General features: G+C 40.8%; 9 protein-coding genes and 4 long non-coding RNA genes across 26 annotated transcripts in view; 8 read left to right on the plus strand and 5 right to left on the minus strand.

Moving 5' to 3' along the window:
* The first annotated feature begins 1,420 nt into the window (after positions 1 to 1,420).
* On the plus strand, positions 1,421 to 128,261 carry LOC110990209 (uncharacterized). Of its 3 annotated transcripts, XM_087142940.1 has the most exons (63): positions 1,421 to 1,891; positions 12,020 to 12,199; positions 12,664 to 12,880; positions 32,292 to 32,463; positions 35,193 to 35,315; positions 35,738 to 35,923; positions 36,631 to 36,675; positions 41,206 to 41,244; positions 41,672 to 41,734; positions 41,907 to 41,981; positions 43,631 to 43,735; positions 50,381 to 50,437; positions 52,548 to 52,655; positions 53,145 to 53,198; positions 54,707 to 54,760; positions 55,539 to 55,592; positions 56,173 to 56,271; positions 56,684 to 56,782; positions 61,828 to 61,926; positions 62,655 to 62,699; positions 64,334 to 64,432; positions 64,703 to 64,756; positions 65,223 to 65,276; positions 75,294 to 75,347; positions 75,606 to 75,659; positions 77,062 to 77,115; positions 78,224 to 78,322; positions 85,946 to 85,990; positions 86,344 to 86,451; positions 86,750 to 86,803; positions 93,233 to 93,340; positions 93,709 to 93,798; positions 94,095 to 94,148; positions 94,620 to 94,673; positions 94,994 to 95,047; positions 95,758 to 95,811; positions 96,571 to 96,678; positions 97,168 to 97,221; positions 100,045 to 100,098; positions 100,196 to 100,303; positions 100,764 to 100,817; positions 101,220 to 101,273; positions 102,037 to 102,090; positions 102,651 to 102,758; positions 104,444 to 104,497; positions 105,984 to 106,037; positions 107,420 to 107,473; positions 108,658 to 108,765; positions 109,164 to 109,217; positions 109,946 to 109,999; positions 112,342 to 112,395; positions 116,096 to 116,203; positions 116,624 to 116,677; positions 117,622 to 117,693; positions 118,051 to 118,068; positions 118,236 to 118,256; positions 118,453 to 118,767; positions 118,958 to 119,105; positions 119,517 to 119,629; positions 121,623 to 121,649; positions 122,832 to 122,891; positions 124,680 to 124,898; positions 125,401 to 128,261. In XM_087142940.1, the coding sequence occupies exons 1-63, from the start codon at positions 1,765 to 1,767 to the stop codon at positions 125,542 to 125,544; spliced, it is 5,415 nt and encodes a 1,804-aa protein (XP_086999066.1). In that variant the 5' UTR covers positions 1,421 to 1,764; the 3' UTR covers positions 125,545 to 128,261. The 3 variants fall into 3 exon arrangements, with proteins under 3 accessions (XP_086999066.1, XP_086999067.1, XP_086999068.1); XM_087142941.1 differs by lacking the exon at positions 121,623 to 121,649 and having other exon boundaries at positions 1,422 to 1,891; XM_087142942.1 differs by lacking the exons at positions 1,421 to 1,891; positions 12,020 to 12,199; positions 12,664 to 12,880 and adding an exon at positions 24,762 to 24,878.
* Positions 56,795 to 61,827, plus strand: LOC147797251 (uncharacterized). The gene is made up of 2 exons (XR_015427127.1): positions 56,795 to 59,463; positions 60,257 to 61,827. It is a non-coding gene; the product is annotated as an uncharacterized LOC147797251 (long non-coding RNA).
* Positions 75,280 to 77,173, minus strand: LOC110990210 (uncharacterized). Its single transcript, XR_002599784.2, has 3 exons — positions 77,038 to 77,173; positions 76,194 to 76,275; positions 75,280 to 75,392 (listed from the first exon to the last, which is right to left on the minus strand). It is a non-coding gene; the product is annotated as an uncharacterized LOC110990210 (long non-coding RNA).
* Positions 128,262 to 129,460: 1,199 nt separating the features above from the next.
* On the plus strand, positions 129,461 to 159,808 carry LOC110987381 (photoreceptor-specific nuclear receptor-like). 3 transcript variants are annotated; one of them, XM_087142943.1, is made up of 6 exons: positions 129,461 to 129,633; positions 139,844 to 140,119; positions 144,475 to 144,798; positions 145,372 to 145,629; positions 154,548 to 154,718; positions 158,238 to 159,808. In XM_087142943.1, the coding sequence occupies exons 2-6, from the start codon at positions 139,882 to 139,884 to the stop codon at positions 158,477 to 158,479; spliced, it is 1,233 nt and encodes a 410-aa protein (XP_086999069.1). In that variant the 5' UTR covers positions 129,461 to 129,633; positions 139,844 to 139,881; the 3' UTR covers positions 158,480 to 159,808. The 3 variants fall into 3 exon arrangements, with proteins under 3 accessions (XP_086999069.1, XP_022105763.1, XP_022105764.1); XM_022250071.2 differs by lacking the exon at positions 129,461 to 129,633 and adding an exon at positions 137,841 to 138,102; XM_022250072.2 differs by lacking the exon at positions 129,461 to 129,633 and adding an exon at positions 137,843 to 138,102 and having other exon boundaries at positions 144,478 to 144,798.
* A 6,218-nt stretch (positions 159,809 to 166,026) lies between these two features.
* whrn (whirlin) lies at positions 166,027 to 265,468 on the minus strand. The gene is made up of 14 exons (XM_022250065.2): positions 264,519 to 265,468; positions 246,388 to 246,600; positions 231,551 to 231,676; positions 213,541 to 213,837; positions 212,719 to 212,943; positions 200,383 to 200,478; positions 188,489 to 188,635; positions 187,349 to 187,438; positions 186,564 to 186,835; positions 183,666 to 183,870; positions 182,956 to 183,033; positions 179,412 to 179,819; positions 178,944 to 179,123; positions 166,027 to 173,569 (listed from the first exon to the last, which is right to left on the minus strand). The coding sequence occupies exons 1-14, from the start codon at positions 265,260 to 265,262 to the stop codon at positions 173,378 to 173,380; spliced, it is 3,273 nt and encodes a 1,090-aa protein (XP_022105757.2). The 5' UTR covers positions 265,263 to 265,468; the 3' UTR covers positions 166,027 to 173,377.
* Positions 221,636 to 227,778, minus strand: LOC147797252 (uncharacterized). The gene is made up of 3 exons (XR_015427130.1): positions 227,341 to 227,778; positions 226,469 to 227,035; positions 221,636 to 226,189 (listed from the first exon to the last, which is right to left on the minus strand). It is a non-coding gene; the product is annotated as an uncharacterized LOC147797252 (long non-coding RNA).
* Positions 265,469 to 283,830: 18,362 nt separating the features above from the next.
* Positions 283,831 to 356,629, plus strand: LOC110987367 (uncharacterized). 9 transcript variants are annotated; one of them, XR_015427138.1, is made up of 17 exons: positions 283,915 to 284,395; positions 294,632 to 294,702; positions 307,236 to 308,917; positions 309,354 to 309,570; positions 315,523 to 315,780; positions 318,002 to 318,135; positions 319,190 to 319,236; positions 321,073 to 321,210; positions 322,900 to 322,967; positions 332,389 to 332,651; positions 333,103 to 333,305; positions 334,565 to 336,371; positions 346,067 to 346,192; positions 349,375 to 349,410; positions 352,197 to 352,251; positions 353,828 to 355,312; positions 355,353 to 356,629. XR_015427138.1 is itself a non-coding variant. In XM_087142997.1 (15 exons), exons 2-15 carry the CDS (start codon positions 307,467 to 307,469, stop codon positions 353,948 to 353,950), a joined length of 4,926 nt encoding a protein of 1,641 aa, XP_086999123.1. In that variant the 5' UTR covers positions 283,915 to 284,395; positions 307,236 to 307,466; the 3' UTR covers positions 353,951 to 356,629. The 9 variants fall into 9 exon arrangements, 2 of the variants coding, with proteins under 2 accessions (XP_086999123.1, XP_086999124.1); XR_015427139.1 differs by lacking the exons at positions 283,915 to 284,395; positions 294,632 to 294,702 and adding an exon at positions 283,831 to 283,908; XR_015427136.1 differs by lacking the exon at positions 294,632 to 294,702.
* LOC147797253 (microsomal glutathione S-transferase 1-like) lies at positions 353,904 to 363,676 on the minus strand. The gene is made up of 3 exons (XM_087142999.1): positions 363,490 to 363,676; positions 362,862 to 362,941; positions 353,904 to 358,005 (listed from the first exon to the last, which is right to left on the minus strand). The coding sequence occupies exons 1-3, from the start codon at positions 363,610 to 363,612 to the stop codon at positions 357,762 to 357,764; spliced, it is 447 nt and encodes a 148-aa protein (XP_086999125.1). The 5' UTR covers positions 363,613 to 363,676; the 3' UTR covers positions 353,904 to 357,761.
* Positions 363,677 to 389,693: 26,017 nt separating this feature from the next.
* Positions 389,694 to 397,407, plus strand: LOC110987368 (uncharacterized). The gene is made up of 4 exons (XM_087143504.1): positions 389,694 to 389,792; positions 396,080 to 396,174; positions 396,708 to 396,879; positions 396,994 to 397,407. The coding sequence occupies exons 1-4, from the start codon at positions 389,694 to 389,696 to the stop codon at positions 397,405 to 397,407; spliced, it is 780 nt and encodes a 259-aa protein (XP_086999630.1).
* A 7,151-nt stretch (positions 397,408 to 404,558) lies between these two features.
* Positions 404,559 to 576,716, plus strand: part of lamc1 (laminin subunit gamma 1) — a 208,890-nt gene continuing 36,732 nt past the window's right edge. The window contains exons 1-23 of one of the 2 annotated variants that reach the window (XM_022250063.2): positions 404,559 to 405,033; positions 438,252 to 438,553; positions 445,505 to 445,635; positions 466,855 to 467,033; positions 490,477 to 490,665; positions 497,259 to 497,376; positions 513,148 to 513,255; positions 517,883 to 518,019; positions 518,596 to 518,718; positions 525,374 to 525,563; positions 526,923 to 527,035; positions 531,102 to 531,332; positions 533,574 to 533,762; positions 535,506 to 535,635; positions 536,723 to 536,835; positions 539,796 to 540,086; positions 552,563 to 552,700; positions 553,300 to 553,491; positions 553,735 to 553,863; positions 554,906 to 555,086; positions 562,516 to 562,650; positions 566,968 to 567,142; positions 573,184 to 573,306. In XM_022250063.2, coding sequence (XP_022105755.2) covers positions 404,607 to 405,033; positions 438,252 to 438,553; positions 445,505 to 445,635; positions 466,855 to 467,033; positions 490,477 to 490,665; positions 497,259 to 497,376; positions 513,148 to 513,255; positions 517,883 to 518,019; positions 518,596 to 518,718; positions 525,374 to 525,563; positions 526,923 to 527,035; positions 531,102 to 531,332; positions 533,574 to 533,762; positions 535,506 to 535,635; positions 536,723 to 536,835; positions 539,796 to 540,086; positions 552,563 to 552,700; positions 553,300 to 553,491; positions 553,735 to 553,863; positions 554,906 to 555,086; positions 562,516 to 562,650; positions 566,968 to 567,142; positions 573,184 to 573,306 — 4,044 coding nt within the window. In that variant the 5' untranslated portion in view covers positions 404,559 to 404,606. Of the gene's footprint in view, positions 405,034 to 438,251; positions 438,554 to 445,504; positions 445,636 to 466,854; positions 467,034 to 481,562; positions 481,818 to 490,476; positions 490,666 to 497,258; positions 497,377 to 513,147; positions 513,256 to 517,882; positions 518,020 to 518,595; positions 518,719 to 525,373; positions 525,564 to 526,922; positions 527,036 to 531,101; positions 531,333 to 533,573; positions 533,763 to 535,505; positions 535,636 to 536,722; positions 536,836 to 539,795; positions 540,087 to 552,562; positions 552,701 to 553,299; positions 553,492 to 553,734; positions 553,864 to 554,905; positions 555,087 to 562,515; positions 562,651 to 566,967; positions 567,143 to 573,183; positions 573,307 to 576,716 lie in introns of those variants that run through there. The other variant, XM_087143196.1, reaches the window with a different exon arrangement.
* On the plus strand, positions 447,633 to 455,192 carry LOC110987372 (uncharacterized). Its single transcript, XM_087143198.1, has 8 exons — positions 447,633 to 451,937; positions 452,073 to 452,180; positions 452,342 to 452,371; positions 452,689 to 452,763; positions 453,517 to 453,612; positions 453,764 to 453,814; positions 454,017 to 454,130; positions 454,515 to 455,192. The coding sequence occupies exons 2-8, from the start codon at positions 452,118 to 452,120 to the stop codon at positions 454,611 to 454,613; spliced, it is 528 nt and encodes a 175-aa protein (XP_086999324.1). The 5' UTR covers positions 447,633 to 451,937; positions 452,073 to 452,117; the 3' UTR covers positions 454,614 to 455,192.
* LOC147797254 (uncharacterized) lies at positions 506,605 to 513,137 on the plus strand. Its single transcript, XM_087143197.1, has 2 exons — positions 506,605 to 508,416; positions 508,912 to 513,137. Exons 1-2 carry the CDS (start codon positions 508,016 to 508,018, stop codon positions 509,393 to 509,395), a joined length of 885 nt encoding a protein of 294 aa, XP_086999323.1. The 5' UTR covers positions 506,605 to 508,015; the 3' UTR covers positions 509,396 to 513,137.
* LOC147797255 (uncharacterized) lies at positions 522,914 to 525,045 on the minus strand. The gene is made up of 2 exons (XR_015427169.1): positions 524,181 to 525,045; positions 522,914 to 523,583 (listed from the first exon to the last, which is right to left on the minus strand). It is a non-coding gene; the product is annotated as an uncharacterized LOC147797255 (long non-coding RNA).

Below are 576,716 nucleotides of genomic sequence, written 5' to 3' on the forward strand. Positions count from 1 at the left end.
CGGTCGTCTGGTGCGATCGCCCTATTCTGCAGGCGGGTTGAAGTTCGCTGTGTCTGTCAGGCTTGTTCAATTACCTTCAGAGCCTACTGATATCAGTTCCTCAAAGTAGTTTTTGAAGGACTAGTTTTTATACCAATGTAAGCATCTTTTAAAAAAACAGCAGCGAATCAAAGGACAGAGGAGTTTTGAAAAATGTGAAACTTTAAAAAACGCTATTAACCCCCCCCCACCACCACCACCATACGAAAGTAAGCACCGTATGTGTGCCACGATAAGTATACCGGTATGTGTTACCTGTAGAAGTTGAAGACTCGGTCGATAAACCAAAATTTTACTTTTTCAAAGTAGGCCTACATGTACATGGATGATTCTCTGAAAAGCGCTCTTCGAATGCATGTATGTGTACATGTACTGCGATTCAAAACAATGTTTACACTCATAAAACTGATGGATTTTGGATTGTTTGCATTGTTACTTTCGCTGGTGGAGCTTACTGAAAAAGGCACAATGTGTGAAATGTTGTGTCATGATCAATCAAACTAAAACGAACATATCATGATGAGTTTGTCGGCACCCAGTGTTCTTTTTTTGACAGAAATACCACCAAAATCACAACTGTACTCGTTGATACCATTTTAACAATCCGTAATGATATTGAAGAAATGGGGTTTGTAAAAATTATGATTTACGAAATCATCAGTTAGATTTCAATTGATTATTTTTATATTATTATTTATTTTTTAGCAATTGTGCTGTTTGCTTAAAATAGTTGTTTTGCAGGTTGAAATACAGACGTGGTTTAAATTAAACAAGCCTGTTTCCATTTTAATATTCGAGAAACCGTCCTCATTTCTGTTATCTTTTACTTTCAGTTAGAGTTTTACAATTCACAGTCACAAAATATGTCATTGTAAAATATGAGTTTTTCTCAGAATATCTTTCCGCAAATGTTTAATTCGCATTTAAAAAGTCAAATATCCATTCGTTGACCTCTCCCGCAAGTTACAGCAAAAGTTTACTGTTTAAGTGCACGAACTGTAGTCCTGCAATAACAGTTGGAACGCACCGTGGGGCGGGATTAAAGGTTAAGACTTTTGCAACTTTACAAGAATGTAGGGGTTGTCTGGGAAGCGCTTAATGGAATGATCTGCTGGTGTTTGTCATAGAGTGATTCATGTGAAACTTTAGCGCATACAAGGAGTAAAAGACTATACAGTGATGTAAGTATTATGATGTCCCGTCTAGAAAGTGATGCCAAGAGTTAATTTAGTTCCACAAGGAACTTATGTTCAGAAGCTTGTTTTGCTTGGTTCCCTCCGCCACAAATCTGGTCACCTCCTAGCAAAATGAGACGTCCAATGTTGCTCCACTTCTCTGGGCTTTGATTCGCTGATTAAAGTTATAGTTCAGCTGTCTGGGTACGTCGGATTCGACCGGCAGGTACATGGGTGCATTTACTTGTCCTCTTGACAAGGTGCACGACGGGCTAGGGCGCGGGACAGAACTCGGCTAGCTAAGGAGAGTGGTTACTACCCCAGGAAAACCGGACGGCGCGCTGGTACTGCAAAGGGTACAGTGGCATCGTCTGGCTGCCTCAGGTGTAACAAGTTCTTACAGGACTGGACTTTGTGGAGTTGATAGCCGGTTGACAGAAGAACTTAGGTCTTTGAAGAGAACACATCTTCAAGTTTCAGCCTTGTTGGTTTGGAACTCATGTCGTGGTAGGAGCTAGCATCAGAATTATCGATCCCCTTTTTTGTAAGGATGGGTCGGACTTTTGTGCGATATCCCTACATGATGGGCGCCTTCACCCGCATAGTTATCGGCCTTTATCTAACTCTCCTATCAGTAAATCTAGCTACTTCTCAAGAAGTATTTGCACTACCACCAGGTAAGTAAACCGAACCGAACAATGCATCACAGAATGTGAAAGTTTTGAACTGTAGAGCCCAAGTGTGCATTTTGTTCGCCGATGGTCGTATTTGTTTACGTTGCAAAAAGTTAATCTTGTTCTGGTGCGTGGGTGCCGCCATGATGGATTCTGTCAAAATTCACGGACAAACGGTGTCACGTCATGTGTAACATTAATACGTTAGTGGCAGAGCGTTATTGAGGAAGGCTAGGTGTCATTTGGAATCCCATCCAAGTTCATTGCTGGCAAGTTCATTGATCGTTCATTTGGGGATAATATGAATTGTCACTTTATCAATGGTATAGATCAAGGAACTTGGGGGAGGATAACAAAAACAGGGTTGAGATGTTAGAAGCAAGCAATAACAGGGGTTTCCTGTGAAATTCGAGTCACTGTCCCATCAAGTTGACTTTTTTCCGAATATGCAGCTGTTTTCAACACAGTTTTTTATCCATTTGTTAAAATTGCTGGTTTCTTAATTGGAATAGCAACATCAACTTGTAGTTAACGGCAAAACGGATTGTTACGGTGCTTGTAGAGGTGTAATTATTGATAGCGTGATCGCAAGTATTTTCTTGTCTTTTTCAGCTTAAGTTGGGATGGATTTTGTACACATAGGGCCATCAAAAATTTGTCAAGTTTTAGACCTTCGTGATGGGTTACTTTGAATTCTTGAATAAGGGTTATTTGAGGGTAATTTACTTGTGAGGATAATTTCATTAGCCATCCGCTAAAATTTTAAGTAGCATGTAAATGGATATATTGTAGTTTCACTTTGTATTTTACGAACGAGGAGCCTTTTCATCGGCATTCTTCATTGGCTTCGAAGGGACTAGCCTGTGTGAGGAAATGTAACCACAGCATGTCTTGCTCGTGCACATGTATGTACATGTACTGTACGTGTGCTCCTCACCACAGTTGCGCACGTTGCGCCCCAAAGTTGGGTCGAAACACCCTCACGCGCCTGCGTGACCCTATGAGGACACTGGGAGTGTTTACGTAATGGGCATATTTGCGGTTCCGGGCGTAATTCAGCCACTCACAACATATCAATGAACAGGCATCGCAGTCCTACACGAGGCCACGTCTGCACCATAAGTCGTCTTATTCTTCAGGCATGGCCAAGAGTCACATCCAAGACAAAACACCCAACTTCTATAACCTATAACCGTTTGCTTGTCCCCACTGCCTTGGGCGCTGCAAGAAGGGCAAATGTGTTTTAATTTGTTTTAAAGGCAATACGTCACAGCTATGGACACGCACAGCATTGTGGGTTACTTGCTGTCCGAATCCTTCGTTCGTCACCCAGCGCCCGAACAGGGTGAAGGGCTGATGGCTTTGCAGAGATATTAGCGAAGGTAATAAGTCACACGGGGTCACAGCATTGTCACAGCACATCACATGGAGTCACAGCAATGCACACATCATTTCTGCAAGGCGCACGAGTTCGCTCAATACGCTGCACAAGCGGCAGTTATCAATTCGATATTTTTCCTTTTTTGCTTATTTCTGAAATATTCTCACAACAGTTTGTTCATTCATCCAAAATTGATCAAAAGAACCAATGATTTGAAATTTATCGCCAAAAGACACGTTATCAGTGATACATGTAGGCCCTACTTACTCACCTGCAGCTCATCTCAACATTTGAAGCGAACTATGGGACAGAGAGACCCCCCCGCCTTTGTGTTGGCCATTGTTATACGGGCGGGGATGTGTTAAGTGACAATAGGCTGGAGCATGTATAGGGATTGGACTTGTGGGAGGGGTACCTCTCTGTCCATTTCGTGCCTAGTATACATCTCAGTCTGAACATGGATCCTTCCTCCATGGTCTGAAAGGGCGGTGGGAAGGGGCGAACTGTAGCAATGACTGAAGAAATGGCCACAGAAAAATCGAGGGTCACTGAAATGTGTAATGGGTGTGCTATACAGTGCTTGTAAACTACATAATTATAAATAAACTAAGCCAATAGAGTCTCAGCATTCCGCCATATGTGTGGCTGTAAATCGCTGGTGGCTTAAATTATATTACAGTTGGTTCCCGGTAGCTGGCATCTTGTCTGCAGCCCAAAGGTGACATATCGTGCAGAGTGGTCCTGGCGCCGGACTGCCAAGTTGACGCCATACGTGCTTTTTAGTAAATTTGTTTCTGATTAGACAACCATAATGTTCGTTAAAAGCGAAGCCTACAAGGTCCACTCAATTTGGCATGGTCTTTGTAGAAAGCAAAAGAAAGATTTGAAGTTTGCACATCAATAGTGCTTTTAACTTACATTTTTCTAGAACCGTTACTTATAAACATTATAAATAATCTTTCATTTCCAATAGCCTATATTCCTTTATTTTTATCCAAATACTTTTCCCGACAGTCACCGGTGGTTTATACATTAAGTTTCGAATCAGATTTTCAAACCCGAACATTTTTATGGCATTAATGCGTAGCAGCTGTCACTGACTGTCGAATTTTCTGTGGGGTAATCCAACATGTAGCCTCCCCACGGGTAGTTCATTTGACTCCTATTACACTCCCTGCAACGCTGTCTAAGATGGCCCTACGCAACCACATGATGCCCCGCCCGGTTTCACATGGCTGGGGTATGGCGTGGTTCTTGTACAGTATTCTTCGGGTAATTACACTGAACGTGTAGTTAAAAATTCAAACGAGAGTTTATGAGTGCTCCAGTTTTTGCTACCGAGTGGGTCAAGTAAAGGTCGCATACTTTGCCTATTATATAGTTACGGGCCACTGCGACTGAATATTGACCACATCTTACAACTGAAGTACACTACACTTTGGAAGGGTTGCATCTCTAGCAAAACGTGAACCAAATTCTACATTGGGTGATAATATATTAACTAAAAAAATCTAAATCTGAAATCTGGTTTGTGCACTCTTATGATCTACTTCCTTTGGCAGTTTAATAGTTAATTGTTTGTCACCCAGGATACTCGAAAGGGGCGTAACGTCTCTCAAGACTCAAAGGCAACAACAGTCTCTCATGGTAAAATATGGAATTAATGAAGCCTTGCCGTTTTGGTTTGTGATATATGTATACAGGAACGCCAGTTCCATGTATTTAGTCACTTTGTCAGAACTCCAGTGTATGAAGTTACTGCCTCTGGAGACCATGCTCTAGTTATTCGGACAGTGTTATCTTTGTGTGTCCTCCTGCATTTGTCTTTAACAAAATACACAACCAAGAAGGAATATTTTCCAATGGTCGAAGCGAGAGCGATGAGCATTATTCTTCAGTTCTCTTTCAAAATAAGGCCAAACTATAACCGGTCCCGATGATAGCTGCTGGTCGTAATTCTCTCTACCCTTTTGTACAGTTAGTTTACATACATGATTACGGCATATATCACTGGTGACCTTGTCAGCCAAGAAGCCAAGGCATGGGGGTTCGGGGTTACCCTCCTCAATAGAATGGCTGAATCAGCATCAGCTCCCACCACCGCCATGTCCTCGACATGTGCCTGTTGCGGGCCAGTGAATGAACACATTCTGCACCCTAATCGCAGCTCGCAACGCCGTTAACCAAACAGTGCGTATCCTGATTTGATTTTAAAAAGGGCTATTTGCTAGCTGACAAATTCTATTGTTTCTTAAGTGTCGTACTTGTAAAATCCTGTGAACTGCTGTTTTCGGCATGTGTCTAAAAAATATAATCTACAGTACGTTGAAAACTAACCGTTCGTACTTAGTCTCTTTAAATTGAACGTGAACGGGGAAAGGACAAGAATTTCAGAAAGGACTTAGTCAGGTTGACAAAAAAAACTAAAAATCATTTACAAACTGGTTAATATCAGTATCTGTATTGTAAACTTGTTTGCTTGTCTAGAACTCACTATTTTATTCCAACGGTCTACCGTAGATATTTCGTTGGTGGTTTTAGGCCTGTTACTAATATTCAAACAAAATCATTCTGACTTCCACACCTTTTTTAAGAACTTATTACCATTAACAAGTCGGTTTTTAATTAAATTTTTGCACGCTCCGTTTTAAATGAGTGCATTTAAATGGTAAATTCCCTTTTCGGTCCCATCATGCGGTTTCATCCACTATTCTCAGTGGATTTAGAAATGGCGGTAAGACTAAAGGAATATTTAGTGTAAGCAGATAAAGCAAACAAAAAGCAAGCTAACGGGTGCAGCAAAGTGACGACAGTTCGTTCGCTGCGTGCGTCAAGTACAGGTTGCAGTTCGCAGTTTGTTTACATGTTGGTGTAACATCCCTACGATGTACTAACTGCATGATTAACATACGTGTTCATTGATTAACTGGCGATGACCTAATGTGGTCGTTCCACTTCAATTTGTATCGTAAGATAAATGACTTGTCTTCTTTATTCTAAACACGGTATTGCTGTTGTCGAGTCATTTCGGCATCAGCTCTGCATCAAGGTGAAAGTGCTATATTTTAATATGTAGGATGTCACTGATAATAGGTTTATATCATCAGGTTCACGTTACAAGTAATTTTGTATATATATTTTTTTATGTGGTATAATACAATACCAGATGGCATTTGTCATTGTTTTTGCAACGTGGGCACCTATTTTTACCTCTGTGTCGCGTCCCATGTCCGTAGACGACCTTCAGAATCGCGTCGGTGGTAAATTGTTTGCCAACAGCTGGCCTCCAGATTTTGAAGGGGTGAAACAACGGTAGTACCGCTACAGCAGTTAGTAATTAGGGAGCGCTCGATCTCAGAAATATTCTGAAAAATTCAATCACGGTTTTTCTTCGAGGTGGCTTCTCCGGGAACAGTGTATTGACTGACAGGAAAAATAGACCCGTTCTCGGTAAAGTTCTTGGGTGAAATTGAACAAATGTAACATGATGCTGGGCAAGGCCTGAGCACTGTTGGAGAAATTTCAGCCATGACGATCACTCGGTCGTCGTTGGCTTACCCGTAACGCTTTATTTCTGCTCTACATGGAAAAAAAAGAAAGTAAAGAAAAAAGAGACACTGAAAGTAAAGATGCCGTCCAACGCTTTGCCTCCTCTGAAAATACAAATATATCAGGCCCTTCCTTTTTTATTCAAGCAATTCACGATTAAAACTTGGCAAGACTCGAAGCTGGGACAAAGGCGAAAAGCGAAATAGAGTGCAGTCTTATTTACAGTACTTCACCCTTGACCCTTGGGCATAGATCACTGGGAGTAAGGCGATTTTGACAACTTTAACACTGAAAATCTGTAGTATAACAAGTTCTACAGGTCTGAGAACTTTATATGTGTAGGCCTAAAGGTGTGCCTGTGTGCAAGTAGTCGTCTGGCCACAGCCATTTACATGTTCATCTGGTTTTTTCTTCTTTATTGAATTTGTACTTAGGGCATGAGTCACAATCAGTCCGTATAGCTTTATAGTGTTTCTTATGAAGCTTTATTCAGTGTGATGCATGATGTCATGTTGGCTGTTTCAGTTTGTAGCCCTCAAAGTATCCTTAAAAATGAAGATGGTCCTTTTTACTGTAATTTTGGAGTTTCGTACAATTGTAATGTACCTAATTGGGTTATCTCACTTATCTCTAAAGGCAAAAGAGTAAAAAAAATCATTCTCAAAAAGAGTGAGTCCCTCATAAATCCACTCCAAAAGAGTGAAAATCATTCTGAAGAGGAGCAATACAAGGGCCACTCTGTTTCGAGATGTTCTTTATACATGGCTCCTTGGAAGATGGAAATTTCACTCTTTGGAGAGGTTTTTTGCTTTTTTGGGGTGGTTTTCAGTCTGTGAAGTGGTTTTTATAAGGGACGTACTCTCTTTAAGAGCGAGTTTTTCTGTCTTTTGCGTTTAGATTTGTTGTGACCTGTTTTCTTAACGTTTACCTTGGCTTGTGTTTCCATTTCACCTTTCATACTTAATAGTCTATATCATGCAGATTTACAGTAAAAAAAATTAGAAAAATAATACAGCTCATTATAAAGCCAACATTTTGCATGTAAATTAACGGAAGTGAGAGCAAATACGTCGGTCAGGGTGGTAATATGAGAAATACTCAATGCAGTTACCACTTGCGTATTTCATTGAAAGTATCTGTTGAATCATTCTGTAAATTTGACGGTTGGTTTTAGAGTTGTCGTCTGTTACTCCCATTGACTCGTTTACGCATCAAATATTCCTGGTGAGAATCAGAATCCATCCTCAAATTATGGTATTGACCACGTGCCAAGTCTAACTTTTATATACATGTATATGTGGACATTTGTGCATGTGACGTTGCTTTGAAGTATTGTCACACGTCTATTTCAGTTCGCTGCGCTGAATACCTTCATTAATAACTCATTTTAAAAGTCTTGCAGGGTTTGATTAAAAAGCACATGCACGCTATTTGTCAGAAAGCTGAGAGAATGTGACAGACTTTCTGTGCTGAATTTTGTACTGTCAATAGATCCGTTTTGCCATGAATTTAGCAATGCAGATCTCGTCGTCAACTCAGTAACCTAAACTTTTCAGGTTTTTTTAGGGTGGGGGTCAGATTTGCGGGTCTGCGTCATTGAGCCTTCAGGGTCTTTTCTTACCATGGAATTCCATCGACCTTCAAACGGTCGCTGTATTCGTTCACCTCGTGTGTCCGTCAACTTTTGACGTATACAATACCTGCAATATTTACGACTGTTGATACCCAAGGGTTTATAACATCTGAAATTCAGATTTAGATGAACAAATAAATAACTGTGACGTCGTAATCAATGGTTTCCAAGTATTCGTGTAATGGGAAGCATCATTTTAATTAAATAAAACTATTAATTGCAATTTCTATTAAGCGACAGTTCCGTTTGTCGAGAGTCTTTAATAGATGATACTGAGTCACTTTCGTGAAAGACTTGTACATATGTGTTTGTGTAAAATGTTCAGCACTTCTGAGTTCTGAAAACCGTAGCTACTCGTTTATAACGCCAATGGGTATGTGGGAATTCAGCGTCTAGAAATGCCCAAATATTCGCTGGAAACCACTGATAGTTTTAATATGTTGTTGGGTTATGCTGGTGCCTTTTGGCACCGTGCTAAAAGTCTTTGAGAAATAGGTTGTTTGAGGTGTTTAAAAGGACACCAAAGATCGTAAATATGAAAGCACGACAAATTTACATCTCGCTCATAATGATAAATGGTCACGTCAGTAATCACGTCGAAAATTTAACGTCTTGCCCTCCAGTCACAAATATTGGTGTCATCATTCCCGTCAAAATTTCTCATCTCGCTACTGAGTCATAACGTCGGTTGCATTTTTCTAACAAGCTGCGTTATTTATAGTCACACTATTTTACTGCTTAAATAGAAGTGTTGTAGAAGAGTCCACCACATCCCAATTCTTTAACTGCAAGTCTGATTCCGGTGATAGTCAAACTCCAAAAATCCGAGTCGGACTCCTTCATAAATCAAGTACATATTTTTAACTTTAATTCAACTAAAATTATAAAGCGGTTCTTTCATGGATAACACCAGTTGGGATTCCATGATGTATCCAATCATTTCAGTCAGTTCGCTAATACAGTGTACAGGTTTCCGTCTTCCCAACTGTTGAAGAGTGTTGTCAGTGAAGAAGCCTTGTTGAGCCAACAACCGATAAGTCGTGGTATCATTGTTGATTCTAGGAGTTTCCATTCTAAAAGAGGACGGTATTTGGCTAGATTCCAACCTGAATTAGTGAGGATAAATCATTTTTGAGTGTTCCAACCCCAGGCTGTAGGACGTGCTGAGATGTTGAATGAATGTATTCCGGTGTCCTTCACACTGATTTCAGTGTCACGGTTAGGTCTTCAGTTGTTCCTGGGCATGTGCACGTCTGCACGCAGTGCATGTATCCCGTTGAGTATGAGAAATAGAAGGGATATAATGCATAAATGCTCAGTAGTATGGTGGCCCTGAAGAGACATAAAATTCACAACTAGTTGTGAGTATTTTTGCGACGTTGTGAATATTTTTCACGCCATGTCATGAATAAATTTACTAGTCGCAAACTTTGTCGCGAATATTTTTCAAGTAACTTGAAGGGTTCGATATTTGCTCGACCGGCACGTAAAGGCTTTCTAAGGCAAGGCCGTCCGAAACAGGCCCCCGTAGCTTCCAACGTACATGTTGTATTTTACCTTATTATTATAGTCATTATATTAGTCATTATTATTGTCAGGTCTTCTGGAACAAGCCATGTGGAAAGCGAACCTTGTTTTCTGAGCCATGTCGTTTCCCAATGCCCTTGGTTTCTTTCTCAATGGAGAGCGTCACGTGGCATCGCACGTGAACAACCATGCAATAGTACACGTGGATGGTCACTGCACCGCTTTACTGTACAGAATGCACAAGGCCATGCTAGACAGGTGCATCATATATTTGCCGTTTGTTATTAGCACATTTACCCTCCAGGCTAATGGAAAAATATTCGCGACCAGTAGTGAAAAAAAGTGTACCACATGGCGAAAATATTCACGACCAGTGAATAAATTCACAATGTCGCAAAAATATTCGCGACTAGTCGTTGAAATATTCATGGTGTCACACAAATATTCACGACTATAGTAATGAATTTTTATGTCCCTTCAGGGCCACCATACAGTAGCGTTTTACGTAGTGGTTTGTATTACACTTGGATACTAGCACACTTGCCGGTACTTATTGAGTACTGAGGCAAAGTATTCAATGACATTATTCATGAAAAGTACATTCAAACGCTTAAAGGATAAATAGGCTTAAGAAAAAGATGACAAATATTGCAATGAATCATACAAGTCCTCAACATGATGACGACAATAAATGCCGTGCATGTTTAAGTACATGTACCTCTAGTAGGAAAAATGCGTTGCTTATTTGTAAGTCTATAGTAAGTAAAAGTCGTGTCCCTCCTTCCACCCTCGTTCACATATATCCTTTCTTCGTCGGACACCCGCGAATTAAAACGCACGGTACAGTTACAGTTTGAGGAAGTGTAGAATATAATGAAAATTATGTCAAGTTGAAGCTGATGCGCGTCTTTATCCTTTGGGGGCACGTCTTGAAATTATGTGCTGTTTTTTTTATGAAAGACACCCCCATTGGGACAAACCAAAGGACAGAGTTAACACGATGCTTAACATTTAATAATAATTATATATTTTCATATGTTAAATTGATGACTTACGGTTCGGATTACCAGAATATCAGATTATTCCGAAGTTAATGAAATTACTTTTCTGAGTGGCTAGTGTTAGTAGGCATTGCGTTTAAGTTTAAGTGGTAATAAAGTATTCGATTTGAAATGCTCACTATATAACTTAGCTTATATTTTGGGTATAGCTGGTCAGGTGACATATTAATCTCACCGCCTCTTTCACCTCTTAGTAACTTCTCAAGTCAAGCTCTTTAGCATCACCAGGGAACAGATCGTTCATGACTATGTTCAAAGCCCATGCAACTGGGGTATTTTAATCGGCCTTGCCAAGTTCATGTTTAGGTCACAGACGTGTGGGGAGGGCCTTAACAAAATGACATGATTTTTCTGAAATGGATATGTTCTTGATATGTAAGGCATTACTTAAAGAGATTTGTTTATTTGTAAATTGCTTTTGTTTTATACTTTGCATAATGCAAAAGAGAAGTTTATGTAAGAAAAGTCGATAAGTGAGGTATTTTTAAGGCAGCAATCACCAAATGGGCAAACAGTTTATAGTAAAATCCGGAAAATGACTTTCTCTTGAAAATGATGAAACCAGAACTGTTTACAAACTTTCAACCTCTAGATATACCAGTCCACTTAAGTTTACAAGCTGCTTTCGTTTAAAAGCATAGATCTATAATTATGTAGGCTACGTTCAACAGGCCTTTTTCAGCCCTTTAATCACTTCACGTTTGGTAACTCGCCTTTATACCAGAGCTTTCTATGATAAATCTCTTATAGTGAATTAATAGTAATTTTTTATACATTCGTGTTTAAAACGAAGATTCCGAAATGTTGAAATTCCGTGGATTAGTGAGCTCATACATTATTCTTGGGGGAATGAGGCAGTGTTTTTGTTCAAATAAGTCCGAAAATTATGTATCAAATGAACACCCTGGGGAGCCATATCTCCTTGGAATCTTAAGAGATTTTTTGATAAGCCCTCGGTTTCTGGTTGGTTTCAATTTCAGGGACGGTAGATGTGTTAGAAAAGTTAGACGTCGCCGGCACCACGAGGGGAGTAACATCAGGGGTGCAAGGGATGTGTAGAGATCGCCCCAACCTTGGCGGGGCAGTCCCCCAAGACGATCAGGCGTTCACCGTGGGCTCTGATGCCAGTCTAAGTAGAGAAGTCGGCGATATGTTTTCAGGTCTGTTTTTTGCTTTTCAGCTTTCAGACATCTTTCGAATAAACGCCTTATTCGTGATGCATTACATCAAGGAAAGTGTGTTCATAACCGTAGCATTGCTGTTCGAGGCCATTGGAACATTTATATATTTAAACATTTTGAACATGCAGTCTCCATATTAATGGATGTATTAAATGGCATTTGGGACCCGTCTGCTGCGGTACTACTTTCCCTGCTTTCAGATTTAACATTGTTTGATTCTTAATTAAGTGCATTATTTTGTCCGTTTTTCTAAAACGTTTGAAGAATCTTGCATTATGTGAGCAGCAATCTTTACACAAAAAATAACATTATCAAACTCGGTCAACGTGTGTATCTAAATTAATCAATCACCTTGGCCAATCAGTGAACCCCCTCGAAATAACAATGTTTACGGATCGCATTGACTTATGATAACTTATTACGTAATTATATGCTCCTCACAGGTGAAAATTTTCCCGAGGATTTTTCGATTTTGCTGACGGTCAGGATACCCCCACCAGAACGGTCGAAAATGTTTTTGTTCTCACTTTACGAGGCCGACGCCGATGCCAAAATTGTTTTTGATATTGGAAGTCCATCGGTGCTACAATATGCTGACGAACGTAATAAACCTGGCAAGAAGGGATGGCCACGATTTAAACTCAACATTGCAGACAACCGGTAAGAATCCCTTTTTACATGCAGTATACAAACGTCTTTACTTGTTGCTGTTCCTTTTTAGCATTCATTTTATTTGAACCTTTTGATCAGGGAAGATGACAGGATTGACGCATTTTAGTAAACTTAAACCGTTCTCATGATTAAAATGAAACAACAGGTTTTTTTCATTCGCTTGGTTTTGCCCCATCACAATAAATATGTTTTCTTTGCACGATCTACCTTGATGATTTTTTTTAAAATAGATTCAACTTTCGAGTTTCGAGTCGAAAAACAAACCTGATGAAGTTTCAGCTCGGTGTGTGCTGTATATATTTATTCAATGATATCAATTTTAGATCAAAAGTTGCTGAGTCATGTTTTGAATACGGCGCGATTCACAATAGTGCGCCTCCAAGAGTTTCCTAACGCGCATTGGGTCGACAGATAGATTCCGCGCACTGTGATTGGTCAACACGTTGCAAACTCTTGGAGGCGCACTCTTGTGAAACGCCCGCATTGCGGCTGAATTCAGCGTCTGTGACACGTTTTCACGTTCAGTCGAATTCAGCCACGCAATATTACGGACTGAACGAATTTTAGTAATCGCGCGCGTGTGTCGTGGCAACGCTTTAATACACGCGCTTCTTTTTCCTAAAATGCGTCTTTAGACGCTTCGTTGGAAGTGGCCCTCTTTCGTAGTCTTCTTCAGCTTGGCAGAAGGAATCATTTCACAGGAAGTGTAGTCCCATCCCACAACCATTTTTGAATTATATGTTTGCTTTTCAACATCTGCTACATTTTGGATAACTGCAAATTATGGACTGTACCTTTGTTGAACATCTACAACTGCTCGTTGATAGATGTAGAATTTCATCGTAGAAGAGATAAAGATGATAAGATAAATTGTGTTGCTGTCATCGTTCTTGAAACGATAAGAAAATCGTAACATGAATTATGGTAGGGAACTTGGATGTTTCATGGTTAAATCAAAAGGGTGCGTTTTCAATTGAATATTTTTCTTCCGTTGGTAACAAGGTCAACACATTGAATTTGAACAGATTTGTGACTGCTGATATCTAGAAATAAAAGATAAAGTTATCTCTTCCATGTCGAGATCCAACCTTGCTTCAACCGTGAAACAGTTTACGCAACAAGAGTCGTGTAACAAACTTGTAAAGGTAGGACCTCTGTGTTTACCAAATTCAAAACCATTTTGTTTTGCGCGTGGCGATGCCCTTCCTGTCTATTGGCTGCTTATCCCAGGATCCGCTGTCGCCACGATGTTTTAGTAAGGGAATAAATATGCGCTTGCGGCTTGGGAGAATGAATGCCACTCAGGCATTATCAGCGTTCGGTCACCTGAGTGGGACTTAAACGGACCAAGAACATACTTATACCCATTCACAAATACCTTTTTTCATCGGAGAGACAAAAGAAATCATTATATGACAGATTTTCAACGAATAAGGGAATTAGTAGGTGCTTTGCCTGTCTTAAACGTGCGGCTCTGGCGTTAGTCGCGTCCATTCTCCTGAGACGGTTTTAAACGTTGGTTTATGATTGGCCTAGCAAATATTTATTCTCATTCATAAATACCTTTTTAGGCTGAGAGTGAGAAGAAGTCAATTAACCATAAATTTCCAACGATTTTGTTCCAGAAATTTTCCTTCATTTTCCCAAACACCCCTGTCCATTTGATTATTCCTTGAGCCAGCATAGAGTACTGAAGTGTGAAGTCTCTGTTAACCAAAAAGTGTAGTACAAACGAATGGAGTACTGCGCATGTTGGTTCATGCGCTGATTGTCGCTCAAGCCAAATGCCTTTTACACACAATTGTGCGGTGACGTAGTCACGTCGGTACTCTATATCTGTAGTCTAGTCCTATATCAGGCACGAAATGGAACAGAAGTATATACCCCAACTAGTCCAATCATGGTCCAATCCATATGCACACTCTAGCCTATTGTTACTTAACACCCCACCATGTCTGAAAAGAATTCATGAGATACCAGTATAACGGGCCAACACGAAGGCGGGGGAGTTCTCTGTGTCGCATATTTTGCATCAAATAAATAGGGTGCGTTCGATTAACTTACACGTGTAAGTCAAACTTACACGAGAGCGTTCGTTTAGCCATCACGTGATTCTCGTGCCTGCCCTGGTGTCAGCCTCTACTACCCCGGCGGGCGAGCGGGTCTCTGGAGGCTGCCCGAGTGTAATGACGTCACGGATGAACTGTTCGTGCAATGACGTACATGATGGAACGTGGCGGGGACTTCACCTTTTTCCCAGAATGCCTTGGCGAGTACACTGCAGCGTTCGATTAACCTCATTTCGAGGCTTCCCTTGGTGTAACACTGGTGTCTTCAGGAAAGTTAATCGAACGCACCCAATAGTCCAGAAGAATCTCCGTAATTTGACTTGGCGCGCGTGGCGCGTTCTGCGTGACGCGACACCCGCAGACTCTTGACCAGTAGGAAAGGATTAAACTGTCTCGTATCTAGGTGCTAATGCGTTTTTTTACACGGCGGGCATTATCAAATCGCAGTGGGCTTTTAATTTTAAATGAATATTCATAAATACCTTGCACAGTTTTCCTACTTAACAACGCGGAACACTTGCGCAGTGTGCGCCAACAAACACCTGGTCACACTGTTGCACAGCAAGTCTTTCGCGCGCCGCCACATACTCTCGGTGACGTAAGCGTCTTCATCCTGCGGAAAGCGTCATCTGATGTACAGCGTAAGGAACTGGAGCAGCGCGTCATTTTCAAACTTGGAACGCTGCATCCAGGGGGAAGGAACGTGGATTTTTCCGTGTTCATTCAGAATTGAACCTGCTTGCCCTGAAGAAGGTACTCAGTTACCAAAAGCTCGGCAATCACATATTTCAGAGCACTGATTTGATATTATATTCTCGTCCATGTTAGGAGATTCTTCTGTACTATTTGGACAAGGAATATACAATAAAATGGACGGGGGTATTCGGGAAAATGAAAGTCTTGAACACACAAAAATCCTTGGAAATTATCGTATATTTACTTGTTTTGACTCTCTGACTAAAAAAGGGTATTTGTGAATGGGAATACATAATGTTCTTGGCACTATGGTACTATGTACATCATTGATGCATTAGTCGCGTCCAATCTCCTAACGTACGTTTAAGACGGATCAAGCAAATATTTATTCCCTTATTTCAGTATAGAAGTTTATTGCTGTGAACTGCCGGCACCTTTCGACACAGTTTTATAAAATGTAGCAATCCAGAGGAGACACAAGAGTATATCGACCAGCAAGCGGGAGCAACAGAGCCCGGGTCTGCTGATTAACCTTGCGACATCTAGCCTTGTTCATGTCGGCATGATGGAGTCTAGGTGACCAATGGGTCCATTTGCTCGACACATGTAAATTTACGAAGCAGTAGCGTGACGCTGTTGCCTTAATACAGCCACACTGTTACCCCAGCACGAGCCACGGAGCTACCAATCAAACACTAATTAACTGATCTTCAAGGAATAATTTCTTGACATATTGCACTGCAGCGGGGTTCCACTGTGTTTAACCTCCATCTTACTATTTCTTCTTTGAAGCTGTTATTGATTTAAACGAGTTGGATGATACTTTTTGTACACTGTATATGTCCAAAGGTCGTTGATTTTCTTCCCAAAGTGTCAGTAACAAGTTTTATTGTGCAGGACGAAAAAGTCGCAATACGGTGTTGATGTTGAAGTTGCCACTCACCACAACACTCACAACAAAAACTTGTCTTATTGACGAGGTAAAACTTTTAAGGGAACAACTTTTCAGTGCTTTCCAAGAGCCTGTGAAAAAAAGTACACGTTTGCACCTTCGGATTCAGCCACCGACCTCCTGCTACATGAAGTGCAAACGTCTCATCACTCGACCACCGAGCTTGTCGAGGTTGGATCGTTGTTTCGAATCGATACGGCTGTGTGCACCAATAACTGCTCAGCTATTTGATGGGATGGTGTCAGTCTTTGTCAGTATGGCAAGATAAAGGCTAGTTTTGTCACCATGCCTAGAACCCAACAATTTTTTTGTTTCCAGTGCGATAGTTGATAGTCTTGTCTTCTGGCTATGAGTGTACGAATATCTTGTCAGTATCTTGCGAATTGCCAGAATGACAAACGGAACTTCTTGTATTCTACCGACATGGGACGTTCTTGTTTATCAGAACCCACGCATCGAATGTTGATATTCGCTTAAAGCAGAATGACAACACTCAGAAAGTGTGATCTGAGCTTATCAGGGGATTTATTTTCAAGGAAACTTAAATTGTTCAACACTGACCGGGGTAATTATAATTTTTCACCAAAGTGTGATGTAATTTGTTGTTACGTTCTGTTGTTCCGCGGGGCCAATGACCTAACGGATGCGGTAGATAATCTCAACAAAATGAATAGAATCACCAATCTGTCGGATACATCATTGGTGTTACTCCTGAAAATTTTAGATCTATCTGCGAGGCAGTTCTACTGGCAACTATGCACGTGACTTGCGTTTATGTTTGTCGCTTCACAACTCACGCATACGGACAACGACGCGCCCTGAAAATGTGTCCGTAATGCGCCAGTTCGGTATTTCAAAACGCAAAGTCTTTCAGCAACAAAGACTAGTACCAGACCACCGAGCGTGCGTGTAGCTTTTCCCAAATAGCTTCGTACTGAGCATGCGCAGTTGGAATACCGAACTGGCTTATTATGGAACGCGCGTTATTAAGTCCGGCAGATCATGTCAATGCACATCCCACACTTAATCATTATCACCTGTCCTTGGTGCCCAGTGCTTGTCAGGTGAGATCGTGGATAATTATATATATCAGCCGATAGAATCGACAAGGGAGAAAAAAACGGGATTTGTTTTATTGCGACTGGGATGGCTCATGCAGTAACAGGTTACAAGTTTTATTTTTGTGTACAGTCTCCTTTTGACGTGGACACCTATACCTTTGCTTACTGGAAACAGTTTAAGAATAATTACATTCTGTTGATAATGACCACTTTTCTTACAGGCAGTACCCGTACAACTGTGATATCATGTGTTGTGTTGTTGAGGTACCATGCATGATAACTTGCGAGAAAGGTCGCTTCTTGATCTGGAATTTAAGTTATCCCTGGGATAGATGTTACAGAAACTTAGCATAGTCTTTCTCGTTCCATAGACGATACAGCTGCTGTGACCCCGTGTGCTTCCCAGGGGACATAATCTGGCTTGTGTCAGGGCAGGGGAATTGCCACATTTGTCCGCTATAAATTGTTCGAGGACTCGCAGCGTTTGAAGCACACGTATGCTGAACCCACCCTACGCCGCATGGGTGGATGATAAAATTCGATGTGATTTCTCAATTGTGCTTTCTTCAGCAACTTTCTCTGACGGAACAGTTCATTTACGTAGACGGGGGTGTTGCAAACTGTTGGAATGTTTAAGCAATTATTTCCTAACCGTTTTTCAATTGCAATCTAGGGTTCCCTCATTATATGATCTTCTTTGTTGACAATCTTGCTGTTAGCCCCATTGTGACACGAGTCACATCTGAAGAAATGCGCAGTTTGATCTTTGACACCCGGCTTAAAGGCTACAAATTGAGGCCTACCACCATCCATTCATATTCGTTAACCGCGGATTTTTGATGCGCCCCAAGTCAAGTTGTGCATGTACAGTACACATACATCTATTTGTCCTACGATACGTGCAGATATTTCGTGTCTGCTGAACTTTTGAACACAACTATCTTGCGGGAAGCATAATTGGGTATCCCTACCCTAGTCAGCCATACTGTTTGCCCAAATTAAAGGTGGGGCTTTTCCGCTATTACAAAATATTCTTAGTTTGCACTTATTGTTATCTGCGCGGATGGGGGGGGGGTTTCAGGGTGAGGTCACCCCACCTGCTCGGATAACCAAACCAAACCAAACCAACCCAACCAACAACCATTCCATTCCATTAAAAATATCTGACAAACTATAACCCCGAGAAATTCCTGGTTCCGCCCCTGTGGCAAGGAACTTTACAACTATGACCTTATAATTCATGCCCCGTTTTCTTTTCCCCAAGGGATTTCAAAACGGTGCAGAAGCTGAGAGAAGAAAAGAGAGACGAAGAGTCGGAAAGACAAAGAGGGAGTAAGAAAAATGAAAGAAAAAAAATTGAAAGAAAATGAGCGTGAAAAGGCAAAATCTGAACGCCTACAAAGCAACATCTATTGTTCGTGTCAAAAGTTATCACGAGCAATATAACTTCACTGTCTTACCGTTAAAGTTCAATTAGATTTGTGGTCTGACTCCGAAATCTTATTTTGGTATCGTATCAAATTGAATATGCTAACTCAATGTAATGTTATGTAGAGTTCGAAGCCCAGTGATGTAAAAGCTGCACAGTCAAAATTCATACGACTGGGAACGAACGCTATAATATTCTTAGAACGCAGCTGATCCAAGGTAATTTGAACCTTCTCACTTGTAGCCGGTATGCGGCGCAAATACGTGGTGTTCACATAAAAAGTATAGTAAGGTTTTTAAAAATAGCGTAACTGAATATTTTAAATATACCGTAATATTCGGCATACAAGCCACGGCTTATACGTTGATTCTCAAGCTCAAGGTGACCACGATTCTGCATATTAATGAGTCAATCTCCAGTCATTATGTACCCTCAGGAAGTTCTGGCAAATATCCACATTTCGGGTGTTCCAAAGGGGTTGAAATAAATGTATTTTGTTAAGTTTGTTCAGTATTAAAAACTACGGTGTACAAGTCTTACATGCAACATTTGGTTCGCGACAGACATGTAACTTTTCAAACTTGTTTTCCAAAGCACGTTGTGATAGGCCTTTGTATATAAAAATATTTGTTCACAGTGCCAAAAAGTTCCACTTTTTGGTTTGAACCCCCCCCCCTCTCTGGTCAGGCAACGGGCCTGCCATATATAAACCAGTGTTACCATTACAGTGATTTTTATCTCGGTATGCTTTTTATGTGGAAACCCTTTACATCACAATCGAGAGCTGGATTCCCGCTGGGTTGGGAACCATTTTGAGTGGGCCAGCGGTTTTGCTGTTTGCCTGTACAGAAGCATAGAAAGGCCACAAGTCCCGGCTGCTCCACAGCAAACGCGAAATGTTACATTTTAAGTACAAGGTGGAAACCTGTTCGATAAGAATTACATCATGACTGTACAATAATGATAGTGTCACTTACTACACAAAAACAGGAGCATTTCATAGGAAGAGTCGAAGGCCAAACGAGGAATCCTCAACTCAATCCTCACTCGGTCCGTCAAGGTGACGTTATACCCCACGAGAACGCTGACAAGACACACTCTTAGCGTGGTATCCTGAGGGGAAATGATCAGGTTTCAAAAGGCATCGTTTTTTTAGAAACCTAATAGAAAAACCTAATAGAAAACAGAGCTAGTAACTCGCCGCCGCGAGATAGTATTGTTACCATCAGAAATGATGCTTATGTGGGGTACATAATGTTATGCGGCTTGGGAAAACTGCGCGCTTGTATCACCAATTTGTGCAGTAATTTCAAAACCTACAGTGTATTAGTGAGCAAATCGATGTGAAATGGACACTGCTTACAATGTGTCAGATAAAATAGCTACACGAAGCTGCGATTTAATCACCCAGTGTTTTTTTTCCGCATACGTATCTTGTACGCATATACCATTTCCAAAGGTGTGAGATACCTCTGAAAAAAAGATGCACGTGGCCCTTACACACTTTTGTTTCCGCTCTGAGCGGAACAAAAGAGGGCGTATTTTTTTGTATTCACCGTATAGGCGCGTCACGAGGCGCGCATTTATATGCGCGTTTGACGCAGAGCACGCGTAACTAATTTATTGGGTGCGTTCGATTAGCTTCCCTGAACACACCTGTGTTATACGGAAGGGAAGCCTCGAAATGAGGGTAATCGAACGCTGCAGTGTACTCGCCAAGGCATTCTGGGAAAAAGATCAAGTCCCCGCCACGTTCCATCATGTACGTCCATGCTCAAACAGTCCATCCGTTACGTCATTTCACTCGGGCAGCCTCCAGAGACCCGCTCGCCAGCTGCGGTAGTAGTGGCTGACACCAAGGCAGGCACGAGAATCACGTGATGGCTAAACGAACATTCTCGTGTAAGTTTGACTTAAACGTGTAAGCTAATCGATCGCATCCATTGCAGCACGTATAGTCTTTGCGTACACACAGAACGCGTGCAAGAACCTAATTGTAACCACCTGTCTTTCTTTCGTCGATTAAGGGTGCTCTTCCGCTCGGAGCGGATTCTGGCACCATAGAGCTATATATAAGTGACACAAAACTCTTGGACGGGTGGTAGGCGCGTTACATGCCCCTTCGTCCAAACGCACGCCCGCGTCAATCTGAAGAATGTGCGCTTGAGTGCAGTATTCCATCTGAGCTGAAGTGCACCCCCATTTAGCGAAAGAAAGACGTGGTTACAAGCGGGAATAAATTAGTTACGCGTACTCAGCGTGCTCCGTGTCAAACGCGCATATACTTGCTCACCTCATGGCGCGCCTATGTGCGAGTATCAAAAAACACGCCCTCTTTTGTTCCGCTCGGAGCGGATAGAGATCAATGGGTGCCACCGCAGCTGTTGTGGCGGCTAATGAACGCCCAGAAACGAATGGAATACACACTTGTTGGTTCAGTTCGCGCGTAGATCTCTTTTAGTAGCCTTGTTCCCATGGGTACAATCTTGCCGAGCAATAATCTGGTTCCCTGCCCAACGATTCCCTGACGACTCTTGATAAAAAATCTTAGGTCAGGCATCACCCACGGATATAAATTTATAGATATGACGCAAGGGTCAGGGGTCACAAGTTGAGAGCCCGGGTATTTCTGATTTCATTACAGTGGTGCACCCTGTATTCGTGGGCATTTGCTAGTCGTCAGGTCCTGGTTCTTCTTGGATTCTCCTCTACGGGGATTACCGAGGACACCCTCGATTTCAGTTTAAAGTCAAATATTGTGGGATCAATAGCTGCTATTGGGATACGGGCATGACGGGAGTTTAGGTTCAACAGCTAAGCCTAACTACCTGGCCGGGGATAGAGGGATCCTAATACGACGCTTTTAGCGTCGATCTGCGCACCTCCGCGTTTGAAAACGAGGCTGTATGTGTCAGTTTCAATTCTTAATACGGTTTCGGTGCGGATTTGCGCAGACGGCGCTAATGTGAAATCCCTCTATTACCGAACATCGACGGTATTATCCGAACATGCCAAATGATGCGACTTCGAAATATGTCAGCTATATCCATAAAACTGGAGGAATAGAGGGATTTCAATTAGCGCCGTCTGCGCATACCGCGTTGAAATCGAAGCTCTCTATGGGTGCGTTCGATTAGCTTACACGTGTAAGTCAAACTTACGAGAGAGCGTTCGTTTAGCCATCACGTGATCCTCGTGCCTGCCCTGGTGTCAGCCACTACTACCCCAGCTGGCGAGTGGGTCTCTGGAGGCTGCCCGAGTGTAATGACGTCACAGATGGACTGTTCGTGCATGGACGTACATGATGGAACGTGGCGGGGACTTAACCTTTTTCCCGGAATGCCTTGGCGAGTACACTGCAGCGCCCGATGACCCTCATTTCGAGGCTTCCCTTGGTGTAACACTGGTGGATTCACGGAAGCTAATCGAACGCACCCTGTGTTGAACTTCATCGCGCGCGCCCGCGGAGTCGACACAGTACATGCAGTATCCCGTTCGTATATAAGTGTGACACCACTTCAGTTTTAACCACGCCCACTGCACATGATACACGACCATCGCAGGTACGTTAGTTCGCGGTAAATTGTCGTTATTTTTTCTGCTGATTTTACATGTCGAGTCATCCTGAAACACTCTTCCACAAAAATTTGCAGCCTGAAAAGTCTGAATTTAACATATTTTTATGTATTTGTGTCTTGACTCCTTACTTTCAATCGTCTGATCGTATTAAGAACCGAAACTGACACATGCAGCCTCGTTTTCTAACGCGGAAGTGCGCAGATCGACGCGAAAAGCGTCGTATTGGGATCCCTCTATTCCTTCAGTCTAGGTCAGGTGGGCAATGGGACCTTTGGGGGTTCCGTGTCCCAATTCAAGGAAAATTCTCCGCCAGGCGGAGGCGCACAAAAAGTACCCCCAGAGATTGTTTCGAAAAGAGGGGTCTGTTTGGGCCAAGATATGGTGGGATTGTGTCAGTATGGCCCAGGATCATCTCTGTAGATTCAGGGGAACCCATCTGGGGGCAAAGTAGACAAAAATCGGATTGAAAATTAGTCAGAAGAGCCCGGGGAAGGTGAGGGATGTCATTTGAAAAATGGCCGCTGGGAGGGCTTGGCAACATTTACTTTTTGGGAGGTGAGTTTGTTTTGGGCGGATAATTAAAAAATTCATTGGTTAACCCTCTAAAAATTGAAAATCAAATGAAATCTGAAGGACCAAACAACACATTGTTTTTTGTTTGAGAGGCCTCAGGGACTTCAGTTGCCTGCCATGGGGCTCCAAACTTGGTTGATTTTACACTATTTTCAATGGAGCTTGAATTGGTTCAGTGCACCCTTGGGGTGCGTTCGCGGGGTTAACCGAGCAGGATGCGTACGCATTACACTCGGGTACAGGAGTATGCTCCCCCCCCCCTTTAGCACGAGTTAACCCTCGATTCATACTCCAGCCGTCCAACCGCTCAGGAGTGTACTCTTGTGAACCGAGAGCTCGCAATGCTCGAACGCACCCTTTATTGGGTGTGGTATCCAGATTACCCGGTAAAGACTGATAGCGCACCTGGCGGTCTGTTCTTCTTGACCCAGGTTTCGTGTTCTCGCGCTCGAATGGCGGTAACACGACCCAAGAACACTGTTCTCGGAACAGGATTACACACCATCTTGTCGTCAGGATTTTACTCGAACACACGGAAAAACCCATGAGATTTGATTTTTGAACAGCCGCAAAAAGTATCGATATGGCTTTATAAAGCCGAAGACAATGGAAAGTTTGGCAAAATTAATGTTAATAATCTTCCATGACAGAAAGGAATTTTTTAATGGAAAAGAAGTTACCCCAGTTATCCGACATTAACCCTCGAAAAATGCACAAGGACGCTGCCCTCTTGCATGTTCCTTGCCACAAATACCTACATGTACTACTACTGGCGATAATAACCGGTTGTGTGTTCACGGCGTTCAAGCAGCCGACCCACGAACAACAAATCGAGCTGTTCGTGAACAACCGGGAACAGCCGCCGGAATTCACAGCCATTGATATGAACGAGGAGACCTACGAACGATGTTGCCAGAAGTGAAAGGTCGTTACTGAAATACTTTTTTCAACCCATCTCCAGGTGACTTTTCCAAAATATTGCTTCAGGAAGACCAATGTTAAATTCGAACTTGAGTGTTTCCTTTGGATGGTTTCAGTTAAGAATCTTTCGTCCAAAAATTATTGAACGTGATCAGGTGGTGATTGGATTGCCTTCGCGCACCGCGCCAGGGCTCTGGAAGCGCGCTGCGTGGCATTTACGTTCAGGCTAGTAAGATTTAAATAGAGGATTTTTCAGTCACGTAATTTATATTATTAAAAAAAGGTACACGAACCGGAAACGTGCACGCCTTCGAAGTTTCTCAACATTCTTTCATACGTGGAATTGCCATTAAGCACGTAGGCCTAGCTCAGATGGGCTCCTAGCCCTACAAATAGGGCCGTAGTGGCTCGCTTTTACAATCAGTCTCTTGTCTGTCGCCAGCACAGCCCTACTTCATGTTATACCATGCTCCACACGCACAGTAGCAAAGCGCGCGCGCAACTTATTATCTTTGGCAATGCTGTGACAATATGAATTATGCATCTACGGCACCTGTCGGGTGCCTAGACTTCCGACACACGAAACGCTGCCTTCTTTTTCAAAATGGCGCTGCCCGTGGTCGATCCGGTCGGCATTTAAGTTTTAACAGTACTACATGCCGGGGTTTTCGAGGCGCCATAAATCTGAAAATTTACGATTTTAGGTGTAAGTAAAATTGTCGAGTCGTTCTTATTTCGGAAGATATTAGGATTAAAAGTTTGTGACAATCCTGCAGTTTGGATTTCAGGCATTTAAGACATGCCTTGAAGTAGGGCTGTGGTGGCGACAGATGAGAGACAGATTGTAAAAGCGAGCCACTACAGCCCTATTTTGGGGGTTAGTGGGCTCCCTGTCAGTCGTAATGAAATGAAGACAACGTCCAACCTGGGCTAACGTCGGCCCCGATTCGAAAACGCGTGGCTGCACTGACATGATATACTTCTGCCAATGCCTTTGCCCATCATGTTACGTTACGTGCAAAATCTTAAATCCCACTATTTTGGGGGACTTCAATTAGGACTTGTACTCCAATGTGTTTACCGGGTACGTGCGATGCTAATTTAATCCCCAAGTTAAGGCACCTTTCCATATGTACGTTTTTGGATGCATATGATGCACTTATGTGTTTCACTTTCACGGACAAAAAAATCGACTCCATTTACATAACACACATTATTGCCCTAGGAGGAATTTAACGAATACGCAATGCGTGGCGTAAGTGTTGACGCGCATATGGAAAGGCACTTTTACTTTATGCAGGCATTAAATAAAAAGACAAGATTAGCAGTGTGTGCCATAGATACGGAATAAAAAGACGAGATCAGCAGTGCGTGCATACATGTACGCCCCCATTCACTGTGTGATAATTGTGTGCCATTTTTGTGGTCCTTCATGGACATGCAAAAGGAACGTAAAGAATACAGCTAAATGTATCTTTCCTCCAGCACGTGACCTGGCACAAGACGCTTGAAGTTGTTGAAATGAGCATCAAGAATGCGCAGGGTCGTACTCTGGAGTAATAATGCCACTTTCTGTTTCAGTTGCATCCTGCGTTTGTCACGTTGGGGGAACTAAACCTGCGAGAGTTTACTTCCCGCTGCCCAAAAAATTGACTTTTTTGGCATCTTTTGTCATTGTATGCATAATTTTCACAATATCTCTTAGTTCTCGCATGAGCACGAAGCTATTAAGATGCTATACTTTCAGAAAATAGACAATAAAATGAAATTCTTAATCAATTTTGCTTGAGGATTTCATGACAAATGACATATTTTTCATCAAAATCGGGCTCATTTCCTGTGTGAATCCTTTTTTGGCATGCAACTCTTAACTTCAACTCATCATATTATTTAACAGGGCCACTGTACGGTTTATTTCCAAAACGTGTTTCTTCGGCAAGCCTTTGCCTATCTAATAATGTAAGAATCATTGTGATTGGTTCAGGTAAACACTCTCGTTCCTTTCTTTTAGAAAGACATACCCATCTAAATTTGGCATTACTTGTGGCTCGGCTCGCACTGACGATCCTGTGGGTGCTTGTGCATGGGTGCACAAGCACCTACGTGTACTTGTACACGCCGTAAACAGGATGTACATGTACATATACTGTACATGGGACCCGGCTCTCTACAGAACTGGGGGAATTCAAGGTCATCTGAGCACAGCAACTTCAGCTGTGCATTTTGAAGGGGTTCTTATGGCACAAAAGGTTTCCATATGATGCACGTCCTGGTATCTTTCCTCTGGCATGCAAGTGGCCCTCCAGGCAAGACCACACGTAAACATGCACTGCCTGTGTAGTCTTTTTATTCTATGTCTATGCAGGTTACAGGGGAATGCGTGGGCATGACCATCTAGCTTTTGAAATAAATATGCAGGTGATTTACTGTAGATTTATGTATATTCGTTCTGAATAGCAAGTCAGCGTTTTCGTATTCTACACCACCAGGGGCTGGTGTAGGAATGCGCATGTGTATGAACTTGCCGCATCATGTTGGTTCCCGGCGTGCCTTGTGTGATTTGGGATATTTAAATTAGGACTGTAGTTGATGTGTTTACGCACGATGTAGATTGATGTGCAGGAGAATACTTCGGCACAAGCGAGTAGCTTTTGAAATATGCTTGCAGTTCATTTTATGTTTATGTGTATAATTGTCCCTGAGCTGAAGTGCACCCTCACTGGCGAAAGGAAAACCAGACGGTACTAAGTTTTCCAACCGGGTTCTTGCATGTGTTCGGCGTGCACGCAAAGACCTTGAATTCCAGACTTAATTCGTTGCATGCCCTTTTGTTCCTGCTTGGAGCAGATAGCCAGTCTGTGTCATTTTCAAATTCTACACCACCAGGGGCTAGCGAAGGAATGCGCCCCGCAGCCTCTGGAGTTGAGGAGTGCTCTGATGTGTGTTTGATTATCTTTCACAGGACAACTCTGACCTGCGATGGTCTTGTTTGCAGTGTCAAACAGCACTTGTACCTAGCGCCTGAACAGGGTGCTAGGAAGCGCTGATGGCCTTGCACAGATTTTAGTGAAGGAAACACAAATGTACATTACACAGAGTCACAGTTAATGATGCTCAGAGCATCGTGGGTAAATTGCTGCCAGGCACGCGAGCTCGCTCAATGTGTTACAGAAGCAGCAGTTATCAATTTGATATTTTTTTCTTTTTCTTTCTCATGGCTTAAAAGATTCTCAGTACACTATTCGTTCATCCAAAATTGATCAAGATAACCAATGATATGAAATATATCGCCCAAAGATACATGATCAGTAATACTTAGTGAGAAAATAAATTACTCACACTGTGATTGTACAAAGGCCATGTTTTTGTCATGTAGCCGACACTTTGCTCGTGGCAAAACATTGCCATTGGTGAACCAAAACTTTAAATAATGCTTCGCTAACAGGAAGTGATAACCTTGCGGTCACCGGTCGCGCAGAATGTAGCCAATCACAGTGCAGGGCACTGGGCAACAAGTGAAATGTCAAACAAGCGAGACAGTGGGGACAAGGTTAAACAAAAGTCAACTCGTGGAAGCAAATCAATGCACCCAGTCATGGTTGTGCTTTTCAAAAAGTACAAAAGTGAAGAATAATTCATAAAGTGTGAGAAATCCCACGCTACCATCAAATCACCAAATACTACATTTAGTACTACGCGATAAATGAAAATACAATCCTCTTTTCAATGGAAAGAGACAAATTAACATTTTGAACAAATTTTAGGTCATGTTGAAAAACAATCAAAGTGTGATTTTTCTGCAAACTTGGCTGTCTATAAATTGTAGCCAATATGAGAGTGGTCTAGGTACAGGTCAAAATACGCTAGTGTATATTATAGACTATCGGTCGACGAGGGCTGTAGTCTACTCTGCATGGGCTTTACAAAGCAATCACACCGAGGGAGTTCGTATATGTACCTGTGCCCATCGTTCAGCTAGCTACATGTAAAAGAATAGCTACACCATAAATGCATGTCAACGTTTTCTTGCACTGAATGATGCCAAGCTGGAAAAAAATGTATGAGGAAAGTGAAAAAAGTTTCAATTGCTCACCTAGTTACCCTTTTCATGAAGATTCACCCATGTCGAAAACGGCAGTTTTTTTATTTTGAATTTTTTTCACAATTTTGCTTTAAAGCATCACACTTGACCTTCTTGACATGCTTCCTCATTCAAAATTAATGTCAAAATTACATTATTGTTAGGTCAAAATCTCGATAACTGCAGTTTGCATTTTCATGTCACAAAGAGACAAATCTTACTGCCCCTTGTACAAAGTGTATTGACTGGAAAGCCAACAAGTAGGTTCAGTTTTTCGTTATTAGAAAAAGACACATGAATATGTTACATTCACAGCAGTGCTGCGTACATGTAAACATGCATGCCCCTTCCCTGTGGAAACATACATCGAACAAAAAGCATGAAAACGTGGATTTTCGTTTTCACGAATGGATGCGCATTTTTACTTAATTTCGGCTAATTAACCACTGTGTTCATTTAATTACTTAGGTCAGGCAAATGTTTACAATGGTGTGCAAAACTATTTGAACACTTGGCACATCGAGACTGAATTAAGTTGCTTGTACTGAAATGAACCATTTTATCAACATTTATCCAGAGAACCCTAGTAACCAACTTTTCGTTGTGTCTCTTACTCATTATTCTGTAATTCTTTTGCCCAAATGGATTGCAGTTATCTTTATATACATGTACATTGGTTGAAATTTGAAATTTTTCGTGGTGAAGATGGCAAGTAAAGGCAATAGGTTTGTGGTAGCACCATGCAAAATATATTTTGAGAGTAAGTGTGGTTTGAACCAGAGGGTTCTCAACATTTCAGACGGTGTGCTCTGTCGTCAGCAGACTGGCAAGCTTTTGTGGTCATCAGTAGCAACCTTTTGTCAAGAAAGAAGGCATGAAATTTTAAATACATCATGAAAATCCCCTATTTAGAGAAAGGTTAAAGCCACTGAAACTAGCCCAGAGGACAGATCACCACAGCTTGAATATAGCAAGGGCAAAGAAGGAACTTATAACTGAGCAAAGGACAAGAATAAAGGCCCTGTATGATGCTGGATGGAGCTACTCAGTGGCATATGGGGGGGAGGCTGTTTTGTTTTGTTTTTCAATTATTTTGACAAATAATACTTTAAAGGTCGGGATCGGTATCAAGTCCCATGGGTGAAAGGTATAAAAATTAATACCTTTTACCAACTGTAAAGCACGCTGGGGGAAGTATACTAATACATGTATATTAAAGTGAGCTATGCTACTTATAATTATATAATACAGGTGAAAATGTAAACCAGGCATTGTAAGGAATTAGATATCAATTTCTTCAGGAGTGTCAATATTTTGCACATGTATTCAAGGACTTTTCATGGATATACAATGTATTGATTGCCATTTCAACACATGGAACTAAATTACATCTAACTGAAATGTCATGTTCAAATAACTTTGCTCACCACTGTACCTCTTAAAGACTCATTTGTGGGTTTCTACTCTATAAACGTATTCATACAGTTTTGAAATAGTAGAAACTTTGGGGGGGATTATCTCAAAAAGCAGTTTTCTTCAAAATCTTCCATGGGGCTCTTTGTTGAAACAGTGACGACTTACACAAAATACTGACTGCTTGGAGTGGTGCACAACTATAGCCTCCCAAGGTAATCCAAGGAGAACACGCTCATGACGGTTCACACACTGGTTCTCATGCTAATACCTTTTACACACACAACTGTGATATGTACATGTACAGTACCATCAAACAGACTAAACAGCTGCCCTCTTCCCTATGCAATTAATGTTTTTAATATACAAACATTTGTGACATACAAACTTATTGGCACTGTTTGAATCATTGCTAAGGCAGTTTTCTAAATGAACCAAACCCGTTAAGGAGGCATATGTTTCTAAAGCAGTCGGGGTTCTGGTCCCAAGGTTGAATCTACCTTCTTTAGCTTGGCATGGCCGTGGGGACAGAGGATTGATGCTTTGTCTGTTGTGCACAGCTGCATAACATTTTCTTGTCACTTTTGAAACTGATGCACGCTGGGTGCTTGTTTTGACCTCCTCTAGAACTCCCCAGCTATCTAAATTGCTGACAGAGAGGCCATGTTTGCCTTAAGGTTCAACGTGTTGTTTGTCAATCACTTATCCATCACTGTTGCACATTCCAAAACTTATTTTTTCTAAATAAAAAGCAAAGTGCTTTTTTTCACAAAGAGAACAATACATTTTTCCCTTTTCATCCCCCCCTGGTTCTTTTGTTGGATGATTCTACATGCACTCATGCATCTCCATGCACTCATGCATCTCCATGAAGGGACAAAACTAAACAAGCTAGTCTAGTGTACATGTACATTATTTGACAAGTACTGGAGATGAAGAAGTAAATGACCTTGCTGCCTGGATATTTATTTAGGTAAGATATGTATTGCGCAGATGGTGCATAGAATGCTCCAGACTCTCACCCAGCCCAGTTAGAAAATTTTGTCATGGTACCTTTTTGGGGGGGATACTGCTCACATTCCACTGGCCTTTTAATTCAAAACTGGGTATAAATCCCAGAAGAAAATGTGGGAGGGTTATAAAAATATTTATGGTAGAGGAAATGGTTTTTGAAGTACTTTTGTTTGAAGAAACCAATTATTTGTAACCTAACAAGTATTTGTAATATGAGAGTCCCTGGCCAAAAATCACATGTGACCAAGTCTGGTCTCATTTAGGATATATAGGTCATCACCTTACCATTGCACTTTCCCTAAAGGTGTCAGCTCGTGCAGGTAAGTAAACAACTTCAGGTACCAGCTTAACCCACAGACCATCAAAACAAACCACGCTGCCTTGGCTTTTCATTCTTTTCATATCTCAAACTCATTCCCTGATATGCCATTGCTTGTCAATTTAGAATCCCATGTGACGTTTAATTAAATTGTTCCAACATTATGCTTCATTCTGTGTGCATTACCTAGAAAGCAACACAATACATGCGTGGTAAATTCACCAAAGGAAAATTGATTTCAAATGAAAAGTTGGATATATGCAGTTCAACAGTTGCCATGTGTCTTTCCATCAAGTAAGTTTTAGTTAAAATGGCAGGAAGATGTTTACCCATCAGCACTGAAATGGTGGTATCTCTAACACAGATGTATCTGTATAGATATGAAGTAGTAGTTTCTTTGAGAGAGATTTCTATGATTTCAAAGATCTTGTACTTTTTGGATTGTACATAGACATGAAACATCAAATGTTATTCTGAAATAGAGATATCTTTTTCAGACAGAGAAATGTCTGTTAAGTCTGAAATGCACATGACCTTGTGGCAAGAAAAAAGAATGTGTGACAGGTGGTAGATGGTGACATTCTAGTAATCATAAAAAGTGACTGGTGATGTGAGATACAGCTCTCTGTTAGTGTAGTAGAGTACTGAAGTAAATACAGTGAGTCACATGCATATTTATGTGTGTAAAAGGCATTAATTCGCATTCACATTGACTTCGCACTTTGGAAGCCTTCAGACTTGTGACCTCTTTTAATGACTGATTCAGAGGAAAAGATGCTTACATGTACCGGTACTTTAACTTGGTAATGTACATGTACGTGTACTATACAAAAATATAGGTTACATTTCCATTCCCGCATTCATTTTTTGACCCTGTCAACAGGCAATATGGGGTTTTCCATTTAAAATAAGAAAATGCTTTGGTTGTTGATATCTTGTCAGTTTTTGGTCAGCATATTGATAAGGGATGCAAAACAGCACAACAAGTTTTATATAAAGGTTGAAAACACTTTCTGACCAAGTCCCTGAGTTTGAATTTTATTAGCCTTCAAGCTTAGCAGATGTCTGTCCTTGCTCAGGATCTTTGTAACCAAATGCACTTGAAAGCCTAAAATGTGTCATCACCAGATGCATGTGGTATAAAAATGGCATTTGTTACAAATCAGCAGCCAAGGATAAGGTTTTTAGAAATGCATACTGTTAATGTTCCAATCATTGGACCAACACACTGTACGGTGAGATGAGTGACAAGGTAATAATAATCTTAAACTTCTTATTTTTTGTCCCTACAGATGGCACAGGCTAGCATTAAGTGTAAATGGTGAAAATGCAATGCTAATTACTGATTGCAATGTGACAGAGACAGCAAGCCTTGCAAGAGGTGTCCCAGCAAATGTTAAGACAGATGGAATATTTATTTTTGGACGGGATATGCGTAACTCCTTCCAAGGAACTCACTTTGAGGTGAGTCAATATTGAGTATTTTGTTGACAAGATGTACCTGTACATAATTTGTGCTACTTATCATAGTTTACGTTTCTCCAATGTTGTGTTAAACTAGATCCCTTTAGTTTTGGCTTCAAGGGCCAATACATTTCTGGTACCAAGAGTTACAACCAGGGGAACACATTGCATTAATATCATTTAATGTCTATAAAGTAATAGACCTATTTCCATGTAATTGTGACTAGTTCTTGTGTCAAAGCCTCCTGCATGATATTCTTTGGCAGTCACATGCCGGCAAGCTTATTGCTTCAAAGTCTTTTGAGTTCATATATGAGAACTCATTACCTGCTCTGTTTGTACATGTAGTTTCACTCTCAATCCATGAAGCTGAGATTCGGTTTCATTTCCTCTGGCTTGCATTTATGGTAACTATACTTTAAATCACACTCGGTGAACCATTCCTTCTTTTACTTAGGTTTTATCAGAAATGTCTCTATCATTATGTACTACCATAATCTTACTTTTCTTCAACATTCAAAGTTGTTCAACAAACATACCTACGTGTATTAAGTAAGTTGCGGTAGATGCACTTCACTTCTGCATCATGAAGTTTTAATTGGCTGTAATAAGACCTTCCTGTGGGATGACTGGGCTTGGCAACAAGTTCCCCAGCCTCTATTTTTGACACGTGAAATTCTACACGATATTCCCATACGAAGAAGAAGAAGTGACAAATGCTCTGTGACATACAACCAAGAGACTGTTATTCAAGAAACTGCCACTCAGCAGGTGAACACTTTCAATAGATGGAGACAGTTAAGCTGAGACACCAGTAATGTGTTTTTGATTTGCACATAAGAAAACTATAGTCTGTTATTTTTCTATTATATTTTGATGATGGTAATTGACCTACATTATGTTGGTTATGAATAACCTACATGTATGATTAATGTAAGCCATGCACATCATGTATCAACCAGTTGAACTAATTCTCATCATTGCATAGAATTTCCAGGAAGTGCCACTCTTTGTATGTTTTGGGATACTGAGAAAACCTGCATACATGCTGCTCTGGTTCCCGCCGCGCCGTGCCCATGCAAAGAAATGTACATGCAGCAACCAGAACCAGTCTATACATGTACTGTACATTCTGGTCATTTACTCTACATCACCCATACATGCACGCATCCCTAAAGCCACACATAAAAAAAAATCGATGTTGCAAGAGGTTTTCTGCAAGTTCCTTCACAGAACTTGGTCTCTTATTTATGAGTGTTTTTTCTGTGTTCAAGAGTTTAATTTGAGTCTGTTTTGCTGGTACTTGAAGTGAGCGTCTTTCAACAAATTTCCTGCCGCGGTACAAGGTTTTTCACCTAATGGTCTGGATGCCTCACGCATGCTTACCACACGATACATTGTTGGCCAGTTTGCCATCGTGATTGCCTCAGTCACCCTGTGTGAATTGCCCATAATTCTTATGAATTGTCGCCTGTAGAAAGTTTTACATACGTGTAGATTAAGACAGGTGTTCATCACTTTTTGAGATAATTTTGGAAGCTGTCGTCCCCGTTCATGCCATTCAATCAGGACAAAAAAAATTGACCCCCTCAAAAAAATTTCTAACCTACCAACCCTATTTTTAAGAGGCATGTGATTGGAAGCACAACTATTTTAGGGGGCCTAATAAAAGACTGCATGCATGCAGTAGGCCTAAATTAAATAACCATAATAATCATGCATTTTGAGAAATCTTGGGCAAGTGTTGATCTAATTCGGGCAAGCACATTTATGGCATGACCTGCCCAATTGGGCAAGCTAAAAAAGAAAATCATCGCGGCCTGTGGGGGCTGGTACCAAGTCTTTATTCAGCAGTTTTTATCTAGTCAAGACGAAGATGAAAATGCTTGTTTCCACAAAAAATTGAGCATACCAAATATTTTAAATATTATACTGTTTACAATTTTTATTTCTTAAAAATATTTTCTTCAACACAAGACGATTTCTTAAAGTTTTTGTACCTCCTGCTATTTAACCAAGTATGTGGTAAATTGTTTATCCCAAAAGGAAAATTCTTGAAGAAATGCAGTTGAAAAGGCAGATTTAATGCAGAAAAAATAAGTGCTGAAATTAGAGGCAAGCTTTGAACCAGTAATAAAATTCAATCACCACGGGTCTGTTTAAAATTCAAAATAAGTTAGTTGTTTTTTCTTTCTTGGGGGCAGCAGATGTTTGTACTGTTATTCCAATCAAAATCTGCTTATAAGTCTATACTGTAACTGCAACTGAGATACATGTAGTTTTCCCCATTTTCAATGTTAGACATACAGTTCTAATGGCGTAGCTTTCCCCATTATGAACCACTGCAAATGAAAAATTATGCAGTTGTATATTGAATTCATGAATACACCAATACATGCTAACAATATGTCAAGTAGCCCCTGCTCTCTGCCAATATAAGAATAACTGGGACTGTTCCAATTAAATTGTCATTTTAAACAGTGCCTTTGATTTCAACCCAGTATCTTAAGTCACATGGATGACCTCTTTGTGAACAGAGGTAGCTGTTCACAAAGATCAAGAACCACTCTCCCTGCTGCTGGCCTTGACTGCAATCTGTGACTGTTGAATTACACCCAAATTCTTGAGTTCCGACATGCTACATGATAAGGTCAAGAGCCACATTTTTGTCAGTCTGGGTGCATAAGAGGTTATGTGTTACCAATCTGGTCTTGTTGCTACTTATCTAGGGCCAGATTCAACAATTCCTCATCGTACCGGATCCATATGCAGCATTTGACCAATGCCGTAACTACATGCCAAGCTGCAATGAACCCATGCCTGTATTTAAAAGGGCTCTTGAACCTGAAATTGTAAGTACCACGTTTTACTTAACTAACTTTTCATCTATTGTCAAGTCTTTGTTAAATTTGTCTAGCTTATCTTTCATAGTTTTGCAACTAGAGTCAATTGACATTGTGTGAGTAGGAACAGCTTCTTATTATTTTATACTTGGAAATGTACAAAATTACCAATGTAACAGCTCCCAAAGTGGCTCAGTTGTACTAACTTCATCAAAGTTTCCTGAAGGCCAGAGCAGTAGTATTACTGACTTTTGCACAGACCAGGCAATTTGAGTAATGTGAGCAAAATTAACAAAGAGCATGTGTGAACATACCGTTAGCCCAGATAATTGACCGATGTGCCTTTTGCTCAAGTCAACCTATACTTCAATTTGCCAAAAACCCACACCATTATTGGCTAATAAAAAAATGCATTCATCTATTTTTATCAGCCCACTACACAGCCAGACACAAATGGTGAACAGGAGGGACCAACACCAGCTGTCTATTACAGTGAAACTGAATCCTCCTCATCAGACTCATACAGCTACCCAGAACCGATCCCTGATGACAGTTCTTTCCAAAGTGGGGTGGATCCAGGCACAGGGGTGACTGACCCTGGGACTGGTACTGTAGTGGTAGGCATATTACAGTTTTTCAGTGAAAGTTTATTTTATACAATGTTTTGTTTTTCATTTTGTTTTGATTTGTGGTTTTGTTATGGGGCTTTTCTTTTTGGGTTTACTTTCTTAGCATTTGTCTTTCTTTGTGTTTTATTTTTATTTATCCTATCTACCTCTATTATGTAATTCAATTATCTAAATCTCAGAATAAATACTTCATTATATAAATCAATATATAATAGATATCCAGTTCATTTCCTCAAGCATTTTGGATTTGGTTTGAAGGGCCCAGGCAGTGTAATTGTTTTAGGGTAGCTGCAATTAATTTTTTCAACTCAAAACCTTCAAAATGCACCTTTGTGTCACACTTTATCTTATTTTCAACTTTTGTTCTGTTCTTTTCTTTCTGTAATGACATAACAGTGGTGCCCTTATTTATCAGAAAAGCATGATATATTTTTGATTTTCTTTGAGAGTAGGCAAAGAGAGATGTTCATAGTTTTCTTACATTTGAGAAGTGTAGAAATTCATACCAAACATCTTCCCAATCAAAATTCACATTGTGGACCATTTAAATTTTAAGCCTTCGTGTAAAGTCCCGAATATCATCCTGACTACAGCACTAGCCAACCTTTTTTAAAAAGCTTGATGAGTGGAGACTAAATGGCATAAACAATGGATAGTATGTCTTCACATTGATTCATATTTTTATGTCTTTTCAGCGTGGAACTAAAGGGGAGAAGGGTGCACAAGGTGAAACAAGAATTGTAAGTTTCAAATTGTTCGATTATATTCAGTTTTTAAATATCAGTTGTTAACAAATTCTTCAAATTACCTTTTGTAAGACTCCTTTAAACCATATGCTGCCGGGGGACCCGGTTTGGGTACCTTGAGTTTGTATGCATAGCCGGGTGCCTGAAATCAGACAAAAGAGCTGGAACTGGGAACAAAAGACTCGCTGCTGGTAATTGCCATCATTTCTCAGCTTGCATTTATCGGAGGTAATCCCTGATTGTTTTGAAACAGTATACCACTATTTTTGGCATAGCGCACCCGCGGATTAGCACCACAGACAAAAGTGCTCCAGCTCCCCATCGATGAGCGATACGTTACCGCTGCACGCTAATCCAGCCGCGTTTGAAAAGATGCCATTGGCATTCACTGGGTACAAAGGAAACTACATAACACCTCAAAATTCTGGGCTCTCTTTACAGGGCAGCAGGCCTGGTTGAAATACTCGGGCGTCAATGGAGGTTTAGAGTAGCCACCAGACAGTCACTCGTGTGGGTATAAACGTCCATTAAATGAAATTATGAATTTTTGAAGAATTTTGAAAACAGAAAATCTTGAAGATTGCCCGTATGTAGGCACTGCATTTTTAACCACTCGCTGCCGGGTGGTTTGAAAAATGCAGTGCACATAATCAGGACTTTTTCAAGATTTTCAGTTTTCAAAAATCTTCAAAAATTAATCATTTCGTTTAATGGACGTTTACACCCACACAAATTACTGCCTGGTGGCCACTCTATTCAGACAGACAAACTCTATTGACGCCCGAGTATTTCAGCCAGGCCTGCAGCCTTGTAAAAAGACCCCAGATTGTGTGGTGTTATGTAACTTTCTTTTGTTCACGAACCTGGCACAGTGTGCTGCTGACCTCTTTTCAATAGGGGCCAGATTAGCGCGCAGCGGTGCTGTGTGGCTCATCACTGTTGTGGTGGAGCACTTTTGTCCCCGGTGGTAATCCACTCGCACTAAATGCCCCAAACCGTGGTACACTGTTTCAAAACAAGGCTAGGTTATCTCCACTATTGAGAGTGAGAAAAGTCTGTAATGCCCAGCAGCCTGGTCTTTTGTTCCTAGTACGGTCTTTTGTTACAAGGCCCAGTTCCCTTTGTCCAATTTCAGAGACCCCAGCCACGCGTATAAAACACGGTGCCTGAAACCGGGCTCCCCGGCAGGAAGTGGTTAAAAGCACCCGGCGGGAAATGGTTAAAACGGCTTTTTTTTTATTTATGGACGGTTCCTTCTCTTAATCTGATAACACAACTAAGTAACATTTTAAAGTCATTCAAAAATTCCTCATGCTTGTTGACAACCCTTGAAAAGAAGTACATTGAAAGAAACAAAGATTGTACCTACATGTATTTAAATTGTTTAAACTGTAATAGCAGAATTGAGTATACCAGAGTAAACTCTATGTAATGGGCACTCACTTGAGATATCTGAGATCTGTGCACATTCATTGATTAATTGTGGGGGCAGACCCAGTACAAGTGCCAGCTTTCTGTCTGACCTCCCCATACAAGTTTCATTAACCCTAACCCCCTAGGCTCCTGCACTAGAAAGCATACTGAACCTCACAAAATCCAACAGGTTCATGTACTTGTCTATGTACTTGTACATGCAGGTTACTGTACCAAACCTGATAAACTACAACAGAATTAGCCCGTTGGAGTTTGAGTGATATGGTATGGATGGGTCTATGCAGTATAGGATGACTTGCACTGAACAGTACCAAACCTGACAAAATGAAGCATAGTCCAACAATTGGTACAGCAAGCCAGGCACTACACACAGTGACCCGTGTGTGTCCCAACTCACACAGAATCAAACATCTTGCATCCCAAATCTCACAAAATTCAACAAGAAGTTCCTCAGGTACGGTACCAAACCTGCCAAATGGGATTTCAAGCTATTCATGGTGACAGATAACTAAGGTGGAAAGCTTGCTGTAGCACCATGCAAGGAAACGAAAAACAAAACGAAAGTTCTGAAAAGAACCGTGAGAAATGCAACGTTTCAGACAGTATGCTCTGTCCGTCGTCAGGAAACTGAAGAGATGCCGACAGAGGGGCTTATAAGCTAACTGGGAGCACTGGAGTGTGACGGATCCTTCTGTGTAGTCAGGTGGAACGAGGATGCAGCTGGTGGATCCACCTGGGTACTGATACATGTCAGTTGGTCATGGGCTGGGGAAGGTTGCCTGGGTGTAGGAGACCCATGGGCGGTGGGGGGGCCTAGGGTATAGAGGATCCATCAGACCAGGAAGTAAGCAGGGGCTGCCAGATGTCGCTGATGGAGAAGCTGATGTCTTGAGGCACGGTGGGGTGTTTGGAGATTTCGAGGGCTTCTCTAATGCATCTTGGGTACCACTGTTCGATGCTAATGATGAGGTGGGTTTCTCCCCAGTTGATGGTGTGGTCTTCGGCGTGGGAATGCTTGATGATGGCTGACTTCTCATAGTCCCCCTTCTTGCCACGGGCTTTGTGTTCTTTGATCCTGGTAGGAAGGTCCCTACCGGTCTCTCCGATGTACACTTTGCCACACTGGCAGGGGATCTTGTACACACCCGGTCGGCGGTGTGGATTTTGCCTGTCCTTATGGGAAGTCAGCATACCGTGGATCTTGAGAGGAGCTGTGTCAAACACCCTGATGTTGTGCTTGCTCAGGAAATGCTGGATGTGGTGGGAGGTACATCCTAGTTAGGGGAGAGTGACAGAACTAGGGGCCTTATCTAGTTGGCTTTGGGTATAGGGGACCCTACGGCTTGGGGGGGACTTGATCTTGGATTTTGAGTCTTGATCTGCTTGGCCTGGTATCCGTTGCGTTAGAGTGCTGTGGAGATGTGGTGGAGTTCCTCGTGTAGGTGCTGTTGGTCGCAGATGATGTAGGCTCGGCGGATGAGGGCTCTGTTGACTGATGACTTGATCTTAAGGTGGTGGAAGGAGGCGCTGTTGAGGTACCAGTCGGTGTGGGTGGGCTTGCAATAAACCCTCCGGGCAAGACTGCCATCCTCCCTTCTGGACACCTCAACATCAAGAAACAAATGCTGCCGGGTGTGTACAAGATCCCCTGCCAGTGTGGCAAAGTGTACATCGGAGAGACCGGTAGGGACCTTCCTACCAGGATCAAAGAACACAAAGCCCATGGCGGGAAGGGGGACTATGAGAAGTCAGTCATCATCCAGCATTCCCACGCCGAAGACCACACCATCAACTGGGGAGAAACCCACCTCATCACTAGCATCGAACAGTGGTACCCAAGACGCATTAGAGAAGCCCTGGATATCTCCAAACACCCCACCGTGCCTGAAGACATCGGCTTCTCCATCAGCGACATCTGGCAGCCCCTGCTCACCTCCTGGTCTGATGGATCCTCTATACCCTAGGCTCCCCCCCCCCGGCCATGGGTCTCCTATACCCAGGCAACCTTCCCCTGCCACAGCCCATGACCAACTGACATGCATCAGTACCCAGGTGGATCCACCAGCTGCATCCTTGTTCCACCTGACTACACAGAAGGATCCGCCACACTCCAGTGCTCCCAGTTAGCTTATAAGCCCCAAGTTCTGTTGGCATCTCTTCAGTCTCCTGACGACGGACAGAGCATACTGTCCGAAACGTTGAGTTCCTCACGGTTCTTTTCTGAACCATACAGACTCACAAAAGAGATTGTTTCCTTGCATGGTGCTACCGCAAGCTTTCCACCTTAGAAACCTGCCAAAACCTGCTGTTGGAGTATGGCAGGTTTTGGGTAGTTAGGGTTAAAAATTTGCTTCCCCACAGGTATTAATTACTTTATTGTATGAAAATAAACCTCAACCTGAATTATGTAAAATGAATCCCACTTGACTCCTGCATTTTGACCAATCAACAGACACAGGTTATGGGCCTTTGACTGGAATCAATCTTCGGCCCCATTCACATGCCAAGCTGTGTAGTCTGGTTAGGTCCATGTGCGTTTAGTTGGGGGTGCACTCAGTCCGTATTGGAGGTATTTGCCATCTAAAAGTACCTAACAAAGTATGGTCAGCCGACAAATATCCATGAATCAACAGCCTTCAGCCTTCCTGCTGCAAATGACATTAAGGTTTCTAAAGTCTGGGTTGCACAAAATTTGCATTCAATCTGTATATATCAGATGTCATTTTTGAGCCATAGGTTCTGTTGAACAACAGATGACACTCAGACTAAGTGAACTCTGGGTATGTTCAAATTTTACATACCATTCCTTTGATGACCCAATTGTAACTAGCTCCTAAATTGATTTACATGATCAGCAATGTTAATGTTTTTTGTGGAGGGGGGGTAGCCTGCCCTTTCTCTCAAAAGAGAAAGACTAGTCTTTGATATGGTACTTCTATTGCGAAAATATGTCTGACTTACAGTGAGATGTGAGACTCTTCATAATGTGGGGCATGGCATAATTACATCTGAGGGAGATGCATCAAAATAGTGGTGGTCATACTCAATGCATTTAATCTTTTGCATAATTTGTTGACTCCCTCATCTTAGGAATATTTTCCTGGACCAGTTGGGCCCGCTGGACCACGGGTAAGCATCATAGTTCCTGGACATCCAAAGGCATAGCCAACTTGAATTCATGTTTGACTGTTGACTCTGGACATGATCCATTTTTATTCACTTTCTTTCAACTTTGTTGAATTCAACATGATATTTATGTCCAGACATGTCAGAGACATCTTCTATACTTCCCAAATATAAAAGGTTCTATTAAAGGAGGTGTTTTAAAGTTTTGGTTCCAGATTCCTCACACTTCAGTTCAGATTTCCTGTAGCTGTTGTAATTTCTAATATGAAGGAATGTTCTACCTTCCAGACATCATTGGGTCAGATAGGCACAGATACATGTAATCTTGCACTTTATACAGTTATTCTGAGGCTTTGGATGTGTATGCATATCTACAGCCCATATCCATTCCTTGGCATGGTGAGAGCTTTTTTTTTTGGTTTTTTGGCAGGGAGATCCTGGACCTCGGGGTTATCCTGGAGATCGAGGACCCATGGGAATTAAAGGCGACAAGGTATTCTAAATTTTGATGGTCAGTTTGGGTATGATTCAAAGCTGGGTTGTACAGCCCCTTTTCTCAATAATTTCCATTTCCCTATTCTGCGCAAGCAGTAAACCTTCTGGTATTGTTACTTTTTAAGATTTAAATATCCATGTTTGGCTTGTTTATTTCTATTTTCGGTCAGGGGGATCCTGGGCAAAATGGTCGTAATGGAGCTGATGGTCTTCGTGGCCCTCCTGGAGCAAGTGCACTAATACCAGTAAGTCTCTAAATTGTACTTCTGAGGTAACTTCATATTTGCCGCAAGAATATAATAATACTAACAACATATCAAGTGCTTGTATTTGATAAAACTATTCATTGCTCAAGGAGAAATCTACAGATAAGCATGAACAAGCAGGTAAGTTTTAGATGATATTTTAGGGAGGCTTGTCACATTGGATCCTTAAACTAATTGGCAAAGCATTCCACAAACAAGGGGCAACGATTCAAAAATTCTTGTCGCCCAAGTCCTCATTGTTGCTGATGTTACCACAAGCAATTGTTTATCGCTGGATCGCAACTGACGCACAGGCTTATATGATGAGACGAGTTGCTTGATGTATTGAGGTGGGGTGCCATTTACTGCTCAATAGGTGAAAAGAACTTTGTATGTTGTGCGTTGTTAAATAGGAAACCAGTGCAGTTCTTGTAGGACTTGGGTAATATGATCAAACTTCTTTGAGTCTGTTGAGATTCAGGCTGAAATGTTTTGCATTCTTTGGAAGTGAGTGATTGTTGAAGCTGAAAGTAGTGGTCCAGGGCGTGAATGAGCTGTTCAGCTGTTTGTATGCAAGCATAGTGCAAATGTGGTTAATGTTTCTCAGGTCAAACATGTTAGTATGAGAAGTGTTTTGCTTGTGGTCCTTGAAGCTCAAGTTGTTGAAGATTACTCCAAGGTTTCTGGACATCTCACTGAGTGACATGACGTGGCCATCAAAATCAATGATATACCTGATGTTGCAATATTAATGCCTTTAGTTCAACTCAAAGCATGTTGGTTTTACCACTGTTTGGGAAAAATAGTGAGGGGTACACTGGACAGGAAGGCACATGGTCAAAAGGTTCATACAACAATTCATGAACAGTGGTCAAACAGTTGTGGGGAAGAACACCGACAGTTAGCCCACATCAGGAAAACAACAGATTGGGTGGATGAATATAGGTACTGCAGGTTTATGGTAACCTATGGATCAGCCAGAATACCTGTGATTATTTCAGCAATTAACCAACACTTACAAAATTTAATTTCGTTCAGTTTAACAGGGTGAATAAGAACGAAATATAGTTCTCAATAGGTGAAACTATCACTCTGCTAGGCAGAGGATTACATAGTCATGTGTTGGTATAAAAGGAGAGTGATGGACAGTTTAGGCCATCTGCGCACCGACAGGCTGAACCCTACACTACATAGCCAAGTCCGAAAATTTCAATTAACACTCGCATATCATAATTTTTCAAATGAGAGTACTCTCTTCTTAAATGCGAATTAAGAGTGTGCGACCTTGTTTCCTGCGGGCTGGTTGTTGCCCTGAAATACAAGCTGAATTAGTCCTGATAGGATGCACAAGAGTGCCATTTAGACATCTTATTATAAATCGACAGTCTAAAAGTTTCTGTGGTAAAAAAAAAAGTAACACTGTGTCTACTCTAGGAAGCAATCCTAGGAGTTAATATTTTGTATGGTGTCCCTACATGGCATTTATAATGCTAACTGTATTGTTTGTTTCTTTTAAGTCCCTCAGGGACTCCTTCAATGACATAATGGATCTTAACCCAATTTATGCTGAGACTACTTCTTGGTAGCTTGTTTTACTTAATTGCTCTTGAGAGATCATACTAGATGTGTTTCCTTTTAAAAATCCACAGCAACAACTGATGGCAATGATAGCACAGTCAGCAACAGATGGCATGAAGGGGCCAGGAGCACAGGCAAACATGGAAGCTATCCGAGCTGTCCTGGAAGAACAGAGAGTAAGTATGGAATCAAATTAAATATCAAAGCTTTCAGAATCACCAAAATTAGGCTGAAATCATGCATTCTGCCATCCAAAGTGGGAGGATGTCAAGCTGTAAAAAAGATTCTTCATTCAACACATAGAGTACAGATGAATCCAGTGACCATGTACATGTATCACTGGTTATTTACAGTGGCCTCAGCCAATGGTGGTAAACATTGTGATATTGTACAAATAGAGCCACTGTTCTGTAACATTTGCTCCATTCAAAATGCAACACAATGCTATTCATATCCTGTGGTTCTCATATCTTTTTCAATTGAGAGAGGGTCGGTCCCAAAACAATTCAACATTCCATGCTGCTGCCTTTTTTTTTTTTTAAGTCAGAAGCCAACATTAGAGTCAGTTGAAAATCAGTACCGTGGAGTCTCCTACGTTCACATACCCGTGTCCAGCCTACATATGCAAAAGTTCCATGTGCCTATTACAATTCGCTGAAAAGACTTGCTTACGCATTCTGCCCCTTGACCCTCCACAATGCACTGCGATTCCGCTGCTATGTCTGTCCTTCTTTTCTCAGGGCCTTTTGTTTATGGACATGTCTTTAATGGCATTTTGGAGTTTGAGTTCCGTACCTTTTGTGTTTGTGAATTGACTTGATTTCTGTTTACGAATAAAGAGTGATTTCTTATCTATTGGTAAGAGTGCCTATTCTCCTATTTCGTATATTTTGTTGTTTTTTCCGCCCCTTTTCTTCTGTGCATTATCTACAGGTTTGGTTGTGACCTACCGCAGTGTGTTGTGTATGGCTGTTGAACAGGGCTGGGCAGCCCTTTTTCTTTGGTGCATGCATTCCAATAATAATGGCCTAACGCTATATGGGTCTGGCCGTGGAGCGGGGCTTACTGGGCTGCCCCGCTCTTTTGTGGTGTGGTTTGCATTATCCAATTAAGTGGAGTGGTGTGAATAGGCTGGGGTTGAGCGTGCTATGCCGCAACAATACCCTCGATCACTGATGACCAATACCAGAATTGATCAAGCTGAGCGTGCTGGGCCACAACACTACCCTTTGTCATCGACGCCCACTCCACACATCTTCAGATTGGGTTGAGCTTGCTATGCCGCAACACTACCCTTGATCACAGTGACCAGAGAATGATGAGCGGTTCCTTTTCTATGCTGTGGGTACCGGGCATCCCTACCTACTGCATCCCCGGGCGACCCTAGCGACTGATGGCCCAGCAGGGCTTGCAGGGCGACGGTCTGCCATCTGCCCCGGGTCCCTCACCGGCTTCTGCCCATTGGGTGGCCCACCTGTCTACCAATGGACTTCTGTCATGAAGCCACTGATACTGACCTGGGATGCTCCTCGTAGGATGCAACCGACCATTCGGGGGATCCCCTCCCGGCTGTTCCTCCAAGTGTCCCGGCCTTTGGCTCCCCGCACTGGTAAAGTCTAAGAAGCACAAGGTCAAGTCATCTTCTTCAGCTTCCTCGTCCAAGGCATTCATCTCTCTCTTCCGCAAGATAGACTGTAAGCCTTAGCCTGCCGCGGCGGCACCCGACCCAGACTCCCTCCCGGCCGTCCCTCACAAGGGGTGTTCTCAGAGGCCGAAGTGGTTTCTGTCGTCCAACCAGAACCATGTCCCAGATCATGGTGACTGTCTCCGCTCCGAACACAGTCTGGCTCTCCCCTCCATGGTCCTTCAACCTCACTCATCCGAGGATGACAACATTGACTCTATTGCTGGCCTGACCAAACCCGAGGGCCGCCTCCGCCTTCTTGAGCATGACATGATCTCTGGCTTTGGTTGTCTGACCCTATGCCTGTGGAGAAAGCACAGACTTCATTCAAGTGTCACCAGGGTGCTTCCGTCACAGCTCTCCGGCAGCTCAGCCAGCTTCAGCCAACCATGACCTGCATGTTGGACATTCTGCTGACACCGTGGGTCTTCAGGTTCTTCCTTCAGGTTCTACGGCAGGATCACCCGCATGTAGGAAGCGCGCACACTAATCGTCTTCTGTGGGATTCAAATTCAAAAGCTCACTCTACACCTAAGCAAGATACATGTATTTCTTCATCTAATTTGATGACGGTGTCTGCTCCTTCGGAAACGCTGTCCACTTCAGTCGGCCGCCTCAAGTCATCCTGAACTCCCCCAGCAACTGCTCCTGACCAGAATCCCCAGCATGAGGATCTCCATCTGGATCATCTCCCAGATTTGTAACCGGCTCTGCTTCCAACTTCCAGCTTCATTTCCAGGCTTCACATCTGGCTCCGTCAGTCCATCCAATACGCGAACGCCCATTCATTTTATTTTTTGCACTTAATAAATTCATTCAATAACAATTCTTCAACTTGTTCAGGTACAACTGCACTATAAAAAGGTGGTCAACTTTTGATTGATATTTTACCCAATGTTGGTATAAATATCAACTTTCAACCTTGTGCAAATTCTTCCCAATCGTTTGTCAATGTTTGACAAACAGTGATGAAATTATACAAAAATGTGGCAACTTTAATCAAGATTGGACAAAAAACGAATGCCCAACACTGTGTGACCAATTCTATTTTGTACAGTATGGTGACATTTCTTATCCAGGCCTACTCCTCTGCCTTCATCTGTTCACTTTTCAGGGCGTGCAGGAGTTACATGTACATGTTTACTTTACCGGGCCACCTGTCATTTGCTTGTACGGCCCCTATACATGTATACTTAGGAATGTGAGTCTGGGTCACACATGCTTAACCCTAACCATGGCTCGAACAATAGTTCACAGGCCTACCGCTACACTATGCATCAGACCGCCGACTAGCGCCTGAGACTCTTGTGCTGGGGGCCAGCTAGGCAGGGAACAGACAAATCGGCCATATGGGCATCTCTGTACCATTCTCTGGAGTTATCCCGGTGAATAAAAGGTGATACGATCTGCACACTGTGTGTTTTATTTTCCCCAACGTTTTTTTTTTGTGGTCATTTATGCTTGTGCTTGCAGTAGATGTCAAAGCTCATCCACAGACACAGTGCCCCATGGAGCCCTCCGACGTCTGAAACTTTGTCATCTTGGTACTCAGGCGCGGTAAAATTCAAAAACAATCTCCGGACAGGCTCCCCTCTCTCTTTGACTGGTGATCATGCCATTCAATTCAGCATCGACACCTTGGGCATCCGAGTTCACCGAACTTCTCATTGTTGTGAATTGTACATGCTCCTTTCATTTAATAATTCTGGGTTCTCCATATATTCTTCTGTTTGGCCTGGCCACGCCCCACATACTATCCGGACACAAGTTCCTTTGTAGTGGGCGTGTCCAAAGTGTGAATACTGTGAAGTTACAAGGTCTGGTAAAAGTGTGCCTGCTGTCAGCGCCCACTTTTGTTTATGGCTTGCCAGGGTTGCCTTTTGACAGCACCTCATGCAATCAAAATGAATTGGCGCATTCGGCAAGTTATTTTGTGCTAGTGAATAATTGGGAGTATTATAATATTTGGATGCTGAATGAAATAGGATATCTGGATTCTTAATCATGGAGTGACTTCGGTGTTTGGATGCTGCTTACCTGCAGTTTTTCTATTTCTGCAGTAAATGCAGGATGACCTTATTCCCATGCATGTGATGATGTGGCCATAGTCCTCTAACCCAAGGGCCGGCCTCACTTTCGTCCCTCGGAGTCCAGATGTGACCATGACAATGGATGCGTTGCTATACGGAGGGGGAGCCTCTCTCCACTCCGTGCCTCTAGGACACTGCCTCTCGAGGCAAACATATCAATGTGTTAGAACTCCAAGTGGGGTTCAATGCTCTTCATTACTTCCAACAGCACTTAGTAGGCTGTTCTGCTCGAGTCCTGAGGGATGCCTCAACAAAAGTGGCATACATCAATCGCTAGGGCAGCACTTGCGTTCCTCAACTCATATGCCCTTGCGTGGCAGCTCTTCAAGTGGACGATCAATAAGGGAACAGCCTTCAAGCTGTTCACATAGCGGAAACCAGCTACAGCACGGCAGACACACTCACTCGGGTGCTTTCCAACCAACAGAGTGGACTCTTTATCCAAATGTTGTCAGCCAGATTTTCACGGAGATTGAGCATCTTTAATTCAACCTCTTCGCTTTAAGGAATAATGCCAACCTTCCAATGATCTGCTTCAGGTTCCCTCACCCACGGGCATGGGCGACAGACACCCTACATATCAACTGGTTGGGCCCTCTGGCATACGTCTTCCCTCCAGTCTCCCTCATTCCGTGGGTCCTGGCCAAGATAGAACGGAGCTATGTCTGATCCTCCTCGCTGCCCCACTCCGGCCTCTCCAACAGTGGTTCCAAAGACAGACAAGACTCCTGGTATGATGGCTGCTGTCCTTCCCCTGAAAGAGGACATCCTCTGTCAGCCCAAGTTAGACATCCTTCATCCACCACCAGAGAGTCTTCATTTGACGTGCTGGACATTGCGCAGTGACCTTTCAGGGTGTGAGGTTCTTCAGCAGATGCTGCGTCTAGTTCAACCCAGGGTCAATGGCTGTCCACTCAGAAGATCTACATCAGCTGGCTGCATTTTATTAGAGGGTGCGATGACCACGATGTTTCTCCAACCGAAGCTCCTTTGAGCTCCGTCGAAAGCTTTTTTCATGTATCTGTTTTCATGCGGGCCTTGGGGTTACCACCATCTGCAACTACTGGGGTCGATGGGCTCGACTTTTTCCAGCAATGCTGCTATCCTATGTCTCCTTCAAGGGATGTTTGTCAGGCATCCTCACGTTAAATGCCTCATCTTATCCTTGGACCTCGGAAGTTTTCCTCATGTTCTTGCCAGTCGCCCTTTTTCAAACCACTGGTTGATGTGTCTGACCTGCATCTCAGCATCAGGCTGGTGTCCTCACGGTCGTTACATTGTTACGAGGTAGTGAGCTACATGCCCTGTCGATTGCCGATGGGCACAGCTGCCAGGAGCCACACTGGGTTCGTCTTGTCCCAACCATCGGGTTCCTGACGAAAAACCAGACACCTATCTTCTGGTCTCCCGACATAGTCGTTCCTGACATTGCCTCGCTTTCAGGAGACGACTCTGACAAGAGATGGTGTCCGGTTTGGACTCTCAAGTGATATTTGCCAGAGCCGAGCATCGCCAAGAATATAATTCCCCGCTCTTCATCACCACAACAAATCCCTTTTCACCCGGCATCAAAGGACACTATTGCCTGATGGACGGTCTCAGCCATTATCTTTGAAAGCTGAGACTAGCCGGCACAACATGATGAGATGACCTGATCTCGCGTCAGGGCCCATGATGTTCGGGCCGCCTCTGCATCCTGGTTGTACTGTAGAGGAGTTCCTCTACCTCAAATCTGACAAGCGGCTTGCTGGAAGTCTCCCTCCACCTACACCGAGTGTTACCTGAAACATGTTTTGCAGAGCGAAACAGCTCATGGCACAGCGACCTTGCGCTCGGCGGTCTGGACAATGTCCAGCACTGTTCCGTGCCAGAAGGTGGATACCTCAACCTTGGGGTTTCTTCTGGTGAGTGCTCACTCTGGGGACACCCGCCTTATTTTTCTATTATTAACAACACTCCCATCGCCGACCCACTTCCAGGGTATGGTGCCACTCTGCATATGTAGGCTGGGTAGGGGTATGTGAATGCAGGAGACTCCTCCCTCACATTAGTGTGGGTCGGGTCTCCTAGTGATACTTACCCCTGCCCAGCCACTCCCGCCCATCCTTCCCCACTTTGGCTCCAGTGGTTTTCACTGCTTTGAAAAGAGGGATCAACATGGTGGTGGGATCGCAGTGCATTGTGGAAGGTCAAGGGGCAGAATGCATAATCAAGTCTTTTCAGCGAATTGTAATAGGCACATGAGAAATTTGCATATCTAGGCTGGGCAGGGGTAAGTATCACTAGGAGACCCGACCCACACTAATGTGGGAGAGGAATTTTAAAAGGGTGCCCTTAAAGGAGGCCAACTGAATGTCCGGTGAATAGTATATGGATTTATCTGTAGGCAAGAATATCCCAGGTGCAAGATAGGGATATTGTTACTCAGGGTAACACTAAATTAAAGCTGAACGTGTTAAAGGTATTTCAATTTCTCGGTAAAGCCAAACCCGACACAGGAATTTACTGTGAAAAAAACTGCACCAATCATCTTCGAAATATTTGCCTTATAAAAATGTACATATTGCTCCCTTTCAGTCATTAAACAGACATTTCCTGAGAGTCTAAATGTTCACAAACTATATTACAATTTTTTTAATCAAGTTAAAATGTAATGAAGTTTAATGATATTCATTCTCTTCAAGATATAAAGATTTAAAGATTTAAAATTTTCACTTAAATCATATCTGAAGGGTATGTTCCTTTGTTAAAAACTGGACTGCAGAATGTATTGTCCCTGTGATAATAGGATTTTTATGTTTTTAAGACTCTAGTGGTGAAAACTGGCCTTAAGCAAACTCACAACCAAAATTTGAAGTTGAGGAGGCATGTCGGTAAGAAAAAACTGTTACCATATGCTGTAAGGCATGGCAGTTATCAAGTTTACTTTCTTGGTTCATTTTAACTAAATTTTGAAAGGCTAGGAAAAGGGAAGATCCATCATAGTCACCTAAAGTGGCCTCTTCCAGTCCACATTTTACCCTCCATCTCATTGTCGGTTTGTTTAGTTTGCCATGAGAGGAGAACGTGGACCACGAGGTCTTGAAGGCAGAGCAGGACCAACGGTAAGTCTGTAAACCAGTCAAGAGCAGATGAGATTTGAACAAGTAGGTCTTTCAGTCCACACTTCCACATGCTCACCGTGCACTCACATTTGCATAAAATTCTCTTTAAATTGATTATGAAAGTTGGCCATGCTGTCAACAACATCTTGTAATTAGTAAAAAAACCATTTTTTTAAAAATGAAGGGGGGGGGAGTAATGGGCAGTACAATTACCTTTGATTGAATGAATGAATTACGGATAACAATGAGGTCAGTAACAGCATGACCAGGTTCTACTGACATGTGGAATTACCAAAACCTGTCCATGATATCCAAAATCTCACGATAGGACTCTTATTGAACACTAAGAATTTTTAGGTTAGTTTATATTTTTATTGTAGTTTTCCTTACAAGGTTAGAGATACCAAAAACTCAAATCAGACAAAAAATAGACTGAATTTAGTCTAGGCCATTCCAAATTTGATCTGTTTGATCTGTGTTAAGCTCAATACATTATCCTTAGCTGTTTCCACTTCAAAGTTGCTCAAAGAGTAAACTAGTTCATTGCTGCCATGTAGTTTGCTCAAAACACTGTGACACAACAAGGCATGCATTAATAGGGTTCCAGCCGCAAGTGTCACCAAATAGTAAATATTTACCAACTTTGGCTATAATCCTGAGCAATTAGGCAAGGAAAAGTTGTCGTTAGCACTGTAAAAAATGTAAGTGGCTCCAAAAATGGTTATTTACTCACTTTGAAACTTGCCAGTTTGAGCCCAAATAATGTATTTTTCCCTCAAAAGCAGCAGTGGGTTCCAAAGCTATGCTCTGATTGGTCTAAAGCCATGAATAATAAGTGTTCTCAGTCTTGCCCTCGATTTGTTAAAGCTCTGGATTGTAATAAGCCCAAACCATAAATCATTAGGACTAGAATCCTTCTCAAAATCCCATTTCCTGCCAACGGTGGAGTGGGGTTCAGTTGTGAGACCATCAGGCATTGGCCATTAATCGGCTGATGCATTATGCCCCATTTTATTGAAGGATCTGTAAAAAGTGGAGGAGCCATGTCTTCCCTCTGTTGAAAAAGCAGGGGGGTCTGCTCCCCCCCCCACTGCCACCACAAGTGTCCTGCAAAAAACCCAAGATTGCATCTGTCACCATCACAACAATGCATACAATAATAATACTACATTATAGTGTTCTAACAGAACACAATACAACAAATTATGAAGCTGTCTGAGTTAATATAAATGGCCAAATCTGGGAGTGTAAATGAGCTCCTTGGGTTTTCCAATAATGCATGCCCAAAATGATGTATCAGAGGCCATTCAATAACGTTGAGTTCCAATCAGTATGGCTGAAAGCTAATTCACATGCGCTAGACATATTAGAGCTCTTGTGCTTTGTTCTTGATAGATCCTGCCTTTTTGAAATACCAAACTGTCTTGTTATAAAATATTGTCATGTAAGCCCAGTAATATAGATGAATTGTTACCAAATCACATGTTAACCACTACCAGCCGGGGACTCCGGGATCGGAGCCGTGTGGTTTATATGTGTGGCCGGGGTCTCCGAACTCGGACAAAGGAAACAGGGCCCTGTAACAAAAGACCGTACTCCGAACAAAAGACCAGGCTGCTGGGCATGACCGGAATTTTTCGCCCTCAAAAGTGGTGATAATCCAGCATTTTTTTGAAACCGTATACCAGGGTTTGGGGTATTTAGAGCAAGCGGATTACCACCGGGGACAAAAGCTCTCCACCACCGCAGCGATGAGCCACACAGCACCGCTGCATGCTAATCTGGCCCCTATTGAAAAGAGGTCAGCAGTGCACTGAGCCAGGTTCGTGAACAAAAGACAGCTGTGTGACACCGCACAATCTGGGCTCTGTTTACAAGGCTGCAGGCCTGGCTGAAATATTCGGGTGTCAATGAAGGTCACCTGTCAACTTAGAGTAGTGCCTGAAGATTACTCCGTTCGGCTATAAACGACTGTTAAATGGAATGACGAATTGTTGAAGGATTTTGAAAACAGAAAAAATGATAGTCATGCCGGCCCAGCATCCTCAACGTTGCAAAATGCCCCGGTCCGAAGTGGTTAATGTTGTTTGTTTCATTGCCTGACATGCAGGGCCCTCCAGGTTTAGAGGGTCCAAAGGGTGATCCAGGGAGTTCTGGTGATCTGGGTCCTCGTGGACTACCAGGCATTTCTGGGGAACGTGGCAGGGATGGCAAAAGGGTGAGTGCCATGTTTCGTGCAGTAGTCATTGGTTTAGAATGATCAGTAGGCGATGCAACATGCTCCTTTACTATTTTCATATCTAAATTGTGCCTCTGACTACAACCAATATTCCAGTTATGGATTTGAATTTTTATTCCCTTCGTATCATTGGATGAACTCTTCTCACTCCTCCTATCATTCAATATTTGCTTTCAAATACAGAATAAACATGATTGTCAAAATTCTAGGTCCTGTAAAGTTTTCTATCCTAATTAGTTTGAAAGAGATCCTTGAGTTGTAATTCTTTGCCCTGATTTCTGCTCATCATATACGGAATACTAACAATAATATGTACTAGTCACTTGCTGCCCTTTAGCACATTGTGTTTCTAGCTGTGAGTATTTCACATCAGACCTTTCACTTAATCCTGTTTCATTTGAGATTTTGTATGTTCAAAACAAAACAAATACTTTACCAGAAAATCCTGATTTGCTCAAATGTTTACAGGGACGATCAGGGAAAGATGGACCTCGGGGACCTCCAGGAATTCAAGGATTCAAAGTACGTGATCTGCTGGTTTGTTTGTTCTACTAAAAACAAAAATACAGCCATCTTTAAAAGTTATAGGCCTAATGTGTATGTTGAGGCAAAATGTGTTACCAACCAAAGATGACATTTCCCCAAGTTTTGGCCACCCGAAGAAATAGCATACAAATAATGAATGTTTTGCCATTATTATTGGAATGGAACATTCTATCTGTCACTGAATGAAACTGTTACCATTGCATAAATGTGAAATATTCACTTTGTGTGTTTGCTTTATGCAAATTCTTCATAATCTTCTTCTTTTAGGAGAGCAAACGGCCCTTGAATAATAACATCTAGCATTTTTCCTCTTTCTTACTGGAAATGAAATATATGAAATGGGGGCAGGAACCGGTGAATTGGAATGAAGTTCCATTTAACGGGGAATAGAACAAATAATTCAATGATATATGGTAACGATCCTCCAGTAAGATGACATGGATTTGTGTAGGTATTGTATACTAGGCAACATGATGAGAGTGGGGCTATTGACATACATGAACTGAACATGTTAGTGCCATTTGAGAACATGATGCTCATAGAAACTGTAAGCAGATTGCACCGGAAGGACCAAGCTGTTAACAAGAATTTTTTTTCAGTAACCAATAAATGTCCATGTTCCAACAACACATTCAATTACACCATGTTAGGACTGACTGGATATCAGGCATATTTTCAAGTAAAACAGAATTTGTGTTATCTGTTGGGTATAACATTAGATTCTTGATGTACAAACATAATCAAAATGTGAAAGAATGCTATGAATCAGCCGTCTTTTTGATGAGTTGCAAATCTGATGTGAGCCTATGCAATACCGATTTCTGTCTGTCTGTCCAGCAGTCCAGCCGGCCAGTTTGGTTCGGGGGCAGAGGAGGAGATGGATGGGATGATGGGATGTGGAAGAATCCTTAATGTGCCATTTTTTATATCCATGATGCAGTCGTGCATCAGTCCATTTTTCTGTACCGGTACTCACTGTTTTTAACAATTGTGGCAAAGCTTCCACTTGGTTAGTATGATTACCTAGTTTAATTTAGCAGCGCCACTTATAATTTGCTTGGATGTCTATTAACATGAATTAGTTTTGCAGTAAAAAGATTAGATTCCTGTGAAGCAGTGAGCCATGGCAGCTTCGCCATTCTAGTTTTACTTTTTTTCCCCCGTTTTTTAGCCTTGCTCATAATGGAGCAGTGACTACCTTGTGCTGGAACAAAATATAGGTAGTTTTCCTTGGACACTAACATCCCTTTGGTGGGACAAATACCATGACAACACCGTGACAACACCATGTGCGCACGAAGGTTCATACATATTTGGTGCAGTTTATACAAGACTGACTGCAGTCTTCTTGTGTGTGTCACATGTCAAGTTGAAAAACTAATTGACTTGCAAAATCATTGTGCCATGAAAAAAAAAAATTCTTTTCAGCAGGTCGAAACCCTACAAATAGTTGTGATTGCCTGTGTTTTGTAACTGATTTTCAGGGTGATCGAGGCTATGATGGACTACCAGGTCTCCCTGGTGTGAAAGGGGCTCGGGTAAGAAACTCCCAACACCGTGTTTGTCTTTTCATCAGTTAGTGCCAATGGTTGATTTGACATATGACATTAGTATCCCTCATTTGAAAACAAACTTGTGACTGTGCACAGAGGTAGCAGTATTTAACAACAACCTGATTTGATTATAACAAATGTAACATTAGCACTGAAAAAAAATTTTTAGTGCTGGACAAACTTCAGAATGACATGAGAAGTGCACACATAGGTGTTTGTTGTTGATGTATTGATGCTGATAAAACTTGACCTTCATTCTTAACCTTTTTGTTTGCCTCATGTGGAACAGGTTTAGAAAAAATTATGAGCATCTTGAACACTACATCACTTTTAAGAAATTGGGGTTTGTTAGAAGAATTTGCTCCCTTAAAGATGATTTTTTAGTAGCTCAAATTGTAAATATACAAATGTTGCAGTTACAAAAGAGTTTTGAAACCTCGAAATGAATGAATAGTCTCTGAAACATGGGATGAAACGAAACTGAACAAAATTATGATTAAAGATAAAAATGGCCATCATTTCTCTGGTCTAAACATCAGTCTGCTCAATGTTTGGTGGAACTTCGCTTTGCATAGCCAAGACATAGTCTGTTGGAATTGGCCACTAAATACATGTACATGTACATGTTTCCCTCTAATATGTCCTTTATGTCTATTGTCTCACTTTACTCTTCCATTTGCCATCCTGCAATCAGATCAAAGAGGATCCAGATTGTCTAGATGCTGAGCTTTCATTTTTCCCCATATCTTTTGAAAACCTTCAGGGAAGACCAGGGTTCAAAGGTGAGAGGGGACCAGAAGGTCAGAAAGGAGAACTGGTGAGTTTCTTTTACAAAACATCATTTAAATATTTTAAATCAAAGTTATTGAAGTTCATTAATCTCTACAAGGAACAAATCATTCTTTGGCTTTAAAAAATGTAACACCTTGGGGTATCACTTTGAGTTATCCCTGGAATTAACAATTTTTCCCCAGGCTTTTTTGTTTGTGGTTTTCTGTTTTTTGTGTGGAACTGTGGTATTAAAACCTTATTATAACCTTAATACATACCTATTATGGACTTGTGAACAGCAGATGTTCACAAGAATGCAGGAAGGGAAGACGTTCTGTGGATGTACCCATTTCCACAGGACGTTTCCTCTTCTCTGAAAAAGAAATTTAGATGCATTTGGGGGTTAGGACCATCTGTCGTAAAAGGAAGAGGAACAGTCAAGGAAATATTTTATAAAATCCAGCTGAAAATTGTGTTCCTAGGTCAAGAAAAAATGAGTATATTTTACTGAGTTTTTTTAATTGCACAAAATTAAGGGAATGTCCACACTAGGTATGTAACTTAAGTGTCTGTGTGTGGGGGGGTTAATAAATATTTGAAGACTTAAAGTGATGTTGTGACTACAGGGTGACGATGGTGAGCCAGGAGATTACGGAATGACTGGCGCACCAGGTATAGCTGGCCAGCCCGGTCCAAGAGGTATGCCTGGCCCCATGGGAATGCCGGTGAGTTGAGAAACTGCTATTCTTAATGTTCTGTCATGCCTAAACTCAAAGTAAACTTTATTCACTACACAAGTTTGTCAATAATAGTTCTCTAATATTGTTTTCTGATGTAATTTGATGGCATAATGTTGATTATATTGGATAGGTCTACATGTTAACCTTTCAAACCAACGTTGCTGCATATATACTGAAGTATTACGAAGAGTTTGACATGCACTTGGATCAAGCCTTACCCCACACCCACACTTTTTTCAAACCTGCACCTCCCTGGTACTCTGTTCTTGTGTAATATAATGAAATGTACTTCTAATTGAAAGTGCTTAAACAACAATCAGAATATTTATCCAGTTAGGCTTGAGACGTATTTCCTGTTTTCTATGCTTCTTTGATTTTCTTATTTTTGTTCTTGCAGGGAGCTATAGGTGAACCTGGTCCTTTTGGTCCAAAGGGTGCCATGGGCATTGCTGGCATGCCTGGGAATCCTGGTATGCCAGGCAAGCAAGGGGCAGCTGTAAGTTGTTTTCTGAAAGTCTCTGTCTTGTTTCCTGGTTTCAACAATGTGTACTCTTATTATGTTTGCAGTCAACCATTGAGTAGTTCTCTTTGTTTGCTACTTTAAAAAATGCAAACTGAATTGGGTACCTTCAGACAAGTCAAACTATTTCCATCAAGCAGTTTCAAGCAGTTCTACGCTGCATTTAATTATTGAAATTATTATTTTGTAAAAATTCTAAATTTGCATGATGTTTTAGGCTTATGTAAGGCCACAACAAATGCCATTCTAATCACCATAATGTTTTCATCATATGTCAAAATTATTGCATCACTTGTTACCATATTACACTGTTACTCATTACATTTGGCACCTGGTGCATCTTTTCAAGGTCTGAATGACATCCCTTTGTTAATAGGCGGTCAGTCGAACCACTAAATTCTTTCATTTTGTTCCAGCAATTGCAGGAATAGATTTCCTGAACAGAGTCAAGTACGTAAATTACCAGAGATGACAAGTGCAAAAGTTCTCCACATGTTATCCTGCGGTTTTTTAATAATACTGGTGGAAAGAGCAAACTATTTTGCCGTCAGGGAAGCTCAATGTGCAAAATTCGCCGCATTTAAAAGTCGTTCGCGAATGATGTAATCTGACCACGTGATGCAAATTGTCCAATCCGAGACCGAAACAAAGGTCGTTGATCGTGGGTCAGGACACAAAGTAGTAAACATGGCAACATCCTGCACTGCGGATGACATGTGCCTGAACGTCAACATCAAAGAAATTTCAGGTGTTTGATGCCTGTAGAATCGGTCAAATTTCAAAGAGAAAAACCCTTACGAATGCCCGATGGCAAAGGTTCACTTCATGTTAAAAGAGTGGCTTGATTTATGCGGCAGAGATCGTGAGATCTCCAAACAAACCGAGCACAATCACGAGGGACTACTCGCGCTATGCACAGACTGTGCCTATCATGCCTATGGCGAAGCATATAAATTACACGTACATTGGTTTTCACGGGACAGGCTACCGGCATGTGGAGTACCGAAGTCTTTAAATGCCTGAATACTGCTAGAAAACGAAAGTTACACAAAGATTCTCCCTTTGAAGTTTCATCTTCTTCCCTTAAGAAACTCTGGGCTAGATCTAGACTCTGATGGAGGTAAGCTGCATTACAATTACATTGCAATCAGGCAAGGGCATGTTGATTGAAGTAGCTTTTGAAAATTAATAGTAATTTAGGTCTACATGTATGTTGTTATTTTGATTTTAGCCCATCGTGCCTACCATTGAAGCTACTTCTAGTAACTTGGACTCAATGAATGGACCTTTCCCATGAAATATGCAAATAAGGCATGCGCATTATAATACCACTGGTTGGCAAAGTTGCTGTAAAGTTAAAACTACCATGACGTAACAATACAAATCCCCATGCGCGCAACTGTAAGTATACACACGCTGTTTCTATACTAGTATAGTTTGAGCGTGCCAAACTTCAAAGATAAGGAATTGTTACTTTCCAACTTCAGGACGCTGAAAACTTTACTTGGCATGCTTGGTTTCGAGAAGAGCATGCTGAAGTATCGGACAGAGGCTGTAATGTGGTTTTGATTGACCTTCAACGCACCAGATCACAAATACAGTAGTTCTCCTACACTGCTGATGGTTTTGACGGACGCGCTTGTGTCTGTCTAATTTACATATTTCACAGGAAAGGTCTATGGGTCATTGGGTCTTGGTTGGACCAATCCAAAGTTCATAAAAGAGAGGTACTAGCAGGCCACCTAGTGGGATTAACAGATTATAGGGAAATATGCTGACTGAAAATTACATGTAAAAATATTCATAAGTGTGACTCAATCTAATCAGAGCTGGCACCATTAAGCAGTAGACCTGTAAACATGGCTCTTCTCTTGGGGGCTGGATATGGATTTATGTACATGTATATAGAAATAGCTTTGTCAAAGTTTCATCCACTGACATTTTAAAGTTTCACCCACTGACACCCTTAAATGCCCTTGAAATGATAACCTGGGAATGGCTGGTCGCATAGGTAATTAACGTGCTGGTTGAATTCCAGTTCATAAAATGTAGCGGATGTCAGTGGGTGAAACGTTAGAAAATTTGAAAGCTGTTTTTATATATCCATCCAGGATCCAAGCATTGACAGATGACACGAAAAGCCCTGATTACTGGTCTACATTTAGAAGCAGCCTTTCTGTGGACTGATAACAGAGACGGTGCAGACAATTATGCCAAAATGTCTGGCAACAAATAGCATTTAACAAAATGCTTGTAAGATTACGAGCATAAGCAAGATGGTTTAAATTGTATTTTCTTTTAAATTTCTTTTCCAGGAATGCTTTGTCAAGCAGCAGAGAGCAAAAGAATTGTACAAGCATAATTGCCACAGTAAGGTCAAGCCACTCTTTCCTATTTTTCTCTTCCATTTTCTCAAAATAGGTTCCAAGGGGTGTGATGGGAAAGTCTGTTTGGATGAAGTGACCTGTATAAAAAGTGTAGTTTACTGTCTGATTGAATTGAAGGAGTGAACTTCAGATGGAGCACCTAGAGGCCTACGAGATGTTCAACAGAGATAGTGATTGATGGCCAGGAAATCATGAGTATGTTGAAGATTGATCATCTGTTTATGAGAGTGATCAAGAAGCATGACAGGGAACTGACCTTCAATCACACTGGTATGATAGATTGACAGTTAGTCAAATTGTCCAGTGCTTACAAAATTGACTCTTTATAAAATGTTCAAATCGACTGTTGACATTGCATTTTGAAAGAGTAGGTGTTGCATAGGCAGTCTGTGAAGAGAAGGTGTTGCATAGGCAGTCTGTGAAGAGAAGGTGTTGCATAGGCAGTCTGTGAAGAGAAGGTGCTGCATAGGCAGTCTGTGAAGAGAAGGTGCTGCATAGGCAGTCTGTGAAGAGAAGGTGCTGCATAGGCAGTCTGTGAAGAGAAGGTGCTGCATTGGCAGTCCGTGAAGAGAAGTTGTTGCATAGGCAGTCTGTGAAGAGAAGGTGTTGCATAGGCAGTCCGTGAAGAGAAGGTGTTGCATAGGCAGTCTGTGAAGAGAAGGTGTTGCATAGGCAGTCCGTGAAGAGAAGGTGTTGCATAGGCAGTCTGTGAAGAGAAGGTGTTGCATAGGCAGTCCGTGAAGAGAAGGTGTTGCATAGGCAGTCCGTGAAGAGAAAGTGTTCCATTGGCAGTCCGTGAAGAGAAAGTGTTCCATTGGCAGTCCGTGAAGAGAAGGTGTTGCATAGGCAGTCTGTGAAGAGAAGGTGTTGCATAGGCAGTCTGTGATTCCTACTCTCAAGCTAATAATATTTATACATGGACATCAATAATGGAAGGTAAAATGAGCTGTTGAAGGATCATGTGCATGATCTATCTCATAAATTCACTCATTATTCTGCTCCAGTCGTTCCACGGTAACTCTTGTTTTCACCCATCTAATTTTAACTATTTCGTCTAATGCAGAAGTGACAAGTTGAAGTACTGGCTCAAGAGAGATTATCCTGAGCTCTGCCCTCACAAACCTTTCTGGAGAAACAAGTGTGAGATTGTCAACTCCTCCACATTGCCTTCAAAAAGTGTGACGAAATCTGTGGACACTTCGGAGGATGATTTATCAACCAACACATCTGACTTATCAACCGACACATCTGACTTATTAACCAACAGTCTGACTTAGAAACTTGTACAGATGCTCCCACCTCTATGTGCACTGTCATCTGTGATTGATGATTTTTAATGGACATTAATGAGAAAATGTTCCAGTTCGCAGCCCTCTTCACAGTTGTCTTTTCAAAGAAGCACAAAGTATCTGGCTTCCTAGCTGTCCTGTTCATTAGAGCTGTTTCCTTTACCTTTGCATTATGCCATTTTATTTATACAGATAGCATTACATCAAATTTAAATGTGCTCTTTTGAAAATCAATTTAACTAACCAGTGAGATTAACGTTTTTGGAACATTTTTCTCAATGCTTTGTTTCATAATCGTATGTCCTTAGTTTGGATAATCACACCAAAGTCATTCAATTTGGAATTGGAAGCCATTTTTAGGACAAAATGATTGGCTCTAACAAAGGGGGCCTTGGAAACATAATTACCTGATGAGTACATTGAATGAAGTTTTGTCCATGTATTTCCCCTGCTGTCAGTAACTCATGACATTTTCATTTTACATTTTGGATATCATAGCCCCCCATTGTCTGTACTGAACAAAATCAAATGACTCTCCTTTTGCATTTTTTATTGTAATTAGCCAGATCATGAAATATTTTGAGATCAGAAGAACAATAGTGGTGTCTACCAGATCAAAAATCTTTTAGAAAAAAGATAATAAAATCTTTCTGTGGTGTCAACTGACAAAAATCATGTGCTGTCTTTTCTTCATTTGTCATATATACATGTATTCATAATACAAATCAAAATTTATAATATTGAAAGTTTGACATAATCACAGTTTTCTAATTTTGAAGGTGGAAGTGCCCACACAAAGCCTTAGAAGTGTATACACATGTATTGTGCATACAAGACTGTGGCAGACTTTGGAAATATAATTACTAAAAACTGCAGGATTTTTGGGAGAACTTTGACAGAATGTTTTGGATGTACAGAACCTAACATTTATACATTCGAAAAGTATTTCCAGCGTTGGTGGAACGGAATCCATTTTTACAGCCTGTTTCTTAGTCTCAGTTGACAGCCGTTAACTTTCATGTGCATGATATCAATCTTTACAAATGACAAGTGTGATTATGAGTTGGTGTTTTGAGCAATCCTTGTAGGACCCCTCTTTCTTCATGTTGGTTTGGTTTAGTTTGGTCTGGTCTGGTCACTTACAGCTTGCGTGTCTGGTATTGCTTGGCAGTCTCCTTTGATTTTTACATTGGCACCTTTTCAAAACATTATGTTGTAAAAAGAGAAATTGTCATCGTTATTATATTTTTTATAATCATTGGCAGTATGGCAGAAAGTTTTTCAACTTTTTACCAATCTGCCATTGTATTGTGTTATTTACATCTGATTTTAAATTCTTTTTAAGGGTTCAATGGGACCTCAGGGTTCCATGGGTCCCCCTGGGGTCCAAGGACCAGTTGGCAAGCCAGGGGTGCCAGGTGTACCTGGGACTGATGGCCCTCCAGTGAGTATTAACTCTTTGACTTGTTAACTGTTTTTAGTGAAATCTGTCTTGTATATATAGTCAAAACCTTTTTGAAATTCCTGAGGAAATTCACAATTCACCTGTCGTGAATCAGCACTGTACCGTACATCCTGGCAGTGACTGAACATGTGGAACACCTTGATTGGGAAGTTATATTCTTTCTTATGCATGAAATGTCCCAGCCTATCAAAAAATTCCCCCAAGTGTCAACTGACATAAGCTCAAATACAAATCGCAGCAAGGCAGTCATGCTTTTGTCGACTGTAAACTTGAAAATTTACCTCTCTGTGGCAACCTGTTGGTGGCGCACTGCATGTATTGTAAATCTATTGTCAATCACATTATTGAACTGTGTGTGCCAAATGTGCATAGCATGGTAGCACAAAATCCAAAAAGTTTTCTCCACATTCACAAATACTTGAGACAGTTTAGGCATTCCTGTTGGTCAAAAGCCTATCACATAGCCGTTCTTAAATGGTTGATGAAGCTCCAGCTTGCTGTGGACCTTCTCATCGCAGTACTCGCCACTCTCCTGATCCAGTCTTCAATGAACATTTAAGACCTGCCAAGTAAATATTTATGCCCTCAGTCACAATAATTATCATTTTACGTAAAATTATTATTGCTGAGATAGACCTTGTTAAGAATTTAACCTTTTTGCTGTTTCAACCCTTTATAATGTGTGCATTTGCTACATACTCTCTCAGGGCTTTCCTGGTCAAGATGGGCCTGCTGGACCAAAAGGAGATGAGGTAATGAAAAGTGGAATAAATGGCTCTTTTGTCATCACATTTTTTTGTCAATTCATTTTTACTCTCCAGAGTCCAACATTTAGCAGAAAAATTGAAGACATTTTTACGTTTTTATTGATTTTAATAAAAAAATTTCTGTGGATGGCATAGACAACTAAGTAAACAAAACTCGTCCAATTAGTTAATCCATTTCATCTTAAAGATTCATCAGAGTTGAGAGTGTTGTCACCAGCTTTTTATGTTAGTGCAGGGTGTGAGCTCCCATAAGCAGTGGAAGAGGGGGTTGACAAGTGGGGGACTGGCCATTATTTTTCACGCGGTGGCGCTGTTCAAACACTTATGTAACACATTAAAAGTTATTGTGTTCACAGCTCTAGCTACCGGGATAAGTGCCTGGCAGCCATTACATTTATCAAGAAGAAATTAAATACATTTTGCTCCAGTTTTTGTATAATTTTCTCTTTTGCTGCAGAAAAATAACAATGTTTTGCTCATAGCACACAGCACACATTGCCCTCCATTTGGAAGAACTCAAGCCGTACATTTTGGGGGTTTAGTTATGTGCTTATTTGTTGAAAATCTTTATGATCTACTGTATGTGCACTTACAAAAATCGTGCTTAGCAAAAACAAAATACAGGAGGAAGGAAATGAAATACTGTGAACATTATGTGGAATTTCAGCAGCATTTTTTTGGATATCATTTTATCTTTTCAATGTACGGAAATGTACACGTACAGCGCGAACAATACCACAGCATATTTTCGTGACTGACTGAGATCTTGTGTGGAAGTCTGGCTCATGATATCCATGTATTGTGGGGTCAACACATTGCTGCAGAGCAACAGGGAACCAGTCTCCTTCATATCATGCAGCTTACACAGCACATGGTTTCTTTTTTCTTCACTGCAAAGTTTGTCCACGACATGTCCTGTGCGTAATAGAGGCGTCTATTGCCAAAATTGACACTGTGCCAAAATACATGCACCGTCCTGGCGGATGCAACTTTGTTCCTGGTTTTTGGTGCACTTTTGCCAATAGTTCTGTATCTTTTTGTACATTTACGTGGCTTAGGGTTGTAATTTCTAGCCACACTCAAGTTTCGGAAGAAATTTCCTGCAAAAAAAGAGTTATCTTCGAGGCCAGATGTTTCACGTCATGACCAAGTTTTTAGCGTCACAGCCGAATTTTAGTGCCATGGCCCAAAACTTCAGCGTCCCCCATGCTATAATGCCCTGGCGAGAACACTAAGTTGATAATCGGTATTACACTCTTCGGGATTGACCTGTGGTAGCTGACACTCCCAAAAGACTCCACATGAACCATCAATATATACATTCATTTAACAACACAAATGAGAGCTTTTTCCACATACAGTTAATTAAAGATAGTTACAACGTTGGGTCACCCAAGCATGCCAAAACCTATCTTGTTTCTCAACTGTTATGCGTTGCTAACAATACAATTAGGGCCATGTAAAGTAAATTTGTGTTTGTTTACAAGTAATTTTGATTGCATGTTACCCTGCAACACAGAGCTTTGGAAGGCCTACATTAGTATTTGTCAGTATAATTGACCTGTTCTTGATTCAGAGTAGATGGTTACGCTTTTTGGCCTTCATGCTCTGTTATGTAGGGACCAATGGGACCGCAAGGTTTGCAGGGTTTCTCAGGTCCAAGGGGAGTGAAAGGTGCGACTGGTTTAAGAGGTGTTCCTGGCTCAAAGGGATCATTGGTAAGTTTTTAATTTTCCTCAAAACATTATTTTTACTGTGGAAAAGGTACTTTGTAAAGACCTTTTTGACACTTGTGGCCCGCTGCTGTGGCTATGTTGTGTAATTACGTTTTGAGGGCTAGCTAGAATGTTTGTGAAAAGTCGGAATAAGTAGGAAAAACAAATTAGCTTGATCAAAAGTTCAACCAATTAGAAAAGCATAAATTTTCAAAAATGACATTTGAGCTTTTTAAGAAATTTATTTAGTGTCATGTTTTGCTTATTCCCTAGGGAAGAGAGGGTATTCCTGGCTTGAAAGGAGACATTGGTCTCAAGGGAGATCGTGTAAGTATACTCTTCCTCACCATTAACATTTGCCACCAGGCACCTTGGGTCTGTAAATTGAAGGACTGCTGATAAATTCAGTGACTGTCACATAGAACTACAGTGTTTAAACATCACAATATTAAATTCCTGGTTCCATTGTTTGCTGTTGTGAACTGGCAATTCCCTTATATTGATGACAATGAGGCATTTCCTACACCCATTAAAATGCATCCTTGATTAATAGGATGCCACAAAGTCATGCCACTTGTTTTTATTGTTTCCACTGATAAATGCATTTACTATAATGTCACAATTGCAACAGATCTAAACTTGAACTCATAAGTCATGAACTGCATGTTACTTGATCAACCTACCCATTATAAATGCTGAATTATAAGTATCAGTGTTCATTTCATTTTCTAAGAAATACATGCCCAACCCTAAGACAATTCACATTCTTTTTTCTGTTTATGTTGCTGTTTAGGGTGTACAGGGACCATCTGGACCAAGGGGACCGGAGGGAATTGTTGGACCCAAGGTAAGTCATCATCTTTAGCATGCCTCAGTCAGAAAAAAAATCCTTTTTTTCAAACATTTGGTTTTGCAAACTTGAACTGTGCTTGCTGAAATGGAGTCAGTTGGAGCAGACCCCATGTGTTGAGATTGAAAAATTGAGAGATTGCTTTACAAAAATGGACTACACTCATTCAGGGTTAACACACAAGTAAAGGCTCAAGTCACTAGCATCAAGTGGCCCGCAATGTCTCACTGCCAGCAGTCAATACCTCCAGTGCCACCAGTTTGCATAAGTGACACAAGTGACCCGCTGACCTTCGCTCACTTGAAAGCTATCAACAATCTGATCACTATGTCTGAATGAAGAGTTTTGGCTATGGCTTACCAGTGTTTAGTGCACCGGTAAGGCTATCATCAACCACAGCCAGAAGAACTGAACTAATTCTAGAAAACTCATAATATCTGTATCTTCATTGTCCATTTTCAAAAATAATGGAAAACTACATGTCTGCTATAATTCAGCCCAGGATAGGGATTCATGTTGAAATGGGAGCATTCACGCATAAATGTGTTAGTACATTAAAACGAAAGGAAAAGAAACGAGAGCTTATCTGTCTGTTTGACAACAGACCAGAGGGCTTTTTGCATTCTTTTTGTACATTTAAACAACTAAGGCATCATCACATCAAATCAGTGTTTGTATATAGCACCTCTCTTTCAAGTTATCAGCAAAGTTTCAACCTGATAGAGCATGTACTTCAGGAGAAATAGGGCTTTAAACAGTGCACCTTTAATGTCACGTGACTTGTCTCCTGATGAAGTCATCATCAGATTAGGTCAATATTCCTCTAAAGCACTCCCTTTTTAAAATATCTGCAAGATTTGAACCTGATCGGACATGTACTTCGGTAGATATAGGGCCTTAAAGAGTGTACTTTTAATGTCACGTGACTTGTCTCCTGATGACGTCATCTCACATAAGGTCAATATACCTCTAGAGCACTCCCTTTTGAAGATACAGTAAAATCTCGATAAGTCGAACTCCGTTTACCTCGACGTCTTTCTGTATTCCCAACAAAAGAATAGGCCTTTACGTAAAATAAACTATCCGTTATCTGAAACGTCAATACCACTAAAGCCGCCTATCCCGAAGTTTTGGCAGGCCAATTAAAAAAAAAAACAACATTCATTATGAGTCATTACTGTCACGTTCACTGCTTTTCTTTAATGAGCTGAGCATGTACACAGGCTGGCATTGTCACGTTGACATGCACTGGGTGGGCATCAACCGCAACTGTAAAATAAATCAGGCACAAATGATGCGCCCTTAAGCGCTTTGTACATGTTTCACGTGACCCAGCACGGAAACCCTGACCGACTGGCCCGCGCGCTGCATTATGCGGTAACAGCCCTATCACGCAAAGCAAATGAATGAATTCTCAAGACGTAGACACAGGTACTGGTACATAACTTCATTGATTTATTGTTTATTAATGTACCACAAAAAGCATGTTTAATGATGATGATTGAGGAAAATTTGTACAGTAGGGATAGCCTAAAATCCACTTCGTGCTCGACTCCGCTTGTAGGCCAACTGCCTTAAGCCAATAAGGTTACATGTGCACTGAAGCGTGTAACTTTCGATAACTCGAACGTCGGATAACTCAAACTTTTCATCCATTCCCCTAAACTTCGAATATTGAGATTTTACTGTATCTGCAAGGTTTCAACTCAATTGAACATTTCCTTTAGGAGATATGAGGCTTTGAAGTTTAAAGATTTAATGTCAAATCACGTGACATATAATGACATCATTGTGACGATCTTCTTCTTGAACCTTCTCTAGCTTGTTGTCTAAAAGCAACCACCTAATATATAACCAGTCAGACCTATAAGAGTATCGAAGTCTGGCTGTTGAAAAAACATGTACAAAACATATGGGGAAATATTAAACATTCAAAAATCAATATAAAATATGGTTATGACGTCATAAATTAGGCAATTATTTTGCATCATGGTCTTTGCCAGCTGTTGTAACTTTGATGACGATTGAGGATCTCAAAGTAACCCAAATTGTGCCTTGAAAACGTGTAGAAAGTCAATGGGCTAAAATAAATATGTAAAAATCAATAATAAATCACTTGATGGCGTCATCATGACTCCATGTTTCTAGGACCATCTATGCATAGGGGTTCTTCATAGGTATAAGTTTGATGAAGATCCAAAGTTGCAAAAGCACTAAAGTGTCGTCGACAAAAAACGTGTAGAAAATGAAGGGGCTTTTGAGCAGAAGAAGAAGAAGCAAATGAGAGCTTCTATGTCTGTTTGCAACAGAGCATAGGGCTTTTTCACTTTTCAATAAAAATGTTATAGTCGTGATTGCATATCTGCAAAGTTACAACCTTCTGGGACAATCACTTTAGGAGATATACAGCTTGAAAAGATGCACCTTTAATGTCACATGACTTGTCTACTGATAACGTCACCGGCCCATGAGGTCAATTTTTGTCATGCATTCCCTCCAGATATCTGCTAACTTTCAACACGCTGGAACATGTACTTTTGGAGACATAAGGCTATAAATGATGCATTTTTCATGTCACATGACTTGCCATCTGACTGATGACATCATTATCCCATGAGGTCAATTTTCATCTATCGCACATGACCTTCCAGGTATCTGCAAAGTTTCAACCCACTGGGACATGTACTTTAGGAGACATAGGGCTTGAAGGGATGCACCTTTAATGTCACGCGACTCGTCTGCTGATGGTATTGTCATCACCTGAGGTCAATTTCCGTTTGTAAACCTTCCCTTCCTGACAACCTGCAAGGTTTCAACCCAATAAGACATGCACAATACAATATACAATACAAAACATTATACTTATCGCTGAAAATTCACAGATTAGATATGATAAACACTTGTTTCTTTTGGTGTTCCATACAATGCGATCTGCTCTTCGCAGCACGTGGTCGGCATTTTGCCAAGTCCAGAGTATATGCCCTACGCACTGTGCGCCGTCTATGTTGCAGGCAGATATAGGGCGTCCACACACACAGTAGCATATGCACAGCATGCGAAACGGGATTTTCGAGTTGGATTTTATATTGTAAGGGGGTTTTTGTCGGCGGTGCTTTATGTGTGAAAAAGTGCACCAGTTATGCACTTCATGCAGCTGACTCCCATGTTTTAGCTGTCATCTCATGCACAATTCATGCTTATATCTCTTGTGGTTGATTTTTTACCGAATTTTGAAGAGTAAAATAAGTTTTTATTGTAACTTCCGGTCTGATGACGTCATCAGCCCCAAACTTCACACGTGTTGACAGGGTAAAGATGATCATCTACATCAATTTTCAGGCGATTCGACAAACTTCGCCACAGACATCTATTCAAAATTCATTTTTTGGAATTTTTAACCTGTCGCTGGAGGGCGCTCGATAATTAGGTAATGTCATCAGTAGATGATTTGAAGAAAACATTACCCTGACAGACTAACACTGTTGAAAACAACTTGATACCAATTACCATTTTAAATAATAGACCACTTCCGGTTTCGACCAGAAGGAAGGGTCACGTGATTTGACCAACATGAGATGAATTCAAGACCACATTTTATCCTGTCACTTGCCACGGTTGATTTTATATGAATTTTTATAAATTTAACGGAAAATTTAACTATTCAATATTTAATAATAAATCACTTGATGACGTCATCATGACGTAAATATTTCAGTATTATCTTCGTTTTATAGTCAGTGCTTGCTGTAACTTTGACGATGATCAACGATTACTGAAGTACCAAAATGGTGCCTCGAAAATGTGTACAAAGTGAATGGGCTGAAATAAATATTGAAAAATCAATAATAAATCACTGGATGACGTCATGCTTCGCGGCATATCTTTGCCATAGGGTCTTTGCTTTAGGCAACTTTGATGAAGATTGAACCTTTCAGAGGGTTTAAAGTGCCACGGAGAAAAACTGCGTACAAAAGAATGGGAACAAGAAGAAGAAGAAAAAGAATCTTGACAAAAAGAATGCCTTTTTTCGCAAAGTTATGAAAAAGCCAAAAAAAAAAAGAAACGGAAGAAAAAGAATGCCTTTTTTGCAAACTGCGAAAAAGCCCCCCCAAAAAGAACAAAAAGAATGCCTTTTTTCGCAAAGTTATGAAAAAGCCAAAAAAAAAAGAAACGGAAGAAAAAGAATGCCTTTTTGCAAAATTGCAAAAAAGCCCCCCCAAAAAAGAACAAAAAGAAAGCCTTTTTTTTTCGCAAAATGACGAAAAAGCCAAAAATTACAGACATCAAAACATTAAAACTACATGAGTTGTATTATACAAAATGCCATTTCATACATCCACACCTAAAATTAATCAATGGCATGATTGGACACACAGAATATGGTAGTAAAGAATTCAAATTTCGAGTTGCATGACCTGTCGCCATTGCCAGTAGCTTACCAAACTGAATCTACAAGGATGTCCCAATCTGTAATGGCAAAACAAGTTTGCAGAGTCTGCTCAACATCATCGTTCCTGACCTTCACACATTTCTTGACAGGTTACACTGTTTTAAGTGTTTGATGTTAATCAGGCATCAGAACAACCATATTGTGATCTGAGAGTCCAATACTGGTGCAAGTTACCGCCATAAATACGTGTTTAACACAATAGTAACAGCCATCCAAAATATTCCCTCCTCATGCAGTATTTTCAACACACTGCATGTAATTGGGCAAAATTCCTTCCAATCTTGAATAAAGTCACCTAGAGTTATTTTAGGTGAGTGCAGTACTTGAGTTTCAAGTGACTGTACTGTTATGTGGACTAAACGAGTGGCTTCATCAGCATTTGAAGTTGGAGGTTTATATACCAGAAATATATGCATCTGGTTATTAAACTCCAGCAGTATATAATGCGGTCCACATGCCACACACAAAACTTCTATATCCTGGTTAGTGAGGGTAGTTTTTGCTTAGACATTGTTGCACCAAGACTTGTTAATGTAGGCACAAATACCCTTCCCCACTGTTTACTAGTATCCATCTCCAAACGATTATAGTGAATAAGTTGAAAGCTATGTCATTTATGTCACTCAGAACATTGGGATTCAGCCATGTCTCCATGAAACACAATAGGCTAGATTTTTAATTCAAAATAGTACTTTGTAAGAGCTTGGATTTCATCAGTTGTATTACATATTGAGGGAACATTACCAGCATTTATAGCAGGCAGTGGCAGCCGGTGTCACAAACACTCTATGCTCTTACTTTGATGTAAAAATGCACTTCACAAGAGTTTCAGGAACAAAGAGTATAATAAACAGCAGACTGGTCACCTCTAAGCATGTCTGCAGCATCATTATGTCTTTCGTTTATGCTCTAAATTTAATCAAGAGATTATTAGCTGCTTCGGTGTACTGCCGAAGCAGCTATTGCAATTTTGCGAAAGAGGCATTCTTTTTGTCTTTTTTTTTTTTCTTTTTCTTTTCGTTTGGTTTGTATACTTTTTTCTACCGGTGACTTTAGTGCTTATGCAACTTTGGATTATCATCAAACTTATACCTATGAAGAACCCCTATGCATAGATGGTCCCAGAAACATGACGTCCGTCATCCAGTGATTTATTATCAATTTGTACAATTTATTTTAGCCCATTGACTTCACACACGTTTTTGAGGCTCTATTTTCATACCTTAGTAATCATTGATTGTCGTCAAACTTGCAGCAAGTACTAACTAGAAAATAAAGATAATAATAAATTATTTATGTCATGATACGTCATCAAATGTTTTATTATTAAATTTTGAATATTTAAATATTCCGTTAGATTTATAAAAATCCATATAAAATTGGCCCTGGCCTCCCACAACAATCTGTTTGCAGGAAGTGCCAGGATAAAATGGGGTCTTCAATTCATCTCGTGTGGGTCAAATCACGTGACCCTTCCCTTCCGGTCGAAACCGGAAGTGGTCTTATTGTTTAAAAGTGGTAATAGGTATCGAGTTGTTTTCAATGGTGTTAGTCTGCTGGGGTATAGTATTTTTTAAATTGTTGAGGACCCTCTAGCGACAGATTACAAATTCCGAAAAATGAATTTTGAATGGATGTCTGTGGCGAAGTTTGTCCGAATCGCCTGAAAATTGATGTAGATGACCATCTTTACCCAGTCAACACGTGTGTGAAGTTTGGGGCTGATGACGTCATCAGACCGGAAGTTACAATAAAAACTTCTTCTTATTCAAAATTTGGTAAAAAATCAACCAAAAGAGATATGAGCGTGAATTGTGCATGAGATGACAGCTAAAATATTGGAGTCAGCTGCATGAAGTGCATAACTGGTGTACTTTTTCACACACATGAAGCACCGCCGACAAAAACCCCCTGCCTGCAACATAGACGGGCGCACAGTTCGTAGGGCATATACTCGGGACTTGGCAAAATGCCGACCATGTGCTGCCGAGAGCAGATCGCATTGTATGGAACACCAAAATGTTTAAAATATCTAATCTGTACCTTTTCTGCAATAAGTATTATGTTTTGTATTGTACATTGTATTGTACATGTCTTATTGGGTTGAAACCTTGCAGGTTGTTAGGAAGGGAAGGTTTACAAACGGAAATTGACCTCAGGTGATGGCAATACCATCAGCAGACGAGTCACGTGACATTAAATGGTGCCTCATTTAAAGTACTATATATCCTAAAGTGTATATCCAATTTGGTTCAAATCTTGCAGACATCTTGAAAAGGGAGTGCTTAAGAGGAATTTTGACCTCATGTGGTCATTACTTTATCAGGAGACAAGTCACATGACATTAAAGATGCACTCTTTAAGGCCCAATATCTCCTGAAGTACATGTTTGATCGTGTTCAAATCTTTCAGATATCTTGAAAAGGGAGTGCTTTAGAGGTATATTGACCTTATGTGATAATGACATCATGAGGAGACAAGTCACGTGACATTAAATGTGCAGTCTTTAAGGCCCTATATCTCCAGAAGTGCATGTCCGATTGGGATCAGATCTTGTGGATATCTTGAAAAGGGAGTGTTCTAGAGGAATATTGACCTCATGTGATGATGACGTCATCAAAAGACAAGGCACGTGACATTAAAGGTGCACTCTTGAAGGCCTCTTGAAGTTGTTCAAATGTACAAAAGAGTGCGAAAAAGCCCTCTGTTTTGATCGCAAACAGACAGATAAGCTCTCAGTTTTTTTTCTTTTCCTTTTTCAGACTCTTTGTGACAGGGGACTTAGTTTTATTTATTTGATTGATTTCAAACTTGGTAGACCTTTAGATAGTCATGTCAAGTAGGTCCTAGAAGAAATTTGTCATGATGACGTCTCACATGATTTATTTTTGAATTTGAATATTTAATTTTTTTCCGTAGGTTTTGTACACATTTTTCTACTAAATTATCATCTTACTTGAATATTGGCATATTTTAAAAGATCTGATGACTTAATATTTAGCAAACCCTCCGACTATTAATTAACCACTTCATGCCGGGGCATTTTTCAATGTTGATCATGCTGGGTCGGCACGACTATCATTTTTCCGATTTTCAAAATCCTTCAAAAATTCATCATTTCATTTAACGGTCATTTATAGCCACACAAAGTAATCTTTAGGCACCACTCTAAGTTGATAGGTGACCTTCATTGACGCCCGAATATTTCAGCCAGGCTTGCAGCCTTGTAAACAGAGTCCAGATTGTGCGGTGTTATATAACTGTCTTTTGTTCACGAACCTGGCTCAGTGCACTGCTGACCTCTTTTCAATAGGGGCCAGATTAGCTCATCGCTACGGTGGTGGAGCGCTTTTGTCCCCTGTGGTAATCTGCTCGCTCTCAAAGCCCCAAACCCTGGCATAGGGTTTCAAAACAAGACTGGAGTATCACCACTTTTGAGAGTGAAAAATGCCGGTAATGCCCAGCAGCCTGGTCTTTTGTTCGGAGTACGGTCTTTTGTTACAGGGCCCTGTTTCCTTTGTCCGAGTTTGGAGACCCCGGCCACCCATATAAACCTTACATCTCCGATCCCGGAGTCCCCGGCAGGAAGTGGTTAAGGATAATCCAACACCATAATTGTCATGATGAAGTCATCACATGATTTATTTTTAAATTTTGATTATTTAATTTTGCTCATATATATACGTCTTCTACATGTTTTTCAACAGGAAGACTGCTTTTGCATTGTTATCGATTGACCGACTTTGTGTTAGGGGCACACAATAAGGCCACAAGCTAGAAAAGGTTCCTGTACAAGTTATCATAATGACGTCATCAGCTGACAAGTCACATGACATTAAAGGGGCACTCTTTAAAGTGCTATATCTTATGAAGTACATTCCCAATTTGATTGAAACTTCATGTATAGCTCAAAGGAGAAGGGTTTGAGACCAGAATGGAACTTATGTCATTATGACATCATCTTGGGGAAAGGCATGTGACATTAAAGGGCACTTTTTAAAGTGCTATATCTCAAGAGGTAAATTTCCGATTTTATTGAAACTTCGTGTATAGCTCAAAGGGGAAGGGTTTTATACCCAAATTGACCTCATGTGATTATGACGTCATCAGGTGACAAGTCACGTGACATTAAAGGGGCAAGCTTTATAGTGCTATATCTCATGAAGTACATGTCCAATTGAATTGAAACTTTGTATATAGCTCGAAGGGGAAGGGTTTTAGACCGCGACTGACCTGATGTGATGATGACATAAATTGGTGCCAAGTCATGTGAAGTACATCTCTAATTTGGTTGAAACTTTGTGTATAGCTCAAGGGCGAAAGGGTTTTGACCCAAACTGATCTGATGTGATTTTGATGTCATTGTGTGACATTACATTAATGTGATGTGACATTAATGGGGCACTGTTTAAAGTGCCATTTCTCAATAAGTATATGTCTGATTGGGCTTAAACTTTGTGTGTAGCTTGGAGGGCAAGGGTTTTAGACCCAAATTGATCGGTTGACAAGTCACAGGACTTTAAAGGTGCATTTTATAAAGCCCAATACCTCATGAAGTACATGTCCTATCGGGTTGAACTTTGCAGATAGCCAGAAAGGGAAGGTTTCGAGATGGACATCGATTTCATCGGATGGTCGTATCATTATATAATAAGTGATGTGAAATGCATCGAGATGACATGGATTGTAAACTTCCCATTGCTTTCCATTTCCTTTCCAAAAATTTCCATTATGTAATAATTATATGCACAGATTTTTTTGAAACCCTTTTAAACCGAAGCAGCTCCGTGGTTGTCCACAACCACTGTCTTCTCTCATTCCATTTGTTAATGTTACGCACAGTGGCAAGCATTGGAAGGGCACTTTCTCTCAAGTGAGGAGAAATTCAAAAGAAAAATCTAAACAAAATAAACATGAACCAAAGTAGCTGACAGAAGCTATCCACTTTAGTTTCATTAACCCTAACCATGCTGAACCCAAAATTCACTAGAACATGTCAGTGTATTAAAGGCAGTGCTGATAAAATTACACTTATACTTGTTACTGGATCATAGGGACGACACATGTTGAAATAACAAATAGTGGCATTATGGGAAAAAGGATGGATCAAGAACCAAATTTTTGGGGAGGGGGAACTTGTATCAGGGGACCAACCATTCAGAGGTTTATTCATGTAACATTTTATGGCCTCTCTGAGGGGTGAGTAAAGGTACAAAGACTCGCCCTTCTCACATTAATTTCAAGAAAACTAGTTTTGGCTCCTTTTTTCCTTTGGAGGAGGGCCATGACTTTTGTTCCCCCCCCACCGATCCACTCTCATATGGGGACTGAAAACATTGGGATGAATTTCGTCTACACATTGTGGTTCTGACTTTCCCAACAAATTGTCCCATTAATGCAGGGAAGGCCTTTATACCCACCTTTGAAGACAGCAGTCAGCAGTAAAGTCAACAGTCACACTGAAGGGTTTTATCCCCTTCTTTAATTGCAGACCCGGATGTTGAGACAATTCATAACAGTGACATTTATAAATTGCATTTTCTTTCTTACCACCATTTTTTCAGGGTGAAGTAGGCGTGCAGGGAGATCCAGGACCAGTTGGTGTACCAGGAGAAAAGGTTGGACTTTGATTCAAATGAGCTCAAGGAATGAAGCCTTGTGGACTGTATTCATGAGGATAAGCAAAACATCCTGTTAGATAATTGTTCTGGAAAATTGAACAAGAAACAAAAAACCAATGTAGAGCTTATCAAAAGTTGTCAAAAGAATGTCTAAGTATTTGAGAACCACTGAGAGGAGCAGGTATAACAGTCTTCCAAAAAGATGCAATGGACAAATTCTGTTGTGCTCATTTACAATTCTTTTGTTCTCCTCAGGGCCAGATGGGACCTCCTGGGATGCCTGGATACCCCGGGAGAACTGGTGATAAGGTAATAATTATTATTCATAAATAACTAAGATTGTTTGGGCATTTGTAGAGTGCCAGTCACATGGCCAGTCTTCACAATGGTTAATAAAGCACCAGCCAGCAACAAAAGTGGCCGGTGAACAATGGCACACATGTATTTCTACTCTGTAGTCTGTACTTGGGGCAAATTCACTGTTTCAAAGTGTTTTTATTTTAAACAGATCAGGGACATTTGGAACCATTTAAATAACAAGTAGTAATTATAATCTACCTGCCCAAACCTGATATCATCTACTTTCCCCACTTTATTTTTGTTGAGATGTCACAATGTCAAACTGTTTTATAGCTATTCCTAACTGTCACAAATTCGATTTCAATATGATTTGACATACACCCTTAGGGGGTTTGGGTTAATCATAGAAGCTAAAATATTTCACTAAAAAAGGTGGGTTTTGAAGCCCGGACAAATTTGGGTGAGGAATATATTGTTTAAAACCTTTTTGAATGAAGTATAACTTAAAACCATTAAGAACAGATGTATTCATCTTGATCATACCTTGAAAGTTGAGTTGAAGCACGAGTGAGTGCGCACGTGCATCAAGATAATTAGACACATACACAGCTGTTTAATGTGCCCCCTGGTTAAAGAGCAAATACCCAAATTGTCAAAGTAAGTCGTTTTTAAAATTCCTAATTGTCAGGTTAAAGTAGATTGTGTATCTATGCACTCCATGTCCTCACCTTCAGGTTGGAACATTTTCAGCCTCTATTCACCTGAGCTGGCTTGACACAAATGTTTGAGACTGGCCAAGCACATATTTATTATCTTTATAATTAGTTTGATTATTGTACCAAATACATTTGTTACTACACCCAGGCAATGCAGCCTTATGGGTTTTCTGTAATCTTGTCTCTCAAGTATGAGCAAAGCTTTTGTCCATTGGGAAATTGTATAGTTTTTCTGCTGACCAACACAACCTTCTCTTATTCCATGTTGCATGGAGGATTGGGGTGTGATCTTTGGCTATATGGTGTTTTGGGTTTTATTGCCTCTAATCATGCGATGTATGGGCTTGTTAATAGGTCCGTTGATAGAGTGCAATTACACTATTTCAGAGGTTGTAGGCCCAAGTTCCACTCCAGTCAATTTCTTGTACATCTAAACTGAAAGTAAGCTTCGTCTAGTCCTTGTGAAATTACATGTACTTGTATTTCACATGTAGCACTATGCATGTTGGATTGGTTCCTAAATGAGATTTAAATATAATTTTTGAATGTTCCTATTTGTCAGTGGGAAGATGTCTTTTACTTCCTCAGAGGGAAAGCCATTTATAATATTCTGATACCAGGCTTTTCTGCTATATTAGTGAACATTTAATGAGAATTCGAAGGATTCCCACCTGTATGTTTTCTTTTTCTTTCAGGGAGACAATGGGCACTCTGGTAATCCTGGTAAAAGGGGAGAGAAGGGATCTAGGGTAAGTTGAATTTTAGCAAGTTATTACCGATTTCAAACACTCATCACAGATGTTTGAAGATAGGTGTAGTTCATCGTGAAATTGAAACAAATGCTAATAAAATATATGTACAGCATAAATTAACCACTTGCCGCCAGGGTTTCTGGTACCAGACACATATTCATTATACACGTGGCTGGGGTCTCCGAAATCGGACGAACTGGGCCCTGTAACAAAAGTACTCCGTACTCCGAACAAAAGACCAGGCTGCTGGGCATTACCAACATTTTTTTACTCTCAATTGGGCAGATAATCCAGCCTTGTTTTGAAACATTATACCAACGGTTTAGGGGATTTAGCGCGAGTGGATTACTACCGGGAACAAAAGTGCTCCACCACCGCAGTGATGAGCCACACAGTACCACTGCACACTAATCTGGCCCCTATTGAAAAGAGGTCAGCAGTTTCGTGAACCAAAGAAAATTACGTAAAACTGCAAAATCTGGGCTCTTTTTACAAGGCGGCATGCCTGGCTGAAATACTCCAGCATGAATAGATGTTGTCTGTCAGATTAGAGTAGAAACCAGACAGTCCTTCATGTAGGTGTAAGTGTCCAGTAAATGAAGATAGAAATTTTAAAGAATTTTGAAAACAGAAAAAAAATGATAATTATCCTGCCCCAGCATCATTAACATTGATAACTGCCACCGTCGCGAAGTGGTAAAGATATAAACAAGCCAGTGTCGTGACAATGGATAGAGCATAATACTGCCCACATAGGCCTACTACTGGTTCTTTTTAGGACCTCAGAAACTCACAAAAGAGATACTTCCTCCGTGGTGCTGTTCTAATTATGTGAGCCATCAAATCTCATGAGCAAACAGGACTGCTTGTTCAATTACTTTCCAAAATTTAAAATGATTTATTCCTCAAACAGATGCAACTTGAACTGACAGCTTACATTTGAATTGACAGAATACAGTGGGCAAAGTCCTTATTTGTCTTTTGCCATCAACATTCTTTCCTGTAAATTGGGCAGTTTATTGTTGTTTCCAAAGTTTTTATAACAGGTCAGGTTTCTGCTTTAAGAATCACATAAACTATATTTTATGTTTGATTGTTTCAACAGGGACCATCAGGAATTCCAGGTAATGTTGGTGACCGTGGACCTAGAGGTCAGCGAGGTGAACGAGGTGTGTCAGGAAGCCCAGGAGCAATAGGACCAAAGGTAAAGTCACATACAAGATTGCAAGAGTGATGGCAATATCACCACTACTTTGAATAACTTGACCACACTTGCATTGTCAAATTTATCAGCAGTTCCATAATGTTGGCAGGATATAATCACTTCAGTTCACGCAATATCTTTTGATTGAAAATGAAGCCTGTCATTAGATTAAAAATGTATTGTCTATTCTATGCTTTGTGCTTTGGGCCTGTTTGTTTGGCACCTTGAAAATAGATTTTCAAACTGAATTGATAATTGGGTAGGATTGCATTTGTTGCTAGCTCTCCAGTGAGACATCTCTCAAAAAATTGGTCCACAATTAGTAATCAAATAATAAATTTCACTATTTGAATTAGGAGCCTTCCATTCCTAATTCAAATTAGAGGACAAGCGGGAGCTAGTGTGTACTTGCATTTTTACAACTTGGGTTTATGAATAAAATTAGTTCATTATGTACAGAGTGGAAAGTGAGTGGCCGCCATGACCACTCACACACTCATCACATAACAAGAATTGGACAAAATAAAAAATGCAAAATGTATAATTAACAGTCTTCTGCTTTCAACCTACCCCAAACAGTCGCTAAATATGCAAATTCCTTTGCGTCTGATTCAATTTGCCAAAATTCTGATCGACCGTAGTGCCCCCTCTAGTCCCATGACGCATATCAGAATGGCCGCCATGTTCTTCCTTCTTTGCCTTAGCGTGATTCTAAACGGACGTGTCTTTTTGACATCTTCGAGTTTATCGAGATTCTGTTTTGCTCCATACCTTTGTGATATTCTGATCAAACCGTAATGTATTGTAATAAACATACATTCTATATTTCTGAGTTAATGTGTATATTTTCTTGTTTTGGTGGTGTATTTAAAGTTCTCACCGGTGCCAAACAATGACGTCCATACCCGCCCAGGGCCTTGACTTATTTCCAGTTTGCTAGGAAGGACTTTGATAATTTCCTCTCTTTCCGTGAGATTCCAACGGAGGCAAAAGATAAACTTTCCCCTGACACTTACAAGCCTACAGGAAAGTTTCCATTTAAAGACAAGGACAAGTGTTTCATCGAGTCTACTCTTACTAAACCCGACAAAGCCTCATGACATGGCCTTCGCTGCACCGCGTTTACGGCACTCCTCTCTGAGTATTTGGCCCGAGAGTGTGATGACGATTCACCAGTTACTCCAGACCTGGCAGCTCTCGAACTTCGAGCACTTGATGAGAATGTCAACTCTATCTTCGACCTGTTCGTTCAGATTGCCGTTTTAGCCTCTTCTGCACGCAGATCCAACACTTTAGGCACCATGAACATTCCTTATGAGGGAGTCAAGTCAAGACTCCAAGAACTTCCTCTTTTTGGCAAAGACCTGTTTGAAGGGAAGTTCATGGAGATGATGGAGTCTGAAGTTAAGCGCATTGACACAACAGGTAAACTTAGCTTCCGTTACCTTCCACCGGTGGTTCCACCTCACCAAATCCGTCCTGATGATCGCTGGGCTTGACCCTTCAGACCTCCAAGTCAGGGCAATTATCCACTTCATGCCGGGGCATTTTTCAATGTTGATGATGCTGGGCCGGCATGACTATCATTTTTTTTGTTTTCAAAATCCTTCAAAAATTCATCATTTCATTTAATGGTCGTTTATAGCCACACCAAGTAATCTTTAGGCACTACTCTAAGTGGACAGGTGACCTTCATTGACGCCCAAGTATTTCAGCCAGGCCAGCAACCTTGTAAACAGAGCCCAGATTGTGCGGTGTTGTATAACTATCTTTTGTTCAAGAACCTGGCTTAGTGCACTGCTGACCTCTTTTCAGTAGGGGCCAGATTAGCGTGCAGCAGTGCTGTGTGGCTCATCGCTGCGGTGGTAGAGCGCTTTTGCCCCTGGTGGTAATCCGCTCGCTCTCAATGCCCCAAACCCTGGTATACGGTTTCAAAACAAGGCTGGATTATCACCACTTTTGAGAGTGATAAATGTCGGTAATGCCCAGCAGCCTGGTCTTTTGTTCGGAGTACGGTCTTTTGCTACAGGGCCCTGTTTCCTTTGTCCGAATTCGGAGACCGGGCCACCCATATAAACCGCACGTCTCCAATCCCGGAGTCCCCGGCAGGAAGTGGTTCCATTTGCCCCTTTCAGGAAGTGGTTCCTTTTGCCCCTTTCGTCAACCCAGTTACCGTCCATCCTCCTCTCAACTTTGCAAGCCACCCCAGAGGAGCTTCAAGGGAAGAACCACTGAGCCATGCTACCCCCGACCTCCTGGGTTTAGGCATCGCTGACTATTCAAATTTACCTCAGCCTGCCGATCTCAGACCCGTCGGCGGGGGACTTCAACTCTTTGCAGGGTCTTGGGAAAAAGTCACATCGGAAAGCTGGGTACTCACCACCATTCGTCACAGATACGCCCTCGAATTTGCAAGCACCCCTTCGTCTGTACCTATCCTCCCTCTGACTTCAGTTGAGTCCGAGATAGACTCTCTCCTTCAGAAACATGCTTTCCACCCGGTTCCCAAATCTCAAGCAAACTAAGGCTTCATTTCAATGTTCTTCCTCTCTCCAAAGAAGGAACTCAACAGCAGGTGACCCATTATCAACCTCAAACCTCTGAACTGCTTTATCCACCTGAAGAATTCAAAATGGGACTCAATCAATCTCCAGGTCCCCAAATCAGACTTCATCCACCCCCATCTACAGTGTTGGTTAGTGAAGAAGCACCTCTCTCTTGGAGTTCCCTTCCCCAAGGTGAACCTGGAAATAACCATAACATCGGACGCTTCTCATCTGGGCTGGGGAGCCTCTCTACTGCCACTTCAAGCATTGGGAACATGGGACCTCCAGCTCCAAGGGAGTCACATCAATATACTGGAACTTCAGGCCGTATTCAATGCACTGAAGGCTTTCCGCCCAAGCATCATAGGCAAACGAGTCCTCATCCAGTCGGACAACTCCACAGTGGTGTTATACATCAATCGCCAGGGAGGCACACCTTCTCCCCGCCTATGCCTCTTGACGAGACAGATATTCCTTTGGGCCAGGATTATGGCATCCACCTCCAGGGGACTCATATTCCTGGTGTCGACAACTCCATAGCAGATGCTCTCTCTCTCTGGGAAAAGTACGTCCCACGGAGTGGACTCTGCACACCAGTGTAGTCAAACAGATCTTCGCTGAAGTAGAAAAACTGAACAACGATCTTTTCGCCTTAGCGGAGAATGCCCAATTGCCAGTGTTCTGCACTAGATATTACCACCTGCAAGCTTGGGCAACAAACGCTCTTCAAATCAATTGGGAAGGGATGTTGGCCTACGCTTTCCCTCAAATGTCCCTAATACCTGCAATTCTTCTTCAAGATCGAAAGGGAACGCCGTGTCCTTCTCATTGCCTCTTTCTGGTCACGCCAGCCATGATTCCCGCGTCTGACCAGACTTCTCGTCCGGGTACCTGTGACCTCTATAGCTGCCTTCTTCATGCACCTGTTCAAATCAGATCTTCAGGTTTCAACTATCCGTAACTACCAGTCGGCCATTGCGGCTGTACACGATGGTCTCCCAGATGGTTCAACTGTGTCCGACAATACTGCTCTTAAACATCTACTCCAGGGGATGTTTCTTGAGCATCCCCCAACTAAGAGACTAATTCCTTCATGGGACTTGTCAGCTGTCCTCCAACTGCTTGCTGGTCCTCCCTCTGAGCCTCTCAGCGACGCATCGTTGATCAACTTATCAGTGAAACTGGCATTTCTACTGGCAGTTACTACCTCACAGCGCAGCAGTGAACTGAAGGCATTGTCCATCACAGATGGCCACATCTGATGGGAACCCCATGGTGTTTGTCTCATCTCAACACTTGGGTTTCTCACCAGGAACAAATTATCTTCCTTCCATCCTCCTGACATTTTTGTACCAGACATTACCAAACACACTGGGACTCCCGATGACAAACCATGGTGCCCAGTGCGGAATCTTAAATGGTACTTAGCCAAAACCAGAAAACTCAAGGGTACAACTTCGCAGCTTTTCATCACCACAATAAAACCTCACTGAGCTGCAACCAGAGACACCATAGCCGGATGGGCAGTTTGGGCTATCAAGTTTGCCAACCCAGATTGGCCAAACTCTGTGGACAATAAAACACTACGCCTCATCAGGACTCATGATATCCAAGCAGTTTCCACATCATGGGCCTACTTCAGGGGCGTACCGATGGAGGAAATATGCAAGGCAGCATGCTGGAAGACCCCATCTACCTTCACCACATGCTACCTCACCGATGTTCTACAAAAGGACTCCGCACATAGCAGAGCGGTCCTAACATTGGCCACATCGATGCAGAAGACTTCCTCATCAAAGCAATAAATTTGGACAAGTTCTTATTCTTCTGGCACTCTCATTATGTAGTGCATTCTCGCCGCACCCCCCTCCAAGGGCTCGGTGCTACTCTGCATATTTAGCGACTGTTTGGGGTAGGTTGAAAGCAGAAGACTCCTCCCCAACAGAAGTTTGGGTGAGGTCTGCTATTGAATACCTACCCCATCTTTCCCCACTTTTGGCTCGGACGGTTTTAATATCGGAAAAGAAGGATGAACATGGCAGCCATTCTGCTATGTGTCATGGGACTAGAGGGCACACTATGGTTGATCAGAAGATTTAGCAAATTGAATCAGATGCAAAGGAATTTGCATATTTAGCAATTGTTTGGGGTTTGGCTTGGACGGTTTTAATATCGGAAAAGAAGGATGAACATAGCGGCCATTCTGCTATACGTCATGGGACTAGAGGGCACACTACGGTTGATCAGAAGATTTAGCAAATTGAATCAGATGCAAAGGAATTTGCATATTTAGCAATTGTTTGGGGTTTGGCTCGGAGGGTTTTAATATCGGAAAAGAAGGATGAACATAGCTGCCATTCTGCTATACGTCATGGGACTAGAGGGCACACTACGGTTGATCAGAAGATTTAGCAAATTGAATCAGATGCAAAGGAATTTGCATATTTAGCAATTGTTTGGGGTTTGGCTCGGAGGGTTTTAATATCGGAAAAGAAGGATGAACATAGCTGCCATTCTGCTATGCGTCATGGGACTAGAGGGCACACTACGGTTGATCAGAAGATTTAGCAAATTGAATCAGATGCAAAGGAATTTGCATATTTAGCAATTGTTTGGGGTAGGTATTCAATAGCAGACCTTACCCACATTTCTGTGGGAGAAGATAGCTGACCATGTCACTAGATATAAATAGTTACATTATAATCAGACAAAGAAGGGGAATGGAAACATATATCAATTTTTCTGCTAAAGCATAACACTGAAATTTATTTCTTGCTCGAACCTGTAATTGATAAGGAACGTACACCACATGAAATATTTCCAGTACCTGCACTGGGCAAACTGGTTATACAAACACATAGGACACAATAGTTAACTTGTATGTAAATAATGGCCTACCACCTCCATTCAAAATAGATTTTATGACTCCACCATCATAACCCAATTGTGGCGACACCATACAGTCCTTATCTTTACCAACCACTTGAACAATCATGCCATATGCACCTACATAATATGAACATGTCAGGAGACCCCAATACAGGTCATCTACTAGTATCTAACCTCCACAAAAAAAACCAAATGTAACATACCTTGCCTTAACATTACCCTTATTATTATGTAATCATTACATAACTTCAACAATTTATAAGTCCTACAGAATTAACCCTCAAGTTGGACAATGAGGGGAAAGTTGGTTCCAATGAAACTGAAGGGCACCATAAATCTAATTTGCAAGCCGTTCACCCAGTTTTGGTGAATTCTATCATGTCCTAATAAACAATCCCAATTCCCCAAGTTGGAAAATGAGCTCTTCCATAGCCTGACTGGAAGCAAAAGGTAGCATTGTTAGAAAAATCATTAATCCTTTGCTCTTACTAATAGAGACCACCCAATAATAGTTGGCTTAATGCATTGAATTTATGCTCAGTAACATTTTTTATCGTCATTTTCTGTCAAAAAATTGCCAACTTAAAATCAGTCTAACGCCCCCATTAAATTGGCCCCAACAAAACCGAAAGGCACTACAAAAACTATGGTGGAGATTTAGGGGAGGTGGTGGGCTGAACAAATTGTTTCACATCAAAGCTGTCACAAAGTTAATAGGCCTAGAAGCCAACAAATTCCCCTTATAATGGAAAAACCCAAGCAGGCCCGATTAGCTGCAAGTTACCATAACTGACTAATCAGTGCTAGCCCCCACATCAATTCTGATTGGACACTGGAAGAATCTTGGATCTCCAAAACCATATACATGTAAATAGCTTAGCATTGCCAGTGACACCAGTCTGTAACAGTGGACTTAAACCATCCGCCCATGACAGTATGTGAACTGAACATACCGCATGCTTACATGCATAACAGTATTGATACTGTGATAATGTATGCATGTACCAACATACTGATAAGGCCCAAGCATTACCACACTTTAATAATTTAGAACATAATGCATGCATAAGCATACCACTTTCCATAAGCATGGAATCGCAGACCCAAAGATTGCAGTCAGTGAACTGGATGCTATCCCCAGAGAAGCAAGAAGATGAACCCTTTGCTGGGTATATTACATTTGATCATTGACATGATAAAATGAATTACACCACTCACAACTTTTTTAGCTGTTGTGCACTTTGGTGCCATAGTAAAGAGTACTTTTAAACTGAATGAAGACCTGTAATTATAAACAAGCATTTTTAGTCATTACAGGACATCATATTCCCTCAAACTTTGCTCAGAAAAGAAAATTAATATTTTGAAAAAACACATACAATACAACTCAATGAGAAGATTGGTTTGTTTTGTAAACTTAAAATGTAAAACAACTTGCTGTCTGTTCTTAACTTGTAGAATGCTGTGTTTGAGTCTTAAGGCCAGTTCATATTTCACGCAAACACAAAAGCAAAGCAAATTTGATTTCATGGTTGATATCACAATCTGGTTTGTATTAAAGTGTGACATCACTCCAATAAAAACCCATCCACTGTACATTGAATTACATGGAACCATGGAAGTGGATTTAATGCGCAACTTCAGTTTTCATCCAATGGGAGCTTGTAATCAGTGGTGTGAGTGCATGTATTGTAACGTCACAGACCAGACACAGAGCACCATCAAGAGGTTACCCCGGAAAGGCCATTTTTGCAGTGTATTGTGAGAAATAGTTGACAAATTCTATATTCCAGCTGTGCACAGGGAACTTGAATTATTCCTGATGTATAGCAGTTTCAATTAATCCCGTCTTCTTTCTTTTGCATGGAATGTCCCAATCTATCAAAAATTTCCCCAAGTTGTCTACTGACATACAGTCAAATGGAAATTGCAGCAAGGCACCTATGCTTTTGGGGACTGTGATCTTGAAAAATGCCCTCTCTATAGCAACCTCTTGGTGGCGCAGTACGTTGTAAATCACAGCTTTTGGCTTTAGTTAAATTGTGTTCAACTTTTGGGAATTCACAGTATGAATCGTTGATTTGATGCCACAATTTTATGTTTGTTTAGTTATTTTTGCTTAGAGTTCAGACATTTGTAATGTTACATACAGTTTGCATTGTGCTAACCCTTTTGGTTGTTTTGGCAGGGTGAGGAAGGCCCTCCAGGACCCATTGGTCTTTCTGGTAATCGGGTAAGGCATCATTCTTTCACTGATGTCATATATAGTGTAGAATTTTTTTTTTCAATTCTGGATGTTTTCTGGTGTATTTCTACTATCTGCTTAACCAGCTAGGGGCAGTTTATGTTTATTGATCCTCAAAAACCTTTGTTCTTAAATTGCTGGTAATCACAGATGAATTTTCTCTTTTGTCTGTTTTCATCATAGTTCTTGGTGTGCATCTGAAAACATGCTATATGAATGTGGACTGCTTCTATTTTTACTTAGTAATACAGTGTCTCCTAGTTGTTCAGTTGTCAAAGCCACATTTGAACATTTCAATAATGTTGTGTTTTGCATTTTCATGATGTCTGCTTTGGTTGCAGGGTCCAGCCGGGGCAAATGGTCCACGTGGGTTCCAAGGTCCCAAAGGCCCCCCAGGCCCTATTGGTCAGGATGGTATTCCAGGCTTCCCTGGTGCTCGCGGAGAGCCAGTGAGTTCATAAATTTAATTAGCTTACATATTTTCTAGAATTCCACTTTGCATTCAATTGGTTGATTTCTCTAGTTTACCTTTCTCTTAGGATTTTTATATAGCAAAATTTCAACATAAAGGTCATCTACATATTTGTACATCATTGTTTTTTTAAAGCAAAGCTTTTAAAACATTTTTTCTCAATTATGGAGGTCACTTGTAAAGAAGACATTTTACAGTAAAACAATATATTTGTTATAATAACATTTTAGATGATCCCTTTCTTGATGTACGAACACTGTGTTTTTTTGTGGCAGGGATTGGAGGGTAAACCAGGCCCACCAGGGCCAGCTGGTGTGATTGGACCCCAGGTAAGTAGTATTAACTAGGCATACTATATCTGGAGAAAAGCCATTGTGAACTACACCAAACTGGCCAGTTGGATGGAAAAATAACTAAGTCTACGGCACTCTACCTACCAAAACAGTCACTACATATGCCAATATCCCATGTGCCTATTTTTTATTCACTGAAAAGATATGATCACCAGGGTGCATCGTGACCTCCCTTCTTTTCTTAATGCTGTTACGTAATGGACGTGTCTTTCAAGGTATCTTCGATATTTTGAGCTTCCTTTTTCGATACACAATCGATTTGATCACCTTTCCTTCCTTCGTTAAGAAAGTATTACATTGATTTCATCCATTTATTGGTAAGAGTGTTCTTTTCGTGTATATGCTGTGTCTACCCTACCAGTGAATTATAGACCTTAGCCGGTTGAATTCAGGGGGTTGCTGTCAGGATCTGTCATACTCCCCTGTTTTCTCCAGCTACCAGGACGAGGAAAAGGCCTTGCCATCGTTGAGGGGGGTCCAGCCAGGATCTGGTCAGGCCCCAGGTTCGTTCAGCCCCACGGAGCTGACGGAGAAGCTTTGTGGTCAACTCTGGAAGACCTGAGCAGGGACACTGCCAGGATCTGGCAAGGATCCTGTCTCCTTGGTCAATTGCTAGCCTGGCAAGCCGGCCGGGACTCCCAAGAGACGTCTCCCGGGCCTGTCCTAACATCATAGTGAAGTACACTATGCACTTCGCCCCACCTGATATGCCGTCGAGCCATGACACCCCGACACCCACTTTCTTGGGGTTTCATGGAGCCTACCAGGTTTTTGCGCCGCCGGAGCTTCAAGCTGCCACAGTCCATCTACGGCTTGAGCTTTCAACTGGGCATCACCAGGTCATCGGACATCATTTCTCCTGGTCCCTCTGCTCGGATTTCTGCTGTTCCAATTCACCTCAACCGGGAATGCGCCCCAAGCGTTCTGCCTCCCACGGCCCCGTCTGCTACCTCTTCTACCAGGTCGCCCGCCACCAGGTATTACAGGCAAGCAGTGCTTCTCTTCTTTATCAAGTTCCTCGAAACCCAAGAAGAGGCATTGCTCCGACCATCACAAATATACCTCTTGGATAAAGCTTGGATGCCAGCCTTCCAGTCCATTAGTGAAACTCTGACCTCCATCACTTGCCACCTCGGCATTATACTGCCACCGGCCTCCACCGCCCCGGACCCATTTTGGGCAGACCAGTCCCTAGTTGATTCTATTCCTCACTCCATCCGATTGCTGCCTCCGTCATCTTCAGCGAGACATAATTCAAGTGCTCAGCCTGCCATCAGCAGCTCCGACAGAGGAGGACATCAGTCATGGCTTGTTTAAATGACACAGCATGACTGGAATCTTCTGGGCCAATATTTCCAAAACTCCCACTTGATCATATATGCGTGGAGATATTCTAGTCTGTAGCCAGAACTTGGCACGCGTCAAAGTCCACTCCAGTTTGATGGTGCTCACCCACCAGTCTACCGGGCACCTTGGCTCTTGACTATAGCACGGCCTTACTTCAGTCCAAGCAGGTGACCACATCTTTGGTTGAAGATGACACCAATTTCATCAGCATCCTCACCCCCATGACATGTTCCAGATTCTCAGTCCTCCGTCAGCCTCCTTCCAGAGGAAGACAGCAACCATGCCCGTGCCAGTCAACCAACTGCCCCACGTCTTCAGCCTCTGCCTTCAGATACTCTTGTTACAGGGCGTCCATGCGTGAAGTAGGCTCTTTGCCTTACCAGACCACTCCCTCTTGTAATCCAGATGGGCCCCAGTATATACAGTGCCGGGCAACACATGCCGTGCATCTCCTCATTGCCTGCCCTTTATCTAGGGCCTTCAGGAAGAACATCTCCAAGACAACTGCAGTAAAACATTGTTTAACAAGGTCCTTGTCCCACCCGAGTAAGCTTGGGACAAGGACCTTGTTAAACAAGGACTTTGTTAAGTCCCACCCAAGTAAGCTTGTGAATTTTTTCACAAGCTCTTGGACAAGCACTGAGCATCGGCAAAGAGGCAGCAAAAAGTTATATAAAGGTCCTTGGAACTTTACAAATACCTTCTGTTATCAGTTATGGAAAACAAAGAAAACGAAGACTTGGGACCCCCAGAAAAATATAATATACAAATAAAATAAAACATTTTCCTTGTTTTAAATATGACCTTTTATAATGCTCGTCAATGCTCGTCTTATCTGTCTTCGACTTTGCATGTATTGCGGTAATCCATCAGGCTCCCTCCTTAGATGAACATGACCCACAGCCCCACTTAAACAGACAGCCGTTACACGTGGATTTCCCCTAGCCTCATACATACCTGTATCTACAGCGTGGGCATCCAGACATAATCCAGACAGTAGCACTGTCTGGGCCAACTTAATGGATTGCTGCCCCGATGAATATGCTATCAGTACACGGACCTAATTCGGAGTCTCTGTCACAGCCTTCTGGGGCAGCTCTCACTGCCATTGGTAGGCCTGCCCAGGCCACGGGGCAGTGAGTCCATGCCTTACCTGGTGATCTCTAATGACCGCTACAGGCCTAAACTTACCGGCATTCAAGACTACATCACCAGGCGCCCAGACAGGAACGAGCAAATAGTGTTTTCAGGGCAGTCTTCCCATCTTTTTTAGCTCTGCCCCATAGAATTTGCCATCATGATGCAGACCTACTGCTGCATCTCTCCAGTCCCCAAACATCCCCAAGCATCCGTACCTAACGATCTTCAAGCCGTTGGGGTTTTTACATGCCCCTTGGCACCCCCATAATCCGGAGTTTCCCCAAGGGGCCCTGCAGGAGAAATTTTGTGAATCTATTTCCACTGCGGCTCACCATGTAAAACCCTGTGATCTGCAGAATGACCATTCTGTAGTCCCCACTTACGAGGCTCCAGGTAACCACAGATTCTGCTGTGCAGCCTTTCCATACCACACACTGTGCAAGCGCGTGTTTACTTCAAAGTGGGCGTGTCCAAAATCAGTCATGATAGGGGCTTCAGATGATAATGCCATCTCTGTCTTTGAGTAAGTCTTGTGGCTTTCTTGCATCTTCTTTCGCACTGCCAACCAAAGCCACATCAACGGAAAGGACAAGGGATCATGCAGTTGACCTGCATAAGATCCACATGGCAGGGTTCGACAACGTAATGGCAGACGCACTCTCCTCAGGATGATAGAGCAGCCTCACATCAACCTCTTCCCTTCTTCGAACAATGCTCAACTCCCAGTGATCTGCTTCTAACATCTTCCGATATCTTTGCACTATCCGTCTCCTTACATCCTGGAGACAATGCGGATAAACTTCGGTGTCCTGTTTGTGTCCTGAAGTGGTACCTGAATAAAACGATGTATGAGAGGGACGATAAGCCCGTCGCTTATCACTATCATGAGATCACACCATCCAGCAGCATCAGTCACTATTGCCCACTGGACGGTGTTGGCCATTAGATTAGCTAATCCAGTCTGGCCATCAAGCTCTGATGAATGTAGTCAACACTACATCAGGGTTCATGATGCAAGAGCAGTATCTGCATCTTGGTCTTACTCTCGAGATGTTTCCCTTTGCAGACATCTGCAAAGCTGCATGTTGGAAGTCTCCCTCTACTTCTTGCCACTTGAGGGATGTCCTGCAGAGTGACACCGCAAATGGCAGGACAGTCCTACTGTCTGCAGCGCAGAGGTCAAAGGGACCTCCTGAAGGACAGATGATAAATCATCATGAAGTTTATTCACTGTTTCTTAAATTTATACACTCCTCCTTGTTTATATGTGAATGTGTATTCTTGGCATTACATGTGTTGTTGCCAACTCCCCTCCTAGACCAGTGCCACTCTGCATATTTAGTGACTGTTTGGATAGGTACAGTGCTGTAACCCCCCCCCCACATTAAGTGTGGATCAGGTCTACTGGAGAATATGTACACAAACAATTCTCTCCCGCCCATCCTCCCCACTCTGGCTCTGATCTTTTGAGTCGCTTTCGAAAACAAGGAATATCATGACAGTGAGCCCGTGTTGCATTGTGGGAGGTCAGGGTGCTCTACGGGTGATCAGATCTTTTCAGCAAATAATAGGCACATGGTAGGCACCGTCAATATCATATTTTGGCTGATATCAATATTTTGCTGTTAATTCATTTCATTTTTAAGGCAGGGAATATTCTTGCCGGTATCGCAATTCACAATGCATTTTCAGCCACATTACTACGCACTTTTTTAATGAATTGCAGTTGCTGTTTGCAACCAGGAACGTGAAAATGAAAGTGTCCGTTTTTGTGGCCAAGAATAGCAGTCAGCAATTTTACCTTTGATTTGTTGTTTTCTGCTTGTAAAAAGTGGTAAAAAGTAAACAGCTACATGTACATGTACGATGTATGTGGCATACAATGATTTTTGGCATCGTTACAAATGAAGTACGGTACAATTTCTTTGTACAAACTTGCATGTGTAAAGCACGCTGTACATTTAACAGGGCACCTTTCCGCACAAGGGAAAATGTGTACACACAAAAAAAGTAAAATACCCTTGTGTCTGAATACCAAGCCCATTGGTTATTGCACGCATGGTGCAGCGGAGCTTTGACTGCCGGAAAGCACAGCTCAGTGACTGTTTGGTGACTGATTTGTGTATGTACTTTTTACATTATATTACACCAGGCAAAATCATTGAGAAGTTAAGAAACAGCCGTTGCCCAAACTTGTACGAACGCGTTGGGGTGATGTACGTGTATATTCATGTCGTATTATGGCGTGATTGGTTGAAGGAAGTAATTTACCATTCCAGTGATTTTTACGGGTGAGAAGGTGGCACTCTGCTAGGTGCTTACTACAACTCAGCTTACACCAACTTAGCGGTTAATTGTGCCATTTTCCAAGTCGTATCAAACATGAAAAGATGAACGAATAAATTCAAAGGAAAATTGTTTCTCTATAGCACAGTTTATACAGGAAAGAATACTTACGTGAATGGGCCTTCAGCTGGTAATCAGTCTCGACTTTCACATTGACGATTAATGTGATGCACCCACCTAGTATACGTTTATGTTGTAATTGTGTGCTGTAAATTTGCACGGCAATAACATGGAAAAAATTGCTATACAAGTTTTCCCAACCACTTTTAATAATAATAATAATAAGGAACATTTATATTGTGCAGATACTATACAAATATACTCAACTGCACATAACAATACCCATCACTAGCAGAAATGAAAATCAGGTGTTGGAAAAAGCTTTATGAAAGAGATCTTGAATGTGCCAACAAATTTATCATTTCTTACATAAAGGGCAGGTTGTTCCAAAGCCTAGGAGCTGCACAAATATATGCACAGTCTCCAAAAGTTGCCTTAGTTCTACGATAGGGATGACTAAGGATCATCCTGTCCTGTGAGCTACAAAGACTGTACCTATGTGACTGGGATTTAAGGTGTTAGTAATTCTTAGATCTGAGATATAACCTGGGGCAAAGCCATGCAAAGCCTTAAATGTTATTAAAAGTATTTTAAATGCAATTCTCTGTCAAATAGGCAACCAATGTAATTTAACCAACCAAGGGAAATGTGGCAGTATTTAGCAGAGTTACACGCAAGTCTGGCACAACCATTCTGCACTTGTAGCTTTGATATCTGAGAATCTTTTGCATCCTATACAAGTTTTCCAACCACTATACAAAAATTATGTTGTATAGCAAATTTGTACACAAATTTTTGGCTGAAATTATTCCCTGCAAGGTATTATAACAGGTGTCAGTTGCTATTAAATTGTTCTAAGGGTACACCCCTACACCCCTACATGGTGTGATCCATTTCACTTTAGAGACATGTACTAGGCTGCGTATCATTGTGCTCGTTGCCTACATGGGATGGGATACACGCTGCCGTGCATAGCGATATCATCAGTACGTGGTGCTAGTCCAAGTACATTTGGTTAGCAAATAATTCTCTGTTTGGAGGATAAATTTTGTGATACTTTTGAGACAAAGTGTACACGAATTATTGAGTGCGAGACTGAGATAGGTGACTGAATTTATTCTTCAAATTTCTCTGTATAAGCCCCCTGGAGTATAAGCTACAGGGACATTTTTCGCTCAGCGTGAGAACCAACGTAAGCCGTGGTGTATCAAAAATTACAGTAATGTGAGGATGCATTGTCATATTTTATAATTAAGTTCATTCCTCAATAGCAACCCGACCAACACACTAAATGTGGGGGAGGAATGTATGAGTTGATTTGTGTGGTAATCAGGATTTCAAGAGTCTGTTTGACCCGTGGCTACTCGTTTTGATTCCTTAACTTTAACCTGATATTTTTTTCAATCCCTGGTGCGTGCTTGAGTTTCTGTTTAAGGCAGTTAGGTCATTTCCAAATATTACTGTCCATCAAGCTATGAGATGATGAAATTTTGAATACTTACTTTACTGTAGGGTCCACCAGGAGAAAAGGGGCCGGATGGACCACAGGGCTTTTCAGGAGGTCCAGGAGCTCCAGGGGAATCCGGCTTGCCAGGAGAGGCTGGTTCCCCAGGCCTACCGGTAGGTAGTTACATACTATTGGCAGTTGTTTAATACATATAGGTCATATCCACTGTACATGGTCATTGCCTCTATATCTTGGATGGGTTTGGGCAGTTCCACTGCTGCAACACTATTTGTTCAATTCCATGACTCAGCTTTTAGTATTTAACGTAGCCATCATTGTAGTGGTTGTCAAACAAATATTCAAGATATTTCATTTTCAGTCCCAATTTTGTAATTTCTGTATTAAGTCCTGATTTGCATTCTTTTCAAAAAAATTGTTACTTTGCCAGTCCTTCATTTATAGTTTTCCTGTTTACTTTTGTATCCAAAACAATAACTACATTTATATTACTTCTAGTATCTGAACTTCATTTTATCTACAGGGCAGGCCAGGACAGACTGGTCCCCCAGGAAATGAGGGACCACCAGGAATACAAGGCTTTCCTGGGGAAAGGGGTCTACCAGGTGTGCAGGTATATATCACATATATGTATTATGAATGATGTATGTGCTTCAGTAAACACATCCTTTCAAAGGACTACAGCTAGCATTTTGTGCTAATCCACTTACAGTCAGACATCCTCTCCTTCTGTCCGAAAATCTGCACAAGATATCTATCTGCTTATGCTCATGCCATTTCCATTATTTTGAGTTTGAATGAAGAAGGATTATGATCCTTCAAAGAATGAAGACTCAGGAAGAAAAGTAAAGAAAGTTTAATTTTACAGAGTTTGATTTCTTCAGTTTGATTTCCTCCTTATTTCCACAGGGACCTGATGGTGAGAAAGGTGAAGATGGTAGCCCAGGGCTACAGGGACCACCGGTAAGTGTTGAAGTAATTGAAATAAACCACATACTCAATGTTGTCAGTCTCAAATCTAAGACATACTCTAATCCCTGCTAACATTTTGTTTTGCCAACTGTATGAGCATTGTGATTTGTTCCGAAACATAAATGTGGGTGATGACGTGTGATAATCTCTGTAATTGCATAGCAGTGCTACATTTACTTTTGGAAGCCATCCACCTGATTCAGAGAGAAAATAGGCTGAAACCTCAGCCCAGTGTAGAGTTAGTATGACACCCTGATTGCCATACATTTTTTAGCTATTGATTTAGTTAAATTTCATTTTCAAGCCTGAATATGAATGAATATAGAAGTCTAGGCTAGGCAAGAGAGATAAAATTCTTCTGCTATTGTGTAACCCATGGTGGACAAAGCCTGTCATTTCGAGTAGCCCACCACAAAAATATCCTGAGCTTATTCCAGTTGAATCCATGCTTCTTTTTTCCAGGGACCTCCTGGTGTTCAAGGCCCACCTGGATCACCAGGACCCTCAGGATTACAGGTAATACCATCTCAAATTGAATATGAGGATGTTACATATCCATTATAAGGTCTGAAATTAAGAAAGTAAACTTTAAAGACTCATTTCGCTTGCAACATACATATGCAAAAACTGTCTATCTTTGTATGTTTTTAGATAGAAGTATTATGTAAGTTCAAGTTGTTGGGAAAATTGGCTTAAAAAGACTGGTTTATTAAAAATGACAGCCCATGTTGACTGATAATTTTTCAGTAACATTCTTTTATTAGTTTCCTGTCCGAGAGAGTGGGTTTGTCTGTGTTTGTCATGCTTGGGCCATGGTTTTATTTCTTAATTCAAAGGGTCGTCCAGGAGAAAGAGGGCCAGAAGGAGCTCGAGGATTAAAGGGAGAACCTGTGAGTATATGCTCCATGCATGATGTTTAAAAGCACAGGTTACTGATGGTACTCAGAAAACCAATTTCCACTGATCGATCTCATCAAACTTTACTCACCATACTCATTTTTTTTCATAACCATTTTGGAATTCCTTAGAAGTGAAGTGTACATTATTAACTAAGAACAAATGTTTTCATGAGAAAGGAACATGACCCATTTGGACACATAGCACAGAAATAATGCTGGTGTTTTACTTGTTTCATGGATACATTCACTAGTTAAGAGGTGAACACAGAGGTATTATATACATCAAGTTAAATACAGAATTTTGCATTTTTAGGATAAAGTAAGATAAGTATATTGGAAAAACAATGGTGGTCTTTCAAGTCTTTGGGCCACCAAACTAAATCCGTGTGTAGAACACAATTATTTGGTCTTCTTGTAGTGATATCAATTTGAATTACAAATATCACTCAAACTCCATTCGACAATATTTGCTGCCCTGAACCTATTGCCATTTTTCTTGCATGGACTTTTTATTGCAATATTGTCATTGTTATTGATTTATTGTTGTTGTTTACATACAAAGCGGACATTTGCTGTTGTTTTCAAGAGTAGTCATCACCCACTTGCATCTACAGTTACAGTATCTACAGTGTTTTCATTCATCTGTATTTACATTAATATAAATGACATATGTTTGGATCAAGTTTCTGATTCCTTTGTAGGGAGAGACAGGACCAGTTGGTCCAGTTGGCCGAGATGGAATGCCAGGGCCAAGGGTAAGCTTTTTCAACAGTATAATGTTTATTTGCACAAGGTTTGTTGTACATCTTGTATTTCCAGACTAAAAAGCTAATTTTGAGTTGTTTTTTTTTATGTCTCGATATGCAGTTGAAACTTTAGACATTTTTGCTCAAAGCCAGTATTTAGAGCCACGGGTAAAGTGCTCAGAAGTTGCATTAGGCTGTAATTTTCATAATAACATTTAGATTAAATTTACACTTAATTATTATTATTATGATTTATGAAATATTTGTAGCAGAAAGCTAGAAGGCTGACACTGTACAATTACTAGAAAATAATAAATTAAACAGGAAAAATGAACCTTACTATGTACATTACATTAAGAATCTTTATATTAAAGAGTTCTTTAAAGACATAAAAATAGATGAAGCAATATTTTTGTTACATCCCTCCTTTATGAGACACAAAAGTAACTGTCACTCTTTATTAACACAACTAAAGAAAGGTAGACATAAAACCAGAACCTGAGTGTGACATATATACTGTTGCATCTGTTTGACAGTGTTGACTACGTTTGCCATTAGCCATAGATAAATGGTTACGAGCAATTCAGGAATAATGTGGAAATCACGACATGTTCCACAGTTCTTTCCCAGTAGATACTTAGTCCTTTTGAAAGGGTTCTTAGTCTCTAAATACTGTTACTCTCTAATCTGCCCTTGATGTATTTTGATTTATTTGATATTGAGTCGTGTACACCCATATAATATTGCTTACGTGCTGTTTTTTGGCAGGGTTTACCAGGTCCTGTTGGGCTTACAGGTCCCCTTGGTGAAGATGGAGACAAAGGAGACACTGGCTCACCTGGATCAAAGGGCTCAAAGGGAGAGAGGGGTATTGAGGTATGTGTGCCAAGCACTTGAACTGATCAGATATATCTACATCACTACTGCATGCTAGTCGTTCTTATTGAAGTAGAATACAGTTTTTCAATAGGAATTAGCATTGCAGGGGTAAATTGGCTGAAAGATTGGTAAAACACTGTTGAAGTTGTCCCATGTGGGAGTAAAAAATAGTGCAGCTGGATTACACTACAATCCTTTAAAAAATGTGTATTAAATAAAAGCGAAAGTATTAAACAAGGTCGTGAAAATCGTGGCAACATCTTGTCTCTTCTTATTTAAGAGTTGCTTTGGGATCAGTAGTACATTTTTATTTGTTTAAATTAACTGCAGTGTTTCTGCAAAGTTTCTCTAAACAAGTTATATACTGTTTGTTTTAAGAGATAGAAAAGAAAAGTATTAAACATTTCAGGTTTGTTAAAGGTTATTTACAGGTCCACTTGTAAACTCAACAATATTATCGTTTATACTTTTGTCATTTAAATTCAGGGACCAATGGGCCTGCGTGGAGAACGAGGTTCTCTTGGAGAACCTGGTCCACCGGTAAGTAAATAATAGTAAATAAAAAGATACCACCTGTTCCGTCCCCAACCAAAAAGAGTTAAATCATGCTTTAGCAAGTTGCAATATTGACACGCTTCTGTGAGATGTTTTGTTGGCATGCATAAATACAATTCAAGTCAGCGGATATTGAGTAAGAGGGAAAAACATTTGCAAAAAACAATGACTCAACACACCATAGAAAGCTGGTGCCCTCCCCCCATCAGATACTGATTCCCTCCCCATGTTCCCTACTAGTGAAATCCTAGCCACTGCCCCCCCCCATACAAGCTCCTGGTGCCCCAGGTTTTTAGTTATTCTGTCATGTTGTCGAGAAATGCATCCATGATCCATGAAAACAGTAACAAAAAAAAGGGAAAGACGCAAGTTCTTCTTTAATGATGAGTTTTGGCTCACCATTGGCAGCGTCCCTTGTATGTCTCACGCATGCACCCTGTTATTTTAGAACGTGCTATGCACTCTGTTGGGTGAGGGTGGAGAAATTTAACCATGACAATGCCTGTGGTGTTTTAAGGCTAAATTCAGCGCATTTGATGTTCATTTCAAGTTAGTGTCAATTCAAATCGGCCAATGCCAGAAATGGTTCACGCACACGCTAAGTAACCAGACCCTCCCCACTCACACATAAACAGGCATGCTTAAACTCAGACAATCCTGGACAAAATTGTTGCGACACTTGGCAATAGCCATACACTCTCCAGCCCCCTCCCCCACTCCCTTGGTCAAAGTTGTCATGTCCAGCCGGAGCATAGACCATGTGAATAGACCCAACATTGAAAGGGGATCTGGGGGTTGGAGGCCAAACAAGATTTGTCCAGGATTGTAGCAATCCAGTTGAGCGCTAACTTGTAGCTGGACCTTGTTCCAGTAACGAAACAAATGTGCATACACGTGATCAGATCAATATTGGACTTATGTATCAATAATGAGTCACTGTCACTTCATATTCAATGGTTAAGCTGGTGCTTCTCCCCCTCCCCCAAGTAAAACCTCAGTTACACCACTAATGGGTTGATGGGTTGATGGGTTAGTGGAGCTGCCACTGGACTCATGGTACCCCCTATTATAAACTGAAACTGTCATTGTACCTGTAGTTGGAGTAACCCATGATGAACTCACTTTCTTTTCAAAGACATAGACATATTCTTGATTGGTTAACCACTTCCTGCCGGGGACTCCGGAATCAGAGACATATGGTTTATATGCGTGGCCGGGGTCTCCAAACTCGGACAAAGGAAACAGGGCCCTGTAACAAAAGACCGTACTCCGAACAAAAGACCAGGCTGCTGGGCATTACCAACATTTTTCACTCCCAAAAGTGGTGATAATCCAGCCTTGTTTTGAAACCGTATACCAGGGTTTGGGGCATTGAGAGCGAGCCGATTACCACAGGGGACAAAAGCGCTCCACCACTGCAGCGATGAGCCACACAGCACCACTGCACGCTAATCTGGCCCCTATTGAAAAGAGGTCAGCAGTGCACTAAGCCAGGTTCATGAACAAAAGACAATTATATAACACCGCACAATCTGGGCTCTGTTTACAAGGCTGCAGGCCTGGCTGAAATACTTGGGTGTCAATGAAGGTCACCTGTCAACTTAGAGTAGTGCCTAAAGATTACTTCGTGCGGCTATAAACAATCGTTAAGTGAAATGATGAATTTTTAAAGGATTTTGAAAACGGAAAAAATGATAGTCATGCCGACCCAGCATCATCAACATTGAAAAATGCCCTGGCACGAAGTGGTTAATTAGAGTAACCCATCCAATGAAAGCTGATCATTTTGGGTCCACACTCTACAAAAATACATAAAACAAAATATGTACAAGATGTCATGACAACAATAAATGAATAAAAATGAGAACTGATTGAGAAATTAGCAAATTGCTGAAATAAAAGATGATATTAAATCAAAACATACCCCTCCTTCCAGCTCATCTTATTATTCAAAATCATCATGAACAGATAAGGCAAGACAAGAGTAGTTATTAAAATCAATGAAAATAATCTTATAATGTTCTTGAAGAAGCAAACCACCACCACCCCCCCACCAAAAAAACTCCCCAAAGACAATTAAAATAAGAATGCCCACTTAGCACCCACAACTCTGGCGAGACACCAGGTAAACTTATTTCATATATAGTGAATTCAATTATACAGTATTTGGTAGTCATAAATACCTCAGATAGTTTTTCTATTCAACAATGCGTAATGTGACCATGTATTAACATTTGCTAATGCCCACTGAGGTGACCCTGCACACAGAAAGCACCATATATGAGTCCATATATGGAAATTCTTCTGTTCAACTTGCACAAGGAATATACCATACTAATGGATGGGGGTGTCTGGGATAATGAAAGTAAAATTGTAGAACACAATCATTGGAAATCTATTATATATTGATTTCATTTGACTCTCTGACTAAAGAAGGCAGTTATGAATGGGAATAAATTTGTGATTGTAATGTTTAAGACTGGTTCAGGAGAATGGACGTGACTAATACCCCAGCCGCGGGCAAGGACATGAGTCTCATCCATTTTCCTGAACCGGCCTTAAATGTATGTTTAAAACCGGCCAAGCACATATTTATTCTCTTTTTCAAGAATACAATATTTTATATTAAAAGAAACAATGTACAGGTTAAAGCACAGTCTTGAAGACCATCATGATGAGTCGACAATTGCAAATGAATCAATGAAGAATCTCGAAGGAATACAAGACATCTCTTGACTGATGGTTACCTATTTATTTTAGATGTTAGGACTTACAATTGTTTGTAATTTATCTGTTTTCACATACTAGGGAGAAGATGGTGATCCAGGTGTACCAGGGGAAATGGGTCTAAGAGGTCCCAAGGTATGCAATATCTTCTTGTTTTTTATCATAACACTCTTGTGTTTTTCCTTAATTAAGCAAATGCTTCAATTGTCATTAGCATTTTTTTCTTTTGTAGGGTGAGGAAGGCCCAACTGGTACGCCTGGCTCTCCAGGACCAATTGGGGTGCAAGGTCTACCAGGCTCTAACGGACCCAAGGGAGATAAAGGTGATCCTGGGATCACTGTAAGTATGCATATGCATTCTAACCAAGTTGTGGAAGACTCATGCTAACAATGGCACTAGGGTGGATCAGGGTGGTGGAAATGTGAAAGGACATTTGTGAAAACAGTGGTTGAACCCCACATCATTGAGAAGCAAGTACTTGTTCTCAATTGTTTGAAGTTTGAGCACCATCAAGTAAAGAATCTTCCGGAGAATTTTCACCCTGATGTAACAAACTAACATGGAAGTTTGACTTGTAAAGATTTTGTGTGTGACATATTTAATCAGCACTAAAGTGGAAGAATGAGGACCCGAATGAATAACATAAACACAACTATTTACTCAACTGATACATTACCAAAATTTTGCATTACTATGAACAAAACATGTGTGCCAGTGATAAAAAGTAACAAGTTATCAAGATGCAGTTTTTTATCTAGCCTTGTAATATACTTAAGTTTTTCTGCCTTGAATAATGTAGGGTCTGCCTGGTCGGATTGGTCTGCGTGGTGAGAGAGGACCACCTGGTGCTGAGGTGAGTGCAGCAGCTCCATTTATGAGCTTGGAAATTAAAGTGGTTAAGAAATAGTAAGCCAGCACTTGTGGCTTCCAGTCCTGTCCAGGAAATCTTTGAAAGCTTTCCCCAAACACTCTGGATATACTGAGTATATAGCATTTTCTGTTTTAAAGAAGAATGTGGAAAGTGGGGTTGAAAGACTGTTCAGAGTCCAAAATGGTGCGTATTTGATGTTTTTATGTGTATGCATGGTTGTTTGTATTTCTACAAATGTCTTGAGGCAGTTTTTCAAATCACGACGTCTTAACCAATTGATACTTCGCCAGATGAGCCATTTCTTTCTTATGAATTCCACTTGTACTCATTCCTGTTATCAGTAAAAGGCATTTTAGTTAATCTCCTTGTCCTTTGTGTTTTAAGGGTGCTCAAGGTCTACCAGGACGGAGAGGAAATGACGGTACTATAGGCCAAAAGGTATGTCTCATGGGGTGCCATCTCCAACAAATGGTGAAGCAAATAAAGAGTTTAATTTGCTGTGGTCAGTTCATTTCTTTTAAAACAAAAAATTGATTTCAAAGAATACATTTTGCAGTATGATTGTCAGACCTGTTAATAGAAAATTGAGTTTTGTGATTGAACTTTGAAATATTACAGTGCCATATTTATAATTTTCAATCGAGTGTGAGTGAACGTTTTGCTGAATACTGTAAATCACATACAGATGCAGTCCTTTGGTAAGTTGCAATCAAGCATGATCAAGGACTTACTGGGTTGAGTCAATTCAGTAATTGAATACTCAACCTCCCAGTTGATCATTTGGTTGTACCAAATTATTTCAAAGCAGATATATGAGTATTTTTACATAAATATGAAAAACTAAACAAGAAACTTTTTGCATGCATTCAGCTGCCCTTGAACAATTAAAAAACATTATATTTGAAATGTGCTTTAGAATGCAATTTTGTGCCCAAATAAATAAATTTTTTCTGGGTTTTTTTTTCACCTCCAATTTCAAAAATAAAGTTATTCAATGACGAATCAAATATCCAATTAATCAGAAACCCCCCCAGAAAGACTCAATCAAAGCTACAAACACTGGGTACCAATTAATCAGAATCATTATTGTTAAGGTAGCAAATGAAATTTGATGAGAAAGCCACTTATCTATTATATTAGCAAGTTTTCTTTGTTGCTGATAATATTTGACAGATTAACATCAACTTCTTATTATCCAAAGGGTGAAAAAGGATCTGTTGGCATCCCAGGGCGAGTTGGAAGGACAGGACCCCCAGTAGGTTTACAGATAGGTTTATTTCATTTCCATAAATTAGAACTCATTTTATTTTGTGGATGCAGAAACAATGTGTGGTAACACAAACTTTGAAACAATGATTCTAATGCATTGTGGCTGAAGTCATATATACTTCATGAAGTTTGTCTCTTAGAGAAGCTGAGTGCTGTTGGTTTATGCTGACGAAGATTGAAATATCTCACATGACTTTTGTCAGACCTCTCAAAGATCCCAAAGCTTAGATGTCAATCCCAATGTTCAGAAACATCATTTTGAGTTAATGAAGTAGGCAAGTAGTTCATACGAGGCTTGGTGTGTTGACTTCGGCCCTATGCATATGTTTTTGCCTCTTGATGGATATGAGGTTGAGTTGATATGATGTAGTTGGGCTAACTCACCTTTTCACGTTGATCATATGTGGTTGAGTGCACCTTACATGAGGTTTGGCAGCATTCCTTCAAGTTGTTGAAGGCTTTGCATGCCATAAGGAAATTTTCCCAAGTGCTATTAGTTTTCATAATATGGATTTGTATATGAGTTTTCTTTCTGTCATTTGTCAGGGTTCCAAAGGTGATGCTGGCAACAAAGGGGAGCCAGGCAGTCCCGGTTTCCCTGGCCCCATTGGACCCCCTGGGCCTGAAGGACCACAGGGTCCTAAGGGTAATCCAGTAAGTTAAAGAAATAAGTGCTGTCTAAGTTACATGCATATCTCTTCACATATTTTCTCCTCACTGTTAAAGGGTCTATGAAGACCTCTGTAGACAAAATGTTACTTATTTGTTTAAAATATTCACGAGTATGCCAGTTACATGATAGGGGAGGTAAATATGGAATACAATTCCTTTTGTTGTGGTTAATTTTACTGACCGCTTAAATGAATGTTTTAATCCTGACAGATGATGGTGTTTTGTGTGACTTACATTTGAGACCCCACAATTATAGTCAGGGAACCTTTTGGTATGTCTGGAATGAAGAGGAACACGGACATTGGACATGTACGAGTTACGTGCCCATGGAATGTTTTGAGCATAAAGTACACGTCCATGTACATGTCCACATATATGATGCCCACGCACGCCCTGTAAAAGTATGTGCCCATGCAGTACAACCACCATATGGGCAGTCACACATGAATATATTGAGTGGAAAGCCAGGGCTGATTTGGAAGCATTTCTTGCCCTTTGTAATCGGCATTTCATGAAAGCTCCTCTTCAATTTTATTCACAGGCTTTCTTTGATTTCCCAAAGACTCTAGGCGCAGTATCTGACTTCATCAGTAATTGTTTAAATTTAATCCCAAACAAGTCGTACATGTTCAGAAGAAAACACAGGGGCCAGTAATGGGCACTGCACAGTTTGGAGAAAACAGTGTGGCCAGTAATGCGCACTGCACAGTTTGGAGAAAACAGTGTGGCTGGACATGCACACTGCACAGTTTGGAGAAGACAGTGTGGCCGGTCATGCACACTGCACAGTTTGGAGAAGACAGTGTGGCCAGTAATGCGCACTGCACAGTTTAGAGAAGACAGTGTGGCCGGTAATGCGCACTGCACAGTTTGGAGAAAACAGTGTGGCTGGACATGCACACTGCACAGTTTGGAGAAAACACTGTGGCCGGTAATGCGCACTGCACAGTTTGGAGAAAACACTGTGGCCGGTAATGCGCACTGCAAAGTTTGGAGAAAACAGTGTGGCCGTTAATGAGCACTGCACAGTTCGGAGAAAACACTGTGGCCGTTAATGAGCACTGCACAGTTTGGAGAAAACACTGTGGCCGTTAATGCGCACTGCACAGTTTGGAGCTAGCTGCCAGTCCTGACCATTTGGCTCTGCTCAGCTGACATTCAATGTCCAAATTCATCTAAATTTTGCTTCGATTGGAAAGTTATGCAGGCTTGTCCAATCTTTATAGGTGTTGCTGCAGGCCGCAGCAACAAATCAGGCGAGCATGATCTCTAAACTCGCCCAAAAATCGGACCTTATTTCCAAACACAACCCATGACAAGCATTGACGTGCTAGCAGCACACAACGATGTCATCTCAAATATGCAAATTTTCTGTGTTAATGAGATACCTTTCAGGGGCAGGGCAGTTTCGCCCAAAATATTTGTTTTAATTTTTTCCCACTTGTTAATAAAAACAACGACTTTTACATTCTGGATATTGTTTTAAAAACACACAAGTTTCAATTTTAACTAATAAAAACCACCTTTCATGGGCCCTTTAAACATTAATTCACTCATGTATGTATGTAATTCTTGCATTCGATATCTTGTTTACTATATACTGAAAATCAGTCTTCTTTTACTTCACCTGTATTCTGACTTTTCAATGTTCCTTTCCTTCTTTACAGGGACCCATTGGTTTCCCAGGTGAACCTGGAGAAGCTGGTGATGCTGGAACACCTGTAAGTAACCCTAAACACATACTGTACTGCAAATAAAGTTTGACATGTCTTGCTTTTTGGGTGTCCATCTAAACAAATTGAGTAACTAAGTTTGTAAAATTGAGGTCTTTTGTCAACTTTCTAACACAACACTGAATAGAGTGGCCCAGGATTAGGTAGGGATTTATACAAAATATTGTGGGTAAGGCATAGTTGAAGCTGAGGCTAATCACACTCAACTGTCTGCATCATGCACCAACACGCAATGCAGGAATGAAAATATGCTTTGCCAATAATGTTGCTTTCTTGGCCTTGTAAACATAGTTCATTTGTTTAATGAATGGAGAAGTTGAGTTCTCACCTGGAAGAAGTAAATTTTAAGGAAAACGTAGATTTGCTTGGATGGATCAATCTATCATACACCAGTCTCATGCGCCATTATACAGCCGCTGGCTTCTCACCCCTAAACAAGAGCATCGCAATTCACTGCTCTATTGCAGAAAATGAGGTTGGTAAACTGCAGCAGGTCCAGAATACTGCAGCTCATCTGGTTTTAAATCATCTTGCAGAGGGCAAAGCTCGCTGCTTTTACGTCAGCTTCTCCGCTTACGTGTCAGAAAAAGGATCATATTCAAAATTCTTCTGACCACATACAAGGCCATTCATGGTCACTCTCCTCAATATATCTGACTTAACTTGGTTTACTGCCCTGGAATTTGTGTTCCTGTAATGAAGTCTGCCTATATCCTCCACCCGTAAAATGCCCACAGAGTTCTGTGGTGAGCGATGCTTCTCTCATGCCATCTGCAACCAATGGAACAGTTTGCAAACCAAACTCCAACAAACAGACTCCCAGAACAGTTTAAGTCTCCTTTTAAGATTCATTTATTTTCAACTTGAGTTACCTTTGTACTTTTGAGAGCCTTCACTCTTTGTTTTACTTAAATGTACGCCTGTTGTTTTAACCAATTTTTTACTTGGCAATACATGCCACTTATTTCATGTTGTACTTAAAATTAAGTAATCTTGTAATTCTCTTAATGTTGTAAGTAATTTTGAATTTTGTTCTAATCTTGTATTCTAAATTGCACCTTAATTTTGGTTTCTCTTGTTTAATTTTATGTATTTATCGTCCTTGTTTTATTGTTCTTGTGAGGCACTTTGGGGTATTTTACATAAGGTGCCATAAAAATGTATTATTATCATTAATATTATTGCTTTTCAGAAGTCCTGTGTTTATTATTTTAGTTATTTCATTCTAATGATTTGGCATTTGGATTTTTTTAAATAAGTAAGAAGTACATCAGCTGAGAGAGTGACCCCTCTGGATGGAAACAATTATTTTTTAGACGTGGTTTGGATTTGTTGGTATTTTTGTTTTTATTCTGTATGCGCCAATGGCAAATATTGCAGCTTCTTAGATGCTTTTGTGCACGTCGGTACATACTGTCATAGATGTGCATGTTTATTAACTTGGCATACTTTTCTTCCTGTGTTTTTGTTGTAGGGCAGACCGGGCGATCCAGGAGAAGATGGAGAGGATGGTGACCCAGGACGACCTGTGAGTAGTGTTGGATGATTCACTGATTTAGGATCCACTTATGATATAAGAAGTGGTTGATTGTTGGGCATCCACTAACATGTCAACTGCTAGGTGATAAGTTACTTGTGGTTGTGTGTGATTACTGTCATCAGAAAGTATATATGGACATGAGCTTATAGCATAAGTGATTGCTGGATGTAACCGGTAGTAATTTCCTTTCATGTCAGAAATGTACATTTCAATCAATTACATTATTGTAGCTGCAATTAATGTTTCTTAGAAATAATTTTTCTTCAACTGTATATTCTTTTTCAGTGTGTGAAAAGTCTTTCACCTATTAGGTTAAATGCATTGGAAGTGCACTTTTTAAACAATTAGAATTATCCATGCTTTCCTGAACAACTGAGGGCGCTATTGCTGTGAAGTCATCTGGGGAGCACAGAATTCAGTGCATAAGCTTTTCAGTTCAAATGGTGAACCCAGAATTTACTTACTGAAACCATTTCTAAAAAAGGGATTGATTCTCGCTTATTTCTTTGCATGTAAACAGTAATGAATCAGCAAAAAAGAAAACACTGAGTCCAGCAAAATCTACAAAAATGAAATGTAGCATTGAGGCTTCTTCTTTAGATGACATCAGAGTTTGCTCATGAATATCAAAATAAATGAGTCCTGGCCTTGAATTTGGTAATTTTTAGTGCAAGGCCACTTTGGCATTGAATAGGGCATCACAGCTGTGGATATTCAACCTAACCAATTTAATGTTAAGCCTAACAGGAACATCATTGACAACTGACTCAGCTAGTGGAATTGGAATATGCCACTGTTTAAAATAGGAAATCCATGATCAGAATTCCTGCTGACAGAAAATCAACTTTAGTGAAATAATATTAATTTGAAACTTTGTTCATCCGTTTCATGAAAGTGTTCTTGAAGTAGAGCAGTGCTCTCTGGAAGTGCTCCTAGCATTCAAAAAATAAATAAAACGAAGATATTCATGTTTGGGAACTTCTTACAATATATAACTGTTCCTTAATCGGAATACCGGCATTTCACAATACCATGCCTCTAAGATTTTGCAACATGTTAACCAATCACAATGCACAAAATCTGTCATTCCAATGCACGTTTGGAAAGGGTTGACAGATTTTGTGCATTGTGATTGGCCAATGCATTGCAAACTCTTGGAGGCGGGCTGTTGGCTGCATTGACTGTTCATCTGGGTGGACTGTGAACAATATGTTGCATGTTTAGTTTTTCATACAAGGATATCTAAATATTGTGAATATGATGTTTAAGTTTGGTACTGAATACTTGTATGACATGGTCACATTTTTTACAGTGTTCTGTATGGCTTGACCTATGTGTAATCATCACTATGATTATTGTCATCTTTCTAGGGGCCACAAGGACCACCTGGTGACATCGGACGCCCTGGTCCACGAGGGAAACCGGTAAGCATTGGCACATTATCTCTCTTAGTATTTACAGCCTTTGATTAATATTACAAAATAGTACAAAACTAGCAGAGTTTGGCAACTTGTAAACAATTTCATGTTTTTTGTCTAAGAGATACATCAGTTTCATTCATTATCCTTAATCAACTCTTAAGTGTGAGAGGCGGGACTGCTTTTGGTCACAAATCACTTGATCTGATTGTTTTTCCAAATGCTGCACATGTCCTAACGAAGCCCCCCCCAGGACTTCTCCTAAATCTTTGTGTTGCTACTTTTGTAGGGGGGTTCAATCTTGGGATCACCCCAGGCAGTCACTGAAGCCAGCCTGAAACATCCCATGTCCAATCTCTCAGCATGTGTTCGCATACACAATCCCCACTGCACATAGTTGTGAAGAAAATACCCTCTCCCCTATTGTACTAGTGAATCAGGCCAGTGAATTTAGACCAATGAGACACTGTTTGGGATCATCAGTGTGTCTGGAGCTGTATTTCTGATGCCACAACAGACAGTTTATTGCCCTCTGTCTGACCTTGTTGTTATTGGGCCAGCCCGGCCTGGCAGCGCTGAGCTGAGAGCGGTGTCTGGCGCAAGCAGAGTGGGGAAAAACCCAGAATGCCCAAACAGGCAGCCTGTGGTGCCTTCTGCCATCCGTTGGCTTGTGTTGTCTTCAGAAAGAGGCGTGAAAATGTCATTTATGGGTGCAAAGTGCCCCCCACCCAAATGTATTTACAGCCCTGCCTTAGAGAGTTTCCATCGAATTCATTCAGAAAGAACTGGGAATATGTAATTTATGAGTCCCATTTTACAGCAAAATATGTGTGACCAAAGCATGTCCCGGGTACCACATTGCTGTTCGAGGTGAGAAGGTCTTACACCGTTAATTAATCAACCACTTTATTCTTGACAAGTGTGATAATGTTAATTTATAACTTGAAATCTACGTCACAGGGAACATTTTATGCTCATTTTTAGCCAGTGGAAGTTTACACAAGGGAATTCACGTTGTATTTATATTGGTCTCTAAATCACAGTCACTTGAACCTTTTCACGGTTTCTTGCTGATTAGCAATACATTCATCTTGTATTTTATAACCTAACTGTCCTTTTGAAATCTGTGAATCCAAACCTTTTTAACATTCATGGAGATTGATATATGTGTTGCTTTATCTGTGAGCTAGGGTAAACCAGGTTTGAATGGAGCTCCTGGTGAGCCAGGACCCAAAGGCGATCCAGGAGACATTGGACCACCCGGTGTCCGAGGTGATATTGGACCCCCTGGTGCTCCGGTAAGTAGTCTGCAATAATAGGTTGGAGCAGCTAGTGTCACAGAAAAGTAACTTTCAGAAGGTACAGAAATCAAAACTATAAGCTCATATTTTTTAAACACCCTTATAGGGATTATAGTTTTTATTTGTCAATCCCTTCTGCCCCTTCACCCATCTCTTGGTATAATCTTTCTTGACATAAAATCCTTCGACATCACACAATTATGAGGTGTTAGTCATTCCTGACTCTGTCCATTTGTAAACAGCCTTTCATGGAATCAAATTGATCACTTATTGTGCACATTTGTCTTTGATTTTACATATTATTCTCTAAGAACAATATTTGTCAGTGGATTTGTAATGCATTGTGCTCCCCCTTATTATCTCTGCATAATGCGTGTTTGTGTCTTTTTCCACAGGGTGCTCCTGGACCACAAGGTCCACAGGGTCTCAGAGGCCTACCAGGGCCTGAAGTAAGTGGCTTGTCTCATCATTTTGGCTTTAGGTGAACATGAAAAATTACAAGGAAAATACTTTTGAAGTAGAAGTATTCTTCTTTGCTGAAACACTTTTTTTAAAAAATGGATTTTAAGTTTTGCCTGCATTCTTGGGTGACTTTCATGATTGTGTTGATTTGTTTCACTTACTAGTCTTGTAGCTTCCCATCAACAGTAGTATTAAATATGCAAATATCAAATGTTAAAGTTTCTTTCTGTTGCATAGTTCTTGGGCTGTCATGCAGTCACGCATATATTATTGCAGATTAAATAAATTTTCTTCAAGAGAATTTGTCTATTTAGTGTCTGTTTCTGTGGGCACTGCCATGTGACCTCTTACTTCAATTTGATTTGTTTACATTAATATTGTGTCTGGTGAAATTAGAGTGCCGGCTACCAGCGCACCGTTCTTGTAATGTCCAACCCCTTGCAGTCAGTTGAAAAAAATTTGATTTCATCTGGTCACTCAATGTACTGTTAACTCCATTTGATTTTGCAGTTTACACCAGTTCCATAGGTACATCCAATGGTCCAATGACCTAGTAAAGTAAAATCAGAAAGGCGTGAGATGGGCTTCAGTGTTCTTAATGGATTTGATTTTTAGTGAAGTTGATGCTGCTGTTGCCCTTATCTGGGTTTTTTCACTGTCGCTCTGTAACAGAATTCATAATAACACTTGTAATAATGTTCTGTCTTCATCTAAGGGTGATCCAGGAGAACAAGGCCCACAAGGCCAAGGTGGACCCATGGGCCCAATGGTAAGACTACAACCTCTGCTCTTCCACTCAGGAAAACTACTACATCCCTGCAAACCTGGACTCAATCTCACTATACTCTCTAGCATTGGCCAAGTTCTAAAGTTTAAACCTGGTGACATTTTACAAATATTTAGGGGAGGGGGAAAGCATGGATTCAGGTCCTTTTCAGCCCTCAGGCATTTATAGGCTTGTTTTTCCACTGTTGATTGGAACAATTTTAGACGTTCATAGACAGCTTCTTCCATGTTGAGAAAATATTGTATGAGGTGAAATTTCATGTTAACCATGACTCTTTACTGGGCAGCATGCGTGGGTGCAATATTCACTCATCAATGGAGGTTGCCTGTCAGATTAGAGTTGTCACAGGACTGCAATTCTTTTGGGTGTACGCGTTCAATAAATGAAGACAGAATTTTTGAAGAATTTTGAAAAATGGGGGGAAAAATGACAAAGCACCCGGCCCAGCAGCATGAATATCAATAGGAATGTCAATAGCTCGGCCCGCCACAAAGTGGTTAATGTAGATGTAGCTCTCAAAATTTTTTACCTGGCAACCAAATTTTAAAGTTTTGCAGCTATTCATTGAAACATGGTGGAAAACAAGCAAAACTTTGCTAGGTTTCTTCTATGGGCTTGAGAACTCAAACTACAGGGACAGATCAAGAACCAAATGTTTTTTTGGGGGGAGTGACCAAAAATATGGAATTTTAATCATGTAACTTTTTTGGGCCTCAGACTGGAGATGCCTCATTAGGGAGTTTTTACATGCTTTTTGAAGTAATTTTAATTTGGCTTCTTTTTGGGAAGGCATGGTCTCGTTGCCTCCATCCAATCCACCCTTGTCTGACTGCTGAGAATGTGAATTTCTGCCTGCTTCATACAAATTGTGAGCAGAAAGCTCCCAAAGGCACAAAATTTTCTCAATACATTGAGGCTGCATTAGAAATCGAGACAATGTATTAGCCCATCTGGGCAGTGAAATTCACTGGCTAGAGACATAAGTTGTTCGCTATTCCCTTCAAGTTGGAACAAGAGAGGTATGTTTTTACATAGCAATGACAGTTGCTTGATGGGAACTCAAAGTTTGTGCACACATCTTTATACACATTTAGTGCAGGATGTGCTGAACATGCACCACCAGTTCCATTTGAATCTACAGTGAATACACAGCACTGTGCACATGCACAACCAAGTTTGAAAAACTTCTCACCAGACTCATCTCTGTTAGTGAGTGTGCAGTTTAATTTTGGGGTGGATAGGAGATGGTTCTTTTCTGCTAAAGGGTAACAGAAAAAGAAAACATTTAGTTCATGTGAAGTATTTTACAATAAAAATAAATACCTAACCATTTCAAAAACATGGTAAATTTAATGTTTACCCCATTAATTGTGACCCCAATAGGAAGTAAATGATCCTGCATTTCCCCGCCCACAAAGAAATCCTCTTTCGGCTGTTGACATTCCAAGGCTGATTGGATGAAGTCATCACCAGAACGCTGACATGGACAGTGTACATTGTGCACAGTACATGCAGTATTACACGCTTCAACAGACCACGTTGTGTTTGATGTTGCTTGGCCAACAGGGCAAACACTGTCTCAGTTCAAAAAACACACAGTAGGACTGTGTCTTTTAATTTCTACCTTGAACTGAGGTCACTATTAATGGAGAATACATTAAATTTATGATGTTTTTCAAATAGTTACATATTTATTGTTATTTTAAAATACTTCACATGAACTAAATGTTTTCTGTTTCTGTTACCCTTTAATAAGAAGTGCTGCTTAATGTGGAATGATGTTATGTTTCACTGAGCTGTTGGAAAAGAAATTCTTTTCAAGAAATATCTCTGGTGACCAATTTACAAGCAGTGTACATGCATGTACTTCAACCAGGTAATCTCAATGCTGTTTCCACTTTGTCCTCTTAGATGTCCTGCACATTTAAGTCACAATGGTGCAGATACACATTAATGAACTTAAGGGAACACAATCATTTGGAATATATGAATTTTTTGGGCTGGTCTTGAATGCAGCTTACAGGAAAGTCACTGGTGTTCTTGGAGAGTTAAAAAACGTGTGACAGACACTGTAACAGCCCGGTGTTTTTTCTTTGCATATAGACAACAAATGAGTGGAATATACCTGATGCCATACTCTCATGAAATGTTACACACACACACGGGGGTGAGCCCCAGGGTAAAGCTGTCCAGATTGGTCATATAGTGTCATTCACTGTACATACATGTACCGAGGTCCCCAGTCCACATGGAAATGTCTTGGTCCTGTTCCAAGCAAAATAATTAAAAGCTGAATCCTTCAATGACCCTGCTTTCATTTCCAGGGTCCTGAGGGTCCAAGGGGATTTGCAGGTGATCCTGGTCCAGTTGGACCAAAGGTAAGTCCAGTTGTTTGTAGTCAGGATTTCCTTTCATAATAGATCATAATTATGATTGATAAATTTATGTAACACAAATTCTAAAAAAAAATACTCTACACTGACTTATTTGAGAGTTAATGGGTGAAGTTATAGAATTAAAAATTTACATGCAAAGAGTGTATGCTTTTTCATAAGTTATATTTGTTCCCTTAATACTGCAAAGAGGCTTACTGTAAGTTTTGGAATATAGGCCACTCGAAGTATAAGCCACACCAAGCAAAAATCTGCAAATTGAAATTTTAAGTGGCGTTTAAGCTGTACCAGTGTATAAGCCACACCACAATGCTGACAGTGTCCAACTATATACATCTAAGTCATCACACATGTTGCATGCTGAAGCATTACATCTACGTGGCGCACTTAACATTCACTTGACTTACTTCATAAAATGCTGCCAAACCTCTGTGTTGAAAAACTGCAAATCCATTTTTTTAAGGTTCAAACTATTTCTTTCATGATACAGGCCTCTGAACCTTTGTGAGCAATTTCAGTGTTACAGAATTTTGTCTGAAATTCTAACACATCAGCATTCAGAAATTGAATTCATGAATTCAGCTTAGTGATCCCTGACCTGTCTCCCTTGAAAGAATCTCAGAAAAATCTCACAAAATATTTCAGAAGGTTTTAAAAATTGATAAATTCTAGTAAATTATTATTACCTTCACTCACATGCCCAACTAAAAAACTTGTTAACAAATTATTTGGTTTGGGGGCGCATATCAAAAGAGTTCATTGTGCACTTTGGAAAAAATTGGACAATCAGGCCAAAATTAAATTTCATTTGAACTTTGTAGCAGGTATCAGAATTCGACATTTATGAATCGGAATATTTGAAGTTTGATTAAATTTCACCTTTGGTGAAATTGGAGGTAAAATATTGCTCCAATAATACACAAATGTTAGAGGCAACAACTCAAAGTGCCCAACGATAGAGTCCACTTTCAAGTATGCAGTCTTCAAGTGTAAGCAGCTTGTGAGCAAATGTTGCTGTTAAACCTAAACTTTCCCAAGACCTCAAAACTTCCCATTTTGGGGAAGTTTTAGTATTATTAGTATTTCACTCTAGATGAAGTCTTGAAGGTTTGCATGGTGAAGAGGTATAATAGAAAGTAGGTTTGCAGTAGCACCATGTATCTCTTTCGTGAGTATTTGCGGTTCTGAAAAGAACCAGAGGTACTCGACGTTTCGAGCAGTATGCTCTGCTCGTCATCAGGAGAATGCCAGATACTGACTGGGAGTGGAGCTTAAGTAGTCTAGTGGAGGATTCTGGAGATAAGGATTAGTCCGATGATGCGTGAAGGCGGGAACTCTGGAGAAGGGATTAGGCTGGCTCAGTGATGCGTGGCGGTAAACTTACTCAGGTGTGGCAGTACTGATGGGGGTGTGGATGGGTAAACTTGGGTGCCAAGGGTATAGAGGACCCATAGGCAGACTAAAGGAAGAACTGGGGCAGGGTGCCAAGGGTACAGATGACCCATAAGGGGAACTAAGAAGGGTTGAGGATGGGGCACCAGATGTCACTGATGATGTGTCTTGCAGAACTGTTCTGTTCGTGTGAATCTCGATTGCCTCATGAACATGGCGTGGATGCCATTGTTCTATGTTGGCAATGAGATGGGCTTGTTGCCAGTGGACTTGGTGGTCTTCAGTGCTGGAGTGTTTGATGATGGCAGATTTCTCGAGATCCCCCCATCGTCCATGGGCTCGGTGTTCATTGAGTCTGGTAGTGAGATCTCTACCAATTTCGCCGATATACACCTTGGTGTATTCGCAGGGGATCCTGTAGACGCCTGGCTTGGTCTTGGGGTCTTGCTTGTCCTTGTGAGACTGGAGAGCTGCTTGGATCTTGTTGGGGCGGTATGGAAGACTTTGATGCCACGGTGTAGAAGGATGTGCTGGATCCGGTGGGAGGTATTGCCTATGTAGGGGAGGGTGACAGAACTAATGTGCCTAATGGGTTGACCTTGGGTATAGGAGACCCGCTGGTCTGGGGGGAGTCTAGGGTCTTGGGTCTTGATCTGTCTTGACTTGAACCCGTTCCGCTGTAGTGCTGTGGAGATGTGATGGAGTTCCGGTTGCAGGTGATTTTGGTCACAGATGTTGTATGCTCGACGTACGAGTGTTCTGTTGACGGAGGCCTTGATGCTGGGGTGGTGGAATGACCGGTTGTTCAGGTAGCGGTCAGTGTGTGTGGGCTTCCTATATACTGTGTGGGATAGGGTGCCATCTTGTAGTCTTGAAACCTCGACATCCAAGAATGCAATGCGTCCGTCTTGTTCCTTCTCCATGGTGAATTGGATGTCGTTGTGTTGGCTGTTGAGGTGTTGAAGGAACAGCTGGAGGTCTTGTGGGCTGTGTGGCTAGACGACAAAAGTGTCATCCACATACCGGATCCATACACTGGGCTTGAGGTCTGCGGAGAAGAGGGCTGTCTGCGCAAATTCTTCCATGAACAGGTCTGCCAGAACCGGGGATAGAGGCGATCCCATGGAGGTTCCGGAAGACTGCTCGAAGAATTTGTCTCTCCACTGGAAGCAGGAAGATGATATGCAGCTGATCAGGAGATCGTGGATTTGATGTGGTGTGAGGTTGGTCTGGTCGCTGAGTAAGGGATCTTGAAGTAACCTATCCTTGGCGATGGTGCATGCTTCGGATGTGGGTACATTAGTGAAGAGAGAGACCACTTCGAAGCTGACCATTATGTCTGTGGGGTGTAGAGACAACCCGTTGATGAACTGGGCGAACTGGTCCGAGTTCTTGATATGATATGGGGTGTTGCCGACCAGAGGGTGAAGGATCTTGGTGAGGTGCCTGGCGGTGTTGTAGGTGGGGCCGCCTCGGGAAGCTACAATGGGTCGTAGTGGGATACTGGTCTTGTGTATCTTGGGCTGGCCAAAGAATCTTGGACATCTTGTACTGGAGGGTTGAAGCTGTCGGTATAGGGCCATGGAGATGCTGACCGTTGGAGGGCTAGGAGCTTAGCCTGGAATCTCTTTTGGATGGAAGGTATGGGGTTCTTGTGAAGGGGCCAGTAGGCACCCAACTCAAGAATATCCTGCACCTTACGGTCATAGTCAGCTTTGTCCATGACGACGGTTGTGTTCCCCTTGTCTGCAGTGAGGAAGTGGATGGAGTGATCTCTTCGTAGGTTGTTGATGGCTTGCTGTTTGGTCTTGGAGATGTTGGGCTTGACGGGCTTGTGGTTCTTGAGGGCTTGGCTGATGTGGAGGCGGGCGTAGTCTGCAGCGCTCTTGTTCAGGTGGCGAAAGGCTGGCTCAACAGACTGGATATAAAGCTGCCCAGAGTACAAGCCACAGGGACATTTTTCAGTGTGAGAATCAAGGTATAAGCCGTGGCTTATATTCTGAATGTTCAGATGTTGGGAGCCTGCTGAGCAGGAATAATGATAATAAATCATTGTCTTTATATAAAACAAATCATGTTGGATACTGTGCAGCTTATTAATGTACTGAAGTTTTTACTATTCACATAAAATCCATTCTGAGGATTCTCATTAAATGTGCTGAAGCTGCTTGAGGTGGTGTTGATATAAGGAAACTAGAAAACCTAGAGAAAATCCTCTTGGCACAGGAGACAATTAACAATATGTCTACTCACATTCCACAGAGGATTTTTGTTCAACTCTTTCACTTTGCAGGGTGACCTTGGTTTAATGGGACTGACTGGTGAGGTTGGAGATCCTGGTGAAAAAGGAGATAAAGGAGACGTGGGTGAACCAGGTCCTCGAGGACCAAAGGGTGAACAGGTTAGATGACTCCCACTTCCTACCAAACTCCACCCATAATAAAGGAAACTTGTCCTCACTTTCAAATCACGAACATTGTCCTTGGTCAGTTTATCTGGGAAGAAATGACATTGTGTTGTTTTGTCTCTGCTGACGTAGCTTTAATCATTTGTAAGATTTCCGTTTAATACTGAATGTGAGTATGTCTCAGATTCTGATCTGTTATGTGGACAAACAGTTCTCTACCACCTTGAGAGAGTTCGAAGTGACAATGTGATTCTAAATGCTTTTATATGTACCCGTCAATTACTGGCACTCTGTTCATCATAGTGGTCAGTAATGAACAGATCATTTTTAATCAGATTTAACTGTAGCTTTACACATTTGAAGTTGAGGGAAAAGCTTTTGTCATCTTCACTTTTGTGTGTTTGTTTCTCTTAGGGTGTTGAAGGACCTCAGGGACCAATGGGACCAGAAGGTCCCCCGGGTCCACGGGTAAGTGAGAAGTTGACCCATGTAGCCAAGGGATAAGTACACAGTTCATCAACTGACCGTTTGGGTTCAAGAAACACAGGCATTGGTCAATGGCATCTCAAAACTTGGGATTCCCATTTGGGAATATGAAGCATTTCTTGTGGACAAGAGCAGTGTCCTGATGTTGTTTCTGAAACAAGCTGATTTCAAGGCACCATCTGTTGGGACATTGGAATGGACATCAGGACCTAATAGTATGAGTTTTATCAAGCTTCAAATAAGTGCTCAGTTTCAATGCCAAGCAAAAACCAGCTTTGAACTAGTCCTAAGCAATGCATAACACGTAACATCTTGACCGGTAATGACTAATTTTTTTTCAAAATGTCTTTAAATGTCTAAACAGTTAAAACCAGAGATACCAGCAGTGGACTGCCATCTCACTATTTTTCTATCTAGAACAGCTGGTATTCATGATGAAAACTTGCCATTTTCAAGATGTTCTTTGAGATGTATATGAAGCTCTGTCATTAAAATATAATTGTATTGACTGATTTTATCTTGAGAATGCAGATCTCTTATTCAATAAACAGATCTAACACTGTCAAAACAGATGTTAGATTAAATGTTTTGAATTTGTTAAGGTTCATTCTCGATACTGACTTTCCCAGAACTGGAAAAGCATGTCTGTTTCTGTTATTTAAAAAAACTGTTGAAAATAATTGTTTTCACTGATTTCCGTCTCTGTGGGTAACTAATCTCTGTTTGTAACTCCATTTCCAATAAAAATGTTAACAACACATTGTAAAAGTAACAGACTAACCAAGTAACAAAACGAGAAAAGTTGCATTAGTCAACAATTAAACAAACAAGAACTTGGATATTTATTAGAACCAGTGATTGATATTAAAGAGGTAAATGTATGCATGTATTTTAGGATAATACTTTCATTTCTTGGTTTACCACAGGGAGTCCCAGGACCACCTGGACCACAAGGTCCACGTGGAGACACTGGCATCAAGGGAGATATAGGACCTGCAGTAAGTCAACTATCTGTCCCTTTCCACGAGCCTGTCTACTCTTGTTACCGCTAGAGTGACTCACAGTGCCCATTAGCCTCTTTATCTTCTTTTTCTTGTTTGCATTGCTGTGTACATATTTTTTGAACTCTTGTGAAGCTTTAATTACAGTTTCCTGTCTTCTGCAGTAAGGATTCTTTAAGGTTTTCAGCATGTTGCATTTAATCGAGATGGCCTTTATTTACATCTGCCTACTTTTCCACAGAAATCACTGTTTTTTTCAATTCTCTGGACTCTTCATTCTGTGGCCTGTAAGATGTACAATTGTGGCATCATCTGTATTCACATTCTCTTTTGTCTTTTCTGTTTTATTATCAGGGACCACCTGGACCTCCAGTAAGTATTAATTACAAAACAATTGTATATAATTTATAAAGTTAAGTGTATTCCATAAATCAGATTAAGTGAAGTAAATGAAATAATTAAAGTGGGAAATCACAACGTTTTCTTTGGGATAAATTTATGAATTTCTACTTTATTATCTCTTTCTGTTGCCAATTTAGGGACCAGAAGCAAGTGCAGCAGTAAGTATTTAACATAATTTCAGTTTCCAAATAAAGTAAATAACTTGTCAGCCCCCTAACAATGCGATATCCCCTGATTTCAATATGATTTTACACACAACCCAGAGTGTTAGGGTTGTTGTATCTTTGAAATTATTTTCTTAGATTCTTTGAATCTTGTGACATTTTGGAAACAAATTTCCTCTATTCTCTGTAGTACCTGCAAGCTTTGTTGGATCAAGGCATCCTGAACATCCGTCCAGACCTCTACCCCAATTTCTCTCCAGACTTCCCAGGAGGGACTTATGCCCCATTCACTGCTGCCCCTGGAGGTGGTGGTGGTGGACCAGGGGAAGCCAGTAGTAGTGGCAGTAGCTATGAAGGATCAGTCAAGAGACGTAGGAGAGCAGCTGGTGATGACCCGTTTGCTGGCATGGATCCAGACACTGGTCCTTACAAAGAGTTTGAAGACAATCAGATACCTGAGAGTGCAGAGGACTACTTCTATTCTGATTACGGAGAATTACCAGAAGTAAGTTTTCTGTTTCAGGGAATAATTTAACAGGAATCTTTTCTTTTTAACACAAGTTTGTTTTAACACAATGCTCTGCTGCTGGCCATGAAGAACTGACGGTGCTACAGAAAGTCCTTTTTCTTGAAGGAGGGGCCTCCTGTTGCAACACTATTGTATTGATGCTTTTGTTTTTTGTTTTTTTTCACAGGCCTACATGGAAGCCTTGGTGCAGCTCTTCACATCTCTTCGTGCACTGAAAGAGGAGATGGAACAGATGAAAAACCCCATTGGTTCCATCAAGAACCCTGCTCGAACCTGCAAGGACCTGTATCTTAGCCACAAGGATTTCCCAGACGGTAGGCCTCCTGCGTTGGAGATTTCACATTCTTATATATGCTTCACCAGAAGTTTGTAATGCCATTGGCCAACTGATTCTGGTAATCTTGGTGGACAGTTTGAAGACTTCTGCTCAAGTAAACAAGATATTGTAGGTTTTAATCTAAGTCAGCTCAGTATGTTTTTGCAACAAGCTTGCAGAGTATATTGTTCTTTTAGTGTTTTATTAGTGAAGGGCCAAACTTCGTGTTAAATTGTCATTATCCATAAAAAAATTTATGTTCGTCTTAAGTTGCCCATTTCGATTTTTGATCTTGTTGAGCTTTTTAAAAGGAAAAGAAACAAAAGGTACATCTTTCTATTTCCCTTCCAACTTGGTTTCTGCATCTTTGATCATCTTGTCTCTTTTGGATTAATTGGTCATCCTGCAGGTCATTATTGGGTGGATCCCAACCAGGGATGTACCAAAGATGCCTTGGAGGTCTTTTGCAACATGACTGCTGAAGGAGAGACCTGTATCTATCCTGATCAACAAGGAGATGATGTACGTAGCAAAATATTTCCGCAGTGCATGTGTTATTTAAGCTAGCACACACCCAACCCCACCTTCTGAGGTTGTGTTGTTGTACTCTAAGTACAGACTGGGGACAAACATGGTGTACATGTAAGTTTTATCAGTAAGGCCGTGTCCGAAACAGGCTTCCAGAGCTACGGCTAGGTCTAATGTCTGCGTATCTCCATGCATTTCCAGTGGAGTGAAGACCTAGACCTAGCTCTAGGCAATAGATTTGGACGCAGCCTAAGCTACCAAAATCACTTCCATATTTCCTTAAAAGACATGCATAGAGCACAATCAAATTGTGACATTGATATAAGAAATCTGAACTGTTCACTTTGTTTTAACTAATCCCCTTTCCATTTTAGGGACATTTTACATTTAAGCTCAGTAATTTCAATAAAATTGTAATATCTTGTAAAATCGAGAAAAAAAATAGAAAAGTACAGGGGGAGTGTCTGGTTACCTGTCTCTCGGCAGGTATGACATCAAAATTGGCATTGGTTTTAAACCATGAAAATAACAAATGTATGTGGTTTATTTGAGTATGTTTAGACTACAATGAGTCAACAAACATACTGTTCTCGTTTTCCTTAAAAATTATTTGGTGAAAGGGAAATTCACTACGTGCTTTCATAATGAACTCCTTTAACCATTTATTTACTGCTTAACCATTCCACCCTAGTAAGTTGTTCCCAGGAACACTACAAAGGTTAAAATATATTTGCACATGCAACTATTTTGTCGAAATATACAAATTTTAATGTACCTTCTCATTCATTCTGTCTTATTACCAGATTAAAAAAGTAAGAGGCAACATGTTTTAATGCATGAAGTTGAAGCACTTTTTTGTTGCTTTGGTCTTAGATATTTATTTCTTGGCATGCAAAGATGTTCCCCAAGAATTAATTTTGCATCAGCTTCCTGACATTGCATAATGTAATTTGAAATTTAACAGTAGTGTCTAACTGTAGACCACTTCAGTTGAATGACTAATACCCATCTTGATTGGACTGCCTTGAAATTCTTAAGTAATGAAGCTGCAATCCTGCATCTATACTTCACTAAAGTTGTCAAGTCAGGGGAAGAGTTAGCCTAGTTTCATTCTCTTTTAGCCCATGAGTTGGTGCTGCCCAATTGCATTTTAGCCACTTAACTTTTCTATTTGCTTCCTTTTGTGAAACTGCACAATTTTTATTCTTGATGACAAACGCATACATCCCAAATCACTGTATAATCAATGTACTGATATATATAAAGAAACTCTTAGTTTGTCATCAGAAAATGACAAATAGGTTTACACAATGCTCAAAATATTCAGCTTAAAATATACCCAGCCTGGGGATAAATAAGTACTCACCATCTTTGCAATTTTGTTGTCTTTGTGTAACATACAAAATTTTATAATTGAAAAAGCTAATGATTTATCAAAAAAAGCATTGCTCTGCTATTAATTTGTAGTCATTAGTTCAAAATAACAACTTCATCACGTTTTGTTAGAACATGAACAGCAAAGAATAGTAATATTATTCCTAACATTGTTTGCACCATAGTTTAACCAACATCCTATTTTTGCAAAAGTTAATTTGGAAGCAAGGATCATATTGTTTACGTCACACTACTTTCCCCCCTTTTTGGGTAGACAAAACCATCCTATCTCAGAGAGTTTAAAAACTGTTTTGGATAGAACTTGAAAGGGCAGATATTCCACCAACAAGTCCAAATATGAACTGATGAAGTAATTTGGATGGACAAGCTTAATTTCAAGCATAATCTTGTAATATTTTCAAATAAGATTAAAATTTGATTTTCTTTTAATGGCTGTTCAATTGCCTTCTCCAGCTTACTCCCCCATTCCTTCTCTTTGCTGCCTGTGTGATTTGCATCATTTGTTTCTGGGAATGTTAACCTTTCTTGGTCTCTTGTGTCTTTTTCTCTCTCTCTCTCCCTGTATGTGCATTCTAATACATCTGTGGGGAAGCCTGAGGATTACCTCCAGGAAGATGTGGTACACAAATTTAGACTTCAGTTTTATGTTTGTTTCCACTATCTTATTCACCGTCTGACTCAGTTTACTGATGCCGATTTTGTATGACTGCTTACATTATTTCTGAACATCATAAACACTCAGTTATAACTGTGCCCAGACTTTGTGCCGATAATTAGTTGATTGGGACTTTTTTAAGCATATGAGTCAACAAAGTCACGACACACAAGTGACAGCAAAATGACTTGATCTCCATGCATGGAATTTGTATTGTTTGAGACTTCATCAGTCATTAATGATAATTTTTAGAATAAGCAACTTGTACTTTTCATGTTGACCATTGGTTGGAGTTTGAGATACATTTTCTATCAAATTACATTGTTTACGTGACATGAATTTATTCAATAATGGTAAAAGTAAAATTGCAACTATGCACATATTTGATATTCAGAAATCCAATCACTTTGGTATCATAGTCAAACTATAACACAACTCTCACTTAATGACTGAATGTACCCTGACAATGCAAAAGGGCATGCTCAGTACCGTCTTCATTTCCAGGTTGTATTCCATATGCAAGATAAATGGTGAATTTTGTTAGTGAATATGTTTGCAAAGGTACTCGTTTGCATGATATTTGAGTTGACCGTGACTACTTTCCACTCCAAACTATGTTGAAATGTTGAAGTTACTATGTACAAATCATCATTTTTCTAAATTGAAAAGAAATTTGTTATTTCATTTATACCACTGAAAACAGAATAATTTAAGTTTTTTTAACTGGAGATTTGATGGAATATTTTTCTGAAAATGTTGGATAGTGTCATAAGGGTTTAATTTTTTGTGTGTTTGATAATGACGTGTTAAAAAAAATTACCATGAATAGTTTATATTACACCATCTGGCAAGAGGACTCGTCAATACTGGACTCCAATATCAACAATTTCTTGCTGAACCATATGCATCATACTACCGAAAGTATTTCAACAGCAGTCTGGTTCAATAAAAATGCAATTTACTTGATGTTTCAAACAGAAAGAGGTGATTCTGAGGAGAATCTGTTAATCAATGACTGAAATGATTTGACCCCTCCTGCCACAGACACCTATAAAGAAAACCACATAGCATTCATCTTTCTGAAGCATAGCATTGTTGAGGTTAAGCAATCTCATTTGTTTCTCACTATCTTCCTCTTTTTTTTAGTTGCGAGGTTACCGAAAAAGCAAGCCAGGCTCATGGTTCAGTGAAACAAAGTCAAGTCCGGTATGTGTTCTACAGATGAAATAGAATACAGGTGTAACATGGCTCGAGGGTGGATTGTCCGTGTTCGCTCCTCAAGGTAACAGAAATTGACAACCTTTTTCCTGAGGTGAAGCTAAGGGAAATGTTTGTCAACTTCTGAAACTTTGCGGAGCTAACGTCAACTATCCACATGAAATGAACTGTGCTATCTTTTATTTTACCATACTTCAGAAATATTATTCAGTTGCCATCACAATTTCAGGCATCTTTGAAAATAAACCCTTTTCATGCTTATACATGTGTACTTCAACCAGGTGACAGTTTCACAATAACTTTATAAAGCACACTTATAAACTGTTTTCCTAGTTCACCCAGGGAACAGCTACACTTGCATATATGACTTTTGCATCAATCCTTGCATGCATGTCTGGACCAGTGAGAATTTGGCTCTTAATCATGAATATGTATGACATACAGCAATATGTGATGTCTCATACGGTGATATCAATGACGATGGCAACAAGAAAAGAATTATAACGGGATCTGCTGGACAGTGTTTTCTCATGCAGTTCCCAGTAAATCATTGTGGATGGTCAGGTGTGTGCACATGAAATTTGAGTAGCAAAAGAGAGGAGGTTACATACCTCCCCCCGATAAAATCCATTGATCTTTGCTGCTTCTGTTTATGTATGACAATCATCAGTATATTTAACCAACCGGAACCCCCCCGGGCATTGTGAAGAAGGATTATTTCATCACAGATGTTCAGAAGAATCTACCTTTTTCCCTCACCAGAGCCATATTCACAATGCCACTAACCAAATGCTACATTTGTAGCTTCTAAAGGGGTAAACCTCTTCCCCCCCAAAAAAAAGCAACCTTAATGTAATGTTTATTTCTTTGAAAATAATTGTTAGAAACTGGGGAGGGTTTGTATCCAATTGAAGCTAAACATTTTCAAAAATGAAAACCTCTTTTAAATCTGATGATATATTGCAGAGATATTCTTGATTACAAGACAAATGCTTTTTTGTTCTGTCCACTAAAATTTACCAAAGCAATCAAAATACTTAAACAGCATTAAACGTAATGAGGATACTGAACTGAAGAGTACTCTAATGTAACGTTACCACTTCTTTGATTTTCCAGGATTCTTAAATAGGTGAAAGTGGTTAATGTTCCAGAGGTAAATAAGATAAGCACCTTATTACAAATGAATGAGGTCAATTGCTCAGGTTCAGCCAAAGCGGTTTTCTCTGAAACAAACTCATAAAACACTGTAAATGTACAATTAAGAAACAACCATTGTCCTCTGAAATAAGCATCAGTTTCTTCAAATTAAGAGGTGGAGAGAAATTTGAAAAAAAAAAAACAGTGGTGTGATAATTCTGGGATTAAATTCAGTGACTGCATGCACTTGCAAGAAATAATATCTGTATAAACTTCTATTTGACGGAACAAAAAATGAGTACAATTACGTATTCGAGACTGAGCAATGCATCATCAATTTTAAACAAAATGTTTAGTTTTGAAAAGTGAACATCCTAAGCTTCAGTTTGATACCAAAAACATCAATTTCTGACAATTATTTTGAAAGAAAATAAATGTTATTTTGAGGTTGTGTGTTTTGGGGGGTGGGGTCACCCGGTACATTTCAGGAACAGTTCTCTATAACCTAATACGTTTATCCTTAGAATTACATAAACATTTACAGTTATGGATATCTTTGTTTTTCCTCAAACTCACCTGTTAATCTATATCAGTCCTAAAAACTGATATCTAGAGGTTTCCCTGCCAATTTGTCACTAGCTTACCTACAGCAGCATCAGCACTGTTCAGCTGACTTTCCTACGGCTCCTCAGCACCCATGCTACCCAGAATTTCACCTACCTGTGCAGTCGCAGTGTTGGCTGGTATGACAAAGAAGAAGGACACTTTGACAAAGCCATTAAACTACAAGGAGCTAATGAGGATGAATTTGGCTACGGTACTCTTTTGGAGCCAACAGTCCTTCTAGATGAATGCAAGGTAACATTTCAGATATCCTCCCACCCTCAGAAAAAAACAAAAAGGCTACTCTATTGTGATGTGAAATTCCTATGGAAGATTCAAGAAGATGAATGATTTTTCAAACGGTGGTGGCTAATGTATTAAAGTCAACACATTCAGATATGGAGACCAGCTAATGTGCACAGACTACTCAATTTTCCAAACAAGGATTTCCATCCAACTTTGAAAAATACTCTGATTTGTTCAGTAGTTTAGGGTGACACATCAATAATTTACGCAGGTTTATGAAAGAGACTGGATGACAAGTCTACCAAACCATCTGCCTGAAATCTATCCTTGGAATGGGAACATAATTATGGGCCTTTTTAAATATCAGGGGTCACATTAGGTTTTCAGAATTTACCCTCCAAAAGACTTGAACAATTGGTTGTCTGTAATTCCTCCTTCCCCCACCCCCTAAAATTGATCTTAAACTGCTCATTGTGAATGTTTTGCTTCTCGTGTATGTTACTGTTGTCAGAATAAGCCTGGTAAAGGAGAGACAGTTCTGTTTGTCAACACCACCAAGCTGCAGCAACTCCCCATCATCGACTTTGCAGCCTATGACTTTGGCCAACGGTCTCAAAGATTTGGTTACAAGGCAGGTCCTGTCTGCTTCAACTAAAGGGCATGGCCTAGCAGCTGTCATTCTTATATAAAAACTACAAGTGCCTTTTACCAGTCACCCTTGTGTGGTGGTAAGGGACTTCTGTCTTTAAACAATGGTGCTATTCATATTTGTGATTTTGTATTAACTCACCCACGACAAATGGAGGAGGGGTCATTCTAGGAAGCTACCTTTAAACACACAAATTATACCCCAAAGAAACTTGCCGTAGCTGATTGAATTCTTCTAGATTTGTTAATGGTAGTGAAACTTACAGTAGATTCTAGAGACATTTGACATTGTCCACCTTAACTAAAGTTATTATGAATCAATATTGTTGCTCACTGCATATGTACATGTACATTTGATCTAATACTGAAAGCAGAAATTCAGACTTAAGACCAGCATTCTTCCCATGTTTCTTTTCCAAATTTCTTCCATTGTATGTATTATCTTAAAGAAACTTGGGTATTTTTATTCTATTTTTTTCTAATGAATAGCTAGTAGGTTGTTAGAAATAAATTTTTATATTTTGTGTGGTTGAAAAGATTTTCAGCTTTTTATTCGAGTGAAATTGAAATTCACTTTCGTCTTGAAAACAAATATGAATGGTTCTTGCACAAAATGACCTCAATCATGCTGCCATAATTATATAGTAATGGGCTACTTATTACACTTCTCTCTTTCAATGAAAGAAATGTTTTAGGTCTAATATTAATTTCTAAAGCACGCTTTTCATTCTGTAGTCCTTTCCTCTGTTTTGACCTTATTCATTTTCTTTAACTTTCCACGCCTAGATCTTTTGGTATTCTCAACTTTAACCAAATATATCTGAAGATTGCAAACTTTCCAAGCATTTCTATCTCATGTGTACTCTTCATGGTTTCTGGATAACCACACTCCCCCCTAGTCACTGTTTTTTTCTCCATTTTTACCCACCTAATCTTAATACACTTCTTACCTATTTCGTGGTAAATTTCTACTATTGTGGCTTGTACATTATTTCTGATCAATGAATTCAGCGCCTGTATTAGCATGCCCCCCCGTACCATTCTTCTTGTAGTTCTAGACGCCCCTTGGCGGTCACTTAGATGTTGTAGGTTTCAGGTTGCTTTTTTTAAACTTTGCATGTATTCCCTTTGTAGTTTGTATATGTAATTTTTGTTCAAACAAATGACAAGTTTATTATCCGTTTTATGGAGGGATATTGATGTATAATTGTATCTCGTGTTGAAGCATAGCCAATACAGCTGTAACAATAAAACTGAAAATATTCTTCCCATCGGCACCGCATCAGAATAACTACCTGTAGTTAAGACTGCTATCATAAAAATATTCTATGAATGGTATTCCATTCACCAGCCAGTCTTACCATTGTCTTCATGGCAACTCCCTATCACCAATAGAAAATCAGTTGGATCTTCTAAGCAAACTGAATATTTTAACGATTTAGAGTGCTAATATAATGCCAGTCATATTAATATTGGTGTAAAATCTAAAGCAAAACAAAAGTTTGAATTGCTAACTAAACAGTTGAATACACCTGCTTAGCATTTTTCAAGTCATTATGGTTGCTTTGACTCCAACGTTTCAGTTTTGTTCTGTTTTTTGGTTGTTTTTGTTTGTTTTTTTGGGGGGGTATTCTTATGAGGTGCCGAAAACATAGTTATATTTTTTAATGTCAATGAATCCAGAATACATCACTTATCAGATCGATTAAACTTTATGACTCTCCAACCAGCAAATACATTTATAATGATATCACACAGATGATGCTGTACTTTTTCAAATGCACAAAGTTGCACAACGAAATTGGTAAGTAAACACTAAACATGTTTTATCATGTGTTATTGTCGTTCTCTTTTAAGCTGTGTAGTTGTCCAAGTTGCAGTATTTATCTTTTTCCATCAAGTATTTTGCTTTTGAAGATTTGCGACAGCACCATGTGACTATCTCTTTGGGGAAGATGTCTGGTTCTGAAAAGAACCGATGAGTGGTTAAAATTTGACATTTCGATCAATACGCTGTGATCATCTTCAGATCTTCATTTCCTGACGATAGGGCATACCGGTCAAAATGTCAAGTATGAAGCACTTACCTCTTCTTTTCAGGACACACATCTTCCCATGGGAGATAGTTACGTGTTAGCACACAAACCTCCACTAGTTTATACCACGACCATGCAAAGTTTCATGTCTTACTTGGGTATTTCTCTATCGGCACATAACTTAGGCAAAACAACAAAATTCAATGCATTCATCCCTGTGTTGGAATTTCAGTGACACTGTCATTCCATTTAGATGTAGTATGAAACTCGCCAAACGTATTAGCATATATAGGAGTGTCTGTATATTATCCGTATTTTAATAACACAAACAGGGTGATCCGCCAATTCTTTTCTACCTCTCACACCAAACGTCTCTTTCTAGAGGTCTCCAAAGTCACACCTTAGTGTATAAGTGTGTCTCCAGGAAGCAAACAAATTATTTATCTCGCAACATTAATTAGCGCCATTCCTTTCTTTTTTTGAGCTAACCAAACTGAAAAAGAGAGCAATTGTGTTAGGATTATTTTATATCAACTTCCAACAGACAAGATAATCCTACATACGTTTGGCCTGGTCAGTCTATGTATATAACTATGGAGCTGTGTACTGCGTTCAGTCGTTGTGACGTGTTTAGTTCGTCCATGTTTGTAGACGATTAATAAAAACAAAGGCCTGTGATTGCTCTATAGACCCATGTGTACTCAAACTGTGTATTATAATAGCCTACATTATGTACCTTCTTGTTTTTGGTTTTTTTGGGGGGAGGGTGGTTGTGTGTTTTGTTTTTTGGGGGCTTTGGGATTTTTGGTTTTTTTGGGGGGGTTGCGCATGTTTGTTTGTTTGTTTGTTTTCTTTTGGTTTGTTTTGGTTTTGCTGTTTTTCTCTATCTTGCTCTTTTCCTAAGATTCATTACAGGTTTATAGGCCCCCTAGGCTACGCTGCTTTCGTGTTTTTTGCTTACAGAAATAGAACAGATAGCGCAGAATGAACTGCATTGACAAGTTGGACTGGGTCTCCGAATTATTCTTGCTCATCTTTTGTCCCTTTATAATTGTGTTGACTGTTTCCAACACCAACGATTGTTTTCATTCATCATTCAAAATTGCTAAAATCTGTAGGCTTTAAGCGTCCCTGTTTGGGTTTTTTCTTGTGTTAAAACCATCCATTAAAAGGCTAGAGGTATGCTCAGCTTTTCAAGTTGGACTCTGCAATAACCACAATGTTCGTCGTAATGAAGGAAAAATTGGGCACATTTCTCAAAGTACAACTTTACCTACCGTGCCGCGTTAATACGATAATAAGCAGATCTTCCGTTTTTGCAAAAGTTAATCATGCCTGACGTCATTATGAAAATGCTCAGTATGTAGGGCCAACAGGTTAATGACTGAATGAAAAGCAACACTCAAACTTTCGTGTTCTAGTGAATGGTAGTTAGCTTTGGGGGAGATGTAGTAGTTTTTCCTGGGGAAGTTCTGCACTTTGCAGTGCATTTGGTTTTTCTATTACCTTTGAAAATGCTGATGTTACTTGGCTCGAAATCGTATTGCTTCTGATCTTTGGTGTTTAGTTTTCGAATTGTGTCCGGATTAAAATTGAGTCGTGAGTTTCTTGCGTCCGTATAGATTAGCACGACTGATTTTTTTACCGAATTAATTGTAGATTCATATCGAAATGACATCCAGTGCCTTTGAGTAACTGGTACGTGAAAACATACGCTCTCTATTGACCATGGTAATCACAAAACATTTTTTAGAAAGTCAGGCACGATGGCATTATACGATGGACGATGACGCAACGTTATGACGACAAGATGCGACGTCACAACGGCATCAATGTTATGACGCCATCAAGAAATAACATGACGCGATGGCACACGATGCAATGGCAGGATGGGATGCATTAAACACAGCATAGAAGTGGTGAGAAAGGAGGCGGCGCGACGGCACAACACGACTGAGCTATTGTAATGTCGCGTTGTGGCATCGGGGTGACACCCGAAGCGACGCAATTTTGACAGCTATAGATCGAGCACCATAAATCACCAGCCATTTATAGAAACAGTAAGGCATTACAGCATGACATGATGGACGACGACACAACACGGCAGCATGACACGGCGGTGCAATCGACATTACACGACGGCACGACATCAGGACTCGACAGCAAGACGGCAGGATGCGACTGCCTAGCACACAGTGCATAAAAACCATCCAACGACAGGAGACGGCACGACGCAACGTTATGACGGCGACTTCACAACGGTACGATACGACGCACTGGCAAGACGCGACGGCATCAAAAAACGACACGATTTGGCGGCATAATGCGCACGGCACGATGCGACGCAATTTTGTCGACAATAGAGCACCATTCAAAAGATAGGGTGGACCGAAATTACTGGTTTCTCCCACAAGGGAAATTGGTTCACGACCCCGCGCCCGGTTCACGGCCCTTTTGAGGGCAGAAAGCAGATGGCCACTTTGAGACGCCTATGTAAAATCTGCTTCTCAGTATCAAAAAGCGGATAAGGGGAATTCACAGTTGCTGACCAAATTACGTTCGATCCACTTTTCTGCTTGTCTTTGAGAGGCAAAAAGTAGAATGGTTCCCGTCCCGTACTTAGTATCCAGACGTCTTACAGACGTCCTCCGAACTTGGGGACCGCCACCGGGTAATGAAACTGGAGGAATCCCGCCGGTTAAATGTTAAGGAGGAAACGATGGTGTTCTAAAGCGGACAGGCAAACGTCGTGTGTGTGAGTTTGAACGTGGATCGTGTTAGTGAGTTAGAACGTCGTGCTTAGTTGGAATGTCATGTTTGTTATTAGTGGTCAGGGCCAATTTCATGAAGCCGATAAGCACAAAAATTCGCTTAGCACAGTGTTGTCTCCCTCGGGAAAAACCAGGTTACCAGCCAAAAATCCATGTCATTTGTATCATAAGCGAACATCAGCTGAACACCAGTCACAAGCAATATATAACACGTGAACATTTTGGTTGATAACCCTGTTTTTATCAAGGGAAAAAAATCATGCTAATGATCCGTAACATCGGCCCTGACCACTCGCAGACACGGCGTTCAACCTCACAAGTACGAAGTTCGAACTCACACCACGACGTTTGGAATTCACAAACACGCGGTTCGAACTATCTGTATAGTTGAACCGGCAAGTAAATGTCCGTTAGGACACACCACACAAGCCTGCGCATTGCATGGATCGTCCAGACATGTCATTCTTGATAAAAAAAACTTAAGCTAACCCATCTTTAAATGTCTCCAGTGAAGTTCTGATATTTGCAGGCAATGCATTCCAATCTTTACTTCCAAAAAATGACTTGTCACCAACTCAAGTCAGACGCTACTCTACCGGCCCTATATTTTTTTTAATAACTCGTAACTTCGTAAGTTGACGCCTGTTTCTTTTTGCTTATTACAGCTGGACAAAATAATGTGCAGCTTGACTTATACTTGGACAAAGAGACTTGTGACTTGACTTGTGTTTAGACCAAGTGACTTGTGACTTGACTTGGATTTGCGTATAATGACTTGTGACTTGATTTGGACTTGCAAAAAATGACTTGCTGTCACCTCTGGTGTATACGGAAAGCAAACGTCTGTAAATAGTCTAACGTTCGATGTGATTTTTCCCAGTAAGTCGTTTATGTATTAGAAACAGTAATGGACCAAGGACTGTCCCCTGTGGTAGGCCTACCCCCTCAAGTGACCCAACCCAAGTGATGATGAAGTTGCACCATTTACTACTACCTGTTGAGTTCTACCCATCAGAAAGCTCTTGATCCATGTAGCAAGTGACCCTCTAATTCCATAATACTTGAGTTTGTGGATTAACCTACGATGAAGGACTTTGTCAAATGCTTTTGCGAAATCTAATATAGCAACATCGACTGATTGTTTCTCATCTAGAGCTTTAGTGGTGTCATGGGTTGTGAAAATAGGCTGAGTTTCTGTTGGCCTTCTAGCTCGAAAGCCATGTTGACAGGCAGAATATATTCTTTATAAAAATGCTTCCTAATGACTAAAATATGTGGTCAAGAAGCTTGGAGATGACTGGGTCAATGACTTAAGTCGGTAGTTGGCTGCTTCAGCCCTGTTGTCCTTTTCAAAAAGGGAAGTAATGTCCAAGTCTTTGGCACTTGACCCGAGTCGACAGAACGTTTGAACAGGTCTTTCAGGATCGGTGCCAGTTGTTCGGCGAAAGTCTTCAAAAACCAGGGGGGTATCCCATTTGGGCCTTGAGACTTTGATGGGTTGATTTTCAGAAGTTGGTCCATGACTCCTTTTGTTGAAATGACAAGATTACGAACAGAATCATATGGGCTTGTACCCCAATCTGAGAGTGAATTACTGGGATTTTCCTGAGTAAACACACTTTCAAACTGACCATTCAGAATTTCAGCTTTTTGCGTATCGTCACTGATGACATCCCTGTTGTTGTTCAAGTCGCCAATCCCCTGAAATTTCAGAAAGCTTTGGCTTTATCGATGATTAGTGGATTCAAGAATTCTCTGCTGTACATGTGATTTAGGCGTGCTGATTTTGAAAACTTGTTTAAAATCGCTGTCAGTGTGAGTGTAATCTGGATTTTTTTTTATATATTGGCCTTTTTTCCGTTTGCAGATTTGTTTCAGCTTTTGGTGTAAACCAAGGTAAGTTGTGTCTTGACGAAGTAATATGAGTAGATATGAATTTGTTCATAATGTCAGCAATCTTGGTACTGATCCTGTTCCATTTGTTATCGGCTGACTGACCGTTGCTTGCATTTATTCCTCTGAATTTCTGAAACAATTGCTGAATCCCCATCTTGTTGGCCTTATTGCAGATAAAAACTTTCCGTTTAGGGCAACGTTTGATCTGGGCGATATGTTATATTAAAGACAACTGTACTAAGATCTACAATGCCCTCGACAATTGACAGTTTTTTTTATCAAGTCAGGCATGTTAGTAAACACAAGATCCAGAATATTACTTGAGTTACCTTGGATCGCTTCTTGTGCTGGAACAGTCCATGTTCTTCAATAAGGGACGCTCATTTACCCGCAGCGATTGAACTATATCCATTTCTTGACACAATTTGATGATTGTCCCAGTTTATTGTTGGAAGGTTAACATTGCCAGTAACAATAATATCATGCGTGTTGAGTTCTGGTAATTCCAGTTTAGTTCATCAATCTTTTCTCCCTGCTGATCATCGGAAATTCGGTAAAATGTTCCTATAATTATAGGTTTTTTTCCTTTGATCTGAGTTTCAGTCCAGATGCATTCACAGTCGGTTTCAAGATTTGTTATTTGCGTTGTTATAAGGTTATCCTTGGTAGCGTAGAAACCCCTCCCGCAGTATTGAGTGTCACACGAAACGTGGAGGGAAGATTTCGTTCCTACTGATGAAGAAGGATCAAGCCAAGACTCAGTGCTGCATATTACATCTGGTTTGTGAATTTCATCTAGAACTTGGACATCTGCTGCCTTTCCTTTAATGCTTTGGCAATTGATGAGGATGCTTTTGAAATTCCTTTTTTTGCTCGTGAAGTTGATTTTTTCTTCTTTATATTTTGACGAGTTTCAGTATCATTGGAAAAATTCCATTTGAGAGTGCATCACACATAATGAAATGAATTTGACGTGAGAATGCCTGAGTTGTTGAAAAGGAGTCCGAGAAGTTGAAATAATTACACGGAGGACGAGCCCACGATCATGACAAATTTATCAATGATTCATAACTCTGATCATGAATGTCGCAGCAGCTGGTGTGTATCCTTAAGTTACAGCGATCACACTGTACTGCTTTGTGGCCCTTCAAAACATTGCCACGACAGATTCCACAAGGTGCACAGCATTTAGGACAAAGCTGTGAGCGTGGTGAAAGGGGTTTGGTTTTGTATCTTTATGTACTCTGGACGTGATATTCCTGCACACTTGATGTGTAGGAATTAGTTGCATTCCTAACATAAAATTTTAAGTCCATTTGATTTAATTGTCTTTAAACATTCTCCACAGGTTTTGTTATATTCTAAGGTCATGGGTTCATTTCCACGTCTCCAGATGAATCAAGGCTCAAACAAAGTAGAGAACGGGGTTAATGTCTCAATGATTTGAAATTAATGATCCTGATAAATATCCGTGTCTTATGCGTATCACCCTGCGATGAGTTCCCAGCTGGGATCGTAAATGTATATGAAAGCATTACCATGTCAAGTAGGCCTACATGAATCATTGCATGATTGCTGGAGATCCACTAGAATGATGACAATCAATTGGGTGTATACTCGTATATCCGTGGTTGGTTTCTTGGCTGGTAATAAAGTAAAAGGAATTAAAAATAATCTCGAGTAACACAAACAGTAAAATGGTACCATCGAAGTTGTGCCGTGTGCGATAAATACACGCCGCCATGACACATGACAGTCACTCAATGTGTAAAAAACAACTGCGTCACATTAATTTAATTAAAAAGGTCCACAGATCCTTAAAAATCTGCAGGATTCTCTAAAAACAGAAGTCCAAGAAGTCGGCAATAATCATTAAAAACAAGTAGGTCCTTAGAGGTAAAATCCCATGTAAAAACGACACGTTCAAACGAAAAAAGAAGGAAAACACGGCCGTCCGATCCACACGCATACACAAACACGACGTTTAAACACGAACACATGACGTTCAAACTCACAAACACAACGTTCAAACTCACCCACATGTTTGCCTGTCCGCTTTAGAACACCATATGCACGAATCAAGCAGGAGCTCAAAGAATAATTTGCCTTTTATTCTTCGTTACCGAAAATGAATTTACCATAAACCATTGCAAGGGTGCAATACTGCATGTACTGTGTTATGTACATGTGCAGTACATGTTCTGTACATTACACTGTACATGTCAGTGTTCTGGCGATGACGTCATCCATTCAGCCTGTGAGCGCGAACGGCCAAAAAGGGAAGATTTTGTGGGCGGGGAAACGCATGATCTACTTAGGGGGTCACAATTAATGGGGTAAACATTAAAGTTATGAAGTTTTTGAAATGGTTAGATGTGTATTGTTATTTTGAAATACTTCAAGCGAACTAAATGTTTTCAATTTCTATTACTTTTAAATATTCAGCATCCAAATTTACTGGGCTAGTCGCATAATTTATGTTAAACTGCAACTAGCGAACAACAGAGGAAAAGTAAAAGTAGAAAAATGTATTACCACTAAATGTTCGTTCTGCTTTCAGATGACAGACAGGTACAAAAGTAAGAAATTGCATGTTTCTAAGACGTAAAATTTGCTTTTCTACTATCCTGCTAGCAGAAAAGCAGATGACCATTTTTCGTCCTCCGTAGGTATGTATTATGTTGGCTGGGTTGGTCGATGTTGACTTGGCTAAGATCGAGGGCCCTACACACATCAACAGTGTGAATCCAGATTGAGTGATTAATGACTGTGTTGGCAAGTCGTTCGGTCATCGATTCAGCAAATATTACCGTGCCATATCAGTGTTCCCCGCCCAACATCTGGATCAATATCGATATTGTGCCATATGAAGAAGAAAAATACACAGAATGCAAATTGTCAGTTGACTGTTGGCCGGCAGTGTGCCCAGAATGACAAATTTGGCCGTTGGTTTGTTGCTGGCATTTGATGCAAAAAAGATAAACTAGATTATGCCTGCAATGTAACGCGATAGGCAAATCAGCGTATCAGGGCCATTAACCGATTAGCATGCATCAAGCCAAACGTTAATGAATGTAGCCGTCAATGGTGAAATTTCCCTCCAAAATAGGATCGATCACCGGTTGTGAAAATGGGCGAGTCAGAATTGATAGAAACTGAAAATGAACAGTTCGGTTACTTGTTGCTTGAACGTTTGTGAGAGAAATACTGGACTACAGTTAATTCCATAAAACAATAAATCCGGGCTTCTCTATATGACGTTTATATGCAGTGTTTAGCATGTGCATGTAGTTAGATGGAAATGAAATGTAGATAAAATGCAAAATCGTTCCCAAATCACCAAATGATGATGATGATGATGAATCCCAAACTTGATATTCCTCACGTTCACAGGGCAGTGCCACGTCATGGAGATTTCTAAAATGATTTAACGTCATTGCCACAAAGATAATGGTGCATCCTTGCTATCCGTGTCAGTGAAATTCAGACTGTCATGGTTGTCTCTTCATAACTATTGTCAAGCGAAGTCCATGGCCATTGGGAGGTTAGTGTGAAACAACAGAAATAAATTGAGGTTAGGTTAGTGTGAAAAAAAGAGGGAAAGGGGTGGTTATATGCCCTCTTTTTAACACACAGCAAAGTTCTCTTATAAATCCGAGGAACGGTTTCTCTCAACTAAGAAGTTCTCAGGAAAATGCCATTCAGTATTAAAAGCAATCTTGTGAGGGTGGGCTTGGGCTGGACTCAGATTGATATGCGTTGCTGAACCCAGCATCTGTGTTTAGTATAACTTTATGGGACGTCAAGTATTCAATAAAAAAGTGGCTAATTCATACTTTTCAAGAGTTAACAGGTCTTTATCTTTGTTGAAATCCTTAAAGTAATGTGTGAGAATAGTGGGACATAAAAGAGCACACTATAGGCCCTAAAGTTTGTGAGTCCGATCTAAAAGTCAGAAACGGTCCACATGCTTTTCTCTGCCATGCACAAATCCTCTCGAGGGGCAAAACAAAGAAATGAAATGTGACTATTTCACACAGCCGCAGTTAAATGTGCAGTTTTATCACCAGATGGCAACACATAGCTACGCTACTTAGTAATAGTTATGCGATAACTACAGTTGATTTTCATCAGACTCGGCAACTTGACTTGAGCAAACCCTGTGAGTCGACCCTTCGTCGTATGCAAATGACCTGATTCGGGAAAGGTTGCAAGAACCTAGACTTTGCAAAGCACAACTCACCAGCCTTATATGAGTTTCCCAGCAAAGTCTCTATTTTCTATGTTCCATGCCCAAAATGTTTTGGCAACTGCCGAAAATTTGGTTCTGGATCCACCGTTGACAGCAATAAGGGAGAAGCTTCTGCTGCTCGAGGTTTTTCGAGGTGCATATACCCCAATTTGCATATACCCCAATTTGCATATACCCCAATTTATTACGCATCATCCATTTCATGAGTGTCCAGTTTTGTTGTCTGTTTTATAAACTTTAGATTTTGTCTTGTTTTTTCTTGTTATGTTTTTTATTTTCATTTCTTAATGAGGTATTTTTCTTTTTCATACTTTTTTATTTGAGTATATTTTATTCCTTCTCTGGATTGTATCTACGTGTTTGTTTTTATGAATTAGCATTTTCCCTTTTTGCAGTGGTCGATACGCCCACCATCACGTCAGTAAGACAACGCGTGCCTGATCACGCGCAGCCATGAAGCTGACATGGACGCAACTCTAAGAATTCCCTGAACCCCAATTCAAGATCAACTTGATTGCAACTGCAAACAAACAAAAATTATTAAATACGCAACAAAATGGTAAATTATCTTGTGTATGTTCTGTGGCAACCAGAAAGCTAGCATTCAGTTCACAGATCGCGACACGGAGATCGCGCGAGCGATTCGCTCCACACGGAACTTCCACCTGGGTAGTTCTCACGCATTTTTTTGTTTGTGGAGGAGGATACTTCGTTAGACGGCTGTTGCATCAGTTGAAAAATTGAGGGCCATTCAAAATGTGTGGTTTAATTGTTTAATTTTCCTTATTTTGGTCGCACTCATCCCAAATATTTGATCTTAAAATACTGACTTGCTATTTAATATAAACCGAATACATGTGCAAATATGTCCCGTCCAGGGACATTGTGGTGAAGCTGTGAATCTTAATTCCGCTTTATTTTGATACGAAGTTACAAAAGAAAATTGGCACATGGTTGCGCAGTACTGGCGAGTTTATTGAGCTTTTTTATAATTGAATATAAATATGTGTTTCAGTTTTTTTGTTGACTTTTTTTAATCAAAAATTAAAATGGCCACCAATCCCAGGCAGTTGTCTAGGGCCAGGCTACGTAGTCCGGAAATCGGAAGCACTGAAAATGGAACTTTTTATGCATGTATAAACAAACAAACAAACAAACCAACAACTACTTAAAATGTATATGTATTCTCTTTGAAAATTGTAATGGCTTACAAATTCTTACGGACGATCCCAAGAACATAAAACAACCGCCACTAACTTCTGGTAGCCGGCTGTGCTGTGTGCGGAATCACACATGCATAAGCTATAAGATCCTATTGTTTTTATAATGCCTAGATTATCAGCAATATCAATTCACCCAAAGCGCGCATAAAGGACTCTGTGTTCAAAGGATCAGGTGACGTTGAGATCGGTGGATTGGTGAACCGTAGTACATCTCTATGGGCAATTGCCTATAGCACAATTCAATTAGTTGTTCGGTCCCTTCACTGCCACCGACAGTCCGTGAAATATCGGCTGAGGTTGGCTTGCACTGTTCAGCTGGCACAAGGCAACTCCACTTGTTTGCACGGATTGACTTGTGATCGTAGTCCATGGAGAAAAAAAATCAAGGTAAGGTTGTTTTTTTATGGTTGTTCGTTTGTCTTGTCACTGTACTTTTATTCCTCTTTTGTTAAGTGTCGTGCTAAATCTACAGTTTTTTCAAAACTAAATCCCCCTGAGATTTTTGCATGATTTCGTTGGGATAATGCTGTGTTCCTCTACGTTGGCTATCTTTTGGGTTTTTCGTTCTCGTTCAAAGCCAATAGGCGGTGGGCACCGTATATTGTAGTCTTTCTTGTCTGAAATGCCAACTTATAAATGTTATTTTGTCGTAATACAAGAACAACCAGAACACAATTTTATTTACACCGGTATAATATCAAGAGCAGATGCGTGTCGTCGAAATGTTAAATAAATTTGTTATCTTTGTTGCGTAAAATCAACTAGTACCTCATTGTTGAGGGTTGAGCTCATCCGCTTTGCAAAAATAGCTGGAGTGTGAGAATTTTCATACGTCGTACATGTGTGGTTTTGATGTTGAAAACGATCGACGGCTTTATACAGTAAGACTTCTCTAATAGTTCGCTTGTGCTTGCTTCTCAGACAAATGTATTGACAGAGACATTACCAATTTTTCCAACACAATGTCGGTTCCAATTGCTGGTTTGGCTGACAATTTTGACTGACTTGACTGGATGTTGATCGAGGTGATACTGGTGTGGACGAAACAGTGTCAGTTTGGCTGAGACAGTTTCGGCTTGACCGAGGCAGTGCCGGTTTGACGGAGACAGTGCCGGTTTGACGGAGACAGTGACGGTTTGACGGAGGCAGTGACGGTTTTACAGAGAAAGTACTGGTTATAGACCAAGACGGAGTCCCACCTCTGCGACCTGGGTTCGAATCCAGGCCTGGATTTGCTGTGAGCAAACAAATGTACAAAATTGGGAAAATATTTTTGAAAATAACTCAAGAAAGTGCAACAATACCATTGTAAACAAGGTATGCCATATGTGATGTTTCATCATCGTTTCTACTTGTCGAAAAAAATTAACAAATTTTCGGTCAAACCCCTTCCCCTGGAAAAATTTCTGGATCCACCCCTGGAATCCCACCTAGGTCGATTGCATATCCAGCGGGGGGAAGGGGCCAACTTGAAGAGATATAAATAAAATAATTAAGACTGCAGACAGTGTCTGAGTGACAGACAAAGTATCGGTTCGACCGACACAGTGTTGGTTTGATAGCGGAAGCATTGGTTGGACGGAGATATTGTCGTTTTGACCGAGACATTGTCGTTTTGACCGAGACATTGTCGTTTTGACCGAGAGAGTATCGATCTGACCGTGACAATATCAACTTGAATAAGAGCGCTATTGGGCTTGTTGGCAATAAAATTTTCCTAAGGTATAAGTGTACTGGAAACACTCAATTGTCGTTCTTCGCATCATGTAACACGTACCTGGTTTAAAATGAACTGCAAAATATCAGTGATTCATTTGTAATTTATCAAACACGTATTTAACCATGATTAAACATTTCACCCGAGCAGTAACAGACCAAAATCCTAATTCCTCACACTTTTGACTTTAAAGCCTTCGTGTTTAGTCTCCAACAAAATTCTGGTAATAAAAACATTTGTCTTTATTTTATAACATTTTATATCATTAGAAGCTAAATTATCTTCTTTTTATTTAAAAAAAAGTTTGGGAAAACTCACTCTCGTGTACATTTCCATTGCAAATCATAATGACGTCAAAGACGATATGTTTGATAGTTTTCCATTCTGTGGTATTATTTCACCGTGTTACAGCCTTGCAAGACCCGTGCCTCATTCTCAACTCGCCCGTCATGTCATCCGGCAAGAAACCCGACATTCTGTGCCAGGTCTGTGGAGACCGTAGCTCGGGCAAGCATTACGGCGTCTTCAGCTGCGATGGTTGCCGTGGGTTCTTTAAGCGAAGCGTCCGGCGTAACATGGCCTATGTCTGCAAGGAGAATGGGTCATGCGTAGTCGATCTTACCCGTCGAAACCAGTGTCAGGCATGTCGATTCAAGAAGTGCGTGGAAGTGAACATGAACAGGAACGGTACGTTGGATTATTTTGACAAAACTGGGAAAATCCACAGTGGGATAAACAAAGGGCTTTTCGTCTTCTTTCTTATTGGTCTTTGCCTTGTAAAGGAGGAGTTTTGTTTTGGTTTTGGCATTAGGCCTAGATTGCAATGTCTTGAAGTATCTTGGTATACAACGTTCCAATCCATATACATGTAGTACCGATTATTTTGTTTAGAATTGAAATTGTTGATTAAGTATCAATTCCCTTTTAATGAACTCCTGTGATTAAAATGAACAATGCGATTTTCAGCTGGGTTTTTGTAAAATGTTTCCTTGACTGTTCCTGTTCCTTTTACGACCGATAACCTTAACTCCAAAATGCCACTAAACTTCTTTTGCAGAGAAGGGCAAATGTCATGTGGACATGGGTAACTCCACAAAACGTCTTCCCTTCCTGGATCGGGTGGACATCTCTTGTTCACTATAGTCCATATATAAGTTTAGCACACATCCGCCTACAAATTTGCTTAACTTTCTTGAATCAGTTAACATTGAAGACGCCTGGTGTTGTACTTCACTTTCTTGACGGTAGACAAACTTCGTTAACTGTCGTAATTTTGATTAAATATAGGGCCAGTATAATTAGCATCTCACAAACGGAAACGAATACTTTGACTAAGACAGCAATTGAATTTTTTTATTGTAACTGGCACCAACTGAAGAACCCATGGTCGTTTGTGATAATATAGTGCATATGGAATCAATGCGTATTAACAATAAAGAGATTGCATTGCAGAATAATTACCAGTTCCCACTAAAACAACATGTCCTCAGAAAGAAATGCTGAGGATTCAGAAATGCAAGTCAGGAGAGGTGCTGTTTTGAATATTAATCTAGTTCTGGTTAAACAATAATGTCATTGCATAGGCGAGGGTGTGGCCTGCTTTGACAAAAGGAATTCGTTACATGAAGCAAGAAATAGAATGTCTTTATCTCAGGATGTGAGGTGGTCAGGAGTTATTGTAACACAGTTCGTCAAATCGAATCAACTGAATTTAATCAAGGAATTAATTCATGTCAAAACAGCCATAGTTTGGAGGCTGGGCAGCGCGCAATCCGTATATGGGACGTATCGTTTGATGATATTCAGCCCATTTCGGTCATCAAAGGCAAATTACAGGAATTATTACAGAATTATCGAAATATCGTTTCTTTACGAGGAACAAAACATCAGCATTAATGCCATTAGATGTATACAAAACAGATCGCCCGAAAAATATATATTAGAAAAATAAGAAAAAAGTCATACGACAGCTGCCTATTATCTGTTTGATTAAAAATGGATTATATTGCACGTCATTGTCGGGGTCCCGAGTCCATCACTAGAGCGTCGCGATCGAAGGATGACTTTGCTGTCCTGTTTCAATACAATGGCCTAACCGTCTAAACCATTGATCAACTTGTAATAAGCCTGGGCTCACAGCAGACAATGAGGTCGTATAAAAACAAAAACCTGTCTCCCATCAGACCTTGAGCACGCGATGTAAACCAATTATTACCTCAGAATTTTCTCAGCTGTTTTGGTGCTTATGGTGTTTTGTTCTAAAAGCTAATGACCAAAAGGATAACATCGTATTAAAACAAATATTTCGTTGGTTGCCTCACAAACTGACGTGTCGTGGATAGTTGCTGCACCACCAAGTCTATGGACAGTAGGTCACTTAGTGCTGCAACCAACGAAAATGCATCTTCGAGATCTGGACAATTAGGGTTTGTGGGTTTCCGTGTCAAATTAGTAAACTTTAACTCCAAGTGGCTGGTATTGCAGTAAGTTTACTCACTGTTGTCAGTCCAATGGTTTGTACATGAATGTTGGACTTCAGGTTCCACGCTTTCACAACTCTATATAACGCACCCGTACATTCATGTGAGGTTACTTCCTACTGGAAGTGGTCTATTTGGCCTACGCAGTGTGCATGTGATGCGCTTTTATGCTCATTTCCGCGCATCCTATTGAATATTTCGCCCTCGACAGAGGCTTAGACGAATTACGGAGATTTCAAACGGATGGATTACGTTTTCTCCTTTCCTCCTGTTTGGGAACTTCTTCTCTTTAAAGAAATCAAACTTTAAACACTAATAGGCCTAATTGCTTGCTTACTTTCATATCGAAATATTGCTCACTCGTATAAATCAAATGATGATCCCCTTTTTGTATTGCTAACCTGAGGGTACATTTACATTCGCCCCAAAACGGACGATGCGTTTGTCTAATCTATTAAAATGATACCAATAAATTTCTATGTAATCCTCTGTTTTTGGACCACGAATCCCGACCATGCCCGGTTGTTCAACCAGTATCCATTAGTAATCTGTTGTTTACAACGGCATCACAAATTCTGATGTGCTGCAAATACTGCAAACACAACTGAAAAAGACCGGGAAAGATAAATTACGATGTCTGAAGAAACTCCAGCCTCGTACTCCAGCAAACTTCGACTAAAAATATTTCATAATTGGTATATGTTACAAGATGTTGCAAGCTGGTTTTGCTTGGCCAAAGTTTCGTGCTCTCGGCAACTTGTAGACATCGGCATCGGATGGCATTTGGTGGCGTGTCCTTGTCCTTCAGCTGGGGGGGGGAATGGTTCAATAAAGCATCGACGCCAAGTAAAAAAAGGCGCTTCGGCCTGGCAACCTATTACATGTACCACAGCGCAGTTTTGTGGACCCGCTCAGTGTTTGCTTTCTCTCTGTATCTATTATTTTCCAATAACAGGCCATCGTCATTGTTGGCCTTGTTCCGATATTTAGGTCAAGCCAGTCGAGGTTTGAAAAAGCTGGATAAATAGAATAGTGATAACTACGCCATTGAACGAAAAGAATCAACAAAACAGCTTCTGCCACTACGTCTGACCCAGAAAAGGAAAAAAGACAAGAGAAATGAAAAAGAGGTGAAAGGGGATGGAAATCACAAATTTACTTGAAAAAAAGAATCGAAAATGCCCGCATTCCATCATGAACAGTCTTCACTTTGTTGCGGATGAGTGCTTTGCCACCCTGACCACGCTGAACTTTTTTCTCAAATATATGTACATTCACCAGCTTGTACATTCGGAACATTATTTTTCACATGAAAATTCCCATGGTTTGTCGTTCTGTTTGCATGATGGGTGGTAAAAGAGCTTTCCAAACTAGAACCCCAGGGATGTAAAAACCAAACCAAACAACACATTTTCTAAAGCCCTTCTACACTTTTTGTTTGTTTGTTTGTTTGTTGGGTTGTTTGTTTATTTGTTTGTTTGTCGGTCGGTCGGTCGGTCGGTCGGTTGGTTGGTTGGTTGGTTGGTTGGTTACTTTTGGTCTCCCATGCAAGCTGCACTCCCCTCAGTCAAAGGCCATGGGTTAGGTAGGCGGTTGTCGCTCATCAATCGATGGATGGTGGACTGACAGCTGCCTGGTTGTCTGCTCTCTGCAGAGAGAGAGGAGCCGACCAGCTGTTGCTTCCTACGAGATCGTGAACGCCCCGAAGGACTATCGGTCGACATATTGGATTTTCTGATGATATTTCGAGCTTTTCATTGTAAATTTCATTGGAACTGCGAGTGTAGTCGAATTAGTGCTTTGATGTTGTTTTTATTAGTATTTATTATTTTGGTTTCGTTTTTAAAGTTAAGCACACGCTTTCTTTTTCCATTTTAACAAATTGCAACTGACTTTCATATCATATTCAACCCTTTTTGCGCAAATATGATACAGTATATTTAATTAATTAAAAAGAGCACGTAATTTAGTTCTTCGAGCAAACGATCGGAAAAATACGGCAATCGGCAATATACGAAAATTATCAGTGAAGCTCATTTCAGTTCGCGCAAGACTTGGCCAAAGAACATTTGTTGACTGAATTCAGAGCAGGGGCCTTTGATATAAATAGGAAAAATAAAACAAAAGGAGACGAAAAGGGTATAGAAAACAAGGATGGAAGTGTGAAATTTGCCAGGCTGAACTTCTGTGAAAATGCCTCTGAAATGTTCATTTACAATGTTGATAGTTTCTTAGCATTCTTCTTGGAATGAAATATGCTTTCTTCCTAGTTGTGATTTAGAGGCACTTGGCCGTCCAATCCGGTTCGGTTCGGTCGGTTGGTTGGTTATTTCTGGGGGGCGGGGCAACCCCCCCCGGCGACGCCCATGCCCTGAACCAAACTTGTTTGTTTTCACCTTGTTTTAGTCAAGTAGGTTTATTACTTTTCGAACAGTGCGAGGTTAACCAGTTGGGTTCATGCTTGTTCGGTCATTTTTGCTTGTTTGTTTATTATTTCGGGGTTTTGTTTGTGTTTTTGTTTGTTTGTTTCATTTGCTATTTTGATGGCCATATTTGATCCAGCAGCTGTTCAGCACGAACGAGCACCGCGATGTTATCAGTACAACCATCACAGCCCTGATAAGTGCGAGCCCTCAAGATCGAGCAAAGAGGACTACATCCCTTTGACACCACCGACTGGCATCTTCAACCATGATGCTCGCCTTTCAGGCTTCGCACCGGTTGCCTCAGATTACCCAACCAATTTGTCTCCGCCAATTCTCGCGGATGTGTTAGCGCATCCGTTTTTGCACAGCCTGCTGCTAGCGGACCGTGCCTTTGATTTAAGGCAGATGACCTCTATCAACATGCAGAACAACGGGGCTAGGGCTCATCACCGCGAGACAGGTGATTCATCTTGATTTTTGGAGAAAATTAACATTTGTAGAATCAACATCTAACCAGTTCATCAGAAAATCTAAAAAGATAGCTAAAACGTGTAATCGAAGATTCAGAAATGTTAGTTGATGTTTTCACTCAAATGTTTTCTTTATTTTGACTAGCCCCTGAAAAGTGAACCTTTCTTTCATGTAGCATAAATTAATACTGTTTTCAATTAATTTTTGAAAACAATTTTTGAAAGGTGTACAGGAAAACATTATGGGTAATCCAAATGCATACCATCAGCGGTAAGGGTTTGGACATCACCTTAAACCACAAAGCTGCTTGTTCATTTTCTAAAGCATAAACTTCTAAGATGCCTGAGGGTCAACAGATAAGGTCCGATACCCCCACTGGGAAGTATACTTCAGCTTCCCTTCTTTTTTGTTTTGGGTTATTTTTTTATTCTTCTTTTTTCTCTTTCCAAGTTCTGGAGTTGGCCATTCGTCTTTGATTTAGCTCTGTTTTCCAGCATTTCTTTGTGTGTAAAAACGAACAAACAAAACAAAACTGTTTTCTCTTACCAATTTGAAACATTAGAATCATTAGCATCTGCGCCATCCAATCACAGTCTGGACAATGCCACTGACTGCAAGCTTCACCTAAACTCCACGAACAACATGGTCGAAAATATCTACGAGTGTGCAGCACGCCTTCTCTTTATGACGGTCAAATGGGCTCGGGCTATTCCGGCATTCCTAGCACTTCCGTTTCGGGATCAGGCTATCTTATTGGAGGAAGCTTGGAGCGATCTCTTTGTTTTGAGCGCCTGCCAGTGGTCCATGCCAATCGAAATAGGTAGATATCAGTAGTGATGCCCGTCTAACCGGGTATTTAATCCCTTTCTGACAGACGCTTGGCCAATCAGAAGGCTGGGTTTGGCCCCGAATGACCCTTATTAACATAAACTGAAGAATGGGAATATTTCATTTTACACGGGGTGTTAGGTAGTTTTGGACGGGATAAAATAAACTGAAGGAACGTACCGTTTAATGCATGTACTATATTATTTTGATTTGATGTATATGGCTGTGGCCAGTACAGATGGACAAAACAAAGTGTTTTATGCTCTGCAGGAATTTTATTTACGTTTGTGCGTAGGCCTACTGTATTCATAAAGCATATTACATCTTCCCTAACCCCGAAGGGTGTATGTAAAACCATATTCATGAAATCGGGGGGTTGATGACTGTCAAGGTTAAAACAAATAAATAATAATAACATAAAGAATTAAGATATATTGTCTGCGCGGATCTCCCCCTAAATAGAGGGACATCCTTTTAAACTGTTTATCCTTGCGTATCGTCATAATAGCCTTAAATTGTACATGTACTCGACTCGAGTGGGCATCGGAAGGGGCCAAGGACGTAACAACCCGAGTCATCGATGGACGGCACAGACACATCAACTGGACATGACCTTTGCCCTATGGTTAGACCATAGAGTAAGGAAACGTACGGCTCCGGTGTTTTTGCAGGGCGTATGCGATGTTGCGAGCGCATTCATGTGGGAAGAACCGCTCGATGTGTTAGACCATGGATGAAGGAAAACATAGTCCACAGTTTCAACGTGTGTTTACGGTTCGGATGAGTTGCGACTATATTTGGCTTAACAAGAAGAAACGGATCTGAGTTCAAGAGGTAAGTACTGTTCGTATTTCTCTTACTATTTTTAGGATATAACGTTGGAAATAAAGACGAGCTGTTTGAAGCGTTTTTGAACTCCCTTGCTCTTGGTTTCAAGACCTTCCTTTAGTTTATTCAGCGACCCGAACCATAACCAGACGAATCGCTAGCGGGAGGTACTGCATGGTACGCGTCAAAAGAGGGCGCTGTCACACGAATCGCATAAATTATGTGCCACCAACGACGTGTAAACTCATAGATACGAAGCAGAATTCGGGTCAAAAAGATTGCAACATGTTTTGCTAGAAGGGATGCCTTTTTTCAAAATCGAACGGGTTTTTTAAAAATCGAATGTATTTTTGAAATGAATGTCATTTATAAAGATCGTATTTTTGACTGCCTTTTCTAAAAACCGAACGAAATTTTGAAGATACAATACATGATTTGTTTAGATTCGAATGAATTTTTAAAGAGCGGATGAATTTGTATGGACGCAACATATTTTCTAGATTGAAAGAGAGGTGATCTAGGTGTTTATATGTCTGTGTGTACCACACACAGCCCGCATATCAGATCGCAGCACCGCGAAAGGCGTCTTGGACCCAAGACTAGAACTTCCTGTGCTCATTATCAGGGTGCTACGCCTTCCTTTTCGTGTAAAAACCGACATGTTTATTGAATACGATGAAATTTTCTTTCTGTCGACATGAAAGTAATAATTTGGAGCATAGAGCAAGTAAGCTGCGTTTAAGCATGCATGCTCCGTATTCGGAGTTGTTTCCTTAACCAATACTGCGCGTGATTACAAATTCTTTGCGCGCTTGGTTACGTAATTCATTTCAACAAATCTCATGTTCATTCTCGGTCCAGCAATTTCATCTGACTCCATCTTGTGTACACCCCTAAACATAGACCTACGCGTGTCCTTCCGACAACCCAAACGACGAGATTTTTCAGGCCATTAGATCGCTGTCAAACTCCATCGACAGCGAAGTTGAGTCAGCTGTCAAGAAGTAGCGGACTACTGCTGACAATCTTCCCGATATTTAAAAGTGATAGCAACAAGGACCAGTATCGTCACTCTGAAAACTTTCCGGCCTAATAGACTGTGCCTTGGCGTCGTCAGACGGCGGAGACCTGAATGCATGCCAAAGACGTGCTCAATCGAGCTAGCATAAATATCAAGTAGCGCCAAAAATTGATCAAACTATGGAGCTATTAAACACAAGGAGTCAGCACATACAGATATTATAAGGGTCAATGATGGCCACCGCCAGCACTGCACGTGCTGCAAGGACAAAACAAATTCCGCGCCGCTTGCGGGCTACAAGGAATGCTCGGAGTTGCATTTGCAAAGGATCGCGGGTAGCGACGGCTCCATTGCGTAGGGTCGCATCATCGCCCTCTTGCCATTACTTTTGTACACACACGACGAGTCGCGTGGTACGTCGTGTCGTGCCGTCTCCCGTCGTGTCGTGCTGTCTTAGTTCCTTTCCTTGTTGCATTTCTTTCTGCCTAAACGTTACATTTTCCGTCGCCCGTCGCGTCGCACAGTCGTGCATCACGTCGAATAAGAGCAAGAGTGGTCGGATGCCATTTGTTTAAATAAAACGAAAACTTTAAAGGGGCATAAGCTGTGGCAAGGATAAGTCTGAAGAATTTCGTTGCTTCTAATTTTACCGGACATATCTTTCCTTTCTTTAATTCTAATTTCATATTGTCCCGAATAGCCCCATACACACACAAAAAAATACTTTGAAAGTTACACCATCACCACACAAACATGCAAATGAGGGTAGGTAGGGAAACATGAAGTATAACCTTTATACCTAATAATCACTCACATCAATATCTTTACCTACAACACACAAAGTTCGGTTACTTTGAAAACATGTAGGCCCCATGTTGCCTTACTAGCCAACAAGTAACATTTCATCTGATTTGTGGATTCCACCCGCTGATATTTTCTCTGTGTTATGTGACTTTATATTCAAGATTATTAAGGAATACCGGTTGGCTAGTTTTGAGGGCCCACCAGTGCCCAAATAAGTTCTTGACTTTTGGCGTCACGCCTCCAAGACGCGATCAAGATTTCGTTGTCCAATCAGGTTAAACCCATAAAATAATCTCGGTTTACCACTTTTATTCCAATACGTCCAGACACGTTTACGTTTGGGGTCTTAATTCGTAAGTATGACATCATGTTGCAATGATATGTCAACGCTCTTGGCCAATCACAGGGAACATGATGACAAAGCATGACATCCGCAATAGAATTATACAAAGTTGGAAGCACGTCGTCACAACAGCAGTTTGGTTCTCACCGTCGACGTCATCACATCTTCGCGTATATTATGCAGGTAATACTTGAAGCCAGCAGACTTTGCAAAACAAGCAGAATACTTGCAGCCAGACTCATTTCATAGAAACCAGGAATTACTCTACAGGAAAAGGTATCTTCTACATCAGTATCGAGAATTGGAAGTTCAGTGATCTTGAAATGATGAAACCCTTACACAATCAAAGGCACTTGTTTTGTCTTCGTCCGTGCATCGATTAACAATATGTTTGAAATGCGCGTGGTTTCCTGTTATAATTAAGTAAATGCTTATGCCTTAGAACATGCATGGGAATTTATTAACCGAACGATGCCTCTGTACGCAGCAGTGAATTACCGGAGATCAACGTCAACTTTAGAAGGAACAGAAGGAAATGTGAGTCGCACTTTTTAAGTATCAGAAAATTTCTCAAGTTGTACTTTATAATGCTTAGCTTTAAACCTTTTAAGAAACTTATGACAGTCTTTCTAGCCTTACAGGCTCTGTAGGCCTATATGAAACTTTACTATCTCGAAGTTGGGACCATCTGAAATGTTTTCCCCAGATTTCACCGGAAAAATCTCCAAGACAGCCATGATTTGTGTTTGTCGGATCTAAAGACGCACTGAACCCAAATCGTGTGACAGACGATGTGATATGAGTGACAGAATTCTTCTTCGGGGCAGAGATGAAACCAAAGTGAGAACCAGAGTGCCGAAGTTTCTGTTAAATGAAGTTACAAACAAGGGAATTCAAAGTCAACGCAATGAAAGAAACTTTGTCTACATAACAAAATTATTCGTTCTCAGTAAAAACTGACTTTTTATGCCGGAAAGTAGTTGTCCAATGTCAATCTTTAAGTTCGGATGTCAATTCAATGTTTTAAGCTGATTAATAAGTGTCTGTTTTAAAACCGGCAGTAAGTTAGTTTGGTGGCTCATTTAAAGCTGCGTTCACTTTGTACTCACAGAAAAAATTCTTACTCTTCTGCATGCCGCATGTCGGTTTTCAATAAAATTTACTCAATATATGAATGAATTTTATTTAGTACAATTTTTCCTGAGAGTGTGTAAAATTAAAATTATTTTATGTATGATTTTTTTTCAGTGTTGGCTCATCGAACCAGATGGAAAAACACATGGACAGTTTGGATATCATATTTACTGACAAAAACTATTACATGTCCTGGTGGAATTCTCAAAGTTTTACACACTGAACAAATTACGATTGAACCGACCAAAAGTGAAATTATTGCTGAAGCGAGACCGTAGACAAAAGGTGTAAAAACTGAATTAAAAAACCAAAACATGTTAACATTATCGCTTTCGAGTGGGTTAGTTAATCACAAAATGGTCAGTTGTTTCCAGAAATGATATTTATATATAACAGTTTGCCCGTACCCAACGTATATTAATAAGCACTGTATGCTCAGTACTTGTCCGAGAGCTTGCGAAAAAAAACCTCACAAGCTTACTCGGGTGGGACTCGAACCCACGACCTCCTGCTTACTAGTGCAGATGTCTTAACTACTCGACCACCGAGCTTGCCGGGGTCGGCTGGCCGGTCCGAGTCAAATGAAGCAGCGGGTACCGCGAACTGATATGATTTGTCACAAGCACTGAGCATACAGTGCTTATTAATATACGTTGGGTACGGGCAAACCGTTATATATAAATATAATTAACATCTCCCCAACGCAAAAATACATCTTGAAAATAGAAATGATATTCTTGCATTTTCTGTTTATTGTTGGCTTGTTTTCGCGAGGGAGACCGAGGGCTTGGCCATCATCCCATGAGAAAAAGGTTATGTTGACCAGAAATGCACAGCATACAGCATCACACTACCCTCCTAAAGCGCCGCCATTGTCCGGCTGCGCATTTTGTGCACAAACAATGCGCAATGTCCTATGTATTCACCGCATAGGCGCGCCATGGGGCGCGCAAGTATATGCGCATTTAACGCGGAGCACGCTGAGTACGCTTAACTAATTAATTTCGGCATGTATGGTCTTTGCGTACACGCAGAACGCGTGTCAAAACCAGCTTGTAACCACCTGTCTTTCTTTTAGTCTGCAAAATAACCCAGTTCAATGCAGACTGTAAAAACAGGAAACTGTATTCCTGGTCATCAGTACTTTTACACCAGGCAAATACATTAATTAAACCTTTGCTTGCCAGAGCTTGCTTTATTTGGTTGTGCCGTGAAAGAAGTGTAGTTTTGGTTTTGTTTTATTTTATTTTGTTTTGTAATTCATAATTCCGTTAAGGTGTGAGATTAAGCCATTCTTTTATATGTATAGTTGGTAGGGCATTACGTACATATTTTCCCTCCTGGCTATATTTCTGATCACCTGCCGATGGTAAAAATGCGAGCAAAATTTTGTAACAAATAAGCAAATGACAAGTAGTAAGAGCAATGAAAAGGGCAATAATAAGCAAAGAAATGAGTAAATGAGCATTGAAATGAGCAATGAGCATTGAGGAAATAAGCAGTGGCACAAACAAGAAATGAGCAAATGAGAAAGAATAATGAGTGACGAAAAGAGCGAGAAACGTGCAAACTGTCGTACAAAATGGATTTGCAATGTTACCAGCTAAAAAAGAACTCCAACTCCGTAGCAATGTCCAGATCACTGAAGACACTATATGAACCACTAAGCACGCGCCTGAGCTATATCCATACGGTGCACAAAGGTCAGTATAGGCTACATAACTTTAATCGATTCGCTAAATGCTGCCTTTGAATCTTTTGTTCTGTGGATGAGAGACAACGGTGGATTAAACAGTGTATCACTACACTTTTTATATAGCAGGTACATTTCTGTACAGACGTTTCTTCAGTCCAACGTATATTTTAAGGACATTGTATTGTTTGTGCATCGACGGTAGTTGTACCGTCATTAGATGGTTGTAGTTGTAATACAGGCGTGCAAATTGTGTGGTACAGGGAATTGATGTTAGACTTAGGCCCAGCCTGTATAAAAAGACGACGATTGAAAACCTCAGATCGGTTGATCAGTGCACAACTAGACACGGGACATGTCCAGTCAATGGGTATTGCCGTCCAGCTATGTCTCAGCGTTTATCTTTGAAATCAGTGTTATCCAGTGTTTGTTTCTCTATTTCAACGATAAATTAACTCAGTAAGGCGGTAACATGGATGATCATTTAAGCCTCCATATAGCAGGCCTAATAAAAAATAATGAATAAAAATCCTGCAGAGCATAAAACAGTGTTCTTTCAATCTATAGCCTGCGGGCCACAACGCATTATGGTACATACATTAAATAGTAAGTTCCTTTATTTCATTTCTCCTAAAATTACCCAACACCCCCGTGTAAAAATAGAATATTCCATTCCTCATTCTTTTATGTTAATGGGGGTCACGTGGTGCCGAGTCCAGCCTTCTGATTGGACGAGAGCCTGTCAGAAAGGGATTTATTACTTGGTTAGATGGACATCACTACTGATAACTACGAACATTGAACGAATTTGATTTTCTAATGGTTAGCCCATAATGGTACGCTTGAATCTCTGGATATTAATTTTCACTGCATAATACGGGTGATTCACAATAGTTGCAACACGTTGGCCAATCATAACGCGCGAAATTTGTCGACCCTGTCCAAACGCACTGTGATTGGTTAACGCGTTGAAAACTCTTGGTGGCACACTATCGTGAAACGGCCGTATTGACTAAGAAAATGTCACGATGTTATTTGATAACGATGCAATGAAATTCTCAAATTCAAATTAAAATGTTCATTACTTTTTTCTCAACTTATTATGTGCCTGGCTCTTTCGAAAACAGTTATACTGTCCCTTGAATATCTATGGAACTTTTAAAGGGACATGGGTGAGCAAAAAGAAATTGGGAAAAATGTTCGTTCGAATGAAAAATAAATTCGTTTGAACGAAAAGAAAATTCGTTTAAACGATAAAAAGCACGAAGTTATTCCAGTAGAGAATAAGAAGATAACCGTGTGTTACTTCATTACAAACTAGAGAACTTACTCTACAACATACCTTCAGGGTCGGATCGTAGCAAGCGTTCAGTAGCTAGCTCGGACGTGTAAACACGCATGTGCAGGAGGCGCGGCGGAGGAGGCTGCAACATCGAATACATCGCTGTTGAAATGTTTGGCTTGCCATACTACGCACGTGTGCTCACTTCCATGCAATCGATTTTTTTTCGTTTGAACGGGTTCACCCACGGAAGCGTATATGGGCCACTCGCAGGAAATACTTTTCGAGAACTATCTCGCCGCGGCGACTTACTATCTGGCAGCGAAGACTTAATGGCAAGATACGCGGCGAGCTACTTATCACGCCTCGGTGAGTTACTGTTTCGCAGCGGCGAGTTATTTAATTTATCTCACCGCGGCGAGTTTGCTATAACTAGTTCAACTCCCTGCATATTAAGACTCAGTTTGATACAAGACCCGACATTGAACACATCGCTGTTGAAATGTTTGGCTTGCCATACTACGCACGTAGTATTCTAATTACGTAGTAATCTAAGTATTCTAGGACTTCTAATCAAGGGCCGTTTTCCAATACTCAACTTTGGCTCCGTCTGAGGCTTCAACTGTTTTTTTACTACCTGACTTTGAAGCTGTAAGTGCACAAAATTGTCTAATAGTGCCACAAAACATCAAATAAGATGCAAGAGAGCAAACACTTATAGTAATTCAAATTTGATTTAAACGCTTCAGGCCCACAATCGGGAATTAAGATAAAGACCATTCGGATGGTATCGGTAATGTTTGGGATTTTTCGGCCGCGTCTGTACCAAGAATTTTGTGAACTAGCTGGGTTATATTGGTCGGAGCACTCCCAATTACGAAGCAGAACAAGGGTCAAAAAGACTGGAAGATGGTTTGATAAATAGAAAGCATTTTTTTAATTGAGTATTTTAAAGCAAATATCATTTTTGTAATTCGTATTTTAGAAATTTGGAGTAGATTTTTCAAAAGCGGAACGAAATTTTAAGGATCTAATACGTTCTTTCAGGATTGGAATGAAGTTTTAAAAAGTGGGTGAAGTTTCATTGACGCAGCGTATTTTCTATATTCAAAGGAATTTTCCAAGAACGTAAATTGCTACAAAGCCAAAAATTTCAAGATTGGCACGAATTTTTAGAGTCTCAACTTTTTTTCCGATTGAAATTAAATATCTTGTACAGAACAGACTGAACGTATTTGGAAATGGGAACACTTTCATTGCACGTAGTTTATACAAAAACCCATGCCATCCTAAATGAGAGAGCATCCAAATGTACATAAATCCAAATCAATAAGCAACCACGAATATAAGCAACTTGTGAAAACTTTGTTTAAATATTCTTGGAAAATCATTTTTCACTTTTTCCAAAAAAATATACTTGAAGCACTATGAGGCTTTGAAGAATATCATCTAAAAGATCGAATTCTTTTAATACGCAGCTTTGGATTCGTTCTCAACTCGGACGCTTTCTCAGATCAGATAAGTTCTCAATTCAGATGATGTCTTAATTCGGATAAAATGAGATTGCCGTAAATAGATAAGTCGTTACCTTGTAAAAATGTCTAAATTTAAAAGTGTTAATATGCAGCGAGTTGAACTAGTTTTTAGCAAACTCGCCGCGGCAAGAAAGTACGTCGCGGCGACAAGATAGTTTCTCGAAAAAAAATTTGTTGCAAGTGGCCCTTATACGCTTCCATACTTACCCGTGTCCCTTTAAAAGCTCCGTAATTATCAATTGGTGTGTTACACATTCATTGTATTCTTAGAGGCCATGCTCAGCTCTGACTGCCTGTTGAACTCAGTGGATGTAAATCACGGAGAGATGGCGCTAAAATCTACAAAGAGACAGCTTCAGGATGTAGTGAGGAGATTGCGCACTTTGCAAACAGACACCTTGGAGTTTGCCTGTCTTAAGGCTTTGGTTCTCTTCAGACCAGGTAGATTTCAAATTGACTTCTCCTGAATTGAAGAATCGTACCGTTCTCCATTATAGTTTTGGGTTTTTGTTTTGATTTGTTTTTTATTTTTTTTCATGTCTGGCAAATCCTTCTTAGTCTGCATATACTTCAACCAAGGGCTGTGATACAGACGCAGGCTTGTCGACATTTTGTAGGCCTAAGTGTGCATGGCGTTATTGTTTAAAAACCATATTTGTCTAAACATTAACTGTGTAGATAGGTTTGCTGTATAAATTTCGCAAAATATTCTTCATTTCCCAATATTGTTCATTCATTTAGTCTGAAATTGAAGAAACGTCTTCAGTATCATTTCATTTCAACGAAAGTTCTATATAACTCGTGTCTTCAATGTGTATTAAGAAACAGACTTGTAAAGTCTATTACGCAAGGATACTTAGAAATATGGAAGGGCTGCGTAGCACCGTGATCAGAATATTGACAAGAATATAAGATTAAATCAGTGCTGTGAAATATGTGATTGCCGAGCTTTCGGTAACTGAATACATTATTCAGGGCAAGTAGATTCAGTTCCGAGTGAACGCCGAAAAATCCCTGGATACAGTGTTCCAAGTTCGAAAATGATGCATTGCTCCAGTTCCTTACGCTGTACATCGGATGACGCTTTCCGCAGGATGCAGACGCTTACGTCACCGAGGGAATGTGGCGGCGCACAAAAGTGCTGCGCAACAGTGACACCAGGTGTTTGTTGGCGGACACTGCACAAGTGTTCCGCGAAGCGGTCACCAAGGCGACGCTTGGTCTCTGCGATGTACAAATTACTACAGCGACGACATATAATGCAATGTGGCCTCTCCTGCCATAACAACACCGTGCGAACAAGAAGTTGTTGTCTTGGGCTACTCCAGCTTCATGTCTATTGGCGACCAGAGCATTCAACCATGCTACTGCCTCACTGCTTAGAAGCACGGGAACAGTTCTGCCTCCGTCTCTTGCCGACTATTTCGACAACACAGAAAACCTAGCACAGCTGGCGTTCTAAATCACTCAACAGGCATTTCCCCTCCACTTTGACTGTGCTGCGCTTGTGGAAATCTTCAAGTTTCATCTTTGAAACCGCCCCTACCTTCTTTGGTTGAACATGATGAGGTGGCACAGACTGACCTCATTCAATTTCTGCCAAGCTGGTCTGATTTTTCTGCCCCGAGCACCTTGGAGGAGTTGAAGTTCCGGTTGCCAGCTTTATGGAGGAACGACATTTGGACTACATCAACATTTGTTGGAAGAACGGTGACTTGGTTGTGTTTTCCATGGTACAGCGTTCTGTGTGCGGTCTCGCCAGTTCTATTCACTCAACTGCACAAACTCTTCTGCATGTTCCGCTTTGTGTTTTTGGCCGGACTCTAGGGCACTTCCTTTTAAGACGAGTGCACACTTCTTGACGGAATAACCAATCTTCAGCGCTAGTAACGGAACATCGTACAACTTTTTGTCTTCCCTGAAGCCGGCAATATCGCGCACGGCCTTGACAATATCCGGAAGGAGTGATGCATTTGGTTGCTGGGTGTTCTTTCGGAGTTGTATGACGAGTCGACCCAATTCACGCACCCCGTTACGGATGCAGCCATGCTGATCTACATCGTGCCCTAGTTTCATGTAATCAAGCATGGCCAATTCAACAATCAACGTGTCATTCTTGACTACCAAAGCCACATCATCTCTCTTCATTGGACTAAGAACCTGGTGTAACTGGAACGACACGCCAACAGGAGGAGGTTTCAACAAATCACTCTTGTGAGCGACCCGTCCACCCACACGAGCCCTCTTACCGGTGCTGTCAGAGTGGGTGCTGGCTTCAAAGGACACACGTGTCACCACAAATCGGTACCCACATAATAGCCGTAACAATATACGCATGGTCCATATGCATGGGAGATACCTTGCGATTTGGCCTATACCCGAGAACGAGCACACCACGACCCGCACGAAGAACCTGACAATTGTGCCTGTGATTACCTATATTGCGAATTTTCAATAGAAGTTTCTTACGCACACTAGCGTTGGGCTCACCGGCGATCTCGACGACTTCTCTTTCTTCCTTGTGACATGACTGGAGATGACGGGGGCGCTTGGCGCAGTAAGAGCAGAGGTGTTTTTTGTCCCATTTCCTGCAGCCACCCTCAATACTGGTTACATCACACCACAGTTCTCACAGACGTCAGACGTGTCATCACTTGGAGCAACAGATGTAGTAGGCCTACTGCTGGAACCGGTGGACAACTCAGCCATACTGTTCAAACTTCTCCGCTCACGGTGGACGGGTCAACTGGCAAGACATCAAATCAAACATTAATTTCATTACATTATATTGAAGTTTAATCTGCTTGCCATGAAGAAGGTACTCAGTTGCCGAACGCTCATCAGTTTCGGAAATAATGAAATGGAGCATTGGATATACATGTAATGGAAAAATGCACAAATGCACTTCCCTTGAGAATATATACTGTATATATAGTTTATATATACTACAACTTCAATTTAACCGTGAAGTGAACTTTACAGACAGAATAATGCACTGTGTTGTGAAAATAAAGGTTTGTGGGGAATTACCTGTATATATCATATCATATTAAAGTTTTCCTTGTCAAACCGTAAGAAAAAGTCATTCTGAACATTAGCCTACTCTCTTCTTTTCAAAGACTGGACGTAAGGGCTATACGAGTAAGAGTGAAATATCTCTCCGACATTAGACTGAAACAGTTTGAAAAAGAACTACTGGAGTGAAGAAATTTTCACTGCAGAATTTGTCTGTTCCCTAGTTTCGATTGGAGGGAGTGATTTTCACTCCTTAGAATGGTCCTAGAACCATCCAGATTCGTTCACCAAGAAGAGCCGTTCCATTTCCTTGTTCGGGCAGTCTTTTGATGGTTCATCCAATTCAAACAGTCGTCTAATTAACTAAAATTTGTAGAAGGCAGGCCTTAAAAAGAGGGCGAACCCAAATTAATCGGGGGTGGGGGGTCCAATCTCCAACTCACTGCCTTTTTTCAGCAGCCCACATCTAATGGTCCTGAAAGTCCCCTCAAACCATAAACCTTAAAGGGGTCTTATTTCGTCATTAAGAGTTCATAAATTCCCACACCAATTTAGACATTATGTAATTGTCTCTACTAAATACTAAAATAATAAAAATGCCTCCGTCTTAAACAATCGTAGAGCAAAATGTGTATTCTGATGTAAACGATGGCGGCAACCAACGGTGAACTCGCTGCAAGCCTTTACATAATTGCGATCAAAATTTATATTTTGTGAAAACAGAATTTTTGGGTTGGAAACCAGACTTTTCACTCGGTAAATACATTAATTTCAGTCTTTTTCAGTGGCTCCATCACTTTTGTAAATTGCGTTACTTTTGAAAAGCTGAATTTTATAATACCACTCTGCAGACCTGTCACTTTAATAAGCATACAACAAAGTAGAAAGAAATCAAGGTATTTTAATCAAATAATGATTATCACATAAAATGGGATTTTCACACAGAAAGTAGAGGACTCCGTGAATTGCAGAAGGTGGAGACAATACAAGACGAAGCCCAATTAGTCCTTGGTGACGTTGTTCGAATGAGGCAGCCATCCCAGAGGGTCCGCTTTGGAAGGCTTCTGCTGGCCCTTTCTCATATTAGGAGCATCGACTCGCGGTGTGTTGAGGAGCTGTTCTTCAGACGTACTATCGGCAGCGTGCCGATTGAAAGACTGCTCTGTGACATGTTCAAATCAAGCTGATGGCAACGCTGCTCATCACAATGGTAACAACTGAAAAAAAAAACAAACAAACAAACAAATCAAAGGAAAAACATGAATGCAAACCTACGATTCAAAGTCAATCTTTCTACTCCAAGGGTGCAGTTCTTGGGTCCTTTTGGTTGACGATAAGAAATGGAAAAAGGCTCATTTCTAATGGTTGCAGTTTTTTATACCGGTCCCTTCCAAGCCTTGCTGCGTTCCTCAAGCCTCCACTTTTTTTGCTCAGTTTCTTTTTTTATTATTATTGATAACTAAGGAACGCAAGCATTTAACACCAACTTACTCGTATAATTATATGATTTGTCATGATGAATGGCGCAGCGGTACAAGGCATTGGAAGTCCTCGTTGATTAAGATTCCATTGTCATGTGTCTTACGGTGCAGCTGCATGCAACCGAATAGCATGATTGATTGCACTTTTGAGATTCACCAGCATTAATTTTAGAGGCTTGTAGTGCTGAAAATATATTCATTTTGGGGGATCTTAAAGTTTTTGTCTATTGCACGTGCCTTCTATCAAATACATTTATATTCTGATTTCTTAAATACACACCTCCTTACAAAAGCGCTTTGTCGTTCACGCCTCCTGGAGATCTTCGTACGTGTATATGAATTATCATCAGCTGTTATTGCACTTTGTGCAAACTATAAAAGCAATGTTAATTGATTATACAGAACGTCGTAGAGCTGACGGCGAATATGCAAAAACTCGGTTTTGAGTAATGCGCGTTTGAAGTGTAGCTGATTTGTGAGCGTCGTATTCTACTTTTATTCTTTCGATAATAACCCTTTGGAAGAGGGTTTCTATTCGACAGCTATTTTATCTATTGAAATACTTTTCATGGCGGGAAAGTTGGGCAATGCGTTGTAATTTGGACTCAAAGTTATTCGTTAGTTGAGCAAACTGCAAAAACTCCAATTGGTAATCACCAATTCGTCATCGTGGGCGTGCTATTCGTCAGTTTGTCAAAATGCAAAACTACACATTTACTGTAGCTGGTCAATCTAAATGTGTATTATTCGCCAGTCATACAAGTCCTTTTCCTTGTACAAAAATCTAGCCTCTATCTAATCATTATCTCAGTATTCTAGGAACAGTCATTCATTAAGGCCTATTTGAACTTTTGGCGGCCTGTGTCTTTTTAGGCAAAACTGTTCAACATTATAAGCTTTCTTTCCATTTGAAATACATTTGGGCTTTTGAAATTGACACGTTGACAATATCTTATAGCGTTCAGTTGAAATGAAATTGATGTAAATTTTCGACCCTGCTTGATTAAATCAGAAATAAATTAGAAAACAAAACGACTATCGACTAATTGAAGCAATTTGTTCCATGTCATTATTTTTAAACAGTATATTCATCAAAGGCATCCTTTTTTAGTTCCTAAAATGCTTCATTCTTGTATTCAAAATGATCATTTATATCGTCACATTCAGTCAGTCTGAAGTTTCATTAGGCACAATTAGAAAAATTGCATAACATTTGAACATTTCATGTTTGTTCATTCTCACTGCTGATGATGTACTAAATGAAAGTACGGAGGTACATACCAATTGAAAGAATTTTAAGATTGGCAAAAAAAATCACTTACACCCACAATTCACAAAAACAAATCCTCAGGGCAGTGGTCAAAAAGTAATCCCAATTGTGAGCAGATCCTACCATCATAATCAGTGAGGCAAAGCCTGAAAAAATGTCCAGTGTTCTTTTGGAATAAATGAAATGTCGTCATTACAAAGGCTCATGAGATCTTCATACTTAGGCATGAAAGAATGGAGTATGAATCGTGGTCGGAAGACCGTCTGCGACTTAACTTCAGTACTGCAAAGTCGTTTTCTAAGTGCAACATTTTTGCGAATATCGTTTGTGGATTCCCACGGTTCACCCGAACTTGTTTGATTTTAATCCAATCTACTTTCACCCTTCCCCAGTCTGGTAAACCCTTAAGATTCCAAGCTGATGTGAGTACTCTTTCGAGTCTTAGACGTCACCTTTTTCAACGTTAACCACAGTATAAGGCATTTTCTTAGCCACTCTGATGACCGTTTCTAGTTGAGAAGGGATGTACAAATTACCTGCCCGTTTAAGGGCACGTTCAATGGTACAATGTACCGAATCACCTTCTGATTGACCGCGGGCGGTCTCGAAAAAGTGTATAGTTATTTGTTTGACATGTTTTGCTTGCTTAACAAACCACAGCAACATAGCAATTACAATGGTGTTTTTGTTTTGGCCGGCATTATTGCGACTGCCGATAAGCCTAGCCCTATGGTCACTGACGCCCCCAAAATAACACTTAGACACAAATTCGCTTGTCACCGTGGGATGTTGACTCCGCTTAATCTATGATACAAATCAATCAATATCATTTATCAAAACAAATCGGCGAATAAAGAACTTCTTCAACCCCATCAAGGTCGGTTTCGAAAAGGAAGGTCGTGAAGGTGTGATGCTATCTCGTTCGATCTTCTTGCAGCTATACAATCATGCCATAAATAACATTTGCAGTATTTTTATCGAGAACGTGTATCGTAAAATTGTAACAAGATAACCTCTTCTTGTAGAAAAACTCATTCTTTGGTAGATATATAACCTGTTCAAGATCAAAGGTAGCGGCTCATAATTTCTTATTATGGATGGCAGATTCCTTCATTGTTGCCTAGTTTTTTCGAGTTTTATCCTTTTCTTTGATGTGATTCTGATATTTTTCATTTAGAGTTTCCTTTTCCTCTTGGAATCCTCTGTGGTATGAATCACATAAATCACAAATATCCTTTTTAGGTCTGTGAAATCTCAAATTCATAGACCGAAACTTTCTAAAATAAAGTGTGTGTGAAGCTACTTCATTGTTTTCATTACAGTACATTTCGTACTGTTGCAGTTTCTGCGCGACTGCCGATAAGCCTAGCTCAGTGGTCACTGACGCCCCCAAAATAACACTTAGACTTGCGACACAAATTCGCTTGTCACCGTGGGATGTTGACTCCGTTAAATCTATGATATAAATCAATCAATATCATTTATCAAAACAAGGTTTCTAACATAACATTCTGAAATATCCGTGTGTTATATATATGTCATGTATACAATATGCAACGTAATTTGACCCAGCATTACAAAGCACATCGTTAGAAAACCGCCTACACTTAGGCAGAAATTACAGCAAAATAATCACACTTATAAACTTTTGTACCAGAAAGATTAACTCACGACTCTGCCGAGATTATAGGCTATCACCAGCAGCAGAACTGCAGCTTCAAATCAGTCACTTAACAATGTTAATTCAGGCTTACATCGTCGAGGCTTTCTGCTGCAATACCCAACAATGAGAAAACAAAATGTCGAGCATGATTCACATCTCAGGAGTTGTGGCTAAAGCCGTGTGTCTAAATCCACACACGTGTATCATTATACATTATACATGTACAGACAGCACGATGCACTCACATTGCTAGTGACCTGGGTAAGTAAAGTATACACTTTGTACGCGCAGTCCAAGAACCGGTGCCTCGCGCGCGAGAGGCGACGCCTACAGATGAATAAATCATTCACCCAAGGTCAAAGGTAAACCTAATACAGTTTGACAATGTGCGCCTGCATTACACGTACATTTTTTGACCGTTAAGTCCTCAGCAAGATACTGCCGACTGTTGTTCTTACGACAATAGTGTGATTCAGCCCTTAGAAATCGATTGATGTGATTCCTTATGCTCTGTTTTTGGTCTTCGACCCTCTGCATACGACTTTTGTAAACACCCCTGCGTTTTTCAGATTCAACCACTCCAAACGAGCCTTGTTTTACTTAATGCTCTCCGAACCTGCCTTTCGGTCACCCCAATCGTGTTGCGGAGGAACATCAATCTACAAACTTGCTGAAGACACCCTGTTCATCGGGCAAAAAAAATAGTCTAAGTTTCGTTTTCTTGCGATTTCCTTCTGCTTAAGAGTTTTTGGCTGTTTCACTCTAACATGTTTTGATAGCCATACTCTTTGTTCATGCAAACGCCCTGTATCACAAAATGAATTTGAATTTCTTGGCGCTGAGTTTGTGAGTATTGTGACGCCGCGCCTCTCGCAATGCTGCTTCAAACTTCATGATTCTGTCCAATTGCTGAGCCTTTTCCCACTGCAACAACTGAACCTCCATCCGGGACCTGTGCAAGTCCCCCTCACTTGAGCTACCACTCATACGGCTGTTTCAACCTCGTACTCAGCCGGCGGATCAAATCTTGCAGACCTCAACCAACGGAAGTACCTCCTATCTCTCCGATGAACAAGCCAAATGTACCAAAAGTAAATGACAGCCAACACAATGCAAACCAAAGCTAACGCAATTGACGCCCACAGTACCTGCTGCATCGACCAATCAAATCACAGGAAACTGGAACTCAAAACTCTCTGTAGACAAAGCTTTCGAGGATGATCCCACTTCTGCACCAATTTGTGACGCCGCGCCCCTCCGATGAAGGCGAGGGCACCCTCCTCCTCGAGGCGCGGCGCGTCGGACGGCACGCCGGGGAGTCCCTGAGCGGCTAGGGACGAGTCAGTTGGGACCGAAGTATACCGTCCCCCAAGAAAGTTGGTCTTCGTTGAGATGATGGCTAATCTGATTGGTCGAAACTTGATGAATAAACCATTGCTAATTGTTGTATATAAGTCAGGTGTCCGGGCGAAGTTTGTTTCAAGTCAGGTCTGTCTGGGTTACGTCATTAACACACTCAACCAATACACCAGTAGAGGGCGCTATTGACGGGGAGACTGTGTGATTATACGTGACCGGACTTCGCCCAGACCATGCGAACACCCACGCGCGCCTTTTATAGCTTTCGCGCTGCTCTGACCACGCCCGCGCACGCGCTCACGTGGCTAAGCAATGACTTCCGCTGCCCTATCGCATAACGCACAAGGCAGAGCCTATGCGCCGCCCTTGCTTAACACACAGCTATGACGCACAAGGCGGAACCTATGCGCCGCCCTTGCTTAACACACAGCTAGCTGTGTGTTAAGCAAGGGCGGCGCATAGGCTCCGTCTTGTGCGTTGTGTGATAGGGCAGCTATGCGCGTCTAACATCTGCCTCTGTTACTGGGCAGAGCGCCATCTATAACTAGAACTCTGCACCGTGCCTAGTGACTAGCGCCCTCTGTCACGTCACAGTATTTGGCACACCATAGTCTGTTTTCACGCACACACTGCCTGTACACCGTGGTCGCAGTCCCCTCTTCAGGCGTTTCCTTCTTTGAATGCTTACTGACACAGGACAACCCCAAGTTTCTACGTTGCTTGGCATGTTGAGCTGTTGAAAATTTTGGGGCTAGTGTTCTTCGTTACACTGATCATCACCCCGTCGTTCACCTTCAACTTGAAATACCTTCTGGTCGCATACTAGGTGATTCTTTGATTTGTTCAGCTTCGTCAAAGGCTACAGGCTCGGGAATGCTGTGAGATTCTGAGGAACTTTCATCAGGTCACATATAAGGTGATACATTCATTTCGTCAGCCTCTTCAAAGGCCATCGGTTCGGGAGTGTTTGTTTCTGAGGAACTTTCTGGAACTTTGCTATTGCAAGGTTCATTGTGATTTGCTATCGGTGGTTGTTCTGTCATAGCATTTAAAAACGGGGCGACAATTTCTTCGTTTGTAAGTTCACTATTGCTGAAGTCAACCAGCTGACAGAGTGGAAAGTCACCTAGGTCCATCATGGAGGTAGAATGTGATTCTACCTCCATGGGTCCATATAGTCTGGAAGTATTGCTTCTCGTCTTCAGCAGAGCATTCTGACTGATGATTCTCACTGCTGAGAGCTGGAATTGAAACCATTTTGTTGTGGAGGAAACAGGGGGAAGTTTCTTCAAAGTGTTTGTAGCACAGAAGACGGAGACAGTTAATGCGCACAGCCCAGATTTCATCATGGCAGCCAAATGTTTCACAAGTACTTTTCTTCTTGGAGCTGGTTTTTCTTTGAGCACACTGTCATGGCACACTGTCTTCTTCATCACTAACCTCATCTTCTGTACCTTCGAAATTAACAACAGTTCTTTGCAACCACTTTTTATGTGGTTTCAACCACAGGCAGACCTTGCTACCGCGAGTCAACACATCTGACGATAAACACTTCAGAGCATTGACGACAACATTCATGGAGTTGTTCTCCCATTGAACTAATACGTCAGTGCCTGGTTCAGGATGAAGAAAAAAATTTATTTCAATTCTGTGCATTGTAAATTGCAGTATTATCTGTCTTCCATAATGTCATAATCCCCCCTCTAGACAGGGAAAAAAATGCTTCCTTAGAATCAAACCTTCATAATGAATCTAATAAAAGTGATTCTGATCTGCGGAACTGGAAATTAATTTAGCATGCCAAAAGAGTCATCGAGAGTTATAAACGCAATTTGTGGTTTATCAATACTTTTACAAATTTATCACTACACGGATGCTGTTTGGAGCAAGCAGTGTCTCCCAGGATGTTTCTAACTTTAAAGTTAAGGGAATTTTTTACTTTTATGCTAAAAACAATTCTTAGGCAGGGTAATTATCACAGAAACAGGAGTACACAGTTATCGTGTATTGCAAAATGGTTACATTACACAGGCCCGTTTTTTAAATGAAGGCCGGAGCCTAGATTAATGACACCACGGCCTATCATATGCAGCATCCAATATAAGAGTCGGCAGTGTTCTTGGGCAGCATACACAACGTAGGCTTAGGCCTAACCTAGTCAAGCAGACATTGCAGTTCAAAAAGACCACGGTTATGCAGCAGGCCATTGAGGTTAAACACGACATATGGGCTGTGTCATAATATTTTTATTGGAAGACGTAAAATACAAATATATATCAAAAACTCACTTTTTGCGAAACATCTTGCCAATCGAAGGCTATTGCATGCAGATGATAAATGATAGCTGGTACTTTGAATTGACGGATAATATTATAGGCACCAGCGAAAACAATTATTCAACTGTAAGTAGAGTGTAGGCCCTATGTGAAATTTCTCAAAGTAGCGAATTGTGTATTCGTCACTATGTTAAATTCTTTGTATGCTGCCTCGAATGATTCATCCGGGTGGGGGCTCAATTTTTTTTCAAAAAATCGAGGGAAAAAAAAGGAATTTTCACAGCAAAAAAAGAAAGAGCAACCTTTCAGATCCCCCAAAACTGACAACATCTAAAAATCGTCAAAATTGTCATTTCGACGGTATGTCAGCTCTGTGACGAGAAGTGCCCATGCACTGATTTCAATTATGCTGGGGGAATGAGTCAGTTTGAATCAAAGTCACATTCGTCATCCATGGCTGTCCGACTTTCATTGTGCCACCTATTATGTAAATTTTCCGGGTCTTAGTCTGCTGTGGCGTCCTCAGTGTTTATGTATGCCTGCTCTCGTCTCTGCAGGACGGACCCAGTGTCATTTTTCTGACCGCAATATTGCTGGCATAAATTGCGTGCCCTCTTGCCCAATCTCTAGCCAGGTGAAACCTACACCAGCACAATGAGTAATTAACACACAAATTTGAATATGATTAAGTCGTCTGGATTCTTTAATAACAAAAAACTTTCTGAAAGGCCACATTTTACACACACGATAGTTTGATAACATCAGAGTCACGTTTATTATCCTGTAACCTATTCACACAAATTTTATACAGGTCTTTCCTTTGCCTGCCTCAATGCAGAAACTCAGATTTCACGTCTGCATTCGCGGAATACAACAATGCCATAAATTACTTGAAATAAATTGTGCATCCAAGAATAAACAAGAAACATTACAGAGAACTGAACTTGAAATACATGCTGTGAAGGACGGAACGAAAAACAATTGCAAACAGCCATATGCCTATAAACTCTAGGTTCATTAAAGCTACCTCTTAAATGAATTACGATCAAGCTTTAACATACACATAGCCTGAAACAAAAAGCATAAATATTTCTTTGAATACAAACCGGCCTCGACACAATTTAACACAATTCAATGCAAGTTTTATCAAACTGTGCCGAGTCCATGCAGTTTTTATTCATTTATTGGCGCGTCAATACAATCCAGAGTAGGTTTTGCTGACATTAATTATTGTTTGCAATTTAAAACAACCAATTGCTGAGTTATCGACACGTAAGTTTGAAGTAAATTGTGTAATTGATACTTTGCATTTAGGACACATCTCAGAAAAGTATTGTGTACTTCAACAGAAACGTTATGTAAATCTATTGGGCATTTGCATTGACTGATACAAATGCGATTCTCGCCATTATTCAAGGTGAATTTAATGTGAAATATAATATGAAGTTGTCATATTCCACTGCCAGGCGAAGTTTACACTTGACAAGCATTACAACAGATGCTTTGCATGAAATACTGTCACAACAGGGTGCAGAACAGCAGTTCATCCAGATACACAGCACAATACATGTATGTGGCAAAGGAGTCCCCAAATGTGACGCATAACCTACATACCCTAGGCTACTGTACCTACTGCATCCCCCTGAATATCTGAAAGGAATTCCCAAGATTCCTACAACACAAAAAGGACGCAAAAGAGGGCAGGGGGGTCCCCGTTTGCCACATATCATGCATCAAATGTTTTTCCGACTAATATAAAAACAAAATCATTAACCACTTCAAAGCAAACACAAATTAGGCACACATGAGAAAGTTACTTTCAAATATAAGCCCAAAAATAATAGATGTAATTTATACAATGGAAAATGCAAGCTGGGGTCAAATTTTCATCTAATACAGAATAAAACTTTTCATTGATAAAAATAAATACTAAAGGCTTCAACGCTTAGAGAAAAAAATCCTTAGGTAAGCCTCTTGAGATAAACTCCTGAACAAAAAAAACATTTCTTTCATCTTATTAAACCCTGCATTATGCTTCAACACACTCCAAGCAGCTTGTGCAAACTAAAATACAACGGACAAGTAAACTTACAAAAACCATTTTAAACAAGTAGAGGCAAATCTCTGGATGTGGCACTGTATCAGTGTTCGAATAAAGTACAGTCAAGAGTAAAAGAGAAACAAGTGGCATGCATTTGTGGTTGAATCGATGCTTCATTGCTTCCCATTTTTTTAATATTTCCAGATCGAGAACTTAAAGAGTAGTTTCAGCTACACATCTGCAACACCAATGTAAAACTTGATGATTTAGTACCCAGCTGATACAAATAAATTTCAATAATTTCTTGGAGAAATGCCAGCACCTCAACAATCAGGATAAAAGAGTATTTTACAAAATCAATACCTGTCCACAGCCCCAGAAAAACATCCACAATGCAAGCTTATGATTATGATAAGTCAGTGTGATAGCTTGATTTGACAAGGAGCTGTCCTCTCTACAGGTCACCTTGGCATAAGACTTCTCTTATTCAGGGTAGCACTCTAAAAGGAGCTGAACACGAACTTTGAACAATAGGATATGCAGGTAAGTCAACAGGAAAGTGTTCACAGTAATTTTAACAGATGATTTTAATAAATGAAGGATCCATACCTTGAAGAAGTCTGTCTACTGACTGATAACAAGCACTGAAAGTGATAAGAAAGTTACAAAACTTTGTTAGACAAAATATTTCTCTGTGGATTCGTGTACCCACACATATACAAACAATACTTAACTACAGAACATTGGCATGCTGCAAAATGTAAAAGCATAAAAAATAGCCACCTAAGTCAAGGTGTTCTAAAATTATTCCAATGTCTAAGTTTCAAACTAGTCGTTATTGGAATGTTCAGTATGCACAATACAAATGTGAGGCAGAACGCAATACATTCTTTTCACAATACCAGCCTAAACTGTACCACCAGTGCTGTATACACATGTTTAACACAGGATGCTGTTTCTTTGTATGCTGGTGACAAAACAATGCTCAATCATAAACCTTTCTGGGAAACAAATGAAGAAACAACATGAGCAAGTAAGAGCATGCTCAATGAGCTGATCCATTAAGCCCCACCCCATGGTGTTCTGACCAATCACAGCTGTGATTTATGTCCGATATGAGTACACAAATACCCAACATAGGTAAAAGCACTAATGTTACTGTGGCTGAAACATTAATATGGGTGATTCACAATAGTGCACCTCCAAGAGTATGCAACGCAATGACCAATCACAAGGGGCAAAATCTGTCAACCCTTTCCAAATGTGCATTGGGTTGACAGATTTCACACACCATGATTGGTCGACGAACTGCAAACTCTTGGAGGCGCACTATTGTGAAACACCTGTATTGCCACTGTGCTTATGGAGCAGGGCTTACTGGATTCATCTATATGAAAGGAATGCTGTGTTAGATTGCTGTACCGCACCAAAAAGATATTTCCACTTTCAATTAAAAGCAATGCATGAACAGAACAGAATGGAGTGATCTATTGTTACTGTACAAATTCAAGTGATACAAATTAATTTTCATATCAGTATACATGAAGGGCAATGATTTATGAATGCTGCTTCATTAAAAAACATAAAATAGAGTATCGAGTGCTGTAAATCCATGTCAATACTGATCCACAACAGCATATCATAAAAGCTGTCAACTATTGAAGGACAAGGTGTTTAATCAGACAGATACATACATGTACCACAAGTAAGTACAAAATGCTGAAGAGTGATATTGATATACAAATAAGATCATGTATTGCTGAACTGTTGAAACTTTTTACATTTTTAAATAGGCACATTCATGAATTAAGTAGAAATGGTTTATTTCATTAAAAAAATACAATAAGATACATAAAACTACAATAAGAATAAACCTTTTACTTCATGATTTTAAAATAGTCTGGCATTCAAGATAGGGATGAGCATGTATTGCATGTTTCATCTTCGTAGCAGATTCAAACTTTTGAAAACCAAAACCTTGCCCAAGGCACAATTAAGGAAAGAAAGAATTTCTAATTTCCAGGATATACAATGATGACCGCTGAGAAAGGACAGTCTAAGCAGGAAGAATCTTTTATTGCAAACATTGACAGACACTGATCCACATTTAATCCCAAATGTGCCCAACATCATTAAACCTTTAACAGCAAGTCCCACATAATTGAAAAACATCCTGGAACTCCACGTTATTTGCTTTTCCCCCATCTAGGCTGGCCCAGGACTAACCCATAGCTTTGGCCACTCAATGACAGATGTATTGGACTTTGGTATTCTTTGGATGGCAGCTGTGCTCAGCACATTTTTTGAAAATTTCAGTCAGCAAAGCATTCTCTAATTGTCTTTTATTCATGTTGCAGTCTGTGGATGAGCACAGATTTCTGTTGCACTGTCAATGCCATCCTTTATTTAAGTTATATTTTCCAGAATGAGCCAAGGAGTTCCGAAGTTTATAAAACTGGTAGCAATATGAATATGTGCACTAGACATTCAACAAAAAACTTTCACAATCAAGTTAGCTCAGATACCCAACCCTACTAAAAGGTCAAGCAAATATAACAGCATTGTTTGATGGACAAAGAATTCGACTTTGCAAGGGAATAAAATCTAGGGTAGGGGAATTAAGCTCAATAATGGTTAAAAAAGGTTGAGTTGGTTAAAAATGTAATGCAGTAGACCATTCATCTGTGTAAGAGAAGAGCAATTATGTCTGAACAAAAAAGAGCTACTACATGTCTGTCTGTTTGCAACATTACATCCATCTTGTCTGCATTTTGAAGTTTTAAGATAAAATGCTTTTATCATGCATGTACAGGTGCAATAAGACATGTAGGGTAAAAATGATGTGTGCAGATCAATTAGATTTGAAGAAAAATGCCAACAAAGATTCACCAGATGACATCATCATATAAAGAATGAACCCAATTGGACCAACAGTTCTCTAGTGATAGGTCCTATAAATGTGTATCTTTAAGATGAAGTCACATGACCTGTCATCATGGCATCACCTTGATTTTCACATGTAACACATCCCATTCTACAAAAACACAAAGACTGAACAAAATCAGATTAAAGGTTCTCTCGTAACAGGCCTCAATTAAGTACATTTGAGATGACATCACATGACCTGTGATGACGTCAACCCAACCCGATTTTCACCTTTTGACACATCCCTTCTTTCGTCAATGCTACGTTTCACCCACGTGAAAAATCAAGACAATCAGTTTGAGTAAATAATTCAAAATCTTATAATAAAGCATGGGATGATGTCATCATGACATGATTGAGAACAACCTAACAACCAATTTATATGCCAATCAGAGCACAACTAGTATGTGTACAAAAATTACTACTTATGATGTGTCATCATGAGTCACAAAAGTTTTCAAACAACTCAAGCTCCTACTTGGCTTACCCAAGTTCTTGTTGGAATGTTGAAGAAAAGAACATTAAAGTAAGGAAAATGGAAAATCAAATATGCCTTGGTTTAAGTTTGAGTCAAGTTCTGATTCAATTAGACTTAGAGTTCTGGAGAAATAGACTTGCAAAGAATGCAACTTTGAGGGCATGTTACTTGACTTGTGATAATGTCACAATGACATGCTTCAAGGACCATATTTGCTATACGGTCTGTGCTTTGGGCGAGTTTTATGAAGATACCACCTTGTAAGGGCACTTAAGTCCAGGGTAGAAGAAACATGTAAAAAAATCACATCTTTGCTACAGGGTCTTTGCTTGATGCAACTTTGATGAAGATACGAACTTGCAAAGGGACTGAAGTGCCATGCAGAAAAACCCTGTACAAAACGAACAGAGTTTTGGTGGAAGAACAAGGAGGAGAAGAAAAAAAAAAACCTTGACAAAAAAATGCTTTTTCTGCAACTTGCGGAAAAGCCAAAACGAGACGTACTATGTCTGCAACAGAACATAGAGCCTTTCCACATTTCTAAGTTTTCGTAAATATGCACTTGCCATTCATGTATATGTGGTACAGGATATGTAGATGTGCAGAACGTGTACAAGTCCATCAGATGTGTGGGAAAATATGAAAGTCTACCAAAATTCATAGGAAGGATAATATCTTCATGGCGTAATTAGTTTGACCCATGACACATCCCCGTCTACCTACATACCAATAATGGTAAGAACTAGGTTCTCTAGTTATTGGACGTTAAAATGTGCACATTTAAGGTGATGTAATGTGACAATAATGAGGTAATCATATTGATCTCATGTTTCATCTGTGACACATCCCCATCTACATACAAACAAAATTTGAAGCCATTAGGATTCAAGGTTCACTAGTTATAGGACATTAAAAATCACCTTTAAGATGATGTCACATGACCCCTGATGACCTCATCATAACATAATTGTAATTATCATCTATTAAACATCCCTGTCTACACACATGTAAAAATTGAACAAAAGAGGACTCAAAGTTCTTTGGTTATAGAGCCTTCAAGTGTGCACCATTTAACATAACGTCACTTGACCTGTGATGAAGTCATCATCACATCACCCCAATGTTCACTTGTTATACCTCCCTCTTTTGAGCGCATGCCAAATTTCATCCTTGTCAAATCTATTGTTTGGGGATACTGGACCTGCAAAGAATTCAACTTGGCAGGTATGTCACGTGATCCCCAATAATATCAAAATAATCAAACCCTTCCAGTCTAATCTATGCATAGTCTTTCCTTGGTGCAATTTTGATGAAGATGAAAGACTGCAAAGTCACCAAAGAAGCCCCTTGAAAACTGTGTACAAAGTCAATTCTTTTTTTTGTGTAGATTCAAAAAGTTAAATAACGAATTTTGTGATGAGGTTACCACGATGAAATTATGATGTGTATTATCCTGAGAACGTTTTCTACCTATCTACTGATTTTTTATCCAAACTACACAAAACTCTACTTGGCCTATCCAAGGTCTTGCAAAAATGTTGAAAATATTACTTTGTTCAGAAGAGACATCGAAAAGAATGTTATAAGGATACAGAAAAAAAAAATCATTAAAAATCAGGTAATGACGTTATCATAACATCATACCAATTTTGACACAGTTCACATCTTGGTTTGTTTCTGTGCCAAGTTTCCATCAATCTAACATATGGTTCTGGAGATACAGGCAAACATTCAACTTCACGGGCGTATCAAATGACTTGTGAGGACATCATCATAACATCATGCTTTAACCACTACCAGCCGGGGACTCCGGGATCGGAGCCGTATGGTTTATATGTGTGGCCGGGGTCTCCGAACTCGGACAAAGGAAACAGGGCCCTGTAACAAAAGACCGTACTCCGAACAAAAAAACCAGGCTGCTGGGCATGACCGGCATTTTTCACTCTCAAAAGTGGTGATAATCCAGCATTATTTTGAAACCGTATACCAGGGTTTGGGGTATTTAGAGCAAGCGGATTACCACCGGGGACAAAAGCTCTCCACCACCGCAGCGATGAGCCACACAGCACCGCTGCATGCTAATCTGGCCCCTATTGAAAAGAGGTCAGCAGTGCACTGAGCCAGGTTCGTGAACAAAAGACAGCTGTATAACACCGCACAATCTGGGCTCTGTTTACAAGGCTGCAGGCCTGGCTGAAATATTCGGGTGTCAATGAAGGTCACCTGTCAACTTAGAGTAGTGCCTGAAGATTACTCCGTGCGGCTATAAACGACTGTTAAATGGAATGATGAATTGTTGAAGGATTTTCAAACGGAAAAAATGATAGTCATGCCGGCCCAGCATCCTCAACGTTGAAAAATGCCCCGGTCCGAAGTGGTTAAGGACCATCATCGTCTCTGCTTTTCTGTAACATGCAGAAAATCCAGTGAAATACTTGAGAATCTTTAAAACTTCACAAAAACCCTGTTTTATGACAATGCAAACTGCAAACTTCATTACATCTCAGCCCATTGTTGTCTTATGAATTCTGAAGCCTACTTGTAGCCATCAATCTTATTGAAGTCTGGTTCATGCAACTCTTTGCCTCTGCACTAGTACTGTACGAAGTATCTGTTAGAGTCAATAACCAAAAAGTTGATGCCATCGTTGGTTTTGTTCTTGAAGGCCTCCGCAATGCAGCGTGTTGCTTGCTGATGAGTCAGACCATGTAATGACCTCCCATTCACCTTCAGGATCACATGGCCAACTTTAAGGTTACTGTTGTGATATGCAGATCCACCGTACTGTGGCAGAAAAAAAGCATTTAAAACAAGGTCAAACATATGTAACTAAGCAGTAAGAACTGTTGAATTAACTTTTCACATTAACCTCTTGGATTTAAAGTCATTGCTCTTGGAAGCCATGCCTTATCAATATTTTTTTGATCTTAGACCAGATTCATTTTCGACAATCTTCTAACTCATTTAACAAGATAGACCTGCATTAATTATCCTCCACCACAGAAATGTGGGTAAGGTCTGCTATTGAATACCTACCCCAAACAGTTGCTAAATATGCAAATTGCATTGTGTCTGATTCAAATCGCTAAAACATCTGATCAACCATAGTGCGCCATCTAGTCCCATTACAGCGGGGTGGCCGCCATGTTCGTCCTTTTCCAGTATTAAAACTGTTCGGCCCAAAAAAGGGGGAAGGATAGGAGGGAGCTGTCTGTTTGGGGTAGGTATACAAAATAGCAGACCTCACCCACATTTCTGAGGGGAAGGAGTTTTCTGCTTTCAACCTACCCCGAACAGTCGCTAAATATGCAGAGTAGCAGCAAGCCCTTGGAAGGGAATTCGGCGAGGACGCACTACATGATGAGAATGCCAGAGGAATAAGAACTTATCCAAATTTATTGCAGACACCAAATAATGGAGTTATGTCGTTCCAGAGGTAGGCTGCTTTGATGAGGTACCCTTCTGCATCGATGTGGCCAATGTTAGGACCCTTTTGCCATGTGCGGGGTCCTTCTGTGGAACATCGGTGAGGTAGCATGTGGTGCAGGTAGATGGGGTATTCCAGCATGCTGCCTTACATATTTCCTCCTTGGTATGCCCCTGAAGTAGGCCCATGATGTGAAACTGCTCGGATATCACGAGCCCTGATGAGGCGTCGTGTTTCATTGTCCACAGAATTCGGCCACTCTGGGTTGGCAAACTTGATGGCTGAAACTGCCCATCTGGCTATAGTATCTCTGGTCACAGCTCGGTGAAGTTTTATTGTAGTGATGAAAAGCTGTGAAGTTGTACCTCTGAGTTTTTTTGTTTTGGCCAAGTACCATTAAAGAGTCCGCACTGCACACCATGGTTTGTCATCAGGAGTCCAGTGTGATTGGTAATGTCTAGTGCAAAAATGTCAGGAGGATGGACGGAAACTGACTGGTTCTTGGTGAGAAACCCAAGTATTGGGATGAGACCAACACCACGAGGTTCCCATTCGATGTGGCCATCTGTGATGGACAATGCTTTCAGTTCACTGCCGCGCCAAGCGGTAGTAACTGCCAGCAGGAATGCCATTTTCACCGATAAGTTGATCAACGATGTGTAGCTGAGAGGCTCAAAGGGAGGACCAGCAAGCAGTTGGAGGACAGCTGACAAGTCCCATGAAGGAATTAGTCTCTTAGTTGGGGGACGCTCAAGAAAATTCCCCGAAGTAGATGTTTAAGAGCAGTATTGTTGGACACAGTCGAACCATCTGGGAAACCATTGTGTATAGCCGCAATGGCTGACTGGTAGTTATGGATAATTGAAACCCACAGATCTGGTGCATGAAGAACTGGTGCATGAAGAAGTCAGCTATAGAGGTCACAAAAACTTCGGATGGATAAAAACCTCGCTCTGAACACCACAAAGTAAAATGTCGTAATCTGGAGTCATAGATGCTGTGTCAGAAAGCCCTGCTGATCTGAAGGACTGTTTGACAATAGCCAACAGGTCAGGTGAAGTGACATTGGATGAAGCACACCTGACTTCCGCTGATGTAGCAGATCCGGTCTGTCGAGAAGGATCGCCGGTACCCGAACGAGAAGTCTCGTCAGATGTGGGAACCATGGCTGGCGTGGCCAGAAGGGGACGATGAGAAGGACGCGGCAGCGTTCCCTTTCAATCTTGGAGAGAACTGCTGGTATGAGGGATATTGGAGGGAAAGCGTAGGCCAACATCCCTTCCCAATTGATTTGAAGAGCCTTCGTTGCCAAGGCTTGTGGGTGGTGAAATCTGGTGCAGAACTGGCAGTTAGGCATTCTCTGCCGAGGTGAAAAAGATTGATGTTCGGTTTTTCTACTACGGTGAAGATCTGTTCAACTACACTGGTGTGCAAAGTCCACTCCGTGGGACGTACCTTTCCCTGAGAGAGAGCATCTGCTATGGAGTTGTTGACACCAGGAATGTGAGTCACGTAGAGGCCAATGCCATAATCCTGGGCTCAAAGGAATATCTGTCTCATCAGGAGGCATAGGCGGGGAGAAGGTGTGCCTCCCTGGCGATTGATGTATGACACCACTGTGGAGTTGTCAGAGCGGATGAGGACCCGTTTGCCTATGATGCTTCGGTGGAAAGCTTTCAGTTGAATACAGCCTGAAGTTCCAGTATATTGATGTGACTCCTTTGGAGCTAAAGGTCCCATGTTCCCGATGCTTGAAGTGGCAGTAGGGAGGCTCCCCAGCCCAGATGAGAAGCATTTGATGTTACAGTTACTTCCAGGTTCACCTTGGGGAAGGGAACTCTGAGAGAGAGGTGCTTCTTCACTAACCACCACTGCAGATGGGGGGCAGATGAAGTCTGATATGGGGACCTGGAGATTGATTGAGTTCCATTTTGGCCTGTAGAGTGCTAAGAGATGGAGTTGTAGTAGGCGCATGTACAGCCTGCAGAGGGGAATGAGATCCACCATGCTGGCCATCAAGCCCAGGAGACAGAACTAGATGCAGGCCGGATCACTGCTGCTAAGAGACTGCTCAGTAGACAAGACTTTCATGTAGTCTAGAAGATTGTCGATGCTTTCGGTCGTCAGTGAGATTATGCCTTGTTGAAGGTCGATAGATGCCCTAGATACGTCGGGTATTGCGTTGGGGCAAGATTCAACTTCTCGTGGTTGATGATGAAGCCCAGCTGATTTGTGACATTGCAAGTAAGGCAGGTAGAAACCTCTGCTTCGTTGAACGATCTGCCAACGATCAGCCAGTTGTCCAGGTAATGGAACAGCATGACGTCCTGCTTTCAAAGGTGAGTGGCGATGATCTCTGCACCCTCAAGAACACTCTCGGTGAAGTGGAGAGGCTGAAGGGGAGAGGTTTCCGTTGTATAGGCAGCATAGGTATTCATAGCTTCGTGGGTGAATCGGAATGTGGAGGTAAGCATCTTTCAAGTCTTTTTGAAAACGCCCTAAGTTTATGTATTATGTCAATACGTTTAACTTCAGACTCCTCTCCATGAACTTCCCCGCAAAAAGGTCTTTGCCATAAAGAGGAAGTTCCTGAAGTCTTGACTTGACTCCCTCATAGTTGATGATCTGCATGCTGAAGTGGCTAAAACGGAGATCTAAATGAACTGCTCGAAGATAAAGTTGACGTTCTCGTCGAGCGCTCAAAGTGCGACAGCTGCCAGGTCCAGAGTATCGTTTGGCACCGACGAAAACTTTAAACATCTCAATGCATGAGCGGTCAAGTGGAAGTTAGGGAAAAATCAGCGTTGATGCCTCCAACCTAGCGGGTTGGTGCTTGAAGGAAGCATGTGAAGAGGCCTCAGCCGTAGATTGGAAGGCAGGCCTAATATGTGGATCATATCCTTCTGAAGAAGATGGAGCCGTGCCTCAGGAGGGTTAAGAATGGCTGCAGAGGAGATATCCTCATCTTCAGAGGACGTATCCTGTTCCATCTGGGGTTGATCCAAGGAAAGAGGAATGTCATCATGTCTAATTAGGTGGCCAGGGGCCGGAGCAGGAGGTAAGCTGTAGTCTGCGTTGGAACCTGGATAAGTCAAAGGGATGAAACCATCATATGAAGATCGGATCACCGATGAATGCAGGTTTGGATGTGGATGCGGATCCAGATTCGGATGTAGATCTGGATGCGGATCCGGATGCAGATGTGGATGCTGATCCGGATCAGGTTGCGCCGGCAAAGGGTCCGGATCTGGGGCCGTCGCCGCTGGAGCAGAGTTGGGCTCGAGACGGCTAGCTATAGAAGAGAGCTTCTCCGAGAGCATGCGGACCGCTGACTTGATGTCGACCGATGCATCTTCCTTCTGTGATGAGTGAGACTTCTTACGCTTAGACCCTGTAGAAGAAGACAAAGAATGTTTGCGTTTCTTGCGTACCGGTGAACTGGTTGTAGAGCCAGCGGTCGACACCTGGTGAATTGGGGCATCAGAGGCCTGCGCAGGCTGCAGTAAAGATACAGCAGGCGAGGGCTGGTAAACTGCAGAGATAGAAGCAGTCTTTTCAGAAAGGCCCAGAAGGTAGCCGGAAGATGGGGTGGCATACGGGGGATCAAAAAACCTGACGGTGCAGGAGGCCGGTGGGCTCTGTTGTCCCCGGGGCATGGGTGGTGGTGAGCCCAGATGGCACGGTATTGTCTCTGCAGGTACCGCACCGGAGAGCAGCGTTGTGTTGTCCCATTGAGCGTCAGCTTCTTTGTCACAGCTGGGTGCCCCAGTTGAAAGGGTGTCTGAAGACAATGGCACCAAGGGTGATGCGTGATGTGTAGCTAGCGTTGGCGGCGTGGGGCTGCTCCAGCACGTAGACTTGTGAGCCGTGCCGATCTCGGGTGTCGCCCACGGTAGCTTGTTGTTGGCCCGCGTTACCTGCTCGGAATGCTTAGGAACTGAGATGCAGAAGTGTTGCGCCCAGACCCAGCTAGCAGGAGAAATTTCAACCCCAAGTGCAGCGTCACTCTGCACTATCGTTGACTGTGATGCTTCGGTGTCATGTTGGGGAACTGAGCATACGAATATCGCATGCACTGCAGCTCAGGCCCTTGAAGCATGGCATGGGCTGACCCTGAACTGAACCAAATATGGTATTGCAAGCAGGGATTAGCAGCGGGATCACAAGTTTAACAAGATACCACTCCATTCTTCACAGACCCAATCCTGTCGGTCTAAAGGGGAATGTAGGGTTGCTGAATTCGGAACGCTCGCACTTCCTCACAAACCCAACAAACCCAGGGTCACCATGTTGACCCTATAAATTTACCAAGGAAAGAGGGGGACCATGGTATTAGATTGCTTGCACTGCCTCAAGGAACCCCCAACAATCCCAGGGTCCATTTAGAATCACGCTACGGAAAAGAAGGACAAACATGGCGGCCATTCCGCTATGCATCATGGGACTAGAGGGCGCATTACGGTTGATCAGACGTTTTAGTGAATTGAATCAGACACAAAGGAATTTACATATTTAGCGACTGTTTGGGGTAGGTTGAAAGCAGAAGACTATAAAGGTATTCTTGAGGAAAGGAAGAAAAAGCAAGGGAAACAGCATGTGCATACCTCATGGAAGAAGTCAACCACAGAAAAGTGTGAAAGAAGAAGTCTTTTTGGCGTTGAGAATAGATGCTGCATATCTTGAAAGGTGATTTTTTAGATTTAGTTTGCTTGATGCAGCATGAAGTCTCACCTGGACTTTGATGACTTTGGGTAAGGGTTGCCTGGTACCTGCTCCTCCCTCTACAGCAATTCCCAGGTTTGGTTTGGTCTTCCTCACACTAATGAGCTCAATACCCTCAGGGAATTCATCATTAACATTGACTATTGGGCATTGAGACCTCTTGGTCATGTCCAAAGGCTCATCTGGAACCTGAAATTATGACATAATTGAATAAATTGAATATGTATGTCATTTTATCTACTCTTTTTTCTTAAACGTCTTAAAGTGATGGGATTGCGTCATTCAGCATTTATTGAGAAGAGGCCGATTGGTTGCTGCATCTTTAGGTAAAATGCTTGGTTAAAAGCTTTGGGATTAAATGGTATTTTTTCTACATGGAGCCAGCAAATGAAATTCCTGTCATTTGGTTTGGCGAGTAGAGAAATGGGTTATTTTTAATTTGTTTCCCTGTGATAAAGAAACATGGATGCTGCTTACATGTTCAATCATCCCATTAGCATTAGAGTGGCCATTACTATGTGATGTCCTCTTACTGCTCTCTAGGGTTTGTGATGGACTAGGATGGTCCTGCAGTGTATGTTCATGGGCTGACCGAGTTGTTATCATTGAGCCTTGCCGGGGTGGGGGTGGAGGTGGTGGACGCACAGCACTCCTCTGATTGGTCTGGTCTCCTTTGGGAGGAGGTGGGGCTGGAATAGGTGGCGGGGGAGGTGGAGTACTGGATCTGGATGATGGAGATGGAGCAAATTGGGAAGGGGGAGGAGGGGGTGCGTTTGCTGGCTTGGTGAGAGTGGCTTTGATCCTAGGTTGTTTCTTAAGTGCCAGCAAGGTTTCACTGGCCTTTTTATTCTGTTCGATGTTTCTCTTTTGTTCTCGGGGTACATGCTGAAAGAACAGAAAAAGGAATTCATTCAAAATGAATATTTAATCAAAGCAGTTAAATTGTTCCTCCGAAAGTGGGCAGGTTGCCTGAACTCGAACTAAAGAACTGGGCCTCGTAACAAAAGACTGAACTCATAACAAAAGATCGAACTGCTGGGACTTGCCAATCAAGGTCAATCAAGGTTCATGTCAGCACGGAGTGCTGGTGTTAGCGGAGGTAATCCGTCACTGTTTTGAAACAGTACCATTGTTTGCCTCTGCCAGTGCCAGCAGATTATCAGTTGGGACAAGAGCCCTCCAGCACTCCAGCAATGAGCGATACAATACCACTGCACATTGATGGAATCTGGCTGCATTAGTAAAGACAACATCTCCATCTGGCATCGCACAAGAACAAAGGAAATTACACAATACAGCACAATGGGGGTTCTTTACTGGGCAGCAGGTGTGGCTGCAATAATCAGGCGTACAGGGAAGTTGCCTGTCAGATTAGAGAAACCACCAGACAGTCATTGGTGGGAGTGTGAACATCAAGTTCAATGAAGATATGGATTTTTGAAGAATTTTGAAAATGGAAAATCATGAAAAATCGCCCACCAGCTTTTCTTACATGAAACTGCGGTTTGGAAATCAACACTATTTTTGTTATCCACTTGGCTCGTTGTTCTACAGTGAATTTCCTAGTTCCAGATTTTTCCTTGTTCACGAGAGTGAAAAAAAAATGACAAAAATTTACAGAGCAATAGGTCACTCACTAGGTGTGATTTCAAATACTTTTTATATTGAACAGTCAAATAAACTTTTGCATCTAATGTCTGTTTGATAAAAATTACTTTTAGAGTTTCCTTTTTCTAAAATTGACCGAAAACAGAAAGCTTTTCCCCCTACTTTTGGATCGCACGGCGTTACATACACACAGGTCTATTGCAAACTCAACTACACAGGCGTAGCAGAAACATATGTGAGGTAATGGGTTTGTCTACTGAGCAGCGCAGGGGAGAGTACCATTGATAGCTCCTTGTACAACTGAAAAGTCAAACTTTACGCAATTTCTACTTTTTAATTCACTGAAATTCTTATTTTTCAACTAATTTTCTAAAAATTAAGAAATTCACCAGGAAAGCAACTTTTTACAGTGGTTCTGGCTGACAAAGTGATTTTTCGCATAATTACTTTTTATTCGTGGAGAAGTTTTTGTCTCAATCTGAAACTGATCCATAGGTGTCGTCGTCACTTTTGTCGATCCTGTGCGTCCAAATTTAGGTATCTCCAAAACACAAGGTTGACTTCTGATCATATTTCACTTGAATTTGAGGATTTTTGTAGCTGCGATCTTACAGAATAATTTTTGTGATTTGGAACTAGGTAAACGACGGTACCAAACCTATGAACAAGAGGCCGAAGGAGTTTTGTCTTCTGAGGCGGCCACACTGTTGATGTATGCTTGAATGACTGCATTTGTAACTTACACACAGATCTGTATACACTGTGTGCACGTACATATGGGGCCTACATGTACATGTGCATATGTACGTTGTACTGTACAGTAGATTCAGTCACATGCATTATTATGGCGCTCCAGTTCTGTTCTATGTTGGTTTGGTTTGGCCTGGCTATCGCGTCGATACAAAGAGGAAAAAAAAAAGGAAAAGTCGACACTGCGAAAGGAAGAAAGACAAGGAAATCTTGCCCGTTGATAGCTAAAAAGCAGAAAATGAAATTCAGTATTTTCAATAAAAAACTGGAAATCCGCTAAACAGCAGAGATTTTACACCTCTGCCGACAACCTGAAGGGACTACAATTGGACCTGCAGTAGCAATCAGGTTAACTTCAGTAGCTTGAAAGCCAGGATTTGTTGCGGTTTTAGGTGACGTTGGTTTATGCAACCTGCATACAACCAGTCCCCGTGAGAAAAGAGATGTACCAGGCAGTGATGCATCTCCTAACCCTATATAGATTTCCGATACTTTCAACACCATTTGAAACATCTTGGTGGCAGTTTTTTTGAATCAGAAACTTCAAAATAAGTGGATTTAGTGGTGTGGGCAGTGTTCGAGTGACAGAGGTATTTTTGTACATAAAAGCCTTTTATAACCCGTGACGTATGTAGGATTGATATGGTCCACACATAATATGACCAGTGGTCACCATTTGTGCACATGCATTCCACATGTACATGGTCGTGCAGCATCCGGGACATTTCCTTGGGATGGTAAAAATACATGGGTGGCTTGCAGCTCAGTCATCTGTTCTGATGTTCGTTGTGAAAAATTTGGTTTTTCCGTTTCACATACCTACAAAAAGAAGATTTTTCAAATTGAAGGTAACAGTATCATTTGATGAAAAGGTAGGAGAGATTGACAGCGACATTTAGAACAATGTGCAGCTTGCTTCCTTTGTACAAAAAAAGAGCCCTGTTTCGGGCACATTGTCCACCAGGGTTGTGCGTAATGTCATTTGTTATTAAGTGTTCTCTTTCACGGGTATCGAGGTACCCTATGTTGACAAAAAAAGGGGTACCCAGTTCCAAAAATACCCAGAAATACCCACCCCTATTTAATTATTGTAGTTTCTCATTCCCACACTCACATCCCTCACTGTTTGTCTATTTCCAACTGTTCACTACAGGTGATTCCCCTCCCCATCCCAACTCATGTGCACCATCCAAGGACTGAGTTCACCATCCATGAAGTCATCCTTCATTGCAAAGCCTCTCAAGTCCTCGCCTGTGAAATCTTATTAATATCATGTTAGATCTTTCCTAAATTAAACACTAGGCATAACCTCATCACTGTACACTAGTGCTGAATAGATGTTCAATGTTCTCACCGATAAATCACACTTTTTTTGCTCTTTATATCAGTGTGATCTTGTTTGACTTCTTCGTTGCATTCGAGAAAATTTGTTGGTCTTTTTACTAATTTACATTCACTAATAGCTTGTAGATTTTCATAACACCAGAAGAACCATTAATTTTTTCCTTAAAATGTGAACACAGGACAAGTAAGGTTTGGGCAGGATGTCAATACAGGGATCGACTGCTCCAGTTATTCAGTGCAACCGCAGTCTTGTGCTCTGCTAAACTAAAGACTAAACTAAAGATTTAATGCTACGTCCTAGAGACAAAAAGTGCCTTACATGTGTTGGATCACTGATTCTTCGTGGGATGCTGTGCTCACTATTGCTACCACTCAACTTCCTCGGGACCTCTGCCAACTGAAAATCAAATGTAAATCCATATAAACATCAAACAAAAAATGCAGAAAGACCACAACAAACCTGTTGAAACATTGGATACCCATTTTAAGATTACCTTGATTTAGACATTTTGTAAAAGTTTTGGCATGTTTTATATGGGAGATCTACTGTGCAATTTGCAAATGTAAAATTGCAATTTGTTTTAATCTATGAGTATAGTTTCTCGCTTTAATTCAGGAACTGTGTAAATTTCATTACTATTAACACATCAACAGAAATGGACGTGTTATAGCATTGGAACACATCCACTTCTATGTGTGGGTTCTCTGAACAGCTTTATACAGATGTGCTTCAACTAGAATAGATATTCACACTCGGCCCTCAGGGATTAATCAGAACTTGCTAGCAGAAGTGTAACCCCACCACGATCAATCGTAAGTCTAATCATAAGTCGGGCAGTAAGCCTAGCAAGAAGTACTGAGGTAACAGGGACTGAGCACTGAAAAGGAATGTCTTTGCCATGATTCCTTTCCAAAGCTGGAGACTTGGTGAGACTAGATGACTAATGTTTGTCTCTCAACTGCTTGGTAGTATGAAAGCAAATGAACCAAATATCAAAGTTCTGATTTTCATGTTATTTGCCAACTCACAGCAGCAACAGATGATCCCTCTGTTGACTGGCTATCAAGACTCAGCCTCCTAGACAGTGATCGGCGTGGTCTGTCCTGCCTGACTACTGGAGGCTCAGGGCTGCTGGCAGACTGGGGGCTACCCACAGAGGTGATAGGACTTTCAATGTCACTCAGACTTCCTGGGCTATGGATGGTGACTGGTGGGATGGGGGATATTGTCACGCTGCAACATAATGTTGATGGAAATGGTAAAGAGTTCTACATGCAAAATCTGTGAATTCTCTTTTGAGCACAGATGTAACATACCCACAATTTTAGTCACTTTCTGAATATTCAAGATTCCATGCTCCTCACTGTCTGAATATGAAATAGACTAATCCATGGAGAGAGCATCACTGTATTGGCAGTGACCAAAGTGGTACATGTACACATGTAACAGGTCCTGTACACAAGTGTGGTAATCAAGCAATGGCTTCCAATTCTGGTAAACCAACTTGTCTTTACTTCAGGTGCTCAGTATGCTCTCCAAAGATTCAAAAATATGACACCAAATGAGCTCATGCAACTTAAGTGTACAATGGATTTAGAAAAATCTGCAGTTATTGTATAATATTCTTAATGTATCCTGACAAAATACAATGATTAACCTTTCAAACATCCCACTGAATAAGCTTACAACTTTTGAAAGACTTAGAACAACCAAACGGTACATGTAGTAAGGCACCAAGTCAAAATAGAAACGGTTCATGAAGTGGGAAACGATACATAAACGATAAGCTCCTTACCCGCTTCAGAGTAAAGCGGGCAACGATAGGGAGTCACTAGCTAAATGCTTGTGGTTTGATGAACACCACTCCTGGGTGATGTTTTCTAACAATAGAGAGCTTTAAGGATTACACTCCATTGTGGCTGGTGGTTGAGTCATTAGAGCTGTTTATCAACAGCTGGGACCCCAGCCCATTGATATGTCAACAATTTTTTTTGGGGGGGGGATTAAGGATGGGTTTATACTACCGTTTAAATGGATAAGGATTTTTTTCTTCAGTTTGCCACGCTACCCAAACCAACATTAGTGGACTTTTCTTATTTCACATTTTAGATTGATTTTGAAGTCCCGTGATTGTTGCATCTATAATCTTCTCCATTTACTCTATTGTCTAATCCAATTATTGACAAATCTGTGATGTGGAAATCACTGCCTGACAGTGCTAGATTTTGGGAATGAAAACTACAGATCTTAATTCAGTGACACGAGACTTAGTGATGCACATAGGCCCGTTGACTCTGATGGAATTAGTCTTTTGTTAAGAGATTAATTGCTTCCCCTTCTGAATAAGCTGTGCTAAGCCTGTGGATGAACTGGCCCAATTTACATAACAAAGCCGATGCACAATAACCATTCATGGTAAGCTGGGAGTCAGGGCTTTTGTACCAAGGTGGGGGAGATGGTAGTATTGCATCAAAGGGGTTGCCGCATAGCCAATTCTCTTTCGGGAAACGGTGTCTTGCAACCATTACCCACTTGCAGTTGAATCGGGCAACGGTTTGAAAGTGGATTAAGGGCAACCATTTCCCGCTTGGTCAACCGTTTCTATTTTGACTTGGCGCCTAACATAACTGTACATGGCTCCTTCATAAAATATTTTCGTAAAGATCCCTTGCAACATGTTCAAGTGCTACATGACACTGGTTTCTAATCCCTCAGGTGTAGTACAAATGTACATGTACCTTTTCTTGTAGCTGTGTCATTTGTGAAGCAGGGTGGTGTAGAATGGACAGTTATCATGCACACAAGCAAGCCAAGGAAGGTTATATGCAAGAACAAAGGTAAAGGGAATCTCGGTTAGCACTACCATAGCCACAGTGATTGTGATTTAAAACTACATTGTATATATTAAACTTTACAGAGAGTCAGTCCAGACTTAGTCTTGGTGGGACCTGCAGGTCTTGGTCTTTCAGATCTCATCTAAATGTACATGTACCACACTCTGCAATGCCAATGATCAGATGATTCTTGTATGCACTAAATAGGCAAGCGACAGCAGGGTTGGGAGGAACATGTAAGGATCTGGGATGGAAGCAACTGTGTGTGACAAGTGCAAAGCACAGTAGGGTCCTCCACCATGCAAAAAAAGATTCTTTACGTACATGTACAGTTGACTCTCATTAATACAAGGGCCTTGGGACTTACTGAAGTATCTTGTATTATTCCGAACCGGAACCTCGTCTTATTAAGCGAAAAGTATTTTCCCACTTGTATGTGTCATTGTTGAACATACTACTGTTGACAGGTCATGAAGTTGCTTTCATAACAATGCGAACATGTTCTTTGTGAAAGTAGAATGTACATGTAGAATGAATCATTATTATAATGAATAAGAATTGTTATACTAGAACATGTATGATAATCGAGAACAAAGAAAATTAATAAACACCACAGAGGAAGAGGACTGTCCTTTGTGTTCATTCATATCAGGCAGTATGAAAAGGCCCATAAATACCCTTTAAAAGAGATAATACAACTGCACTTGACCTGACCGGAAAAAAGTACGTCTTACTGAACTGAAATCTGATATCACTCATGTTCGTATTAAAGATTTTTTTCCCACATACAAATGTGCATTACAAACTTTGGTCAGGACTGGCGAAATATGCTTGTCTTCACCAGAATCTCATCTTATCCGTGCTCAAATTACCAAGAGTCCACTGTACATGCAAACAAGGATCTCCTTTTTCTACAAAGGAAAACTTATATCATCTGGGGTGCATATAGGAGTTAGTAACAAATGTTGCCAGTCCTACTCCTACCAATGAACAATGGACTACACCTTTTTAATAATCCTAAACCGAATCTTTGAATTTGTAAATAACATGTCAAAGATGACCTTGGTAAAACGAACAATATTATAAACTCACCGATCCCCATTTCTTCTACTAATTGTACTTCCATTTAGTTGTAGGTCAACTCCACTGTCCTCACTTGGGCTCTTGACAGACCCACTATAAATCCCCTCAGAGCTAGTCTTCCCTCCTTGGCTGCTGGAAGGCTCCTCATGGTGATGCACATCTACAGTGATTGTTTTGTGATTGGACTGCAGTGTTGATTTTGATGGGGTGATTTTTGATGACATGTGACCACTTGATGAGGGTCTCATCAGCAAGGGTGGGGTTGAACCGAATGTCAAATCCTATATTAAAAGCATATTGCAGTGTACACTGTATAAACCACATACATACAATAATAGTTACGTACATAGAATGTGAAACTGTCCACACTTGTCTTTCTCTGCTTATTTATAATTCTGGCAGGGTGAGACAAAGTTAAACCAGACACAAAATTTTCTTGAAAATGTAACAATTGAAGGAAATATCAGGCTCAATAAAACCTGCCTTTGAATGCAACTTGTTCAGGAACTTAACGGTATAACCAAATGCAAGTTTGGTTGCCAATTGCTATGTGCAGCACTCAAAACAAAGGCAGCCAAAAATGGAACAAGGGAAACTAGCCAATTATCCAACATGACAGAAAAAATGCCCCATAATGATGAGGCCAAACTGTTGAGCTAGGAAACAACCACATGTAGGCTCCACAAAAATTGATCTTTAAAAACTACTGTAAGAAGAAATTTGTTGATGTTGTATGTGAACTCATTAGTTTTCTCTGTATAGTCTTGTTGGAGTTTTGTACAGATGCTGCTTACAGGCATTGAGAAATCTGGAAGCCCATTGGTGTCTTCATTGATCTGTTTGAGGTCAAATCCACTGGACCAATCATCAGGGTCAGAGGTCATCTGTAGAGGTCAACAGTTACACAAATACAGCTTTACATATACATGTAGAATGTAAATTTAAACTGTTGACTTGCAATGGGACAAAGCGCTGAATCAGACAAACTGTATTATCATATCATGTACTGTGTATGGTTTGATTACCTTTGGTACATGTACATGTAATAATTTGAGGACAAATCCAATTTATTATCTTTGGTTTGTTCTCCACTGTGATTTAATAACTTAAATGCAATGATGCATCAACACTAATTTCTAAAGAAAAGAAAGCAAAAATCACATGCATCACATTGTATGAATTAAATTTTGCTACTTAAATCTACATGCTGCAGGGTGCTTTTAAAAATACAGTGCACATACACGGGCGATTTTCAAGATTTTCATTTTTCAAAATTTTGAAAAATTCATCATTTCATTTAATGGACATTTACACCCACACAAATGACTGTTTGGTGGCTACTCTAAGTTGACAGGTAACCTTCACTGACTCCTGAATATTTCAGCCAGGCCTGCCACCCTGTAAAGAGAGCCCAGAATTGCGAGGTGTTGCGTAATTTCCTTTGTCCCCAGTGAATGCGAGTGGCGTCTTTTCAAACGCGGCTGGATTAGCATGCAGCAGTGCTGTGTCGCTCATCAATGGGGCCCTGGAGATATTTTGTTTGCGGTGCTAATCCGTGGGCGCGTTATGCCCAAAACAGTGGTTTACTGTATAAAAGTATATAAAAGTGACAAATTACTTTCAAAAAATGCAAGCTGAAAAATGATGGCAATTCCCAGCAGGTCTTTTGTTCCGAGTACGGTTTTTTGTTACATGAACCAGCTCTTTTGTCTCATTTCGGGCACCCCAGCTCTGCGTATAAACCCATGATGCTCAAAACGGGGTTCTCGGCAGCAAGAATTTAAGGTTACTTTTCCCTGTCATAAGTTTGATCTGTAAACTAAACTAAGACAAGCTGTTGACAATGTTTATGTACACCGTATATGTAGTAAGATCACTGAAGCTATTACAAAAAGTGGTTTCTTCTCATTCGTTACACACTTCACACAACATACCTTGACAAAAGGTGGCAATTGTGCAGGCACCTGCGGTGGTGTGATGGGCCGAGAGTCAATAGAGCTGGAGGAATAATAACTACCGCTGGAAAAAGTGTCTCCAAACAAACTCTCCCTCTCGTTCATAAAGTGACCTCGTTGTCTGGCCTTATACAGGTATGATTAAAAAAAAAATGTGTGTATGTCAACATTTTATGACACTAAACAACTTTCCTTTGAAACATATCTGATTAAATAATTGCATTGAAGATCAACTAGGTGAACCTGATCTGAAAGAGTAAAGCACTGCTCATTCTTGTTGGATCAAATGCGATGCTGTAGAATCTTTATATAAATTAGAAACTACAGAGCAATGGCACATCAAAACTCATGCCAGAAAACTAACATTTATGTAATGTTTCACTCACAATAGATAGTTTAACAGTACTTGATGTAAGCCCCATTGTGACACATGTGCAGGTTCATGTACAAAACACATACGTGTAATTGTACACGTATTACCACAAATTTTGTACATTTGACTGCAAGCCAGCTTGCTTGTGTCACATCAAAATCTTAGAAGGGTTACAGGTCAAGAAAGGTTACCAGTGAAGTTCTTTCCGGAAAGGTTATAGAAATCTGATACATGTTTTTACCAATAACAGTTTGACAGTGGGTTCATTAAATAAATTCTACCCAACACAGATTGCCCATTATATATTACACTAGTTTTAGTTTTTCTAGCATACATGTACCTTCACAAAAAAATAAATACCAGCAAATGAAAGTTCAATTTTAGTTGTCACAAAAGCATGTTTTTTTTAGCAGGGGGTTCCTTTATTCTGTACCCGACAGGGCCCTTAAACACATACATGTACATGTATATTAGCACCATCACTCCTTGATCTTGACGGGTTATACACTGATATAACAAGGTTAACATCAATACAAAATAAATCTATGACTTTAAGGGATCTTCCTGTCACATTCAAGTGGAAAATTTTGACTAGGTCATTTTGGTTTTATTTCCTCACAGTCAACACAGGGGTATTTAACCATTCCATGTACTGTATCAATACCTACATGTACTGGGAATTGACCCCAACACTCTACACACCACATGTCAACTAATACACATACAGTGATCTTGGCAATAGATCTTGGTAATAGCCAAACTAAAGTACATGTACAGTAGTTTCACCTTGCTAGAAATGCTGGCAAAATTAGGATTATTCACAACGAATATGTCTGTTTTACCTCCACCTCCGATCCTCCCAGATCCTTCAAACTTCATCAGGAAAATTGGTAGAATTTGCAGGATTTGGGAGGTAAAGCCCCGGCCATTCTTTCCTTACATAATGCGCCGGTAACTTGAGGCTTCTTGAAAGTTAATTCAAAGAAAGTGTCACTAGTTTCCTGCAGTGACGATTTTGAAGGGTCGGGGCAGGTTCCTAGAAAAATACTACCAGTATATTTCTTTTTGTCAGTACAACATATACCTTACATATACAGAAATCTTCGGCGGACAGTACTTTTTTTTTCATGCTGGACCTTTGTTATGGAGCAAACTTCCTCAAAATGTGATATTTCCACTTTCCAAGAGTTAATATGTTTTAAGAGTTAAGACCCATCTTTTTCACACAGCTTTTACAACTTACATGTAATTCCTGTTATCTGTATACTTATTGCTGTTTTTGCAGATGATGTGCATTTGTAATCTGTTCTCGTCTCCTTTCTCCCTGCACTTCACGCACCTTATCAAGATAGATCTTGCATATTATAAATATTCTGATTAAATTATTATGATTGCACTCAAGAATACTGTACAATTACTGTAATTTATATAAGGGGTTTTGCCCTTACCCAACCTATATATTGATAAACACTGTATGCTCAGTGCTTGTCCGAGAGCTTGCAAAAAAATTCACAAGCTTACTCGGGTGGGACTCAAACCCACGGCCTTCTGCTTACTAGTGCAGATATCTTGACCACTCGACCACCAAACTTGCCGGGGTCAGCTGGCCGGTCCAAGTCAGGTGAAGCTGCAGGTACCGCGAACTATTTCAAGATGTATTTTTTTTCTGCTTTGGGAAATGTTAATTTATATAACAGGTTTTGCCCTTACCCAACGTATTACTGTACTTCAGATTTGATCAGCTACAGACCGGTTACCGTACTTTTTTAGATCAACAATGAAAATATCTCCAAACTTTTCTGATTCCATACACATGCATTGTACGAGTATACTAAGAAGGGAATAAATAAGTGCTCGGCAGGTCTTAAATGTGCATTTAGCACCAGCTCAGATGCTGATGTAAGAAGCAATCTTAAGTGGATGCATGTACTACAGTACAGGCATAGTTTCAACCCCGTTCAGACATGCACTTCTGGAGATACAGTGCTTTTACTGGGACACAATGGGCCAGATTCAAATTTGGGTCTGTAGGACCGCCACCCTCCTTGATACAGCCATTAAAACGCTGGTTCCTTTCAATGCAATGAAGCTTCCTGCCTATTTGCCACAGCATGACAATACACACTCACCCACTTTCCCTGCCACATGGTTGGCACGTCGCCAAAATAGTGGCCCTGAAACAGGCATGTATGAACAATGCAACAAGCCCAACACCTTGAACAATGGATACAGATATTTACTCTATTTTTTGTTGGGCAACTTCAGAATCTAATTATTGGGATTGACTTTTTAGTGATTTGTATTGAATTAAAGATCATTTCATTATAACTTCAGGTCTGATGACATTATCAGCTCGAATGTTTGCACATTAACATTACAGGCCTAAAGGTCACTGTATCTACCAATTTCCAACCAATTCCAGCAAACTTCAACCTATTGCCAGAGGGCACTCAAGTATTGAAAGACATCACCGGTACATGTTTTGAAGACTACAATTGTGTTGAAGACTAAGACTGTTGAAAGTAGGTTTGTATTAAAAAAAGCAAGCTCCAGAAAGTCACAGTTGATTTTTGGTGGGTTTTAGAAGATTTAGCATGAATAACATTTAAGTGCTTGTTGACGCCATCACAACGTTATGCTTCTAGTACATTTTTGGTGTCCCAGACTTTGCTTTGTATAACTTTGATGAAGGTGTAATATTGCCAAGTGGCCCAAAAGAGGTTTCAAAAATGTGAACGTTTTGTTCACAGGGGAAAAATTAACTATTCAAAATTCTACAATAAATCACGTGATAACATCATGATGAAGTCATGATTTGGCACACATTTTCAGATGGTAGTCTAAGTATGTGTGCAAGGTTTGAAGGGGATTGGCCCAAAAGAAGAGGCAAGAGTCGTGTGTACAAGGACCCTATGTTATGTTTATGGGGAAAAGTGGAAGAAGAAAAAGCTAGATCTCCCTTGCGGAGTTCTCCAGTCGTCAAGCTGGGTATGGTTCAGCCGCTGCTTGGATAACAGGTGCGTTGTCCCTGTGACTTGGTGGATCAGTTTCTCAGTCCTTAGCGGTATGATAACCTCCGGGACAGTCAAGCACAAGCCCCACTCTAGTTGGCCATCTAAACAAAACATTTACCAGCGAACTATGTGCATCTGCATGCAAACGTACCCGTGATTAAATTCAACTAATTAACTGTAAAAGATCTCGTCATTTGTAACAATCCACATTCAATAAAACTTCATTAATCAGCAAAGATTTAAGTCAGTTTCCCGTTCGTACTGTTCGTACTTAAATCAAAGATCAATTAAGTGCAAAACTTGAGTAACTTTAAGGCCAAATTTCAAAGAATAGGGTTCCTTATCCTGTCAATACAGTCGAACACTCTTAATACGAGCTCGAAGGGATTCTCCAAAAAACCTCGTCTTACGGTAAACCTTGTGTTATACGTGTTCACACTTATCCCATTCATAGAGCGCAAGCCTGGTGTAATGCACCAGCAAGCATTGTTATACACTACGGAAATGTACATGTACTGCAGGCCTACATGTACTGTACGATACACTACATGTATATGCAGTGGATTAGTATTTCATGTACAGCCTTTAACTTGTTAATAAATTCTAAATCATATTAATAATCATGATTCATATGAATAAAACAATGATTTCGAATACGCCTACTTGTTTGACACAACAGCAGAGAACAGAGGTTGTAAGTGGCCGGCCACCCTGCGCCATGTGCACGCGGCACGGCGCGGCCCGGCATGGCAAAGCACTCCCTGGAAACTGGTATCCGACACTGCAAGTAAGTAATTAATTTCAGAACCAGTTTATATAAGGACTGGACGTAAGTGGGTGTTGAAATTGCCGCGACATTGCAAGATGTAGTGTTGTCTAGAATAAAGCCCCCTCTAGAGGCACAAGGAAAAGAGTCGCCAAGTAATCATTTGCAAAACTGCAGTACAAATTGCCAAGTGGATTAGCATTTTTGGAGAACTACTGACGCACTCCATCAGGAATTACTTACTGGGATTACTGGGATTAAGCTTTTAAAGACGCTTTTGCCTAACCGGAGTGTCAAAAAACATTGTACATGGCATTTTAAAACGAGTACAATTGAAAAGTGCTCGTCTTGTCTGTGTTCTCGTCTTGTCATATCTCATATTAAGTAAGTTTTCTCTCATAGGAATGTGTACATTTTGAACGGGTCTGAAGAAATATGCTTGTCTTAAGCGCGATCTCATCTCAAGCATGCTCATGTTAATCGTGTTTGACTGTGTTTACTAATGCGCTGTTTGATATAAAGGAATCATTTATGCAAAGTACCTTACACTGTAATCGCCTACTTGTTGCAGGGTAAATTCAAATTTAGTCGAATAGCATAATAAATTTACTTACAGTCACAGGAGAAGTCTCCTTACTCAATTGTAAAATGGAAAGGGTGTCTGCTCTTTTCCCAAGCCTCTAACAAGCACAAAATCTTGAAACTTACAAGTACGAAATCCAAGATTGAAGGGTAAAAAAATATTTCAGCACCCTTAATAAATCCGACTCAAGGCTCTGCTTGCTATTATGGCGTTCATTGTACTTGCTTTTCTGGCTCGCTACTGTGTCATATATCAAAAAAATAATCCCTTGGCGACCTCTTCAAAATTTCCCTGCGACGAACGTACCTCTAACCTTCTATTAGAACGAAACCATTCAAACTTAGACCAACAAAAGATGTGACGATGGCCAACGACACTGTCAAACATAAACATGCCCAAGTCTTCTGAGAGGTAAAATAGGCAGTTTTATATGCTAAAAGGAACTTTGTGACAATGACGTAATCATGACGTTATTATTTGAGTAATATCTTTGCTTCAGGTTTTTCCTTGGTGTAACTTTGAGGATATTTGAATATTGCTGAACAACCAAAATGTTGCCTTGAAAATGTGTACAAAGTTGATGGGCTGAGGTAAATATTGAAAAAATCAAAAATAAATCATTTGATGATGTCATATTTCAAGGACCATAAGGGTCCTTCATTGGTACAAGTTTGATGAAGATCCAAAGTTGCAAAAGCAGTAAAGTCGTATACAGAAAAATGTGCACAAATTGAATGGGTTTTGCGCAGAAGATGAAGAAGAAAAAAATAGACTTGTTATGTCTGTTATGCAACACAACATAGGGCTTTTCCACATTTCTAAGCTTTGAAGGTCAATAGGAGAAATTACATATTAAGAATTCAATAAGAAATCGAGTGATGACATCATTATTACTTATGTTGAATGAAAAATATTTGACACAGTCTTTGTGTGAGGCAAGTTTTAGTACGATGCAATTTATTTCAATGTTCTAAGAAGCCGCTTGAATCTGTGTACAAAGTCAATGGGAGAAATTTAAGATAAATAAATCAATAAGAAATCAAGTTATGACATCATCATTATGTAAGTTGAAGGAAAATATTTGACGACACAGTCTTTGTGTGAGGCAAGTTTTATTATGATACAATATATTTTAATGTTCCAAGAAGCTGCTTGAATCTGTGAACAAAGTCAATGGGCAAAAATAAATATTCAACTAGATCTGCTGATTGTCCAAGGACAATGCAAGCAACTTTTTTGCGTATATATTTTAAAAGATTATACTTTGATTTGTTTATGAGTACAATTGGAGTTTGATTTGAATGATACTTCTCTGTTAGTTGTTACTAACAGGCAACAACATGTAACTATTCTCTTTTGTATATTGTAAGTTCTAAATGTTACTTTACTTTTTGTTTTAAGATGTATTATTGATTATCATAGTTATATGCAAAGTTTCAAACCAGTGCCACATTTACTTCAGGAGATATAAAGGCTGTAAAGAGTGCACCAGTAATATCACGTGACTTGTCTCCTGCTGAGGTCATCATCACACAAGGGCAATTTTTGTCTAAAGCACTCTCCTTCTAAGATATCTGCAAGGTTTGAATCGAATCGGACATGTACTTCACAAGATAAAGTGCTTTGAAGAGTGCACCTTTAATGTCACGTGACTAGCCACATGATGACGAAGTCACAACGTTATTAATTTGCCAGGATCTTTTCTTGAGTATCTGTGCTTGGTACAACTTTGATCCAGATGAAAGGTCGCTAGCTGAAGAAAATACACCTTCAAATCTGCATACAAAGACTATGGGAAATAATATAGATTCAAAATTGCAAAATGATTCACATGATGACATCATCATGATGTTGTTTTTAGGATAGAATCTTTGCCTGGGTGTTTGTGCTTGTATAATTTTAAGATGGATTGAAGATTGCTAAACAAAGAAAATACACCTTCAAATCTGTGTGCAAAATAAAGTTTTGAAATTTCATAGAAAATCACATGATGACATCATCATGACGTCATTAGTGTAAGTTTGATGATAAGTGAAGAGAGTGGAGAGACTAAAATAGTGCCTTGAAAATGTGTACAAAGTCAATGGGCTAAAAACCTCATGCAGACAAACTGCACATTTAAATGAGTGTCACATGATTTGCGTCTAAGTCGAAATGTTTTTTCAAAATATTCCTTCATATTTATATTCTTGGGTATATTTGTAATCAAATGGAAAGCAAAAGATTTCTCTTTTGTTCTCACAGTAATCCTCGGCTGAAGTTGAGAACCCCACAGTCATTCGGATCGATAACAGTGCATAGTAAAAACCATGTACAATCCCCACGGAGAAATACTGCACCTTTAATCTCATGCCACATGACCCCGGGTTGTCATTATGACAATTTTGTTTTGGGACCCTCTTTACGTGGTGGAGTACGAGTGAGCTGAAAACTTATCTCTGCAACTGAAACTTAATGACTATTGGAGATTACTAAAACTGTGCCTCGAAAACATGTACAAAGTCAATGAGCTGAAATATACATTAAAAAATCAATAATAAATCACTTGATGACGTCATCATGACATCATTCTTTTAGGACGATCTATGAATAAGGGTCCTTCATTGGTGCAAGTTTGATGAAGATCCGAAGTTGTTAGGGGGCTAAAGTTGTTGGCTGAAGAAACATGCACAAAACTCTCCTTCTAAGATATCTGCAAGGTTTGAACCCAATATAGTGCTTTGTAGGGCGCACCTTTAATGTCACTTGACATGATTGTCTGATGACATCGTCATCACATGACATTATTTTTCATCTACAACACTTCCCTTGCTAAATACCAACCAAGATTCAACCCAATCAGACTTCCGGAAATATAGCACCTTAAAAGATCCACCTAAAGTTAACGTCACATGCCTTACCTGCTGATGACATTGTCATCACATGAGGTCTATTTTCGAGTATATACCTTTCTTTCCTAACTACCTGCAAGGTTTCTAACTGATCAGACATGTACAATACAAAATACAATTCAAAACATTATTGTTATCACGGAAAGAGTCAGGATTAGATATTGCAAACATTTCTCCTTTTGGGATTCCATACAATGCCCTCTGCTCTCCGCACCATGTGCTTGGCGATACGCCAACTCCCTACACAGTGTGTGCTGCCTACATTTCAGGCACATTTTGTGCATCCACGTACACAGCTTCATCTGTGTGAAGAAGTACACTACTTACGTACTTCATGCAGTTGACTTCAATGTTTTAGCTATCAACTTATTAACAATTCATGCTTAAATCTGTTACAGTTGATTTTTTACCAAATTTTGAAGGAAAAAAGGACTTTTTATCATAATTTCCGGTTTGATGACCTCATCAGCCCCCAATTTCACACATGTTGACTGGGTGAAGATCATATCATACACATCAATTTTCAGGCGATTCGGGCAAACTTCACCACAGACATCTACTGAAAATTAATTTTTCTGAATTTTTAACCTGTTGCTAGAGGGCACTAGAAAATTACGTGACGTCATAAGCAGATGATTTGAAGAATGCTATACCCCCACCAACTAACACCGTTGAAAGCAAGTTGATACCTATTACAACTTTTAAACAAGAAGCCCACTTGCGGTTTCGCCCGGAAGGAAGGGTCACATGATTTGACACACACAAGATAAAATGAAGACGCATTTTTCCCTGGCATTTGCCACAACAGAATGTTGTGGGAAGCTACAGTTGATTTTATATGGATTTTAAAATAATAATGTTATATTTAAATATTCAAAATTTACTAATAAATCACTTGATGACGTCATCATGACGTATTTATTTGAGTATTACCTTTGCTTCATTGTCTTTCCTTGGTGGAACTTTGATGACATTTGAATACTGGTGAACAACCGGAATTTTACCTTGAAATTGTGTACAAATTCAATAGGCTGAAATAAATATTGAGAAATCAATAATAAATCACTTGTTGATTACATCATGATGTCATTGTTCTTGGACCATCTCTGCATCAGGGTCCTTCATTGGTACAAGTTTGATGAAGATCCAAAGCTGCAAAAGCACTAAAGTCGTGTACAGAAAAAAAGGTGCACAAAACAAATGGACTTTTGAGCAGAAGAAGAAAAAGGAAGAAATAAAAAAACAAAAAGAATGCCTTTTTCGCAAAATGCGAAAAAGCCAAAAAAAATAAAACAAACAAAAGGAATGGCTTTTTTGCAAAATGCAAAAAAACGAACAAAAGGAATGCCTTTTTCGCCAAATTCGAAAATGCCAAAATAAAGAACAGAAGTAATGCCTTTTTCGCAAAGTTGCGAAAAAGCAAAAAAAAGAAACAAAAAGAATGCCTTTTTCACAAAATTGCAAAAAAGCCCAAGTCTTCTTGACAAAAAGAATGCCATTTTGGCTGGTGCCCAAAACAGCTAACTACAAGTTTTGTCTGTCTAACGGATGGAACAAATGGCTTTTTCGCATTTTCAGCACTGAAATGAAAATCTCCTTGTCACTATTGCAAGTCCACAGTTAGTTCAGGAGATACATCTGTACATGTGTAACGATTGAAATACTGCACCTCAAATTTCAGGTGATTTGACACCTGGTGATATCATCATCAAATAATAAAGTAGCAGCCCAACCAGACATGTACTTTAGAAGATATAGTTATTTAACCCCTTCGCACCAGAACCGTCGACAGCCGCGGTTTTGTGTGAGGATAGTGCATACCACACATTCTATTCACCATGCAGCTGCGGTTTCAGTGGGGCCTGCTGCTGGACAGAGCTTTGCATTCTGGGCAAACTGCAGCCCAGCAGTCAAGGTAAAAAGAATCCCGGCCAGAAGGGGTTAATGGGTGCACCTTAAATGTCACTTTACTGGTGAATTGTTGATGTAATCATTACACAATGTCAAATCTGGTCCGAAACACATCCCCATCTATCCACCTGCAAAAGTTCGACCCAAAACGACATGTACTTCCGGAGCTAAAAGGCATTATAGGATTCACAATTGATGTCACATGACCTGTCACATGATGATGTGATCATTACAGGATGTCAAATTTCATCTACAACACATCCCTTTCTTTCTATCTGGAAAGTTTCAACCCAATCGGACACGTACTTCAGGAGACATCGGACTTTGAAGTGTGCAAATTAAAGGGCCCTCTCTAGCTGGTGGGCTAAGGGTGTGCACCAAATATTGAATAGGTGCCATCATTAAAAGTGCTCCAGTTTTGCTGTTGAAAAATGTGTACAAAATCTATAGCGAAAATTAAATATTCAAAATTTCATAATAAATCAAGTGATAAGGTCATTGTGATGTCATGCTTTGAGACACATCTGTGCTATAGGGTCTTTAACTGACTCAACTTTGATGTAGATATGAACCTGCAAGGGGAAGAAAGTGCTGCATGGTAAAAACATGTACAAAAGGAATGGGATTTTGGGAGAACAAGCAGAAGAAACGAGACAAATGATGTGTTTGTCGGTAGACAAACAGTGGTCTGTTTCGGGGAACTCATTCAGTTTGATAAATAAGAAGTTAGAATGGGCAGGAACACACAGTGTTTTTACCAGCATGCAACAGGATGGAATCAAATCTGGGTCTGTGTGACCACTACCTTCCTTGCTATTGTGCTAAAGCAGTTACACTACATGAAGATTTCTTTCAATGGCACCATGCTGCCAGAGTGGCTCACAAGCTTTCCCTGCCATGTGGTTGGAATGTTATCCGGCCCTGAAACAGTGTGGTTCCATTATACGCTTTACGTGTACGAAGCCGATGGCTCTTCTGCTACGGCTCTTACCCAAACAGGTTGAGTTGCCGATATTTTCAGCAGATGGCATAAGCTTTGCACACCGCATATGAACAATGAAACAAACCAAATGCTTTAGACAATGGATACAGATATTGATTCTACCAGTAGCTTTCGATGGAGCTTCACATTGCAGCTGTTGGAATTGAATTTTTAGCGATTTTTAATGAACTTAAGGTTTCTTCATTATGCTTCCGGTCTGATGAGTAAAGATCATTGCATCCACTAATTTTCAAGCGATTAATGCCACCTTCACCATAGACATCTATCCAAATAGATTTTTGAATTTTTTCTCAACCACTAACAAGAGGGCCCTAGAGTGTTGCATAATGTGACAGGTGCATGTTTTGAGGAAAACAGAGACGAACATCTTTAGGAGTGGGTTCAGATTTATTATCGATTTGAGATAATAAAGCACTTCTAGTTTGGACCAGTCTTGACTGGAAGTAAAGGTTAAGCAATTATAGGGGCCATTTAAAATTTTTTAATTCAAATTTTTTTTTTAGAATTATCATCTTGTTTTCGGGTTGTTGAAGTTTGGAATATATCATTTTGTCACCAGGGTCACTGGATCCCAGCCATTCCATGTCGTTTTCTCTCTTCCTAGCGGTAGGAACGAGTTTACCATGAAAGCCTACAACGTACATACCACGTACAAACGGCCATTTTAGATTTAATTCCATCCACCTTCATCTACGCCTACAAAAAATAATACAATTTTACATGGACACGTACATGTGTTCGCCGTCAGATTATGCCATGTATGCTGTATGGTGCAGGTGCATGTATCTACATGTAACCACCTAACCAGGATTTTCAAAACTACCCATTCATCAATTCATAAAGGGATTTGCAAACTACAAGAAATAAAAAATGAAACAAAAATACTTTTCAAACTTGAAAAAAGTGAAAACATACTTTTAAATTTCTTTTGGTACCATTTACCAGGCAAAAGAAAATGTCATTGTTCAATGAAAGAGCTTCCAATCTTAATTCTGAGTCTAATATTTGTTCAATTACATTCAGGACCATACTAGTTCAAGAGAAAACTGGTGTTCAGTTTACCAGCCTCTAAAATTTGACAGGTCTTGAATTTATCATATTCCACATCATCAGTGAAAAAAATGTGAACAGAAAACTAATCTATTGAGGAGGTTTCAAATGACTGATTTCCCCGGTTTGCTATATCAGCTTTAAATTGTTTGTCATCCATATTAGAATACCAAAAGGCCTTCCCTGGAGCAACATCTTGCTAAATTCAGCACTCACTCCAAATTGAGTCTTATGAAAAAAGATCACCTTTTTAATTGCAAAATGAGTACCTACAAAGCTCACCTTCATAGACTCAACCTCTCTCTTCAGCACCAATGAATCAAACTGGTCAATATCCCGTGGAAACACAAAGCTACGAATCTCAGAGAACAAGGAAAACTGTTGAAGGAAGAGAAAGTTGGAATAAGCAAATTGCATACAAAGAGGGCAGGTTCAGTACAGAGAGACATTGGTTATATAATAGGAAATTGGATAAACGGAAGAGAAGGCAGGATCTACATGTAGTAAAGTGTCTTTGTATTAAATCTTCAAGGCACTCATTGAGGTTATTCTGGTGCAGAAACCAAACAGGAACATCATATTCTAGAACCGACCTGTAGAGAAAACAGAAAAGTTTCAAAAGGACCTTTTCATTTTTTGAGAGAACTGTACAAAACATGAAACCATCCACCTTCATCTATGCCTCCAAAAAATCATACCATTTTACATGGACACGTACATGTGTTCAAAAGATGAAACCAGATAGTCCAGAATGAACCATTTGAATATATTTAGACCAGGTTAAGTCGTTTGATAAAACTACAACAAGGTACTTATCAGAGTCAACAACTTCTAAGGGTGCTGCATCTTGCATGTAATTGTGATGAGTAATTGTGATGACTTTCCTTGATTGTGTGACATGCATGACTTTACACTACTGATGGTTGTGTTGCATAGTGTTTTGTTCGTACCATCTCCATATGTTAAAGAGCAACCCCAACGGTGGAAGAAAATAAGAAATCTTGCCACAGTAAGTCTACTTCGATCCCATTATAGACATCTATGCCACATACACATACATATAAACCCGGGTTCAGCAAATGTTTTTGGTTTAAAAAACTCACTTTTGAGACCCGTTTCTGCTGAGTGCCATGGCGCCATGAAAGGAGCATGTCATCATTGCTTCATTTACATCTCATGAATACGGCTTTTCCAGGATTTTGTCGACGTAGCACCATGGAAACGGTTCTCCAGCTGGTGCATGTACGCACTGAGCAGGCATGGTCAGGTCAATGCACATAATAACACATAGTATAGTAACACGTGTGTAGTTACAGTAATGCATTGTCCCAAATCCGAGGAGCAGAGCTTACAGCTTCAAACTTATTGTGCCACCAGAGCGCCATGGGGATCCCAATCAGGCTGACGATGGGGCCACCGCTGGTGAATGAGGAGACCACGATCATTTGAAAAATGCAGCTTGGTAAGTTCAGAGTGAAGAACAGATATTTTCAATGTTTTTTATTCCAAAAAAAGTGTCAGGCTAGGCTGGCAGCTCAGGCGCGCTGGCCTTTGTACGAAAACATACCCACGAAACCAGGTCCTGCGAGGTCATGACGTTTTTCTTTTCCATGGTGGTATATAATAAAAAAGCATTTCTGCATGGTGCCACCAACGGTACAAAAGTGGAAAATTTTTGAAAAACCCGCAGAATTGGTCACTATTTTTATCGCATTACTATTTAGTCAGAAGTCACTTTACATATATAACTTATTACCTAGATATCACACCAGTATATTAAACTGTAGTCCCATTTTTCGCCACTGTTGGGGTTGCTCTTTAAGATCGTCTTGTAAAATGACACAATCATCTGCACATCCAATAATTCTGTATAAAACAGTGTCGTCTGCATACTGAGGAAGAGAGGATTTGATTGTTCAATAAGTGAAACAAAACAGGTCCAAGAATAGAGCCCTGTGGAATGCCCAAAGTAACAGGAGCCCAGTTGGACTTGGCACCTGAAAAGAGGAAATGTTGATTACACTGAGATAGAAATGAATGAATCCAGGGGAGGATGTCACCACAAATGCCATAATCATGTAACTTCATGTAACCAGTGGTTTACATTTCAAAATAGCAGGAACCAAATTTCATATTAATCTAATTCCCTTTTAAAAAACTGTTGACCTCACACAATTCAGGATTTACGTACAAAAGAGATTCTGCTTTATTGGAGGGAACAACTCAATCAATATGAGAAATATGAAGTGAATCCACAGAACACCAATTCAAATGGCTATAAATTAAAACAGGAGATTTACAGAAAATGTAGGATCCTGTTAAGTTAGAATACATTTTGAGCTGAAAAAAATTGGCGCTAAAGTTCTAGATGTAGAGATGAGTTGTGATGAGTCCTTCCAAGGTGGGAGAACAGGAGTCCGTCATGTTGGTAGCCGGTTGACAAAAAGTGAAGAGCAAAAGTTAAGCAGAAGAAATGTAACGCAAAGGAATATTTGCTGATCTTGCAAGATTGATGCTGGTGATTAATGCCACAGATGCCTTGGTGTACATGTGCTGTGTCTGCAAGTCACAATAGCTCAGTGGCTGGGATGCCTGGGGACAGCTCTTCAGGTGGACTACAGAGACTCCCCTTCAGACCCTCTTTCAGAATGTGCAGTTCAGTAACTAAGATAGAGAGCATAGTGATCCATGCTACATTACTAACATAACCACATTTACGGGGTCAGACCAACGCAACCGACTTTCTATGGGTTATGTGTTTTGGTATAGCTGTACATCGTGTATGAAAGCCTCACAATAAAACATTATCTTGCATGTAAGTTAAAGCACGTAAAGGAAAGGTATATCTAAGGCACTGACTTAGAACAAATCTTAAAACTAGACAGGGTCACCCTAGGAATACATTTCTCAGTCCCACGAATCATGAGGTAGGAATTAATTGGTGAAAACTCCAACTCAGAAAAATCAAAGTCTAAAGCTTGACCAAAAGACAATTCATATCTCTAACTTTTGATAAATCAACGCACCTCAGAATCTATAGAATATTCACAAACCCTGTTCAAATAAACCATAGTCATCAGAAAAGCATTACAAAAGCATCAGTCCAGACTGTAGGACCACAGTCAGTCTATCACTTACACCATGGATGTGATGGGTGATCAGCCCTGACTTACACATATATTCAAAATCTGCTCATATTTCTCAATGCAGTGAAGGGCACAACTTATTCCCAGCCTCCACCAAGTTATAAGTCAAAGTGATTGGAACATACCCAACCTCAACCATCTCAAATAGTTCACTAAACATGTCTTAAGCTACATGTAAATGTAAAAGCAAGGCTTTCCGAGGAAACATCTCTTTTGGATCTAGTCTCAGAACATTACTGGCTAGTGGAAATTATGAGATACCAAAACCTTCACCATCATAAATTTGCTTGGACTTCTCAGAATATCCCAAAGTTCAGACTTCATAAAATCAACTGGTACACTTCTTTTCACAATTTACAAGAGTCACAGTGAAAAAGGCAAAGACTAACCCCCAGAAAAGATATGCAATAGCATAAAATGATATAAATAAGAACTCAAACTTACCTAAAATAGAGAGCCAACACTCGTGAACATAGTGGGAAGACTTGGATTTTGAGGTCCTCCGGTCCAAAGAGAAATAGTGCAGAGCATTCAAAATTTCGGCAGGCATGTAGTCGGCGCGATGGCAAAGTTTGGAATGCCAAGCTTGCCCAAAACTCTGGGACAAACTGCCACCCAGAATGCCCTTGCCACATGACTAGATCAGGCTCTCATTGGACAACTTAAAAAATATCACACGTGACTCCAATACTGATTGGTCATTTAGCATCTAGGCAGATGAGCACTCGGCAGAAATTTAAGGCTCTCACAGCTTGGGTAAGGTGCGAACAACAACTAGGGATTTAGTGTCTCAACATCCTGCTGATTTCCTATAAAATTTACTGGGAGTGAACAACACAAATGTACTAGTCAGAGATTAAAGGCAGTGGATACAAAGAGCATCCTATGATCTCCTAGGAAAGCAGGAACATTAAAGATAAACTGAAGAAAGAGCAGGCTATTTGACAAAAGGAATAGGCAATAGATCAAAGGTTCACCACTGGAACACTGCTTACCAGTAGAAAGGTCAAAAGCTGAGGAAAGAACAATTGCAGAATGCAAAAGGAAAAACATAGTCATAAAAGAAAATCAAATTTGACATTATAACCCAAGACCTCATTTGGGATGGGGTTACATTCAGTAAAAGAATTGAGTGATCTACTCGGTCAAAGGCTTTAGACCAGTCAAGAAAGATAGGCACTAGCTCAAGTGTGGAACAGAGTTATCACCTACATGTACATGTATGTTACCCACAATAGTTTGGGTTGAAATTTTACATGAAACAGAACCAAAGGAAACTGGTCTATAATTGAAAATGAGACACTTGTGGCCATTCTTACACAGTGGCATAACATTAGCAAGTTTCCAGTCTTGAGATATACATTGCCTGTTAACAGACTAAGAATAAATGTTTGGGTTAAAATGGGCACAATTGAGTTGTCACAAAGCTTCAGCATTCTTCGGGAAATACCATCAAAACCAAGGATTTTGGATTGCCATCAGCACATCTCCTTGGCTGAGTTGAAACTGTTGTAAGTGATCTAAGCCGGGATAAAATGCAAAAACATCAGGAAAATCAAAGGTAGTGTGCCGAGGAGAAAAATTGACATAAAAAAATGTAAAATGCCCCGGCAATGGAACAAGGAGTATCAAAAGTGGTATCACTGTGCATAAATTTGTTAACAGTGTGGGAATCTGTCTTGGCCTTTACAAAACTGACTTGGCGGAGTTCATCATTAACAGGGGAGACAAGGTCGCTGTTGTCCCTTTTATGTCGAATATATATTGCATTTCAGAGACAATTTCCGACCATATATTTCTGGTTGCAGTGTATACACGCCTGCCTTCAATGAAATTTCACACGCTTTTCAATCATACCCATAATAATGTGTATTTCTCTATTAATTGGATGAGATGCGCCGAAGACATCCTGTAAAACAACAAAGTGCCCAGAGACGTATTTGCGGAAGCTTGCAGGGAACTTCTTGACAGAGGCCGCCGGAAGTATCGGAATGTTATGATTATTGGCCCAGCTATCTGCGGCAAGACATTTCTACTGAACCCCCTAAACTCCATCTACAGAACTTTCACAAACCCCCCTATTACAACCTTTGCCTGGGTCGGTGCAGAAAAGGCGGAAGTTATTTTTTTAAATGACTATCGCTGGTCACCATCAGTTCTCCCTTTGCTTTTGCTATTGGAGGGCCAACCCATGCATCTCCCGGCACCCAAGTTCCACTTTGCCAGTGATCTGGTCTTTGAGTCAGATGATCCGATCTTTTGCACCAGCAAACTTCAACTTGTGTTCGTGAGTGGAGGCGCTGTTGACAACTGAGAAACAGAGATGATGGCGGCAAGATGGCGGCTATTCAGCTTTTTCTACCAAATCCCTGAACAAGAGCTGAGGGATGTACCTTCATGTCAGCATTGTTTTGCATCTCTTGTCCTTGGCAACGACAAATGAACTTGACAATCATTCAATGAAGCTGCCGCGTGACTGCACTTTTGAAATCCTTTTTGTTTTATGCTTTATTGTTTGTTTTGGCGAAGGAAATGCATGACAACATTAACAGAAATGACATGTTCAAGATCGAGCATCCTACAATGTTGCAAAGTTCTCATTTTTCACACACTATTTCAATCACCCACTGCCCTACATCCAGAACTGGACGAAAAGTTTGAGAAACTCTTGCATACACTCGGAAAATGCACGTCAGTGTTATACAACCATCCTCTTTAAGTACCATGTGGTCACATTATTTTATTGTTGTCGTGTCAACACTACCTTGCACTTTGAAAGATACAATAAAGTAAGATGAGCCCGCCATTAGCCTTTTCGGTCTCACTCTCCCTGTCTAATCATCACCGTTGTAATGGTTCTTTTGGGGTCCAGAAATAAGCATTTCTGATGCAAAGTGGTTAGGAGACGAAACACATTTAGCTGAAATTTTTATCAGAGATGCTGCTCTGCAGCGAGGTTTTATTTTCAAACTACCAGTTTCTCTTCTCAGCCAATCTGTGCACATTACTTGGCAATTTTCAGAATTATCTGCTAAACAATGCACGTGCAGCTGGCGTGTAGGAAGAAAGGAGTATTTGGTTTTGGGTTTTATCTTCTTTTTTGTAAGTAAAAAAATGTACAACTTGCTCGTACTAACCGCAGCAGATAACAATGAAGATGCTCTGACAATGTCAAAGGCCTACATACATGTAGATTAATAAAAAAGAGATAACTCCCAGTGTGCTCAAACCTATTGGCTCAAGCCTAAGTTGCCTGCAAAGTGGCAAACTGTCACGGATCACAAGGTGTATTCTGCACATGACTGGCTCTGCACGTTAATTCTTCAACCTCTTACCACCATTAGTTAGCAGATATTCTACCGTCCATAGATTCTGTTGTTTTATCAATGATTTCCGATGGAATAGAACATATAGTACTAATGGCCTGTGCTTGAAACTCTGCGTAATTCTTGCGGGTGATCTGATGGTCGATTGCATCCTTCTTCAGTTTATCTCCAACCAGTTTGAAAATGTTTTCGACAGGATTTAAATCTGGGCTCCTGGGAGGAATGGGTAGAAGTTCTGAGTTCACTTTAGCCATTGCATCCCGGGCAGCTCCGGAATTCTGACTGGGGTCGCTATCCTGTAGGAAAAGCCGACCTCCTTCTTTGTCGGCCCGAGAAATCACCTCGAATTTGTCGGTGATAAATCTTGCAAAGAAGACGCCATTAATCGTCTCGTACGGTTCGCAGAGTATGACACATTCTCCGTGCATTATTACCACCATCACCTTGACAGTGCTGCCTCCAGTCCCAACTTTGCTCGCTTTCGCTGTACAATGCTGGTCCAGTCTTTCACTCTGCCTTCACCATACCTGAGCTCTCGGTGCTCGGGCTTGATCCAGTGGGTTCGTTTTATGAGCAAAAGACGTGCCATCCAGGTAAAATACGGCTTGTCTACACCTTTCTTGAGTAACCAGGTTGCATTTTCTTTGCAAATTGCACCCTCTTCCTCAGGTTGCTGTTCGTAACAAGTCCTTTCTTACGCGCTTGTCTGTATCGGAATCCCAGTCGGTTAATAGCACGTCTAATAGTCCTGTCTGAAACATGCATGAATCCACATGTAGCTTGTAGTCTCGCTGTTTTAGCAAATTTCTTTGCAACAGGCGCTCCTCTCGACCAGTCAAAATTCTTTTCTGTCCACCTCTTCCACGGCGACAACAGTCAATACCAGCGTCACTGGAACAAATGCAGTGAACCGAACTTCGGGATACTTGAAATAATGCAGCAATTTCACTGAAACATTTGCCGCTATTTCACAAATATTGAATATAGGCCCGAGTTTCAGGGGAAAGGAACCCATGAAAGACCATCTTGGCAAATGCTTCTCCCGCTTTCTCTTTGCGAGTGCATCTGGAAAAAATTCTTATGCAAATGATCTGCAGCTTCGGTGGAGTCGCTCCATCAATGGGGTCTCTACACATGTACTTGTTCCAAAAGTTGGCATTGCTTTCATGAGAAAAAGCTTCGCTGTACGCTCTATTCTCTCTTGCTGTGACAATGATGGCACAGGTTATCCAGGGTGATCTTCGACAGCCTCTCGAGATGGCAAAGGGACAATGTCCCTGACTGCAGCATGGATGGCAGTGGTGAAGTTATCCCATGTCTCATTGATGCTAGAGTTGTAAAGAAAAAGGTCCTAAGGAATGCACTCTAATGTTTTCCTGAAGTCTGTCTCATCAGTTTTATGAAATTGATAAAATGTGCCACAAAGACCTTGGTTGAAACCAGCTGAACACATTTTGGAATGTACAGAATCATGATAACTGTTGGCAAGTCGAGGACCACAATAAACATTGGGTATTAAGTCTGGGTTGTTGCAGAAGAGGAGAGGGTCTAGCATGGTTTTTGCACTATTCGGGCTGGTTCTATTAGGAATAATAAACCAATGTGACCAATTGGGACATACCAAGGGACTCGGTCAAGCCAAGGACTGTTGATGAATGCCTGTCCAGAAAAGGTGGGTTGTCCATATCTAGAGAGGTGGGTATACATGTATATAAGTTAAAATCCCCAATGAGAAAACAGCTTTGTAGTGGTGGCTGCAGGGTAGGATTCGATAGGATGGGGTAAATGTGTCCTGACAAATGTAATAACCACAGGCTTTGTGGCTAATACTGCCGTGCCGCTTGTAAAAATAAAATCATAATAAAAGTACACAGAAATATGGTCATTTTGTCACATTTACACCTTGAAGTCTTTCTCATTAGTTTTAGAAGCATTACTTTGAATGAAAGCATTTAAACTTTTCAGGGGGTACATTTTCATGTCTTTTATGGAGCAGTGATGTCTGGCAAATGTGAATGTAACCCAGACCTCCTGAAGGTTTCAGGTTAAAAATGACCTCATGTGCAGATCTCTTTCTATTGTAATTTGTAACCTACACACTCTGTGTGCATTAGTTATATTTCTCTCTCCCTGTCCCTCTCTACAAAGATCTCTATCTTTCCCAAGACCCATGGTGACTTGCTGCAAAGTCACTGGCCTAATGCCAAATGTTGTATGTCTCTGATATATTGAAGCCTAAACAATGAAAGTGTGATTCCTTCCTGCCCTACCAAGTTGCAACACCCCATCTTCCTTTCTTCTTGGAAATGGGATTAAGGAAGTGGGGATTAAAGGAGCGGGTTGCCCTGTACCCCTTCTACCCTCCATCCCATAATTTCTCCTCCATGATACCCAATCAGGGTATTACCCCTCTGGGGTGGCAACAAGGCATCCAGTGAGAAAGCAGATTGGTCTATTTCAGGAAATGATACCACATGGGTCCAAAAGTGTTGCACATGTGGCATTCTGAACCCTCAAATTGTACAAGAAATTTTGGTGTTCTCATCAAGCAACCTTAAGTGTAAATTGTTTGCTAGCATTCCCAAAGGTTGCCTGAATTCCTGCAAGCATCGTGACTTCTGTCATGTTGCTGGGCTTGACGTTTCACCAGTTGTGAATGTTGGCTCTTTTAGGTAAGTTGAGTACATACATGTATTCTGATTCAAGTAGATTATTTGTTAGTTTATAATAAGTGTACAATCTGTGGTCATTTACTACGACACCATTTTTGTGCTTTTCTGAAGTTGTAATGTCAAGAAATTCATGGATACGCCTGAACAGTTTCTTAGTAGAAAAAAACACCCATGTCTGTCTCACCCCTGGCTTCAGATAAAGTGAGGCAGAGTTCCTTAGAAAGATTTCAGTTTAATGTTATCGCCTACAGATAAGCCTGTTCGATATGCCGATATTTCGATATGATGTTGATATTGGATATCGTACCATTTGTAAAAAACATATCGGGATATCATGTAAATCGACCAAATGGCTTTTTCTGTACTGTGCCATTATATGATATGATATGATAATTCAATGTCCACAATTTCCATGTTGAAATTTGCTTCCCACCAGCATTGGAGTTCTAATTATCAATATAGAGGTGTTACATATACATAGGTTTTTTTACGTGGCTCTCAAGACAGTGGTGATTTCAGTTGTGTTTATTTTATGAATGGAAAATGACGTCATCGTGATAATTTTGGGTATCGCAATATTTTTTCATGATATCAGGATATAAAAAGAAATGAATATCAAACAGGCTTACCTACAGACACATCTTCTGGAAAAGGACACATGTATCTCATGACTTGTATTGCGTGCATTCTCGCAAAACTTTCTTGTAAGGTTGATGAGTGCTGTATCACTGGCATTCTTTTATATTATAGATTTCGAGTGCAATTGTAAGTTTGACTGACTAGCCATATGAAAAACCCTTTGAGTGCATTTTATCCTGTTAAATTGCCTTGTAGAATAGTACTGGAAATTTGCTGTGATTTAGATAATCAAGAATCGTTCAGCGATGCAAACTATTCCCATGAATCAAGTTTAGGAGTTTGCTCCCTTTTCAAGCAGTTTGACTGGAAAGTTAAAATCATTTCTTTCCAATTTGTGTCTCATATTACTCTTGACCCAGTATAGTTTCAGCCTACACCTTTTTTCCCAGAGTGGATTTTTTACCACATTGCTTTGTAAGGCATACATGGTTGAGAGATAATTTTGTTCACTTTTGGTAGTACATGTAGATCTCTTTTAAGTGCATATGTTAACCACTTCGTGCCGGGGCATTTTTCAACGTTGAGGATGCTGGGCCGGCATGACTATCATTTTTTCCGTTTTCAAAATCCTTCAACAATTCCTCATTCCATTTAACAGTCGTTTATAGCCGCACGGAGTAATCTTCAGGCACTACTCTAAGTTGACAGGTGACCTTCATTGACGCCCGAGTATTTCAGCCAGGCCTGCAGCCTTGTAAACAGAGCCCAGATTGTGCGGTGTTATACAACTGTCTTTTGTTCACGAACCTGGCTCAGTGCACTGCTGACCTCTTTTCAATAGGGACCAAATTAGCATGCAGTGGTGCTGTGTGGCTCATCGGTGGAGAGCTTTTGTTCCCGGTGGTAATCCGCTTGCTCTAAATACCCCAAACCCTGGTATATGTTTTCAAAATAACGCTGGATTATCACCACTTTTGAGAGTGAAAAATGCCGGTCATGCCCAACAGCCTGGTCTTTTGTTCGGAGTACGGTCTTTTGTTACTGGGCCCTGTTTCCTTTGTCCGAGTTCGGAGACCCCGGCCACATATATAAACCATACGGCTCCGATTTCGGAGTCCCCGGCTGGTAGTGGTTAATGTAAACATGTACCACTACATAAATTGTGTTTCTAAAGCTTTCACATGTGGTGCACTCATGTACGTGAGTGTGCTAACTGCTGTAAAATAAAGTTGTCTGCTTCAACCACTTGCTGCTGGGGATTCCGGTTTCGGACATGTATTCTTTGTACGTGTGGCCGGGGTTTCCGAAATCAGAAAAAGGGAACTGGGCCTTCTGCAAAAGACCATACTCGTAACAAAAGACCTGGTTGCTGGGCATTATCAAGATTTTTTTACTCTCAGCAGTGGAGATAATCCAGCCTTGTTTTGAAACAGTATATCACGGTTTAGGGCATTCAGCGCAAGCAGATTACCACCGGGGACAAAAGTGCTCCACCACCACAGCGATGAGCCACACAGCACCGCTGCACGCTAATCTGGCCCCTATTGAAAAAAGGTTGGCAGCGCAAGGCCGAACAAAAGAAAATAACGTAACACCGCACAATCTGGGCTCTTTTTATAAGGCAGCAGGCCTGGCTGAAATACTCCAGTATCAGTAGATGATGTCTGTCAGATTAGAGTAGAAACCAGACAGTCCTTCATGTGAGTGTAGGTGTCCAATAAATGAAGATATGAATTTTTAGAGAATTTTGAAAACAGAAAAAAAAGGAAATTATTCCATCCCAGCATCATCAACATTCATAAATGACCCCGGCACGAAGTGGTCAAGTCCACTGCGTAGTAATTAGAAAATGTGGTAACGTGGCATGGACCACTGTGTAATGCTTTTTTAGATGCAGATTATTAGACGGAGTCATTAAATGGGAAGGCCAGAAAGAACTTTCGGTGCATGCTCCCTGCCCTGCTTTCAAGGCATTCCCCTGCTGACATGGCTGATGGGTACTGGTGTGCTAGAAATTCCTCACTCTGTCCAGGACGTCAGAGATAGAAGTCAAGTCCTCGGGCCCTGATCCGCACAAGCCACTCAGTGGACAACAACCTGCAAGTCTACTTACAAACTCATTCTCTGCAAATTCCGTCACCAAGCTGAACTCTTCATCGGAGGTTTCGTCTTGTGGTGGCATCCTCCAGAATGCCAGCCTTGTACCCATGGACTTTCATATCACAATTTTTCTACAGAAAGTTTGGCGCCTGATTTTTTTTTCCACTTTAAGAAACAAATGTGACTTAATCTTAACAGGATCCTGCATTTTCTGTAAACATCCATTCTGTTGATTTGTATTTCATTTACAGTAACATGTTTGCAATAAAGCAGGTCTCATTGTGCATAGTAAATTAAAGTGTTGCATCTGATTTCCCAAAAGGAGTTGATAAATTAATTGGTTCCTGATAATTGGAAGTGAACCATGGGTTACATGTACATAAAATTTGGGATACAAGGGAAGTGTTGGGTACAGTCAAATATTCTGTAGGCTTCTCAATGCTGGTATAGATACCTGTAAATGTTCAGATTCATTATAGTGATATTCTACTGTACATGTATACTGATCGATATGGTATCAACAATGAAGTAAAGATATACTGTTACTAATGTAAAAAACATATTTTTTCAAGGGGGGTCAGAGGAACACAGCATTTAAGTCGTTATTTATTAGTTTTGGGGCACCATCTTCAGTTTTAATGCCATTATCCAGACTATTCTAGGTTGGCCTGCTTTCTCCCTATGGCTCTCCTCCACTTGACCCTGTTCATAGCCTTTCATTAATTCCCACAATACAAGAATTGGCAGTTTGGAACTCATGACTTAACAATAAACCAGTGTAGCATCTGAACCCACCTTTGCGTGCGTATTCAGCAGCTCAAATAGAGCCATCACCAAGGCATCTACACAGATGGTTGCATTCTGGTACTCCTTGAGGTAATACATCATTGTTCCTTGTTCATTCTCATTTAGGAGGTGTCTGGCTTGGTCTTCAATCATGCCCCAAGCCTGGCTCCCCGAGCCCAAACTGGAGTTGTACATGACTTGTGTACCTGCAATACCCCTGCTGAAGTTGGATGACTGTCAAATAAGCAGAACATACATTTTAAATTCATGTAAGTCAGCATATTTGGAACCAGTTGTATTAGAGTGCACATTTGTGGCAAGCTCTCAAGAGGCTGCTACAAAGCACCAGGTTACCATCCAACAAAATTTGGAACCAAGAATTTTCAAGATTTGGTAAATGAGGCCACATCTGAGTCAGGGTTATGGTCTTCATGCACACGTGTCCCCCTCCCATCTCCCTCACTAGCAACAATGAGGGAGTCTTTGGAAATCAACAACTCATAATCCTTTTCTGATGTGGGCCCAGTGCTCATGCAAAAAAATGTCTTCTAATCAGTGTTTTTTCATGTGCTTTCATTGTCATCAAAATGTTATACATGTAGATGTCTTTTTAAACACCTTGCATAACTAGTTTAAGTTTGATAGAGTGAGAAAACAGCAGGGTTGTTCTCCACACATGCCATTATGTCACCATCTGAAATCTTTTTTGGGTACGCACATGTAAATGTACATGTGCATCAAACAAGAAATGCCGATGAACAATCTATAAAAGGTATACAACCTTGATTCAAGTGCCCTTTTTATGGAATCATTTTTTTAAATGTTACTTACTGATACACTTCTGTTAAACTTCTCTCCGTTGACATTGCCATTGATGCTGTTTTGTACCAGTTCAGTCCCCCCTCCATTAACCACACTTGACAGTCTGGACACCTGTCTAGGGAGGTCTGACACCCCATCTCCAGTGATCCATTGTGTGCGGTCAATGGTTGTGCGTGCATAGGGAAGTTTGCCAACATCCTTAATGGTCATCATCATCAGTTTGGAAGACTTTAGGATGTTAACAGCCTCCTGGTGATTGATGTCCAGAAAATTCTCTCCATTGACATCTAAGATTTGATCCCCAACCTAAAAATGAACAGAAAGAAACTTCAAAAACTAAATTCATGGTTGACATACACACACATACTCACTCATACAACCACAAAAATTACCTTGTCTTCTTTGTTGGCTAAACGTTTGTTTTCAAGCTCTTGGAGTTTTCATCCAGGATGTGAATTGCTTGTCTGTTTCTTCTTAATTCAGTGCACATACAGGTACATGTACATTGTACTCCAAGTGGAAATTTACAGATTTTGACATTCATGCATATGGGACATGTACCACGTACCTTTTGCCTACTGAGTTGTACAAATACAACCATGTCACGTCAGGAGCCTATACATACCACCACATGTACAGTACTGTATCAGTATGTGTACAATACATGTACATTGTATATGCAGACGGTGAATTATGCAAAGTCTATGGTGTTGAGTGGTGTAAGAATGGTCACCAGTTTTCGTACAAATACTGGTCGGTCCTTTTATGGCAAATTAGCCTAACTCAAAACTACTACTTTTTCAGGTTAAATCACTTTAAAGGTTACTGAGGGCGCTCTTTTCATTTTTCAAAGTTTCAGTCATGTTTTTTTAAAGTAGCCCAACTTATCTCGCCATTTTTGAAAGCCTTTGATTCTTCTCTAAATGGCAAAACATTGTACATGTGTTCAAGTTAAGCTGTGGACATTAAAACCCTCCCGTGCAAAGATGCATTCTTGACACAGTTGCACAGTCAAAATCAGTCAAGTGACATAAATGTACATGTATGATAATGTTTACAGTATGTACTGTGCAGGGAGAAGTAACAAAGGAGGAAGAACTTTTTGACTGTCTGTGACTGTTACAGCAAAAGGAGTTAATGGTTTTCAATGTCAAAATGCGGTATTCAGGCCATTTTGTGTCTGAAAGTTTCTGAAATCTTTTTGGCAAAAGGACTGACGTCACGGTTAAGTTGTTCTGCCAAACAAAACACAAGTGGAAGTCTGAGTTAAGCTTCTTTGCCATGAAAGTGTAACAACAGTAGAAGGCACTATCACCATTCGAACTGCAACCACATGCATGTGATATGTAGCCTACACGTACATGTACATGACAGTGCACAAGGAATGTGCACTACTGTCCTCTACAAAATGGCGACCATGCTGAAGTTGCAGCAACACAAAAGAGGTTTCCAAATGCTTAAGTGAATATCAGAAAAAATCTATTTTGTCACTTTTCTCGGCAGACATATGGTTTGTTGACAATCCCTCAATTTAATAATCAGCTGTTTGTTGCCATGGTGTTGTAAACATGTAGCTTGGAGAGCAGTCGCATGACCACCTGATGAGTCCCTGCTGGCTGGCAGAAGCCCAAGGAAGGTCAAGCTATAGCGTTAAATTTACAATCAACACGCAAGAAAGATGTTATACATTGTTATAATTCAGCGATGCGTGTTGCATTGCTGGTGGGTAAAGGCCACTTCGGCATAGCCTTCAGATGCCGCTGCTTGCTGAAATAAACCCACTACCTCCCCTTCACCACAAGACCATAGTAGAACATAAACTTTTATCAGGAATTGCCTGGGAGCAACAGGCAGTGCCTCAATTCAAGCTAAAATGGTAAACAACTTTAATTTTGAAATATGTCTTATGGTAAACTATGTCTTATGTTAAACTTTGACTTCGTAGGTTAATTTTTAATCTGCTGTGTTTAATCTTAGGACGGGTACACCAAGCACCCTCTTGTTCTGGTGGGGCTTATTCAACCGCACGTGCCAGCAGTGAAAAAACAGCGTGCTTTCAAAATTGTAATCTGTTGTGTTAATCTTACGCCAGGAACCCTCTTGTTCTGGTGGGGCTGATTGGTTATATTAATAATTTAGGCATATGACATACAACCGAGCACAAACACTTTGGCTAGCACCCTCTTGTTCCAGTGGGGTTAGTTCAAAGGATGGCAAGCATGACAAGGATTTGGGCCCATAGGAGCCAAGCTTGGCAAGGATTGGGCAATCATGCCCAGTATTTCAGGCAAGCACGCCCTGTGCTCTTGATTAAGGCAGACGTGCCCATTTTGGCAAGCTGCCAAAGTTCTGGTATAAACATAATGAATACAAAGGAAATAAAACAGCGGCTAGGAAATCTATGCCCAAGAGTCAGATCTACATTTCCATTGCAAGATTGTTTTGTGTGTTGTCCGAGAATAAATGCAGATTAGTCTTGTAAATGTTATCTATATTTTGATTTTTTTTATGTACATGTTCATGTACATCAAGAGGAAAAGAATCTATGAACAGCAGCAACAAATCTAGACCATGTGTAGGCCTATGCTTGAAACTGATTTTATGCCTATGTCCCTGGCCTAACCACGCCTAATGTTAGCCTACTGTGCGTAGTCCTATGTCATTTTCTGGGAGAATGTGCACAGCCATGGATAATTTTTATTGGTGGGTCTGACTTCACTGATAAAATACATGTAATTATGAGTGGAAGGTTATTTTTTATTTAATTTGGTTAGTTGATCAGAGGTTACTTTTAAATTCAGTGAAGTCTACATGTGCTTTCCAAAAGTGGAGAGGGATGGGAGGGAGCCGACTGTTTGGGGTAGATATTCAATAGCAGACCTCACCCACATTTCTGTGGGGGAGGAGTCTTCTGCTTTCAACCTACCCCAAACAGTCGCTAAATATGCAGAGTAGCAGCAAGCCCTTGGAGGGGGGTGTGGCGAGGACGCACTACATAATGAGAATGCCAGAGGAACAAAAAATTGTCCAAATTTATTGCGGACTCACCACATAATGGAGTTGTTATGTGGTTCCAGTGGTGAGCCGCTTTGATGAGGAACTCTTCTGCATCGATGTAGCCGATGTTAGGACCACTCTGCCATGTGCGGAGTCCTTTTGTGGAACATCGGTGAGGTAGCATGTGGTGCAGGTAGATGGGGTCTTCAAGCATGCTGTCTTGCATAATTCCTACATTGGTACGCCCCTGAAGTAGGCCCATGATGTGGAAACTGCTCAGATATCTTGAGCCTTGATGAGGCGTAGTGTTTTATTGTCCACAGATTTCGCCCAATCTGGGTTAGCAGACTTCATGGCTGAAACTACCCATCTGGCTATAGTGTCTCTGGTCGCAGCTCGGTGAGGTTTTTTGTGGTCATGAAAAGCTGCGAAGTTGGACCTCTGAGTTTTTTGGTTTTGGCTAAGTACCATTTAAGATTCCGCACTGCACACCATGGTTTGTCATCTGGAGTCCCAGTGTGTTTGGTAATGTCTGACACAAAAATGTCAGGAGGATGGAAGGATGCTGATTGGTTCCTGGTGAGAAACCCAAGTGTTGGGATGAGACGAACACCATGGGGTTCCCATCGGATGTGGCCATTTGTGATGGACAATGCCTTCAGTTCACTGCCGCGCTGTGAGGTAGTAACTGCCAGCAGGAATGCCAGTTTCACTGATAAGTTGATCAACGATGCGTAGCTGAGAGGCTCAAAGGGAGGACCAGCAAGCAGTTGGAGGACAGCTGACAAGTCCCATGAAGGAATTAGTCTCTTAGTTGGGGGATGCTCAAGAAACATCCCCTGGAGTAGATGTTTAAGAGCAGTATTGTCGGACATAGTTGAACCATCTGGAAAGCCATCGTGTATAGCCGTAATGGCTGACTGGTAGTTACGGACAGTTGAAACCTGGAGATCTGATTTGAACAGATGCATGAAGAAGTCAGCTATAGAGGTCACAGAAACTTCGGTCTGAGACAAACCTCGCTCTGAACACCATGAAGTAAAATGTCGTAATCTGGAGTGATAGATGTCGCGTGTAGACTGGAGTCGACTCTTCGAGGCAATTTCGGCGGCTTCACCAAAAAATCCTGCTGATCTGAAGGATTGTTTGACAATAGCCAACAGGTCAGGTGTAGTGACGTCGGATGAGAGTGAAGCATGCCCAACTTCAGCTGATGTAGCAGATCCGGTCTGTCAGGAAGGATCACCGGTACCCGGACAAGAAGTCTTGTCAAACGAGGGAACCATGGCTGGCGTGGCCAAAAGGGGGTGATGAGAAGGACATGGCAGCAATCCCTTTCCATCTTGGAGAGAACTGCTGGTATTAGGGATATTGGAGAGAAAGCGTAGGCCAACATCCCTTCCCAATTGATTTGAAGAGCCTTCGTTACCCAGGCTTGCGGGTGGTAAGACCTGGTGCAGAACACTGGCAGTTGGGCGTTCTCCGCCGAGGCGAAAAAGATCGATGTTCGGTTTTTCTACTTCGGTGAAGATCTGTTTGACTACACTGGTGTGCTATGTCCACTCTGTGGGACGTACTTTTCCCCGAGAGAGAGCATCTGCTATGGAGTTGTCGACACCAGGAATATGAGTCCCCTGGAGGTGGATGCCATAATCCTGGCCCAAAGGAATATCTGTCTCATCAGGAGGCAAGGCGGGGAGAATGTGTGCCTCCCTGGCGATTGATGTATAACACCACTGTGGAGTTGTCCAACCGGATGAGGACTCGTTTGCCTATGATGCTTGGGCGGAAAGCCTTCAGTGCATTGAATACGGCCTGAAGTTTCAGTATATTGATGTGACTCCCTTGGAGCTGGAGGTCCCATGTTCCCGATGCTTGAAGTGGCAGTAGAGAGGCTCCCCAGCCCAGATGAGAAGCGTCCGATGTTATGGTTATTTCCAGGTTCACCTTGGGGAAGGGAACTCCAAGAGAGAGGTGCTCTTTCACTAACCACCACCGAAGATTAGGGCGGATAAAGTCTGATAAGGGTACCTGGAAATTGATTGAGCCCCATTTGGGCTTGTAGAGTGCTAAGAGATGTAGTTGTAGCGGGCGCATGTACAGCCTGCCGAGGGGAATGAAATCCACCATGCTGGCCATCAAGCCCAGGAGACGGAGCCAGGCACGGGCCGGAGCAGACTGCTCAGTAGAAAAGACTTTCATGCAGTTGAGAAGATTGTTGATGCATTCATCGTTGGGGTGAGATTTGACTTCTCGTGGTTGATGATGAAGCCCAGCCAATTTGTGACGTCGCAAGTAAGGCGGGTAGAAACCTCTGCTTTGTTGAACGATCTGCCAGCGATCAGCCAATCGTCCAGGTACTGGAACAGTATGACGTCCCGCTTCCGAAGTGAGCAGCGACGATCTTTGCAAATCTTGAGAACACCCTCGGTGAAGTGGAGAGGCCGAAGGGGAGAGCTGTGAATTCGAAGAGGTTCCCAATATATAGGAAGTGTAGGTATAAATAGCTTCGTGGGTGAATCGGAGTGTGGAGGTAGGCATCTTCCAGGTCTATGGAAGTGGCCCGGCATAGAACCTGTAGAGATTGGGTGACCGTCTGAAGGGTCTCCATGCGGAATTTCTTTGGGCGGATAAAGCGGTTCAGAGGTTTGAGGTTGATAATAGGACCCAAGCTGTAGAGTTCTTTCTTTGGAGTGAAGAAGAACGTTGAGATGAAGCCCTTGTTTGCTTGAGATTTGGGAACCGGGCGGATAGCACATTTCTGAAGGAGAGAGTCTATCTCAGACTCCAGTGCCTGTCGTTTGTTTTTGTCGGTAGGAACTGAAGTCGGACGGAGGATAGGTATAGACGGAGGGGTGCTCGTGAATTCGAGGGTGTATCCGTAATGGATGGTTGCGAGCACCTAGCTTTCCAATGTGACTTTCTCCCAAGACCCTGCGAAGAGTTGCAGTCGCGCGACGGGTCTGAGATTGGCAGGCGGAGGCAAATCTAAATAGTCAATGACGCCTATGCCCAGGAGGTCGGGGGTAGCGCGGCTCGGTAGTTCTTCCTTTGAAGCTCCTCTGGGGTGGCTTGGTAGGCCGAAAGGAGTGTGACAACTGCCAGGTCAGGAGTAACTGGTGAATCTTCGTCACACCCTCGGGCCAAATACTCAGAGAGGAGTGCCATATATGCAGTGCAGAGAAGGCCATGTCGTGGGCCTTTGTCGAGTTCAGTAATGGGAAGACTCAACAAAACACTTGTCCTTGTCTTTAAATGGAGACTTTCCTGTAGGTTCGTGAGCGTCAGAGGAAAGTTTATCTTTAGCCTCTGTTGGAATCTCAGGGACAGAGAAGAAATTATCAAAGTCCTCCCTAGCAAACTGGAAATACGTCAAGGCCCTGGGTGGGTAAGGATGCCATTGTTTAGCACTGGCGAGAACTTTAAACATCTCGACACATGAGCGGTCGAGTGGAAGTTCAGGAAAATCGGCATTGATGTCTCCAACCTAGCAGGGTGATGCTTGAAGGAAGCATGTGAAGAGGCCTCAGTCGTAGACTGATTTAAAGGCAGGCCTAATATTTTGCTCATATCCTCCTGAAGAAATTGGAGCCGTGCCTCAGGAGGGTTAAGGTTGGCTGCAGAGGAAATATCCTCATCTTCAGAGGGCGTATCCCGCTCCATCCGCAGTTGATCCGAGGAAGGAGGAACATCATCATGTCTTGTTGGGTGGCTAGGGGCCGGAGCAGGAGGTGAGCTGTAGTCTGCGCCAGAACCTGGATAAGTCAAAGAGGCGAAACCATCATATGGAGTTCGGAACATCGATGAACGCAGGTTCGGATGTGGGTTCCGTGTGCGGATCCGGGTGCAGATGCGAATCCAAGTCATGTAGCACTGGCGAAGGGTCCGGATCTGGGGCCGTCACCGTGGGAGCAGAGTTGGGCTCTGGACAGCTGGCTATAGAAGAGAGCTTCCCGAAAGCATGCGGACCGCTGACATAATGTCGGCCGACATGTCCTCCTTCTGCGAGGAGTGAGACTTCTTACGCTTAGACCCCATAAAAGAAGACAAAGAAAGTTTGCATTTCTCGTGTAAGGGTGAACTGGTTGTAGAGCCAGCGGTCGACGCCTGGTGAGTTGGGGCATCGGAGGCATGCCCTGACTGCAGTAAAGATACAGCAGGAGAGGGCTGGGGTAGAAGCAGTCTTCTCAGAAAGGCTTAGAAGGAAGCCGGAAGACGGGGTGACATACGGGGATTGAAAACCCTGACGGCGCAGGAGGCCGGTGGGCTCTCTTGTCCCGGAGCGCGGGTGGTGGTGGTGAGCCCGCATGGCCCGGTATTGTTTCTGCAGGTACCGCACCGGGGAGCAGCGTTGTGTTGTCACGGCAAGCGTCAGCATCTTTGTCATGGCCAGGTGCCCTGATTGAAAGGGTGTCTGAAGACAATGGCACCAGGGGTGATGCGGCAGGTGTAGCTAGCGTTGGCGGTGTAGGGCCGCTCCGGCGCGTATACTTGTGAGCCATGCCAATGTCGGGTGTTGCCCAAGGTTGCTTGTTGTCGACCCGTGTCACCCGTTTGAAATGCTTAGGGACTGGGATGCAGAAGTGTTGCGCCCAGGCCCAGCAAGTGGGGGAATCTAAGTCCCAAGTGCAGCGCCACTCTGCACTATTGTTGACTGCGATGCTTTGGTGTTACGTTGGGGAACTGAGCATACGGATATTGCATGCACTGCAGCTCAGGCCCTTCAAGCGTGGCGTGGGCTAACCTTAAACTGAACCAAAGATAATATTGCCAGCAGGGATTAGCAGTGGGATCACAAGTTTAGCTAGATGCCACTCGATCCTCCGCAGACTGACTCCTGTTGGTCTAAGGAGAAGGTGGGGTCGCAAAATTCAGAATGCTGGCACTTCCTCGCGAACCCCAACAAAACTAGGGTCCCCCAATTGACCCTATAAATATACCAAGGAAAGAGGGGGACTGCGGAACCCCCAATAATCCCAGGGTCATCCCGTTGACCCTGTGTATTGCTTGATAGTAACAGCATAGAGTCAATTACCTATAAAATGCACACACACGAAAAGAGAAAATATACCACCAAAATGAGAAAATATGCACATAAACTAAGAAATGTAGAATGTACGTTTATTACCGTGTTACAGTTTGATCAGAATGTCACAAAGGTGTGTAGCAAAACGGAAACTCAATAAACTCGAAGATGTCAAAAAGACATGTCTGCTTAGAATTACGCTAAGGAAAAGAAGGATAAATATCGCGGCCATTCTGCTATGCTTCATGGGACTTGAGGGCGCACTACAGTTGATCAGAAGATTTAGCGAATTGAATCGGACGCAAAGGAATTTGCATATTTAGGGACTGTTTGGGGTAGGTTGAAAGCAGAAGACAGGTAATTGTGTCCTTTAATTCATTCAACACAACTCTGTATTTTTAGTATAATGAAAATTTCACATTTTAAAAGATATTTAAAGTGGAATTTAAAGATTAAAACTATGGAAATTGTAACTTTTTGTTGGCAAGTCTGCTGAAGCTTGTGTCTTCATAAACATGGGAAGCAATAATAGACACAACATGTTATTTATGATGATGGGAAGTAGAGTCAGTCACAGTCCAGCCATGTAAGTGGACTTTTTGTGATGTAATCTGTATTTTATCATGGCCTGGTCCACCAATTACACTAACCCACATCGGTTACATTTAAAGATTATTACAGTATCATGAACTATAGACCATTTCTCTTGTAATTTAGATGACAAAAAAGCCTAGCCAGCCAGAAAATAAAGCCCTCGGACAAAAGCAAGGAGAAACTGATGAACTCATTCCAGGTGGCAATTTTTTTTCTGTATATTCGCTACGGCCCATAGGAAGTGCATAACAGTTAATGAATAATTCATGTTCGCTGCTCAATGCTACTTTCGCGCGTGTTGCCTATGTACACATGTATGCACGTGCTGGCCTAATATTGGGTTCTGCTCTAACAAATCATCGATTGTCACAGTCGTTCCTATCAAGCATGTATTATTTACAGTCACAGTGACTGTAAATAATACATGCAAAACAGTAGTATGAAGTTGAAAAATCTTGGGACCGATTTCTTCAGTTGCTTTGCATTTACTAATCATGGAAAATGGCACTCTACAAGAAAATGAAATGTTAGTTTTTTGGCTGACGTGGTTTACATGTAAATTAATAAGCTCCTCCCATACTGAAATACATCCACAGGATAATGAGGAAATAAGAAACAAATTCGGGCCAATGTTATGTGCATATAAAAAAGTCAAGAAGATGAATAAAAAAATTAGGCTTGAAATACAATGTCAGGAACCTGTGGGCACACCTTGGGGATTTTATATGTTTGCTTGGTCGTGTGTCAGGCTAGCATTTAACAGTGATACATGATAAACAGAACAAATGTCTGGTGTAAATTTTCATTCAACCAAAGGATCAGTTTACAGGTTGCATCCATGCTAATAAGTTATCGTACTATGAGTGTAATAACTTATTTGAATCTGTTTGCGCTGAAGAAATTACTGAAGATTACTGTACGACAAATGTTCTACAGTCCTTTTTTTAGTAACGCATTAGGCTTATGGTTTTAAAAAACTGTTTACTGATTGCAACCTATGTTTGTACACATATTTGCATCATCTCTACTGGAACATTAAATGGCACAGATCCACATGGGGGGTGCAAGGGGAGTGGAGTGGACCCAGGGGTTAAACTCGCTTGCTTTTTGAGACCAACAAAAATAATTTACAAATTAGTTTACAACAATACGTAAAAGGTAACATCCAACAAGGGTTGTTATTTTGAGTAGATCAATAATATAAAGTACTCAGCAATAAGAAAAAATGTGATGGGCAAGACCGCCCTGAAAAAATCACGTATATAATTATAAAAACATACAGAATTCAGCGAATTTGTGCCTTTAATTTGGGAAATGTTTTAAGGAAGAAGTCTTCTTTGCCAATTTGATGACAGTTTCCAGCAAGTGTATTGAAAAATTACAAGTGTTATTGAGCTCATCTGTCTTCGACAGCTCATCGATCCAGATGACTGCGTAGAGTCAACTGTAATGTCGAAAAATGGCATTTCATGGTATTAATTCAAATCATTTGGGTCAGTTTCAAGTTTTAACATCAGAGTGACTCTTAAAAAAACAGTGCTTGCAAGAGTGTTTTGTAATTATGATTTTGTCTGTCAGATTAGAGTACCCAGCCACCAGACAGTCATTCGTGTGGGTGTAAACGTCCATTATTGAAATGATGAATTTTTGAAGAATTTTGAAAACTGAAACTCTTGAAAGTGTCCCATTTGTGTGCACTGCATTTTTCAAACCACCCGACAGCAAGTGGTTAAAGAATAATATGCCACTGAAAAAAATAGTACAAAATTGCTGGCAAATGATTAGAAAGATTTGGCTAGCCATTACAAAAACCTAAACCATTCTCTAAAACGCTGCTGGATGTAGTGCTCAAAATCTCCATTCCCGATGTTTGTTTTACCATTGTCACCATCCCAACTCAAAATCACATCAAAATTAGCCCTAAACCCCAAGCTGTATGTAAAAATCACATTGAAATCGAAGGATTTGGGACTGGAGGCTATGAACTAAGAACATTTGATTTTCATTGAGAACCATATTACATGTCTTGCGCGTCATTTTTTTGCAAACATGTGGCATTACTTGTTTATCCTTAGTATCGGGTGAATATTTTCCTCTGAACTTGGAAGTAGCCTTGGTGGCTTTCGAAGTAATTTTTGCTGTACTTACCAGTAATTACATGTGTTGTAATTGTGGAATATTTTGCAATTGAAGCTGACTTGATTTACACTCCTGTAGTTCTATTTTCTTGTGACTGTACCTTCATAGTGTTTGGTGTTTTGGCATCTAATGCAGTTGTTTTAATCAAACTTTAAAACAATTCTCTGACGTCAGTTTTTATGAATATCCTCATTTGAGGAATTGTACAAAGCTATGAATGAGTGAACCTCCGGACTGTAAATAGAAAATAAAGTATTTTTGGAAGATAAATTTGTGTGTTTGGCTTTGCACTGATTTAGTTCTCACACACTTTCAGTATTAGGATATTGGGATTCCCTCGGTACTGAGTTTTAAAAATTGTCCTATTCAAACTTTATTCTAATCCAGCTATTGGAGATACATGCCCATGTATTTTTTCCAAAGGACTTTCTTATTTATTCTGTACAGGAAGTACCGCCATACTGCATATAGGCAGCTGACACAGTGGTGTTGGGGACACTTTGGACGCATGGTACATGTACATGTTCCACTTCCAGCGTGTGCTGTTCATCTCATCAGGGAGGCCTTTCCATCTGTGGACAGCGTTTGGATTAATGAAGTTGAGTCAGACTAATGTAAACCAACATTTTAAACGGGGATGTAAAGTTGGTTTTTTGACATGGTGAAAACTGTGGAAACTGCATGAGTGTATGTGCACATACACAAGATACCTTTAGTAAATGCATATGAGACACAAAAATGAAGAGATTGTGTTACTTGAAATATTGTTAGATCACTAAATGAATCTAAATAAAACAAAAATGCATCCCTGTTTAATATGCAAGACAGACTTTACTTACTGCCACACATTTTGATGTTAAACTTCTGAGGTCGTCACATTTGTCAGATCTATACTTTCATATTACATGTACATGTATTCTCACTTTGATTCTGTGACTTGGATTTAATATGCTCTGTGTACTGTAAAAACTATGTGTATTCACTGATCACATTCCCAGTTTTAGATATTCTATGCAAATTTCTTTCAACAGTTCCAGGTTTCAACAGTGCTTAAGTAAAAATACAGCAACCTGTCCAAAAAGTTCCCAGTGAGAAAAATATAATATAGCAGTTAATGGCAATTGTTACCTCTGCCAAAAAAACCCAGTTTGAACATGACACGCTAGTAATAAGTATCACACATGATATTGGGTGTATTTGATACAAATAAAAGCATACAGAAAACTGAGTGTCAATATTGACTTTTACAAACTGCTTTGCATACTTTGTATCATATGACTGTGTAAATGTATGTATACAGTCAAACCTCAATAAGAGCACTGCTTTCTGTTATGAAAAGAGTTTTGGCTAGAGTTTTCCACTCCTGTTAATACACGTACAGTGTACAAGGTTCCTGTTACAACTATGTTATTTTTTAAATTTTCAAGGACCTCTTTGTTAAGAGGTTTGACTACCTTTCAAGAATATCAAATGTTGATAAATACATGTATAAACCAAACAGCAAGGACTCCACTAATTTAAAAGTAATAAAATCTGTTATGGTTGCCATAATTTAGTTTTCGCTTGCTTGATTGGAATTCTCAACTAAATCAAGTTTAGTGTGTTTGATATTATATTAAGCACAATGTAGGTGCCCAATCCAACTTGATCCAAGACATGAAAACGTTTTGACTGTGAAAAATACAGAGGTTTCCAACTGCCTTTTGAACATTAGACACAGTAAACTGATAGGAATTACAGTTGTTTCATTTTGACTTAAATCGGCTTTGTTGCTTCGCTATCAAATCCTCCTCGTTGGGGACCTCGTACTTGCAAGAGGGGGTGGCACTGGCTTGACATTGACAGGGATGATGCCGTGGGCGCAGCATCTAACAACTTCACTGACCACTTCCTTGACATAACCTGCACATTAGAAATATATTTTGACTTCATTGCTCTGTTTCAAAGAAAAAGCTCAATAACTCACATATACATGGGAAAGCCTTGAGGAATGTTCCAAGAATGTGGTACAAATATCAACTTTTATAGGAGACCATAACACAAGCAACCTGGTAATAAATTACCCAAAAGAGCTGTGTATTCGAGTGGCCAAGTAACTTCCAATCAGAAGCAGATACCAGTTTGACTAGGGAAGGATGAAGGAACCGAGGGAGCAAACTGATGACATGTTAACTTATTTACCTGAACAAGCTGCAGATCGATGATATTGTTGTGATTGAGCTCCAGGGCAGTGTAACAGCCATGATTGGCCAAATGCCCAGGGCTGTCTACCTTCCCATCTCCTCTGATTGTCAGTGGTTTCCCAGATTCTTTCAGCCTGCTCAGGAGTAGCTTATCATGGTTGGACCAGGTCTTTTTGATTGCAGGCAGCAAAAACCTTTGCTGGTGGGTGCTGTACGTCCTTACGGTGTGTGTAACTATGCCAATGCTGTTGACCAGGCGCAGCACTTCAGTAGGCCCCTGCCCACCTAAGAGGATGGCAGCTGACACGAGCAGATTTCCTGCTTGAGTGGTAGAGAAAATGGCTGCGACTCCCACTGGCTCTGTCTCTTGCAACTGAGGCAGTCCTCGGTGACTGTCAGGCAAGAGCCAATTATTCGCTTCTCGATCTCCACCCTGGAGGAACTGCACTTGTGACAGTGTTTGAAAAGTACCATGAGTGAGCCCTCAAGCACGATGTACTTTGGTTGGAGGTGAGGGCTCACATCAGCTTGTTTTCTAAATGCGGTCCTCGGGCTTCGTCCTCTCCTAGTAAAGACACAAATCAGAGATGGATCGTTATAAAAACTTTTAATGCAATAAAAAAGTTTATGGCATTATATGGCGCCGCAAGTTTTTTTATATACATGAACTACTGCCTTCTTCAGCCCACAAAAAAAGGTTCCCTTTCGAAAGTCAAACAGTATTTCCAATCTCACATTTAACCCTCTAGCAGCTAATTAGCCACATAATTGCCACACCTCTGTATACCGACTCAAAGAAAATTACTCATGAGTAGCTGTTCCTCCCACCAGTATCCTTCAATTGCACTAGCAAACCCTTTCATTTATTACCTTCTTCTCGTTTGGCTTACGTGTTTTCCCAAAGAGTCAGATGATGATGATGATGAAGAGAGGTATTCGGGGAGTCATCCTCTGGCAACTCACACTCCTCTGGTTCATCTTCAGGTTTGCCCGCTTCTCCCAGTTGCTCAACAGGGCCCTCACAAACCTCCACTTGTCCCTCATCATCTAAGATTTTACAAAGACATCCGACAGAAGTCACTTTGACTGGTGACTTCGCAGAGTCTGTAATAATGGTCAAAGGAAGACAAGGCAAATTTCTTTATGTACAACTGATAACACAAATTGCTTTACACCAATTTTTTTTAATGACAGGCTAAATAAGTAGTCTCACCAAAGGATTACAAAATATTATTCGCTATGCTTGACAGTAGAACAAGAATGCATATAAAGCACATTGGAACAGCCCCAAAAATCTGGATTTTATTGATGCTGTCGTACCTGGATGGGTTAAAGGATCAACCAAAGTCTCTATAGGATTCGTCTGGCATTGCAGTGCTGCTCACAAATTTGTCATGATAAGAAAATAACAAAAAGATAAAAATAACAATCGGAATTATCACTTCCTAATACATGTACATGTGTAAAGAAACAGCTTTCATACAGACAAACTACATACTGTATGGGAGACCAAACACATTGAAACATAGCAAAAACATATATGATGTAACCCCGTCCCAAAAGAAGTCTTGAGTTACTATTTCAACTTTTTTTCTTTTGACTGTAATTTTTTTTTGCATAGTTAAATTGTTCTTTCCTGAGCTTTTGACTTTTCTACTGGTAAGCATTGTTTATACTATTGTGTGTCTTTTCTGGGGTTTAGTCATTGCATTTTTTCCACAATGACTCTTGTAGTAAATTGTGAAAACAAGTGTACGGATTGATTTTATGAAGTCTGAACTTTGGGATATTTTGAGAAGTCCTAGCAAATTTACGATGTTGAAGGTTTTGGTACATGTATATCGTAATTTCCACTAGCCAGTAATATTCTGAGACTGAATCCAAAAGAGATGTTTCCTCGGAAAGCTTTCCTTTTACATTTAGCTTAACATACATGTTAAGTGAATTATTTGAGGTAGTTTCAGTGCACTTTTCAATCACTTTAACTTATAACTTAGTGGAGGCTGAGAATAAGTTGTGCCCTTCACTGCATTGAGAAATATGAGCAGATTTTGAATGTATGTGTACATGTAAGTCAGGACTTTTCACCCATCACATCCATGGTGTCAGTGATAGACTGACTGTAGTCCTACAGTCTGGACTGATGCTTTTGTAATGCTTTTCTGATGACTATGGTTTATTTGAACAGGGTTTGTGAATATTCGATAGATTCTGAGGTGCGTTGATTTATCAAAAGTTAGAGATATGAATTGTCTTTTGGTCAAGCTTTAGACTTTGATTTTCTGAGTTGGAGTTTTCACCAATTAATTCCTACCTCATGATTCGTGGGACTGAGAAATGTATTCCTAGGGTGACCCTGTATAGTTTTAAGATTTGTTCTAAGTCAGTGCCTTAGATATACCTTTCCTTTACGTGCTTACTTACATGCAAGATGATATTTTATTGTTAGGCTTTCTTACACGATGTACAGCTATACCAAAGCAGGTAACCCATAGAAAGGCAGTTGTGTTGGTCTGACCCCATAAATGTTTTCATATTAGTAATGTGGCATGGATCACTATGCTCTCTATCTTAGTTACTGAACTGCACATTCTGAAAGAGGGTCTTGAGGGGAGTCTCTGTAGTCCACCTGAAGAGCTGTCCCCAGGCATCCCAGCCACTGAGCTATTGTGACTTGCAGACACAGCACAAGTACACCAAGGCATCTGCGGCACAAATCATCAGCATCAATCTTGCAAGATCCGCAAATATTCCTTTGCGTTACATTTCTTCTGCTGAACTTTTGCTCTTCACTTTTTGTCAACCGGCTACCAACATGACGGACTCCTGTTCTCCCACCTTGGAAGGACTCATCACAACTCATCTCTACATCTGGAACTTTAGCGCCATTTTTTTTCTTGAGCTCAAAGTGTATTCTAACTTAACTGGATCCTGCACTTTCTGTAAATCTCCGATTTTAATTTATGGCCACCTGAATTGGTGATCTCTGGATTCACTTCATATTTCTCATATTGACTGGTTTGTCTATTCCCTCCAATAAAGCAAAATCTCTTTTGTACGTAAATCCTGAATTGTGTGAGGTCAAGAGTTTTTTCAAAAGGGGGTTGGTTCCTGCTATTTTGAAATGTGAACCACGGGTTACATATATACTTTCTCACTTTTCACTCCCACCAAGCTTCAACTATTGTACCATTGTACCCTGGAGCTACAAAAAAGGATTGTACCCACTCATCATGCTTGTGTAAAGGTGCCCTATCATACCACTTACACTCTGTCACAGATTATAATGAAAGACAAAGAAAATGCGCGCCTGTCCAAAAGGATAAGGTTTACTTGTGCAATGCATGTTGTTGCAAAACTGTCACTTGACCAAGAATGTACATGTACCAGCAGATTTCTTCCACATCACAAAGAGGACAGTTTTCGTTTTCCAGAAAAATAATCCCAACAGTGACAAGAAAAAAATCATCCCAAACAACAAACACCTAAACACCGAAACTGCAGAGATGTCTAGCCCACCCCCAATAATTGGTTGTTTCTCATTCCCAAATGAAGATTGGCCTACAAAGAATTAGCAAATTGATCTGCGGTATGATCACCCATAGAAAATGGAACGACATACAAGTACAAGTTAGGCCTACAGTACGGGGAAAGAGTGTAGGATGTATACAAATTATGCTTGGACTGCATGTTTTTTTGCAAGCCACAGTGATTTGATTACCACCAGGACTGTTACTGAATTTTGTGAAATGAGTGGAAGCGCAAGATAACTGTATGAAAGTCTTCCAACTGGGGATTGGCATGGCCATGCCAAGGCAAGCTGCATGTGACATGTACGTGTATGTACAATGTACACATATTATACTTCACATATCGCTACGTGTACGTGTGCGCACCAACCCTGGTGGTGTTGCGTAATCATCAGCAACGTGCGTATATGCTCACGTGGTACAAGAACTGCAACAATTATGATACAAAATAAGCAAAAAATAAATCTGCAAAATCTATTCTGTTGATCTGTCTAGCACCACAAAACTCATAAAGTAAAACCCATAACGCTTAGGCCTGTTTTTGACTCAATAGAATGCACTCATACTGAACGACCGTACACTATCCACACGTCATGTACAGTACATGTACATTGCACACGTGGCCGTGCATGGGAAATGGTGGAAGAACTTACCCTGATTTTTTCGCGTTTGGCGAAAGCTCCTCGTAGATGTGGCCATTTAGAGGCCTTCTTCAGACTCTTTCCTTTTCTTGAAGATGGAAATAGGGTAGGCACAGCATCCATCTTCAGCATGTTTTTAATGTCATGCCAAACAAAGAATACATCCCGGCCTTGACGCACGACGGCTCATAGTGGTCGCTGCACTGGGCCGAAAACTTTAAAGGGCCGGCCCACTTTGCCCTTGTGACTTTCACTTTGGCCGTCCAAATTCTCCGGTATTTTGGATCAGAAGGAAACATGTGCAAGCTCACGCCATCACTGGTAGTCTTGCTGCACCAGCAGCAACACACCTTGTAGGTATGGCCGAGAAATCAGGTTTTTAGTATAAATTTACAAGGATCACGAAACTTTTCTAGCAGCTCAACACGTGTCAACAAACCTGGCAGCGCAGCAAGCTTGTGCCTCTGTGTATGTCACATCCCACGTGAAGATTTATGCTAATGAGGTTTGAGTTTTGCAGACTGCGGACCTGACCGAACTTTCAAAATCAAGTATTGCCTTCATATTTCATAGAACCTGTCAAATACCAGTACATGTGATCTAAATTTGTTGATAATGGTGTCCCAGTAAAGGTTCCATCATATTTTTACATGCACTGTTTATCTTGTGTCAATAAGACACAGATTAAGTCAACTGAAATTTGCAGGCCAGTCCCATTTTTGTCGAAATTGAAAGAAATCGGCAGTCTATACGCCCAAACCACTACTTCTTAACTTGAAATTTCAGTATTTTTAGCCATAGTTTAATATGAACAAAATTGAAAAGGGTGAGGTTAAAACTTCAAAAAAAATGTTTGATTTGGCACAGAATGACCCATGGAAAAGGAAAGTGAGCATTGATAGAGCTCACCTTGAGACCAGCATGCTCAGCCACGGAGTAAGCATCTACACCTGTGATGTAAATCCCCAGACTAAACTCATGACCTCCCCTGATCATCAGGCCCAGGCTTTGACCATCATCAACAAGAAGGTTGACCTGAAATACATTAGAGAAGAGTAAAAAAGGATAATGAAAAACTTCAAACAAATACACATGTACACGTATGCATTTACAGTTGTACATATATGCGCTACCAACATGGTAAGATCTGTGTTGTACATGTACATGTACGATATATGTACATATCCAGCAGTGTTGGATTTCCCCTATATTGCATCGCATTTTGCAATGCAGTATCCACCACATGCTACGTACATGTACTTTCTAAAATAAATCGCACACTGTGTGATGCAAAATGCGCAGGGCTTTCCAATGTCCATGCTGTAATAATGCTTGAAACAATAATTCCATTTACATATACATGTACAGATACAGCGGGGCACAGTGTCCTTTGAAATACACAAATGCAGAAATCCAGTCTGTGAGTTGACTTCATGCAACTCTGTTCACTTAAGATAGCCGATGTACATGTAGGGAACCAGCTACACTCAGGCATTTTGCAAGTGGCGCAGGTGTGCATTATGCAGCATGTACATGTACATGTATGTACATGACAGACCAAAAACACGCATTGTTTTGTATCTCACAGTTGGACATTGTGTTAAGTCTGACTTCTAAACGAGTCAAAATAGAAAGTCAAAGTGGTGGAAATGAAAATAAATGAAGGGTAAAAAACAAGTTTGACTGATACTGGCTTGAAGAAAAAGTGATGAATGTTTCGTTTTGGACTAACATTACCTACGCTTTACGAAAGACTAATGTAAAACATAGTACATGGTATACTGCCAGATAGTACCTTTCACTAGTAAGCCATCACTAGCCACAAGACAACTAACACGTGTTCACACCCATACCTGTTTTACATACAAAGTGTGGACATTTCTTTGTTCTCCTGTGGATAAGGAAACTTGAGGAAAATGCTCCTTTTCTCTAATAGGATAACTCCCTCGAGCTGGATTTTTGATGATTTCCTGGACTGATCCTCTTCATTTTGCCACGGATAACCTTGACCCCAAAATAACTCTGAAACTGTTTTTCAGAGAGGGGGAAACGTGTGGACATGTGCGAGTCCACACTACGCCATCGGACCCTCCATTATGTGGACTTCTTTTGTGCAGAGGTTCACACTATGTATGCCATGCCAGCACACTCTTGCTAGCGAAATCAAGGCCAGATTCTTTCAATAGTAAAGTTTAGGCCAAAAAATTAGTTCTGCTTTGGTTTCCTAACCAACCCTAATCTCTCGGTGCGAACCTGAGATTTTTACTGGCAATTAGAAAAACAGTTTTTAAGAAACATTGAAAAATCTTGTTGTCTTTTTGCCTGCACAACACCTATCAACAACTATTTTCACATTAAAATACTAAAATTTATGTTTGCCTAATTACATTTGCAATTTTTGAATTGAAAGTTCCGTTATTATCTAAAGGCCCCTCCATGTTTTGCTATTGTGGTGGTGAAAACACCTGGCGATAATGCTCAATGCATCAAACAGATTTGTAACTTGGACAAAAAAACAAGGAAATTCCCACCTTTACAAAACTTCCTACAGTTTTTTCAATTTTCAACGGCATGAGTGTGAAGTGAAAAACGAGGAAATCAGCTGATCCAAGGAAAAGTTGCATGACTGATAGAAGCATTGCTGCACTGGTTCCCACCATGCCATTGCCACAGAAGGCATGATGGAAATGCAGCAACCAGTCTAGGCATCCCAGCCACAATAGCGTTGTTACATTACATGCATGCAGCTCTACAGCTGCACGAAGAAATAAAAATATTTGTACATTCAATCAATGACCGGGATTCGCTTTTCTAGCAGCCATGTCCAGTTCCACTCATTTTTCACCTTGATTTGATGTCTTATAATATGTCTGCTCTTTCTAAAATTTCCATATTTTGACAAAATCTGTTGCATGATATAAGAGAATTTTTACTCCAAACAGCACACAATTAGGTTGTAGACACCGATCAACAGCTTGTCCTGTGAAAACACACATGCACAACCATAATGTTCCTGGCTTGTTTTGTACAATATTCCCATTCATACAATCACTGCAATCGAGAACCACTGACTGACACAATACAATAGTCTTGACTTCAAGGCTTAATGTGCTCGGCACACTAACCGATACAGCAAGCACAAATCGACTCATCCAATAAGTGCATTCAGACATGTTGGTACAAGTATGAGTGGCGCTGCTGGAACTCTGGTAGTTTTGACAATAAGGGCATGCAGGTGCAGGCAGCGCGTGCAGCATTGCATGCAAGCTGGTCAGCCTTGCTTTTAAGGCTACTAAAGGGACAGAGCTATAAATGCATACCGTTGACGTAATGCGTGACCATCATTGAATTCGAGATGCATTAGAAATGACAATTAACACATTCCCATTTGTGTTTTCTTTTCCAGCCTTTTCTTTAGAGCCGAAAGGAAAAAAAAAGAAAACAGAATTTCGGGGATCTGTTTGAAAACCAGATACAAATAAAACCAGGAAAGTGACATCTACTAATAGATTAAATCTTTGCTAAATCGAATATGACCATCAGCGATGGACAGTGCTTTAATTTTGCAGCCTCGACGAGCAGTAATGACGGCTAAAAGGAAGGCCAGCTTCATACCCAAATGAAAAAGGGTAGCTTGTCCCGCTGGTTCAAAAGGGGGGCTAGCCAAAAGTCGAAGGACATCCGCCAGATTCCATGAAGGAACAAGTCGTCTAGTTGGGGCGTTCAATAAACATGCCTTGAAGATGATGCATTGCAGAGTTGTTCGAGATCCATCGGGAAACCAACCGTGGATAGTCGCCAGAGCCATCTACCTTTGGCAGCCAGGGCAGCAGCGTCTTGAGAAAGCCCTGCCTGCTGAAAGGATCATTGGACAATATCCAACACGTTAGGTGTAGGTGAAAAGGATCCAGATGGAGATGGCAAGAGCCGGGTTGGAAAAGCAGGTCATGACACTGAGGGAGCAACAGGGCAATGTCGACTAGCAGCCTTAACCACTTCCTGCCGGGGACTCCGGGATCGGAGACGTATGGTTTATATGGGTGGCCGGGGTCTCCGAAACAGGGCCCTGTAACAATAAACCGTTCTCCGAACAAAAGACCAGGCTGCTGGGCATTACTGACATTTTTCACTCTCAAAAGTGGTGGTAATCCAGCCTTGTTTTGAAACTGTATACCACGGTTTGGGGCATTGAGAGTGAGCGGATTACCATTGGGGACAAAAGCACTCCACCACCGCAGCGATGAGCCACACAGCACCGCTGCACGCTAATCTGGCCCCTATTGAAAAGAGGTCAGCAGTGCACTAAGCCAGGTTTGTGAACAAAAGACAATTATACAACACCGCACAATCTGGGCTCTGTTTACAAGGCTGCTGGCCTGGCTGAAATACTTGGGCGTCAATGAGGGTCACCTGTCAACTTAGAGTAGTGCCTAAAGATTACTTGGTGCGGCTATAAACGACCGTTAAATGAAATGATGAATTTTGAAGGATTTTGAAAACGGAAAAAATGATATTCATGCCGGCCCAGCATCATCAACGTTGAAAAATACCCCGGCATGAAGTGGTTAAGACGTGGGGAAACCATGGCTGTCTCGACCAGAACAGGGCGATGAGAAGAATTCGGCAATGTTCTTTCTCTATCTTCGACAGGACCCTAGGGATCAGCAAAATGGGGGGAAAGCGTAGGCTAGGAGACCTTCCCATGAGATGCGCAGAGCATCGGTCGCCCAAGCCTGAGGATGCGGGAATCGAGTGCAGAATGTTGGGAGTTGAGTATTCAGATGAGAGGCAAAGAGGTCTACATGCGGTCTGTCGGTTACTTGAAAAAGAGCACAGACCAGCTCTGGCTGAAGAGTCCATTCTGTGAAGTAGATCCCAGAAAACAAAGGGTCGGTGAGCGAGTGCCCCCTTGGCGATTGATGTAGGTGACAGCCGTAGTGTTGTCTGACCGAAATAGAACTGTCTTCTTTGTCAGGAGCGGCAGTAAGTGACCTAGAGCATTGAAGATAGCCTGCAGCTCGAGAACGTTCATGTGTGTTTGTCATATTATTTGTTATTTGTAAATTGCACTTAAATTTCTTCAGGGGCGTGATTTTTTTACGCTCCTTCAGGAGTGCTGAGGAGCGCGGTAGGAGCGCCTGCGCGATCGCGCTCCTTTAACCCCTTCGCTACGGAGGACTACTACTACTGCACAATTGTGTGAGGATTAGTGCATACCACACATACAGTCTATTCACCATGCAGCTGCTGGTTCAATGGGGCCTGCTGCTGGACAAAGCCCTCCATTCAGGGCATACCACAGCCCAGCAGTCGCAGTCAAAATAATCCCGCCGTGAAGGGGTTAAAATGAAGGACTGAATATGCATTGATTTCATGCAATTATGTTGTGAATAAAGCTAAAATTGGCACATTAGGCAATTGCTATGCTAACAAAATATTGCACAGCGGTGTTTGTTGTGCAAATATTGTGAGGAAATTGAACACTAATGTCCAGTTATTCAGAGTACAGGAAACCGAAGAATAAAATTAAAAACAAAAGAGTATCATGTAAACAGTACACACCCTTTCACTGTAATTCGTTTAGGTACCACAAAATTAAAAAATGTAACCATGTGTTTTAACCGAGTCATTGTTCTGCAAGATACATGTAAGTCAAGTCACAAGTTAATTTTTCCCAAATCAAGTCCGAAGTTATTTTTTCACAACTTTCTACATTGTACATGTACATATAATGACAAATGTGTACACTGGCGTGCAAAAGCCTGATCACACCTGCATGCACGATTTCATACAACTGTTTTCCTGTAAAATGTACTGAGTTATGAATAAATTATCAAACCTGTGATGTGTCTTTATTTTAATCAAATAAATTCATTTTTCCAGTGTTTGATAACATTCCTTCCACTCAATAACGACAAAAGTTTCACTACAGCTGTTCACAATGTGTTTAAATGCCATCTTGGATTGCCTCATTAAGCATTCATGAGCACATGAATATCATTATCCTGACTTTCAAACCAATGGCAACAAATTTTGCTCGACGGGAAAAGCTTTGTAATTTATATTTTTGAGGAACCGGTAAAATGAAAATGGAAATTTGACAGGCCAGGCTATATGAAAGGACTTTCTTTTGCATCTTAATAGCTTACCTATAACTTTGCGAGAACAACCAATAGCTTGGTTCATGTACCGACCATGAAAAGAGGAAGCTCACGGCCTGGCACCAGGAGGGGATTTTCAACTGAGAGACTGCAAAACGACTCAGAGTTAGTGAGTATTGCAGGAGATCTAATCGAAGGAAGACCATGCATGTCTGACCAAAATTTGGCCATCTACAGGCAACGACCAAGAGGAACGGCAGGTTCCTCGTGCAGACCGCTTGGTCGGCTGGCAGTTGATCTGGCCAGTGTGACCGGTGTTGCAGTTCACCTTAGCACTGTATCAAACCGATTGGCTGATGCTGGACATCATGGGCAAGTTGCCATGCATAAGCCCTGCCTCATACTGGATCACAAAGCCAGACAGCTACTGTATCCCCGGTCCATAAGCATCAGCCATGGACAGCAACCGATTATGAATGCATTTAGCATGAATACAGACCTCAGAATAGTAGGGAGTTATTCAAGATTCTCAATCGGATTTGGGAGAGACTGGACTGCCAAATCATCACAAATCTTTTGGCTTCAAAGCCAAGAAGGTGTCAAGACGTCATCAACAACTGTAGCTAGTCAGGTTCCTGGCCCTGACATAGACTATAGAATAACACGAGTATAGGAATATAAAGTCTGGAAAGCAGACTTCATCCATCCACATTTACACATTCGCATTGTGCACGCATAGGCTAATGTATCACGAGTCGGAGTCACACTGCACATTGTACGAACATGTACGTGGCCACGTGTAAGCACAGATCACCAATCACAACTCCATCCTAATTTACATGTATGTTTCGGAATGTTATTTACAGTACATGTTTTTTAGTTGGCATGACAATCACACAGAGTTTTAGCTAGTAATCTTTGCATGACCATGTACACATGGAACGCACGTGGCGTGCACAAATGGTGAGCACTGGTTGTGTCACGTGCAGACCAAATCAGTGCTATGTACGTCATAGGTTAAAAGGCTTAAAGTTTTATGTACAAAAATACCACCGTAATTCGAACAATGCCCACACCATTACATCCACTTATTTTGAAGTTTTTGATTAAAAAAACCGCCACCAAAATGCTTCAAACGGCGTTGAAAGTATTGGAAGTCTATATAGGGTTAGGAGTCATCGCAAGTGCATTTCTATTCACACGAGTACCAGTTGTGTGCACCTTGCATAAGTTAATGTAGCTGCAACTGTAATCTTGGCTTTCAAGACACTGAAACTAACCTGATTGCAACGCAGGCCCAATTGTAGTCCCCTTCGGGCAGTCCAATCGCTGACACTGTAGCGGCCATGTGACCGCAAAAGGAAAGGTCACGTGACCACACATAGGGAAGCCCAAGTGAAAAAAATAGCAGCGCTTCACCCTAAAATGACTTGAAGAGATATGAAAGTTTTGCCACACGAAGGTACCACGATGAAGCAGTTTAGTTTAATAAATACTTTTTCCAGGATAATTCCATTCCCCTGAGGTTCAAATTGTCGAGATTTTAATGTGTAAATACTTCTACATATGACATTTGATTGGCTGACTGTATTATGGCTTGCACCAATCAACTTTTCCCTTTTTTCGAATGAAACAAATACTTAGATTTGAAATGCTTTTGTGCATACAGAAAACATCCTTCCTGCTCTTTTGGTCAATTCCTCATCCACAGTTCTGCTGAATCACTGAGGAAATTCATGCTGCTTTAATTTTAAAAAAATTTTGAAATGGCGTATTTCTTGGTTTCAAAAACTAAACTGGTTCTCTGACTCTTTGGGTTTGTAGAGCACATTTAGTGCTTCGGTTATAAAAAGAGGCAGATCAACCACATGCCGCGTGGAGTCCCAGTACCGCTGGAATATTACACAGTCCGCTCTAGCTTCGTCGTCAATCCCGATATAAAGTAACTTTCATTCATATTGTTTTATTTGACAAAAATACTCTTAACTCAAACGGTAAGCACTACTCATTCCGCACAAAAGTCTTTTAGGCCGACAGGGTTTGAAAGTTACAAATACAGTCATGCAAGTGTACATCAACAGCGCTTTCCCCTCATAAGACAAAACTCCTTCGGTCTCTTGTTCATATAGGTTTGGTACAGTCATTTTCCTAGTTCCGGATCGTGAAAAATATTCAGTAAGACTGCAGCTAAAAAATCCTCAAATTCGAGTGAAAAATGGTCAGAAGTCAACTTTGTGTTTTGGATATACTTCATTTTTTTTCAAAATCTACGCTTTTATATTTGGACTTACAGGATAGATCAACGAAAGTTATGACGACACCTTTCCTAGTTCTGGATCGGTTTAGGATCTAGACAAAAACGTCTTCACAAATAAAAAGTAACCATACAAAAAAACCATTTTCAGCCAGAACCATTGTAAAAAGTTGCTTTTCTAATAAAGAATTTTTTTAATTTTGAGAAAATTAGATGAAAAATAAGAATTCTAATGAATTAAAGAGTAGAAATTGCGTAAGGTTTGACTCGACTTTTCAACTGTACAGTGAGCTATCAACGTTACCCTCCCCGCGCCGCACAGCTGACGAACCTATTACGGATCCCAGGAGCCTGTCTCCGGGGAACCCCCTTTGGGCCAGAGGGGTGAGAGCGTTCCTGATACCAGCGGAGTTGCTTATGCTGCGCGTGCGGCTTTGGCCCATTCCCAACAACGGCTGCACCCCAACCAATCAGACGGTGCACACGTCACTCTGGCTGGTTGTTTTGGCACGTTCGCCACACTTCTCCTCTTTTGCCGAGCGCGTACAATTTGTAATAAGAAACGCTTGCCAGTTTCTACCTGTTATCTCCGGCAATTCGACACCTCCGCGGCCGTATTATCATGGGAGGCCGAGTGAAGAAAAGGAAGCATCAGGAAGACCAAGCTGGACGCATGGCAGGGCCATTCCAGGGATCTCCCATAGTTAACCTTAGAATTTCCCCCATAAAGCTTGTCCCCAAGGCCGACCCGGGTAGCTATAGGCTAATTCACCACCTGTCCTTCCCCAACTCAGAATCCGTTAACGATGGCATTGATCGTGACCTCTGCTCAGTCAAGTATTTAAACTTTGATGATGAGGTCGGCTTGGTGGTTGGGTGTGGCAAAGGTGCTCTCATGGCCAAGGCTGACATCAAGTCTGCCTTCCGCCTTTTACCCATACATCCAGATGATTTCTGCCTCCCAGACATTCGGGTTGGGGACAACATTTACATTGACAAAGCTCTGCCAATGGGGGCAGCATGTGCCCCTGCTTATTTTGAGACTTTCTCCACCTTTATTGAATGGGTCGTGCGTAAACAGTCTGGATCCTCCCGTATCTGCCACTACGTGGACGATTTTTTCATAGTGGGCAGTCCAGAGGCGACAGGTCCCCTTGCCTGCCACAATCTGTTGAACTGCCTTACCTCAACATGTAAAGAACTTGGCGTGCCCTTGGCAGAGGAAAAAACGGTCCACCCAACCACCCGGCTGACATTCCTTGGCCTGCAAATTGACTCTGTCTATCAAACGGTGTCTGTTCCGGCCGATAAAATACATTCCATTGTGGATAAAATTTCGAAAGCTTTGCGCGCGCCCAAACTGACTCTTAAATCCATTTAGTCACTCATTGGATCACTATCCTTTGTGTGCCGTGCCGTGCCTCCTGGGCGAACCTTCCTCAGGAGGCTCATCGACACCACATCGGGGGCAAAACAACCATGGCACAGAATCAAACTCCCCTTGGGAGCCAAGGAAGACCTGCTTACATGGCAGGTTTTCCTCCAAAATTTCAATGGCATCACCATAATCCCTGATCAGTATTGGCTGCTTAATGACGATCTTCAACTCTCTCCCGATGCTAGCGGGGGAATAGGTTTTGGGGGTTTCTTCCAGGGTAGGTGGTTCCGTGGTACATGGCCCCAATCCATACGCGATTCCAGGCCCTCCATCGCCTGGTTGGAATTTTTCCCAGTAATAGCGGCCCTCGCGCTGTGGGGTGGGAGTCTATCGGGCAAAAGAGTGCTAATCCGTACTGATAACACTGCTGTGGTCTCCATCATCAACAGGCAGTCCTCTAAGTGCCCTCAAGTAATGAGATTAGTTAGATTCTTTGTTTTACAATGCTTACGTGCCAATGTTCAGTTCAAGTCCCGGCATATCCCAGGAGCCCACAATAACATAGCAGATGCGCTCTCTCGTTCACAGATGCTCCGATTCTGACTCCTGGCCCCACTGGCTGCCCCCCAAGGGATGGAGGTCGTGGAATTTCTTTGGAAGCTCTAAATGCCCGTATACTTCTACTTCTGGGGGCTTCTTTCTCAAGTAGCACATGGGAAGCGTATGGGCGGGGTGCCGCATGTTTCAACCAATTCCGGATCCAGGCTGAGCTCCCCCTTGTGTAGCCTGCCCCCAGTAGTCATGTCGCTGCCTTTGTTGCGCATCTGTCTGCGGTAGGTCTGGCACCGTCCACAATTGGTACATACTCTGCTGCAGTGGTATACATTCACAAAATCAATAGTTGGCCTGACCCTACTCTCTCCTTTCTCGTAAAAAAAGTTAAAGAAGGCTACCGCAGGCTCAAGCCTAGCACCGATTCCAGACGCCCCATTACTACCAAGTTGCTTACGAAATTATGCAACATTATGCCAACAATTACCTTCTCTGACCTTAAAGCCAACCTCTTTTGCGCGGCGTTCTCGCTCGCCTTTTTGGCTGCCTGCGGGTTGGGGAGTTCTCTGCCCCCAGCCGATCTTGCGACACTTCCAAGATCCTGAGTGTCCGCGACGTCTCAGTTACGTCCCCCCCTGCAGCCAGTTTAGTCGTCACCATTAGGTTTTCTAAACCGATCAGCGCGGCACCTCATCTAACCTGCAGCTCAGGCCCCAACAGCCCCCCAGCATTTGCCCCGTGGCCCTGGTATCCAGTTACCTGAAACTGCGGCCTGCACGTCAGGGTCCTCTTTTCATCCACATTGACGGCACCCCACGGACCTCGTACCAGTTCCACTGTATGTTGTTGAGGTCCCTTGTGGCTTGTGGGATCTCAATTGAAGGTTTTAATACACACAGCTTCCGCATTGGCGCCGCTATGACCCCCCCAACTCTCAATTAAACTCCTTTGAGTATAACATATGCTCCCCTGTTCCCTTGGTTTTCTCCTTTTTGTTTTGCAGGCACTATGCGCACCTGGGTCGTGGGGGACAGTATTGTCTACCGTGCTGTGGAACACATGGGGCACACACCTTCTCTCGGACTTCTCACATGGCTGGGCACCCGGGGAGCCCGAATATCCTCACTCCTCCCATCTGTCAAGGCCCAGCTTCGGCGCGCACCTGCACCCAATGTGTTAGTGGTCCACATTGGGACTAATGATCTCTTTCTCACACCAGTGAAGGAGATCCGGGAAAGCATGGAGGAGGGCCTCAAAGGCATTCGTCATTTGCTCCCCAACACTACCATCATATGGTCAGACATTCTGTTGCGCCTTTTTTACTACAATGAGGAACGCCCTGGAGTGGGCCAGAGAAATGTCAATGCCCTTAATAAATATGCTCATAGGCTGCGCAGACATCTGGGAAAGGCCCATGCCATAGTTCATTCTGACAGTATCAACCCTAGCCAACACTGCATCTTCTGGCGAGATGGCTTACACCTCTCCCAGCTAGGCAACAAGTTGTTCTGCCAGAACTTAGTTGCCGCTATCACCTTCTTCAAACACAACCCTGAGGCCCTCCTCCACCACCTCGCATTTCCAAGCCCTAGCATGTGCACCTTTGTCCGTATGTTGTTATTCCCTTGTAAGTGGGGGGGTATAACTGGCAAAAAGGGGGGGGGACTGGGCTAGGCCTGTGCCGGGTACCCGGGTACCCGCCCGTCGATTTCAAAACCCGGTTCCATTTTTCCGGGCCGGGTACCCATAAAAAAGTAACTAAATTAGGAACAAACATTCATGCATAAAATGTCTGTGAAATTTCTTACTGAAGGACAGACTCCATGGAAAACCACCGTGCCGATGAAAACCTGGTCCCACGGTCATACATGAAACTTGAATTTGGAGATCGACAGCTAATTTTGTTACCCACTCCGCCCATTGTACCGCAAGTCGTTTTCCTAGTTCCGGAATTTCCTAGTTCACAAGAGCGAAAAAAACCACTAAAATTCACAGGCGATAGGTCACTCGCTACGTGTGATTTTAAATATTTCTTTAAATTGAATAGTCATATAAACCTTTGCATCTAATGTCTGCTTAATCAAAATGACTTTTTTAGAGTTTCCGTTTTTGTAATTTACCGAAAACTGCAAGCTTTTCCCCTACTCTCTGATCGCGCGGCATTACCACGCAAAGTCTTTGCGAACTCAACTACACGGGCGCAGCAGAGATGTACGTGACGTAATGGGTTCGTCAACTGTGCGGCACGGGGAGGGTAACGTTGATAGCTCACTGTACAGTTGAAAAGTTGAGTCAAACCTTACGCAATTTCTACCTTTTTAATTCATTGGAATTCTTATCTTTCATCTAATTTTCTAAAAATTAAAAGATTCTCTATTAGAAAAGCAACTTTTTACAATGGTTTTGGCTCAAAATGGATTTTTCGTATGGTTACTTTTTATTTGTGAAGACGTTTTTATCTCAATCCTAATCCGATCCAGAACTAGGAAAGGTGTCATCGTCACTTTCGTCGATCGATCCTGTGAGTCCAAATATAAAAGCGTAGATTTTGAAAAAAAAAATTGAAGTATATCCAAAACACAAAGTTGACTTCTGACCATATTTCAATCGAATTTGAGGATTTCTAGCTGCAGTCTTAGTGAATAATTTTCGCGATCCGGAACTCGGAAAATGACTGTACCAAACCTATATGAACAAGAGACCGAAGGAGTTTTGTCTTATGAGGGGGTAGCGCTGTTGATGTACACTTGCATGACTGTATTTGTAACTATCACATATTTGTGCGGAATAAGTAGTGCTTACTGTTTGAATTAAGAGTATTTTTGTCAAATAAAACAATATGAATGAAAATTACTTTATGTCGGGATTGACGACGAAGCGAGAGCGGACTGTGTAATATTCCTGTGGTACTGGGACTCCACGCGGCATGCGGTAAGTAGTGATCACGCACAAATTGTGCGGTTGATCGGCCCCTTTTTATAATCAAAGCACTAAATGTGCGTTACAAACCCAAAGAGTCAGAGAACCAGTTTAGTTAAGTTTTATACCAAGAAATATTCCGTTTCAAAATTATTTTTGAATTAAAGCAACTTGAATTTCCTCAGTGATTCAGCGGAACTGTGGATGAGGAATTGACCAAAAGAGCAGGAATGATGTTTTCTGTATGTACATGTACTAATCCAAGTATTTTTTCACTCAAGAAAAAGGAAATGTTGACAGGTGCAAGTCATAATACAGTCGGCCAATCAAATGTCACTTGTCGAAGTACTTATACATTAAAATCTCGACAACTGAACCTCGGGGTAATGGAGTTATCCTGAAAAAATATTTATTATACTAAACCACTTCATCGAGGTACGTACCTTCGTGTGGCAAAACTTTCGTATCGCTTAGTCATTTAACAACGTGAAGCGCTGCTATTTTTTCACTTGGGCTTCCCTATGTGTGGTCACATGACCTTTCTTTTTACGGTCACATGGCCGCTGCAGTGTCAGCGATTGGACTGCCTGAAGGGCACTACAATTGGGCCCGCGTTGCAGTCAGGTTAGTTTCAGCGTCTTGAAAGCCAGGATTACACAGTTGCAGCTACGTTGATTTATAATTATGCAATGTGCTGGTCCTCGTCAGAAAAGAAATGAACTTGGGATGACTCCTGACCCTATATAGACTTCCGATACTTTTAACGCCGTTTGAAGCATTTTGGTGGCGTTTTTTTAATCAGAAACTTCAAAATAAGTGGATGTAATGGTGTGGGCATTGTTCGAGTTACGGTGGTATTTTTGTACATAAAACTGTAAGCCTTTTAACCCGTGACGTACATAGCACTGATCTGGTCCGCACATGAAACGACCAGCGCTCACCATTTGTGCACGCCACATGCGTTCCGCGTGTACGTGGTCAAGCAGCATCCGGGACATTTCCTTTGAGCGTTTGCAGGTGCGTGTATCATGTAGGTGGTTTGCAGCTCTGTTCTCTTTTCTGACGTTCCCCGTGAAGATTTGTTTTTCTGTTTCATGCATCCACAAAAAATTTGCAAACTGAAGGTAACAATTTCGTTTGATAAAAAGGTAGGAGAGATTAACTCCGACGTTTAGAACAATATTCTGCTTGCTTCCTATGTACCAAAAAAAACCGTGTTTCGGGTACATGATCCACCGGGTCGCGCGCAATGCCATTTGTTATTAGGCGATCTCTTTTCCGGGTACCCGATGTTAACAAAAAACGGGTACCCGGTTCTAAAAATACCCGCAAATGCACACCCCTAGATTGGGCAAGTTCCTAATGTCGGAACTTGTTTGGCACAAGTCATGTCCTGTTCTGGGCATAAAAGCCCCAGTCGCGGGGTGGCATATCCCCCCGCGGGTCCCGCGTACCTTGGGGGGTCGGGATGGGAGCAAACATTCTGGCGACTTGCTGCACACACAGTCTCTCAGTTACTGGCCACCAGTTAAAGGTCCGGTGTCTCTTGCCCGTTATCTATGTGTTAGAGTTTCGGCATCTCTTGCCCGTTACACATGCATTACAAGATCCGGCGTTTCTTGCCCGTTACTTTGCGTCATTAAACTCGGCGTCTCTTGCTCGTGACGCTATGGAGAAGTTCTCCATTAAAGTGGTGCTATGTTGTTAGCATTGTGTACTTCGCTAATAGCTACATGTATTATTGTTGCCTTTACTTGTGTATCATTCAAGGTGTTTCTGGGGCCCCATAGCAATTCCTGTAAATCCAGAACATTTGTATTTGTTGTTTCAAGTTGCGGCTGGAATAAACGCTCGGCGAAGAAGGCTGAAGCATACCCAAAATCTGTGTTCCTGTGTCCTCTCAATTTCTCTGGGCCACTACGTCACATACATTTCTGCTGCGACCGTGTAGTTGAGTTCACAACGACTTTGCGCGGTAACGCCGGGCGATCCGAAAGTAGCGGGAAAAGTTTGCAGTTTTCGATAAATTAACAAAAACGGAAACTCTAAAAAAGTCATTTTGATTAAGCAGACATTAGATGCAAAGGTTTATATGACTATTGAATCTAAAGAAATATTTGAAATCACACGTAGTGAGTGACCTATCGCCTGTGAATTTAATTTTAGTGGTTTTTCGCTCTTGTGAACAAGGAAAATTCCAGAACAAGGAAAACGACTTGCGGTATAACAGCCGGAGTGGACAACAAAATTAGCTGTTGATCTCCGAATTCAAGTTTCATGTATGACAGTAGGACCGAGTTTTCAGCGGCACGGTGGTTTTCCAGGAAGTCTGCCCTTCAGTAAGAAACTTCACAGACATTTTATGCATGGATGTTTGTTCCTAATTTATTTACTTTTTTACGGGTACCCGGCCCGGAAAAATGGAACCAGGTTTTGAAATCGATGGGCAGGTACCCGGGTACCCGGCACAGGCCTACCACTTTGCAAAATCAATTATACAAAACACCTGCATGAGCAGAATCGAGCTAGTGTTAAATCTTACCTTTTTCTCATCACCATCTTTCAGGAGATTCAGCCCACTCTTTCTCCCAAGAGACTCAGACATCCTCTGCCCCATGAGGTCCACATCTGGAGGAGGTGACACACTGCGCCCCTGGGGGTCTACCCATGTGTAAGTCTGATGGCAGACGAAGGAGCCTGGTACCCTGCCAACAGACTTGACATACAGGACAAGCTTTTTGGCAGTCCTGAGCACCTGAAAATTGAATAAAAATTTATTTTTTTAAATGGTTAAATGATCATTCAATTATTGGATTACTAAACATGGAGCTTATCTGACCTGCATGCTGGAGAGGGACACGGACATATATTAAAAAAACCTGGCCTTGCAATGCCTTTGTATGAAATAGAAACCAACCAGTGGCCATTTTACCTTACCAAGGAGAAGTACAAATGCGCAGGTTGGCTCACTTCTACTGACACCAGGGAGAACAAAGGCGAGCATTGCCAGGCAAGCTTTGTATTCGGCTCGTTAAAATGGCCGCTAGTGGATTCAATGATCTCTATAAGCTGATAAAGGCCACTCCTATCAGCATGTACCTGTACCATGCCATGTCTACCACACAATGGAAACTGTGACATTATCATACTTGCCTGAAAAACAATGTTACAACAAGGGAAATGACAATAATATGTACATCAGTGCATGAAATTGGGCAGAAAAAATGGTTGGACAAAATGTCTTAGCACCATCAATTTTGTTCTGCCATTACAAGCATTTGGTCAGACATTTAATGTGGTCACATGAAAATGCATCATTGCAGTATGAATGCCATATCATCACCGTAAAATACAAAAACCTTACAGTGTTAACATTGATTAATGTTCCAAAATACTGCATGATATAAAAAACATGCCGTGCTTAGCTTGCTGCACAGTTAGCAACCTTTTGGCAACTTGCCAATAGCCTATCACACTTGTCATGCATGGTGCAAGATGGTTGCATTATGGGCATCAATCATCCTCTAAAATGCCCATATAATCCGTATTAAGTCATGACCTCATTGGAAGTCACAAAGCCATTGACTGATTTTTGTCCGCAAAGACCTTACGTTTTGGATAGACTTCAGTCTGGCAACATGGAACATGGTAGAAACTTGCATGCTGGAATATGCAATCAATTAAGCACAAATGCCATAGTGTTTGAACAATTAAAGACATAAAAAAGGCACTGAACAAGATCTCTGAAACCAGCTGAAGTCAACTGTTTTAGGGATGAAAACTGTTGGCGCAGACACCAATCAATGGCAACTTGACTTGAAGCCTACATATGTACATGTATTTGTAAAGAGTAACCTGCTTTACAGGTACCCCTACTCACTCACTTTAACATACCCCACTCTGATCTTACATGTACAGCATATTCCACTGATCTACATGCTAAGGGTAGCTATTCAATTGCGTGTGTTGAATAGTTGAATCTACATGTATTCCATGAAAACAAATGTCCTGATGAATTCACAAACGTTTTCTTATTCCTCCATGTATAAAGTAACTTATACAGACCAACGCTCATTAACAATAATTAAATATTTACACAACTTGACCAATGATTGCAAGTCTGTACATCGTCCGGACATTCTGTTTGAGCACTCTGGCAGTTGGTCGGACAAATTCGGTAAATGGTTGGAAAATGTTCAACTGTAATTTCTGTGTACATTATTATTGAGAATATGATGATTGATTTTTCTCCAGCACTTCCATGTAAAACCAGTTCTCAGAATTTAACTTCCCTCAAAGATCATTCATGAGACTGTGAGCAGCAGAACAGCCTTATTTTCTGATGACATACAAGTATCACAGTGCTTACTGCAGTGCATGGTGGGAACAATAGGAGTTACTGGTGTGGTGTACATGTAGCTGCTGTAAGTAGGAGAAATGGCTGATGTACATGTAGGAGTTACTATGCCAGAGGTACACTAAATCATAAGAAAGTAAAAGGCACCATCTTACCAATTCTAATTGAGGAAGATTCCCCAGAAGATTCAAAATAATAGTTACAAAAAATGGCCTTTTGGAAACACAGATATCATTATATGCTGATGACAGCAGTGCCGGGTGATACACGTACATGTACATGTACCCCAGTACCTGTGTTGTGTAGGCTATGATGACCCTAATGCTATCCCACCATGCACTGCCAGTGTTGTAGTCGAATCACCAATGTCGAGTCCGAGTCACGAGTCACAAACTTCACAAGTCATGAATAAAGTTGTTCAGCCAATTATTCTAAGTGTATCAAACCATGAAGGAACATCCATGATCAAAGTTGTACATTAAAGTTCGTCATGAGCTACATGTATCTGCTTTGTTTATGCTGATAAATTACATACACTGCTAAAGCTATGGGTACTTTTTTGCTTATGAAAATCATCCACCATTAAACTTTAAATTCCTGTATCTTTGTTTATTTCTTTATTTAGGAATGAAGTGCTGGGCCGATTTTAACCTACTTTAAGCAAGCTCAGGAGAACGCACGAGCCAAAAATAAGGGTCAGACCCAGGCCTAAAAGGCCATTTTACTGAAAGTATTAATATTCGCAACTGGTTTTGGAGACTATGAGGCTAAATATGTATGTCCATACTCAGATGTAAATAACAAACCTACGCCCGGCGCATAGTCTGATTACCGCCGCACAGTTTGTGGATACGGAATAGGACACGTCTGGTTGCCTCCTCAGTGGATATTTAGCCGTACAGGGCAAAGTGGAAAATGTGCAACACGATGCTCCACGCATGCAAAGCAGTGATACCACGGGTAAATACAAATTAATTTTTGATGGCGTATACGGTAAATATGTTTAACGAAAATAAATAACTCAAGTCCTGAGTCACCAAGCTCAAGTCTGAGTCATCATGGTCAAGTTCGAGTCGGAATTATTATCCAATGTGACTCAAGTCCCGGACTCAAGTCATACAACATTGTTCACGGCGGTAGATACTGTGATAAATGTACGTCATCTACATATATGGTGCTTTTTGGTTTGTTGGGACTGTTTCAAATTCTTGATCGGTTGGACATTTTCTGTAACTAGCTAAAAACCTAATGCCACATGTGAATTCTAATGCATACCAATAGAGCCTGAAAGTTGACCCCTGATGGTGCTTCCGGAACCCTTGGATAGAAAAAAGGACATGCAGAAATTTTAGAATTTGTAATATTTTTGTTCAGTTACTTCTTAAACACTCTACTCTTAAAAAGGCCTTTTGTGTAAAATATTTGCTAGCATATCAATTTATGGAAACTGAAAAATGCCCTGACCTTAAAGAGAAATATACTACCAAAAATTGACCTCTCACTTCCGAAAATCCAAAATACATGAAGAAAAGTGCAATTTGGTGGTCTTGTACACAGATGACCAATTACAGAATTACAGTAGTCTTTCAGTAAAAGCCAAATTAAAAACAAACAAAAATATCTCAAGGATTTTAAAATTTATAAGGAAATAAACTTAAAGCAATAACATACTTTTACAAAAGATTCTGATGTTTACGTGTAAGGTCACAATACTGGCCAACTTTCATGATGCAAAAAATGAACTTTAATTTATCAGATGATGTAACCATTTTCAAGCTATGTTTGCTTGAGATTATAGTTGTACATGTATTTGAGAGATAAATAAAGATAAATAATTCAGTGTAAATGCGAGTCTATAATTTTTATTCACGTTGAAGAGCAAATTTTAGTTCAAAATGGCGCCCAAAAATGGGACATTGCTTGAACAAAATTTAATGAACTCAACTACTTTACTTATAGCTCACGTATTTTATCACAATGGTCATATTTTTTGAGTTAAGCAATGAAGTAATATTTTGGCCCTTTACAAAAAAAATAAATAAATAAATCCACGCTCCAAAATGGCAGCTGAACCTGCGTTAACGTTCGTTTCACATCGTGTCCACCACACCATACCATGACGAAAAGGGCCAGAATCATCATTTACAAGCCTCACCCTTACCTGTAAAAGCCATTTTTATTCGAAATGAGCTTAATAAACATCGTGTAAAATGTGTGCTAGACCATAATTACCCTCGAGGATGAGAAAACATCAGCATATCGATCGCTATAATTTTCGTGTCCATTTTGTAACTAACGTAAAATGTCCACATGTTTTAACTGGTGATCAACGCAGTCTGACTAGTGGTCGTACACGTGCAATGGTACCCTGCATGGATGACCTAAAGGTCAATTGTTTTAGGCTCGATTACGTCTTTTCCGAGATAAAGCTATTTTAAGCACCGTGTCCACCGCGCGCCGCTTTCGCGTCTCTGTGTAACGAACGGAGAAAGTTGCTGCGCGCGACAGCTTTCCCTCCAACAATCAGGAAAAGAGCAGCCAATATCCGGAAAAAGAGCAGCCAAAAGGTTTGTATCAACTTAAATAGATTTTATTTTCTGTATTTTTTTGTGAAAAGAGGTCAGATGGCATTGTAAAAGGGAAGATTTTAATGGATAGTCAGTGGGTGATTTTTGGGCTTTGTAGCGGACCGCTTGGATGGTTTCGTGTGAATCATGTCCATGTTTAACGAACGGAAGAAAAAAATAGTAAACATCTGAAGTCCCGCTTGAAATTGCAAAACGACAAATAATTTACACTTTTTAAGCTAAAGTCCATCACAAAAATGAACAAACTTAAAGAATAGCCTTGCCAAGTTCAAGAAATCATCAGTGTTTCACGTTCGTTACACACCGGCACTTTCGACTTCGCCCCATTCGTATTAAAATTCGCCCCATTTGTCATCCAATAGTATGGGGGCGAGTTCGCAGTAAATTAAAAGTAAATGGAGCGAAGTTGATGTAACACGTAGGCAAGTGATGTTTACACAGATAGGGGAACTTGCCTTTGTGGAACCCCTGGGGTCTTGTTAGAGTTTTTTTTTATGTTTCTACAAATCAAGCCACTGCCGGTTATGTTAAAAAATTGTTCTATTTAAATTTTATTTTTCTTCTATCTTATTTCAGAAGCCAGAAAGGAGAAAAAGATTCAATGGTTGGATCAGATTATATGTCTGTAGATTCACATGTCCTTGTGAAAGAAGCTTTAGTAGTAATTAAATCAAAGATTATTCGATTTCAACCATTCCTGTTGCCATTTCTGTAATTTCAGGACCCCACAAGAGCCTGCCGATCGCCAGCTCACTCCAGGGGATATAGTTGTAGTCGCATTTGAGGATGCATGGTATCCAGGTGCCATCAAGCGCATCATTAGTGATGAACTGGCAGTTATATACTGCATGGATCGTCCAAATAAAAATGAGCAAAGTTTTGTTTGGGAAAAAGATCTGACCATTAACAGGAAATTCATTCTGTGTGTTGTTAATCCAAGTTCACTTATTCCAGATCCATCTTTGCGTTACTTTCACTTGGACAGCAAAGAAGTAGGTAAAATTAATGCACTATACAGTGTCTATGCTAATAAGTATTTTTAAACGTTTATTGCCAAAAATAGTTTTGTCTAAGTATGTCATCAGAGGTTTGTCTAAGGTCTGTAGTCAAAAGTTCATCAGTTTTTCAGCAAAGATGAGTCACCCAGGTGGCACGAACTGAATAAATTCAATGAAATTCATTTAATGAGATGTGCCATGTTCTTCAGATGGGATCGTCAGTGTATAGCCTCCATAATGAAATACAGTTTTTAAGAAACAAGATTAGAGTGAAAAATAAAATAGTCATTGACTCAATTTACTTGTTCCTCAGAATTGTTTAATGTTGCAAATGGTGCACATTTAAATATACATACATGTACTTAAGTTCACAATGTCAAAGATTTCAACTTTTGTGAAGCTCATGTGCAACCTTCTTGCATGCATATACATGTAGGGCATTTAAAAATAGGCTGAAGTGGCTTATCAGATATGTAGATCACAGAGATGCTCCCAAGAAATGAAAAAGCATGTGCATGTATTAACACCTGCACATAGTAACATAGGCAATTTTCTGAAGGTGAGGCAACTACCTTGAGGGCTCCAGTAAAGCAAGTCATAATAAACTTGTCACATGAAATGTTAGCTTTGATTCGAAATTTTTGGTGTCCGTGTCATTTTTGTAACTAACGTTAAACTACAGGACAAAGATCTTTGAAATTAAGGGTATCTGTTCTTTGGTTGTCAATGATAATGTCCTCTTTGAAGTACTTGCAAGCTTCGCAACCAGCTGTTTTCCTCAAGTCATCAAACTGCAAATCATTTAAAATTGTTGTGTGTGAAAAAGTACACTTGTTAACGTTAGTTACGGTGTCCACCTTATTAAGATATCGTAAAATTAGTAACAATTAACATTTTTTTTAAAGATGACTTTCAGAAAGGAGGAAAAGCTTAACCACAACAATACAACTCCACATTGTTTTTCTTTGACTTTTATTATTGCATGGTTGACTGCAAAGTGGACACCATAACCAACGTTAACTTATGAGGCCCCCCTCTACAGAAAGCACTGCACGGAAGAAAATTTCTTGGGCCGATTATCTTCCCATTGCTATTTTCTGATAGAGGGTGGTCCATTGTCATAATTTAAAAGTAAATTAAACACTTTTCACTAGATTGAATTTCTACCTATGTGTCCCATTTTTGTTGGCCAGTATTGTGTCCTTACACATAACCTAACCTTTGCTGCCAAGAACTGCATCACCTTAACTCAACAGAATCTGGAACCCATCAACTGCAGTTAGGCAAATCTTTGCAACATTGTACAATCTCGTTTCAACGTAAGCACAGGGAATGAAAAAAACATGCATGAATAAGGAGACCTAGGAACGATAATGCCGGAAGCAAAAGGTCATTCATGAAATTCGTTTTTTACTCATCTCCAGGTGACTTTTCCAAAATATTTCTTGTGGAGGACAAGGGGAAATTCCGACATGAGTGTTTCTTGGGGTGGTTTCAGTTAGAAATCATTCTTCCAAACATTATAAGGATTTGATAGGACAGCCCATGTAAAATCCCCTCAGGCAGACCGCACAATGGTTCCAGCAGCTCGCTGATGACCTTTTACTTTCAGGCTCTATTTCTGAAATGACAGGTTGATCGCATAATTCAATTTTATTCTCTGCAGTTTTTGTAAGTTTGGATGAGTATTATAAGTTTCAATCCAACCTATATGTAAGGAAATTCACTCCTCTTACACACACACATAAGTGTGTATTTGCCTGCAACTGGGGACCCCCTATTGTTCCTCTTTTGTTTGTACTTTAACTTTTTTAGAAGACCACCCATATGTTTTGTACACAGTTGTCAATCGGGGACCCTCTGTCAATTGGGGACCTTATTGTCCTCTATTATTCAGGGTCCCCAACTGAATGCAGAAACAAACTCACACACACCCACATCCACACAAAAATGCCTAAGCCAAAAAAAAAAAAAAGAGTTCTGCTTCTGATTACATGCCTGGCAAAAATAGGGTCAGTAGGTCGGACAAATTTTTTTTGGGGGGGGGCATTTTTTGTGACAAAGACTTCCAAAAATTGTCTCAAAAAGTGATTGAAAACATGTCTTAATCTACGTAAAAATTTCTCCAGTCGACAATTCACAAGAATTATGGACAATTCACACAATGATAGTCTCACAACACAAACTGGCCAGCAATGTCCATGTATCACTTGGTAAGTGTGTTTGATGCATCCAGATGGGCGGGTGATAAACCTCATGCCACAGCAGGAAATTTTGTGGAAACACGCTCACTTCAAGTACCAGCAAAACAACCTCAAATTAAACTTGAGAACACAGAAAATACATATACATACATAGATAAGAGACCAGGTTCTGTGAATTACATGTATCTTGCAAAAATCCTCTTGCAACATCGATGTTTTTCGGCCTGCAGCTGTGGGGTAGGGTGCATGTTCAGCCAAAGTAAAGTAATCAAACAGGACATATAGACTAGTTGGCACATTTCTATCACAGGACAGGCGCAACAGGGTGGGAACCAGAGTGGGAACCAGGGTGGGAACCAGTGTAACTTTGTTAAATGTATTGAGCTTTGTGCATGTGTTTTCACCACCGCGGCAGTGAAACACGTAAAACTAACGGAAGTTTCATTTCAAAAATTGCGAATGTAAGAAGGAAAACACATAAAACAAGCACTCTAACGTGAAAAGGGGTGGTTGAAAGGTGTTTTGTGAACAGAGAAGAGACATCAGGACTTCTTAATTGTGTAAATTTAGTTTTCTAACTTGCCAGTCAGGAAACTGGAAGCAGAAGTATTTTTTGGCCTTATTAGGCCACATAAAAGCTTGTTCTTTCTTTAGAAATATTTTCACATTTCCTCACTGTTATATCACATTTGCCATGTGGTTTTGCATCAACCACAGCTATATGTACATGCATGGAATAATATCCATGCAACTACAACCCAGTTTGTCAATTGACAAATTGAGCATCTCCTCGCCTGTGTGGTTTCAATGATAACTCCAATAATGCAGTGAAGATGAGCTTCTCTGCTTATACCAACTTGTGCATGTACATTGTAGCTGTCAAGAGAGAGGTTGACAGGAATATATTAATTATTGAAACATATCTCTAATTCATGGCGTGTCAATATCAATACATGAACAGTAAATTAAAAAAATAGAGTGGGTAGCATCTGACAAGTACAAAAACATGGAAGGACTGCGTAGCACTGTGATCAGAATATCAACAAGAATATAATATAAAATCAGTTCTCTGGAATAGGTGATTGCCGAGCTTTTGGTAACTGAGTACCTTCTTCGGGGCAAGCAGATTCAGTTCTGAAAGAGCGCAGAAAAATCCACGTTCATTCCCCCTGGATGCAGCGTTTCAACTTCGAAAATGACACGCTGCTCCAGTTCCTCACGCTGTACATTGGATGAAGCTTTCTGCAGGATGTACATATAGATGCTTACGTCACCAAGAGTATGTGGCAGCATGCAAAAGTGCTGCGCAACAGTGAGACCACAAGAGGGCGCTAAATCAAACTCTCTAGGTGCACAACCGTATGTCGCAATTATTAAAGCGGTGAGTAAGGCACAGCAAGCTTGAGTTTCTAAATTCCGATAAGTGTCTTACACTTGCTCTGATCTAATCAACCATGTTCCTAACTGACCGAACATTGGTATGAGTTACAACAGAGAGAGGAGTTCGAAAACCTCTTCTCCTAACCCAGTGTCTCACTCTGACCCGCTTTCCTCTGCGTCAAGCTGACTGCTGCTTCTGCCCCCGGGTAATACTGGGGCTGACACTCTCTCCAGGGTACCCATTCAGGAAATCTGGCGGACGACAGGGCACTCTGTGTCCCGGGTTTCCCACTATTTGCAGAAGAACATGGCGGTCATAGATCAGACAAGTGTTAAGATGTACGTTAAAGCACCACTGATATCGTATTTTGACCGTTACCGATATATCACTGTTTTTACATTGATACTATCGATACATCAAATTTTATTCATTTTAATTTCAAGATACATGTATTATATTAACAGGCATGAATTGCTGGTAAATTGTTCTTAGGGTACACCCCTAAACAGTGATGGTATGATCCAATTCACATTGGCAACTTGCTTCCGTAATGCGTACGTTGCCAACATGGGATGGGATACACGCTGCATAACGATATCAGCACACGGTGCTAGTCTACGTACGTTTGGTTAACAAATAATCCTCCGTTTTGGAGAAAAAATTTGGTGATATTTTCAAGGCAAAGTGTACGCGAATTATTGAGAGCTAGACTGAGATAGGCGATTTATTCTTCAAATGTCCCCGTATGAGCCGCCCAGAGTACAAGCTACAGGACATTTTTCACTCAGCGTGAGAACCAACATACATGTAAGCCATGGCTTATCGAAAACTATGGTAATGTGACGATGCACTTTCGTATTTTTAATAAAGTTCTTTCCTCAGTAGCGATATTTTCACTTTACAAGTATTTTTCAATATTGATGGTTTAGATATTATTCGATATTTCTAAAAATCTGATATTTTCGATCTATCAATATTACCATATAATAAACATTGGCGATATCAATATCAAACCAATATTGATATATCAAAGGTGCTTAGGTATGTTGTCCTCACAGTTCTCAAGTAGCAACAAAACAAGCAAAAAAGCCACGAAACAACTGCATCCACAAATTTCACAAACACGACGACCAACAAAGAAACACCACACAATAACACCTTGGACATACATGTACATCTAAAACAAAGTCAGTTTGCAAAATTTTAACAAGTTAAGGGCAAAATTAGAAACACAATTAAGAGTAACATAAATCCCACATTGACAAGCAGAGCAGCGCCACCTACATGTACATAACCCACATCTTTTTAGTGTCAGCTGTTCATCTTATGAACTATGAACAAATTTTCAATTTGGATACATGAACTTTTTACATGTACATGTACAGTAACCAGTTGTTGGTGGTGGTGTACATGTACATGTCACTTAGGTTGGCATTTATGGCTGACTACATGTACATGTACATGTAAGTGACCTGGATGTCACAGCTGTGAAAAATAGCTCATACAATTGAATGGGGAATTGAGCAGTTATCATGCCCATAACTGTCCAGCCACAAGGGGGCACGGAGGGGTTCCCTCTAGAGCCGAGCTGATTCCCGAGCAGTTCAAGGGACCAGGCCCTGCCAGTATTTTCACAGGCTCACATAGCCCTGGGTGATGAAGGTGACAAAGTGAGGACCAAACAGTCACAGAACCCATACAAGTATGAGCCTTAAGCAAAGAGCATATGCAACACCTTATTCACAGGTGACTTGGTCAACAGTTACCAGTTGGGCATGCATGTACTCGTACATTTCATATGTAAATGTATACATGTACTGTATAAATGTGCAGTGAGCAATATCGTTCAAAAATTTTGCATGGCAAGTTTGCTTTAACATTTTCTGTTGTATAGCAGCAAATTGATTTTGTGCAGTAATCAATTAGTTATGTATAGCAAATACAAAATAGATGATTAAAGTAAAAACTTGAGAATAAAGATACATACAACCAGAGTCATAGTCTAGGGACTTTGGTTATTTGAATTTGACTGATGAGTTGAAAAAATTTGTGCAAGTAATGCGCACCTGCAGTGTTGCTAGTTGCTATGTTTTATAACTACCCATGTGGACGCGATCGGCCCCAGTCGGTAAGCAGGCTTCCAGAGCTACAGAAAGAAGACACAGACCTACATGTACATGTAGATCGCTCTACACCACAGATTTACGCTGTGCGGGAGTCTGCTTTGCAGTCTGTTCACAGTGTATCTTTCAGCAGGGCAGAGCAGCGAAAGGAACCAATCTCATTATATGCTGCATGAAACCATATTTTACTCAGATTTCTTCTGACAATTTATCAGCAAGTACATGTTAGCATAAGATATGCTTATGGGTGCTTGCCTGTCTAAAATGGGTTGACATTTGCAGGGGCAGTTTCGGAGAACAAAATCGACAAAATGGAACCAGGTACCTGTAATGAACGGTTGGGCTGTGGGTACTCGGCACGGATGGCCCTAGCACTTAGATATTTCCATTGTTACTTGCTACACATGCTTACTGCTTAAAGTCTGCATCGGAGCCTGTTAGCATAAAATGGTGTTCTGTACATTGTATATGCACCATGAAATTGGGCACTGAATAGAACAGATTCTTAAGTCATACATGTATATACATGTACCATAGATTAATAAGACAAAAACTTATTTTATTATTATTTAAAAACATTTTTTACTCGGTATGTTTTGTAAGTATTTATAATTCAATGTAAACAATGTTTAGAGGATCACCTTGGCACGTTCATAATAAAACTGTCAAAATAAAAATGGCTTATCATTCCAACAAAATCAAATGAATCAAATGAACTTAGTGCAGTATGAACTCCTCCCCCCCAACACACACACACAAATTATACAAACATGCACACAATTACAAATGTGTACATGTAACTGGACAAATCTATGGTGGGTGTACATGTACATGCAGATTGCACAACAAAGACCAGTTGAGCAACTGATATGTGTAGTATCCTTGCTGCCCCTAAAAATCAATATTTTCATGCTTGTGGTATTACCGGTACTAATCGATATGCTTCTCACAAAAATCTCTTTTATTTTGTCTAAACCAGCCTTGAATGACACACAGAGCCAAGCAAAAACTGTACCAGAAAATGTTAATCTAATTTAAATGACAAAATGGTTGTTGGCCAGCTGTTGTCCACTGCACTTTTTACATGTAACTGACATCATAAATTTGGTTTGAGAAAAATACTTTGATTCTCAGCCGTTCATAATGATTAAATGTTAATGATAACCTGTAAGGTGTAATAAGCACACATGAGGGCATATAAGAGATGTACCCTGTCTTTATAACAAACTCTGGAGCCAATATTTTCAGTTAACATTTAAAGAAACAAGAGGAAAAGAAAAGGCAGTTTCATTTGAGGGTTTACATGTTTCAGTGAGTACATGTACACACTGTACATGTACCCGGCACCAGATCATGCATTAATGTTAATTTTAAGGCAAGAGCATTTTTCATGGACAATTAAGTTGGAGGATGCTGTTATGTGCACATCCAATGATGCAAACATTTTACATGAATTGGAAATTTAAATGAAATGAAATAAAATATGTACTTACATGTACATGTACACGTATGTATGCAAATTAACATTAAAATTTGTTATTTAAATTAGAGAATAAGAGTTCTTGACCACTTACAGTGTAATTAAGGCCTCGAATTTCATTTTTTTCAAGGCACTGCCATTTGGCATTGGTGGACTGCCTGACATAAAGGGCACTAATGCCAAACGTGAAGGCATTAATGCCATCCCAATGTTTTTTTATATCACATGAAAATGATTCAGGTCAAAGAAAAAGTAGGATACGCATTATACCTGAACATGTCAATGACAAGTGCTGAACCAGCAGCCAAGTGTTGAAAGGCTTCAGCCTGTTTTGACTGTAGCCGTTCTTTCCTCGGCATTTTGCATACCACAAAACTGGCTAGGCCAGTGATTTTGCACACAACATACGTGAGAATTAATCAGGGTAGTTCAGATCGACCGTACCGTTGTCGTAGTTCAGATTGCACGCGGCACATAGCACTAAACTGCAAACACTACATTGCGGTGTTAGTTAAAATACTTCCCCGACCATACAATTGTCCTGTGTGCATGAAAAATGTGGAGCTCTTGGTATACCGATAACGCGTACACGTTGATAAGCACTTGTTCTAGACTGACATTATTGCATGGTACATTAAAATACTTAACTTTGGCATACGCTGTTATGTTAAGCTGTTGGATAGGCCAGCAGGTGTCGCTTGTGTCGTGCTATGCTTACGATCTTGAAGTATGCATGGAGCGGGCCCGGCGCCGGTGTGCGGTGGGCTGAGTGTACGACATTCCCACATACACACAGTGCAGTCACGCCCTGCTTTATGCGTGCATGCCATGCATTTTTGTGGCGTGGCGCGGTGTTCCGGTCGAATGTGAGCAATCAAGGAACAATGGGTATGCCGCTTTCCATACCGCTTTCCGTGTAACTCGCTGAACAGGGCAGTTGATATGCACGTGTAGGGCACTATGACCAAGAGAAAAAAAAGGACACTGCCATCTTGGCGGTGAAACACAATCACTTTTCAGAGGCACAACGGCCAAATGGGAAGGCACCGACGGCCATGGCCGTCCTGAAATTCGAGGCCTGGTAATTGAACATTCAATTTACCAGCACACTTTGTAACCAGAAAAGGTTCTTGTGCAATTTGCCTACATGCACAAATAAGTATGTATTTTTTAAGAAGCAGAAGCACACTGAACAGGTGTAACGAAGCTTGTTAGCATAACAATAGTATTGTTCACTAAGGTATGTCAGGCGAGGTATAAGTACTGATGCATGACTGCATTCGTACCACTCATGCTTTTTGCACGCCAATGCCAGGATGTACTAAATTTGTAAATTTATTATAATTGTTATCTACATTTTCAGATACAGGTAGCCAACCATCTGCAGTTTCACTCCTTTCACCATTCCCTCCTCCACTACAGCAGAGTTATCTGTGAGACAGGTTTAGGTCACGCAATGCGGTAAAAGTTGATCGCCAATAAGCATAAGTCATGTAAGTCATCAGTGGGGAGGAGGACAATGTTTGTGGGTACCACAGTGGGTGGTTCACCCCCATCCACACACATCCTGTGCTGCTGTGGTAAAGCAGAAATTCCTAGGTTACAAGGTTTTGTTTATTCAATGTTTTATGTTTCACGTTAGAAAATAATTTAGTCTCGTTATAAGCAGTGCGTTTTAGAGAATAAGTAAAAAAGGATGTAAACCTAAGTGCGCACATCATACATGTAATGTACAAGTAGAACAATTAACTAAGTAACGTGACACAGTACACCAGGGTGACAGTTCTGGACTATCTGATATTGCGCATGTGTTTTTAACTGTCGACCCGGGTTAGCCGGGCAAAAGTTTAAAATGCATGTGTCTTTACTCCTTACATGAACAATCGCATGTGCGCTTGGCAAACCGCAAAAACAGCGGCTGGCACATGTCTGTAAATGCACCAAATGAGACAGTTAAAAACTTTGTGAACAGGGTCATTGTCATGAAAATTAGTCCGGAATTCAAAAACGGAGGCGACCGAAAAGTGGGCACAAATTCAGCAGAGTCCTCCCGAACGTGACAAGCTTGAATAAAAATTTACAAAATCCCACATTAACATTTAAAAATTTCTTTAAGTTGATAAAATCGTAAATAATTAATACATGTACTTCCATGCACAATACCGAACTACAGGGTACAAGTTCGCAACAAAATTATGTTCACATTTTTGGGTGCATATTAAATGAGTTTATTGTGCACTAAACAAATTGAAAAATTAGGCCAAAATATAATTTCAGAGGAACTTAGTAGAGCATACTTGTACAGTACATGCTGATATATTTCACTTTCCGATCAGTGGTTTCGAGTCAACTCTGACCAAACCAACTTGGACCAATACTAAGTTGAACCCAAATCCAACTTGGATCTGCACCAATTTGGACTCATAACCAACTCAGAACCACCACAAAACCATACATATGTGCTTGGCTGGTCTTAAATGCAGATTTAGACCAGCTCAGGAGAATGGTTGCAACTAATGCCCGAGCCACATACTAGGGCATTATCAGCATTCAGTCTCCTGAGCCAGTCCATACAAAACAACCTCCACTGAAGACATTCAATATCTTTACTCTGACTGATTAAAAATATCATTGTTTTTTTTTGGGGGGTGCCATGGTCCCCTTTGCCGCCCCCCCCCTCCCGATCAGCCCTTGTGCAAATATATTGCAAAATTTCTCTAAACTTTGTTCATGTGGTATTTCCAAAACTCTTTGACAAATTTCAAATTCACTTGGTTCATACTACTGGTTCCCACTGCTTCTCCCTCTCCTTCAAGTAGACGACTTGCCACATGCACTGCATGTAGAGACAGGGAGTCTCCGCTGTTCTCTCTCTCCTTCAAGTTGATGGCACAAACAAACCGGTTCTGAGGCTCTTCCTAGATGGCCTGGGACCAGACCGGTTCTGAGGCTCTACCTAGATGGCCTGGGACCAGACCGGTTCTGAGGCTCTTCCTAGATTGCCTGGGATCAGACCGGTTCTGCAAAGTCTTTGTGGATCCGAGTTGGTTTGGGGTGGGTCCAAGTTGGCATGGGTCCAAGATAGTGTGGGTCCCAGATCAGTCAAGACTTGACTGTGATGGACTGGTCAAGATGGGAACAGATCAACTCCTACAGCAGTTAAGGATGTCAAATGACCAGCAAACGATGCTTTTCGACTAAATTGCCTATGCATTAAAAACTGCTTTTTTCCAAAAGTTAAAAACCACTCTGTTTTCAAAGAAGAGAATCAAGATTTAATGTCCCTTGAAAAAAGGGCATTGATATTCAGAAATTCAAAAATACAATATTCAAACAATGTACATGGCAGACCCACAACAGTGGTCTCTCATTAATAAGTTAATTGTTAAAAAGCATTGATACACACAACAGAACACATTATTTTCTATGGGACACCATGGGTTTCTAGAGGGCAAGGTCCTACTTCAGGCAAAATGTGAAAGTGAGCAAGGGTAAAGGCTAGGTCATAGGTCAGGAGAAATGCAAAAGTGAAGCGAATTTGACGTCATGACAACTTTGCAGTGAAAGTTCACTTAAGTTGAACGGTGTCGCAACCTGAATATTTGATTTGCCCTTTCAAATTCCCGTTCATTTTTGCTTTCACAGGAAGTATGAATTGGCCTTTACACAATGGCACACATCTTTGCACATGTGACACTGACGGTATGCTTTACTTCCCCAGTTCCACTATGCCCCTTATCGCTTCACCCTAACCACACTGCCACTTTGCCTATCCCCATAATTTTCTTTTGTTCAGGGTTGATTATGTGCTTGACCAGTCTTAAATGTGTATTTAAGACCAGCTCAGTAAAATGGACAAGACTAATGCCCTCGTCTGCGGCTCGGGCATTCATTCTCCTGGGTCAGTCTTGAACATTAGAGCGACCAAGAACATTTATTCCTGTTCATAAAAGAAGTCAATAAACGATAAATTTCCAAGGGTTTTGTTCAACAATTTTAATTACTGTACATATTCCCGATCACCCCTGTCCATTTTATGGTATATTTCCTGTGCAAGTAATCCAGAAGAATTTCCTTAGATGGACTTGGCGCAAGTTCTGCCTACTGCAGCACACACAGACAAACAGAAAAATAAAGGCACCTTGTTTATGCCAGCTTTCTCATTCAGTAGGTTCCAAACACTATCAAACACTTTGACAGAGAGACAACTCGGCCAGTGAGATCTCTTCACATAATACAGTCCTTTTCCCAGTTTAAGATAGCGAAATTATTCAGTCAGATTGCAGCTCTACAAAAGTCCTCAAATTTCAGTGAAATGTAGTCGCCACCCACCTTGTGTGACTGAAATACCAATTTTAAACTTTTAATTCGGTGACGTACAGGTGGTGGCACTTTTTCTTGTTCTGGATCGGTTTCTGGAAAGTAACTGTAACTGTACGAGAGCAGCAAATCTATTTTCAGCCAGAACCATTGTAAAAAGCTTATTTTGTGATGAACAATTTCTCAAAAAATTGGATCTTGTGTAAATTTTGACTCAACTTTTTCAGTCAGCTGCAAAGCGCGAGCCATCAACGATACTACCTCGTGTCGCACAGCTGACGAACCCATTACGTCACATACATTTCTGCAACATCCGTATAGCGAGACGAGTTCGCAAAGTATATTGCGTGCATGCACTTAATGCATGATCCAAAACTAGGAAACAATATGCATTCAGTTTTTGGCCAGTTTTAATAAAACGCAATGATGAAAGTTGCTTAAACAGGCATAATGCAAGAGTTTATATGACTGTTAAGTATGAAAAAAAGGATTTGGGATCACTCGTAGTGAGTGACATATCACCCTAGACTATTCGTAATTTTTTCCCTCTCCCGTTCCAAAATGTCAAAGTGCAAATCAGAATTCTGGCCGAAATTTTCGGAGAGAAAGTTTTGTTCTACAAGAAGTTTACATTTCACTTTAAACCAGAACCTGTCTGAGAATCCAGAACTGAAGGACAAGACCAAGGAGGTACATGTACATGTAGGTTTTTACTTCAAGCTATCTGGAACTAGGAAAACGACTGTACCCCTAATGCATACGGGCCATATACGTGCATTGCAAAATCGGTTGATTGCACAAAGATTGACTTACTACAGCCACTTTTTTATAAATACCGTACCTCAGAAATTAGGCTTGTCTATATCTACTACATGAAATTCTATCCCATCATTAGGGCATACATGTATAGTATTTTACACTGTGGCCTCAGTGGACGACTGGGCTGAGCGGACAGTGTCCCAACGGACGACTTGTCTCAACCTTTTACGCACGGACGGTCGAGTTGTCTCAAAGGTTGAGTTGTCTCAGCGGTCGAGTTGTCCGAAGTCGAGTTGGAAACGGTCAAGTTGTCCGGACCCCCTGACAGTGAGTGACCAACTGGTATGGCTGGCATTCCTCAAGATAAACTGTTCTGGTCTAGTTGGCCAGAAGTTTAAAAAAAGGGTGTGGAATCCATGTATTTCATTGCAAGATGATTTCCATCATTTTTACAGTATCTTACCTTTACAGCTTCTCCATGTGTTATTTTTTCCAATGGTATGTCATTCACTTGGATGAGTTGGTCTCCAGGCTGCAGTCCCTTTCTCTCAGCCATTGTATTGGGCTCCACCAATGACACAAAAATCCCAACTGAGTGTTCTGATCCCCCTCGAATGCTGAACCCCAGCTCTCCATCCTGTGAGTCTGACTTTTTAAAGACAATCCTCCTAACATCTTTATTTGCATCTGTTTCCCAGCTTCTTCCTGAGGTTTTTCTGTGCGTTTTCCCATGCGGTTCATCATACATATCCAGAGGTCTTGTCCTCGTAGGCATAGTGTCAAAATGGTGTTTTTGCTCCCCACGACTGACGTTTGTCTTCCTATTATTAGTAACACTTTCTAGTTGCCTTCTCTCATTGTAAAGGGGTTCTGCGTGCTGCCAGAATAAGGCTTGGTCGGAGGATGGTAATACTTTCTCCAAGAGAAGATACAGTTGCCTCTTCTCCGGTGAATCCAAGATCGCCTTCAGATTGGCAACCAGAGTATAGACATTCCTCCTGGAATTGTATTCGTTCAGAGCATGGACAAAGTAGGCCCTATCGTGATCCGGTAAGGTGCTGTTCAGAGCCTCGTGAAGTCGACGGACATTCGCCGACATTGTTCGAGAAGCCCCAGAAGTCGTCGTTATACAGGCAGTGGCCGAGCGTGACCGCGGTCGGCGGTGGTAGTTGGGAGGCTCGCCAAAAGCAGAACGTTGTGAAGACATTTTTCCTAATTAAAACACACATCACAATCACCCCTTCGGCAGCTTCATCTACCAGGCCTAAAGTCAGATTCTTCTGTATCACACAGCACAGAATTCGCAAAAAGTTCGTCCACGACGTACACACGTCCGTCACTGAAAAACCACGTCGCATCGCGTCGTTGGCTACCGCAGCCAGGCAGCTGACATGATTGCTTGTTTTACGAGCACGGGCTTCCAGAGCTACGGCTAGGTCTATTTATTCGCGTCTCCGCGTATTTCTAATGGAGCGAAGACCTAGACCTAGCTCTAGACAACAGATTCGGATGGCTAGCTGCATACCATGTACTAGAAAATGAAAATTATGAATATGCAACACCACAGTCTGGATGCCACCCTACTCAGAGTGCGCTGTAAAGAGAGGAAAATACTTGATAGAAACTTACATATGCAATGTGAAAGAATTGCCAGATGATGATTGGTCAGTTTTTATTTGTAAACACCAAAATTTATTAGCTTGAGCAAATGTAAAAATCACCGTATAGAAGCCGTAGTACAAAATTTCGAGTTTTCCCATAAAAACTAAAGCGCTGGCTCATACAAAGTGATGCCTACTGGACGCATCCAACGTTTGTGCATAAACCTATGCATTCCTGCCAATCTGTCGTACTTCTAGATCCTGAGGTCAGGCGTGCACCACATAATAGATTTTAAATGAACCAAGGGCTTATTTAAAATGATGCGAGTAGTAGAGATAGGGACGTTCTGGACCAAGATTTTTCCTGGGTACCTACCCGACCCTAAAAATTGAAAAATCTCACCCACAGCAGCCCCCCCCCCTGGACAGTTATGCCCCAGCCCCTCCCTCCACCTCCCCTCCCTTGCCGCTGCCCATGGTGCCCTCGGTGCCACGCTTCCCACTGTGCCTTCGGTACCCTGCGTGCCCAACCCAACCCTTTCCTCCCCGTATATACCTACCCAGCCCACCGCCCAAGCACCCTGAGTCAAAGCTTCTCTCTCCTTCTACCCAACCCACCGCCCTCAGTGCCCTTGGTGCCCAAGCTTCCCAAACTTCCCTCGGTGCCCTGCGTGCCCAAGCTCCTCACGGTGCCAACGCTGCCCTCGGTGCCCTGTGCACTCTCCCATATACCTACCCAAGGGAAAATCTCACCTTAAATCAGACATCTCTTCATTTTACTGAAAAATTGAAATAAATTTTGAAATCTCAATACAAATTAGAAGAAGTCAAATCATGTCTAAACTCCAAACCTACATCGTTACCGAAGACCACGAACGTCTCAACGAAGTTAATACACTGACCAAAATATTACTTATGGTCCAAAAAATTATTTAAAAAGCAATCCAAAGAAACAATGGTGACATAGCTTATGCTTATTCTCCGATCATCTAGAAGCACTAAGACCAAAACAAACAATTATGTTTTATCGCGTCGACGAGTTGTTATGGCATTCAACCCATTTACGAATTTGGAACTAGAAAAGACATGGGTCAATATCAAATCGTGTTTGACACAAATCCGGACACAGAAACGTTCTTAGATGATATCAATAAAAAAAGTCTATGGTTACTTCGCTGAACAGGTTCAAAAAAACAACCCGTTATCCAAAGGCATAATTAATGCTTATCGGACTTCTGAAAAATTTAAATTTGAGGATGATAAGGATGAAATAAATCATGCCATTAAACCTCCTTATACCGATCAACATCGTATGTATGTCAAATATCAAAAACCGACCCAAACCTATTATTATACAAACAAACGATGCAAAGTGAAAGTGTTGATTATCATACCAGATGTATTTTACAGATCTCACGGCTCACTCTCATGTGGCACTAGCGTTAGATGTCGAGTCGATGAAGCACAACTAAAACCAACCATCGATTTAAAAATTTTGTATAAAAAGCAATTTCACAAGCTTTGTGTTTGAGCAAAAGTGAGGGTGATACCGAGTAAAACGAGTCCTAAACAAAGTCTATCTATTATAAGATAAACTAAACCCCCACCCCAATTGAGTTGGAGGATTTTTTTTATTAAAACGTCATTTCAGGCGCGCTTGGTTCACTGTATTTCGGTAGATCAGCTTGTTTTGCTGCACGCTCATACCCTATATACCGCCCGTTTTCGTGTTTAACAATGTTTAAACTCCAACACCATCGTTTATCTTTGCGATCAAGTGTTTTCTCCTTGTCAACCATTTCTCTCGCCAACGTTTTAGTGCGTTCCTCAGTTGTGGACTGAATTTCTGCTTTATTACTCGTTTCACTCAGTTTGGTGTCTGCTTTATTGCGAATCTTTTCTTTCATCTCGTTAAACTTGCAAATTCACCTGTGATCAACACAAATTCTTCGTGGCTAATATCACCGTCGTTGATTGCGTGCAATACATACTCATCGATTGTATTCAACTCCGCATCACACAACACCTCAATCTGCTCGTGTTTTTTGGTTTTGTGAACCAACTTACGACTCGCGTCTTTCAACAGCTCGTGTGCTCCAAACGCACTGATGGCGAGACCCTCCATCACTAGCCCGGTGGGGGCCGATATAACCCACATTAAAGCAGGGATACTTATCGCGGCACTCGCGGCACCCAGTGGTTCGATTCCGTATTCTAAGTAATTTATCGCGGTGAGCATCCGTTTGATCTTTTTGTACTTAAGCGATTTCGAGTCGCGTTCTTGCACCAATTCTTTTTTGATGTCTTCACTCTTTTACAATCTATACAGATTTTGGCTCACTACGCTTTGCTTATGAGTTCCAATTGTTTCGCCTGGTAGCTTGGGATAAAGCCTTTTATTAACGCCATTGTGACCATTCATCGTTTCTTTTAACTATACGCCTAAAAAATAATGTCTAACTCAATTTTTCTAACTCGATCGTAGTTTTACCACCCTTGTTGTTGAGGAAGACCATGGGAGTAAATTTTAGCAATGTGTTCATCGTCGTTAACAAAAACAATTCAACAACAACATTTTTTTCGTTTGGTGAACTGTTTTCAATCGTAAGCCGAGCTCGAGATATTTTTGCAACGTGCGATAGTGAAGGACGTATTAGTGTTTGGTCAAAAGTAGCTATGAGTTTGTCTACAGAAGAGTTTTCTCTGTTTTGATCCATCAAGTCTTTTTGATAGTTTTACTATTTGCTCGGTACCTGAATGTTTTCGGGTGTCGGGGGGAAATCGTTTTGTAGATCGTGTAGGTGTTCGGGGTAATCGAGAGTTACTTCGAGTGTGAAACTGGTTTTTAAATTTTCCAAATGAATCGACGTATTCGTACGGATATTTGTAAGAGCAAGTTGGTATTGTTTGGAAAACGATCACTAAGCAGTTGAAATGCGTCTCTGGGGCAGGTTTGAACCAACCGATCAAGTGAAGCGGCCATAAAATGAAACGAATCGATAAATCTAGCAGTTGGTCAAAAGAAAACGAAATGTAATTTTCAGAGTTTTTAGCGATGACTTATTTTTTGACCCGTGAAAGTAGAAGCGCCTCGCGTGATGAGATGGGCATCGTGGTTAAGCGCCTCGCGTGATGAGATGGGCATCGTGGTTTTCCAAGTTATGAAAGATAACTGAAAGGGGGGTCTCGTAAGCTCTGACTCGGAGTTTGAGATTACAGTTTGCGTGAGCAACGCCTCTATATTTACCGGCAGGGTGATGTGACAGTGATCTTGAACTTTTCTAAACTTGCTGATGGGCTTTTCGCATCTCATGCAGATGTATTCGGTATAATCGAGGTCGTTTTTAAAACTAAATTCTATCTTTTGTGATTTAGTTTTTTTAATAGAACATTGACACTGTGTCTCTTTGGCAGGATAGATCTTTTTTCACAGATCCAACAGGTGTTACAAGTCGAGTGTTGTTTCTGTAGGTCAGACGTCCAAACGAGCGGTTTTGGTTTGGCAAATATTTGATTGATTACGTTTTGTTCTAGCTTGAGAGGCTCAACAAAGTGAGTCGCAGCGTCTTGACCTCGATAGATTTTAAGACTAGTGCAGACACCGTCGCAGCGTACGACTGCATAGGAATAACCAGACGGTTTGTGGTGTTGAGTTTTGACCGTGTTACCTTCTTGTGGAGAAACGGGTTCTAAAACGGATTCAAACTCTGCGTAGATGACAGAGGGGGCGTCTTGTTTTTGTGGTTTTTAAATATGAGGATTTTTTTTTTATTTTTCAGTTAAAACGACTTTGGAAGGAGGAGCGTCTATTCCTTGACAGTCTTCTTTGTGTTTGTCTAGTTTCCGTTGGGTTCAATAGGGAGTAAAGCAATTCAAACAAAAATATATTTTACCGTCCTGTTTGTTTATTTCGTTTGAAAGAAATTCACCGTATTCCCGCTCCTCTTTACAAGATATACATCCCAGGGATATACACTTGGTTTATCAATATCAGCTTTTTTTAATGCTTTTGAGGGAAATTAGGAGTAAGACAGTTTCATATGCGGTCTGGAAGAAAAGAAAAGTTCGCGACTGAGGTTAAAATTGTTTGTCCGACAGAACTGCCCGTGGCGATAATAGTTTGGTGGATGCACTGAACAAAAAACAACTTAGTCTTGTTAATTCACGTCAGTCCAAGATGATGGATGGTGTTATGATTAGATCCCGGACAAGGTGGATGGAGTATGATGAGAAACCATCAAAGTACTTTTTAAAGTTGGAAAAGCGTAATTCTAACAATAGGATTATTAGTAGAATTATAAAAGGTGACGGTACTGATTTAACGACTTCACGAGATATCATTAAAGAGGCCCGTTTTTTATAAGAAACTTTATTCGTACTCAGAACATAGGCCTACCATAAATCTTCGCGCTGTTTTCAACAAGGTTAACCCACCTGTTCTTTCAAATTTGACTAGGGACAAAATAAGTGGCCCGCTGACTCATGAAGAAATATTGAAAGTTTTGAAGAGTACCAAAAACGGCGAGTCTCCAGGTTCAGATGGATCATTACTTTTGAATTCTACCAATTTTTCTTCTCTTTATCATGCTTTCTTTTGCGGTCTCTCAATTTCGGGTATGATACCGGTAACCTTCCTGTAACTCAACAGCTCGGTATTATTACTTTGCTTCCTAAAGGGGATAAACCACGCCAGTTTTTAAACAAAGTGGAGACCGATTTCCTTGTTAAATACCTCGTATAAATTAGCTTCTGGTTGTATTTCAGAGAGGCTACGAACTAGCCTCTCTCCAATTATCCATGAAAACCAGAAAGGTTTTTTGAGGGATGCTTGGGGAAAGTATTCGCCTGATGTATGATTTGGTCAATTGTACGGATAATAATAGTGTTCCCGGTCTTTTTTCATTGATTTCGAGAAAGCTTTTGGTTCAGTTTCTCATGAATTTATTATTGAAGTTTTGGATCTTTTTAACTTAGGTCCCTCTATTCAGAAATGGTTCATGGTACTTTACGGTGGTGCGACCGCCTCGGTGTTAGTAAACGGTTTTCTATCAGAATCGTTTAAGATTGAGCGGGGTTGTCGTCATGGAGATGGTTTGAGTCCTTATTTGTCCCTTTTGTGCGCCGAAATTATGGGCATGCTTGTCCGCAACGACAACATTCTGAAGGGTATTTTAGTCGAGGACAAAGAGTACAGGATTTCTCAGTATGCTGATGATACTGTGTGTTTTTTATATGGTTCAGAACAGTCTGTCGAGAGAGATTTTGAGATCTTGGGCGATTTCGGTAATATGTCTGGTTTCAGAGGGAACATTGACAAAATTAATGCCGTGTGGATTGGTGGTAACAAGGGGCGTCAGAAACGCCTCTGTGAGTATATTAACGTTCATTGGGTTGGCCCTGAGGACAGTTTTAGAGCCTCGGGAATTGATTTCATAGTCAATCTTGATGAAATGATTTCGGTGAACTATAATACCGTGTTAGATGCTACTGCCACTTTAGTAGATCACTGGTCCAAGAGAAACCTTACGGTCCGGGTCGAGTCACAATAGTGAAGTCTCTCATTTTATTTAAGTTCATTTTTAGCCGATTTTGTGAAAAACATCGGACCTTCTTCATGTCAAGGATGTGAATTTTATTGGATTTATTGAAGGAGTATTATTTTAAAGGAAATAATTGAAAATAAGATGTCGAGGATTGACGACAATTATGAACTGAGTACAGTGGAAGTTACTCGGAGTGCCAAAAGTGCAACAACCATTTTTTTAATATTCAGATATAAGATTTGTTATACAATCCACCTTCCATGCATTTCACAGTACACGTATCTGATGACTGCTCTGGGACGTCACTTGAAGCTTTGTGTTTCCATTGCGTTAATATCCCTTCACATTGTCACTTTGAATCATTTGTCTTCGTATTACAATGAACCAGGCCTCCACTATAACTGCCCACTTTTGTTGATGACTTGAACACTTGAACAAATATTTGAATGATAAATATTAAATTAAATCTTTGATGTCATGTCAGTGACTGACCGACTGGTGTACTGGCTGGAAGATTTATTTTCGTCGTGGCTATCCGTTTTTGTGATTGGAATTATTGGCTGAATACGTGTTTTTGAATTTGTGGGGTGTCAATTTATGGGCTGTTAATTCAGCAAGTTCAAGTTGCATTTTAATGTTTACCATTTTTACTTCCTCTATTTTTTAAAAGTTAAAAGTGACTTTTTAATATGGATAAAGCTAGAGAGCACGGGGCGATATTGCAGCCTGGCATCTCGGTTATTTAGTCTATCCATTTATGCTTTCTATTAACCTTTTATATAATGTCTTAAAATAAATTTCAGTTTTATTTAACCCACCCTCAGATTATAGGGTGGGTTATTTTTATTTAGTTTCAAAGAGTTAGCTTAACCTTTCTTTGGTCACTGGTAGTACGTACCCAACAAGCAGATTTATATCTGATAGATCTTGAGGTGTGTAGCCTTTCACATTTCGCGCTATTTCTTTGGTGATTAGGCTACATTCCAAGCAATGATATTTATAGGTATTTTCTGTGTTGACAGGCTCTCTTTTATTGCGTTCTAAACAAATCAAACAATTTTTGTCTACGTTTTGTTGAGTTTTAATTTAAACTCTGACAGCGGTTTTTCTTTGCGGTAATTATTGCATTTTTTAGTTTCCATGTTTGATGGATGCTCGGTTTGTCCGTCGTGCGTCGCCCGTCGTGCGTCGCCCATCAAATGGGTTGCGTAGGACATGCAAAAGCCGTTGTTTAACAAATGACAATGTGATGATTCCATTCACTTCTAAAGATCTTTTCTGAATAAGGCAAGTACAAATCCCACCTGCAAAGCATATACTAGTCACATAATTAATTCCAATAATGCTAGACTACCCCTGCCCCTTGACAAGAAAATATCGCCTCTCTGAGAATTCAACCAAGTGTGTTTTGGGGAAAAACATTTCCAGCAAAAATTGCTCCGGCCAACTTATCCACAGTGTTATTCTAATTTGCATACTGTAAAAATGTGCCGACTTGTTTTCATCAAATTCCAGGAAGAAATCTGCCAACCGATACAGATATTCTATCTTGTCCTCTCAATTTCACCTTGAAATCCAGAAATACTAGACGTGCTGTGGATAACAAACTGTTTATTAAATGTATTGTTAAGGGGCAATTACCACTTGGTTTAAGTTTCAGAAAATATGACGTGTTGGTTTTTGTGGGGGTGTATGCCATGGTGGATAGACCAATGAGAACAGGTTGTCCAGCACATCAGCATTATTTATGGGGCTAACAAGTAACGTTACTGTTTAAAAAATTTCTGCGAGCCAACCTGCAAATAAAGTCATGTCTAATTTGGAGTATACAGCAGATTTCATCATTGGTATACCCGCCCTCAAAATAATGTTGAATCAGTTCGTCTCTTATGAAAACTATTGGGAATCAAACATTGTAAATAATCTATTAGTTTACATTCCGTTCTGTGGGATATCGTGCAGGGACAGACAGAAATATCACATAGGCTATAGACCTAAAGTCTGGCTGTTAACGAGTAAAGTTACGTCTAGAGTAACTAAGTTATCGAGAAAAACAATCTCCCGTAACAAAAGTCTATTTTGTTGATTTATTTATGTAACCAAAATGGTGTTATTTCATATACACGTTACTTAGCCGATGTCAGGATATTATTTCTTCTTTCAATTGGAGTTTGGCGCAACTGCAAAAACGAATACATGTACATCTTCTAGTTCTATTGCTAGAATGAGAGTCAGGCATGGTGGATCGATCGAACAAGGACATGTACATCTGAAACGATCAAGGGTCAAAGTTAAAAATACCACTGCGCAATCATGAAAAAAAAAAACACGGGCGACGCACGACGGACGACGCACGACGGGCGACGGACGACGGGCGACGGACGACGGGCGACGCACGATGGGCGACGCACGACGGGCGACGCACGACGGGCGACGCACGACGGCAGATATGGAATTCCATAGGGATAAGGGGGGCTGATCTTCCCATCTCGAGACGTCTTAGTAGTGTGCAAAGCTGCAAAGTGGCCATCTTCAATGCTCCACCTGCTGTCCGTAATGGTATGTGGCGCCGTTCTGGAGATGGCTGGAAGTAATGTGTCCTCTCCTCGGCACACGTCTGGGATGCCCCAACTAATGAGGCCGGCCACGGAATTGGTGTGATGCGGCAAGCGGCCCATAAATACTTGAAAATCAGATCATACGATTTGGGCAAGACAACAACTGAAGGGCTACAAGGAAATAAAGTCAGACGACTATACTCCAAAGTGGTGCTTTTCAAAGGACAATAAATCCCATTGCACTCTGCAATGTTCCAGCAAAAATAGTGCAGCAAGCCTCCATACTCATGTAGTCTTTGTTTTACTCGTACATCCAACCTATACAGTCTAAGTGACATACATGAAATTGTCTTTTTCTGACCCTCAACACTATGAAAACTAGTTCATGCTTCTTATTATTGTTGTTGTGATTTTATTCTTGTAAACAAGGCCTGGCCAATGTGAGATCGCGAGACGGAGTTGTGTACAAACATTCAAATAGCAATCCCTATTGAGACAATGTTCCAAAGCTTCGTTTTCAACTGCGGTGCACTTCAAGCCATGTAATAGACCGATACACTTAAACTTCTGGGGTGAATTGTCGTGACACTGCTCATTAAAATTCACATTATACACGCTCACATTTTATGCCGAGCAGAAAAGCTTAAGATTCAATAAAGATGGAGAATGTTATACAGCACTTGAGCCAAAGTTCCTTGTACAGAATGAGATTTTATGGTATTAGTAGAGGCTTTCAGAAGAATTTTAAATTTGGCCTCCGTTTCACAGATGTTTTCTTTGTACATTTCCTTGTGCAAAAATAAAGGACAAAAACTAGGCCCTATTCTGTATATTGAGATATATGTCGTAATATTGTAGCGCCGGCGGGTCCGGCGGGTGGGGGCGCCAGCTCGGACCCGCATGGAGTTGGCTGGCTGCCCGCGCTGGTATGCGAACGGCCCGCGGTTTTCCCGCCTCGCGCCTGCGCAGTCCCTGCCGCCTGGCGCCATGTTGGATTTGAGCTAAAAAACACGGATTGTTGTGGACGAGAGATTAAAGTAGATTTCCTGACCAATACAGCGAGTTGCTGCTGAGTGTAATTCTTACCAGCGTCGAACCTGTTCAGCGGGACACGCTACAATATACATGTACACGGATAGCATTTTTAAATTAACTATTAAATGGCAGTATCAACTGCATATAATGCATGCAAAAAGACCAAAAAAATGAAATGTAGACTTTTTGACAGTTTATATCTTAACTTCATTTCTCCAACACGTTTTGCCTATCGCGCGTCGCCCTTTTCACGTGACTTTTTACTGCGTCCATGCACAGATCGAAAAATAAGAGAGTTTGAGACGCTGAAATACGGAAGGGCTGCGTAGCACCGTGATCAGAATATCGACAAGAATATAAGATTAAATCAGTGCTCTGAAATATATGATTGCCAATCATATTTCAGAGCACTGATTTAATCTTATATTCTTGTCGAGACTTTGAGACGCTGGTGGCAGCAGACAAACTGGTCCTTTTTCAAGGTATTGCGCGTGCTCAAAACTATGCACGAAACAACGCGCGCATGCTCAGAACTGGTAAAAAAGGACCGGTATGTTTGTCGCCACCATGCCTCTCAAAGTCTCCCATTCTCTGCACAAGCAATGGCTCGCGCGCACGCGCTTCCCATCTAGTTTTTATTCTTCTGATATCTGACGTCAACCGACAAAGCCGATATGCAAACAACCTGAACGCCATTTATCTCAATTATACAGGGTGCGTCCGATTAGCTTACACGTGTAAGTCGAACTTCAAACGTACACGAGAGCGTTCGTTTAGCCATCACCTGATCTTCGTGCCTGCCCTGGTGTCAGCCACCGCTACCCCGGCTGGCGAGCGGGTCTCTGGAGGCTGCCCGAGTGTAATGACGTCACGGATGGACTGCTCGAGCATGGACGTACATTTTGGAACGTGGCGGGGACTTGACCTTTTTCCCAGGATGCCTTGGCGAACGCGAATCACTGCAGCTTTCGATTAGCCTCATTTCGAGGCTTCCCTTGCATATAACACTGGTGTATTCAGGGAAGCTAATCGAACATAATTGCTGAACACACAATGAGTAAATGAGCGTTTCATCTTGCTCTGTGCCAAAATACACATACGCGTGCTCGTATGCGCTGCGCATGAATTTTGCCCTGACGTTTTTTTTTAAATCAGATTTATCGGTACCCGATGCGCATGACAGCCGCTGTCATGTTCCAGAGCAGTCAACTCACTTAACACCGACTGAATTAAAGGAACAACTTTATAAATTTAGCTGAACTTATTCATCAAAAGACGGCCATCGAAATCGGACGACCTTACTCAAATGTTAGGAATCATTCGTTTTAAAACAATCAGCTTATGGATGTAAATAAACGTGCCATTGCTTTGTACATGTGCGCCTTATTCAAAAGACGCACTGACATTCGTGTATGTTGTACTTGAGCATTGCATTTTGAATATATAATTCGGTTCGTAAGTGTGACCTCACTTCGGTTTAAACCACGCCCACTGCACACGCAATGCACGTAGAGTTACATGCATCACAGAAATAGGGAAGGGTTGCGTAGCACCGTGATCAGAATAACGACAAGAATATAATATCAAATCAGTGCTCTGAAATAATTATGTGATTACCAGTCACATATTGGCAATCACATATTTCAGGGTTACATGAATATCTATCGCCGTTTACATGGAACAATGGAACCGGAAGTTAACATGCAACTTCAGTGATCGTCTAATGGGAACCTGCAAATCGTGGCGCAAAGTCACGAAGTCACGAACCGCATACATAATGTTCTGCAAGCACGCACATGGATTCAAATATCTGCGCCCAGGACGGCATCAAATTTCTCCGCGCTGAGAATGAGAAGTTAGCACTCTAGTTTTTATACATAGCTCTATGTGTTTTTTTATAGGTTTGTGCACAAACACGGATGTGCCTATATAGCAGGCATCACTCTGTGCACGAGTCAGCCCTCTAGTTTTATATTGACAAGAATATAATATAAAATCAGTGCTCTGGAATATGTGATTGCCGAGCTTTCGGTAGCTGAGTATCTTCTTCATTATATAGAGATCAATGGTTGCGCAGCCGCCACATACTGTCAGAGACGTAAGCGTCTGCATCCTGCGGAAAGCGTCATCAGATGTACAGCGTAAGGAACTGAAGCAGCGCGTCATTTTCGAACTTGGAACGCTCACAGGGGGAAGGAATGTGGATTTTTCTGCGTTCATTCAAAACTGGATCTGCTTGCGCAGGCCTGAAGAAGGTACTCATACAGTTACCAAAAGATCGACAATTACATGTTTCAGAGCACTTATTTTATATTATATTCTTGTCAATATTCATTGTCCCTATCTATCATGTATAAATTTACACGCCTGCGCACTTCCACTCAATTTCAAAGATTGTCAGTGACTGGTACTGCGATGTAACTTTGTAAGACACCTCGAAAAATCGCTGGTCATCCCTCCTCCGCTTACTTATTTTTAGCCGCCCGCGGCCACTTCCACGAAAATGAACTTGTGACCCTTCGGTGACTCATCAGCCGCATGATTCGAAAATGAAATCGAATGAAAGCAGGTATATGGTTTAGTGAGTTAAATGGCACTCACTGGACGGAAAAGTGATTACCGTCTCTCTGGGTTGTCTTCTATATGGTTGAGTTTGACTCAATGACAATTAGAGTAGTATGTATGATGGACCCCCGTGCACCCCCCCCGCCGAAATATTTTTTAGGTGCATTTTAAAGTTCTGAAACACATTTTAGATGTTAACATTGGAAAAAACGATGCTCTGAGAATATCCAAAATGGCGGCCCAAATGGCCGCCAAGTATTGTCCAAAATGGGAAAAGGCATATATCAGTCAAGCTTTACACTAAAATTGGAATTAAAATGGTTCTTTACATGTTTGATGCCCTTAAAAAATTTATTTTTGGTGATTTATCTTTGCTTTTCTGCCTCAAATTGAAGATGAGGGCTTTGAAGACCACTAATATGGCAGCCAAATATGGTTAAATGGTCAAAAATCATGTATTAGTCTGATGACATATACTAAACTTGCAGAATAAATTGTTATTTAAAATGTTGTCTACCAAAATAAATTTTCTTGTTATGTTCATGCCCTTTTCCATTAGAAATAAATATTGGCACTGCTTAGACCAGAAAAGTGGCCGCGCAAATGGCTAAAAGTGACAAAAATGTGTATACCTACCTGCCAGAAATACGATGGTTATTTGCAACTTTTACAAATTCATTTTTTTCTTTATGGTCTGCCTACATGAACCTGTACCATGCTTCACTCCTTTGGATATACATAAATAGCAAATTCAGCCTTACTTTCTGATAAACTACTGGCTGAGGGTGTGACACGTGTAAATCATCGTATCGTGTAATATATCATCTTCTGGACATCCATGTATTTGTACATGTATATGGTAATGAATAAATGATTGTGTCATATTTTTTTCTGTTCTATTGGTAAATTGTACATGTTATTATATTTCTGGTTCTATCTCAATACATGTAGTCCACTATGTACAATCACAGGTACATGTATGCACCTAATTTAGCATTAAGTCCATGTGACTTGAGCAAGTCTATTATCCCTCTTCTGTAAAGACAGTGTATGGTTATTAAGTGGTACTCGTGGATTTGGAAAGTATATTTCGTGGAATCTTCTTGATCAAGTAAAAGAACGTTAAAATAACTAAAAATAATGTTCCTATTCAGAGAGTTGATTTGTTGAATTATAGTGTGAAAAGATGATGGTACTTACCCATTCAGTGACACTTCGTCTCTGGTGACTTGCAATAACTCCTGGTTGGAGTATGTAAAAAATTTGGCCTTTTTATGTCCAAGAATTGGATTATGAGCGGACATAAAAACATGACCAATTGTTCAGTTTATTTGTCGGTTGACTAGTGGTGTGAGTAGAGGACTGTTTTCAAATCCAATTGGTAGGAATGGCATGCTTTCGTCCCTTCGTATGGGACTCATCAGTTGCATTATGGGTGATTCCGGAGACGGAATCGTACGAACTCGCAGGTGGTTAGGGATAGAGTTTGTAGCCAATGGTAAAAAAAACAAATGCATAGAAAAACACACTTTTGCCTATCTTGACCCACTTGAGAAACACATCGCCTGAACCACCAAGTATTTTCTTCCAAAAAATACATAAAACATCCCCACCTGGTGAACCATTTGTCGGCAGACCTATTATCAGTGGTTGCACAAATCCAATAGCCAAGATCGCCGAGTATGTGGATTATTTCCTTCTTCCAATGGTATCTGCCCACACCAAAAATCCGCGACACCACGGAAACTAGAAAAGGAAAAATTCCTTCGAAACTCGCATCGATGTTGTCTCTGGTATGCAAAGCCCACAACACAACAAATTTTAGCTATACGCCATAACCATCCCCCATCCAATTACGTCGGCACCCTCCTAGAACTTGTTCTAGGTTACAACTTCTTTCAGTTTGGAGGAAATTTCTTCAGACCAAAAATCGGATGTGCAATGGGATAAGTAGCCAGTCCAGAAATTTGCGATATGGTTTACGTGAATTTGAGTCAGAAATCTCAGCCCCAATGGACCAAATCCTCCTCTGGGCTAGTCTCAGAGACGATATTTTTTTATTGTTTATAATGGTCAACTCGAATCCTTCACCCATTTTGTTCACCTGAACCAATTGCATCCTACCCTCCCAAATTCATGTTTGAGGCATCCAAAACTTCCATTACCTACTTAGACCTTACAATTCTCAAGGTCCACGTTTCCTTTCTACTGCGTATTCACGAAACTTACAGAAACGTTCCTGTACCTTGACAGAACTGCATCCCACCCACAACACGTATTCCAAGGCTTCATCAAAGGAGAAATCCTAAGATACGCCAGAAATACAAATAGTGGGAATGATTTTCTGAAAAAACAAACAAAAAAACACACAAAGTTTCGTAGAAAAACAATTGAAACGAGGCTGCAATCAAGCCGAGATTCGCAAATTGATGCCATCCATTGATTTCCGGCAACGGGGATCTATGATTCACAACGAACAAAAAGTGAAACACAAAAAGGATCTTCTCCTCGTCTTTCTATCCACAATGGTCACGTGAAACACAGATATCAAGAACGCTCTTCTTAAAAATTGGCACCTCATCTCCAGCAATCCACTATAAAGGAAGTTTTACCCCAACCTCCTTTAGTTGCCTACAAGGTAGCCAAAAATACGAAAAAGAGTATTTAGTTGAGTACGTATGGGGGACCCCCTGTGCACCCATCCCCCCAAAAAACTAAACGACATCAATATTTTTAATGGCATTTTAAGATCCTGTAACACATTTTAGATGTTAACATTGGAAAAAAAAGATGCTCTGAGGATATCCAAGATGGCGGCCAAAATGGCCGGCAAATGGTCTAAAGTGGGAAAAGGCATTATATTAGTCAAGGTATACACAAAAATCTAAAATAAAATTGTTATTTACATGTTATGTGCTCTAAAAAAAATTATTTTTGGTGAGTGCTCTTTGCCATTATGCTTCACATTCAAGATAGGGCTGTAAGGGTCACCAATATGGACGCCAAAATTTGCAAAAAGTGATAAATCCATAAATTATAGCCATATTTGTGGTATTTGTACTTTTAATACACACATTAAATAATTTGGTGCATGTTTTCAATCCTTATTAATTTGTTTTTAGCATCCTTTGTTTTCCTACCGTTGATCACATTGAAAATGGTTTCAAGTACGGCTCCCGAGTGGCAGATTTGAAATAAAGCAGTATTTCTTCGTTTGGGCCCAGAATGTACTTCATGAGTGATTGGGAAATATATGTGAATGATTAGATAATTCTGATTTGTTTCAAATGAAAATTGTGGTCCAATAACAGTTGTAAATCAAAAATGAATAAAGAGAAATTATGAACAGCACATGTAAATCGAATAACTTTGAATATTCACTTGGTGAGATAAAACAAAATTAAAATTTTAAAACATTTTGATTTGAGGTATTCCCACTGCTATGACAAAAGTTGAGAGGACAAAAATGTCTAAACTTAGTAAATCGTCGGACAGGAACAAGAAAAAGGCCAGCCGTTTAACACCACCATCTTAACTCAGCTCTGGCTCAAACATCATCTACGGACAGCAACAACGCCAAGACGCCTCCAGTGACCAAGATTCTTTACTTCTTTCACTGGACCAGCCGTCCCCTGAAACACCCATCAACACAGAGCGAGTCTCCCACCGCCGAACTGATGACACACAACTCAAATTGGTGAAGAATCTGGCAGAAAAAATCCGAACCGGCTGGTCTCTGTCAAGAACCACACCACCCGATAAGCACGTCTCTTATCAAAGGCAATCGAAACCAAAACACTGCCAAACTACTTTGAGATCAGGGTACGTCCACCTTGGCCACAAAGCTACAGAGTTAATTCTTCGAACGGTCGAGGAAACTACATAAACGAACGGCGAAACCTATTCGATTACTCCACTCGACAAGAGGACTGAAGAGGAAGCACCCTTTACTTAAAACTCCCTTCAAGACCATCACGTCCTCCAAAGAGAGATTTCCAGCCACTGCTACCCTACACAATTTCAATTCAGGAATATCACCAAGAAAACCCTCATGTATTCCGTCCTATCATAGTATGTCTGAATTGAGGAATACAACCACATACCCATAAACGATATTTCCTTTCACTCCCAAACCAAGTCAAAGCAGTGACATGAGAAAACTAAACAATGAAGAAAAGACGCATTCAGCGGAAAAAGAATAGTTTCCTCACAACATGCCAAATAAAAGCCAAGACTACCAAATCCAACCGGGTAATTTATTAGCGGAATGGTATGACGCATGCATGACCGACCCATCCGAAGCGAAACAAACCGTAAAAATCGCTTTAGGAAAAGGTCTCCACTTTATTCCCACCCCCACTAAACCAAACCGTACAACGCTCACAAGGCGACGTGACGCTTTTAATCGAAGACTAAGTATCGCATTCCAAATGCACAAACCGATCTAAAATCCACCCTTTCCGACCTTCATCAACCCAGCACCCAAATCAACACCTAGTGCAACATTAGAAGAATACATGGAAGCCCCCAAATTCATGCCGAACTACCAAGGTTAATAAATAATACAAAGGATGCAACGAACCGCGCAAACTAGAACAAACAAGTCTTCGTTACTACCTACAACCACCCTGATCTACATCAAACAAAGAACAGACATGGGCACATCATTCAAAGCAATGCTATGCTCTATCCTTGGAAATCCTCCCGAAACCGCCACTCATTCCTTTTAGGAAAGCCCAGACATCCGAGAAAAACTAGTGAGAGCTGAACTTACACTCAACGTAACAGAGCCCAACCCAATCCCCTAGGACTGGGGCTTCTTTGTACAGCCAGGGCAAGACGCAACACTGCAATGTACTGCTTTCCCTCACTGAAAAACAACCGAAATCCAAGGGTTGGCTGAAAAAAAAAATGCATATCATGTCGGTAAGGACTTGGTAACTTTGAAGGAGGTTTCAGGCCTCATGTCCCTGTCTACTTTTTCTTAGTGGTGGGAACTGAGATGTTTGAAACCAACGTGCAACAAGTCCTCTCGGTTCGTGATACAAATGCCTTGACCTTTGTTGTAGGATTCGATGACAACAAGTGGGTTGTGTTTGAGTTTGCGACATGTTGGCTTGCGTGTTTCTCAGTCTGATCATGGAGGATGGTCTGATGTGGGCTACTTGCATCTTGGTGGATTCCAAATAATTCTCAGGTATGTTACATTGAGTATTTTGGGGTTGTGAAGACTCATGGCACATACGCTAACCCTATCGAGTCGCCATCACTAAACACAAAACGTCTTTTTTCAGAGCCACCACCTCTTCCAAAAAGAGATAAATTCACTGTGTTACCATAACTGCTACTTATGGCAACACGACTGTTTATGTCAGTTACTATGACTAGGAGGAAAACTAGCCTTTATCACTAAAAGGAAAACTCAAAGCCATGCATCAGATTTGCCCATAATTGCTCAAATCTCCAAATGCAATCCCAATCCACCCAGCGGAAAAACTAAGCGAACATTTCACCGATCATGAATCCCTCCAAGCTATGACTCTCCCCACGGAGAAAATATCACTGGGAAACGTATAAACTTTGTTCCAACCGGAGCTAAACCACTTTTCCGTCAAGTGAATGTCATTCAACTCACTAACCCATACCTGCACTCATTTTTATTCATTTTTGAATCATGCGGCTGATGAGTTCCCTAAGGAACGAAAATGCATTCCCGCACGGCTATTTTCTCAGGTAAAACTTGACCCAACCCACTGTTTGGGTAAATATGGTTCCGGTCTACACTAGTTTACTTTCTTTAAATTATTTCTTCCCTCCCAAGGTTCTACTACTGTCTCCACCGTGGAAATAAATCACACAATGACACACCCTCGAATAAACGTGTGTTTTTTTTTCGAAAGCACCCAAAAATTATTTCTTTTAATCAGTCTGTACGAGAGAACGTCTCCAAATGGGATAGAGCCATCACTTCTAATCCAATCCATGAACGCGTGATTAATGTATCGTGCGCGGTACGTGGCCATGGTCGGCTTTGTGCATAAACACGTAGATCACGCTGCGCTGAAGTGTCTTAATTAGCCTTTGAAAGGCAAACAAAAAAATCTAGCCAGATAAAACTGATTTTATTGTGTAGTTGAGATTCTTGCCTGTCGCATGCAGTGCCTCACTGTTCTGAGAAAAATTTAGTGTGAAAAAAGACCAAGAGATCTTAGCAACCATGTTGAGGCTAAATTTCACATTTAAGTAGCATTTTGTTTCACGATTCAGTTGTGTTTTATTCAGTTTAAGCCTTCTGTAGAACATACAAAGAGTTTCATTTGTTAATTTTGTCCAAACGAAGTCTTTAAAACGAAGGCTCAACAGTACAGTAGGCCTACTGGCAAGTTGCTAAGGACAATTCCGTATGGTTCACGAGGGTCTGGTCGAGTAACCGCCGCTCACGGTCGAAGTCGTTAATTTCCAGACGTCGAATGGTACTAATGAAACGAACAGCTTGATATGGGTCGGCCGCTCGATATCGAACGCCGGGAGCAAACAAACGGTTATGGCTGGTACGTTTTGTGCATGTGGCGAGCGACATAACGGTGTCCATGTACATGTACGTTGTTGGATGGGCTGAATTCTTTTCTATTTTTTAAACAGGAACACTCATTTCTGTGTTACGGAAAATAGGCCCAGGCCCTAATGTTAATTCTCTAAAACTTCCCATTGTCTCTGGCTTTGGAAGCCATCTCTCTACATTTTGCAGCTGTTTAAGAAATAAAAATCTCATGAGTTTTTCTGTGTGCTCCTGTAAAACCCTGACGTGAGGTGGTGTGTGATCCTGTTTCGAGACCAGTCACTGACAGTGTTCTTGAGTCTTGTTCCCGCCGTTCGAGCCCGAGAACAAGAAACCCGTGTCAAGCAGAACAGGGCGCCCGAACTCAACCATGGTCCTCCAGCCCCCATCTGTCTTCTTAAAGTTATTTCGCCGATGTATGGGGGTGCACTTAAGCTCAGGGCAGATATGGCGGATAACGCTGGCGGCGAGTAATTATGGTATGTTTGCTGAGTTTGAAATATGTGATAGCCTAGCTGTACGAAATACGAATTACATGTATTGTAAAACAGTCCGCTCTGTTGTATCGTTCATTTTTATTTTTTGCATACGAATGTAGCATTTGAGAACTTCAGAGATGGCATTGTAACGTAGGCCTATCCGCTCCGAGCGGAACAAAAGAGGGCATATTTTTTGGGGTAGGCCTACTTCTTTATCTTCGTACTATAGTAGCGCAAACAAACTTCTCAAACAGAATATACTGTTGCAGGTGTGTCGTGGCCAGTGTAGTAATACTGCTCCCCTGATAAAAGTAGTTACATGTAGCTCCATGTTGATTAATTCTGTCTGCAGCCTGTCAGCTGCAGTTACTTGTATGTCTATTGGCAGGGTTTCGAGTCAACTCGGACCCAAACCAACTCGGACCCATGCCAACTCGGACCCAATACAAACCCAGACCCACGACCAACTCAGACCCACAACCAACTTGGACCCGATACTAACTCGGACCTACAACCAACTCGGATCCACACTGAGTCAACTCGGACCCAACCACAGAATTAATTGATAAAATGTTGATTTTGTCCACTTTTACATTTTGGCATTTGGAGAAAGACACTTTTCGCCTCTATTTTATTCAACCTTTACAAAAGCCAAAGCCAAGGGTTTTGGGGGGTTGACCTCCCGATTCGAAGATTCTAAGCGCTTGACGGTGGAGGAAATTACAGCGCCAATGACAGACAATGCCAACTCATTTCATTCAACCTTTCATAATTTTTTAATTTTTTTTATTATGTTTTAGATTTCATTTGTGTGTATCCTATTTGGGTGAAGGTTCAAATTACTATGACTTTAATAATTTGGCAAAATATTGGCTGAATTCTCCGAGATTTGTTATGTGATCATCATTTCAATATCGAACAGCCTACTCAATACATGTATGTCACGTAGGCACATGTAAAGATACACGCAATAAATTGCAGAGTCACATCGTCCACATCTTTTCTCATGAAAAAAAATTAATTCGCGATCAGACCTTAGCCACTTCATTATTTATATAAGTGATAATCCGCACGTAGACACTTAAATACTAACAAACTTATCTGTACATTGAGCAACTTGAACACACAGACACTTACATGTAAATACTAACAAAATTATATGTAATTCAGCAAAAACACTACATAAATTATTAGCTGTATGTCAAGTACCGGCATGATTGTACACAACTAATTTTACTGAAAGTCGACGGTGCTTAAAAAGGGATCAGGTCAACTCAGACCCAAACCAACTTGGACAAACAGAGCAATACGAGTACAGTGTCAAAACTCAGCTGAACATGGGAACTACAGGTGCATGTACTTGTACAGTTTACGTTACTCAAAGATGAATTATGCAGAAGTCAGTGGAGAACAGACAAAAAAGAGGCTAATTGGAACTCCAGGGGATAATTTCCAATACCTGTCTATCTATGCCCTAGTTAGTTATACCGGCAGAATGGCGTAAATATGTGAATATGCGTGCAGGAGCTGCTTTGGAGTCCTCTTCCCGTCGTCGAATTCATCCCAGAGCTTGAACAGACGCCCCTGCACGCGCTTGAAGATTCGTCGCTGGTAACGGCACAGTCTCTTCTCATTCACCAGCCGGACTTGGACTGACACCAGCTTCGCTTGATCGCTCAGTAGTGACAGCAACTTGTAGAGGGGTAGTGTCCCCTTCTGTGCGGCTGCATTGAGTGCCCTATGCCAACCTTCGACGTCGTTGTTTGATCGCACAGACTGACGGTAAGTAGTCCACACCTGTGGTGGCCATAACATGGACTTCACCCACGTGTTCTCCACGTAGTTGAAGAGCTGTTGAGAGAAGTAAACATTAAATTAGCATCGGCATAGGCATGCTCATTTTAGTTGATGGTTTCTTAAGTTGATGATACGAACCCGTGTTAGCACGTCTTATCCAATCGCCTTGTGCCTCAGATGATCAAACAGTGCCGGAATGACCTCCCAAGGTAGACATGGGAGAGCCAGCAGCTTGGTGATGACACTGAACACATCACCCTTCTCACAGTAGGCTTTTTGGAGGCCATATTCTTGCACTTTCCTCCACACCGCTTGTTTCCAGTGGAACACACACCCGTGGCACTGGACCTCCGGGAAAACATCCTGCATGGCCTTCCAGGCTGCCGCCTCAAAGTCGAGCATGCATTGCTCAACTTGGACATCCTGCAAACAAATCAAAATGAAATACGTGCCTTAAGTTTAAAATACTTGGGTGGTTTCACAAATAAGGCAAATTTTATGAAGTGGAAAAGAAACAAAAATCACTGAATGAAGACAATTTTAGTTAAATTGGAAAATGTGCAATTACCCCTACGACTTCAAGTAGGCAATCCTTGACAGCACGGAACACCCGCCTGCAATCTCGTCTCCGCCTCGACGACATCAAGACAAAACACAGAGGGACCTGTTTCATCTCCCCGTCACGCTTAACGAAAGCGTGAATGGAGAACAGCTGTGAAAATGGCTTGCTACCACCTTGAATGTTCCATCCACGTACCATCATTTGCTGCTGGCCAGTAGTGTCAACTGGTGCCTTGCTGCAAAAACAAGATGTCTCTCCTTCGCCCGCCTGATGTCTTTGCAGAGGAAATCTACAGATATGAAAAATCAGATAAACGACAAATTGACAGTGATGTCACCATATACTCGCTGCTTCCCCGTCTGATCTCTTTCTGGTTAAAGAGAACCTATACAGATACAAAAAAATCTAACAAACGACACACCGATTTTAGCGTTAGAACATAGCATTTGAAGAGCAGTAAAGAGCAATGGAAAAATTCTCGGAGGTAAATTTTCCCATACCCTCATCAATGAAGTCTTCTGAAGAGCAGTAAAGAGCAATGGAAAAATTCTCGGAGGTAAATTTTCCCATACCCTCATCAATGAAGTCTTCTTGGAAATCAAAGTCCAGGTCATTGGGGTCCTGCGGTCTCAACCTCTGTCGAGCACGATTTGCTTGGCGAGCTAGGTTGACGGGCTTTGGCAAAGCTGGTAGGGGAGCATCCGATACTGTTTCTACAATCGCTAGTGATTGCAGTAGCTGACCTGAACATGCTGGCAACGGCCCTATCCTTCACCTTGGTGATCAAGCGAGCCACAACGTTGTTCCCTGGCTTCCCAGGGTGGTTGTGCTCGACCGACCCCTCTTCGAAGTGGTCTCCCGTCTGGATTACAGACGCACCGCAGTGGATGGTCTTGTTACGGACGGCGCATCTGTCAAAAAAAATTAATTGAGCTATTCTTAGCAACAAGTGAAAGATCTAAGTATTTACAACATCAGTAAGATATACATACAACTTAAAATGGATGGAGATTTTAGTTACAGAGACTAGCGATAGCAGCACGCACACCTGTTTACACAAACCGAAGCATTTGGGTAGAAATCAATTCAATTTCACTCAATCGGAAAATTACAGATGTGATTAAAAAGTATGCAGTACCCCAGTACGTCTTCTCACCCCGAACCTTCTTGACGGTGTAGCTGTAACCCCTTGAGTCTGTGAGTAGATTCCGCTGCCGTTGTGAGGATGACACTACAAGGTCGTATGTGACCTCGTCATCCATCGGGAGGTCACCATCCACACAGTGTCGTCGTCCATGCTGTCTTCCTCAAGAGGCTCATTCCATTCGTAAGGGATTCCAACACCAACGATGTCATCTGGACCATCTTGGACGTCTAATGGTGGTGTTGGCAATTGTGCAGGAGCTGTTTCCATGGGACTCGGTAGTGGTGGTGGTGTTGGTGATCGTGCAGTTTCCATCTGGTGGGAGTTTGACGAAAACTTGATGGATATACAATGAGTAATTTTAAAAACCATCATGCATAATCTCTGCGTGTGCTATAATGGCTGTAACATTTAGTTTTATATATTAATGGCATCACACTTTTAACTTGAAAATAAGCAAAACGTCAATATACCCAATATACTGTCAAACCTCACCTCAGGGATCTCGGCTAGGTCACTTCCTGGTAGAGATGCACCACTGGTTGTGAATCCTCCAGCAAGCTGTAACACGAGGAAAAACACCTTTTTAACGGTAGTTTTTTTGTAGTAAATGGTGACACAACAACACAGATAATCTACTTTTGGGCCACAGCAAGGTGCAAGAGTGAGAAACGCACAGCAGGGAATGTAAATAAAACTGTGATTGTAACGACTCTCCAAATAAAAACAATCTCAGGGCATCTCTGGGCAGTGATGAGCACGACAATTATTACCTGTGGCTCAGCAGCAGTCGAACTCCAAAGAGACGTTCTTGGGCCGACGCAACAAGCACATTCCCAGGAAAACGGCCCACCAGATTTGACTGCCTCCTTATAGAACGTCAAAGTTATTCCTGTAACAGATGATTTTTTAAACGTGTTATTCTCCCTAGGTACTTTCGGGAATAAAGCAGTAGGCCTAAAAGAGCATCACATGTACATGTAAGCATGGGCAAAAAGGCATGTACATTTCCATTTTGAGTTGTAGATGTTTGTGTAGCCCATATTACTATTAAGATACGCGAATGCAACTGCATAAACAAAATACACGTACAATGGAAATAAATGCATTGTGAGGTTCCTGTGTTTAACACTTAAGGCTGTTTGGGAAGGATTCACGAAATTAAATATCGGTTCAAACACTGAAATGTCTTAAATGAAATGACTAAAATAGAGGGGAAGACGGAGATGGAAATTCGACGGAGATCTAAAAAAAAGTAAGGGGAAACTTTGAAGAAAGTTATAGGGAATGATATAAAATACTGTTTCTTTTCTGGTACGTTAATTTATGATGCAAATAAAGGGGGATTTAAACTCTTATTGCCTGGCAAGTCTTACACTTCCACCATGCCCCCCCCCGAATACCGGCAAAATTTAGGGAGATGGATCAATTCATCCATACAGGCCTAAACTTACTGCCCAAATAATGCAAATAGGTTGGTAATTTCCAACAACACAAATCAAATCATTTTAAAAGAAAAATGTAGAATATTTCCTATTGTCTTAAACTTGGAGACGGTTTTAAAGCCGGCCCCTTATAAAAGTGAATGAAAAGTTTGAAAATGTGCGTGGAAATCATTATCATTCCTGTTGGGGAATTTGTGAAATACGATGCAGCCAGCTTGATGCGCCTCTGCAGGTGTTGCTTCTGTGCTGGTTAACAGAGTCCAATTAGGACCAATTAGGCTTTTTTCACTTTGATTTCAGCGGTGATCAGCACCCCCTGGAACCCTGCCACTGTCAAGGAATGCCGAATGAACTTACCGCCTTTTGTGAGTCAGTGCCATGCCGCGCGTGGGATTAAATCCCTGTGCGTTAGTACATGAAGCGCAATGAATGAGTTCAAATGATTGACAGATCCTAAAGCTTTTTTTTAGAAACTCTCAGTCATTAGCCGTACCAAAAATATCAGAATTAATTAAAGTATTATCTTGAAGCGGGCAGAAATCGTCTCGGTTGCAAACCGGAATATATATAGAAGCAAGAATATTTCTACTAATTTTCCTTTCATCTTACAGGTCCTACCTTAAGTCTTTACATCAAAATATGAAACTGACCCTAACTACTTGTACTGGTATGTTTAGATTATTATTACGAGGTTGCCAAAACCCTAACCCTAACCCTCCTCAATCCTTCACCTGTTGGAGGACTGAGGAGTGTTAGGGTTAAGGGTACATTCCACCAAATTAATGGTCGTATGTCTGCTCGCAAACTCATTAGTAATATTTTGTGATGCTACCTTTTTTTTTTTACAATAAGACGTGCCATAATCACGAGGGATCATAGAAGTTTTTATACAAACCCCACATTTGGGCTTGATACTTTTCAGTTCAGAGTTCTTTCACAAAAAGCCGCACATCGCGGGCCTATTTTGGATAGAGGCAGGCGGCTACATTCAGAGCTGAGCGCATAGTTTTACTACTATTAGGGGGTATCTTCTGGAAAAGGCGAATAAGAAAATTCATAAAATTGAATTGAAAAGTGATCGATCAGGCCATAATATTGAATTTCCAGCGAAAAAAACAGAAGTGCAACCTTTTCGCAAGGCTGAGGGTCGGCGCTATTTCAGTCTATGGGCGCGTATATTTGGTATAATGCAACCTTAAGCCTCAGTGGGTCCGAGTTGACTCGACGTGGGTCCGAGTTGGCGTGGGTCCGAGTTGGCTTGGGTCCCAGTTGGTTGTTGGCCCGAGTTGGTCGTGGGTCTGGGTTTGTATTGGGTCCGAGTTGGCGTGGGTCTGAGTTGGTGGTGGGTCCGAGTTGGCATGGGTCCGACTTGGAATGGGTCCGAGTTGGTTTGGGTCCGAGTTGACCTGATCCCATTGGCAGTAGGTTCCACTCAACTACATGTATGGTTCTTGGCAGAAATTGTAACAATCTTTTTTGATGGTGGGGTGAACAAAGGAAGTTACAGTTGATTTCTGGGTGTGAATTTTTTTGGCGGCTTGTTTGATTTGAAGTTTGTCAGTGTTGATGGCTATTGTATGATGTATGGACTTAAACAGGAGTGTGAGTCTGGATACGGCCCTGTGGCTTTCCAGTGAATCCCATCCCAATTCAGATATCATAGATATACATGTAGGTGTGCCATGAGGCATGCAAGTATATGCTTGTTTGATGCGGAGCAGGCTGAGTACTCATACCTAATTTATTGCAGCATGTATGGTCTTTGCGTACACAAAGAACTCGCGCAAGAACCCGCCTGTAACCACTTGTCTTTCTTTTGCCGATTGATGGTGCACTTCAGCTCGGGGCAGATAGGCCTTCTCTTTGAGAACTCGAAGTCATTTCTCTGTGTGACTTCGAGCCAACACGATTTACATGGTGTCGTAATGCTGCGGGTTTTGGAATTGACTTTTTCTGGTGAAATGGTTCATAGGTGTATTTGAGAAATCCACCGTGTTTAGGAAGTACGACATAAATAATGTCTGACTACAGCACCCCCTGAACACAGATGTTCTGCAGATCGCACGTTAAGTCCCTCTCAAGTGAACGTCTTTGTCCATTTTTACACATCTATGTCTGTTATCTTGTATGGCTTGTTTAATTTGAATTAATAAAGTACCGTAAGTAAATACACTCTGATTGAACGTGTATGTTTGAGGTTAGCTTCTTTGGGACTTTTGCTTGGACTTGCAGATGAACTTGCTACCACCTCATGGGAGAGTTTTGAAATATGCCTTCCATGTTTATGATACCTTCCAAGTAGTCAAACTCTGATCGAGAATGAATGCTTCAGTTGGTTCTGTTCTGGAAGAGGGAATGTTGATCAGTTAAGCAACGTGATGGATCTTAATCATTTACTGTGAGAAATGTCTCAAAATGATCTTGCCACGTTCAATATGCTGCTTCATGCTACTTGTGAGTTTCACCATTTTAATGATACATGAATAAACGTCCCTAGCATCTAACATTGTCCAAAAGTGGGGAAAAAGGGGAAGAAAAATTATCATAATCTGTTTTGGGTATAAAAAGGAGACTCATTATCATAATCCATTTTGGGTTGAAAAGAGAGAGATGGAGGTCTCTGAGAATCCTTTAAAACTTTGTGTTTTGCATGCCAGATCTCTGAAAAATAAATCGGCAGATTTTGTGACATACGCTATCAACAGCAAAGCAGATCTGTTTGCTATTACTGAGATGTGGCTATATAGACATGGATGTTGCCCATAAGGTTGAAGTACTCCTCCTGGTTTTAGATTATTGGATCATCCTCAGAAGACACGAGTTGGGGGAGGAACTGCTTTAGTTTTTGAGAACTTCTTCATATTAAGAAAATTGCTGGAGGGGAAGTGGACACATTCAAGTATTCAGAATGGTCTGTTGCGATTAATTCCAATAAACTGCGATAGGTGATTACGGCGCCTTTATTAAATTCTGTGGTTCTCATTTCTTTTACCACTTGAGATAAGGTCGGTTGAAAAAAAAAATTCCATGTTGCTGGTGTATAAATGACTGAATATACACATGTTCTTATTGTTACCCGAAGCCACAAAAGATACCGCCCTGGACTGAGGAAGTCTAATGCTGCTGGTCGGTACCATGCTGCTCACATTGAAAATCCCCTTGTACAAGTCTGGGTCAAGACAAGTGTAGGGCATTGCACGAACCTCAGTAGGCCACAGAAAGTTGCAGTATACCGAATGTTCACGTGAATGCTGACCGTCGCTGTTGGTCATTTGGGAAATTGTAAGTTTTCAGGGCTTTTGTTTTCAAAGGTTATGCTGGCAAATTTTTTTACCTTCAAATTTTTGGGGGGTTTATTTGTTTTTCGTAGGGTCAGCAGGGGAAAAAAAGGTGTTTTTTTGGTGATCAGGAGCCCAAAATAGGGTTGGTCGGAAATGAGAACCATAGAATATAAAAAGGGTGCCCTTATCTATAGACCACCTTACTCTGTAAATCATCCTTTTACAATCAACCAGTTTATCAGTGAGTTCGCCAACTATTTGAAATTAGTTGTCTTATCTCCTGAACCAGTTGTAATAACCGGCGATTTCAATATTCACATTGACATTCCTGATGACCCCATCACCGATCGGTTTTTAGAGCTGCTTGAATCTATGGGTCTTCAGCAACACATAAACAAGCCTACACACAAGATGGGTCACGTACAGTTTTAGATCTTGTTATTACCTGTCAATCAGAAACGTTTTGGAAAACCTTCCAACTCCGCACCATCTTTTCTCTGATCAAATGTGTGTGTTCTTTGCAACTTGAAACAAAAGAAACTGCCTTTCCCTGTTAAGGAAGTCGCTTACAGGAATATTAAATCGATCAACATTGATTCTTTGAACACTGATTTAGATTCTTCTAAGCTATGTACAAATGTCCCTCAGGACCTTGAAGGGCTTGCCAAGTGTTATAAAAGTACACTAGATTGAAAGCATCTTCAATAAACATGCCCCTTTGAAGTCTAAAACGGTCACTGTTAGGCCTTGTCTGCACTGGTTTGATCAAGAAATTAAGTCAGCAGTGAGGTTGAAGAGAATAGCAGAAAGAAAGTGGTGGTGTACTGACAAGGCTTGTGATCGTTTAGATTACAAGATTCAAAGAAACAAGGTCACTTACCTAATGGAAAAAGCCTGTTGCGATTTTTACCGAGAATTCATTGACAGTAATAGTTCTAATCAAGCGAAGTTATTCAGAGCATCGAAAAAGGTACTAAAACACACTAATAATGCTCCTTTCCCTCCGTATACCGACAAGCTGGCTCTTGCTAATGACATGGGTAACTTCTTTGAGAAGAAAATATTTAATATCCATGTTAGGCTTGATAATTTCACTTCAGCCGTAGCAATCCAAACTTCCTATCCAGTACTTGAATCGCCTTTGTGGTGTGGCATTTTGTTTGACCAATTTCAACCACTAACCATGTCACAAGTTGAAGAAATCATGTGATCTGGATCCACTGCCTACTAAGCTGGTGAGTGATTGCCTTGATGTCTTGCTTCCAGTTATCACCCGGATTATCAACTCTTCCTAAGAATCTGATGTATTTCCAAGGGACTGGAAAGAAGCTTTGGTCCGTCCTTTGTTGAAGAGAGATAACCTCAATCCCATTTTAGAAAATTATCGACTGATTAGTAATCTACAATTCATTTCTAAATTGACAGAGAGAGCTGTGTGTATTCAGCTTTACTCCCACATGTGTCAACATTCTCTGTTTCCAGATTTTCAATCGTCTTACCGAAAGTATCATAGCACTGAGACGGCTCTCCTGAGGGTCAAGAATGGCATACTGCTGAAAATGAACTCTCAGCATGTCATTTTGCTTGTTCACTTGGACTTACGTGCTGCCTTCAGTTGTTAATCACACCATTCTGTTGCAATGTTCAGAATCTAAAGTTGGGATATCTGGTAAAGCTCTGGCCTGGTTTTCATCTTACTTATCTGGCAGAAGCCAACATATTTCTATTCAGGGTACTGAATCTTGAATTTCCAAAGGGAAGCGGGAGGCCAACCTCTCCTTGAGAGTCCCTAGGCGGTCCTGTTTCTGTCCGAATTTGCACTTTTTTCCATGGGCTTGTATTTAGTGTCATGCAACCCACAGCTACCGGACACTGCAGTGCTCAGGAATCAGTCGTCAGCCCGTGTGTGCCAACATGGCATACTTTTTGTGGGTGATAACTCAGCCATGTGTACTGTGACATCGTCTCCAGGACATTAACGTACAGTTTAAATTGCTATTTGAACAGGATGGCAACTTCGAGCTCAACGACAAGATCGTTCCCGATTTGAAGGCGAAATTTTTTTTTTCTTCCCAAATGTGAGTACACCTTACCAGTATTATTGGAATCTCCGATACTCACCCTAATCCTAAGCTAGATGCATTTAACAGTTTAAGGACCGTTTTGAAGGTACATGTAAATTTGGAGGATTTTGATTTTGGGTACAAGCTACATGTATTTTGAGTGAAATGAATTCATGGGATGAAAAGCCTATGGAAGGTACTTGGACCCAACCATCATCGACCATTTTTAGAATCCAAGTTAATCGGCCTATAAATAATGATGATTTCTCTGCACCGTCTTAAACGTTTGCACTATACTTATGGGTCTTACCATCTTATCACCGTCAACACATGAGCAGCATACATGTATATGTACATGTAAATCAGCTGAATACATGAAAGAGGCACAGAACTATATTTGGGCTAAAAAAGATTTTCGGTGGTTTGAGGTTCAAACAAAATTTATCTCTAAGCAGGGTAGCGGTTGAGTGATATTTACCTTCTAACGGATGACAGAACTTGGACTGTACCATTTTGGAAAGCCCTACGGTTGTGTAGCTAATGCAAATACAGGTTTGAGCACATTTAAATTTTCAACTTTATTTAAGTCGTGAATAAGTGATCACAGGGTAAGCAAAACCCTGTGAAAGACTTTGGGAAAATAGGTAACTTCCTAATTCGATGCATGTAATGTTGGTTTATCGTATAATACCATTACCCCTTCAGTGTAATGGTATGGTCTGATCTACATGTACCTTGGAGGCAACATGGCTGCTGACTTAGTAGCTGCTCATAGGAGGCAATTTTGTGAACTAAAAACAGCAATTTTCAAGAATCTAACCATTTGTAGTTAGCCATAATATCCTTTTGATAAATGCTTTATGGTCATATACTGCTTCTGTTTATTTTGAATGTGTTTTAGAGATGTCGACGGTACTATGTGTGTTGACAGTAAATGTAATTAGTAAGACTGCTACTGGTCATGGTACGTGTGTTGGCGCAGTGAAGTAACTTCACTAGGACCCTACAAATCGCCTCTTTTAACATTTGGACTTGGTCGGCTAAAATATCTAGAGTCCTACTTTTGGATGGTGTTATTGTGAATAAACAAAATAATCAAAGAATTTTCGTAACATTTCTCCCAGATTCATGAAGCACCGTGTTCAAATTACGTGTTCTAGATACTAACTGTGCCATTTTTAAGGGATCAAGGGTACTTATTGAAACTGAAAGGTTTCTGTTTTGGAATGATTCTAAATTCTTTTGTTACACATGTATATGTACATGTAGGCTGTACCATACAATGGCTGAAAGCAACCAAGCACTGCCTCTGTGGTGAAAAAGTGGTCAGGTGGAATCTGCTTGCCATGACAACAGTATAAACTATTGACTGGTGTTGTGGTTGGTAATTCCCCAAGGACATCACTCACAGGGGTGAAAGGTTCATGCTTTAGTATCCTGTTGCCAGTTGGATTATTTTGTCATTTACATGTATGATGCACAAAAGACCAGAACGTTTTGGTTCATTTCAACAAAATGATGCAGCCATTTGAGGCAGAATTAAAGTCATTTAGCGTAAATTATACTACATATTAGAAATGTATTGAAAACACAAAAACAGATACATTTTATTGTAATATATATGTTTGTGTAAGATTTGAGTAGCACAACAGATGCCTCAATTTTATGTGTTTCGTGGTTTGTCTTTCAAAATCTTTTGATGGAAGTAGTTTTGGACCAAAATTTAAGGGTGCTTGATGCCTAGATTCCAGTTTGTAAACATTTGTTTTAGTATTTGAAGTTCAGACATGTACATGTACACAGTATTCAAAAAAGAGAGAAAAGATTTCTGTATAGGTACATGTAATGCTCTTATATATGCATAGGTTGTATCCCTTTTTTACAGTTTCAGAATAGAAAATAGAATAAATGCCTCAGTTCAAAACATTGACCATGTATTGGTGTTTTTTGGGCAGATGAGGGCTTGTGATACCTGTCTAGACAATATAAATATACTCTGTTGTACTTAAATTGATTCATTGACTTCAACAATTCACTATCCTGTTGTTTGACTTGAGATTTATGCACAGCACAAGGTCACTAAAGTACAGGGGAAAAGACTGAAGCAAGTTTATGGAAATCAATGTTAGTTACCCAGCAACCAATAACCTTGACAACTTTCCTGTCAGATTTGGGGCATTGGGAAACCATTCACCCAGTTCAAACCATGTCAGCTTGCATTTTGTCAGACCATAGGGCAAGGTTGGAGGGTGTTTAGACTGACTTGAGTGTTGGTGCCACAATTTAGTTAGAGAAAGATTGTGAGCTCGACTGCAGTTCGTACGTATGTACATGATGTGCACGTGTAACGGTATGTTGTGTTGTAGCCTACATGTATACATGTACATGCACGTGTACACTAGTATGTGCACACCGGTACATGCATGCATTTGTTAGTTGAACTTACTATGAATGTGCACGTATGTAAATGTGTTGTTTATACTAAGTTCACATCTTTTTGATGTGTTCCCACAGACACACGCACTCATGCATGTACTGTACATGTTCACCCACATACACTTATGTGTATGTACATGTACATGTAGGCCTACAGTGTACATGTAAATGTATCATAATAATATTCATATTTGTGTAATTTACAGTGTACATGTAGGGCCAGTGGCTCATTTCCTCCATGCTCTAGTCATACATGTAATGTACATACACTACCATTAGTTGCGGTACTGGGATTTGCTGATCTTGGGGAAAGCTTGTATTTAGTTGTGCCATTGAGCTATTAAACACAAGGAGGTACCGGTACAACGAAGTCCCTCCAGACTGTATCCAATCGATAGACAAAGCGTGATTACTGGCCCAGTGCTGGAGATCCTAAACTTTCTGTGTACAAAGTGATTGCCACTGCCAGGTAGCTGGTAACCCACAGACTCAATGTGTTTTGCTGGAGCATACTGGAGTAAATAAATGGCGGAAAAGATGGGCAAAGAAGATGCGCAGTTCTCTTCAGTGGTCCTCGGGAGTCAGTGAGTGATCCCCGCAGATGCACCTGAAAAATTCTGAATTGGGGGTGGTTATTTGGTAAAAGTCAGAGAACAATTACCCAAAATATGAACTACGATATTTTTTATCATAAGTCACGATGCTAGTGGTTCCTACAGTTAATGGAAGGTAAAAACATGGCACAGGAATGCATTTGACAACGTTATAAGGTTTCATGTCCGGCCGATTGTGGCCAATGACAGGAAGGATACTGAGCCTTCCCATGTTTTTGTGTGTTTTGTCATTTTCCTCTGGACCAGCTACATTCTTTCAGTTTTCTTGTCGCATATTTTCGGAGATTTTGTGTTAGTTAGTACATGTAATTCTGTTTATTGTTGAGAGAGATGTTTTGGGGATGTAAAGACGTAACCAGACTTTCATTATCATTGGAATATCAGAACAATCACAAAAGTTATCGAAATTTAAGTCTCCGGTGACGGTGCTTACTCCTTGTATAATAGCTCCATGGTTGTGCACACTGTACCAACCAGATAGATATTGCATATGTCATTAGCAGGTAATTAATGTACTAATACTGGTGTTCAAATAACTCTATCCCCTTTTATTTACATCAGTAATAAATTACAACTAGTACATGTAAACAGTGATATACAGTACATGTATGCACATGTACAGTACCACACTTTCAGACTGAGGGAGTACATGTACCAGTTCTAGATCACACTTTCTCTGCACAGCTGTTACTAATTGTTTCATTATGGAACAGGTTTTTAATCACCTGACTGCCGAGATGATTGTTATGGAAAGAATTTTTTTCACCTGACATTACAAAGAAATACAAATGTAAGGTTTTTTTTTTTCATTTTGCACTGTTACAAATACATGTACATGTAAAATGATACATGTGTTTGTTAGTAACAAACACAGAGCTGTTTTGGCATTTCCCCAATTTGTTGGCCACATGTATGAAGGATGTATTAGTGGCCAAGTGCATAGGAGTTGCCAAAAGGTTGGAAGAGCTAATACTACTACTTGGTGACATTACGTCAGGTCACTGCCATTTAAATTTTAGTTTAATTAGGTGCCCCTAAGTTAACCTTCATCCACAATAACAATTTCCAATGAATTGCCTTGCTTTGAGCTGCACTGTGCAAGCATGATACGCAATCTACAATGACGTCATTGTAGCATAATTTTCCAAGGCCCTAATGGACCATTCTCTGGAAAATGAATCTGAATCACCAAAATTTCAAGCCATCTGTGCATGAAAGTTGTTAATACATTCATGTAATAAAATGTTTGAGTCATCATATTTGCAGAAAAAAGTGTAAAAATTTAAAAATTAAAAAAAAAATTGTCGATTTTTGTAAAAATGATTCGTTTTGGAGAATTTAACCCCTAAAATGTTTTTGTTAATTTCCATGAAATGTCAACATACCGTATAAATTTTCATTAAGTGAGGATACAGATATTTTCATTTGGAGTATTTTCATTGAATTTCATCACAAAGTGAAACAAAACTGGAGGTTTTGTCTGTCTTAAGAATAGAGCTATAGCTTTTCATATTTTTTTTTCTTAAGAAAAGGGCATTCCTTTATTTGAGATACTACCAAGTTTGGATCTATTTTTTTACTCAAACATTTATCCAAGAGCTACAGATAATTCCCAAAGTTTCTAATAATATTTTTGGTGACCTTATAATGAAGAAATATATGAACCCTTTCAGACATTAGGAGATATAACGAATTCAAGTTTGCACCCTTTACATCATGTCACTTTGTCTATAACCCTATAACCCTTTCTATTTAGCTATCTACCAACTACATTTACATGTAATGTCACATGACTTGTCACGATGATGTCATCATCACATTAGGTCAATGTCAGTCAGTCTAAACAGACGATGGCTTAACTGCGCAAAAGAATATGGCATAGTACAGATTATTTACAAATTCAGAGTTCAAATTTATGTACAATACAATTTCAGTACATGTACACATTTAGATCCAGGTTGGGGTCAAGAGTCAGGTTTTGCAGTCTGCTTGGCAGCACTGGCAGTGTGGCGTCTGCGTGTACGTTCAACTTCCCAGCCTTTCCAGTCTCTGTGCACACCCTCGGCGCCCTTCCTCACCACCGTGCACCACTCAGCCTGGTCACATGCCAGCATCTCCAGCTGCTGATGGCTGATACCTGCGAGGCGACGCTTTAAGGTGTTCTAAAAGCGTAGTCGCGGTCGACCACTGGGCCTTCAACCCTCTTTTAATTCACAGAACAGTAGGTCTCGCAGCAGTCATTCTTCAGCCATCCTGATAAGATGCCCCGTCCACCTGAGTTGCAGGCGGGTGATCATGGCTTCCATAGCGGGCATGCCCACCCTCCTTAGGACTTCCACGTTGGTAATACGGTCTTTCCAGGTGATACCCATCAGTATGCGAAGATGACATTGGACCAGGACAGACAGTCCTATAACATGACGGGCATATAGGGTTGATACCTCTAGTCCATATAGAAGAGCGCTTAGCACTACAGCCCTGTAGACCTTCAGCTTTTTGTTCAGTCTTACAGGTTTAACATTCCACAGCCAGTCCTTTAGGCGGCCGAAAGCTGCTGAGGCAGCCCACACCCGCGTGTCGATCTCACTGTCCTTGGAGTTGTCATTTGCCACTGTTGATCCCAGGTACGTGAAAGTTTCCGCTTCAACGTGTGGCTTCCCGTCCAACAGGACCTACAGTGGGATATGCGGCTGCTTACATGTAGGTGCCGGCTGGTAGAGCACCTCTGTTTTCTTGACATTTATGGTCATACCATAGGCTCTGGCTGCTCCGGCGAACTTCTCTAGCAGCCACTGAATACCGTCCATTGTGTGAGCCACCAGAGCAGAGTCATCAGCATAGAGGAGCTTGCAAATGCACTTCACTAATACACGGCGTTGGGATTTTAGTCGAGCAAGGTTGAAGAGTCCACCATCTGATCGAGTTCAGATGTTTATTCCGTCTAGTGTGTCATCTGACATTTCTTTGATGACAGCAGCTAGAAACAGCGCAAACAGTGTAGGAACCAATATGCATCCCTGTTTGATGCCATGAAGCACTGAGAAGAAGTCGGAGGTCTCTCCATTGACGGTTACTGTGGCTCGCATGTCCATATGGAAGGCCTTGATGACAGCCAGCAGCCTTGGTGGACATCCAAACTTCACTAAGATGCGCTATAAGGCATCCTTTCCCACAGATTCGAAGGCCTTTATGAAGTCTATGAAGATAATGTTCAGTGCCATCCTTTGCTCAACAGCCTTTTCTTGGAGTTGTCTCAATACAAATATATCTGTGGTGCTGCGGCCAAGTCTGAAACTGCACTGACTCTCTGGTAGTACTCCCTCCGAGATTGCTTGCAATCTTGATAGAGCCACCTTTGCCAGCACTTTGCAAAGCAATGCTGAGAAGCGAGATACCCCGGAAGTTACCGCAGTCATGTCGGTCACCCTTACGTTTGTAGATGGACATCCCTGAAATCCTGGGGGACAGCACCATCCTCCCAGCATCATTGATACAGCAACAGGAGCTCCTTGTGCAGCACAGTACCGCTGTGTTTTAGCACCTCAGTCGGTATCCCATCGACGCCTGATGCCTTTCCGGTCTTGAGGGCCTTTAGTGCTCGCTGCAACTCATCAAACGAGGATGGTTCGTCCAGATCTTGCTGCATGGGGCGCTACTCCAGTCTCTCAGTGGCTGCACTGTCAACAGTCAATGGTCTGTTCAGGAGCTGTTGGAAGTGCTCCTTCCATCTCTTCCGGCGTTTTGTGGAGAGTTGCGCCGTCTGCACTGAGTACTGGGTTGAGCCTGAGCATTGTTGCCCATAGAAAGCCTTCAGCCCGTCATAGAATGCTCAGCTCATATGGACTTCTGCGTATCTCTGGAGTTCCTCTGCCTTGCAATCCCATCAGTCGTTCCATACAGCAGGTAGCCCGTTGGAGCTTCAAGCGAGCATCTCGCAGGTGCTCTGTTGTTTGCCTTGTGCATCCTCCAGACAGAGTCTGTTGGCGGCACACTCTCACTTCCTCTATGAGTTTCTTTATGTCCATGTCATTCTGATCGAACCAGTCTGTGTGACGCCATCCTGGGTGCCCAAGGAACTCTTTTGCGGTTACATACACCACACTGCTGATGTGACTCCATCACTCGTTCACACCCATGTCCTCTGTGTTGAGATCCTGCAGTTGGTTGATGCTGCCAGACACCTTGCTTTCCAATTCCTCTGCCCTTTGTGGTAGCAGGCTTACGTGAAGTTTGCGCAGAGGTTGTCTCACACGCCTTCAACGAACCAAGGCTATGCACAGGCTACTTACCGCCCTCACCATAAGGTGGTCCGTACCACAGAACGCGCCTCGCATAACCCTTGTAGACTTCACATCCCTTAGATTGTCTCTCCTCACAAGGATGTAGTCCAGCAGGTGCCAAGGTGTGTGAGCGTGGGTGCATCCAGGAATAGTACCACTGCTGAAGAGGGGACCCAGCCAGTTTTTTTGGCCCCGGCAACCTGCCAGTCGTGAAGGTTCAGTGGTCTTCTGCGGGCACTTCATGGAGGCCAGTTGGGACTGACTGGCCCCACCCATGACCTCGCCGCTACTACCTGGATGGAGTTTAACGTCGTACCCAGGACAGGTCGATCTAAATTACTTCTCTTCGAGATCTCAGAAATGTTTGAACCAAAACGGACATGCAGTTCTGGAGAAAGAGTCCTTCAAAGAGTGCACCTTTAATGTCATTTGACTTGTCACCTGATGACATCAACCCCTATTCACATACCAATTCAATAACCAATTCCAAACCAATTGCTTTTGCCTGGAATCCAATTGGGTTCAATTGGTTTGAATAGTAAATTCTGACCTTTTCTCAATAGGACCATTTCAAACAAATTGATGCCATTTGAATGCAAATTCACAATCCAATTGTAACCAACCAAAGAACCAATCAAAAACATTTCAGTACCAATTCAAACCAATTGAGTCCCATTTGAAAACTCCATTGGATGGGGAAAACAAGCTGAAAGCAAACCAATTGGAACCAGTTGCATCCCATTTGAAATTTCCAATTGATCAGGAAAACAAACAGAGAAAGCATACCAATGATTTGATTCCCATTGGAAAATTCCAATTGATTGGGGAAAATAAACAGCAAAGAAAAAATGCCAATTGAAACCAATTCTTGGGGGAAAACAAATGGGAGAGAAAACATACCAACTGAAACCAATTGAGCACTGATTGATTGCAAATTAGACCCAGTTCATTCCAATTAAATCCAATTAAAAAATCACATGGTTTGAATATAGGCCATTTTTAGTAGGGACATCAGATCAGGTCAATCGCAGTCTACCGTACAACCCTTCTGTTTCCAGCTACATTTATACTCAGACTACAGCCCAATCTCATTTTATATCACAAAATCTTGGCCCCTCTGCAAATAAAAGGGACAACGTGCTGATGATATCACTATGCACGGCAGCATGTATCCCATCCCATGTAGGAAACGTACGCAATATGGATGCTAGAACGTGTAGCCAAAGTGAATTGAATCACACCATTATGGTGTAGGGGTGTACCCTTAGAACAATATACCAGCAATTCACGCCTGTTATAATACCTTGAAAATTAAAATGAATAAAATTCGATATGTTGATAATATTGATATATAAAACCTGATATATCAGTATCGGTCAAAATACAATATATCAACGCTACCTACTTGGAGTCATCAACACCCCTTAAGTCCTCAAATTCCCTTAGATTGACACGTTTCTTGACACCCAAGCTGTTCGTGTTGCCATTTACAGTGGAGCAACAGGCAACATGGTCCATGAAACCTTAGCAGAGAGATTGAGTTTGAAATACACAAGAGCTCACAGTCTGCCCATGAAGCAGATGCATCATTGGAGAGACCAACACTGATAAGTGATGGGAGGGAATTTAACTTCGAGGCTTTAGTCATTGAGAACCTTGACATAGAGATTCTCACAGGGATCCGTTTCATGGAAACAAATGACATTGCAATCTGCCCAGCAAAATGTCAAGTCATGCTAGGCGGTGGCACTGTACACGTGTGGATCTATTAAAGAATCCAAAGATTGGCACAAAGTGCGTCGGGTATACGTCATACGTGCCCCTTCCCACATCACAACCATGTGACAGGGGAACTCCCACCAGTCCTGATGACAATGTGTTGGCATTAGAACCTCACACACCTGTACCAGCAGCAGCAACCCTACCAAGCTCTGACCCTCACCCACTCTCATCCAAAGCATGGTGAGAAGAGTGTGTATCACAAATCTCACAGATGCACCTTAAGTCCTCAAATGCAAGGAACAATTTTGCCAGGTCAGCCCAGGATGCGTTTCTACCCCAGTCAGATGATCTTCAAGCCGTGATTCACAAACAAGACACGTTAAGTGCTGCACAAACCTCACACCCAACAACAGTGCACTCTTCAATCCCTGCACACTCTGCTTCAACCTCACTGGACCCCAATGGCATGTCCAACCCTGACATGCGGTCATGAGGTGCATGTACAGGCTACAGTGGAGCCTCCAGCCCCTCTGTAGCCTGCCTCAGTATGCCAAAGACAAGCTTTTGTGCACTTGATGAGCTAGGGATGCAGAGAGTCTTTGCCTACCCAGAGGACATTGGATTCAACGTTGAATATCTTAATTCCTAAATTATTTCTGATGGAGAAGCAGTTTTTGCTGTGCACATATTTTGAAGAAATCCAAAACAGAGGTTTCATAGTTTGAATTAACAGAAGGGGCCTTGAGGCTCCATCTCGCACAGTAGTTAGCTTTTCATAGTTAGAAAGAGAAGAAAAAAAGTAGCCACAGCACTTGTAATACAGTATCCTCTAGTGATGTGTTATCTTGTGCCCTTGGGTGCCACCATCTTCATTGCCCCATGTATCACCGTTGTATTAAAGTTGTTCCTGTCATTTGATAAGTCTCATATTTAGCTGTAATTCATCAGGAGTGCCCCTTTACTGCTAAAGTGGTGCAATACATCCTTCATTTACTATCATTATGACTGCGCAATATTCAGAACTGGATAACTCCAAATTTCTTCAGATTCAACCCCAAGAAGACCAGCTTTCTTTTCATTCACCACATTTTAGGTATAAAATTGTAGTTCATAAGATGCGGGTTGGTGATACTCCCAGTCCATACACATGAAACCTGGTATTGTGTTCAGCTTGTACACAAATAAGAAAATGAATGTGTACTTCCAACATCTTTCAGACATACATGTACATACAGCTACGGCGCATGCATTCATCACACGTAAACTCAATTTCTGTGATAGTTTATTCTGTTGTCTTTATCAAAATACCCTTTTGCTTTTGCTGAGACCACTCTCAGTTGATTGGTACTGTATATAGAATGCCACTGCACGCCTGCTTACTGGTCATATCACTGACATTCTTTACAGACTTAACTGGCTGCCAGTTAAATGCAGAATACAATTCAAAATCATTCTTACATTTTCAGCCAGTGTGGGAGTCGAGTCCACAACCTTTGAGGCCGAGTCCAAGGCCAGGGTCTTCAAGGCTAAGGCCAAGACCAAGTCATTGCCAGTCGAGGCCAAGGCCATCGTCTCCAAGGCCAAGGCCAATTATTACACATACATGTATAACATAACTACTTTGGTACTGTTGGCTGGCACACAAGAATCATCTAGACCCACAAAAAACTGTTGTACATGACACTACACACATATCCCCAATTATTTTATCTAAAGAAAACAACGAAGTGGTGTGTTTCATTGATTAATTACTTTCAGTTTAACAATGTAAACAACCTGGTAAAGACACCCAGGTGGGCATTATTAACTTGTGTTTGTCAGATGTTGCAAAGCTCAATTTTTGTATTTCTTTCCACAAAGTACGGCCCCCCACCATAACATAAAGAGAAAAATATAAAATCTTTAATTGCTCTCAATACATACAATTCCCCACAAAATAAGGAATGAAAGAAAAAATTAGGAGTGCTTCCAAAAATGATAATCAGTCATTTTCCAGATCGCTAAAATCATTCAGTCAGATTGTAGCTGCAAGATGTCCTCAAATTCTGATGAAAAATGGTCAGTAGTCCGCCTTATGTGTTGAAGATACAACCAAATTATTTTCACAATCTTTTAATTTGGACTTACAGCATCGACCAAAGTGACAAGGGCACTCTTCCTAGTTCTGGATCAGTTTAACCAGTACCAGATGACGATAAAAACTTCTTCACAAACAAAAAGTAACTGTACATGAAATCCAGTTTGCAGCTAGAACCATTATAACAAGCTGATTTTCTAATGAAGAATTTCTTAAATCAGAGAAAACTATTTCACAAATAAGAATACCAGTGAACTAAAACATAAAACTTGCATGAATTTTGGCTCAACTTTTTCAGTTGTGCAATGAGCTATCAACGATGCTATCCCTCATGCCGCACAGTTGACGAAACCATTACGTATACATTTCTGCTACGTCTGTAGTTGAGTTCACAATGTACATGTATGAATGCAAGTAAACAATGCACAATCCGAAACTAGAACAAAATGTGCACTCAGTTTTTAGCCAATTTTAACCAGCCATCGCACGTGCATGCCCAGCTAGTGCCGGCCATTCAGAATATAACATTGCACTTTCAGTGAGTACATGTACATGTAGCCTAATTAAAATTAAAAGCTATCCTTTTCAAGCAACAATCAATGAAAACAATATCTAGGTACCATACCATGTGTTTGTACACAAAAGATCCATGCACATGCACATTGCAAATACTTTGTCAGGATAAAATTGGGGGGGGGATGGTAAAAGCTGAGAAAACTGACTAAAAACGGGTGGTCTTGAACTGGCCTCAACTGATTCTTGTCTTGTTGAGTTTAAAAATTACTCTTCTGATTTACGTGTACATGTTCAATAAATTCATATAAGTACATTTGCATGTAGTATTCACATTTTAAAAAAATAAAACCGATTTCGATCAAATACCGGTATGTATGCACATTTTCACATACATGTGCTCTAAGTTCGTGCTCATTCATGTACAAGGAGCATGTTGGTTAGACCCGATTGTTTGGTACACTGGCGTGTGTTGTACTGGTTTTCCACTTTACTTTTGTACCCTTTGCCGTGTACATGTGCTTGTGAACCTGTAAGTATGTACACATTCTTAAACATTCCATCCATGTATGGTACATGTGTACTTTACTTGTAGGGACCACAGATGCACATACCTGGCATGTTTGATAAACATACTGTAGTTATTATGAAAACCCCAAACTGGAGATGAATCACACAAGTGTCTCTACATGTGCAATCCTGTTCAGACTTTCATAATGAATGAAAAGGTCCAGTGCTGGACAGCTAGGGGACAATGCAGAAGTGTCTTTCACACAGAATTGAATTAAAATGTGCAATAGTAACATGAGCGGTCTGTTTTGACACAGATTTAACTGGTTCTGTATGAATTGCAGGTTTTGGAAAGAAAGATTAATGTTCACCACTTGTAATTCTGATTTCTTTCAGATTATCAGATGGTTGATTTCATAGAATGGACTACGTATACATCTCAGTGCTTGTGTAGCATGAAAACAAGAAGTGACACAACAGGAATCACAGAATTGCTATCAAACTTGCGTGAACAGAGACTAAACAATGAATTTTAGTACTGAGAACAAATGACAACCAATACATTTTGTATTCCCACCTTTTGTTACTGCAATAAAATAGTGGAATGAAGCCACCTCTATGTAAACCATGAGTAGAACCGGCCGAGACAGTTACTCCAGTCGACCAATCGACTCCCTGGATTCCTTTGAGCATCTTGAAGGCATTATAAACAGCCAGTCGGATGTTGAATTTGGAGCTGACCTTCCCTTTGATGAATTCCCTCCAGAATTCCATCTTCACCCAGATGATTTCTCACTGGATGATCTGCATGGCCATAGAACTATCCAGGAAGAGTGCTTGACCAATGAATCCCTAAGGGGTGAGATCCTACAATTTGATAATGAGCATGAAACAAGTGGCCTTCTGAATGAAAGTGAGCTTTTGAACAATGTCGATCGGTGTAGTGATTCAGGAAGCAAGTGTCCCAGTGACAGTTTTCTTAAAGAAGAGAACCTCTCCTTGCAGGGATCTTCCACAGACGTGTTGCAGAGGTACATGGAAGCCACCCCAAGGCTTGGCACCCCCCCACTGGAACATATATACAGCAATACATCTGTCAATGGACTCAGTGACGAATCTTCCAGGCACTCAGATGACGTTTTTAACCATCATGAATCACTTCATAACAGCAATGATGAGCAATACTTGGAGAGTTTACCCCCAGAAAAATCAGATGAAATTGGAAATTGCAGTAGGGACATGAGCAATGGATGTAGTGATGGAGGTAGTATGGCAGTAGATTCAAATGATCTATCAGATGGGGCTTCCATGGAACTGAACAAAACTGTCGTTACTGTAGATAGCCATTTCCCTGGAAAACCTTCTGCAGCAGCTGCAGAAGAAAACTTTGGAGATGATCCAGCTGATGGTAAAGATAGTGATTCTGCCAGTATGAGCATTGGTCAGTTTGTGCCCAATGCTGTAAACAGAAATCATATTCAGAGACCTTTGGGAAAAATAGTTAACTGCTCCTCCCAAAAGAATGAGAGAGACTTTGTCACACCTTCTGAGCTGAAAGAATCCCACCGAGGATCTGTGGGTAGTACATCTGCCCGATCATCTTTTAGGAACTCACAAAGGATCTCAACCGCAAGCTCCTCACAAAGGGACTGCAACTCTCCAAGGTATTCTCAAAGGTCTGAGGACCTCTCACACCACTCAAGACACAAACAGTCTTCCTCAAATAGCCCTGTGGTTCCTAGACTAGAACTGCACAGGGCTTCAACACCTAGCAGTGTAAACAGTCTGTCCTCTGAACCGTCTAAGCTTGACCTCTCACTCAGACTGGAGGAAGAATCCAAGACTAGGCAACAAGCTAACAAGCTCATTGAGCAACTCCAAAAAAACTATGATGAGTTGCTTGGTAAATATGCACGGGCAGAGAACACAATAGACCTGTTGAAACTGGGGGCCAGAGTTAATCTGTATGGAGATAATCCAGCACCAAGGCAGAGTCTACAGGGGACACTTTCTCCTTTGCAGAGGCCCAGCGCTGTCATCTTTGGTCATCCTCAAAAGGCAACTATTTTGTCATCAAGGTGAAATTCCTTCTTTTCAACATTTGTGAAATATACGATGTGTGCATGGGAATATGTATGTAATAATGTTATGGGTTTGTTTGTTTTGCATTTTGCAGTGTGCAAATATCCACTTGTACATGTATGTTTTATTTACCAGGATTTTCTTTTTGACTGTACAGTGGTTCCGTTTTGTATCCACTCATGTGTACATGTGTACCCAAAAAAAGATCCAAAAAGATAATCTCTAAAAAAAAGTCATAAAATTTTTAATTTTGATTACAATATTGTAACTTTACAGCACATACATTTATATGTCCTCTGGTGTTTCTGGACAGCACATTACTCTAATTTCAACTTTGTTCAATGCATGTTTCCCTAGTAATTTGAAACGAACATTGGTCATGAACATTGTAAGATAGTGCTCCTTTGATATCCAGTATGTTTCTGTCTGCAGTTCCCATGTTTCTGAAGGTCAAACAGGAAGACAGCCCGCCAGTCAGACTGGGCGCTCTACAATAGATATGCAGACAAATAACAACAATGTGCATGTAGTGGGAACTACAAGAACTACACCCGCCGAGATAACAAGGGTGACTAATTCTAGTGGTTTTGCAGCAGGTGACGGCAGTCTGATGGCACTGATATTCCAAGTGAAGAACCAACAGGAAGAGGTAAAGAAGAATTAAGATTACTTGTCTGTGTTTAAATTGTCCACAGTGTGCAAAGTGACTATAACAATTGAATCTATACATTGTGTGTAAGTTTTGTGATACTGCAATTAACCTCTAAATTCTATACATTTGAGTTGAGTCATCTGAAAGGGAACTGCTTTGCAGTGACAGAAACTAACAGTAGTTCTGAAGCTAGGCTTCTGTGACACAGACCTTTTACTTTCATCTGGTACTTTGATAATTGAACCAGCACACTTAAATTTGGAAGCATGCCAGCCAGATACCAGTGTGTTCTTGAATCCTGAAGTGGTTTAATGTGACCCCCTATTGACAGATAGATTTAACATTTTCAAATCCTTTCTCAAGATATAGAAAAATCCAGAAAGACACCATTCTTGTGGGACCCTCACACTCGTGCATAGGTTTGAACTTGAGTGTGTGCATGCATTTTGGCAAGTCACAATATCCATTGGTCTGAGAGAAATGTTCTACACATACCAGCTTCCTGTACATGTGCACAGGCTGATCCTGCAGTAATGGGTTCTAATCCAGGTCACCAGATTAGTTTACAGTGGAACGCCACTATAACGAACACGATGGGGTCCATGCTAAATGATCGGTACAGCGGCCATTCGGTAAAGCGAAATTAACTGCCAAACGTTTTGTTGCCATGTTGAATAGCGCCCTCTCTTGTCTAACTGAAGTGCACCCTCTTGTGATACTATGGTACGCTGTTTTCGTGATTTTTTGCCGTTGCATTGATGTTTAAGGTTTCTAGAAATGTGTCCGTTAATTATTTTCTTTTTTATTTAATCTTGAGTTACAAAATTGATATCAAGTTTATCCTAAAAGTTGTGATGCTACTGCTAGGGATCAATCTCTGATGCATGCTGTGGTGAATCTCGGTTGATTTGTGTATCAGCGGCGCCTTCTTTAGTGCAATGACATGGTGCACGTATGTGCGGTTTTCTTCCGCACCCGATCATGCGGAGTCGCAAAACCAGTGTCCATTCAATACCATTGACAACTAGTGGCTTTCCCTTCTAATCCTTGGGGAAATAATGGCCACTTGTCACTTTCCAACATACATGTACAAATCACCGACAGGTTTATCATGTTGACGTTTGGGAATTACTAACGGCAACTGCATAGTGTTCGATAGGTTCTGTGCACAAATTATTGGGAGCCAAGGACGATGTTCGGTACAGCGGAATGTTGGGTATAGGGGTGTTCAGTATAGCAGCCTTCCATTATATATATGACATAATAACTAGTGTACATTTGCTCTGAGAGAAAAACATGCTACTTTGTACAATAACATTCTACATGGACTGACTGATTGTATCTTATATCCCCTACAAAAGCCTGCTTCATGGAGAAAAACTGACTTTCATTACCCCTACAGGTAATTTCAAAGGAGTGGGGTGTTTAGGTACAATGTACATATTCTGTCTCTCCCCCCCCCTCCCATCTCAGCAGGTTTGCATGCACAAATCACCTGGAGGTTTTTGTTTGTAAAGGTATTCCAAGTTTACAGTATGGGTAATTCCGTGCCCTTTCAAACATCCTTCATATGTATGTACATTTCTGATACGGGTGAAAGCTGAAAATGGTGGTTAGACTAATTTATTTTTGCCCGCAAATGTATTTTTTACATTGTAAAAACAAGATAACAATTACCTCTTTGAATCTGGAAATTGTGGGCCCCTATAGTCCTAAATTTGTATTTTTTTCAGCTGACTTTCAACCTTGAGAGTCATTATTAGCAAATTTGACGGAAAAGGGTAACAATTTTTTTTTTAATATGCAAGAACTTAACTATGTGTCAAAATATTTTGTACGGTAATCAGAATCTCAATAGAGATATGGTGGAGAGCTACATGTAACAAAAGCACCTAGACCCCCCAAAAAATATTTTAAAAAATCACAAATAAGTTCCTGAAAATGGACAAAAAAGTGGGAAATTGATACACTGTCTTGAATCACATGGCTTCACCAAAGCAGTTTGCTGTCACAGGCAATGTCATTGACAACTGTGTGGGGGATGACAGTGTTGGAATTGCAATCATAAAAATATCAGATGAAGTGTCAGCAAAACTCCCACTGTGAGGAAAGGCAATGGCCAACTAGTATGTGATTCCAAGGAACTTGTTGCCACTGAAAAGAAAGTGACAGCTGGCAAATTGGTGAAAAGGTCGTCAGAACCTACCAAGTTTACAACTGGAATCAGCCAAGATGGCAGACTGACATGCAAGTGAATCACACATGTCATGTATTTCCCATGCATTGAGTCCTCCAGACTCCAAAATTGAAGGCACTGAAACACAAATTCATAAAACAGAATGAACATCCAACAGTGAGAGCTTCATCAGAGCCAGCATGGTTGTAGACATTTCAACAAAAACAAGTAGCCAACATGGGCAATTTCATGAAAGGAATGGTGGAGCAAAGACTTCCAGTTGAATTATTTCCAGTGTGGGCACCACCAGTACTACGGTAAAAATACCGATGGAGTTTAGCATCACAAGCCTTGTGTAAAGTCTTAGTAAAAGCTTGGGCTCCGCTGGCCTTCAAAATAAGGGTGAACAACCACTAACTTCAAGGTAGTGTCCTATTCATGAGGTTTTGACTCTGATGAAGATAATTTGCCAGACAATGAGAACATTGGGAAAAAAGACCCCAGTTCCAATGCAGAATCTAAGCCAATATAATCAACTATAGACTGCACCAGTTTGAGAACTTTGGAATGAACTGGAATCTGAGGAGGGAGAGGTACATGTATGCAAGGAAGATTCTTGTACACAGCACGGAACTGCAGCCCTGGGCACGACAGAATTCCAACAAATGGTTGATGGTTTAGCCGGATTTTAAATACCAAAGGGGCCACTGGACCCAATGTTCAGCCAGAACTTGCAGTAATTGTCTGTGATCCAATGGTTTTAGTTCTTGATAAAATTGGTTTTGGGGGAAGTGAGTTGCGGACCCAGCGTGACGGCTACGGTCGCTCGCCACCGGGGATTGAAGAGCTCTACTTTTCTCGGGAGACAGACTCAAGTGGACTCCAGTGAATTTTCATATAATTTATTCAAGCCTCCAGAATTGTACAATCAGGTGTTGTTAATATTTGAGCAAAGCAAAAGAAATAGAAATAACCCCAATAGGAAGAATGGAAAATAACAATTTACAAGTGGTGTTCTTCCTAATGTACATTGAGCAGATATCTAGCAATTACACGTTGTTATGGGGAAGTTATACCCCCCTTCAACTGAAGTACATGTGAGTAATTTATATAAGGATACTTTTCTAAAGTTTGATACCAGACATCTTTACAGTTACAGTTAAATACAGAGTTCAAAATTAGTCGCTCGCCGTTCCCAGTCCCTGTCACAGAACAGATGTCCCCAGGGGAATGATCTTAGGGTTGTAATTAGATGGAGCGACTTTACATTATAAAAACTCTACATTATAGACAATGATGAAATGCACGCACGATGCATGTCGAGATGTAAATAAATGTATATGTACATGATATAATACAGCAACAGACACATTGCATAACAGCACTGTACACACGATGTATTGTACATGTATATGTGTCCTGATGTTCAGCACGTACATGTAGATGGACATGTTTATTATACAAAGTACAGCGTACACGATGGAATTCAACAACTGATACCCATCCTGCCTCTCCCTACAAAGCTTCATATTAAACACATTTCTGTGTATGCACCCCACCGAGGAATGCACATAAAGCATCTTGGTAAATACTTCTTTTACATCATTAGAGGTTGGGCACGAAATAGTCATGAGAAACATACAAAAAGTTAACAAATTTACATCAGATATTGCGGCCGCTTGCCGAATGAATCAAGCGTTTCAGAGAGAGATCGCAGAACTGTTGTATTACGTTGGATAGTCATAACTTTGTCTACATATTAATACACTGAGGAAGAATTCCTCGCACAGAAATATTTGGCCTGGATGTGCTTTCATACTCTCAAGTTATAAAGTTCAAGGAATTCAAGCGTATTTTAGATGATACCAAATAAAGTAGCTCTATTTATGCAGCGGAGGTTCACCAGCGGTGATCTGCTCGTAAGCGGGAACCACAGAGGTCAGAAGTCCTTATCATTTGACATAATAATATGTAAATAAAGAAGGTATGCATAATTGCGTTCACATACTGATTTCTGCATAAATTAATAAGTTATTGTCCGATAACAATTATCGAGGTCACCGTCACTAATTTGCAAAAGTCTGGTAGTGCCCGCTTCTAACTCTGAGATTTGGCATTCTGTGAATGCCAAAATGAAATCTGACTTGGCCCTGTAACACCACAAAGCTTGGTGCTTTAAGGCATTATTGCAAACGTCACTCTGCTGAACCAAGTCATAGTGACGTTGAAAACTGATGTACCTTTGGATGCAAAGCATGTTTGGCCTAAATGAAGAAAGAGTTGAGCCTGCAGATTGCCTCATTTCCATGACTTAAACCAAAGGAGAAAGGAAAGTTCCGAGATAGGCCATGTAGGGCACCTACATTGTATAAACCCTTATGCAGTTGTGGTGGACCATTCACAGGCTTGCTCTTTGGTGGTGACTTATTGAGAGTATCTCAACTGAACGGAGAAAGATGGGCAAAGTCATGTTCAGGTGTTGATCACACACAACTAAATGAGCAAGGATGCAATATAGATTGGCTGTTGGCTGGAACAGTCTGTTCCTCTGGTTAAAAGTATTTAATTCAATTGACAATTTTCTTTGAATGTTACCGTTGGCAAATAGTGTTTTAAAAGAAAACCATGCCCCCAGAAAACTATTTTTAATGCTAATACACTGTAAACAAGTATGTTGTGCTTGTCAAATGAACAAAAACATTCAAAATTACAAATGTGACTCCCCCAACCATTATTGATTTATTGAAACTTGTGCATACGTGGTAACCTGTTAAAAGCTGTTTTCAAGGGGCTGTGTTGCATAAAACTTGTAAACCTTAGGAAAAAAGGCAGGGGAGAATTAGAAATTTGAATCATGCAAAAAACAAGCAATAAGTCTGTGTGCAGAAGTAAGAGCAAAACTTAAGGAAGAGAGCAATAAAATAGTATGACCTACACTAATAAGGGAATTAATGTGTGCTTGGCTGGTGCATTTAAGACTGGCCTAGCACATATTTATTCCCATTCATAAATATGTTTTTCTTGAGAGAGTCAAAAGAAGTCGACATACGATGGATTTCCAACGATTCTGTTCTAAAACTTTACTTTCATTTTTCCAAACACCCCATCCATTTTATGTATATTCCTTTTGAAAGTTGTGCAATAAAATCCCTTTCAATGAACTTGGGGCGCTCATGGCGCATCATGTACACAGACTCCCGACCAATCAGACCCCATTAAACTGTCTCTTATCCATATGCCAGTGCATGATTCACACAGCGGTCATTATCACTTCTGAGTGGGCATTATCAAATGTTAATACATGGTCACATGACGTGTTTCGACCAATAGGAATAGAAAAACTGTCTTGAGGTATTTATGAATAGATGATAACAATAGTTGAACATCAGAACAGTGGAAATCTAATAGACCAAAGAACTGAACAAAATTAGTAAAGTGCACTTAAAAATTATACCGTCACTTGATATTAATACACGCAGTAATCATGAAGTTAGAATAAAAGACAACAGGAAATTAAACTTTAAGAATGTATTGAAGTTACTCTTTAAAAGAACAGGCAAAACAAGGTACACTTTTATCAAACAAACCACAACATAAACACAAACAGATAATACAAGAATTAGATTTCACATGGAAATAATTTTTCTGTTTTAGCGCAAAACATTTCAGGTTTTTTTTGTCGTAGGATATGCATTTGCAGAAAAAAGAATAAGTAATGCATGAGAATTCACCTTTAGCAGTTCACAAGGAGACCGTTTGTCAATTTTGTGCAGATTGATTCCTTTGGGCTACTCCTTCAAGAGGAGCAGCTTCCTCTTGAAGAACAAAAAGCAGGAGTGGATCGGCTGAGGACAGATCAGGGCAAGTTGGAAGCAGACTACATGCAAACTAAGGAAGAGTATAGTGCCCTCCAGCGTAGAAATAGTCTACTCAGCCAAGGCCCAGAGATGACTTTCGACCCAGACAGGACACTAGAGGGTGAAATCTTCCAGCTGGGTATGAAACTTGATGATATAACCGAGATAGTCCAGGTAAGGATTACATTCTAGGGCTGCATATTTATCTTAGCTTACATGTACTTTATGTCTAGTGGCTGAGAATTTCTTTTCTTTGAGTTGAATTTCGAGTTTCAAGTTGAACTTTCAATTTTTGAGTTGATTTTTCAAGTTTATTTTCCCGGAAGGGGGACCCAAATCCCCTCACAAAAAAACCCAAATATCCCAAATTGGCATAGATCACACCTACCAGTACATGTACATGCTAGTGCTACTAGTGTTGTATCCAGGGAGGCGGCGGGGGGGAGGCTTCCCCCTCAGGAACATTTTGCCATTTGAGATATACATTTATGTACATGTATGGACACGCACACAAAAATCAGTTAATGGCTTTTAAGAAAAAAATCAATTCTGCCCTCTTCTAACCAAAAACCTGAATACACTACTGATGTACGCATAAAAGAGCAAGTCTCATTTGAAAATGAAAGCTCAGAAAAGTGATTAGAAGCTCATTCTCTGAAAATAACATCCCATTATGGGATATTCTGCCTGTGTGGTGAAGGAGATATTTCAAGTACCTGCTGTGATTACAAAAAAAGGATTAATGGGTAATAAGTGGGCTAGATGGAGCTACATGTATACATGTAATGTCATTTAGCAAAAAATTGATCCTTGCAGAATGAATTCAGATGTGAGTTTAAACCATAAGCCTAAAAACTAATACAATTCCAAACTTGAAAAATCAACTCGAAACTCAAAAAATCAACTCAAAACTCAAAAAAATCAACTCAAACCTCAAAACTTGAACTATAGTAACACTCCTAGTGGCTTCAGATGCCGTGCCTGGAATATCGTGGATTATCTGGATGTATATTATAGGATCCAGTCTCCTGCATGCACAGATGCCACTTTTCTGGTCTTATCTGGATTTCTGTGTTTGTTTACCACCCCCATCCAGTTTTTTATTCTTCCAGCTTATGAAAAAGGCTGGAAAAGAAAAGAATGGGGAAACTTTGTTGATTATCACAAAGATTGCACTTCGAGATTTATGATGGTAGTGGGCACTGCATGTTAATGCATGCAACGTCCCTTCAGTAGCCCGAAAACAAGGCTGTGCAGGCCTCATTGCCGAGCTTTATGCAATGCAGCACACATGGCGTGTGCAAATGTGCAAGCTGCTTGCACCCAGCATACGAAGTACTGCATGCAATGAACTTTCTAAACACACATTATGTTGGCCATTGATGTGCTTAGCACATCTATAATACAGCCTTGAATTCAAGACTACCTTGTCAATTGATGATTCCCAAGCGTAATAATTGTTTATATAGGAAAAATGCATATCCAGCCAGAAATCAACTGCATGTAATTGTCTTGCATATACACTGTATCATCATACGATGAACTGTCCAAGGTGTGTCAACCAGAAATCTTACACATTACATCACAATTTGGTCAAAATACAGAAACATTTAAACATTAAGTATCAAAGGTGAAAATAAGTGGAACTGTATATGGCTTCAGAAATAGCATGACAATTGTGACTTTGCTTCAGACTACCATTGAAAACTTGACCAGGTTGGACTTGGTCTTGCACATACCGGTAATGGTGTACAAACACAATTAGGGACTGTCAGTGAATAAGGCACCTACAGTTCTCACAAACACAGAGTTCCATAGAGAAACAGTGGCAAGGAAAATGCTCATCAGTCACCAGTTGTTTTCTGAGCTGCAGCTATGAGGATTTTGACATTTCCAGAGCTGGCATGTCAATACTACTACTAGCCGTGCCAAGTACTGTCTTCTGTGCAGTGAAATCTTGATTCCTGGACCTTACACTTGGCTTTTGAATGTCCAATCAGTATTCCAGTTCTTGCATTGACAAGATTGACACTTCAATACAGTAATTAGCAGTAGTGCCTGCTTTGATTGTTGATTAATTAATCAACTGGTTACAGGTTGAAATTGGAAATAAATTTACGTCACATTTACGCATTTACATTTACTTTTCATGAAACAAGCTAACATCCAGGAGCTGCAACCCCTAGTCGATATCTCCATTTGCCATGCTCAGTTTCTTACTGCACTGCTACTTGTCACAATCTAATGAAGTTCAGGTTTTTTCAAGCAGACCTTGTGGCATCTCTGCATGAGACATGCAAAATTGTTCAAAGCATTGGGGCTTGATTGCATGGGTTTTAAGGCTGTTGTAAAATATTCAAGTTTAATGTTTGTCTTTTTTGTTGATTGACAACAGAACAATCTATGCAATAACCCACCGACCCTACAGTCCAAGCCTCATACAAGTCAGCCTCAGGGATTGATCAGCAAAGATAAGGAATTACAAGAAACACTTCATCAGGATTTGCAAAGGCGGTTCCAATACTCAAGGTACTAATGGTTCCGAGTGGAACCGCAGTTCCAAAAAAATTCGGAATCGGAAGCTCTGCTTTGTGAAGAACCGGGGTACTCGCCAATGGTGGGTCAAAACATCAAATCCAAGTCCAAATTACTGTTCAGCTCTGCGCCCATGAGTGACAAACTCCAAACATCGAATCCGCTCCCGCATGTATAGCATGCTGTATATTTAGCAGGGGGCCCTTCCACACAAGGGAAAATGCGTACACAAATGAACTGTAAGATATTCTTGTGTCTGGGTACCAAACCACATTGATTGTTGCACACATGGTGTAGCAGAGCTTTGACGGCCAGAAGCCATGAAGCTCAAAGACTGTTTTGCATATGGCTGTGACTTCAAAATTGGTGAATTTTGCCTGGTACAGTTTTGCGTGTGACGTGTTGTACTTTCTGCATATATGACACCAGGCAAAATTGTTGAGTGGCTAAGAAATAGCCCAGCCATTGTCTGAACTTGTGCACCAGAGTCCACAACTTTTACTTGGAGTATTTTTATACATGTACATAGAGTGGAAAATAGTGCAGGAGGAAGCAGTGCTGAGTTGTATCATGGTTGTACATACATGTTGACATATGTTGCAGATTTCTTTCAACCATGACTAGTCTACGAAGAGGCAAAAACAAAATTCAAAATACCCACTGTGGATAATATTAAAGCCCACTTAAGACCAAAATCCAGTCTGTTGCACCATTCTTGAGTGGCATGGCGCCGGTGCATCGTGATGCACCAGCGACGGATCTTTAATGTGTTTTATTAAACCTTATGTTTACATGTCATTTGTATTTACAAACCCAGAGAGTTATTATGTTTTCAAAATAGTGAAGTATTGATGGCAACATTCATGAAACTTCCAGGAATTTCATTTAAAAGACCTAATGTCAGTTATATCATGGAGCAGTTGAACACACTTTGTAACAAGCATTTGATCACTGTATTTCATGGGATTTTTAAAATTACATTAATTTTGTTACATACTGTACACAAAATTTGTTTGATTTCATTCCTGTTTGGCATAAATTATCTCAGGAAAGAGAAGACAGGAGGTTCAACAAAAGAAGAGGATGAACAAGATGGTATGTATGTACTTCGCATACTCCGATTGTCTGTCTTGGAAATTAACTTTTTCTTCTTCAGCCCAAACTTTAAAATTATTGAAACATTATGAAATGTTTTCTAATTAAATAGATTCATAACGTTTCGGAATAAGGATTTTGGGTGGACGTCGTTGACAGAGGACTGTGACATTGGAGCAGGTCTGTGTATGAGAGACTTAAAGAGGAATGCTTCCAAATTGGTCAAGGGCAGCTCCTGGGGGATATATTGATGAAGCTCATTTACCAATACTTGCTTTAAGCAAATTGGTATAGCTTACCTATAGTACATGTATTGGGTTTCCCAAGGAATTAAATCTACATGAACATGTATGTTCATTTGACAGGATGCACATTTTATGTACACTAAACTCCTATAAGGATCCGAAAACTTGTAAATTTTTGTGTGAAGGTCAACATCAGGTGTACGTGTATTATGTCATCATGCTGATGTGGCAGGGGCCACTATATTACTTTACTCAGTGACTTTTTTGTTGTTGTTGCATAAGACTGATGCTCTAGGCTATTAACTTCCTGTCCAGAGCCCAGTCCACCCTTCCAGTGGGGCCATGTGGTCCTACCCTTATTAACAGACCAACAGCCAGATGATACACAGGCATCACTTATTTTCTTCCTTTTGCGTGAATACTAGTGTAGCTTACTACATGGGAAAAGGACTTTCCAACTCTTTATCTGAACTTGACCTTTTTGCCCATGACATTAAAGTATAACATGCACGACCCTTAACCCAAATCTTGAATAAACAGAGGTGCCCTATACAAACTATGATAACAAGCCTGGCAGGTCGACGTTACATTAGATTTCTGCCTTAATCTGTGTGGTCTGTCACATGGTTTGTCAACACTTGAGTGTGATCCAAAACTTCATAAATTACATACATTGTAGACAGCTTCAACTGATTTTCATTCAAGTAAGGAAATGTTGGTTGGACAAACATTTGAGCCAGATCCACCTTTTTTTATCCTTGGATTAGCTTCACAAAACATCACAATTTTGTACTTTTCTTTTGTATTTTTCATCTTGAGTTTCTGTTTCTTTGAACAGCAATTGGAAGCCACTTTTCAATAGGAGATGGACAGTGCCTTTTATATGTGTAAAGATGGTGCAAATACTGACTACATGAAACAAGGCCTTATGTGTAAATGTGCTGGCATTTGTCCGAGCAGTACACACAGTGCTTGGACCTGGCTTGGTTGTTTAAAGTAACACAGATGCAGTGATTACTTGCTGTGCCAATAAACAAACGTCATTAAGCAGTATGTAACTTCTCACTTGATACTTCTTTCTGACTGCAGAGCAGTAGGTCGATCCTAATGTGTGTTTTTTTAAATGCTAACTTACATGTACATGCACACAGAAGAGTTTGTTATGCTTTTTATGGAAAGTGGACTAAGAGTATCATGCTGACTTGAGCAAAATGGCAACTTATGAAAGCTGTTTCAGTGGAAATGCATTGGAGATAATTCAGACTTTCATTAGACGGCTGGAGTTGTATGATATTGACTTATCCAGAGTTTACTGTATTTTCACTCTTCACATGATTATCTACAACTAATTCAGTTACATTTGAAAGGTACCCGTTGAAACATGCTTACTCACATGTAAGCCCAATTCTACTACCAAGGCACTGGTAGAGACCCAGTAAATTACGTATACAAAGTAACTGGCAATATGATACATAAACACTTGACTGTTGTCACTCAGGCAAGATGCCAATGATAAGCTAGAAATCCATTCAGATAACTCCAGATGTCCTTATCATTTCATTTTTTTTACAATTTCATTTTCTACACCTAGTTGCTGGATTTAGTCCTGATAAACCTGGCAGTGGAAATTGTTTTTCACCAAACAAGACCCAGGAAGAACTGCCTTCCCATGGGAATGCATCTTCTGTCTTTCCACCACCGAACCTGTCTAGACCAACCACTGGCGAAGGTACTGTATTTGTGTGATGTGACTTCAGTTGACTCTTGTTATTACAAACTCACCTTTGACAAATTTTTGTTATACCAAGCACAGATCAAGTACGAAATTACTTTTACAATAAATACAATAAAAGGTTTTTGTGACTCTGTTGCGTGAAATACATTATTGGCGACCTATTTATTTTCCGTTTTTACAAATCCTGAATATATCAATGAAATTAAAATTAGTCATTATCCTCTTGCTGCCAGGGAACCCCATTTTGAGCAACATGGGTTATACACAGAGCCGGGGTGCCCGAAATGGGACAAAAGAGCTGGCCTGTGTAACAAAAGACCATACTCAAAACAAAAGACCTGCTGCTGGGAATTGCCATCAGCTTAGAGTAACCACCAAACAGTCATTCGTGTGGGTGTCAACGTCCATTAAATGAAATGATGAATTTTTAAAGAAGTTTGAAAATCTCCCATATGTGTTTATTGCATTTTTAAAAGCACCCGGCAGCATGTGGTTAATACAGATGTTTCTCGTGACACGATTGTGTCAGTTGTTTAATCTTGTCAGTGCAATGCAGAATCTTTCCATGTGAAGGTGCAAATTGGTTGTACCCTGTTCAGTCATTTATCGTCCATCATGGTTACCAACCACAGCCACTGGTGACACGTTCCTCTCATCAGCACTGCATGTGTAAAGCCAAAGGAAAATCATATAAAAGAAACAATGATGGTTTTACAGCAGGCTTTTTCAAGTTTCCATTCCATTAAGCCCTAAATCCCCAATAAATTACTGAATCCCCTTCCCTATTCAGATGATTTTTAAAAAAAGATACAAAACAATCACAAAACTGTTAATCTGTTCTGTTAAGAAATCAATAAATTTGCTGAAAACCCTTTCTTTGATAGATTCTCTAAAAAAGTGAATTCACTACTGCTCCAAGCTCAAAAAACTGTTCAAAGCCATTATCAATCACCACATTAGGGTGGTGCAACCAGCAATGAGCTAGTTTGTGCACTTGTATGATGTATATGACATAACTATGACATCACTATTTATGATATCACACTCCTTACGCAAAATTCTCCTGAAGGGCAATTAAGGAAAGCTCGCATGTGTTGATTATTAATTACTCTTGGTCATCCATAATTATATGTGAAATTTCAAACACAGCCACGTGCCAAAATGGTGTCTCACATTGAACATTACAAAACAAACCAACAATAACAAAGTGGAAATATCACTTCATTGAGCACAGTCTGAATTGCAAGGTGAAGGAACTAGGTGTCCAGCATCAGGCAGCTCCAAGAAGTCACCACATTTTAGTGGCAGAACATCCCAGGAGAGATCTTTGTAAATCTTGTGCACCCAGGACCCAAAAGGATCAAGGCTGTTCTGAAAAACAATCATACTCACACAAAATATGGACTTTGGTACAAATCCCAACTGACTATTTTCAGAATTCCAAATTGCATAATACCTTGATTTTTTTTTGACTAGCAGTTTTGTATGTGGAAATAAAAATATGTAATCGTCGGTGATTTTTATGCCAGTGCCTCTAAAGCACCTACTTGGAAAGTTAGAGTAAAATAACTTCAACAGTGCACTGGGTGTACTCACTTTTTTAAGCTACTGTGCCAGTACATTCAAAATTAATATTACTATAATTAAACAGATAAATAAATTTTGCTTCCATTTGGTGTTAAGGAATAGAGAGGAAGTCAAGAAGCAAAGTTGCAACCGATGTGGCCAAGGGACAGAGACAGCCGACACAGGTACAGTTGAGTGTTTCCTGCACTTGGGATTTATCACTTTCAATGTCAACCATCTACTGCATTCTTAAAGAATAGTAAGCAGTGTTCTCCACAGCCTTAAAATTTAGCAGAGTGGCAGGCAATGAGAGCGCAACGCCTGAGGCATTTCCTACACACTTTCTTCCTGACTCTTTAAATTGAAATTGGTCATTTTTACCGCTTGCAATGAAGGCAGGATTTTGGGGGGGGTGGACATCCAAAAGCGATTTTTTTTTCTAGGGCATTTTTTAAACTAATTAGAATTCATCATGGGGGGGGTAAAGGCCTGAATAAAAAAACACCCTCAATTGTCATGGGAACATTGTAACTTACGTCAACTGGTTCTCGACACAAAGTGAAAATGATATTGCTGGGGAAATTGAAACCAGTCAAGAAATTCCATACATATGTATTAAGTGAATAGATGCTGAACATTTCTACGTGTGTAATGCTGGCAAACTCATCATGTTCATTCATAGTGTGGTAAGCTTCTCTGTACACGGATAAACTGTGAAGACAATGAAGAGTGGGGAAATCACAATGAAAACAAAAAAGCAGGCAGTAAAAATGTTGACGAGGCAGCAAAACTTTAGTGGAGTGGCATAAAATTCTGGCAAGGTGGCCCTCCTGCTAAAACCTGTTGTGGAGAACAGAGTAAAACAGGGATGGCTTAGGGTACCTTTTGAATTTGAACAAATAAGAGATCAAGTTGAATATAGATTTTATCATCAGGTAAGAAAGATGGATGTCGGCAAGAACTGAAAGTCCAGATGCACAAGGCATGTGAGCCTACCATGTAATACTGTTGGCATTCGTCTAGAGACAGTGGAGGGCTGTGCCATGGTTCAGTCTGTTGAGATGCAGCAGGTGCTGTAGCTAAACTGTCTGATCCTGGATCGATAGGCTCTACTGCAGTTGCTGTAGATGAATTCCGCACTTGACTCAGCTGGTGCTTTGGCTGCCATCTGTGCATTCTTTTCCCATCACTCCTCTCTCTTCTCACTCTGTGGATGCCCTCCTCTACTGTCTTTTTATGGCTGCTGCATTCAGTAGCTTTAGCCACATAGCCCTCACTCGTCGTCATGTCTTGTTTACAAACATCCTTGTTGTGCAAGAGAAGCTGCCTGGCTGATCTGGAGCAGATGGAAAACTTGCCATACAGCATGCCCTTCAGAATTCAACCATCATCCATTTCTGATGTGGTTAAGCCAATGCATAAACTTGTGGATGAGCAGTGCAAATATACTTGGGGGGGTTTGTGTGATCAAGGACATTCTTGTTCAGGATACGATTTTGCCATTGGATGCCCACAATTCTGAAGCTGCACAGGTGGAAGGTGTTGAGCCTGTGCTCTTGGTGGGTGTGGAGGGTCCATGCTTCGCTGTCACTAGAGCAGTGTGTTTAGCATGCAGGCTTGACATACCTGCATCTTGGTGTAGATGGCCAGGATCCTCTTTGCCAAATGAGCCAGGGCTGATATTGCTGTTAAGCTTGGTGTCCATGGACAGGTTGCTTGAGATGGTGAAGCCAAGGTACGTGAAGTCCTCCAACACCTCAAGGGTAAAGTCGGCAATGGAGATGGGGTGTTAGGTGCTGCTCATGTCTTGGTCCAGTATGTTGGTCTTCTTGTAGCTGGTGGTCAAGCCAAATGTGCTGCATGCATGTAAAGCAGTTGAGTCATCGTACCGCCTCCCTGGAGTATGCCATCAGAGATGCATCATCAGTGAAGAACATCTTTAATCTTAATACATGATTATTATCTGTCTTATGTAAGGATGGGGCAATTACAGATTTTCCACAACATTTAAAGGAACCCACTTTGGAGGTGTGACACTTGATTGATTGATGTGTTTCTTAGTTTAAATGTATGTAGAGTGTTTGTCTGTTTGGTTTATGGAACACTTTAAATCTTGCTTATATCAAAGGAATATCATAAATCCCATAGCCAGCAGTCCTGTGTTGTGCCAACCATGTACATGTACACTACATACAATTTGTGGTGTTTGAAGTCTTCCTTGACAGTATGGTGCTAAGATCAGTGATCATTGTCTGTTATTCTTAATGACAAAATATTGAGTTCTATGCTGTCACTTCTACATGTATATCCTCTGATACATTCTATCCAATTTTGAAAATCCCATTGTAGTTTTTTTAAAAAGGAGACATTTGAAGCCATGTTGCCTGTATAGTGGTTAAATTATAATAACATGCCAACTGGTAGATGGACTCCTGATGGTTTGTGAGAGTGGAGGAAAAAATGAACATCATTCTTTAGATCTAAGGCAGACGTTGGATGCTAACAGAATCTTCCACAGGAACTTATCGTATTTGTTTTTTTCTAGTCAAGGATGATTTTTTTAATTAACCTTTTATCCATTCAATCTATCTTTGGGGTATGCACCTAATAAAATGCCCCCTTTTTATGTTTTTTAAGTTGCGCATATTTTCAAAAGGCACTCACTTAAGCAATCCTCATATAACTAGTTTTGCGTTAACGTTTTCAATGTGCCATTTTGAGTCTTGGATTCTACATTTTATTTCATTTATTTGCCAGATAAAAGGACATACAAAATATGCAAATTACGTACAAGAGGCACACCTAAAAACATCTAAATACATTACATGAGAGATATAAATAATTCACTGTAACTAAAATCCAGAAAAAAACCTCAGCAGCCAGACTGCTCAAGCAAACTATCACCACAGCACAAAAATGCAACTACCAACCTTCAAGTGCAACACAGCAATACACTCTCTCACACAACCTGATTATGTCCATTAGGGAGAGTACTGACAACCTCTACACATATACAGACAAACAAAAACATACGAACTGGAAGAACCTCTGGCAGGGATAACCAAAATAGTGACAGAGTCACTTTCAAAGTGGTTAAACTTGAAATTCCCCATGAAACGCAACAAGGACAACTCAAACAAGAAAGCAGTGCTGTGGCTTCTCTCTCATACAGTAGATAGCTCATTATGCAAAAAGTAAATATATGTATATTTGGTATCTTTCAGTTCAATAATTTATCTTGGGTGTATTATTTCTACTCTGAAGACTGCAACCTAGTGTTTGAACTTTTTCTTAAGAAAGTGTACAACCCCAGACCCTGCCAAAAAAAGGCTGGACAAATTTTCCTCAGGAATTTCTTATCACTGTATGCGCCCTGATAAACCCTGTTCGTGTGAAATTTCATCTAAAGCAAAACTCTGCACAAGCACTACCCTTAATTCTGTGCCAGATTTTTTTCTTCAATCTACTTTTACCACAAGAAATGATAAAGCATTTAATAAATTGATCAGACTTTTGTATCATCTTCTGACTGAGATGCCCATTTGCCCAAATAAGGAAACAAACTTTTCACAGAAGCTCCCCATTCCCCATCAGAAATAGAAAATACTCGAATGAGTAAATCTACTCCAGCTGAATTGAAAAACCTTCCGGGAGAGTGATTGACAGCTCTATAGAGGTTCTACTTAGCAGCCATTTTTCCCAGTAACTGCTTTTGTTATGGAGGGATAGCACAATATGTTTATTCATGTGTATCTCTGTGGGAACGAAAGAAAAATGGCTGCCGTGCTAAACCTCCATTGTGATAGACACAGTATACACTTGTGTAATACAAAGTATATTTTGAAGACATTAAGGTTCATCTTCAGGCCAAATGTCTGAAGATGTTGCTTGGCAACTGTGTTGATGATAATCTCTTTGCCAATTGAGCCAATTGGATGCAATTAAAGCCTTCATTGATGAAATTTAACATTTTCAGCCATGTGACGTATGTAAGAATGACAAGTGGTTATCCACAAACATTATTGCTGAGGAGGCTAGGGAGCACTGACTGGTACATAGCCTGACTTCTTTTGAGTGCAGTTACCCTGCAGTTTCAAAGCCCATTGATAAACTTTTCTTGACTTTGAAGAGGATTAAATGCAGAGGAAATGATATATCTTAGACCTTGAAATTCATTGACAGTTTATTCCACGCAGTTTATCAGATTTCATTAAAAAAATTATTTTCCTATTTAAACAGTCCAAATAAAAATGATATTCCCAATAAGCCTTTTGCGAGTTAATTTGATTAAAATCTGCTGATTGCACATAAACATAATTTGAATTCCCAGACTAAAGACACTGCTGCTATACCTCGTGATTCGGGAAAAGCTTTTGCATAGTGACCACTGTCTCTGGAATGGACTGTTCCTTTCTTGTCGTTCTTATCCATTTATAGCAGTGTATCAGTGCAAGGTGTCTCTTATGTAACAGTGTTTGTAGTATGGAGAATTCACATTATTTTCTCGTGAATTTAAAGAGCTCAGTGTATCATATTTTATTAAGGTAATAAATATGTATGAGGCTGGTCTTAAACGTGTGTTTAAGACTGGCTGAGGAGAATACACGTGACTAATGCCTGAGCAGCAGGTGAGGGCATTATCAGCATTCATTAGTATCGTTAGTAGGATGGATTTCCAGCAATTTTGTCATAGAATTTTACTTTCAGTTTCCCAAACACCCCTGTCCATTTTATGGAATATTTCTTGTGCAAACTGCCCAATAATGCACATGTGACGAGCTGCGTGTACACAGACTCTTGATTAAACAGAATCGATTAAACTATCCAGGTGCCAGTGCATGATTTTATGCAGCGGGCATTATCACCTCCCAGCGGGCATTATCAAATGTTCCTACACAGCCAAGTTGCATGTTGTTGAATAGGGGGACTGAGATGTGTATTAATGAATCAAGTGTAACTCCCAAAAGGCTTATCACATGGTGATTTTTTCCTTTCTACATCTGTTTACCTTTTGGGGAAACAAATCAATTTTAAAGCAATAAAAACTGCTTATTTTAAATGCGCTCATCATCCATCAACAGTTATACATTGGGCTAATCATTTGCATTGTTGGTGAATTGAAACAGGCGGCAGCAGCCCCTGTGAAGTGTTGGCTAAGCATTAAACAGTATGGGGAGGTTTTTCTAAATGTTTATGATATTAAACATAAACCATCCACACTGTAATGCACTTTGCATTTTGCTCAAAATGGGCAAGGTTGAGTCTTCCATCACTTTTGGTGTGGTGGAGGTGCACTCTATCCTCTGGCTTGCTGATGTAGGACAGCCACAGGGAAGAAATGCTGCTACAGCAGTCGTCTCTGTTCATGGCTCTTCTCCTGGAGCTGTCGTATGGAGAACATACCAATTGTTGAATTTCCAGTGCCAGATCCACACTATGCCTAAGGGTGTAATGCTTTCAGTGAGTGACTGCAATCTGCCATCTTGCCAAAGGTATCTATGCTGGAGTTGTACATGGCATCACAGATGTTACTCCACCTTTCTTCAGCATTGCTGGCAGGATAATCCTTGAGGGCTTCCGCGGTGGAGTTGGCAAAGTACTTCCACATGTCTGGAGTTGTTGTCTTGGCAAAGTTAATGTATGAGCATCCTTTCAGCTTTGAGCAGTGGATATGTCTGGATTAAAGGCGTACCTTGCTGCTGACCAGGGAATGGTCTGTGTCTCATTCACCACTGCAGTAGCTGCATGTATAGAGACTGCAGTTCAGTAAGGTCTCCATGTGATGATGAGATCCACCTGGTTCCAGTGTAGAATAGCATGTGTTTGTGATGCAAAGGTCATAGTAGTCGGAATTCCAATAGTCTCTATCCATTCTTTTTCAGCTTGCCAACACTGAAATAACTGATGCAGCTGGGCCAGGAGCTGGAGTCAGATCCTACTCAGGCATTGAAATAAGTTGGCAAGTAGTACAGGTATTCTTTGACAGGGATACCTGTGATGGTGGTCAAGCTCCTTGTTAATTTGTTCTTTGGTCTCAACAGAAGAGAGAAGTGTGAGAGCATAGACACTCAGGACGTTCCTTGGACCTGAGGAGGTAGACATAGGAGTGACCTCTACAGGGCACAGGCCTTGGCAGTACATATGGACATCCAGGGTGCTCAGTTGTCAGAATCTCCTTCTGGACCTCATTGACTTTCAAAGGAAAGCTGAGTGATACATTTGGCATCAGCTTGGCTACTGAAGCTGCCTGAAGGATGTCAAAGTTTACGTCCAGCCACCTAAGAAGCATTTAGGGAACTTATCTTCCCTTTGTAGGTCTTGTTTTTGTCCCACATGGTTTGCAGCTACTCTCTGCACCATGTAGGTACCTGGTCGGGGAACCAGTTTAGTTGCCAGCCACCCAGCCATGAAACAGATGCAAATGGATTACATGTTACCAGATGACTATAGCAGGTTTGACCTGACCTGCAAAGTTACAGTTAAGCTAAGTTACACATATTTTGGATTGTACTTTTGAAGAACTTCAAACTTCAAAACAGATGTGCTGGGTTTGTCTTCAAGAAATCCACATGCATACAGATACATCCCCTCTACCTAAAGAACTTCACTGACTTCCAGTTGATAACACCTTCAAATCACTCAAGAATTCTACTCTAGACAATCATTCATCTCTTATGAGTATCCTGGGGCCAGATTCATGAAACTCATTTTATCTTGCGACTCATCTCAATAGGAACTGGGTCTTTCCCCACTAACAGACACATTTGCAGGACAGTCAATACAAATTTCCAACTGTAAAATTTTGCCATTATGTTTGCTTTCATATGTCATCACTGTATCTGATTGTTGCCATGGATAAATTGAGCAGTATTTAAGAAATTTCAAAACACAATTGAAAATTACCTGCAATGTATTAAATACTCTTTTTAGTTTGCTTTTAGAAACTTTCATTTTGTCATGAAAACAATTCCAGTATAGTATAACATTGAAATTTGTTTCCAGAAAAATATGTAACTTTTGTCACTGGACGGACATCACGTTTGTCACATGGACAGATATAACGCTTGTCACATGGACAGACATTTTTCTGGTGTTTGAATTAGAGCATGAAAACAGAATTGTTCACAAACCAAACTTATTTGTTTTCAGTTTTCAAAATCATTTTTGTTAAAAAAGACTATTAGACTTCAGCTAAAATGAAGACCATGTAAGTTTTCTCAATGAGTAACATTTGTCACATGGAAAAACGTAACGTTTGTCACATATCGTAACCTTGGGACAGACAGTCTTCTCACTTTCATTTTAGCAATATGAACCAACTTTTTCTAGTGAATTGTTCGTTTATTATATTTAATTTGGTTTTGTAATAAAAGTGTAAGTACTCATATGAGAAAATTTCTAATATTTTTACATTTAGAGGGAAAAAATGGTTGTGACAAATGTTTGCAATTCTTAAAATCAAATCTTAAGTTTTGTTATCTGATAGAAAAAAACAACCACAAATATGATGTAAACTATTATTGTAAAAACTTTTCTGAGGAAGATATGTGTTTTTGCTCAGGTTATCTGGTCAAGGAATGGCAAAATCAGCCTATGTCATCTTTATCACTCTGTGGACATTCCTTAATTAACTCTCCTTAAAATCCGTTTGAAGAAAATTAAAAGCCGTAGATTTTGACTTATTTCTCAGATATCCCTGTAGTACCCATGTTTTAACAGATGAATTGCTTTTCTCCATTAGAGTGGTATTTTAGATAACCTGAAAAACGTGAGCTGACACAGTTACATGTATGTGCACGTCCCACGAGAGCCCCTAATATAAGCTGGACATTTTCATCAAGATCCTGATTATTTTAACAAAGAACAATCAAGTCTTATTATACTGTGCAAACTACTGTATATCTCCACAATTATACATATACCAGTAAAATTGTTAAAGTTCATTTCTTGATTCTCAACACTGTTAAAGAAAGAGATGATTTTGGCTATGTGCAAATGTGTCTGTTAGTGTGGACAGACCCAACTAAGATGCTAAAGTTGAGTCCCCACTCTAAGATTGATCTTAGCCAAGATGCGCTCTGAGATTGATTTCATGAAACCAATGTTAACCAAGATGCATCGAAACTACCAATATTTCGCTGTTTCCTTTTTGCCATTACTGTTTGATGAATCTGTTGAAGAAAATCATGCAGAGCTAATTTCATGTTCCTGAATGTATGGACCATGAAGGGACACAACCACTTGTGAATGTGACATTTTAAATTTTGTTTTGCCATGATGTGAATTTGCTTTGCAACTATTCATGCAAAATTTTCACATCCCAAAATGTGTTCAAGACCAGTCTTGTCCCTTCAGGGTAACCATATGCAGGTGTGTATAGAACATGAACCTTTGCCAGAAAAATTAATCTACTTAATAAATTTCACACACTGGTAGTTGTACACAAGACACGATGGAATCAATCACGCTTCCCATCATTTCCATCATTGTATTTTAAAAAAAGAGGAGTTGGCGTACAGTTTAATTTTGTAAACAAGCTATGTTTGTTAAAACTACCCACTTGTCAGAAAGCTCTCCAAATCTGTTTCTCTGATTTTGTTCTCAAAACCTTTTTATGTATAAAACTTCAGGATGACACTCTTTTTTAACAGCGGTGATTTCCAGATTATATACAAATTATTGCATTCATCAGTGACATAAAATGACTCAGAAGTTGCTGAAGAAGAGAAGACATGTTGAATTCATCTTAAAGAGCAACTCAAAGGAAAACAAACAGTGCATGTAGCCATTGTTTGGCATACACAAGGGTTTATCCACTATGAACACAGGGCGAGTGTTCCCCTCTTTTTCCCCGTTTTCTCAAAATGAACAAAAATCCCTTCTCTGAAGACAAATGACACTGCGTTCGATTTGAATGATTCCATATTTATTTGAACAGATGAAATCAGAGAACATGTTTTCCTTTGAGTTGCTCTTTAAGTTGAGTGAAACTCATCCTAAATTGACCTAAGTTAATACGGGTCATCCTTCGGAAGACATGTCTTACCATTTCATAAAGTGGACCCTTGGTGGCCAACCTTTTCTTATTCCCTTCGTTCTGTGATGGTTTCAACTCTTGTGCCTGAGTCTCAAAAGGAGCAGGGTTTTCCATTGCTGGTCCCCACCTGTGGAATGTCCCTCATCAGGGCCTCACATCATCACCATTCAAATTTGTTCTCGAGAAACATTCTTTCATCTCTCTGTCATCGTTCTTTTTTCTGTGTAAGCACCTTGTATCCTCTGGTAATTTGGTACTATATAATACAGTTGTTTATTATTTAATTCAAAAGGCTATTTTCAGGCAGCAAATGTTGGAAAACTTTTAGTATTTCACAGGATATATCATCTGCGCACACACACTGTTACTACTAGGGTGTTCCCATATATGGGAATGTTAGCCCTTGTACCAACAGTTTGTTCCAACTGGTCATATGGTTATGACTAGCTGGTGGTATCACTTGGAATGTCCTTGGTCTTTAGCAGTCAGAAACAGGCAAAAATGATGGTGTGTTAGAAATAAGTTAAGTCCAATGCTTTCATCCACTCTATTTTTTCTTATTCTTTCAGAGTAAACGTCCCTTACCAAGGCCAACATTACTTACCAGTACCAATAAGATGCCAAATCATGAGTTCCATGGACCTACAGGCAATAGGCAGCGTGCTAGTGACACCAAAATGAAAGGTACCCCACAGCAACATCTGGTTGAAAACAGCATCATGTCCCCAGAAGCAGACAGTGGGTTCATGGGATCAGAGAGCAGCCGACAGTCCAATCAGAATGGAAGATCTGGCTCTGACAGTCACAACCAGCTGAGGAAACCTGGGAATATGTGAGGAAGATTGCGTATTGTTTGCCCCCCCCCCCCAAATATTTTCCTCTGAGTATCTTGACTGAGGTTCTCAAAAGGTTGATATATTTATGCCCAGCCCAAAAAGTCAAAGCGCCATACTGCTTCTGCCTTGTGCGAACCCTGCATACCTAGTGTGGACCCATGAAAAAAGGAAGTCCACATACTGCAGGTTGTGTGAAACTTGTGTGGACTGAGCTAGGTCCACATGATTTTTTCCTCTCTGAAAAACAGTTTTAGAGGCATTTTGGGGCCAGGGATATTGTTCGCAAAGTGAACAGGAGCATTCCAAATAACCAGCTTGAAAGAGTGTTCACAGTTCATAAGAAATGAATATTTTCACCAAGTTTACTTTACTACATGAAAACAAAGGGATGTCCACACTATTGAAAAGATTACACCTTCATGTTTTCTGTGCTGATTAATAAAACAGGTTTAGCCTTCAGTCAAATAAGTTACCAAGAGGTCAGAGGTCCCCACCACTGGTTAACAGGAGGCTACCAGGAGGCTGGCAGAGCCCACAGTTCTCTGACAACATCAGTGAACAGGATGAAGACATTGAGGATTTGAGCATTCATTCTGAAGGAGCTGCCAAGAGAAGACAGGGTACAGTAGAAGAGGTGCTACCTGCAAAAAGTGAGTTTGAAAAAAGCCTTGCAGAAGGGATAAACAATGTACTAAAAAAAATCACCTTAGGTTTTGTATGGGGGCATACGTAAATGTAATAGGATTACATTTGTGGTGTCATGGTTGTTTTCAGCAGTTAAAACATACATGTATTTCCCTGTGGTTGGTGTTTTTATTCACAGCTGGAAAATTATTGCAGTTATGTTTTGGGGGCTATGATACTTGGTTGAGTGTCTTTGGCTTCATAAAGGATCAGGGAATAAGGCTATAGTGACTTCGCTACAATGCCCTCATGACATCATTCTGTCATTTCTTTTTCCATGCTTGTTTCTTTCTTCTCAAGGGAGGTTGCTAGTTTTAGGGGTACATGTGCGTTACTTTCCAGCAGAGGTCAGGAGCATTCTATACTTTATCATGGTTCATGTTTCTTGCATTGCAAGTTTACTCTTCTTATGTCTGACACTTAGCATAAAATACTGACAATATCAGCTTTCAAACTGCTTCTTCCTGTTAGTTATTGCTACATTGGTGTGTGTGATATTGCAAGTATTTTCTATCCCAATGTTGGAGGAAAATACAAAACAAAAAGTGGGTTTGGATTAGCTAGTGCACAGTAGTTTTGTGTAACTTACCATTTGTGCCAGCACATATCTTGCAATAAAAAGCATGAGCTATGTGCTTCAGAATTGAGTCATTGAACTTGAGTGATGTTAATAATGAATAATAAGCATTGTTGATTACTGAAGACACCAAAGGCTGTTGACAATTTTGTAGTCTTCTAGGGGAGTTGGATTACATGAGGGATCACACAAATAATGTGCATAGGGGAAATGTGACTTAAAAGGACTTGCTGGTTTCATGACTTTTTTCATGGCTACCTCACTAGGCACATATTCCACATCTCGTGTCAGTGCTCAAAGGTCCTAAGTGAAAAAAATGGAGGAAAAGATCCAAATTAGAAAAAAATATTGCTTTAAGCCTGACTTTAGGCAAGAAAATTGGTTGAAATTTAAATATAATTGCCCCAGAAAACTAGTTTTATATGTAAAAATTTCTAAAATGTCTGTTTCTACAGAACAAGATTCTTTTCATGTTCAGAATAAGGTCCTAAGACTGTATTAAAAAAATACATTTTGCTGTAAGGACCTCGTAGCAGTGAGCCCATGATCAGTTTGATGTGACATGCACTTGCTGGTAATGTGCTCATTGAAATGGGTGTTAACACAAAATTAAGATGTCCTCAATGAAAATTTTGTAAATGCTTACAGGTACATCACAGAAGACAAGGAAGTCACTTGACAAACCAAAGCAGAGATCAGCCATAGATACACCTGACAGAAAACGACCAGCAGCTTTGCGACATCTTCATGACAAGCAAAGAGAAAAGCAGCATGCCTTAGAGACCCAATATACCATGGACAGACAGTTGATTTACCCAGATGGGAGAGTAGGCACAAAAGATCCTCCAATGAGTTGGGATGACCACAGCAGTGGCTCTTCATCATACCCAGAGTCTGTCTTTAACAAGCATTTGCACAAGGAGTGTGCACATTCGAAGCAGGGTAATCCTAAGAAAGTTATAAGAATGGGAGTCAGTCCTGCTAGAAATCCAGTCAGTGTTTCAAGGGACAGGATGAGAATAGTCACGGAGCTCCAGAGGGAACATGACTCTGAATCAGACATGACAAGAAGTAGGGGGAAGGCTGAAGCCATTTGGGGCCTTCAAGACGATATAGAGCAATTGAAACATCAGGTGGCCAAAATGAGGGGCCCTGAAAAGAGCCCAAGACACTCCTCAGCTGAGGTCAAACCACATCACCCAAGTTCTAGCCTCAGAAAGACCCAGCTAGACTCCACTGATTCTAAGCCTGGCAGTGGCCAGTCAGAGATCTTGAGAGCCTTGCAGAATGAGATTGATGATTTAAGGAGCCAAGTCAATGAACGAGATGAATCACCCTTAATACACAATTTGCCTCCCTCACAGACATTTTTGCGAGAAACAGAGATGAATGAATATCAAGGTGGATGTCACACAGACCCACCACCTCCTAGAGACAGGTTGCGAGAGACCCTCAGGCAAGCATACATTCCCAACAGTGGTCATCATTCCTTCACAAGGAGCCCCATTAAGTCATTCTGGTCCTCGAGTTCGCCTTACCAGTCTAGGTCACATAACCCTGTGCCCAAGTTTGAAAGCACACCCTTCCACAGGAGTCCTTCCTTCATTCCTGAATCCATGCCCTCTTCTGTATCCCTTCCAGGGCCTCATCAGTTCTCACATTTTCAATCGGGCTTTGAAATGTCTCCAGACCAAAGGGTTACTTCCTCCCCTGCATACACCTTTAAACAGAAACCATGCCCACTGTGCAATGGAAGTGGAGTGCACACCCATGCAGAATATTCCCAGCCTCAGAATTTGCACCCTAACTCAGTAGTAGTTCCCTCACAACTTGCTGGTTCAGCACCCAGTGAAGCAAACCAGTATCCTGACACTGTTGCTGGAGCTGGCCAGAACCAACCTGCCTACTACCCAAATCCATCACAGGGTCATATGCAAACTTGTAGGACTGCACGTCAGAGTCAGACTCAGTCTTCCAACTCGGAGCAGCAATCCACCTTTAACCCTAACCAGCAAGTATTAAATGAACAAACCATCCAAGGTCCACAAGCAGTTTTCAGTTCTCAGCCTACATCAAATCCAGTGTTTAACCAACCACAACCAGTAATTACCAAACCACAACTGGTGCATAACCAGCAACATCAGGTGCTAAGTCAGTTGCAGCCATCATCTAATCAGTCACACGCAATGTTACATCAGCTAAAGCCAATTATAATCCCACCTGCACAAGCCCCTGTGAATGAAAGCCTTGGCCAGACAACCTCAGTGCAAGTGCCAGTCTCAACACAAGCCCAAATTTTTCTCTCCCCACTGGGTAATTATGTACCCTTGGTCAGTATTCCGGTTAATGCTGGTGTTCCAGTTAATGCTACCCACCAGGACACTAGTGAGAAGCAGAGTGAAACTAGGAGGGACTGGGTACCAAGGACATCAGTTAATGGACAGAAATGCCCCAGGTAGGTACAAAGTAGCGGCACTTCTGTATGCCAGGGCACTTATAATTTTGCTGTCCAGAGCTTTCTCTTAATAATGAGCAAGGTTAGCTTTTGCATGTTTACCTTGCTAGGATAAGGGATACCATAGATCATAATGCTGAACAGCAAATACACAATGTAAAGAACATCAATCCTTCAGAATTTTTTCTATTAAGATCCTTGGGGGGTGACAATGGCTGTGCTGTACAGTTTTTTAAACATCAAAATGCAGCAAAACCATATGTTAGTGACACATTTGGGAGAGCCAAATAGGCATGACTATTGACAGGTGTCCCAACAGTTTAGTCCAGGATTGTCTGAGTTTATACGTGCCTATGATGTGTATGGGGAGAGGGCCTACTAATTTTATGTCCTTAGATATCGTTGAGAGGACAGTTAAAAATTGTTCACTGTTTTGGTGTGGGATATGATGTTTTAAACACCTGGGGGATGCATCGCACCCCAAGGCGAAGCCAAGGGGTGCTATAAGTACTATCCGTGCCCGAGGGTGTTCAAAAGTCATATCCCACACCAAAGCGGTCAACGATTGTTTTTGTCATACCGCTGTCTTAAGGAATTTATCCAAAGAAACAAGCTCTGAATTTCAGAAGACAATGTCAAATTGTACAATTAACCTAACAGACGTAAAAAATATCATCTGCAAATGCACTGTTCTCTCACTTTCTTTAAAGCACTTCGTGCCTGGCCATTTATCCATGTTGATTCTGCTAAGTCGGGTGATTTTGCATTTTTCTCTGTTTTCAATTCTTTAAAATTTCATAACTTCTTTTACTAGACATTTACACCCACACAAATGACTGTCTGGTGACTACTCCAATCTGACAAACAACATCTATTGATGAAGTATTTCAGCCAGGCCTGCAGCCTTGTAAAAAGAGCCCAGATTGTGCGATGTTATGTAATTTCTTTTCCCGAAACTGGCACAGTGCGCTGCTGACGTCTTTTCAATAGGGGCCGGATTAGCTTGCAGCAGTATTGTATCGTTCATCACTAGAGCGCTTTTTTCCACATTGGTAATCCGCTCATGCTGAATGCCACAAACAGTGGTATAATCTTTCAAAACAATGACGGATTTCCTCCACTTTTGTCAAATGAAAAAATGTTGGAAATTCCCAGCAGCTCAGTTTTTTGTTCCGAGTACGGTCTTTTGTTACAAGGCCCAGTTGTTTTGTCCGGTTTCGGGCAGCCCAGCATTAGATTTAAAGAACCTGAAACTGGGTTTCCCGGCAGCAAGTGGTTAATTGCGTGAACTTGAATGTGAAACTAATGTGGGAACAGTGAGTACATGTAGTCTGGTTAGGGGTCCCAGCATTACCTTATACGCTGAGGATACAGGAACGGAAACAAGTGTGTTATTCAAGCGCGATCATTGATCAAAGTCCCTGATAACCTATGCACAAAATGTAGCATGGGTTCCACACAAAACTGACTAGAGGAGTGGAAATGTTCTCGCTCGAACTTGCCGATGCTCTTTTGTCTCCCGCACGTGTGTGTGCATGCACTATTGGCAGAATGAAATATATTTATGGTATGATACGCAGATATATTGCCCTGTCATGTGATCGTTCTGGCCAATGAATGGACAGTATCCAAGACAGAGGTACTATAGGACAATAGAATTTAAGGACTGCAGATCTCAAATTTGTTGACTAACATTGGCAACAAGCTGAAATATTAACGACACTGAGCTAATAGTGTATAACATGTTTGACAAACATTTTATTGGGAATTATCCATGCTACGCAAAGATAAAACTGTAGTGATTGCCTTTTTTTCACCTTCTCCTAACATAGCATGTAGCATGCCCTCAAAATGTTGCACTCACGCGATATACATGACACAAAACAATGGTGAGCCACAAAACATCATTAAAGAATTTTAGCCTCTCACTTCCTTTCTTTTTGGGTTTGATGGATCAGCGTTGCATTTTTCAAGCCTATAATGGAATGACAAAATGAGAATAATCCCACAGGATTGTAAGTTGTTTCTGTACCAGAATGGGCCTTTCAAATTCAGCAACGCTTCAATTTTGGACTTCAGTTATGGGCCGAAATAAAGTGATGCATTGTATATGATGAACTACAAAACAGTTGTGATTGTACACGCAATACAAAATTGATATTTATGATCCTTTTTCTGTAATTTGTACAATTTGTCCAACATACACCTTCTATTCAACTGCTGGCTGCCATTTTACGTTTTCCAAAAACAACGCAAGAAAGCACATGCCACATGATGCAGTATATGCGCAGGCACAACTATCAACCAATTCAGACAATCCTGGCCAAATCTCGTTGGGCCTTCCACCCCCAGGGCCCTCTCAATGTTTGGGCTCACTGCATGGTTCGTACTCCAGCTTGAGATGACAACATTGACCGGGGAAGTGGGGGACATGTAAAGGGTATGGCTATTGACAGGTGTTCCAATAATTTTGTCCAAGATTGTAGCTTTACCTACCTGTTTAACATGACATAAACATTGATACATGTACCTAGAGGAAAGTTGCGGACAGAGATTTACACGGGAATGTGCAACATCAGTTCAGAGCTGGTTCAATGCGTGTTATGGCATGGCGGGCACATATCAAAAGGAGAAATTACAGTAATATACACTGGATTACATAGCACCTCCTGTCATAGCAGTGCAAGACAGTGTCTTTGATGAATAACAGTGAGGTCATGCACCCACAGCTGCAGTTAAAATCCTGTCTACTCCTCAGGGGAAGGAGTACTTAAATTCATATATTCAAATTCATATTCAAGTTTCCCCTGCACCAAATTTGCCATTCGTTTAAAGTTGATCATCCATAGTGAGCCCTCACCTACCACAATGCAATGCTGCATCACCGCCATCACTGTCTTTTTTTTTTCTCAGTGACATGTTTCTGATACTTTCAAATTTTCTTTGATTTCCATTTCGCTACCATGTGACTCTGTATATCTTATTCAATCACCCTTGTAAAGTATCTTTATCATTGAGTTGTCTTTCTTATTTCTGGCGAGAACATTGTTTTGGGGGAGATTTTAGTAATCGGTGTCATTGTTTCATCATTTATAGTATACATGTACCATTGTAATAAAGAGCTTCAAATGGTAGCCGTTAAAACATTGAACCCGTTCGTCCAGCATGTAAGTTTGCTGAGGCAGGGGAGGTTTGGACGCAGTAGCTGCTCCAATGTGGAACTGGGGATTGGATGCAGGACGCAACCCCGAGTTCCCACCAGCCACGACTACAGAAGCAGGGATGTGAACACAGTGAAGTGGCCCCTCGCTCTTCATCTGGCACACACTTGTGACCTGAGTCTCATCCATGGCTACAGAAATTGCGACCACAGCTGCCACTCATACTTACCGCACTCCTTGATCCATTTATCCACCGATGCCATCCATGGCACTAATAAAAAAATTCACAGGGTGACGACCCTCCTCCCGACTGACCACAGTAGCCACTGCCTGCTGTAAGGAACCATTTCAAAACTCATCCAGGGCAATTTGCGAACAAGTTACGGGTGGCACCACTTATTTCACTTGCAAAAAGCCTGCAAAAATTTGTCCTGCATGAGTTCTGGAGGAACTTTATTTGCAACTTGTCAACCATGAATGATTGTCTATATTTGGCCTGAGGGCACACAACAGGTGGCCCCAGAAGAGTTTCTGAACATCAGATGTACAAAGTATGTAGCTTTATTATGCTTTTCTTCCACTTTGTTTCAAAATTATAACTATCAACCAAAGCAAAGAACCAGAAAAAAATAAGGCACAAGAAAATAACATTTGAAACAAGAACAATAATAATAATTAATAAATGAAATTTACACATTGAAACTCTTATCAGCCGGAGAAACTATATTCACTTAATGTACATCAGGAAAGTATCAATGGAGAGCATTTTAAACCAGTTGGTTATCATGGAGCTATAACAATGTATATCAACATCACTTCCAGTACATAGGACACACAGTGTGTCCTTGGGTACCCATCCTGGCCCAAACGACAAACTTCAAACCACAGTAGGGGGGACTTGTGTCAACAGACTGATTGCTTCACTGTGGGAAGACTGCAGATAAGATAGAGAATCCCACAACTTGCAACAAAACAATATCGGCAAATTGTCCTGCGATGAATTTTGAGATGACTCCTAACTCAGAAGTCAAAAAGGCTTGCACTCCGGCGCCCACCACCAGCCCAGCAATTGAACTTGTCACATATCACTGGGCTTGCTCCATTGAATATGTCATCTGACTACAGACTCACCTTGGCACTGCACCAGACAGCAGCCAGGAACCCATCACACTTTTGTGCCACCGGGCTTTTGCCCACCCCTGCCCCTTTCTTCTTCAGTCTCACAGCCTGGGGCCTTTTGGAGGAGTGACATCACATAATCAGGTCTTCCCACCAAGGTGCTCCAAACACAATCACTGGATGACTACCGCTCCGAATTGGAGCAGTTATCCAGTGTTCCAGCTTCCCCTACAGCATCGTCCACTCAATCTTCCGCGCATAAACACAAGCGAAAATGCTCCTTGTCTTCTTTGGTTGTCTCTCCGAAATTATTATCATTATTAGTGGCCCTTCATTTGTTCTCTGAAATTCTATCCATTTTAGTCCGACGATTCGACACAAGACCTCAGGCAGCTATCTTCCTGGACTCTGGTCCACTCCCAACTACAGAGGCTTCTACTGAAAAGGGTGAGCCTGTACCCGTCACACCCAGGGATTTTACCTATTCAGTTCACTCTCCTCTGGCACCAAAGGCAGCTCATGGGAGTATCCAGACCATTGTTGTATTTGAGTACGAGGTTCTCTGCCAAATATTGAACTGGGTAAGAGGGAATAAAGCTGGAGTACGCCGGCATTTGATGGTGAATGCACAAAGATAAGATTACAGACTAAATGTATGACTTTAGACACTCAAAGTTTTGGAAGACTTTAGTTTTAAGGAGAAAAGCACTTGGAAAGTACTTGACCAAGTACTTTCCGAGTACTTTTGTCCTAAAAACCTAATTTTTATTAAACAGTGATGGTCTGAAGTCATTTTATTTTGTAATCTTAACTTTATGCCCAAACCATCAAATACCCTTTTACTTTGGCTTTATTCCTTCCTAACTAGTTAAATATTTAGCAGAGAACTTGATACTCGAAAAGTACGCGACCGCAACGTTAATATTGACCTCTGTCCACTACCCAGGTCCATCTCATTCTGGTCCTTTGAATATTTCATTGGAAGAAGATATTTCCACTAAAGATCTCTGTCCTTACAGGGCTTGCCTTCATCTCCTTCAATGGGATATGATTCAAGTACTTGGCCTACCTTCATTGTCACCTGGTGAGGAGGACACCAAAGCTCCATTCTACTCAACCTGATGTTTCAGGTTCTGTATACAGTCGACTCTCAGTAATACGAGCTCGAGTAAGACGAGACTCTGGTTAAGACGAGTGTATTTGCTGGTCCCAACTGAATTATGCACATTCCTATGAGGAAAAAAATCCATAATACGAGCTCGCGTGTTACGAGATTCAGTCTAAGACGAGCATTCTGGGGGCCCCAGCTGCGTACAAATGTATTGTTATCCATCTAATTAGCACAAGCGTTTTTGAAGGCAACTTGTCAATCAGTCAATCCATTGAATTCGAAGAGGCACTTCCGTAATTAATTGTGTACAGCAGTAAAGCGCTGCGGTTTTCACTCACCAAGTGAAGCCGTCGGTGTCTGGTGCCGCAAGAGAGACTAACAATAGTCGTTTGTACCAACATACAAATTCTTTGTGGTGGCTCTCGTGCCGCCTAAACACAAGCGCATCCCTCACTTAATTTTTCACCAAACCCACACGCTGTTTTAAGCTAAAACGTACAATACTCAATAATTTATTCTCCCTCTACTGGCCGATCCACACCACCAATAACTGGTTCCCGCCCTTTTTGTGCAACAAGCGCAGCACTGATGTTGGTTACCACCTAAAATGTTAATGTACTTACATGCGTGCATTGAATGATGATCTCATCGCAGCGTGCTGGGGACGTAAAACAGCATCACTCCAACCATGCATCCTCCAACTCGACTTGACCGGTTTCTCCGTTCTTGAATTATGTTATTGTTCTTTATTTCAAGTCTTTATTCATGAAAAGTACAGTTACTTCTCACTTTCATAAACATAAACTGTTTTGAAATTAAATTCCAAACCACACGTACGCGCATACAAAGTTCAGGTAGGCCTACACGTATACATGTACAGGAAGTTGTACATGATGTACGCTTAACAATGCGGTCGACCGGTTACACATGCGACAAGCGGGACAGCAGCTTTTGCATAAGACGAGGTCTGGATAATACAAGCTAATTTCGAAAGTTCCAAGGCCCTCGTGTTAACGAGAGTCGACTGTACCCAGAACTTCCTTTTGACCATTCATGTGTGGAGATGTTCAAGAGGATAACTAAGGCCAAGAACTGGCATGCCTACTCTCAAGGATGTAGTACTTATTAACATTGTTTTCAGGAGGACTTTAAAAATTTTCTGTCAGTCCCTGATATTTCTGAGGCCGCTAAAGGTAGTTTCACAGCCAATACCAGCTCCCTAAGTCTCTCTTTCGAGACAAAGTTACGAACAGCCTGGAGAATACACATATCAAACTGGACAGAGCAACCCGGCTGGGTCTTCAATGTAATTTCTTTCTTCTACTGTCAAGAGTACTTTCATTTTAAGAAGGGTCTTCCATTCCACCTGACCTTGCATCGATAGCTCTTCAGTGCCTCAAGATTCTCACCAACCTGCGGCTAGGTGAACTCCACAGCATAAATCTTTATCTAGAACCTCTGGTTCCTTTTGCTCCTTTCAAGCCCCCGTGCCAAGAACGAACAAGCACCAACCCTCCTGCTACTCTGAATCAGCTTCCCAATGAGGAAGTGGACAGAGAGGCAGCAATTTGCAACTCTAACCTGCCCAGTCCTCCAAGGCTCCTTCTGGCGCCGGCACCACTGACTATTCTTCTTCACACACAGCCCCTGGATTACGAACCCGTCAACAGCTGTCTTCAATCTTTCGCAAGGTTATGAAGAGAAATCACCTCTGACAGATGGATACTTGCAACAGTCACATCTGGCTACTCCTAATTATGAGCACCCCGCTACTGCCAACTCCAATCCCCCACGACCAAAAGAAACGTCAAGAATTTGAGTCAGAAATACTTACCCTTCTGCAAAAATGAAGTCATAAGTTTTACCCAACCTGACGGAGGACGGCTGTCTGTCAAATTTCTTCCTCGTTACCTCCATTCCAAACATCAGAAACCTGGGGTCCTCAGTTCCAGGAAGCTCGACGGAGGACGGCTGTCTGTCAAATTTCTTCCTCGTTACCTCCATTCCAAACATCAGAAACCTGGGGTCCTCAGTTCCAGGAAGCTCGACGGAGGACGGCTGTCTGTCAAATTTCTTCCTCGTTACCTCCATTCCAAACATCAGAAACCTGGGGTCCTCAGTTCCAGGAAGCTCGACGGAGGACGGCTGTCTGTCATATTTCTTCCTCGTTACCTCCATTCCAAACATCAGAAACCTGGGGTCCTCAGTTCCAGGAAGCTCTTATGAGTGTTCTAGAGCTTCAAGCAATCTTCAACACCCTGGGACACTTTCGGACAATTATCAAGGGCAAGTGTGTTACGATCTGAACAGACAATTCAAGGGCAGTGGCATACTTCATCAAGGCAACACATGCTCCCCTGATCTGTGCCTCCTGACATAGCAGTTAATCTCACTGGATGATGAAGCATACATTCCACTCGACGTTCATGCCACACATATACCAAGGTCCAACAACTGTCTAGTGGATGTCCTCTGCAGGGGTACAGTTCTTCCAACAGACTCAACATCCAGAAATGACTCTCATGATCGTCGACATTCTTGGCAGACCACACGCAGATCTCTTTGCATTGGTGGACAACACCCAATTGCCAATGTCTGCACCAGCAGCCGATTACACGAAACTTTACGCAGTGGCTTAATTCCACTTAAGCCACATTTTATTGTGTAAGTTGCGCGACAGACTTACGCAACAAATCATGGCGTAAGTCATTTTAGGTGGCGTAAGTTCAGACGAACGAGCAAAAATAATGATTTAACTTGCTCATCATGTTCGGTTAAACCTCATCATTGCTGAACTTAACAAGGCTTATGTGAGAAGCATACAGCTTTGCTGCAGAAGGTAATGATAAACTTGTTTGGCTGTGAGAGAACTTCTAAATTTTCTGTCAGGTTTTGATGAATTAGAAAAGATGAAAACTAACAGCTGTCATTAAAAGATCGTCCTCATCCAAGAAATTTATTTTACTAAAACGTGGCACAGCTATGCAAATTTTAATAGAACATAAGTATATTGTGCAGTTATGGCACAAACTTGTGGCACAAGGCCTATGCATGGTTCAAAGTGGCCATGTTTCGCGAAATCAGCTGCAGACTTCGTCTCCCATGGGCATGGGGTGCAGACACATTGGAGGCAAGCTAGGACAACATGCTATCATACACTTTCCCTCTAATATTCTAATCCCAAGAGTGTTGTCCATGATTGAACAAGACAGTTGCCACGTGCACCTCACTGCCCTCTTCAGGCTGAGTCACCATGGCTGTTATGCCTGATCACACTCCTCATCCATCAACCGTTGGTCCTACGGTCCAAGACAGACATTCTTACACCTGCACCTGAATCAGGTGGATGTACCTGAAATGCTGGCTCTTGTGCAGCAATCCTTCCAACCGGCAGAACTTTCTGTCAATGCTGCCACCGTGGCCACATGGGGATGATGTCTGTCCACCCCCTGCAAGATGTATGACAGAAGATTATGGCATTTCACTTCCTGGTGCAAGAAACAGGCTCTGGATTCAACCAAAACACCTGTCATGGCTATGGCCGATTTCTTCTTGTACCATTTTCATTGCAGACTTTAAGTAGCTACAATCTGTAACTATTTCTTGGCTATCACTGCAATACACAACAGTTTTGCCGATGGCTTCACTGTCTCCAGCAACAATATATTGAAGCACCTTCTGGGGTTGTTCAGCTACTAACTGAACCACCCTTTAAGTCTCGCTAATGCTTCTCTCATACATGTCAGTATGTAACTGGCCTGTCTCTTGGCAGTGACGATGTCCCACCGAGGCAGGGAGCTACAAGCTCTATCATAGCGGAGGGCTGCCTACATTAGGAACCTCATGGAGTGCATCTCATCCCAGCACTGAAATTTCTTATAGAAAATCAAACTGACTTCCGGAGTGCTTATGGAAAGGAGGATGATCTTGTGGTGGCAATGCTGCAGTGCATTGTGGTAGGTGAGGGTGCACTACAGTTGATACTGTTTCAACGAATGGCAAATTAGGCACCCGGAAAATTTGCATGTGTGGTGCCACTTGGGCAAGTCTTCCTTGGCAGATCCGTCCCATACGTATGTGGGGGTGGATGTTGAGATACGTGACCTAGCACTGCTGGTTATATAACAGGTCAGTAATGATACGAATCATCCAAGAATTATGCTAGCTTTTCTGGTGTCCTCCCTGTGTCACAGGTAACAAGGATAGTATGCCCAAAACATAAATTCAGCCATTCTTTGTGTGAGACAAGTAATGTCTGTAAAAAAATGCTAACCCTCTTGTGCTAATCTTTTATCATCTTACAGTAAGGCTCAAGAACCAGGAGGAACCATCATCTACATCACACCTACCAAGAGGAGAGGCAGGTACTATGTTCTGAATGATGAAGACACTGACAGTACTGGCATAGAGGAGGAGTTTTATTTCAAGAGGTATTTGCTTATAATATCAGTACCTTCCACAATACTTCCAAATTTGACAGAACTGGTAAAGACCACAGTTTGAAAGTATGCACAGATTGGATGATATACTCATGTATACACTGAAAATCATAGCTGGTGTGATGGAGTGGCTTTAAACTGGTATGTTTAAAACCACACCATCACTTTTTTATTTTCATTCAAAAATATCTTTGTTGATGAAAAACATGAGAAAAAAAAATACCAATTGAAATTTTGTAGTTCATTTGTATGTAACCCGTGGTTCACATCTCAAAATAGCAGGAACCAAATTTCATATTAATTTTATTTCCTTTTGAAAAAACTCTTGACTTCACACAATTCAGGATTTATAACACAAAAGAGATTTTGCTTTATTGGAGGGAAACAGCCAACAAATACAAAGTAAATGCAGAGAACACCAATTCAGATGGCCACAAATTAAAATATGAGGTTAACAGAAAATGCAGGATCCTGCTAAGTTAAAAGGCACTTTGAGCTCAAGAAAAAAAAATTTGGCGCCAATGTTCTCGATATACAGAGGAGTTGCAACGAGTCGTTCTAAGGTTGGATGACAGGAGTCCATAGTGTTGTGTAGGCAGTCGGCAAAAGTGAAGGGCAAAGTTCAACAGAAGAAATGTAACGCAAAAGAATACTTGTGGATCTTGCAAGGTTGATGCTGATGATTAGTGCCACAGATGCCTTGGTGTACTTGTGCTGTGTTTGTAAGTCACAATAGCTCAGTGGCCGAGAGGTCTGGGGACAGCTCTTCAGGTGGACAGTAACTAAGATAGAGAGCATAGTGGTCCATAGTGGTACATTACTAATATAAGAACATTTACCAGGTCAGACCAACGCAATCGACTTTCTATGGGTTACGTGCTTTAGTAGCTGCACATCGTTTAGGAAAACCTAACAATAGAATACCATCTTGCATGTAAGTTAACATGTGAAGGAGAAATATCTGAGGCATTGACCTAGAACAAATCTTAAAACTAGACAAGATTTCCCTGGGAATACATTTTTCCGTCCCACACATCATGAGGTAGGAATCAATCCAGGAAAGCTCCAACTCTTAATCAGACTGGTTATATATACAATGTAGGTATATATAGGTTTGAACCGGGGTTACATGTAATTTTGTCTCTTCGTTTTTGTGGCACGTTATATTCTGGGGAACATAAACCTGTCTGTGTTCTACTTTGTCCATGAAGTTGAAAAAAGATTTGTGTAAATAAGGCTTCATTTGTACATGTATACCTTTTTCATTGGATGTCTGCATTCGTACACAGTACTGTGACACATCATTAAACATAAGCCTATGCAACATAGATTGCAGCCAGTTTACAGAAAAGTATGTGCCATTTACTCCAGTTAACGATAATCTTGCACAATGTGTACCGAACCGGGTAACCCTGTCAAGAGGGCTGTGCAGACATTTGACCATGAAGGTCTGATGAACATAGCAGTCGTTGTCACCTGGCAGTCTGTGATGCATGTAGTCTAGCTGCACTGCTACCAGTCAATTTACTGCCAGTCTCTTTCAGTCATTACAAGATTTTGTCCAGCCATTATCAGATTTTTAAGCTTCTTCTAAAAGCCCCTTTAACTTACCATTTTACCATGAGAAATTTTATTTTATTTTTAACTATCATTTCTCAAGACTGTTTATTTCATTTTTGGTTTTAAAAAGTTGCATGAACTCTCCCCTTTTCTTAAATCTGTGTTTCTCTTTTCTGCATATTACCTTGAAGCCTTTCTAAAGGTGGATAGTGCTAAATATATAAAGTGATTGTTTAATTAACAATTTTGTTTTTTATTATATTGTTAACCTTCACCCTCCAAATCCTTCACTCCTCTCTTGGTACATATACGGTGAGTACAGCGTTAAAGATCATTATACCGAATATTCAGGTATACTGAGCATCCTCCTTTGGCTGCCAAGCTTTCTGTGCACAGTTACCTAACATTACAAGTTGGTTTTGATTAGAAGAACATTTAGAATTTATGATAATAACTCAAAATTGAAGAAAATCACACTCATGATGGAACAATGGCCAACCCATGGTGCAGTCTGTACATGTATTGTTTGTGGATATAATGTGTATGTGTCCACAGGTGGCCATGCAGATTTGCTGCGGAGTATGTGTATAAACACTGGCAACACTGGTGCAAAAAACAATTGGCAAAATAATTGCTACAAGGCTGGGAGATTTAACTCCTCAAAAAACACCAAAACAGAAAATAAATATGCACGCAAATGCAAGCATTTGTTATTTACAAATAACTTGCACAAGTCTTTGATAAATATCTTGCATGTTTAGATCAGCTTCAAAAATGCTTGCCTGTCATTTTGTGGCCAACTGTGGATATGTGTGTACCTTCAGTGCTGCTGTCTCAGAATGGTCTCTGGCACGGTGCATTTAGTAAACTGGCATTTTACCAACAGGAACAAGTGTAACCATGCTACATGTCACATGTAAATTTTAAGTGATGACTCAAGGAAAATTTGATTTTATTTTGCAATTCTACCACTAGTGAGTACCACCCACAAGATAAAACATGGAAGGAGATGAACATACATTTAACAAATGGCAGAAATTTCACTTTTTTATTTTGGGCTTCTCTGCAAGTTGCAGAAGACGCATTCTTTTTGGCAAAAGCTCAGTTCTGCTCCCTTTTCTTCTCCCCTAAAACCCATTCACTTTGTGCATGGTTTTTCTACCCTCAACTTTAGTCCCTTTGAAAGAGGGTACTTCATGAAATTAACCTAAAGCAAAGATCTAATAGCAAAGATGGTCCTCGAAGCAAGATGTCATGATAATACCATCAGTTGTAACATGACAAGCCCTCAAAAGTTGATTTCTTTGCTGGCCTATATCTCCAGAACCATACATTCCATCTTGGTAAATCTTGGCACAGGCACAATGCAAGATGTGTTATAGATGAAAATTGGTGGAGGTATTGATAAGGTCATCAACTGATGTCTTGAGATTTGTCCAAATTGTTCTGTTTTTTTTTTTACATTTTTCTTTGATGTTTTTTCTTTAGCAAATGAGTTTTTTTCAAAATGCTTCCGCAGTAACTCCAGTAAGCTACGTAAATGTTTGAGTTTTGTGGAAAATGTTGTGACTGTCATGATGGCTTCATCAAACAGTACGATTTTTTATTCACAGTACTATACAAAGTTGGATCAACATGAAATTCACTGGGTAGGTAGTCAATTTCAGAGTATGTCAGCAAAGTTATGATCACAGCCTCATCCATTGATTTCTTATCAATATTTGAATATTTACTTGTAAACCTATTTGCATGTTCGTGTGCAGTCTGTTTTCTTCTACTTGCAGTTTCTGGCACTTATTTTAGTCCAGTTTTGAAACTCTGCAGGTTAACTACATATTTCAACTAGTCAATTCTTGCGATATGTTTAGGTTAACAGAATTCATAACTACAATTCAAGTATGTGAAGTTTCAGGGGGATTTACATCATGCCTTCATTATTTTCGTCGACGTTTGAGCCATTTTCGTGGAGTGTACATGGTAATCTTTGCCCTTGGCAAACAGCTTGTGTGCTCTGCGATGCATGTCATACGTTCAGCCTGGCCTGCCCAGCGGCTGGCCATGCTGAATGCATGTCAAAGATCTTGAATCTTCTTTACACAGTAAACCAAAGGATTTATTTTCCTATCCTATTATTCTGAATAAAGTGACAGAAAATAATTCTGTACATTTTATGTTGATTACCTCTGTCTGTTTTTCAGACAGAAATTGTAAGGTAATGAGGGTGATGAAAAAATTAAGCTCTTCTTGAATTGCAGCATGACCATTAATGTGTGTGTCAGATGAGTGACAAGTATTTTTGTGTCCTGATTGGCCCTTTGCTGTGCACCATCTGGATTAGGGCACCCATTTTATATTCCATGGTTCTCATATCTTTTTTCAATTGAGGGAGGATCTGTTGGTCAGAAAAAAATTAAATTCCTGAAAAACAAATTCATGCTGCTGCCATATAGGTGACTGAATATACCATACACAATGCACTATGTATACAGTTTGTCACTTGTTTTTATATTGAGTACCATAAGTGTCTTTGTTTCTAGCTGATTGCAGAGAAATATTTATATTAATAAATTGATGTTAGTAAATTGAGCTTATATTTAAGAACCATTAGCCCAATTCACGAGCCATAATTTAATGTAAATCATTATGTTGAAGGGGAAAATTGTAACCCCCAGCCTCCCTCAATCAGCCCTACACTCAGTGCAATATCCAGATCTTAGGGAGGGGGCGCACTGTGCTTGACATATCTCCTGTACAGATATTTTTTTAATTCTTTAAGAACAGTGATGATGACATCATCTGAAGTCATATGACATGCCTGCGAAGTTGATTGCAGAACTTTGAGTTATATTTGGTTTATATTTACATGGGATGTACATGTATGTAGACTGAGATGTATTTTTTGTGATTAGCACGGTTACATTATGATGTCAAGTGACATCATCCGAAAGGGATACAGTTTCATGTGTTATAACTAGATAACTTTGAGTCTGATTTGGTTCAATTTGTGTACGCATATAGCCAGGAATGTGTTATAGATGATAATTTCAGTCACGTTAGGATAAGGTTGCTAGAGGTCAAGAGACATCATCTCAAAGGCCCATACTTTAGTGTCGTATACCTGGAGAATTTTGAGACCAATAAGGTTCACTCTTGGTATGTATGAATAATGGGGTCTTTTAGTTTAAATTGAAGGTGATGTGTGTGTTATGGGTAAATAACGTCATGTTAAAGGTGAACATTTTAAGGTTGTATGAAAAGAACTGAAAATCCAATTCCATTATGCATGTTTGTAGGTAGAAAGGGATGTGTTATGGGTGAAACTGATGATGACACTATGATGACATCATCATTGGAATTTTTACAGACATATTTTTCTGCATATCTTCATAGATACTTGAGCTCGTTTAGTATTTTGTCTACCCCTCTACTAACAAGTATGCACGTATGCCAATTGTATTTTTCTCGAACTTGGAAATGCAGACAAGCCCTATGTTCTGTGGCAAACAGACATAGTAGCTCTTGTTAACTTTATTTGTTTGCACGTATGTGCTGGTCCAAAATCTTCATACTGAAACGTCTTTGAGGCAGATGGCAGCACATTTCAATATAAGCCTGCGATCGGAATGGGAGTGTGAATCACTGTAATGAACAACTGCTATTTTGTGTAGCCCTTGTCAAAGTTTGTTTTAGTAGCATTCCACTGTGAGTGCAAAATTTGGAAGGATTGAGACTATGGCCAAAATGTGAGGTTGGTTTCAAAGGCTGTATTGTGTTAAGCTCTTAAGCCCACCTTGTGTTGCTCATGCGTAAAGTTAGGCTTATGTACTTGAAATTATACACACTGCTCTGGGACATTCTTTGCACTGTCTCAAAAGACTAACCAGAAATACCAGAGGATTTTGAATGAGACTAGCAAGAAATGCCAAGAGGATTTGAAACGATTAAAGCAATGGTGACCCTGCTGAGGAATACATTCTAGAAATAATAGAGAAGTTTGGAGGACTGAAGTTCTATCAATTTCTTGTATCATGAAATAAACTATAGACTGATCTGATTAGACGCCATAACTGCAGTGGTACTGCACTCACACTTACATTCCTTGGAGTGATGCACGTGTGCATTTGGCAAATCATGACACCCTATTGGTCAAAGAGGCATGTAAAGCACTTGTACCCCCTATCCATGAGCATTATGCCACTGCAGTAATGGCTTCTAATTCTGGTTGTCGACTTACACTATATAGGGAAACTGAATAGGTGCTCACAAGCAAAAAGCCACATTCTCCCCTAGTGGTCCCTGTTCACCACTTCCCAGGTTGCATCGTGTAATTGGGGCATGATGCCTGGCTATATATGGTGTTTCAGGTTACATTTGTGTGATCATGAATGTGATTCTGCTGTCTTGTTTGTTTTACCCTTTATCCTATGACTCCAAGGGGAAGCAGTAGCACAAAGGTTTCATCATTAATGCCTAAAACCAAAGATTCCAAGGTATGTGGTGGTTGTTTTTATCTTTTCACCCTTCTGGTCCTCACATCCTATACCTAAGGCATTCCATTATCTAAAATGTCCTTGGTTGTGTGTTCGTACCTGGAATTTGTGATATCTCTTTGGTAGGGGCATAACAATACCCAATGCATTAATAATCGGGATACAGAAATGCTATGATATGGCACTTTGATATAAAATTGTGTATTGCAGTACTTAAAAGGTGGGGTTAATACACTTGAATATGAGGTAAAGTTATTAAGCAAAGTTGGGAATGAAGTTGAAGACAAAAGATCAAGCTGTTTCCAAGATTATATGTCAGGTGTAAGTCTTCATAACATGGTCCAACATAGCTTATCCACCAGCAGAAATGGGTTGCAATGTTACCCATTTTCAGTACACTGAATCCCATTGTGCCCAGAAACACTCATCTTTCACTACCTTGACCATAAAAAGATATTTTCTTTGTTTTTTTTTCAGTGGCAGAATGTCAATTCACTGTTTTGCGTAATTGGTGAATGGTTGCCTGAAGTGCAATGCAGGCTAACAATAGTCAGTTGCCCTGCTGCTTGATTGGTTACGGTGCATGGTTGAAATTTTCCAAGAAAAAAATATGCCCTTGTTACAAAGCATTGTAATTTACATGTAGGTAAACTGGTTCTTGGTGCAACAAAGTGAATGTCTATTGAATCCAAATGACTTTTGGAATCCTCCGAATTTCAGTATTTGCCAAAGACTGAATGAACATTTTTGCTTCATTGATGATCACACGTGAATCAAAAATACATTGTACCAAATGATGTATGTACCCAACTACATGGGCATAACCCATTTTATGTGGCGTCAGGGCCATGCAGGTACATAATTGGTTAACTAGTTTATCGGTCCATTTTAGTTACGGTCATACGGTTGAAATTTTCAGAATCACATCTGCAAGTTCTTAGGGCTGAGTCAACTCGAAAAATTCACTATTCACTATATTAATGCCATCAAACTCTTCATATTTGTGCCAAAGTACTTCTTTGTACTTAAACTGTCAAGACATTCATAATGGTGAAAAAAATCCAGTGGAAAAAAATTTGGTGAAGCGACAAAAACTATTCTCCAGTAGTAAAACATTTTGGCAGTGCAGCCTGCCCTGCCAAAACCCCTGCGGAGAACACTGATCACAACATAGCTAACCACATGATGTGACCAACTATTAAAAAAAAGGGAATAACTTCTCAAGGAAAATGCTCATATTTTCTACTCTAGTCTTTGAAAATGACCAAATGACAAGGGCATATTGAATCAATCTTGTCAAACACAAATGATTTAAAGACCTTCCAACACAATCTGCCAAGGCAGGGGAAAGGCCAAACTGAGGTAGACAGCCAGTGAATTATATCAATGGCATCAGGGTAATCACCTGAGGTTATTAAGACTGCTGAAGAATTAACATGAAGTAACATGATATTTCGACTCTGAATTCTACAAGAAGTTGAGAAGCAATTGGAATAATGAAGGCACTGAATTATGGAGTGAGAATTCTTTTGGACACAAAATCTTTAGTCAGCTTTGTTTTCATTTGTTTTAACAGCTTGCTCATCGTGCCAACCAGGATCTGGAAGCAGCAGTTAAGATGGCTGATAGATTGAACCAGTCATCACACAAAATGCTGGAAACTGTTTGTAGTGACATCACTCAGTCACAGTTCCTTTAATCACTTCTGGGTTGTCATACTGACCATTCATGTAGTTCCTAAATCAAACGTGGAGAAACTGAACCTAGGACACGGTATCTAAATGGGTCTTTACTGTAGGCTTTTTTGGAATAAGGAATTCCACATTTGAATTAAAACAAGTGCTACAACATGGCTGAAAAGCCTGTACATGTATTTAAATTTGTATGGGCTTTATGAACATCATCTGGAGGTGTGAATGAAATAACAATGAATGACAGTACCTACAATTTTTTCTTCCACCCTCACATCCATTTTTCTCATTAATATCAGCAAAATATGCACTGTGCATACTACAGTCAGTAATGTACGTGCACTTTGCACACTTATGCTCACTTGTGCCTGATTTCTAATTGGAGATTAATACACTTCACTTGATTTGAATGAACAAATCTGAAAACTTGTTAAAGCCACTGAACAACTCGACACTGTCGCATTAAAATTTAGTTTGAAAACAAATTAAGAGGTAGTTGTATGGTACCAAAAGCAAGTGTTAAGAATTAAGTGTAATTTTGTATTTGAAACTTAATGCTCTACATATGCATACTTTTGATAAAATTGTCATATTAAAAACAAATTTAATTTCAGCTGTATGTCGTTTTTAATTGAGAAAATTTAAGTTCTTGCATTGATGAACATGTGAGTTGTCCTACCTTCATTTTCTTTACTGTAGAAATAACAAACCAAAAGATAATTCCCTCTTTCCCCTGCCTTTTTTGAAAAACTCACTCAATCTGTTTACTCATTAATTGAAGACATCTAATCTGAGATGTCTTGAAACACTTGTGTCCATGCATGTTGCCATGAATTAGGACTTTTGATTTGAATACATTTGAAATTGAACAATTTCCCTGCTTAAATATGAAAACAAAGAACATCTTGTAAATTTCAAGATAAACTTCTTTTTCAACATTTCCCTTGTACATCTTGCAGGTATACTGTCTGTATAAATGGTAAACTAGGGTATGAACGTATTGTATTATAACCACCTTACAACATTTTGAAGTTTATTTTTTTTAAGTGTCAAAGCTGTGGCCTTCTGCGTTACATGTAAGTACCATTTTAACAATGTTTTCCTAATATATTTCTTTATAAGCTCTCCTGTGTGCCTTTATACATAAATATTAGAACTTCCTACATGTATGTGGACCAATTTGAAAAACAGTATTAAAGCCCAAGTGCATCAATGTTAACGTACATAATGGGTATATTATGCTGCATTTGGACAAATCACTGATGGCAAATTTCTAAGCAATTACCACCACATTACCTTTCACCTGTATTTTGGGGTTGCTCAGATACGGCAGTTTATTGTGTTTATATATGTACAAAACAGATGAAAAGGTGGATTTTGTGTTTATATATGTACAAAACAGATGAAAAGGTGCTTTTTCAGTTTTTCTGCACGTAGATAATTATCAGAGTAAACTCGAATATATTGTAGAGAATAAGTTTACATAAATACATGCACAATAAGTGATCATATGTAGCTTCTGTTGAATTTCTAAAGCTACCTGAGCATACTCAACAACTTTTTTAAAGGCCTGCTGCATTCAATTATTTTGTCCAATAAGTATTGCAAAAATGCACCGTCGTGTCTTCATTAGCCTTATTTTTAGCTTTTGTTTCACTCTGTCAAAGGGTATTTTGCTGCCTTTTTGGTGTCATACTAATAAAGATTTCCATATTCATGAGCAAACCTGTAATGTCACCCCACGAAAAAAGCATCAATGTTACATTGGTTTGTACACCCAAAAGTCCCACATTTTGTAAATTTTGCAAGGCTGAATTTTCCTGTCTTTGCTGATTCATCCTTGATTATGTGCAAAGCAGTAAACAATCCCTTTCTCTGATATGTTTTCAGTGAGGAAATTCTGGGTTCACTATCTGAACAAATAAAACCTATGCACTGAACAATGTATACCTTCCTGAATGACATTATAGCAACAGCTCCCTCAGTTGTCCTGGAAAGCATGGATAATGTCCAGTGTTTAAAAAGTGCATTTTTCAATGCATTTAACCAAAAAGGAATGTAAAAGAGTTTTCATACACTGAACAAGGGTATAAAGTTGAAGAAAAATTGAGTTTAAAACAATTCATTACAACTACATGGTAAGTATAAAGCTTACACCATACCCTCTTGTAAGGGTGTAAAACTGTTGACATAAAATTGGTCAAAACAAGGTTAACCAGCTGAGGGATCAGAAAACGTAATAGTTTGGTTGGACCATTAACAGGCCACATGTATGAAATGCCATAAACAAATTAACAATGTTTAGCTAACATTTGATTTTTTTAGTGTACATTTCCTGTTAGTGCATATGTGTACATTGTATGTTTAACATTGTTGCATACACACTATGAAAATTAATTTCTGAGACATGCGATTCATTTTTCAGAACAGCCCTTGAGTAAAGTTCTGTGACTGATTTCAGTCATAAGCAATGTAAATACTTGGGTGTTTAAACTTTCATAGTTTACATTAAAAAACTTTTATTCTCCTCAGCGTTGTCTTGTTTAATCTCAGTGACCATTTTAAATTTTTAACATGTCTAAGTTGGGTCAATTTGTATATCAATGTTTTGTATTGAACTAAAATGTTTTTTGTTTTGACATAGAACAATCCTGATTTTGAAATAAAATTGTGTATTTTTCATCAAAGTGTGTCCAAAAAGTGTTCAATTTGAAAGTTGTTTCAACCACATGTAACTATTCTGTACACTATTAGAAGGCTTGCCTCAGACCATCCTGACTACAATTCCTTGCAGGACTTTGGTACACTGCACAGGTGCAGGAATTTGGTACACTGCACAGGTGCAGGAATTTGGTACACTGCACAGGTGTTTTCTTCCATACTTTTAAAAAGCACCACCAGTTATTAGAATTTCAGAAAGGATCTTGCTAATTCTCATCATTTTCTTGCTCTAGGAATTCATGCATCTGAAACCATTTGCGTTGCCAATGCCAGAACATCAGGTGCCCCTCCCCACTTGAAACCTTTGATCACAATGTTGGTCTGTTAATTCCCCTCACCCTTGCATCCTTGATACAAACGTAAAGCTTATAGTTTCACATATTCCTTGGTGCCTGGAGAGCACATATATCCTTTTATTGCACTGTGAAAATCCAACATGTCAATAAAAGAGAGTGGAAGTAGTCGCTACAAATAAAGAGATTGCAATGTTAACAGTAACAGTTACAAGTACAAACTGTAAGAGGTCTGTTGCCCGCACTGAAACTCCAAAACATTTTCCCATTGGAAATGGCAAAACTTGGGTTGTTTGAAAATTGTGACCAAAAGAAAGTTGCACTACAGTGCCCATCACCCTCATCCGTCTTTTTAATACTGCTATTTGATTCGCTTGAATTTTCCCAGTAACAAATTCAGAAACAGGTAGTCCTTTCAACTATATTCCTCCAAAAAGCATTGAAGAGTGCAAGGTTGAATCAAATCAATTCCAAGTGTATGTGTTTTTATAAATAGACAGTAATGTTCAGGTCTCTCCTTCAGTGCTATTTATTGCTGTGCTTGCCAGCATGCAGGCAATGCACTTCTTGATCAATTTAATTCACCATAAAATATGCCAAATTTTCAACCAAGTGTACTCAACCAGTTGTATATCAACCATAGCATTTTTACCTTACTTTTTACTTTCACTTTTTTATTATTCCAAATTTCTACAAATTAGTTGATTCACATCACTCTGTGTTAATTTTAATCCGAATTCTAAACACATTCAAAATTATGCAGTTTTCAGAAGTGTGGAAACTGAGATATATAGCTTAATAGCAATTATATATGGCCCATCTTCAGAACGTCTAAAGCCATTGATATGGTGGCACCTAGTCCTACGAAGAAGCCGAGTGCACGTGATGGTTGCGGGAGTGGTGTCAAGTAGGCCACCGTATGGAAGAAACGAGAAATAACGAAGATCCGGAAATGCCAGGTAGCTGCAGACACGGTTGGATCCGTCAGAACATATAACAGGCCCACTATCAGAAACGGCGGGATGTTTTCCATGTCATTACGGTGGCATCTGTGAGTAGAATTTAATGAAACCGGATAGAGAAAACGAGGCTAGATTAATGATTCGGGTCCCTTAGGACCATCAATCTGTAGAACAGTTAAGACATGAAGCATTCAATGGTTCGTGTATTTGTATGTACATGTAGTAATGACTGTGACGTCATGTTTACTCATTTTTCTTTCATCTGTGGTTTGCTAATGAAAGATTCAAGAGCTATCAACCAAAAAATGACATTTCATAGGCGACGCAACTATACGGCATGGCATTGGGCCATCGTGTCGTGCCACGGCCACACTGTGCAGTGTTTCCGCCACGCACGTACGGCAGACCTGACGGCCGGGGTTGTCAAAAATCATCGCCCAACTCCTTGAACAAGGCTAGGTGATTATACCACCGATTTTGGCAGTCATTTCAAAAGCCTACATTTATATCCGCGAGTATTTCGGTGTCAAATTCACATTGCTTATAGTGTGTGGAATCATGGAGGTAGTGGAATTAAGTAACCACACGAAGCTGTGGTTTCAAAATCGCGCAATTTTCGGAGCGGCATACTACTAGTACATACTACGACTAGTAAGTCACACGTCGCCGGTGGCGTTACGCTGTCTTCTTGTCCTCCTCCATTTGACTAAAAGTCGCTCCTTTCGTCGTTCTTCGCGTCGCATCGCCTTACATCGCATTGTGCGTTGTGTTGTGCATCGCTTTGCGTGTTACGTCGCTCAAGGCACGACGCGATGCACGCATGACGCCCATTGGTCGAGTTCGGGCGGCCTGTCTTGAAACGGGTTTCTTGTTCTCGCGCTCGAACTGTCGGCAGGAACACGACTCAAGAACACTGTTCCCGGAACAGGATGCACGCACCACCTCCTCGTCAGGGTTTTACTGGAACACACCGGAAAACTCTTGAGTTTTTTATTTTTGAACAGCCGCAAACAATATCGAGATGGCTCACAAAGCCGTGGACAATGGGAAATTGTACAAAATTAACAATAATAATTTTCCATAGCGAAGAATTGAATGTTCCTTTTTAAATAGAAAAGAATTCAGCCCAGGTTTCCAAAGTTCACTCTGAAAGAACGTACATGGATGCCGCCATGATGCATGTAATAACCGCTTGTACGTTCCCAGTGTTCGAGCGGCCGACTAACGAACAACAAATCGAGCGGTTCGTGAACATAGGAGAACAAGCCGCCCCAACTCAGCCTTTCGTGAACTACTGTGTTGGCCATGTGCTGATAGAGGGCACCTTTAATAGTTCCATCCCATTTGCTTGAAAATTTTCAGAGTACCAAAGTGAATACATTACGCTCACAGTTACGTCTGTAAAAGCTATTAGCGCTCCATTTGTTTGCACTACACTTTCTGGGTGCATTCGCGCGGTTACTCTTCTTAACACGAGTAGGATGCATGCACATTACACTCGGGTACTCCAGCCATTCGTGCGCGCAGGAGTACTCGTGTTTGTAGCTCGCTCAAACGCACCCTCTGGTTCAAAATGACGTCACACCTGGACATCGGGACCCGAGAAGTTTCTGGGCTTTTCTCAGTGACAGTCCCATGTTTGAGACCTGCACCTTGGTGGGCTGGTAGTCACAGCAACATGACTCCCTGTGGGATAACCTAAACCCTAAATTTCCGTTGGCTTTAGAGTTCATGCCAATTTGGGTAATCTTTTAGACGTCATGGTAAGAGAATTTAAAGCCATCACTCATTAATAGTATGTCCTCTGTCTTTCTTTAGGTTTTTTTTTCTTGGCTTCTTTTTGGTTACAATTTCATTGCTGATTGACACCTGGGAATAAATCGAAGGGAATCAAGCCACAGTCGTCTCGAGTCCATTTTTTGCCTGGTTTTGCGCCTCCTATCCTCCTTAATTGGCGGACGGATCTCCACCCTCCTGACAACTGCAGAAGGACTGGACCGCTACAATAAGTAGAGCTAGAGGTGACGCCAGGGTGCGTGGCTGTAACGGTCAGTCAGCATCGATTCTCGAGCGGGCAGCTCCAGGGAACAACTCCTTGTCCGTTCGTGAGTACAGAAGCGTATAAGGGCCACTTGCAATTTTTGAGTTTCTATCTTGCCGCGGCGAGTTTAGCCTTTCGTCAAGGCCTTCGCGGCTGTGTTTATGTGTAACTACAAAGCGGCTGGACCAGAGACTACATGCACGAGTGGCGCAGCCACGAGGCCTTTCAGTCTAACTTGTCAGGAATTTCTTATGTGTTTCAGTATGTTGGGGTAGCAAAAATCCCAACCAATCCTAATCGAGGGGGTCAGCACACATTAACCCTTTTTTGCAAATTGAAAGTATACGAAAGATGGCGAGCGTGCCAACTGTGTCGGCGGCCGTGAGTGCAGATCAATTGTCTGAGCAGTATTTGTTCTGTTCAGTTCATTCATTTTATTTCCACTTATTCCTGTCAAAACAGTGAATCCATTAGCACGTTTAAATAAAGCAAGTACTCGATAGTAAGTGGAGGAGGTCTCTAAAAAGCAGGGCTTGTAAACCGGGGACCCCCTGGGGATTGTGTGCATATAGATTGTGCTCATTACATTTACATGATAGTTATTACAAAAGAAGTACACAATATTTTGGACATTTCTTTAGAATACGCTGCAGCTGGAAAACTTCACCTTGCCGAGTTTATACCGTTGCATCGTTAGGCTATTGAGGCATCTGTACGCGGGCGTGACGGGATATGGTAAGAGCTCCATATTTCAAGCACTGCCGTTTTGCTTTATCCATTCAGCCTTGATGAACTACTTGCTGGTGTTATTCTAACGTCAGAACCCTCCCCCACCAACAAGCATCATAGCTGTCATCTCACCGCTTATTGTCTACCCTCATTGAAAAACCAGATAGCCGCGTCTGTACCAAGAATTTTGTGAACTGTCCGGGTTATATCGGTCGGAATACTCCCAAATTACGAAGCAGGGTCGAACAGAATGGAACATGTTTTGATAAATGGAAAGCATTTTTTAATTGAGCGTGTTTTAAAGCGAATGTCATTTTTTAAAAGTTCGTATTTGAGAAATTTGGAGTAGATTTTTCAAAAGCAGAATGATATTTTAAGGATTTAATAGATTTTTTCTAGATTCCAAGAAATTTTCAAAACCGTAAATTTGTACAAAGCCAAAATTGTTCAAGATTGAAACGAATTGTTAAAGTCGAAACTTTTTTCAGATTTAAATGCTTTCTCAGATCAGATGATTTCTCAATTCAGATGATTTCTTAATTCAGATAAAATGAGATTTCCGTAAAATACATAAGCCGCTACGTTGTAAAAAATGTCTAAATTTCGACAAAAATGTTTACATGGTACAGGTTTTGTTCTATTTTTAAAGAATGACGAACTTTAAAAATTCATTCAATCCTAGAGATTACGTTGAGAATATAAAAATTCACTCACTTTTTAAAAATTCACTCGATTCGGAATCTAAAAAAAAGAAATGAGATCCTTAAGATTTTGTTCGGTTTTAGAAATATAGCCTAAACTTCTAAAATACAAACTTTTAAAAATGACATTTGCTTAAAACACATTAGATTTAAAACTAAAATGCATTCTGTTTATCAAAAATACGTCCCAATTTTTCGACCCTAATGCTACTTTGTAGTGGATGGTGTACTCCGACCGGTATACCACGGACATTCTTGGTAGGCCTACAGACGAAGCCGGAAATGCCCAAACATTACCGATACCATCCAAATGGCCTTTTTCTTCTCCCTTTACTCATTTGGCTACCAATTTTATTCATTTTAATCTTTGTAACAATTTTCACAATTTTGAGCAGTATTAAAGAAGAAGTGTTGACGTTAAACTGAATTTAATATGGACAGGAAAGTTCTGAATAGTTCGACTATTCCCGGAAATCTGGAGGAGTGTTCGTCACATGGACATTTGGCGATACAAGGCTCCTGATAAGAAGAGTAGTCAGAATCATTGGGTATGGTATCCAGATTGAGTCTTAATATGCAGCGATTTGAGCTAGTGTTTAGCTAACTCGCTAAGTAACGAGATAGTAACGAGAGTTACGAAATAGTAACTCAAACATTTGTTTCTGCAAGTGGCCATTATACGCCTCCGTACGTGAGTATAGCTCCCGAATAGTTTAGATTTGGACGAGTTGTACTCTTATTATAATTTTTCTTATGATGAACACCCCTTCAAGTAATATCCAGCCTCGCTAGCAACAGAAGTTGTTCATTGTAAATATGGAGACTGTGGAGATAATACTTCAGAATAAATCAGTTGTGTGTAAGTGTAAGTCAATCCAATGGCTCTCTATCATTCTTTTTGATAACGGCTCCCTGTCCTAAGGAAGACGTTACAATTCTTTTAGGGTTTACTGTTTCAATTCAAAATTGATGGTTTGCAGTCTAGGAAAAGACATCTTTCAGGGTTTTAACTGTTTCAATTCAACTTGATTATTGCGCCCTCCAGAGAGAAAGTCTGGAAGCGGGTAAGCAAATGATTAGTCTATTTTCTACGCAAAAATCAGCCAGGTACGAGACCCACTTTTAAATTACACCATTGGCGTTTATCGTGACCTTTATTTTCACGCTGTAACGCGGCCTCCGGTCGAGTTAAACTCAAATAGCCGAAACCATACACAGTTTACAAGCGTGGATAATTGCCAATAACTCTGTTATAAATGTGCCCTGAAGCTCGGAAAACTTTTAAACACCAATATATTCCGCGAGCCAGTTCTGGGTATTGCTCGATGTATAATTTAGTAGTTATGAGACGTATGATATGCTTTTTTACCCTCGTGTGGCGATTGTTCGATCTTAAAACTCTGAGTCCCTACCACAGAAATTATTTCTCAACCTGATTCATTGATGTTATCTCGCTTTTGTATTATTATTACCTTTTTCCGCGTTCTATATCCTCGTCCTTTCGGAAGGCTTTCTCTTTATCGCCACGCACATCTTCGGGGTTTTCAACAACCTGTTGTAACATTTTGGATGGCAAAGATCAGGATTTTTTCACTGTCACGTAATCTTTGTTTATATATATATTTTTTCTGAACATAATTTCGGTATTAGCAAATATTGGGGTTACATGTAGTTTCAAATTGTTCATTTTTTTGTAATCTTGTTATCATTTCCGTCATATATTTTCAACGGGAGAATTGTAAGTAATGGTGGCTTAAGGATGCAGTTGTGATGGGATACAAACACAAACCCGTCCAGTCTCCTTCGGATTATTTTCTGTCTGAGAACCTAATTGCTATGTGCGCATGAGATGTCCTTGCGCTTTTCTCAAGCTTGTGCTCGGTTTACCATGTTTCTGTGGTCCATATACTTGTCACGTCAATCACTGGCTTGGTTAGTCTCCGTCTTGTATAATTACGATGTTACATGCGAGACTGAGATTCAAAATTGGATTTCGCGAATTCGAAGACAACAAAGATCAGAAACTCTTGTTGCTGTGTGTAAATTACCCGCGCAGAAGTAAAGCAAATGTGTTACATACATGACACTAATGGTACTAACCTTTCGCCTCAATCTGTATTGGGAAACATACAGTGACATGAACATCATTTTCAGAGTGACGGCGGTAGCGTACCACGCAAAGAGGCAAAATACCTCATGTTCGAAAGACAGGAACGAGGCCATCTTGGTCGAGACTCGAACTGCCGGTGCCCTTTTACCCCTTCATAGAATACAACAATGCCTGTATATATAGCTTGCCACTATCGTTAAGTTTAAACACCACACTATTATCATTGCACCATGACCTACATGAAAGATGATGACCGAAAGATATCCAAATAAGGTTACTTTATATATTTCATGTATTTTTTATGAATTGTTCACACAATAAAGTAGGGCAGGGTGAATAACAATGACAGATTTTGCAAACGTTTGCAGCTCTTTGGAAGTTTTTTTAAAGCCCAGTTGGGCGAAGAGTTTAATCCGACCCGGATCTGACATAATTCCAACTTACTTTAATAAGAACGTGACAGGCAACTTAACGTGTCACTAACTTCATTTTTTTTCTATGCGACAAGACAGCAAAGAATTCAGGCATGGACAACACAAGTTTACTTTGTGTACCGCCAGAGCAGTTTATCGTCTGACGACTTAACATTTCAATTAACACTTGTTTTTCCGGTTGTTGCGATCCACGAAAAGCACTGTTATATATCCAACGCCCTCGGACCGCTGCGATCCGCGGAGGCCGAGGCTTCATTTCATGAACAGTTCGATCCGAGTCGTGCACCATTGTTTTGTCTCCAGTCCTTGCAACCCACAAAACACAATTACACTTCCATCAAAGCCTGCTTTTCGGCATCACTCGTGCCGTGAAGAACAAACGTTTGTACTGCACGACTGTTAACAACTCAAACTCCAGGATATAAAAATATCCAGCTAAAATTATCCAAACAGCTGGTATCATGGTTGCCATGGGTGACGAGTCCTCTAAACCACAAATTTCTTGAGATTAATTTACAAGCAAAGTCAATAGTAGCTATATCCAGTGACGAAAGCCGGGTATTGTGACTGCATGATATTCGTGTGTAAAAGACTGTTTCCCGACAATCGCTTACAACCCTCAGGAATGCTTGTTGTGTTAATTAAATTTGGGGGATGTTACCGGTTGGATCCAAATAAACCCTAGGCATATGACGGCGTACAAAATGAAATTCCGCTATATGGTCATTTGTGACCGCCGCTAAATACCCTAGGCATAGGGACTGGGTGCATTTAGTAATATATACGTATTATATTAGTGGCATCCCGCAACAGGGTGACCAGATTGAAATACGGAGCGCCCGAGGGGTGGGTGTGGGAGGGGTGTCAAGGGGGTACCATCAGATTGGGATAGGAAATGGGTGTAATGCTGGGGGCTATGGCGCAAATATTACATAACAGCTCAAAAATGGCATAATGAAATATCACTTCCATGGTAGAGGGAATGTAAATTAGAAAGCCGTGTCACAGTTGGTCCGTTTTAGACAAGCAAATACTAAGCCCAACAACATCACCTGACAAGTGATGTCAAAGGTTGACATCTGAACGTCGCAAAGGGGAGCTGACAATATGAGTGGGCACTGTAAGCTCACCAACGCGTAGGAAAAAATAATGCCCAGAGGAAGGCAGAACGGAAAAGCTTTATTCTAACTGACACACACTGATTGTAAGGCTGGGACGGAAAATATCCAATGTAACAGGTCGGCGTGCATCCCGACGGCTGTTACACCGCCGACAGCCAGCTATCCAGTGGACCTCTTCACTAATAAATCATAATTATGCACGCATGCGCACAAAGGTACATGTATACTGTAAGTACATAGCTTACCATTGAACTTAGCCTTGATCAAGGTGTGACTGAAAAAATTCAGAGACATTTGCCACTGCCGAATCTCTCAACACCTCAGACGCATCAATACAATACACATATATCACCATCACTTATTCTGCATGCATCTCAACTCAAAAGGGTGACGATTTGTTGTCTATATATGACAACGATAACGATATCTGACGGTAATGATGACGATATCGATGACGATATAATAATCGATGGTTCAATCTACGTAAAAGAAAATTAACATCTAATCACTAAACTAATCTCAACTAAACTTAATAAGCAATAGTTAAAGCTACGCATAATTTGAATCGAATTACTTGTAGCAAGGTGTAATTCTCATACAACAATTCCTAACTCATTCATTTATACTCATTGAAAGGGAATAAAGAACACTTACGACATTGAGCTTATCCAAGAACAAAAAAGGCAAATTCCCTTATTCAACTTCAAAGCTGCAGAAGCTGACGTGGCGAATGACAAAATGACTGTAGTATTACATTATGTGCGTATATATGAGAGAAGACCCAACAAAACTGAATCATAATATTGAATCTACTGAGCAAAGGTATTTGGGTCAACTGGCTAGAGCCACCCGGGTCAGGTCTATGGAGGGCCGTGCGGAGGGTCAAAGGGAACCAAATGTTGGTCAATTTCCGTGCAAAGGGTTCTGCATATGCAATACATGTACTTGAATTTAGTTAAATTGATAAAACTTATTTAGATGGAATTATTAACAACAACCAGGTATATAACAGATACTAATAAGATTCTATTAGTTCATGTTTTGAAATGTTTGATCAATAGATAAGCTGGGTAATTTTAATGATGCGGATTTTACTCGCTGTTATGTATTGAACATGTTAAGGATTATAATACATGTATATAGTGTTTACACTTTTCTCTAGATCCAAAAAAGCGAATAAGGGACTAGACGTTTTTGAGTGAAAAAGCACTCTGAACTCATATGGGTAAAGTCTGAAAAAGAACCCCTTCCAATGGATACTTGACCACAAAACATGGAACTACCGTATCTGTTGGAGTGAAGAAATCGAAATCGTCTGGTCCCGAGTTTCAATCAGCGGACACAAATTTTCACTTGGATAGAGTATTTGGGAAGAAAATCTATGAAGGAATGGTCCACCAAATAGTCAGTTGGTATGAGGATGTACATGTACGTTCAATTGCTATACATATAAGAAAGTGTGAGTACCTGTATGTACTATGTCTCCTCAATAATAAATATGGGAGTACTTGTTGTTTTTATTTACAGAAACATTTATAATTAGTAAGCACCCAAGTTTTGTTGTCAACCATGGACCCGGTGTGTACAATCAAACGCAACCGACAACATAAAGACATTGACAAGTTCACATACTTCTTCTGTCAAAGCAGTGCGGGAGAACTTCTTGTAGCATCCATCAAAGGGAAGGCCAGAGCATGTCAGGTTGGTCAGCAGCGAAGAAAGCTTGCTGACACCAGATATGTGGGTGTACTTGAGAGACTACCATCTTTCTCAGAGGAAGACTTCATTGCACTAGAAATGAGATGGCACAAAACATGTTATTCAACATCCAGCCCTGAGGGCAAATTAGACAGATTAAGAAAGCAACGACAGGATCATTTGGATGCATCAACAAGTGCTGACTCAGCCCAGTGTTCAGTGTCTTCAGTCTCAACTAGACGAAGTTCTAAGTCAGCAATCAACTGGACGCTCTGCATGTTTTGCCAAGAACAACGCAGTAAACAGGTCCCCAGTGTACAGACACTATAAAAGTCGGCAGCCTTGATTGAATTTAGCAAAAATGATCCCGTAATGTGCATAACACTTTCAGGCATCAGTGACTTGATTGCAGCTGAAGGCTGTTATCATCTTGTATGCTTGAGGGGATTTGAGAGAAGGTCTTCAAAGGTCAAATTATTTGATGATCCAGAGGAGCCGAAGAGGGATGAATGGATGATGAAACTGTGCCGAGACTTGGGTGTAGGGTTGTCTCGTGGTCATGTTTACTGCATGAGCGATGTATGGGAGAGATACCAAGGTATGTGTGCTGAAAGGGGTACTTCAATCCCACTAAGATATCTATCTCGGAGAACAACCTTCTGTGACAAGGATCAACTTCTGGTTTGACAACAGGCTAGTTACGTTCATACACTTAAGGCAAGGTTTCTCCTAATGTATCCTGGTGAGAAGTCTGACTTCAACATTTCCAAGATCCTTACAAAATCCCGTCAGCAAGAAGTGTTATCTTCAGATTCAGAATCTACAGATGATGAAGAGGACACCACAATAAGGATGACACAAGGCAATATCTTTCAAGACATGGTTCATGTGGCCCTTAGAATCAGGGAAGATCTACTTGACACCCCTGGGCACTGCAACACCTGGCAAGACCTTGACCAAAAACATGTGGATGAAGTAATAACGAACAGCCTCTATCTGTTTCTACGCTTGCTTTTGGGGGGCATTGATATGGTGCATTCAGGCACTGAGGAAGACATCAAGCGAAATGTGTGCCGCATTGACCAAGACATTGTATATGCAGTTTTCAGTAGACGGAAGTTGACACAGAAGCATGTTGGCTTAGGTCTTGCTCGTCACCAAAGCAACCCGCTCTTGTTGACTTGTTTCATGCTGCCAACCATACCATTAGTATTAACACAGTGCGAAGAATTGACACAACCACAGCCCATATAACATTCTTGAGAGGTTTGTCACGAATGGCAATGTCTACATACCAGACAATATCACATAAGAGAGAATGATCCACTGCTCCTGTGACAACATTGACGTATTGGGGGCAACAATAGATGGAAAGAACACATTGCATTGCACACAGATGATGGTATGGCAGAGAGGACCAGCTCCACAACAGACGCCAGGGTATCTAGACAACAAGCGAATCCTGGGGTCAAGAGCTATCAAACCAAATGCACAACAAGAGTTCCAAAGACTTGATCGTGCTGTCCTGCCTTCAGGCCAAAGATCGTCACCTCTATTCAGCAGTGGTGTGGAAGTTTAGGAAGAGTTGTTCCCCGACAGTTGTGATTAGAGGAAAATAGCAATTGCTAAAGACTTAGCTCGGGTAGTGTCCCGTGTACATGATAACGGAGAGGAACAGTCTGATGCTGGTTGGAGAGCATTCAACGGGGTCACCAGTACAGTACTGTCGACCCCCTGTCACAATAGCAGGGATGCTACCAATTCTTCAGGCACCAGCAGATGACAACAATACACTTTCAACTGTGATCAACCACTTCATGAAAATTTCTAGCCACGTTGGTCAGGAGTACACCATTATAACGGCTGACTAGCCACTTTACTGTAGAGGCAAGGAACTTGTATGGGCCAATCCGAAGTTTGAAAAAGTAATTTTTCTCCTGGGAGGACTGCATGTCTGCTTCAACTTCTTGAAGGCCATTGGGCAACACATGGAAAATGCTGTTCTTGACGACCTCTGGACAGAGTCAGTTGTGTATGCTGCCAACACTACAGAGACCATGCTTGAAGGTAAAGCATACTACCATGCCATCAGCTTGCGTATGAGGCTCGGTGGCACATCAAATGGTCTATGTTTGAATCCTGGCTCGTTGAAAACGGTCACATACGTGATGCAGAAGTCAGGCAACATGCCCACAACGTGGCTGAGTTGTTCAAAAAGAGCACTTGTTGTGGCACTGAAGACCTTTCCAAAACAGTAAAGCTACTGTCATATCTTCTGCATAAAGCATTCAGAACCTGATCAAAGGGTTCAACGACAAGCACCTTGACGATCCCAACTTTAGCCTGTGGTTAACATACATGGAAATTGTAGAGACCCTTCTTGACTTCATTAGAGCTGAGTGAGACGGTAATTGGATTCTTCATATTGAAGCATTTGCCGCAGTGTTGGCACGGCTTACCATTTATGACCACACAAACTATGCACGATGGGGACCTGTGTACCTCGCAGATATGAAACATCTAGAGAAATCAGCACCGGAGGTCCATGCCGAGTTAGTAAGTGGTAATTTTGTTGTGAAGAGATCACAAAGGCGCTTTAACCAGGTTCCAGCTGATCAAGCCACTGAGTGAGTCATTAATAATTCTGGCGCGTCTAATTCATGCATTAAACATGCGCACGGCAACCAATCAGAGGCGCGCATTACCTCAGGTCTGGGCGCTGGCCGCGTGGGTTGCCGGGACTTCTCAAGATGGCAGCGTGCTAACCAGAGCTCTGTGGAGTTGTGTTGTGTTCTGAGTTTCGAGTGTAATTCTGACGTACGACCGCTGGTCACCGTTGTTTTGGCACGGAAAAGCGATTGTGCGCATGCGCAAGATTTGCGCCATTTAAGTGCGCCCTCTCGTGGTAAAAAGTACTATGAATATTAATGAGATGAAAGGATCGCCTTAATTAAATCCTTTTTGAGAGGCACTGTGTAATGAATATTTATAGAATACGGCTTAATAAAAAACACAAAATTGGCCTTTTAATTGTCAGTACGTTCGGCCATTTTGGTTGCCGGATACGTACGCGTGAGAAGAGTGTCTAAAAGTTAACGTCTGTTTGTGATAGATCGACGATTACGGGATTTTTGACCGTTTTTAAAGCCTCAAAAGCATTGCTCCTAGAGTTTTGCCAGTCTAGGCTTGACATTCAGCGTGAAGCATGGACCTTTTACAATGTATTTGCGCTCTGTGAACTGTGCAAACCTAACGGTACGCATTTGCAAGGCATTACACGACACGCTGATTTTTGCATTGATACACTACATCTTGGAGGAATATCCACGAGAGCTCTGCGTGCGTGATGGTTTCATGGGCGCCCTCACCGTGAAGGAGTTGCTCCGAAGTACATGCCGTCAGGTACCTATCTTCATAGAGCATTATTTTTAACAAGTTTGACAAAGACAAACATATACACGACAAATATGCCTGTGTGTTTACTCCATTGCACAGTACATGTACGTTCATTTATAAATATGCCGATTTTTGGTTTATAGATGATGTTATTATTATTATTTGCGAACCGTGCTTACAACATAGCTAAGGCTATGCATGCCTTCACACATCAAAAGTTACTGCATGGTTTAGAATATCTCTTAATATCTTCTCATCAACAGGTGCTGAACTTTGTGGATTACTGCAGTCATGTCTTTCTGCATTTTTGAGCCAACTGCTTTGGTTGCATTTCTTGCACTTGACCCTCCCATTCATGAGGACATTCACAAAGTAGTGCTTGGCAGGTTGGATATACAGAAGGCTGATTTGCTTCTTACATACTGGGCAAAGAACTGTTGAAGATGACGATTTGGAAAACAGCTCTTCTAGGCATTCCAAGCAAACAATGGGCTCACACTGTGTTTCAGTAGGTCTGTTGAAGATTTTGCAGCAGTGCTTGCAAATGAAAGAACTATCATCTAACTGAAAATCCTGCCCCATTGTCGAAGTCGTTGTTTGCCTAAGCCACTCAAAATTCCTCTGCACAGTTGCCTTGGCTTTCTCCTCTTCCCTGTCAAGAGTCATAAGACGAGCATGATTCCCTTTTGAAGGACGACCACCTCTTTTGGAAATGTTCACCTTGTCACAAATAAAGCAGGGGCCTGTCGGAGGGTGGGGGGCAATCATTTGGCACAGGATGTGTCTTTGCAAGATAAAGATTTGAACTGCAAAGATAGCACATGAAGGGAGGGTGGCAATGTGGCTCATCGGTTTCTACATTGATTTTAGACTTTGCTTGTATCTTCTCTTGATTTTCTGAGCAAGGCTTAGGTTGCCTGTTATGGATTTTCCCTAGATTTACTCTCTCAGCACATATTCTGCATAATTTCTGGAGCCACTTTCCAATAGTCTGTCAATTAAAAGTAATAAATTTACATGCTTGTATCCTTGAAACTTTTGTCAAGAGTAGCTTTGTTCTTTCCTTTTTGATTGGTATGTAGTTCCAGAACTATTTTTTTATTTAAGGTATTAAAAAGTGACAAATTAAAACAAACGGTTTCAGTGTAAGAAAACAAATTAAAATTTTCTTTCAAAGCCTTTCAAGTAAAAGTGATCCACATGTTATGTAGTTTTTGAAAGTACATGTACATGTAATCTGAAAAGAGGACTATTTCATTTATCAACCTCTGAGGATGTTATTTAAAATATCCGTCATTTAAAAGTTTTGACAATACCGCACCCAACCTGTCTATATATCAGAAAGTGGAGGTTATTTTGCACTGCTGGGAGGTCATAATTTACCAAAGAATATCGAGTTAAAGTGCTTGTCGCCCTGCATTTTTTTCTAGTCAGGCGGGCATGCAGTATCGGGCAGATCGCCCGCGCGTGCATGTACATGTACGTGTAGTCTGGCACCGGTACCGCGCTTACACGGGCTACCGAAATGGCGGTTCAGGCTGAAAATATCACCCATGTAAAGTCCACATTTCTCGAAAACCTTGGGGTTTGCACAGAAGAGAAAATACAGTTTGTAAGATGAGGAGTTGTTTTGTGATATTATGTGTTGTTTTAGGCTAGGAAAACTCTAGGTCATATAGAATTTTCATCTGTAAATCTTACCTCGCCAGAAACACAAAATCGGAGCAGCTCAGTTTAGCTTTAAATTTCGCGCTTAAGAAATCCATTTCAGTTCGCTTCTCCTGTTGCACTTGTCAGTAAAAAGGGTAAACGTGTGGGAGTGGTCGAAAACATTCATCAAAATCGTGAATATAAAGTATTATCATGACTTTTAGGCAGTGTTTACAAAATAGGTCAAGATTCATGAATTATGCAACTTGCCTGTACTCGTCAAAAAACTGACGCATGCGCACAACCGGTGTTGCCCCTTTAACATAGCGGGGGACCTGCTCAAAGTAAAGGAACGAGGAAAGGAACATGTTACCAGCAATGTAAGAAAACGTCTGATTGAGAAAACGGTGGGTTTTTACGAAACATTGCTCCAAAACATTTGCTGATCTCTGTAAAGCAAATGTAGCTACAAAGGAGAATGTACAGAAGACCATCAAAGCTGACAGAAAGCTTCTGCAGCGACTGTTGCTGTTACTGCAGGTCGAACCTTGGAAATGGCAACTGTCCTCAAGCATGAACTCTCTCCGATCCCTCTGTCCCTGGCAAAGCCTGGAGGTGTGATGAACTCTACCCCTAAGGCAGAGCTGTAAGGCATCTTATTGTCTGGACTTGACACACCTTCCCGGAGGTTCCACATGCTGATCTGAAGACATGCATTGTAGTAGATGGCCATGCACTTATCCATTCTCTACGAAAGCCTCGTGGATGTCAGACATTTGTACAATATGCTGACGTCTTTGTAAAAAGTGTCGTGGGTCACTTTAAAGAGCACAAGACAAGAGTTGATGTGGTGTTTGATCGGTACATAGGGGGAAGCTCTATCAAGGCAGTAACTTGGTCCAAACAAATGGGGAAAAAAAGAAAGCAATCAGAAAACTCATTGACGGACGTCATGTACCACTCCCACATATATGGAACCAGTTCACCGCCCTTGAAGAAAACAAAGCTAACCTTGCAAGGTTTTTGTCGGAAACTATCTTGGAGAGAAGCAAGGAGCTCCCAGACATACCTGCATTGGTGACTGGAGGGGTTCTCCAATATGTCAAAACAAGATCAACAAGAAGAAAAAACATAGAGTTGCGAGCAAACCATGAAGAGGCCGATACCAGGATTATACTGCATGCGTGTGCAGCTGTCAGAAATTGGATATGAAACAGTGCTGGTTTTCTGCAGGGATACTGATGTCTTGCTTCTCCTGATCCATTTCCTCTCCACTAAGGCGGGTGTTTGGATGATTGCAGTAACAGATCAGAAGAGGAAATGTTACCCAATACACGAGATTTCTCAACGACTCACGCCAACTGTGAGAGACAACATTTTGGGTTTCCATGCCCTGACAGGCTGCGATACAACCTCGTCATTCACTGGGCACGGGAAAAAGTCATGCTGGAAAATCTTCCAGAACCATCCACAGCTTGTTGATGGAATTGGTCGCGATGGGGATGTTGCGCAAATCGAGCATTTCGTTTGTCATTTGTATGGCACTCCAGAGCTGTTAACAGTAGATCAGGCTAGACTTCATCTTTTTGGAAAAGCCAAAGTAGGGTTTAGTGCACTGCCACCGACAAAGGATGCGATAGAACTTCACGCTAGACGTGCCAACCACTAAGCAAAAATCTGGTTGCAGGCTGATCAAGAACAGATCTGTGTCTCATCTCCCACTGCGGCTTCAGCCTGGAAGCACGGACGTGTATAACAAAATCTGGACTCGCAATGCCCTTAATCAGCTTATAGGGTCATTGAATCCACTTGCGGCCATTTTACCGAGCCGAATACAAAACTTTCCTGGCAATGCCCACATTTGTTCTTCTTGACGTCAATAGAAAGGAGCCAACCCACGCTTTTGTATTCGGCTCGGTAAAATGGCCGCTGGTTGGCTTCTTTTCCATACAAAGGCGTTGCAAGTCCAGGTTTTTTTATATACGTCCGTGCCTGGAAGTTGGAGTCAGGCTCCCTAAAAGCTGTTTGGACAAGGCTTCCTCCAATACCAGACGCCTGTCTTGAGCTGGTCACTTGTGCATGTAAATCGAACTGCGGAAGTGCTCGATGTACTTGTTTCAAACAGAACATGAGGTGTACACCTGCTTGTGGATGTGATGCCTGTGCCTGTTGCAACCTAGCTGGACAAGATTAAACCAATGCAGAGTATAAACAGACTGCCTGCAAACATCAAGCGCATAATGTAGGTGTCTTTCTCATACTTTTAGTTTTATATAGCAATCCAGCTACACAAACCTTGCTTACTAAATGTCAAAACCTTCTACCGTTTAAAATTTAATGATAAACACATCTCGTATCTTTATTATTTTAGTACAGTACAATACTTGCAGTATTGTACTGTGGTGGTTCGGTCTTTCTGCAGTTGTCAGGAGGGTGGAGATCCGTCCGCCAATTAAGGAGGATAGGAGGCGCAAAACCAGGCAAAAATGGACTCGAGGTGACTGTGGCTTGATTCCCTTCGATTTTTTCCCAGGTGTCAATCAGCAATGAAATTGTCACCAACAAGAAGCCGAGAAAAAAAAATAAAGAAAGACAGAGGACATACTATTAATACTACTAATACTATTAGTGAGTGATGGCTTACGTGTACATACTCACGCATTGATCTCGTGCCAGAGACCAGCAGTTCAGAGTTCATATTTGCATCAAAAGTAATTGTCTCACCGGGGAAACCCCAGATCCCTACAAGTTCCCTGCTTGAACACCCTCGGCCACGTATGGTGACTTGAAATTTGGAACAAACACTGATTAAAATTCTAAAAAATCAGGTTAAGAATAATTATATATTTGCTTAAGCGTCATAACAAGTTTCTAAAACACAAGTCAGAAAACATGTAAGTATAGTGACGAATATATGCCACTACTAAGCAATTCTGTGGCATAGTCAATGTGTCTCAAAACCAACTGCCTTAAGATGCAATATCCCTAGATACAACGGGTATGAAAACATCCTGAATTGTATCAGATTGAAAAGATTCAACAACAGAATGCCATACAAAAAATGAATTAATATGTTCATGTAAAAACAAGCAGTCATCACCCTTCAGCTTATTAATACGTGTAGATTCGAATGGCAAACTTAAATGAGAGCTGTAGTCATTGCATTTGAAGGCATTATTACTGACACGTATCACAGTACAATGAACAAACGCTTCAGACAAATTACAAAAGGCAATGCCATAAATAATGACATGCGGTCCAAAACACTGGTTCAGTGTCACAGTAGTGAGACTGAAATTCATGAACAGTATCTGTTGAATGACAACAATGCAAATGGTTTGAGATGTCACATGGTACAAAATAACAATGAGATGGAGAAACTGACAATCCCTGAACGTGCAACCAATATGACCGCAAGGCATACATATCAAATGGAGTCTCGCATACAAGAACGATACAAATCTTACTCCAATTTCAGAAAACTGGAATTTACCAACTGTTTTGACAAAATCTTGCACTTTCCAGTAATATGTCGGAAGCAACATCTGTCACTTTTAGTACACAGAGTAAAAGACGAATTGAATTGGGAAATAAAGCATTTCCAAAATTGGCTTGTGAAAACGGTGACATGGCAAAAAGTCTCACATACACAATGCAATTTAAACAATACCTTATCAAACAGTGAGTAAAGTGAGTTGGAATTCACCAACTACACAAAAAATGGCAACTAATTCACCTCAAAGCTGCAACAGCAAACGCCCAAACCCGTCACTAACAGTACGTAGGGTTCAAAATAGGAAATGCTAATCAACTTCTTCCCATTCCTAACGAAGAGATAAGTTACAGTTGGGATCAAAGCAGTATCTCTCCACGACACTACAATACATGTACATATAAACATCAGTAGTATTGTGTAGAGCCGAGTATCACAAGTACATGTACGTGTCTGTTTTAAACCCACACACTTCATAATACATGTATGTGCACACTTGCTATACTTAATGCATATGATCTGCGAGCAATACTTGTCTCGCAACAACACATATACAGAACATAAATGATAACTATGACACAGCACTGACAAAAGGAGGTTTACACCACGACCTGCTAACACAGGCAGCCCCTTGTTAGGCCAGTGATTTAGGCTATGGCATTAGGCAACCCCGGATAGTACTTCCCTGCTTTTTTGTGAGTCCTGTTCTGCAAGGAAAGCTTCTGGCACTCAACCTCCGGAGTTAAAAACTGGAACACTCCGAATGATGATGTATCATACCAAATGAGCCTCTCTGCACTGAAATGGGGGGTGGAATGGAATGTGTCACAACATTAAATGTGACCTGCAGTTCACTGGAGCTTTCGACAGGCACATTATCTGCACATTCGATATTGGGAGCGTCATCAAAACAAGGATCTTCAATACACTCTCTTTTGAGCGCAACAAATTGCGGGTCTGAAACAATACAAGTATCCTTCTCTGTTAGGAGCTTAAGGTAATGAGTTACAACTCTCTTCCAAATCACCATAAGACCACGCAGTATCAATAAATGACTCCTCAAAACTATCTCTCCCTTCAGACACATTTTTGACACAATTATCCCCACAAGGTTCCTGGAGAATATCTGGCGGATTAATTTCATCCTCTGCCACATGGCTTGCTGTGATATTTGGAAGAGAGTTGCTCTCTACAACATGTAAATCAGCATCAACGAAATGCTCATCGCACTCTACGGGGGTACTGGCTGCCATATCTTGCTCCAATACAGAGCTTGCGCTTTCAACTAGCAACGCATTACTATTGGCTACTATGCCTACAATATCCCCAACAAGGTCATCAGAATCCACTTCGGAATTACAAGACAAAGTCCCTTCAGAGGGCTCAGGAACTGAAGCACTTTCAAAAGCATTGACTAGTGTTCGAACTAGCATGTCATTCCGAAGGGCAAGTACATCTTTAAGTTCCTCAAGCACAGCCATTTTATAGTGGCACGAGTCAAAAATTCATAGAACGTTAAAGCGTATGATTTACAAGAAATAGATACTTGCGCACATGTATGAAACGGGTCTAAAACACAACATGTTCATGATAAATGACAACTCAAGCAGGCATAAATGCACAAAGTGACAGAGCAGTCACTACTCAAGAAAAACAAGTTGACTTTACAAGTGTTCTAAACGTCACCCTGGATAGGCAGTATTTTAAATACAAAAGAGAATAAAAACTTGTTTACTGTTTACAACAGCCAAATTGAATTAAAAACACACCAACAAAGGGTGTCAAGTAGAATCATGCAAAGTGGCCAACACTAGTGGCCTAGAATGCTGTCACTGAGCCTTCACCGAGCACTTTATTTGTAAAATCCAAAACTAACACAACTTGTGGTAGGCCTAATATCACAAAATTTACACAATACATGTGTCTCCAGAATACATGAAAAGTATAAACCACCATTTTTTACTTCTGGACAACTCATTCACATGGACCAAGATTTAACATATCAATAGAGTAATGTACGAAATGGCCCAATTAATTAACGTCGTCAGGGGTCTTATTAACAATACAACAATGTATGACCTTTCACATGCCTCAATGATCCCAGAAAACTGAAGCCTCAGCGGCCGTAGACGTCAAGTGGTCGAGATGACTTGAAGCATATTCCTGTCTAAAACAGCCTCCATCTTGTCTACGACGCCATTTTGTAGTGGTCCGGTCCTCCTGTAATTGTCAGGAGGGTGGAGATCCGTCCGCCAATTAAGGAGGATAGGAGGCGCAAAACCAGGCAAAAAATGGACTCGAGACGACTGTGGCTTGATTCCCTTCGATTTATTCCCAGGTGTCAATCAGCAATGAAATTGTAACCAAAAAGAAGCCAAGAAAAAAAAACCTAAAGAAAGACAGAGGACATACTATTAATGAGTGATGGCTTTAAATTCTCTTACCATGACGTCTAAAAGATTACCCAAATTGGCATGAACTCTAAAGCCAACGGAAATTTAGGGTTTAGGTTATCCCACAGGGAGTCATGTTGCTGTGACTACCAGCCCACCAAGGTGCAGGTCTCAAACGTGGGACTGTCGCTGAGAAAAGCCAAGAAACTTCTCAGGTCCCGCCAAAATGTAATACAATGTAAGCAACCTCCTGCCAAAGGGCATGGCTTAGAGATAATTTAGTCTGCACACGGCAAGGGTCGCTCATGGGTGCACCACTACAAATAAATTCCCATAGACAGCAGTGATAAATCCCCATACTTCACAAATATTTTAAAAATACTCACAACTCTCACAGGTGTTCAGGCTGCGCAGAAAAATTATGTTCCACATGTCCTCTTTCATTTTCCTTTCAATTTTCAGGGGGTTGACCAATGAATTTTTGAGAAATTTTCACCAGAAGCAGACCACCCCTAAAATGCAGAAAATGTCCCTTTCTAGAAAAGTAGCCATTTTGAAAAATCCTCCCAAAATGGCTCAAATAGTGCCACTTTCAAACCCAATTGCATCCAAATTGCTCAGAATTGGAAGCCCTGAGTCCAGCCCAGAGGTCCAGTCTCATATTTCTTCAATTCCTTCAGTTCCATGGCTCTCAGGACCCTCTAATATAGAATATTTTGAGTGTATAACTTTTATTAATGAGCTCGGCGGACATATTTCTGGCCTATTTACGAGGGTGCACCCTCATACTCACGCATTGATCTTGTGCCAGAGACCAGCAGTTCAGAGTTCATATTCGCATCAAAAGTAATTATCTCAACAGGGAAACCCCAGACCCCTACAGTACCATCAAAAACTGAAGATGAATATTCTAGAAAATCTCTTAACACCGGTTTTCAGGTGCATCTCCGGTCGTACGTAGTAATACAATTGCACGTGCGTATCATAAACCAGGTTTAAACCCTACGAAAAGCGATGAAAAGTACATGTAAGTTAATTGTTTGGACAATGCCAACAACTATTTCATTATTTGTTTTAAAATACAGCTTGCACGTACTTCTTCTTTTGTACAATTAGGCCTACGTTTTCCTTGAAAAACACATGAAACAAGGCCCCAAACCTAATTTTAAAAATCACTTACAATGTATGCCTTTCGATTTTACCTTTGACCTTGACCTTTCAGGTCAAGGTTAAAGGTCGGATGTACCCAAATTTTCTTTCCCATCCTAATTTCAGCTGACAGGTACCTTTCTTGTCATTTTCATTTAACAGCAACCACAAAATAGAGCCCAGGCATTTTAAAAGTCAATTACAATATATTTTCTACCTGATTTGACCTTAAAATGACCTTTGGGGTCAAAATCAAGGGTGGCATCTACCCACGTCACCCACATCTCCCCACCCTATGTCTGAGTGATCTAACTGGTTGCCAGTTATTACCCAAAATGCTATGCTAAGTGTAATATTCCATTTCTGTATAATACAGTACAGTAGGTGGGGCGTTAATGCTTTGCGAGTGACATCCGAATCCCAATGAAGCCGTTGCCCCACTCTCAGCTTGCTCACGTGCGTGCTTTGTCCCGATCCGTAACCCAACGCATTGATGGTTTTGTACCGGGGCAGCACAACTCATTACGCTAACGAAGGGCGCGCCCCTAGCGAGAAATGGATGGTATTGGTCACAGTATATGGCGTAAACAGTTGGAAGTGTTTCAAAACAGTTTCAAGTGTTTCACACCCACGAAGGAACGCTAAAATTGCAGCTCTTTGTTGTGAGTGGAAGTCGTCGATTCCGAGTTTGCCTGAAGCAGTAATGGGGCTGCAATAAATTCTTCAAGCAATGTTGTCATGATTTGACAAAATTAGTCGGTTCACAGGCCTACAAGATAGATTCTAAACAATGTTGTTCCTCGATCGCATGTACAGTACATGTACAACGTAGATGTATTAGTCTGGTTCCCTGGCCTGACGACTCTTGATGAAAAGTCTTAGGTCAGGCATCGCCCACGGATATAAATAGATATGACGCAAGGGTCAGAGGTAACAAGTTGAAAGCCCGGGTGTTTTCTAATTCATCAGTGGTAACATCTGAAAAAGGCTTTTCCCATATCCAGTAGACAATACTGCAAGTGTATCCCCACTGAGAGCATGTCTCAGGCACAAAGCCTGCATTGGTAGTAAAAAGTTATATTCTGCATTTTGGCCAAGGTGACCTTCGATTTCAGTAATAAAGTCAAATACTGCAGGATCAACATTTACCATTACGATACGGAAGTTTACGTTCAAAAGCTCGTCAACCGCCCCGGCCGGGAAGAACCGAACATCAATGGTACAATCCAAATATGCTGAATATAGACGGAACGACTTCGGAATATTTCGGCTATTTCCAGAAAGGAATAGAACCTGAAAGTAAAAGGTCACGCAGCGAGCTTCCGGAACCCTCGCGCTGTCCTCCTGTGGGGATTTTACGTTGGGCCGTCCTATCATGTTCGATAATTTTTGGAAGAATAATTCCTAACTGAAACTACCACATGAAACACTCATTTTGGAATTTTATCTTCGTCTTCCTCAAGTAATATATAGGAGAAGTCACATGGAGAGAGGTAAAAAACGAATTTTTTTAACGACCTTTCACATCCGGCGATATTGTACCTAGATCTCCATGTTCATACACATTTGTTTTCACTTCCCCGTGCTTACGTGAAAACGAAATTTTTACAACGTAGCAAAGATTTACCTACTTGCAGTCGATGGGTTCCAGATTCCGTTGAGTTGGCATCACGCAATTGTTGTACGCTAAGGCTAAGATTAGAATCCTTCGTAGTTGAATTAAAATGTTGATTTAAGTTTATTACTTATAAATTATGCGACTGTGTAAAATATTTTGATCTGTTTTTTATTTCGGTTTTTACCAACAGACTACCCAGAAATTTCTAACCGTAAGTGTTCACCTGCGAACGAGACTGCCTCATTGCAGTGTTCTTCATGTATTTTAGATTTTCGGAAGTGATGGGTAAATTTTTGGCAGGTATTTCTCTTTTCGGTCAGGTGGTTTTTCAGTTACTATAAATTGATATACTAGCAAACATTTTCCAAAGCCCCTTTTCTGAGTTGGATTTTTTATGAAGTAACTGAACGAAAAAATATTACAAATTCTAAAATCTTTGCACGTTATTTTTCGAATCCAAGGGTTCCGGAAGCGCGTCATCCGCGTCAACTCTCAGGCTCTATTCCTCCAAGTCTTGGTCACGTAGACATTGGGAGATACCGGACCCAATAGAATAGCTTTGAATTATTCATGAAGGCATAACTACATATCGCTGATTCCCCTCCCCCTTTTCGTCCAAAGGTGTTCAAGAAAACAAAGAAAACATTAAACCCGGAAGATACAGACGCTACAAGGCGGTTTTTCCGACTTGACATCATGATACGGGCAGCTGACGCACGTACTGTACGTACATGTACAGAGGAAGTTTCCCCTATTTTGGCATGTATCTGTCAGCAGTAATTGGATACTGGTGAAGTCCCTGATTACCGTGGAGGATCACCAACATAGTGCCCATATACAAGAAAGGGGATCGCAGTGTAGCCGCCAACCACCGACCATGCAGTATCGCTTACATCATTACCATGTAAAATCCTCGAGTGCATCATCTGTAGCCAAGTGATGGGCCACTACGAGGATCATGGCATAATGTCAACGTGGATTCCGCCATGGTCGCTCTCGTGAGTCACAGCTGGTTACCGTTACCCATGAATTTGCCAAAGCCCTGGATGACAGAAAGCAAACAGACGCCATTATCCTTGACTTCTCCAAGGCTTTCGACCGAGTGCCCCACCAAAGACTCCTCCTTAAATTACATCACTATGGAGTGCGTGGCTCTCTCTTGAATTGGTTCAATAACTTCCTCACTACCAGAGCCCAGCGAGTTGTGGTGGATGGTGAAGCATCGGAGTGGACAGCTGCTGTTTCTGGAGTACCCCAAGGTATGGTACTAGGTCCACTGCTATTCCTAATATTCATCGACGACATATCAGAATCTATCACTTCATCCTTGCGTCTATTTGCCGATGATTGTCTTAAGTATCAGTCAATAAACACTGTGGAGGACTGTCGAGTTGTCCAAAAAGATCTTGATACCCCGCACTCTTGGTCAGCAAAGTGGCAGATGAAGTTCAATTCAGATATATGTTATGTGGCGCAAATCCCCACCGCATAAACAACACCAACTTTGACTATATACCACCTGGGAGATGATGCACTGACGCCAGTTAATGAACATCCTTACCTCGGTTTAACCTTCACATCCAAGCTGTCCTGGAAGAAATACATATCAAACATCACCTTTAAGGCCAACCGGATGTTCGGGCTTATTAAGCGGAATTTGAAGCGCTGTCACCCACAAGCTTACACCTCTCTGGTTTGACCACATCTAGAATACTGCTCCACTGTTTGGAATCCCCATCATCAAACTAAAATCAATCAGGTTGAAACCATCCAGAAGAAAGTAGGTAGATTTGTACACAATATTTACCAAAGAACAGAAAGTGTGAGTGAAATGCTGAAAAACCTGCAGTGGGCTTCACTCCAGTTCGGGAGGGAAGCGGCCATACATCAAAACCATGCTATACAAGATTTCTCATAACCTCATTTCAATTAAGCAACATTATTTCCTGACACCCATGCCAAATACCAGACTCAGGAACTACCACCCGATACCAGCCTCTCACAACTCACTCCTCCAAGGACATCTACGAGTTTTCATTCATGCCAACGGCGGTTGGGCTCTGGAATGCCCTTCCTGCACACGTCTTAATAGCTCTTTCAGTGGACGTCTTCAGGGCACCCATTTCTGCCAACTAGCCCCAAGATGGGAGCTCTTTTTTACTTGCACTTAATGTTTTACTTCACTCCTTTCACACAAAAATAACGCCTCCCTTGCTTCGCATGCACCTCACTTCATCTCAGCATTTAGGCCTATATCTAGAAGTGGACGTTGCTGAGTATCAACGTAGATATAGATGTAGGCATGTATACGCACACGTCTGCGGTGGTTCGGTTTGTATTACGGCAGTGGCTCACCTACATGTAGATACAAGTATGTTCGGTGCCGGGGGGGTGAAAGGGTTTTGCACGTGATGTGTGCATAACGGTCTGTAAGCCTATTCCATTCATTAATAGTAGTTGTTCATCGAAAGGAGTTTCATTTAAAGTTACAATCTCCAGCGTTTCCATTATCTACAAGGATTATTGAAGAACTTGTTCTATTTTGAAAATGCACACCGGCCCTTCGTTTCATGGAGATCGTGTAAAGGGATTCCCATTTAAGATTCTCGATCAAGCTATGGATCCTGCATGCGAATACGTTTACAATGCAGACGCTGCGCTGTGATATCCTCAAATTAACACCGTAAATGCATAACAATTATTTAATTTGTAAAACTCCCACCTTCAACATTGATTTTTCCCCCTGAAATGCATGTGTAAAGGCCTCACCCTCAAACTGTAGTCGTTTGAAGGAAATCCTATCCTTCAACATGACCCATTTTCCACAACGTTATAAAAAAAAATCATTGATGCGTGCCATTCAAATTTTGTCCATTGCTTTTGGGCACGCGTATAGTCAAAAACATCTTCACTGTCGATCAAAACTTACAGGGCGTGAAGATGCAGCGCGCACGACCGTCGCATACAAACTCGTATGTGGACAACGCGTTGGCAAGCTGGCACCGCAAGGTTAAAAAGGAATTGCAGGTAAACAACATATCTCTCCTGAAGACAATGTTCATCTCGAAAATTTACTTTTCTGAAACTAGTGAAAGTCCCATATAAGAAATATATCATACAGGTTTAAACACTCCAAGTCACAGTTGAAATCAATAAATGATCAATAAAAATTGTTGCCAGCTGTTCGTGGATGGTGGTCCATCTTCACACAGCTAAGAAACAGAGGATGTGCACGCCATCGCTGCACAATACTAGATGAGAAGAGTTTTTACGTAGGGGGCGCTTGTCGCACAACACCCTTCCGCCCCCCCCGTTCGGTGCCATTTAGTTTGTGAATTCGCGCATGCGCAATAGTAACATATGGTCGTCGGCCTCAAAACTGATATTCTAGCAGACAACGCATATACGGGTGAGGAATTTGTCCTGCCGTTTCCCTTGAAGACATCGTGTGTGAATAAATTGCCAAGAATCTATCAAATGGTGATATATAATAGCTTCTGATAAGAAAGATCTCCGGAAACTAATCAAAGAAGTGGAAAAAGTCAATTTTACGACAAAGGATAATTATGAAAAAGTATTTTTTTAAATTTTTGTTAGCTAACTTTGTGTCTAATTTTAACAATTTTGCCGGGTTTACCTTCAAATAACTTTGATGCCACATGAAAGGCCAGTAACTTTTATGATCCAAAAAGATTATTACTTCTAGGCAGAAAACTTATTTTGAATTTCACTTTGTTTTTCATTGGGACCCATTCTCGTCTTTCTCCGTGTTTTCCACCTCACTTAAGTGCCCGATTTTCACACTTTTGTCGAATTCCCCTCAGGTCATCGGTGATACTGTCTGTAAGACTAGAGAATCGTTTGTATCCATCAGTTCATTCCTTCAAGATCGAGAGCCATTTGTGTGGAACGCATTTCGTTTTTCATGCGGATTCAAATTTCCGCACTGAGTCCGACGTGACCGGACAGCGGTCAAAGAAGAGATGTCCGGATTTTGGGCATGGCATATGTTACGCCCCAACTATAGCATCAGTCCCAACTATAGTTGGGCCCGTCCCAACTATAGTTGGACCCGTTTACCGATATGCACCGTCCATGTCACGTAACTCAAAAAAGTCAAACAGTCTTCATATATGGAAGTATCCTTTAATCAAGGCGCCCGCAGCGAAATGGATAGTCGCTCAAGAGCGAGGATCGGCGCTGGAGGAGACTAGTTTAAGCACCAAACCAACGCACAAAGAAAAACTACCGGCGAACAGCACGTGCATGCGCATAGCCGAACTGAGCGTGTCGTGACCACTGACCTCTATTGGTGCGTTCGATTAGCTTTCTTGAAGACACCAGTTTCACACGCAAGGGAAGCCTCGAAATGAGGGTAATCGAACGCTGCAGTGTACTCGCCAAGGCATTCTGGGAAAAAGGTCAATTCCCCGCCACGTTCCATCATGTACGTCCATGCACAAACAGTCCATCCGTGACGTCATTACACTCGGGCAGCCTCCAGAGACCCGCTCGCCAGCGGGTAGTGGCTGACACCAGGGCAGTCACGAAGATCACGTAATGACTAAACGAACGCTCTCATGTAAGTTTGACTTACACGTGTAAGCTAATCGAACGCACCCATTAATAACATTTTATTATAGAGACCAGTGGTCGCGACTGTACGTAGTTATTTTATTAATCCCAAAGGAAATTACATCTCTGCGTACAAGCCTCATTAAAAACATACAAAAATTAGAATTCTAAAACATACATATATTGAATCTAATTAAAATACAGAATGAATACATTACAAATCATTAAAAATCATAAATACCACATCTTATCAAAGTTCGTCTATTCCACTCGTTTGTTTCAAATTGCATGCAGCAATGGCCCTATGGATGAAAGAATATTTATAACGCTGTGTCCTCTTGGTCGGCAGTGCAGTCTCCCACTTCGTTCGCTTCGTCGCTCGTCAAACTCACCTCCCAGGGGGTGAGTTACGTCAATCAGTATTTTGTCAGTCCTGTCTGTCAGTCGTCGGTCGTACGCTAAGTCAAATGTCTCCTGTGGTCTGCCAATCACCCCGCCAGCCTTCTTGATCACCTTGTCAATCCTACCCCTCTCCCTCCCAGACAGATTCCCGCCCCAACACACAGCACCATACATAAGTACACTATTGATTGCAGAAGAATAAAACGACTGTAAAATAACACTGTTTAAATTGAATGATCTGAGTTTGCTAAGACAATACATACGTGACTGAACTTTATTTACTATTGCATTAGTGTTTTCCTGGAAAGTCAGTTTATTATCGACGATGACGCCCAGGTACCTGTGCGCACCAACCCTCTTCACCTCCTCTCCACTGATGCACACAGACTCCGGGGAGTCGCTCTTTGTTGCGTGAAAAGTAAATCATCATCTCTCTAGTTTTTGATGCATTGAGGTGCACATAATTTCTTTCGCACCACTCCACACAATTCTGCACTTCGTTTCTATAAACAGTGTCATCTCTCTTGCTAATTTTTCCAATCTGGCAAAAGTCGTCGGCAAATTTTACAAGGGGGTAGGCCTATAAATCGTGTGTCTGTCTCCCACCAGCAGTGTACAGAGTAAAAGGAAATGGTGAAAGAACTGTCCCCTGAGGGGCACCTGTATTGGTGTAAATAGTATCTGAGATATCAAAAGAAGACACCGAAGGCAGTTCACATATTAGGTTCTGTTGGTTAAATAACTAAAAATACATGCAATAACATTTTTGGTAACATTCAGGTTTCTCATTTTCTGTACCAAAATATGTGGTTGAATTGTATTAAATGCACTGCTAAAATCGTAAAGCATTAGCCTTGTAGAGTTATCTAGAGTATCAAGATAACTACATATATAGACTGTTTAGAACATACAAATCTGCGTCCTCCGAGCTGCGATTTTTTTATACGCAAACTGTAAAGGATCAACATGGTCAGCAACTAAGAGGGTAAGTTTATTAAGTACAATCCTCTCACAAACTTTCATAATGGCAGACGTCAAAGCTACTGGTCTTAAATCATTCAATGTGGAGACGACTGATTCCTTTGGGACGAGTACAATACACGACGTCTTCCAACACCGAGGAACATAGCTGAGCCTGAAACACCAGTTAAAGATAATACTAAAAATGTAAGCCAGCTGATCGGCACATGTCTTTAACACTCTCGGGGATACTCCATCAGGACTAGAGGCCTTCCTAAGGTTACAAGCTTTAAACAGACCACGGACCTCCTCCTGGCTGGTCTCCAGGCCCTCGCCACCAATGTTCAGATCGTCCACAAAAGACTCTGTCAAGAAACTGCATCTAATATCTGTATGTTCCTGTGAAAAATCGATGTTGTCAAAACGTCCATAAAACTTATTCAGTTCATTGGCTTTACCAACAGAGTTATCAGGGTTAGGAGGTGAATGTGTTTTTGCAGTTCTGTTTGTGTATCCACTCATAAGTTTCAAACTGTCCCAAACTTTCTTCATATCATTAGAAGCAAAGTTTCTCTCAACTTTCGTCCTGTACTCATTTTTTCCAACTTTTATTTTTTCTTTCAATACTCTCTGTGCTTCTTTCAATTAGTCCTTGTCTTTTGCTGCAAAAGCTTTATTCTTTTCCTTGATAGCCTTTAAAATGTCTTTTGTTATCCAAGGTTTTGTGTTAGAGAAACCTCGACAGTTTTCTCAGGAACTGATCTCTCCACACAGAAGTTGGTATGCGCTGTCACAACATCGATCAGCTCATCTACATTCTCTAAACTATCAACAAACATCCCAATCGGTGCATTCCAGCGCACCACGCAGGGTCTCACATGCCTCATGGGTCACTCTTTGACGATACGCAGTGAAGGTGGTTCCTTTTGAACAAGAGGTCTATATTTTGAGCGTAAAAACACCAGGTTATGATCTGAACATCCAAGTGGTGGAAAAGAAAAAGACTGATACGCATCCTGCACATTTGAATAAGATAAGTCAATGGTCTTGTCCCCCGCGTAGAACACTTAACGTGTTGGTTATACCCAGGGAGGTGTTTTTTTCAGGATGATACAATGATTAAAGTCACCAGTTATAATCTTGAATGCATCTGGAGCTTTGGTGTCAAGGTCATGCAAATGGGTCGCTAGTGTGTCGGCCGCTTCACGTGCATCGGGACTAGGTGGAATATGAACAGAAGTTACTAGCACGTGTGTAAATTCCCGAGGCACATAATACGGCCTAGAGTTGACAGTTAGCAGTTCAATGGCTAGCGTAGACAGAGTGTCCTTAATTGACAGTAACATTATTAGGGTGGCATCATTTATGATTGATGTAGACACAAACACCACCTCCCTTCCTTTTCCCCGTCTGTTCCTTGCTTCTGTCGCCACGTAGTAATTTAAATCCATCAACATTACCACAGGAGTCAAAATTTTTCTCAGTGAGCCAGGTTTCCGAAAAACACGTTCTGAAAGCCCCAAGGTTACGCACGTTGACACTGAGTTCATTAGTTTTATTGTTAATAGACTGCACGTTGCCCGTAATAACACTAGTAAGAACTGGCTTGTGGCCGCGTCTTTTATTTCTGGCTTTAATTCCTCCTTTTTTTCCTCTCTTTCTCATCTTAATCTCAGGTGGCAGTTCTGATGACAATACAAGTCGGCCGACCAGCGGCGAAGACCGCAAGTGCAGTAGTTCAGCCATGTTGTAATAGATTCTTACCGGCGCTGATATGGGACGATCAAACTCCTGAGTCTCACACTCTGTCACTATCAGCCACATTAGTAACAAACACACTATCAATCCTGTATCCCTTCTCCATCCCTAAAACAAAGATTCAGGCCTCCACATTCTCAAACAACAGATATAGGCTAAACAGATCTATAGTAAAGATTGCGGTAACACCATGTATTTATCTCTTCTTTGAGTATGTGTGGTTCTGAGAAGAACCGGGGAATAACTCGACGTTTCGAACAGTGTACTCTGTCCGTCTTCAGCCTCAGGAGACTGCAGGATTCTAACTGGGAGTGGAGCTTATATGGTGTAGAGAGGGATCCAGATGTAGGGATTAGCTCGGTGAGGCGTTAAGGCGGGAACAGTGATGGCGGGAACAATGGATGCTGCACTGGATCCTGGGGCTGCATGCCCTGTGTGTGTGTTTACCGGAGCGTGTCAGTTGGAGTTGGCAGTGGGAGAGTGAATAGCTGGGTGCCAAGGGGTATAGAAGACCCATAGGCTGACTGAGGGGGAAACCTAATAGGGAGTCCTAGGGTATAGGAGACCCATTGGACTGGGATGTGAGGATGGGGCGCCAGATATCGCTGATGTTGAAGCCGATGTCTTGGGGAACTGTGTCGTGCTTGATGATTTCCATGGCTTCTCTAATGCGGCGGGGATACCATCGTTCGATGCTGGTGATTAGTTCAGCTTGGCTCCAGTTGATTTGATGGTCTTCAGTGTGGGAGTGCTTAATTATTGATGACTTTTCCAGCTCTCCCTTCCTACCATGGGCTTTGTGCTCGTTGATTCGGGTAGGGAGGTCCCTGCCCGTCTCGCCGATGTACACTTTGCCGCATTGGCAAGGAATTCTGTACACCCCCGGTCTGCGCTGGGGGTCCTGTCGGTCATTGTGCGAAGTAAGCAGGTGATGCAACTGGAGTGGGGCTGTGTGAAAAACTTTAATACCGTGCTTGTGGAGAATCCGCTGGATGTGATGGGAGGTGTTGCCTAAGTAGGGGAGGGTAATGGAACTAGGGGCCCTAACTAGTTGGCTTTGGGTATAGGACACCCTTCGGCCGGGGGTGGATCTGGGATCTTGGGTCTTGACTTGGCTTGGCTTGTATCCGTTACGTTGCAGCGCTGCAGTGATGTGGTGGAGTTCTTGACCGAGGAATTCTTTGTCGCAGATGTTGTATGCCCTGCGGACCAGGGCCCGGTTGACGGATGACTTAATCTTGGGGTGGTGGAAGGAAGTATTGTGGAGATACCTGTCCGTGTGGGTGGGCTTGCGGTAGACAGTGCGTGCTAGGCTGCCATTCTCCATTCTGGTCACTTCAACATCAAGAAACGAAATGTTGCCATTACGTTCTTGTTCCATGGTGAATTGGATGCTGCTGTGAAGCCCGTTGAGGTGTTCCAGAAAGAGTTGGAGGTTGTCCTGCCCGTGTTGCCAGATGACGAAAGTATCGTCCACATATCGGAGCCAAACTTTGGGCCTGTGGTCTGATGTATTGATGGCAAGCTGCTCAAATTCCTCCATGAACATGTCAGCCAGAACCGGGGATATAGGAGATCCCATGGAGGTTCCAGCTGACTGTTCGAAGAATTTGTCCCGCCAGCGGAAGCTCAATGACTTGACACAGGTGAGAAGCAGGTGTAGCTGTTCTGGAGTGAGGTCTGTGCGGTCCTTGAGGGCAGGGTCTGCTGCAAGCCTGTCCTTTGCGATGGTGGTTAGAATCCTGCAGTCTCCTGAAGACGGACAGAGTACACTGTTCGAAACGTCGAGTTATTCCCCAGTTCTTCTCAGAACCACACATACTCAAAGAAGAGATAAATACATGGTGTTACCGCAATCTTTACTATAGATCTAGTTTCTTTCACCATGAAAACCTTTAAGTCTTATATGTAGGCTAAACAGGTTAAAACAAAAAACAAAACTGAGACTTGTAGCAGACTTGTCGTCGCTAGCACAGCGCCATCTATAACCTAGTTAAAACAAGTTTCCTCCAGCTCCTCGCTCTTGAGCGACTATCCATTTTGCCGCGGGCGCCTTGATCAAAGGCTAACACGGAGGAAGAGTACAGAGATACAAAAGAAGTGATTCTAAGAAAAATTCATTTCCTGGATCCTTTAAAGATGGCGTGTGAGAGTGAGACCGTGAGATTGAATGGGTAAAGGCAAAAAGACTGAAAATACCAGAATAACGTTGGTGAAATCATTCTATTAATAGTCATTAGAAAGCGGAGAGACAACAGGTCATTTTGTGCTTGCACAAAAATTTGCGCCTACGATTATAAGAGGGTGCGCCGAAGATTTCACCAAGCCGACACAAAACTGCGAATAGCCCTACGGACGTGTGGCTAAGGAAGCGATAGCGAGGGTGCGGGCCACACTAGTGGGGCTCGGGTGTGAGGTACTATACTGTCGCCCATGCTTGAATCCGTCTATTTTAAATGGTTGACCCTGTGTGCCACATCCTATGCGAGCATAGAACTTCCAGTGGTTTTTTCTCTGGGGGAAAAAACGTACCGTATTGTTAATTGCGGTGCAGTGGCTGTGCCACCTTCCTAGCACATTATCGCGTTGTCTTCGGCCAAGTCGAAAATCAACAGTTGCCAGAACTCTGCATCCGCTGTGAGTGGTTCCCGCTGCCTGGCTGCCTGGCTTGGCGAGTTCCTTACAATATTAGTTTACATGTAAGTTCCCTTTGTTTACCAGGCACAATTAAGTAACTTTTACTGTATAGTGCCCTCACCAGTCGAGATCATGAAAGGCCACTCTTGCAATGACACCCCATTGACTAAATGGTAATGATATCCAAAAAGGAGAATATTACTGAAGTTGTTTTGGTAAAAACCAGAGGAAAGAGTTCCACACACGAGGTTCATTTTACACCCTGTGTACAAACCCTCTGAGACTGGTCTGAAAAATTGTGTCTTCATTGAAAAAGCTTTCAATGACCTCTAACTGATTTCTGGGAACTAATTGGTAACTGAAGAAGAAGATGAGTGAACTTCCTACATGGAACTTTTTTTTTTCAAATCATGGAGAACCATTGGTGAAACCACAGGAATAAACTTCTTTTATTCAGGGGTATGCTATATTTATTCTTGTCTACAACAAGACTGATTGGAGATAGCACCACATTTATGGCACGCGAGTTTCCGCTCAGATTTCATGAAGGCCTTTGCCTCCCACCCTCTTCACCCCCCCCCCCCCCATCCAATGTTGCATTAAAGATTGGTGTGCGCCCAGGGCGATCCATTGCAACGTTGGAAGGGGTGTGGCTGAAGGGGGCGCAATCTAAACTACCCGAGTCTATGTTAACAAATGTTTCAAAACATGGCATTAGACACAAGGTTTCTGGCAATTCTTACAAATCATACGAGTCTGTTTGCGTTGGGTTCTCGTACTGCAAACAACAGAGTTCCGTTTTTGGCCTTGCCTATTTCTTCCGGGATAATGTCCACTTGAAAGGAGTGCAATTTCAGGGGCATGCGTTGTTGAGTTGCTGGTCCTGGAGGTGGACAACAGTTCATCGATGACCCGGAAATTGAAGCTAGTGAGCGGGCGCTTTGCAGGGATGCTGTTGTACACGATGGTAGATGTAAAGAAAACGTGTTTCCACCATTTCAGGGATCTATGATGATGTGTGTAGTACAGACACATTTGTGATGCTAAGTCACTTCCGCCCATGAACTTATTATAATCGTTGACGACGGCAGTTACTGGTGGAACTTTTTTGCAATGAATGTCTTAAGCGTCACTTTTGCAGTCGCCATAAGTTAGTCAGAACTGTGACACGTTTTTGGCGTACTGCCAAACAACACGTAGTTGCCCTGCTTTAGAGAAAAACTGGGGTGGATCATGTCGGTTCACGGGGACCTTTTTTTAGAGTTTGTACTGTCTGGAATGCCTTGTGTGGTATAGCGCACAGTTCCACCGGCTCCAAACCCTAGCTGGGACAACTTGTGCACAAGAGCGGGGCTATTGAGTGTACCAATTGTCCATGAAAACAACATGTCCATTGTTTTCCAGTCCTTTTAGCAGGTCGACGACAACTTGGCCTGATGCTGTAAGGTTGGGTGGATTGTTGGCTTCAGCGTACGCAACGGAGTGCGAGATGATTTGGTCTGATAGAGCCTTGGATCCAGTAATCACCTTCCAATCACATGTGTAACTGGTTTGAGACTCGTTCAAGGAAAAATATTTCAAGCCATATGTGGCCAACTTGCGTGGTGTGTACTGTTTAAAACCGAGTCGACCATTAAACTTTATCATAGTCTCATCCGGTGAGAGGTTTCGTCCGGGCTTATAGGTGCTACGAAACAATGGAACTACAATGTCCAGTATCGGACGCACTTTAGACAGTTTGTCACAGGGTGAGTCGTCTGCTGTGTTGTCGGCAAGGTGGAGAAATTGAAGGAGTGCTATAAATCGGTTGCTAGACATTACCGACGGATACAAAGGACTTCAAAGAACTTCACACCTGGACCAGTACATTGCGTAGCTAGGCCTTTTGTTGATGCCCATCGAGAGTAGCAGTGCGACAAAGGCCATTATTTCAGGAACATCTGTTGCAATCCAAGTACACTGAGAGTCAGCGGATTTTACACATAGTGTCTGATCTGCATATCGGTTGGTCCCCTCACCTGCAATTGCCAAATTGCTTCACAGAAGAAGAGTTGAAACATCTGTAGGGTTGACAGATGATTGAAATGGCTACACCCAGTCGGTTCCGTGAAGCATATACATATGCAGCAAGGTATGAGACGGAGAGAACCCCCCCTCCCCGCTTTGTATTGGTTTCAGACGTTTTGGGGGATGTGTTAAGTAACAATAGTCTGGAATGTGTATTGGGATTGGACATGTTGGGTGGGTACCCCTCGGTCTCATTTCTTGCTGGGTATAGTGAAGTTCACACGTAGTGGCTTTTGGTAAGTGGGGGTTGCTTACCATCCAGTCCTGCATTATTGAAGAATAATATCAGGACTAATAAATATAATATTTACAGAGTGTTCACACCAAACATCAAAGCACTGTACATGAAAAAAATAGGAATTAGGTAGGTAGGCTTTATTCAGCTGCTCATTGAAGAGGTGATAGATGGGGCTTCCTTGATTTGGGTTGGACTGAAATGCCTATTCACAAACGCTGCCTGTAAACTAAATCTTGATTCACCGCACATTGGGTTATATACATGTCGGACCCTGTGTAATTTTGGGGAAAATATGTAATTCTGGGATCCGACAAGATTTCTTAGGGGTCTGACAAGATTCCTGGGTCTGACTTTCCCACGATCCAACTATTCCCAAAGGGCAAATGTCCCCCAGATACAACCCAAGGAATGCCAGGCTCGGATTGTTCTGCCTGTAACCGGGGAGAAAGTATGGTCACGCTGGACAACGTGGCCCAACTCTAGTACCGGATTGGTCAGTCCCCAGTTGTCCACGTTTCTCTTATACATGTAAATGTTGTCCACCACCCACTTTCTGATTGGTAATCCTCGAAATTACTCCATTGTTTTAGTGTTTTAGTGTTTTGGCGTATCACAAGTTTCAACCAGAACCTGTATGAGCGCGTGATCGGTAGGGCTACTTAACCCCTGCCCCCAACCTCGTGTCTTCAGAAGCGCAGAAGACCTTAGTGCGAGTGCCGTCTTAGAGTGCCCTTTGCACTCATTTTTGTTTGTTCAGTTCAGGAACGAGAGCCGACTCCTCATATCGACGTTCTGTCACGTTCCTAACCTTCATTGAATCGATCACAGTTTTTTGACTAACCTTAAAACGATTGTGTATCCTTGCTAAAAGTTTGTTTATCCGCCTATCTTGAATACTTCCTTATTGTTATTTCGTTTTGTTCCGCTAGTTTATAATGTTTTTGTAGATTGTTTGTTTTATTTGCATTTTTGCTTCGTCGAATCACTGAATTGGTTCATTTGTTACATTACTGTACACAACCCTAAGTAGTATGTACGCTATAACTTCTGACCCAATGTCCAGCTTGCTCTGCAAATACTTGAATAAATCTTGTAGACTGCGACTAAGTAGTGTTGCATTCCCTAAATATCAAGTCGATGGACTTTATTAGTGTCTACGGGATGTGATATTTGTGGTCAACAATTTATTAAAAGGCGGACGTGAGACAAGGGGTTTGGGTGACAGTCAAACTGTGTTGTTGGTTTATTGCGCTCACTTCTCTTCATCAAAGTTTAATGTGGGTTCGAAGAAGGTGTAGCTTAACATAATACAAATCACAAAAGGCAAGTTATAGAGAGACAAAGTTGTATACGAGTGGAACTAAACTACAGTTTGGCAGGACCATTGGAAGTGCAAGTCGGACGGAGTGAGTACGGTATGTGTGTGTAGCATCGCACAGCTAGGCTACACTCATCGGGCCGGGCCGTGGTGGGAGCTGTCGCAGACCACCACGGTGACTAGCAAGGGCTGGACGGGGCCAGCACTGGTAAGTACCGACCGCACTGCCGCTCAGACTGCCATGTGATGAGCACAACGATAAAGTCGCCGCGCTATATACCATTGGCTCTGCGTAGAGACGGGGAGGACTAGGGCTAGTTAGCAAGACAAGGGTGGCGAGGGACACGGGAGTGTCTCGCCCGGCAATCGGTTCGGACGTAGCGGTGGCGGGCCGCTACGACTCTAGACGGGCCGCTGGTATATTAGAACGTTTCCACATAAGGCTCAACGAAGAGTGTAACCACTTGCCAGACTTCTCCCACATTCTATTCAAATGAGCTAGCTCACGTTACCGTTACTGTTAACCACAGATCACGCTTCGTGTCCCCCAATGGTGTATAGACCATTGCGTTTTCTACTTCCCTCATTAGGCCTATGGCATTCACACTGTAAATAATGTTCTGGGTGAACACTACCGAATACTTACGTTTTTCATTAGTAATAAGTTGTTGCCGTCTGTGATCTTCTTTATGTAACCTCGGTTTAGGTTCCCTTAATTTTTAGTAATTTTATATAAAGTTGGTTCTTAATGAGAAGCAACAGACCTCGGTGCGAGTGCTGTCTTAGAGTGCCCCTTGCACTTTTTTGTTCAGTTTAGGAACGAGAGCCGACTCCTTAAATCGACTTTCTGTCGCGTTCCTAACCCCTCGCAGCATCTTGTCACGTGCTCTGTTAATACAGAGCGCGAGTCCCCGGGTCAGGCTTTGGGGAGCCGACCTGGTTCGTCTCTCCACCCGGCCTGCTTCTCACCTCCCAGGATGCCAAGACTCCGCCATTGACGCTTTCTGGACCGCGCCTAAGTTGGAGATCGCCAACACAAGTGCCGAAGGGAGAAACAGCTAAGGTGTTTCATTTGACTTTGTATATGTTCCATTGATTGATTGATTGAGTTTCTTTTATCATTGCTGCTTATTCTTAAGGGTGTACATTTCAGGGGTTTCGCGCGTGTAAGTAGTTTCATTCCAAATTTATTTTCAAATTGCTATCATGCGTTTAAGCTTACTTTGCTGTCCAATTCAAGATTTTTTGTGGAGCTGTTCCTTTTGTTGTTGATTTCGCGCGCGTTACTTTCAATCCGTTCCAAGATTCTATAACGACTGAACATTACATGCTCACACTGGTAGTTGTCTTTAGCATTTTTATTTTGATCTGGACTGCCATGTGTATTCTTATTATGGGATGTTTGGCTAGTAAATAATAATATTTGTGCCAATAAGGGAGCATGAGGATCAACTGACTCGCTATATGGGTGATTTTTTTTTCTTCAGCAAAAAGTGTCATTCTGCCAAAGAAAGCGTGTTCTGTTTTCCGTATGATATGCCAGTTGATTGATGGTGACCTTTCAATTTCTGCTGGGAAACCATGACAACTTACTCTGCATTGAGACAACAAAGTACATTTCAGGGTTAAAGAATAAAGATTGGAATCCTTCCTTTTCCTTGATTAGCAATTAGGATCGCACCGACCTCACCCCAAGCCAGCTCCACGACCTCCTCACCACCTGCGTTAACTCAACCAACTTCCGAGAGCGGGACAAATTCTTTGAACAGTTAGCTAGAACCTCTATGGAATTGTCTATATCCCCGGTTCTGGCTAACATATTAATGGAAGAATTCATCAAATTCTTTGACGAAGTCTGCTCGAATTCAATTAGAGCAGACCGCCATTGCCACCGCAGACCATCGTCCCAAGATCTGGCTCCGGTATGTGAATGATACACTTGTCATCTGGCAGCACGGGCAAGACAACCTCCGCACTTCTTGGATCACTTCAATGGGTATCACAGCAGCATCCAGTTTACCTTTGAACAAGAAATAAATGGCAGCATTTCCTTTCTTGATGTTGAGGTGTGCAGAAGTCAAGATGGCCACCTCTCCTGCAACGTGTACCGCAAACCCACACAAGTGTGTATTTGCCTGCAACTGGGGACCCCATGTTGTTCCTCTTTTGTTTGTACAAGACCACCCGTATGTTTTGTACACAGTTGTCAATCGGGGACCCTCTGTCAATCGGAGACCTTATCGTCCTCAATTGTTCAGGGTCCCCATTTGAATGCAGAAACAAACTCACTCACACCCACAGATACCTCAATAGCTGCTCCTTCCATCACCCCAAAATCAAGTCGTCTGTCAACCGAGCCCATGTTCGCAGGGTCTACAACATCTGCGACAAGGAACACCTCGCCAAAGAACTGCACCACATCTCCACAGCATTTCAACGAAACGGCTACAAGCCTCAGCAGATCAAGACCCAAGTCCAAGAACCCCTCCCGACCGAAGGGTCTCCTATACCAAAAGCCAGCTAGATAAGGTCCCTAGTTTTGTTACTCTCCCCTACCTATATAGGTTGTACATCCCATCACATCCAGCGTATCCTGAGCAAGTATGACATCAAGGTATTCCACACAGCCCCTCTCAAGATCCGTGGCATGCTGACATCCCACAAGGACCTACAAGATCCGCACCACCGACCAGGGGTGTACAAGATCCCCTGCCAATGCTGTAAAGAGTATATCGGCGAGACTGGTAGGGACCTCCCCACCAGACTCAAAGAACACCAAGCTCATTGCAGGAAGGGAGAGTATGAGAAGTCCGGAACAGTCGAGCATTCCCACTCTGAAGACCACCGCATCAACTGGGACCAAGCCAACCTCATCACCAGCATCCAGCACTGGTACCCAAAACGCATCAGAGAAGCCTTGGAGATCCTCAAGCACGACATCGTTCCCCAAGACATTGGCATTTCCATCAGTGACATCTGGCAACCCCTGCTCACCTCCTAGTCCAGTGGGTCCTCTATACCCTAGGACACCCCACCCCACCTATGAGTCTCCTATACCCCCGGCTACCTCACCCCGCCCACCTCACCCCGCCCAAACCTATGCCCAACTGACACGCCTCACTGACCACTAGCATCCTCGTCACACCCCACTACATCCAGTCACCTTATATAGACAGCTCCATCTTTAGCATCTCGTTGTTGTGGGTGTGGGTTAGCGTAGCGGTTCTTTCCTGGACCTTCTTCCTTACTCCATAATGTGATGCTGATTAATAAAGTGTACGAATAAACGTACAGTTATTGGCGCAAATAACCTGAGATGCTGAAAGCGCCATTAAAACAACACAACAGCATCTCTTCAGTCTCCTGACGACGGACTGAGCACGTATGAGTATACTCCCGGTCCTTTTCAGAACCACACATATTCATGAGAGATATATTCCTTCGCATGGTGCTACTGCAAGCCTTTCCACCTAGTATTGAGGTTAATAGATCCTAATCTTAACTTATAGATAATAATTTGTTGCCACCCTGGGAGGTTCCAGGATTTCATTCTAAGAGATGCGATTGGTTGGATAGTTTTAAGCTCCGAATTCTTAGTGTCATTCCACTCTTGTTGCTAGTTGTATTTAAGATGATTGACAAGAATATGTTTTACTTCAGTGTCAGTTAAAGGCAATTTGACATCTATGTTCTCTTTCTGACAAGCTTTTTTTTTTTGCGATTTGATCCGCTCTTTCATTTTCCTTAATCCCATAGTGACCAGGGATCCACTCAAATGTGACATGATTGGCTCGATTTTTAATACATGTTATCAGTATGGCGGGCAGTGAACATGCTTTCTGTTATGTTCTCCCGTTTATTGCGACATTAGCTGTTACCAGACCACTTGGATACTTGATTCATATACCATCGGATGGGGTTTTGATCACTCTGGTATAAGTTACCATGGATATTTCAGAGGGTCCTGCCAGTTCGGGGGCATTTTTCATCCAGATTTTCATCAGTCCTTGCCTTCAATTCAAGGTTTGTACACTAGGCTGCATTGCATGCTTGACCAGCTCCATCGTCCACAATGGCTGATGGCACACTTCAAGCCACTGTGGCATGATTAACTGTTCATTGTGCCTTGCAACACCACTCAATACAATAGAATAGTCAACAGACAAAAGCTCTCTAGAAGCAGAACTCTGTACTATGCAAATGCTACAGCAACTTTAACATAATTCTAGCTGGTGATGTTGAAGTCAACCCGGGTCCAGAATCTTTAGAGTCTCCTAGTTTCTCCCATGGCAGTGTCCTCCTAGTTTATCAGCAGAGTGTGAGGAGTCTGTAGAATAAACTGGACGTCTTTCACTCCTCATTGGCCGCTCATCTTCAACCAGAAGGATTTTTCAACTTCTTCGCCCTCACTGAAACCTGGCTGACAGAGGCTGTGTTTGATGCTGAATTGGACATTCCTGACTACACCATCTTCAGGAAGGACAGGTGTCGTAAACGAGGTGGCGGAGTGCTGCTGGGCTGCCATAATGATTTTGAGTGCCGTAGAAGACCTGAACTTGAGCAGGATAATCTTGAGCTATTGTGGGTTGAAGTCAGGCTGTCCAGTCGCAACAAAATGCTGCTTGGCGTGTTCTACAGACCCCCAACAGTGGTGTTCCAACTTAAGAGGATTTTTGCCGACTGCCTGACTAGTGTCTCACGCCAGTACAATGCCATATGCATTGTTAGAGATTTCAGCTTGCCTTCACTACAGTGGCACTCGGACAATGGTCTTCCAGTTTCAAGTGAATCCACCATGGATGATGTGTTTATTGGTGCAGTCATGACTGCTCACAGTCTGCACGAAATAAATCTTTCCCCAACCAGAGGAGAAAACATCCTTGACCTTATCCTTTGCTCTGACCATTTGCAGGCCTCCAGTGAAAGTGGCGACAACATATTTGCATCGGACCACAATTCTCTCAGAATTGAATTTTATGTGCCTAAAATCTTCCAACTTCCACAAAGCTGGTCTAAATGACATTCAGAAAACAATTGACTGTAACCCGTGGTGTCTTCTAGAGGCAAGTGACAATTGTGATGCCACTGCCTCATTGTTCTATGACTTTATGAAGGCTGCATTTATCGATGTTGTACCGACTATACGACCACGGCGTCCGTCTCCCCCGTGGTTTGACAGTGAAGTTCGTCAAGCACTGAGAGTCGAGGAACGAGCGTTTAATAAGAAAGAGGCCCATCCTACTCCTGAACACATGGAACTTTTCAAACTTGCTGGCTCCAATTACAAGCGGATTGCTTGGTCAAAATACCTTACTTACTGGTAGGAAACATCGAGTTATTGTTGACGATTGTTGTTCTAGCTGGAATTCAGTACCCTCTGGTGTTCCCCAAGGCTCGGTACCAGGACCAACTTTGTTCAGCTTGTTCGTTAATGACATATCCAAATGCCTCAATAATAAATGTTTACTCTTTGCCGATGACTTGAAGGTTTTTGGTAAGATTGTCTATACCACTGATGTAACTTCACTGCAAGAAGATTTGAATAGAATTATGATATGGTCTCAAACTTGGAAACTATCTCTCAATGCCAGTAAATGTAGTGTTTTGTCGTTGTCACTTAAGAAGAAACCCCTCAATGTGACTTACACTCTTGGTGACACTGCTCTTAAGAGGGTAACAATTCAGAAAGATCTTTGAGTTTTTATCGATAGTAAGCTAACCTTTATTCCCCACATTGATTCAGTTATTAAAAAGGCTAATCGTATGTGTGGTTTAATTTGGAGTAACTTCCGCTCACTGAAAAACGAGTATGTTCTCCGTACTTTGTATTGCTCACTAATTAGGCCCCATCTAGAGTATGTACGCTAGTGTTCAATTCAATCTCTGCTTATCAGGCTCATAGGATTGAGAAAGTCCAGTGTCGCTTTCTTAACTTCATGCATAGGAACCTAACTACCGGTAATGTTAATTCTGTCAATCTTGATCACCTTGATCTTTGTGAATTGTACAGCCTCCCAACACTTAAACACAGAAGAGACGTCAATGATTGTTCGTTTTTGTATAAGCATTTTCACAACTTTTTCTCTACTATGAATGCCAACCCATTTACCTTACATACTCCAACACTACGGACAAGGCATGCACACAAACACATCCTCTACGTCCCATGGCGTCGCATTGAGGTGACTAAACGTGGCTTTATCTCAAGGGTTTCTTCCACCTACAACGGGCTTCATGGGAAGTGTGATGTGTTTGGTGCACCAAACCACCACCACCAACCAAGCCTTTCTAGACTATGATCTTTTTATATACAATCTCTGTGTATGCCAACATGTATTTGATGTATATTTTTATATGGCTTTTTTATGTATTCTATTCTTCTTGATTTTTAGCTCAGCTAAGAGTTCAGCTGTGAAAATCGAGGTTATCATTATGTAATCTAACGCCCTTAGAACAACCAGGCTGGGGTATCTAAAAACCACATTCAGTTGTATTGTTCTTATTTTTTGAGCCATCGGTATAGATGCAATGTCCAAAGTCCCGGCCATTTCACCTTGTGGTTTTTGGAAGGACGCGCAAAGTGCGTCTCCAAGCCATCTCGTCCAATCAGACCGCTCGAGACGATGTCGAACGGGAGAGAGCGCTATCTACATTCCCGATGCAAGCATTTTGGTCTGTGTGCCAAAGAGGAACGTTGGTAATGTAGTGATATTTAAATCGTGGGACACAAAGGCTCGTTGTTAAAGAACCCCCATGCCACCTAGAACCCAACTGGCACTCACTTCTGGGGCTGAAAGGGTTCGATATGAAAAAACATCGAACAAATATATTTTCAAGATCGCACATATAAAATGTCAAACATCGCATAAATATATTAAACATTGCACATGTATAAGTTAGATATTGAACATATTTATGCAGAGCATCGCACATATATCTTAAACATCTCACATGTATATTGGACACAGCATATAAAGTTTGCACATTGCACATAATAATGAAAACGATTGAACACATATTGTGGACATCACACATAATATGAAAACGTTGAATATTGAAACATTTGGCGTGCCATACAATGATGTTATGAATGGACTGTTATGGAACGTGGCGGGGACCTGACGTTTTTAACAGAATGCCTTGGCGAATACATTGCATGCATCGTTTGATAAGCCTCGTTTCGAGGCTTCACGGAAGCTAATCGAACGCACCGACTGTCTGTAGTTCCCATTCTGTACATTTTTTCATTTTGGTCTATATCACAACCAGCTTGGCGTTGAGGCGGCGGCCACGGCGCGTCGTCCTATTTATCAGTTTCGTTCTGTATTTATTAGTTTCATTTTGTATTTACTATTTCCGATCTATATTCATTAGTTTCGTTCCATATTTATAAGTTTCGTTAGTTTTCGTCCCACATAAATCACCTTTGTCCTTTAAATGTGCTTTTGTCCTATATATAGACTGGTTTCGTACTTATATGTATTAGTTTCGTCCTTTAAATACTTCTTTCGTCAATTATATATTTGTTTCGTTTTAGATTTATTTCACTTTCGTCCTATATATTAGTCTCGTTTGATATTTTTGTACTAATAAAGTCATAAGGGGCGCCTCATTCCTATCAAGTCTTTATGCTGGAGATCACTGATCTGGATAGACTCAACAATGTCAAATTTACTGCTTGCGATTGCGCAGTTGCTTGTAGGCGGTGTGCCCCGAATGTCAGTTGCTACCCTCCTCGGACGCTTTCCTCTGGAGTTATTTTGGGAATAAATAGCCAAGATTTTGTGTTTTACTTTAATCAATTTACGTCATTTATATGAAACTATTTTATGAGATCTCATGATCTCTCCTAGTAGTGAAATTGTGCATCTCGTTTGTTATGAACTTAGCTTTCTGGTAGTGGTCAAGATGTTGTTTGGCCAGTCTTAGTCTTTGATAACTGGTGTTTTCAAGGGACAAAAATAAAATTACAAACATTGAAATGGATAATTGAACAGCGTATCAAAATAAACAAGCTTTATATTCAAGATGGCAAAAGTACGTCTAACGTCAAGGATTTTTCTCACTCTATTTTCTGGTCACAGCGAAAAGTTAGTTAATTGCAAGCAAAGCACCACAAGTATCGCAAAAATATTACTGGCCCTACTTGTCCGGCGAAGGTGTACACAGTACTCGAACACTTTGGAAAGTTTTCTATTATTCCTCTGACTTCGCGGGGACGATCCTCGAGCACTTTGAAGTGCCAGAGTTATAACTCCTTCTGTGTCCTTCCTCAATGACAAAAATTAAATATCAGTCTTTGTGAAATCTCACAGTTCAAAATGAAGTCAGATGATGCATTCTTGCCCCGAATATTGTCAAGTGCTTTAAACCTTTATGAAATTGAAAAGAAAGCGAGAGGTTATCTGTCTGTTTGCCAATAGAACAGAGGGCTTTTTTGCATTCTTTTGGACATTTGAACAACTACGGCATCATCAAATCAAGTCATTTTTCGTACATAACACCCCTCTTTCAAGTTATCCGCTATGTTTCAACCTGATACAACATGTCCTTCAGGAGATATAGCGCTTTAAAAAGTGCACCTTTAATGCCACGTGAATTGTCTCAAGATGACGTAATTACCACATGAGGTCAATATTCCTCTAAAGCACTTCCTTTTCAAGAAATCTTTAAGATTTGAACCTGATAAGATATCTACTTTAGGAGATATAGGGCCTTAAAGAGTGCACCATTTAATGTCACGTCACTTGTCTCCTAATGAAATCATCGTGAGATAAGGTGAACATTCCTTTAAACCACTCTCTTTTCACGATATCTGCAAGATTTGAACCTGATAGGACATCTACTTCAGGAAATATAGGGCCTTGAAGTGTACACCTTTAATGTCACGTGACGTTCTCCTGATGACATAATCATCACATGAGGTCAAAACTCCTCTGAAGCACACTGTTTTCAAGATATCTGCAAGATTTGAACCCAATAGGACATGTACTTCTGGAGATATAGGACCTTAAAGAATGTATTCTCCGTCGACGCCGGTCTGCAAAGTCCACCCTTATTTGCATATTCATAAATATGCAATTACCACTCTAAAAAACAAAATTCTTTGATAATATCTAACATAACAATAATTGAGTGCACATTTCAGATTTTCTTTGTACACAATTTAAGAAAGAGAGTGTAGGACCACTATCGATGAAATCTGTTGCACTATCCTGGACATTTTGGCGCACAAACTGAATTTCACTTTTGTAAAATGTGACTAGAAAGTTGTACTGTATGATATACACTCTGAAACCATTGCCGCATTCATTGGCAGACGCCGTGTGGGATTTGTAAGTCTGGTGTTGTCATTGACTTCATCACCCGTCGTGTTCGAGGTTCACGACTTAATACGTCCCCACGCACATCAGGTGCCAAGCCATTTTTTAAGCGAACGAAAGAGTAGAATCCATGCAAAATTAATAACATTTGACATTTCGATAATGTCGTTATGAAAAAGCGATATATTGGTATTGGACAAAACACGATGTCGATAGTTACTACATCAGTATATAATTTGAGGAATACTCTACCCGACGGAATTAAAAGGATTATTAAAAATTTAATTGCAAATCACTTGATGACGTCATCACGACGTCGCTATTTACGTATTATCTTCGCTTTATGGGGAGTACTTGGTGTAACTTTGATGACAACGAAATATTGTTAAGTTTAAAAAAATGGTGCCTTGAAAACGGGTACAAAGTCAATGGGCTGAAATAAATATTGAAAAATCAATAATTAATCACTTGATGACGTCATCATGGCGTCATTTTTAAGGACCATTTGTGCACAAGGGGTCTTCATTGTATGAAGATCCAAAGTTGCAAAAGCACTAAAGTGGCGGCGACGAAAACGTGTACAAAACAAAAGGGCTTTTGAGCAGAAGAAGAAGAAGAAAAAAAAACAGAAAAAAAGGAATGATTTTTTCGCAAAATTTCGAAAAAGCCAATTAAAACTTGTGGCTACTGATCTAAAACACACAAGGCCAGCCTCTTCCTGGGAGTCACCAGCAGGTGGCGCCATTTCCACCCTGTCTGTGGATGCGATAGCCAATGGGAGCACAGAAGCCATGCCGGGCGGGTATTAAGGCATGCACTGTACTACCACATATCCTGTGCACGTACGTCAGTAATTCATAATTGGGCCTGCGACAAAATGGCTGGACAATACCGTTTGGTGGTAGTGTTCCACCGGCAAAATTTCACCATCTTTCGCCCGGTTTTCCTGCTGTTAGCTTTCATCTGTTCTACCATCCTGGCCCAAGATTCTGCTGTGCCCTGCTACGACGGGAATGGCCGTGCCCAGCGCTGTCAGCCCGAGTTTGTGAACGCCGCTTTTGAGCTGGATGTGGAAGCAACCAACACCTGCGGGTTATACAGAGCCTCTCGATACTGCAGACAGACCGGGGTAACGGGGGCTACCCGGGCCTGCTCATACTGCGACGCCTCATCCCGTCGGTTCAGCCACCCTCCAAAGTACCTGACTGACTACCACAAGGAAAAGAAGATGACCTGGTGGCAGAGTGACACTATGTTTGAAGGAATTCAGTTTCCGAATTCTGTTAATCTCACCATTTCACTAGGTAAGGTTCAATTTGTCCGTTTCGGCTAAAATGTTGCATCCTGACTCCACTTTTCTCATCATATATAATCTCAATAAAAGTTACAGAAATGCTGGAAAGACGTGGATTCTGGACTGAGAAACATTTACCGATGTTGTTGGGAAATATTTGGAAATTTTCTCTTCACTCCCCATAGACTTTGTACAGAACTGCTGAAGTGGAGTCAGGTAGCCCCACTAGTGTGGCACGGATCACTCCCGATTTATCCTTAGCCACACATCCGTCTACGCAATTTCATGTCGGCGTATTGAACATTCCGGCGCACCCACTTATCGTGGGTGCAATTTCTCTTGCACACGAACATGATTCTTGACCTTTCCGCTTTCTAAAAACCATTTATTGAATGATTTCACTCACGTTATTCAGGTATTTCCCAGTCTTTTTGCCTTTATCCATTCAACCTAACGGGCTCGCTCTCTCAGTCACCATCTTTAAAATAAGGTCGTCTCGACGGCTTTTCCATGTCAAGATAACTAAACTGCTGCCAAAGTTTTGGAAGAGCCCATTGGTACATGTAGTATATTATCGCTCAGTCCGTGTTTTACATATGTCTTGACATGGAACAGCCAAATTGGGGTACATTTCCGTTTAAAAAATACCACTTGGAAAGAGTTCCATACACAGACGCAAGAAATTATTCCCTACAATGATCTATTATCCATTAGAAAGCAAAAACATGTCCAGTAAAGTTTAATTTAGGAGGGAAAATACCCAGTTTATTCACTTGGTGTCAAGTGGCGTTGCATATACATGTAGCACTCTTTCCGTCCACTTTCTCAATCAAATCTTCCCCCCAAAAGTAAGCTCCGTCGATAACAGATAATTGCCGATATTGATATATCGGTGGCCCAATATCAATAATACCGAGATATCAATTTTTTTCGTGGGATATTTTCAAGCAATGCCAAACACCTTCTGCAGTTAGGCGGCTTACCATGGCTCACCTCATTTTAATATGAATGTGCTCTCCTGAGTCTTGCCAGTCCATGATCACCACAGCCAGCTCTATGGCTTGCCTCTCAAAAAAAATGCAGAACTGGCAAAGTCTCAGCAGACCTTATTGATGACGGTTCAGTTCTCTTACACCCAAATTAACTGACTTGCTAAACCTGCCCCCAAAACACAGTACAATTTTCAAGTTTGAACCATGCTACAGTGGGAAAGTGTTTAGTGCCTATTGTACTATCAGGCTGATTCAAGAACAACTTACCGGTACATATGAACTGACCTATAATGCTGAAGTACATGAATTCAATTTTTGGGCTTCGTATTGATTCAGCCAACTTGGCAAACAGTCGTTGATGGCAGCTTTGGGTCATTGCCAAGAAAAAGTGTAGGAACTGCATGTGTAAGCTGTGGGGTTATCGGTCTCAGTTCCAGGCGTCAAGGATTATTTGGGTCATTGTAGTAGAGCACTGTTCCACATGATTTGGGACTCCCTACGCTAACCAACATGCTGGCCATAAAGAGGGCACATTCTGCACGATCTGGCATCAAGTATTGGGGTCCCAAGCAAAGACTAAACGATTGAAGAAGCCATGAAATTTAACGAAGGGCGCGCAAAAGGCATAAATTGTCAAAGGTTTTGCTCCAGGTGTAGATTGGCCAGTTTAAATGTCTGGAATGGCCCAGATTCCCGTGGACCTATCACAGTGCTGATTTTGGAGCCACATCAATAAAGAAATAGTAAGTACTACCATGACAACACTATTAAACTGGGTGCCTGTGCAGGGCTTTTGATGTATTTCCATGTTTTTTTAAAGGATGTAACCTTTACATTATGTCCACAGTTAATTTCTGTTATTTCAATCCCGAGGTCTATCTAGTCTTCACAAACAAACCCTAAACGCTCAGTAATAACTCATGGTTGTACCACTTGAGTCTTGATTCCAACGTGTAAACAATAATGATCACACAGTTCATTCCAGATCTATCAGAGTGATGAATGTACTCAATAAAATATTTTTTAAACAAACATTTGATGGTGAAAATACTACAATTTGGCCTTCAGAGTTCTTTGATCCAGGTAGACTTAGCATTTACTCAGGCTTTTGTTTAGGATTAGGTAAAAGATGGTTTCAGATCGTCGCACTTCATTCTTTGCCTATCTTGCACGTGTAATAAGATAAGGTATCTAAGTTCACATGCACATCTATCTAATGTCATACGTACGATGTAAACAGAACAAAGGTTGCAATTAGCATATAAGAGTACATGTATGAGACCTTGGGAACTACACTGTATTTATGATCCATATATGGGAAAATGAAAATAATGTGGACCCTTCAAAGGATCGCAAAATATGTTAACCCTAATCCCCTCAGCATTTTTTTCTAGAAGGCTGACTCTACTTGTCAAATCCCAAACCCTGTCACTGCTGGGTGGGGTATATGTACTCAACCCGCCAGATTCCAACAGTCCGCATGCTCTATCAGTACTCAGTCCAACAAACTCCACCAGGCAGTAAATTGTTGGGTTTGGGCTGAGTGGGGATACTTGGTCATATGCCATGTAAAAGGAATGGGGCACAATGTGCTCATCCCGTCAAGATCCAACAACTGCAGGGCTATATAAAATTGTCTTTGTTGGGGGGCCCTCAGATTTCTTTGTTTTTATCTTTGACTTCTCTTAAAAAAGCAAGGTCACCAAACACACTAGGTCAAACTTAAATAAAATCAAAATATTAAAATTAGTACAAGTATGTACAGTTCCATTATATGCGAACATTAGGCTCTTGGGTTACGTGTACATCATGATTTTGTATTCTTTTACCAATTTGAAAACAAATTTTCTTAGTTAGATTGGGTAGTAGGAAGTACAAGTATTTTTTGTTTGGCCAAAGCAAAATACCAAGCAATCAAGCATGCATCCTGTGACAAATACCATTCACTTCATGAAGCAGAGCTTAAATATGGGGTAAAGTATCATCAGCCAAATACAATATGCGTTCCTGTAGGGTTACTTTTTGTGCTTCGCTAGGTACAGTGTACTTGTGAAAGTTAGTCCTTTGGTTGTCTGCAATCCTCGGAATTGGTCTTTTCAATTTCTGGTGCAAAGGGTTGAACATTTCAAGGGCAGATGAATTTGTTTTTGGTAAATAAACATACATGTATGTGCTGGAATTTAAAAGCCTTTTGTTTAGTTTCATAATGAAAAGTTAAATCAAAGATGGTATTGTGTTGTTCAAAATAATCAAAATTATGAAAATGCATATTTGGGATTTTGAAATGCATATTGCGGAGAGTGCTTAATTTTGGGGCAGTTCTTGATATTGGGTTACTACAGTATTGTAAAGACTCAAGGAATGAATTTAGCTTTTTATGTACATGTACAAATTTGTCTGCCAATCCCACTTGGGTTGTTTAATATTATATACACCTGTACATGCTGTGATATGATCTGCCTTTTAAAATGATTGTCACCTTGTGAAATGCTCATTGATTTTGCTCGTCTGAAAATTGTAAAAAGGTATTGAGACATGTTTACATTTACACAAAAATGTCAAATTAGAATATAATAATGATTAAGAAAGGCAAAGTAACACAATCTGAATGGGATGACAGAAATGTTCAAAGTTTAACTTAACTGCAGAGCAGTGCAATTTAAAAATTAAAAAAAAGGTCACACGGAACTGTACAGTATTCCTGAAAGCTATTGTAAATGGTACAGATTGCTTTTTGGATAAAAACTTAGTACAGCAGATTCTCATTGTGCCCTTTGGGGGACTGAACATATCCATGCAACTAGTACAACTGCATTGTGTACATTTTATGCCATGGACCTACATGTACACAATGCAGCAGAAAGTTTTAAGGCTGTGCACATCAAGTTATTTAGAGAATAACATATGTACAGGTCACCTAAAATTTTGTGAATTTTTACCATAAATGGTTGTTTTGATGTGGGTGTATTTGGCTTGGGTGGTATTTCGGTATTACTGAATACCGCCTTTTTAAATACTGAACAATACCGACTAACAATCTATGAATACCGGAATACCGGCTAATTCGGTATTGAATAATGTATATTCAGACAACATCATGTACGTCAATCTCCAAAAGCTCTGCCTTCACGTTCCATATAAGGCCAATGATGTAAAAAATAGCCGTAAAAGACGATGTTTGATTGTAGTAGGACTTGTGCTCGATCTTAAGGCTCCCCAGAGAGAAGCCGATTTTGCCTGGTGGACCAGTCGCACGCGACGAGATTTTGTGAGCGAGGTGGCCTATAAACTTGTCTTTTGTGTGGTCAAGTTGTACGTACACACTGTGATAGCATTTTCAAGAATTCTAGTGGTTGTTCCAAAATCTCAAATAACAAAATACCGTTATCCATAAATCGCCCCTTTGGCCACGTGCATGTACAAGTGACCATGTCCGTATGTACAAGTGTATACATGTCTGACCATGAAGTGAACCAAACCAAACCTTGGCGCTCGAAGCATTTGTAAATTTCCACCTCTTCTTTGCTTAGAGGCAGATTTCCTTGTGTCTGTTTTATTTTAAATCATACAATTTCCTGTCAACTTCAAATGATGTGGTCTCAATGTATATTTTAAAGTATAATTTAATGGGATATCGATGTATTCTGAATGCTTGCCCCTGGTTTGAGGCTCTAAAGAGGATTTTGTAAAAAAAAGTAACATCATGACTGCATGATTTGCTGATCATAATTGTTACAAACTACTAGTTTATAATGTCCATACTTGAATCATATTCAAACACTTTCTTTGAAAATTATGGTTTAATGCTGAATAAGTGTAGAAAGTTATTGATTCACAGTAAACTGTAACATTAAACAGTGGTGTAAGCCGATGTTTAATATCTTTACCCTCCTACTAAAAAGGAAATTTCATGGTGCTCCCCTCAAAACGTACGATATAACGCAGTCTTGGCATTTATGGAATAATTACAGGTGGTTTTCAGTTTTAGGACCCACGAGGGGACGACTGTGCCACAACCCACAAAGCTATTAAAACAAATAGAGCTACAGAAGCCAAACATAAAGCATTTTTTTTCTTGTGGACTATGGCGTACTCGGCAGCCAAATAAGCCTGATTGTCACAGGAAAAAACAAATGGCTGATACAGTTATGTTGCCACTCTGTCAAAGTTCTTACATAGGCCTGAAGTACTACGCGGCTGTACATCGTTGATGTGACTGGAGAAGAGACAAACGGAAGACAGGTCTATATCATCTGGAGTCAAATCAATTGTTATCTAAAATGAAGTATGTCTGCCACCTCTGGAGAAATATTCAATTATCTATGATGTGAATATAATTTTCATGGCACAATATTAATCAGCTGAAAAAAAGTCTCTGAGCTGGCTGGCACGTCAACCGATCAAACATGCTTGCAAGCATGGTTGCTTTGTTCCTTGGGTTCTTATACCTAATTCAGTGCAGTTTTTTGGACAGGGAACAGACTATCTAAAAAAGCAGAGACCGCGTGCTCACGTAACGGGAAAGTCCGAACTTAACGGCTGTTTAATGTACATGTATGATAGAACTATTTTATGGCAAAAGAAACTACAAAATCTGAATCCGAACGAAAACTTAAACCATAAACGTACTAATCCAGAAGTTCACACAATAAATCATGTTTTGAAATGTCAGTAACAATTGTAAAACAAACTTCACGAAACAGGGATTGAATTCTGTGCCCGCGTCGTGCCTGCTGTTCGGGAAAATTGGTGGTCTCGCTGTTGGTGGGATACGCTCGCTGACTGTTTTCAGACGACTTTACTATCTTAGGCAAGTGGCAGCGTGAACAAGAAATTTTGTATGCTTGTACAAGTTTGCTGATGATCAAGGATCAATGAATTTTGTATCCCCGCAATGACAAGAAATATATTACTGCTATTAGTTGTCTATGTTTGGTGCAAAATTAAGCCATTCCTTTCATGGTCAATTGCAGGCCGAAAGTAGCCTGATAGCAATGTTTTTCCCGAGCCGGGAATCCGCGCTATATCGGGTGTATTCATGAGACTGGTAATTTACATATACATATTTGGGGGTTGGCAATCGTGAATTTGGTAGCGGTGTTCTGCTACTCCAGGACCTGCTTGTGTTGGTGATTCTGCTGAAGTCCATTTCTTCTGGTTTTACTTGCTCTGGCTTAGCGGGTGATGATACAGAAACTTCTGGATCTGTTGGAAGTATCTCAGGAACAGTGTCGTTAGGTGTGTTCAGATCTGGTGGTTTTCCAGTGTCCAGGTCAATGAGTCGGTCAATGTGTCAAGGCCAAATCATGTTTGGCCCAACACAGACTTCATAGGAAAGTGGACCAGGATGGACATGGATGACTCCTGGAATCAATTTCTGCTTACCATGATAATTCCTAACAGAAACTTTTTGCCAATGCGAACCTTTTGGGTCACACTGGCAGGCTTGCATGATGCTGTTTGATGACCTGCTTACCGCTGACATGGTTGCGAATGTCAGGTTTGAGAGTGTCCAATCGTGAACGAAGATTGCATTCCATGAACAACTTAGCAGGTGACTGTCCGGTAGTGCAGTGAGGAGCGTTCCTGAATGCCAACAGGAAGTTGGCCAGTTTAGCAGATACGGTTCCTTTCTCCCCCCCTTACTGTTTGAAGGTCTACCCAAACAAGGCCATTTGCAGCTAGATGATTTGGCGCAGTTGTGTGTTTCACTTCATATTGCTTCAGGAACATCTGGAACTCATCAAATGTAAACTGGGGAGCATAATCACTCACAAGCTGCTCTGAAATGCCATTTCTCACAAAGATGGCTTTGAGAATGTCAATAGTGTGAAAAGAGTCTGAAATTTTGGTGCTCACTACTCCCATGTATCACGTCATAATTTTGGTTGATTTGCTTGCTGCCCTCAACGGTGACATTTGACGGCTTTGAAAATCTAGCCTGGACGACAAAGACGTAAAAGTTGTGTTTAGATTACCGAATAGCAAGATTCATTGTTATTTTCGGTTAAACATGTCTTCAGTTACATTTAAGCCTAATATGGAGCAAATGTTCTCCATCGTTGAATGACATCTTTAATATAGACTCTTCCAATAGTTCAATGCTTCACACACCTTTTCATTGTGCCCATTAACGGTTGTGGTATTTGAGCAAATAGTATTTTCCAAAGACGTCTGTCTGGACAATCTGTGGAATAAATATTAAATTTCTCTTTTCTCATTCCTGGCAGTAAGATTTTACTGATTGTCTGACACTATTATATACTTAATTTACACTAAGATATTTCAAGATAATTTGATAGTCCTATTTTTGAGATCTTGCAGATCCTATACACAGCCTTAGTCATGCAGAATCTTTGGGAGAGGTGTTATAAAAGGAACATTGACTGCTTTATTTTGTAGTCTAGTAAAACTAGCCTCCCTGGGTGATCCATGGAGCATGCCATTTTCCCTCAGCTTTGCCTGGGGAAAATAGAATTCTCCATGGATCACCTTGGGAGGCTAGTTTTACTGCTCAACTTAAAGCAGTCGGTATTAAATTTGTGCATGTACTGTCCATTTGAAGAAACTTGAAGGAATATTCTTTAAACAAATGTAGACTAATCAAAACAGATACCATCACAGTAATATAGTAGTTTCTAATTCTAGTTGCTAGGTTGCTTTGTAGTTTTTACACAGTGCATTCAATTTACTCATGCTTACCCATGATGTCCTGGTACACACAGGTTTAGTTGGGCTGCACAGTATGTGGTAATAAACAATCTCAGGTTACTCAGAGTTGCCCTGACCAGGTCAAGAGGCCATACATTGATCAAATTGAACAATGAATCCAAAGCAAGAGACATCCATGGTCCAAACACACATTTCTAAGCTTCCCTTCTTCTGATTTACCACTACTATACATTCAACTATTCTTCTTGAATTATTTACAGTGGTGTCAACTTTCCCTTGAAATGTTCAGCTAAGCCACTATTTTTTGTACTGTGGGATACTCCCCAAGTAATTGATTTGGCTCAAATTGAATACAGTCACCTTTGCATAAGTTAGCTTCATAGGGGAAGTTTGATTTGCACAGATGTACCTTTTTACAGATGATATGTTACCTGATGATGCACAATTATAGAAAATTTCAACATCCAAGTTAATTTGTTAGTGTCCATACGTGTGTCTGCATGACACGATACCTACATGGCTGCGTACAATTTTTCAAAAATTTAGTTTGGGCATGACTTGCACGTCCGTATGCGATGATGCATGCAGCAACGTAGCAACATCGGTGGCGCAGATTTCTTCTAAAACAAAATTTATTCACCCCAGATTTAACTCAAAAGCATTGCTACCATATCTGAACAAACAATACATCAAGTGTCATGAAAATAAGAAATTTTTGTTTTTAGCTACTAATGGGTGTGCAAAGCAAAACTTCATGCGTACCGATTCCATAACAAGTTGCCTCCATATACATGTATGTCACCGTGATATGCGCAGATTTTCTGTTTGCGGAAACTGTTTATTAGTGGAAACCTACCTACTATGTTATGGAAATGGGCCATTGAGCACTAAGACCTGATCATTGTGATATATTGTGTAGCAAACCCTTGATGATCCCAAACATTTCCCCCTTGCACACAATACAGGCTGTCTGAGATGCTTTGTTCATTGAGCTTGTTTGTATGCCAGGAAATCCTGGGGAAACCACAAGAACTAGTACCCAGACGATGAACAAGCATGCCAGCTCACTGTTTATTAGCACACATGATTGTACATGTACATGTATATATTTAATCACTTTCGGATGTGGTATTGAAGCTTTTAATAGTCATTTCATTTACATTATATCATGCAATAATATGTTGTCAATTTTCCCCACATTATGCAGTCTTTAAGAATTACTATTAGCCAAACCTTCCCAAATTGACTTTCCGATCTGGCAGGCTTTTCTCAAGGAGACCGAGAACCTGTGTAGATATAGACATTATTTATATCAATCTTGCAAGTTCAGTACCAGTGCAAGCCCTTTTCCTCTATTATTACTGTTCCTACAAGAAGGTAGGTTTACAGAAGGCACAAGTTTGAACCCCTCAAGTTCATGACGCCAATGCATACACCTGCTTTCTGGCAAATTCTGAATGATTTTCAAATTAATTTCCTTGTGCATGAAGCATAAATCAGTATTTCAAATGAATTTCCATTGGGTGTTTGATGGCTTCAAAGACAAGACCATTCACTTTAAAGTTTATTAATGAAAAGAATGTGTCAGTTTATCATTTCAGTTCTCTGAAAGATGGGAAGGAACAAATAGCTCATGCAAATTGTTAACAGAAAAATGTCTCAACAAAATGTGTTCAGCTTTTTATTTGGGTACAAAAGAGTAACAAAGAGCCACTTTAAACATCAAGAATCAAGTGCATTCTTGTGTTGGATGAATCGATGATTACTGCCTTTGATTTTTTCTGTGTTTTTCTATCCCTAATTAATGAAGTTGAAAATTTCAATTGACTACCACAAAAGCATCTTTGTATTTTCTTGTATCGTAGAACAAGGCTTTGTAAATGAATCCTTGAACATTTTAGGAACAGTGTTTTTTGAAAGCATTCCCAGGCATACATGTATGTTGTTGCAACGACAGTACAGTTGCTAAGCAAGTTCACCAAGCAACCCTGTGGACCCATGTACTATGCAATATGGTTTATGTTGGGCTTGGCTTGGGTGGTATTTCGGTTTTGTTTTTAATACTGAACAATACCGACTAACAATCCATGAATACCGGAATACTGGCTAATTCGGTATTGAAATATTCGGTATTGAATTTCAATACCGCTGGTATTCTGGCTAATTTGTTCAGAATATTCCCACAACCATCTGAAGATGAAAGCAGACAATTATATCCACAGCAGTGACTGCATACTTTGTGGTTTCAGTCACTCGCACAGTTTGTATTGTCTCTTTTTTTGTGAGGAGATAAGACGTAACGTGATACTTCAGCACGCAGCCATCAACCTGCCTGTCAAAAGGTTTTGTTTCCCTATGGCCGGCGTCAAGTTCGCAGTTTTGGAATAGCTTGTAGGCAGTGCTTCTTGTATTGCTCATTTGCACATGTATACATGTACATGTATCACAGCCCTACAGGTTGGGAATTAAAAATCAGCTGGTTCTCATGTCCGGACTGGACTTTATTTTCCGAAGATTTTTATTGGCGGATCAGAAAATGCAAATGCTGCTTGTGCTAGCCTTGTGCTCTCTTAGGGTCTTTTTTGTCCTTTATATACAACATGTACAAGTATTGTGTGAAAATCTATCTAACAGAAGCCAGGAATGTGTGTTATAACCTATAAAATGATTCCATAAATCTGCATCTGTTCGACATCCACGGCAATCAATGATCTTTTTTATTGTTCTCACATTTGCTCCACCACAAGAGAAGCAAAAACCCAATTCCTCACTTGTCACTGCTTGTATTTCAGTTTTTCCGGAATAAAATTAGGACAACGTGGTTGATCAAAAAGATCATTCGCTTATAATTAATCCAATACCTTGTGATGTGTTTAGAATAATAAACTTCACTGTCATAGGACAACATGTTTAATGTGCATGTGAAATTTAAATGAATTCAACAATCACACGAGAGAAGTTGTGGAATTAAGTCATCTGGTACAAACACTTTGACTTAAACCTTAAATGAGTTAGACTCCATCTGATTTGCACTGGAGGCCAACCAAATGTGCACAAAATGTACACAGTCTGCCTAATTATCCCCAAATGATCTTTTTATAAATCTGAGGGTGCAAATTATGTTTAAATGAGCAAAGGCCCTTTTCAAGAAGTTTTGAAAAATGACACAAGGAGTTGCATTTTAATTCATTTTTGGGAAGAATATTAGGGAATGTAATAGGAATTGTTGTTTGTATATGAATAATGTCACAGAAAAATGGTGAAATAATGCAATTGAACAGACAATGTTCATGAACCTGTGTTTGTATTTTTTTCCAAGGCCATTAATTTCATCTACCACTGGAGCCTGGGCATGTGTCTGTTCCAGAAAATCGCTGGTCTTGTGTGGTCTTATATCTTTGGCATTGCAATAATTTTCTTTTTGCCATATTTAAAGGCAGGTTTTTCTCCAAAACACCAAACCCTCCAAAACATTACTAGAAGTGCATAAGAGATCAAATGGCAAGTTACATCCCCTAGTAAATTACATATGTTAAAGTGATCTTAAAATGTTCAGATTGACATGCCATTTGCAGAACCGTCCTGGGGAAATTGCTCACTGTGATCCATGAGGTGGGAAAAATGTGCAAACCCTGAGCCATTTAGACAATTGTATCACTTCCTGGAGATGACAAAGGAGCAGCTCAAGCTTAAATCATCTTTTAACAAAAACGTTGGAACTGTTTTGCTCGACCATGGGTCAACCGTTTGTTGGTACATGTACATGTACATATATCTTCTGGTCAGTCTGAGTGTGGATTATTGTGTTCATAGTCAATAGTACTTGCTTATTACACATATGATGAAACACAGGTCCATGATACATTGCATTTTTCAAGTATCAGTTCTGATACATGTAACTGTACTGTTGATTCTTGATGTATCAGTTTCATTAAATACTGAATTCTTCGTGCTGATAATTCTGCATCAGGAGATTTTACAATGTACATGTACGTGTACAATTACACCTATACATGTACATGTAAACATTGTGTGCATTGTTTTTTCTGAGTAGTACACTGCATGGCTTGTACCTGTCACCACTAGGATGGGACAGGAAATGTAGGAGACAGACTGTGGTAATGGTTCTGTTGACTCTTTGATAGTAAAATTTAGCTTAGATAATAGCCCCTTTGTCTAGTAATAATTTACTGATGATACCTGATAAGCTGCAGTGTAGATGTGACCTGTTGGTTCTTCCATCCACTGATGCTTTTCTCTCCAGACTGATGCCTTTTAATCAATGAGTTCACCCCTTAATTTGTTGTTCTTAAATATAATCTTGATAATTAAATACGCAATTCATTCTAGGCTCTTGAAGAGTGGCTCCATACACGTATGCAGTGCTAATGGCAACTGGCAGGTGCCACTGCACATGAACAGTAATAGACTAAGGTTACTGGATTCATATGTACATGTATGTACTGGTATGCAGGCTTCTCTGTCTTATTTTCAGGCTCTGGACAAGAACCTGACTTGCATCCCTGTAAGTTACATGTACATGATTTGGCTTGTTTGGGATTAACAAACCGGGTACCATGATTTTCCTGTAGAATGACAAAATTAAACCCAGGGACACACCATAAACTGATCTCCCTTTCAACTTTCTGCAGTAGTTATGTCAAACTAACAGGCTGAAAGTGGTCACTGAAGATTTCAGTACAGGGATGTTTAAGTCTAATAGGAGCAGTTCCTTTATTGTACATCATGTGGTTGCACTGTTGCAACAAACAGTACAGGTTCCTGTATCACAAATTGGTGGCAGGTGTCACTTATCAGTGAAAATGTTGATGTACATATACAGTAGAAGTGGAGGAAATTCAGTCAGCACTGATAAAACTAGGACGCAACGTAGTTGTATATATGCATCATCTCCAAATACTGGTGGAAAATCAAAGTAGAAAATATTAGATTTCTGTTCCACAAATGTACTAATATAAATGTGGCATAAACTGTACTGTGGTAGCTGTCAATTCATTGCAATGTTAGTGTGTGAAAAATGATGCCAAGTCACTGCGTCATGTCCTGTGGAGGCCATAGGTGATTTGCACAGCATTGGCAATGCATGACATTTTGCCAGTCTCACACACTAAATGAACTTTCTGTAGCAGATATAAAAGTCCAAGTGGGAATGCGTGGCTGTTGAAGAAATAGTCGAGTGGGAACACTGTTATACTCGCAAAATACATGCTACTTTTTGTGTGATTCACTGTTGTCCCTCTTTTGTTGAAAATGGTTTCCGGAGGAGACTGCATGTACATGTATGTATTTATATAAAGTACACGTGTACCAGTACATTGTACATGTACAAGGGTCTGTACGCACTAATGGGTGTAATTGGTGTGACAAAAACCCCTAGAAATGAATGTATTTTGTCCCCAGTGTTTTTCGGTATGTGACCTATTTACCCATCAGAGGATATGTCAGTTGAATTTAAAGATAATTCTTGTTTATTTCTTGTGTTATAAGAGAGCAACTGTCTTAAAAGAAATTTATATTTGTAACATGGGCAGACATTTACAATTATCTTTATAACATAGATGGACACTCAACAATTTTTCTGGGTTTCTCTGGCTCGAAGTTCGCTATTTTGAAGAGTTGGATTTTTAAAAATTTTTTGTAGGCACTTCCTGGCAGCTAAAGCTGCAGGTTCAGAATTTGCAGAGTCACTATTCAGATTCACCATTGTTACCCTCCAAAATAAAGAAACAAAATCACAGACACAATTATTACAAAACAAATTAAAGTTATACATGTGTACACAAACATATTTATCTGTTGGCAAAACTAAAAAAAGGGCATGCAACTCTGCTGCGGATCAGCAAATTTCCGCTTTTTAAAAAATTAGACCACAAAAGATTCCACTTTAGGCTTTGTCAGCACTTTCGCCGCTTGCGCCTCGGATTGCGGCGTGGCCGAAGCGCTGAGGCTACACAGCCGCTAGGCAGAAACCCATACAATCGTGCCTCCACATGGAAAAAAAGGATAGAAATTGTTGTCTGGTTCTGTGCTGGTTTGTGAAAGGAAACCGTAAATTAGCTGGACAACCGACTTTGTTCTGTTTGTGATTATCATAGCGCTCTCCATCATTTGCTGGCAGATAGTCTGGTTCCGTATCTTTTTCTCTATCAACGTGCACGTTGTGAGTCAGGATACAGACTGCACATGCTGCTGCCCCCTCTAGCGACAGGTTAAAATTTCTGAAAATAAATTTTGAATAGATGTCTGTTGCAAAGTTTGTCCGAATCGCCTGAAAATTGATGTGGATGATGACCTTTACCCAGTTAACACGTGTGAAATTTGGGGCTGATGACACCATCATCCAGGCAGTTAAAATAAAAAGTACTTTTATTCTTCAAAATTCGGTAAAAAATCAACCTTGATAAGTATAAGCACGAAATGCCCATGAGATGATAGCTATAACATCAGATTCCATTGCACCAATACATAACTTGCTTACCTGTTCACACAGATGAGGCGCGGTCAACAACAACACACCTTACAATGTTTGCTTACTCGAAATGTTTGCAACAACCTCAAACAAAAAAGGTTTGGTATTATCTAAGTGAGGCATTTTTATGGCAAAGTGTGGAGAAGGCACATACAATAGCTGTCCAAACGGTGTTATATTACTTCAAAGACGACAATCTCTTTAAGTTTTGCCGCTTTCGATGAAATGAGTCTCCACCAGTTTTACATGAATACGATTGGAATTCACAGAGTCTGATTGGTTTGTGTGACCGTGTCTAAGTATAAAAAATCGGATTGTGCCATCAGGGTCACAGTACCTGTAAATGTATACATGTAACAGTGCAATGAACACCGTTGAAATCGCCGCAGTTCTACCTAGGCTTATGTACATTGTAAAACAGGCTGAGAAAAAAAAAATTGTTTGGTTGCCAATGGCTCCTGATGGGAGAAAAATCTAGGTGCCCTGCAGCACTTTTACGAAGGTTTGGTAATCACGTGCGCAGAATGTTCATGAACGCACGTACACACCATGTAGTATAAATACCTTGTGTTTACATCATCCATGCTGTTGAATCATGACCCGCTGCCACACGCAGCCACAAAACGAGCATGTACATGAGCCCCGATGAGGTCAATCCACGAAATCAGGTTTCACTTACATTGCAGCAAAAAAATGAAGCCCAAGCCGTGGTTTATAAAACGGCCCCGGTGTCCATATACAGTGCATCAACAATGTATGTTTTGATCTGGAACAAACCAACACGTGCGTGTGATCGCGACACGTGTACTGTTCAGTGCACACGCGTAAGCTTCAAATAAACGATGCGACTTGTGCTGCCATTTCTACCTATCTGGAACGAATTTTGAGTACATAATTTTTTTTTTTATTTTTCAGGATACTCAAAATTGTTCAAGTACATTTTGTATATAGTTTTAAGCTATCTTAAGTCGCAAATGGCGACTGGATGGTGAAAATATGATCGCATTTGCAACTGATTTAGGCGCTATTTAATATGTTGGGCTTAAGCACCCGATCTGAGAAGACGGATCAGCAGGAATTTGAGGCATCTTGTATTCACTGGGAAGGTACCGAATCAGGGAACTGGGTTATTGCAGTGCGGTTCTGTGATTGGATGAAGGTTCTTCTTGTTCAAGCGACTGGAGATCAGCCAGGTGTCCATTATTTGGAGGAAAAACCAACTCTCTGGATATTTTTCCGACAACAGATATCCCAAACCTGTGCGGCGACAATGTTCATTCGATCAACATCGAGTTGCCGCCGTGAAAATGCCATATTTAAATCAATCGTGATTCGAAAAGCTTGCATTTCAACTTTGGATTGTACATGTACATGTATCGAGATTAATTGATCAATAAACCCGTAGCGTATGACACCAGGGAGACAATGGCTCGGTCGAGTATTTCCTTTTCACGATATCTGCAAGATTTGAACCCAACAGGATATCTTCTTCAGGAGATATAGGGCCTTAAATGTTACACCATCAATGTCACGTGACTTGTCTCCTGATGACGTCATTATCACATAAGGTCAGTGTACCTCTAAAACACTCCCTTTTCAAGATATCTGCAAGATTGAACCCAATCAGACATGTACTTCAGGAGATATGTGGTCTTAAAGAGTGCACCTTTAATGTCACTTGACTTGTCTCCTGATGAAGTCATGATCACATGAGGTCAAAATTCCTCTAAAGCACTCCCTCTTCAAGATGTCTGCAAGATTTGAACCAAATTGGATATACACTTTAGGAGATATAGTACTTTACATGAGGCACCATTTAATGTCACGTGACTCGTCTGCTGATGGTATCATCACCTGAAGTCAATTTCCGTTTGTAAACCTTCCCTTCCTAACTGCCTGCAAGGTTTCAACCCAATAAGACATGTACAATACAATGTACAATACAAAACATTATACTTATCACGGAAAAGGCACAGATTAGATATCTTAATTATTTGTCCCTTTTGGCGTTCCATACAATGGGATCTGCTCTTGGCAGCACGTGGTCAGCATTTTGCCAAGCGCTGTGCACTGTGCGCTGTCTATGTTGGAGGCAGATATTGGGCATCCACGCACACACACAAGCATATGCACAGCATGCTAACGGGATTTTCAAGTTGGCAATTTATATTTTAGGGGGTTTTTGTCGGCTGCACTTCACGTGTGTGAAAACGTACACCAGTTATACACTTCATGCAGCTGACTCCAATGTTTAAGCTGTCATCTTGTGCACAATTCACGCTTATATCCCTTCTGGTTGATTTTTTACCAAATTTTGAAGAATAAAAGAAGTTTTTATTGTAACGTCCGGTCCGATGATGTCATCATCACCAAACTTCACACACGTGTTGACTAGATAAAGATGGTCATCTACATCAATTTTCAGGCGATTCGGACAAACTTCGCCACAGACATCCATTCGAAGTCATTTTTCAGAATTTCTAACCTGTCGCTAGAGGGCGCTCGACAATTAGGTGATGGCATCAGTAGATATTTTGAAAAATACTATACCGCAGCAGACTAACACTGTTGAAAACAACTCGATACCTATAACCACTTTTAAACAATAAGACCACTTCCGGTTTTGACCAGAAGGAAGGGTCACATGATTTGGCCCACACAAGATGAATTGAAGACCAGATTTTATCCTGGCACTTGCTGCAAACAGAATGTTGCAGGAGGCCAGGGTCGATTTTATATGGATTTTTATAAATTTAACAGAATATTTAAATATTCAAAATTTAATAATAAATCACTTGATGACATCAACATGACGTAAATAATTCAGAATTGTCTTTGTTTTATAGTTAGTACTTGCTGCAAGTTTGATGACGATCAACGATTACCAAGGTACGAAAATAGTGCCTCAAAAACGTGTACGAATTCAATGGGCTAAAATAAATATGTAAAAATCAATAATGAATCACTTGATGACGTCATCATGATGTAATGTTTGTAGGATCATCTATGCATAAGGGTTCGTCATTGGTATAAGTTTGATAATAATCCAAAAGTTGCAAAAGCACTAAAGTCACCGTTAGAAAAATGTGCACAAAATAAACAGGTTTTTGAGCAGAAGAAAAGGAAGAAGCAAAAAAAAGGACAAAAAGAATGCCTTTCACGCAAAATTGCGAAAAAGCCAAAAAACAGAACAAAAATGAATGCCTTTTTTTGCAAAATTTTGAAAAAGCCAAAATTCATAACCGTACAATTCAAACAAATTCATGTATTACAATTCGATAATGATAATCAACTGTATCACAATGTTTTCAGGCATAACAAGCTGCAACAAGCCATAAGCATACAAATGTGTGTTTTAGAGACAAACTTTTTCCGAAGTAATGTGAACGTGTTGTCTGCCAAGATGATTGTCAGGGTTGTGGTAGTGATTGCACAAATCTTGAGTAGAGATAAATGGTCCATAATACGGAGTTCAAAATTATCCTTGTCAGAAAATCACTCAGGGCTTGTTTGCGTTTTTTTTAATAGGTTGCTGATCGTAAAGAACAAGTTGGCTGTAATTCAACTGCATTTAAATGCAAATTTAACAATTACAATCAAATGAAAGTGAATATCACCAAGTTACACAAAAATTGAACACTAAACCATCTTTTCTTTGTCAAGAACAAAGAGCACAATACAGTCGCTTTACGACAAACTACAACAAAGACTCAAGATCTTGACCATGGTCATGCGATTTATTGTTGAAGTTTAAACTTCATTGTTCAGTCACCTGCACTTGCGCAAGATTTCGCGTCCATTAGTGTCAATTGCTTTTTTACAGTTGTGCCATTCCATCTCTTGCAGACATTGTGGAACCTGAATAACGCGGAAAAGCTTTTCGATGTGCAATTAGGTTTTATGAACGTAATGTATTCATTAAAAAGATTCTCTATTAAATTCGTACTTGTGAGCTGAGGGTATTATGGTTTACCAGACATTTGCTTTATCTTTTCCAAAGACACATATAAACTGTTCAGGCCATTTGCCGATGTTGAAGTTTGACACGAACAAGTGCGTGCCTGATTTCTGGATGGCACAAGAAAGTAGGCCCAAATATCAGACTGAATTTAAGCACAGGGTGTTCTTTTATAGTTTCAAAGAAAGACTTTTTTTTCGATAATGGGGATTGAAAAACAGCCAATTTCCAAACACAAGCAGTGGTGTTTTGTGGTCCAAACAAAACAAATAAAACCAAATAGCTGCTGGATCCACAGTACATGACATCCGGGGAGCGACTGTCAGGAAAAGTTCTCTGTATGTCAGGTGAACTCCTAAAGAATGAAATGAGTTTCAAAATACATGTTGCAATATGTATAATATATAAACCAATAATACAAAGCCATGTCATAAGAGAAAGTCATCTTAGGGTTAGATATTAAAGTTTTATCTGAATTGAAGAGCCTGGTTCTTGCTCAATTACCTATCTGCGCAGGGGAAGGCAATCGTCTCCTAGAGGGGATTGAACAGTTTTCAGCCTAGTCTTGAGCTCAGGACAAAATGGTGTGTTGTTAATTTTCCTCGCCTAATTAATGGAAATCCTCGTCGTTCGTATAATGAACTAGAAATAAGCACTATTAAGATAACACTGCGGTCATACCATAGCTAGTAATACATTTACGGAGGTATGTTTACTAATTTTAATCACTCCTTCGAAATGGACTCTTCGATGGTTTGTCTTATCCTAGTTGACTACACAAATTTGAATGAGTACGACAGAGCCCTCGTGTGGGACAATTCTACAAAGAATTCCAGGAACTGAAACATGAGAAAATTAAAGAGATGACTTTTTATTTGATGATGTTGCTATCAACCCTACGTCATATTAAAAGAATCCACTTTTCGCACCCAGGCCTCGCATGTATTTCTGTTTGCCATACTGACACAATAACGTAAGATGCAAGTGATGATTTTTCTAAATTTCTTACCTGGTCAATCCTTTCTCTAAGTCTTGCTTCAACAGAAAAACTAGGGCAAAGAAGAAACTTAAGGAATATGCAGGTAAACCAGTTTGGGGACAAAGTCATTTAGAGCGAAGAAACCATTCATGTACGTGCATCTGTTGAAAAACCCACGGATGACAATGACACAAAACCGCGGTCGACATGTACGGAGAAAGGGCGAGCGACAACAGCGAAGAAACCTTGGGTAACCTTGGGTGACACCGACAAAGAAACCATGTGTGAAAATTTGTATCTTGTGCATTTACTTCCACCCAACATATGTACATGTATGTGAAAATGCTATGAAGACAAATATTCATCTTTACAGGCATATATGCAAGACTAATTTTTTATGCCTTACAAATTGGTTCAGCTGCATTAAAATGGCTGGTGGTTGCATGGAAATTGTGCAGTTGGAAACTGTTTAAATCTACCAAGCAATCTGAATTTGAAAAGGTCTGATAATGGCTACTGATAATTGAACATCTCCCCTTAATACCGGTACCTAGAAAGCCTCAGTACAGAAGTGTCTAATTGTAAACAGATCTGACTTTTCATGAGTGCCCAAAATGGTAAGATTTGTTTTGCCCATTGTTTTTTTTGTAGGACTACATGTTGAAATTTATGCACATTAAACAACTTTTCAGAGTTGCCGCTGAGTAACCCTCTTTGTGTTTTCCTCACATGGGCATTTACATTTTAATATGCATTCCTCCCAAAGTGACCACTCTCCGCACGTTTCCCTCGCATGGATATGCAACATGTATCATTATACATGTAGTACGCATGAAAGACCTAAATTGCTTAAGCCTTAACATAATGAATATTAAAATAAACTTTATACTCAACGAACCTTGCAGTCTTTCTAGGGATACTTGTGAATCTCCCACCCCAAGCTCCGTTCCGTCTGTTACCAAGCACCTTACTATTTCTGCTTTAGCCATAGTGTAGCACAATGATCAAAGTGGTCAACTCAAATATCACCCTAGTGGCCATGGACATTCTTTGGTCATATGCTACGAACCTAGTCTGGATTTAGGAATAATCTATTGCTTAGTAAAGCACAGGACCTGCGACGTAGAGGGAGAAGCGCACGAAACAAGAAAAATAATCAGAAGAAATCTTGGTTATTTCAATCAATGAAAAGAGATTGTGCAGGGTGTTACCCCTCCTGGCAGTCAGGTTTCGTAAAATTTGTGATTTTAAGCATGTTAACCTTGCCACTAAATTAGGGCTTAAAGTGTGGTACAACCTTTTTCTCCAATTTAATATTTCTTACTCGGTTGAGTGAATCGAATCTAAAATGCTTTCTGTTGTTACCCCCCTTAACTTTTGTCTATAATTGGCAAACTCGCCTGAGATTTATAAAAAATTTAAAATTGAGTATCAAATTTAGCATCTTCATTTGGTGGTGCATGGGTTTCTTTCAGATGGCAGGCAATTAAGATTCCTTCAATATCTGCCGCTCAGAAGCTTCTGGCATTGGTTTTCCTTTCTCCCTGATTTGGAAGATACCAAACGGGCCAGATTGCAAGAAACAGGGATGTGATTGGAGAATCGGGAAAACTCCTGAAAATGCAAGCACGAAGCCAGTACGGTGTGGGGTCTGGGTCCCACTTAAGGACCCTGGAAAATCATAAAGTGCATTCTAAAGGCCAGTTCATACTCGCTGCATAATCACTGTATATTCGCTGCGTAATCACTGTATACTCACTGCGTATTCACTGTGTACGCAGCGCAAAGGTCTATTTTGATGTGTCTGCACTGCGTGAACAGAAGCGCAGTGCATAACTATACGCACACGCAGCCGAGACTTCAGAAAACATGAAAGTATGAACATCAAATGCGGCGTTCACATTACGCGCTGTGTGTGTGCAAACGCAATGAACCTGAACACTGCGGTGTGTGTATGTATGATGCAGCTGGGCTCGAAACGCACGCCAGGTTTCTCATTTTATTCACATGAAATGCACACGAAATATAGCGCTGCAGCCAAACCACCGAACCAAACCGAAAGTCGTCGAACATGGTACTTTCAAATCGAACTGGTCAGTTGGGATGTTCAGCTTTAATATGGCATGGCATTGATAGCACACGGAATGTGCTCAAGAAAACGTGATAAAAAAGTAAACTTACGATGGTTGTAAAAAGCATGCGGTGAGATTTTTCTAATAATCAACCAAAAACATGCAACGTACGTCGTTTCCACTGCACAACAATTCTAAATTCTCACTACATCCAATTGTGCTTATGTGTATTCAGATTTAGCATCATGTTTGCAAATTTTCAATAGCCACGCCTTCATGGTCCACATAAGGCCAATGATGTCATAAATGGCCGTGTAAAACGAATTTTGATTGGATACTGATCAGTCCGATTCGTGCTCGATCGAATGCAACTCTGGAGGGAAAACAAAAATTAATGGACATCTTCCCATTGCGCAACAAGTTATGGCATAACTTATGTGGTCATTTGAGGTGACATAAGTTAATTGCACCAAATGAAGCAAAAATGAACGATTTGACTTGCTTGCTGTGTTTGGTTAAGCCTCCTCATTGCTGAACCTAACAAGGCTTATACAAGAAATGAACAAATTTGTTTTAGAAGGTAATAAGAAACTTGTTTGGCTGTGAGAAAACTGCGAGATTGTCTGTCCGGTTGAAGAAAAGACAAATACCTTTTAAAATGGTGGGTGGAGGTGATTCAATGACTGATGACTGCTGTTATATTGGAAAGGAACAGCCGTCGTAAAAGCCGTTTTTGTCCTCGTCCAAAAAATGTAATATTGTTAAAATATGGCGCAGCTTACACAACTTTTCATGAAATCGACCGTAAGTATATTGTGCAGCTACGGCATAAATTTGTGGTGCAAGGCTTACACATGGTTCAAGTTACGCCATGATTCTGAAATTGGCACTGGTGCACATAACGGAGTCACTGCTGTGGTGAAGTTCAAGGAGCTGGCAAGATGTGCATGGAGCAGTAAAACTGTGACCTTTTTCATTTTGACCAAGCATCTGTAAAGCATGTGTACATGTGTATCGCTAAACCAGGTCAGATCTGCCACCAAATTGTTTTGTCCTAAAATGTTATGGTTTGGTTGAAACCAGTGAAAAGGTCCTATTCTGGACTTATCTGGACATAAGTAAATTTACTTTGGAAGTTAGTTACCCATATTGAGGTAGAAATTAACTGGAGAATTAGTTTCACACTACAAAATTAACCCTGCAATTCAGCTTACACCTTTTAACGTGCACCCAGATAATTTGTAACTCCATTGTGAGCAGCAGCCCTCAGAATGTGCATTGTTTGACCTCTGCCCTTCCACAACCCAGGTGTTTACAAGCACAGTTCCTCGGTTGACCAATTTTTTGGCTTTTTTTGGCATTCTTTTTGTTTTTGTTTTTCTTCATCTTCTGATGTTGACCCCAAATCCTCTTTGTTTTGTACACGTTGCTTCCACCGCCGACTTAAGTCCCTTAGCAACTTTGGATCTTCATCACTTACATTAATGAAGGACCCTTGTGGTAAGATGTGTCTGGAACAATGATGTCCTGATGACATCATCAAGCGATTTATTATTGACTTTCAATATTTATTTCAACCCATTTACTTTGTACACGTTTTCATGACACTATGCAATCTATACTACTTGGCAATCTTCAATTGTAACCACACTTACAGCCAACAAAGACCCTGATACAAAAATAAATCCAAATTTATAATGTCATGATGATGTCATCATGTGATTTTTTAATTGATATTTGAATATTTAATTTTCCCCCATAAGTTTTGTTCATATTTTTAACGGCCAGACATTGGGACTCTTGTCACTCCAATCGATTTCATATTGGTGTGCACTTGTAGTCCATCATGTCGATAGGGTCCTAGAACAAAATTGTCATAATGACATCATCAGGGGTCACATGATGTGAGATTAAAGAGGCAGGTTTTTCTCCATAGGTTTTGTACAGATTGTTTTTACTACACACTTTTATTGATTTTGATGAGTGAGTAGTCCTTAACTTCGGCTTAAAATTACTTTAAGAAGGAAAGAGAAATCGTATGTCTTACACCCTGTTATTTTATTTTATTTGAAATATGCCCTAGAGTCAGAATATCAAGTAATATTTCACAAACATTTTTCAGTTTGAATGCAAATCACGTGACTTGAATTTAAAGGTGCAGTTTTTCTGCACTGGGGTTTTAGCCCATTGACTTTGTACACATTTTCAAGCCACCATTTTGGTAACTTGGCCATCTTCAATTGTCATCAAAGTTAAAGCCAACAAAAACCCTGATACAAAAAATAGGCCAATTTCACGAAGTCATGATGACATCACTTTCTGATCTTTTATGGCACTTTGAATATTTAAAATCCTCGTAGGTTTTGAACATGTTTTTTTGACCCACAGCCAGTCTTTGGCAATTTTTTTGATCTGACTGTGTATTCAGTGCGCACTCCCCCAAGTCCCCAAGCTGGAGAGGATCCAAGAACAAATTGTCATAATGACATCATACGGTGTCAGGTGACATGACTTAAAAGGAGCAAACTTCACAGCCTTATATCTCCGAAAGGACATGTCCGATTTGGTTGAAACCTTGCAAGTATCTAGAAAGGGAAGTGTCATAGACAAAAAATGACCTCATGTGATAATGACGACATCATGTAACAAGTCACGTGACATTAAAGTGCACTCAAAGTACTATATATTGTGAAGTACATGTCTGACTGAATTAAAACCTTGCAGATATCTTGAAAGGGGCAGGCTTTAGACGAACATTGGCCTTAAGTGATGATGATGTCATCATGTGACAAGTCAAGTGACATTAAAGGTTCACTCTGCAAAGCACTGTACCTTGTGAAGTACATGTCCAATTGGTTGAAACTTTTTGAGTATAGCTGGAAATGGAAGGGTTTTAGACCGTAATTGGCCTGATCAAATGTTGACGCCATCAGATGACAAGTCACATGACATTGAAAGTACACTCTTTGAAGGACTCTATCTTCTGAATTGCATGTCTGATTGGGTTCAAACATTGCTGAGATCTTATATGGAAGTGATTAAGATGGATATTGATGTGATGACGCCATCATGCAGGTTATATGGTATTAAAGGTGTAATACACAAAGCACCATATCTCCTTAATTGCATGTCGTATTATGTTCGAACTCTGCTGATATCTTGAAAGGAAAGTGACTTAGGCCAATATTGACCTCATGTGACATCATCAGGTGAAAAATTATGTGACATTAGAGGTACATTCTTTAGAGCCCTGTATCTTGTGATGTACATGTCCAATTGGGTTGAAATTTGGTTTGAGAAATGGAAGAGTTACAGACGAAGTGAAGTGATGTTAAAGGTACACATTTTATTCTCTATATTTTCTAATGTCCAAAAGAGTTTGCGCATTTTGTCACTATGACGTCACCAAAGAAAATATTAGAATTATTTTTTGTAAATATTTGTAGCTGTAGGGTAGATCTTTGAGCAAAAAGTGAGAAATGGAAATGTGCTAATATCGCAGATGAACAAATGTTTTTTTTCTTAATAAAAAAGAAATTGCGAAAAAGCCCCTCGCTCTGTCCTGACAGACAAAACCTCTACTTTATCCCTATCATAGATTTAATCTGTTTCACCATTGTTTGGGAAAAAAAGTGTCAGATGTGTACATGTATAACACAAAATTACAAGCCAACAGAAAAAGGTTTTCTCATGCAGCTGATTGCATAATGTGGTTGAGACTAATGCCTTGCATTTAATGTACGTAAAACAAAGCTATGAAGATGAGTAACCAACAATAAACTGGTGACCTCAAGTACATTTACAGTGTAGATGTAAAATTACTCCTATTATGCCGAGGTACCAGTTACAGCAGATTGCTGATAATAGATAATTGTTTGACTTTTGCAGTGAATAAGGCTTATCGGTGTGCACTGCTATAACTCAACAAATGCACCCGGGTTGAGGAAAACCTGGCGGGCATTCACAAAACAATTACCTAGGTAATGGGTAAGTCCAGACTAGTGTGGAAAGGGCTTTAGAGTTGGGTTAGAAATTACCCAGTTTAAGTGTGGTTTTGAGGCAGTTGACCCAGAGAGTTTCTTAGCCCAAGGAGTGTAGTGTGAACACTATAAATTACCTAGGTAATGTCAGGGTCACATTTGTTATTAACCTGGGTCACAGCCTATTGTAATAAAAACCTTGCTTTGTTGCTTGTTATTGACCCAAAACAAAGTATTATTTGCAAACCACAGTCAAGGTCACGACTGTGCTACCATGATGCTACATAGAGGAGCATTTCAGATTAAAACCTTTGTGTTTTGTTCATTTGTTGCACATACTATGCATGCATGTACACGTATACCACAGTATAGTTGAATATTTACAGTGTAAACGGCAAGTCCACAAAATGTTCCCCTTTTTGCCCAATATGTAATGCCATGTTTTCATTAATTATCCGAGCACCACACCACACAAACATAATCATTTAAAAATTCTTGTGGGTATTCTCCATCTAGATAGTCAACAGTAGAATGAAAAATGCTGAAATTCATGAATGCCTCCAAGGGTAAAACTTTGATAATGTGTTGGACATAGCTTGTGCCAAATCATGGCTTTGTTCAAATGTGATTTCTTTCAAAAGAATATGCCCTTCATTAGTTCCATAGCTGCCCTCTGAGAGGGAGAGGTCTTCATTTTTATAGAGGAATATAAATAGTGGACTCTTAATATTAAAAATAAGTTTCCAATATCAGGCAGACACCAAAAATTGATCCAATGTGAGGGGATAAAATGTTTTTGGAGACCTCAGTTTGAAAAAGGTAAGTTGACTATTTTTGGCAAGCAAAATCTTGTAAACTGGATGTCATTCATGTATGCAGTATGTATGCAGTACCATTTTCTTGGGAAATGGTTTGAAGCAGTGATAAGATATATATTTTCTTTTTTTGAAGCACGTTACTGTACCATATGCAATAACTGAACCTTACAACAGATTGGTAGTCTGTAGGCTGTGATTTTCAATGGGTCATGTCACAGAAATGTCATAAAATTGCAGTTGCTCATTCTCATGTGAAATCTGTCACATGAGCTTGTACACATGGGGAATTTTTCATCTTTTGTGGAAATTACAGCATGATGTCTGTGCTTCACAAATACCAGCTGCTGGTCAGTATGTCACCAGACATACTGACTGCCGCCCATTCATGAGTAACTGTCTTTGTCTGCAAGTATTGCATATCTGGCCGTCCACACTAAAACAGATGTTGCCTGAGTGAGTTTTACAGCATTGCTGAAGTGACCCCATTGGGCAGGGTGTTTGTGTGAATATGACTGGCTGACTTGCTGACTTTTGACCTTAATTTGTAAAGGCAACATCACGGGGTGCTCTTCAAAGGGTTACAACTGACCACATGTAGATTAATTCTCTTATAAAGCACAGAAAACAAGGTGTTTCCTATGATTTGCATGAAAATGATGATATACTGATCACTAGGTGACCTTTTTCAAAGATCTTCTAAAAGTCCACGTGGAGTGTGCAAGATTTCCAAAACTGACAAAGTTTGGCTAAAATTATTGGAAAAAGTGAAAAAAAAAACAACAACTGAGTACTTTGTTCATTTTCCACCTGCTTACCACTAGGTGACCCTTGCCCCAAATCTGTAAACAGTCTTCATGAAGCAAACAAGAGGCCCAAAACAGACGTTTGCCTGAAATCATTGAAAAAAATTGAGGAAACAAAAATGAGAATTAACTGAGGTCTTCAAGTTTTCTTGTGGACAGAATGTTAAAAAAATGGCTTTCTTTCCTCACTTTTTCCAATGTCAATTGTGGACCTTTTGCAAGTTTCATGTATACAGTTTGCAGATTTTGGGTAAAAAGGTCACCTACGGAGTGGTCAGCATGTGGTCATTTTCTGGAATATGGACTAAAACTAGTCTGTGGCATTCCACTTACCCAAATAGCTCTACATACATGTATATGTACATGTATTATTTCCCCAACACTAGTTAGCCATTTGCTAAAACTTTATCAACTGTATTGCACTCTCATTTAACACAATGCAGTGGGGCATCGCCACCATGATCATGCTTGCTCTCAGCACCATTGCTCACTAACATATATTCTGATACATTCACCTCTCAAATTTGTCGAGATCCATGCCTCGCTACTGCGTAATCCTTGATCAACTCTACTGTTCTGGATGAGGACACCCTTGCCGTCGGGAGTGTGGTGTCAGATGGCCCGAACTGGAAGGTCCCTGAGCGGTTAGAGACCAATCCGTTGTGATGGAAGTAATATCATCCCGGTCTGAAAACACTGTTGACTGGGGTGTTGCACACCACTAGGTCTGACGTGATTGGCCCTGTGCCTCATAACTTAATTAACACAAGACATGACTCAGAAATCAACAACCGTTTGATTTATTCAACATTCCTTCACTCCTACACACAACCAATACACCAGTAGAGGGCACTGTTGACAGGAAGACTGTGTAACCAGACTTCACAAGTGAGCCCCACAATTACGTATGTGCATCTCATGCCACCTAAATAAGATTATAGGGCTATCTCAGGGCAATGCCAGTCACAGCTCACGCTGCGGGTGATACTTCGGTCTTATGTTTAACTTCTTGTTTGCACCTGCCTGCTATCTTCTTTTGTAATTTAAATTCTTGAATGCCTGTTAAGTTTGCATGTTATTTTTGTAGTAAACATGTTAAAAGTAACCAAAGTGGAATCTTCTGTGACGACTTCTGTGAAATATATAAGGGACCAGATATTATTTTGGAAAATTTTCTCCTCTGCTTTCAAACTTTGTTCCGTCAATTATCCAAAGAAATAAAAAGTATCTTAGTTGCTGGTGACTTGAATGTAAATCTGGCTTAGCTCTAATTACAATACAGGCTATGCATGGACGTCACGCGCGCAGCGCCCAAAGATAGCAATAGCCCAACAAATCTCGGAGCCGCCATTACTGAGGTCAAGGTGGTCAAATCATTTGCATGCCACGCAAGCATATGGGTTGTGCAACGTGTTTACATTTTCTTGATACCTGACAGACCGCACATTTGGCAAGTACTTACTTGCACTGTGCTTGCGATCTGTCGCAGTATAGCTCCATGGTTGCTGGCTCGCGTTGGGCTATAGGGACCGTTAAACCATGATTAGGTTGTCAAAGTATGCAGAAGATCTTCCGGGGGCCGAGAAAACCCGGTACGTACAGAAACTGGCAAAGCAGTGGCTTGGATAAAGATCCATATTATCTTGATGCCAAGGCCCTGGATGCATCTCCTGCTGTCATTCCACAAGTAAAGTGGAGTGATTTGTTTGTCTATCTTATGTCGACACCGAGCCAGCATACGCGTGAGGAAATATGAGTAAGTTTGAGACTTGATATCTGTACAGACAGTAGGCATTTAGGCCTAATAATATTCTTGTGAATTTGGATAGAAACCATTAATTTTTTAACTGCTTAAACGTACCCACCACCGGTACTGTCTGAATTTGAGATCAGTCTAAAGCTTTAAAGCGAACAGTTTGACAATTGAATTGTCTTCAAGTGGCTTTGCACAAAAGTAACAATTCACAAAGCCCCTTACTGCTGCTTTTCATTGTTGTTGAATTAACTCTGAGAGAAGAATTGTTCCCATCTTAATCCATACTTGGTTAAATCAAAAATTGATCTTAAAATTTTGAGGGAGTCCAAACTTGTTTCAGCGGTCAGTTCATAAGAAATGTAAGTGCAATGTATTCTATTTCCTATCTTAAGTATAGGCTGTAAGCCTATCATCCCAAGAAAACAAGCACTTTAGGTCTGGTCTAAATGTCTTTAGATTCCTGTATTCAATACTTTTCTTTTGTATTCCAAAGCTAGATTTTTTCGTCTACACCCTCCCCCTTCCCAAACTGTCTAATGCTGTATTGCCGATCGGTATTGTTAATGCACTTTGAGTAATAAATGCTGAAAAAAACCATAAACATTTTCTTTTGTATGTGTAGGCATGGAAGTCAATTACGGGCTTTATACAATATGTAATATAACAATAATATAATACACAAATAGTTAACCCCCAGGGGTGTTGAGTTTGTCAATCATAAACCTCCTCCTTCAGTGTGTAACAAACCAAATTATAACAACACCAACCCTAGGTTATCTGCCTAGGATAGTATGTCTGGCACTGAAAGTTGGTAACGTGAGTCACATGTAACGCGAGTCACAGCACTTAGGGGAAGGGTAACACGAGTCATAATTTAAACTGCAGTAGTTGCAAGTGCTTGTTATCTTTTCATCGGTTCCAATTGTTTTATAAACTTAAATGCATCTTAAATAGAGGACAGCAGATAATATTTCATAATTCCATACACCGGTTCCTCTTAATTTTGCAACATTCCTCATTTACATGTACATATGTACATAGGGGCAGAAAAACAAAAGATTTGCATCTGTCATCATCTATCTGAAATAAAGGTAAGTACATGTAACTTTCTTACAAAATCATATCAATAGGGGTGAAAAGTGAAGTACACATAAAACGTTCATGATATGAAAATGTTATGATTGTTAACTTGGCAACTACCATTATTTGTTTTCTCAACTGCAAACCTGAAAGCACTGTTGCACTGGTAACTACATGTATACACAAACAATCAAGTTAATGTGTGCATAATCTAGGGTAATCTTGAGGTAACGCAAGTCACGGTAACGTGAGTCACATCGATTATTTATGTTTTTTCCTAAACTGGTTGGGAAATGCATATCATTTTAGGTGATGTAGAAATGGTATTGAGTTGTGGGTTTCTGATAACTATTCATTTTCTTCTCCAATTTATAGTTTGAGGAGAAATTTGATTTAAACCTAAGCCGATTTTACTGCTTTCCTTTTTGTGTAATGCGAGTCGTGCTATAATTACAATGCAATAAAAGCATTGTTATCTGTTGAAAATGATTTTTTGTTTGTGTTATTTTATACCAAGTGTCAGTAAGTACCTACACAAAGTAAGTGGAATTTTTAACTGCTACAGCTCAGTATGTGTGTGGTTATAAAAGTTTTAAAATGAAATAAAATCTAAGCGAGTCACTGTGAAAATGCCCCACAGCATCATCAACCCCCTATTGCTCCTGTGTGCAAACTGAGATTGGTCCATTAATGAACCTGCTTGACCTAATAAGTGCTTCTTAATTTGTCTCTCCAGACATTTCATGATAGAAGAGGTAAGGGCAACTGGACGGTAGTCAATCAGAACTGTCACATGATTTATTTTTGCCACAGGAGCTATGACTGAAGTATTCCACACCCGAGGAATAATTCCTTCATCCAAAGACATCAGGAAAATCTGTCTGAAAATACCTGCAAGTTGATGGCTACAGAGTTTAAAACCTTGTTACAAATATTCCTGACATAAAGTTTATAAATAACTACATCATCAAAAACAAAACCAGCCTTAAGTGTCTCTTGCAGAACAGTGTTCTCTTGGGTAAAATAATGACCATCAAACCTGCAGTAAAAGTTGTTCAGTTTATTCAGGAAATTTTTGTTGCATTCAACCTGTTGTGTCCGTGGTCTGCATTTAGTTATTGTTTGCATTGCCTGCCACACAGCATGGGGGTTGTTTTGCTGAAAGTTTAGTTCCAGACGCTTCTCATAATTATGCTTGCAGTGTTTGATTTCATGATTTATTTCCTTTTGTATTTCCTTCACTTGCACTGAGTGCCCATCTGCAAAAGCATTCCTCTTCCTCTTCAGCAGCAATTTCAAATCACAGGAGATCCATGGCTTATCATTAGGGCATACGCACTATGTGATGGATGGAATGACCAGGTCCACGCAGAACTTGATGTAATCGGTGATCACTGTAACAGTTGAATCAATGGAGTCAGCACTCTCTGCCAAAAGCTCCCAGTCAGTGCACTCTCACAGATGCTCCCTTGAGTTCACAAGCACGCCTCCACTCGAGGCTATACTGCATCGACTCTAGTCCTATGCAACAAAGACCAATACTTGGCACTCGAGTCGGAGACAAACTCCTTACTACAAAAACATGTCCAGGGAATAATTTTCCCGGTATCACATCACAATATGTGATGCATTTTCAGCCATTTGCTATGCACTTTTTTAATGAATCGCAGGGCGAATTCACTAGTACGAATTTAATCTGAATTACCAAGCTAGCTGTTAAGTGCCGATAACACAACAAAAACACAGTGTAAGCCTATAATATACACTCGACTCTCGTTAATACGAAATCAGCCATTATGGAGTTAAATGCTTACTGCCCAATCACTGAATTATTCATAATGCGAGTGGCAAAACTGGAGCGACTGAGAATGTGTGCTTGCATGACGTACTCCTGGCCAGACGTACAGTGTACATTTTGTTATCCAATCACAGTGTCGCCTTATGACATGCTCCTTTCTTGCACACGTACGGCCGCACTATGCAGATGCGATAGCTAAACAACAACGTGAAACTGCAAAAACTTATCACACTGAGGACGATGCATTGGCCACAGCAACTGAGCATGCGCACTGAAGAATTTGTGTCTGTTCGGCTGTGATTCGGCCGTGCCGTGATTGCGCACTGTTGAATTTTTATGTTTTATTCACTGACTCGGGGTCAGAGATGAGATTTTCCATAAATGTCTACGTTGTCAGCTGAATCTCTGTCCAATTTCCAGACGCTGCCATTTTTTAATTTTGTACAAAATTTCATAACACTGAAATTCTTGACAAAGGTTCAATACCTTGTATCATGTAGTTAATATAGTAGCAGTATTTCACCTATGAATTTGTTGTGCTAACACTGTATGAGGACATTCCAGGGGAAGTCAAAGTGCGCCACATTAGGGACTTACATTAGTACATGTACACATGATGTACTTGTACACACCGACCTGCTGAATGTTGCTTCTGTGCGAGTATAAACTTACTTTTTCCACAGCTTATTAAGTCAATATCAACACTCTTAAATAGATGATTTATTACAGACCAGTTAATACCATCCCCAAAGAGCATTCTCATGGGGATCCTCAGTACAGGCAGATTGTACAAGTCAATTTTCTCACCAAATTGTATGAGGTAAAATCCCTTGTACATATGAATGTAATGCAAATGTACATGTACACTTGTGTAGGGTATATGTACATGCTCTTTGTGGTATTTACATGTACCTGTACCTATGTATAAGAAACTACGGTAGCTTCTAATGTGAAAGGTTATTTACTTTTAACCATTTCCTGCCGGTTAGAATTTGCATGTGCGGGGATAAGTTCCCGGGGGGATTTTCAAGATTTTCTGTTATCAAACTTCTTATAAAAGTCACAACTTCATTTATTAGGCAGTTACACCCACATGAATGACTGTCTGGTGGCTACTCTTACGTTCCAAAACAATGACGGATTACCTGCGCTAATGCCAACTGCTGGCAAATCCCAGCAGCTTTGTCTTTTGTCCCGATTACGGTCTTTTGTAACAAGGCCCAGATCTTTTGTCCGATTTCGGTTACTCCGGCTAACCATACTAACCAAGGTGCCCGGTTCCTTAAACTCAGGAGGCAAGTGGTTAACACACGATTTGACATTGTTTTAGTGAGGTGCATGCACATGTGCCTTTACATGTAAATTGAAGACATGTGGTACTGGTATTTCAAACTTGGCTTGATAGTTGTGGACTCTCTCTAGAATGCAAAAAATGTTTACAGTTACATGTAAGACGGCTGTAACCAAAAAAATATTAATATGTGGAGTTTAATGCTGTTACATCACTGTTTCATTTTACCTGTGTGATAATCAGGTTTTGGTTTTGTAGCATATTTGCATGTAATTTCTCAACACTCTGGACCCTGATGTTGAAATGTCAGGGAAAGGCGTTTGGTTTAGAGGTCAATAATATGTTTGACAAACTGTAGAAAAATGGGTACAATGTACATCTTCCTTTGTATGTACTGTATGCTTGAAACTCACTCCACACCGTTTAAAGATTGAGGATAATATGGTGCACATGTTGCTCAAGTGAACACTCCTCATGAACAGATTTTCCACCTCAACCCGTACCTTATCAATATTTTTTCCTTCTGTTGTCTATCACAGGCAAAGCGTTCTCCATAACATATATCCGTCTTAAGTTTTACTCTGCACGGCCAGAGAGTTTTGCAATCTACAAGCGCACTAGCCACGATGGTCCTTGGATCCCGTACCAGTTCTACAGTGGATCTTGCGAAACAACCTACAGGGTTCCAAGATCTAACTTTGCTCCACCTGATGATGAGACTAGAGTACTCTGCACAGATGACTTCAGTGATATCTCTCCACTGACAGGTGGCAATATAGCCTTTGGTACTCTTGAGGGTAGACCAAGCGCCTTTAACTTTGATGACAGTAAAGTGCTACAGGTTAGTAAATGATGTACACATATTTCTGAATTGATTAAGAAAACTGGAGTCTAATGAAACATAAAAATGTGTTTACATATGTGTAAAATGTTAAAGGTTGTTTAAAAAAGCATTCAAAAGATATGTTCAGAAGAGGAAAAAGACTTTTGCAGTCCTTTCATTTCAAGGCGAGCGATTGCTCTCCCCCACCTTCGCATGCCTAAAAGCTTCCGAGAAGAGCAAATAGTTGCACGCATGAAACCATCTGTACTGCATTCCTCGGCATGAGTTTACTTTTAATTATACTTTGCAATTTTTGAGAAAAATGAAGTGAAAAGAATCAAACATTAGGCCTACCTAACAGTTAGTGATGACAGAATCAATTTTAATTCTCCTGGTGAAAAAGTTGAGTGCGACAGCTCTGTCAGTGTACAATCGTTTAGCACACCCTTATTGCACAGAGCTGCAGCAAGAGTTGCTGCATGATAATGCTACATACACCAGACTATACATGGCTTTACAAGCTTGTACACATCACACGCAGTGCCACTAGATCACACCACTTTTCAGTCAAACTTAACCAATGAATTCCCTGATCATCCCAAGTATTTCGCGGAGATGTCTGTCATGTAAGTTTTTCCGATCACAACAATGGCATTTCTCGGAAAAAAAAAAGAAAAATCTGGGCTTTTACTTGCATCTGCACAAAACGATACCAGAAGTCAAAATGCTTTCATGATCCAAGCTCCAGCACCCTACTCGAAATGAAACAACAAATTCCTTTGAAGTTGAGACTGGGACCAGATCGGTTAATCATGATGTGCCACTTACATGTAGTGCATGAAAGCCGTGGAGAGATCATGCCAGCGTGGATCGCAGAAACAGTTTGTGTGCGGACACGTAAATGTCCTGATGTTTCCCAATAAATTTGTCTTCTGCTTTCAACCTACCCCAAACAGTTGCGAAATATGCAAATTCCTTTGCATCTGAATCAATTCGCTAAATCTTCTGATCAACCGTAGTGCGCCCTCATGTCCCATGAAGCATAGCGAAATGGCCGCCATGTTCCTCCTTCTTTTCCTTAGCGTGATTCTAAAGAGACGTGTCTTTTTGACATGTTCGAGTTTATCGAGTTTCCATTTCGCTACACACCTTTGTGACATTCTGATCAAACTGTAAGGTATTGTAATAAACGTACATTCTGTATTTCTGAGTTTATGTGTATATTTTCTTGTTTTGGTGGTAAATTTTCTCTTTTTGTGTGTGTGCATTTATGGATTGTTGACTCTACGCTGTTACTACCAAGCGATACATAGGGTCAACGGGGCGACCCTGGGATTGTTGGAGGTTCCGCCAAGCGGTGCAAACGATCGAATACTGCGGTCCCCCTCTTTCCTTGGTATATTTATAGAGTCAGTGGGGCGATCCTGGGTTTGTTGGGGTTCGCGAGCATTCCGAATTTCGCGACCCTACATTCCCCTTATAGACCGACAGGAGTCGGTCTGCGGAGGATTGAGCGGCATCTTGCTAAACTTGTGATCCCGCAGCTAATTTCTGCTGGCAATACCATCGTTGGTTAAGTTCAGGGATAGCCCATGCCACGCTTTAAGGGCCTGAGCTACAGTGGGTGCGATATCCGTATGCTCAGTTCTCCAATGTAACACCGAAGCATCGCAGTCAATGATAGTGCCGAGTTGCGCTGCACATGGGGTTGAGATTCCTCCGCTTGCTGGGCCTGGGCGCAACACTTCTGTGTCCCGGTCCCGAAACATTTCGAATGGATGATGCAGGTCGACAAAAAGCTAATGTGGGCAACACCCGAGATCAGCATGGCTAACAAGTCTACGCTCTGGAGCGGCCCCACATCGCCAACACTGGCTACACCGGCCAAAACACCCCGTTGCCATTGTCTTCAGACATCCTTTCAATCGGGGCACCCGGCCATGACAAATACGCTGATGCTCCACAGGACAACACAACACTGCCCCCAGGTGCGCTACCTGCAGAGACAATACCGAACCTTGTGGGCTCATCACCACTCACGCCCATGACAACGGCCCACTGTCTCCTTCGCCGTCGGGGTTTTTGAACTCTTCCGGCTTCCTCCTGGGCCTTTCTGAGAAGACTGTTTCTACCCCAGCCCCATCCTGCTGTATCTTTACTGCAGCTTGGACAGGCCTCCGACGCCCCAACTCACCAGGCGTCAGCTGCTGGCTCTACAACCAGTTCACACGTACGCAAACATTTTTCGTCTTCTTCTATGGGGTCTAAGTGGAAGAAGTCTCACTCTTCACTGAAGGAGGACACATCAGCCGACATCATGTCAACAGTCCGCATGCTCTCGGAGAAGCTCTCTTCTATAGCTGGCCGTCTAGAGCCCACCTCTGCTTCCGCGGCGACAGCCCCAGATCCGGACCCTTTGCAGGCGCAATGTGATCCGGATCTGCACCCAGATCCGCATCTGGATCCGCATCCGGGTCCGCATCTGGATCCGCGTCCAAACCTTTGTTGATCGGCGATCCGATCTTCATATGATAGTTTTGCCCCTTCGACTTATCCAGGTTCTGGCGCAGACTACAACTCACCTCCGGTCCCTGGCCACCCAACAAGACATGATGATGTTCCTCCTTCCTCAGATCGACTGCGGATGGAGCAGAATACGCCCTCTGAAGATGAGGATATCTCCTCTGCAGCCAACCTTAACCCTCCTTAGGCACAGCTCCATTTTCTTCAGAAGGATATGATCCACATGTTAGGCCAGCCTTCCAATCAGTCTACAGCCGAGGCCTCTTCACATGCTTCCTTCAAGCGCCATCCCGCTAGGTTGGAGGCATCAACGCCAATTTTTCCCGAACTTCCACTTGACTGCTCATGGGTTGAGATGTTTAAAGTTCTTGCCGGTGCTAAACAATGGTGTCCATACCCGCCCAGGGCCTTGACTTATTTCCAGTTTGCCAGGGAGGACTTTGATAATTTCCTCTCTGTCCCCGAGATTCCAATGGAGGCTAGAGATAAACTTCCTTCTGATGCTCACAAACCTACAGGAAAGTCTCCATTTAAAGACAAGGACAAGTGTTTTGTCGAGTCTACTCTTGCTAAACTCGACAAAGCCTCACGACATGGCCTTCGCTGCACTGCTTTTACTGCACTCCTCTCTGAGTATTTGGCCCGAGCATGTGATGAAGATTCACCAATTACCCCTGACCTGGAAGCTGTCACACTTCGAGCGCTCGATGAGAGCGTCATCTATATCTTCAAGCAGTTTGTTCAGATCTCCGTTCTAGCCACTTCTGCACGTAGATCCAACACTTTAGATGCAATGAACAGTCCCTATGAAGAAGTCAAGTCAAGACTTCAGGATCTTCCTCTTTGTGGCAAAGACCTTTTCGCGGGGAAGTTCATGGAGATGATGGAGGCTGAAGTTAAACGTATTGGCACAACACGTAAGCTTAGCTTCCATGACCTTCCACCGCCAATCTCGTCCCGATGAATACTGGGCTCGGCCCTTCAGACCCCCACGGCAGGAGAGTTATATTTCCCTTTCGCCCCTTTCGTCAACCCAGTCACCAGACGAATCGTGGCCATCCATCCTTCTCTCGGCATACCAAGCCACCCCAGAGGGGCTTCAAAGGAAGAACTACCGAGCCGCACTACCCCCAACCTCCAGGGGGTAGGCGTCGTTGACTATTCAGATTTGCCTCCGCCTGCCGATCTCAGACCTGTCGGCAGGCGACTTCAACTCTTCGCTTGGTCTTGGGAGAAAGTCACATCGGACAGCTGGGTGCTCACAACCATTCACTATGGATATGCCCTCGAATTCACGAGCACCCCTCTGTCTGTACCTATCCTCCGTCCGACTCCAGTTCCTACCGACAAAAACAAATGACAGGCACTGGAGTCTGAGATAGACTCTGTCCTTCAGAAATGTGCTATCCGCCAGGTTCCCAAATCTCAAGCAAACTAAGGCTTCATCTCAACGTTCCTCCTCACTCCAAAGAAAGAACTCAAAAGCTGGAGAACTATTATCAACCTCAAACATCTAAACCACTTTGTCTGCCCGAAGAAATTCCGCATGGAGACCCTTCGGATGGTCACCCAATCTCTACAGGTTCCATGCTGGGCCTCTTCCATAGACTTGAAAGATGCCTACCTCCACATTCTGATTCACCCTCAAAGCTACAAATACCTATGCTTCCTGTACAACAGGGGCCTCTTCAAATTCATGGCTCTCCTTCAGCCTCTCCACTTCACCAAGAGTGTTCTCGAGTGTCGCAAAGATTGTGGCTGCTCACCTTCGAAAGCGGGATGTCATGCTGTTCCAGTACCTGGATGACTGGTAATCGTCTGCAGATCATTCAAGGAAGCAGAGGTGTCTACCCGCCTTACTTGTGACATCACAAACCGGCCGGGCTTCATCATCAACCATGGTAAGTCAAATCTCACCCCAACTCAATACTCGACATATCTAGGGGCATCTATCGACCTTCGACGAGGCATAATCCTACCGACGACCGAATGCATCAACAATCTTCTCGAAAGTCTTTTCTACCGAGTGGTCTGCTCCGGCCCGTGCCTGGCTCTGTGTTTAGTGGTGGTTTGTGAAGGAGCACCTTTCTCTCGGAGTTGCCTTCCCCAAAGTAAACCCGGAAATAACCATAACATTGGACTCTTCTCATCTGGGTTTGGGAGCCTCCCTACCACCGCTTCAAGCATCGGGAACATGGGACCTCCAGCTCCAAGGGAATAACATCAATATACTGGAACTTCAGGCCGTATCCAATACACTGAAAGCTTTCCGCCCAAGCATTACAGGCAAACGAGTCCTCGTCCACTCGGACAACTCCACAGTGGTGTCATACATTAACCGTCAGGGAGGTACACATTCTCCCCGCCTATGCCTCCTGACGAGACAGATATTCTTTTGGCCCAGGATTATGGCATCTACCTCCAGGTGACTCATATTCCTGGTGACGACAACTCAGGGAAAGGTACGTCCCACGGGGTGGACATTGCACACGAGTGTAATCGAACAGATCTTCGCCGAAATAGAGAAACTGAACATCGATCTTTTCGCCTCAGCAGAGAATGCCCAACTGCAAGTGTTCTGCACCACGGCGCGGCCGTGAACTGAAGGCATTGTCCATCTTAGATGGCCACATCCGATGGGAACCCCATGGTGTTCGTCTCATCCCAACGATAGGGTTTCTCACTAAGACATTTTGGTACCAGACATTACCAAACACACTGGGACTCCCGATGACAAACCGTGGTGCCCAGTGCGGACTTTTAAATGGTACCTAGCCAAAACCAAAAAACTCAGAGGTACAACTTTGCAGCCTTTCATCACCACAATAAAACCTCACCAAGCCGTAACCAGAGACACTACAGCCAGATGGGCAGTTTCAGCCATGAAGTTTGCTAACCCAGATTAGCCAAACTCTGTGGACAATGAAACACAACGCTTCATTTTAGGCCTACTTCAGGGGCGTACCTATGGAGGAAATATGTTAGGCAGCATGCTGGAATACCCCATCTACCTTCACCACATGCTACCTCACCGATGTTCTACAAAAGGACTCTTCACATGGCAAAGGGGTCCTAACATTGGCCACATCGATGCCGAAGGGTTCCTCATCAAAGCAGCCGACCACTGGAACGACACAACTCCATTATTTGGTGAGTCTGCAATAAATTTGGACAAGTTCTTGTTCCTCTGGCACTCTCATTATGTAGTGCGTCCTTGCTGCACCCCCCTCCAAGGGCTCGGTGCTACTCTGCATATTTAGCGACTGTTTGGGGTAGGTTGAAAGCAGAAAACTCCTCCTGTACGCCTGCAATTACCAGATCACAAGGACTGTGTTGAATTACATGTATGTTTCCTGTCACATCACTAGTACTAGTAATTTGCATATGAGAATAGTTACGGTACATACCACGTATGTTTCCTTCCTCATCTTGGTTTTTGCTTGGTTTTTTGTTCAAAGTCATACACTGAATACCAGCGAGCTTTTGTGATTGAAAAGAGACGTCTGGAATTATTTTGTTATTCGATGATCTGTTGTTATCCAATATGCAGTAGCCTTTTTCGAGCAGTGAAAGTTCGTTTATTCCATCTCTTCCTGTAAAATAAATGGATGTGCTCTTGCAACCTGGGTTTTCACAAGAATGTGAAACACATAATGATGAAGCCAGCGTTGAACTAAAGGTCATCCTGATGGTCATTTGCTTAAAAAGCTTTTTTAAAGCCAGATTCACCAACTTAAAAATCCAGTTCGCTGTGTAATTTTATTGTGCCACAGTGATTTATTGCCTAACCAAAAGTTTATTCAAAATGTGTAGAATTTAGTAGGGTTTAATGGTGTTGATAAAAATCAGTATATGATATGTCAAGGATCGATACTGGCTTCTAATGTTGATGTTGCATAATATGCCTCAATATCACTTTAAAAACATTTCTACTGTTGGCTTTACCATGTGTGTATCGTTACCAACATCCATTGCAATATATATGTGGGCGTGTCTCCAAGAAACACCTACAAGAAATATTTGCAACGGTTTGTGTTGTACTCTATGTTGGCAACACACAGTGCGGCGTCTCCATGTGAGACTAAGGCATGCACAAGACTCGAATACTAGCTACAGCTCTCCACCACTGCTTCTCTTGATAAACATTTGAAGTCATCGCAGGAGACAGGACCGGATTGTTGCTACCTGTCATGTGCTGCCCCATACATTCCCAAGTATTAACCAAATTGATACACAGGTACATGTAGTGCTGGGTGAACATACTTGGTACATGTATGTGTATAACAACTTTGTTTTGATGTATTACCAACCATGTTGAAAAAACATAAAAGAATTTTAAAGAATGCAGCACTGTGCATCATATGAATATTAAACTAAAGTAGGGACTCTTTCTATGAAGGCATTGGTAATTCTTACATTTGTCTTATGTTTGTACTGATATATTAGGAATGGGTAACAGCGACAGACATCCTTGTCATGTTGACCAGATTAAACACGTTTGGTGATGAAGTCTTCCAGGTACCAGACGTACTGCGTTCCTACTACTATGCAATCTCAGACTTCTCAATCGGTGGGAGGTTAGTCTTTTTTGTTTCATATTTTAAAGTCCTTTCATGTGTCATCTGCACTCATTTTACCCATAGAGACATTATGTCTTTTGGATTTACCGTGTTAGTTGTATGAACATACATGTACATGAATTCATGATGCACTGTTGTGCTTTCTTATGGTAAGGATACAGTGTTAGATTTTCCTTGTATTGCATCCAATTTTGCGACACAGTATTGACCAATATTGACCAATCGAAAATGAATCGCACATTGTTTGATGCAGAATGTGCAGGGCTTTCTCATGTAGTTATGCTTGAAACAATGATTCGAATTACATTTGCAGCCTGCACATTGTCCTTTGAAATACAGTACATACATGTATACAGTAATGATTAAATTGAAGTACTCCTCGCACTCGTACTCGCTCGAAGTTTCCGCTAAACCCTCGTATCTCGTAAAATTTGCTGCCGGTAACGAGCGCTTGTGGGTACCTGCGAGCATTTACGAGCGCTCGTGAGTGCTCGCAAGAGTACACGGGCGCTATCGAGTGCAATAAACAGCGAGTGCATACTAGGATCATTCATGCGCAACGCGTGACCTCGGTGGAAAGCCCGGTCTGCCGGCCCGGTTGCGAATTAGTGCCCCCACACTGACGTCGTTGCGCATACAAGTCCAGTACATTGTGTTTCGGTACACCGTCTGGCCTGGACAGTAGGCGCCTATTGATGGCATAAACAATCAGGAAGACCCACTAGTTCTGAGTGTGGTGGAAGTGGAATATAAAATCCAATAACCTCTGTAGGGATATCCTGAAAATTTCAGAGAGGAACGTTGGTCGTGGAAAGCAACGTACACATAATGACATGATTTATATTGATCAATGGTCCGATTGCTCGTTTTATGTACAGTTGGTCCGTTCTGTAGCTTTTAGCGAGACATAGATCTTTTCTCGTGTTGGAAAACTTTGTGGAATAAAAAAATGGTCAAATCACTGGCCCAGTAACTATCTAGGACTAGGCCTAACACATTGGTGTCATGGGCGCCAATTTTTGGCGGATACGGCATGTTTTTAATTTATTATTGTTGTTATTGTTACTGAATCATAAATGCTGCGATTGTTTTCTCCTTTTTTTGAAAGTTTTGGATCTGGGAGTCTTCATAACCGGCTACTGTTCTTTTTTCCCTCTGTTTCTTTGTTCTGTTGACAAGAGCTGTGGAAACATGTTCACTAATAATTTAAAAAGGGGTTCGGACACATTTTACTGATTTGTAAATCCATGCGCCTCTGTTTGCTTCAAGTTCTGAATAGGATTGACCGATCAGACAAACAGTAAATTATTCTATACCTATCTTGGGCATTGCTGTACCTGTATGTGCATTGTTCTGTCGTCCAGAGAGCAAGTTGCAGCACTTAAATGGTGTGAATTTACTACCAATGAGCAGTTTGGTTGTTGGGAATTTAACAAAACTAGAGTGAAATCTCGGTTTTCTTTGAGTTCACTTTAATGAAGTGTCTGAAGATGCCTTTAAAAGCGAAGACTTTTCTGTAATTCCCCCCTTCATTGGATAAGCAAGACTACATGTACAAGAATTAAATTGTTCTTTCACAGGTCATCCAAAGTTTACGTAACTACATCAAGAAAACGCTCTCTTCTTCGCTTATTAAAAAAGTAACATCTTGTGAAAGGGTGGCGTTGTTATAATCTACACATTTCCTTCACCCAAAGGGAAATTATAAGTTGGTATTTTATTGGCCCATTTATTACGGACAACACAATGGTCGTTTTCGTCTGCATGGGGTCGGGAAACGGCTTGAGGTGAAGTCACAGACTTGCTGTGTTCTTGCTCTACGCAATACGTCGATTTTGCCCAATGGAAGAGTTCCTTTAATCAGTGGACATCCTTGCCATTCTATGTGAACTTGTATGAAGACTTCAGTTGCTTTGTACCATTTCCGCATCAGCACCTCGTCCGTTCAAGCGAGACTTGAGACTTTTCAATCAATAGCGCCTTCTCAGTCACAAAGCAGTAATCTGAAACCAGACAGAAGAAAGGTGACACTTTTAAAAACAACCCTATTTGACACTGTTCGGTTGTTCCTCAAGAAAGTAAGAGAAACAGGCTCTTTCGCAAACAGGGCTGGATCCGGACGTCCACGGAAGTTCCCTGCAACTCTCATACACGACTTGTACGAGAATGACGATGAGCTCACGTCGCGAGATGTATGCGGTATATTAAAAAGTATATTTGGACTCGACGTGTCAGAGTCCACCATCCGACGCGTACGTTGAAAGCTGGGCTTGGTGGCAAGTGGGCCCGCCTACTGCCAATTAATAAGGGACACCAACAAGCAGAAGCAGCTTGATTACTGTCGAGAGGCATTACATCGCCAAGACATGTTCGACAATGTAATTTTCAGCGACGAGTGCTCCGTGCAGCTGGATCGACACAGCCGGTTGACATTCCGAAAGAAAGGGCAACCAAAGAAACTCAAGCCAAAGGCCAAGCACCCCATCAAAGTCCACGTGTGGGCTGGAATATCCAAGCGGGGGAAAAGCCCCATACTCGTCTTCGAAGACATCATGGATGGACAATTCTACTGGGAAGAGATTTTGCAAGAAACGTTGTTTCCGTTCATCCACAAGCAATTTCCTGATGGTCATCGCTTTCATTAAGATAACGACCTGAAGCACACAGCTAGGGAAACGCGGGAGTTCATGAAAGAGGTCAGAATAAATTGGTTCCCATTCCCCGCCGAGTCCCTTGACCTAAATCTGATTGAGTGATTGTGGCATGAACTCAAGCATTTTTTAAGACGCCAGGTAAAGCCCACTGGCAAAAACGAACTTATCCATGGTATCCACCTCTTCTGGCGCACCAGAGTGACCGTAGAGTCATGCTCGCGATACATCAACCACCTACAAAAGGTTATTCCGGCTGTGATTCAAAGCAACGGACGGGCAACAGGCTTCTAGTGAAGATTCATTATAACCCAAAAGGCCCTTCTCAGGGCCACCACATCTTCGAAAAAGAGATAATTCCCGTTGCTCTGCACTGTTACCAAATAAGAAGAATTGTTTGTCTGTGTTTTTGTTTTTATTGTCGCAGCTGCAGGTTGACTTGAACAAAAGGTACCAAACACGTTCCTTCTCACAATACGAGTTAAATAAAATAAAACGATTGAAATTAATGTCATAAATTCAATTTCAATGCTGGAAAACAAATTTTGGGGCATACTGAGTAAGGTTAACTCAAGGGACTGGGGGAAGAAGACAGAGTGATAATGAGAACTTGGACATACATGTATCTTACGCTTATTAAACAAAATCCACTACATGATTGATAGACAAGTAACATCTCCAGACGGAAACTTACAACATGCAGTCAAAATCATCTGCATATTACATTTTATAATACTGAAAAACCAATGTTAAATTGGAGAAAATGAGGGCATCATGCTTATTCGCAAACAGAAAAACAGGGCAGTGAGGAACTTAACGTGAAGGAACTGACAAAATGCTTCGTTAAAAATGAATGTCAGAATTGAAAGGCACAAGATCTGCCTCAAAAAATGGTACATTCGGAATATGGAAAGGAGAGACGAAAGGCTGAAAGAAAAAAAAATCAACATAAAGATGTTTTGAAAACAGGTACATGTTGTGGACGGGGGGGTTGTAAAAAACAAATTGGAACGTAAGGTGCCGATGTTCGGTTTCAACAACCGAACAAAGGTGGGCATTACAAGGAAAGCTTTGTATTCGGCTCAGTAAAATGGCCGCTAGTGGATTCAATGATCTCTATATGCTAATTTAGGGCATAGCGAGTCCAGATTTCTTTGTACACATCTGTGCTTGCAGACCCAAACCTCTCCACTCAGATTGATTTTAATCATGACTCCGGCGATATTACAAGAATTGGGATGTTTATTAAGATATATTCTGCCTCAGAAAGAAAACAAAGGGTACTATGCTTTTAGTTTTGTCTGGATAAGAAAGGTCTTAGTGATTATTGCTCAACCATCTACTCAAGCTTCTTTAACAACTTGCCTAGATTTAGAGGAAAGTTTTGCCCACCGCATGAAGCTTCATCATTTTCTCTTGGATTCCTCCAAGCAACAGGTAGCACTTGATTAAGCTGGCAATGCTGGCATCAGATGTGTGTTGGCAACATTATCCATTAAAATTTATTACCATTAAAACCAAGAATCCAAATTCCCACTGAAGGAAGAAGTCGGGGTAGCTTATGTCGCGTCTGCAAACTTTAAGTTTCGTTACTTTACCGACTCCGGCAAGCGTGTGCTGGAGCGGAGTTCCTCACTTCTTAACCAACAAAAGCTCCTTGCGCTTTGTTACTTTTAATCCTCCGTCTATTTACCAATACCGACCAACAAGTCCCTGACTGGAATAATCCTTTTCAGGTCAGAATCTTTTTGTGTTGTTTAAAGAAGGACGTGGGTGAAGAATGTCTACTAGAGAGCCTTGTGACATTGACTGCCAGACATTTTGTTTCCTGTCAAGAAGAAAGTTCTTGGGATGAGATCAACTATAGCGGGGACTGCTGGAGTTACTCTGCAAAGAATATGCCTGTATTGAGTATTATCTAAATGGAAGTTGTGTGGAATTACATATACACTGTACTGTTTTCATTTCTTTAACTGACTGTCATGAATGAAAACAGGTAAAATATAAAACAGGCTTCTGAAAGGTTACCTTTAATTAAATTAATCAACACCAGTAGGCTGCCTTAAAAATATTATCGGCTTTACACTAATTTGGCTCAAATACTTTTGTGGTGTCTTTATAAATGGCGTAAGAAAACGTGATCTAATAGGTTGTGTGACCTCAGCAAAATGCTGAACCTATGTTATATAATGCAAAAACATAAGTATATACATGTATACACTTCTAGCAAATGCTTTCCCGATAAAGAAAAGACAATGGGAATTGCAACAAATGACTCGGAGAAGACCAGATTAGGAACAGTGTAGAAAAGCCACACGATCACGATCAACTAATATAAGACACGGATAGAAATAATATCTAAATGTGAGATCATAAATCATGCAATTCAATATTCAGCAAACAGTGTCTTTCTAATGCAGATTATTTAGGATTTGGGGTACACCCTTCAACAAAATTAAGAAAAAATGTTTGGGTCAGCACATAAGCTTCGGTAAATCAAACACTGCATCATGAATTCCTCCATGACCAAGACCGTGACCAAAGTGACCGCATCCGCATCGAAATCCTTTGCTATTGCACAAGTAAGTTCCCTTGTTGGGATGGTAGCTTTTTGGGGAAAAAAATGTGGTTTCTCGTGACACCTGGGCAAAAGGCCTTTCGTAAGTGACTGCCAACAAAGACTTTGCGTTCCACTCAAGAAGGAGTTTATCACGTGACACCCGCATCATACCGATAATAATTCAGCGATCCGTCTCTCACACGACAAAGTTGCGTCGCACTGCACGGAGAAACTAGTAAACAAGAAACAATGTCACTCAGGAACTTGTGCAAAATCCCTTGCGAAGCACTAGTTGCTTTCGAAGATAAATCAACGAGCATTGTGCCAAGTAAACTTGTGAAGGACGTAAAATCGGGTTTAGAAGCGGCACAAAAAGTTGAAGTGCTTTGGGAGGGAGAATTTCTTCCATGCGAAGTTCTCTGAGTATCGGGTAAGTGAGCATCTTTCCTCTAAATTACACATATCATAATTTGATAGAAACAAAACGGACACATTTTTAGTGATTTAATTGGGAGGTTGGAAAAAGTCTCATTGCAAGAAAATTACGGTATCGGGTAAGATACATGTAAGTCAGCAAGTAAACAAGATCCGTAAGCCCACACAGAAAACACATTTTTTAAAGTGATAAGGTAAATCTGCTGTCTGAAGGCGATTGGAATCCCAGAGAGGCATAGTGAGCGGAAAACAAGATATTGGATCATTGTACATGTACTACGAAAATACGATGTATAATGGGGTTTATGCAATTGCATACGAGGCGCATTTTGCAGTAACAGCGTCAAGTAAATGTTGGCAAATTATAAAGGCATTTCCATGCAATTACTTTACCGATATAACTTATCATGCAAAACATGTTTAAAGCTCAAATTTTTCCTTTAAAGAGACAGAATTGGCCCGGGACCTCGTTGGTTTTTGGACGTCCTGACCCAGTCGACTCGAATTGTAATTTTCGCCTCTCTTCTTTTCATTAGAAAAAGACAAATGTTTTCAGTACATGTACTTTAACTTGATTTTTCCATACAGACAATCACTCGGACCTTCTCTTTCTACAAAGAGCTTTGTCACGGAAACAAGATAAAGTGGGCAAGGTGAGTGTGCACGTGTATGAGATCTGCCGTTTATTTGGGCAAAATGTATACCAACGGAATTGTAATTAGTGGACAATGGCAAAAAAAGGTTCAAGTACACGCCTTATGATAACGACAACCACTCTTCTACATCAGGATAAAGCGACAGCAGAGAAATGTGGGTCACTGAAGTATACTGGAATGGCCAAAAGACTCCCGAAAGACTCCCAGATGGCAAGGAATGGCAGAGTTTCCAAGGCAAAGGTACGCAAAGTTGAATACATGAATTAGAGTGTCGCAATGTGGAGAGTTTACACAAATATTTAATTTTTGGATCATAAAATTCCATTTTCGCTGAGCACGGCATTTCACTACATTCACGAGTGATCAACAGGTTTGATTCTTCATTATATATTTTGTAACAGGCACAGACAGCACAGAAAAAGCCAGTTAAGGTGAGTGTCGACAACTTTTCGTGTTCCTATGAAACTTAATATTCCTTTATTTTGATAAACAGCCTAATACAGCGTACACCCAGGGCGCCGTCATGGAAATAATTATATTAACGTGATCACTTAAACGCTATCATATAGCCTAAAAGTTATCACATAAACGTACTATTCATTGTACCTTCTGTACAAACTATACATGTAGCTGCTCTTTTCAACAGCACAATTTTAAATACATGTTGAAAAGAGGAGGGTATTTCGTCTTTTAAAAAGGAGAGACTGGTAATAATTTTTTTGTTTTTGTCCCTTCCATCAAAATAAAGGAGAAGAAAAGAGCAACAGTGCTGGCCCGTTTCTGTGTTGATGACGACGGCATGGTGATTGCAGAACATGAGTTGGTAAGTTGAGGAATTATCCAATGTAGATAATATTAAAAACTACATGTGCTCAAAGCTGCAGAGATTAATGATCATAAAGTTTAACACTACAGACTGCTTCCCTGCGAATAGACCTAGCCATTGTTTAAAACAAGTGAAAAGAAAAGATCATCTTGTTGATGCCTTAGCCACCGTCCAAGCAAACTTACTTCACTAAACAGTTTTCAACGTACCCAGTGTTATAGTGCATTTTTTGGTATTTTTCTCATTGACTAAGGTGTTATGCTTCTTGCAAAGGTGCACGTGCATAAGCTGCGTATAAATCCCAACCTTCGACAAAACCTACAGTCAATACTTTTTTGCTATGCTTTCCTAAATGTTCTTAATACCACGGTTAGTTTTGTTACATTTTGAGCATTATTGGACAACTCTTTGTGATGCTTCATTCACATTTAGCAGAATAGGTTTTCCAGATTGGAACCATAAAAAATCTCACTAGGGACTTCAAAACGAAGTAACCAGGACACTCCAATATAGAATGTCAAAACAATGTGCCAAGAATGGTGTCAAGTGGGGCCTACTGGTGAAGTTAGCCGAAAAAAGTTTGTGCCGAAAATCCAATCTCATCCGTACACCATTTGTGAAGTCTTCGTATTCTCTTCCATATGATACCACATTAAACTGTGGTGTGCATTTTACAATAGCTTTATTTTTTATTAAATATACTTCTGGTTGATTTGAAAAGTAAATTTTCTCTCACCTATTTTTCTGAAGACTGTAGATCAAGGGCAGCAAGTTCAGGCTCCATCCCCCACACCTCCATCTCCAACCAGGGAACCGTCTCTACTTCACACGGGAAGCCCTGTCCAGGTATACACCAAAAAGTTAACTCTGTGAATATAAAGAGATGTAATGTTACACATATTCATCATGAATGGCAATTGCATCATAATTAAGCCCTCTCCAAATTTATGGAAATGTAACTTGTTTAATGAATGATATTTCTCACTCTTTTCTGCAGAGCTTAGGCGATCAGGGGGAACAAACCCTCCAACAGGCTCAATCTCCCATGGTAAGCCCTGTCAAGGTGTACATCAAGAAGTTGACAAATGCTAACTTCACCCACATGTGTACATTCTTGAGAATTGTTATGTTGCTGTTTTTCTCTGTGAGCAAGGAGAGATATAATGTTAAACATTTCTAATGAATGTCAATGTCATTTTAATAATGGAAATGTAATTTTAAAAAAATGATGTTTCTTACTTTTTCTACAGAGCTTAGATGACCCAAACTCTCCGACCAGCCAACAGGGAAGCCCCAGCCAGGCATTCTTCCCAGAGCTGAGCTTCCTTTCGGATGAGGTGACGTCTGAGCAAAGCCCAGCTAAAGTAAGTACAAGAACTCCTTCCAGATGAATTCTGCAACGCATACATGAGGATGTGACAGGCAACTTACCACTTGTCTCCCTCTCCCTGACTTTCAATTCAAAACTTTGAACGTTGGAAAAAAAACAGCCTAAGCTCTCGCATTTTCTTACAAAGATTACACCGAGCAAATGTTGAAGCTCACCTGGTGAGAAAAACTGCAACTTGTTTGATTTTAACTTGTGCATTTCTGAAAAGTGAGCTTAATTTTAGGCTTTTACGTGCAATCTAAATTGTCCAATGATACCACTATATGAAATAAAACTAGGTCATATACCAACATAAAAGAGCCAAGATTATACATGTAATACAGTGCAACTGTCTTTTCCATTGTTCTTCAAAATACAGGAGTTATGGTCACCCAAGCTCACCAGCGCCCCAGCAAAAATGGTGACAATCCCACTTGCAGGATTTGCAGATGTTACGCAAGATGGCGAGTCAGATTGATGACTTGTGGAAACACAAGTTCGTCACTGACTCATCATCTATGCCTTCGTCTGCTGTCCCTGCACATCCCCCGTCACCATCGACCATCACCAGACCATCTGCTGCCCTGGCCTCCTCTGCTTCTCCTGACCTTCATCCCCTGCAATGAAAATCGAATCCCTCTTTTCGGAAATAATCATGGACCTAAAGAATGGTTCCTCATCTGAGGCAAATTTTGCACTTTTTTTGGTCTGTGTATTATTTTCCAAGAGGGAGATGAAGATGAGTAATTGTAAGGGGGTGCGGGGAAGGAGAAGCTTGGTATCATCCGCCTCAATGCCATCAAGGCCATTGTCAGGGAGAAGACTGCTCTTGGCCTGGGCCAGTTTGAAATGTACTGGCGCCGGGAATGCGTCAAGGCTATCGACGAGGGTTGCAGATGCCTCAATCGTTGTTAAACAGTTCGTGTAATGTTTATGGTTTCATAATTTATAACTAGGCTGTACAATGCCCACAACTTGGTGTAATCTTTTTTTCCTAATCTACTGTAATATTCAACTGAACGAAACATAAAGAGCAAAAAGATCACAGTATTGTGCAAATAAAAGTTCATTGACTGAATGAAAGAAAAGGTTCACGTGTATCATTTAAGAAATGTGAGTTTTAAAATTCTGTGAAATTTATTTGATGTTCATCAAACACTTTGCTTATTACTACTTCCAGCTCTAATCTGATAGATCTAATGAATATCTGTACCCCAACTTTGGTAACGAGGTAGAAGGGTGCCATCTGAAAAATGGCTGCGTGCACATTTCGGAAATATTTTTCGGGGAGGGGTGATTTTGTTTTTTGCTAATTTGCTAACCAACAGAAAATAGGAAAGAAAGAGAAAAATTAAGGACTGAAGACAAATTTTGTTTGAGAAACCTCAGGGATTTCGGCTTGCCCATTGAGCCCTGAACAAAGCTGATTTTATCAGACGAATGGGTTGTCGATCGACGTGGAAAACATGGCTACGCCGAGACAGGAACAAAAAGTGAAATTTGCGAGTAGTGATTGGAAAGGTTCCTTGGAAAGATTTATTGAAGCAAATTCTTCTCAATTTTAAAGACATTTCCAATTTTTTTTAAAAATTACATTACTCTGATTTGTCCTTTTACGGAAGTGTTTGAGGTGCTTTTGGTATTTAGATGCATGCTGTATCAAAGCTTTCGCCCCGGAAGTACCGTACTTGATACCATCACAACACTATTCACACCATGCTTCTCCAGGGTCGTAAAGCTTACGAAAGCAGTCGCCCACCACATGCTCATCTTCCGTATCAGCCAGTAATAATTTGTCACAGTAAGACAATTTCTGCCATGATTTTGATTTTGTCCCCTGACTGAATTTGTACAGTATGTACACATACATGTACGTAGATGTACAGCGCTCACTTTGACCATGTACTGTACATGTACACGTAAGGTATACACTGTACATGTACCTATTTCCAAAAAGCCACTTAAATCGGCCATACGGCTTCGAGCCTCGCAGCGCTGCAAAGAATAAGTCTCTAAGGATGCATCCGAATCTCTGGTCTAGAGCTAAGTCCAGGTCTTCGCTCCATTAGAAATGCGGAGAGACGCGTAGACAATAGACCTAGCAGTAGCTCTGGAAGCCTGTTTCTGACACGGCCTATGAAATACGGACCCAATCGGAGTCATGCGCATGTATGATAATTAGGAGAAAGGCCAGTCATGTGAGAGGAATTAACCAATAACAGGTAAGATTCTGTTTTTTACGAGAGTCAGATTTTTGTGGAAACCGGACATATTCACATGAAGTGGCTGTGGCGACAGCACTTTTCACTGGTTCCCGCCTTTGGTTACGCAAAGAGAATTCTCGTTTAGTGGGAATCCACGAAATTAGTTCCTCGTACATTTTGAAGGGTCCCAAAGTGTCGTGTAAATAGAATTATTTTAACGTACAACTTTCACTAAGTTTTAGGGAAATTTTGAGCTCCGCGTGGTCAAATAACATTTACCCCACCAAAACTTTTACCTCCCAAATTTTATTCCATTTTTACACTGAACTCGAAGACCACAAATTGGAATGTGAAAAATCGCAATTCCGGTCTAACCGGAAAGATTCCTATGCCTGTTACAACCTTTAATAATATTAATGTTCAACTGAACATCCCGGCCCAGCGTTCGATTGAACCCGATTGATTGCACCGGAATCTTTGCACGCGCGAAACATTTCACTCAGCTCCCCAGTAAGCTGTGTGCGACCACAAACCAGTCGACCTGATGTATGTACCTGAACCTAAATGTAAACTCATGCTGTGCGTACAGACTAGTCGATCGTAAGATACTGCGCGATATACTCAACTTCGTCTCCGTCTCAGGCTTCATGTAGTGTTTTGCAATTACATGATTTTCTACAATTTTCCTATGTTGGATGTGAAAAAATTGATCATTTGTGTTGAAATTTTCAAGAATAACCTCAAATCAGTCTCCGACATCGAGCTTCAAGTTATGGGTAATGGTTCAATTTTTAGGGTGAAAATGTGTATTTTGGGTTTCACCATAGTGCTGTGCAGTTACATGGTTTTCTGTCATTTTCCTATATTTGGATGTGTAAAAATTGATCATTCGTATTGAAATTTTTAGGAATAACCCGAAATCAGTCTCCAACATCATGCGTTAAGTTTGAAATAAAAAGATTGAACGGTTCTCCTTTTGGGGTGAAAAATGTATATTTAGGGTTTCGCGACAGTGCTGTGCATATACATGATTTCTATCATTTTCCAATATTTCGATGTGTAAAAATTGATTATTCATGTTGAAATTCATGTAGACGACATGGCTACGACTACTATGAGGTAGAAATGCTCTTGAGAACAAAGTCCAAACCTTTACTCTGTCAGCAGCTATAATTTGTGTGGCCGAGGTGCACTGGAAGAAAAATTTAAAAATACTATCTAAACTACAGACCTCCCTTCAACTTATGACCCCATGTTTTTTAAGTACATGACAGACGGGGCAAACATTTCGAGGACGACACAACGCCACTTCGGCGACGCAATTTTGCAAGTGGAAATTTGACAAATTACAATGTAGCTTCAGTCTGTAACGGTTGTTTTCATTTACTTGATAGTTTCCTTTTTTCAATTCATACATTTTAGAATTAATAATAACACGAGTTACTCCAAGTCCAATAACAATTGAGAAGGAAATAAACTGTATACATGTATTTTTGCCCTTGAAATAAAAAAATCAAATGGTACTACATGTTCATGTACTTATGGCAAAATTTAATTGCCAACAACTGACACAGCAAAAAGATCTATGTGAGCTTCTCCACAATTTTCCGAGTTGATGGTACATCATATCTCTTGTAGAAATATCCACCCCAGTATCTGTAAAAGAATAATATAAAAGTAATCACAATCTGAATCAACTATTATAATGGTACGCAGAGTCATTCACGAAACTTAAAGCCGTGACATTTGCGTACAAACATGCTAAATTAGTTATCTGTAGCTGGGGACGAGACCACTGGGTCACAAATTTATTTGCACGGGTACATTTAGGTACGAGTTGAGCAAAGTTCATTCTTAACTAGAAACTCACATGCAATGAAAACCATTCGAATCACGTGTAAACTCCTTCACGAAAGACGAAGGCACTAAACCTAGTCCCTTCCTTCCTCCATGCTTCAGTGAACATTGTTTTTTTACGAAATTCAAAGTGGTCAAACCGGACATGAAATGCTGGGGTAAACATTCAACAGACAAGCAAGAGTCGTTCACTGGTCACACACAATGAACACACGGACAAAATCTCACACAACAAATTTATTACCACGACGGATATTCACCCAACTACTACAATGAATACCACTTACGCCATTGTATGATACAAATGGTTAATTACCTGCACATTCAAGCCCTATTTAATTAATGGAACATAGAACAAAACATATCGATAGTTAACAACAAAAGCTATTCTCCAATACATCACACTGATAAGGGAATCCCGTTATACCAGGCCCGACCATGAAGTTGCACATATCGCATTGAACGTCGTTTTTCCATCTTACCATTCGACCGATCAACTGTCCCTCCGCGTTAATAGTTCGTTCGTCATTCCACCTAAAAATTGAAACAAAATAGTGTCTGAAACTCTGTGACTTTTTGCAGAAAATGTGCCTTTAGATTGACTCTACTGCTTCATGATGCCAAACCTCTACTCCAGTTTCATCCATTTCATTGACAGTCAGCTATTTAGTTGATCACTGAGTTGTAATATTTAAGCATTGAGTAGAAAATAGGCTAAAAATTTGTGGAACTAAGTGAGAGGGACACTGTTGCAGGCCAGTCATGCCAGCGTGCGTGCTTGTATGGGGATACCTTGGCTACTCCACTCGGACAGTCGACAAAGTTCAACCAGGCTCAACTTTGCCCATCATTCGCAGGCTGGTTTACATTTGTCTGCCGCACTGGTTCCTGCCATGCCTTGCTATTGCCAAAGAAGGTGTGAAAGAAATAGGGCAACCCAGTCTGTGCATCAAAGCTGAGTAGCATCGTTAGACTACACCATACATGCATGCAGCTCTACTGCTGCATGTAACAAAAAATCAATGTTGCAAGAATATTTCTGCAAGTCAATTCACAGAACTTGATCTCTTTTTTATTTTCATTTTCTGTGTTCCTGAATTTATTTTGGGGAAGTATTGCTCTTACTTGAAGCAAACATGTTTCCTCAAAATTCTTGCCGCAGCATGAGGTTTATTGCCCGCCCTTCTGGATGTATCATGCACGCTTATCATGCAGTACATGAACATTGTTGGCCAGTTTGCCGTCATGATTACCTGAATAGCATAGTGGTATGAATTGTTAATAATTCTTAAGAATTGTTGACTGTTGATATTATTATATTGATTAAGGCAGGACTTTATCATTTTTTTGTGGTAATTTTTGGTAGTTTTTGTCCCCATTTAATCATTTTTTTTCCTATGTGCGTGCACAATGTGAACATTGTATGTTGTGTGGGTTGAACTGCACTTTTGTCAAATACATTTTGTTACATTGATATATAAATTAGAGTTCTTCATTGTGCCACACACCATTTGTTTTTAGTAACGTGCTAAAAGGTAAGCTGAGTGGTTACAACAGATTATTATAAAATCAGAACGTGTATTCCTTTTGTCCATACTTCTGCAAATCATCAGAACATGTTTGGTGTCTTTTTGGCTTAGGTGGTATTTCAGTATTACCGAATACCGCGGTCCTTTTTTAATACTGAACAGTACCGACTAACAATCCACGAATACTGGAATACCGACTAATTCGGTATTGAATTTCAATACCGCGGTATTCTGGCTAATTTGTTCAGAATATTCCCACAACCATCTGAAGATGAAAGCAGACAATTACACCACAGCAGTGACTGCATACTTTGTGGTTTCAGTCACTCAGCATCGTGTTTGTATTGTCTCTTAAGGTGAGGAGATAAGATGTGACATGATACTTCAGCATACAGCCATTAACCCACCTGTCACAAGGTTTTCTTTTCCTATCACCGCCGTCAAGTTTGCGGTTTTGGAATGAGCTTGTAGGCATTGCTTATTGTATTGCTCACTGGCACATACATGTACATGTATCACAGCCCTACAGCTTGGGAACTAAAAATCAGCTGGTCTTCCGTGTCCGCACTGGACTTTATTTTCCAAAGACTTTTATTAGCGGAACAGAAAATGTGAATGCTCCTTGTGCTAGCCTTGTGCTCTCTTTGGATCTTTTTTGTTCTTTATGTACAACATGTACAAGTATTGTGTGAAAATCTATCTAACCGAAGCCGGGAATGTGTGTTATAAACTATAAAATGATTCCATAAATCTGCATCTGTTCGACATCCACGGCAATCAACGATCTTTTTTATTGTTGTCACATTCATTCCAACCACTAAAATCTGATTCCTCACTTGTCACTGTTTGTATTTCAGTTTGTCTGGCATAAATTGAGGACAATGCGGTTGATCAAAGAGATCTCTAGGTTGTGATTAATCAAATACCTTGTGATGTGTTTAGAATAATAAACTTCACTGTCATAGGACATGCTTAACCACTTCATGCCAGGGCATTTTTCAATGTTGATGATGCTGGGCCGGCATTTTTTCCGTTTTCAAAACTCTTAAAAATTTATCATTTCATTTAATGGACGTTTATAGCCGCACGAAGTAATCTTCAGGCACTACTCTAAGTTGACAGGTGACCTTCATTGACGCCCGAGTATTTCAGCCAGGCCTGCAGCCTTGTAAGAGTAGCCCAGATTGTGCGGTGTTATGTAACTTTCTTTTGTTTACGAACCTGGCACAGTGCGCTGCTGACCTCTTTTCAATAGGGGCCAGATTAGTGTGCAGCAGTGCCGTGTGGCTCATCGTTGCGGTGGTGGAGCGCTTTTGTCCCTGGTGGTAATCCGCTCACTATAAATAACCCAAACCCTGGTATGCGGTTTCAAAACAAGGCTGGATTATCACCACTTTTGAGAGTGAAAAAATGTCGGTAATGTCCAGCAGCCTGGTCTTTTCTCCAAAAACGTCATTTTGATTAAGCAGGCATGAGATGCAATGGTTTATATGACTATTCAATTCAAAGAAATATTTGAAATCACACGTAGTGAGTGACCTATCGCCCGTGAATTTTAGTGGTTTTTTCACTCTTGTGAACTAGGAAAATTCTGGAACTAGGAAAAAGACTAGCGGTACAACGGGCAGAGTGGACAACAATATTAGCTGTCGATCTCCGAATTCAAGTTTCATGTATGACCGCAGAACCGGGTTTTCAGCGGTATGGTGATTTTCCAGGAAGTCTGCCCTTCAATAAGAAATTTCACAGACATTTTTTACATGGATGTTTGTTCCTAATTTATTTACTTTTTTTTACGAGTACCCGGCCCACAAAAATGGAACCGGGTTTTGAAATAGACAGGCGGGTACCCGGTACAAGTTGTTCGGCCGAACTCATTGAATTCCAATCTCTCCTGACACATGTAGTTATTGCATGTACACAGGGTTCCTCTTACAGTTGCTCAACCCCTGTCAGATTCAACCCAGGCTTTTTGGGACTTCAATTGTGTGATTTCCATTCTAGTTCTTTCATGAAAATTCAAGTTCCTCTACTTCATTCACGGCAGAGCAACTCTCTAGCCTTGACCCTGTCACTCTGTCAGTGTCCTAGGGGTCCTAACTCTGGTAACCTGTATCTCCTACTCCCACCAGCTAACCATTGCCATAATCAGACATTCTGGCGACTGGCTTTTGTAGGCAGATGTACAGATGAGGCTGGAGCTTTCCTGAACATCACTTAGAAGCATGCTAGCTATATAGGTTTCTTAATTTTTAGTTTTCTGTCATTTTTTCCACTCTCGATCTACACTGTAAGTAAGTTCAGCTCTCGTCCCTTGTCTGAGCCTTCATAACACAAGCATATGGCATGTTCCTCAAAATATAGACATTAGATAATGTACAACTTTGGGGGTTCATTTTTCTTGAAGAGAACAGCATTGAATTAATTCCCAATGTCTGATGTAATGAGGGAAGTCATGGCTGATATCTGGAACAATGATGACTGTGTCCATCTTTCAACTTAATTGGAGTTATTTAATTAAAGTCTTGAACGTCAGCATTTTTGACGTACGTGAACAACCTGTTGAAATCCTAGCCAATAAAATTTACTGAAGAGTGATAATTCCCACAGATTTATATGTGGTGAAAGGTGATCATGTTTACACATATTAAAACCATAATCACAAAATTAAAAATACCTTTCACAATTAATTGGGTCCCGAAGTCAGCAGTCGCGAACATCATTTGATTTCGTCATTAGTGTAAAAAAAATCGACTGCAAAAGCATTGAGTATAATCAAAATCGATGTACAACATAAGCTTTAAAAAAGAGTGCAAAAGAGCACCCCCAAACCATCATCATTTTTACGACTGGACCGATCACATTTTCTTCAAGTATGTTTCTGAAAATTGCAGTCCAAAATACCGTTGATGGCGATTTTGCGGCTTCTGTCATTATCTCGTGGTGCCATTAGAGAAACATTTCGCTGCATCATGGCCTGTTTGACCTTTGACATCAACCCGGATATTGCGCCCACTTTATCATTCGATATTCATGAACCCCTCCAAGGAATGGCAACGCTCCGGGATTTTTTCTCTTTGGACCAGGCTTCTCGAAAGAAAATCAGTCATACTGAATGACGTCAAAACAAAATGACGTCCGAGACATAAAATAAGATTCATGATCAAAATGTAATGCGCAGAGTTAATAATTTTAATGTAATTTTCAGCAGGGACATCTCCAAAATAAACGGCAAAATGAACATCGTGCATGGAATTTTCAAGCACTGCATGTGACAGCATTTTGGGCATTCTCGAACGTCATGCATTTTTGTCAAAATTCTAGAACGTCATCAAAATTCTGTCAAATATGACGTTTGCAACAAACATATTGTATTCATTATACATTTTTGATGCAGCCAAACTTAAAAGATAATTTTCGGTGGTTGAAAGATATAAGACCTGGCAGATATGCTGGTATAGTGAGAGTGATTATAAACGGTAAGAGAATGAAGAGAGCCAAACTTTTCTCATAATTTTCCGTGGATTTTGTGCTCCTTTTTTCATGGCTTATATTTTTAAAAGTTATTTTTTCAGGTGCTTTAAAATACATCAGTTGAAAAATATACTGAATTCTCCGTCTTGCTGAGAGAAGTTTTGAAATCAAGTCCTCTGGTGCAAACACTTTGATATAGAAAATTAAATGAATTCAACCCCATTTGGTTTGCACTGGTAGCCAACCAAATGTCCACATTATGCCTAATTATCCCCAAACAATGATTTTTTTTTAATTATGAAGGTGCTAATTTGTATTTTACATGTTAAAAGTCACTTTTTGAGAAGTTTTGAAAAATGACATCCGGAGTTGCATTTTGGTCCATTTTATGAAGAACCTGCAACATCTGTGACCAGTGAAACCGTGGACGGGTTCTCAAGTACTGCTTTCTACTGGCACTTCTGAATTCTATGGCTTACTCCTATATCCAAACTTTCAGATTTCAGCGACAGGAGTCGCTTCACCAGATAAATCACTACAGTGGTACGCTCTCCCTACGCCTTGGCCTCCTCAAGAGACAGTTGTTCTTATGAGCATTGGACTTTTAGATTAACCCGAAGGTAATCCACATCTCGAAGCCTACAACGCCTTTAATAAATACATATGCTTGCTCCCAGTAGAATAGACACTACATCACAATGTGACCGAGTCAGTTCCTTAGGTACCTGACAAGATACTCTGTGCATTGCTGTCCCTTCCTTCACATGGAACATCTAGCTACTGTTGTCCTGTGCCAGACCCCCTCGTCTTCAGGTCTTAGTCACAAACAACCCTTTTCTTCTCCTTCCAACAGGGTAGAGTTGTAGGGTGTGTAAGACCTACATGCCCCTCTCTGTTAACATTACTCCCGGCAATTCTGTCAGAATTGGTCAGGAAAGACATCTTTTCCTTATGTTGTTCAGACCCTCCTAATCCAGAAGTCTGACTTTCCTAGATCCCTTAAATCCCTAGCATCTACATTAGCAGCAAACAGTTCCCTACTACTCAAGGCACGATGAACAGTGTACATTGTAGTGGTTCAATTCAAACACCAATAAGTGCAGTAACGATTCTTTTCTTCTACTATAAGACTCAGAACTGCAGTTTTCAATCATACTTAGCAACTGTCTGCTGTCACAGTTACCTAATGTGCTCCACCATCGACTCCCATTCCTTAGACCACACATGAACTCCAGGTATTTCCTTCCTGCTTTGTCCTCTTCAATGTTTCTTCCTAATACTGAGTCCATATCTGGCTGGGACTCGTGACGGGCATATTCCTATATTGATGATAGATGGCCATTTATCTCTTTTATGTCTTTTTGTATTCTGTAGCCATCCCACCACCTAGATGAGTGCCACTCTGCATATGTAGTGACTGTTTGGGTAGGTAGAGCGCCGTAGACTTCTCCCCACAGTAGTGTGGGTCAAGTCTACTAGAGAATACCTACCCAACCAGTCCTCTCCCGCCCGTCCTCCCCACTTGGCTACGACATTCCAAGTCGCTTTCAAAAAGAAGGACGAACATGGTGGCATGACGGCAGTGCATAGTGGGAGGTCAAGGGGCACCATGGATGATACAGCGAATAGCTCTTGCGCATGGGAAATTTGTATATGTAGTGACTGGATGGATGGATTTTGGCTTGACTGCTTTCCATGCTTCTGCGATCATGTAGCATGCGTCCTTGAGAGTGATGGACTTCAAAACTGAAGTCAAGTCTGTGTCCACATTGTTGTCTAGTACGAGGCAGAGAAGATGTTTCCGATAGACTTTCTTAATGGCCTGCATCACACCGCAATCCATCGGCTGCATCTTTGATGTAGTGTTTGGAGGAAGGAATTGACATTGAATTCCTCCACAGTGGCTCACGAGGGGGTTCTTGGGCATGTGTCCAGAGCAGTTGTCAAGCAGTAGAACTGCCTTATGAGGCAGGTTATTCTTTGTCAGGAATTGTTTTACTTGTTTGACAAACTCTTGAAAGAACCAGTCCTTGAACAGTTTTGAGCCCACCCATGCATTTGCTTGGCTCTTGTATACCACAGGCAAGATCTTGTGATTGATGTGATGGAAACACTGTGGGTTTCTGGCCCACCATCGTAATTTTCAGCTTGTCACCAGTTTCATTGGTGCAGCAGAGTAGTGTCACCCGGTCTTTCGCCTGCTTGTGGCCCCGGTGCATTGCTCTCACCACTATGGGCGAGAGTTTTGTTGGGCAGCAGTCTCCAAAACAAGCCAGTCTCATCAGCATTGTAGCGCTGTTCTGACAACAGTTTTCGTTCATCAAGGTAGCAATGGTACGAGTTTCGGAACTCGGACATGGAGCCTTCACTTGGCGCGGACTGGCACTCTCCTGACATGGAGTTCGTGTTTCCCGTGCCTTTCTTTAAATCTTTTCAACCAGCCAGTTGAAGCTGCAAATACGCTGTCCTCACCGTAGATGCGTCTGTCGAAAAAGACAGCTTTCTCAGCAAGGATGGGCTCTGAAACCATGGCTCCTTTACTGCGCTGAGCCTTAAACCAAGTGAAACCAGCATTCTCTACTGCCTCACTGTCTGATTTCCACATCCTCTTTCACATCATGCCAACCGGGTTGTCAGTCTGGGTTCCCAGAAATTCCTTGATCTTGTCCTGCTGCAACTTGTAAATTTCATTGACCGTTGAGCAGCCAATTCTATAATCTCGAGCGATAGCTACTTGCGAGGCTCCTCCATCAATTCTCTTGATGATTTCTTGCTTATCAGCAAGGGTCACAATCTTTCTCTTTCCCATGACGAGCTTGGATGAGTTCGGAATATGCAGCGGAAAAGCAATAAAAGTGTAGATGTGTACTCAAGCACTGTAATCAGCAGAGTGGGAAGATTGTAAGCTATTTTGGCCATTTGAACCTTTCAAAAGCGGCTGCGGTCTTCAAACTCAAAAATCAAAGCTACTGCTCAGAATCGATCTCTGCAGCTGTGGCAAATCTTGATGACTTGTTTATCAGCAGCGCCCTCTTTAGCCTATTGTTAGTGCAGTGCTATTGGGCACGTGCAGTTTTCCTCTGTACCCGAATGTGGAGTCACAAAACCAGTGTCCATTCAATTCCATTGCCTGATTAATCCTGCGTGCTGTGGCCATATTAGCAGACGACTTTGAACACGTGCCAATGACTCACGTACCCAGTTTCTCAGCTAGCAAATTTTAATTAATTCTTCAACAACTAGTGGCTTTCCCTTCTAATCCTTGGGGAAATAATGGCCACTTGTTACTCTTCAGCATAAAACCCTAACTGTTTTATCAAGTTGACGTTGGGGAATTACGAACAGCTACTGCATAATGTTCGGTAGGTTTTGTGTACAAAATATTGAATGTTCGGTATAAGGGTGTTCAGTATAGCGGCATTCCACTGTATTGTAATGCAAGAATTTGTTTATTTTTCTCTCCTTTGTTAATTTGGGGTTTTTTTGTAGTTCCGTGAGTTTAACATTATGAAGTGTTTGTGTGTACATTTTATAGTCTTGATTATTCTAATATAGGACACCAATTTTCGTAAGTGAACAAATTAAGCTCCCAACATTACTGAGGTTCTGTGCATACAAAGTTGATAAATGCTCTTCCCCTCTTACTTTTCTACAGATGTAAGTGCAATGGTCATGCCAGTGAGTGTATCAACAGCACAGGAATAGATAGTTCAGTGCGGCTTGTGTGCCGCTGTGAACATTTCACTGCTGGTGTGGACTGTAACGAGTGTCTACCATTCTATAATGACCAGCCATGGAAGCCAGCTACATCTGTTGATGCTAATGAATGCCAAGGTAGGAAAAATCACAACATGGCTTACGCACAATGTCCATGGATGCACTGCAGCCTCCCATGGCCCGCCGATGTGCGGCGCTGGTGGAAAACATGCGTAACAATGGTTCACAGCTGAATGCATATTATGACATTCATAGCCTGCTGCGGCGCACTGCCACTGATTTGCCTTGTATATTATAAGTCAGCTCTCGTTTTGGAAGGAATCGTCTCAATTTAAAAAAAACACACATTTTTAGGGAACGTTAATTTGGACTGAACCTGGACTGAACGGATCTGTCTTAGGGACAAGATCATAAATACTTAGACCATTCGCATGCATTCCTTCCGTTATGCACACCCTCCTGTTCCTTTGTGTTCTGAATGACATTTCAGAATGCGTTCTTCACATTTCACAGACACGAGACACAGAGAGCGCATTGTTGTTATGTTCATGCTGCGTGCCTTTGCGAGCAAGAACGACAGCATCCCATCAGAGGTGTGGAGAACATTTTGGTGGGTTGGATGCTTGGAATAAAAACAGTGATTACGTGATAGGGCAAGACAAAACTAAAACTACAAGTGGTCCAGGTTTGGATGAAGAAATGCTGGTAGGATGATGAAGATGGGAAGGATTAATAATTTTGTTGGGTTGGATGCTCGAATAAAAAAAATTCATGTTGGGGTGGGAAATAATAAAAACCACACAGGGATAAAGAAATGCTGAAATGTTGAATAAAACTAACGATTATGCAGGCGGCAGGGAAAAAATAAAAACCATGTGTATTTTATCCCACACGGTGTGGGATAGTATCATTGATAGCTCGCTGTACAACTGAAAAAGTTGAGTCAAAATTTATGCAATTTCTACTGTTTAATTCATTGCAACTCTTTTTTGTGAACTAATTTTCTCCAAATTCACAAATTCTTCATTAGAAAATCAACTTGCTACAAAGTTCTAGCTGAAAAATGGATTTTTCGCATGGTTACTTTTTATTCGTGAAGAAATTTTTGTCTCAAACCGGAACTGATTAAACCGATCTAGAACTAGTAAAAGCATTGTCATCATTTTCGTCGATCCTGTAAGTCCACATTAAACTTAGATTTAGGAAATAATTTTGTAGTATCTCAACACAAAAGGTGGACTACTGACAACATTTTACTGAAGCTTAAGGATTTTTTGGAGCTGCAGTATGACTGAATAATTTTCATGATCTGGAACTCGGAAAATGACTGTACCTGTACTTATACTAGAACGATTGTACGTACAGTGTACCACTCCAAGTCACAGTGAACAATCGCATACAACAGGAGGACCTGGCGTGCTGATTTAAAATAACTTGGATGCCTTCCTTTAGTGGAAGAATGCTAAAATTAGGTCCTGTAATGCCTGGAATTATTGTTGTCCTTTTCAGTTTTACATCGTGCTTGCAGAAACTTAAAGAGGCCAATAGCCAAACAGTGATCGCAGAAACTTTCTGTGGAGCCGTGCCCCAATTAATCCAATGGAAACAGTACTGCAAGTGTACTGTAACATGCCTTGTGTGATGAGTTGTTCCCAGACACTTTTGTGTTTACTGACACCTCAGTGCATGCCTTGTTATTTTTTGTGGCGTGGTACTGTGCACATTTTTATCAAGGCAATTTTGTCCTCTGCCTCATGGTAGTATGGCAGACTTTAATCGAAATGGTGAGAATAATGTGGGAGAAAGGGCTGTTGGACTAGCTGGGAAGAAATTTAAGGCAGGACACCAAAACGTTTTGACCCTCTGGATGCATCCATATGCACTTCTCCTGTTCTGCACACACTACTTAAATCTGAACAAAATGCCCATTTCCTCTGCATGTGAAATGGGTCCGTGAAAACCATTCCTCCAACAGACTTTTGTGAGTGGCTGTTAATGACTGTGTGTTAACATGCAGGAACAGGAAAAACTTGAAAGGTATGTGAAGTATGAATACATTTGGTGGGAGGATTAGACCGTCGCACTGTGTCAGATAGCTGTATGAGCGTAATTCTATCGCCATGGACATTTGGAGACAAGTTCTAAACATTGGTAATCAATTTAACTTACTTACAAAGTTATGTTTGTTACGTTACAAAGTTACGTTTGTTTGAATACTTAATTGTTTCTAGTAACATGCAATGTACCTTACAGGTTGTATGCACATTTATGAAAATTATAATAATACTTAAATTCCAAAAAGAAACAAAAACAGATAACATAGTTTCTCTTGTGTCTTGCTGCACCTTCAAGTTTATTCAATATTTTTATCCCGACTATCAGTCAGTGTATTGCATTGCATTTTGCAATGCAGTATCGCCCAAATGTTGCACACTTTCTAAAATAAATCACACATTGTGCGATTAAAAATACACAGGGCTTCACACTGTAATATGCTAGAAATGACGATTCGATTTACACATACAGCTGCGAGCAGAGTGACATGCATGGCCGGCTAGGCTCCAGGCATGGTGTGCATGCAGCATGTACTGTACATGTAGAGCACACAACAGAACACGCTGTCATCATTTCACGTCTCACAGTTGGACATAGCATTAAGCATGTCAATCGAAGTTGAAAGTGATGAAGATAATAATAGTGATAATTTGTAGAGTGCAAATTCCATAATTATGCACTTACCAATTAAATAAATAAGGTTACAGTGTACAAGTATACAGATGTAAAATTAATTAATGGAAGAGTGAAAACCAAGTTCAACTGACACTTGCTAGAATAAAACAGTGATTGATGTTGCATTTTGGACTAACGTTATGCTTTTGGTTATAGGGAAGATCGATGTAAAGCACAGTGCATCGTGTGCTGTCAGACTATGTATAAATTTTTAGAGTCCCCTTACATGTACATTGTGCCTTTGACTTTCACTTGCAAAATCCATAATGCCATAATACATGCTGTTGAACGTTCAGTGTCACAAAATTTCGTCCAAAATTCAAAAATGGTGATGTCCGGAATTTGGGCAAGAATTTAGCTGAGTGTTCCCCTGAGTGGCGCACTTAGCTCCACTTACCTAAGGTAAAAAACATACTTCCACTTCCAGTTTCCCAACCAACTCTCATTTTTCGGTACAACCCAAAAGTTTTTATCGGCAAGTTAGAAATATAAATTTTAAAACTTTTTAAAGAATAAAAAATAAATAAATAAATTAATTTTGTCGTCTTTTCTGTCTTTACAAATCAATTTGGAAGTTCGTAGTGGGTCGACATTTTTGTAAAATCAGTATTTCTGAATCAGAATGTTGGGAGTTTTTCATTTCACTTACGATGAAATTCAAGGTAAACAATTTCTCCAGCTAGGCACTGGAGGCAAAAAACCATAGTGCGCCAGATTAGGATACGTCAGCATATCCTTCCACAAGTAGGCCATTGCCAGTCACACAGGAAAGCCAACACAGCTGAATAAAGATCAGATGCTTTCAACAGTGCAATTGATGTGGTGCATTAGTAAAAAGGGGCAGGATACTCACGTGTATTCAGCCATTGATGTTCATCATGTGCAGCCATTTTGGGCAGATCCTATGTGCAGGTATTTTACCCCTCTTTTCAGGTACTTAACGCCTTCTTTGCCAACATTTTCCAGCCCTAGACTGAGAACCCACTTGCTCTGAAATAATTTGAAAGACCATTGTTGAAGACTTTGTTTTATTGTTTTCTTTTATATGGATATTCAGTGATTTCATGAAGTTATATTGTGAAAAAAACTGCTACACACAATTAGGCTATTGCTTTGCAAACAAAATATTGCACAGCAGTTTTTGCTGTGCTAGTATTTTGAGGAAATTGAAAACTGATATCAATACCACTGATTTAGGGCAGATGGATTATGAACTCAAGCAATCTCAACATGGATCCTTAGGCGGGTACCCATGAGCACCAACAGATCAACAGTGGTTGTGATACCCAAGATCACAAGTTCAGATATATTGGTACCCAATAACCACTCAGCACCAACGACCGTTGTTTGATCATATTAGAACAAGCAATAAAATGTAAAACAACAAAGGTGCCCAGCACATGCAACCTGTTACACACCTGCGTAAATTAATGAAGCTTATCTAAAATCGCATGGCAGATGCAGTAATGATGAGCGAATAGCCTGTGTGGTTCTTCACAGGCTATGAATTTAAGACAAAATGTATGTAGCTTAATTTTCAGAATATTAGCTGCGGCTTATACATTGACTCTCATGCTGAAAAGTGTCTCTGCGGCTTATACACCAGACAGCTAATCCAGCAAACTTTGAAGGATAAAATCAGTCACAAAAGCTGTGCCTGGGCTACGCGCTCTGCGTGCTGATGGCGCAGTCATATTTTTGTTGCTTGCGTCTTACATAACTTGAATCTCGGAGAATAAATAAAAATTCAAGTTGTCTGGATATTGAATTATTAAATGGAATTTCCTGGGTCATGGAGTCACAAAACACATACATGAACTGTGTACGTAATCATAACAAATTGTACTTGCTCTGCTGTGATGGCAACATTTTAGTGATTATTTTATTGCTTTTTTTTTCATTATTGTGTATTTTTTGCACACAAATAGTTATTTTACTGAGATAGTTTTCTTGTTGTTACTTAAACGTTTCTTTCTACTAGTAAATAAAAATCAGCCGCTTAAATGGTACGTGTACCTAATACCTTCGTGTAGTAAATTTTTCACCAATCGTGTTCGGCATGACATGCCATAGAATTCCGGGCTTGTTAGGTTTCTGATGATGTCACTTTCTATGGTCACATGGTTATCGGAAAGAGTCAGCAATTGGACTGTCAATGAATAGGTCTGCAGTGGCGGTCAGGATAACCTGAAAGCAGGATTTGTCATGGTCATGGTCGGTGTGGGGTGGTGTATGTAGTGTGTGTGCCGTGCAGCATGCATGCAACACAGGGAATTGTGTCCAGCAGTGATGACTCGAACCAAGGTCTCGTCAAACGTGGTGGTCCTTTAGCTTCTGTTTTTTAATTGATTTGGCAGTGTTTTTTGATCAGCGTCACAAAAACTTTGAGAAAACTTGGTATTGTGAACATTCAGAGTTACAGGGGTATTTTTGTTCATAAAATTGTATTCTTTTAGCAAGAAAAAGTCAGCCTAGTGACAGGCCTGCAGACCCGCCAACATTGCCACATTCCTTCCTGAGGTGGGGCATTACCACACAATAGATTAAAAAGTATTTAAATGAGCCTTCAGTTCATTCAAAATTTTAAACCATTGTGTGGTAATATCTGACCTCAGGAAGGAGTGTGGCATGTTGACAGGTATGGGTCTAGAGGCTTGAGTAGGAGGAATGTATTTTAAGCAGCTTAGATTAGGCATTTCAGATGATTTCCAAATTATTTCAGTACACAGTCAATTTATAGCAGATATGAAAGAGCATATCTTCAGGAGTTTAACAGGGAAAAAATAATTCCAAACGGTCAAGCGGTTCTCAAGATACATCCATTTGAATATCGCAAAAAACTGTCTAATATTGACTCCCAGGTCAAAGGTCACCCTTTGTTTTTCTTTATAAAGTAAATGGCACCAGGAAAAGCTCACTTAAACAAGGTTTTTCTTCTGTTACATTGGAAGGACACATTTTATTTCTGTCAAACTTGGCATTCTTACAAATTTGCACATCACTACTACAAATTTCCACATTTAAAATACAAATGTATACCTGATTTGCATATTTAATTGATATAAATGTCAATAAAACGAGATGTCCTGACTCCTGGCAGCTATATACTTCGATTAAATTTCTGATGTGGTGGTTACACATATGTTGGTAAACATTACTGTTTGTCTCATCTTAAATAAAGCCATTTTCTAATTAATTAATCAATATATGCAATGCGTAAAATTGATCAATTTGCATAAATAATTATTCATGTTTTTCAACAGTACAGCACCAATTATTGGGATTGTTGAGGATCAATGCCACGTGTACGGTATACTCCTAATGTATTTGACATACCCTGTACTCCTTAAAAACTACAGATGAAAGTTTAATTAAATGAAAATGATTTGCATGTTACCTTTAATTTGAGAAAAAATTGGAACAAGACAACCTTATGGAATTCCGCAAATATTTGCAGTAAGTAAAGAGAGTTGTGGATTTTTACAGCCCTTTGGGTGCAATGCCAACTGTCACTTTCATATCACAGAGCTTTGACTCCTATCACACCTGTGATTTTAGTTTTAGTATACTAACATTCTTGATGTGGGTTTGCACTGGAAAGCTTTGTCCATCCTGAGCGAAGTGCCTCCGGTAGATACCAGCTTCCTTGGCATATGGTCCAATATCTAAAAAGTACACACAAAATAATAAGATCAAATATATAGCGTCTGCCATTAAACAAAAGTATAGATTATTTGTATGATTTATCATTAAAGGAAAAGAACAGGCAACAATTTAAAGGTTATTCTATATCACAATGATACTGATCACTATTGTTCTAGGCATGTTTCAAAAGTAGTCCTAAGTAGGAAAGTGTCCATAAATAACATGAAGTAAGTTACTTAGAAAGTTGCATTCTGCTAAAATTCTGTTCAGAATTGCAAAATGATTGGGTAACTTTAAAGAGAAGATTTTTCGAGATAGGCCTAGCAAACATTATTTTGGTGTGACAGGTATTTTTTTATGATCAACCTTAAATTGGTGTAGATCGACCGGAAAGTCTAAACAAAATCTCTAAGTTTACAAATTGGCTTTGCTTTCTTTGGTTATATTTTTCCCTCATACTTTGATAAATAAACCCTATTGAACAATGTCACAGACACGTTAACGCGGTGTTCACTTCATGACGTGAACACCTGAACAGTTTATCACGAAATAGAAACCACCACATGAGATGATTTTACGGAGCACATATTCGTACAATGATGTCATTTTTTAACAAAAAAACCCCATTACCAAAAGATCGCGAAACTTTTTACTCTTTAAGAATGGTATTAATGATTAATTTTAATGAGTTTATGATAAAAGGACTCGAAATATACGACGGTGATGATTCAAGTTTACGAATTTCTTGAACTAGTCGGGCACCCAGACTCCCATTATTATATGTGGGGGCGCCGTCGAGTGGTACGCAGTCTAGATTTAACGATTTCTCCGTGCAAACTGCTCAAACGTGGTCTGGGACAAATACATTTCCGGACGCTGTTACTTGGCCAATATTCTTAAAAACTCGTAATCATCAACTAATATAAATATATTTTATACTCACAATGTCACAAAACATAAGATCGTAAACTTCAAGGAGAAACACGGCGTTGAAATGTTGGTTGTGACGTAGCTTCTCAACCACTGGGCCGATTTCGATGTGACAAAAACACAATGAACACGCATCCTTCCTCTTTCGGAAAAGACCGGAGGGGTTCGGGTAGCTTTCAAAACACACTCCGGATTAGCGACGAAAACCAGAATGTCGATCCAATCAAAACCGAACCACGTGCAACCACGCTTGCCATGCGAGCTTGCACGATCTACGCTGTGACCACTGTGCGGCCAATGGTCACCCCGGGCGTGCTTCCGCGAGGAATTTATTCACTTTCTCACGAAGTATTTGGTTTTTTGCGCTTATTTTTCGGGGATCAATAGTTGAGATATTGATTTCTGCCATCCTAAAATTTGAAGGTAAATGGATGTAGGGAACGTTAAATATGGGTGTTAAAACTTTGTCATGTTTTTGTTTTTGCATGGGTTTCATGTCACTTTCTGTGTGTGTGCGCACGTGCGGGCATCCGGTCAACGGGTTTGGTGACGTCACTGAATTGCCTACTTAGATGAAGATAAAGGTCTTAGCCATGAGCAGGGGTACCCGAGATGCTAACACACTTCTGTTTCATCAGTTCGGCACTGAGCTGACCGACCTTCGCACTCCATGATATCCACATCCCCAAGCATGGGCGATCAACATTTCATGCATCTCCTTGGAATGACTTTTAGTATACGCATTGCTATAGACTGGTTCCCAGCCCATCTACAGTATTTAAGGTCCAATTTAGCAGTGGGAACAGTGTAACCACACTGCATGTTACAAAACTTGGAAAACGATTTCATTTGTAATGTTACTTCATTGAGAAGTGAGAATTACCAAAAGTGAAAAAAAGATGGAATTATTTTTACATGACTGTTTTGTGTAGGAAAGGTTGGCCTGAAAATTATAATGTGGAGAAGCATTCATGAGGTAGGCTGTCACACATTTGAATGGGCTGGAACTGGGAATGGGTGCATCAGACATATGGCATCTGAAAATCACTTTAACAAGTGTCCACTATAATAGTCTCTAAAACAGTATGATGTCTGCTTCATGGTGCTAGAAATAGACATGATTGTAGACCTTGGAGAATGGTGTCTAGAAAAATAGAAGGAAACTGAGTCAGGAATTGCTTCATATTATGCAACATACTGATGCATACCCTTTGCGTACATGTATTAGTACATGTATATAGAGACTGGTACTATCAACAGACATTGTGTCCAACCTACAGGGTGCCTGGCTAGCTGTTAATCGAATTGTGGAATAATTACTGTGTTTGTGCAGATTATACAGGAGCTTGCTACCATAAAAGAAAAGGAGGCTTCCTTCCAGTCTCCAAGATGTACTTGAACACATGTTCAGTATTTGTATGCCCACCTATCCACCCATCTACCCATCTAAAATTTAATATTGTGTACATGTACTGCATTCATACCATGCACAGGTATTGCCAGCTCCTTAATGCAAGACGTATTTCATCTTTCACAACTGAACATAGTTTCTTCACGGTACTTGTACTTGCATTTTTACTGTAGAGGGTTCTGCACTGGTTAGATACATGTAGTCGGTAAGATGCTTTTTTCTGCATTTGTTATACAATTTTTTTCCTTCTTGATGAGGCAAGTTGAATTGCAAGTTTAAGATGTGAAGCTATGTATGAATTTTTTGCTGTCGTTTGAAATTACACAAAAATCTATGGGAAGTGACAGCAAAAACAAGCTTAGATGCATGCATTATTTCAAGCCACAGCCAAGTAATGTGGACCATGGAGGTGCATGTTCGGACACTGCCTGATCAGATGCATGTATACATGTACATGTTTGCTGCCCTCTGCTGGTTTGAAGAGCAGCAGGCATTAAGAAATCAAAGCATAATGCGTAAAGCATTATTATTTTTCACAACTTAGAATGATTGTTGTAACATAACCAGCTCTTGCTAAACTGAAATACATTCTGAATGTCGTTAAGAAGGTTGAAAGTAAAAAAAAACAACACACAAATAGGGCCTAAGCATGTACATGTGGGCATTGTTAACATCCTAGAAGATAATTATTCAGCTAAGAGGGACATTCTTTGCTCACCCCCGCTGGAACTGTGTGTTGTTGGCTGTTCGTACATTTTAAAACTGTAATCTTTGTTGCTATATTTGTTTGTTGAATTGAATGGAATGGAACATTGAAATAGATTTACAAATTCACTATACCATATGTCACTTCATTCTTTGTGGTACAAGTCATCCATATATTTGATCAATAGTGATTAAATACAATCATTTGGGTTTTGCTTTTAATTGTTCAGCTGATGATCAGGTAAATTTTCCATTTGTGCGACAAGTTTATAAAAGGATTCCTGTGGACAAACCAAACTAAGAAATCCTGTATGTTTTATCATGGCTGTTTGGTACCTGGTTTGAGGGAAAAAATTAAACACATATAAATTTTAGGCCTTTAATTTACAGAATAAGCTAGGTAAAGGGTTTTCAGTAAGATAAAGCACCACCTTCTTGGCACACCAAAACATGCTTTGCTTAGTATTTTTCACAGCATTCCCATAACAGCATTTACAAATAACAAAAATCTTTTATGACAACAGAACATCAGTTTTGGTAACCAAATTAAACATGATCATTGAAAGGAAACAAAATGTGTAAAATGAAAAATGAAGATTAACACTTAAAAAAAAAGTTTTCCACTTACATGTGACCAGAGTGAAAGTTGCACGCCAATAGTAATGACAATTGCTGAGTTTTGAGTTATTACCATTATTACCAAAACAGATTATTTAATCCCTTCTTCGTTGCACTGATAACACAAATGTCGTAAATCTGAATTCATATGTGAAACAAATGAAAACTTTCACGTCAATTTAAAATTTGGGTATTGTGTCCACTGTTACATGAAGTCATCCCAAGAGCATATGAATTGTTCGTAAAAATATGATTTTCATATAGATGGATAAGTCTCCCCATTTTTCAAAATTGACATTTAATAACTTATACATGTGCATCTAAAAATCATATGCATGTATGGGCGCATGCTTAGTTGTTTGAAAGGTTTTCATTCTCTTGAAAAATGTTTGGCTGTCATCACATGATAAAAAAAAGCAAAGCTGTCAAGGCTTGAAACAAAATTTCTGAGCAGTGTTTGTTTACCTTGCAGTGGCTTGGCCAAACCAAAGGTTAACATGTTTATGGGTGTGTGGTGTTTGTGTGTGGGGGGGTCCCAGTGCTTGGATTCCCCTCCTCTGACTGTTCCTGATTTTTTACAGCCCGACTTGGAGCTGTTAACCCAATAATAAGTCATATATATGTACATGTTCTGCTGTCTAAATTTCTAGTCAGTGTACATGTAATTATGCAGGTATTTCCACACTACATAAATGTGTGGCCTAAAACTAGGTACATGTGTCATTATCAGAGATACAGCCAGAAATTTTGAAATGGAGACAAAGCTGAGTATGGTGATACCCACAACCATCAGGTGATAACCTGAAATGAGAATCATCAATGGAATCAACACTGAAATGAGATTAAAAATGTCAATTAAAGTTTTTACAAATAAGATCAGGGTCAAAGATATCCATGTTATCAGTACAAAAGCTATGGGTGGCATAACAAAAATGCTTTCTGTTTACAAATGACCAAAAGTGTCTGGGGTTGGCACTGATGTTATGAGCTAACTTGGACAAATGAGAACAGTATGACTGCTTGATCAGGTATTTCAATGAATTGCGAATGGCATTTGCTTTTCACCTCTGCAAAGTTGTTGATTGCATTGCGGAAAACGATCCAGGTTTTCTTCCAAAAACTGGTGTAAGTAAGTAGAGAAACAAATAAGGAATGTCACAAGCATTTTTGACAAAAGTTTTCATCTGAAAAACATCCTCATATTTCGTTCCCGAAAGCAAAAAGCCCAATATTAACCCTGTGTTGTTATGTAGCCGCGGACATGGTAATAGTTGTGACTACTAAATTCACTAGTTGCTCACTCCTAGTGTTAACATTTGGTAATGCCCGCTGTGACTAAATAGTGCCCGCTGTGTAAAAATGCCCTGGCACCAGGATATGAGACAGTTTAATCAATCCCTATCCACCCTGAACTGAAGTGCAGTCCCCATCGGTGAAAGAAAGACATATGGTTACAATCAATTTCAAGCACGCATTTTGCGTGTACGCAAAGATTATATGTTTCAGAATAAATTTGTTGTGTGTACTCAGCGTGCTTCACGTCAAATGCGCATTTGCTTGTGCGCCTAATTGGTGAAAGAGCCGTCAGTTTTATTTACAAACATGCCCTCTTTTGTTCAGGTCAGAGTGGATTGGTCAAGACTCTGTGTGTGCAGCGGCTCGCAGAACTGGCCAAATATGCATGAAGCCCATATAAGGACATTCTTCCGGACTATTTGCAGAAGGAATGTACCACAAAATGGATGGGGGTGTTCAGGAAAATGAAAGTAAAATTTTTGAACTAAATCCTTGGACATTTATCATATATTGACTTCTTTTGACTCTCTGGCTAAAATAGTACTGATGAATGGGAATAAACATGTCCTTGGTGTGGCTCGGCTATTTGTCGCATCCATTCTCCTGAGCTGGTCTGAAGCGCGCATGTTTAACACTGGTCAAGCACATATTTATTACTTTATTTAAGAATCCCATGCAGGTACATGTACATGTATTTGCTGTACTTGCATTTAACAAATTATCATGGGAAGCCATATTCGTTAACATGTCGACTGCTGATTACAAGTATACACGTAGTAACAGATGTACTGGATTCTGCCAGTACAAGTATACTTATAGGAAATGTAGGTTTGTGTTGAGTACACTGGCATCGCCGAACACAACAAACACACTGCTTGCAGTGTTGAGGACATACGTGAACATCTGAAAGGTACCTATCAAATATGCGGGCATGCATACAATGCTTGGCAAATGGGAATGCCCCTTTGAAATTATGCCTGGCAGTCAACTACAGTATTTTACTAATAGACTGTCAATCTTGCCAGGGACTGTGCCCACTGTGTTAACAGTATTAGCCATACAAGGTTCATAACAAGCCATTTATTACAGGAGTTGTCAGCTCGTTAGGTTGATCATACCACTGGAAGTAGGGTAGGAAGGATCCCATAATCCCAGTGGTGTATGCAAGTCATTATTTGCTCCCAGTTTGGGTTTTTGTGTCAGTGGATTTGTTTGGGATTTTAGCAGTATGCAAATTGCTAGCTAAATTTATTTGCTGAAATGTTTAATATGTAGGAAAGGTTGTGTAAATATCAACAAGAATATTTCTTACTGTAAATTGCCAAGGCATTTGTATATTTTTGGACCTTGTTCCTGTGGTAGAATGGAAAATTTGGACTCACCTAAATACATGTATTATGTATGTAGCAGTGACTTGTTGCAAAAATGAGGCAGGGTTTTGATTTTTTAGGGAAATTACAGGATAAACATGACCGCATTGACACAAATAATGCGCGCACTCACCCAAGTGTATATTTGCCTTCAACTGGAGACCCCTATTGTTCCTCTTTGTTTGTACTTTAACTTTTTTCGAAGACCACCCATATGTTTTGTACACAGTTGTCAATCGGGGACCTTATTGCCCGCTATGTTCAGGGTCCCCAATTGAATGCAGAAACAAACTCATGCACGCAAAATAAACATGGTGACAGTGACCAAGCAGGTCTGATACAGTGTTGCTAATTGGTTGCTGAAAGGTTCCACTAAAAAGCCAATGTCTGATTTAATTATGTCATTCTACAGGGAAGTCACAGAAATTTAAAAAAAGTCCAATGGGAACATGGCTTAACAATGTTTAAAACCTGATTGCTGGATCCCACACCCCTTTGTTCCCAAAGTCCCTCATCAAGACAGTTAAAGTAACAATTAAACCTTGAAAATCAGTAATTATTAATCCCTTAAAAAGTCAAAATGAATTACTCAAATCCTTTTACAAATTTGTAAATGTGTATGTGAGTTTTGTTTTTTTTAAAGGTTGGTTAAACCATGGATAAAATCACAAAGATGGAACTGCTGAGTAATCCTTGAATACCTTGCTTGAAAGAAAGTGAATAACAGCCACAGTCAATCTATGAAAAATATTTCTGCCCAGAATGTTGTTTTTGCAAAAACAGAAATTTGTTCTCTCTTTTAACAATGGTCGGCTGACCATCATTTTAAAGTTTGCTTTGTTTTACATGCCATATCCATTAACAGGACTTGGTTTTCAGCCGCACGTTATTTTGCTGTGGCAATTATGCCTTTCAGTATACATGGATTTTTGTTTCTGATTTATTTACCGTATTTGTTTGTTTTTTCAATTTTTTATGGGTACCTAGCCTGAAAAAATGGAACCAAGTTTTGATATCAATGGGCGAGTACCCAGTACAGGCCTAGTTTTGTCAAATTTCAGTAATTTTAAAGGTGTATAATTATCACAAAAGAATCCCAAGGTGCAATAATCTACTTCAGGAGACACAAACACAGTGTGTTGAGGCTTAGTTGGGCAAGAATTCTTTCATTTTGAAGTTGGGAAGTAAAAATGTCTTCCTGCTAATAAAAAACATCCATCGTCATGGCAAGGCATTGTATTACTCTATAAACACGACAGCCTACATTCCTTTTATGACAAGAAACACCCACATTCTTAAACCAAAGACCTTTGTCTAGCTGCATCTATAGTGTAACCACATGTCCAATCTTTGATGTTTGTGATAATGTTTTCCAGACCTGAAATTAAACTTTTAATGGATGCCATCATTTTGCATAACACGTTTGACTCCAAGCAGAGAACAAAGGAGAGCTTGGTTCCAAGCATTTGGCATAGACTGTGAAAGCCCAGTGATTTTCAGTGTGCTTTGCAGGGAACACCTGGCTTGCCCATGGTTTATGGTTAAAATGTACTCTTCTTGTCTGCTTATCCACAAATAAAAATATCCTGCAATGGTTTGCAGTTTTTATCTCAGGCAGGAAACAACAAAATGACCTGAATGCCACCTACCAACTTCGTGGTAAAGGAGAAACAGGGGCTAACAAGTGGTCAACCAATTACCAGGCCCAGGTGTTTTCCAAACCCAAGCAGCTCACTGCTGCACTTGACTACAGCTCATTCCTTGTGGATGTATTTGAAAACTTGTCAAACCCACGTCTAATGTTACACTCCCTAGCCCTGCACGGGCCATCAATTAGCCTGTAGGCAGCTGGTTTATTCTCGGTGTGCAACAGCAGCAGGCTTCATTAGTGTATTGCACTGCTCTCTCCATGTGTAACAGTCTGAGCTCTGGAACTAGTCAAACCACAACTCTTTCCTGGCAGTGTTCTGAAGTGAAATTTGCTTCGTAATATCTCTGCAATTTAATGTCTGGGAAGCTTCCCATGTATCATTGCTGGACTTATTGATTGATCAGAAGTTTTACTTCTCTAATGGAATGAGATTAAATTCTATGTTGGCATCATGAAAGTTTATGGGAGCATCACCACCGTTCTCTTTCTTCAGTGTCTATCTCTGGCAGGTGGATATTGGTATTGGGATGGTACACAATGGCAAGGTAAAAGTTCGTTTTTCATTTTATTGCTAGATTTGTCAATACACACATTATGTGTAAAATTTAAAAAAAGTCAAATTTATGCTAGATGGAAATAAGATACTGTATGTAGGAAACTTTATTTGGAAAGGGAAATTTAATTTGCCCTGTAAAACATGAAATGCATATTGCCATTTAACATTGAAGTTTATCACATTGAATTTCAACAATTGAAAATACATGTACCTTATTCATAAAGATTTAAGGAGGGATGTGTTTGTATTTAGTATTTCATAGTTCAAAATCTAGAGGGAAGACTTCTAATTTCAAGCCCCAAATCGTAAGATGGTGAGTTCAGACCGACAATGCATATACATTACAGAATGGTTGAGAGGTCTGCACAACAAATGTGAAGTACATGTAGGTGTGTGAAGTGGCCTGCAGGAACCACATCTTTATGTGGCCAAACATACTGAACAAAGTCACTAATTATTCAAATACTAAAATATGAAACTGCAGTTTACACATGTAACTAAACCAAACCTTCTTGTAACAAAGAATCCCGTTTTCAAAAGACTCATGCTTTCTGTTTTAATTTTTTCCATTTAGAATTATACAGAAGTCCCTTTAAACCACCAGAACAATGCAGCTCAAATCAGGACCATCATTACATCATGTGAATAATATGAAATAAAAATGGTTTGACAAACTTTTCTCAGGTTTGCAATAAAGTGTAAACATATTAATAACACATGGTTGTAAATGATGTACATCAGATTTTAAGTGGTTAATGCACTTATTTACCTACTACAGTATATCAATAAGAATCATGGTTGCACCCCATGTAAAAAATGAAGGGATTTTGTGTATGTTTGCAACTGATATGTTTTTAGTCGTCTCAAAGGTATTTTTCACTGCAGCATCGATTTTAAGGATTAATTTATACTCCGCCTTTATTTTGCATAATTAATGAGAACGGATTACTATGAAAGCATATTACTCCATTCAATTTGTGTCCACAATTCACATGGCCTGAGCAGTGTGTCTGTTACTGCAATTTGTGGTTCTAGTTTTGGTACACTGATGTTGCCTGAGAAAATTAATATGTCTGCAAACAGATCTGAATAGTTATACATGTATATAAATTAACTCAAAGAAGGCAATGTCTAGGTTGGATGGGAATACATTTGTATATAAAGCTACAAGTTTTAGCGTACAGGTACTGCAGTATGTTTCTGAACTTTCTAGAAAGTTTAAAAAACAAACTTCTTTTTTCAAGGATAACCATCAAGCTGAAGTAAGGTCATAATTAGTTTATTAATACTGTGTACATTGACATAGAATACTGCGTTAACATGCCACTTTACATGTGTGTGTGCTGGCATAGTCCTTATTGAGTGAAAAAAAGTTTTTTTGTCTATAATGGGATCCAAGTAAACATACCACGGCCAGATTTCTTATTTTCTTTCACCGTTGGGGTTGCTCTTTAACTAACTTCAACATATTTGACTCCATTGGAAATAAGCTTGTATAATTGACTTTTCTTGGGTTATCCCAGAATGAATCAACCATCTGTTTTCTCTGTATACATGTACAATTGTTACTAAGTTGATTGATTTCTGAGTAAAATAATGTGGTATTGGGACCAGATAGCAGTAATACGGAAGTGGCATCAATTTAGCATTTTACCAACTAAAACAACAGATCTCATTTTATTTTTATTGAAGAAAAAAATTCTTAGGGGTGTAACGATTCACTGATGCATCGGTAATCATGATTCTAAAATGCCACGATACGACATTGCGATATAAAATGTGAATCGCAATATTTGGGGTGTAGGGGTGCTTTTGATAAAATGTGCCGTAAGTTGAAAATAAAGTTAAGCCTAATAGAAATTTAAAATATATAGCTTTACATTTTTAATATTTCCTTCATGTATACTGAAATGACTGATAACTCTTACAAGAAACAGTTTGGATGGGTTTAGCATCACGGACAACTCGCTGCATGTACTTGTACATGATGTAGTCCTACCTGCCAATAGAATGCAAAAGTGACAGTCAGGCATGCATCATGCTGCCAAACATTTACACCGATCTTGGTGTCATGAGGAAATTGGATGCATATCGGACTTTATCCTTTCATTTGTTAAACCACACCAGTTTATCAGGTTTAGGCAGTTTTTCTTCCTTGCGTAAGCACCATTTTTTACACGCAGTGCTATACGATCTTTGGTTTGATTGGCTGTCAATGAAACATCAATATTCACACTTGTCTGTGGGACTCATTACAGCCATTCATGTGTGAACAGAAGTAATGGCTAACAATCTCCATTGTTACTTGCAGTAGCACACATTTCACTGGGAATTTATGGCTTGAAATGAGATAAAGTACATTTTTGCTTTCGGCGAAACGATAACAGTTTCGAAACTTTTGTGGCATATCCGTGAAAAAAATACCACGGTATTTACTAATACCACAGTATTCATTGCAGAAGGCAAATGACGTCATCAAAAAGCAGCGGCGATGCTGACATTCAATGGCAAAACACAAACAACAACAGGGGCCAGCATAAAGGGTTTTTAAAGTCACAAAACCCCCTAAACTTAATAACTATTATAATTTATCTGTCCATTTGATGTCAAATAAATATTATTTATGCGAAAGAATAAAAAACGAACGGTGTTTTTAATACTGATTCTTTGCTCCGTGATTCCTATCTGTGTGGTCACTCGTACACTGTGAAAATCTGCATGTGTACTACAGTCAAGTTGGTACTTGCTGAGACAGTGTGTTCTTGTAATTACGTGCCGGTCACCAGTGGCTGCTCCTCTTAGCTGCACCCTAACACTGTGCATGTGCAATAGTAAGGTGGCTTCCAGAAAACTCTGCGCACTGCAGTCGACTCTCATTATTACAAAAACGGTTGTAACAAAATGCTGATTTTAACATTGTTAAATTTGTTACAGCGAAATCGCATTGTACAAAATTCCTGGTGCAGTGGTACCACGAAAGGTTTTTGTGACTCCGTTGCTTGAAAAACCATTTTTGACGACCCATTCATAAAGCATTTGTGAATTCGCGCGCGGTGGTGAAAACATGTGCAAGGTGCATCACACTGGTTCCCACTGGGCCGAACCATTGCCAATGAAGACATGATGGAATGCGGCAGCCAGTCAATGTACAGTTTCTGCCAAAAAGGGTTGTACGCTCCACTGCATGGAATGAAACTCTATAGTTGCCAGAAGAAAAAACAAAGCCATCACAAATTTTTTCTGCAGGTTCATTCACAAAAATTGATCTCATGTCTATGTTTGTGTTTTCTGTGTTCAGTCATAAATTCAATTTTGAGGTTGTTCTGCTTGTACTCAAGCGAGCATGTTTCCACAAAATTCCCAGCTGCAACACGAGGCTTATCGCCTGCCCCTCCTCAAGCGTCATGCATGCTTACTACATGATATACGCACATCGTTTGTCAGTTTCCTGTTGTCATGACCTGCATAGTGCACGATTAAGAAAATCAGTGATATTTTACATTGATTACACAAAACAAAAATTCCCACCCATTTCCGATAAAAATACGCACCAAATAAGTGCACATGACTATCCTGATACTCGCATCACAAGAGTCCAACTAATCACCCAACACGGAATTATTCATGTTACTGCAAAAGATGTCGCATACCCGCCAATCAGACTGTGTGTTTTCATGACTTACATTTGGCAAGACACAGCTATTCGTTCATGACATCATGCTTCAGCAACTATCTCGTGTGCGGGTGGCCGCGCCACAGTGGGCGAGTGAGCACAGACTGTGGAGCAATCATTTCATGCAGTTTGTGTCAAAAATCAAAAGACAGACGAAAAATTAAACAAAAAATGTCTCTCCTTGACACAGTTTGTGTTGGAAAGACTACTTACATGGATGGGGGCTTTAGTGGATGAGCCTTCACATTCTTGCAGGTACATCCAAGCCTACATGTGCGTGCAGGTTGGTTACTGTTGGCTTCGTCGTCATCCAATGCAATTAAAAGTCTTTTAAAAATCCCTGGATCGATGCTGTCACATATATATATTTTTTAATTTAACATGCACATTAAACATGTTGTCCAATGACAGTGAAGTTTATTATTCTAAACACATCACAAGGTATTTGATTAATCATAACTGAGATCTTTTTGATTAACCACGTTGTCCTCATTTTATTCCAGACTAACTGAAATACAAGCAGTGACAAGTTTTTGCTTCTCTTATCGTTGGTTGGAACGACTGTGAAAACAATTTTAAAATAATCATTGATTGCCGTGGATGTCGAACAGATGCAGACTTATGGAATCATTTTATAGTTTATTCCTGGCTTCTGTTATATAGATTTTCACACAATACTTGTACATGTTGTATATAAAGGACAAAAAAGACCCTAAGAGAGCACAAGGCTAGCACAAGCAGCATTTCACACTTTCTGATCCTCTAATGAAAGTCTTTGGAAAATAAAGTCCACTGCAGACACGGAAGACCAGCTGAATTATAATTCCCAAGCTGTAGGGCTGTGATACATTTGCGTATATATGCCGGTGAGCAATACAACAAGCACAGCCCACAAGCTCATCCCAAAACCACAAATTCACAGCGGGGGATAGAAAAAGAAAATCTTGTGATGGGTGGGTTGATGGCTGCATGCTGAAGTATCATGTTACATCTTACATAAAAAGAGACAATACAAACACGATGCTGAGTGACTGAAACCACAAAGTATGCAGTCACTGCTGTGGATATAATTGTCTGCTTTCATCTTCAGATGGTTGTGGGAACATTCTGAACAAATTAGCCAGAATACCGAGGTATTGAAATTCAATTCGAAATTAGCCGTTATTCATGAATTGTTAGTCAGTATTGTTTGGTATTTTTTAAAAAACGTGGTATTCGGTAATACTGAAATACCGCCCAAGCCAACCCACCCACCCAACTTATTTTTTTTAATGTATTAGGAAGCATAGCTATTACCTTGTTTGGCTAATGTTTATAAACCAGAAACACTTGGAGAAATAAATGCAGTTTTGTGTTTAATTTTCTGACTCACCTTGCAGAAGCGTCTTGTCCTCATCACCTATAAGTTAGTAAGTTATCATTGGTAAGTTACCTAGTGAATTGTTTTAAATTGGCTTTTGTCTTGTTGGTTTCTTTGTTTTTACGATAAGTATCGTGATGCATAACATATCACTACCCAAGTATCGCGATACGTATCATATCATGAAAAAAGTGGTAGCGTTACACCCCTATTAATTCTTATTACCAAAGTTAACAGTGTCTGGACTTGTAATGGTCTGTCAGATATCAGTATTTGGTGGCATGGCCTTTGCTCTTGATGACAGCAATGATGCGCTCAGTGTGCTCTCTACTAGCCTCTGACATTCTATCATTGTCACTGCTGCCCACTCCTGACGCAAAAATTTAAACAGCTCTGCTTTGTTTGATGGCTTGTTGTGGTCTTTCATTTTTTGTTTGTGCTGTATCACAAGTTTTTAATTGGGTTTACGTCCAGTGACTGAGCAGGCCAGGTAATGATCTGGATGTAATGATCTGTCATCCATGCCTTAACTGACTTTGCTGTGTGGCAAGAGGCATTGTCTTGCTGAAAAACCTGATCATTAGAGTTGGGAAACAGGCACTGGGCTCATGGCAGTAGACTTTCCCCCAGAACTTGGTTGTAGGTGGCCTGGTACATCCATCTTTCCCATAATTGCATTTGTGCAGTTACAGTCTTATAGAAGCAGTGCCATATCATCACAGAACCATCACCAAATTTCACCGGAGGAATTAAACATTCAGGCTTGTAGGCTTCCCCAGACCTTCCTCTGACCATCACATGGCCAAGAGTTGGAAACAACTGGAAATGTAGACTCATTGCTGAAGATAACTTTAGCCCAGTCATCAACTGTCCAATTCTTGTGTGCTTTGGCAAATTGTAGCCTGCTCTTCCTCTGCTTCTCATTGATGAAGGGCTTCTTCTTGGCCAGCCAGCTTCCAGGAGTCTGTTACAGACTGTCCTTGAGGAACATCTCACAGTTGCTGAACTTTCCCACACCTTCTGAAAGTCGTTGGAGATCAATCATCGATTTATCGACTGGAGTGGATGAGACAGCATCATCCCTCGCTTTAGAAAGCTGTTTCCTGCCTCTACCTGGCTGCAGCTTTGTGTTTCCATACTCCTCCTGCTTCTTCTAAGTGTAGTTCACTGCATTCTTTGATACATTGTGCCATTGTTGGCATGATTAACTGATAATTTATTTGTTCCTGGCAACTGTCTCAGTATGGGTGAAAAACTAGTGTTTTATAGTAATTTTTCATGACATTTGCATAATTTAAATGACATTCAGATACTGTGCTGACTCACATCTTGACGGCTTTGCTGACACTTGAAAGAACTCCAAAGCACGCTCCACCCACTTTACGCACTCGCATTGATCATGCTCAAACCAAGGAGCCTACCACTCAGAGTGCAACATGTATATGCTTCGCCCATCCTGTGTACCTCACAGGGAAAGTAAAGCAATCTGCAGTATGCACAAATAAACTTTAAAAGTTCCTACAGTTTCCACTACTATATGACAATATGTTTATTGGGAAAAAGTCTTTGGTTTCTGGTCAGGACCTGGCTCCAAAAGTGGTGCAGCGACGCTGCATTTTTTTTTTTACCCTCACTTTTTGGGGGGGAAATGATCTACATATAACACGCAATGTCCATCACAAGTGCATGCACATGTAATGCCAGCTGCAACCAACACTCAAATAAACTGCCCCCTCACTTTTTACTGTTTAAAAGCACTTTCAACTTGTACATATACACAGAACATAAGACACCTCATTTGTCTGGTTCCCAGATGCAGATGTATAATACAGAAATGTTGTCATCTCAAAAAGAGTGCCTGACTAAATGTATGGGGAACTAGAGGGACTCCTTTACTTTACATATTATTCAACTGTACCCCATCAAAAACACATAAAATTATGCACTAGTAGGATTCTAGTCGATTAAGCAAGTTTGGCAGCTTTTGGACACCTTTTTATGTCAAATAAAACATTTTTATTTGGCTGACTTTAAGGTCTACAGCGACACACCTACACTGACCAGAAACTGAAACTTTTTTGGCCTGAACCCTCATTACATTAGAGACTAAGCATAAATTTCATTACGAAATGTTTATTGTGAAATGATGGCAAATTTCAAGGAAAATTTGAAGGTAAAATTCTTCTCTTGTATGCAAGTTTTGAACTGCTCAACCAGTTTTTCACTCAACACATGCCAGAAGTGAGAGCACTCATATTCTTTCAGAAAATATTACAGACAACACGAAAGGGCTTTCAAATGCTTTGTAACTGGTAAAAAATGATGAGTGGTGAATCCGACAGAAACTGAACGCAGACCGAAAATTGTGTGTCATGCGTGGTCGAGCCCAAGATCTGGTGTTCTGTGGACAGTTCGGTCAGAGCACTGCTCTGCATTTATACACATAACTTGGAAATATTGGCCTAATTGAAGTTATTTTTAATCAATAATCTCTTACTCTTTTAATGGATGAGAATTTGTGTGGTCCTGAGAGGTCTGGTACCGGAGTTGTCATTTAACAAAAAAGAGAGATGAGATGTTTGCCTTGGTACATGAGTATTAAATGTGCCCCATGGAGTACATTACCATGATCTTTCCCATGGTTCGGGTGTCATTTCCGCTGCATTGTATTGGAGTGACCTTGGGTACGAGGTTGCACAGCCGTGCTGGTACTACTTGTATGTTAGTTTGTGTATATGAAATGTGGTGTGGGGAACAGTGAAGTCTTATGAGTGCACCCCAGTAAGTAAATACCCGTAGACACCAGTGATAAATCCCTATACTTCAAAATTCTTTTAAAAATACATTTTCAATTTTTTGTTGGTTGACCAATGACTTTTTGAGAAGTTCTCACTCAAGCAGACCACCCCTAAAATCAAGGATATTTCGAAAAAGCATCCTTCTGCAAAACTTCTAAATAGTGCCCCTTTCAAACTGGATTGCATTAGAATTGCTCAGAATTGGAAACCCTAAGTCCAGGCCAGAGGTTTAGTGCCGTATTTCTTCAATTCCCCAATTCCATGGCTCTCAGGACTCCCTAATGTAGAGTATCTTAAGTATAGAACTTTTATTAATGAGCTCGGCAGACATATTTGTGGCCTCTCTACGAGGGTGCCCCCTAATATATTTTCGCTACGAACACCATTTTTGTTAACAGCATTAGTTTGTGTTTTAAGTAAGCCAATTTCGGTTTACTTTTACCATAATAACACTAGTAAATAACAGAATTTTGGTTTGCAGAAAAGGATTTTTCTCTCATTCCAAAAACAACATCAGAAATTGATTTTGTGAAGGACAGTTTCAGTACAAGACAAATACAGTCCATTCTGTACAAGACAACTACAGAAAATTCAAATATTGCATCACTACAGGCATGACTGGGGAGGCCCCACAGTTTCAGATGTTAAATGACAGAATTACATATTGATAGCTTTCAGGAAAAATGTCAAATTTGCCTCGGATTGGAAATCAGATTGCCTCTCTTTGCCTACAAACACACGGGCTATATTATACTGAATGTGAGATGTAGTGTATGTTCTGATTTTGAGGAACTTTTTTTGTATATTTCAATAACAGCTTGTGACTGCAACGGTCGGTCCAACCGCTGCTACTTTGACCGAGAACTTTATGACCGTACTGGGCATGGGGGTCATTGCCAGGATTGTGAGGGGAACACAGATGGTCCAAACTGTGAGCGTTGCCGTGACAACTACTTTCAAACTTCCTCTGATGCTGTTTGCCAACCATGCAATTGTGATCCAGTTGGTGAGTTATTGCAGAAAGTTCAGATAACAAATGTCATTATAATAATTCAGATTGTTTAAAACAACAGTAATGTTTATGTAGTACATGTACATGTATCTCCTGCTCACAGCACACTGACAATTTCACTGGAATTTGAGGTCTATTTGAGCTGAAGGCAGACTGAATAAATTTCAGATCTGGATGTAGGAAAATGAATCTACTCAGACCGTGAAATTCAATCTGAACTTTTGATCTGATTAAATTTCAAAGACAGACACTTTTCTAGGTTCCCTCCCAACATCCCCTGCTTGGAACTTGGGACTCACTTCATTTCATTCCCTATTCATTTCCCTATTCATGCTGCTCATTAACCTAACAATTGCGAATGCACGATAGGGATATTTAATGAGCTAGGGACTGGTCTGGGTGCGCCGCTTGTAGAGGGTGGACAGGTGACTTGGAAAAAATGCATTAATTAAAATCTTTTGATATCGAGCCTAAGTTGTTAGATATGTAATGTGCTCTTGAATAGATTGATTCTGGAGGGAGTGCAATTATTATTATTGTTGTTTCATTGGGTACATTTGCATTTGCTGAGGGATAAATGGCTGTTAGTCCTTTTACAGTAGTCACCATGTGGTGTTTTAAAATATTTTATGGTAACTTATGTCAGGAAAAGTGGAAGTGCAGAAGTGCATTGACACAATCAAAGGCACTTTTTTAAGGTATGCAGAGATCTGTTGAAATAATTTTTTTCTATATACATCTTTTTTTCTTTTGCACAATATTAATGTTAGGAAGTGTAAGGCCTCTGACCTTAAAGAATTTTCAAAAAAACTTTATATTGTTCACAATGAGAGTATGAACAAATTGTGTTCCTGTGTTTGCAGGTTGTGGACTAATGCCATCACCCATATGTGCCACAGCTCATATTATTGGGAAAGTCTAATACCAGGAAACTCAGTAATACCCTCAAATCTATCATACTGCTGTAAACTATACTTGCGCATTTACACTATACATTTTCTGTACTAAATTTAGGGCGGTAAACTACGTAAGAAGTGGGGAAATTGTTGCTATCGTGTGCAGTCCCACTTGTAAATCTTCCAAATTGTATTGTATTGCATAGTAGTTTCATTGGTCTCCTGCATACACATACCCCTGTCCAGCCTACATATGCAAATTTCCCATGTGCCTATTACAATTTGCTGAAAAGATTTGATTATGCATGCTGCCCCCTGACCGACCAAAATGCAATGCGGTCCCGCTGCCATGTTTGTCCTTCTTTTCTCAGCGCCTATAGTTTACGGATGTCTTTTATGACTCCTTGAATTCTCAAGTTCCGTACCTTTCATGCTATTGAATTGACTTGATTCCTGTTACGAAATAAAGAGTGTTTTCCTGTCTATTGGTAAGAATGCTTATTTGCTTATTTCGTTTCTCGCATGCTATGTGTTCTTGTGGTTCTTTTCTGCCTCCCTTTTCTTTTCTGTGCATCATATATAGGTTGGGTTGTGACCTACCATGATGTGTTATGTGGGTATTGCCGTTAAAGGGTTGGAGGGCCCTTTGCTCACTATGTGGTGGGTGCGTTCGAACAATGACGGCCCAACGCAGTTCAGGTCTGGCCACGGAGCGGGGCTTACTGAGCCGCCCCACTCCCCTGTGGTGCAGTTCTGCGTTTTCCGATTAGCAGCCTCGACGAGGAGAGACCCGAGTAGGCCGGGGCTGAAGCACCCCGAGCCTGGATCGTCACAATCAGGCGGACCGGAGTACTGCGAAACATGATCAATACCCTCCTTGACTAGAGAGAACCGGAGTACCATGATTCCTAGATCAAAACAGCCTCTATAAATCAGGTGGACCGGAGTACCATGAAGCCTGTGATCTCTGATGACCACTACCAGGATTGAGGATGCGGTTCCATAATAAAGCCCTTGATCACTGATGACTACCACCCACCTACCCACCACCAAGCCAAGCCTGCTGGTCTTCTGCCGTTGTCTTCTATGCCCACTCCCGGCGCCGCGACCGCTGGCCGCAGTGCGGCCAAACAGTCCAGGGGCCTGAGGTGGTGGGGCCCCAAGGCTACATCGACTCATCGGAATGAGTGGATTTTCCGCATCAATGCCTTTGATCACTATTGTTGGGAGTAATGAGCCATCCCTTCCTTTTATGCTGCAGGTTCCGGGCATTCCTAACTACCGCTTCCCTGGACGGCCCTACCAACCGATGGTTCAGTGGGGCCTGTGGGGCAATGGTCCGCCGTCTGCCCCGGGCCTTTCACCAGCCCCTGCTCACTCGGGTGATATCCGCTCAGAAGTCGGGCCAGTCAACTCCCTCCAGGTGGACAGTGGGTTCCACAGCGGAATCACCACGCTCCACCGCTTCAGTCACGGGCGAGCCTACAACCCTGCATGCTCTCCAGCCTCCCGTTGCCTCGGACGATGGTGCCCCTTCTGGACTGTTACGTCGCCAGTGTTTCCCTCCGCCACAGCTCATCCCCAGCTCCAAACCACAAGTGGATTCCGGTCATGAGCCTACTGATCTTGATCTCGAACGTTCTTCGCAAGAGACGACCGACCTTTCCGGGGATCCTTGTCCGGCCCTTCCTCTGCCCATGCCGGCCTCCAGTCCCCCCTGCTTCGATGAAGTCCAAGAAGCGGCTCCCGTCATCAGATCCTATGCCGACAGAACATGAATGTGCTTCATTCAAGCACCACCCTTCACACGTTGAGTCAGCTGAGACCGTCTTCGCGGAGATAAATGCTGGCACGCATTCCTGCCCAGAGCTTCATCTTATCACTGGTTTCCTCAGGAGGATGTCTCTGTCTTCCTTTCAACCCAACATATTCCTGACGCTGCCAGAGACAAGATCTTGTTTAAGTCTAGCAAGGCGAAAACCCTCCGGGATAAGGACAAAGCTACCCCTGACTTGTCCCTCCGTCGCGTTGATATGGCGTCCCACTTTGGCCTCCGATGTTCGGCCTTTCTTCTTCTATCGGAGTATATTGCCCGGACCTATGAAGAAGACTCTCCGGTCTCTCCAGACTTTGCGGTCCTAGCTTTACGAGGCCTTGATCAGGGACTTAATTCAATCTTCGAACAGTTCTCTCGCATTTTCATTCTGGCCACTTCTACCCACAGATCCAATGCGGTGAATGCCATGGATATCCCCTATGGGTCCGTCAAGAATAGGCTTATGGGCCACCCCCTTCTGGGGGACGATCTCTTTGCTGGGAAGTTCACCGAAGTCCTTGAGTCGGAGGTAAAACGTATGGAGACTGCTAAGAAAATCACACTTTGTGAAACTGCACCTCCACACCGTCAGCCTCCACCACGGCCGAGAAGACGAGCGAACCAGGCACCACCGGCTGCTCGCCCCTTTATTCATCCACTCCGGGTGGCTACTCGGTCACCGGCCCTGCAGTGAGGTCCTCCTACATCAACTCCCAGAAGTTTTCCGCCATACCCTCCCTGCCATGGTTCTTCACGGCCTGCCCCTGGTCCTACCTGGGGAAGGCGTCAGTGACTACTTCCGTTTGCCTTTGGTGGCCGCCGATCCCGAACCTGTCGGCTGCCACCTGGGCAACTTTGTCGGGCTCTGGCGGGAAATCACCGCAGACAGCTGGGTCCTCTCCGCCATTGCTCACGGCTACTCCCTCGAGTTCACGAGCTCCCTGCCGTCGGGGATGGTCGTCCGCTCCTCTCCTCCATGTGACAAACTCAAACGCCTCGCTCCTGAGGAGGAGATTGCAGTGTTGTTACGCAAATGAGCCATCACACCGGTGGTGAAAACACGTGTGCGGTGCACCACACTGGTTCCCGTCGGGCCAAACCGTTGCCAATGAAGGCATGATGGAAATGCGGCAAGCAGTCAATGTACAGGTTCCACTACATCGAATGCAGCTCTGTAGTTGCAAGTCGAAAAACACTGCTGTCTCAAATTTTTCTGCAGGTTCATTCACAAAAAATGATCTCATGTCTATGTTTGTGTTTTCTGTGTTCATGAATTTAATTTGAAGTTGTACTGCTGTACTCAAGCGAGTGTGCTTCCACAAGATTTCAAGGCTTATCGTACACACGCTTACAACGCGATTGCCAGATTCCTGTCGTCATGACACGCATAGTGCACGATTAAAAATCCATGATATTTTACATTCATAACACAAACCCCAAAACAAAAATTCCCATCCCATTTCCGATAAAATACGCCCCAAATAAGTTCGCATGACTATTCTTGCATCACAAGAGTCCAACTAATCGCCCAACACTGAATCATTCATATTACTGCAAAGAGATCTAGCGTGCCCGCGAATGAGACTGCGCGCTTTCATGACGTACATTTGGCAAGACACAGCTATCCAATCGCAGTACTTGTTCATGACATTATGCTTCCTCAGCAACCATCTCGCGCGCGGGCGGCCGTGCCGCAGTGGACGAGTGATCTCGGACTACCAATCAATCGTGTCATGCAGCTTGTGTCAAAAATCAAAAGAGGGGCAAAAAATTAAACAAAAAAAGTCTCTCCGTGACACAATTTGTGTTAGAAAGACTACTTACATGGATGGGGGCTTTAGTCGATGAGCCTTCACATTCTTGCAGGTACATCCAAGCCTACATGTGCGTGCAGGTTAGTTACTGTTGACTTCGTCGTCATCCATGGCGATTGAAAGTCTTTTAAAAATCCCTGGATCCATGCTTTCACATGTATTTGCTTTTAAAAATTTCACATGCACATTAAACATGTTGTCCTATGACAGTGAAGTTTATTATTCTAAACACATCAAAAGGTGTTTGATTAATCATAACCGACAGATCTTTTTGATCAACCACGTTGTCCTAATTTTTATATTCCGGAAAAACTGAAATACAAGCAGTGACAAGTGAATATTGGGTTTTTGCTTTTTTTTGTGTGTGGTTGGAACGATTGTGAAAACAATAAAAAAGATCGTTGATTGCCGTGGATGTCAAACAGATACAGATTTATGGAATCATTTTATAGTTTATAACACACATTCCTGGCTTCTGTTAGATAGATTTTCACACAATACTTGTACATGTTGTATATAAAGGACAAAAAAGACCCTAAGAGAGCACAAGGCTAGCACAAGCAGCATTTGCATTTTCTGATCTGCCAATAAAAATCTTCGGAAAATAAAGTTCAGTGCGGACACGGAAGACCAGCTGATTTTTAATTCCCAACTTGTAGGGCTGTGATACATGTACGTGTACAAGCATCCTCACGTTCAAACGCCTTGTTCTTTGTTGGGACCTTGGCAACGTCTTCCGCATTCTCGCCGGTCCCCCCTTCGAACCGTTGTCCGGTGTATCTGATCTCCATCTTAGCATCAAGCTGGCTCCTGGCGGTCGTTACCTCCAGACACGATAGTGAACTGCATGCGCTGTCAACTGCTGAAGGTCACATACGCTGGGAGCTGCATGGAGTTTGTCTTGTCCCAGCCATCGAATTCCTGACAAAGAACCCAGACGCCTGTCTTCCAGCCTCCGGAATTTTTGTCCCTGACATAACCTCTCTTTTGGCAGATAGCTCCGACAAGAAATGGTGCCCGGTTCATACCCTCAAATGGTATCTCGCAAGGACCAAGCATCGCCGTGAGACTGGTTCCAGACTTTTCATCACCACCACAAAACCCTTTCATCCAGTGGCGAAGGACACCATAGTTCGTTGGAAGGTCTTGGCCCTCATCTTTGCAAATCAAGAGTGGCGGACTTGACATGGCGAGACAACTTGATCTCACATCAGAACCCATGATGCTTGGGCCACCTCTGCGTTCTGGTCATTCTTCAGAGGTGTTGGTCCTTGGTGGACATTTGCCAGGCTGCTTGTTGGAAATCTCCTTCCACCTGCACCGAGTGCTACCTGAAGGATGTCCTGCGGAGTGAGACGACTCACGGTGCAGCAACCCTACGCTCAGCAATTGGGACAGCATCCAGTGCTGTCACTCACTGAACAAAGAATTCCTCATCGTAGATGCTATTCCTCTGCTCTAGAATAGTGAGTGTTCGCTTGAGTAGCGCCCGCCTATGTTCTCTTGTAATTACTCTCCCGTCGCCGACCCTCCTCCAGGATATGGTGCTACTCTGCCGTGACAGAGTAGGCTGGACGGGGGAATGCAGGAGACTCCTCCCCCACTTAAGTGTTTGGGGTCGGGTCTCCTAGTGATACTTACCCTGTCCAGCCGCTCCCGCCCATCCTTCCCCACTTTGGCTCTGGGGAACTTCGAAAAGAAGGATCAACATGGTGGCAGGACCGCATTGCATTGTGGTGGGTCAGGGGGCAGAATGCATAATCAAGTCTTTTCAGTGAATTGTAATAGGCACATGGGAAATTTGCATATGTAGGCTGGATGGGGTAAATATCACTAGGAAACCCAACCCACACTTATGTGGGGGAAGAATTTTTATTATGTTGAAGTAGTTGGGGTTATTGAAAAACTTCAGTTTTGGTAATATTTCTGCATGTACATTGTATGGCCTTTCAATTCAATGTTAAACTTCTCATTGAGGTTATGATATGAAAGTTCAGTTAAATTATCCCCTCATGTTCATGTGTGTATATCAATTCTGCATATCAAATGATACATTTATAGGTTCCTTGAATCTTCAGTGCAACAGCCAGGGACAATGCTCCTGCAAGATCGGAGTAGGTGGTGACAAGTGCAACCAGTGTCTGCCCAACTACTATGATTTTGGTGTAGCTGGTTGCAGGTAAGTCATTTCTGTATTTAAAAGGTATCAGGTATTTTAGGAAAAAAATAAGTTTGAGGAAACATGTCAGCATTACAGTGTTATGTAACTGAAAGTATCTGTGAAGCCAAGTGCTTTGACATTATGGCTAAAATAATTGTGCATGAGTCATTCCGTTAATAAGGGGTCCAATAACGTGACATGATGTCAAAATTTGAAAACCCTGTATTGCTTTTATTTATTTAGATATTACCAGTATCTATTTAAAAAACAAAATATGCCACTTGCACGAATTATTTGAAACTACAGCAATTGAGATAAATAAATACACCATCTTAACAGAGACACCAAAGTCATAAGTGCTTTTTGATTGAAAAAATTGCTTGGCCAGTCAACATCATGCTTTTTTTAGTTTGTTTTCAAAAGTATGTTGGAAAGTAATGCTTAGGATTTTATTAAAATATACTGTACACAGAAAAAAAAAAGATTGCTACACAGTAAAGTGACTTATGTATGACTACAGTTTTTATTGCTCAACAGGGAACTGAAGTCACTTCGAACACCACAATTAATTGCATACTGCATGTGCCAGATTTTGAATTCTGTGTAGCACCTTGTGTAATATCTAATGTAGCATGTGCTGACATATTGTTTGTTGCCCGTTGAGAAAAACAAGCCATCATTTCAGGGACTCACCAAAATGGGTTGCAACAGTATGTCATTTTCAGTGGGTCGCCGTGGGATTTATAAAAATTAAATATTAAACCCCATTGTCATGATGTGGGATTTTAGATGCATTGTGGTATCAACACATGGCAATTGCTGTAGTCAATAAGGTGTAAAGAGAATTTACAGGCAGGCAACGGAAAACTATAGCAGTCTTTTGTCAAGTACAATCAAGATGTCTGTTACATGTGCATATATCAGCCTGTTCCCACTTGATCCACCAATTGGGGCATCTGATCCACCTTTTGTCAAATTGCCGGATCAGATCATTTATTTACCTTCCTGTTTGCATGCTATGCTTGGCTGATGTATATCATTTTATGAGAGGCGCTGGTGAATGTGAGGTGTAGGTGATCATCTTGCTGAAAATAAGAAATTCGAATTTTACTTACCTGTACATTTACAAGTTCATGTAGGAAAGAGTCAGATAAAATGGAACCTAGGGTCAAATGGACCCTCCCCCGATATATTGAAACACTGCCTTGTAACTTTGATATTGAGGCGTTCTTTGTATCGAATGGACAATGTCAGTGGTGATGTTCATATGCCTGGCCTCATTGAGAGCTTCAGTAATGACGGTGGAGGCTTATTGATTGCTGTCATCTTAGTTGAGATACATGTATCTTGTACAATAAGGGGTCTTTGGAAAATACCAGTGGAGGGTAATATGTTATATGGTTTCGCTTAAGTGTTATCCAGAGTGGTGAACTTGAAGTGCACACACATGGTTTGTCCTGTATACTGTAGTTTTTATATTGTATATGAGAACCTATTGGCATAAAATGGGCAAAACAGACCATGTTTCATCTTATCCCGGGGCAGATAGTGTGTATTAGAAACTGTGCCCTTAGTTGAGATTTGTATTTCATTATTTTGAAATTCTTTTACAGCTGTGTCCCTACACTGAGTGACCTCCATTGTGAAACTAATAAAAACTATAAAAATAATTTAAAAAAATTAGTGCTTTGGGAATTTAGATTTGGGATTTTGTAGGAATTTAAATGGAAATGAAAAAATGCAAAGGAGCATTCACCAAACAGGAAAAAATTGGGATAATAAAACAGAAACATTAGCCAATCAGGCAAGCACATGGAAACTTACTTTCCAAATTGTGTTTAAAATAGTTACATGTAGATATGCCGTGCTGGTCCAGCAAGTATGCATACAGCTACTTAGCTTCATGTGGTACTCAGACAATTCAAGGATCCAGATTATCAAGTAGGTTTGTGAATTCCATTACAGAAAACACCTCACCTCTGTTTACCTACATTTGCATATCAGCGCGCATGCGTGTCAAACCTCACTGAAAAAGTCACCCAAGCCACACCTTCCACACCCACTGTATGTCCCCCCCATTAAGGCCGTGTAGCACTAAGACTCGTCCTAGTGTTTTCCGTGACGCATGCACAATGGAGCTTCATGATCATACGCAATCTTGCTGAATTCAACAGAGAACTGTGAATTTAAGCCACGTTCCAGGGAAATCTCCCAGTCCCTCCGGCCTGATCGGCCCTCCAAGCGTGATTTCCACCATGTCAACAGAGTTTAATATGCTGGGTTCAATGGTTAGAAATTCTCCAGGGCCAAGCTTGTGACGGGTCTCGACCAGCGCTACCGGCAAATCCCGCACTCCTCCGGCAGCCAGATGTGAGCACATGGAAACAGCGGAATTCAACGTCCATGTACATGCTGGAGGGCGGGACCCGGCACTCAATGCAATCGTACCGAATGACCAGCGAGCCCCACCCGGTCACAGCAGCCTTTTTTGTTGCAGGTACAGATCAAATGCAACAGCTTCAACCTTGTTCTCATCTAAGTGCTTGAACTTACTCTCCAAATGACCTTTGCCCGTCGGGTACTAGCATCCAGATATTTCAACAGTGTTTCCCGAGAACTATCCCCGTTTATTCCAGTGGATTCCTTCACACTTTGCAAAAGCCCATTACGTAACTGTCCCTCCAAATCGTGGGACTACTTCTCAACGTCATTGTGACGACTGTCATGCCATGTTTACCCATCCCAGCAGTACTACTGCACAGGTCTTTGGTACGATATTCACACCCGTTCACAATCTCGTTCTCAGTTTCACTCATTACTGTTCCGGACATGCCGGAACTCCTTGGACTAAGTTGGAGACACCCTTTTTCCTCTCATCTGTCCACCATTTTCCACCTATGAGGATAGCCGCTGTATTCTTCAGCAACTAATCTATCATTTACAGTCATGACAGAAGTACATGTAGGTAAGCTTCAACCATGGCAGCTTCCATTTCCAGTCAAACCTTGTTTACATGTTCATCTTATCGTTATCGTGATTGTAGGGATTTTGGCGCATGTACATGTACCCACCAGTATTGTACGGTATCACTGGACTCCTACCAATTTTTAATGCTAGGCTCTTAGACAAGACCCTCGGCCTTAGACTAAGTTACCATTTGTGTCATGGGGATATGATCATGTTCTCCCTCCTTTACCGATGTGCTCCTCCCACACATTCTAAAGTACTGCTCGCAATAAACAGACAAACGGAACACAATCACCAGGGTAACATCGTTACCATTGTAGAGATGTTTAATTCAAATCGAATCGTCTTAATCTTTTATTGTTCATGTGGCCAATAACTACATGCTTGAAAACTGTATGGTATGTTTTCGAATTCTTCTGGTACATTGAACCACTGACTGCTTTCTTGTAATCCTCTGGCTTTTCTCCAATAGAAGAATGTTCTTGTACATTTACTTGGTACAAATACCTGTACTCACTTGTTGCCTAGTTCCTGGCATCAGAACTCAACGCTGTCAATTTGGGTCCGGATAGTAGGAAGAAGACTGTGTACAGTCATAAGACTAATACTTTCCCTACTTCAGGTTTTGAAAATTATTGGCTTTTTCGCAAATTGCAAAAATGGCATTGCTTCTGTTCTGGTTGCTTTTTTTGGGGGGGCTTTTTTGCAATTTTGTGACAAAGGGATTTTTTTTGTTCGTTTTCCCCCCCCTCTTTTTCCTCTTTTGCCCCAAATCCTCTTTGTTTTGTACACGTTTCTTCCACCACCAACTTTAGTCCCTTAGCAACTTTAGATCTTCATCAAACTTACATCAATGAAGGACCCTTTCCTAAATATGTGCATAGAACAATGACGTCATCAAGTGATTTATTATTGATTTTAATATTTATTTCAGCCCGTTCACTTTGTACATGTTTTCATGACACCATTTTGGTGATTTGGCAATCTTCAATTGTAATCAAAATTACAGTCAACAAAGACCCTGATCCAAAAATATGTCCAAATTTATGACGTCATGATGATGTCGTCAATTGATTTATTATTGATTTATTTATCTCAGCCCCATTGACTTTGTGAACATTTTCGAGGCACGATTTTGGGTACTTGGTGATGTTCAATTGTTATCAAAGTTGTAGCTTTGCACTCTTTTATTTGGTTTGAAATATACTTAAGAGTCAGAATATTAAGTAATATGCCATAAACATTGTTCAGTTTCAGCAAAAATCATGCAACATCGACTAAAAGGAGCAGTGTTTCTGCAAACAAGTTTATAGCCCATTGACTTTGTACACGTTTTTGAGCCAACAAAGTTTGCCAACAAAGACCCTGATGCAAGATTTGTATAAAATGGATGATGTCATGATGACATCATCACCTTATTTTGAATTGATTTTTGAATACAGTAAAATCTCGATAAGTGGAAGTAGAAAAGTAGAAACTCCATTTACCTCGACGTCTTTCTGTATTCCCAACAAAAGAATAGGCCTTTACGTAAAATAAACTATCCGTTATCTGAAACGTCAATACCACTAAAGCTGCTTATCTCAAAGTTTTGGCAGGCCAATTAAAAAAACACACTGAGGAATGATGAATAAAAATTGATGAAAAAACACTTGCCTTCATTATGAGTCATTACTGTCACGCGCACGGCTTTTCTTTGATGAGCTGAGCATGTACACAGGCTGGCATTGTCACGTCGACATGCACTGGGTGGGCATCAACTGCAACCGGAAAATAAATCAGGCACAAATGATGCGCCCTCAAGCACTTTGTACATGTTTCACGTGACCCAGCACGGAAACCCTGACCGACTGGCCCGCGCTGCATTATGTGGTAACAGCCCGATCAAGCAAAGCAAATGAATAAATTTTCAAGACGTAGATACGGGTACCGGTACATAACTTCATTGATTTATTGTTTATTAATGTACTACATAAAAACATGTTTAATGATGATGTTGAGGAAAACGGGCACAGTAGGGATAGCCTAAAATCCACTTCGTGTTCGACGCAGCTTCCAGGCCAACTGCCTTAAGCCAATAAGGTTACATGTGCACTGAAGCGTGTAACTTTCGATAACTCGAACGTCGGATAACTCAAACTTTTCGTCCATTCCCCTGAGCTTCGACTTATTGAGATTTTACTGTATTTTATTTTTGTACACATTTTTCAACACCCAGATTTAGAATCTCTGGTCAATCCATTTGATTTTATATTTGTGTACACTCGTAGTCCACCACGGAGATTGGGTCCCAGAACAAGATCGTCATAACGCCATAATTAAGGGTCACTTGACATGAGGTTAGAGCTGCAGTTTTTCTCCTTACATTTTGTACACGTTTTTGTATTTACACACGTTTATCGCTTTTGATGAGTGAGTAGTTATTAACTTCAGCTGAAGATTACTATGAGAAGGAAAGAGAAATGGAATTTTTTTCATCTTCATTTGATTTGAAATACACCCAGGAGTCAGAATATCAAGTAATATTTCATAAAAAATGTTTAGTTTAAACGCAAATCACATGACTTGAATTTGGAGGTGCAGTTTTTCTGCAATGGGATTTTGAGCCTATTGGTTTTTGTACATTTTTTCAAGCCACCGTTTTCGTAACCTAGCCATCTTCAATAATCATCAAAATTACAGCAAACAAAGACCGTTATACAATAATGATACCAAGATACCTAATTCTTTGATTTTTGAATGTGTAATTTTCCCCATAGGTTTTATACACATTTTCTACTACACACTATTATCGAGCTCAATGAGCGAGTAGTCCTCAACTTCCACCAAGAATTACTACGTGAAAGAAAGAGAAATCAGACTAAAGTTTCCCTTTCTTTTGATTACAAAAACAGCCTTGAGTAAAAATATCAAGTTATATTTTAGAAAATGTTTTCAGTTTAAACACAAATCACGTGACACAGTTTTAAAGAAGCAGGTTTTCTGCATGTGTTTTTAGCCCATTGATTTTGTTTTCAGGGCATCATTTTGGTAATTTGGAGATCTTCAATCGTCATCAGAGTTACAGCCAACAAAAACTCTGATACCAAAAAACACCAATTTTATGATGTCATGATGACGTCACCTTCAGATTTTCTTGATTTTTGAATATTTTATATTCTCAATAGGTTTCAAACATGTTTTTTGTTTCGCAGCCAGTCTTCGGCAATTTTCCTAATCTGATTGACTGTGCATCAAAAATACAAGTACCGTTTGCACACGTTCGCAGGCGTTCCCCCCCCCCCCCGTTCCGCAAACAACCCCGTTCACCCCCCATTCCAAAGGGCGCCTTGGAAAGCGTTCCACACTGTTTGCATGCCTGAGTAGCCAAGAGGGCATTGTTATGTTAATGAGCCGTTCTGGTGTGTGCGAGAACGGCAGCGTCACAAAAAAGATCCGAATAACTGTTGGTTGTTCACAGGGTTTGGTCCGATGTGAAAGATTTCTTCCGCTCTGTTATTAACCTGAAAGTGTCTGACCCTTTGATGTACCGACGTCTTACATAGTATACATTCTTGTTTACTGATACCAGGGGTGAATATAAAAAAGTCTCACTGGTTGTGGTCACCGATAAGTTATTTTTTTTCGGCAAGCTGGATGTGCTGTATGGGACAAAAACTATCTGTCGGACGATAGGCGAACCTTGCAAGGTCCGGATTTCAATAAATACATATTTTTACACAGTCTGGCAGCATAAATACATGCTTGGGTGTTTTGGGGTAAGAAATGGTTAAAGGTTTGCCGAGTGATGGGGAGCGTAATTCTTCTAACAGGCTTGTAAAGAACAAAGTAATATGTAATGATTACACAGAGGCTCCAGTTTTGAAAAAGTTTTTTGACTGGTTTGAAGATCAAAACAGAACCCCAGATATGGTCCAGGTTAGGATGGTGATAAAATGATTAGTTTGGAAAGGACATTTTGTAACGTAAAATAACAATTATTCAGTGGGGTAGGGAAAAAAGGAAGCCCCATGTTGTCTGGCTCTAGATAGATGCTCAGATGGGAAACAATGCTTTTGGCAGATCAGACACTCAGAATAAAATTTATGCAAAAGGTTTCAAGAAAAAAAAAAGACACCCCACGTAGTCCAGGTTTGAGTAAAGAATAATTTCGTTGGGATGGGGACGAATAAAAAGAAAAGCTAAAACGTCTGTGTACATGTATACTGAGCAGGGAAATGACTATTTTGGGACTATTGGAGGGTTTGTGTAAAAGTAACGATTATTTGATGGGGCCAGGAAGTCAAAAAGCCCATCCGGATGGTACAGGTTTTGGATAAAATATAAATTCAAGGATGCGACAAAATAAAATTCAGGGTTGTATAAAGTCAAGAGAATTAATACAGAGATGGAAACAATCTGCGGTGTGTCTGAAGCTCCTAATAAATAAACTGATTACATGACATGCGCTGGCTGGAGCGGGGAAAAAAATCAAAGCTGGGAGTAGTTCAGGAATGGATAAAGCTGAAATATATTCAAAAGGGAAGGAACTGTACATATACATCCGGAATAAAAGTAATCATGCGTACACAGGATGGTGGCTGAAAATAAAACAGTGAATCAGGAAGGATGAGTTTCCGTAAATGATACACAGCTTTCGCATCAAGTTCCCTGATTTTCATTAAAATTCTAAATCAAAATATAAACGTGACAATCTAGTTCTGGTGTTCTACTTCATTTATTCTTAAAATGTTGAATCTTTCAGGGACTTAAAATAAACCTGTTTCTATGGGAGTGATACACAAAGTTGGTGGTGGTAATATGTCACATAGGCCTATGCGTTATTACAAAAGATATCCTAACCTAAATTTCCAGAAAAACTCTTTAAACGTTTCTACAACCTTAACAACAGCGATGCTTTTCGGCATTTTGCGTTCACGGCATCTTTCAGTGCCTTTTGGAAGTTGTCGTCGATCGATCAGGGCCGCCTGAGACATGATTGCAACAAATGCAGGTTTCTTTCGCATTCACTCCTTACTTATTCTTTCTTTCCCGAAATTAGATCGGGCTAGCTCTTCTTTGGTAAACACCTCAGCCATAAGTTTAACAATTAATTCTTTTGGACTGTTCACCCTTTCAAATATTCTATCATAAATATCCTTGTCCATTGTATGGGTGGCATTGTTTGATGTGCCGATGATTATCGTGTTCTGGTCAACGACAATGTACTGTGGTTCACGATGCTCCTGCATGCTAGACGCATTTTTTCCTTTGTCCCGAAGCTCTTGAACTTCAGCTCGAAGCTCACTGACGTCTCCTTGCAGCTTCTGAATGTCACTCCGTAGCCCTCTGGTTTCGGCTGACTGCTCATCCAGCTTGGCAACTACCATTGCAAGCTGGGAAGTCAGGAGATGCACGATAGGGGTGCATTCTGTGTTGGACCTGGTAATTGCCGCAAGATCCAGGTCGAAATCTGAAAGTGGATCGTACTCAGGATGGAGGAGAGCAGGGTGGTTGTCGACGGTGTTCGCAGCTGGGTGAAACCATGAAGGGTGGGGCTTTGGAGCGGAGGCGGTAGATTCTCGGGGCTTGAAAGCAGTTGGTTCCTCGGGCTCAGGATCGCTGGTGGTGGGTTCGTGGGGCTGCGGAGTGCTAGTGGGACCGGTGGGTTCCTCGGGCTCAGGAGCGGTGGGTTGCTGGGGTTCAGGATCAGTGACCGTGGGTTCATCAGTCATGGAAACGGTGGGCTCCTGGGGCTCAGAAACGATGGCGGGGCCAACTGCAACTTTTTTTATCATTGCCAGTGGCAAGTCGCCATCATCAGAATCCTCCGAAAGTTTTCTCTCTGTAAAAAGGAAATCAACTTGAATTTAGCTTTTAATAACTTATTTTCAAATTGCATCCTGAAGGGTGCACGGTGGTGAAAGGATGTATGCCACTCTTTAATGTCAAGTGTCAAAACCAATCTGAACGTCATATATACTTGCACATACGGATTGTTAGTGTACATGGATTTAAAAATTCGAGCTGCAAAATGTTGATGTTATGACAATAATGAATCTGATAATGCAAGTTCACGTTTCTAGGTTACCATTGATAGAATTCTCCAAAAGTCATATGAGAGGACTGATATAGGATCAAATTTGAGTGTACGGTAATACAGTTAGCCTTCACAAGACTGAACAAAGCGACAGGAAGTTTAATATTCAATCATTTTATGCAAAAAAAAAACATATTTATTGATTAGACCTCTATAAACCAAATTTGATATCACTCATTTATCTATAAAATGATACATAAATTCAATTAGAATTTGGAAATTCGAGAGACAAGGGGAAGTCCATTCGTGCGGCTACCCGCCACCATCTTGTTTACCATCTCCTACTTGATCTAACAGTGAATCTGAACACATCAAAACTGCAGTCTGACTTACTTTTGTTGCCGAGTTGTACAATTTCTGCTCTGTGGTGACTGGATTTGTAGCTCACTCGAACCTCCATGCCGATTTCTAGGGGATGGCAAGATTTCACCCTGCTCCGAACCACATCTTCTTCGATGCCATGCCATTTTTCATTGAGCCATCTAATTGTTAGTTTTGCAGACATTTTTCCTCGGGCAACTGTCTTTTAAATGACAGAGGCTGCAGTTTTAAAAGGATGCCCACGAAATGATGTTTTTGCTCCAGTGAGCTGCATGGCTTTGAAACGGGTGCCACAGAGCAATGATGCTCAAGCTGATTGGTTCGTAGTTCAGTTCTTTTGTGTGGTGCTTTACACGCGAACGACACAAGGCGTTACCGCAATAATCTATCCCAGTGTAAGATCCAACTGTCAATGGGGGTTTGCTGGGAGGATTACCCCCAGTTGGTACCAGCTCACAATACGCCAGTCCGACCCTTTATGAAACTAAATCACAGAGCTCTTCCGCCTCAATTCTACCCATCCATTGAAAGGCGTTACCTCCACAATCCCCCTTTTATAAACTGAGTTCCAAGGCATTACCACGAAATTCATGCTCCCCAACAATTAAAACCAAGCTTTTGTTGAGATTGTTTGATGGCCCAGCGAAGGATGAACAGGGCGGGTTTGAAGATAGCACCCGTCTCTTGATAGGCTGGGGAAAAGAAAACCAATTCTGTCTTCTTTCACTTTAGTTTGATGAATCGCATGTATTTCATCCGGAATGAGTTCACCACTTCGAGAAATTATAGCAAATCGCCCAGATGTCGATATCAGCTGTCTTACAGCTAGTCCAAAACGCAAACGTACATAGCCTAAACCTAAGGAAGGGAGGACGAAGGGTCGTCCTGCCATGGCCGAGCTTTATTCCGGTATCGTTGACGCTGCTAAAACCTTTGTCGAAGGCAATGGATATCAAGCACATCGTCGGCGACAAGAGGACACTGGTACCTGCGGGTCAACCCTCCAGCAAGATAAACATCTCTTGGAAACCTTTCCAGACCTAAAGGAAAACCGACCAAACATAGGTATTTGTCTCAATATTGCTTTATATTCAATTTCTACTTAATCGTTTTTGAAACTCATGTTTTAATGTAAAACAAAACAATAATATTCTTTCTGTCGTTTGCAACTTGCTCTTACCGGTACAACAAAGGGCGATTTCATCCGGGGGCAAAAGACACAAAACTGCAATCCTTCTTTTCACTTTCCTGTTTAAATTGTTTAAACAATTTAAATTTGCAGGTGGATGGATGAAGCCACCTAACAAAGGACTCAGGTCTTCCCAGTACTACCAGGGTTACATCAACGCCAAGGTGCCAGTCAAGGAGAACTCCATCCGCAAGCAGAATGAGAATAGTCATTTTTATGCTGCGCGAGTACGGTACGCACTAGAGTTGGCATCCAAGTTTCAGGAAGTGGCAATAGTCTACTCAATGGACAACAAAAATAAAATCCTCCCAGGAAGCCAGGTGGCAGCCGTGGATCGTCGCATCCAAATCAACCGGTTTTTACCCACTGACGACAGCCCAAACCTTCCGGATCATGACTTCCCCACCCCAGGCTACTACATTGTCCCCTGTGGCTACCTTCAAATGGTTCTCCCAACCTCAACGATACTGACCAAAGATGATCTCGGGAGGGACCAGTTTCAGTAAGTCAAAGTAGTTTTAATGTGTCCATTTTTTTAATGATTGGGACAGAGTACATGTATTGCCGAACGGGGAAAATTCTTTCCATACATCAGGAGCCTCCTAAAAGTGAACGACTGTTCAACTTTGAACATGATCTTTGGCTGTTACACGGTTACCACGGTTACGTACATGTATGTATTGAAGCAGTTTAATGACAGTGTGGTTAAACTCAACTATACGTGCACACAACTCTAAAGAAGGTCTTCGAAAACAAGACAATCGATGTTGTGAGAAGTTTCTGCAAGTTAATTCAGTTAAATAGCCGGGCGACTGAAACAATCCTTTTCAGCTGATCGTTTTATGAACATGCGTCACATTTTTTCCTGTAGGCCTGAACTACCTTGCTGATACGATTCTTTCAGTGCTAATTTGGTAATCCTCTTTTGCAAGAATGATTTTCCATTCAATTTCAGCCTGACATAATATATTTTGACATTTTTTCCATTCTTTTCCAGAACCCCCAAAAGGTCAAAGGCGACTGTTGTCATCCGGAGTCCAAAGAACGCATGTCATGTTTCAACACACATGAACGACATGGTCAATCATCTGAAGATAGTAGAGGAGGTGGCAAAAGGCCGTTCACTCCTTGTAATGATTGCTGACGGTGGACCAGATTTCAACGTGAACCATGTGGTGAACGAAATCTATTACGGCCGCCTCTTCAAGCATTGCAAGTTGGACGCCCTTGTCGTCACGTCCTATTGTCCCGGCCATTCAGCCATGAACCCCGTGGTGCTGCTGTGGGCACCGTGCACCCGTGCGTTGACATCCACTGTCATACCAGCAGCACTCCCTGGGGAACTACCGCCCAGCAAACAAACCGAGCTCACCGCGGAGGAACGCCAACTGAAAGATCGGGAGGTCTTTGACAAAGCCATGGCCACAGTGCAGCAGTACATAAACTACTTTTTATTTTTCACTGGAGTAGTAAATAAATGAATCTGGGGCTCAACCATCTGCGGACAAGAGAGACAAATATATTCAAAACATCAAACGTAAGCGATTTCTCATCCTCAAAAAGAACATAACTACAATCGTTATCAAGGACATAATTATAGTTTGGAAAAACTAATGTTGAATTTAAATATAAAATGTGCCTTTTTAATTTTTTAAATTTTTAATAAAGCATTGTTTTGGAGCTACACCTGCATTAAAAACTCATTTGTTAGGCTGAAACAGAGCCGACATGGGGTTGTTTTTATTGTTTGTGTTAGCAAACGTTTTAACGGCAAACTGAAATATAGCATTTAGCAAGTTCAACGTAAAATTTGACCTTTAATTCCTGAACGTACGTGTACATGGAAATGGAAGTAATTGTTTGAATTTTCACAAAGTTTATTTAACACCGTCTGGGTGAATTTTTATTTTCAAATAATGCTGCAAAAGTGTCTTTACATTTCCTAACACTTCAGCACCCAGTTAAATCATAGGAACTCTTGACAACTCAAATTCGGCTAACGCCAATACATAGAAAATACGTGGGAAGAAATGATTATTTTCAAGTGGCTCCGCAAGTCCCAATGAAAAAAATTCGAGAATAAATCTACCCCAGCTCTGTCGAAAAAGAAATCTCCCCAGGATTGATTGACAACTCTATTATTCTGTCAGACACAATGTATATTTTTTAAGAATTTCGGTCTGGGTCACCTATATTTGAAGACGCCACTTTCGCCCCAAGACTTGCTGGGCACATTTTTTTATCATAAGTCCTAGGCCAATTAACAAGTTGATTCTTTGCAAGCAAAGCAGCCATTGGTAGGATTGTTATACTTGTGCAATCCCAGAGTTATGCCACTGTTGCCAAGAAACAGTATGGCCATGGAAATTCCTGGGCCTTCTGCCGGGGCACGCTGTCTTGTACGCTGCATGGCCCCCTAGCCAGGCTTTTTTTTAGCGCTGAGCCCACAACTGCTTTCAGTTGTACAGCCCTGGATAAATTGAATAATGTTCCTTCACCTCCTTTTCTTGACATTTATTGAAACTAACATACAAGTACACATTTTCCAGGCCTCGAAATTTATAAACAACCTCTTCCACAAAAATCTCATTTTTTCTGAAAAAAGAAAAGACGTTACCACTAAAAATAATCAATTAGTCTCATTGTCTCCCGTGGAACACATTACATTATCTCGGCTGTCTGTCTTCAGAAATTGTTGAGGATTTTTTGTTAAAAAAGGCTGTTTATGCTGTCTGATAGAGGCACTGAAAAAATAATTCCATCGGCCGGGCAATAATCCTACCCCAATTCTAATCTGACGCCAGAAGTGTTAACTTTTTTTTAAGTTGGCTAGGCAGGCCTCATATGCCGAATAAAATAATGGGCGATCACAATCCCTCCAGCTAAGACCCAGCGGGTGTTTGTATTCCATAACTTTATACAGTGTGTATCTTTTTGTTAATAAGAGGCCCTGATCATTTTGTGCTCAACCGACAGTGTTTTGCTTCTGAGAATTAAAAGGAATGAGAATATTGGCCAAACCTTTCACTATCCCGCTGTTCAGTGTTTGCCAAGAATTTTATTTCACACCAATGGACAAGTGTCAGTAAGCGTATACCATTCTCTGGATACCTTTTGTGCCACTATTGCGCCCTAGACGTCTTGCTGTGTGCACAGACCGTGACCGGCCTTTTGTTGTCAAGGAACGCAAGGGAACAGGAGGGCCCGTTCCCTTGCGTGCCATCTTAGGTGGCTCGAACAAAAGAATGCGTTCCTGACATTTGCACGCGTGCAAACGGTAAACTTATTTTTGATGCCGTCCTTAAGTATGCACTCTTTAAGTCCCCAAACTAGAGAGGGTCAAAGAACAACATCGTCATAATGACATCATACGGTGTCAGCTGACATAACATTAAAGGAGCAAACTTCAAAGCCTTATATCTCCTGAAAGACATGTCCGATTTGGTTGAAACCTTGCAGGTATCTAGAAAGGGAAGTGCATTAGACAAAAATTGACCTCATGTGATAATTACGTCATCATGTGACCAGTCATGTGACATTAAAAGTGCACTCTTTACAACGTATTTGACGTCTTACAGTAAAAAAGTGACGTTTTTAAAGTATTGAGGGTCAAAATGAATGCATTTTTTTATGCGAAGTTATTTTCGTATTCTCCATTTTCATTGCATAAAATACGCCAATACGCACGCTCACGGAAGCCCTGAATTTTTCTTTATAGAAGATACTGCTTCCATTTTGCTTGCAAACAATACGTGCACGTTGCTGTGTTGGTTTTCTCGTGATTATACCTCAGGTGCTCTCAAGAGATTTAGCAACTTAAATCAAGCAAGTAGCAAAGGTTGTCAAAAATGTTCATTGAAACCCATAGAGATTTTTTTTAATAGTGTTATAGTTATTTTAAGAAAAATGTTCAAAGGGGCTTAATAGGTTTATGTGACCCACTTGTCACTAGAGAGCCTCATTGATTTAATCCCTTGACGACAGGAATTTCTTCCTGAAAGCCGACTCCAAGAATTCCAGCCTCGCTTGGCCACGAAGGCCACTTGCCAAACCGCAAATTCTCGGTTTGTGGCCCTGCGTGCTCTGCACGTTTTGAATTACATGGTGAAAAGGCTGATTGTTCAGTGGCATGCGTCTCTACTTAAGCTTCCACATTCCTGTTGCCTCTTTTCAAAGTGGGGACTATTGTGAAGTTGGTGATTATGATGCAAATTCGGTCTTTTCGCACAAAGACCAATTACCACATATACAAGAGCCAGGGTCTGCCTTCTTTCACTGTGTTCGCTCAAGCGTGGACCGAGAATACTAGCTGAAAAGCGGGCTGAGGATCTCAATTTTTACGGCGGCTCTATCCGCGTCCTGGCGCAAAGGGGTAAAGGCCTTTGAAAGAATCTTGCACCATGTTTACACAACAGGAATCCTCAACATTTTAACATCTACACAACGTCCATTTCCATCACCCCAAACTGAGTGACACATCAAAACAAAGAGCTTAATTCCTCAATCTAATACAAAGTAAAACTTAAAGTGGCTCCACTGACTCAAGATTCATGTTTGCAGAGTGGGTCACATATAATGTATTCTGAGTTGAACACTTGTTGAATCTGCTTCAAGCAGTCTTGCTGAGTAATGTTACCTCATGCTTCCCCCTCCCATAAAGGTCTTGAGTCCACACTCAAGAGTTTTATCTCAAGACAGGTAAACACGCAGATTGTGTAACAGGTTAAAGTTAGTTAAGCTCAAAGAGGTCAGAGTGTTCTGCAGTTATGTATATTATGATCTTATCTGTACATTTTTGTGTAATTTCATTTCTTTTCAACAGCTTTATGGGGGATGACTAAATTACAAAAAAATCTCACTCTGGAATTCCAGCTGTCAGTCCCCATTTGCACCACATTCCATATGCATTTAATTAAAATAAATTTAACTGCACCTAATGATCAAGATTGTATTAATATGCTTAACCTACCACCGTTCATTTTGCGTAGAGTTGGGTCGTTATATTCAGTGTATGGCACTTGCAATCCTGCCATCCATAAGCAATGCTGCAAGTAGGTGTCAAAGTTCGGTTTGGCGGTAGCACTATCCATAAGATATTTGTGCCCCTTGAAACTTCAGGTTCAAAATCCTTGCAGCAATGAAGACCCGCATAAAACAAAACTCTTCAATACTATAATCTCATTTCTGACTGATCCAACACTGAAGCTGCTGTATGTCTCTTTCCTTGTTGCAGGAGTTGTGAGTGTGTGGTAGCAGGTAGTGTCAACAATGAACCAAGCTGTGATAGTACTTCCGGATTTTGTAACTGTAAGGTCAATGTAGAAGGGCGTAGATGTGACAGGTAAGGACAGCATTTCCATCAGAGAGGGAAGCAGTACTGTGGTATGATTGTATCTGGATTTTTAACCAGTGTTAGTGCCATTGCAAAAAGGTTGAACCGGGGTTTGACTGTGTTCACTGCAATTTTGCCAAACTTTAGCAACCAGCCGTCTGCTGTAGTTTTTTCCCTACTTTACATATCAATATAAGTGCCTAGCAAAAGGCCCTATTGTTGTGGGAATATGTGCAGAATGCTATAGCAGCAGTAAGTGTGCTGCAAATGAGGTCGGCTCGGCGCAGGAAGAATCTTCAGTCTTTTCTGGCTGTGACCATGGCTTTCTACATTCCAGAGACACAGTCTTCTTTTCAAGAGGCTGTGTCAGCTGAAATACTGGCCTTTTGTGAACTGGTAATTGACTTTCCAAAATTTATAATTTTACTCTTCAGAGATGTGTGTGAGTGTAAGCCTTATAAGTTTCTAGTTTTGGGACATGTCCGGTCTTGTTTTGTTATTGTCCAGAATGTAACATACCGTAGTTTTACACTGTACATGTCTTTTCTTGATGTGCTTTGACCTTGGGTAAAATGCCAACAATCCTGTTATTCAACTTTAAAACAATCTTGTGTTGTGATTATTTAAAAGAAAACACTGCATTTCAGAAATCTCTGTAAGAGTGGAATAAAAAAAATGTTGAGGGAATTGATAGTAGTACTAAATACATAGGCCTAATGCTATGATAATACTTGCCGAGGAACAACAACCAACAAGGTCCATAGCAACGTGGATATATTGGCAGGCGTTTGCAATGCACATTCCATTCACAATAGACTGGCCAATCACTATGTAAACTAACGCCGCGTTTACACTTGATCCTACAAAGGAGGATCAGATCCTGCGAGAGCAATCGAGCGAGGGGATCAGATCTGTGCCGCATTTACACTGGATCCTGATCCCGCGTGGCATCGATGAAGCACTGCAACTTCAGGGCAAAGGTTATGCAAACAGTTCACTGATTATGCGCACTGGAGCAAAACGTCAGCCAGTATTACATGTACTTACGCGCTGTATATACGTCTCGTTGTCTTATCTTACGTAGTCTCAGATTAAGCAATGAAAAATGGGGAAATGGAAGGTTTTGGATCAGCGATATGCCGAAGTAACGAAAGTCACTAAAGGCGACGCGGATAAAGCATGGGAATGGGCAAGTACATGTACCAGTTTACTACCAACTCACAGGACAAAAGCACACAGGCTTAATTGGGAACCAGCATAATGCTGGTTATGTACGCAGCGGCCGGACCAACAGCATATGTATGGTGCGTGTACAATGTCATGTAAGTATACATGAGATGTAGGTCTTCACAATGACACAGACTTGCTTTTCGCTCACTTCAAGACTTGCACCGGATGTAGTTACGTCAAATTCCGGGATCTGATCCAGCATTACATTTACACTTGCAAATTTATCCCGCGCGGGGAATCTGAACTGGTTCTGATCCTTCCTGAGAGGAGGATCAGATCCCGGGATCAGCATCTGATCCTGCATTGCGTTTACAAACGTTTTTGATCCAGAACTGATCCTTCATGCCAGATCTGATCCTCCTCGCCGGATCAAGTGTAAACACAGTGTAAGCGACAGTGACAAGGAAAATCACTCCACACTGGATCGCTTCTAAAATGAGGATCACTTGACTAATTTATTTAACATTTTTAGACCAAGGAAAAAGAAATAAAGTGTGGTTGCATCCTGAGCAGCACAAGAATCCAGGCGACCTGAAAATTAATTATGCTTAGAGATCAACGTTCATGAGTCAAACAAAATTGTATGTGCTTTGTGTGATCATTCAGCCAATAGGAAAATTTTTTATGTGCTAAGGACACTCGGACGGGATATTCAGATATGTTGACAAAGTGCATCGAAATCACATGGGGGTGCATTACACTAGTTCAAGTGAAAATTTTGTCGAACTCATTAACATAAAAAGTTCCCCAGTTTCTTTTGAAAATGGTTTTGTATGGCATAAAAAAGGCAGGATTGTGTAGATGTAGACCAGGATGAACTTCTCGGTTTTGGGAGTTTCCATTCAAGGGTAGAGTTGAAAAATGGTCCTAAATATCTTCGGTCATACCCAGCTTTTATATTCCTGAGACACAGTGTTCTTTTTAGGAGGCTGATGTGTCAACTGAGATACTGTCATTTTGTGAACCGAGATATGACCTTACAAAACTAATGATTTTACTCCACAGAGATGTAAAGACTTACTGGTTTCTACTTTTGGGATAGGTGGGGTCTTTTGTTATTACACAGATTAGAAAAATAAAAATACCCAAACTATGGACTAGTAGTGGCAGGATATTGACAGTGGTAGACCTAGACCATAGGTATGCATGTGGGGGCCCACTGCTACCCCCCTGAACAGTTTGTCATCCACTGCGCTGTCATGTCAGCAGACGACAAACCTCACAGTTTTGGTGTTAGCCTACTACAATTCATGCAATTCCACATGCAGTGCGAGGAGACAGCAACCTGACAAACAAGGTCCATACCGTACCATCTACTGTATGTAGACCAGCCCATTGCTTTGTGAACTTGGAATAGATCCAAGGAAAATCACACCACGGTGGATTGTATCCGATATCTGATTCTGATTAAGTTTCTGTTTAACATGTGTGGCCGCTTAAGATGATTCTAGAGGTGGTTTCTTTTTAATTTTCTTTTACGTTGTAGTTTTGTTTTTTTACTTTGTAAATTGTGTAACAAAAGTATGCATTATGTAGTTGATGCATGCATGTTGTTGGTGCATTTCGGTTGCTCACCCACCTCCTGATCCCCTGGCCATATGAAGCTATGGCGCAGTGCAATGCACAAGTGTTGTTCCCACAAGCATACTGTACACAACAGTGACATCATGGCCTTTGGCTGGTCATAAAAACATAGTCTGGAACCACTTCCCTTGAAACACTGCCAAGGGGTGTGGGACTAAACAATCTAGGGAATGCATAATGGGGGACAGGGTGGAGCTGTGCAACATCTGTGTGCCTATTGACAAAAATGATCTGCACTTTTTGTGGAAAAGATAAACCTAAAACGTATCATGAAAAACCTAATCCATAAATTTGTACTGTACATGTTCATTTATTTGTTTAAAGGAAATCTGTCAGTTCAATATGACCCATTTGGGACCAAATTTTCGAACATAATGAAAGACAAAAATTGTTTTGCTAGGTGTACAGTATTTTTGGGTGCCTGACTTAAAAAGATGCCTGTAATGCTGTATATAGTGGGTACATGTGCAGCTGCATTAAGTAGGTTCCATTTATTGGTACATCCACATGTCTATGGATGTACCAACAAGGTACCCTTGTTGATTCATATCCCCTTCCAGCTTTTCATTCAACAACCACAGCCACATGAAGCCTGTGGTGCAGTGCAATGCACGAATGTCGCTCCCACAAGCATACTGTACAAAACAGTGATATCAACGCCATTGGGCGGGCATAAAAACATAGTCTGGAACCACATCCCTTGAAACTTTACCAAGAGGTGGGATAATTCAAACAACAGAGGCATGTACAGGCCAAGGCTAGCATTCATTTTGTCACTGTCAAACGAGACATATGACCTTCACCGGGTTATGCAAGTGATTTGGGGCCACTTTAAATTTGCCAGGGGGCAAGAGTTATTGTCGCCACGATCAAGGTGAATTCTGAGGATGTTTTCTTCAGTTCCACAGTTTCCTTGCCAAACCATCTCAATGCGCATTTTAATTCTCGCAAACTTAAATATTCAGGTGCTTATTATTGATCGTACAAGTTACATAACACAGACATTATGATTAAAAATGATTTTAGATTTAATACCAAAGAACCCATAAACAGTGCTCAAGTGGCTCCTTGTTTCCCCTTGCATCCCAGGTAACATGTTGGTACTAAAATTAATCATTGCATAGCCCCAGATTCCTTCCTCTGTGGTTGCATAGTTGGTAACAAACACAGTCAGTGCATCATTCCACAATCCTATGAGCACTTAAAGTAAGCTGACCCTTTTCTTATTAATACAGCCCTCTCAAGCACCTGCGGTCGCTGCTTCTCCATGGTACATGATGCATAATTCATGTTTATTTCAACGTAACAAGTGCAAACTTATTTTTGCGTGAGCGATTTCAGAGTGGTGAAAGCGCATTTTGGATGGTTGGCAACTCAGTCAAACTGGAGTGGCCGCATCGGCCAAACCCCAGCGGTATTTTTACGAAGGCACATTAAAAGTTGCGGCACTTATTTGCTCAAGTTAACAAACACAACCAATAATTCATTATTAAAAATAATAAATCTATGAGTACACACATTTGTTGCATACATGTATGTCTCTGTAATATATTACATACACACAAATTGTGGCAAAGCAGTTTAACTGAAAATTACAATTGAACAAATGAGTTTTGTCTAAATATACCACTATCAGTGTACAGTAGCACTCAGTAAAATTGGATGGAAGACTAAAGATTTTTGAGCAAAATAAACAAGATTGCCATTGGAAAATGGATTTAAATGACAGCAGGTGTTTGTCATTTTCTTGTCATTTTCTTCCACATTGTCAATTTTTTTTTACTTAATGGAACAATATTCATTGATACTCCTCCCTGTGTAGATGCAAATCAGGTTACTTCAACTTGCAGGAGGATGACCCCTTTGGATGTATGTCCTGCTTCTGTCATGGTCATTCCTCTGACTGTTCCTCTGCCCCTGGGTATGAATTCTCCTACCTGCAGAGCAAGTTTAATACAGGTACAAATTCCTTTGATACACATAGATTGCAAATTTTTCAGTTGTTTGAAGCAATTCGTCAAGACAGTTGTGATAGGTAATCAACCAGATTTACTTGAAATAGCAGTGTGCATAGGTCAAAACTAAGATGTTATGTGCAGGCTTTGAATCATCTTTCACAACTTTGCAAAGTATCACCGCAAGCTTTCCAAAAGGTTGAAAAAAGTTGTTGGACTTCCCCCAAACATTTCTGAATATGAGGTCCTAAAGTATTTACCATCAAAAACATTCATTGATTCTTTCATCACAGTTTGTGATGTTTGCTCCAATTGGCTGGAATAAAGGGTTTCATAATGTTTGCACACTTACCTGTATCAATGTGAAATAGGCTTCATTGAGGAGATACAGGTGCATGCCAAAAGCCGCCCTTTTTTACAGTGATCTAGAACTGTGACAAAATAGATGTAATTTTCTTTTTGAGTGAGTGCACTGTTAATCAAGTGTTAGATGATTGCTTTTTATGAAGATTCCTTGTACATGTACCAGTACCTGTATGTGTGTTTATTAATTAATTGACCCATATTTCATTGTGTTTAGATGATGAGGGTTGGCGAGCAATGGGTAGATATGGTCAGGAGGGTGTTTTGGTGTATAACAGCATTCGCAGAGACATTGGCATTGCCTCTGACAGCAATCGTCCCTACTACTTTGTTGCATCAGGTAGGTTGCCTTCTGTGCATTGGAATTAATCAAATTTTTCTTAAATGCTTCGATTTTATTACCTTATATAAGATTTTAAATACTATAATACTACTAATATTTTTACATGGTGGCAAAACTTTTGCAGGGTGGATCACCACCCTGAGGTGGATTCTGTGTGGCTTTTACAGAAATGTTGGTTGATTTGGGGGATGTTGCACAGGATTGACCGAGATGGGGACCTATCTGTTGATAGAGGTGCCAGAAATTTAAGGAAGTTTTCATGGTTGGAGATAGATTGTGAATATGCCATGCTACATGGTGAAGTGACGAAAGCGGAAAGGGAAGATGCTATGTGTTACAGATATTTCCTCATGATTAAGATTGACAAGTTGGCAATGCGAGTTCACCAGAATCTGTCTGCACATACTGTATGTACATGTACTTCACAGCCAGAATGTGACCGGTATGGGACTTAACGGCATTTTGAAATGGATTAGCTGTGGTTTTCAGTTTTGCTGGTCCCAGTCAGAGTCTGGCATGCAATTTAGAATACTGCATCAAATGGCTGGAATCAGCGAAGCTGACAAGTAAGTCTAATCCACTCGTTTTGAAAATGCCCTGAGCTCAGGCTCGAGCACGTGTTTAAAGAATTTGCTCGCGCCGCTGCTATCTGGTTCCTGATCCCATTTTCATTGATGCATTCGGAGTTAGAAAGTCTAATGCGGCCAATGTTTGTTCACTCATGCATGCATGCATGCTCATCATAAGCTTGAATCTTGTTTTGTTTGATTTCATCAAAGCGTAAGTCAACCAACTTTTGTCAAGCAGTAATGGGTACATTGCATGTCGCAAGTCTAAAAGTTAAAGTGTTTGAGAAAAAATTGCCACATTTTTATTTATAGCTTGGTGCCTACACTTGTAGGGTTTGGGAGTTGATATTTGGTGCTTGAGTCTCTCTGTAAAACTACTCATCCAAAATAAATCTTTACTTTTGACTTTAAAGCAAATACATCTAAACTGTTCATTGTAGACCAGTACAGCACTAAACGACACTGTAAATAGGTTCAGTTCTTTTGTCCAACTAGTCTTTCATTTTAACATGTCTTTGAACAGTGGAAACACTAACAGTTGCAAGAAATTTTAAATTAAGTCAGTCTGAATGTTGAAGGCCCAAAGAACCTTTATCTCCTCCATTTCCAGAACCTTCTCCGGGACATACTCCTACCACTTGTCCTTGATCTCGACCCCATGCTTCTGACACACATCCCAGTGGATTACCTTGGCTAACTTGTTGTACCTCCCCTATATGCATTCTGGGCAGTCTTGCTGCATTTGCAAACCAAATGAAACACAGTCTCTTCTTTTTCCCCATCCTGCACATTGGAGATAAGTCAGCTTTCTCTATCCTGGCATTCATGACGTTCATCCCCAGTGCCTGATCCAGTGCCGCAGTTATCGAACCCACTGTTTCCTTCTTCAAGTCGCCTCTTTTCAACCATCCCCAGGTCTTGTACCCTGCCGCCTCTTCCATATCCCTCAGAAATTCCCATGGAGTGGCTTCCCTTCCCAGTCTTTAAACCTTTCCTCTTATATTCAGTGGCATCCATTTCCTTTCCCATGGCATAATTTTTCTTAATGTTTACACAATCCGCCACACTCGTCAGTCCCCGTCCTCCGGTCCTCGGCAAGTACAACCTGCTGACATTAACCTCTGATCAAGAGACTCCAACTCAACCTTAGTCCAGTCAACAATCCCAGCATAGTATCTCATCAGCAACGCAGCCCAGATATTGATTACCTTCACCATATTGACCCCTTTCAGCTTCAACTTCGGACATTTCTTTACCCTGCAGATATAGATAGATATAGATAGAATGCTTAACCCATTCTTTACTTTGTCGTTCATCATGAAGTCCACCTCCATTACACCAAGATACTTGTATCCTTCATTCTCCCTATGATTTCAGCCACAACCCATCAGGCAGTAGAATGCCATTACAAATCCCCCCTCTTCCCCCTTCTCAAAGTCAAGACTGCACACTTCCCCACACCAAACTGAATTTCTGTGTCCCCACTGTACACTCGAACCATCTGCACAAGAGAATCAATCTCCTTCTCACTCTTGGCAAACAACTTCAAGTCATTCATGAAGAGGAGATGATTAATTCTGCAGCCATTCTTTTTCATCTCATATCCAGCACTGACCTTTTGTAGAGCCATAGACAGTGGTGGCGTCAGTGCCAGAACAAACAACAGTGATGAAAGAGAGTTGCCTTGAAAAATCAGATACTTTGCTCCCAAATGATCTTGATGCTCTCTGTAGATGGGAAAGAGAGTGTCACATGAAATTCGACACTGAAAAATGTCTATCTAAGCACATAACAACTGAAAAAAATCCAATCATCCAAGAGTACAACAACAATGGAAAGAACCTCCAAATAACATCAAGTCATTCATACCTTGGACTAACTCTAAGCAGTGAATTGTAAAATTCCACCTGTACCAGCCCTTGATTCGTCCCAAACTTCAAGATGGTTCCTGTGGATGGTCCTCTTTTACAGAAGAGGAAAAGAAACAGCCAGAAGGCATCCACCTATCTTGTGTAAGACAGTGCTTGAACAACTAAGCAAGTGTCACTGCTATGCTACATGATCTACATGTAGGCTGGCCACTACTTGAGCTCAGAAGAGTAACGTCCAGATTAATAATGTTCTACAAAGTCAACCACGGACATGTTCACATTAACCATGATACAGCGTTGGAGACAACACATCACAGATTGCATCCATACTCTTACCATCACCCCCATGCCAAATATAAGATATACAGTACCAGTTTACCATCGCCCCCATGCCAAATATAAGATATACAGTACCAGTTTACCATCGCCCCCATGCCAAATATAAGATATACAGTACCAGTTTTATCAGTCATACTGCATGCTCTACCTGAAACATTTGTCAAAATAACCCAACTAGATCACTTTCAGACCACAGTTTTGCCGATCATATCTTTCATGGGGATTACCAATTTTAGACTTGTTGGGATGCAAATTAACTGCTTTGCTGGAGTACCTTGACGACGTAGATACATAATGCACTCCTATTGTATTCTACTTCAGTCTCCTGACTTGACTTAACCTTCATCTGCAGCTGTCAGCGTAATTTTTATCCTTGGAAGGTTAAGGGTAATTTTAATAAAATGGGTGTATCGTAACCATTGCGCATAAGTTTTTTGTAGGAAGGTTGGAGACATTTATCATATATGGGGTACACAAACTTTTAAGACACAACAAAATTGTTTTTCTGGCCAACTTGCATGGTAGCTCTGTTAGAAGAGCATTATATTCAGAACCAACAAGCCGAGAGTTTGAGTCTATATGTAGTAATTGTTTTTTCTTAGAGGGGAATTGGTTGGAGGTTGTTTTTATAATAGGAAAGTAAAGCTTGGCATATACCTTCGCACTTAAGTTTTTAAGTGTGCACTAAATTGTTTGAGCTTGCTGTTAACTACGCCCGTATATGATAATTGCCCCTAACTCTTCTGGAAAAAAAATTACGCCAGCTGTCATGCTTTTAAAACAGTATCCTTGAATAACAACAGGTGGAAAGGCTTGCGGTAGCACCAAGCGAAGGAATATATGTGTAAGGACACAATACTGGCCAACAAAAATGGGACACATAGGTAAAAATTCAATCTAGTGAAAAGTGTTTAATTTACTTTTAAATTATGACAATGGACCACCCTCTATCAGAAAATAGCAATGGGAAGATAATCGGCCCAAGAAATTTTCTTCCGTGCAGTGCTTTCTGTAGAGAGGGGCCTCATAAGTTAACGTTGGTTACGGTGTCCACTTTGCAGTCAACCATGCAATAATAAAAGTCAAAGAAAAACAATGTGGAGTTGTATTGTTGTGGTTAAGCTTTTCCTCCTTTCTGAAAGTCATCTTTAAAAAAAATGTTAATTGTTACTAATTTTACGATATCTTAATAAGGTGGACACCGTAACTAACGTTAACAAGTGTACTTTTTCACACACAACAATTTTAAATGATTTGCAGTTTGATGACTTGAGGAAAACAGCTGGTTGCGAAGCTTGCAAGTACTTCAAAGAGGACATTATCATTGACAACCAAAGAACAGATACCCTCAATTTCAAAGATCTTTGTCCTGTAGTTTAACGTTAGTTACAAAAATGACACGGACACCAAAAATTTCGAATCAAAGCTAACATTTCATGTGACAAGTTTATTATGACTTGCTTTACTGGAGCCCTCAAGGTAGTTGCCTCACCTTCAGAAAATTGCCTATGTTACTATGTGCAGGTGTTAATACATGCACATGCTTTTTCATTTCTTGGGAGCATCTCTGTGATCTACATATCTGATAAGCCACTTCAGCCTATTTTTAAATGCCCTACATGTATATGCATGCAAGAAGGTTGCACATGAGCTTCACAGAAGTTGAAATCTTTGACATTGTGAACTTAAGTACATGTATGTATATTTAAATGTGCACCATTTGCAACATTAAACAATTCTGAGGAACAAGTAAATTGAGTCAATGACTATTTTATTTTTCACTCTAATCTTGTTTCTTAAAAACTGTATTTCATTATGGAGGCTATACACTGACGATCCCATCTGAAGAACATGGCACATCTCATTAAATGAATTTCAAATGCGTCTACAACTATATCCCCTGGAGTGAGCTGGCGATCGGCAGGCTCTTGTGGGGTCCTGAAATTACAGAAATGGCAACAGGAATGGTTGAAATCGAATAATCTTTGATTTAATTACTACTAAAGCTTCTTTCACAAGGACATGTGAATCTACAGACATATAATCTGATCCAACCATTGAATCTTTTTCTCCTCTCTGGCTTCTGAAATAAGATAGAAGAAAAATAAAATTCAAATAGAACAATTTTTTAACATAACCGGCAGTGGCTTGATTTGTAGAAACATAAAAAAAAACTCTAACAAGACCCCAGGGGTTCCACAAAGGCAAGTTCCCCTGTCTGTGTAAACATCACTTGCCTACGTGTTACATCAACTTCGCTCCATTTACTTTTAATTCACTGCGAACTCGCCCCCATACTATTGGATGACAAATGGGGCGACTTTTAATACGAATGGGGCGAAGTCGAAAGTGCCGGTGTGTAACGAACGTGAAACACTGATGATTTCTTGAACTTGGCAAGGCTATTCATTAAGTTTGTTCATTTTTGTGATGGACTTTAGCTTAAAAAGTGTAAATTATTTGTCGTTTTGCAATTTCAAGCGGGACTTCAGATGTTTACTATTTTTTTCTTCCGTTCGTTAAACATGGACACGATTCACACGAAACCATCCAAGCGGTCCGCGACAAAGCCCAAAAATCACCCACTGACTATCCATTAAAATCTTCCCTTTTACAATGCCATCTGACCTCTTTTCACAAAAAAATACAGAAAATAAAATCTATTTAAGTTGATACAAACCTTTTGGCTGCTCTTTTTCCGGATATTGGCTGCTCTTTTCCTGATTGTTGGAGGGAAAGCTGTCGCGCGCAGCAACTTTCTCCGTTCGTTACACAGAGACGCGAAAGCGGCGCGCGGTGGACACGGTGCTTAAAATAGCTTTATCTCGGAAAAGACGTAATCGAGCCTAAAACAATTGACCTTTAGGTCATCCATGCAGGGTACCATTGCACGTGTACGACCGCTAGTCAGACTGCGTTGATCACCAGTTAAAACATGTGGACATTTTACGTTAGTTACAAAATGGACACGAAAATTATCGCGATCGATATGCTGATGTTTTCTCATCCTCGAGGGTAATTATGGTCTAGCACACATTTTACACGATGTTTATTAAGCTCATTTCGAATAAAAATGGCTTTTACAGGTAAGGGTGAGGCTTGTAAATGATGATTCTGGCCCTTTTCGTCATGGTATGGTGTGGTGGACACGATGTGAAACGAACGTTAACGCAGGTTCAGCTGCCATTTTGGAGCGTGGATTTATTTATTTTTTTTTTTTGTAAAGGGCCAAAATATTACTTCATTGCTTAACTCAAAAAATATGACCATTGTGATAAAATACGTGAGCTATAAGTAAAGTAGTTGAGTTCATTAAATTTTGTTCAAGCAATGTCCCATTTTTGGGCGCCATTTTGAACTAAAATTTGCTCTTCAACGTGAATAAAAATTATAGACTCGCATTTACACTGAATTATTTATCTTTATTTATCTCTCAAATACATGTACAACTATAATCTCAAGCAAACATAGCTTGAAAATGGTTACATCATCTGATAAATTAAAGTTCATTTTTTGCATCATGAAAGTTGGCCAGTATTGTGACCTTACACATATCTCTCTTTCCACCTCAGCCTTTCCACCTGTTGCTGTCCTTCACTGTGAATAGCCTGAAATTCCATCTGATCCTTGAATAACTTACAGTTTGTTTATTTTGGTCTTAGTTCATGAAATTTTTTTAAATGAGTGAAAAGAGTGTCATCTTTTGTATTACTCCTTCCTTTAAAAACCGTGATTGCCTTTGAAGCAACATAAGCACTAGTGCCTTGATGTCAACACCTCCTGCCCTGATACATTGTAGGCCATAAAAAAACACTGTTAATCACTTACTTTAAGCCATTGGATTCATTTAACCTTTCTTTTGTTTCCAATCAGCTAAATACCTGGGTGATAAACGCTTGGCGTATGGCCAGGACATGACCTTCACATTTCGTCATGTGGGGGCAGAGCCAAGCTTGACTGTGGAGGATGTTATTTTAATGGGTAGTGGATTGACCATCTCAGCACCCATCGTGGCCCAGGAGAACCCCGCCCCCAGTGTCTTGCCTCAGAAGTACACTTTCAAGTGGGTAGTGGCTATTTTTGTCAGAGAGGATTTGTTTGAGTGTCTGAAATGCAATATTTCAGACAAGCAACTGCCCTGTTTCTGTTCGTAACATGTGCAAAAATCAGCCAGTTCATTAATGCAAATAGACATGGTCATTTGAGAGCAGAACATCTGACCTTGCACCTGTTTGAACAAGTTCAGTGCTTGTGAGTTGGTTTGTGGCTGACCTTGTACATGCACACTGATGTTTTTGAATGACCTACAACACTCTTCTTTTGAGCATGCACCATTAACATACCGAAAGACTCATTACAAATGACCATCCTAGATTTACTTGACAAGATACAACTTGTCACAGTTTGCCCAGAGCACTTCAGCTTTGCATTATGTTTCTTCCCAAAGGGGTAGCTTTCCACAACAGAATGGTTACATACATAAGGAATTTTTTCCAAGTTTTATAACTGTTGCATTTTTCCTACATTTCAGGAGCACATGAAAAAAATTTTGTAATTTTGCATTACTATGTTCTGTAATGACATGTTGTTCCATACTAAATGACATTCCCAAATTGCTTCGTATTTGTTCGCAAGTATACTTGTAGCTTTTAATGTACACTTCAACTCATAACGTGAATTGTGTAGGCTTCTGAAATCTTCAAGCCTTATCAATCAAAATGCTTGTATGTGAATTCCTAAGCAAAAAATTCAACGCTGAAAATTTTTCTTAAGTCCCTGTGAATTGTCACTGGTTTCATATGTGAATATATAGGTGCTTTGCTGGCCTTAAGCAACAACCAGCCAAACACATATTTGTTTGAGATTCACAAAACAATGTTTATTCCCATTTATAAATAAATACCTTGAGTCAGAAAGCAAACAGAAGTTGATAAAATTATAAATTTTCAATGATTTTGTTCAAGAAGTTTATTTTTTTCAAACACTCCTCCAGCCATGTGCCTCCCAGGAGTAGTAGTTGTCCTCTTACATGGGGATTGATGTATGCGTGGAGCATGCTGCAAGAGGTGGCACAGAACATGATAAGCCAGTGCAGTGTGCGCATAGGTTTCAGCATGAGTGTGGATTGTGAATGGTCAATCAATAGAACAAGGGAGAAGGGACCTGATTTCATGAAAGTTTACATTTCAAGAGAAACCAGAAAAGTTTTTAGGATACAGCACACTGCTGATGCTTTATCAACCGTTTAAAAGCTGGAGGATTTTGGAGGCTTGAGGCTGAATGCAGTTTTTGAAGTTGGGTAATTATAGGATTTTTGAGGATTGAGGATGTGCCCTAGTAAAAAGGCCCTAGTGGGTTAGGGTTAATGAATAATTCTTAAACCATTTTACCTAATGTGACAAGTTCCTCTACCACCCCACAGATTGCGAGAGGAAGATGAGTTAGGTTGGGTACAGAGGCCCTCAGCATTTGATCTACAGCGTCTGCTGTCTAACCTGACAGCTGTCATGATCAGGGCAACTTATGCTGAGGAAGGTAAGAACAAATAATACAGAAGCATGATAATTCGTACACTGAAAATACACATGTACAGTCAAAATGCCTGACATAAAAATGGAATTAGTCAACAAGAAACAAAGACAAAAAATTTGATCAACAGCAAACAAAAATGAACAATTTTGTGCAATTTTGAATGGTTAGGGCTCTTCACAAATACCAAAAAATGTAGTGTTCAATGGGCACCTTCTTCCGTAAACTTATCTTTCAAAATGCAATGATTATATTGTATGTAGAGTAAAAATACATTTTAATTTGTATTGTGAATTTTAAAGAAAAAAAATAAATTAAGCTTTCTTGCTTTGCTAATACATGTCAGCATTTCCAACTTAAGAACATAAGGCCAGCAAGAAACGGAGCTTGTCCAAAATGTTGTCGCGGTTTGACTGCAAGCGCTCACCACGGTGTGGCCCTGTTGCAAAGGATTAAGGCAACGGCAGCGAAAATGCACTCGTGCTAAGAAAGTTAATGAGGTAGCCCCATAAATATTATGTTGAAGATTGTTGTGTCATGCATGACCGAACGAGGCAACCACAGTGAAACCAGACATTCGGTGGACAGTGTACAATCGCAGTGTGTGTACATTTCAGCAAAAGTATTCTCAGAATATAAAATAAACATGAATACAAAAATAAATGAAGTAGATATATTGCTCATACAGCAATCAATAAAAGAGCATGTTCTTGGGACTTGGCCCGGCTTGTTTTCCTAAATCACTGCTGAAGAAAAGGAGGCTGTCAAATATATGCCTGATAACAAACTGACACCATCGGTAACAGATTGACATGCTCTGAATTTATGTGCAACCGTAAATTTTGCATCCATAAACCCACATGTACATCAGTGTTGTGGTTGTCAAGACTGGTCTTTTTGTCTTGAGACCAGACCAGTTGGAACATGGTCTTGGTCTCGAGTACGCTTGTCTTAGTCTTTGGACCCCTTGTCTTGGTCAGTTTTGGCCTCTGACTGTCGTTCTTGGTTTTGTTCTCAAATTATTTTTTCTGGCCTGGTGTTGGTCTTGGTCTCAAAGGTTGGTCTCGATCTTGGTCTTGGACTGCCTGGTCTTGACTACAACACTGATGTACATACTGTGTGTGTTTCCTTGTCAAGTTCATTCCCTAACCCTAGAAGGGGGGGGTATAATTCAATGCCCCCCTCTACATGTTTTCTGATATTATCACAGTAGCTTTTTTTTTGAAGAGCTGAGCCTTTATGAGTTTTTAGAGTAACTCCTTGAAGTCATTTTGGCACCACTTTTGTGAAAATCGAGCATACCATTGCAGCACAGCGCCAGTTTTTGTGAGACAGGTCAGCCAAAAGTGTATACTTTTTCCATTGTGGTGCTCAATGCACACAGGCTGGCACACATATAACCTTGAGCTTCAAGTGACCGTAACAACAAACCACTTATCCAATTGAGATCAAACTTTACTGTTACACTGATAATGAGTGTCTTTTCATGTAAACCAAGTTAAAAAAAAAATTGTGTATGAAACACCTAGTTCCTGGGGATTGGAATCTGCCCCCAACCGGCTGTGAGCGGGGCCAAAATACCCTGGCTCTTTTAGGTTTTGGTTTTTTAAAACCCTTGGGTGCTGCAGATGTAAAATTTATATAACACGTTTTGCCCTTATCTAACGTATATATTAATAAACACTGTATGCTCAGTGGTTGTCTGAGAGCTTGCGAAAAGGTCACAAGCTCACTCGGGCAGTTCTGGAACCCACAACCTCCAGCTTACCAGTGCAGACGAGCTTGCCGGGGTCGGCTGGCCAGCTTACTCGGGTGGGATGAGTAAGCTTGTGACTTTCTTCGCAAGCTCTCGGACAAGCACTGAGCAAACAGTGTTTCTTAATATAATCATTGGGTAAGGGCAAAACCTGTTATATAAATTAACAATCCCCAATGCAAAAATACATCTTGAAAATAGTTCGCGGTACCTGCTGCTTCACCTGATACCCTTTAAAATAGAGTGATTGTGCCTGCTAGGTCACATGACATATAGTGGGTATTAAATATCAACATACACAATGTCCTTATACTGCAAAGTGTGTCATAAGTATCATTCTTTCCAAAAATATAGCTGACGGAAGGTACCATCCTCAGATTATTGATGTGCTTGGTTCCATACTGAAAATCAGCTTTGTTTTGGGTGAACAGCAGTTAAAACACAACACACACTGCTATGAGAGAGATACCCACTATAGGTCACCTGATTTAGAGGGCAATCGGTCTTTTGCTAAATTGCTAAATAAAATTTGAAAATTGCATTGAATGGGATGCAAAGGTGGATTTACTAGGACTTCATAACAATTACATTTCATGGACCTGTTGAGATTTATTGGTGGCTCATTTTTACTTTCAACTCCTCAAACTTTTTTCAATTTGTTGTAAAGTGGTAATTTCAAAGTAATAAGTATGATGTAGTCTGGAAACCCAGATTAGTCAGTTTATGTACAGTGGGCTGTTGGTAGTTCAGACAGGACAAGGTCAACATAGGAAGAACATCCTGTACATATGCGTGTGTACATGTACGTGTGATGTTTTGTGAATTGAATTATGGCAGTTACTTTTAAAATTTCTTTTGAAAATTTTAAATCTGGTGGAAATTTTAAACAAAACTTAAAATCACATGAAATAAAAAAATGATACAAAGACTAAACTACAATGTTGTATCATGGAATGATGGAATATAGGGCACAATGTGTTCAAATTCATTTCGATGTAATGATGCATTAGTAGTACAGGAAAAATTGCTCATGGGATGTTCCATATACTTTCATTTCAAAATTCCGTTTCATACCTTAGTGAGCATGAAGAAGGAGAGCAAGTTTTAAACTATGTTTGAAAAACATTTGCCCAAGCATACCCCCCACCTAAAAAAAAAGAAAGAAAAGAAACAAATATTGTTTGGACATACTCTGTAATGTTTCCAATTTTTGAAAAATAATTTTCTGTAGTGATAATAAAAAAAATCCACACAAGAAATACGGCATCCCCCACCCCTTGATTTCCCATCAGCGAGATCATCAGAAACTCGCTACGATTAATCAACGGACAATTCATGTGTCACTCCTCCTGTATAAAATCAAATTACATTTAAATACATGTACAGGCAAGTCATAGAGTAGGTCTTGCATGCAACAGTCGTTGATCACAATATGTGTATGTGAGACATCGACCTGCCATTTATTTGGCAGTGCTGTGACAAAATTCAGAAAGTTAACATTAAATCTGAGCCTTAAAATGCATTTTTCTGACTGAAAACTTATCTTTTCATCGAACACTTCCGAGTGCCCATTCAGTTATGGTACACCAAGCTTACTAGGTTTCATTTAATTTAAGAAATATGCAATTAGTCTTCCGTTTTGGTGCAGCGGTTTCATCGTTTCGCCATGCAGTACTAGCCTTTTCTCAAGGCATCTCTGTGGATTCACAGACTGAATTCCCCACATGTGCAATGAGCGTATGTGTGAGAATGAACTTGTTTGCGCCTTGACTTCAATGCTAGTACGGTGCACGTGTGAATGCCCAACGCGTGTACCGTACTGCGCTCTGCCAGCCACCGCTAGCGTTGCACACTTGAGCCCTGAGGCTCCTGGATGCGACAATGCTGCAAGTATCAGTAGTGGCGCGGCGCGGCGCGGACGACCCAATCATGTGGTGGAGTGGTGCAATTTAGCATATTGCCACCATAATTTGTTCATTAAAAGCAAGCATTTTAAAAGAGCTTGGTTGGCATTTATTCATGGTTCTTTGCAGAAAGTTTTCTTTCCTTTTGAAGCCATTCTTAGTGGTGAATTTTGCAAGTTCTGTTTCAAGCAGTCATTTCTGTTTCAAAGTGTTGATTCTGCAAATTCCATCCGGATTTGTGTGTCATTTAATAACATACATGTATATTTATAATGAGTAATATACCAGACAGCAAAGTTGTTAAATAGTCAATGAATTCCAATTATCAGCTCTGATAAATGTTTTCAGTGATTATTTTTGACATACATGCATGCTAAGCACAGAAATTCACTTGCTTTTATTCCATTTACAGCACAAGGTATCATTGACAACTTTGATTTCCCAACTGTGCGGAGGGCTGTAGGCCCAGGAGCTGAGCGGGTAGACTTTGTTGAACTGTGTCAATGCCCTGTGGGATACATTGGCCAGTTCTGTGAATCTTGTGATGGCAAGTTCCGCCGGGATCCCCCTGGGGGTGGACCATATGCTCAGTGTATCCCCTGTGAGTGCAATGGCCATGCTGACTTCTGTGAAGAAAGCTCAGGTAAGTATTACATGACTTCATACACAAACTTATAATCCTTAAGATTTCTGCAACATAATAGGTAAAGAAACAGAATTGAGAAGTATGCATTGTAAATTTATTGTGAATGTGTTATGGGGGCATAATAATTTACCAGTGCATCAGTAATCACGATACTGAACGTAACTGTACTGCAATACTAAAAGGATGTGGCTAATACACTTCAAAGTGAGATAAATTTGGGACAAAATAAGCAGCTGTTTACAAGATGATATTTGGGTGCAAGGCTTCGCAATGTGGTCCAACATAGCCCATCTGCCAGTATAAAATGGGTAATGAAGGGTGAAAACACTGGATGATCTCCTGCTTTATCTGTTTTGCCAGTTTGGTTGTTTTGTTGTGTGTTTCAGTCATTTGGGGGTGTAGTTTTTTGTCCATGCTTAAAGGCCAGCCTACTTTGTCAAAGTTGGTGTTTCATTCTGACAATTTTTTTCACCATACCCTGCGAGTCGCTTGCTTGGACCGATCAACTTCCTTGCCGGAACTATGTATTCTGGTCTGGAAAGTCGAGTCCATCCTATGACGTCACATTTTTGCCAAGATTTGTCTGCTGCCCTCATTGACGGGTATCAATGAATTTTTGCAAAGAGCCCAGAGGGAGACTGAAAAAAGCACACCGAAAATGGAAGGTTTTGCTGATTTAATGACATAAAATAGAGGGGATAATCCAACTTATTGTTTATAAGACAGTTGAAAACTATCATATTACATCAATTTAACCCAACATGGCCCATCCCCTTTAACTTATTTTGTACACAGAAGTACTACATACGGCATGTTCATAGCTAGCTCTTCAATGTCTCGTGCGTTGTACATGTACGTACATGTGTGTACATACCCGAACCGAACCGAAGGTCGGCAAAAAATTTCTGAAACGTGTCTTAATTGAACCCAAACTGAACCTTGGCACCTACTACTTACAGCACTGTGCTGCAAGGCATGCTGGCAACATGGTGTGCAAAGGCTACAACGTGATCCATTTAAAATATTTTTATATGGCTCCTTTTCCACTACATTAACTGTAAAGGATTTTACCAAAGACACATAATCAAACTAAAAGGTTTTGAAATGAATATTCAGTGAGTTGTATGCAGTAGCAGCATGTTAATTCAACTGAAGCAATTATCAATTCTTACTAAATCATAAACCGCATTTGTATTGACGCTGTTAAAGAATATTGAATCATACATTATTTGAATATCAACTGTATCCCTGGGTTGGTTTGTGAATTGTCACGACAGAATAAATACACAGCTTCAACCATATTGAAGCTTTTTAATCTGACCAAAAACCTTTCTGTCCTAATGATTTCTAGGACAATTTTCAGCTGGGCATTGGCTTCTATTTCATGGGTTTTATGTTTAAAACCCTGGATGCAAGATTCTCCTGGATTATATTACAGCAACAGAAGAAATTAAGCTCGCAGATGTTACGTTGATGGTCCTGAACAATGAGCAAAACTTTTGCAATGAGCAAAATGAGGAAATGTATATCTGAACCACTTCTTGTCTGGGACTCCGGGATCGGAGACATATGGTTTATATGGGTGGCAGGGGTCTCCGAACTCGGACAAAGGAAACAGGGCCCTGTTACAAAAGACCGTACTCTAAACAAAAAACCAGGCTGCGGGGCATTACTGGCATTTTTCACTCTCAAAAGTGGTGATAATCCAGCCTTGTTTTGAAACCCTATACCAGGGTTTGGGGCATTGAGAGCGAGCGGATTACCACCGGGGTCAAAAGCGCTCCACCACCGCAGCGATGAGCCACACAGCACCGTTGCACGCTAATCTGGCCCCTATTGAAAAGAGGTCAGCAGTGCACTGAGCCAGGTTCGTGAACAAAAGACAGTTATATAACACTGCACAATCTGGGCTCTGCTTACAAGGCTGCAGGCCTGGCTGAAATACTCTGGCGTCAATGAAGGTCACCTATCAACTTAGATTAGTACCTGAAGATTACTTCTTGCGGCTATAAAAGACCGTTAAATGAAATGATGACTTTTGAAGGATTTTGAAAACGGAAAAAATGACAGTCATGCCAGCCCAGCATCATCAACATTGAAAAATGCTCCAGCACGAAGTGTAGCACTGATAAAAGTACTTCCCATCTCCGTACAAATTAACTATTCTATTGGTGCTGAGAAAGAAGGCCCATAGTGTTTTTAGTGTATCTGATATCAAGTTCTTTTTTACCTATCCAGGCATCTGTATCTGTCAGGATAACACGATTGGTGATCAGTGTGAACGTTGTGCGCCCGGTTTCTATGGAGATGCTACCCAAGGTGGTGATGATGACTGCCAACCATGTCCATGCCCCGGTGGCAGTGAGTGCATGCAGATGCCTAGCACTGGGGAGGTCATGTGCACAAACTGTCCTATGGGATATGTGGGTAAGTTGATTGTGCTGATCATCACCCTCAGCAATAAATAATACCTAACATTCCTCCGCTAAAAAGGTTTTTCTTTATAAGAAAGAAATTCTTACGTCAAGAAGTAATTTCTTGTCTCACTTCCTACTCCATGGAGTTAGATAAGAAAATTGTCCTTCAATCAAAAAACTATACAACAAATTGCAGTGCACTGTTAAAGAATTGATTACCATTCCACTATGTTTTTACACTCAAGTACATTCCTTTCATGTGTGGATAATAGAGGTTTATGCAAATTCAGTTGAAAATTGATGCATACACTGTATCATTTTAACCAATGATATGGTGTGTACAAATGAGGGACTGTCCGTAAAGTTTGTAAGGGGGTTGCTAATATGTACACATACCAGCCAACCATTCCTATTTTGGTGGAATTATTACAAAATTTAAATGTAGATTCCAAATTATGAATTTCAGTCTCAAAATTACAAGTTTTAAAAATTTCTTTAAAATGGCTGTAGCAGAGATGAGCCTAATTGTTAAAATCAGCTGGAGCGGAGGTAAACACAAGGGGCCTTAAAAATAGTGTAGCCTTCCCGGTTCTGTGCTCATTGAAACACAGAGAAAATCATGTACATTGTTACTAGTGTTCCACTGACCTCAGCAATTAACATTGTTAATAAAAAATGATCTAATAAACTGACTGAAAATTTACATTTCTGCTATTGCGTGGTGTAATACAGTTGTACATTATTCAATCACCATGCACCGTCTACACAATCCAAAGTACCCTCGCTGCATGCAGCGCTATGAGCGAAATCAATTTTGGATGGTGCCCATAATGTGATTTTTTCTATTTTGTATGCGTGGAGCACCAAGGATATCATTACTAAACTTTCTTGTAGTTAAATTTTACCTTCGTTTTTGTAGCTCCACGGTGAACTGTCAGTTTTAGATATAATTATGAAATCATTTTCTATTAAATTTATTTACTATATTTAATACGTAATTAATTATTTCGAGTCATTATAAACTAATAAAGCTAAAAGTAAAACTGTGTACCATAATGTTGAATGGACATGGAGAAGTTAATTTTTAAGATCAGCTGTGTGTAGGCTAGGCCTACCTTGTGGTACAGGGTTTGCGGTTGTCACTGTTAGAAAACTTGTCACGTCTTCTTCACTGTGCTGCTCGATTTCTGTATGCTGTTATAACTTCACAATCTTGTATTGTATTGATTATGATATATTGTTTTGCGTGTCCAAACTGAATTAAGTCCTGGAAAAATCAAATTTTTGACCTGGAAAATCCTGGAAAATTCCTGTCATATAACTCAGAGGCCATGAACGTCATGTCTTCCATAATGGTAATGCTAGGTCATGAAGCTTCAAAAAACCTACATGTAACATAAATTTTGAAATACTGCCTACTTTCAAATATTAACTTTAAGAAAAGTTGGGAAATTTGTCTTTTGATGCACAGTATTTGCATGCTACATTATTCTCAAAATTAAACGTTACCCTGTGACTCATTCACTACTCTCGATTCAACCAAAATTATTTCTGATATTAGCAATTTGTTTACGATATTTATGCCCACTAACATCATAAATCTTGTGCAAAAATGCTACAAAATAGGCTGAGATTGCACAAGAGAGCATCTAAAAGCCCAGAGCTTCCAGGGCCCTTAAGCGGGCCCTTGTGTACGGGTTTTTGGCAGATTTTTACAGGTACATGTACTTAATTTGCTTTGTTGATTTTGCAGGTAACCGCTGTGAATTCTGTGCTGATGGTTTCTTTGGGGATCCTCTTGGTCTTAACGGGCAACCGAGGGCCTGTACTCCTTGTCAGTGTAATGGCAACATTGATGAGAATGCAGTTGGAAATTGTGACAGGTGAAGAAGCTGCAGAGCAGTAGGATTGTAACCTGTGCAGGCTCTTGGATAATGTGTTTATCATTGTTGCCATGCCCAACTATCTGAACTCGGGCTTTTCAGCATTTTCAGGAATTAAATCCTTTGTCACACGTGCCAAACCTGACATGCATTCTGTTGCCAAAAAAAGAAAAAGAATTCCTTCCACATCTTTCAAATAAAGCAAATAGTGCAATGAATAATATATATGGCGCCTTTTCAATGACGATTATCAGTTGCTGTCTGCCAGTTGAAATGTCTGAAAGGCAATCCCTCTATGTAGTGTATACTACTGTACATGTTTATACAGCATTCCATGAATGAGTCTCAGTGCATGTTTTTATCAACGGATCGTCAGCTAGTCATTGTGATATCGTTCAGTTTGACAAAATCATGATGAAATAAATTATACAAGGAAATACATAATGAGATCAGATTATATACAGATTGCAAATATACATAGATTTGTGCCCAGTTGCATATCAAAATGAGACATATGGCGCACAGTGTGCCCCGGATGCTAAAATGAGCATCCAGGTTGAGCTGCATAGTAATTGTTATTTTATAGTAATTGGATATAGTTCCTAATGCCAAGAAGGGAAAATGCTTTCATTTAGATTATTGTAGTCACTTTCAAAGAAAACATTGTTGACCTTTCTCAAATGACTTCATGCATTTCTCGCATGTACATGGTAAAGTTCAGCTTCTCCTTCCTTAGGCCAAGACTAGATGCCGTGCCACTGCCATGCCGAACTTAATTCTAATGAGTGTGGCAATAGTGCAGCAATTACTTAAATAGACTTAAATAGAGCTGCATTTAGCCACTTCAATTTGGGACAATGATAGCATGGCATGCCCTGTCAAGCTAAAGGGCTTGCCATACCAAATTCGGTTTACTGAGCTGAATCGTGCTAAATGCTGTGCTATTGCTGTGCCGAACTTTTAAAAACTGAAATTTTTGAGTTCCGCTCAGCAGTAGCACATCTTATAGCCTAGGCCTTATATTGACCATCTTGCCTTGAATTTATCAGTTTCTGTAAGAAAACCAATGTGGCTGTTTCTTGTTCAGGGATACTGGTGAATGCTTAAAGTGTATTTATAACACTGGTGGTTTCAACTGTGAGAGATGCCTGGCTGGTTTCTTTGGTGATGCCCTAGCACTTCCCAAGGGCCAGTGTAAATGTAAGTTATCAGTTTCAGATTCAGTTTAATGTTATTATATAGCAAAATTTCTGACATGGAGATGTTGTCAAATGTTTAGCATGTATACTGCTACACTCAGACCTCCAAACCCTTCAGATTTTGGTGGAAAATTTCCACATTTTCACTTTCACAAATTTCTGCCAAATCACAATTCTGACATACCTACGTATTACCGGAAACTGTATTTGTAATCTTGTGAATGTACTGTAATACGACTTATCCCACTTATGCGAACAGACAGTGCAATACACGTTGCGTGCACCACATCCAGGGCAGCACCCTCTTTTGGCACGCACCAGCCGTGAGATGGACATGATCATGAACGTGATAATGGACAAAAAATGTTCATGGACAAAAATGCCCTCTATCGACTAGCTTCATTGTAACTAACACTGTATGCGTCGCGCAGTGCCTGGTTTTGCTTGGAACCACGGCTAAGAATGTTTTGGAACCAAGATTAAGCACTGCAGCTGTGAAATCAACCACGATCATGTTAAGTGTGCAAGCACCATGTGGTGATTTTTTTGCTGGATTTCGCTTAATTCACACTGGACTTTGCGGTGAATCAACACATTTAGGAGATGAAAAATTATTTTAGACCATTTCACATAATGTAAACTCTTGTGTAAATCAAAATTTTATGGAATCAGGGAGTACGTGCAATACTGTACATCATTACGGACACGGACTCAACTCTTATACAATGCAGCTCTGATTTTTCTGTGTTCATTGTAAGCTGACGTGATGGATTTTGACACCATTACCCAAATGTATTGTTATTGAACAAGTGAAATACATTCAGTGTCGATTTTTAATATGGTCATATATTCAATAGGCTGTATTCCAATGACATGTACAATTGTACCTCATGTGAACGTATCACAGCAATGGAAATTTCCAGAATACTTTTACGAGCCATTATTCTCGTTAACTCGTGTTACGTATAATATTCTGAATTTTCATGAAAAATTCTGAATTTTGGGGAAAAGGATTCTGATACCAATGTTGGAAGGTCTGCTACACTGACATTTTAACCTTTTTTGAATACTAGGCATTTATTAAAGTGATCGGAGGTGTGTGTTACTAAGGACAAATTACAAAAAGGATGCATTTGGTAGCCAAATGTATTATGGCACCATCATACCCTGAGAAGAAGAGGCCAGTAAACTGATACAATTTATTTCAATACGAAGCATTATGTTACTTGCAACTGCACTTTTTGTCAAGCGGTGAAGCAATTGCAAGCCTATGTGATACTGATTTCTGTTTTTTGGTCTGTCCATTGGGCTGTAGTAATGCCCGTCCATCTGCATTTCACATTAAAAATGTCAGAGATTTTGGTTGTGGTTAGACGGGTAAATATAGGTGACTTCTTTTTTCCAGTCTGATATTTAATCAGTACCAGAACCTTATGCAGAATTTGGAGGGTTTTTACATGTTTAATAAAGAAATTGAACCAATACGCGTGTATATGCATGCATGCAATTTTCGGAATGCATGTATAAGTGGCGGCTTATGCGTTGGTTGCCATACTGAAAAACGTCTCCGCGGCTCGTACGCCAGGCGGCTTATATGGCACACTTTGAAGGATAAAATCAGTCACAAAAGCCACGTTTGGGCCATGCATACCACATGCAGGTGACATAGTCATGTTTTCATTGGTTGCCATTAACATCTGAAAACTCGAACCTCGGAAAATGAATAAAAATCTTAAATTGTCCAGATTTTCAGTGATTAACGTAATTCCCTGAGTCACGAAACACATATTTGAAATGTGTACTTAACTGTACTTGTCCAGTGGCAAGATTTTTTAGTGATTGTTTTCCTGCTTTTTATTCAATCTCATGGTGTATTTTTTGCAGATGAATAATCATTTTACTAAGATTTTTTTTGTTGTTGTAATCTAAAGACTTCTTTCTACTATTAAATAAAAATAAACTGCTTCAATGATGTACCTTTGTGTGGCAGATCTTTTGTCTTTCGGCTGATCGTGTTCAGCATGGCATGCCACTGAATGTCATGGTTTTTTCACTTGGGATTTCTGATAACAACACTTTCTGTGGTCACGTGGTTATTGGAGAATCAGCGATCAGATTGTCCATAAATGGGTCTGCAGTAGCAGTCAGGCTAGCCTGAATACAGGGTTTGCGCGATCACGGTGGTACGTGCATGCAACACAAGCAGTTCCAATATGATGACTCTAACCAAGGTCTCTCAGCAGAATTTTCATTTTTGTAGCGATTTGCCGGATTTTTTATTTTACTGATCACAAAAACCTCGAGATAATCAGATCTAGTGTTGTGGACAGTTATAGAAGTATTTTTTTTTATAAAAACCTATTTTTTGTCAAGAAATGATCTTTCGACGTAACTGACTTCGAGTTCGAGTTCTCAAGATTTTATTGTATGCCTCTGACTGCATAACTTTTGCTGGCCGCTGGGAAAAAAGGCAGGACCACCATCCAACCCGCAAAAAAAAAAATTTAAAATTGAGGACTTAAAATTCACCTAAAATTCACTTGGCTGGGAAAGTTGATTAGAATATAGAAAAATGCACATTTATTGAAAGTACCGTACACTTTCTAAAAAATTTTTATATTTATGTTTTACACTTACATTGGATGTGATCAGATATTTCAATATTTAGATAGAGTTCACATGGCCATAAATTTTTGAAAAGGGGGGAGGAATGATACAGAACTGGTCACAAAATAGGTCACTGTGTAACAATAGACTGAAAAATACATAGTGATCAGAGTTAGTTTAACCCTAACCCCCAAGGTGTATGTAAAATCATATTGAAATCTGAGGATTTGGGACTGTTAGGGTTCAACATGTTAAATGAATTGCTCTGCATGTATAAATGTAGTAGCGAGTAGGGTGCTTTGCGTAAGTTTTTCTTATGGATCACAGTTGATGTATCTCTTCTCTCCATTACAGCTTGTGACTGTTACTACACTGGATCTTTTGGCATCGAGTGTGACCAGACAACTGGCCAGTGTGACTGCTTACCATTTGTGGTTGGACGTCAGTGTGATCAGTGTGACCAGGGTTATTGGGACTTAGAGAGTGGCCGGGGTTGCCAACCATGCAACTGTGACTCAACAGGCTCCACAGCCATCCAGTGTGATTACACTACTGGTCAGTGTCCCTGCTTGGATGGAGTAGGTGGGCCACTGTGTGACCAGTGTCTATTTGACCATTATGGTTTCTCCAGCGCTGGATGCCGATGTGAGTTATAGAGTTTAAATATATCTCTATATTTGCTTTAAAAAATTTTACTTAAGTCTTTTCTCTCCAGACATTATTCTGCTTATTTCTGGCACATAATATTGAACCTGCAGCTTGAGGCAAATAATGTAAGGTCTACAGACTCATAGTTATTCCCTTTCCAGGTATGTGCAGTCAATGCTCATTTGTATGAGTCCACAGGACCTTGCCAAAATCTATCTGAAATTTGTTGTAAGCAGATCACTGGCTTTCCCAATCACTGTGCGCGCATAGTGAGCATGCACATGTGCCTGTATGTTGTGTAGGCTAGACAACCAAGCACCCAACTGACAATACTTGCATGCAGGCAGAATGTATTAATGGCATTTCTGCTTAAGCACAAGGGAAATGCCTTTGCTCGATTTTTGTTTTTTCTTCGTTGGCTTTTGTGCAACTCTGCACAGAAGGCATTCTTTTCTCTTGATTTTTTTTTAAGTTCTACTCCTCGATTGCTTGAGTGTATCCACTGGCAGGGGTAATGGCCTGAGCATGGCCAGTCCATGAGTATGGTCCCCCTGCAAAACATCACTAAGATAACAGGAGGTGAATGTAGGAGGGGATTTCTAACATGCAGCTTTACAAATATCTATTACTGAAACCCCCTTGAATTAAGCCCAGGAAGAAGAAACGGCCCGGACATCTTTGGTGCGAATATGTTGTCTACATTTGTCATCTGGGCTAGTAGGCCAGTAACAGTAAATTTAATAGCCGAAGCCACCCACCTCACAATCATGTATCCAGAAGACGGGCAATAGGTTTGGGTAGATGTGATGAACAGCTGTGAGACTGGCCCTCAGATGTCCTTCGTCCGATTGAGGTATCACTTCATCATGTGGACAAGATACCAGAGTTTATCTGAAGAGGAGATTGTCAATGACTGGATTGCTGGGACAAACATGTCTGAAGGCTGGACGGAGGGAGTCTGATTTTTAGTGAGGAAGCCTAACTCTGGAACTAGATGCACACCAAGCATCTCCCATTGGATGTGGCCATCAGCTATGGGGAGGGCCCTAATTTCATAGCCTCAACGAAAAGTAACAACAGCCAGTAGGAATGCAAGCTTGATACTTAAGTGATGGAAGGGGCACGGCTCCCTGGCTCAAAGGGAAGGCCTTCCAGGAGCTGAAGGACATCACTCAAGCATCACAAAGGAATGAGTTGCTTGGATGGAGGTCATTTGATGAACATTCCTTGGAGGAGGTGGTAAATTGCCGAGTTGTTAGAAATCGAAGAGCCACCAGAAAAGCAATGTATCACTGCTATTGCCAAATGGTAGTTCTTAATCGTAGAAACCAGGAGACCAGAAATGAAGAAGTTCCTGAAAAAATCTGTTCCGACCGAAAAAGAGGTGCGTCGGTCAGATCCGCAGAATTCCCCTGGTACCAATGAGTCAAATCCTCCCCCACAGCAGTGTGAGAAAAGTCCGTTAACAAATACCTACCCAAACAGTCACTATATGTGCAAATTTCTTTTGTGTCTGATTCTGTTCACTATAACTTGATCAATTGTAGTGTGCCCTCTAGGCCCATGATGCATGGTGGCACCGCCACCATGTTCTTCCTTCTTTTTTGGAGTGCGAGGTCCAAGCTGTCGTGTTCGTCCTTCTTTTTTGGAGTGCGAGGTTCAAGCCAGAGTGGGGAGGGCGGGATGGCCGTGACTGTTTGGGTAGCTATTTGTTAGCAGATTCTACCCACATTGCTGTGGGAGAGGAGCCCACTGCACTCAACCTACCAAAACAGTCACTATATATGCAGAGTAGCACCTTACCCTGGATTGGAGGAGGTTAGCCGAGGACGCACTGAAGTGTGTGATACCGTGAAAGGAAGACTCCCATATATCTGGTATAGAGCTGGAGATAATACAGGTCCTTGTGGTCTTGGTGAGGAGGCTGTTACAGACACACCTCGACAGAACTCATTGCAAAACCATATTAAAGGTAGCATGAGGTAGATGACTGTAGAGTTGTCTAGCATATTACTATGCAGATAACTTCCGATAGACACTGCCGATAGACATTGGCCGTTCACTTGTGCACCATACTAGCAATGAAATCAAGGCACAAACAAGTTCTTACTCAAACATATGACTATTGCACACGTGTGGGATTTAGTTTGTGAATCCTCAGGGACACCTTGAGACAAGGCAGGTACCGCATGGCAAAACGATGAAACCGCAGCTGCAAAACAGAACACAAATTACATATTTCTTGAATTAAACAAAACCTAGTAAGCTTGGTGTACCATAGCTGAATGGGCCCTCGGAAGTGTTCAATAAGGAGGGAAGTTTTTAGTCACAAACATACATTTTAAGGTTCAGATTTAATGATAACTTTCTGAATTTTGTCGCACTACTGCCAAATAAAATGGCTGGTCGATGTGCAACATTAACATATCTGTTATCAACGACTGTGACATGCAAGACCTACTCTGTGACTTCACTGTACATGTACATACATGTAATCTGATTTCATACATAAGGAGTGGCACATGAATTGTCAGTTGATTAACTGTAGCGAGTTTTTGGTTATCGCGCGCACACCAGTGGAAAATCAAGGGGTGGGTGTGCAGTATTTAATGTCTGGATTTAAAAAAGTTTTTGCTACAGAAATTATAAAAAAATTGGAAACATTTCAGAGTATTTCCAAACACTCCTGTTATTTTTGTTTCTTTTTGGGGGGCGATGAGGTTGGGTAAATTTTTCCTTTCATTAAAGCTGCTCTTCTATTTCATGCTCACGAAGGTATGAAACAATATTTGAATTTCTGAAGCGGAATTCGGGATTTAGCGAAACAGAAAATACCCATATTTGAAACGGAAAATCATTGGCTCTACCCCAGTAACTCCATACCTCAAGAACCTATTCTAAGTCCAATGATGTGTTGTGGTCTTTAGAAAGTTCAGGTTAAATATTGACAAAATTATGGCACTAAAATTAGTTCCAATACATTTCATTTATCAACAATATTATTGCTCTCTTACATTAAATCTGATATATTTGTGAGTGAACATCTTATTCCGTTAATTATCTCCTTTTCAAGCCACGCCCCTATATTAGTCCCAATGTCTGTTCTGAGAAATCTAGGCTAATTACCATTTGTTATTGAACTGAAAATTACAACAAAGGGGAACCTCACTTCATATTTGTGGTTAAATGTTAGAATTGAAGTTTTCTTTTTTCATCTTTATAATAATTTATGAGCACCTAGTCAGTTTCCCTATATAATTTGTTTCATAATATATGTTCATAAAAGCTGTATCCTCTTTGAGTGATCCTTGTGCACCACGTCCCAGGTTGTATCATGTTATTGGGGTGTGATCCCTAGCTACATGGCATTTCAGGTTTAATGGCTTCTGGCTAGTGCCCCCCGAAAAGGGATATTGACAAATGGGAGGAACCACCAACAGAGGACTGGTAGAGCACTGGTATGGTAATCCAGAGTCGCAGGTTCGAATCTTGTTCTAGTCAGTTTCTTTTTTCATCTTTAAAATAATTGACATAAGTTGTTTATGCACTAAACACTCCCCATGCACACCTAAGGCTGCACCCAACTGCAGCTAACCTCAGTTCTACATTTTAAGGTTTTTATTCCTTATTTATTTTAACATGTAAATATGGGACATTGGTTTTATTGAAATTCTTTTTGTCTTTTATTTGTTTTTAATTGTGCAACCAGTATGTATTGATAAACTATCGATAAAAACAGTAATAATCAATAACTCAAATTGCTCAACCCTGACAAGGTGTCGTCATTCAAATTATGCAGAAAAACATGACATAAGTTTGTTTTCAACTGAAGAAATACAGTATGCATTGACAAAATATTGATAAAAACATAAATAATCGATTACTCAAATTGCTGAACCATGACAAAGTGTCATTCAAACTCTCCAAAAGTATGACCTCTTTATTCAGAATATGCAATGAAACATATATCCAACAAAACACGGTTCACTCCTCTGGCTTTCGGATTATGTCAACTTAGCATCATGAATCGCGATAGGTTTGACATGTGCGAAGAGCAGCCATTTGGAACAAATAAAGTTAGGGCCGGCGACCATTTAAACCCGGTTTGAAAAGGGCCCCCCAGTAGCCCACCCTGTATAATGCCTGCCCGGTATTCAGGCTACTCCAGGCTGGTATCAGGCCTGTCGGCACTTCAGCATTTCAAAGTCCCTGATGAAAGGCTTCCCCCACCATGCTGCCACAGATGAATAGGGGTCTAGGCGGATTAATGTAAACATTGTATTGTAGCGGTGAAGGACTAAAAACCGCAAGCATGTTCCTCCTTGGATAGATTACATGTACCAGTACTTGCAAACAATAGACCCCAGGATGGAGAAGTTTGAGATCAACAACCAGTCCAGCATCCCAGGCCGGTATGAAAGGGGTTTTTGCAACAGGGCGAGCTTACCGGTGGGGGCCCTTTTCAAACCGAGTCTAAATGGTCGCCGGCCCTTAATGGCCGAGGAACCCTACTATCAAAGATGAAGTTCTCACTTCTGAATTCTCACTAATGATATAAGAAGAGGCTCATTACCTCTCAGCTTTGATTTCTGGTCTGGTATCATTACAAAGGTTAGGGCAGGACAGCAATACTTGCCACTGAGAGAACAAAAGTACTCTATGACATTAAAGACGAAGATGTCTTGTCTAAGAAAAGAGAATGAACAGGCCTTTGAATGGTAGCCTATGATGTGGGTGAAAGGGAGACTGTGGTATTATCACCAAAAGAGAGTATGTGTAGAGGATATCATCAGCAGACCACTATCCGGGAATGAAGTAGCTACTGGAAGAAAATGTGTGGTGGTGGAAGCTCTACAAAGGACTCGGAGGAGGACCTTGGAAGAGCTCAAGGACACGCAAAGAGTCCCAACTGGATATGAACTATCAGGAAGGAAACACTGAATGAACATGCCAAGAAGAGGATATCTGGAGTCAGTGTTGTCTAAGAAGGGGAAATCGAGGGAGAAAGCACATAAAATAGCTGTGGTTGCAGACAGTAGCTACATGTGGTTAGCTGTTTCGGTGAAACAGCTCTTGTTTTGGTAAAAAAAAAAAAATTTCTTTTTTTTCTTTTTAGCAGTTTCATCAAGAGCTGGAACAGCTCTTGTTTTCGTTAAATTTTTAATTTTCAGCTGTTTCGGCAACTTTGCCGAATATGCACAATATAGGGTTTGTACACACATTGTCCCGCATAATGCGTGAGCAGTCCTCAACTTCGACCAAGAATTAGACTAAATTTTCCCTTCCTTTTGATCGCAAATATACCCAAGTGTGCAAATATTAAATATTTCATAGGTTTTTCCCAGTTTAGACACAAATCACGTGACATGAAATTAAAGGAGCAGTTTTCCTGCATACGTGTTTCTAGCCCATTGACTTTGTACACATTTTCGAGCCACAATTTTGGTAACTTTGCAATGTTTGATCGTTCCCAAAGTGATAGCCAACAAAGACCTTGATACAGAAATTATTCTAAATAAATGACGTCATCATGTGATTTACTCTAATTTTTTCAATATTTATTTCAGCCCCTTGACTTTGTACACGTTTTCAAGGCACTATTTTCGCACCTTAGTAATCGTTGATCATCATCAAATTTACAGCAAGCACTGACTATACAACGAAGATAATTCTAAAATATTTACGTCATGATGACGTCATCATGTGATGTATTATTAAATTTGAAATACTTAAATATTCCTTTAAATGTATACAAATCCATATAAAATCAACCATACCCTCCGCAACATTCTGTTTGCAGCAAGTGCCAGGATAAATTGTTTTCTTGATTTCGTCATTTTTACTCTCTCATAGTTTCTTAATGCCAGTTTTTTCATCACATTTGCTAATACTTATCTTGTTGGTAAAACAGTCCCAAAACAGATCTGTGTTTGTACTTGTTTACAAACACTTCTCTCTCGTTTCCTTTTTTTTTTCTTTTTCAACTCAATTCCTTCCACCAGTCAACTTTGGCAGTTTACTAAATCTGATCGACTTCAAACTTGGCAGACCTTTGAGCCATCATCCAAGGACGGTCCTAGAAGAAATTCAAAGTGATAACGTAATTAGTTTTTTTATTATTGATTTTTGAATAATTGATTTTTCCCCATAGACTTTGTACACAGATTGCACACAGTTTTCAGACTGTCCTATGAACTTTAAAAGTACATTCTTTACAAACCTATATCTTGTGAAGTACATGTCTGATAGGGCTGAAATTTGGTAGATAGATTTGGAAAGTGTTATAGACAAGGCGACATTATATAAAGGGTGCTAACTTTAATTCTTTGTCTCTCCTAATGTCCAAAAGGGTGAAATTCAAATGTGGTAGTTTCTCAAATTAAGGAATGCCCTTTTCTTAATAAAAGAAAGAAAATGCTGAAAAGCCCTTTGCTCTGTCCTTAGGACAGACAAAACCTCTACTTTATTCTTTTCCTTTTTCAGATTTTTTCCCCATAGGGTTTGTAGGTTTTCTTCCACTAGTCGACTAATTTACTAAATCCGATTGACTTCAAACTTGGCAGACCTTTGGACAATCATCCAAGGATGGTCCAAGAAGAACTTCATCATGATAATGTCATCACGTGATTTCTTTTTGAATTTTGAATATTTAATTTTGCCCCATAGATTTTGTACACGTTTTTCAACAGCCAGACTTTTCCACAGTGTTCTCGTCCTGTCTTGATGGATGTTAGGTCATCAGGGGTCATGTGACATGAGATTAAAGTTGCAGTTTTCCCCACAGGTTTTGTACATGTTTTTCTACTGTGCACTTTTGTTGATTTTACCAGTGGTCGCCTGGCGATTGCTGCGAGAATTTCAAACACATTTTCCCTTACAGATATTTTGATCTTTTTTTTCAAAAAGATAAATATAAATAGAGAAAATTCTGAAACAGCTCTGTGGTTCTTCACAACCAAGTCCTTCTAGTTGATGATTGCAGTTTTGAGTCATGTTGAAGAAGAAAGAGTTGGTGACTGCATTTATCAGAGTTTGAATTGGAGCCCCATCCTGTTCGTCATGCCATGAAAAAAGAGCACTGTTTACTCCGAGTGTAGATGTATTCTCCCTTTACCTAATGTGGGTTGAGTCTACTACTGCATATCTAACAGATTACCAATACATATGCGTTATTTCCTAGTCCATTACTTCCATTCACTAAATTCTCTGTCACTGAGAGTGCTCCCTCACTCACTCACCCCCCACGAAGGCATCGGCCTTGTTTGTCCTTTTTTACAATGCGCGAAGTACACTGAAGCTGTGTAGGGAGGAGGGAAGGAGATTGATAATCAGGTAGGTACACAGTAGTAGACTCAACCCACATTAGGTGGGGGGGGAGTGTTTATTGCCTGCAACCTACGCAGATTACCTATACATATGCAGAATAGCACCGAACCAGTGGACGGTGTAAAAGCGAGGACGCACTAACCACGTCTATGTTCCACTGAGGAAGCAAGCAGGTTAATACAAATATTAATTACATATAAGACACGGACATATCATTAAGAGGAGAGCACAGACTAACTCAACATGACAAACTTGCAATTGTCTCTTCTTGAACAAGCAAAGGACAGCCATCAGTTGTGCTACTGTGATGCCGCCTGGAGCACAGCCAGTTCATGTGAATGTTTCCCCTGCAAAACATCACTGAGATAACAGGAGGTGAATATGGAAGGGGATTTTACAACAGGCAGCTTTACTAGTGTCGAACAAACTTTGAAATAGGCCAATGAGGATGAAATGGCACTGACATCATGGGCATGAATATGCCTTATACTTTTATAACCAAAACGACCCACCTTGCAATTGTATAGCTGGAGGCTGGACGTTGAGGTCAGGTAGAAGTGATGAATAGTTGTGTAATTGGCCCTCGAATGTCCTTTGTCCTATCAAGGTACCATTTCAGCATGTGGACAGGACACCAAAGTTTATCCGATGATGATGACGCCATGGACTAGATCGCCAGAACGAAGAAATCAGGGGAAGGACGGTTGAGACAGACATTGGAGGACATCACTGAGACACCATGCAGGAAAGACGCTTCAGGGGAGACCGTTCAATAAACATTCCCAGTAAAAGATGGTGGATTGCTGTGTTGTTAGATATCAGAGAGCCATCAGCAAAGCCACTGTGCACCGCCTCGATCAGCGAGTGGTAATTTCAAATTGTGGAGACAAGGAGGCCATAGCGGAAAAGATGAACAAAAAATTGATCCTGACTGAAAGGGGTGCAATGGTCGGATCCAGCGAAAATCCTTTGCACCTTGAGTTAAAATGTCGTAGTCGGCTGTTGTAAATCTTTTTTGTGAACTCTCGTCAACCCTTGGCAGCCAAGGTGGCAGCCTCTTGAGAAAGGCCTTTCTGCTTGATCGCTTGACAATGTCCAACATGTTAAGTGTACGTGAGTGGGGTCCAGATGCAGTAGATGAGACCTGGGTTAAAACTGTAAATCTGAACATAGAGGCAGAAGGAGGGGAACATCAACCAGAAGCCTGACTAAACGGGGGAACCACTCTTGTCTCAGCCAGAACGGGGCAATGAGAAGGATGCAGCAATTGCATTGTTCGATCTTTGTCAGTACCAATGGAATGAGTGATATCGGAGGGAAAGATTAAGCGAGAAGACCCTCCCAAGAAATGTGTACGGCATTGAACGCCCATGCCTGGGGATGTGGATAGCGGCTGCAAAATGTCGGCAGCTGAGTGTTCAGGTACGATCCAAAGAGGTCCACGTGAGATCTGTTTATCACCCGAAAAAGAGCTTGAACAATATCCGGTTGTAGGGTCCACTCTGTCGGGCGAACTGTGCCCTGGGAGAGGGCATCGGCAAGGACGTTCTGTACACCTGGAATGTTTCTGCTCGAACCAGAATGGAATGCTGCATGGTCCAGCGTAATAGGCACCAGGCGAGGACACAGAGAGTAGGAGAATGTGCGCCTCCCTGACAATTGATGTAGGCAACAGCCGTCCTGTTGTTTGACTGAACTGTCGCGTTGTCTGACTGAACCAAGTTCGTTTTGCCTGTAACCATAGGACGGAAGTGGCTGAGGGCTTTGAAAATCACCTGAAGTTTGAGAACATTGATGTGGGAACCCACTAGGGATGAGTCTCACCGGCCGGAAATCTGATACGACTGGAGACTGGCACCCCAACCGAGATTGGAAGCATCGGTGGTGATAACTATCTCGTGTTGAGGTGGAACGAAGGGAAAACTGGCATTGAGGTTGGCCATGGCTGACCACCATGACAGGTGACAGGAAATCTGGCTTGATAGAGGAACTTGTCAATTCAGGGAATTTCTGCTCGGCCTGAAGTAAGATAGAAGGTGGAGCTGTAGAGGCTGCATGTAAAGCCAGCACCATGGGACGAGGTCGATAAGGCTGGCCATCAGACAGACTAAGTGGAGCCATGCCCGAGCGTTTGCTTGGTGTTGTCCCCTGAATAGAGCGATGCACCACATGAAATTGTCCACGCGCTCGTTGGTAAGAGTAACAATGCCACGGTTCAAGTCAAGAACTGCCCCAAAGAAAGTTGGTGTTTATGACAGGGTCAGTCTGGACTTCTTCCAGTCGTCGAGGTACTGAAATATGAGCACATCTGAAATGGAAGTGATCGTAGGACGGTACACAGCGTCTTCATTCTGAACTTTTTCAGTCTTATGTAAACGTTGAAAGGCTTTAACTTCAGAATCAGCCTCCACTTCCCCAGTTCTTCTTTGGGGTCGGAAAGAACGTTGACATGAGGCTCTGCCAATTTTCCCGTGGTTGCTTTAGAACAATGGTGTGCTTCTGCAGCAGCGCCAAGATCTCTGACTCCAGAGCCTGTCGCTGGGATCGATCTTTTGGAACTGTTGTCGGCCGGAAAGATACATTTGACGGAGGGGGACTCGTAAATTCCAGACGATAGTTGTTGGTAAGTGAAGTGAGCACCCATTCGTCCCCAGAACCCTGCGAAGTCGAGCAGGTGGCTGCCAATGGGTTTGAGATCGGGGGCTACGGGAGAAACGGAGTCACCGGCACCGGCCCCACGCGTTTCACTGGGGGCACTTGGTCATACCTCATACCATGAGGTCTTGGAGCACTGAAAAGAATCGAGCGTGGTAGTCCCCCACCTTAAGAAAGAGGCTAGCGATGTTGTATAGTCTGTGGCTGCCGGTGGTGTTAGACTGGACAGGGTGGTCTCTAGGACGTCATTTGTACCACACCATATCGAGGTTCAGTTGGCTGGCAGAAGGATATCTTCTGGGCGCTGTCAAGATGCTTAACCTCACTCTCCAGAAGGCTAACATACTGGTCTGCGAAAAGATCCTTAGCCAGTAGAGGGAGTCTTCAAAGAGTTGATTTCACTGATTCATGCAGAATATTCATAGTGTCGATGGAAGACTCACGGCAGGCCGCAGCGGCTCGAAGAGAAACCCGCATGAACTGTTCCAAGCCCGTTATCAGAGTATCTTTAAGGCTATGGAACGCCATAGTGACAAACTCAGGAAAGATATCCGAGCCTTCCTCACATACCTCAGGACAGAAACTCGGTCAGGAGAAGTAGAAAAGCCATACAGCAAATGCCAATCTGGGAAGCATGGTCGATATCCCGGAGCACTACCTCAAAATGTTGCAGTCTTGTCACTGAAGACATTACTGGATTTGCACCCAGTCGGGTACACCTTATCCTTAACAGCCTCAGGTGGATCGGGTACCGATAAGTAAGTGTCATAATCACCTAGTGGAAAGTTGAAGTACAAGCGAGAAGGGTTGCCTCAATACCATGCCTTGGCCTTCGCGAGCTTATCCTTGGCTTCCATGCATGTGCAGTCTAGAGGAAGCTCAGAAAAGACAGGACGAGAGGAGAAAGATGACCTTGGTGTGTGACGCTTGAACGAGGGGCGACTCTGATCTTCCGTTGGAGGAGCAGGAGACGGAAGTCCCAAGACCTGAATCATTTCAAGTCGGATTAGGCGAACGCGGGACACCAAAGGAGAGAGATCGTTTACTGAAACAGGCTCTTCCTCATCCTGCAACTGACCCGAATCAGAGACAAGCAGTGGTGGGTGAGGACCAGTAGAGAGATCAGGGGAATGGACCTCAATGGACGCCGGCTGAGAAGGGACAAAGGAAGATCCTGTTGCCTCGCATGAGACACAAAACGGGCCGGGGATGGGAAATAAGGATCCAGATCTGGCTGTGTAGCGGCCGTAGGATGAGCATAACACTTCGTCAGAGCTCACAGTGTATCTTTGGTAGACGGAGATCCTGATGATTTCTGGACTTTTTTTCTTCTTGAAATAGTGGACGAAAGATGAAGAGTGGCTGGGAGATTTGCGCTTCTGCCCTGTTCCTGTTAATTGAGAAGCATCCTGCATAGGAGACAGGGCTGTGGGTTCATCCCGCTGTACCAAATCCGCAGAACAACCAGTGGATGCCACACCCTGTGGAAAGGGATCAGTCCTGTTAGTCACAGTGGTTAGGCAAAAAGCCATTGTCCAAAGCTAACCAACTGCGAAGGATAAAGAACATTACGCAAAAAAAAATACATGTCGAGCAGGCCACGCCCGGTCAGACTCAATGGTTAGGAATTGAAAATTCAAGGCTAAAGTGGTGAAGACCAGGCAGCAACCACGTGCAAGGTACAGTGCTGCACAAGGGAAAGAGACTGTGAATAACTGGCTGAAAATACTGACAGACGTAATCTTGAATTGTCCATCAAATCATTGTCCAAGGCATTGAGCTTGTCTTATTGTTCATACATGACCTGCTGATAATGGAAAAAAATTACCCTAATGGCGATCTGTCACTTGTACATCAAAGTTCCAGAACGCTTAACCCACAGACCCATAGGCTTTATGCTTGTCTTGTTGTGTGCATGACCTGACCTGAGTTTGCATTGTACCAGTGAGCTCATGGCAATGAAACCAAGTGTGTATGTACATTGTGTTCATGTACATTGAGAGCAGGTAGTTTTTATTCCAACATTGTCATGCCTTTTGGAGCTGGACTAGCAAACTCAACTGAAACCAAGTCGGCGAGTGGTCCAATAGTAACTTCAGATGCAGATTGCAGACTTGGCTACCTTGATTCGATTTCGGGTTGTTGCGTGTGTGTTTTTCTTTTTCACTCAAAAAAGAAGCTGCAAGGTTTTTTAATTGATAAAACTGATTTTGATACTTCAGTTGTGGATTATTTGCTGATTTGTAGCTCTGGAGTATATTTTATTGGAAAAATATGCAAACTTGACGTATAAATTTAACATGAAAAAATCTTGAAACATGAAAAAGCAATAAAGCCCAACATTCTGTTTTGAAACCCACATGCAAAAGGTAGTGGTATTTTAGGGACTGTTGACCATGGGGTGGAAATCTTACCAGCTTGTTTGCGCGTACATGTACATACAAAGTCCTAGAAAATATTTGAGATTTTGTCCCATTTGTTGTATTTCCTAGCTTGCAATTGTGATCGCCAGGGATCAGCTCAGCTAAACTGCAGCAGTGATGGTATATGTGTCTGCAAAGCGGGCGTAATTGGGGAGAAATGTGACAACTGCAGGGAGAACCACTACAATATTGCCCTTGGATGTATACGTAAGCAATGTTTTCTTTGCAATAAAGGTCACACCATGGTTTGACCACATTGCCTGAGCTTTTCCATACCCTGGTTACCAGCCCTACTTTACATATCATTTTCCCCCACTGTACTAACTGCCTAACAAAGTACACTATGGGAATATGTTTTGGAGATGGGTTCAAAATGCAATAACCGTGGAAAGTGTGGTGAATGCACTCTGCTCTACTAAGGAATTATCTGCTGTCTGCTGTGGCTGTAACTGCTGCTTTTTACATTCAAAAGATGCCATGTTATTTTTACTTTCAGGAGGTCTGTGTCTTGGTTTAAATGCAGGCATCTGTTTTGTGTGTGCCTTGTGGCAGTTGCACTACTGCCTTATAATATTGATATAGAAAAATGATTAACAGTTCACTTGGATTTTTAGAACATCTTGCTGGAGGTATGTTCAATAGAATCAATCTGAATCTTGATCCAGACTGGCTAAGGACAGGGGAAAAATGAATGAGTGAAAGACAACTGGGAAACTAGCGGAGTACTATGAAACTGCTATAACCTGTGTAGTCTTATGACCCTTGGGTTTTTCAGTTCATCTTTTTATTTTCCACTCAACCCTTAGCTTGCCCAGCCTGCTATGACTTAGTCCAGGACCGTGTTAGTGCTCATCGGGACAAGCTGCAGCAGCTAGAGGACCTAATCAACAATGTGGGCAATAATCCAGAGATTGTTAATGATGCAGAGTTTGAGAAGAGGCTGGCTGAGCTTGAAGAAGACCTTGATAACACAATGATAGATGCTGAAGAGGCTGCAGGTGAGAGACCAGGGACAACTTGGCTTGGTCCTCAAAGACCGATATTTCAAATGAAAGCATGCTTAGAATGATATACATGTACCAGAAATTCCTTTACACTGCAAACACACACTGTTTCCATTACTATGGGCCAGTTTGAAATCATTTAGTTTCGGTTTATATAGTTAATATAGTTTCCAAAAATACCTTTCCAAAAAATTCTACTTCTATTAGAAAAAATGATAATTTGACTTTCTCCTACAGCCATGGATTCTCAGCTTTCCAATCAGTTGGGAGACCTTCAGGATAGCATAACAGCCCTAAAGGAACAGATAAGTCAAATCCTGAAGAACATTAACATGGCTGAGGCTGATTCTGCTGACAGTGCTGAAGGTAAGCGCACTTACCCACGTTAATCACATGAAAAATTCAGGTTGGGCAGTCAAACTGGCTTTAAACATACATTATTCATTGACAGTGCTATATAGTGATATTATGATTTTATCATTATATGATATGGTATCAAAATAACGGAATCACTTTTTGAAAAACTATGGAATATCTGGATGTCAGCAAAATTGTTTTATATCAGCATCTCCCTCTCCAAGAAAATTGAGAACATTTTGTTTGTTTTCTCCAAAGATTTCGTTGATATCTGTCAGCTGAGCAAAAACCTAACCTCATTTTGCTGCAATATGTGTTCTGAATCTCACAAGGATTCCAAAAACATTACATGGAACCAGTGTTTTGAGAACAGTGCACATGTTCCCAGACTCCAGAACAGCCATGTACATGGTCATGTCTGCATTTGCTTTCAGTTGTACCTCTGTGTGTCCTGGAACATAAAAATTGAAGTTTTGTTTATGAGGTATACATGTACCGAACAGTTGACTTGAGAATTGAGAAAGCCATTCATATTGATGATGATACTTTTGATAACTGCCCAAGTTTGATACCTAAAGAATCCCAATCCCACGTTTCCACAGTGAGTCATGTTAACAGCCAGTTTCCATGTGGTTCACAATACCATCTTTAGGCTCTAAATGGTAACTAATTTCAAGGAAATCAGAATTATTTGCAGGCTTTAACATGTAAATGGGGTTACGGAAGAAACAAAATGTGTGTTGGCTTGCAGTTGGTGAAAGCTATCTTTTAAGCAACTTTATTTATGCATTTGTATTGAGGAGTTTTTTAATTATGCACAATTTATGGATGATTTTATTGTACTGGCAATATGCTGGAAAAAGTCAGCTATGAAAAAAATCAGTGTTGTCTGTGCTATGCTTAAGATGCCCATAATCTTATGTTATATATAAGATTTTATGTTTTTTGGGGTTTTTCGAATGTTGTTGCTTAGATTAACTTGTTCTTTCAATTAAGTCTACGACCTTTAAACTTTTTAAATTAGCTTCTCATTCATATCACAAATCTGTAGAAGTTGCACAAGCCTTTGTCATGATTGACAGGGCTAAGAAAGCCCTTGCAGAGGCCCAGGCTTACCTGGACAATTTTGGATGGAAGACATTGATGGAATTGAACGACACAGCAAAGAACATGTCTGAGCAAGCTCTTGAGATGCAAGATCTAGCTAAACAAGCCAGGGATCTAGCTGCAGGGTAAGATACAGCAATATTGTGAGTGAATTGACTGACTGTTTGATTGACTGGCTGGCTGTGTGGCTGGTCATGTGGCAGGCTGTGTATGTTAGCGCCACATCATATATACAGGGATGAGTTTGTTCCGCTTTTTGGTGGATTTCCACTTTTGGGACTTTGAAAATCCACTTTTGCAAATAAGTTCCGCTTTTGGGGGGTAGAAACTCCAATATTTTAAACTTTTCTGACCCATTTCATTAAGATGATTTTCGACTTCCAGGTATCAGATATGATTTGTATTGAGCCTCAGTTTGTTGTGGAATAAAATAAAATTCCATTTCTGCTTACTTTCCGTGTATCACATCATTTTAATTTAGTCCTAAGTGCATCAGAATCATTGACCATAAAGGGCACTATGCCTTGCCATGCATGCTGTTTGTTCATGTATAGTTTAGGCACACACGGTCAACGTGAGGGGTCGAAATTAACAGTGGTCTGCTGGCCCGGAGCCACCAGAAAATTTATTGGGCCACTGCATTCTCCCCAAAGGATGGTCTGGTGGGACAGGGTCATTTGAGGAACATTGCCACATTTTCAAAACTTCCATCACATTTTATGACTTGTGTTTCAAATCACTGATGTAGCACTTTGGAGTTCACAGTATAAATACACAGTCTGCGCAGCCAGGCTTGTGTGCCACATGCACACATAGCAGCACGACATTCTGTTCACTGAATGGTTGTGCATACAGCTCATACATGTGTGGCAGGCGTCTGCCGTGGTATGTTGACTGGTATCATTTTCTAACATTGCCAGTTAAAACATTTCTCACGGACACTAATGAAACCTTTATAGGTTGTGTCACATTGAGTCTGATCGTAATGTATGAGCAATGTAACCTCGACTTAAATTTGTAAACCAAAAAATACATTTCGTATATAGATAACAGATCAAGTTCTAGGAGTTAATTTGTAGAAATCTTCCTGCGTCATCTTTTTTGGGGGATGTGCAGTTGTAGAGTTGCAGCTGTAGAGTGTGTAAGGTGAATTGTACAACACTATTTTGACCGGGATGCATGGACTAGTTGCCGCGTTACCATTGCGCCATCTTTGGCAGTAGCGCAGCAAGTGGGAACCAGTGAAGCCTTGCTTCTCTGCATCTAGCAATATTGCATGCTTGTTTTCACCACCGCGATGGCAAAATGCGAAGGGAACTTGTGAAAATAACACAACTTTCTTTCCAAATATGGCAAATATAAGCAGGCAAACAAAAACACAAGTTTTTAGATGTGAAAAAATTGTTGAGAGGTGTTTTGTGAAGACAGGAAAGACAGAGGATTTTATTTTTTTCCTTTTTTTTTAAAATTTTTAAATGTGTATTTCTAACTCACTGATATATATTTTATGGTCATGCCAAAACTAGGATCAGTCATGTAACCACAAGCAGAACTAGTTTTTTGGCCTTAAAAAGGCTGTTTTCATAGAGAAATTCCACTGATGCAAATGGGCATGTATGGTGAGCCTGATCAATTTCATTACATGTACTCAACCAGGACCATCGAATTTTCACAGGGATCAATGCGCTGCAACTCCCCACTGGCCCTGCGGGCCACCAAGAGATTGAAGTTAATTTGGACCCCTGAATGTGCGCACACAGATCTGAAACCAGGCTAGAATTTGGAGATAAGATAAAACAATACATTCCATTGGCTCTTTTAGCAGACAAGAATGAGTGCTGACCAAACACCATCTCTGTAGGAAATGTGCTCATTTCCTTGACACCCTGAATACTTTTTGTGTGTAATCGCAGAAAACCAGACCTTGGTGTGTGTTGTTGAACAGAGGTTTCTTATCGTTACATTTCCATCATCATGTCTCCCTGTAAAGACATCATTTATCAAAAAGAAGGAAAGTATGTCGACAAAGGAATGGAAAATTCCTGGGGATGGGAGTGGGTTGAGGCTAAAATATGAGGAGTGTTCTTGTTCAAATTTATTCAGAAATTGGCGAAACCTGGTAAGGCGTTCCTACCACACTAATGAGCTGCTTGGGCTTCACTGCCGAAGCAGCTGCTGCTTTCATTAAGTTTTTTTTTTCCTCATTTTTTGGCTTTTTTGTGATCAAGTTCTCCTCCTCCTCCTCCAAAGCCCATTTTTTTTGTACACATTTTTGTCGCCACGACTTGAGTACTTTAGCAGCTTTGGATCTTCATCAAACTTGTGCCAATGAAGAACCCTTATGCATAGATGGTCCAAGAACAATGACCTCATGATGATGTCATCAAGTGATTTATTATTGATTTTTCAATATTTATTTCAGCCCATTGACTTTGTACACGTGTTTGAGGCACGATTTTGGATACTTGGCGATATTCAATCATCATCAAAGTTACAGCCGGCAAAGACCCTGATGCAAAAATAATGCCAAATTTATGATGTCTTGATGACGTCATCACCTTATTTTGTATTGATTTTTGAATATTTAAGTCTATGGCGCTGTATCTACAGAACAGTTACTACATGTGCAGATTTCCCATGCACGTATTGGTGATTCGCTGAAAAGATTTGATCACCCGTGGTGCACTCTGACCTCCCACAATGCAGCGCTGCCTCGCCACCATGATCGTTCTTTTTTTTTCAGCAACGTAACGGACGTGTCTTTCGAGGCATCTTCGATTTATCAAGCTTCCGATTTTGCTCCTTGGTTCTGTGTCGATTTGATCACCTTTCCACAGTGGTTTAAACCCTACCTGACCCAGACATCTGTGAATACTATCAGATTATTTTCACTCACATCGATTAAAATAATTTAACAAGTCTTCAGAACTTATTTAGAGTCCTGATGGGTTTTCAAGTTGGCTACAGGAAGACTTTTTTGCAATGCTTGCAGTGGCAAAAGTGCATTATTATTGATCTTCGTGAATGAAGGCACCCTCTATGGACAATTATTAAAAATTCCGGAGAGAACATGCACGCGCCCCTTGGCTACAGCGGTTTGGGAAAAAATCTGTCATCATTTTTAAGAGATGATCACCTCAGTTTGGAAGTGAGATCATTATGCATTTGTATATCATTGCAACATAACAGGAAAGGAAGGGGGAAATGATGAAAAGAAATCCTGTGACTTCATTTCACTTTCACTAATATAACGTTCTTTGAATTTATTGCATTTTTAAAATAAAATGACAACTTATTTGAGAGGTATCATATCAATACAGTAAGTTCCTCACTTCGTCTCGGTCCCTCTTTCGTTAAACATTTTAGTGATTGGAAATATGAAGTAATCTTAACAAGTTAAGGAGTTACCTTTCCAAGTGACTCTCTTTCCCATTCAATCATGTTTTTCAATTATTCCTGAAGAAGTAATATTTATTGGGTGACTGTTCCCTCAGTGCATTCTGAACCTGCGAGGTCAGGGTGTGGAATTATGTATGTATTTTGCTCGTGATCTCAACAAAATTGGCCTCTTTTGTTAAACCCAAGGTTTTCCTTTCAAGTTTTTTTCAATTATCTTCCAGTTTAAGTTGAAATTAACCACATTTCTGCCCATGGAGGTACCTGTTATGCCTCCATGTCCTGTCATGATTTTTAGCTGCCAAAAGCCCCCGTAGGGTCTTTTCAGTAATATGCATTTCTCAGACAATTTCCATAGAAATAAAACCCCACAAAATGTGTTGAAACATTTTGCAATAGAAGAGCTGAGGTCCAAATCAGATTACTTATTTGGCCAATCGCTAGGTGGTTTGAAAAACACTCTTATCCGATATCCCAGGCCATGACAAAACACTGAGTCCGAGATAAGCCCCAGCAGGTAGAAATGTCATCGTTTGGCTGATTTACATGACAACTGGTGCAAACAAAATATTTCTTCATCCTCCAGCATTCGTTGGGATCGACAGTCGACATCACCCCTGACAAAAAGCTACAGTTCTTTCAACTGCTTTTCAGTTTAAATTCCACTTAAGTTGTGTTGTAACCCTCAAATTACAACTAAACTTCACACACAAAGTCAACAAAATTACAACGAAATTGATGGCATTTGAGCGAATGCGATGAAACTGAGCGCCAATAGGCCCAACTTAATCGGCAGCAATCACCTGCAGTATACCCAACATGTCTCAACAATAGAGGTCGCTGTTTATTGTGCTCGAAATAACGTCAAATCCTGCGGCACTATGACGAATTGCGCGACTTTTCCACTGGATTTTATTTGTAGCCAATTAATCAGTCAATCAAATTATGAATAAACTAGACATTTCTGCCCTGGCGGTTTATGGCCGATTGTAAAAATGCATCAAAAACCATTTGTCAGTGTATATTTTTCTTGTTTGGTACTTTTCATAGTTTATTGTAAAAAATGTATGCAAATTTCTGTACTCTATTCAATTTTTTTGAAAGCAAATTTATATCAGCTGAAAGAGTGTTTTACAAGCTACAAAATAATGCAAAGGTTTCTATCTGAAGATATAATTTTGGTTTTGACAAGCAGGGTTTTTGTTGCCATTTTTTCAACTATGACAAGTTTACCTTTCTTCAAAAAGCTAAGGTGCGTACTTCAGTGGAATATACAGTAAAATTATTAAATAAATTTTTCCTTGGTGAACGTTATCTCATTAGATACTAGTGAACTGATTAAAAGCATAATATCAAGGGGAAAATTTTTTTAAATGTCTGGGTCTTAAACCACTGTGCTTTCCTTCATTTGTTTTATTCATTTATTGGTAATAGTGTTCTTTTCGTGTATGTTTTTGTGCTCTTTCTTCGGTTTTCTTGTATGTGCACCATGCTGGTGTTTACCGTCGATACTACAAGGCTCGTTCCAGCTACGCTGTGTCTACCTTACCAGTGACACCGAAGAGTACCACCCACCGTTCGACGTCGGCCTACATCAGCCTAGAACACTACTTCTCTGTTAGCCCCCCAGGCACACTCCCACTCGCCCATATACCAAAGTCACCGGGCCAGGCTCCCCGCAAGTGCCATGGCCCACCCCACCTGGTGCGCCGTTGAGCCATGACACCCGACTCCCGCTAACCCCCTTTTGGATCCTGCTTAGCTTAATGGGGTTTTTACACCTCCAGGTCTTCAAGCCACCTTAGCCCATCTGCCACTCCGGCTTTCAACTGGATATCACCGGGTCATCGGACCTCATTTATCCTGGTCCCTCTGCCTGGAATTCTGCAGCCCCCGTTGACCTCGACTGGGAATGCACCCTAGGAGTTTCACCGGAAAAGGCAAGCGCTTCTCATCTTCATCAAATTCCTCGACCACCACGAACACACCTCTTCGGCTTGAATGTTTGCTTTCCAGTCCATCAATGAAGTTCCAACCTCAATCGCTCACTGCCTTGGTGTTAGACCGCCATCAGTCTCCACCGCCCCGGACTCGTTTCTGGTGGACCAGGCCCTTTCGCCCTCTCTGGCTGCGAGCCATGGTTACATCGGGCAGGGTTCCACACCAGAATTGCACCAGCCGGGTGTACTCCCTCGGGAGCAGGCCGCTCCCCACGGTGCTGCGCATGGCTCGGAACGAGGCACTGCCCTGCCCCCGACTGGGCAACTAGCATTGTCTTCCAAAAAGGATGAAGTTGATTCCATCAGCACCCTCACTCTGTCCGATTGCCACTTCTGTCTTCTTCAGCGAGACATGATTCAACTGCTCGGCCTGCTGTTGGCCACTTCGCTGGAGGAAGACATCAGCCATGACTTGTTTGACTAAGCATAACTGGAATCTTCCGGACCAATTTTCTAATTGGATCTCTAGCTTCTAATTAGTCTCTAGCCAGAACTCAGCACGCGTCCGAGTCCGCTCCAACCTGATGGTCCTCCGCTCAACTACCCAGTTGAACGCCGCTATGATGAACACGACAAGGTCCACACTAAATATTCGGCACAGCGTGCGTTCGGTTTTGTGAAATTGACTGCCGAATATTTCGTTGCCATGTTGAATAGCACCCTCTTTTGTCTAACTGAAGTGCACCCTCTTGTGATACTATGATTCACTGTTTTCATGTTTTGCTGTTGCATTCACGTTTCTAGAGGTTCATTGATGTTTCTAGAAATGTATTTGTTAATTATTTTTGTTTTTTATTAAATTTTGAGTTACAAAATTGATAGTTAGTTTATCCGGACAGTCGTGAAGCAACTGCTCAGGATTGATCTCTGATGCATGCTGCGGCGAATCTCGGTTGATTTGCAACTACATAGTGTTTGGTAGGTTTTGTGCACAAAATATTGGGAGCCAAGGACGATGTTCAGTATAGCCGAATGTTCTGTATAGCGGTGTTCCACTGTACATGCACATGGACAGACACAGTCGCTATTCACCGAAATATAAAGTTTTATTTGTTGGGCCGCTGACATCGCCACGCCCACCGATCTTGGCAGCCGTTCCCCTCGCAAACGGCAAATTGTGAAACAAATGAATGAAACCTGAAGAATAGTCTCTTTTAAAAACTGAAACGCCCAAGGAAATGGAAGGAGATCTAACCATGGTCTAAATGCCTTGCTCCCTGGGCGTTTGAATTCAAAGACCAAAATAAGGTTTGGATATCACCTACCTGCTCTCTCTGGATTTAAATAAAGCTTCCCTCTTGCACCAACTCTACCTCCACCGTCGGAAAATGAACCATTGACCTCATCCTCGAAGCCTTTCCTGAGTGTTTCCATTTAAAAGTCGCGACAAGCCAACCACTTTAGCAGGATCATGGAAACAGTGTGAGCACAACCGGAGTGAACACAAAACATGTGCAACCTTGGAGCAATCCGATTTTAAACTGATGGCCTCTTGCACCCTCACGCTCGAGGAAGGGAAGGTTTACAAATGGAGATTGACCTGATGTGATGACAATGTCATCAGCAGATGAGTCATGTTACATTCAAGGTTCACCCTTTAAAGTACTATATCTCCTGAAGTGCATGTCCGACTGGGTTGAAACTTGGCATGTGTTTAGAAAGGGAAGTGTTATAGATGAAAATTGACGTCATGTGAAGATGACATCATCAGATGATCATGTTACGTGACATTAAAGATGCTTTCTACAAAGCACTATGTCTCGTGAAGCGCATCTCCGATGGGTTCAAACCTTGCAGATATACCTCTGTGTTATCCACTCAATCCTACCATGCTGGCCTTAAATCTTTTCTTTAAAAAAAAAAAAGAAAAGAAAACTAAAAACTAAAGTTGCCAAACTGTGTGCTTATGTGTATGAACAAAGCTGTGTGCTTTTGTGTATGAACAAAGCTGTGTGTGTAGGTGACTTAGAAATCTTGAAAATGGACTTTTTTCTCATTTGTCGGTCTTGCGATGGTCCTTATAATCATGTGATTCTTCAGGCTTGCGAGCTGAAATGCCTAGGGCACTTTTTGAGAAATCCTTAGTGTCATTATCAGAATTAAATAATAATAATGTTGACCCTTTTGATGACACTGATTATTTCTCATACTACTGCAGTCAGGTACAGCTTGGAGGGGAAATAGATGGCACTGCCAGGGAAGCTAAGGCAACATCTGAAGAAGCCCTAAGGCTGGTCCAAGGCACAGGAGTAGACTCTAGCATTGAAGATGAGATCGGAAAAGTTGAAGCAGAGTAAGTATAGGCTCTTTGTGGGTACTGTGAGCAAAGGCCTTGAATTTCTTTACTTTTAGTGCAAAGCCGCTTTGGCCTTTGGTGATGCAAAACTTTAGAGGGCCAATATGACAGGCACCAAGGCCCGATAAAAATTGTGGAATGTGTCCCGACATCAACCAGTCACATACAAAAGGTCCATAGCATGTATACTGTAGGTCTAACCTTGGGCCATGTTTTTTCCAATATGTTTCGAATGAAAGGAATTGCTAGTTGGGATTTGGTAATCATATTTCTTGTAAGTATGGTTTCGCTCTATGGCAAATCAGTTGAATGCACAAACGAAAGGATGAAAACTGAAGGGAAAAATCCCCACCTTACATCAAATTTATATCCACGCAATTTTGAACACACTGAGCTCGAGTGTGTATGCTAGGATCACCGCCGTGGGGGCCGTGTTGACTAAAATTTGGCTGGTGGACCAGCGAGGTCAAACCCTGTTTATACTCTGTGGATTTCTTACAAACTAGCTTTCTCTCATTTAGGAAATGTTTTGTCATAAAAACTGCTCGTTATAATTATCTCTGTTGAAAAATTGATTTCACGCTCGAATATTTTCTGTGCCTAATTCAGACATTTTGGGAGCAATTCAGACATAAAGTGTTGCCTGCATGGCACTTTCATTGATCCTGTAGGACAGACAAAACACTTTATCTTCAAAAATGATTTTGTGATGCCTGCTACATACAAGGTAAACTACTGACATCATTTCCGTGGAATTTGAAGATAACTTGAGCTGCAGTCAAACTGAATACTTTTCGTTGTGGGAAACTAGGAAAATGACTGCTCCGGTCAACAAAAACCTGGCTGTTCTGGGGCTTGCATGTAGCATGTGCATGTTTATACTCGGAAGATCGGATTGCAGTGTCGGTGTTCTCTGTTATGCAGGGGTCAGCGTGTTTCGTGTTTGCAGTTAACTCCTTTCATGTCTGTTTGACTCGATACATGCTAACACGCTAAGCATGTTGCGTGTCGGCTGAAATTCTGACCTGTACCGTATCTGCACACTCACAACATACAGTGCCTGTAGCGATGTACATGTAAAATCATGCATAAGTACCAGTGTACGTACATTGTGCTTGGATTGCAAAACCAGATTAAGTTTGTGTTTATGTTCTTTTTTCCTGGCCATATGTCGGTGATTGATTCAGTGAGATTTTAGAGGGACCATCTGATGCAATTATTTCGCTACAGTCCAAGAAATTCCACCTTTGTGTTTCAATTAGCCCTGTTTCAATAAGCCTTTTCAAAGTATGGCGGTTTGATAGAGGGTGCACTTTGGTTTGGGTAAATGCACAGGCGCATAATGCAGAATCGGAAAATGTTGGAGGCAGCTGAAATCTTTGGGGTGAGTGTACTGTTACTAAGCTCATTAAATAAATGTATCTCAATTGAACTTGAAGATTTGTCTCAGAAGTAATGTTATTTAGGTAACTTTTGTGTTTGGTTTATCTTATTACCTTTGCCTACCCTAGCGAAACAGCTGTGGTTAGCTTGACAGTCAGAAACTGTTGAATGGCACTAGGCCTAGGCCAGGCCAATGCAGGGTTAAGCCAAACGTTAGACTCACATAGGTAGGTAGTACTGGTGAGGTAGGACATGTCTGGGCAAAACAAAAAGAGCTGGACAGTCAAAACTGTCTGTGCATGTGTGGGGTTTTCGCAGTATGTATTTGCACTGGGCCTGGACTGAGCAAAAGTTAGTGCAGTGCAGGCTGTGCAATTATGCGTTGTACTGGAGCAAAAGAACCACGGTTGGTGATTACTTTATTTCAGCCATTGTCAATGCCAAAAATGCATCACTTGATATTCCGTAAGATGTTAGAGATGGCCTTCACCTCTTATTACCCAAAGTGAGAAAATTATACACATTTTTGTATGCTAGCTAAAACATAAAGTATATTATATTGAAATTATTACAAGCTTGATATTTCAAATGGAAGCGTAACTAAATTATTGTCAAAGCAATGCAAATCTGCATGCATCTTAATGTGGCCATAACTGTCAAGGACATGCAAGAATAAAATAAATGGTCACCAGTAAATGTTGCCTTGGTGTCACTTTTATATATCTTTGTGAAATTTTCACTGTGAAGAAAATGACAGTCAAATTTGGGACAGATGACCCATTAACAGCCTTGCGATGTGGTAGACACAATGGGGAGGCTAATTCCCAAAATGGAATTTAATTAAAAAACCCTGAACACTTCTGGTGGATACATACTTTCAGCGGTAACCTCCAATTCTGCCAGATATGCTCCAGTAAGCTAAATGGAAAGTTTCTATAAAAAGTCCACAAAATATCTTGGACAACAGTATCAGTTACACAAATGGGATGATCAGAGAAAAGTGGGTTTTGAAAATTTGTCACCATAGCACAAGTAGCTCAAATTTGGTTGATTGATCTGGTCATGCTCAGAGGTATCAGAACATCAAATACATGAAAGTTTTTGATCCTATTTATGGCACGCTCAACATGAATTCTTTTGGTAGCAATCTCCTGAGTCGCTAAAACTTCTTCAGATAACTTCCCCTTGTTTTCCAAAATGGAGGAGTATTGAGCCTTCCATTTTTTGCATCAATTTTTTCCAACAACAGATCATCAATCACAAACCCTTTATCAGCCGTAATTTTATCGTCATCTGAAAAGTTCATACTCAGGAGGCCACTTTCCTCTGTGATTTTCCTGTCTGAAATGCTGCCTGTATACAGTTTGCTCACAAAGTCACAGCACCACATGGTGCTATTCCAGTAAGTCCTTTCACAATGCAAGTATTCTTGTAATAGGAAAACATTTCATTGTTCCGTACAAGAGTTGAAGGTGTCTCTGTTTTTATGGCTGTACAGTCAGTGATGACTCGTGTGGATGGGAACATTTTTTGAAAAGTTTTTGGCATTGTCTTAGCTACTACTTCGCGGTCAAGCCATATATTTGAACTCCCAAGTTTAAGAAACATGAAGTTGACCCATGTAGTAACATAGGATGAAATGGTACTAATTGAAAGTATGAACAAATGAGCCAGAAAGAAATCAGAAAAACCTGCCCCCAACTGTACCAATGTCAAAAAGAATTGATCCATGAAAGACAGTACTGGAGATGGACCCTTCTGATGAGCAACTGGTGGATCACAATAGCAATGGTCTTTGAGATCTTGTATGGGTGCACTACTCATTGTACATTTGCTTCTTGTGTACAGATCAATATTCTCACCATTAGGCCCAGGGTCGCACAAGTTGTAAATCACACAGAAGATTGAATATGTAAAACCTGTGTAGAATTTCATTGAGTCATCGTTATCTTTGAATGTCTCCAGTCTGGAATTATTGCTTCTTTCTGCTTTTTTTTGCCTCCTCAAGCTCCTTTAGAACTTCTTTCAATATGTCAAGTTTCTGCTCAACTTCTTGCAAAGCCTCAGACGACCTGTGAAGTTCCTGTTTAAGTTTAGAATTTTCTTCACTCAAAGTCTCTTCAATTGTTTTTGCCACATCAGGTTCACTGATGGATTCTCTGACTTTTCAAAAGTATTTTCTTATCTATAAGAATTTTATTTTTTACATGTTGTCAGGTTGTATCACTGTCATGACTGTCAGATTTGCAGGGATATAAGTTACATCCCGAATCTCTGTTTTATGTTCCCAGTTTACAAAGACTCAACAGGTGCAACATGTACAAAAGGTAGTGGCAGAAATATTTCACAACATGAATCTGACATTTAAACAGAGACATTAGCAATTTACACATTAACAACATGCCAGTGGACTGGTTTAACGTGGACAGGCATGTACTGATATAGTCAGGCATGACAAGTGAGGAAAGATCCAACTGACAATGCACAAAACTAGCTTAAGGTTTAGAAGAGGACTTATCAGGATCTGATGAAAGTGTGAAGGAGGCCTGGAATCAGTAAATTTCATATTAATAACTAATATAAGCCTATACCTTAATAAGTTGGACAGGTGGGGATTTGTCCAACACCTCACAACTATAACACAAGATATGTCATGAATTCACTTATTGTACCAAGAAGTAAAATGATTGTTTGAGGAACAGCTCGTTTGTCTCAGAAATATCCGAATGGAACAGGCTTGATCAGTCAAATAATTGTTTCTGTAAATTCATTATCTACCTAAGTTCCATTTTCCTTTGATTTAATTCAGAAAAAAAAGTACTTAAAGGCTGCAAACCTACTTATGCTTTTTTCTAAAAACAACTTGAAACTGAGATACGACGATTTTGCACTGACATAACAATAGTTCCCTTTGATTTGTTCAATTATCAGCTACAGTGATGCCGAAGATATTTTTGCAGAGGCTAGCCAACTGGCTGAGGATTCCAAGACCAAGGCAGATGCAGTCCACATGGAATCCACTACACTACTAGCTAAAGCTAAGCAGCCACTACCAACATATGAAGGGGAAACATTGCATGAAAGTGCTGGTGATGTCAAGGAAAAAGTACGGCCAGTAACTCTCATATATATTCTTTAATGCAGTGTGACAAGATCAAGAGCAACTTAAAAGGAGGTCTACTTCTGGGACTTCTTACCTGTAAAACCTTACATTTGCATACATTTATTTCTCTCGTCTAAGACTCCAACCGCTAGTTTTTATAGCACAGTCAATGCTGCCCACGACGCCCTATCCCCTAGCACTTTCATTAGTCTAATACCTTCACCCTCTTTTCTCTAGCGCTCTTGTGGGTGAGACGTATCATTTTTATGCTCCCAAAGGCTTGCAAATTTATCACTAGTTATTGTGTATATTACCATTATAATTTGATTCACACAAAGCGTGTGTGGTCTCACCATTCACTTGTTGAAATAAATGCGATTCCTCTGGACATATCTTGCCATTTTTCTTTATGTGAAAATCACCAGTTGTTTCTTTGTAGGTTTAACATGGCAGAGTCACGCAAGAGTAAGCACAGTGTTACTCCTCCCAAATTTATTACGTGCAGCGCGTGTCACCATATTAAATCTACAGCTTGCCAAGACCTGCATGATGTGCCCCCCCCCCCATTGCCGCCCTTATATGCCTGAGTATACCTGTACAATCTGTCATACTTGGGGAGATAATGAATGGGACAGGGTGTTGACTTGGCTTAATTCCTGGTCACCAACTATGGATTCAGGTGTCAGTAATTCACTAGGTTCCTTGCATGATCGTCAAAGAAAAAATTGAGTACATCTAAGTCACTTGCTGGGGTCGTGCTTTACAAGCCTCCGGCCTCCAGTAAGAATAACTGACATGCCAGGATTGTGCTTTCTGGGCCTTTAGTTCCCTTGTGTAGTTCGCTTTCTGGGCCTCTGGCCTAAGGCACACTGGGCACAGGGAATAGGGTCGTGCCTCCCAGGCCTGCGGCCTCTACTTCTGGTAAACCGAGAAGTAAGAGTTCAGGCCGTGCTGGGTCTGGAACTGCACCTTCCTGGCCTCCAGCCTCCGATTTTCTAGAAATACTTGGTAAGAAAGGGCCATTCTGGGGATGACAAGACACCCTCTGGCCCCCCAGACTCTTGTGTTCGGGATTCCGGTCCTGACCAAGAAAACCTGAATAATTCCCATTGTGATGGCTCCACCCAGTGGGAAACCGGGTCATGCGGCACTCACCAGGGCCAGAAAGTAAACCCGGGCGATTCTTGTGACACAGATGTATCAGTTTACGCTTCAGACAAGTTGTCATCAAATGCTGACAATCCACTGTGGACCATCGCGTGGCTTCACCATAGGGTCATGGAGGTCAGGTCGCTCAATGTGAACACTGTGGAGGAGGTGTGGTACCCCAACTCCCAACTGTTGTTTCCTTTGAGGATGAGTCATCCACATTTCAAACCCTTTCCACCTGTGAACATAGGTTACACCTTTTAATGAAGGTAGTGGTCAGGTTACTTAACATACCATCAGCGGATAAACCAGCTGCAGACCAAAGCACTGCTGATCTTTCAAAAACGTATGACCCCAGCTGGCTCCCAGGACGAAGATTTTCTGACGTTCCCTATTGATTGACGTTGTGTCAACAAGATGCAAACTTTGGCTGTCATGAAAAAGTGCCACCATTCATTGCCTCAGTCTGACTTTGATGATATCTTGCATTCCCGATGATGTCAGATACTGTCAAAGACAAAATCACGGCTGATTCTGCCGACTTCAAATATGTTCCCTTTTCTCGGCCTGTGAAAGAAATAAAATAGAAGATACTCTTAGGAAAGTGGACACAGCAGCCCCTGCAGGGCTATGGGTGTCCTGTTTTCTACAGCTGTTGTCCAAATTTTTAGTCTGTTCATGTGAAACAGATTCTGCAGTATTCCCCAAGACAACAGAACTAGCCGTTTTCCTTTCATCTGAGGGGACAAGGACATGACTTGAGTCTCTTCCCTTCTTGGGAACAGATTTATTTGTTGGCAAATTTCAAGAGCAATGGAAGCAGAGGCCAAATGCTTGGAAGCTACTGACGGAATAAATTTTCAGAAACCTGTTTCCATTAAAGGAAACGACAGCCTACCGGTACCAATAACAAGCATTTTCCCCGTAAGCCCTTTGGTGGGCGTAGCTGGGCTTCAACATTCAACAAAAGTCCTAGCAGACAGGCTCAAGACAAACCCACTCCCTCCAGTGAGCCAACCTCAGGTTTTCAAAGGCGCACCTTTTGACCCTTGTACACTCCTCGCCCCAAGATAAGGGTCTTGGCACAAATGAGTGTTCAATTACTATTGCCTGATATCCAGGGCCAATAGGAGGCCATCTCAAGCATTTCGCAAAGACTTGAACTAGTGGGTACTCGACACCATCGGGCAGTGATATGCCCTGGAGTTCACAAATACTCCACCATTGGAACTTGCTCCACACCCAACTCAAATTCCAGTGGCCAATTAGAAGCGTCTCACTCTGGAAAACAAAATTCAAGCTCTACTCCAGAAGCAAGCATTTTACAGTGTCCAGCCTGGGGATACCGGACATGGATTCCACTGATCTTTCTTCTTCACACCAATGGCGCTCCATTCTAAATTTAAATCCCTTAAACACATATGTCCGCCCAAAAAGATTCAGGATGGAAACACTGCATACGGTTCTCAATACTTTACCGGCACCAGCGTGGGAAGCCTCAGTAGACCTGCAGGACACCTACCTTTAAGTGTTTTTTTTTTCAACGGAAGAACTTAAGACTTCAGTTGCCTTCCATTTGGCCTCTCAACAGCCCCAAGGGTATTCCAGAGTAGCAAAAACAGTTGCATCAATTCAGGCGAAAAGGAATGTTCTCGATGATTTGCTCGTTGTAGACTCCTCCTGGAACAAGGCTCTAAAGGCAGCCAGTTCAACATGAGAGTTAGCACTTTAAATATTAAGGAAAAATCCCAGCTGGAACATTCACACGTCCATTCCACATAGGGATAGAGTTAGATCCTGTACAAGGGGTAGCCAAACCTACACAGCAAAGAATAAAGAATTTGATAGAGTGTGTAGCACTCTACCAAATTTTCCTTTCCACTGAAATCGTTCTAGTTGTACCATGGTTTGCTTCTTATGGGGCTCATGGCCAGTTTGGTCGACAGAGTACCTTGTTGCAGATTAAGGATGTGAGTTATCTAACTCCATCTTCTGTCTCTCTATTGACCGAAATTGCATAGCTTAAATCATTTTGTACCAGTGGGCCAACATATTCAAACACACCTACGATGGTGGTTGAACCCAGTCAACCTCAGCATAGGTGCATCATGAACAATGCAACATTGATAACACTTCACATTGCCAGCAAACTGAACTTCATGGCAGATACTCTCTCCAGAGGAAAGATCATTCATCAGAATGGACTCTACACCCTATTGGTGTACAGAACATCTTCCGAAGGCTCGATCACCCATGCATAAACGTGTTTGCTTCAGCCTTCAACAACCACTCACCGGTATACTGCGCACGGAGTCCCGATCCCAATGCTTGGGCAACAGATGCACGTTCAGTAAGCTGGACAAACATGTTCGGATTGCGTTCCCACCAATCTCTTTCCTTCCGAAGGTCTTGAGAAAGATAGAGTTGACAACATTGCAACATCATCCTCACTGCCCCATTCTGGCCACGTCAACCTTGGTTTCAGTGGTCAATCAATCTGTTGATTCAACCGTCAATACTACTGCCACAGAGAAAAGATCCTCTGGCTCAACCTTGCTCCAAAACCCTACCGCCAGAGCACTCCACCTGACGTGCTGGTTATTGTTGAGCAATCCCTCCAAGTAGCATATCTTTTGGCAAACACTGTGTCCGTTGCTGCCCAAAGTCATAGAGCCTCAACACGGGTCATATGATAGCCGACTTCGACATTGTTAATAAACGGTGCAGGAACAAGCCTATTGATCCACCCACAGTAACTGTAGGGCAGATACATGATTTCCTCATGGAAAGGTTCACTCAAGGCCTATCGGTTTCCATAGTAATGATTTTCTGACGGGTCTAGGGTTTTGAGTAACAATCTTCTGAAACATGTCCACCGAGGCATATTCATAAGTCACCCACCATCCCAATGCTTAGTCCCTTCTTGGAACTTTGGCTCAGTCCTCTTAACTTTGACAGAATCTCTATTTGAGCCCCTTGTTAATGCTTCTTTGCTACACTTGACCTTAAAGTTTTTCCTGGAGCAGCTGTTACTGCTAGGACACAAAGTGAGTTTCATGCCCTTTCTTCAGGACAGGGTCATATTCGATGGGAACCACATGCATACATACAACTGTATAGTGAGTATGGTTACCCTTTTGTAAAATGTTCCTGGCAAAAAATCAGTTGATTTCTTTCCAACCATCGGGCATTGTTATCCCAGAGAGAAATACTGTTTGTCCTATTAACGATGACCAGCTCTGGTGCCTGGTCTGGGCCCTCAAGTTGTGCATAGCCTGAACTAAGTCCCTAAAGGGGTGAGACTACCCAACTGTTCATTAAAACAACCCAGCCTCACTCTGGTACATCAAGGGACACAATCTCCCGATGGATAGTAAGGACAATAAATTCTTTCTTACCAGCTTGGCCTACACAGCCCGGAAACATGGCCCATGCTCATGACACTAAAGCAGTGACAATTTCATGGGCATTTTTGATAGGTGTTCCTAACACCCAGCCATCTGGAAACAAGTAATGATAAACTCTTATTCACATGATACAATATTTGCCTACCCTCAAAGTGACGAGGACACAAGGGGACATGATAATACTTGCTAAAGATACCTTAATTATGGCTGCCAAACACAAACCCTCCTTTGCCGACAGTGCTAATCTATGCAAATGTAAGGTTTAACAGGTACGGGAGTCCCAGAAGTGGACTTCCCCTAATCAAAGGTGATTTGGGAGTCCACAAGGGGATGATACTTACCCTTTAAACCTTTCACCCTCCTTCCCAACATTGGGCTCAGCTGACAGGAGTTACAGAAGTGCTCGTGGTAGAGAAAAAGAAGGTAAGGTATCAGACTAATGCAAGTGCTAAGTGCTTGGGTGTTGAGGACAGCATTGAGTGTGCTATAAAAAACTAGCGGTTGGGAGCTTAGGCGAGAGAAATATGCAAAGGTAAGGTTCAACAGGTAGGTATTATGCCCTCGTGGACTCCCAAATCACCTTTGATTTGGAATATTCTTCATTACTGTTGAGGTTGTTGAAGTACTAAAAGTATAGTAACTTAAAGAAGAACATCACCATAGTAATTTATCTTCTTGCGTAAGATCTGTAATATCTTAGGATAAATCTGACTAGGGATCAACCGATAATTGGATTGGACATTGGATCAGACTGATGTTCGGCAACATTTGCAAAACATCAGATAGGGAAAGGTTGACCTCTCTAGCCAATATGAGTGCTGATGTTAACCACTACCTGCTGGGGACTCCGAAACTCCGGAGCCGTATGGTTTATATGCTTGGCCGGGGTCTCCGAACTCGGACAAAGGAAACAGGGCCCTGTAACAAAAGACTGTACTCCGAACAAAAGACCAGGCTGCTGGGCATTACCGGCATTTTTCACTCTCAAAAGTGGTGATAATCCAGCAGAGTGACCCACTCTGCAAAAAAGGGTAATAAATCACTCAGTGCCAAAACACGTAATGGCCTGTTCTATTTGAAGGCAAAGTTTCTTCAAAAATGTTTTTTTCCTTTTATACTTTCTATACTTTTAGAATTTGTGACTACAAATGGGTACTGATAAATAAAGATGAAAAATTGATCATTCAGTAGAAAACCCTACATAGCATTGTATTTCCAAGCGTGACAATTCAAGAGCTTTTTCTCAAAAAGTGCTTTTATTTAATCGGAAAATGTGGATATACAAATGTTTATATATCTCTGGAATGTAGCACACTACACAGGTCATTCATATATCAAATTGTTGCTTTTGATGTGCAGAATCCTGCCATATCAAAAATCATAACCTGAATCTGGCAACTTATTTTCCATTTTTTTAAGAGCCAATCACAAATTTCATGGGAATTGCTTCTGACTAGACTGAAAATATTACAAATATTTGCTTTCCAGGCCCAAATGATCAAAGACAAAGCAGATGAAGTGAAGGCTACTAACCAGGACTTATTGGCACAGGTGGAGCAGCAAGCCAAAGAGGCAGCTGCACTTCTAAATGATGGCACCAAGGCACAGCAGGTATGTATGTGTATCTCAACCCTACCTGCAAAAATCCTGAAAAATGCCCAGACATTGTATGTCATCTGACTGTTGCTCTGACAGAAGCAGCTTATGCTAGGTTAACACCATCTCATCTCAGGCCCGGTAACAAACCATAGCCGTTCCTGCAAGAGGCTTGCAGAATAAAAATACAAGTGCGTATTCTATTTTCCATGTTTTATTCTTGCTTGTTTACTGACACACGTCCGAACTCATAGCTTCAAAATACAATCCTGCTCTTCCGGCTTGACCATAATGTGCACCTGGCTGTGTGAATATACGGTTATAAGACATTCATTCAATTCATCTTTCAAACTAACAAAATCTGTAATGATTCTTGTATTTGTTACCATCCGCCAAACGTGAGGAGGTAAACTTCCATATTAAAAGTTTCATTTTCGATCCCATTCAGACTATATTACAAATTGAACATTAGATATGCCTTTTCATCACGCTAATAATTGGTTTCCACAATACATGCACTCTTCGTATAGGTTACTTAAAGCCTAAAATATGTTAATCCGTGCAATCACCTTTGAAAAATTGACAATATGAAAAAGCATTTTGTTTGTCGACCTTGAAAAACAGAGGTCAAAAACCTCTGAGACTCTAAAAAACCTGTCTAACCCCCTGAAGGTGATCGAGTACTATTGAATGTATACACGGCTACTGCATGAATGGGCCGTTGCCTCCCTTTCCGATTTCGGTTCAACATACCTGAAATATTCCTTAAAAATGTCTTAGTCAAGCTGCTTCCACAGAACGCCGAAAGCCATTTCTTTTCCCCCTTTTTTTAAGTTGGACTATGGATCCGCTGTTGGAAAAAAATATATAATTTATACGGACAACAATTGGATTTAGGGGAAAATGGGAGGAACCTTAGCATTTGAAATGTGTATGTAATCATGGCACCGGAAAAAAAAAAGCTTCTTAACTACCCTTGGCCAGTAGTACAGACTACAACGCTCGCAGATCTACTCCCTTTCATAAATCTCTGATGAAATTATGTGAACGCGACTTTATTTTGAATGATGATTTTAGTAGGGATAAAAACGTTTGGCAACATGCTAACGTTGATGCCCGTTTTCACTTCACAAAAATGCAAATTCTAAATAAAGTTGACATCAAGAAAAACTCACAACGAAATTCACCAGGGTTGCAATGTGTTCAATTTCTTTGCAGATTTAGAGCGTGAATACTTTCTGCATCGTGTAATTCTAGCAGGACGTCTGGCTCGATACGTACATGTGCATGCTGATAATCCAGCCCTTTACTTTTAGTTGAACATACATGTACAATAAGGTTGTGTTCACTATAAAAGTGTTGAAGTCAACATCATACATGTCAAATTCAAGTCGAGTCGCGAGTCAATTTCTTTTTCGTCGCAAGTAATTTTTCAAGCCAAGTCGTGTCTCATATTGCCCCCCCAAAAAAGAATAACTAAACAATGCAAGTCGAGTCATCAACATGGCACATTCAGGTATTTACCCTAATCACAAATTATCAAATGCATTTTTTTTTTTCTGCAGGAAACTTGAAATTTAAAGCTTCAGTTTATTCACAACATGAGATTGTTAATGTTATCAAAATTTTGTTGGCATTTTGTTTTTTTTGATCACTCACAGGTCTCAACCAAAAACACTACTTTACGTATACATGTACATTACAGGAATCATTTCCCAGAACTACAAACCAACATCACAAAACACAAACAACACGGCCAGAGTAAAAGTATGTTCTTGGGAGCAAAAGAGTGACATGCAATGTGCACGTTTTTTCTACCTTAAAAATGCCCGAGAAATATTGGAGTCGGTTCGGCGGCTTCCTGAAAAATACCTAGGCAGCTTTGGAATGTCAACGCTGTGGCCGCAGTCAGTCGCTAATTCCTCTGTGGAGCCGACCACGATCACCGCTGTCCGCACGTATTTCAATAACAATAGGGGCTTTGTTAGTCAGTTGCACTGATATGTAAAGTGAGCGGGACACCGCGGTCGTCGACTTGTAACTAGGGATTGGACAAACCGCGGTGACCTCAGTCTAACCATGGTTCAACCTTTTTGCAAAGCCGCCCTAGGCACCTGAACAGTCATAAGGTCATCAAAAACACAATGTCCTGGACACGCAAGGAAATCACTTCCTTGTACCTCAGCATTCCGGAAAAGGATACTAGGCCCACAAAATCAAACGTGTGTCACAGAGAGAAGTGTCCTGGGCTCCCTTGTCTGCAACCAATTTTGCCAGAACTTCAGGTGAAATCGGCTCTTTGGGGGATTTCGGCCTGGTTAACTTTGGACGACAACCCTCCACTACTGCTTTCACGAAACTGTCCCCAGTAGTGGAAGAAATAGCTGCCAGATCGTGTGCCCATCGGATACTATAAATCGCTTCATCGACTGGAGAAATGGAACAAGCTGATCCTAATAAAAGCTCAATGTATAACACCAGCTCTGTATGCTTGACGGAAAAATCTGAAATTTATGCTGACAGGCAAAAGTTTTCCAGCGCTTCCATCCTCCAAGGTATTTGCTTGTAGTGGAGCTAGCTTTTGAAGCCAAAACGGTACCCTGTAGCGATGTGACCAACCCAGACAGATATTCGTTGCTACAAATGTTGATATCAGATGCAAACTCGCTCCAAATCTGATAGTCAAAGACTTCTGAAATATTAAATAGAAGATGCCTGAGAATACGATACGATATCAAGTTCAGTAACATAAAGCAATATAAGCATCTTCTTTGCAAATATCGTCTTAACAATCTGTTTAATCCCTTCGCGCCGGGACGCGGATAGAGCCGCTGCAAAAATTGAGATCCTCAGCCCGCTTTTCAGCTATTATTCTTGGCCCATGCTCGAGCGAACACGGTGAAAGAAGGCAGATCCTGGCTCTTGTATATATGGTGATTGGCCTTCATGTGTAGCCCAGAAATGAAAAGACCGAATTTGCATCATAATCACCAGCTTCACAATAATCCCCACTTTGAAAAGAGGCAACGGGAATGTGGAAGTGTGAGTAGAGCCGCATGCCACTGAACAATGAGCCTTTTCACTGTGTACCCATTGTAGGTGACAATATGGGCCAGAACGCCGCAGATGGCCATTCAGGTACTATCACAGAACCACTAGCTTTGCATTTCTTCATGTGTTTTACGGTATGCAAAACCTGACAGGCAGGCAAGCCCAATTGTTTTCTGATGCCCAATCTTGGGAAAAACAATCAGCAGCTGTACACCCAGGATTCCAGTACCTGGAATTGAATGAGGGTAGTTGGGTGTTATAAAATGATGCAAATCGATCCACCTTGTGAAGACCAAAGCGGTCATCCAACATCAAAAACACATTCCTGTTTAATGACCAATCGTCCGGATCAGTAATCCAACTTAATTCATATG

Source organism: Acanthaster planci, linkage group LG11 (genome assembly GCF_054643075.1).
Source record: "Acanthaster planci isolate LZ-2023a linkage group LG11, COTS_SCS, whole genome shotgun sequence".
NCBI lineage: Eukaryota > Metazoa > Echinodermata > Asteroidea > Valvatida > Acanthasteridae > Acanthaster > Acanthaster planci.

Excerpts from the sequence above, each read along its gene's own strand:
- LOC110987381 (XM_022250071.2), top strand. Across the intron at positions 140,120-144,474 it reads AGTGAACATGAACAGGAACG|CAGCTGTTCAGCACGAACGA; the intron begins GTACGTTGGATT and ends TATTTGATCCAG. Across the intron at positions 144,799-145,371 it reads GGCTCATCACCGCGAGACAG|AATCATTAGCATCTGCGCCA; the intron begins GTGATTCATCTT and ends TTGAAACATTAG.
- LOC110990209 (XM_087142940.1), top strand. The coding sequence starts at position 1,765 with ATGGGTCGGACTTTTGTGCGATATCCCTACATGATGGGCGCCTTCACC. Across the intron at positions 55,593-56,172 it reads AAGGTCAGAAAGGAGAACTG|GGTGACGATGGTGAGCCAGG; the intron begins GTGAGTTTCTTT and ends TTGTGACTACAG. Across the intron at positions 124,899-125,400 it reads TCCTTCTAGATGAATGCAAG|AATAAGCCTGGTAAAGGAGA; the intron begins GTAACATTTCAG and ends TACTGTTGTCAG.
- LOC110987367 (XM_087142997.1), top strand. The coding sequence starts at position 307,467 with ATGAGTAGAACCGGCCGAGACAGTTACTCCAGTCGACCAATCGACTCC. Across the intron at positions 308,918-309,353 it reads GCAACTATTTTGTCATCAAG|TTCCCATGTTTCTGAAGGTC; the intron begins GTGAAATTCCTT and ends TTCTGTCTGCAG. Across the intron at positions 332,652-333,102 it reads CTGAGGAAACCTGGGAATAT|GTTTAGCCTTCAGTCAAATA; the intron begins GTGAGGAAGATT and ends TTAATAAAACAG.
- LOC147797253 (XM_087142999.1), bottom strand. The coding sequence starts at position 363,612 with ATGGCCTCGTTCCTGTCTTTCGAACATGAGGTATTTTGCCTCTTTGCG. Across the intron at positions 362,942-363,489 it reads AATACAGATTGAGGCGAAAG|GTTGTTGAAAACCCCGAAGA; the intron begins GTTAGTACCATT and ends ATGTTACAACAG. Across the intron at positions 358,006-362,861 it reads GATATAGAACGCGGAAAAAG|ATGCCACCGTAATGACATGG; the intron begins GTAATAATAATA and ends TTCTACTCACAG.
- LOC147797254 (XM_087143197.1), top strand. The coding sequence starts at position 508,016 with ATGAAGCCACCTAACAAAGGACTCAGGTCTTCCCAGTACTACCAGGGT. Across the intron at positions 508,417-508,911 it reads CTCGGGAGGGACCAGTTTCA|AACCCCCAAAAGGTCAAAGG; the intron begins GTAAGTCAAAGT and ends ATTCTTTTCCAG.
- whrn (XM_022250065.2), bottom strand. The coding sequence starts at position 265,262 with ATGTCTTCACAACGTTCTGCTTTTGGCGAGCCTCCCAACTACCACCGC. Across the intron at positions 231,677-246,387 it reads AAGATGGTGATGAGAAAAAG|GTCAACCTTCTTGTTGATGA; the intron begins GTAAGATTTAAC and ends AATGTATTTCAG. Across the intron at positions 179,820-182,955 it reads GAATCAGTGATCCAACACAT|CATGTACCCCGAGAACAAAA; the intron begins GTAAGGCACTTT and ends CTGTTCTTTCAG.
- LOC110987368 (XM_087143504.1), top strand. The coding sequence starts at position 389,694 with ATGTCAGCCAGAACCGGGGATATAGGAGATCCCATGGAGGTTCCAGCT. Across the intron at positions 389,793-396,079 it reads AGCTCAATGACTTGACACAG|GATCGCACCGACCTCACCCC; the intron begins GTGAGAAGCAGG and ends ATTAGCAATTAG. Across the intron at positions 396,880-396,993 it reads CTCAGCAGATCAAGACCCAA|CGTATCCTGAGCAAGTATGA; the intron begins GTCCAAGAACCC and ends CATCACATCCAG.
- LOC110987372 (XM_087143198.1), top strand. The coding sequence starts at position 452,118 with ATGGCCAAAAGACTCCCGAAAGACTCCCAGATGGCAAGGAATGGCAGA. Across the intron at positions 452,181-452,341 it reads GCAGAGTTTCCAAGGCAAAG|GCACAGACAGCACAGAAAAA; the intron begins GTACGCAAAGTT and ends ATTTTGTAACAG. Across the intron at positions 452,764-453,516 it reads TGATTGCAGAACATGAGTTG|ACTGTAGATCAAGGGCAGCA; the intron begins GTAAGTTGAGGA and ends ATTTTTCTGAAG.